Genomic DNA, 576,716 nt, shown 5'->3' with positions numbered 1-576,716 from the left:
ATCGTCCAGATAGTTCGCAGCAGTAGGGACCGACGCACAAACAGTTTGTAAATATTGCTGAAACAAAGCAGGGGCGGATGCACACCCGAACGGTAGTCTTTTGAAGCGATACAAGCCAAGATGCGTGTTAACCACTAAGACGCGCTGGATTCTTCGTCCACAGGTATTTGCAAGTACGCATCTGCTAGGTCCAATTTGGAAAAATATTTTCCCGGGCACAGTTTGTCAAAAAGATCTTCCGGGCGGGGCAAAGGAAAAGTGGCAGTCACAAGTTGTGGATTCACTGTTGCCTTGAAGTCCACACAAAGTCTCAGTTTACCGGAAGGTTTTGGCAAAATTACTAAGGGTGAGGCCCAGAGAGAAGCCTGCACACGTTCAATTATACCTTGAGATTCTAAATCGGCTAATGTTCTGGCGACCTCATCACGCAATGCGTGGGGAACATTGCGCGCTCTGAAAAATTTCGGTTGCGCGTTTTCTTGCAGTTCCAAATGCGCTTCATAGTTCTTAGCGCAACCAAGGCCCGGTGCAAAAATGTCTGCAAATTCTTCACAAAGACTAGAAACACTGGCGGAAGGCACAGTCTGATTCACTAATAGGACCTGATTTACTATAGACACATTAAACAATTGAAATAAATCTAAACCAAACAAGTTCACTGCAGAAGTAGAACGAAGAACGTAAAATGATACAATTTTTGGCTGTCCCATGTATGTGGCAAGAAGGCTGCACTGTCCTAACACAGGTATATGCTGTCCAGAGTAACTATGTAACTTAACATTTGCGGCACGCAATGGCGGTTTGCCCAGTTGTTTGTACGTGTCGTGATTGAGCAATGAAACTGCAGCTCCGGTATCGAGCTGGAATGGTATCACTGTGCCGTCAAAGTCTAAGTCCACAAAAAGTTTATTGTCCTGCTGACGACAAGAGCGACTGTCACGTGCAATTTGAACTGATACAGGTACAGAAGCACTGGCGACTGTACGGGATTTCCGGCGACATCGACGCACACTTTTGGTGGGACGAACATAGTCACTGTTAGCTAAAGTGTCACTGGACGGGTTGGAATGAACTACATGAATGTCCATGGGTGAAGGTCCACGAGCCTGATTGTCCTGGGTTCGATTCCGGCGCGAAGCAAAGGGCCTGGAATTATTGTGATTGTCTGATCTAAGCTTTTTCTGGCAAACACTTTGAACATGTCCTTTCTTTTGACAGTAAAAGCAAATAGCTTGGCGTGACGGGCAATTTTCACGCGAATGTCTAGCTGCACACCGCGGGCATGATTTCACTACAGTTGCTTGCTTACGCAGCGCACGTGTTTGCAAGGTAGGCTGCCGCTGCTGTGACGGGCGCGAGGGCCGCGTAGCGTCCCGTGCAGCGGGCCCGGCGGGCCGGTTAATGTGACACACTGCTGGCGAAGTTTCAAATGAGTCCTGAGCAAAGTCAAGTGTGTCTTGCCTATCCAATATGTCGATCACTTGTTGGAGGGAGGGATTAACGAGTTTCAAAATCTGTTCCCGTATGCGAACATCAGAAACGTTCTGTGCAATTGCATCACGCACCATAGTATCTGAATAAGGGAGGCCACATTCACAATCAAACGCACACTCCCTAGTAAGTCCTTGCAATGTCGCAACCCACTCCCTATAAGTCTGACCGGCCGTACGTTTTGTACGAAAGAACGTATACCTTTTCGCAACTACATTAACTGTTTCCTTGAAATAGGCATCTAAAGCAGACAAAATTTCTTCGTAGGTCAGAGTTGCTACGTCGCGTCGGGGAAACAATTTCACTATCACACGGTAGGTAGACACACCGACACAAGAAAGCAAAAACGGCTGCCGCTCGGTACCTTGAATTCTGTAGGCTGTTAGATGAAACTGGAACTGGCGGGACCATTCTTGCCATGTTTCTTCGGCCGCCACGAATGGTCTAAATTGCGGTGCAATGGCGTGTTGTGGCTGCGGTAGCGATGAAGCGGCGGCCGCCGCATCGTGTTGCAGCACACGTTGACCCTGGACGAGCTGTCCCAGGGCATCCAATAACGCCTGCGACTGCTGATTCCGCAAGCGAAAAAATTCGGACAGTACATCCGGAGATTGTGGCGAAGCCATGACACAAACGAATTAATACAAACTCTTTTTCTCGTCGCCAATAATGTTGTGTCTAGACCATACAGCCTAGACACAATGCTGTAGCCGATAGGGCACGCAATGCTAACGCAGACGGGCGTGAAGTCTGGAACATGAGACTTATAAATGAATAAGAAGAAAAGTACGTAGATGCTCGTTACTTAACTTTTAATTAGTCCTTGGAATACATCTCTCTTGAATATTAGTAAGCTATAGGCACTGATACAAATGGCGCCTTGCTAGGTGGTCGCCAGTTAACTTAGCAGAGGGCTATTCTACTGTCTATCTCTCGGCAAATGAGAGCAAGGCTTAGCACGTCCAATCGCTAGCTATGTTGTCCGTACAACTGGGGGGAGGTCTCCTCAGTCTCTCGAGACCTGCCTTGTGGTGGCGCTAGGTTTGCGATCCCACAGTGGCGACACGTGGGTCCGACATGTACTACAGGACCGCGGCCGATTTAAGTTACCACCTAGTAAGTGTGGTGTCTAGCGGTGACACCAGATTTACTGTAGGGAAATTGCAAATCCTGATGCTGGCCATAACAAGAGCACGATGATAACGCGAGCTACAGTAACAGACAAGGTACACCAGTCCTCAAAACAGATATCGTGTGTGGAATGCAAGTATTTGCTCATCATTATTATCGATAGTACAGAAAACAAGAGGAGCATTCGATTTGAGTTACGATCTTATATACAGGTGACTCCGAATTACGGATTTTTTTTTCACATGTTGGAAAACTTTGGCCCCCATCGCTGTTCTGCAGAGCATGATGTACTGTAGTGAGAATGCCTGTACACCACTGAAAACGGGTGCAATAAGTTAAATATGCTGAGGTGGTGGTGGTAAGTTCCTATGGGAGCAAACTGCTGAGGTCACCGGTCCCTAGGCTTACACACTACTTAATCTAACTTAGACCAAGTTATGCTAAGGGCAACACACACACCCAAGCCCGAGGATGGACTCGAACCTCCGACGCGTGCAGCCACGTGAACTATGGCAAGGCGCCTTATCACAGGCGGCTACCCCGCGCGGCTATGCTGAGGCGACAAAAGCCATGGGATATGCACTTATACAGACGGCGGTAATATCGCGTAAAAAGGTATAAAATGCCACTGCATTGGTCCGTGGGAAAGGTTCCGACTTTGTTATGGCCGTACGTCGGGAGTTAACAGACTATGAACACGGAATAGTGTGCGGGTTAGTTGCATGGGATGGTCCACTTCAGAAATCATTAGGGAATAGAATATTTCGAGTTCCAAAGGGTCAAGAGTGTGCCGAAAAACCAAATTTCAGGCATTACCTCTCACTACAGGCAATGCAGTGGCTGACGGCATCACTTAACTACCGAGAGCAGCAGCGTTTGCGTACAGTTGTCAGCGCTAAACTATAAAAAACACTGCGTGAAACAATCGCAGTAATCAATGTACGGCATAGGACGAACTTACCGGCTAGGACAGTGCGGCGAAATTTGGCGTTAATTGGTTATGGCAGCAGACGATCGACGCGAGTGCCTTTGCTAACAGCAGCACGAGAAAGCCTGCAGCACCTCCCCTGGGCTCACCACTATATCGGTTGGACCCTAGACGACTGAAAATCTGTGGCCTGGTCAGATGACACCAGATTTCAGTTGGTAAGAACTCATGGAAGGGTGCGAGTGTGGCGCAGAACACCGTATAAAGTAAGGTTGTAAAAAAAGAATCGACGAATTAATACTTGACGCTACTGCATTTAAGCCTCACTTTTGGGTGGAAATAGTTGTTCCAGTTGGTCTCCAAAATCAACAATGGAGCATTTGTCAAAAAATGACGCAATGGGACATATCGCCAACATGTTTTGGGATAAATCCCCACATCTACAACAATGTGACGACAATTCATCAGTGATAAGCTCCGCAGCAGATGACATTCAAACAAAACTGCATGAGATTATCCCACCTGAAGATGTAATTCTGCTTGTAACCTCCCCCTCACTTATCGACCTTAATGACAGTGAAAAATTAAACCGCTTGTACCTAATGGAAATTTGGGAAAAAGCAATCGCCACCGAAGTTAATTTGTCGGTAAAGAGGGAGGAAAGGGTTACATCTAAATGAAAGGAAAAATGCAAATGAAACTGGTGGAAATTAATTTTGAAAAGGGGTAAAGTTAATAAAGAAAGTAAATGTGCGGCCGTTACGTTAACAATTAACTAGCAGTAATTAGATATTTGAGATTTGGGGGAAATTACGGTCGCCAGTCCTAAGGACAATTACTATAGTAACTGAAAAAGAAAGGTTATTACACATATAATTACCACTAGAACCGTGGCAACTGAAGGTTGACACGTGTAGTGTGAAAACTGAAAGTTTGTCAGAAGTAATAAATTTCGCTACACTCTGACTTAATTTAGCAAAAGAATTAATAAAACCGGAAAATCGAAAGTTAATTTAGTGACTGAAGTTAATAGTGAGCTTTCTTTCTGAAGCACATCGAAATTCAGTAAAATACGGTTAGTCTTGGACTACCTCAACAATCATTTCAAAAGCTACTTGAAACTTTGAACTTGAATTAAATGATTCTGAACAATTAACAATAGTAAAATTTAGTACATACCAAGCTGAGCTGCAGTCACAGGTAAGCTAAAATATGGTAACAAAACTAGCACTCTTAATTTGTGCTTGTGTAATCTAAGTATTGTAGCCAGCTATGAATACTTTAACTGAACTTTGAAATTAAAGCAGTGAAATGGAATTATGCTGGCGTTTGAATTTCAATGACACTCGGGTTCATTTCGGAAAAGGAAGGGACCCTGCTTGGTAATGCAATTGGGACAATGAGCAACAAAGGTTCATGCTAAGTAGCTGTAATTTTGTGATGCAACAATTTTAAAAGTTTGAAAAGCTGAGGTCTGCCATACAGTTCTAAAACTTTACGTGCTTCCAGTCTTCCTTGTTGGCTGATTGAAGGTTTGAAGCCGTCGATCGAGGAGGTGGCGACAGTCACTCATTGTCGGCCGTCGCTGTTGCAGAAGCTGGATGCTGGCGTGCCTTCTTCTCGACACGGTCACCAGACGAAACGGGCTCTTGATGTGCGCCAGGTAATGCTTCCCGTCCGCGACACCATGTCAGAAACTATCATCGCAAGTCGAGCGCAATTACATGCTGCCAAACCCCGAAAGCGCGGCAACTCGCGGGAGCTTCACACAACACACCTGCTCCACCGCACCACCCCAGCCAGACTCTGCTCTGCCCGCGCTCCACGTGACAGAGTTAACACTACCAAAGATCCTAAACACTTTGGTTCTCCACACGACCTATCGATGTATTCGTTCGATAGCATAGTTTTCCCTAGGCAAGACCCAGCGTAAAAATACAAATAATCTTTACACAACAAACCAATTATACATCGACATAAATGCATATATACACAAATAATAAAACAATTGCAATATACAAAGACACAGAAACGTCATATCTTCAGGTAACAAAATAAGGAAAAAAAATTATAGCACAATAGATGGAAACAGGAGGATATGCATTTCCGGCGTTACATGCTGTCTAAAATGAATATTTAAGTGAAACTTCCTGGCAAAGCATTGAAATTTGTGGTTCTAAAGTCGACACTCAGTAAAGAACGCCGCGCGGGGTACCCACGCGGTCTAGGGCGCCTTGTCACGGTCCAATCGGCTCCCCCCGTCGGAGGTTCGAGTCCTGCCTCCGGCATAGGTGTGTGTGTTGTCCTTAGCGTAAGTTAGTTTAAGTAGTGCGTAAGCTTAGGGAACGATGACCTTAGCAGTTTGGTCCCATAAGACCTTACCACAAATTTCCAAAAAATTTTCAATAAAGAACGAATAGAAAAAGAATGCATAGGAAAAGCATAGCTTGTTACTGAGAACGAAAGACACACCGACGAAAGAAAAGTGGATGCTACAGAAACAAAACAACGTAAGCTAGATTTCATTACATCAACGCCAAAAAAAAAAAGAACAAAAAACGGAAGAGTCAGATCAAACAGCCAGTTGATTATTCTTCACTCCAGACTTCTGACATCATGTAGCTCACTTATAGATATGGATTTACTATTTGGAGAAGAAGTTTTCGAAGAAGAACAAGAGCCTGTGACTTCAAGGAAGAATCAGCTGATCTAACGAAATACACTATTTGCAGGGTACCTGCATAGCATACCCTCAGTGACAGAACTCTTTCAGGTTACCCTAGTAATCCTCCGTTAATGAAGAAGAAAGTATTATTTTTGTACCAGTATTTCTAAGCATTGCCGGCCGGGGTGGCCGAGCGGTTCTAGGCGCTACAGTCTGGAACCGCGCGACCGCTCCGGTCGCAGGTTCGAATCCTGCCTCGGGTATGGATGTGTGTGATGTCCTTATGTTAGTTAGGTTTAAGTAGTTATGAGTTCTAGGGGACTGATGACCTCAGAAGTTAAATCCCATAGTGCTCAGAGACATAGACGTTTCTAAGCATTGTGTTCAAATTTACAAGACATTTCGGTTCAACACAGTGTTGCCAACATGGCTGCAATAGAACAATGATATTATTGGTTGTTTCAAGAGTTTTTATTCTTCAGTCATCCACTTTTATCCTTGTTTCTCTCAAATGCAACAAAGACTCACACTGTGAGGCTTTACCCCATTTTGTGGGGTAAAACCCCGCAATTTTTGTTTTAGCGAAATTGTGAATTTCTCTGTAATTAATAATCAGACATAGCTGGAATTTATACGTGTTATAGGTAATAAGCGAATATATGACTTCAAGTGAAAATCTATCCCCCACTGACCACAGAATAAAAATTGAAAATCGTGGGACTTTACCCCTGCCTATTCCACCCATGCAACTATACAACATACAGAGAAATAATTGGCGTTGTAACTTTCAGTTACGGCCAGAGTTGGTAGTGCAATGAGCAGCACAGATAAACAATTACGCACTGTAATGTACTACTCATGAATTCGGAATTCGCTGCTGGGTGCAATGCAGCTTCCAGAAAATGAAAAAGTTAAATAGTAACAGAATTAAAATACTGACAGAATTATCAAATAACATATGATTATATCATACTGTTACCTCTCAGTAATGATCAGGAACAATTTTAGTTGTAGCGGTTTCATAAAATGAGAACTGTTAAGCCACACACATGTAGCTGATTCAGTATGCAGAGGTAGTGTAGTGTTGAATAATACCTTCCTTTTGAATTTCATATCTGAATTGAGTCTGGCTTAGAGAAGTAGGAACGTGAAATAGTTGAACTGGAATATGAACTCATCGTTCCTTCCTGAAAACCCTTCTAGCCCACTAGTCTGACTTATTATTGGGTAATTCATATGCTCTTCCTGGGTAGACCGATTAACTTAAAAGACAGATTAAAGAAGGCAAAGCTACGTTTATAACGATTACAGATTTAGAGAAAGCATCTGACAATGTGGACTGGAATACACTTTGAAATTCCACAGATAGCAAGGATAAAATACAGGGAGCATAAGGTTATTTTACAGCTTGTACAGAAAACAGACGGCAGATTCGAAGGATAGCAACAGTTCGGAAGAGAGTGAGACTGGGTTACACCACGTTCCTACTTTTGTTCAATCTGTACATTGAGCAAGCAGTAAATGAAACGAAGGAAAATTTTGCAAAGAGAATTTAACTTCTTGGAGAAGAATTAAAAACATTAAGGTTTGCCAGTGGCTTTGCAATTTTGTCAGTGACAGCAGAGGATTTGGAAGACTGGCTGAACGGAGTGGAATTTATAAGATGAATATCGTCGAATGTAAAACAAATGTACTAGGATGCGAACAAATTGAATCATTAGGCGCTGAAAGAATAAAATCAAGAAATGAGACACTAAAAGCACTAGATGAATTTTGCTAATTGGGCATAAAAATAACTGGTGGTGACAGGAATAGAGATATAAAACGCAGACTGATAAAAGCGAGAAAATCATTTCTCAAAAGAGAAATTTGCTAACAGTGAATATGAATAAATGTACTGGCAGTATTTTTTCAAGACATTTCTCTGTAGTCGTGTACACAAATGAGAGGCAAACCATAGACAGTATAAAGAAGAAGAGAACAGAACTTTTGAAATGTGGCGCAGCAGAAAAATGCTGGTGAATAGATGGGCAGATAGCGTAACTAAAGAGGTGCTGTATCGAAGCCGGGAAAAAAGAAATTTGTGGCGCAACAGATACGAATGGGATAACAGGAGACCTTCCTAGGCATCAAAACATAGTTAATTTGATAATAAAGGGAAGTATGTTGCGTAAAAATTGTACATGTCCAAGAGTTGAGTACAAGAAGCCGGTTGGAATTGATGTGAATTGCAGTAGTTACATGGGGAGTAAAAACCTTGCGTAGGGTTGGCTAGCGTGGACAGCTGTCTCGCATCAGTATTCCTTCTCAAGCTCATAAGAACAGTTATTTTCAAGTAAGGTTATCATGTCGTTATCCCATCAAATATAAATTGCATACGGTCGGTCTCTTGCGAAAAAATTTTAAGCAGTGACCAATACAAAGGTGGAGAGACTACTCAAAGGCGTCATTCGATAGACAACAGTGACGATCTTTGGCGGCTACATTTTCGTGAGGGGCATTTGGAGTTGTTGGCAATGCTTGTACTAACGACTTTCGAGTTATTCACTTATTGAACTAAAGACAAAACCTTCATAGCATCGCATAGTTTCGGTAGACAGTAATTTCTTATTTCTTGTTTCGCAGAACAGGTTGACAGCTCGCTCCAACCTATTGTGGCGGCTATGAAGTAATTCGTCACGGCTTGGAGCCAACGAGATATACCGGCCATGTGGCGCACGTCAGATCACGTGACACTACAGGTGTTACGAGTGGCAGCGACCGTCTCCGGCAGGTGGAAGAGTTACTATTGGAGACCATATTCATACTTCGTAGCTCCGCATTTGCACTCACGGTGTCGATAACGTACCACAAAGGTAAGGGGCACCTTTCCACTGATTTATTGATTTCCTGCCTGGCCACTGACGTAGCCAAGCGTTCACGATGTATGTCGGGCAAGGCGACTAGTGTGGCGTTACAAACCCCATTCCGAGGCCCGTATTTCCGGTGAGCCCCGTCATAGCTGGGCTTCCTGGGGTGTCTCTTTAATTTACTATCGAGGTCACTGCTAACAAAGTAAACAACCGGCCATTAAAACACAAGAATTGCAACTCCTTGACGGCAACATACAACAAAAGTCAAATTCTTATGAAAAGTGTTCTCAGCTTGGAAATAAAAATGATTAGCTTTTCAACACAGACGGACAATCGCACAAAGTATATACGACTTACACCATCTACAGTCTGAATGTAAGAAAACATTATGTGGCAATTTTCTCATTCAGAAATAGCATTTGAATGTTACTTTTTAGTGAGAATATCGTATTACCCTCGTGCAAAAATAGAGAAATATCTAGTATTATGTGTCGGAATTAGACAACAGTAGGATCTGTCAGATCGAAAACGTGCTTTATCATTCGGTGATCATGCCGCTGCTGTCCCGAATCGGAATATCGAATCGATGGTTCAGAAGTAAGGTTTTCGCTATCTAGAGGAGTGTGCCCTGATACGAAACTTCCTGGTAGATTAAAATCGTTTAATGGACCGACAATCAAAGTCAGGACCTTCGCCCTACGTATTCAAGTGCTCTACCCAAGCACGACTCAGGTCCCTTTCTCACAGCTTTACTTCCACCAGTACCTCACCTCCTATCTACCAAATTTCACAGAAGCTCTCCTGCGAAACTTGCAGGACTAGCACCCCCTGGAAGAAAGCATATTTCGGAGACATGGCTTATCTATAGCCAGGAGGACGCGAAAAGCTCATTCTGGAGGAATCGCCAATTCTGTGGCTAAACCATGTCTCCGAAGTATCCTGTCTTCCAGTAGTGCTAGTCCTGAAAATTTCACAGGAGAGTTTCTGTGAAGTTTGGAAGATAGGAGATGAGGTACCGGCGCAAGTAAAGTTGTGAGGACGGTTCGTTAGTCGTGCTTGGGTACCTCAGTCGGTAGAGCATTTGCTGCAGAATACAAAGCTCCCGATTTCGAGTCTCGGTCCAACAGAAAGTATTAACCTGCCAGGAACTCTCATGGAATCGCTGGGTTGAGGAGGACTATAGTCAAATCCATGAAGGGTCTAAAAACACCTTCGCAGCTAGCTCCTATCCCTGACAAGTCATAAGGTAAGTGTTTGTAGTATCTGTAAATAATTGTAGGAAAAAAAAACTAGTACCCTCTTTTAGAGCTTCCATTCTCTCAAGATTTGATGTTGCAACAGTGCATATGGAGTACACGCAATGATTACATTTGCAGACCAGTAACACAAGCGATTCTGAGGTGCCAGGTACAGACCTATGCTAAGACACGTATTAGTACGTGGTGGAGCCTCCACGGCGGCAATGCAGAGGCCCACTCTGGATTCCAGTCGATCGTACAGTTGGAAAATATTGCCCCGGGATACGTTATACCATGCCTGCTTGAACTGTTCATGTAAATCTGTAAGAGTTGTCGGTTGACGAGTCGCACGAATGACTTCTCGTCCCATCGTACCCCACACGTGCGTGATAGGAGACTACTATGGAGATGATGCTATAGAAGGAAGTTGCTACACGTATAGGACAGGGCGGTGTGTGGACGAGCATCTTCATCTACATCTACATCTACATCCACACTCCGCAAGCCACCTGACTGTGTGTGGCCCTGGGTACCCTGAGTACCTCTATCGGTTCTTCCTTCTATTCCAGTCTCGTATTGTTAGTGGAAAGAAGGATTGTCGGTATGCTTCTGTGTGGGCTCTAATCTCTCTGCTTTCATCCTCATGGTCTCTTCGCGAGATATACGTAGGAGGGAGCAATATACTGCTTGACTCCTCGGTGAAGGTATGTTCTCGAAACTTCAACAAAAGTCCGTACCGAGCTACTGATCGTCTCTCTTGGAGAGTCTTCCACTGGAGTTTATCTATCATCTCCGTAACGCTTTCGCGATTACTAAATGATCCTGTAACGAAGCGCGCTGCTCTCCGTTGGATCTTCTCTATCTCTTCTATCAACCCTATCCGGTACGGATCCCACACTGGTGAGCAGTATTCAAGCAGTGGGCGAACAAGCGTACTGTAACCTACTTCCTTTGTTTTCGGATTGCATTTCCTTAGGATTCTTCCAATGAATCTCAGTCTGGCATCTGCTTTACCAACGATCAACTTTATATGATAATTCCATTTTAAATCACTCCTAATGCTTACTCCCAGATAATTTATGGAATTAACTGCTTCCAGTTGCTGACCTGCTATTTTGTAGCTAAATGATAAGGGATCTATCTTTCTATGTATTCGCAGCACATTACACTTGTCTACATTGAGATTCAATTGCCATTCCCTGCACCATGCGTCGATTAGCTGCAGATCCTCCTGCATTTCAGTACAATTTTCCATTGTTACAACCTCTCGATACACCACAGCATCATCTGCAAAAAGCCTCAGTGAACTTCCGATGTCATCCACCAGGTCATTTATGTACATTGTGAATATCGATGGTCCTACGACATTCCCCTGCGGCACAACTGAAATCACTCTTACTTCGGAAGACTTCTCTCCATTGAGAATGACATACTGCGTTCTGTTATTTAGGAACTCTTCAATCCAATCACACAATTGGTCTGATAGTCCATATGCTCTTACTTTGGTCATTAAACGACTGTGGGGAACTGTATCAAACGCCTTGCGGAAGTCAAGAAACACGGCATCTACCTGGGAACCCGTGTCTATGGCCCTCTCAGTCTCGTCGACGAATAGTCGAGCTGGGTTTGACACGATCGTCTTTTTCGAAACCCATGCTGATTCCTGCAGAGTAGATTTCTAGTCTCCAGAGAAGTCATTATACTCGAACATAATACGTGTTCCAAAATTCTACAACTGATCGACGTTAGATATATAGGTCTATAGTTCTGCACATCTGTTCGACGTCCCTTCCTGAAAACGGGGATGACCTGTGCCCTTTTACAATCTTTTGGAACGCTGCGCTCTTCTAGAGACCTACGGTACACCTCTGCAAGAAGGGGGGCAAGTTCCTTCTCGTACTCTGTGTAAAATCGAACTGGTATCCCACCAGGTCCAGCGGCCTTTCCTCATCACGGGTTGATACGTCTGGGCTGAAGAGCCATTTTATGTGTGCTGTGTTAGCTATACTGCCGCTCGTACAATACGATGATACTGTGCTGCTAGGACGTCCAGAAATTCGCCTACGGGAGTGAGAACGTTCACGTGACCACAGAAATAAGCATCGTTGCGCAACTGATGAAGTACGTCCCATTTGTTTGGCAGTTCTCCGGAAGGACCATCCCTCCACCCGGAAGGCCCCTACCTGATCCCTTTGAAACTCGCACAGTTGGCTGTGGGAGGCACGGGGTGTCTCCGAGGCGGTTGCCTCCTTGCTTTACACGTCTGCACCACACAGAGCCCTCTCGCTGTGAGCAGTCCCTGTTACAGGGTAGACACAGATGACGCTCAGTACATATTCCACTCCGCTATCTGATGGCCGACGACGCTGAAACGATTATCATTACATCTACTATCCCCCAGGTGGCGTATACTGTCATCGGATCAAAATCGACGTCGTCTTTCCAGGTGTACTAATTTTTTTTCCCAGCTGTGTATGAGCCGCTCACCCGTGCAAAATAGTACAGGCACGTCACGTCACGTATCCTGCGTCAGGAAATAAGCTTGTTTGCAACAGCACAAGAACCCAGATGGACAGTGCGACGATACCCAGAGCGTATGGACTTCCAGCATGGTGACCATTGTTGCTACTTTCTTCCATGAGGCAGCAGAGAGAAACACGCCAACAACAGCGCATCCAACGGCAACACTGGACACAGGAGTGGAAGCACGTTGTGTTTTCAGAGTACACTCTCCGCGTACAGAGTCATAATGGACTTTTCCGAGATCTCGCACCTATTTGAAACATTCGGGAAAATTTGGCCGAGAGGTTCAAAATGGCTCTGAGCACTATGGGACTTAACTTCTGTGGTCATCAGTCCGCTAGAACTTAGAACTACTTAAACCTAACTAACCTAAGTACATCACACACATCCATGCCCGAGGCAGGATTCGAACCTGCGGCCGGCCGAAGTGGCCGTGCGGTTAAAGGCGCTGCAGTCTGGAACCGCAAGACCGCTACGGTCGCAGGTTCCAATCCTGCCTCGGGCATGGATGTTTGTGATGTCCTTAGGTTAGTTAGGTTTAACTAGTTCTAAGTTCTAGGGGACTAATGACCTCAGCAGTTGAGTCCCACAGTGCTCAGAGCCATTTGAACCATTTTCGAACCTGCGACCGTAGCTGTCGCGCAGTTGCAGACTGTATAGCCTAGAACCGCTCGGCCACCCCGGCCGGATTTGGCCGAGAGGGTGGCACACCACAACTCATTAACCCAGCTGATGATCTCTGTGACAGAACTGAGGCAGCAGGGCGGGCACTTGCACGAGAGGCAGAATCGCTGTGGTTACTAGAGTAGAGAGTCTCATCTTCTAGTTAGACTCAGATTATATACAGAAGACGTTAATAGAAATTACCGCAGAACATGACCGTAATACACTCCTGGAAATGGAAAAAAGAACACATTGACACCGGTGTGTCAGACCCACCATACTTGCTCCGGACACTGCGAGAGGACTGTACAAGCAATGATCACACGCACGGCACAGCGGACACACCAGGAACCGCGGTGTTGGCCGTCGAATGGCGCTAGCGCGCAGCATTTGTGCACCACCGCCGTCAGTGTCAGCCAGTTTGCCGTGGCATACGGAGCTCCATCGCAGTCTTTAACACTGGTAGCATGCCGCGACAGCGTGGACGTGAACCGTATGTGCAGTTGACGGACTTTGAGCGAGGGCGTATAGTGGGCATGCGGGAGGCCGGGTGGATGTACCGCCGAATTGCTCAACACGTGGGGCGTGAGGTCTCCACAGTACATCGATGTTGTCGCCAGTGGTCGGCGGAAGGTGCACGTGCCCGTCGACCTGGGACCGGACCGCAGCGACGCACGGATGCACGCCAAGACCGTAGGATCCTACGCAGTGCCGTAGGGGACCGCACCGCCACTTCCCAGCAAATTAGGGACACTGTTGCTCCTGGGGTATCGGCGAGGACCATTCGCAACCGTCTCCATGAAGCTGGGCTACGGTCCCGCACACCGTTAGGCCGTCTTCCGCTCACGCCCCAACATCGTGCAGCCCGCCTCCAGGGGTGTCGCGACAGGCGTGAATGGAGGGACGAATGGAGACGTGTCGTCTTCAGCGATGAGAGTCGCTTCTGCCTTGGTGCCAATGATGGTCGTATGCGTGTTTGGCGCCGTGCAGGTGAGCGCCACAATCAGGACTGCATACGACCGAGGCACACAGGGCCAACACCCGGCATCATGGTGTGGGGAGCGATCTCCTACACTGGCCGTACACCACTGGTGATCGTCGAGGGGACACTGAATAGTGCACGGTACATCCAAACCGTCATCGAACCCATCGTTCTACCATTCCTAGACCGGCAAGGGAACTTGCTGTTCCAACAGGACAATGCACGTCCGCATGTATCCCGTGCCACCCAACGTGCTCTAGAAGGTGTAAGTCAACTACCCTGGCCAGCAAGATCTCCGGATCTGTCCCCCATTGAGCATGTTTGGGACTGGATGAAGCGTCGTCTCACGCGGTCTGCACGTCCAGCACGAACGCTGGTCCAACTGAGGCGCCAGGTGGAAATGGCATGGCAAGCCGTTCCACAGGACTACATCCAGAATCTCTACGATCGTCTCCATGGGAGAATAGCAGCCTGCATTGGTGCGAAAGGTGGATATACACTGTACTAGTGCCGACATTGTGCATGCTCTGTTGCCTGTGTCTATGTGCCTGTTGTTCTGTCAGTGTGATCATGTGATGTATCTGACCCCAGGAATGTGTCAATAAAGTTTCCCCTTCCTGGGACAATGAATTCATGGTGTTCTTATTTCAATTTCCAGGAGTGTATATACAGCGTGAACACAAAGTCTTCCCCTTACAGAATAACCGTTTGACATAATAAGTTACATTTGATGTCGTTACATAGGTTGGTGTTACTAGTTGCTCTGACGAATAGTTGGCGCTAGTGCTCCACTACACTGACGCGGTCTGTTAGGTCACGTTAGTTTCTGGCGAAATGGCGTCGAAGCCGGAGAAATCGCAATGTGTGCTTTGGTTTCACGAAATGAAATCGCCCATAAGTGTTCAGACGTAAATTTCGGGCTTCTTATGGAAGCAGCCCTCCTGACGGCAAATCAATAAAGCGATGGTATGCAAAGTTTAACGAAACAGGCAGCGTTGAAGATCGTCCTCGAAGTGGCAGGCCTCGTGTGAGTGATGCAACTGTTGATCGTGTTCGGCAATCGTTTCAACGGAGTCCGTCTAAATCAACTCGTCAAGCATCACGTGAACTTCAAATACCGCAAGCAAGTGTGGTGAAGATTCTTCATGACAGGCTTAGTTTGCATGCTTACAGAGTGAAAATATTGGAATGCCGTGTGGCTAGGGCCTCCTGTCGGGTAGACCCTTCGCCTGCTGCAAGTCTTTCGCGTTGACGCCACTTCGGCGACTTGCGTGTCGATGGGGACGAAATAATGATGAAAGACACACAACACCCAGTCATCACGAGGCAGAGAAAATCCCTGGCCCCGCCGGGAATCGAACCCGGGACCCCGTGCGCGGGAAGCGAGAACGCTACCGCAAGACCACGAGCTGCGGACTACAGAGTGAAAATCGTGCAGGCCTTGCAACCGAATGATTTGCTGATACGTGCTGATTTCGCAACTGAGATTCTCAACAGGATTGATGGGGCTAGCGATTACTTAAATAGGCATATGCTTTACCGATGAATCCACCTTTCCTTTCATGTCAGTGGAATGGTAAATAGGCATAATGTCCGTATATGGGGTTCAGAGTCTCCACATGCTATTGTACAGTTACAGCCAGACAGCGAAAAAGTGAATGTTTGGTGCGGCCTGAAGTATAACAAGGTTTCTGGACCATTTTTCTTCTCGGAAAAATCCATTACCATTAACATTTACTTAGACGTTTTGCAATAGTTCACTGGCCCACAGTTAGAAGCAATATGGAGCGCCCCCCCCCCTCCCACCCCCACTGGGCTTTGATAGTACGTGATTTCCTGGATGACACATTTCCGGATCAGTGGACTGAAAGGAACGGTCCAACACCCTGGCCACGCCGCTCTCCAGACATTTCGCCCCTTGACCTTTTTTTTTCCTGGGGCTATATCAAGGACAGAGTCTTCGTCATATCAGTTGCTGACGTCGACATATGAAGGCTAGGATACAAGCTGCTGTGGGTACTGTGACAGAACACTTGTTACGAAACACCTGGCGGGAACTGGAATACCGCCTCGACATCTCCGAGCTACCAAGGGAGAACACGTTGAGGTTTACTAACGTATCTGGTCATTAAAAAATCTAGTAACACTAACCTATGAAACGGCGTCAAATGTAAATTATTATGTCAAATGGTTATTCTGTAATAAACTCTTATAATCAGGGCAAGACTTTGTGCTCACCCTGTATAACAGTTTCCATAAAAGTATAATTAGTTCTTTAAAACTGGATTGAAAACGGTCTTGACTGCAATAAAATGTTTATTCATAGTGGATACCGATTTTGGGCAGAATGTGACCACCTTCAGATTGTTTATGCTGAAATATGAATACCGAATGGATTTAGAGAGAAGTCTGATAATAGTAGTAATATACAAAATACATGATACAAAACAAAAGTTAAAAGAAGAACTTATATCCATGTGGGTAAGCCGTGGCGGTGAACCGAGCAAGGGTTATGACTCTATATACGACAACTGCTAAGGACAGCAACGTAATAGTTGCTGAAATATACGATGCTGCGCCCACTGCATACCGAATTACGTCAGCGATAGCCAATCAGGCGAACAGGACGTAAAACAGTTGTTCCGGTAACGTATATACAGAATAGATACACAAAAGCTAATAAGAAATGAAAAAAAGTAGGTACATTACGTTATATAAAATAACTTCTATAAACACCACTTCCTCAGTAAGAGATAGAAATATATGTGGAAGAGACAATCAATAGTAATAGCCATCATTCAGGATTTGTCGAAAACTCATAGACTGTACGCCAGCAAAGATACTGGTTAAGTGACGCCAATGGTTGCCATGGAGACAGCGTTGACGTAACGATGTGCGCCAACCAGCGGAAGATGATTTCAGAGCTACGACAGCGACTGGATGTTAAATACGTACTGGCATGAAGGCAGACATGTAGAAATGCATGTCAGGTATTGTAGACGGCTCCTCGATCGCAGTGCCAGTGAAAACACTGCTTGAGTAACGCCGTTATTTACCATGGAAGCGGCGTGGAGACGTCGATGTGCACGTTTCAACGGAAGACGCTTTCAGAGTTGCGACAGCGACTAACTGTTACAGAAAACTGGCATGCAAGTGAGACAACTGTCGTAATGTATGTCAACCAGACCGCTGTTTCTCCACGAGAAATGTTCTCAAGAATTACTAAAATTAGTTCGTTTCATCAGAACACAAGGGAATTGAAAAACAAGGTAAATGAGCTTCTTACGTCCCTAGATGATGTGCAAAATTCTGAGGTCATAGATGTTCTGTGTCTTTCTGAACACTATGTAACCACAAGGAGATAGAAGGAGGAGTTGCAATATACGTAAAAGTTGGACACGAAGTCAAAAATATTGATACGAGCAGTTTTGTTGTAGATCGGGACCTAGAAGCATGTGTGCTTTTGAGTTGCTACTGCAGAATATTTACCTTGTAATTGTAACAATGTATAGGTTCTCTTTAGGAAACTTTCAGCTACCTACGAGAAATGTAGATGCATTATTGAGCCTTCTGTCAGACAAGAAGAAACAGTTAGTAGTTTGTGCAGATTTCAATGTACATTTCTTATGACAGTCTATCAGGAAAAATGAATTGAAATCATTATTTGGTTGTTTCGATCTGATTTCAATAGTGAATTTTCCAAATCGTGTGCAGCAAGATAGCAGGACATTGATTGGTGACTTTTTACAGACAGTGTTCAGCATGAAACAACTGTTAATGGACTGTCTGATCTTGAGGCACAGTTAATGGAAATAAAAAGTATAGCAGCATACAGCCCCGAGGCAGGAAGCAGTGAGGCTTATTAACGACAACATGTTACAATGTTTTAAGAGAAAATTAAAAGAAGTGGTATAGGATGAGATGTATAAAGAAGGTGCTAATGTCAAATTCAGTTTATTCCATAGTACATTTACGTCAATATTTGATAGTGTAGTTTCAACTGAGCTATCAAGAAAATCCATAAAAAAACTCAGCTATGGAAAATTATGAGAATTAAAATCTCGTGTAAGAAGAGGAAGGAAATTTATTTCAAGCCCAGAATAAGTCAAGATTCGACAGCACTTATATACCACAAAAAATACTATTCCATTTTATTATGTCAGTATGTACGTCCTGACAGAAATTAATAATATAGATAGTAAGATTAAAACTTTATGGTATACAGTCAAACGGGAGATAGGACAGCGAGTCAGTGCACAATAGGCCATAACAATCAAACTAATTGACAATGTTGTGATTGATAGTTCACAAATTGCAAGTACTTTTAACAGCCACTTTCTAAATGTAACAGCAAACGTAGGATTCAGTGTCTCAGTTTCTACACCTACATCTACATACATACTCCCCAATCCACCATACGGTGCGTGGTGGAGGGTACCTCGTACCACAACAAGCATCTTCTCTCCCTGTTCCACTCCCAAGCAGAACGAGAGAAAAATAACTGCCTATATGCGTCTGTACTAGCCGAGCCATAATCTCTCTTATCTTATCTTTGTGGTCTTTCCACGAAATATAAATTGTCGGCAGTAAAATTGTACTGCAGTCAGCCTCAAATGCTGGTTCTGTAAATTTCCTCAGTAGCGATTCACGAAAAGAACACCTCCTTTCCTCCAGAGACTCCCACTCGGCTTCCTGAAGCATTTCCGTAACACTCGCGTGATGATCAAACCTACCAGTAACAAATCTAGCAGCCCGCCTCTGAATTGCTTCTATGTCCTCCCTCAATCCGACCTGATAGGGATCCCAAACGCTCGAACAGTACTCAAGAATAGGTCGTACTAGTGTTTTATAAGCGGTCTCCTTTACAGATGAACCACATCTTCCCAAAATTCTACCAATGAACCGAAGACGACTATCCGCCTTCCCCACAACTGCCATTACATGCCTGTCCCACTTCATATCGCTCTGCAATGTTACGCCCAAATATTTAATCGACGTGACTGTGTCAAGCGCTACACTACTAATGGAGTATTCAAAAATTACGGGATTCTTTTTCCTATTCATCTACATTAATTTACATTTATCTACATTTAGAGTTAGCTGCCATTCTTTACACCAATCACAAATCCTGTCCAAGTCATCTTGTATCCTCCTACAGTCACTCAACGACGACACCTTCCCGTACACCACAGCATCATCAGCAAACAGACGCACATTGCTATCCAAGCTATCCAAACGATCATTTATGTAGATAGAAAACAACAGCGGACCTACCACACTTCCATGGGGCACTCCAGATGATACCCTCACCTCCGATTAACACTCACCATCGAGGACACCGCACTGGGTTCTATTACTTAAGAAGTCTTCCAGCCACCCACATATTTGGGAACGAATCCCATATGCGCTTACCTTAGTTAGGAGTCTGCAGTGGTGCACCGAGTCAAATGCTTTCCGGAAGCCAAGGAATATGGCATCCGTCTGAAACCCTTCATCCATGGTTCGCAAGATATCAAGTGAAGAAAGGGCGAGTTGCGTTTCGCAGGAGCGATGCTTTCTAAAGCCGTGCTGATGCATGGACAGCAACTTCTCCGTCTCAAGGAAATTCATTATATTCGAACTGAGAATATGTTTGAGAATCCTGCAACAAACCGATGTTAAGGATATTGGTCTGTAATTTTGAGGATCCGTCCTTCTACCCTTCTTATATACAGGCGTCACCTGCGCTTTTTCCCAGTCGCTCGGGACTTTACGTTGGGCAAGAGCCTCGCGATAAATGCAATCTAAGTAAGGAGCCAGTGCAGTAGAGTACTCTCTGTAAAACCGAACTGGAATCCCATCAGGACCTGGTGATTTATTTATTTTCAGCTGCTTCACAACCCCAGGGATGTCTATGTCCTCCATACGGGAATCTGTACGAGACTCAAACGGAGGTATGTTTGTACGATCCTCCTGCGTGAAAGATTTCTCAAATGCTAAATTTAAAGTTTCAGCTTTCGTTTTGCTGTCTTCCGTTGCCAGGCCAGACTGATCAGTGAGTGACTGGATGGAAGCCTTCGACCCGCTTACTGATTTTACGTAAGACCAGAATTTCCTTGGGTTTTCAGCAGTTTCAGTAGTAAGACGATATTTTAAAAATGTCATCCCACAAAACGTTAAGCAACTAGCAGCACCCGAAGTCTGCACTGGTATTAAAAAACACCATAAAAATTATACAAAATAGAAGCTCATTTGGTGTTGATGGAATTTCAAACAGCTGATGCAAATTGCAACGCTCTGCCGCTAGAGGGCTCTGAAATGTACTATCTAACGTAGCGGTGTGTAACGTAACGATATCGGTGCGCGAGAAACAGCGTTTTGTAATCGAGTAAGCACGAATTCGAAGAGTTCGTCCAGACGTGGACCACCGTCTCCTTCAGCATGACAATGCCACAGCACGCACGAGCGCTGCGACATCTGTAGCAACCCGACGCCTTGGGTTCGCTGTCATCGATCGTCCTCCTTAAAGTCCTGACCTGGCCCCATCCTGTTTTCATCTGTTTCCAAAACTTAAAGAACCTATTCGAGGACTGTACTTTCCATAGCAATGAAGCGGTGTAGGCAGACGTGAGGGTATGGATTCGTCAATAGTCAAACATTCATCAGTGAAGGTATCAACAGACTGGTCTCTCGTTGGGAAAATGAGAAGTGTGGTGTCACCGCCAGACACCACACTTGCTAGGTGGTAGCTTTAAATCGGCCGCGGTCCATTAGTACATGTCGGACCCGCGTGTCGCCACTGTCAGTGATCGCAGGCCGAGCGCCACCACACGGCAGGTCTCGAGAGACTTACGAGCACTCGCCCCAGTTGTACGGACGACTTTGCTAGCGACTACACTGACGAAGCCTCGCTCCTTTGCCGAGCAGATAGAATAGCCTTCAGCTAAGTCCATGGCTACGACCTAGCAAGGCGCCATTAGCCTTACATAGCAATTGATACTTATCGTATAAAGCATGTCTCACCAAGAACGATGTATCCAACAAGGATGGATTAAAGTTAAGTATTCCAAAAGCTACGTACTTTTCTTTATAGCATTCATTACGTATCCTGTTTCAGACCTCACGCCATCCTTCGTGTGTTTATAGCGTGCATAACGGTCCCCTCAAATCACACTGTGTCGGCACTTCTGTCGACACATCAAGAAGTATGTTCGTCGCCAGGGTGACTGCATTGAGAAATAAACACGCAGACATGAAGAATAAACATGTAGAATTTTAATAAAGTTTGTTTTAATCTGTTTTCCCTCGGTGCTTGGCAGAACATGATAACGATGTTAAAAAGGCCAGTATTTCGTAGCCGAAGTGGCCGGGCGGTTCTAGGCGCTACAGTCTGGAACCGCGCGACCGCTACGGTCGCAGGTTCGAATCCTGCCTCGGGCATGGATGTATGTGATGTCCTTAGGTTAGTTAGGTTTAAGTAGTTCTAAGTTCTAGGGGACTGATGACCTCAGAAGTTAAGTCCCATAGGGCTCAGAGCCATTTGAACCAATACTTCCTAACGTTCTGAAAAATTATATTTGTTTGATGACAAACCGGCTTTCTGCTTCTCAGGCCATCTTCAAGTGACAGCTGAAAGTCGCACATCACGTTGACCTGTGTTTCTGACATTCTATTATCACGTGGCCAAATAAATACGAGGGGCATTTGAAAGGTCCGCGCAAAGTCCGAGGGATGGTGCGTATCGAGGTCGTGTTTGGTTAGTAGCATCTTTGGAAACAAAGTACATCAAGTTTCAGCCATATTGGTGTATTTCTTTGTGTTTGGCATTCGTGTGAATCAAGGAAATCGAATGAGTGTCAAAAAATGGACGAAAAAGAATTTGGTGTGGTGATTATACATGACTTTATGAAAGGCAAAACGCCACAGGAGACTAATGAGAAGCTTGATAAACATTACGGTGACTCTGCACCTTAGATTAGAACAGTTTATAAGTGGTTTCAAAATTTTCGGAGGGGCCATATGGGCATAAGTGATGCTGAACGTTCTAGACGCCCTGTGGAGGTTACTACTCCAGAAATCCATGATAAAATCCATATGATGGTGATGGATGACAGAAGAGTTAAGGTGCGTGAGATTACTAGTGCTGTGGGCAACTCGAATGAACGGGTACATAATATTTTGCATAAACATTTGGACATGAGAAAGTTATCCACAAGATGGGTTCCGCGATTGCTCACGCTTGACCAAAAACAGAATCGTGTGAAGTGTTGCAAGGATGGTTTGCAGCTGTTCAGGAAGAATCCGCAGGACTTTAAGCGTCGTTTCGTCACTGTGGATGAAACTTGGATACATTACTATACTCCTGAGACCAAACTACAGTCTAAACAATGGGTTACCAAGGGAGAATCTGCACCAAAAAAGGCGAAGACCATTCCTACGGCCAGAAAGGTTATGGCGTCTGTCTTTTGCGATTCGCAAGGGATAATCCTCATCGACTATTTGGAAAAGGATAAAACAGTTACAAGTGCATATAATTCATCGTTATCGGACTGTTTGAAAACCGAGCTGCAAGAAAAACGTCGGCGATTGGACCGCAAAAAGTTCCTTTTCCATCACGATAATGCAACAGGACACACCTCAACAGTTATGGTCGCGAAATTAATGGAAATAGGATTCCAACTCGTTTCACATCTCCCCTATTCTCCAGACTTGGCTCTCTCCAACTACTATTTGTTCCCCAATTTGAAGAAATGGCTGGCGGGACAACAATGATTTTATTCAAACGAGGAGGTGATTGCAACAACTAAAGCTATTTTGCAGACTTGGACAATTCTCGTTATTCAGAAGGGATCAACAAATTAGAACAGCGCTGGACGAGGTGTATAAGTCTAAAAGCAGACTATGTCGAAAAATAAAAAAGGTTTACCCCAAAGACGTAAGTAGTTTTTATTTTTGCATGGACTTTTCAAACGCCCCTCGTATAAGTTTGCAGAACATTGGGAAATGTTTTCTTCTTTAATATTAATGTCTGTATTATTTAAGAAGCTTTACTTCTAACATAAAACATTCTCAGCCATTACTTTTTAGCATGCCCTCGTAGTTTTATTAATCTTATGTGAACCTACTGCCGTTTCAGTTCTCGCCAGAAAACTTACCCTTTCCCACTATCATACGCTTTTTGACCACAAGAAAGGCATGAATATATCAGCGTATTTCCCAGCTCTTTGATGACACTTGCCTCATTATTCCTGGATGTATAAGGGGCAATCAAAGAGTTTCAGTTTGAGGACCTTGTTGCAGTGTATATGCAACGTAGCGCGACTCCGGTGATGACATATAAGGACCGACATGTAGAAAATCTGGAAATTTGTGGTAGGGTCTTATGGGACCAAACTGCTAAGGTCATCAGTCCCTAAGCTTACACACTATTTAATCTAACTTAAACTAACTTACTCTAATGGCGACACACACACCCGTGCCCAAGGGAGGACAGGAACCTCCGACGGAGGGAGCCGCGCGGTCTGCGACAAGACGCCCCAGACCGCGCGGCTACCTCGCGCGGCTCCCGACATGTAGACAAGGGACTTGTGTGGCTTTCATTTCTTTCCGACGTGCTTGCGGTAAATGCGGAAACGTGAACTATGGCGACGTTATTACCAAATGCGTCCAAACAGGACCATCGTACTGTTATTTTTTTCTTGGCTGCCGAAGGGCAAACGCCTGGAGATATCCATTGGAGCATGAGGACTATGTATGAGGCAACACGTCTCTGGAAAAACACCGTTGTGGAATGGTGCGCCAAGTTCTCTGCTGGATGCTATTCGGCACAAATCGACAATCAATCTGGGAGGCCAGTAGAAATTATGCCAGTCAAGTGGGAGACTCTCGAGCACCCGCTCTAGTAGTCCTCATCTCTCGCCATGCGATTATCACGCGAGCGATCCCTTAAAAACGACCTAGAAGAGTCAGTTGCTCCTGTCGGATGGGGATGTGCAGCCTGCAGTTACAGACTTCTTCACGGAGCAAAACGCTTTGTTTCACCAAACAGGTTCTTCAATCTGGTGCCTCGGTGGAAAGATTACCTCAGTGCTCACGGCTATTTTGTTAGATTGGGGTGCCGAATCTGGACTCTACGGCCTTCGAAATTAAACTTTTTAATGTCCCCTTGTAGTTGTGTCGCGAATAGTAGAAGATAGAATTAAAATCATGTAGGCTGTAGGCTGGAAAATTATTGCTACAGATCAAGCGAGGTGGACGTGACCAGACTATCTCATGTGTAATGTGTAATGTGTACTCGACTAACAAGAGCGGAGTATGCAGTATCACGAGGCTCAAGCACAGTTAGTGGCAACCCTTGGACACAGCAAACAGTGGAGAACGGCTAGTTCATCACGTAGGCATCACATGCTGCCTACTCAGAGCTCAAAGTTCGTGGGCGCTAGAACCTTCTAGAACAAGTGGTGCCGGGTGCACTACCCCCTATAAAAGCGGATAGCTGCTAGATCGAAGGACAGTGATGGAGTGAGGTACCTAGGACGCCGGTCCACGTTAGTCTGCGTCGGGATGCTGCAAGAGTTGCAGGAAAGGATCGAGCACAGCAACAAGTAGGGACTTAGGCTGAATCGACACAGCTGACACTTAGTCTGGTGCGCTCGCCTCTGCTGTATTAGGACTTAGGTTTGGGAAGTTAGGAATGGCAACTGCATAGCCAGATAGACAATCATTGGAGACTGTATATAGAATCTTATTTAAATCACAAGTGCCAGGGGTACTTCCAGTATAATCGTTCTATACATCGAGTGTTCATACATGAAAGCTTCCCTAAGATCCTATCCGAGTTACCTACTCTAGCTCACCTTGCAGCCTTCTCTACCACGGAGCAGTGAGGAGTTGGCGGCCCACACCACCGAGACCTCATGCCAAGTAAGTTCTCTGACGCGCACCAACGCAGTCCTTCCACTCCCTCTCAGGACACGTCAGTGGGACACGACAGTTGGTCTACGGTTGATTGTATCTTTCTAAACTCTACTTTTAGTAATTCAGGTCCATTCTCAACGTGTGGTATTAGGTCTTCAGCAACAACATGCTCATTCCTGTATAGTTGCTGCATTTGATTGGGCAGATGACAGACTGATTCCATTCTTCCATGATTCTTTCTCTCCTCCGAATTAAACAGATTAGGTGGTGCACAGTCTATTCTAAAATGTCTGTTCCCTCTTTCGGCATCTCTGCACGTATTCCATCAATGCCTGGTTCGTTTCCTCTCTTCAGCATTTTTATGAAATTGTTCAAATGGCTCTGAGCACTATGGGACTTAACTACTGCGGTCATCAGTCCTCTAGAACTACTTAAACCTAACTAACCTAAGGACATCACACACATCCATTGCCGAGGCAGGATTCGAACCTGCGACCGTAGCGGTCGCGCGGTTCCAGACTGTAGCCCATAGAACCACTCGGCCACATTTTTATGACTTCTCCGGCTTCCATGGTAGGCAGTTCATTCTTCCCTGTTCCTAATTTCACTATTTTCTCTGTTCAGCTCTTCTTCTCCCCATCTCCTTCATCTCCAACTCCATTTCCTTCTTCGTCATCTCTTTCTCTGTCATCTTCTCCATCTCGTTCATCTCCTCCTTCTTCGCTACCTCCTGAATCTCCTCCATCTCTTCCTTCTTCTTCTGCTCCTCCTTTTCCTCTTCTTTCAGCTGGCCGGTGTGGCCGTGCGGCTCTACGCGCTTCAGTCTGGAACAGCGTCACCGCTACGGTCGCAGGTTCGAATCCTGCCTCGGGCATGAATGTGTGTGATGTCCTTAGGTTAGTTAGGTTTAAGTAGTTCTAAGTTCTAGGGGACTGATGACCACAGATGTTAAGTCCCATAGTGCTCAGAGCCATTTGAACCATTTTGAACCTCTTCTTTCTTTGCTGTCGCAACAGTGTTGATGGTTTCGTCCATATTCAGTAATTTATCGAAATTCTTTTCTGATTGAAGTTAAAATCTTCTGGGTTATTAGGCCGCTTGATGTTTCTTCTAAAATGTTCGACGTTTCGACACCTCTGCTGGGATCTAGTGTTCTAGCAGTAGTGGACACCAAAAGATCCTGAGAAAGATCCCAGCAGAGGGGTCGAAACGTCGAACATTTTAGAAGAAACATGACGCGGCCTAATAACCCAGAAGATTTTAAGTTCAGTGACAGCGGCCACGAAAGCCTGCAGACTTACTTTTCTGATTCCTCCATAGCTTTCGTTTCGTTCCTTATCATTTACCCTGGTTGAAATTCCATCACATCAATCCTTACGTTACATCCTTTCTTGAAGAACCAGACAGCCCTGTAAAAGTCCCTTGTATTGCCTTTTGTTTTCAGAAAGAGACTATCTGCACCGACTGTTTCTCTCGGACTGCACCATCTTGTAAGAAACTATTAGATGCCATTTATTGAATTCAATATTTAAAAAAAAAAAAAATACTTCGTTGCTGCACACAATTGTGAAGTAAGGCAGACGTGGTTCCCATGGTTTCGGAAAGAGGTTTCGGTGTCAGTGGAGTGGAACGATTCTTCTCCGTCGCTCGGCGCAGCATTTGAAAGCGATCGCTGAGAGATCGTGGGATCGCCCCGCGCATTCACACGCCCCCGTTAAGACGTCTGCCGGTGTTTATTGCCGCCGTTTGTGTCTCCCGAGTCGCGGGCTTGGCTGGCAGACAAAAGGCGGGTCACCGCCGGAATGCGGCGATTTATTTACATTGCGGCAGGGTGTCGGCATCGGGGGCACACACGACCGGAGTCGCGGGCGGTCCACGCCAGCTGGAGACCGCGCTCGGCGGCCGCGTGCCAAAGTGCAGCGCTTAAAGAGGAGGGCGCAGCCTGAGCAGGCCGACACAGCGGTTTGCAGAGGTGTACAGTGTCTACTCGCTGCTGCCCATGTGTGGGTGTACTGACAAATTAAACTCAGTTCATACGGAAAAAAAAGAAACTACGAAGCCCTCTTCGGAGGTGACTCCCTGCTACTTACCTGTCCACTCATTTTCTACTGTGAGCAAAGCGATTGAAGTGAAGTTATTCTAACCGAACAGAACGTTGGTCGAAATTTCTGGTAGAATCAGGCCTCTGAGAAGATCAGATTGGATTTCGGAGAAATGTAGGACCACGAGGAGGCAATACTGACCCTACGACTTATCTTAAAAAATAGTTAAGCAAAGGAAAACCTACATTTATATTATTTGTAGACTTAGAGAAATCTTCCGAGAAAGTTGACTGGAATACTCTCTTTGTAATCTTGATGGTAGCAGGGGTAAGGTACAGGAAGCGAAAGCCTATTTACTACTGGTTGGTTCCAATGGCTCTGAGCACTATGGGACTTAACATCTATGGTCATCAGTCCCCTAGAACTTAGAACTACTTAAACCTAACTAACCTAAGGACATCACACACATTCATGCCGGAGGCAGGATTCGAAACCTGCGACCATAGCGGTCGCGTGCTTCCATTCTGTAGCGCCTAGAGCCGCTCGGCCACCCCGGCCGGCGTTCATAGGATTCGAGGCGCATGAAAGGGAAGCAGTGATTGAGAAAGGAGTGAGTCAGGGTTGTAGCCTGTCCTCGATGTTATTCAATCTGAACATTGACCAGACAGTAAATGAAGCAAAAAAAAAAAAAAAAAAAAAATTGAAGTAGGAATTGTTCATGGAGAAGAAAAAACTTTGAGGTTTGCCGATTACATTGTAATTCTGTTAGAGACAATAAAGGACTTGAGAGAGCAGTTGAACGGAATGGACAGTGTCTCGAAAGGAAGATATAATATGAACATCAATAAAAGCAAAACAAGTGTATGTAATCCAATTAAATCAGATGATGTTCAGGGAATAAGATTAGGAAACGAGACACGTACAGTAGCAGTTGAGTTTTGCTGTTTTGGGAGAGCAAAATAACTGATGATGGCCGAAGTACAGAGGATATAAAGTGTAGAATGGCAATTTCAAGAAAAGCGTTTCTGAAGAAGAGAAATTTGTTAACATCGAATGCAGATTTAAGTGATACGGAGACTTTTCTGGAAGCAGTTTTACGGAGTGTGCCATGTACGGACGATAAATAATTTAGACAGGAAGAGAATGGAAACTTTTGAAATCTGATGCTACATAAGAATACTGAAGATTAGATGGGTAGATCGCGTAACTAACGAGAAGGTACTGAATGGAATTGGCGAGAAAAGAAATTTGTGGGGTAATCTGGCTGGAGAAAGGGATCGGTTGCTATGACACATTATAAGGCATTACCAATTTAGTGTTGAAGGGAAGAGGGGCGGCTAAAATCGTAGAGGGAGACCAAGAGATGAATACAGGAAGTAGATTCAGAATGATAAAGGTTACAATAATTACTGGGAGATTAAGAGACACGCGCAGTATAGAGAAGCATGGAGAGCTGTATCAAACCAATATTCTGACTGCAGACCACAACAACGACAACAATAACAACAACCTGGACTAAAAATTACAATAACTCTTATCAAAGTAGTTCGTGGGAAAAACTGAATTTATAGAAGTTCGTAGAAGGCAGATGACCCCGACAGACAAAGTCAAAATTATTAGAACAGTACAATGAAAGATAAGGTCGACCACCGACACCTAAGTCCCCTGCAGTCTCCAGTGTAGATGCCATAACTCGGCAATAGGTGAGGTACTCACTGGCAGCTCCCTCGGTCGGCGATGAGTGGCCAATGACACTGCGCCGAAGGTTCTGAGGGTTTCCTGCTAGAGCTCTGAATGATGGACTGAGAATGCACTGCGTGCTTGGCCCAGAGGACTCGAGTAAAAGTCTACCTGTAACGGCTGTGTGCCAGCCTAAATACCCTGGTGGCGCCAGGATACAGTGGGAACAATATGCGGCCACGTCACCCGTGGAAGCAAGCAGGTCCCTATGGTTGCGCTCACGCTGCCGCCAGTCGCCCTGGTGAGCTTGCAACATCGTTGACTTGTCTTCTGCTGGCGTAGCTTCTGGCAGATTAGGCCACTTGCATACCAGATGAGTGAGAGGGATTGTTGGATTGTTGGATGATAGGGCGAAAGGCCCGTGTACGGCACCAGTGACGCTGTGTATATACGCCAGTCAATTACACGGATGGACCTACGTGGAGACATGACAGAATGACATGATTAGAAATGCCCATGACCACACCTTGGAAGGCAAACGTCTTAGAACATTAGAGCTTAAGATAAGGTCGAACGCTGATACCAAAGTCTCTTGCAGTCTCTGTGTGCAGAGGCCACATCCTGGCATTGCCGATTCGTTAGTATATCCACGTGGAGTGTGTCCAACATACCTTCAAGGAATGGTGTACCACTTGCAGCCACGTACAAGTAGTAATAACTTTGATCGCAAAAAGATTCTGAGACGGACCAAGGACGAGTGTAACGCCTTTTGAAAGACAAGCCGTTTCAAACCCAAAAGGCATTGCTACTGTCGGCAAATAAGGTTTGAACTAGTTTCCGTGAGAATAGTGCAAATGAAACTCCGCAAAATGAGTATTTGACGTCGGGGACAACTCGCCAAATGTTTCAAGGTGTTGGGTGCACTGACGGCCCAAAAAGGTGTTTAAGTTACACTACTGGCCATTAAAATTGCTACAGCACGATGATGAAGTGCTACAGACGCGAAATTTAACCGGCAGGAAGAAGGTGCTGTGATATACAAATGGTTAGCTTTTCAGAGCACTCACACAAGGTTGACGCCGGTGGTGACACCTACAACGTGCTCACATGAGGAAAGTTTCCAACCAATTTCTCATACACAAACAGCAGTTGACCGGCGTTGCCTGGTGAAACGTTGTTGTGATGCCTCGTGTAAGGAAGAGAAATGCGTACCATCACGTTTCCGACTTTGATAAAGGTCGGATTGTTGCCCATCGCGATTGCGGTTTATCGCATCGCGACATTGTTGCTCGCGTTGGACGAGATCCAATGATTGTTAGCAGAATATGGAATCGGTGGGTTCAGGAGGGTAATACGGAACGCCGTACTGGATCCCAACAGGCTCGTATCACTAGCAGTCGAGATAACAGGCATATTATCCGCATGGCTGTAACGGATCGTGAGGCCACGTCTCGATCCCTGAGTCAACACATGGGGACGTTTGCTAGACAAAAACCATCTACACGAACAGTTCGACGACGTTTCCAGCAGCATGGACTATCAGCTCGAAGACCATGGCTGTGGTTACCCTTGACGTTGCATCACAGAGAGGAGCGAATGCGATGGTACACTCAACGACGAACCTGGGTACACGAATGGCAATACGTCATTTTTTTCGGATGAATCCAGGTTCTGTTTACAGCATCATGATGGTCGCATCCGGTTTTGGCGACATCGCGGTGAACGCACAATGGAAGCGTGTATTCGTCATCGCCATACTGGCGTATCACCCGGCATGATGGTATGGGGTGCCATTGGTTACACGTCTCGGTGACCTCTCTTGTTCACACTGACGGCACTTTGAACAGTTGACGTTACATTTCAGATGTGTTACGACCCGTGGCTCTACCCTTCATTCGATCCCTGTGAAACCCTACATTTCAGCAGGATAATGCACTACCGCATGCTGCAGGTCCTGTACGGGCCTTTCTGGATACAGAAAATGTTCGACTGCTGCCCTGGCCAGCACATTATCCAGATCTCTCACCAGTTGAAAACGTCAGGTAAATGGTGGGCGAGCAAGTGGCTTGTCACAATACGCCAGTCACTACTCTTGGTGAACTGTGGTATCCTGTTGAAGTTGCACGCCATCCAAGCTCTGTTTGACTCAATGCCCGGGCGTATCAGAGATGGTTATTCTGGGTACTGATTTCTCAGGATCTATGCACCCAAATTGGGTGAAAATATAATCACATGTCAGTTCTGGTGTAATATAGTTTTCCAATGAATATCCGTTTATCATCTGCATTTCTTCTTGGTGTAGCAATTTTAATGGCCAGTAGTGTACATTGTCTTCAGGCAGGAGATGCTTCTGTGATGCCCTCCTTGAACCTGAACCGTGAAGTTAATTTATTCTCGACATCCATGAGACATCCTTTCCAATCTCGTTTTCCAGCATGACGGCACTCATATTCACAGGGCTGTAAGTACACACATCAAAAAAAGTTTTGCTTTACCTCGGTTCCGAGAGTTCCGGAACCTGTTCAGAAAATTGGAATAGAGATCAACACAAACATCATTTACACCCTTTTTATTGCTCATGAAAGCCACACATTGCATATTGTGCCACCTTACAGTGAGACCTTCAGAGGTGATGGTCCAGATTGCTGTACACGCCGGTACCTCTAACACGCAGTAGTACGTCCTCTTGCATTGATGCATGCTTGTATTCGTCGTGGCATACTATCCATAAGTTCACCAAGGCACTGTTTGTCCAGATTGTCCCTCTCCTCAACGGCGATTCGGCGTAGATCCCTCAGAGTGGTTGGTCGGTTACGTCATCCATATATCCCAGGCATGTTCCATAGGGTTCATGTCTGGAGAACATGCTGGCCACTCGAATCAAGTCACTCACAAGATGTGCACTATGGGGTGCGGTGGGAGGTGAAGGGGGGGGGGGGGGGACCATGAAGACGAATGCCTTGCCAATATGCTCGCAGTATCGGTCGGAGGATGGCATTCAGGTATCGTGCAGCCGTTACGGCGCCTTCCATGACCACAAGCTGCATACTTCGGCCCCACATAACGCCATCCCAGAACAGCAGGGGAGTTCCACCTTGCTGCACTCGCTGGACAATGTGTCTAAGGCGTTCAGCCTGACTGGGTTGCCTCCAAACACGTCCCCGACGATTGTCTGGTTGAAGGCATATGCGACACTCATCGATGAAGAGAACGGATGCCAATCCTGAGCGGTCTATCCGGCGTGTCATTGGGCCCATCTGTACCGGGCTGCATAATGTCGTGGTTGAAAGGATGGACCCTCGCCATGGACGTCGGGAGTGAAGTTGCGCTTCATGCAGCCTATTGCGCACAGTTTGAGTCGTAACACCACGTCCTGTGGCTGTGCGAAAAGCATTATTCAACATGGTGGCGTTGCTGTCAGGGTTCCTCCGAGCCATAATCCGTAGGTAGCGGTCATCCATTGCAGTAGTAGCCCTTGGGCGGCCTGAGCGAGGCATGTTATCGACAGTTCCCGTCACACTGTATCTCCATGTCCTAACAACATCGCTTTGGTTCACTCCGAGACGCCTGGACACTTCCCTTGTTGAGCGCCCTTCCTGGCACAAAGTAACAATGCGCACGCGATCGAACTGTGCTACCTACAGTCTAGGCATGTTTGAACTACAGACAAGTGGGACCGTGTACCTCCTTCCTGGTGGAATAACTGGAACTGATCGGCTGTCGGACCCCCTCCGTCTAATAGGCGCTGTTCATGCGTGGTTGTTTACGTCTTTGGGCGGTTTTAGTAACATCTCTGAACAGTTTGCATGGGGGCTTAATTAAATACAATGCAAATATTTTAGTTTTAGTAGCTGTATGTCCGGTTACGAAGTCTCGTAAACGGTTGGCCCTGACTAGTATTAGTCCGCAATCTGACTGCATAGAATAACAACAAAGAATGAAAGGAAATTTCCGTTAACACAATTAATTAATTAAGTCCCCAGCAACTATAAAAGCTACGAAACAACAAAGCACAAGTGTAACTGTTCTGTGTGTGGAAGTGTGATTCAACGTACACATCTGGCACGGTTCTTGCTCAATACGACAAGATGCTTTAAACGCCATTTACAATGAAGTAATTAAAAAAACCAGAAATGCTATGATTGCACATAGAAACCAGAATTACACTCTAATACATGAACACAAGCCAGATGCTTTGTTGACTGAACCTGTGACCAAGAGGCATTGTTATTTAGGAAATTTGAAATACCAAAAATTTTTTGTAACCTCATATATATTGACGAAAAATACACTCTGATCATTACAACATCCCAAATCGAACAGCATCGGCTGTCTAGCCCATCAGAACAACTGCACACGACATGCTGACAACTAGTACTGCTATTGACATCCTCTCAACAAGCACTGCCCACGGCAACCTCAGAGCTATTACTGCCCACGGCAACTTCTGAACTACAACTACCAGTGGAGGCGGCTGAATAATACTCTTTGGCGCAATCTCTGGCACTGTGACTCAGTGTAGCCACCTTTCAAGTTCAACGTCTATCTTCAGGAGTTCTGGGAACCGGGGTGATGCAAAACGTTTTTTGATGTGTGTATATGTTCTGGTGTGACGAACACCTGGATACACTATCACACCTAGAATGGCCCGTCAAATCACTCACTCTTAAGCCCTGTGATTGTTTGGAACAGCGGGTGAAAAGTACCAATCAATATTCTCATCATTTGCTAGTACTGTGTGACCTAGTTCTTAATGACATACCGGTAAGTGAAGCAGCTCGCGGAATCTCTTCGTCACCGAATTAACGTCATTATGAAGGATTGAGATGGTGTAACACGATGTTAGCGTGACATCTCCTGGAGGCGATAAATTTTTTAGTTATTGTGCTCATCTTGCAGCCTTCTTCCACAGCCACACCTTAAGGAATTCTTGTAAAACGGTATCGTTTATTTCGAGGATACGCCAATTTACCAATACGGCTTTTCAGCCAAAATGTATCCATTTACCTGCATGTCTAATAGTCAGCACAGTGAGAATTATTGCCAGTATTCATTGAGAAATGTACGGGGAAATTCACAATAAATGGACAGTTCATTACTTATCTGCAAAAATGGATCCAAGCGAACCTTGAACGACTACAGAAAAGGTCTGTAAGAATAGTACAGTAATGAAAAGTGGTGATCCGCAACATTTTAAAGACCTGTTCGAATCATTGGGGATTTTAGCGACATCATGTCAGGATGTTTATCAAACGGTTATGCACATCAGAAATCGACAGTTACTGCGAAGAGCCCTGTCCACGCTAATGGAACATGATGTATACGCTCTAGTTACGATTATCAAGAAAGAACGAAAACAAAACTCGAAACAACTTTTCTTACTAAGCAATAAAACTCAACACTAAATTGATTAAGGACGTTAAAGAGATAACCAAAACAAACTAATTTATGAAGGTAGTTAAAGCTAGCCGTTTACCAACACATTATATACAGTCAAGTATTACTTAAATAACACACAGGGCTTCGGTAAAGAAATGTAAATAATAATTAAACACGTCTGTCATTTTACAAGACACTTTCACAAACAGTACTTTTCTTTTGTTTGGAAAACGCTACCCTAAAGCTCTGTAATGGCTAATCCTTTCTCTGAGCTCGAGCTCTCACTCATTATGGAGGAATGCTGATTCAGTTCTTCAAAATGCGTATGGGGAGTTGCTGTACGCAAAATAAAAAACCAAACTTCATCTTCATGATCTAGTTGCAAGCTGGAAGTAGGCGAAAGGGTGTACAGTCATTGTTGACAAATGAATGACTAGTGCAACTTCAGCTTTTTATATTGTGAAAAAATGTGTGTGCAGTGATTGGAGTTAGAAAAGGACTGAAGATTGTAGCTATAGTTTGTTACATTATGAAATCACTTATTTACGGTAATCTATACGCAAAACTGTACCGTACACTAGGGATAAACCGAATGAGGTTGTTTTGTACGGAGTGACTTTTTTTCTGGAGGATGGAGTATCTAATCCCTGTCCAGGCACCCTGATTTAGTCTATCGTGTTTTCCCCATATTAGTTCATGGAAAGCTGGGGTGGTACCTACTCTAAGGTCAGGGCCGATTGGTCGTCTCATCCTTACCACACTTGACATGTATGTAAATACCTGTGTAAATGGATTAGGTTTTTTCTTATTAAGCTGTAGTACCACTATATGTCCAATATCCTTGTAAACACTATTAACGGATGAATAAAACTACTATTAAGAATAGGTCAATGCGCCTTTTCTGTTGACATTCAGGAGAGCATACTAATTATTAGTTAACGGAAGATACCTACATTTTTATTCCGGAATGAATGAGAGTGTTTGAACCACTGAAGAGTATTATGGATATAGCTCTAAACAAAATTTTGGTAGTGGCATTTTCGTGAGTCCGTTAAAGATAATGACAATAAAAAACTAGAAAACATCCTAGAATAATTACAATTGCAGCACGATCATAATAAAAACGTACATTCAGTGTAACAGAAATGAAAACTCATTGAGATGAGTTGGATGAAAGCACACTGCATGTAGAACTCAGTAAAGAAGTGGATGTGTTTGATAAGGAAGGAATATTGGCAGGGATACATTCTTCTTTCTTTGTCGTCACCTTTTTGTGTATCTCATTCCGGGATTTTCTAATCACGCAGTGCTACCCGTCCCGCTGGTAGGCACTATGTTCATTAACGCTTTACTTGTTCACATCAATTTGGATAATCTTCAGCCAGCTGATTTGAGGCGTTCCTCTCTCTCTCTCTCTCTCTCTCCTCCTTGTAGCCATGTAAAGACACTTTTCAGGACATTTTAATCAGGTCTTTGTGTTAGGTGGCCATATCATTTTAGCCTGGATTTTGAGAGCTTTTCATTTATAGAGGAAGTATGAAACTACCTCTTATGAATTTATTGAGCTATTTATCTTCATATGTTACTCCTTCCATCTATCTCCACATGTTACATGGAGCTTATGTTTGTGAGTCGTTTTCGATCTCCACACTTCAGTGCAATGCAGCAGCCGTTGTTTTACAGCCCTTTTACAAATTTAGCCTTCGGTTTTTAGGGGAATTTTTATATTACACAAAACATTTGGAACCATAGGCCAAACGTTACCATTAAATTTTATTCTATGAGCTATGCCTGCTTCAGTTGACCCGTCCTCTAGTATACTTTTGTGGCATCGTCCACAGATCGCAGTGCCAAACCAAAGTCGGCAACGCGAATCGATACCACAGATATTAGCGAAGGCACGCCATCCCACACACTGAGACCAGTATAGTGTCGAACATTCAAGAACTCATTTGAAGGAGTTAGCCTAGTACTGTAAGGCAAGCGAGTTAAATTTTCTGATGAACCTACGCTTTTGTAAAAGTTGAACATTGCACCTCAAGAGAACATTTTGTTAATCTGTGCATCAAGTGATGCTTTCATAGTCAGTGACATTTGAAAATGTTCAAGCAAGCCTGTGGCAAACAAGTGTGTCAAAGTTAAGTAAATCTTTTATTCATTTATATAACAAACTGAACTAATATTTCGTATGTTCCTTTTTGATGAGCCTTCTTCCAGAGCAATCAAAGAGCCCACAGTTATAGCTGGACCAAAGTAGTTTCGTTTGGTCACAGCAACTGTGGTGCAGAAAATGTTGGGGGTGGTGGTCGCTGCGGAAGGTTGTGAGGGTGTAAAAATTCACCAGTTCCAATACTGTTTATTAATAACGCAATCCAGCTAATCAGAGCACATCAGCTTAAATAATAAAAAGCCGGCCGAAGTGGCCGCGCGGTTCTGGCGCTGCAGTCTGGAACCGCGAGACCGCTACGGTCGCAGGTTCGAATCCTGCCTCGGGCATGGATGTGTGTGATGTCCTTAGGTTAGTTAAGTTTAACTAGTTCTAAGTTCTAGGGGACTAATGACCTCAGCAGTTGAGTCCCATAGTGCTCAGAGCCATTTGAACCATTTTTTTAAATAATAAAAACAGGAAGTATTACTTACTCTCTACACGAATAAATAAAAAAAAGTACAGCACATCTTACATTAAATATCAACTATTAAATACACTACTGGCCATTGAAGTTGCTACACCAAGAAGAAATGCAGATGATAAACGGGTATTCATTGGACAAATATGTTATACTAGAACTGACATGTGATTACATTTTCACGCAATTTGGGTGCACAGATGCTGAGAAATAAGTACACAGAACAACCACCCCTGGCCCTAATAACGGCTTTGATACGCCTGCGCATTGAGTCAAACAGAGCTTGGATGGCGTGTACAGGTACAGCTGCCCATGCAGCTTTAACACGATACCACAGTTTATCAAGAGTAGTGACTGGCATATTGTGACGAATGTGCTGGCGAGGGCAGCAGTCGAACTTTTTCTTTATCCAGAAAGGCCCGTACAAAACTTGCAACATGTGGTAGTGCATTATCCTGCTGAAATGTAGGGTTTCGCAGGGATCGAATGAAGGGTAGAGCCACGGGTCGTAACACATCTGAAATGTAACATCCACTGTTCAAAGTAGCGTCAATGCGCACGAGACGTGACCGAGACGTGTAACCAATGGCACCCCATACCATCACGCTGGGTGATACGCCAGTATGGCGAAGACGAATACACGCTTCCAATGTGCGTTCACCGCGATGTCGCCAAACACGGATGCGACCATCATGATGCTGTAAACAGAACCTGGATTCATCCGAAAAAATAACGTTTTGCCATTCGTGCACCCATGTTCGTCGTTGAGTACACCATCGCAGGCGCTCCTATCTGTGATGCAGCGTCAAGGGTAACCACAGCCATGGTCTCCGAGCTGATAGTCCATGCTGCTGCAAACGTCGTCGAACTGTTCGTGCAGATGGTTGTTGTGTGGCAAACTTCCCCATGTGTTGACTCATGGATCGAGACGTGGCTGCACGATCCGTTGCAACCATGCGGATAAGATGCCTGTCATCTCGACTGCTAGTGATACGAGGCCGTTGGGATGCAGAACGGCGTTGCGTATTACCCTCCTGAACCCACTGATTCCATATTCTGCTAACAGTCATTGGATATCGACAAACGCGAGCAGCGATGTCGGGATATGATAAACCGCAATCGCGATAGGATACAATCCGACCTTTATCAAAGTCGGAAACGTTATGGTACGCATTTCTTTTTCTTACACGAGGCATCACAACAACGTTTCATCAGGCAACGGCAGTCAACTGCTGTCTGAGTATGAGAAATCGGTTGGAAACTTTCCTCGTGTCAGCACGTTGTAGGTGTCACCACCGGCGTCTACCTTGTGTGAATGCTCTGAAAAGCTAATGATTTGCATATGACAGCATCTTATACCTGTCGGTTAAATTTCGCATCTGTAGCACGTCATCTTCGTGGTTTAGCAATTTTAATGGCCAGTAGTGTAAATGTGCCTTTAGAATAAAAGGACATCACAGTGTGAATCAAGAACCTACATCTAATAAAACTTACAAACTGGAAAGGAAAAATATTAAAACAAGATTCCTGGGCAGAAGATCAGAACACTATGAATAAAATGTAAATGAGAAATGTCAGAAGACCTCGAAAAGCTACGACTAATTCTGGAAATGAAAACTGAAAGTAGCAATCAATAGATCACTTAAACAGCACAAAAAAAGGCCTACACTATGCTCGAATGTGGGGAAAGACACTAGGGCAACAGACTGAATGTAAGACAAATGAACCACTTAAACGGAACTTGACGGTAATGTAAAAGCGTTAGTTAATACAACGTAGAACCTTCAACAACTGCAACATATTTCAGGCAAACGCAACCTGAGCTTGAAATGGCATCGCCGTTAAGACGATAGCAAACAGGAAACCTCTGAACCTTACAACTGCTAGTACAGCTTAAAGGTGAATCACAGCCAGAACCACACGCAAACTTCAGAACCGACGTTCTCGTTGAGTACCATCGGCACGATGCTCTTCTGGTGCTCTGCCGCTCAAGAGAACACACAATGCGTAGTAGTCATTACACTGGAGCGAAGACGCCAGGCACATTCCCCCCACTCGTATCAAGTCTCCGTGTTGATTCGCTGCTCGTAGCTGCCAGCTCGCACCATGATTACCTACTAGGCTGTCCCACTGTACTATCTTATGGAAAACATTACTATTTTTGTTAGTTAGTGTCTTTTAAAATGAGACATTAGTATTGTTATGGACACAAAATGTTTTTTCAGGTGGTGTACGTTATAAAAGTTTGAAGGCTGTACACTCTTTAAGATTAGAAAGCTTAATACTTCGTCCATAAAACGTTAAACGTGAAAATAATTGCGAGGGTTCCTGTTAGTACACCTTTGCATTACACGTAGACCACAGTATCCCCTTTTGTATTCAGTACTTCATATGCTAAAAGCAATTGCAGCTTAAGTCTTTAACGCTACAAGTGAAAATAATTTAATCTGTCCAAGCAACAAAAACACTCTTGCGGCGTTAAGCATCGGTACCTACGTGGGCACAAAGTATGAATTAGACACCGTAAAACACAGTTTCAGTACTGCAAAATATCCCCCATCAATCAGTAATATTTTTAAGGTTAACTATCTTTCACTTTTACAGCAGCATAAGCTAAGAATCAATTATTTTACGTTAAGCCTTGTGCCAAGCCGTTATTGATTCTGCGCTTTCTGCTTGCATCAGTTCTATACCTTTCGTAGAAGTGTGGAATGATAGTATAACTATCTGTGCGTTTTAAGTTGCATTTCATAAACAATTACTGAAAATTAAAATTTCCGCTTAATGGCGGACAACAAGGAGACCAGTGTTGTTACGTTCGTCTCCGCAGCAGTGTCTGTTAAAAATGCTGGAAACCGACAGTGAGGCTCAAATGGCTCTGAGCACTATGGGACTTAACATCTATGGTCATCAGTCCCCTAGAACTTAGAACTACTTCAACCTAACTAACCTAAGGACATCACACAACACCCAGTCATCACGAGGCAGAGAAAATCCCTGACCCCACCGGGATTCGAACCCGGGAAGCGAGAACGCTACCGCACGACCACGAGCTGCGGACCGAGATGAGGAAAATGGGGATTACGTTTTTATAAATAAAAACATGTACCCACATTTACTGCTAAGGCTCTGTTTCATAATAAATCAAATTTAACAGAATAACAGCTGTGGCCGAGCGGTTCTAGCGGCTTCAGTTTGGATCCGCTCGACCGTTATGGTCGCAGGTTCGAATCCTGCCTCGGGCATGGACGTGTGTGATGTTCTTAGGTTAGTTAGGTTTAAGTAGTTCTAGGGGATGAAGACCTCAGATGTTCAGTCCCATAGTGCTCAGAGCCATTTGACCCAGTATCGGCAGTTTGTCAATCTTTCACGTCGATTTACTGCCGGAAATATGCATCGCACCAAATTTTGTGACAGATCGTTTTTGTATTGCTAGTATAAGAGGAATATATATATATATATATATATATATATATATATATATATATATATATAGGGTGTTTCAAAAATGACCGGTATATTTGAAACGGCAATAAAAACTAAACGAGCAGCGATAGAAATACACCGTTTGTTGCAATATGCTTGGGACAACAGTACATTTTCAGGCAGACAAACTTTCGAAATTACAGTAGTTACAATTTTCAACAACAGATGGCGCTGCGGTCTGGGAAACTCTATAGTACGATATTTTCCACATATCCACCATGCGTAGCAATAATATGGCGTAGTCTCTGAATGAAATTACCCGAAACCTTTGACCACGTGTCTGGCGGAATGGCTTCACATGCAGATGAGATGTACTGCTTCAGCTGTTCAATTGTTTCTGGATTCTGGCGGTACACCTGGTCTTTCAAGTGTCCCCACAGAAAGAAGTCACAGGGGTTCATGTCTGGCGAATAGGGAGGCCAATCCACGCCGCCTCCTGTATGTTTCGGATAGCCCAAAGCAATCACACGATCATCGAAATATTCATTCAGGAAATTAAAGACGTCGGCCGTGCGATGTGGCCGGGCACCATCTTGCATAAACCACGAGGTGTTCGCAGTGTCGTCTAAGGCAGTTTGTACCGCCACAAATTCACGAAGAATGTCCAGATAGCGTGATGCAGTAATCGTTTCGGATCTGAAAAATGGGCCAATGATTCCCTTGGACGAAATGGCGGCCCCGACCAGTACTTTTTGAGGATGCAGGGACGATGGGACTGCAACATGGGGCTTTTCGGTTCCCCATATGCGCCAGTTCTGTTTATTGACGAAGCCGTCCAGGTAAAAATAAGCTTCGTCAGTAAACCAAATGCTGCCCACATGCATATCGCCGTCATCAATCCTGTGCACTATATCGTTAGCGAATGTCTCTCGTGCAGCAATGGTAGCGGCGCTGAGGGGTTGCCGCGTTCGAATTTTGTTGGATAGAGGTGTAAACTCTGGCGCATGAGACGATACGTGGACGTTGGCGTCATTTGGACCGCAGCTGCAACACGGCGAACGGAAACCCGAGGCCGCTGTTGGATCACCTGCTGCACTAGCTGCGCGTTGCCCTCTGTGGTTGCCGTACGCGGTCGCCCTACCTTTCCAGCACGTTCATCCGTCACGTTCCCAGTCCGTTGAAATTTTTCAAACAGATCCTTTATTGTATCGCTCTTCGGTCCTTTGGTTACATTAAACCTCCGTTGAAAACTTCGTCTTGTTGCAACAACACTGTGTTCTAGGCGGTGGAATTCCAACACCAGAAAAATCCTCTGTTCTAAGGAATAAACCATGTTGTCTACAGCACACTTGCACGTTGTGAACAGCACACGCTTACAGCAGAAAGACGACGTACAGAATGGCGCACCCACAGACTGCGTTGTCTTCTATATCTTTCACATCACTTGCAGCGCCATCTGTTGTTGAAAATTGTAACTACTGTAATTTCGAAAGTTTGTCTGCCTGAAAATGTACTGTTGTCCCAAGCATATTGCAACAAACGGTGTATTTCTATCGCTGCTCGTTTAGTTTTTATTGCCGTTTCAAATATACCGGTCATTTTTGAAACACCCTCTATATATATATATATATATATATATATATATATATATATATATTTTTTAACTCCGTCTACAGGCCGCAAGCGACCCATCGGGACCATCCGACCGCCGTATCATCCTCAGGTGAGGATGCGGATAGGAGGGGCATGGGGTCAGCACACCGCTCTCCCGGTCGTTATGACGGTTTTCTTTGACCGGAGCCGCTACTATTCGGTCGAGTAGCTCCTCAATTGGCATCACGAGGCTGAGTGCACCCCGAAAAACGGCAACAGCACGTGGCGGCGGGATGGTGACCCATCCAAGCGCCGGCCACGCCCGACAGCGCTTAACTTCGGTGATCTCACGGGAACCGGTGTATCCACTGTGGCAAGGCCGTTGCCCATATATATATATATATATATATATATATATATATATATATATATATATATGTGTGTGTGTGTGTGTGTGTGTGTGTGTGTAGTGCAATAAAGCGTCTTGCATAGTTGTACGGATAGCCTACTGTCTCTGTGTATATTTTTTTTAATGGTTTCATCATTGAGAAATTATGTCGAGGCTGTGCATCTAGACATGGACAGATTAGTCTTGGTGTTACAGGGTGACCACTATTGTTGAACTCCGAAAGACCGCCATGGAAATGGGCTGAGTGTTGACCAGAACAGCTTTACATTGGTCGAGATCGGGGGAACGTACAGAGTATTCAAAGTTCGCTCACTTCGTGAACATTCAGGCAGTGAAGCTGGCATTTATTTATAGTCATCCATAGTTGGTGATTGGTAATCGTTGCACAACATAATTGCTTAACAATTCAATACCTACATCTAGGGCAAAAATACTGATTGTGTTAATTCATTGTAGCCTTAGGCTAAAGAAGATTGCTTTATAGTTGATTGTATTGTGTTATGTATTGTGTAAGTCGACTCATCAGGTCGTCGAATACCCAAAAGTATACGCTTGTCTACGCTATCTTTGATGGACCTAATCTCCTAGTTTATATCAGTTAATGTTATTTCCAGACGGAGTCTAGTGGCAGCCCTTTAGACCTGATGACTGTTAATCTGATTTTCAGGAACTTGCTTTCGGTTCAGATCGTTGCGTCACAGAGGCCATGCCAATGTTACGGACGTGCATGGAAGTACGTGAGGTGAAGCGCCTGGAGCCGCAACCTACCAACAATTCACCTGCCAGTGCAAAGATACGTAACCACACACGGAACCGCGATGACATTCCGACCAAGTTACCACGACGTGTGTGTGTGTGTGTGTGTGTGTCACGCTGGTGAGAGTGATGAGCTGCAGGCCGCACTTCACCTTTCCTCGTGGCGGCCCGAACTGTCGTAAACACGAGGACCAGCCTTGCCTCCTCAGAGACATGCAACGCTGCGATTTCGCATCGGGGTTACCCAGTTGGCCGGTTTATTTGCATTTGCGGAAACGGGAGCGTCATCTGTGGCCCAACCCGGCCGATTACGAGTCTCTCTCAAGTGCCGCAACCCCTCATCTTTCGCAGCAGCCCCATCTGCGAGTGCGATATCTTTCGTTGCAGGAAATCGCCGCCTGTCGCGTCCCACTTTCTCTGTTATTCTGCGACCGGCCGCACGGTGTCAGTGAGCTGTTGATCCTATCAAGGTCGCACACGACCTACCTCCACTTGTTGCGAGAACTACAAACTCTGCTTTTCCAGCAATCCGCGTTAGGGAAAAAGGAGTAAAGATCTAAAAGAAACCATAGTGTTTTATCACTATTTCTCAAATAACGTTGTGCGCAGGCGATAGAGGGCGGTTGTAATTAAAGTGTAGCTATTTACAGAGTTCCAGTCTGGGCTGTAATTATCGTACGGCAGCGAAACGTGATAGATATCCTAAGACGTTAACGCGGAACCCATTTACGCTGGCAAAAGATTAGTTTCAACTTTGAACCACCAGGAGCAAATTTGGTGCTGTGAATGCAAGGAAGATGTACAGAAACGTTACCATACGTAATGGAGTAGAAACGGGACGTGGCTAGGAAAGGTCAAACAAGTGAGAAATGCTTAACGTTGATGTTATTATTAACCATCGGTTACACAGTTTGTCTAGTATGAGAACCGGAGACATTGAAGAGATGCTGTAAGAGCCAGATTTACACCTGGTGGTCAAAATTGAAACCTTTCTTTCAGCGCAACTCGGTTTCGCGTTAGTGCCATATAATCTCTATCAAGTTTCGCTGCTATACGATAGTTACAACTCAAAATGGATCTCTGTGAGTAGCTGCACTTTATAGCCATCCAGTATGTAGTGTCCATGTTCATGTTCCACTACTACAATGATTAATAAACTGTTGCCGGACAATATTGGTGCACCACGAAGGCGGTATGAATCAAACGTCAAATTTGCATATAATGTATAAAATTCTTAGATATAGAAATGATTAGTATTTTATCATAAACTGTGAAAGTGCCGTTTGAGATTAAAAAAGAAAAACACACACCAAGAAGGAATTATCTGAATGGGGTTGAAATCGACATATACAGGGTGATCCATTGATCGTGACCGGGCCAAATATCTCACGAAATAAGCGTCAAACGAAAAAACTACAAAGAACGAAACTCGTCTAGCTTGAAGGGGGAAACCAGATGGCGCTATGGTTGGCCCGCTAGATGGCGCTGCCATAGGTCAAACGGATATCAACTGCGTTTTTTTAAAATAGGAATCCCCATTTTTTATTACATATTCGTGTAGTACGAAAAGAAATATGAATGTTTTAGTTGGACCACTTTTTTCGCTTTGTGATAGATGGCGCTGTAATAGTCACAAACATATGGCTCACAATTTTAGACGAACAGTTGGTAACAGGCAGGTTTTTTAAATTAAAACACAGAACGTAGGTACGTTTGAACATTTTATTTCGGTTGCTCCAATGTGATACATGTACCTTTGTGAACTTATCATTTCTGAGAACGCATGCTGTTACAGCGTGATTACCTGTGAATACTACATTAATGCAATAAATGCTCAAAATGATTTCTGTCAACCTCAATGCATTTGGCAATTTGTGTAACGACATTCCTCTCAACAGCGAGTAGTTCGCCTTCCATAATGTTCGCACATGCATTGACAATGCGCTGACGCATGTTGTCAGGCGTTGTCGGTGGATCACGATAGCAAATATCCTTCAACTTTCCCCACAGAAAGAAATCCGGGGACGTCAGATCCAGTGAACGCGCGGGCCATGGTATGGTGCTTCGACGACCAATCCACGTTATGCTATTCAGCACCGCTTCAACCGCACGCGAGCTATGTGCCTGACATCCACCTTGTTGGAAGTACAACGCCATTGTGTCATGCAGTGAAACATCTTGTAGTAACATCGGTAGAACATTACGTAGGAAATCGGCAAACATTGCACCATTTAGATTGTCATCGATAAAATGGGGGCCAATTATCCTTCCTCCAATTGTGCTGCACCATACATTAACCCGCCAAGGTAGCTGACGTTCTATTTGTCGCAGCCATCGTGGATTTTCCGTTGCCCAATAGTGCATATTATGATGGTTTACCTTACCGCTGTTGGTGAATGACGCTTCGTCGCTAAATTTCTCTTGTGCCCAGCGGCAGAACTGTACACGACTTTCAAAGTCGTCGCCATGCAATTACTGGTGCATAGAAATATGGTACGGGTGCAATCGATGTTGATGTAGCATACTCAACACCGACGTTTTTGAGATTCCCGATGCTCGCGCAATTAGTCTACTACTGATGTGCGGATTAGCCGCGACAGCAGCTAAAACACCTACTTGGGCATCATCATTTGTTGTAGGCCGTGGTTGACGTTTCACATGTGGCTGAACACTTCCTGTTTCCTTAAATAAAGTAACTATCTGGCGAACGGTCCGGACACTTGGATGATGGCGTACAGGATACCGAGCAGCATACATAGCACACGCCTGTTGGGCATTTTGATCACAATAGCCATACATCAACACCATATCGACCTTTACAGCAATTGGTAAACGGTCCATTTTAATGTATCACTAAGCACCGTCCGCACTGGCGGAATGTTACGTGATACCACGTATTTACACGTTTGTGACTAATACAGCGCCATCTATCACAAAGCGAAAAAAGCGGTCCAACTAAAACATTCATATTTATTTACGTACTACACGAATATGTAATAAAATTGGGGTCCTATTTAAAAAAACGCAGTTGATATCCGTTTGACCTATGGCAGCGCCATCTAGCGGGCCAACCATATCGCCATCTGGTTTCCCCCTTCAAGCTAGACGAGTTTCGTTCTTTGTAGTTTTTTCGTTTGACTCTTATTTCGTGAGATATTTGGCCTGGTCACTATCAATGGACCACCCTGTATGTTAACTCAGATTCTGGGGATCCTGGACTTACACGATCACAGAGGAAGTTCTCTGGCAAACTTCCATACAGAACGTTTACATTTCTAGGGTACTTCAACAAAAAGACACTGATCCAACCAGGAAAACTGCGGAACCTAACATTAAAGATCAGCAAACAGAGACCTATCCGACTTAGAAGTTTAAGCTACGGATCTTTCCTCGCGTGGGCGATTGTGTGTGACTGATAAAAATTGAGCTATTTCGTTAGCATACTCCGTAATGGACTTAACTCATATACAGTCTGGTTCGGAACAGTTGTATTTATGTAATGCGACGATTGATGCTAGAAACTGTGTTCTAATCTTGTTCGGTGCTGCAGTTGCGAAAGGCGGGATTTCAGGATATCAGATTTCATTTTATCATGTTCCGTTTCCGTGCTATCATGGCATACGAGTATATGGACAGGTAACTTCGTTCCACAACAAATTTCACGACATTTTGTATTGTATCTATGAATTTTATATGTATATTCTTTAACGTTATGCTGTTATTTAAATTTTGTTCTATTACACGTTCATTTCATTTATTACCAGTTTCAGATCTGAAGATAATCTGTAAGGCAGATTGAACTCAGTTATCAAGAATAAATACTATAGTGACAAAGAAAGCGATTTTCTTCAGTGAATCGGTAGTAGTCTGTTTTCTAAGACGTCATGTCTTTAATTATGAGGTTAAGTGTATATCTGTCTGTCTCCATACGTTTCTACAATGAAAACGTTTTATAAACATCATTACAGAAGCAGCGCAGTTTATCCGGCCTTACAGCAGAAATACATAGAGAAAAGCTTAAAATTTTCATTCATTATTCCTTAAACCCAAAATCATCTACACATGACTGCCCACACAGTTAGGAAGCAGGTCTTCAGTTGCACAGCGTTCTTTGACATTTCTGGTTACATGTTTGGAGTTCGTGGAAGAGCCCTCGTTCTTTGCTCTTTGGCTTCGCGTGCGGCGCTCTGACCTTTTATGTTCCCGTTTTGTGTTTCTCTCCTTATTTAAAAAACCCTCTGCAAATGATGTATGTGGCAACTTCATCGGAGCACCTTTTTGTACTCCATTGTACGCCATAATAAAAGTACCAAAATCTAAATTTGTATTTTCACCTATCAATACTGAATAGTCCTATTAAGGACAGAGAAAAGACTATTAACATTTTTAAGACTGGACCTATGACTACATGCTCACCATTTGAATGTTATTACTTGTTTGTAGATGGTTTCTTTTTACTTTAGTAACTGTTGCTTTTCTCTTACTATATACCATTTCGCTTTCTTGTAAGTACTGCAATACTTCATCCCTAATAGCTTCATACGATATTACCGCGAAGAGCATGAGAGTCAGATAGTTCCAATTGTACAGACCACTTGAGGTGTCGTATGCACGTCAGCCTCACGTCAAAATTCTTATTTACACTCACCTACAGTCATTATACGATGTGCCTTGATATCGCTTCGCTGATCACTTACCTTTAACGCTTCGCTGGTTCGTATGGAGAAATGTGCTAAATAGAACTTGGAAAAAAAATTATTAGTTATCGATGTGGTATAGCAAGGTGCGTCTTCACTGAGCATCAGCAGCCCATACATCTAGTAAAATATATAAAAGTTTACAATCATTGTAATGCCTTAATTCCCACAAATAATTGATAAATTAACAGAAAATTATACAGTATTCTCACAAAAAACGCCATTAATTTTAGATTATATTGCAATGAGATACAGAAAGAGAAAAATTGTTTTGTAAATCAACTGAGTTGTCGTGTCGTGGGGCGTGGCGTAGTATACTAGCACTCATACTGCCTTATTTTCCTGTGCTAGTGAACTGTGTAGTGGTGTAGTGGACAAGTGATGACTAGGAAGTCAGGGGTTCGCTCCACACTGTCGGAGTCAAATGAGGGTGAGAGACGGTAGCTCCTTCTGATCACGACATGGATGAAGCTGAAAGTTTGTGAATACTGGGAACAGTGTTAGCTCCGAAGGATGTCAATTATGGATGCATAGACAACACATAATATCTATTGACAGGAAATTACAGTTGAGATGAGGAGGCTTCCAGCAAAATCCTTGAAATTACAGAATAGTAAACAAATGCACTGATTGACAGTTAATAAGGCTCTTTTGTTATTATTATTTGATTTGTGATCCTTCTAACTGGTTTGATGCAAATCTCCATAAATTCCTCTCCTGCGCCAACCTTCTCATCTCAGAGGAGCAGTTGCATCCTACGCCCTTATTTATTTGTTGGACATATTCCAAACGCTGTCTTCACCTACAGTTTTCTACAACTCCATCTAGTACCACGGAAGTTATTCCCTGATAATTTAACGCATGTCCTGCCGACCTGCCCCTTCATTTTGCCAGTGTTTACAACATATTCCGTTCTTAACCGATGCTGCGGAGAACCTCCTTATTCCTTACCTTTTCAGTACAAGTAAATTTCCACATTCGTCTGTAGCACGACATTTTAGACACTTCGATTTTCTTCTTTTCCAGTTTTCCCCCCAGTCCATGATTCACTACCAGTCAACGCGTGCCCTTAACATACATTCTCAGATTAAGGCTAATGTTTGATACCAGTTGACTTTTGCTAGCCAAAAATGCCCTCTTTGTTTGTGCTAGTTTACTTTTTATGTCCTCCTTGCTTGTCCGCCATATATTCTTAATTTCGTCTACTTCGTGGGCACAAACTTTGATGTTAATTTTAACGCGAATCTCATTCCTATTGTTCCTTGTTCATTTCGTTGTTCTTCGGTAGTTGGTCACTGGAAGATGGACGGCAAGTGGTCCAGTTTGACTGTTCCCACCCCAGATTCAACTGCCTTCTCCGGGAAAGACAGAGGATATGCAGATAATCTGTTGACAGCTACAAAGCTGGGTTGTTTGACAGATAAACCGGCGAAGGAAGAAGAGATTAACGTGTGGAAAATAGATAGAATTGATATGGGATGCGAGTTGGGGAAGGTAGGCAGATGCGGAATGCGTAGCGGAGTGTGTCTTTTCCTAAAATTTCTAGAGAACTGTAGTATTTACAGATGGTGGAGATCTAGGCACTATTGGTGTAAGTCAAAATGTAGCGTGGGAGGACTTTTCAGGTGAGGAGAAATACTCTATAGAAGTCTGATTATATGTTGTTATTGTGGTCTTCAGTCCTGAGACTGGTTAGATGCAGCTCTCCATCCTACTCTATCCTGTGCAAGCTTCTTCATCTCCCAGTACCTACTGCAACCTACATCCTTCTGAATCTGCTTAGTGTATTCATCTCTTGGTCTCCCCCTACGATTTTTACCCTCCACGATGCCCTACAATACTAAATTGGTGATCCCTTGATGCCTCAGAACATGTCCTACCAACCGATCCCTTCTAATGGTCAAGTTGTGCCACAAACTCCTCTTCTCCCCAATCCTATTCAGTACCTCCTCATTAGTTATGTGATCTACCCATCTAATCTTCAGCATTCTTCTGTAGCACCACATTTCGAAAGCTTCTATTCTCTTCTTGTCCAAACTATTTACCGTCCATGTTTCACTTCCATACATAGCTACACTCCATACAAATACTTTCAGAAATGACTTCCTGACACTTAAATCTATACTCGATGTTAACAAATTTCTCTTCTTCAGAAACGCTTTCCTTGCCATTGCAAGTATACATTTTATATCCGCTCTACTTCGACCATCATCGGTTACTTTGCTCCCGAAATAGCAAAACTCCTTTACTACTTTAAGTGTCTCATTTCCTAATCTAATACCCTCAACATCACCCGACTTAATTCGACTACATTCCATTATCCTCGTTATGCTTTTGTTGATGTTCATCTTATATCCTCCCTTCAAGACACCATCCATTCCGTTCAACTGCTCTTCCAAGTCCTTTGCTGTCTCTGACAGAATTACAATGTCATCGGCGAACCTCAAAGTTTTTATTTCTTCTCCATAGATTTTAATACCTACTCCGAATTTTTCTTTTGTTTCCTTTACTGCTTGCTCAATATACAGATTGAATAACATCGGGGAGAGGCTACAACCCTGTCTTACTCCCTTCCCAACCGCTGCTTCCCTTTCATGTCCTTCGACTCTTAGAACTGACATCTGGTTTCTGAACAAATTGTAAATAGCCTTTCGCTCCCTGTATTTTACCCCTGCCACCTTTAGAATTTGAAAGAGAGTATTCCAGTCAACATTGTCAAAAGCTTTCTCTAAGTTTACAAATGCTAGAAACGTAGGTGTGCCTTTCCTTAATCTTTCTTTTAAGGTAAGTCGTAAGGTCAGTATTGCCTCACGTGTTCCAGTATTTCTACGGAATCCAAACTGATCTTCCCCGAGGCCGGCTTCTACTAGTTTTTCCATTCGTCTGTAAAGAATTCGTGTTATTATTTTGCAGCTGTGGCTTATTAAACTGATTGTCCGGTAATTTTCACATCTGTCAACACCTGCTTTCTTTGGGATTGGAATTATTATATTCTTCTTGAAGTCTGAGGGTATTTCACCTGTTTCATACATCTTTCTCACCAGATGGTAGAGTTTTGTCAGGACTGGCTCTTCCAAGGCCGTCAGTAGTTCCAATGGAATGTTGTCTACTCCTGGGGCCTTGTTTCGACTCAGGTCTTTCAGTGCTCTGTCAAACTCTTCACGCAGTATCGTATCTCCCATTTCATCTTCATCTACATCCTCTTCCATTTCCATAATATTGTCCTCAAGTACATCGCCCTTGTATAGACACTCTATATACTCCTTCCACCTTTCTACTTTTCCTTCTTTGCTTAGAACTGGGTTTCCACCTGAGCTCTTGATGTTCATACAAGTGGTTCTCTTATCTCCAAAGGTCTCTTTAATTTTCCTGTAGGCAGTATCTATCTTACCCCTAGTGAGAAAAGCCTCTACATCCTTACATTTGTCCTCTAGCCATCCCTGGTTAGCCATTTTGCACGTCCTGTCGATCTCATTTTTGAGACGTTTGTATTCCTTTTTGCCTGCTTCATTTACTGAATTTTTATATTTTCTCCTTTCATCAATTAAATTCAGTATTTCTTCTGTTATCCAAGGATTTCTACTAGCCCTCGTCTTTTTACCTATTTGATCGTCTGCTGCCTTCACTACTTCATCCCTCAAAGCTACCCATTCCTCTTCTACTGTATTTCTTTCCCCCATTCCTGTCAATTGTTCCCTTATGCTCTCCCTGAAACTCTGTACAACCTCTGGTTCTTTCAGTTTATCCAGGTCCCATCTCCTTAAATTCCCACCTTTTTGCAGTTTCTTCAGTTTTAATCTACAGGTCATAACCAATAGATTATGGTCAGAGTCCACATCTGCCCCTGGAAATGTCTTACAATTTAAAACCTGGTTCCTAAATCTCTGTCTTACCATTATATAATCTATCTGATACCTTTTAGTATCTCCAGGGTTCTTACATGTATACAACCTTCTTTTATGATTCTTGAACCAAGTGTTAGCTATGATTAAGTTGTGCTCTGTGCAAAATTCTACAAGGCGGCTCCCTCTTTCATTTTTTAGCCCCAATCCATATTCACCTACTACGTTTCCTTCTCTCCCTTTTCCTACTGACGAATTCCAGTCACCCATGACTATTAAATTTTCGTCTCCCTCCACTATCTGAATAATTTCTTTTATTTCATCATACATTTCATCAATTTCTTCTTCATCTGCAGAGCTAGTTGGCATATAAACTTGTACTACTGTAGTAGGTGTGGGCTTCGTAACTATCTTGGCCACAATAATGCGTTCACTATGCTGTTTGTAGTAGCTTACCCGCATTCCTATTTTCCTATTCATTATTAAACCTACTCCTGCATTACCCCTATTTGACTTTGTGTTGATAACCCTGTAGTCACCTGACCAGAAGTCTTGTTCCTCCTGCCACCGAACTTCACTAATTCCCACTATATCTAACTTTAACCTCTCCATTTCCCTTTTTAAATTTTCTAACCTACCTGCCCGATTAAGGGATCTGACATTCCACACTCCGATCCGTAGAACGCCAGTTTTCTTTCTCCTGATAACGACGTCCTCTTGTGTAGTCCCCGCCCGGAGATCCGAATGGGGGACTATTTTACCTCCGGAATATTTTACCCAAGAGGACGCCATCATCATTTAATCTGAAACGTCCCCTTTAAACAATGATACACGACTGTGCTTAAACTGACACACAGTATTTTTTTAGCGCAACGCAATCTGATTTTCAAAAAATCCCTACGAAATAAAGGCCCTGACTAACATAAAACTATACCTTTTACAAATCACTTACCTCACAAAAATCTTCGCTACTCAAGCTGCTGCAATACAGCGAGCGCCACTACTGCCAGCTAAATAAAAGATTCAAACTACTGAAGGCACTAACTACTGATAGGGATAGTTAGCAAATGAAAGATATTAATAGAGAACAAACAATGTATTTACCTTAAGATCATCATATATATATATATATATATATATATATATATATATATATATATATATATACATATATAGCAGTTCATGACAAATTTCAAAACTCCGCCATCTCTCTCCCCACATCCACCACTGCTGGCGGCTCACCTCCAACTGCCCAACGCTACGCGCTGTTCACAGCCAGCTGCCTAACACTACAATGGCGAGTATTACAACAATGCAAAGCAGCCACTGGCTGCACACAGCACAGCCAGTGATTTTCATACAGAGGTGGCGTTACCAATAAAAAAAACCTAAACAGCCTACTTACATAGCCCCCATGCTCCCCACAAAAAATTTTACAAATTGGTTGGGGCAGTGGCCAATACATATTTGTTAAAATTTTTCATTATCGTAATTACAATAACAAAGAAATCAAATGCACACACTTATTGATACAATGTTGGTCAAAAGCTAAACTTTCTCACAGTCCATAAGGACAGTCCTAATCGTTCATCAAGGTAAAATATCAGTGTTTTTCTCAAATTCTGAGCAGTAAAAGAAAATGCACACGGAAGTAGTGGATTTCCATGCAGTCTTGAAGAAGTAGTGTTGTCCTTCGAACGGAAAGACAGTGCTGACTCTTGACATGCTGACAGGTAATGGGCCACAACAGAGCAAACCCACAGCGGAGTCAATCGAAGTTTTGAAGAATATCGTTTGGTAGGTCATCACAGAGCAGACCCACTGTAGTCCTGGTAGAGATTACGGTATTGGTGGGCCACCAGAGGTGCAGACCCACTGCAGTCCTTGTAGAAATAATGGTACTGTTGAGTCATCAAAGGTGTAGACCCACTGTAGTCCTTGTAGAAATAATGGTATTGGTGGGTCATCAAAGATGCAGACCCACTGTAATCCTTGTAGAAATAATGGTATTGGTGGGTCATCAAAGATGCAGACCCACTGTAGTCCTTGTAGAAATAATGGTATTGGTGGGTCATCAAAGATGCAGACCCACTGTAGTCCTTGTAGAGATGGCCAGCAGCCATCTGTTGTGACTGTGCAGGTGCACAATCACCATTGAAGAGTCTTGCGGAGAATAGAGCAAGTCCATAAACCACCACTTGTGCACTCACAAAGTTTTTGGAATTGTCCTTAGAACCAGCAATGCTGTTATCCAGTCCCTTGCTGAATTATTAACACACGTGCAAACACTAACAGTCCCTACTTCTCACATATTGTCCATATACTATGACCAACAGACACGTGTGCAGTGAAATGATACTTAATTTAAAGAACTGGTGTCAATTACAATATTATAACATAAAAATACAATTACAAAGGTACAAAATACATTATTAAAGAACATAACAATACAGATAACATTTGTAGTAATAGGGGCTTTACAAAAGAATAGAAATAAACATATACATCAGTGTTACAGGAATTATGACATAAGTAAACACATAAAGATCAGAAGAACTTTTGAAACATCACCTTCACATGTGAGCAACAAACCATAATAAATAATGTCTAAAAATCTTTACAAAGTAAATAACATAGTATTAGAAAAATTCCACAACATAGGTCTTATCAGATAAACAACTAAAGACAGGAAGTACACAAATACACAAGGGTACACAAACACATAGCATAATAATACAAAAGGAAAGGACAGGGTTTGTTTTACTACAGTATTTTGCAAACAAAACTTTCTTTACTTCTCGGAGATCTCCCTTCATTCATCATTATTCCCAAAAAGTCCTATCTAAACCTCCTTCCTGTATTCTATTCATATTTCTTTCAAAATAATTATTTCTCATTGTACAATACTCATTTTGGCCCAAAATCTTTTTCATATACCTTGTTAATGCATTGCTTCCAATTCATCCTTAGAACCAGCAATGCTGTTATCCAGTCCCTTGCTGAATTATTAACACACGTGCAAACACTAACAGTCCCTACTTCTCACATATTGTCCATATACTATGACCAACAGACACGTGTGCAGTGAAATGATACTTAATTTAAAGAACTGGTGTCAATTACAATATTATAACATAAAAATACAATTACAAAGGTACAAAATACATTATTAAAGAACATAACAATACAGATAACATTTGTAGTAATAGGGGCTTTACAAAAGAATAGAAATAAACATATACATCAGTGTTACAGGAATTATGACATAAGTAAACACATAAAGATCAGAAGAACTTTTGAAACATCACCTTCACATGTGAGCAACAAACCATAATAAATAATGTCTAAAAATCTTTACAAAGTAAATAACATAGTATTAGAAAAATTCCACAACATAGGTCTTATCAGATAAACAACTAAAGACAGGAAGTACACAAATACACAAGGGTACACAAACACATAGCATAATAATACAAAAGGAAAGGACAGGGTTTGTTTTACTACAGTATTTTGCAAACAAAACTTTCTTTACTTCTCGGAGATCTCCCTTCATTCATCATTATTCCCAAAAAGTCCTATCTAAACCTCCTTCCTGTATTCTATTCATATTTCTTTCAAAATAATTATTTCTCATTGTACAATACTCATTTTGGCCCAAAATCTTTTTCATATACCTTGTTAATGCATTGCTTCCAATTCATCATAGTTAGTTTCTTATATAGTCTACCCCCTCTTAAGCTAACTTAAATCTACTGAGCTCAGATGCTAAACTAAGGGACGAGGCAATGCAGCAGCACAAATCAAGTAACACAAACATCAATGACAAAAATTTCAAGCTGGCAAAGTAAGCTACAGTAAATCTAAATTACCAAGCAATTCAACATTACAACTAATATGAGGCAATGCGCCGCAAACAAGAAAAATAAATCAGTAGTAAAACTGGCTTAACAGCGTAATACAAAGTCAAATTCAGTAACATTATGCCTGGCAAACAGCAGAAGCAAAAGCAATAAATTACACTTCTGGAAATTGAAATAAGAACACCGTGAATTCATTGTCCCAGGAAGGGGAAACTTTATTGACACATTCCTGGGGTCAGATACATCACATGATCACACTGACAGAACTACAGGCACATAGACACAGGCAACAGAGCATGCACAATATCGGCACTAGTACAGTGTATATCCATCTTTCGCAGCAATGCAGGCTGCTATTCTCCCATGGAGACGATCGTAGAGATGCTGGATGTAGACCTGTGGAACGGCTTGCCATGCCATTTCCACCTGGCGCCTCAGTTGGACCAGCGTTCGTGCTGGACGTGCAGACCGCGTGAGACGACGCTTCATCCAGTCCCAAACATGCTCAATGGGGGACAGATCCGGAGATCTTGCTGGCCAGGGTAGTTGACTTACACCTTCTAGAGCACATTGGGTGGCACGGGATACATGCGGACATGCATTGTCCTGTTGGAACAGCAAGTTCCCTTGCCGGTCTAGGAATGGTAGAACGATGGGTTCGATGACGGTTTGGATGTACCGTGCACTGTTCAGTGTCCCCTCGACGATCACCAGTGGTGTACGGCCAGTGTAGGAGATCGCTCCCCACGCCATGATGCCGGGTGTTGGCCCTGTGTGCCTCGGTCGTATGCAGTCCTGATTGTGGCGCTCACCTGCACGGCGCCAAACACGCATACGACCATCATTGGCACCAAGGCAGAAGCGACTCTCATCGCTGAAGACGACACGTCTCCATTCGTCCCTCCATTCACGCCTGTCGCGACACCACTGGAGGCGGGCTGCACGATGTTGGGGCGTGAGCGGAAGACGGCCTAACGGTGTGCGGGACCGTAGCGCAGCTTGATGGAGACGGTTGCGAATGGTCCTCGCCGATACCCCAGGAGCAACAGTGTCCCTAATTTGCTGGGAAGTGGCGGTGCGGTCCCCTACGGCACTGCGTAGGATCCTACGGTCTTGGCGTGCATCCGTGCGTCGCTGCGGTCCGGTCCCAGGTCGACGGGCACGTGCACCTTCCGCCGACCACTGGCGACAACATCGATGTACTGTGGAGACCTCACGCCCCACGTGTTGAGCAATTCGGCGGTACGTCCACCCGGCCTCCCGCATGCCCACTATACGCCCTCGCTCAAAGTCCGTCAACTGCACATACGGTCCACGTCCACGCTGTCGCGGCATGCTACCAGTGTTAAAGACTGCGATGGAGCTCCGTATGCCACGGCAAACTGGCTGACACTGACGGCGGCGGTGCACAAATGCTGCGCAGCTAGCGCCATTCGACGGCCAACACCGCGGTTCCTGGTGTGTCCGCTGTGCCGTGCGTGTGATCATTGCTTGTACAGCCCTCTCGCAGTGTCCGGAGCAAGTATGGTGGGTCTGAAACACCGGTGTCAATGTGTTCTTTTTTCCATTTCCAGGAGTGTATATCTAAACATGACAACGCTCAAGCAGAAAAAGTATTACACTAAAAATGGCCATGTCTAATACCTATGTCACATCTTAACACTAGAGTGATGCATCACGAGAACTTACACTAGCAGATAAGTTACCAAATCGTAAAGAAATTATTTATGCAATTCCTGTGAATGGAAATGTCTATTTATGTGCCCTCGTTTTCTTGGAAGTAAATCATAAATTTCTTATTGACTGGATATGTAGGCATAAAATAACTATATTAGTACATATATTAAATTTTATTTTAACCAATGCTGCAGTGCAGCTAGAAACTAGATATTGAAGAAAATGAGCAAATATGTACAAAGGATGGCATGAAACATCATTCATTAGCCATATGGCATTTCATAACGCAGTAAAATTCCCTCAATTCTAGAGAAAGACGCTTGTCATAATCAGGTGTGCAGATGTAAGCGTGTCGTGTTTGCGGTGCTTTCTACAAAGGTATGTCAAACGCGAGGATAAAGGCCTCCCTTTTTTTTTCTACCTGTGCTTCCGGAAAGGAACACCCTAATGGCTTGTTCTCCAGGTGTCTGACACAGCTGTGTGCCGACGACGCACGTGCAGGTGGTCACTTAACTTTCTTACGGAAATATTTACGACAGCAGTTTCCGCTACAGTGACAGTCTCATATAAAAATTTCACAGGTCGAGAATTTACGTTGCAAATGTGTAGAAACAAAATCCTATGAATATAACAGTGTCCAAAAAAATTTTCGCCGGCATTGTGATACATTCACGCATTTACACACATTTCATAACTCTTAAAGTATGATTCTTGGTTTCCAACATCCTTTTTCACATATCAGAGACCCTAACCACTGTTCATTACTCCTTACTTTATTACACATATACATATTCATCGACATTTCTTCAATATTTCATCTTAACAAATGCATAGCATACTCAAATTCTTCATATAACATCAGCTTATTAATCATAAACATACCTCAACAGCATAATACACATCGTCGTCATAAAAATAACATCAAAACACCTCAGTCAAATCTGAAAAACGTCGTAGCTTTCTGCAATAATACCACAACCTAAAAAAATTCTCTGCTCATTTCAATAGTGTCATCTACCTCAAACGTACTTTAAAAATCATGATCCCATACCAAATACCTCATTCAAAGCTCTCATAGTATCACAATGGTTCCTAAAAAATATGAACAGTTTACAAAGTACAGACAAAATACAATTTCATAAGTGTGAAATTACCCAACAGTGAAATTGCGTAAACATGTGTCACTGATGTAATAAAAAAATGTTTGTTTCTCTGTTAAATGATCAGATAGCTGTGTAATTCTGTGTTAGAGAAATATGGTACCGATGTGTAAAGTTGTATAAGCAAATACCATATTAGCTAGGGCTCCTTGTGCTAGCCACACACATAGTACACAAAGTAGGCGTGTACCCCCTCTCGTAGAAAGACGCTTGTCATAATCAGGTGTGCAGATGTAAAAATATTTCTCGTCATTTCATTAGGCATTTCTGTAAATATCATAAATTAAGAGCTCCACAGTGTCAACATATGTTTTCAAGTTCGACTGTGTCGTTTTTGCGATGCTCTCTACAAAGGAACGTCAATAGCGAGGATAATGGCCTCTCTTTTTTTTTCCTACCTGTGCCGCTGGAAAGGGCTCGCAATAATGGCTTTTTCTCCAGACGTCTGACCCACCTGGCCGCTGAGCTGGGTGCCCACGACGCATTACGTACAGGTGGTCACTGAACTTTCTTTCCGAAATATTTATGACACCAGTTTCCGCTACAGTGACAGTCTCATATAAATATATTTCACAGGTCAAGAATTTGGGTTACAAATCTGTAGAAACAAAATCCTATAAATATAACAGCGTCCAAAAAATTTTCGCCAGCATTGTGATACATTCACGCATATACACACATTTCATAACTCTTAAAGTTCTTTCCATTGGAAGGACAACGCTACTTCTTCAAGACTGCATGGAAATCCACTACTTCCGTGTGGATTTTCTTTTACTCCTCAGACTTTGAGAAAAACACTGCAATGTGATGAATGATCAGGACTGTCTTTATGGACTGTGAGAAAATTTTAGCTTTTGACCAACATTGTATCAATAAGTGTGTGCATTTGATTTCTTTGTTATTGTAATTGTGAAAAAATTTTAACAAATATGTATTGGCCAGTGCCCAAAAAAATTTGTAAAACTTTTTGTGGGGAGCATGGGGACTATGTAAGTAGGCTGTTTAGGTTTTTTTTGGTAACGCCACCTCTGTATGAAAATCACTGGCTGTGCTGTGTGCAGTCTGTGGCTGCTTTGCATTGTTGTAATACTCGCCATTGTAGTGTTAGGCAGCTGGCTGTGAACAGCGCGTAGCGTTGCGCAGTTGGAGGTGAGCCGCCAGCAGTGGTGGATGTGGGGAGAGAGATGGCGGAGTTTTGAAATTTGTCTTGAACTGCTATATATATATATATATATATATATATATATATATATATATATATATATATATATATATATATATCAAGGTAAATACATTGTTTGTTCTCTATTAATATCTTTCATTTGCTAACTATCCCTATCAGTAGTTAGTGCCTTCCATAGTTTGAATCTTTTATTTAGCTGGCAGTAGTGGCGCTGGCTGTATTGCAGTAGGGGGAGTAACCAAGATTTTTGTGAGGTAAGTGATTTGTGAAAAGTACAGGTTAATGTTAGTCAGGGCCGTTCTCTTGTAGAGATTATTGAAAGTCTGATTGCGTTGCGCTAACAAAATATTGTGTGTCAGTTTAAGCACAGTCGTGTATAATTGTTTAAAAGTGACGTTTCAAATCATACAGTAAAGCTGCATGCCCTCGGGAAAAATTACGGCCGTAGTTTCCCCTTGCTTTCAGCCGTTCGCAGTACCAGCACAGCAAGGCCGTTTTGGTTATTGTTACAAGGCCAGATCAGTCAATCATCCAGACTGTTGCCCTTGCAACTACTGAAAAGACTGCTACCCCTCTTCAGGAACCACACGTTTGTCTGGCCTCTCAACAGATACCCCTCCGTTGTGGCTGTACCTACGGTACGGCTATCTGTAACGCTAAGGCACGCAAGCCTCCCCACCAACGGCAACGTCCATGGTTCATGGGGGGGGGGGGGGGTCTGATTATATAGGTCGCTGTTATTTCGTCTGGTATTCTTCCGCTTTTACTACAGCCTGTGACGAAGCCGCGAAACTCATGCTTCAGATTACTTCGTAATTAATCGAGGACAGAAATTAATTTAGCCCTTAGGTGCCCTTAGATGCAAACTGGAAATAGATGGAAAAATTCAATGGGTAATTATACTTAAACATCTTTATATTGAACTGTCAGGCAGGACAAATGTCGGAAAAGAAGTTAGAGAACAATTAACAAAGCAATAAAATGGCATGGTGTTCAAATGATACTAGTTTGAAAAACAAGCGTATAGGAAAAGATGCAGAGCCAAGAATATGTAAAACAGTAGTGCGATCAGTTACGACATGCAATGCTTGGAAAAGACTGGGAACATTCAAACCAAAAAGACTTTTGGAAACCGCTGAAATGAAATTCTGCGAAGGATTACAGGGAAGACACTGCGAGATAGGGAAGTGAAAGCATTGCAAACGGATGTAAAGTGGATTCCATTAATGAGTGAGTACATAAGAGAAAGCATGAATGGAACGAATAAATGGACAGGATGGATGAACAGAAGATTGTGAAAAACTTAAGAAATAGATTACCAGCTGGTAAAAGAAATATTGTTTATCCAAGTAAAAGATGGTGCGACCACCTCAGCTAGCCTGAGGGGTACCGAAGGAAATAGGCCTAGCTTAGGAAGAAAGGAAGAAGAAGAAAAGAATAAACTGACTTACAATCGAAAAAATATATTGTGTAACAGGCTCAGTTAGGGAGAACGTAAGCATGTGGGCCCGGTTGCATTACGTTCAAGGGTTTGTAAGAGTTATAGCATTTTGGTGGAGCGGAAAATAACACGACATAAACAAAGTAGATGATAGGCTGGATTAACGTTTTGTAGGAGTGGAGAGTAATATATGTACAAAATCCAAATATTCAGCCAATTGGGGGTTTAATCTATTGTAGGCTTTAACCTCCATTGTTAATACGTAAGAAATCCATTTTAGTTTACTGGAAAACATTTTTTCGGGGTCTCTGAATAGGCATGGTGAAGTGAAGTGGGAACAGCAGGTAGTTGGTACGGTAATTATTGCCTGTGTCAACGAAAGACTCACCCTAATGTGAATCTGATTACACCAGGAGGCGAACCAGATGAAATGGACCTGAAGCTAAAAATATAGGTGTAAGACGATGGTAGGAAAGGTGGATACGAGATGGATGAGAAGTGACATTTGGGCATATCAACAATGTGGAGCATATATAAGAGAGAAAACAGTGTCTTGGACATAAAATGGTTCAAATGGCTCTGAGCACTATGGGACTTAACATCTGAGGTCATCAATCCCCTAGAGCTTAGAACTACTTAAACCTAACTAACCTAAGGACATCACACACATCCATGCCCGAGGTAGGATTCGAACCTGCGACCGTAACGGTAGCGCGGTTCCAGACTGAAGAGCCTAGAAGCGCTCGGCCACCCAGGCCGGCTCTTGGTCATACCTCCAGTTATATGGAAGATAGAAGAGTTGGTGTTATTTCTGGTCAGATAGTGTGGGTGATGTGACACAAAAAAATGCAATAAGGGAGGCATTGCATATTGGAAATGCATGGATCCTGAATGTGAAAAGGAGACCGGAACGCCCTTTCTTGTTGTAGCCTTTTGAATATCAAGATGCAAAAAACTGCTGCTTAATGATTTTTGATTTAGTGCTACAAAGAGTGGGGTACAGGAATTAGGCGTGTGAAGAAAAGTTGAGACGGAAATGTCTTGGGTTAACGTAATGGGACAGACGCATGTTATGGTGTTTATGAATGAAATTTGTAGAGATTGGGTTGGGAGACTTTTCTAAATTCCAAGACAAACTTAATAAAAAGCGGAAGGGCTTTCCACGACTCAGAAAATTAGCCTGTGTGAAGTATCACTTCGCGTTAAGTCGGAAGAACTTCAAGAAATGAAAGAGTTTCTTTCAGGTGTACATAGTTAATGCAAAAGCGAAGCCAACGGCCTTGCCGCAGTGGTAATACCGGTTGCCGTCAGATCACCGTAGTTAAGCGCTGTCGGGCTGGGCTAGGACTCGGATGGGTGACCATCCGGCCTGCCGAGCGCTGTTGGCAAGCGGAGTGCACTCAACCCTTGTGAGGCAAACTGAGGAGCTGCCTGACTGAGAAGTAGCGGCTCCGGTCTCGTAAACCGACAGACGGCCGGGAGAGCGGTGTGCTGACCACATGCCCCTCCATCTCTGCATCCAGTAACGCCTGTGAGCTGAGGATGACAAGGCGGCCGCTCGGTACCATTGGGCTCTTCAAGGACTGTTCGGAGGGAGTTACGTTTTTTATTAAAGCGAAAGTTGATTCATTTTTGAGCATTTTCTTGATGTGCTGTGATTGATGCGTAAAGGTCTTTCTGTGGCTTATTGGTACTGGAAGCAAGGAGCAACAGGCAGGACAGAGATGCCTCTGTGTTCATGGACTAAAAGGAGTGAGAAGTAATGGAAATGAGGTTGATCAATTATTTTAAAAGTGTCAGAGGGAGAGTGGTTCGCTCTGTACTTAGATTTTTGGGATGATGATGATTAAGTCCCATACTCATTGACAGAGCGTAGGGGACGATGCGGGACACCCGCACCGCTTACTAGGCAAGGTCCTAGTTGAGGTGGTTCGCCATTGCCTTCCTCGGACCGTAATGGGGATGAAAGATGATGATGAAGACGACACAACAACACCCAGTCATCTCGAGGCAGGAAAAATCCCTGACCCCGCCGGGAATCGAACTCGGGACCCCGTCCGTGGGAAGCGAGAACGCACTTAGAGGAATTAATGGACTGTGTAGAAGTAAGACATGTATTTCAGTACCTGTCCCAGCATTTATTTGGATTTAGTAGTCTATAACATGTCTTTATTTGTCGGTGGGGTGTGAGTATATCTGTGAGGCATCAGAAGAAATGGATGCGGTAATCAATGGGACTTGCAAAGAAAAGTAGTAGTGTTCGAATAGGAAGTGACATGAGAACTATTAGGCGGTTAAGAGTTTGTGTTCAGTTTGGTTATGTATGTATCCAGAACAAGCCTTTCATTTGGTGTCGGAGCAGTTTTGTGTGAATTCAGATTTGACAGCAAATATAGAGGAGCTGACGTGAGGCCTTATGTAGGATATATTGAATAATAAGTGCTCATTTCAAACTGGGCCAAGGTCCTCCCTAGAAATATACGCAATTCGGCAAGGAGGTGCTAAGACAACATTTAGGGCGGAATTTCTTACAGAGTAGTTTGGCTGTGCATAGGTACTACGTCACCTTGTAGACTGTAAGTGCCATCGTTCTGGAGGCATCTACATCTACATCTACATTGCAATTCACATTTAAGTGCTTGGCAGAGGGTTCATCGAACCACAATCATACTATCTTTCTACCATTCCACTCCCGAACAGCGCGCGGGAAAAACGAACACCTAAACCTCTCTGTTCGAGCTCTGATTTCTCTTATTTCATTTAGATGATCGTTCCTACCTATGTAGGTTGGGCTCAACAAATTATTTTCGCATTCGGAAGAGAAAGTTGGTGACTGAAATTTCGTAAATAGATCTCGCCGCGACGAAAAACGTCTTTGCTTTCATGACTTCCATCCCAACTCGCATATCATATCTGCCACACTCACTCCCCTATTACGTGATAATACAAAACGAGCTGCCCTTTTTTGCACCCTTTCGATGTCCTCCGTCAATCCCACCTGGTAAGGATCCCACACCGCGCAGCAGTATTCTAACAGAGGACGAACGATTGTAGTGTAAGCTGTCTCTTTAGTGGACTTGTTGCATCTTCTAAGTGTCCTGCCAATGAAACGCAACCTTTGGCTCGCCTTCCCCACAATATTATCTATGTGGTCTTTCCAACTGAAGTTGTTCGTAATTTTAACACTCAGGTACTTAGTTGAATTGACAGCTTTGAGAATTGTACTATTTATCGAGTAATCGAATTCCAACGGATTTATTTTGGAACTCATGTGGATCACCTCACACTTTTCGTTATTTAGCGTCAACTGCCACCTGCCACACCATACAGCAATCTTTTCTAAATCGCTTTGCAACTTATACTGGTCTTCGGATGACCTTACTAGACGGTAAATTACAGCACAACCTAAGAGAACTGCTCAGATTGTCACCCCGGTCATTTATATAGATCAGGAACAGCAGAGGTCCCAGGACGCTTCCCTGGGGAACACCTGAGATCACTTCAGTTTTTCTCGATGATTTGCCGTCTATTACTACGAACTGCGACCTTCCTGACAGGAAATCACGAATCCAGTCGCACAACTGAGACGATACCCCATAGGCCCGCAGCTTGATTAGAACTCGCTTGTGAGGAACGGTGTCAAAAGCTTTCCGGAAATCTAGAAATACGGAATCAACTTGAGACCCCCTGTCGATAGCGGCCATTACTTCGTGCGAATAAAGAGCTAGCTGCGTTGTACAAGAACGATGTGCTAATTACGTATCAATAGATCGTTCCCTTCGAGGTGATTCATAATGTTTTAATACAGTATATGCTCCAAAACCCTACTGCAAACCGACGTCAATGATATAGGTCTGTAGTTAGATGGATTACTCCTACTACCCTTCTTAAACACTGGTGCGACCTGCGCAATTTTCCAGTCTGTAGGTACGGATCTATCGGTGAGCGAGTGGTTGTATATGGGTGCTAAGTAGGGAGCTATTGTATCAGCGTAATCTGAAAGGAACCTAATCGGTATACAATCTGGACCTGAAGACTTGCCCGTATCAAGCGATTTGAGTTGCTTCGCAACCCCTAAGGTATCTACTTCTAAAAAACTCATGCTAGCAGCTGTTCGTGTTTCAAATTCTGGAACATTCCATTAATCTTCCCTGGTGAAGGAATTTCGGAAAAATGCGTTCAATAACTCCGCTTTAGCGGCACAGTCGTCGGTAACAGTACCATCGGCACTGCGCAGCGAAGGTATTGACTGCGTCTTGCCGCTTGTGTACTTTACATACGACCAGAATTTCTTCGGATTTTCTACCAAATTTCGACACAATCTTTCGTTGTGGAACCCATTAAAGGCATCTCGCATTGAAGTCCGTGCCAAATTTCGCGCGTCTGTAAATTTTAGCCAATCTTCGGGATTTCGCGTTCTTCTGAACTTCGCATGCTTTTTCCGTTGCCTCTGCAACAGAGTTCGGACCTGTTTTGTGTACCACGGGGGATCAGTTCCATCTCTTACCAATTTATGAGGTATGAATGTCTCAATTGCTGTTGCTACTATATCTTTGAATTTGAGCCACATCTCGTCTACATTTGCATAGTCAGTTCGGAAGGAATTGAGATTGTCTCTTAGGAAGGCTTCTAGTGACCGGCTGTGGATCTACAGTAGAATGCTGGTGGGAATGTTACACTTTATATGAGAGAAGAAATTATGAGCGTCGTATGATGGGATCGAATTTATACAGGACGTAATAAAACGATACCAACAAACTTCGAGGGCTGTGGAGGATCTCTTGAGGGAAAAATGGGGGCTAGGAACCCACGTCCGAGCACATCCAATAACAGTGCAGAGTACTAAGGTCGTAGGGGTTAAAACCTGGTGCGAGGCAACCACTTACACAGACGAGTTTATGTACTGAGTGACTGGAAGGTGTGTTGTGATAGGCGCGGACGCGTTCGATGCCGTCCAGTGACCCGAACGCCGTTAGACCAGTTACGAAAAGTTAGTTCACCTATGTTCCGTTGTCGTGCAAACTAACAATTATTGCCGAAGTGATGGCTTAGCGATTGTCTTTGGCTTCTGTAACTGCGACACATCGTAGGTGGATAATGTTTCTGGACATTGGGTCCTAGTCTCAGTTTGTTCCTCAAGGAAACCTCAACAAACTCGCTAGTTTTTTGGATATCATTCTGTTACACACTGCGTAGTGGCGTAGAAAATAGTTAACTTACTCAAGATCGTTTAAACATGAGATGCTCGGTGGGACTGTAGTGAAATGGCTGTCGTCAGAGATGTTTCCCAGCTGGCTAATACCAAGTCCACCTTGGGCCATGGGAAGTGGGTTATTAGTAATGCGTACAACACAGGGGGAAGTACAGATGATTTGATAGGACGAGGATGAGGGAACAGACTTACGAGAAGAACACGGTAATGCCATAAACTGATTTTTCATCAACTTGGCTAAGTGCAAGAGGAATCAAAATAAACGAAAACGGGTGTCGACTTATCCGTATATACTCGAACGTTTCTGAGAAAACGATGGTTAAACTTTTCGAGGTACTTTAAGTGCCTTTTAGCGGGTAATTCGTTCAAAGGACGAGGTGGTGTAGTGGCTACCACCACGGCTTTATAATTTTGCGCCCCGTTTTCGAAACCAGATTATTACGTATATTTTTGCTTTTCATCTATCTAGCCGTCCGCCTGCTTAGCTGGGTGGTACCGTGCCTATCTCCCGTGCACTGGGCCCGGGTTCAGTTCCTGGCCGGGTTGGACATTTTCTCCTCTGCTGGACTGGGTGTTGTTGTCCTCATCATATAATCCTCATCACCGGCCACAAGTCGCCCAGTGAGGCGCCGACTGAACTAAGACTTGCACTGGGCGGCCAAACCCAGATGCGACCTCCCGGCCAACAATGCCAAACGGTCATTTCATTTCATTATATATCTGCCCGTGTCCGTAGAAGATAACTACACCAACGTTTTCCAATGTATACTGAAATAACGTTGTCTTTATGCGCCTACTAAATGAATTTAATAAAGAAAAAAGGGAAAAAAAATGAATGAGAAAACTATGTCAAATTGTTTTTTTAAGAAATTCCCGTAGTGTATCTTGATTCATCAACAAATGCATGTTCGAGTTTTCGGTAAAGTGATCCGTTATGTGTGATTTGCTGAAAATATATTGCCACCGCATGAGATCGTAAGCAGTGCTAACGATGTTTCACTGCCGAATGAGATTCATATGAAGAAATGTCACTGTTGCAAACCTGTCTTCCCGCAATGCTCGCAGTGTTCGGAATTTTTATGTTTTGAATGTTTCTACGGACGGCCCAAGGTAATCGTCTAAAGAAACGCAACGAATCTTCCGAAGGAATAAACGTAAGAGCAAAATATGAGAAACTAAGAATGAAATATAAGAATATGAGAAGTTAGAAAGATTGTAATTCCTGAAAATACCAAACACACATATATTATATAGTAAATGTATGACACTTATTGTGAAGCCTTGTTGTAATTTCTCGATTAATCTCTGTATCTCTGAACCTGATAAACACTCGAGCAGTAATCATTTACGGATATGAGTTGTAAGTAGGCTGTTTAGGTTTTTATGTTGGTAACGTCACGTACCCCCCCCCCCCCCCCCAAGAACCATGGACCTTGCGGTTGGTGGGGAGGCTTGCGTGCCTCAGCGATACAGATGGCCGTACCGTAGGTGCAACCACAACGGAGGGGTATCTGTTGAGAGGCCAGACAAACATGTGGTTCCTGAAGAGGGGCAGCAGCCCTTTCAGTAGTTGCAGGAGCAACAATCTGGATGATTGACTGATCTGGCCTTGTAACACTAACCAAAACGGCCTTGCTGTGATGGTACTGCGAACGGCTGAAAGCAAGGGGAAACTACAGCCGTAATTTTTCCCGAGGACATGCAGCTTTACTGTATGATTAAATGATGATGGCGTCCTCTTGGGTAAAATATTCCGGAGGTAAAATAGACCCCCATTCGGATTTCCGGGCGGGGACTACTCAAGAGGACGTCGTTATCAGGAGAAAGAAAACTGGCATTCTACGGATCGGAGCGTGGAATGTCAGATCCCTTAATCTGGCAGGTAGGTTAGAAAATTTAAAAAGGGAAATGGATAGGTTCAAGTTAGATATAGTGGGAATTAGTGACGTTCGGTGGCAGGAGGCAGAAGACTTTTGGTCAGGTGATTACAGGGTTATAAATACAGAATCAAATAGGGGTAATGCAGGAGTAGGTTTAATAATGAATAAAAAAATAGGAATGCGGGTTAGCTACTACAAACAGCATAGTGAACGCATTATTGTGGCCAAGATAGACACAAAGCCCATGCCTACTACAGTAGTAAAAGTTTATATGCCAACTAGCTCTGCAGATGAAGAAGAAATTGATGAAATGTATGACGAGATAAAAGAAATTATTCAGGTAGTGAAGAGAGACGAAAATTTAATAGTCATGGGTGACTGGAATTCGTCAGTAGGAAAAGGGAGAGAAGGAAACGTAGTAGGTGAATATGGATTGGGGATAAGAAATGAAAGAGGAAGCCGCCTTGTAGAATTTTGCACAGAGCATAAATTAATCATAGCTAACACTTGGTTCAAGAATCATAAAAGAAGGCTGTATACCTGGAAGAATCCTGGAGATACTAAAAGGTATCAGATAAATTATATAATGGTATGGTAAGACAGAGATTTAGGAACCAGGTTTTAAATTGTAAGACATTTCCAGGGGCAGATGTGGATTCTGACCACAATCTATTGGTTATGAACTGCAGATTGAAACTGAAGAAAATGCAAAAAGGTGGGAATTTAAGGAGATGGGACCTGGATAAACTGAAAGAACCAGAGGCTGTATAGAGTTTCAGGGAGAGCATAAGGGAACAATTGACAGGAATGGGGGAAAGAAATACAGTAGAAGAAGAATGGGTAGCTCTGAGGGATGAAGTAGTGAAAGCAGCAGACGATCAAGTAGGTAAAAAGACGAGGGCTAATAGAAATCCTTGGGTAACAGAAGAAATATTGAATTTAATTGATGAAAGGAGAAAATATAAAAATGCAGTAAATGAAGCAGGCAAAAAGGAATACAAACGTCTCAAAAATGAGATCGACAGGAAGTGCAAAATGGCTAAGCAGGGATGGCTAGAGGACAAATGTAAGGATGTAGAGGCTTGTCTCACTAGGGGTAAGATAGATACTGCCTACAGTAAAGTTAAAGAGACCTTTGGAGAGAAGAGAACCACTCGTATGAATATCAAGAGCTCAGATGGCAACCCAGTTCTAAGCAACGAAGGGAAGGCAGAAAGGTGGAAGGAGTATATAGAGGGTTTATACAAGGGCGATGTACTTGAGGACAATATTATGGAAATGGAAGAGGATGTAGATGAAGATGAAATGGGAGATACGACACTGCGTGAAGAGTTTGACAGAGCACTGAAAGACCTGAGTGAAAAAAGGCCCCGGGAGTAGACAACAGTCCATTAGAACTACTGACGGCCTTGGGGGAGCCAGTCCTGACAAAACTCTACCATCTGGTGAGCAGGATGTATGAGACACGTGAAATACCCTCATACTTCAAGAAGAATATAATAATTACAATCCCAAAGAAAGCAGGTGTTGACAGATGTGAAAATTGCCGAACTATCAGTTTAATAAGTCACAGCTGCAAAATACTAACGTGAATTCTTTACAGACGAAAGGAAAAACTGGTAGAAGTCGACCTCGGGGAAGATCAGTTTGGATTCCGTAGAAATGTTGGAACACGTGAGGCAATACTAACCTTACGACTTATCTTAGAAGAAAGATTAAGAAAAGGCAAACCTACGTTTCTAGCATTTGTAGACTTAGAGAAAGCTTTTGACAATGTTGACTGGAATACTCTCTTTCACATTCTAAAGGTGGCAGGGGTAAAATACAGGGAGCGAAAGGCTATTTACAATTTGTACAGAAACCAGATGGGAGTTATAAGAGTCGAGGGGCATGAAAGTGAAGCAGTGGTTGGGAAGGGAGTGAGAGAGGGTTGTAGCCTCTCCCCGATGTTATTCAATCTGTATACTGAGCAAGCAGTAAAGGAAACAAAAGAAAAATTCGGAGTAGGTATTAAAATTCATGGAGATGTAGTAAAAACTTTGAGGTTCGCCGATGACATTGTAATTCTGTCAGAGACAGCAAAGGACTTGGAAGAGCAGTTGAACGGAATGGACAGTGTCTTGAAAGGAGGATATAAGATGAACATCAACAAAAGCAAAACGAGGATAATGGAATGTAGTCAAATTAAATCGGGTGATGCTGAGGGAATTAGATTAGGAAATGAGACACTTAAAGTAGTAAAGGAGTTTTGCTATTTAGGGAGCAAAGTAACTGATGATGGTCGAAGTAGAGAGGATATAAAATGTAGACTGGCAATGGCAAGGAAAGCGTTTCTGAAGAAGAGAAATTTGTTAACATCGAGTATAGATTTAAGTGTCAGGAAGTCGTTTCTGAAAGTATTTGTATGGAGTGTAGCCATGTATGGAAGTGAAACATGGACGATAAGCTGTTTGGACAACAAGAGAATAGAAGCTTTCGAAATGTGGTGCTACAGAAGAATGCTGAAGATAAGGTGGGTAGATCACGTAACTAATGAGGAGGTATTGAATAGGATTGGGGAGAAGAGAAGTTTGTGGCACAACATGACTAGAAGAAGGGATCGGTTGGTATGACATATTTTGAGGCATCAAGGGATCACAAATTTAGCATTGGAGGGCAGCGTGGAGGGTAAAAATCGTAGAGGGAGACCAAGAGATGAATACACTAAGCATATTCAGAAGGATGTAGGTTGCAGTAGGTACTGGGAGATGAAGAAGCTTGCACAGGACAGAGTAGCACGGAGAGCCGAACGGCTCTAGGCGCTGCAGTCTGGGACCGCGCGACCGCTACGGTCGCAGGTTCGAATCCTGCCTCGGGCATGGATGTGTGTGATGTCTGTAGGTTTGTTAGGTTTAAGTAGTTCAAGGGGACTGATGACCTCAAAAGTTAAGTCCCATAGTGCTCAGGGCCATTTGAACCATTTTTGGATCTAATGTGCCAAGCACCTTACCACTCACCTCTCCCGCTTCCTACAAGATCAGAGGTACAATTTCCATTGGGAAACTGGAGGTTCAGTTTTACTTTTTGGGTAAAATATCAGGCGTTAATTTATCATGTATTTTAGATTTATTGAGTGTTATGGGTAACTTCTGTTCTAACCTTTTTCTGCGACTATTGTGATGGATGATTTTCTGTGGGAGATGGGAAGCAGAGGGGAGACGGGAAAGTAATTTGTGATGGGTAGGTTGCCTTATTGTTAGGGCTTTCATTGAAGACATTAGTATGTTGCAATGCTCAATACTCCATGACAGTGTTGCTGTATGATGTTGAAACAGTTCATGTCTATTGAATACACTGCGCTGGTATGTGTATGTGGTGGTATGTTGTGATGGTATGTTGCGTGCTGTTCGTGTTCCATTTGACCGTCGTTGATGGCGACTTCGGTGTTAATGCAGAGGAGGAAAAATGTGCTGAGAGGAGGATAGAGTTTGTGGAACTTGAAAGAGCTCCAAGTTACTAACTCTGGGGTTCGAGAGCGGCAGATGAACTACAAAGAGGTTCTGGGGAGAGGCAGTATGCTGTTCATAAACGTTTTATATGTTCTCGAGATTATTAGACGTGTTAAAATAGATTACCTAGAAGGCAGACGCCGCACCAAACCCGCTACTTGCTTATAGTTTCCTCGTAGCCAGCTAACTTTCATCGTCGTCCTCTCATAATATTACAATTACCTTGTGAAGATCGGTTTTAATGCCATATAATTTGTATCTGACTTTCTCAGGGAAATGAAATGAAATGATCCTATGGCATTGATGGCCGGGAAGCCCCATGCGAGGAAGTTCGGCCGCCGTATTGCAAGTCCTTTTTAGTTGACGCCACTTCGGCGACTTGCGAGTCAATGATGATGAACTGATGATGAAGAACACACAACACCCAGTCATCACGAGGCAGAGAAAATCCCTGTCCCAGCCGGGAATCGAACCCGGAACCCCGTGCGCGGGAAGCGAGAACGCTACCGCAAGGCCACGAGCAGCGGACTCAGGGAAATGAAAGACTCATATGTTATTATCAACTCATAGTATGTACCTATCCCGTAAAAATCCGTAGGTCCTCGGGCCTAAACCGTGACAATTGACGTAGATTTTGAGACGTCGTAATGTTAATATCTAACTCACTGCAAGATTTTCTTTATAACCAACCTTTCTAAATACACAAAAAAATTAAACAAATAAAGCGATGCACCACGGAGTTACCCGCGTAGGACGGAAATCGGTAGACGTGATGTACATGTACAGCAATGATTACAATTTCTGAAAAACTGGTTGATTATGTCCCGTATATCTACATCTACATCTACATACATACTGCGCAATCCACCATACGGTGCGTGGCGGAGGGTCCCTCGTACCGCAACTAGCATCTTCTCTCCCTGTTCCACTCCCAAACAGAACGAGGGAAAAATGACTGCCTATATGCCTCTGTACGAGCCCTAATCTCTCTTATCTTATGTTTGTGGTCTTTCCGCGAAATGTACGTTGGCGGCAGCTAAATTATACTGCAGTCAGCCTCAAATGCTGGTTCTCTAAATTTCCTCAGTAGCGATTCACGAAAAGAGCGCCTCCTTTCCTCTAGAGACTCCCACCCGAGTTCCTGAAGCATTTCCGTAACACTGGCATGATGATCAAACCTACCAGTAACAAATCTAGCAACCCGCCTCTGAATTGCTTGTATGTCCTCCCTCAATCCGACCTCATAGCGATCCCAAACGCTCGAGCAGTACTGAAGAGTAGGTCGTATTAGTGTTTTATAAGCGGTCTCCTTTACAGATGAACCACATCTTCCCAAAATTGTACCAATGAACCGAATACGACTATCCGCCTTCCTCACAACTGCCATTACATGCTTGTCCCACTTCATATCGCTTTGCAATGTTACACCCAAATATTTTAACGACGTGACTGTGTCAAGCGCTACACTACTAATGGAGTATTCAAATATTACGGGATTCTTTTTCCTATTCATCTGCATTGATTTACATTTATCTATATTTAGCGTTAGCTGTCATTCTTTACACCAATCACAAATCCTGTCCAAGTCATCTTGTATCCTCCTACAGTCACTCAACGACGAGACCTTCCCGTACACCACAGCATCATCAGCAAACAGCCGCACATTGCTATCCACCCTATCCAAAAGATCATTTATGTAGATAGAAAACAACGGCGTACCTACCACACTTCCCTGGGGCACTCCAGATGATACTCTCACCTCCGATGAACACTCAACATCGAGGACTACGTCTGGGTTCTATTATTTAAGAAGTCCTCGAGCCACTCACATACTTGGGAACCAATTCGATAGGGTTCATGTCAGGCGATCTGGGTGGTGAAATCATTCGCTCAAATTGTCCAGTCGTGAAAAGCTGTGCTCCGGCGACATGACAAATTGTCATCCATAAAAATTCCATCCTCGTTTGGGAACATGATGTGCATGAATGGCAGCAAATAGTCTCAAAGTTGTTGTTGTTGTTGTGGTCTTCAGTCCTGAGACTGGTTTGATGCAGCTCTCCATGCTACTGTATCCTGTCCAAGCTTCTTCATCTCCCAGTACCTACTGCAGCCTACATCCTTCTGAATCTGCTTCGTGTATTCATCTCTTGGTCTCCCTCTACGATTTTTACCCTCCACGCTGCCCTCCAATGCTAAATTTGTGATCCCTTGATGCCTCAAAACATACCCTACCAACCAATCCCATCTTCTAGTCAAGTTGTGCCACAAACTTCTCTTCTCCCCAATCCTATTCAATACCACCTCATTAGTTACGTGATCTACCCACCTTATCTTCAGCATTCTTCTGTAGCACCACATTTCAAAAGCATCTATTCTCTTCTTTTCCAAACTAGTTATCGTCCATGTTTCACTTCCATACATGGCTACACTCCATACAAATACTTTCAGAAACGACTTCCTGACACTTAAATCTATACTCGATGTTAACAAATTTCTCTTCTTCAGGAACGATTTCCTTGCCATTGCAAGTCTACATTTTATATCCTCTCTACTTCGACCATCATCAGTTATTTTGTTCCCTAAATAGCAAAACTCCTTTACTACTTTAAGTGTCTCATTTCCTAATCTAATCCCCTCAGCAACACCCGATTTAATTTGACTACCTTCCATTATCCTCGTTTTGCTTTTGTTGATGTTCATCTTATATCCTCCTTTCAAGACACTGTCCATTCCGTTCAACTGCTCTTCAAAGTCCTTTGCTGTCTCTGACAGAATTACAATGTCATCGGCGAACCTCAAAGTTTTTACTTCTTCTCAATGAATTTTAATTCCTGCTCCGAATTTTTCTTTTGTTTCCTTTACTGCTTGCTCAGTATACAGATTGAATAACATCGGGGAGAGGCTACAACCCTCTCTCACTCCTTTCCCAACCACTGCTTCCCTTTCATGCCCCTCGACTCTTATAACTGCCATCTGGTTTCTGTACAAATTGTAAATAGCCTTTCGCTCCCTGTATTTTACCCCTGCCACCTTCAGAATTTGAAAGAGAGTATTCCAGTTAACGTTGTCAAAAGCTTTCTCTAAGTCTACAAATGCTAGAAACGTAGGTTTGCCTTTTCTTAATCTTTCTTCTAAGATAAGTCGTAAGGTTAGTATTGCCTCACGTGTTCCAACATTTCTACGGAATCCAAACTGATCTTCCTCGAGGTCGGCTTCTACCAGTTTTTCCATTCGTCTGTAAAGAATTCGCGTTAGTATTTTGCAGCTGTGACTTATTAAACTGATAGTTCGGTAATTTTCACATCTGTCAACGCCTGCTTTCTTTGGGATTGGAATTATTATATTCCTCTTGAAGTCTGTGGGTATTTCGCCTGTCTCATACATCTTGCTCACCAGATGGTAGAGTTCTGTCATGACTGGCTCTCCCAAGGCCATCAGTAGTTCTAATGGAATGTTGTGTACTCCCGGGGCCTTGTTTCGACTCAGGTCTTTCAGTGCTCTGTCAAACTCTTCACGCAGTATCTTATTTCCCATTTCATCTTCATCTACATCCTCTTCCATTTCCATAATATTGTCCTCAAGTACATCGCCCTTGTATAAACCCTCTATATACTCCTTCCACCTTTCTGCCTTCCCTTCTTTGCTTAGAACTGGGTTGCCATCTGAGCTCTTGATATTCATACGAGTGGTTCTCTTCTCTCCAAAGGTCTCTTTAACTTTCCTGTAGGCAGTATCTATCTTACCCCTAGTGAGACAAGCCTCTACATCCTTACATTTGTCCTCTAGCCATCCCTGCTTAGCCATTTTGCACTTCCTGTCGATCTCATTTTTGAGACGTTTGTATTCCTTTTTGCCTGCTTCATTTACTGCATTTTTATATTTTCTCCTTTCATCAATTAAATTCAATATTTCTTCTGTTACCCAAGGATTTCTATTAGCCCTCGTCTTTTTACCTACTTGATCGTCTGCTGCTTTCACTACTTCATCCCTCAGAGCTACCCATTCTTCTTCTACTGTATTTCTTTCCCCCATTCCTGTCAATTGTTCCCTTATGCTCTCCCTGAAACTCTCTACAGCCTCTGGTTCTTTCAGTTTATCCAGGTCCCATCTCCTTAAATTCCCACCTTTTTGCAGTTTCTTCAGTTTCAATCTGCAGTTCATAACCAATAGATTGTGGTCAGAATCCACATCTGCCCCTGGAAATGTCTTACAATTTAAAACCTGGTTCCTAAATCTCTGTCTTACCATACCATTATATAATTTATCTGATACCTTTTAGTATCTCCAGGATTCTTCCAGGTATACAGCCTTCTTTTATGATTCTTGAACCAAGTGTTAGCATTTCATCAATTTCTTCTTCATCTGCAGAGCTAGTTGGCATATAAACTTGTACTACTGTAGTAGGCATGGGCTTTGTGTCTATCTTGGCCACAATAATGCGTTCACTATGCTGTTTGTAGTAGCTTACCCGCACTCCTATTTTTTTATTCATTATTAAACCTACTCCTGCATTACCTCTATTTGATTTTATATTTATAACCCTGTAATCACCTGACCAAGAGTCTTGTTCCTCCTGCCACCGAACTTCACTAATTCCCACTATATCTAACTTTAACCTATCAATTTCCCTTTTTAAATTTTCTAGCCTACCTGCCCGATTAAGGGCTCTGACATTCCACACTCCGATCCGTAGAACGCCAGTTTTCTTTCTCCTGATAACGACTATTTTACCTCCGGAATATTTTACCCAAGAGGACGCCATCATCATTTAATCATACAGTAAAACTGCATGTCCTCGGGAAAAATGACGGCTGTAGTTTCCCCTTGCTTTCAGCCGTTTGCAGTACCAGCACAGCAAGGCCGTTTTGGTTAATGTTACAAGGCCAGATCAGTCAATCATCCAGACTGTTGCCCCTGCAACTACTGAAAAGGCTGCTGCCCCTCTTCAGGAACCACATGTTTGTCTGGCCTCTCAACAGATACCCCTCCGTTGTGGTTGCACCTACGGTACGGCCATCTGTATCGCTGAGGCACGCAAGCGTCCCCACCAACGGCAAGGTCCATGGTTCATGGGGGGAGTCTCAAAGTAGCAGAACAAAAACATTTCCAGTCAAACATCGGTTCAGTCTGACCAGAGGACCCAGTCCATTCCATGTAAACACAGCCCAAACCATTCTGGAGCAACCACCATCTTGCCAATGCCTTGTTTACGACTTGTATCCATGGCTTCGTAGGGTCCGCGCAACACCCGACTCTTACCAACTGAAATCGGGACTCATCTGACCAGGCCATAATTTTCCAGTCGTCTAGAGTCCAACTGATGTGGTCATGAGCCCAGGTTATTTCAAGCAGCGTTTCTGATCTGTTAAGACAGACAACTCTATACAAATGTTGCTGCTCTCGATTGTTAAGTGAAGGCCATCGGAGACTGCCTTGACCATGATGAAAGGCACTGTCTGAAATTTGGTATTCCAAAAAAAAATGTTCAAATGTGTGTGAATTCCTAAGGGACCAAACTGCTGAGGTCATCGAATGGTTCAAATTGCTCTGAGTGCTATGGGACTTCTGTGGTCATCAGTCCCCTAGAACTTAGAACTACTTAAACCTAACTAACCTAAGGACATCACACGCGTCCATGCCCGAGGCAGGATTCGAACCTGCGACCGTAGCGGTCACGCGGTTCCAGACTGAAGCGCCTAGAACCACAAGGCCACACCGGCCGGCGCTGAGGTCATCGGTCCCTAGACTTACAAACTACTTTAACTAACTTAGCTATCTTATGCTAAGAACAAGACACACACCCATGCCCAAGGGAGGACTCGAACCTCCGGCGGGAAGGGCCGCGCAATCCGTTACATGGCGCCTGAGACCACGCGGCCACTCCGCGCGGCAAATTTGGTACTCTCGGCACACTCTTGACACCGTGGATCCGAAATGGGAATGTTCCATGTTTCTATCTCCAACTAAGATTCCGCGTTCAAAGTCTGTTAATTCCATTCGTGCTGCCATAATCAGACCGGAAACCTTTTCACATGAATCACGTAAGTACAAATGACAATTCCACCAAGGAACTGCCCTTTTTTACCCTGTGTACGTGATACTACCTCCGTCTGTAAAGGTGCATATCGCTGTTCCATGATTTTTATCACCTCAGCGTGTATTTCCCAACGCTTTCTGGAACTTTCGCTCTCTAAATATCTATGTGACCTTTCCTATTGTCTCTGCCACCGAAGATTTTTGTGCATTTTCGTAAAGTTCTCGTGTATGCTAAATTATCCCGCGACGAAACATATGACTTTTTGTAGATTATTCTCTGTCTCTTTTATTCACCCAGACTGTTAAGTGTACCTAACTAGTAAGCAGTACACTAGAATCAGTCTTACACGTCTTTGATGAGGCACTTCTTGTGCAGAAGTATTAAATTTTCTTAATAAGGGGAGGCCAAGACTTTTGGATCACACATTTACTATAAACCTTGTACACTTTTAACAGTCCATTAGGACAAAATAAGGTGAAAGTACTAAAGCGTACTGCTTGGGCTATTTCGAGAAAACAAGAAGTGATGTTCAGCTCGTCAGTGACATACTTGTGCGTTGCGACTCCTATCACGAGATGGCGGGGGTCATGTGGTTAGCGTTCGAGCTGTGTACCTGATGCATCGCTGGATCAAGTCCCGCTCATGTTTTTTAATTAATTTATTTTTTCAACACTAGTCACATTATTGCATACCCATTACAGTGAATTGTAATATGATGAAAGTCACGTGTATCTGCACGAATTTTAACTGAATTCTTGTGCTACTTCGTTGTTTGCTAATTTTTATTATCACAACAAGTACTATATTTATAAACATCGACAAGTAGACAGCCAAACGGCATAAAGTTTTCCTGAAAATTTGGCCATGTAGTGATTTCCTAAGTCCTTTATACCTGAATCGGGTAAGATACGGAGAATTGCTTTGCTCTTGGCCGCTTCGATCTGCTGACACTAGTTTCAAGGACGAGGGACATGCCTGGAAATGCCAAGTCAAATACAGATATATAAAGGTGTAACTAATTTTATTCAACAATACAGAGAGTCACAATGTGCCTGCATATGAGGGTGTTGCACAATTAATCGTCAGATGTGCTTTAGACATTACAAGCTGAAGGATGATACTTTTCATGCACACACAGAAAGCAAATTAAAAAGGCCTACTACATCGAATGAATGACGTTTTATCGCGTTTGCACTAGCAGTATTCAGAGTTTATAAGGAAAAACAAAGCTCATTTTCATTTTTAAAAAAATATCTTTTTCCTCCAATTTGGATGGAAACCATGCGTAATGCAACATTTTCGTAAATATCAGTGCCGAAAACTAGTGATGTACAACCGAATGTCTTAATAGCATCTCAACGAAAAGCAGTTTGTCATTCGTTGTCAATTCAATATGAACGTGTTTGAGGGCTCTTGATAAAGCGTTTCACTCGCCTATGTAAATAAAAGTCACTTATTTATTGTAATAACAAAAACGCGCGCGGTCAAGTGGGATTAGCGTGCACTCATTGTTCCCAAAATCTTAATTATGTGTGTAGACGGATCATCCATTCCGGAAACCGAGAATCTCTACCATTTTGCCTGTTATTAATACTAACAGGATATTGTTCCCATGGATTACAAGATTTTCGAGAATATTTTAGTTTCAATAATGTCAAAGTGACATAGTCATGCAGGATGCAGGCGACCATTTTTATAATTAGTAAATCTCCACTGAACCTGACTGAGTCACATTAGTAAAAGTCAAACATCAGGCAACGAAAGACTTTACTGCTCATTGACATGTTTCGGAATTTATCCATCATCTGATATCCAGGAACGATTACTGAACGTAGATGTGACGTTTGAATACAATGAGCAATAAAGTCATTCCTTGTGTGATGTTTGACTTTAACCATTGTCACCCAGTTATCCTGGACGCAGAAATAGTGATTATTTTAATTTCCTGTTTGACGTCGAATAGTAAATGAGAAAAGAAATGTCTTTTCGTGTAATATAATCATAAATTAACAGTTTTCGGATTTTTCCTTAAATTTCTATAGCAAAACCCTACTTCTTGGCAAATTTCATCATTTTAGAACAACGAGAAGTACCCTACAGGTTTAGATGAGTGCGTAATAAAGTATGTGACATACAATGAATCACAAAAAGACTAGTATAGGCCTGCATATTCAAATACAGTGGTTCGTAAACAGGCAGGATACGCCGGTGCTGTCGGCTACGCCTGTATATGACAAGTGTCTGGTGCAGTTGTTAGATCGGTTACTGCTGCCACAATGGCAGACTATCAAGATTTAAGTGAGTTTGAACGTGGTGTTATAGTCGGCGCACGAGCAATGGAACACAGCATCTCCGAGGTAGCGATGAGCTGGGGATTTTCCCCATACGACCATTTCACGAGTGTGACGTCAGTATCAGCAATCCGGTAAAAAATCAAATCTCCGATATCGCTGCGGCCGGAAAAAGATCAGACAAGAACGGGACCAACGCCAACGCCAACGGAAGAGAATCTTTCAACGTGACAGAAGTGCAGCCTTTCCGCAAACTGCTGCAGATTTCAATGCTGGGTCATCAGCAAGCGTCACCGTGCGAACCATTCAACGAAACATCGTCGATATGGGCTTTCGGAGCCGAAGGACCACTCGTGTATCCTTGATGACTGCACGACACAAAGCTTTACGCCTCGCCTGGGTTCGTCAATCCGACATCGGACTGTTGATGACTGGAAACATGTCGCCTGGTCGGACGAGTCTCGTTTCAAATTGTATCGAGCGGATAGACTTGTACGGGTATGGAGACAACCTCATGAATCCATGGAGCCTGCATGTCAGCAGGGGACTGTTCAAGCTGGTGGAGTCTCTGTAATGGTTTGGGGCGTGTGAGTTTGGAGTGATATGGGACCCCTGATACGTCTAGATACGACACCGACAGGTGACAGGTACGTAAGCATCCTGTCTGATCACCTGCATCCACTCATGTCCACTGTGAATTCCGACAGACTTGGGCAATCCCAGCATGACAATGCGACACCCCACACACCAACTGACCCCAGGAACACTCTTCTGAGTTTAAACACTTACTTTGTCCACCAAACTGACAGACATGAACATTATTGAGCGTACATGGGATGCCTTGCAACGTGCTGTTCTGAAGAGATCTCCACCCCGTCGTACTCTTACGGACTTACGGACAGCCCTGCAGGATTCATGATTTCAGACATTAGTCGAGTCCTTGCCACGTCATGTTGCGGCATTCTGCATGCTCGCTGGGGCCCTACACGGTATTAGGTAGGTGTACCAGTTTCTTTGGCTCTACATTGTAAATGTGTTGATTGCGTTGACTTAGAAGCTTGAGTTTTTTTGCACTGCCAAGGCACCAGAGACCTCAGTATGTGAAAAATTTGAACTTGGTACGTCTACCCGTATCTGAGAAAAGTGGTTTTTGACAGTTGGTCTTATAGACAACAAAGCGATCCTATAAGGGTACCGACTTAGGCACGAAATCCAAAAAAGTTAGTAAACAAGCAAATAACATTGAAAATTCAGTAAAAATTCAGGAACACATTTCTTTTAATCACATTAACTTTAAAATGTTATATGTATTTAATAATATGGTTAGTGTAGAAGAAATATAAATTAAAAAAAGATAAATGTAAACGGGACTTGATCCAGCGTTCCATCGATTACGGAGCTTGAGTGATAATAACATAGGGTCGCAACGCACTGGTACGCCACTGATCGACCAAGTAGTACGGCTTTCTACTTGCACATTATGTTGTCCTACTAAAGGTTTACAACGTTTGGAGTAAATCCGTGATCCGAACGAGGTGGCCTCCCCTTGTGCGATTCCAAAAAGTGAATCCTTGCTTGGCATCCGCTTTCCGTCATTCCAGTTTAGGTCATTCCGAATAATAAGTTCTAGGCATTTTAACGATGTTAAGGTTTCCAGCGATTTGTGACAAATAGCTTAATGGAACAGTTATGGATATCTCTGTAGGCGCTCATTTATTTGCGTCAAGCTCAGCCTCATCGAGCTTCTGATGTTATGCTCTAGTGCAAACAGTCGGGACCCTGTAACATTCCATCGACTACACCCGAAGCTGCCCTTACTTCAACCGTGAATGTCCCATTAAGTGTGACAAGTTGATTTCTATCTGGAAGGGAGTTCTAAATCAAATGACAAATCTTGGTCCAGTCTTTACCTCGGATTTTGTCCGCTAATAGAAAACGCAGAACTGTATCGAGAGTCTTTAGGAAGTCAAGCAGCATTGGCATCAATTCTACGGCGCTCTAGAGTTCAAAAAAGAACAGAATGCTCTGAATTCCGCAGTTGCTCTGTTTATCGAATCCACGTTCATTTTTATAGAAATTTTCGTTCTTCAGTATCTTCCAGTAATGTACAACATACTGCCATCAGCGATATGGGCCAAGAATTACGTGCATCTGTCCGATTATCTATCTTGAGAAAGACAATAATGATCTGCGCATTTTTCCAGTCCCTCACGTCGTATCGCTATGCTGCTCTCTCTGCCTCGCACTTGAGTAAACGGATATTTGGAATCGAATACAATGAGTTGCTACCTGATGGACGTGTCTCCTGCAATGTAAGTTTCCTTACTGCTAACGCGCTTAGCCGAACGTTAACCGGTGACGATATTTACTATGTTAGACAGATTCACGCCGCGCGTGCCATTGATGCGCATGAAGCAGGCGCGTGGCAGCTCCGCTTTGGCGGCCACACTAAAGCTGCGCACGTGCGTGCCTGCTCCAATCGGCCACGCCCGTGAAAACTGAAACCTGCGGCTTTAAAAATCTGTTTCCAGGGAGACAGCGGTGGCCGGATGATTCACGCGTTGTGGGGGGAGGGGGGGTGGTGGAGGCCGCGCCAGCGACCCCGCCCGTCAGTCAGAGCCCGGCCCGTCCTCGCTCCGGCTCTGCACACAGCTGGCGCTGCGCAGCTCGTATAGTTCTGCGCCGCTGACAGGCCGCGGACCCCAAGCTGCAGGCGACGCGACTTTCGAAGAATTGGTGGCGCAAAATTTCTGTCCCAGTATAATGAATTCTCTACTACTGTAAATGATGAAAGTATGTGAATGCAGCTTGCCGCTAACTTGGTGTAATGTTTTGTCTGTACAGAGGTGTACCTGTCGCCTTTATTACTCCTTCACTCTCACACATAAATCGGTACAACAAAGTTAGGGCTTCCTATTTTATGTTTAGGCTAGGCTGATCCGTGATAAGACAGACAAACAATTATGCTAATGGAGGATTCTGAGTATTTTCTTGAATTTCATTCGCTCTCTCTGTCTCTCTCTCTCTCTCTCTATCTGTCCTTTATCTGTGTACAGTTTAAATATATTATTTACGTGATATCAGCCTAGTAGAATCTCTGGTGGAGCCCTTCGTCTTAATATTCAGCGGCTGGCTTGCTGGAAAAGATCTTTACATTTGTTATTATTATTAAGCGCTGCATTCAGTTGGGAAAATCGATCGTTTGAACAATTCGTTCAGTTTACGACAGATTTATAATTTCAGATGTGGACGAAGCCTTTTTGGACGATTTGTAAAAACTCGGAGATTGCAGGCTCTCTTCGTCACAGCTGAAACTTCCCCACTAATTACAGGGCCAAGACAATCATCAATGATTCAGACAGAGAACTCATTCGTCATTCACTCTAGAATAAAATGGTCACAAACCTTATTTCTGAGGAAAATTGTATACGTATTTCGTACACACATCGAGAAATGCCAACACATATTTAACACCACCTCTTGAAGTAGGTAATGGTCCACACAGATCGCACGAAATTAATTATTTTGGTTCTTGTACTAATATAGAGCATAATGGGTGCTTAGTCCCTTTTGAATCCGGCTTTGTTTTTTGACAGATTATGCACCTCTTTAAGACCTCATGCACTCTGCGCTTTATGTTGGGAAAATAACAGTACCCACTTATCTTGTCTGCACATTTTGTCGCACCGAAATGTCCCCAGGTTAAATGAGTGAACCATACAAGTTTCTCTATTTGCGCCTCAGGTATACAAACACACCAACGGACTTTGTTTGGCCTTCCACAGCGGAAAAATAATACGCCATTTACCAGCTTGTAATAATTTGCCATCTGATCCGAAGGTTGTTGTTGTAACCTTTGAATGACACTTCCCCATTGAGCATCTTTTTTCTGTAACTGGGCCATATGCACACACAAATTGACGTAGTACGTCTTAAATGGATTTTCCTGCAGCAGCAATACAGGGAATTCTGAGGAATTATTTACTTCAATCTCTTTTGTTAAACCCTGCGGTGACCTTGATAGAGCTTCAGCAATAATGTTTTGCTGCCCTGAGACATGTACGATCTTAAACTGGTATTGTTGCAGAGCGAGAGTCCATCTAGCCAGTCTGGGGTGTAACAGTTTACACGTTTGTAAAAACGTTAATGATTGATGATCGCAATATACGATAGTCTTTGACCCATATAAATAATAATGAAATTTTTTAAATCCCCAGACGACCGCAAGAGCCTCTAATTCTGTCGTCGTGTAAGTTCGTTCACAGTTGGACAAAACACGACTAGCAAACGCAATAGGACAAAAGGTAAGATGTCCATTTATCTTGCGTACTTGGAAAAGGCACGCTCCAAGACCCACATTTGACGAATCTGTTGACAAGTAAAATTCCTCTTGCACGTCCGGATGGTACAAAAGCGGTGCCTTTACTAATTGCTTCTTTATCTCTTCGAATGCTTCTTGACACTCTAATGTCCAGAGCCAGGGCACATCCTTCTTCAGCAAACTACACTCCTGGAAATGGAAAAAAGAACACATTGACACCGGTGTGTCAGACCCACCATACTTGCTCCGGACACTGCGAGAGGGCTGTACAAGCAATGATCACACGCACGGCACAGCGGACACACCAGGAACCGCGGTGTTGGCCGTCGAATGGCGCTAGCTGCGCAGCATTTGTGCACCGCCGCCGTCAGTGTCAGCCAGTTTGCCGTGGCATACGGAGCTCCATCGCAGTCTTTAACACTGGTAGCATGCCGCGACAGCGTGGACGTGAACCGTATGTGCAGTTGACGGACTTTGAGCGAGGGCGTATAGTGGGCATGCGGGAGGCCGGGTGGACGTACCGCCGAATTGCTCAACACGTGGGGCGTGAGGTCTCCACAGTACATCGATGTTGTCGCCAGTGGTCGGCGGAAGGTGCACGTGCCCGTCGACGTGGGACCGGACCGCAGCGACGCACGGATGCACGCCAAGACCGTAGGATCCTACGCAGTGCCGTAGGGGACCGCACCGCCACTTCCCAGCAAATTAGGGACACTGTTGCTCCTGGGGTATCGGCGAGGACCATTCGCAACCGTCTCCATGAAGCTGGGCTACGGTCCCGCACACCGTTAGGCCGTCTTGCGCTCACGCCCCAACATCGTGCAGCCCGCCTCCAGTGGTGTCGCGACAGGCGTGAATGGAGGGACGAATGGAGACGTGTCGTCTTCAGCGATGAGAGTCGCTTCTGCCTTGGTGCCAATGATGGTCGTATGCGTGTTTGGCGCCGGGCAGGTGAGCGCCACAATCGGGACTGCATACGACCGAGGCACACAGGGCCAACACCCGGCATCATGGTGTGGGGAGCGATCTCCTACACTGGCCGTACACCACTGGTGATCGTCGAGGGGACACTGAATAGTGCACGGTACATCCAAACCGTCATCGAACCCATCGTTCTACCATTCCTAGACCGGCAAGGGAACTTGCTGTTCCAACAGGACAATGCACGTCCGCATGTATCCCGTGCCACCCAACGTGCTCTAGAAGGTGTAAGTCAACTACCCTGGCCAGCAAGATCTCCAGATCTGTCCCCCATTGAGCATGTTTGGGACTGGATGAAGCGTCGTCTCACGCGGTCTGCGCGTCCAGCACGAACGCTGGTCCAACTGAGGCGCCAGGTGGAAATGGCATGGCAAGCCGTTCCACAGGACTACATCCAGCATCTCTACGATCGTCTCCAAGGGAGAATAGCAGCCTGCATTGCTGCGAAAGGTGGATATACACTGTACTAGTGCCGACATTGTGCATGCTCTGTTGCCTGTGTCTATGTGCCTGTGGTTCTGTCAGTGTGATCATGTGATGTATCTGACCCCAGGAATGTGTCAATAAAGTTTCCCCTTCCTGGGACAATGAATTCACGGTGTTCTTATTTCAATTTCCAGGAGTGTATTTAGAGCTGCTGCATTCATGGCCTGATTTGTTATAAATCTTCTAAAAAATGAGGCAAGACCCATAAACCCTTTTAATTGCCTCCTATTTCTGGGTGTTGGAAACTTACTAATCGCAATTAGCTTCTCCTTGGTTGGTAAAATTCCCTTTGCGTCAATTATATGCCCGAGGAACTTGATTCTATTTAGTGCAAAATGGGATTTCTGTAGGTTAGCAGTTATTCCCATGGTTTTGAACACGTCCAACACCCGACTCAGTAAGGTAATATGCTCCTCCCAAGTCTTCGATGCAATAAGCATATCATCAACAAATAGTGTTATCCTGCTTCTTAGTTCTGGGCCTAGTGCATAATCTAGAGCTACTATAAAGATTCCAGCACTAATGTTGAGTCCGAAAGGAACTACAGTAAATTGGTAACTTCTTCCGGCATAAATGAAAGCTGTATATTTCCTTGATGACTCATCCAGCTTGACTTGCCAATAAGAACTCCGAAAATCAACGCTCGTCAAATATTGGACATCCTGGAACCGTTGTATAAGTTCGTCTATGTTTTCCGGATGTGTTCTCACTGGAATTATGATTTTATTTATTTCCCTGGCGTCGAGTACCAGTCTCACAGTCCCATTTGCTTTTGGCACGACCAACAATGGGGAGCAGTATGGGCTTGTAGAGGGTTCGATCAAACCCCATTGCAACATGCGATCTATTTCTTTTTGAACTTGCGCCTTTAACCTCCAGGGAACAGGATAGAAAGTTCTACAATACGTTTCGTGCGGCTTAACGTAGAGATGGCATATGTATCCCTTAATAACTCCTGGCCTTTCATCAAACACGTTTTCATATGCTAATAATAATTCTTTGAGCTGCTTCTTCTGATCTTCAATAATGCAGTCGGATTCATTTAACTTCTCATACACTAATTGACCGAAATCTCCTTTGACTTGGAACTCATTATTTACTTGCTGTTTAGAATTTTGTGCAGTCCTGATTACTTGCACACAGATCCCACTATTATATTTTCTGGTAAGGCTTTCTTTTTTCAACAAGTCCAACTCAATTTCTTGTTTATTTACATTTAACCAAATTTTTCCTGTTTTAAAATCTATTCTGCATCCGTATTGACGTAGGCTGTCGACTCCGATAATGCAGTCTACCACCAAATTTTTCACAACAAGGAATGTGCTTAATATTGCTACATTTCCGACTTCTACACCAAGTAGTGACTGCACCTTTACATTCGCCGATCTAGCCCCAACGGCGCCTATTATTCTGCAATTTTGAACTGGAAAAATTGGTACTCGTCTTATATTTCTGATCTTGTTGAATAGAGCCTCCGAAATAACATTTGTGGTTGCAGCTGTGTCTAAAACCGCCACTATAGGTACAGTCTCCAAAATGACTTGCACTTCGGCTACTGCCACCTGTTCCTTATCCTCATCTTGGGGTTCTAAGTCCTCAGTCAATTCATCTGCCAGTAATCGTCCATCATTATACGTTAGCATGGGTACACATATCCTGTTGCCCCTCAACCAATTGTTGACCGCTCCTCCGGGGCTCGAGTGGGTCCTTACAAGTTTGTTGGATTTTGATTCGCCTGTTGGTTGACATCGTCCGTCACTTCGGTAATTACCGGTTGATTCGTAGATGTCCGTCCCCACTGATGTTGGTTATTTGAGTTTATTCCCCCCGGTTGATTCCACTTTCTATTACTGTTATTGTTCGTTTCCCCATACGGGATTGTATCTTTTCCCATTCCTGTTGTTCCTTGGATAGCCCCTCGCAAGACTATTGCTGGTATTATTATTGAGATTTTGAGGGGTTTCTCCACTATTTATCGATCTCTGTGCGTTTACTTGCCTACCATTTGGCGGAGGTTCTATCTCCCTATATTGGAATCTGTTGTTACGGGCTTTCTGGTTGTTCTCTTCTATAATGTCTATATGATCTAACGTCGTGAGGAACGACTCCAAGTCTTTATCGTTCCCGTAAATTAATTGATTCCGGATGCTAGTTGGTAGTCTTGCCTTAAGTATGTTTATTATGTCTGGCAAGGGCATAGGTCTGTCCCAATATCTAGTTTTATTTATATATTTTTCAAAATACTTCCTAAGGCTTCCTTTTGAAAAAGAGAAAGGCTCTGGGTAGAGCACCTCCTGCCTTAGGCGTTCCTGTACCCCTTCTGACCAGAACTTTGCTAAAAACGCTTTCTCAAAATCGTCATATGTCGAGCAAACAGAAGTCATGTCCGAGGCCCAGATCGCCCCCGAACCTTGTATATACCCCGTAACGAAACTGATCTGCAACTCCGACCAATTTCTGGGTAGCACTCCTCTAAAACTTCGAATAAAAACAATCGGATGGACCCCCCTTTTGTCAGTGTTAAAAATCTGGAATTGCCGATGCTTTATCATTTTTTCTTCGGCATGGCAAAGGCTTTCGTAATCTCCGTCAGATAAAACTTCACGCGAACAACTAGCTCGTGGCAATTTAATATTTGAGTTACTTACACAAGTCGGTATCGTGTGCGAATGTGCAGTAACTGGCTCTATAGTCGCTGCCAACTTCTGCTGCTGGCCTGTATTCATTTGTTCTGAGCCTTGTTGTGAAACGCGTATCGACTCTTCTATCGTTTGTTTCCAATGCTCGAAATCAGCACCTAACTGCTGTCGCACTTCCTCAAGTCCTTTCGCAAACAAATTCTCTTCCTGTTTGTCACATAGACTCTGGAATGCTGCTTTAACATTTTGCTCAACGTTTTCACACATTAGCCTTTTGTTTTCTAATGTGATTTCGGATAATTTACCCGTTAATACATTAATTTGGTGGTCTATAACGTCTTGACGTTCTGTCAGATGTTCAACACTTTCCTTTAGGTTAGTCTGCGTACGTGCCAATTCAGGAAGTTGCGCAATCGCACATGACATGGCATCTTGCTTTTGTACTAACTGCGGAACCATTTCCACCTGTTCCCGTACGGTATCTATCTTAATAGCCACATACTCCTTCATTTCTACACGTTCGCGGTGAGTAGATTCCTCACATTGAGCTTTCACCAATTCTATTTGTGCAGTTAATTTTCGTTCCGTCTCTTCGGCCTGATCTTTAAGTTCCTTTGTCTTCGCCTCTATCCGCTGCTCTAATTCGGAAAAACTGTCGTGTAACTGCTGCTTAATCTCAGCTTTCAGATTTTCCTGCCCTTCCGTAACTGAGGCTAATTTCGCGTTCAAATCATTTTGCCCTTCATTAACTGAGGCGAACTTCGCGTTAATGTCGGTTTTCAAATTTTCCTGCCCCTCAGTAACTGAGGCTAATTTTGTATTCAAATGATTTTGCCCTTCAGTAACTGAGGCTAATTTCGTATTCAAATCATTTTGCCCCTCAGTAACTGAGGCTAACTTCGCATTAATGTCAATTTTCAGATTTTCTTGCCCTTCAGTAACTGAGGCTAATTTCGTATTCAAATCATTTTGCCCTTCAGTAACTGAGGCTAATTTCGTATTCATATTATTTATGGTCTCAGTTATCATCTGCATCTGCCTCATGATAATGACCAATGGATCTAATCCATGTTGCGTACTTGCTGTTACATCTCCAGCCGTGTCTACCGGGCGTTCTATTGCGCTCTCTGTAGCGATCGGTTCTACAACACTTCTTACTACATCATTATTATCAGTGCTAACAGCTGAAGGCTGTTGCGTGCTGCTCTGCTCTGCTTGACTCATCTTAAACATTGCCCTAGTTAAAACCATATAAATGTTCTACCGTCAATATATCAGTTTACATCTAGCATGAACACAATCAGTCAATGTTCAAATATGCACTAACACTAAATAGAAAAGCGTATACTTCATCAATACTAGCAAGCTTTAATACAAAATTATACATCTGGCCGCTTTTCTGCGCCCAGCGTGCTGTTTTTATTTGTAGATCCACTTAATTTGACTGCGAGTATTTCTTCTCTTTTCCAAGTTAAGTTGTCTCGTCGTAGTTCACATGAAACAGAGAACAAAATTATTTTAACAACGTCCAAAAACGTGTCCTGTCACGGATTGGCCATTATAATGAATTCTCTACTACTGTAAACGATGAAAGTATGTGAATGCAGCTTGCCGCTAACTTGGTGTAATGTTTTGTCTGTACAGAGGTGTATCTGTCGCCTTTATTACTCCTTCACTCTCACACATAAATCGGTACAATAAAGTTAGGGCTTCCTATTTTATGTTTAGGCTAGGCTGATCCGTGATAAGACAGACAAACAATTATGCTAATGGAGGATTCTGAGTATTTTCTTGAATTTCATTCGCTCTCTCTGTCTCTCTCTCTCTCTCTATCTGTCCTTTATCTGTGTACAGTTTAAATATATTATTTACGTGATATCAGCCTAGTAGAATCTCTGGTGGAGCCCTTCGTCTTAATATTCAGCGGCTGGCTTGCTGGAAAAGATCTTTACATTTGTTATTATTATTAAGCGCTGCATTCAGTTGGGAAAATCGATCGTTTGAACAATTCGTTCAGTTTACGACAGATTTATAATTTCAGATGTGGACGAAGCCTTTTTGGACGATTTGTAAAAACTCGGAGATTGCAGGCTCTCTTCGTCACAGCTGAAACTTCCCCACTAATTACAGAGCCAAGACAATCATCAATGATTCAGACAGAGAACTCATTCGTCATTCACTCTAGAATAAAATGGTCACAAACCTTATTTCTGAGGAAAATTGTATATTCAATCCATCTCCATTACATGTTCCGTTTTCTGTTGGTTCCAAGTCTCATGTAATTTGCTTTTACAGTTTTTTCTTTCTCTTTACCTATCACGCTAGTGGCACAAACGTTAATAGCTCGTTTTAGCGAGAGGAAGAGTAAATATGTCTCTTTTAGCAACCCGACAATCTTCCAACCGATACTTCCGAAGCTGTTCCCTTATCCCTCTATAAACCATCGAGAATACATACCTGTATCTCTGTTATTCCAAAGAATAAACGTACTAGAAAAATACCTTGGCGTCGACGAGCTGTCGGCGTATATATTACTAGAAAATCCGATCAGATACTTTTCAAAAGTGAATAATTGTGGATGATTTGATTGACCATAATTAATTATTGCGTGGTGGAGGGTAATTTTCCGTGGGGAGATTACACCTGCCTAAGGCTAATATCGAAAAGCGGCGACTTCTACAGGTCCTAAAGCTGCGCTGTTACTGACACAACAATATTGTGTCAAGAACTGTCTTGCGTTATTGCGCAATATGCTGAGGTGATAAGAGTCATGGGATACCTCGTAATATTGTGTCGGAACTCCTTCTGCCTGGTATAGTCAGCAACTCGACGTGTCATGGACTCAACAGGTCGTTGGATGCAAGAATGAGATTTTCACTCTGCGCTGATATGAAAACTCCTGGAAGATTAAAACTGTGTGCCAGACCGAGACTCGAACTCGGGACCTTTGCCTTTCGCGGGCAAGTGCTCTACCAATTGAGCTACCCGTCCCCACAGCTGTACTTCCGCCAGTACCTCGTCTCCTAGCTTCCAGACTTTACAGAAGCTCTCCTGCGAACCTTGCAGGACATGTTGGATGTTCTCCTGCGGGAATATTGAGCCATGGTGCCGCTGTAGCTGTCCACAGTTGCGAGAGGGTTGCCGGTGCAAGATTTTGTGCACGAACTGCCCTCTCGATCACATTCCCTAAATGTTCGATGAGATCCATGTCGGGCGATCTGAACAGCTAAATAATTCACTCTAATTGTCCAGAATGTCCATCAAACCAGTCGCGAACAATTGAGGCCTGGTGACATGACACTTTGTCATCCATGAAAATTCCATCCTTGTTTGGGAACACGAAGTGTATGAATGGCTGCAAATAATCTCCAAGCAGCAGAACAAAATCATTTTCAGTCAAACATCATTTCAGTTGGACTACCGGACACACTCCATTCCAAGTAAACACAACCCACACGATTATGGAGCAACCACCAGCTTCACACAGTGCCTTGTTGACAACTTGGGTCCATGGCTTGGTGGGATCTGCACCACACTCGAAACTTACCATCAGCTCTGGTTGTTGTTGTTCTTGTTGTGGTCTTCAGTCCTGAGACTGGTTTGATCCAGCTTCCCATGCTACTCTATCCTGTGCAAGCTTCTTCATCTCCCAGTACCCACAACAGCCTACATCCTTCTCGATCCGCTTAGTGTATTCATCTCTTGGTCTCCCAGGTAACATTTTTACTCTCCACTTTTCCTTCCAGTACTAAATGGATGACCTCTTGATGACTCAGAACGTATCCTACCAACCGATCCCATCTTCTAGTCAAGTCGAGTCACAAATTCCTCTTCTCCCAACTTCTGTTCAATACCTCCTCATGAGCTACGTGATCTAGCCGTCTAATCTTCAGCATTCTTCTGTAGCACCACATTTCAAAAGCTTCTATTCTCTTCTTGTCCAAACTAAGCATCGTCCATGTTTCACTTCCATACATGGCTACACTCCATACAAATACTTTCAGAAACGACTTCCTGACACTTAAATCTATACTCGATGTTTACAAATTTCTCTTCTTCATAAACACTTTCCTTGCCATTGCCAGTCTACATTTTATATCCTCTCTACTTCGACCAAATAGCAAAACTCATTTACTACTTTATGTGTCTTATTTCCTAATCTAATTCCCTCAGCATCACCCGTCTTAATTCGACTACATTCCATTATCCTCGTTTTGCTTTTGTTGATGTTCATCTTATATCCTCCTTTCAAGACACTGTCCATTCCGTTCAGCTGCTCTTCCAGCTCCTTTGCTGTCTCTGACAGAATTACAAATTTTTATTTCTTCACCATGGATTTCAATACCTACTGCGAAATTTTATTTTGTTTCCTTTACTGCTTGCTCAACATACAGATTGAATAACATAGGGGAGAGGCTACAACCCTGACTCACTCCTTTCCCAACCGCTGCTTCCCCTTCATGCCCCTCGACTCTTGTAACTGCCATCTGGTTTCTGTACAATTGTAAATAGCCTTTCGCTCCCTGTATTTTACACCTGCCACCTTTAGAATTTGAAAGAGAGTATTCCAGTCAACATTGTCAGAAGCTTTCTGTAAGTCTACAAATGCTAGAAACGTAGGTTTGCCTTTTCTTAATCTATTTTCTAAGATAAACCGTAGGGTCAGTATTGCCTCACGTGTTCCAACATTTCTACGGAATGCAAACTGATCTTCCCCGAGGTCCGCTTCTACAAGTTTTTCCATTCGTCTGTAAAGAATTTGCGTTAGTATTTTGCAGCTGTGACTTATTAAACTGATAGTTCGGTAATTTTCACATCTGTCATTACCTGCTTTCTTTGGGATTGGAATTATTATATTCTTCTGGAAGTCTGAGGGTATTTCGCCTGTCTCATACATCTTGCTCACCAGATGGTAGAGTTTTGTCATGACTGGCTCTCCCAAGGCCGTCAGTAGTTCTAGTGGAAAGTTGTCTACTCCCGGGGCCTTGTTTCGACTTAGGTCTTTCAGTGCTGTGTCAAACTCTTCACGCAGTATCGTATCTCTCATTTCATCTTCATCTACATACTCTCCCGTTTCCATAAAATTGTCATCAAGAACATTGTCATTGTATAGACCCTCTATATACTCCTTCCACCTTTCTGCTTTCCCTTCTTTGCTTAGAACTCGGTTTCCATCCGAGCTCTTGATATTCATACAAGTGGTTCTCGTTTCTCCAAAGGTCTCTTTAACTTTCCTGTAGGCAGTATCTATCTTACTCCTAGTGAGATAAGCCTCTACATTCTTACATTTGTCCTCTAGCCATCCCTGCTTAGCCATTTTGCACTTCCTGTCGATATCATTTTTGAGACGTTTGTATTCCTTTTTGCCTGCTTCACTTACTGCATTTTTGTAATTTCTCCTTTCATCAGTTAGATTTAGTATCTCTTCTGTTACCCAAGGATTTATTCTAGCCCTCGTCTTTTTACCTATTTGATCCTCTGCTGCCTTCACTATTTCATTCCTCAAAGCTACCCATTCTTCTTCTACTGTATTTCTTTCCCCCATTCCTGTTCATTGTTTCCTTATGCTCTCCCTGAAACTCTCTACAACCTCTGGTTCTTTCAGTTTATCCAGGTCCCATCTCCTTAAATTCCCACCGCTTTGCAGTTTCTTCAGTTTTAATCTACAGTTCATAAACAGTAGATTGTGGTTAGAGTCCACATCTGCACCTGGAAATGTCTTACAATTTAAAACCTGGTTCCTAAATCTCTGTCTTACCAATATATAATCTATGTGATACCTTCTAGTATCTCCAGGCTTCTTCCATGTATACAACCTACTTTCATGATTCTTGAACCACGTGTTAGCTATGATTAAGTTATGCTCTGTGCAAAATTCTACCAAGCGACTTCCTCTTTCATTTCTTCCCCCCAATCCATATCCACCTACTACATTTCCTTCTCTCCCTTTACCTACTATCGAATTCCAGTCACCCATGACTATTAAATTTTCGTCTCCCTTCACTATCTGAATAATTTCTTTTATCTCATCATACATTTCATCAATTTCTTCGTCATCTGTAGAGCTAGTTGGCACATACACTTGTACTACTGTACTAGGCGTGGGCTTCGTGTCTATCTTGGCCACAATAATGCGTTCACTATGCTGTTTGTAGTAGCTTACCGCACTCCTATTTTTTTAATTCATTATTGAACCTACTCCTGCATTACCCCTATTTGATTTTGTATTTATAACCCTGTATTCACCTGGCCAAACGTCTTCCCTTTTTAAGTTTTCTAACCTACCTGCCCGATTAAGGGATCTAACATTCCACGCTCCGATCCATAGAACGCCAGTTTTCTTTCTCCTGATAACGACGTCCTCTTGAGTAGTCCCCGCCCGGAGATCCGAATGGGGGACTATTTTACCTCCGGAATATTTTACCCAAGAGGACGCCATCATCATTTAATCATACAGCAAAGCTGCATGTCCTCGGGAAAAATGACGTCTGTAGTTCCCCCTTGCTTTCAGCCGTTCGCAGTACCAGCACAGCAAGGCCGTTTTGGTTAGTGTTACAAGGCCAGATCAGTCAATCATCCACACTGTTGCCGCTGCAAGTACTGAAAAGGCTGCTGCCCCTCTTCAGGAACCACATGTTTGTCTGGCCTCTCAACAGATACCCCTCCGTTGTGGTTGCACCTACGGTACAGCTATCTGTATGGCTGATGCACGCAAGCCTCCCCACCAACGGCAAGATCCATGGTTCATGGTGGGCATCAGATCTTAACAACTGAAATCGGAACTCATCCGACCGGGCCATGGTTTTCCAGTCGACTAGGGTCCAACCCATATGGACAAGAGCCCAGGAGAGGCACTGCAGTCGATGTTGCGCTATTAGCAGATGCACTCGTATCTTGCTTGTCTGTTAGCACTAATAATTATACGCAAACGCCGCTGCTCTCGGTTGTTATGTGAAGGCCGCCGGCCACTTCGTTGCCTGTAGAGAGAGGTAATGCCTGAAATTTGGTACTTTCAGCACATCCTGACACTGTGGAACTCGGAATATTAAATTCCCTGATTATTTCCGAAACGGAATGTCCTTTGTGTCTAGCTTTACCTATCATTCCCCGTTCAAGGTCTGTCAATTCCCATCGTAAGGCCATAATCACGTCTGAAGACTTTTCACCCTGAATCATCCGAGCGCAGATGCCTGCTCCACATATGTACTGTCCTTACATACCTCGTGTATGCGGTATCACTGCTATCTCAAGTCTTGTCACCTCAGTGTACTTACGTCGGGAAGCGACCGTGGGAATTGTGCCTTCATAACGAACGTATATGCACTCGAAGATACGTACCTGAAATGACTGCGATTGAGTTGCTTGCCTTGAAAACCTAACCATAAATTATGCCTAACTTCTGTTACTTTTTCAGGGAATGAACGGCCCTTTCAAGGCAGCATGGATTCGTAAGCCATAATAAGAACTAATTACAAATTGTACACAAGTTCTGACAGCAAAAGAGAAGAAAGATGTAAGTACAGTCAAAAGAGAAATGAAAAAAGACGATGTGCTACGAAATATGAAAAACAGGAAGAAGCCAAGAAGCGTTAACATGATCACCGAATTAGTCAATTGTGCGTCTCTGTGTTATGAAATCTAGGTCCTTCCCTTCAGCAAAAATGCTGTACAACACATGAAATTTCGAACTGTTGGACACTAGCTATAGTATAACCTAAACTTCAGAAAGTAGTCAGGTAACATAGTGACAATTATAAGAACTTGACTGAAATGTCTCATAATAAGAAATGAGAAGGAGCGATCTGTTTTACTTCGTGAAACGCTTTCTATTGCCAAGCTTGCATCCATACTTATTTACTTTTGACAAGCGGTTTCTATAGCCTTCGCTATCATCTACGGGTCTTCAAAAATGTTTATTAGAATGAACACGATTTGTAACAAACATTTCTGAAGACCAAGACGGCAACAGTCTTTCAACAGGTTGTCGAAAATAATTCAGTATTTACGTGACCTTGGCGATAGAACATTTTTTACCGTGTTGTGGATTTACTCAACATGGATGTAAAATATTTTCAAAGGAAACGTAAATGCTCGCAATAATTTTAGAAAATATCTTGTTGAAGAAGAAATTCAGTTCCAGGGAAAGTATGTCCTGTTCAGACAACATGTTTATCATCAGCCAAATAATTGAAATGCATGTAGCACTTAATAAAGAAATACACTACAGGCCATTAAAATTGCTCCACCACGAAGATGACGTGCTACAGACGCGAAATTTGACAGACAGGAAGCAGATGCAGTGATATGCAAATCATTAGCTTTTCAGAGCATTCACACAAGGTTGGCGCAGTTGGCGACACCTACAACATGCTGACACGAGGAAAGTTTCCAACCGATTTCTCATACACAAACAGCAGTTGACCGGCGTTGCCTGGTGAAACGTTGTTGTGATGCCTTGTGTAAGGAGGAGAAATGCGTACCATCACGTTTCCGACTTTGATAAAGGTCGGATTGTAGCCTATCGCGATTGCGGTTTATCGTATCGCGACATTGCTGCTCGCGCTGGTCGAAATCCAATGACTGTTAGCAAAATATGGAATCGGTGGGTTCAGGAGGGTAATACGAAACGCCGTGCTGGATTCCAACGGCCTCGTATCACTAGCAGTCGAGATGACAGGCATCTTATCCGCATGGCTGTAACGGATCGTGCAGCCACGTCTCGATCTCTGAGTCAACAGATGGGGACGTTTGAAAGACAACAACCATCTGCACGAACAGTTCGACGACGTTTGCAGCAGTATGGACTATCAGTTCGGAGACCATGGTTGCGGTTACCCTTGACGCTGCATCACAGACAGGAGCACCAGCGATGGTGTACACAACGACGAACCTGTGTGCACGAAAGGCAAAACGTCATTTTTCCGGATGGATCCAGATTCTGTTTACAGCATCATGATGGTCGCATCCGTCTTTGGCGACATCGCGGTGAACGCACATTGGAAACGTGTATTCGTCATCGCCATACTGGCGTATCACCCGGCGTGATGGCCGGCCGCGGTGGCCGTGCGTTTCTAGGCGCTTCAGTCCGGAACCGTGAGACTGCTACGGTCGCAGGTTCGAATCCTGCTTCGGGCATGGATGTGTGTGATATCCTTAGGTTAGTTAGGTTTAAGTAGTTCTAAGTTCTAGGGGACTGATGACCTCAGATGTTGTCCCATAGTGCTCAGAGGCATTTGAACCATTTTGAACCCGGCGTGATGGTACGGGATGCAATTGGTTACACGTCTCGGTCACCTCTTCTTCGCATCGACGGCACTTTGAACAGTGGACGTTACATTTCAGATGTGTTACGACCCGTGGCTCTACCCTTCATTCGATCCCTGCGAAACCCTAGATTTCAGCAGGATAATGTTGTATTGGCAGAAGAGCCAACACCGTGTTACTAGAGGAGGCCGAAATGCACGCGTTTTAGCTCATGCAGCCTGGCGTGAGGACGGAAGGACTATACTGACGTGAGGTCTGGAACATGACAAGGAATTAGAATTCAGAAAGCGGACGTAATTAGTTTCATACTTAACTTTAATCCATTATTGATGAACGTCGCTCTTGACGGCACATGATTCACAATATTATCTGTTCAGAATACATTCTAGTAACTGAATATGGCGCATGCTAGGTCGTAGCAAATGACGTAGCTGAAGGCTATGCTAAACTGTCGTCTCGGCAAATGAGAGCGTCTGTAGGCAGTGGACCATCGCTAGCAAAGTCGGCTGTACAGCTGGGGCGAGTGCTAGGGAGTCTCTCTAGACTAGACCTGCCGTGTGGCGGCGCTCGGTCTGCAATCACTGATAGTGGCGACACGCGAGTCCGACGTATACTAACGGACCGCGGCCGGTTTAAAGGCTACCACCTTGCAAGTGTGGTGTCTGGCAGTGACACCACAGATAAGGCATGACCGCATGTTGCAGGTCCTGTACGGGCCTTTCTGGATACAGAAAATGTTCGACTGCTACCCTGGCCAGCACATTCTCCAGATCTCTCACCAACTCAAAACGTCTGGTCAATGGCGGCCGAGCAACCGTCTCGTTACAATACGCCAGTCGCTACTCTTGATGAACAGTGGTATCGTGTTGAAGCTGCATGAAAAAAAACAGAATTTTACGACCATAACTACAACCAATAGAATTATCTAATGACAACACTCATTGCTGACAACGAGCTTCTTATAGTTGACAGCGAGGTCATCCGCCAAAGAGACTTTTATAAATTAAATAAACTGTCAAGTACTATAACTTAAAAACCTCGATCTTCAAACCTAAATCACCGCTTTCAAACGTTTAGAATCGAACCTAAGGAAATTTGTATTAAACGATCACAAAACAGAGAGTAAATGAATTCATTCTCTTGGGAAATACGACCACCTTCAAAAACGGTAAATTAATCCCGCAAAACTGAACGATACATTTATATTAATACGACCATATTCATAATACTGAATAAAAAGGGTAGGAAAGAAATCTTAATAAAGTTATACGAAACAATGGCAATACCGTCTATTCTATGTGTCAGTGGGACAATAACTGCTGGAAATAAACAAAGAATACAAGCTTAAAAAATGAGGTTTTTAAGATTTGAGGTGTGCTACGAGAAGATGTCGAAAATTTGGTGGAATCATAGGATAAGGATGAGCAAGTTTTCCGCAGAATCGGTGGAGATCGGTACGTGTAGAAAACACTCCCAAGAGGAAGGGTAGGACCAGTGTTACTAATACGGGATAAAGGGAAGACAGGGGTTACAGGCTAGTCTGTAATTTCCGAGCTGTTAGGAGAAAATGTGGAAGCACAAACTGTCAGTGAAGGCGAATTGATTCTTTTTATCAGCAGCAAACACTTTCACAAGGTGGCTACGAAAGACGCGGATTTTGGGGCTCGATAGGATGCTCGCATCAGGCGACTCCAGGAAGTCAGGGATCTGATTAACACTATTTACTTGTCATCAGACTAACTGCTTTACTGAAGTCTAATTCTAAGTATTAGAAAAATAAAAGGCTGCAACTGCTTGCACAATAGAAGTCAGTGTCTGCGCCAGTGGGGTGAGACCTAACACAAGCAGAAAACACCAGCAGCATTATTGAAAGCAGCGTCCCAAATTTAGAAAAAGCCTGTTGGAGCTCACCAAATGCTGGCAACGACAGACACGGAGTTCCCGTCCCAACGGTCTGACTGGGAACTCTTCTGGATAGAACATCATAGGTTTTTAAAGGATTGAGGTGGCGCGCTGTTTCTGCCTAGCTTTAGTAGGCCCGCCAATGCAGAAAGGCTTTGCAGCCATCGGTCAATCTGGCGTGGGGTTCTGCACCTATCTGGTGTCTCTGGCCAGCCACGTTTAGGTCCTTTCCCTTCCGCTCCTCTGTAGGTGAGGATGATCTGGTCTTTACATTAACAAATTCCAAGCTTGGTCCCAACAGAGTTCAGCCAATAGCTAAACGTCATCGCCCTTCCGACTACGGCTAGCAACAACAGTGTTTACGTCACTTGGCCCCGTGCTGAAACCTCTTGTGAGTGAGACCGCTGTCGTAGGAGTTTTACCCGTTTCCCAATTCAGTCTAACCTGTGTAAACCCGCTGACGTTCCTGTTCTCAGGAGCAACTATCAAGCCTGCTGCCTATGCTAGGACGTACCCGTTCGTGAATATCTTCTATTGTAACACGTTACAAAAGTATCTAGACGGTGGACGGAGTTACCAGTTAACTCTATTAAGCGAAACTTCTCGCCTGGGACAGCTGCCAAGAGCAACTGCAATTTGCTGCGCTCTAACTTTACTGTTTATCTCCGGTAACCTAAACGCTAACACTTTGGCTGCTCTCTGCATGTGTGTCTGATTTCCTATCTTGGAGTATCCTCGTTTGCTTTCAACAGGCTTAAGTTTAACAATGTAAAAGTCAGAATATCGTCAATATGCCACAGACCATATCGCAAAAATGAATGGAAATAGAATGCCTACCATAATAATGAATTTTCGACCGATGGTGGAAAGATGATTAGCTAGACCACGAAAGCGGTGGAGAGACCAACTAGAAACTAACCGTAGACAACAGAGGCACCGAATTACAGGGTGTAACAGGCAAATATCTAACACTCAGAGACAGAAAGGTAGATAAGGAAGAAAAAGAAAAATTGAATCGTATAATTTTTCGTGTACATACGTTGCTTTCTGCTCCGCAAAAGCACTGCAGAGATAAGAGAAGTGTCCTATGCCGCGCGGTTACATCGTGGACTCAGTATCGATGATTCCCCTAGTTGGTGGAGTCAGAGCGATTTTCCGCCGTCAGAGGGAAGCGAAGGGGCGATGACGTCGATTTAAGTTCGACCGTTGCTCTCTGTGGTGTCAAGCTGTTTGTGTGACATCGGCGGGTAAGCACCGTGACGTCGTAGCCGATATGATTCTTAGGTCGCTGCTGCCTTTGAAATGTTACTCAGAGCGGGTTGCGGGATGTCCTTTGTCGGCCGGAGCAGTGGAGATTGCCCAATGTAGAATTTATTTCGGTGTGTTGCTCGTGCACCTGTTTGTAATTGGATTTGGATCGATCGGAATAAGTCTGCAGTGGCGCCTGGCTGGTTCTTTGTCAGCCAATTCCAAGGGATTAAACACGGGGGCGACTGGTGGATACGCTAAATCAGTTGCAGCCATTGGTCCGGCGGTTGTTGACGTATGGCCATACTTCCTAGAAATTATGGTGAGAATTCAATTACAGTCACAAGCGTTATACAATACTGGCCATTAAAATTGCTACACCAACAAGAAATGGAGATGATAAACGGGTATTCATTGGACAAATATATTATACTAGAACTGACATATGATTAAATTTTCACGCAAGTTGGGTGGATAGATCCTGAGAAATCAGTACCCAGAACAACCACCTCTGGCCGTAATAACGGCCTGAATACGCCTGGGCATTGAGTCAAACAGAGCTTGGATAGCGTGTACAGGTACAGCTTCCCATGCAGCTTCAACACGATACCACAAATCATCAACAGTAATGAGAGGCGTATTGTGACGAGCCAGTTGCTTGGCCACCATTGACCAGACGTTTTCATTTGGTGAGAGATCTGGAGAATGTGCTGGCCAGGGCAGCGGCAGCTGTCGAACATTTTCTGTATCCAGAAAGGCCCGTACAGGACCTGCAACATGCGGTCGTGCATTATCCTGCTGAAATGTAGGGTTTCGCAAGGATCGAATGAAGGGTAGAGCCTCTGTTCGTAACACATGAAATGTAAGGTCCACTGTTCAAAGTGCCGTCAATGCGAACAAGAGGTGAGCGAGACGTGTAACCAGTGGCACCCCATACCATACGCCAGTATGGCGATGACGAATACACGCTTCCAATGTGCGTTCACCGCGATGTCGCCAAACACGGTTGCGACCATCACGATGCTGTATACAGAACCTGGATTAATAAAAAAAATGACGTTTTGCCATTCGTGCACCCAGGTTCGTCTTTGAGTACACCATCGCAGGTGCTCCTGTCTGTGATGCAGCGTCAAGGGTAACCGCAGCCATGGTCTCCGAACTGATAGTCCATGCTGCTGCAAACGTCGTCGAACTGTTCGTGTAGATAGTTGTTGTCTTGCAAACGTCCCCATCTGTTGACTCAGGAGTCGAGACGTGGCTACACGATCAGTTCCAGACATGCGGATAAGATGCCTGTTATCTCGACTGCTAGTGATACGAGGCCGTTGGGATCCAGCACGGCGTTCCGTATTACCCTCCTGAAACCACCGATTCCATATTCTGCTAATAGTCAATGGATCTGGACCAACGCGAGCAGCAATGTCGCGATACGATAAACCGAAATCGCGATAGGCTACAATCCGACCTTTATCAAAGTCGGGAACGTGATGGTGCGCATTTCTCCTCCTTACACGAGGCGTCACAACAACGTTTCACAAGGCAACGCCGGTCAACTGCTGTTTGTGTAGAAGATATCGGTTGGAAACTTTCCTCATGTCAGCACGTTGTAGGTGTCGCCACAGGCGCCAACCTTGTGTGAATGCTCTGAAAAACTAATCACTTGCATATCACAGCATCGTCTTCCTGTTGGTTAATTTTCGCGTCTGTAGCACGTCATCTTCGTGGTGGAGCAATTTTAATGGCCTGTAGTGTATTTTGCGTGTGAGGAGACTGTTCGCTTACTTGCCACCCTTGTTGTCCATCGTCGTCTTTAAAGCAGTTTTTTTGAACTTCGGAAGTGATCCCATTCAAGTCATGCACTATGTACTGTTTCCTATTAAACTTGGGTGTGGAAGCCTCTTGGCAGGGTTTGGACTTGCTAACTTGCGTCATCTAAATTAAGCAGTACATATCGAGATTTCAGCACACGGCTACCTTTTTCCAAATTTTCTCCATTGTCTCTTGGTGCTGTAATTTTTTCTAAAATAGTTAACTAGTAATTTATACAGGGTAAACATTAATAAAATCGACAAACTGCAGCGCATGATTCCCGACTGGAAGTGGAGGAACAAAGGTCCTATGAACATGTATGCGGAAATGCATCGTTGCCGCGGTAGATGGCGCTGACGAATGACAGTTCGTCTGACCACATGCCGTGTGTTCCTTGTGTGTTGCAGGCTGTATGATTGACGTAGCGTATTGTAAGGAGCAGAAAGGACTGGTATCCAAGTCGGGAAGAAGCCGACATGGTATGTGTGAACGGCCAAGCAGATGGAAACTGTCGGTAGGCAGCAGGGTTATGCAAAACGAGTACCCTCACAGACACCAACAAATGGCTCTAAGCACTGTGGGACTTAACATCTGACGTCATCGGTCCCCTAGACTTAGAACTGCGTAAACCTAAGGACATCACACACATCCATGTCCGAGTCAGGATTCGAAACTGTGACCGTAGCAGCTGCGTGGTTCCGGACTGAAGCGCGAAGAACCGCTCGACCACAGCGGCCGGCACAGACACCAACCACATCACACAACATTTCCTTCGTGTTATCATGTGTCCTTTTACATCTACGAACGGACTGTGCGTACTACAGATCTGGAGGGCCGGATTCTACAGGATACTGAGACGAACCCTAGTACTAGATCCAAGCTGTGGCCTGGCAACCTGTTATAAGCCAAAGTACGATTATGAGTATGCTGCATGACAACCACTACTATCCCTATCGCCTGCAATTCCATGGAAACCACTTTGAACATATGTTGTGACGTGGATGCAATGCAGCTCTGTATTGTGTTTGTTGCCTTTGCACGCACACATGTTTATGGGACATTTCTTCCTCCACTTCCAATCAGGAATCCGTCCCTGAGTTTTGTCGGCTTTATTGATGTTCACCCTCTATGTTACAGGATACCTAGGGTACACATGTAGTTTTGTTGTGAGTTCGGCTAAAAGAGTCTTGAGTAAAAGAAATGGTTACTCATAAACTGGTTGGCCTCTCTGTTAACCACACTTAAGCGACAGTCTAAAACCTCAGCTGGCTACTAAGGTTGAGTGTTGTACATAAACGAAAGGAAGAAGTTATTTTGGCCCTATACAGACTCTTGTCTACATGACCAACTGATTGTATTTTATGTAAACTTGTCATCGTCCTATTTACTTGGATTCCTTGTTTGCCCTAATTATACACAACCTGTTTTAGTTGCTAGTGAATATCGGATGGCCTGTTAATCATTTCTGTAGATTTCCAAAGCTTAAATCTGGAATGTATTGTTAGACGCCACATTCTTTATCTTATTAAACATCTGCGTTAAGACTTGGAATTAATGTCAAGATTTCACAAAATTTTTCTTAAGATTCGTTTCTTAAATTTTGTTTGTGAAATGTTATTTTAGAGATTTTGTAAATTCACTATTAAATTAAATTCTGGTTACAGTTGTTGAGGCCGGTTGCGGTGGCCGAGCGATTCTAGGCGCTTCAGTCTGGAACCGCGCTACTCCTACGGTCGCAGGTTCGAATCGTGCCTCGGGCATGGACGTGTGTGACGTCTTTAGGTTAGTTAGGTTTAAGTAGTTCTAAGTTCTGACCTCAGATGTTAAGTCCCATAGTGCTCAGAGCCATTTGAACAGTTCTTGTGAATTTTAGATCTTCTTGATGTGCCAATAAAGTGTTTTACTTTTTATTAACTTCGTTAGTAAAATTATGGCCTAGTATCTAACCGCTCAACACGAGCTCCGTGCCGTATTTCATCACCATCAATGAAGGAAAACTGCCAAACTACACTCCTGGAAATGGAAAAAAGAACACATTGACACCGGTGTGTCAGACCCACCATACTTGCTCCGGACACTGCGAGAGGGCTGTACAAGCAATGATCACACGCACGGCACAGCGGACACACCAGGACCCGCGGTGTTGGCCGTCGAATGGCGCTAGCTGCGCAGCATTTGTGCACCGCCGCCGTCAGTGTCAGCCAGTTTGCCGTGGCATACGGAGCTCCATCGCAGTCTTTAACACTGGTAGCATGCCGCGACAGCGTGGACGTGAACCGTATGTGCAGTTGTCGGACTTTGAGCGAGGGCGTATAGTGGGCATGCGGGAGGCCGGGTGGACGTACCGCCGAATTGCTCAACACGTGGGGCGTGAGGTCTCCACAGTACATCCATGTTGTCGCCAGTGGTCGGCGGAAGGTGCACGTGCCCGTCGACCTGGGACCGGACCGCAGCGACGCACGGATGCACGCCAAGACCGTAGGATCCTACACAGTGCCGTAGGGGACCGCACCGCCACTTCCCAGCAAATTATGGACACTGTTGCTCCTGGGGTATCGGCGAGGACCATTCGCAACCGTCTCCATGAAGCTGGGCTACGGTCCCGCACACCGTTAGGCCGTCTTCCGCTCACGCCCCAACATCGTGCAGCCCGCCTCCAGTGGAGTCGCGACAGGCGTGAATGGAGGGACGAATGGAGACGTGTCGTCTTCAGCGATGAGAGTCGCTTCTGCCTTAGTGCCAATGATGGTCGTATGTGTGTTTGGCGCCGTGCAGGTGAGCGCCACAATCAGGACTGCATACGACCGAGGCACACAGGGCCAACACCCGGCATCATGGTGTGGGGAGCGATCTCCTACACTGGCCGTACACCACTGGTGATCGTCGAGGGGACACTGAATAGTGCACGGTACATCCAAACCGTCATCGAACCCATCGTTCTACCATTCCTAGACCGGCAAGGGAACTTGCTGTTCCAACAGGACAATGCACGTCTGCATGTATCCCGTGCCACCCAACGTGCTATAGAAGGTGTAAGTCAACTACCCTGGCCAGCAAGATCTCCGGATCTGTCCCCCATTGAGCATGTTTGGGACTGGATGAAGCGTCGTCTCACGCGGTCTGCACGTCCAGCACGAACGCTGGTCCAACTGAGGCGCCAGGTGGAAATGGCATGGCAAGCCGTTCCACAGGACTACATCCAGCATCTCTACGATCGTCTCCATGGGAGAATAGCAGCCTGCATTGCTGCGAAAGGTGGATATACACTGTACTAGTGCCGACATTGTGCATGCTCTGTTGCCTGTGTCTATGTGCCTGTGGTTCTGTCAGTGTGATCATGTGATGTATCTGACCACAGGAATGTGTCAATAAAGTTTCCCCTTCCTGGGACAATGAATTCACGGTGTTCTTATTTCAATTTCCAGGAGTGTACATCTCCTAACGGTGAGAAACGGGCAACTATGGAGGCGGCTAACGTAGGTCTCCCAGCATAAGAAATCAACCTCTACCTAGTGATAACGGTCTCCTTTGAGGATGGACGAACGGGTGAAGGTAGAGCACCTCCTTGCCCTTGGATTGGAAAAATGTTTCTGAAGGAGAATGAGCCACCATGGCAAACGGCATGGAGATGTGGAATCTACCACACTAAAGATCAACTTGTATATCCCATGTGCAGCAACTGTAGCAGACTCTAATAGAGGAAGACAGAGACAACAGTTGTGCGAAAAATAAATACGTAAGCTCACTGGAGAGCTGATCCGATCTCTTATTTTTAACGGCTTCTCTACCCTTCACCAGTTGCCCTGTATTTCCATTTAGCAGCGTTCACCATCATTGCACTCTTCCTCTTTCAGATCTCTCTTCCTCATCATTCCAATTACTCTCGCTCTCCATGTTATTCTCGGCCGTCCACGCTTTCTCCTTCGCGGCGGTGACCAATCGAGGATTACTTTTGGCCATCTTCCTTAACTCATTCCCCATACATGGCCATACAATTGAATAGCTTTTTTCGCAATCTGATCTGATCTTACTTGTCAATTCTGAGAACTGCTACACGTAACATAAACATTTTTGTTACTGTGATGGCATCATGAGCTTCAGTTTCCTCTGCTATTGCGCAAAACGAAGCATCTTGCGTGGCTTACTCGATCAGGCACTCCACTTCTTCGAAGAACCACATGGTACTTTCTCCCAAACCAGTTCCTGATCTCCTTTCACGTACTTTTTTGGGGTTATTTGTGGAAATTCTTTCGAGGCGGATTGAATTTATCTAGATCTCTGCAGCAACTGAAGTGTATTGGGCAGTAGTATCCTTACAAGTGCAATATGTAACACAGTATACTGAACGTGAGTCAATATGTTTAAGGGGAGCCGGAGGTGGTCAAATCCAAAAAATTACGATTTTTTTTTTGCTGCCGAAAATTAATTGGAACATTCCTCTTTAATGTAAACTTTGAATTATTGTTCTACTCGCCCTAGAAGTGGAGTTACTACCATTTTCCCCCACGCCTGCAGAGGAAATGGCCGGCCGCTGAATGCATCTAACACCCTCTCGTGATTTCCTGGCGAACTGCTTGGGATTTTCTCGGCCTGTTACGCATACAGCGCCTTATGTTACGCATACAGCGAGTGTGCAAGGGTTGGCTACATTGTTTTCTGTGACAAATGAAGCGCTATGAGCGCGGAACATCGTCTCTTTGCTGTTTACCGTTTCGAATTAGTTCAGTGTTGCGCCTGTTGTTGGTAGTATTATACTTCTTGTGTAAAGCGTTGTTCTGGTTACGATGCCACGTTTTAGTAACCGTGTATATAAGAAGAGGAAGAACGTAGGGAAAAGAAAATTAACACTAATACCAAGTTGCGAAAAGCAGTGTGGGCATTGTTCCTTCATACTGCCTCTTCCAATGAATACCCTCAACACAGCCTGTGCCCAAAAGATTCCTGGAGCAAATATAATGCAAAAAAGGACTATGATCACAAACAGCTGTGATAAATCCAATAAAACCAATTTTTCATGACTTAGCACAGCCAGAATTGTTACACAAATGTCTACACGGAAAGACGCAGAATCCTAATGAGAGCGTAAACAATGTGATTTGGAAAGTGATTCCTAAAAGGGTGTTTGTAAGCATAAAAACACTGCACTTTGGCATTTATGATGCAATAGCAACCTACAACCAAGGGAACAGTGTGAAGTGTGAAGTTCTGAAGGCATTAGGATTTACAGCTGGGGTGAACACGGTACGAGCACTAAGAAATATTGACAGAGAAAGGATAAGAGGAGCAGAAAGAAGAGAAAGGCCTTTGAAGTATGATGGAACAACAGGCCAGAAAAGAAGACATAAGAGGAAGCTTTTGGAGGATGAAGAAGAAGACCCTGATAATCCATCCTATAGTGCAGGAATGTATTGAGAAACTTTGATAGCTATTTCCCATAAATTAGAATTTTTCGAATATAAGGAACATTTTCTCAAAATCCACTCAAGCTAGAGAGATGAAATTTTTATACAGCACTCCTAGTGGTCAAACTTTCATTGTAACACAGCCATTTGGCAATATGTTCAGTAGTTTCATTTCAGTTTAATTATAAAGCAATTATTTGTAAAAAATTTGGGTCATTAATAAAAAAAATAATTGGAGGGAAACTAGAAAAGATACTCCAAAATCCCTCTGTCATAACTGCAATACTAAACCACTCTATATGCAAAAAAAAATTCAAATTTTTCTATTTGGTAGTTCATTCATAAATGTTCCTCAAACTTAGTGATTTTAACATGGGCAGCATAGGAACCTCCGGCTCCCCTTAAAGCTCTGCAGTCTTTTAAAATATATTACCAAAACCATAAAACTGATCTCAAATGGTCCCTATTAATGCACAGTATGACGCCATCTCGTGCGCGACATACATACAATTCTAGGTTGTCCTATAGACTTCGTTGTAGTTATCTCCCTCTGGCTATGTTAACGTGAGCTCGCGACGGTTTCTACTTTGTCCACAGTCTAGATTTGTGCTTCTACTCTCACGCTGCAGTTACCGACCTCTGTTATGCAGTTGTGCACGGATGTAGTTCTCAACGATCTTTCTGTCTGTTAGGGTATGGCGAAGAAGTCTTACTGTTCAAAAAATGGTTCAAATGGCTCTGAGCACTATGGGATTTAACATATGAGGTCATCAGTCCACTAGAACTTAGAACTACTTAAACCTAACTAACCTAAGGACATCACACACATCCATGCCCGAGGCAGGATTCGAACCTGCGACCGTAGCAGACGCGCGGTTCCGGATTGAAGCGCCTAGAACCGCTCGGCCACCGTGGCCGGCAGTCTTACTGTTAATCCAGGGTAGAGAAGATAATCCGTGGATGACAGGATACTTTGTACAGTGCGGAGTTTCGCTGAGAAGTAAAACGCCATTGTTAACGACACTACTGCAGTGGCTATTCATTCGTGGTTTGTCTTTTATCAGCTGCGCACATAGGTTGTGTTTAAAGTCTTCCAACTTAAGTTTTAGCGCCTGTTAACCACAGCAGATGTTCAATAGAAATTGACTCAGATCACAACCGTACGGAAATGAATCATGGACTGCGAGAAAACCGGGGAAAACGAAATCGAAGCGTCTGAGACGTCGTCTTGCACGAGAAAGTTGAAAAGTAAAAGGACTGATTAAAATGTTCTTCGCAGTATCATCGATGAAAGGAATATATGCAAAACATCTACTTAGAAAAAGGCACACGGTACTGGGACAGTTGTTAAGACAACGAAGGTACTAGAGGTAGCCACACACGACAAAAACTGTGGGGGGAAGGCAGCGACTGGTGTATACAACAAATAACAGTTTTTGTGTGTACAGACTGAAGCGGCTAGTGAAAAATTGTAAAAAGTTCGGGAATCGAACCCGGGTCTCGTGGTCTCATGCTTACTACGCAAGCGCGCTAGCCACTTTCTTTTTATTTTTTGTTTTGTGTTGATCTTATTTTGTTCGTAATTGTTGATTGTGTTTGTTCGGAGCTGACGTCTCATGACATCTTTGATCCATTAACTCAGATTTTTTTTGTTAGATGATAACCATGTTTTTTTATCTTATTTTATTTTCGCGTGAGTCGCTTGATTGTCTGTTGCACTTCACGTACTCACCATTGCCTCCTATGTGGTACACTTTTTTTCTATCTTAACTCTGCATTCAGGGTTGTTGATAACCTGCGTAAAATACAGTAATATTCGTTTCGCTCCAAGTAATTGTCGCAACTGCACCGTTCCTGTTAACAGCCTGCCTCTGGTTAATAGAAGGTCATAATACGAGGTTACAGAGAGGAAGGGACGTTTACAAAAATTAGTTCACACTGTGGAAAAATACAATTTTATTATGTACATTTTAAAGCTATATAAATTTAAAGCTATTTTTCTGCATAATCGCCATTGAAATTGAGGCAATTATACCGTGGCACAAATTTTTCAGTATCGTCTCAGTAGAAATCTACCGCCTCTGATTTCAACTACTGGTTTATACCAGCACGTACGTCGGCATCAGTATTGAAGCACTGTGTAGGGAAGTCGTGGTAGTCACTCGGCGCCAAAACCGGCCTGTATAGTGGGTGATCAAACACCTCCCATTCAGAACTCTGTAGAAGCTCTCACAGGTACGGTTGGCCGTGTGTGGAGATGCTTTGTAGTGGAATGAAAAGAATGTTGCAATAAGTTTTCCCCGACGATTGTTTTGTATCGCCCGCCTTTGTCAATTTTTGAGAATAACTCTCTGCGTTAACTGTTCTGCCACGTCAAAGGAAATCAACAAGAAATACTCCGTTAGAAACCCAGAACAGCCGGCTGCAGTGACCGAACGGTTTTAGGCGCTACAGTCTGGAACCGAGCGACTACTACGGTCGCAGGTTCGAATCCTGCCTCGGGCATGGATGTGTATGATGTCCTTAGGTTAGTTATGTTTCAGTAGTTCTAAGTTCTAGGGGACTGATGACCTCAGAATGTAAGTCCCGTAGTGCTCAGAGCCATTTGAGCCAAACCCAGAACACAGTAGCCATGATCCTTCTTGCTGACAGCGTTTGCAAACACTTCTTTGGTTTCTTGGGGGAATTTGTGTGCCCTCGTTCCATCGACTGGCTTTTTTCACTGTTGACACGCTTCACCCAACTTTCGTCTTTGTTACCATTTTCCAGGTAATCTTTGAGGAAGATCAGTACCGCAGACGTCTCTGTTTTTTAAGTCTGCCGTCAGGACTTTGGGAAATCACCTAGTACAATATTTGTGGCAACTAAGGTTCTCCACCATAATTTCGTGCACCAAACTCCGTGAAATTTGGGGAAAATGTTGCAAAAGTTCCGTAATCGTGAAACGATGATTTTCACGAATTTTGTTATTGATTTTCTTCACCAGTTCCACAGTTACAAAGCTAGGTCGCGGTCCTCATCGTGAACATTGGTATTGCCAGTTTTAAAATCGACATACCATTGCCTCACTGGGCTCTCACTCATTCATTTTTCGTACACATGATAAATTTCAGATGCTCAGATGGTTTGCAGTTTTTTTGCCAACAAAAACGTAATCACAGAACGCACCTTTTCTATTACAGCGCACATTTTCACATCTCACAGAAAGTAAAGTATCAGAGACACGGACAGCTGAATGTATACTCAGTGCAGGAACGTTATGCTACCAAGATATTGGCTGTATCCCCGCGCAATATTGCGACAGGCCAAAAAGTCTGTTACTTTCTGGATAGCCCTCGATATAGTTGTACCTACTCATTTCTGAGGAGCTCAGTAATCAGTTCGTAACCATGATGTAGTCTAATCCAACATTTTTTTAGTTCTCTTCTCTCATGATTTTGGAAGACAGTATTTGTGACCTGTATGGGAAGTGAGGTATTTATTGCTGCAGAGATGGTCTGTGCAATTTACGCTGCACCACCAGTACTGTGTGTTCGTCGGCTGGTAAGGAGTCGGACGCTGGCCTCCCATGACGGCTACATTGTGCAGCGAGGCAGTGTCACACGTGTCCGCAGTTTGCTCTGTCTAAATTCGCCGCTAACGTTCCTATCCATCTCAGTCATGCTCAGAAGTGTTGTTTGCAGCTGTGAGTCTGTGATAACTCTTTTCCCACTATCTTTGTACTTAAATTACTATAACCATTTCAGTGAGCCTGTTGCCGCCTTTTCTGTATTTTTTTTTCAGTTAGTCCTGCATAGTATTATTAGAATATTCCCTTTAGGCTATAATAGGTCACGTAGTTCACTATTCTGGCGAGATTTCCTCTTAAGGGGGGTAGGACGTCAAACTGGCCGACTTGGAGTAGGAGAGGCACCACAGGACTTTTGAATTTCCACTGTCTACACTTTTACAAATAAATTCATAAACCTTTTTCAGCATGACCAGGAAGGGTTCAGGATTCACGCTCATAGCAGTGGAAGTTCAAAAATATAACAAAATATATATTTTTTACATGTGAAATGTCATCATTTTTTCACTTACTATTGGCTGCATTCGTTGCTATAGGTACACTTTTCTTCATAAGTAAGGGAGATTCTTCGATGAATTTTGCACAGCATACAAACCATACTTACAGGTGTATGAAACTCTAGAATTTTCCAAATCTATTAAAAACTGCGCTAAAAATTGAGATAATTAACCATAAAATTTGAGCTTTTTCTAACCATGAAGTTTAAAATGTAACAGCTTATTCATTTTTTCATTAATTAAATAAATTCTAGAGTTTAATACACCTCTAAGTATGGTTTGTATGTTGTGGAAAATTCATCGTAGAATCTTTCTTACTTGTGAAGAAAAGTGCACCTATAGCAACAAATGCAGCCAATAGTAAGTGAAAAAATGATGAAATTTCACACGTAAAAAGGATTTGTTTTGTTATACTTTTGAACTTACATTGCTATGAGTTTGAATCCTGAATCCTTCATGGTCGTGTTGACAAAGTTTTATGAATTTATTTGTAAAAGTGTAGACAGTGGAAATTAAAATGTCGTGTGGTGCCTCTCCTGCTCCAAGTCGGCCTGTTTGACGCCCTACCCCCCTTAACACAGTACTCCCTTATCTTGACGCTAAGGGTATTGAGCACATTTCATTCCAATTCTCGGACCATTTTACCCCTGCTAGACACTGGAGAGAATCTGATATTTTGCTAAGCATTCTGTATTGATTTCTGGTGTGAATGACGTTGTGGTCAATTTCTGGTTGGTCAAGAGCTTTCATAACTAGTCTTGTCCACTTGGCCTAGATTAGTTGGTTGATCTGAGGGAAGGGACCAAACAGCGAGATCATCGGTCCCATACGATTAGGGAAGAATGGAAAAGGAAGTCAGCTGTGCCTTTTCATAGGAACCATCGCGGTATTTGGCTGAAGTGATTTGGGGAGACCACGAAAACCTAAATCTGCATGGTCGGAAGCGGGTTTGAATCTTCGTCCTCCCAAATGCGAGTCCAGTGTGCTAACCACTGTGCCACCTCACTCGGTTTGGTCCATGTCAGTTTCCCCCTAGAGTCAGTACTACAGCCCCTGATTAGTCTCCAGTTAATCGTCCTTACTACATGTGAGTAGAGAATTAGCCTCCTCTTTATCACTGCTATTGTAACACATTTTTTAACATCGAAAATGCAGATAAAAAGCCTTCTGCACCATCCAAAAGTTTCGCCGTTTAATATCCGTTGATAACTGGCACTGTACTTTTGATTCTGAATCTGTACTACAGAAACTATATTAAATACGTAGTCGATGTACTAATGTATTTATTTTTGACTGTATATTATTATTATAACGAAAAAATTGTAAATTGTATAATTGATTGTAACTATAACGAAGAAATTGTAAATTGCTGGATATCAGCCAAATGAACTTCATTGACATGTATTGATAGCAGCAACGAAATGGTAATGGTTGTGCCGGTGTTTGTCTTCGCGAATCGACGGTACAAAAATGGTTCAATTCACTCTGCGCACTGGGACTTGACATCTAAGAGCTACTCAAATCTAACCAACCTAAGGACGTTACGCAACACTTAATCGACGGTCTATCGCCGCGCTGTGCAGCTATGCTCGTGCTAATGTAGACGTGCCTGATTTGTTAACCTGCGAGTATTAAGAGCGCGATAGGAGTGGACAGGTGGAGGAAGCTGCAATTACAACTATTGCCTGTCCCCTAATTATCCGTGGCTGTGGAGACAACTCGGGGTTCTCATCGAACAGCAACGGAAGCAGCAACGGCAGCTCATCCTTGTCTTCGGGTACACTCTTCGTTGTCCGCACAGTTACTACACCGTAAGACTGTTAACTGGCAGATACAGAAATGTAGGGGCTTTAACCACTTGATTTTTTTCCGGAAAGTATGAATAACTTGAATAATAACTTGCAATAGTGAAAACTCGTAGTACCTGTGTTGTCATTGTCCTCAGATATTACTTAGCAGGATGCCTTTCCTTCCCATGAAATCACCGAGTTGGTAAGAATACGAAAACTGATTAACTATTTACCGCCGATTACAGTGTTTGCGGAAGACCTGTTTCAGTCTAAATTTTCTGCCACAGTAACTGTTCATTCCTGTATTAGATAAGAGGCTTCTTACAGTAAATTAAAATTACGCTGCCAAAACTACAATTACATGTACATACATACTCTGCAATCCACCATACGGTGCGTGGCGGATGGTACCTCGTACCAAAACTAGCATCTTCTCTCCCTGTTCCACTCCCAAACAGAACGAGGGAAAAATGACTGCCTATATGCCTCTGTACGAGCCCTAATCTCTCTTATCATATCTTTGTGGTCTTTCCGCGAAATATAAGTTGGCGGCAGTAAAATTGTACTGCAGTCAGCCTCAAATGCTGGTTCTCTAAATTTCCTCAGTAGCGATTCACGAAAAGAACGCCTCCTTTCCTCTAGAGAATCCCACCCGAGATCCTGAAGCATTTCCGTAACACCCGCGTGATGACCAAACCTACCAGTAACAAATCTAGCAGCCCGCCTCTGAATTGCCTCTATGTCCTCCCTCAATCCGACCTGATAGGGATCCCAAACGCTCGAACAGTACTCAAGAATAGGTCTCCTTTACAGATGAACCACATCTTCCCAAAATTCTACCAATGAACCGAAGACGACTATCCGCCTTCCCCACAACTGCCATTACATGCTTGTCCCACTTAATATCGCTCTGCAGTGTTACGCCCAAATATTTCATCGACGTGACTCTGTCAAGCGCTACACTACTAATGGAGTATTCAAACATTACGGGATTCTTTTTCCTATTCATCTGCATTAATTTACATTTATCTATATTTAGAGTTAGCTGCCATTCTTTAAAAAAAATGGTTCAAATGGCTCTGAGCTCTATGCGACTTAACTTCTGAGGTCATCAGTCGCCTAGAACTTAGAACTAATTAAACCTAACTAACCTAAGGACATCACACACATCCATGCCCAAGGCAGGATTCGAACCTGCGACCGTAGCGGTCGCTCGGTTCCAGACTGTAGCGCCTAGAACCGCACGGCCACTCCGGCCGGCGCCATTCTTTACACCAATCACAAATCTTGTCCAAGTCATCTTGTATCCTCCTACAGTCACTCAACGACGACACCTTCCCGTACACCACAGCATCATCAGCAAACAGCCGCACATTGCTATCCACCCTATCCAAAAGATCATTTATGTATCAAGAATGAGATTTTCACTCTGCAGAAGTAAAGCTGTGAGTACCGGGCGTGAGTCGTGCTTCGGTAGCTCAGTTGGTAGAGCACTTGCCCGCGAAAGGCAAAGGTCCCGAGTTCGAGTCTCGGTCGGGCACACAGTTTTAATCCGCCAGGAAGTTTCAGTTTCTTCATTTATGTAGATAGAAAACAACAGCGGACCTACCACACTTCCCTGGGGCACTCCAGATGATACCCTCACCTCCGATGAACCCTCACCATCGAGGACAACGTACTGGGTTCTGTTACTTAAACTAATAACTAAAGATAGCTGGCCCAAGTGTGGCCGAGCGGTTCTAGGCGCTTCAGTCCGGAACCGCGCTGCTACTACAGTCGCAGGTTCGAATCCTGCCTCAGGCATGGATGTGTGTGATGTCCTTAGGTTAGTTAGGTTTAAGTAGTTCTAGGTCTAGGCGACTGATGACCTCAGATGTTAAGGTCCCATAGTGCTTACAGCCATTTGAACAATTTGAACTAAAGATACAGTACAAATTACGAGTGCGCAATTTCATTTATTCTGGATTTAGCTTAGCGAGTGACTTCTGCTGGCTTGGTATGTATTTTATTGTTGTTATTTCAAAAGTAAATCCAATTGCTCATTTGCTTAAAGTAAATTCAGTTCAATCTCTCCATAAAAAAGTTTAAGTTAAGCCTGTCATTTATTTAACCAGTCATTTCATTTAACGTTAATTTCAAAATTTGGTATTTGAGAATAAGTAACTGCAAAGTCAGTGCTTTCTGATTCCTTTATTTTCTCGTGAATTCTTGTGCTGTGGAAAAGCGGGCCAACCTTCTGTTACCACTCCAGTTCTTATTTGCTTAAATTTCTTTGCCACTGACTCTGTCAAGACTCTGGACATTCATTGCCCCAGCGGGCGGCGACCGTTTAATTATCCTTTTTTTTTAGCTAAACAGTGTTTTCTTTGTGTTATCAGTGATTTTTATAGTAAATATTACGTGGTATCACTTTCCCCCCTGTGCGGTTCGTGAGTGATTGCAATACATTCCACCCATTTCAAAATTATCATCTAAATTTAGCTCAAATTTAAAATAGATTCTTCCTTCCACCTTAATCGATGGAGCCCATGATATGTTGTTGGACCCAAAGACGAGTTGCTTCTGGTGCACGTAGTGTCCTCGTATATCTTTTACTACGAAGTTGAAGCCTATTTATCAATTATCTGTTGTCACTAATTTTTCTAGTCAATGCCTATGTTATCTACGATCTTTTTAGTTTGTACAAAAATTGTTGTGCATCGTGGAACTGAAAATAATAGATCTGCATGACTGTGATGAAAACCTATTATGCAGTGAACCCACGGTGTGTCGTGGGGCGATCACTCTGTTTTTAAAATAATTAAAAAGCCACGATCGCTTCAATATCGTTTATTAGATGACCGGTTTCAGCACTCTGAAGGTGCCATCATCGGATCTGTGAAGGAATAACATAACAGGTTTGAGGTTTGAGTGAGGGCTTACATGAGTTAACTATATACATTACAATTATTACAGAACCACATACCTGAAACGTGGATTAACATTTATAAAACCATATGGACATCATGGCACATGAGGCAGACCATCTGATAAAAATCATTGTCACAACCAAAAAAAAATAATAAACAACTGCTATCATGATCGTTTTTTCCATAAAATATAAAACTGAAGTCACCAGATGAAAAAACCACTGCTCGCCTAACACCGGTCGGCATCATCACTGCCCTATTCCGCGCAGGCTTACCTACTGTGGTTCTAGCGGTTCACAACCGGCCACCAGATAGCGCTGTCCAAGCACCGCACACACAGTCCCACGGTATAACCACTCATTACTACCAAAACACAACTTTACTATAACTGCTTGTCACATACCCGTGCAAAGCCCACATTTGCGCATACATTTCCTGTGACCTTCGGTTTGCTTCTGACCTGGCATTCCTTAATACCAAGTGCCGATGCAGGTTTTCGTAGTTGATTCGTACCCTGCTCATATCGAATGTAAAGATGGTGAGACACTTTATGGCAAGTTAATACGTTCTTTTTTAGCGCTTACAATACCTAAGACCATAGTGCCTATACAGGTAAAGCCCAGCATCGCTAGTCACATTGTACCTAAGTCGTGTTATGAACAGCTTTCTGTGTCCATATTCCAGACGTCCTTATATGAATAAAGGTAAATTATAATATGTAGTTTTGTAAGGCGCTAATGGATAATGTCTGTGCCTCAGATGCTTTTACTTTGGAATTGACGTACTTTATAGAGATTATAGTTGTTGTTTGTTGTTGTGTTCTTCACTCCTGAGACTGGTTTGATGCAGCTCTCCATGCTACTCTATCCTCTGCAAGCTGCTTCATCTCCCAGTACATACTGCAACCTACATCCTTCTGAATCTGCTTAGTGTATTCATCTCTTGGTCTCCCTCTACGATTTTTACCCTCCACGCTGCCCTCCAATGCTAAATTTGTGATCCCTTGATGCCTCAGAACATGCCCTACCAACCGGTCCATTCTTCTAGTCAAGTTGTGCCACGAACTCCTCTTCTCCCCCAATTCTATTCAATACCTCCTCATTATTTATGTGATCTACCCATCTAATCTTCAGCATTCTTCTGTAGCACCACATTTCAAAAGCTTCTATTCTCTTCTTGTCCAAACTATTTATCGTCCATGTTTCACTTCCATACATGGCTACACTCCATACAAATACTTTCAGAAACGACTTCCTAACACTTAAATCTATACACGATGTTAACAAATTTCTCTTCTTCAGAAACGCCAGTCCACGTTTTATATCTTCTTTACTTCGACTATCATCAGTTATTTTGCTCCACAAATAGCAAAACTCCTTTACTACTTTAAGTGTCTCATTTCTTAATCTAATTCCCTCAGCATCACCCGACTTAATTCGACTACATTCCATTATCCTCGTTTTCCTTTTGTTGATGTTCATCTTATACCCTCCTTTCAAGACACTGTCCATTCCGTTCAACTGCTCTTGCAACTCCTTTGCTGTCTCGTGACACAATTACAATGTCATCGGGGAACCTCAAAGTTTTTATTTCTTCTCCATGCATTTTAATACCTACTCCGAACTTTTCTTTCGTTTCCTTTACTGCTTGCTCAATATACAGATTGAATAACATCGGGGAGAGGCTACAACCCTGTCTCACTCCCTTCCCAACCACTGCTTCCCTTTCATGCCCCTCAACTCTTATAACTGCCATTTGGTTTCTAGACAAATTGTAAATAGCCTTTCGCTCCCTGTATTTTACTCCTGCCACCTTCAGAATTTGAAAGAGAGTATTCCAGTCAGCATTGTCAAAAGTTTTCTCTAAGTCTACAAATGCTAGAAACGTAGGTTTGCCTTTCCTTAATCATTCTTCTAAGATAAGGCGTAAGATCAGTATTGCCTCTCGTGTTCCAACATTTCTACGGAATCCAAACTGATCTTCCCCGAGGTCGACTTTTACCAGTTTTTCCAGTCGTCTGTAAAGAATTCGCGTTCGTATTTTGCAGCTGTGACTTATTAAACTGATAGTTCGGTAGTTTTCACATGTGTCAACACCTGCTTTCTTTGGGATTGGAATTATTATATTCTTCTTGAAGTATGAGGGTATTTCGCCTGTCTCATACATCTTGCTCACCAGATGGTAGAGTTTCGTCATGACTGGCTCTCCCAAGGCCGTCAGTAGTTCTAATGGAATGTTGTCTACTCCCGGGGCCTTGTTTCGACTCAGGTCTTTCAGCGCTCTGTCAAACTCTCACGCAATATCATATATCCCATTTCATCTTCATCTACATCCTCTTCCATTTCCATAATATTGTCCTCAAGTACATCGCCCTTGTATAGACCCTCTATATACTCCTTCCACCTTTCTGCTTTCCCTTCTTTGCTTAGAACTGGGTTTCCATCTGAGCTCTTGATATTCATACAAGTGGTTCTCTTCTCTCCAAAGGTCTCTTTAATTTTCCTGTAGGCAGTATCTATCTTACCCCTAGTGAGACAAGCCTCTACATCCTTACATTTGTCCTCTAGCCATCCCTGCGTAGCCATTTTGCACTCCCTGTCGATCTCATTTTTGAGACGTTTGTATTCCTTTTTGCCTGCTTCATTTACTGCATTTTTATATTTTCTCCTTTCATCAATTAAATTCAATATTTCTTCTGTTACCCAAGGATTTCTATTAGCCCTCGTCTTTTTACCTACTTGATCCTCTGCTGCCTTCACTACTTCATCCCTCAAAGCTACCCATTCTTCTTCTACTGTATTTCTTTCCCCTATTCCTGTCAATTGTTCCCTTATGCTCTCCCTGAAACTCTCTAAAACCTCTGGTTCTTTCAGTTTATCCAGGTCCCATCTCCTTAAATTCCCACCTTTTTGCAGTTTCTTCAGTTTCAATCTGCAGTTCATAACCAATAGATTGTGGTCAGAGTCCACATCTGCCCCTGGAAATGTCTTACAATTTAAAACCTGGTTCCTAAATCTCTGTCTTACCATTATATAATCTATCTGATACCTTTTAGTATCTCCAGGATTTTTCTAGGTATACAACCTTCTTTTATGATTCTTGAACCAAGTGTTAGCTATGATTAAGTTATGCTCTGTGCAAAATTCTACAAGGCGGCTTCCTCTTTCATTTCTTCCCCCCAATCCATATTCACCTACCATGTTTCCTTCTCTCCCTTTTCCTACTATCGAATTCCAGTCACCCATGACTATTAAATTTTCATCTCCCTTCACTACCTGAATAATTTCTTTTATCTCGTCATACATTTCATCAATTTCTTCATCATCTGCAGAGCTAGTTGGCATATAAACTTGTACTACTGTAGTAGGCATGGGCTTTGTGTCTATCTTGGCCACAATAATGCGTTCACTATGCTGTTTGTAGTAGCTAACCCGCACTCCTATTTTTTATTCATTATTAAACCTACTCCTGCATTACCCCTATTTGATTTTGCATTTATAAATCTGTAATCACCTGACCAAAAGTCTTGTTCCTCCTGCCACCGAACTTCACTAATTCCCACTATGTCTAACTTTAACCTATCCATTTCCCTTTTTAAATTTTCTAACCTACCTGTCCGATTAAGGGATCTGACATTCCACGCTCCGATCCGTAGAATGCCAGTTTTCTTTCTCCTGATAACGACGTCCTCTTGAGTAGTCCCCGCCCGGAGATCCGAATGGGGGACTATTTTACCTCCGGAATATTTTACCGAAGAGGACGCCATCATCATTTAATGATTCAGTAAAGCTGCATGTCCTCGGGAAAAATGACGGCTGTAGTTTCCCCTTGCTTTCAGCCGTTCGCAGTACCAGCACAGCAAGGCCGTTTTGGTTAATGTTACAAGGCCAGATCAGTTATAGTAGTGTTTTGGTAGTAATGAGTGGTTATACCGTGGGACTGTGTGTGCGCTGCTTGGACAGCGCTATCTGGTGGCCGGTTGTGAACCGCTAGAATCACAGCAGGTAAGCCTGCGCGGAATAGGGCAGTGATGATGTCGACCGGTGTTAGGCGAGCAGTGGTAGTTTCAACTGGTGACTTCAGTTTTATATTTTATGGAAAGAACGATCATGAGAGCAGTTTTTTATTATTTTATTTTTTTTTGTGAAAATGTTTTTTATCAGATGGTCTGCCTCATGTGCCATGATGTCCATATGGTTTTATAAATGTTAATCCACGATTCAGGTGTGCGGTTCTGTAATAATTGTAATGTATATAGTTAACTCATGTTAAGCCCTCCCTCAAACCTGTTATGTTATACCTTCACAGATCCGATGATGGCACCTTCAGAGTGCTGAAACCGGTCACCTAGTAAACGATATTGAAGCGATCGTGGCTTTTCAATTATTTTGAAAACCTATCAGAAATGTCTTGACGCATTTTCTGTGCTATACACAATTAGTGTAGGTAGAACCCAGCTCATTATGATCAGATGCACTCGTGTCGTGGTGATGCAGAGACCGATCGGAAAAACAGACGGTTCCTGGTATCGCTGAGGGTAGAGTTTGTGCTAGGCTGAAGCAAAGTCTGGAGCAGGCCTGACCAAACAGCGCTCCAGCCTACCACTCCGAGCGCAGCGGCTAATGGGGCTGAAGGACAAGGAGGGAGAAGAAGAGGAAGGCGGCAGCCGGACGTCGCTGGAGCAAGGCAGTCGTCTTGTCACATACCACGCCGTTTGCTAGCAGTATCAGATGTCTCAAATTAGATTTAAGGTTTGCATTAGCAGTAGTACGGCACCTACACATTTGCCCAAAAATGTGAAGAAGCCATATCACTCAATTCTATCGCTTGCGCCTTGTCCCGCGGTTACGCAGGGTCGGCCATGGTTCATAGGATTTGGCAACGTTAGATTAAGGGGTGGCCGGATGCCCTTCCTGCTGCCACCCAGGACAGAATTAGTGTACCCCAAATGTTTGCGACTAGTGTAATCCATGGAATAATGCGAAAGTGTTCGGATGTCGGCGAGCCATGTAACTGAGGCGGGACGTGGGGACCAGCCCGGTGTTCACCTAGGGGGATGTGGAAAACCGCCTAAAAACCACATACAGGCTGGCCGGCACACCGACCGTCGTCGTTAATCCGCTGGGCGCATTCGATCCGGAGCCGGCGCACCTACCCGAGTCCTGGAAGCAGCGCGTTAGCGCTCTCGGCTACCTTGGCGGGTCAAGCCATATCACTCAATGCCGAATGAGAATTGCCTTACTTCTCGTATAGTTCAAAGGCCAAGCGAAGTGCTTAATATGCCGTTGCACTATTGTGAGCTGGGAAAACACTTACTGGAATATCATTACACCATCCGTAATAACAATATTTTGCACTTGGTTTCCGATGAACAACAGTGAATGCTGGCTGAGATGAAGGTCGCCATTAGGGAAAAAATGAGCTAAGTCTAAGCAGAGTGGTGCCAAAATCATTTATCGACAACATCACCAATTAGTTGAATTCGTTAACTTAATGCAATGGGAGAACCATGGCGGACAAGATTGATTCTATGAAACAAAAAATAATTTGATGGAAAAATCAGTTTAAGTTCATGACACATAACATTGCCTGTAACTCAAGGTAGTAATTTGGGGACCATACATGACTAACTACGTTTCAGTAACTGAAACATCTCATCATGAATTCTCAAAGATATTGCAAGACATCCGAGGACTGAAGATGGATTTCGATTTATTTGTCGGATCATTGTTGCTTTTGTCCGCTGATGTACCTCATTACTTCTAACTTGAGATACTGAACGTACAGTGAAGCAACCATCTCGATTACCTGATTATCCAGCCTATGTTTTTGAAAGACGTGTTATAAAACGTAAGCGCGTGAGCAATACCCTCGATTGCCCAGACAAGCAGCTAGTTATATTAATGTTCGGATCGAAACATGTTTACAAAGGTTTCTTTCTGCTATGGAATTGACAGAGATACGCCAAAGTTCATATTTAACAGATTCTAATCTGGCTAACTCCATCTGTTTCCTTCAAGAACTATAGATGCAGATAGATCACGTATTCCAAAACTAAATGTATGTAGTTTATAAACATCACAAATTATTGTTAAACTACTGGCCATTAAAATTGCTACACCAACAAAAAATTCAGATGATAAACAGGTATTCATTGGATAAATATATTATACTAGAACTGACATGTGATTACATTTTCACGAAATTTGGGTGCATAGATCCTGAGAAATCAGTACCCAGAACAACCACCTCTGGCCGTAATAACGACCTTGATACACATGGGCATTGAGTCAAACAGAACTTGGAGGGCGTGTACAGGTACAGCTGCCCATGCACCTTCAACACGATACCACAGTTCATCAAGAGTAGTGACTGGTGTATTGTGACGAGCCAGTTGCTCGGCCACCACTGACCAGACGTTTTCAATTGGTGAGACATCTGGAGAATGTGTTGGCCAGGGCAGTAGTCGAACATTTTCTGTATCCACAAAGGCCCGTACAGTACCTGCAACATGTGGTCGTGAATTATCCTGCTGAAGTGTAGGGTTTCGCAGGGATCGAATGAAGGGTAGGGCCACGGGTCGTAGCGGGCCGAAGTGGCCGTGCGGTTAAACGCGCTGCAGTCTGGAACCGCAAGACCGCTACGGTCGCAGGTTCGAATCCTGCCTCGGGCATGGATGTTTGTGTTGTCCTTGGGTTAGTTAGGTTTAACTAGTTCTAAGTTCTAGGGGACTAATGACCTCAGCAGTTGAGTCCCATAGTGCTCAGAGCCATTTGAGCCACGGGTCGTAACACATCTGAAATGTAACGTGCACTGTTCAAAGTGCCGTCAATGCGAACAAGAGGTTACCGAGACGTGTAACCAATGGCACCCCATTCCATCACGCAGGGTGATACGCCAGTATGGCGATGATGCATACACGCTTCCAACGTGCGTTCACCGCGATGTCGCCAAACACGGATGCGACCATCATGATGCTGTAAACAGAACCTGGATTCATCCGAAAAAATGACGTTTTGCCATTCGTGCACCCAGGTTCGTCGTTGAGTACACCATCGCAGGCGCTCCTGTCTATGATGCAGCGTCAAGGGTAACCGCAGCCACGGTCTCCGAGCTGATAGTCCATGCTGCTGCAAACGTCGTCGAACTGTTCGTGCAGATGGTTGTTGTCTTGCCAACATCCCCATCTGTTGACTCAGGGATCGAGACGTGGCTGCACGATCCGTTACATCCATGCGGAGAAGATGCCTGTCATATCGACGGCTAGTGATACGAGGCCTTTGGGATCCAGCACGGCGTTCCGTATTACCCTCCTGAACCCACCGATTCCTTATTCTGCTAACAGTGATTGGATCTCGACCAACGCGAGCAGCATTGTCGCGATACGATAAACCGCAATCGCGTTAGGCTACAATCCGACCTTTATCAAAGTCGGAAGCGTGATGGTACACATTTCTCCTCCTTACACGAGGAATCACAACGTTTCACCAGGCAACTTCGGTGATCTGCTGTTTGTGTATGAGAAATCGGTTCGCAACTCTCCTCATGTCAGCACGTTGTAGGTGTCGCCACCGGCGCCAGCCTTGTGTGAATGCTCTGAAAAGCTAATCATTTGCATATCACAGCATCTTTCTCCTGTCGCTTAAATTTTGCGGTTTCTACCACGTCATCTTCGTGGTGTAGCCATTTTAATGGCCAGTAGTGTAGGTTGCGGCAATCCAGATCTACCCGCTCACGCGCGTACTCCCAGTATACCAGGAGAGCACAGGACAGTAGGAACCTGCTCACTTGTACATTTTTCACCATGTTGCTGAAGAACGATTGATTGACGAAAAGTAGACAAGAATAGAAGCGGGAGAGAAAAAAAATTCTTTTTAGGAGTTGACAGTGATTTGTATTTCCCGCCCAGCGCGAGTAAGGAAGTCAGGAGGAAAAGTCAGAGATACTGAGGATTCATACTACGACCGCAGATCACTCCGTCGGAAGTCACTTCCGCCGCAGCGTGCATGTCGATAGCGCCATTGATAGTAGTGTGATTGACCACGCCTATGATTACTGTTTTCGACACGGATTTCTCCTTTGACTGTTTATACACTACTGCGACGTCTTTTGGTACACTAAACCAGGCCTGGGCAAGATTTGCGTTCCCAGAGCGCGCTCGCGCTCCTCGGGAGCAGTCGACTCTGCTCAGCGTTGCGGCTTCCCCAACCACTGCGCTATTCGGAGCAGTGTGTCAATGAGACGGCTATGCGCCGAATACTCCACACGCAGGAAACTTTGGAAGATGTATTTCCAACACGTTGGAGCTGCCTCTAAGAGGTGAATACTGCAGGAGTACATCACCGCAGGAGTTTATTTCCAGCTTTTTATTTTTCTGGCAAAGCGTTAAAAGTTTATTACTTGATTAAGTAAGTACAGCAGGTGGTACTAATACGGTGAGTAGAACTACAATATGCGGGAAATACAAGCAATTACACTACTGGCCATTAAAATTGCTACACCACGAAGATGACGTTCTACAGACGTGAAATTTAACCGACAGGAGGACGATGCTGTGATATGTAGATGATTAGCTTTTCAGAGCACTCACACAAGGTTGGCGCCGGTGGCGACACCTACAACGTGCTGACACGAGGAAAGTTTCCAACAGATTTCTCATACACAAACAACAGTTGACCGGCGTTGCCTGGTGAAACGTTGTTGTGATGCCTCGTGTAAGGAGGAGAAATGCGTACCATCACGTTTCCGACTTTGATAAAGGTCGGATTGTAGCCTATCGCGATGGCGGTTTATTGTATCGCGACATCGCTGCTCGCTTTGTTCCAGATCCAATGACTGTTAGCAGAATATGGAATCGGTGGGTTCAGGAGGGTAATACGGAACGCCGTGCTGGATCCCAACGGCCTCGTATAACTAGCAGTCGAGATGACAGGCATCTTATCCGCAGGGCTGTAACGGATCGTGCAGCCACGTCTCGATCCCTGAGTCAACAGATGGGGACGTTTGCAAGACAACAACCATCTGCACGAACAGTTCGACGACGTTTTCAGTAGCATGGACTATCAGCTCGGAGACCATGGCTGCGGTTACCCTTGACGTTGCATCATAGACAGGAGCGCCTGCGATGGTGTACTCAACGACGAACTGGGGTGCACGAATGACAATACGTCATTTTTTCTGATGAATCCAGGTTCTGTTTACAGCATCATGATGGTCGCATCCGTGTTTGGTGAACGCACATTGGAAGCGTGTATTCGTCATCGCCATACTGGCGTATCACCCGGCCTGATGGTATGGGGGGCCATATGTGTTACGACCCGTGGCTCTACCCTTCATTCGATCTCTGGGAAACCCTACATTTCAGCAAGATAATGCACGACCGCGTGTTGCAGGTCCTGTAGGGGCCTTTCTGGATACAGAAAGTGTTCCACTGCTGCCCTTGCTGCCTTGGCCAGCACATTCTCCAGATCTCTCACCAACTGAAAACGTCTGGTCAGTGGTGGCCGAGCAACTGGCTCGTCACAATACACCAGTCACTACTCTTGATGAACTGTGGTATCGTGTTGAAGCTGCATGGGCAGCTGTACCTATACACGCCATCCAAGCTCTGTCTGACTCAATGCCCAGGCGTACCAAGTCTGTTATTACGGGCAGAGGTGGTTGTTCTGGGTACTGATTTCTCAGGATCTATGCACCCAAATTTCGTGAAAATATAATCACATGTCAGTTCTAGTATAATATATCTGTCCAATGAAAACCCGTTTATCATCTGCATTTCTTCTTGGTGTAGCAATTTTAATGGCCAGTAGTGTACATTGAAGCACTTAAGTGTAATCTCAAGAGAAAGCCGTATTCAGAAAGCGAAAGAGTCTCTTTCAATTTCAGGCCGGAGCCGTGTCCCTGCTTTGGTGAACAATCATATCAACAAGAAATGCGCTACAAGATCCTCCCCGCGATGACTGAACCCTTTACGTTGCAGACCGAACGATAAGGCGTAATTCACTGGCTGTGTGACACGATTTGGGCTCCTGACGCCCCGCATTCAAACAGGAGGCTATCAGACTGATATATTTTCCGATCATCTCGAGTGGGTCTACAGAGACGACGTGACGTCCCTCGTGAATGTAATGTATTGCGAATACATAGAAAGAACGATCCTTTATTGTATGATTATATGATAGCGGAAGAAACACTGGTAACAGTTACTTCTGTAAAATATCTGGGAGTATGCGAACGGAACGATTTGAAATGGAATGATCATATAAAATTAATTGTTGGTAAGGCGGGTGCCAGGTAGAGATTCATTGGGAGAGTCCTTAGAAAATGTAGTCCATCAACAAAGGTGGTGGCTTACAAAACACTCGTTCGACCTATACTTGAGTATTGCTCATCAGTGTGGGATCCATACCAGGTCGGGTTGACAGAGGAGATAGAGAAGATCCAAAGAAGAGCAGCGCGTTTCGTCACAGGGTTATTTGGAAAGCGTGATAGCGTTACGGAGATGTTTAGCAAACTCAAGTGGCAGACTCTGCAAGAGAGGCGCCCTGCATCGCGGTGTAGCTTGCTGTCCAGGTTTCGAGACGGTGCGTTTCTGGATGAGGTATCGAATATATTGCTTCCCCCTACTTATACCTGCCGAGGAGATCACGAATGTAAAATTAGAGAGATTCGAGCGCGCACGGGAGCTTTCCGTCAGTCGTTCTTCCCGCGAACCATACGGGACTGGAAGAGGAAATGGAGCTAATGACAGTGGCACGTAAAGTGCCCTTCGCCACACACTGTTGGGTGGCTTGCGGAGTATAAATATAGATGTAGATGTAGATGTGAAACACTTGTTATGTAAATCCAACATGGAAGGGGGAGAAAGGAAAGGGATTATTGTCATCTGCATCAGCACATTACGCGGAATCAGCGGCGACGAGTGAAAATGTGTGGAGGAGGAGGATTCGAACCCGGCATCAGCTTATCAGGCAGTTGCGTTAACCACTGCGCCACCCGGAGACAGTGTTTACCGCAACTGCGCAGGCTATCTCTGCACACCTCTCGGCCGACCCACACTCCCACTGAGCGCCACCTCTCTGCAGTCCCTGTCCATCTCCTCCATGCTCGCTACTCAGAGATTCCTGTAGGAGGTTGGACGTATTTGTGCATCTGCACTGAAGAAGGTGGATTTCTTGCCCGTCGAGGCAAATCAATTATATGAATTCGTGGTGTCTGTTCTTTTGGACAAGAGACACCACGTATTCATATAATCGAAACACTTGTGTTCGCCTGTTCAAACAAATTTCGGGCTTGCAGCCGGTCGTCGTTCAATACGTCGCACGATATTTCAACTGGGCACCTGCCAGTCATCTTCAGGTGAGCCGTCGCAGACTGGCGAAAACGTTTTTTTTTTCTTTATTGTTATTTCATTCCCCTGCCCCATATGGGCAGGGGAGGGCTGTCAGCAGCACAATCCGCCGGTCTTCAGCCGAGTGACATAACAACTCAAAATAAGAATAAAATGGTACATACATAAGGTGAGAAAGGGGAACTTAAAACAGAATAATGGGAGAAAATGGAGGTAAAAAATAGACTAACACGGAGACGTTCATGGAGGACAGTTAAAAGTCACCAGGAAGTTAAAAAACACAGTTGGTGAGTCTTCAAAACTCAGAGAAGACACTGAATGGACACGCACACGGTAAAAGTCGGCCACAGTAGTAAAAACACTCCGGAACAACACACTTAAAACCCACTTGGAGCACACACGACGAAGAATAAAACTGCCAGGCGGGACCTGCCGAGGGCAGGGGCAGAGGGATGGAAAAGGAGAGGAGAGCATGGGGCAGCAGGGGAAGCGGCGGGATGAAGAGAGGAGGGGCATCAGTGGGTTCACTAAGAGGCAGGAGACACGTGGGGCGGGAGAGGAAGAGGGAAGGCAGGGCAGGAGGGAGCGCTGAGACACTGAAAGGAGGCACAAGAGATGGAGGGGAGGGGAGTAGGAGGGGGAAGCCGCTCAGGAGGAGGGAGGGGGAGGAGAGGGAGCCCTGAGGAGGAGGCAGGAAGATGGAGTTAGAGTTGGTAGGAAGGGTAGATGTCAGGGCGAAGCTCATCATCCGGGAGGGGTAGACGGCGGAAGTTGCGTTGGGAAAGGAGATGGAGGGTGTGGAGATGGAGAGAGGGTGGGACACAACGGTAAAGGCGCGGCAACTGGTTGGAGGTGGAGAGGAAGGGAGACACCAGGGGGTGAGGGGGATCAAGGCGGCGGACAATATATAGTGTGCGGATGTGTTCAAGGAAAAGGAGAAGGTGGGGGAAGGGGATGAGGTCGTAGGGGATGCGCGCTCTGCCCGCCGGCAGCGCCCTCGCTGGTGGAATAGCGGAACTCACTTGCCCTCTGCGTTGCTGTTTTTACCACGGCCGTCGACGCACTCTGTCGTCTTCGATATGAGCAAATCGTGGAGATGATGGGATTCCATGCGCTGTCCAGCTGGTAGCCACTGTCACGGTTTAACAGATTTTCCGCCAGTCGTATTTCTACGGATTCTTTAATAATGGAGTCCCAGAAAGACGTTGCTGTGGTCAAAATCATTGTTTTCTCATACTCCATTGAATGTCCAGTAGAAATACAATGTTCAGCAATAGCGGACTTGCTTGGCTGCAAAAGGTGGGTGTAACGTTGATGTTCAGTGCAGCGTTCTTTCACGGTGCGTGTGGTTTGACCTATTTACATTGGCACGGTATCTTGTAAATTCCGGCCTTTCGTAGTAACAGATTGTCCTTAACTGATCCCACAAGGTCCGCAATCTTCGATGGTGGGCGGAAAACCACTTTTATCTGAAATTTTCGGAGGATTCTTGCTATTTCAAACGAAGTGTTGCCAACGAAAGGAAAAAAAGCTAAAGATTGGACAGCTGGACAGTGGAATCCCATCATCTCCACGATTTGCTCAAATCGAAGACCACAGAGTGCGTCGACAGCCGTGACAAACAGCAACGCAGAGGGCGACTGAGTTCCGCTATTCCACCAGCGAGGGCGCTGCCGGCGGGCAGTGTGGTTCATCTATCAAGTTTTCGACGCATGCGCCGAATTGTTAAGTACGCTGTATATTTCGGAACGGAGGACGTTTTCGCCAGTCTGCGACGGCTCACCTGAAGATGACTGGCAGATGCCCAGTTGAAATATCGTGCGAAGTATTGAACGACGACTGGCTGCAAGCCCGAAATTGGTTTAAACAGTCAATTCGCCGGAAAAATTTAAAAATTAACACTTGTGTTCGCCCTTTGCAGCAGTTTATGCGTGTGGAAACATTGTCTCTGTGATACTGTATATCCACACTAGACACTTTTCTCCTTGGTAATCCGAAATCTAACGTAACTATCGATATGCTATGACCCACGTGTCATGTGCTGATTATCATCCGACGCTGAAAGTAGGTTGACTCGCAAGGTGCTGCCCTTATTCGCTACACAGCTGTCTCTAACACACTGCTCAGATACTGTGTTTACACTGCAGCCTAAGCAACACTGAGCCACAAATTGGGGCCTAACATACGGCGCATCTACAAGTGGTAGAACTCTTACCGTGACCTTTGCTCGTCCCGTCTATTTAAGACATTTGTCTCACATCCGGCTGGTGGAAGTTCGTAACGTGCGCTTGCTCCTCCTGATTTAGGCCTTCCTTATTTATTTAGGCTTTGCCTTGCCAATTTGTTTTCACAACCTTGCTAGTTCAGACATATAACTGCTTCTCTAGTGATCTCGACGAGAAGAGATTTTAAACTGATGTGCTAGCTCTGCAGAGTCCTTCTGCTGTCTGACCTGCTAATTATGTAACCAACACATAAACAGTCTGAGGAATTCATCCAACGACTTTCCGTAAAGCGGTCTGATGATAAAATATTCTTGCAAGTGGCTGAAGGACCTGGACGAAAGGAGTTATATCGGTAATAGGACTCTACGCAGACCAATTATTTGTGGCATGAAGTAAGGTTCAAATGGTTCAAATGGCTCTGAGCACTATGGGACTCAACTGCTGAGGTCATTAGTCCCCTAGAACTTAGAACTAGTTAAACCTAACTAACCTAAGGACATCACAAACATCCATGCCCGAGGCAGGATTCGAACCTGCGACCGTAGCGGTCTTGCGGTTCCAGACTGCAGCGCCTTTAACCGCACGGCCACTTCGGCCGGCGGCATGAAGTAAGTCTTACATTAACTAAACCTTAATTTGTTCTTATATTTTTGCTTCAAGACATTTGAAAAAATACTGCATAATGTTGTCCATATTGACCTAAAACAGAGACGCGTTCGTGATTAGCGTGCCTTGGCCCAAGTTCTATGTTTACATTTCCAGTGTCAGTCCCAGAATACTGTATGACGGTTTCCCGTCAGGCCACGGCAATTTCCATACCCCAACACTGCCAAAACGACCTCGCTGTCGAAGGCAGCTTGTAACCTAAGATGCGAAGAATGACTGATAGCTCAACACAAGGGAAAGTAAATAGGGGCAAGGCCATTGGAGGACGTTAAATATAACTTACGTGAAAAAGCGACTCGAGTACAGATTCAGTGGTACTAACACACACTTGAAACGCGGAAAACAAGTTAATTATATGTATGTGTGTATATAGGGCAGGATAGAAACATGTCATAAACTCCAGTGTTTCTCAAGCAGTTGATAACTGGGAAATAGCAATCAAAGCGGACTTTTTTTGTATGAATTCCTAAAGGACAAAACTGCTGAGGTCATCGGTCCTAGACTTATACACTACTTAAACTAACTTACGCTAAGTACAACACACACATCCAAGGCCGAGGGAGGACTCGAACCTCCGGCTGGAGGGGCTGCGCAATTCGTGACATGGCGCCTCTAACCGCGCAGCCACTCCGCGCGGCAAAGGGATCTTGTTTCTGCAAGCATTCGTAAAGCAGAATGCGTCAAGTCTGAACTACGATAGTGTTAAAAGATGTCATATATTTCGTGTAAGCCTCATCTAAGTAAGCTCCTCAGAAGTATTAAAACATCGTCTGTGAAGACTTGTTCACACATTACTCGGTATTCGCTATAGTATGTCTTATTACTTTCAAGACATCATTATCAGTTATGAATAATATACTATCATAAATTGCACAGTTCTTCTACATTATTTTTTTACTTCATTTTTCCCTGCATCGCATGGTAACATACACAGTATATTGAAATGTATGCTGCAATCAGTAACACTGCTCAGCCTTCTACACCTACCTCTATACACTGTAAATCACGGTGAAGTGCTTGGCAGAAGGTACATGCAATTATGTCAGTCTCTTCTCAATCCATTCGTGTACGGAACACGTGAAGAATGAATGCTTGAATGCTTCTGTAGGCGCCGTAGTTGACCTACGATGGCATGAGCGAGTGTTTTGTCTCTCTTGTACACTGACTGCGTTTCCCCCCAAAGAACAAAAGTCTCCCACCTGTCCCACCTGCTTCACCTACGACTCAGCCTGTGTGATTGTTGTGGCGTAACAAGCTAGTCACGCCACACTGAGGAGGAAGCCGAAAGGCACGCGTACACACACGCCGACTGGCGTCAAGTCTGGAACAGGATACGTATTGAATACTATAAAGAAAATACGTATCTTTGGAATATACTTAACTTTTAATCAATCCTTGTGATACATCTCTCTTGACTATACAAATGAGACTCGTAAGATACATGCACTGTGACAATTGGCGCCTTGCTAAGTCGTAGCCATTAACTTAGCTGAAGGCTATTCTAACTGTCTCTCGGCAAATGAGAGCAAAGGCTTCGTCAGTATAGTCGCTAGCAACGTCGTCGTACAACTGGGGCGAGTTCTCGTACGTCTCTCGAGACCTGCCGTGTGGTGGCGCTCGGTCTGCGATCACACAGTGGCGACACGCGGGTCCGACATGTACTAATGGACCGCGGCCGATTTAAGCTACCACCTAGCAAGTGTGGTGTCTGGCAGTGACACCACAGTGATCGTTCACTACATATCCCCACAAATTTTTACACTCAGTTGTTTACACGAGTTGACTGATCCCAGTTAATCGTTAATATTGTAGTCAAAGGATGCTATCTTTGTGCGTTTTGTAAATAAAAAAATTATTTTTTCAGCCTCTTACAACCCAGGTGGTGTCACATTCTACATGTTCTGAGATATTTAATAGATTACGACAATTTTTACATAAAATTTTGTATTACATTTTTGTCACGTACGTTATCGGAAAAGCTTGTTACAACTCAAATCAACAATTTCAAAAATCTGCGTCTGATTCCACGGCCGGTGTCATGATGATTAAAATTCTTCTGGATGTTCCACTGCGACGTTGTGTAAAATACTTTAATTATAAGCTTAAAACTAACATTTTGACCTTATTAGAAAGGGCTTCCTCAGGGCAACACTGATTTGGTGGAGAAAAGTTGGCTGTATTAATTGCAGACGATCGGTAACAATATGTTTTGTTTTTGAAACTTTATTGGCCCTAGAATACAGTAGGTTTATCATGATGGAAGGGGGGGGTTGGAAAGAAGATATTCGTGGACTAGCTGGCTTGTCAGTGACTGGCGACAGTCTACAATATCTTTTTTGGCCTTTCCTTCTTCACGTGAAATATTGGCATGATTAGCTTATTATATGCCAGTGAAAATAAAGTTTCAAAAATATGATGTATTGACACCGATAGTCTGCAATACATACACCTATCTTTTCTCTAACAAAACCTTACCTTGAGGAAGGCCGTAGTAATAAGGTCGAAACGTTGATTTTAAGCTTATAATTTTTTATACAATGACGCAGTGCAACATCCAGAAGAATTTTCGTCATCAATTTCAAAAAAAAGTCATCCATTTATATACCTGATATAAAGGCCCAAATGAAGTTTGCATCATATGTGATATAAACAGGTGAAGGATTTTACTTATTTTAAAAATATGCATGGCAGTCCACAGCACTGTATTTACTTAATCACTTAATCTTAATTCACGTAATCTTTGTCAATCATTATCAGTACTATTATTTCCATTCACTGGAGAATATCATCAGCATCGAAATAAGTGTCCAAGGAATAGAAAAGCAACTGGAATCACTCAACAGAGGAAGGTCCACTGGACCTGACGGGATACCAATTCGTTTCTACACAGAGTACGCGAAAGAACTTGCCCCCCTTCTGACAGCCGTTTACCGCAAGTCTCTAGAGGAACGGAAGGTTCCAAATGATTGGAAAAGAGCACAGGTAGTCCCAGTCTTCAAGAAGGGTCGTCGAGCAGATGCGCAAAACTATAGACCTATATCTCTGACGTCGATCTGTTCTAGAATTTTAGAACATGTTTTTTGCTCGAGTATCATGTCGTTTTTGGAAACCCAGAATCTACTCTGTAGGAATCAACATGGATTCCGGAAACAGCGATCGTGTGAGACCCAACTCGCTTCATTTGTTCATGAGACCCAGAAAATATTAGATACAGGCTCCCAGGTAGATGCTATTTTCCTTGGCTTCCGGAAGGCGTTCGATACAGTTCCGCACTGTCGCCTGATAAACAAAGTAAGAGCCTACGGAATATCAGACCAGCTGTGTGGCTGGATTGAAGAGTTTTTAGCAAACAGAACACAGCATGTTGTTCTCAATGGAGAGACGTCTACAGACGTTAAAGTAACCTCTGGCGTGCCACAGAGGAGTATTATGGGACCATTGCTTTTCACAATATATATACATGACCTAGTAGATAGTGTCGGAAGTTCCATGCGGCTTTTCGCGGATGATGCTGTAGTATACAGAGAAGTTGCAGCATTAGAAAATTGTAGCGAAATGCAGGAAGATCTGCAGCGGATAGGCACTTGGTGCAGGGAGTGGCAACTGACCCTTAACATAGACAAAAGTAATGTATTGCGAATACATAGAAAGAAGGATCCTTTATTGTATGATTATATGATAGCGGAACAAACACTGGTAGCAGTTACTTCTGTAAAATGTCTGGGAGTGTGCGTGCGGAACGATTTGAAGTGGAATGATCATATAAAATTAATTGTTGGTAAGGCGGGTGCCAGGTTGAGATTCATTGGGAGAGTCCTTAGAAAATGTAGTCCATCAACAAAGGAGGTGGCTTACAAAACACTCGTTGGACCTATACTTGAGTATTGCTGAACAGTGTGGGATCCGTACCATATCGGGTTGACGGACGAGATAGAGAAGATCCAAAGAAGAGCGGCGCGTTTCATCACATGGTTATTTGGTAACCGTGATAGCGTTACGGAGATGTTTAGCAAACTCAAGTGGCAGACTCTGCAAGAGAGGCGCTCTGCATCGCGATGTAGCTTGCTCGCCAGGTTTCGAGAGGGTGCGTTTCTGGATGAGGTATCGAATATATTGCTTCCCCCTACTTATACCTGCCGAGGAGATAACGAATGTAAAATTAGAGAGATTCGAGCGCGCACGGAGGCTTTCAGACAGTCGTTCTTCCCGCGAACCATACGCGACTGGAACAGAAAAGGGAGGTAGTGACAGTGGCACGTAAAGTGTCCTCCGACACACACCGTTGGGTGGCTTGCGGAGTATAAACGTAGATGTAGATGTAGACATTCACAGCAGAGAGAACACTCTGAAAGTAGTGGTGATGAACAGGTGGACTGAAGGGCAAAAGTTCTTCCATGTCCTTCTCTTGTGTGAGAGCCCATGGTCTTGTGTACAGCTTTCCCTGAGGAATGATAGTGGGGCGTCCTTTTTTAGATCCCTGCTTGAAGTTCAACTTTCGAAATTCCGTGTGCTTTGAAAGAGTTTTCTTGAAATAAAATGTGAATGGATCGTTGTTTTAGTGCCGCATGTACTGCAGCTTTAGCCGTTAGCCATGTCACTAGATGTTAGTCTTCCTTTTGGCGACTGACTTCGATACGTCTTCCACAGACAAGAAGTCATTGTTTATGGTTGTAGTTAAACTAGAGTATTTCTTCCCTTGATTTGGCAATTATATTGTACCAGTCGCTGGGAAAAAACATAATGTTTCTAGCTATCGTTCCCTATTGAAGCAAAATTACCATCATTGGAAAAGTAGGAACATTTGGTGCATTTGGTCTATGATTTCAGTGTTATTCTTTTCACTTAAAACAATTACCGGTAGTGACATGGCTGTTTCCCACTCCTGTTCTGTCCTGAGAAATTACCACTGTACATTACCACATATTATGCTGATGGTGCTCTTTTTTGGATATGTCTCACCAAACAGACACTAATTGCTTGGAAAACTCGAGTTTGTCATTTCATCCCAACAGTTTATGAATCCTGATTTTGGCGACACCTCATGGCAACCCAAACTGTAAAAATGGGAATTCTGTTTGTTCTTGACATGTCATTCAACGAAAGTATAGAAACTTTTGTAAATTAAAGGAAAAGGCACAGTAGGTGCTATTGGAAACAGATTTTTTAGTGTCCACTGTCATGGACTCCCGAGTTGTTTCAGCCTTACGTAGATGCTACCCGTTTTCCTGTTAAGTTGTACCTTTTCTTGTTCATCTGTTAAATGCTTTGGTTTATTAGCAAAAATATCACATTGTACACAAGTGCCCTTGTGAGGAGCATGGAAATGAAAGTTTAACTCTTATTTATCTTACGATAAATGTTTTCTTTTCTTTGCCTTTCAACATTTTCTTTGTGCAACTTGTAGAGAAGTCGATTACTCAAATTGTCTGGTAAAAATCTTTAGTTTGGGTTGTGTGATATAGTATAGTGTGAATGATAAGAGGGGCATGACGCTATGTGATCATGATCTATTACACTAGTCAACAAATTTAAACTTTTTCCTGCATCTGGTTTGTAAATGGATTTACCTAATTTTGGGGTGCTGAATACACTGGTAAATCAGTTTTTCTCTATGACGTTGCATTTCCTAGATACACAGCAGAATAAAAAATGCTAACAGCGAAATTTGACACAATTAAGGCCAACAAAAATACACGCTCAGAACGTTTGAATTCAATACGATTTTGTATATGTATATGGGCATGATGCCAATAAAAGGTCCAAATTATTTCAGAAGATATTTTCACCTTTAATCGTCTTTGGTTTTTGAAAAATGCGACGACGGACTCTTCTTTTGTTTGTTGTTTCATCACTCTTCCTAACAAGACCCCAGCAGTATTCACCCATCATCGAAGGTTTCCAATGCCAGCCGGTGTGACCGAGCGGTTCTAGGCGCTTCAGTCTGGAACCGCGCTACCGCTACGGTCGCAGGTCCGAATCCTGCCTCGGACATGGATGTGTGTGACCTGAAGTTAGTTAGGTTTAAGTAGTTCTAAGTTCTAGGGGACTGATGACCTCAGGTGTTAAGTCCCATAGTACTCAGAGCCAATTTTTGAAGGGTTCCAATGGCCTTGGTAACGGCGTTCCATGATAAGAATGTCTTGGTGAAAGCGTTCACCATGCTCATCGCTTACGGCTCCCAAATTTTCCGGGAAGAAATCACGGTGAGAATGTAAAATGTGAATTTTACGCGACATTCTACACCCCATGTTCTTATAGTTACCCAACAGATCATTCACAATGGTAACATAGTTTCTGTCTTTTCTGTTTCCCAAATAGCCCTTCACAATCGCTTTATAAGAAGACCAAGCAGCTAATTGGATATCTGTGAGTTTGGTGTCAAAGGTTGGATCTTTCAGCGATTTTCTTATTTGTGGTCTAACGAATATACCCTCTTTCAGCTTTGTCTCACTTAATTTGGGAAACCTTTCTTTTGAGCGATTGAAAGCCTCACCTTCTTTATCCTGAGCTTTTAAAAAGTCGTTGATAAGGCCCAACTTGATACGAAAGGGAGGCAAAATGATTTTATCGGGCTCAAGTAATGTTCACATTTACGTCTCCAGGAACATATGATTTCCTTATAGGCCATTCATTGACTGTATGGTGGTTCTGGGTGTCACGGCTCTCCCAAGGGCACAAAAAGTCGCAGTACTTCGTGAATCCAGCTTGTAAACCTGTAAGGAGTGCAACAACTTTTAAATCACAGCAAAGCTGCCATTCATGATCCTTATATTTGATTGCCTCAAGCAGCAAAGCCATGGTTTCATAAATTTCTTTCATGTCTACTGTGTAAGCCAAAGCTACCGATGAAAATGATTTGCCATTATGCAGTATTAATGCTTTCAAGCTGGTTTTACTGGAGTCAATACTTAGTTGCCACTCCTGTGGATTATGTTGTACACCTAGCTGCATCATCAGACCATTGACATCTCTACATATACACATTGAATTCTGCATATCGGAATTTTGAGCGAAGGAAGCACCTCTAACCTGAAACAGGAAATTTTTGTTTCTGGAGCTTGTTGCAGTCTCGACCCCAAGGGTTCAGCTTGCTATTTTGAAAGTTTTAGATCGCGAACCAAATCGTTCAATTCCTTTTGATTAACGAGCTAAGGCGAAGTGTCATGATACTGAGGGCAGTATTCTTCTGTATGTTCAATACTTTCTGATTCACTTGACATGGTGTCTGGTTCCGCCCTCATCATGGGGCACAGGGAAATGCACTGAAGATTCATTTGGATATTTTATTTTATGTCTAGTTTTGCTTGAATGTCCCCAAATATTTGTAAGACAGAAGTAACAGTCTGAATAATGGTCATTAAGCTCACACCACACCACCGGAACAGCGAATGGCATGGCTCGGCGTTTCCTTTCAACCACTTGGTTAATGTTGTAGTACTGATTATGCAGGCAATATGAGGTGCAAAATTTTTATCTTGGTCATCAACAGGACAACCAAAATTCAATTTATATGCCTTCCTAAACAAATCAGTGATTGGTTTTCTTTGGGCTTTTGGAGTGAATTTCCATACACATAACAAAAGTTGTCGAGGTGGTTTGGACAGCAACGAGATTTACTAGTTGCCATTTTTCTTAGTATAAGTTTTAAACACACAAAGTTTGCATCATCTTTCACAGGAAACACTCACTGAAAGTCTCTTTCACGCCACTGGATTACCACACCAACCATTTATTGACGATTTGTAGATCTTCTAGCTCTCCTCTGCAATCAAGAACAAACAATTAAACATCGAAACCGAAGCGAAGTACTGAATACGAAAAATAAAAAAATCCTTAAAAACTCAAAAATGGTACGTGCTAGAACATTTTGAAAGGTATTTCGGATTCTACACACCAAAATACGTACTAGTTGATGTATCACATCCCTGATGCCAAATGGCTGTTGACTAGTGTTAATATTTATTACCTTTCTTTCTTGTGGAGTTTTGTTACCACGAACTTTTCTTGTCTTGTTTACCCTCTCCGAAGGGTCTGTAAGATTTACCTTCCTTATGGTTCAGGTCCTTCTACCATCAGAGACATTGAATACATCGAAGACGTTTTTCTTTATCTCGTGTTTCATTTCTTCCATCAATCGACACATGAATGATGTCAATTGCAGTTCTGTTATTCTTACTGACCTTTACTAATAAATGATGCTGAGACGTTTTCTGTTTTATCAAACCACGGAAAATGCAGAGGAGGTCTCATTTTGCAAAAAGATTTGAATGCTGCATCCTTTGAATGTGATGGAAAATGTTCATCGCTGGATTCTTTATCACTCCAAATCACTGGTTCACAAGTACTGTCTTTATCAATATGACTTACGCTGAATCACACCGAACGCCATTCGAAAAATTAAACAAGAAATTCCCATTACTGGAACAGTCATAAGAAACATAGAACACTACAACGTGCAGTAATGTAACTGTCAGCTACAACATTGCAACTGTCGGCATATAGTTGTCTGTACTTCCAGCAGAAACTAACGCTGCTACCTATACGGTTGCTGTGTGAGTTACGAATTACACATTTTGTGCTGTTAACAGAATTCCACTTGCTGAGAAAGATCCAGCCCATATTAGAAAGATAAGCACAGGTGGAGTTGTTCATTTCTGAACGTTAGTATGCGATTTTTCAGCTTCTCCTGGCGTAATTCATGAAGAAATAGTTCACGGGCGAACGTTTGCACGTCATTGTTCGACGGGCTCAGAATTTCGACAACCCAGCACACTGACAAAGTATAGTACACTCTGGACACTGTCATCCGGCCGTTCACCCTTGAGCTATTTCGTTATTTCATTATTTCATTATAAATAACTGCACCATTTGCGAAAAATCTGAGGTTTTCCTTGACAATATAGGGTAAAACAGGGATAGATAGCAACACGGGGAAGATGGCCAAAGGTTGTGGTTCCCCTGATACTCGCTTTGAAGCGCTGCCAGTCAGTTGAAAGTGAATCACTGTCGCGAGTGACACGTTAATGCTTCCCTTGACTCTTTATGTCAACAAAAATTAAATATTTTTCCTGAATTTTAGTTTTTAATACATTTTAATATTGCATTCTTTTCCATTTTCGCGTAAGATACACTGAGCCTAGTTACGGAAACCTACGTTTCAGGGCTGTATAAGACTAGCTGAATACTGTCATGTTGCTTTCTAAAGTGCCATTAATAAAGGTAAAAAGGATAACTATTTAGTCAGAAAAGATTCTAATTATTTAATATTTCAAGGGAAACCCTACAGAGAAAAATGAAAACCGGCTGTGATTGAGTTTGGATTTAGCCGATGAGGAACGACCTGTTTGATTTCCTATAATTTCCACTTTCTTTTTAAAGTGTTTTGTCAGTCGTCCTCAATGCAGTCACAAAATCCATTGTTAGTTTGAAATCCATTGTTAGTTTGAAATTTGGTCTAACTTCGTGAACGAAGTCTTACATTGTTTATTATGAATATATAAAACAATGTATGTAAATTTCCCAGTGTTTTTTTGTGTATTATGTTTTGAGATTGGCAGCTGAAAATACCATGCTCATCTATGCCTGTTTCACTCTACAATGTATACAACAAGGACCCCAACGCACTTCCCTGGGGCACAACTGAAGCTACTTCTACAACTGTCGATGACTCTCCATCATAGGTTACATGTTACGTCCTCCTGACCATGAAATCCTCCTCAATGCAGTCACAAATTTCGTTTGATACCTTATGTGACCATACTTTCTTTAATAAGCTTTTCCCGCCCCCGGGTTCCCGGGTTCGATTCCCGGCGGGGTCAGGGATTTTCTCTGCCTCGTGATGACTCGGTGTTGTGTGATGTCCTTAGGTTAGTTAGGTTTAAGTAGTTCTAAGTTCTAGGGGACTGATGACCACACCTGTTGAGTCCCATAGTGCTCAGAGCCTTTTGAACCATTTTTTAATAAGCTTTAGTGGGGTACCGAGTAAATACTTCTCGAAAGAGGAGAAATACTACAGCTACCCAACGGACTTGGTCGATGACCTTCGGGATGTCAAGTGAGCAAAGTGCGAGTTAGGTTTGTCATAACCGATGTTTTCGGAACCCGTAGCCATTGACGTGGAGGAGGTGATTCTGTCCGTGAAACAATTTCGTTGTAACTACAGTAAAATTCGAATTACACGACAGTTAAGACAGTTTTCACTGTCTTCTTCGCACAATAGCGAATACATTTTGAGAGCAAAAGAGTTTTGCTTCCAAAAAATTACCGGTTCCATTTTCCCTGGGTCAATCAGCTTCTAACTCTAATTAGACACGTTGTATTTGACATAGTGCTTGACCTGTCAGTGGAGACTTGGGGAAAATCTTCACTGTCTGTGTCTAAAATAAGCTGACTAGCCAAATATAGGATGGGTTGTCCAATATAAAGATGTGTCGTGTATGACGCCCGAGTGCTGCAGCTAGGTGCTGCGTACGGCACTAGTAAACACGCGATATCGGTGCAGTCTGTTACAAAGAATTGTGTAGTGAACATGGCATCACGTCGCGAGCTAGCCGAGTTTGAACGTGGGATGATGATCGACGAATGTGTCACAGCAAATCGGAGATTATTTAACAATTAGCGTATCCAAGGGCAACAATATATAGTTTGGATCTTCAGTATCGTAGAGCCAATGTATCCATAGGCGTAAACCGCCTCTCAGGACGGTCACAAGTGTTGGCGAACGGACGTCACGTCTCCTCTGCAGAGCCATAAGGGGTGATCCACTTTCTACTGCGTGTAAAATTGCGGTCTATTGCATGTAAAGTTGTCACAGATTTGAATGACTGTCGCAGGAACCAATTATACCACTGCCGTACGCCGAGAAAAGCACCGTACAGTCTTCAGCATCAGACCACCGACTAGTGTCACAGTACCCTGGTATGACTTTTCGCTAATCTTTTTAATACGAAAGCCTCGTTTGAACCTACGCCCAGAGACGGGGCTTTCCTCAAAACAGAAACCATATTTCCACTTTTCTGACCTTTCGGCGCAAAAGGCCAGACGATTCTCAGTCGTCCAAGGAATACGTAAGTTCTGGTGACACCACTGAAAATTCCTCTAGGCGTTTCGACTTTTGCACACGCTTTCGTTTCTCTGTCTGAACGGCTGCCATTTTTATTCTGTGTAGCTGCCGAAAAAGTGAAGATCATATACATAGATAACTACGTTTTCGTCAACTTCAAACTCTGAACAAATGTCAGAGAAACTCAAGGCAAGATACTACTAGAATTTTTGTGTGGATATGTAATTTCGACAGTAACAACTATTGGACGCCAGTGTTATCTTATTTTCATGCTTTTTCTATCATCTCTGTAGCGAATGAGGTTTCTTATGTGGGCAAGTGCAGCTTCATTTTTTTCTTCCCAAAAGTGTCATCAGTGGCTTCAAATTACACTGAACATGCAATAGGCGGACGGATATATGGAAACACTACAAACACAACACAACACCATGCCCAAAGCTAATTGACAGTCAACACAGCTTCCAGTCGTCTCGGAATGCATAAATTAAGGTCCTGGATGGTTTTGAAGGGAATCTTGTACCATTCTTTCCGAAAAATAGTGGCGAGTTCAGGTAACGGTGGTAAACGTGGATAGCGATGACGGACCCTTCTCTACAAAGGTGACCACAAGGGCTCAACGGTACTGAAATCTGTATCGTAGTCGCTCCTTATTGTTAGAGGGCCCGCAGAACCGACACGCAAGATGGGTTGCTAACCCCATTTCAGCAGCGCGGAGAGAAACATCGCCAGCGGACAGAAACAATACCTAACATAACCAAAAGACTTTCCAAATAAACACAGAACTACTTCGCTAGACAACATGCGGCAGTGTTAAACCAAACGGAACTCATTTGACTGACGTAGCACTCCGCCGACCTGGCTTTATAACCACGCCTAGACTGTCATACCGTCCCCCCCCCCCCCCCCGTCTATCACCCCCCTACCACCCTTCTCCCCTTCTCCCTCATCTCCTCATCTCCATGCTCCTGGCAGACCCTGTGTTTTGCTCATCATCATCAGTGTGCTACGTCACTGTTGTGCTTGGTGCTGTTCTCCTGTGCGTCAAGAGCTGTGATTTTAATTGTGTGCTGGACTTGTACATAGTGTCACTGTCAGTTATCGTTATGTGCTTCGTCGTCCATCGATACTTTTATGCTGTAACCATACTTCGCCTTGTATTCTTTTAGTTGTCCTAGTGTGAGGTTTTTAGTGCACAATACTTTTTTAAGCTTTTTATCTCCATTTTACAGTGGCCCCCTTTTTGTCTGTTCTCTTCGATTATGTTCTCTCTTTTTTATACTTTTGACCGCCATATTTTCTCCTTTGTAATTTTAAATGTCTTCTGTTGTATCATTATTGTCTTTTGTCTGAAGAACAGCGCATATGCTGCTGCCAGCCCGCCCGGATGGGGAATCGAAGTACAATAAAGAAAAAATAAGTCAGACTGGCAGTGTTTAGAAGCCGCTAGGAACAGCTCCGGCCAGTACTTACGCCTGCCCTAGCCTTGTATTCACTCGCCGTAGTCTCGTAGTAGCACGTTGTACACTCCTGGAAATGGAAAAAAGAACACATTGACACCGGTGTGTCAGACCCACCATACTTGCTCCGGACACTGCGAGGGGGCTGTACAAGCAATGATCACACGCACGGCACAGCGGACACACCAGGAACCGCGGTGTTGGCCGTCGAATGGCGCTAGCTGCGCAGCATTTGTGCACCGCCGCCGTCAGTGTCAGCCAGTTTGCCGTGGCATACGGAGCTCCATCGCAGTCTTTAACACTGGTAGCATGCCGCGACAGCGTGGACGTGAACCGTATGTGCAGTTGACGGACTTTGAGCGAGGGCGTATAGTGGGCATGCGGGAGGCCGGGTGGACGTACCGCCGCATTGCTCAACACGTGGGGCGTGAGGTCTCCACAGTACATCGATGTTGTCGCCAGTGGTCGGCGGAAGGTGCACGTGCCCGTCGACCTGGGACCGGACCGCAGCGACGCACGGATGCACGCCAAGACCGTAGGATCCTACGCAGTGCCGTAGGGGACCGCACCGCCACTTCCCAGCAAATTAGGGACACTGTTGCTCCTGGGGTATCGGCGAGGACCATTCGCAACCGTCTCCATGAAGCTGGGCTACGGTCCCGCACACCGTTAGGCCGTCTTCCGCTCACGCCCCAACATCGTGCAGCCCGCCTCCAGTGGTGTCGCGACAGGCGTGAATGGAGGGACGAATGGAAACGTGTCGTCTTCAGCGATGAGAGTCGCTTCTGCCTTGGTGTCAATGATGGTCGTATGCGTGTTTGGCGCCGTGCAGGTGAGCGCCACAATCAGGACTGCATACGACCGAGGCACACAGGGCCAACACCCGGCATCATGGTGTGGGGAGCGATCTCCTACACTGGCCGTACACCACTGGTGATCGTCGAGGGGACACTGAATAGTGCACGGTACATCCAAACCGTCATCGAACCCATCGTTCTACCATTCCTAGACCGGCAAGGGAACTTGCTGTTCCAACAGGACAATGCACGTCCGCATGTATCCCGTGCCACCCAACGTGCTCTAGAAGGTGTAAGTCAACTACCCTGGCCAGCAAGATCTCCAGATCTGTCCCCCATTGAGCATGTTTGGGACTGGATGAAGCGTCGTCTCACGCGGTCTGCACGTCCAGCACGAACGCTGGTCCAACTGAGGCGCCAGGTGGAAATAGCATGGCAAGCCGTTCCACAGGACTACATCCAGCATCTCTACGATCGTCTCGATGGGAGAATAGCAGCCTGCATTGCTGCGAAAGGTGGATATACACTGTACTAGTGCCGACATTGTGCATGCTCTGTTGCCTGTGTCTATGTGCCTGTGGTTCTGTCAGTGTGATCATGTGATGTATCTGACCCCAGGAATGTGTCAATAAAGTTTCCCCTTCCTGGGACAATGAATTCACGGTGTTCTTATTTCAATTTCCAGGAGTGTATTTTGTAGAGTAGCTTGTGGTCAGTATTTTCTTCCATTGTCTTATCTGGCCGGCCGAAGTGGCCGTGCGGTTAAAGGCGCTGCAGTCTGGAACCGCAAGACCGCTACGGTCGCAGGTTCGAATCCTGCCTCGGGCATGGATGTTTGTGATCTCCTTAGGTTAGTTAGGTTTAACTAGTTCTAAGTTCTAGGGGACTAATGACCTCAGCAGTTGAGTCCCATAGTGCTCAGAGCCATTTGAACCATTTGAACCATTTTTGTCTTATCTGTTTTGCTACCACAGTGTAGTGGGTTTTTTCTGTTTGTTCTACGTTTAACAGTTATTGTATGCCAAGAAGGCGTCTTTTCTTTAATTGTAATAAACTGTGTTCAAATTGACTGTTAAATTTTTCCTGCTGACCGCAGGACAGTACATGTGGTAGCCAGGGAATACGCGAAAATTTATTCTCGTGTTAAAAAAAAAAAAAAAAAAAGTCTTGGACGGTGCGAACTGTGAAAAGAGGGCCCTGTCGTCTTGGAACACAGTAACACCACTGAGAACAAACACTATACCGTGAGATGGACCTGATCAGCCAAAGTGGTCATATAGTGCTTGCTAATAATGCGACCTTGCAGAGTATCCCTAGGGCCCATGGAATACTACGATGCGGCTGCCCAAATAGTGACCGAACCCCCGTCATGTTTCACGTTTGGAACATAAACTCGGTCATAAGTTGGAAATAGCGTGAACCAAGACTCACCAGATCAAATGACTTTGTTCCATTGCTACAAAGTCCAGGTTTTGTGGTTTTACTGTTCTGGGCATTTCGACCACTGATGAGTGGTTTTCGAATTCAACTCGCCCTACAGTTCCCTGTCTAAAAAGCACTCTTCGTGGTGTTTCGGGGCTCACAGGTTTCACGAGTGCGACATTCACTTCTGCAGCGACTTTTTCAACGCTCGGCCACTAATTTATGGCCAGAATCTTCTTCAATGACCGACTGTCACAATCACTCAACACATCTTTTTGTCGGCTATGCGACTTAGCGGATGATGTTTTTCCTATTTCCCTGTATGCACTATAAATATTCGATGCTGTGCCTCTTGAAAATACAAACACTTTGGCTAACTTGGTTAGGGAAGGAACCACCATAAAAGCACCAGCAATTTGCCCATGTTCGAATTCACTTACAAGGGAACCTCCCCATCGCACCCCCTTCAGATTTAGTTATAAATTGACACAGTGTATAGGCCTTGAAAAACTGAACACAGATCAATCGAGAAAACAGGAAGAAGTTCTGTGGAACTATGAAAAAATAAGCAAAATATACAAACTGAGTAGTCCATGTGGAAGATAGGCAACATAAAGGACAATGTACGCTGATGAGCGCCGTGGTCTCGTGGTTAGACTGAGCAACTGCGGGTTGGAAGGTCCTTGGTTCGAGTCCTCCCTCGAGTGAAAATTTTACTTTCTTTATTTTCGCAAAGTTACGATCTGTCCGTTCATTCATTGACGTCTCTGTTCACTGTAATAAGTTTAGTGTCTGTGTTTTGCGACCGCACCACAAAACCGTGCGATTAGTAGACGAAAGGACGTGCTTCTCCAATAGGAACTGAAAACATTTGATCGCAAGGTCATAGGTCAACCGATTCCTCCACAGGAAAACTCGTCTGATATATTCTTTACGACACCGGTGACGGCATGTGCGTCACATGACAGGAATATGTTGTCGACCCACCTAACTTGCACACTTGGCGAATGGGTAAAAAGATTCTTCTACCTTACCCGATTTAGCTTTTCTTGTGGATGTGATAATCACTCCCAAAAAAGTGATGAAAACATAAGAGTTTGTCACATAAACTGCATCAAATGAATGCAACAGTTTCACAGTCGCACAGTTTTCCCTGTTCTCTGTCAAAACATATGTTTTTTACGTTTTCAAATGTTTCCGTGCGTACACCGTCAAATCCTGTATATGTCCAAGCAAATCTGAACATGTCCTGGAATTTTGGAGAGCGAAGTTGATTATGTGTGAGTGCCTGAACTTTGATAATTATCTGAAAATAAAAAAATTAAACTTTTCACTCGAGAGAAGATTTGAACCCAGGACCTGTCGTTCCGCAGCTGCTCACGCTAACCACGGGACCACGGCGCTCGTAAGCTAACACGCTCCTTGATGTTGCCTACCTTGCGCATGGACAACTCAGTTTGTATATTTTGCTTATTTTTTTCATAGTTCCACACAACTTCTTCCTGTTTTCTCGATTGATCTGTGTACAGTTTTTCAAGGTCTATCCCTGTGCCAACTTATAACTAAATCTGAGGGGGGTGCGATGGGGAGCTTCCCTTGTTAGCTCCAACACGATACACTCGCAACTTCACACAACTCTGGTCTGACAGCGACTGGCACTTTCAAGGTACTGAGCACATTGCGCAGGTACCGTTCGTGGTCAAATACAACAACGCAACTTGCAGGCTTGGCTAAGGAAAGCCCGCGATCACGCCCTGAAGAGCACGCGGTAATCGACCGACCACCGTGTCAGCCTCAGTCCTATACCAGCGGCATGGAGGCGCATGGGTTCAGCAAACCACACTCTTGGCCGCTGTCGACGTTCCTATTTCTCAATCAGGTAACTCTTCAATTGGCATCAAGAGGCTGACTGCACCCGAGTCTAGTTCTCCCGCCAAGGTGAAATCCGTAGTCCTACCTGTAATCGAACACGGGTCCCCCGCGCGAGGATCTGTCCCTTTCAACACTCGGTTACGGAGACGGACGCAGGCTTGGATAGCACCTACATTTATGTTCAAGTAAGCATTTCTTGCAGTGTTCCCATATTTTCGTCCACCTCCTGCATAAGCAGCTTTCTATAACTATCTTCGTCATACCCAGTATAATTTTATTAATTTGGAATGGTTCGTTTTGATTATTAAGTTGTGGAGAAGTTTTAATAGTAGTGCTAGTTTCTTGGAAAACTCTGCATTTGCAGTGACAATTAACTGCTATTCAGGTGCAGCGCTGTTGGAATGCGACATGCGCAACAACTTCACGAATGTTTCCATATGTAATGTGACATCAGTCTAGTAATGGAAATTTTGTTATAGAAGCAGGGAAAAAGGGTAATTCGCTGAATAAAAACTTCGTTAAAAGCAAAAGGGACTGAGATATGGATGCTGTGCAAATAATTAACTGTGTTCAACAGCTGCGCGCTTTCAGTCGAGCGAAGTAAACCAATTACCGAGCTTCCACTGCCGATAATAAACTGATTATAGCCCGCTAGCTGATGGAGAGCTCTAGAAACATACACTGCCAGCCACTGTTCAGATCATGGCGCTTGGTACGTACACGTGGTGTGCTCACTGGAATTTTTTGCTGTCGGTAGATATCTCAACGCGATATAATACCCGACGCTACGTGGATGCCGCTAATATTTCACACTCGATGCAATATAGCAAAAAGTATTTTTCGAAAAATTCTGACATACGAGTTAACGATTTAGACATCACCTTCCCGCAACTGGCAGCTCATGTTGGCCTTTCTTTCTTCGTGTCTGCGAATTAAAATTGTATTTGTAAAATTAGCCTTCTTAAAAAAACATAACGTGTAAAATTCTTGCGAAGTCTTGAAAAACGGGCTACCAACAAAAGTGCTGAAGAAGTCCTGAACTGAAAAATGCCCCATATACAATGTTTACAAACAGAAATCAAACTAAAAATGCGATCTGACCGCAAAATGTATAGTATAAGACGCAGGCAGGAAAGGCTTATTTCGCGCAACAATTTATTAGGTTGGTATGTGATCGGAGGCTTTCCCTGCGTATGTGTTGTTTGCAGGGCTCTCGGGTGTACAGCCGGATGCGATCGTTGAATTCCCACGATATTTCGGCGAATAACGTATCCGCCATCATCAGGTGGTTATTCGCCGAAATATAGTGGGACTTGAACGATCGCATTCGGTTGGACACTCGAGAGCCCTGGAAACAATTTATTAGGTTTTTGCGTAAGTTCGTAGAGTTTTTGTTTTGAATGTTGGTATTCCGTTTGCAATGTGTTTATTTATCAATTGTCATTTTTTATTTGTAGTTCACTGTTGCTTTTTGAGTTTAAATATTGTAATTTTGTCATTTGGAGATAGTGAGTGGAATTGTGAACGCTAGAAAATGGAGTGCCAAGACGAGAAACCGGAATATGCCATTGGACAGAGCACGGCAAGAAAATGGTTTGCCCGTTTTAAGGAGGATCGCTTTGACATTAGTACCTCGCCAAGTTCAGGAAGTCTTTCGGGATTTGATAAAGACATTTTAAACGCATTAATCCGCGTCAGTGTTCACGGGAAACGGAAAATGTGATGAACGGTGATGATTCCAGTATCGTGCGACATTTGCATGCAATGTGGAAGGTTAAAAAATAGTGTTTTTGGGTACCGCATGCTCTAAGCCAAAACCACAAAAATAAGCATCTCTGCTTGATCGCCGTCAATTGGCTCCTGAACAACATCGAGCATTCCAATCCTGTATCGTTACTGGTGACGAGAAATGGTGTCTCTGTGCTAAAATAAGGAAAAAAGGAATGGCTGAGCCCAAAAAAAGCAGTAAATCGCCGTACGAAGATCTGCACTCATCCGCAAAAAGATGTTATCCTTGTGGTGGAACAGCGACGATGTTGTGTAGTAAAAATTGCTTCCCAGAGGCGTAGCCATCACTGCCGTCATTTGTTATCAACAACTGAGACGTCTTGCAGATGCAGTCCAACAACAACAACCGGGAAGACTCCATGAACTGATGCTACTCAACGATAACGCCAGCCCGCGTTCTGTTGGACTCACAAAAACACTATACAGGAGTTGGGTTGGGAAGTCATTCAGCATCCAACTTATTCAACTGATGTCGCGCCCTCAAATTTTCACCTTTTCCGCTGTCTGTCGCACCACCTTCAAAGAACTTCCTTTCCGGATGAGAATGCGGTCGGAACATGGCTCAATGAGTTCTTCGCCTCAAAACTCCGTGATTTCTAGAGTCGCAGAATCGAGTAGGGAACCCAGTGTTGGCAAACTATTGTAAATAATGGACGAGAATATATTACTGATGACTAAAGTCTCCGTTAAGCGTATCTGTTGTGTTTATTAAAATTATGGAAAAATGCTCCGAACTGATGCACTAACCCAGTATAATGAGCATCTCAAAGGAAAATAGAATTTACCTGAACCTGAATAGCCGTAAAAAGCACTTGTCCTTGTGTGAAACGCATGTAAGCTGCAGGGCTTGTAGTAACGTTGCATGCCGTGGGTAAGAGGACCCACATTGTTATTGGAGCACACAAATGCAAGATATCAAAGTCACACTTTATCAAATGAGTAACTTGCGGCTCTGCCACCTACGTCGATCTCCGACACCTGCCTTTCGTGCTGAAAAGTCCAAGTGTAGTGCTTACTATGACTGTTTCTAATTTTGAGATTAATCGTAGTAAGAATTGTAGAAAGCTGCTACCATTACTCAGTGCAAGATGTGATCGACCGTATGCTAACTGGTGAGTGCAACTAGGTTTAAATACGGAGAAGGACAGATTGCTACTTGCCGTAAAGATGACCCGTTGAGTTGCGGACATTCCGGTTCGAGCTGCCGGAAAAGGCTTGTGTGACTGAAAGTGTGTGTGTTTCTTTTTTCTGAAGAAGTCTTTGGCGGAAAGCTAAGTGTCTAACAGTCGTCTCATTGCGCCTGTCTGCAACTTAATGTGCCAACTTTACATCGAGTAGCAGTCTATCATTTTCCTTATATTGTTCATATTGCAACCTGGAATTTCCATTCTTAGGTTTAAATAGGTTTAAGTAGGAAACTGCAAGACAGGAAAGGTAACTAATTTACAAGACACTTGAATATAAAGTCATACAACTGTCCCCAAAAGTAGTTAGGCTACGATATAAGGCGCAGCATTAATATTCAGAAACAAGTGGTACAGAAAGTTCTGAACACGTGGACTAATAAAAGAAAGGAAAATCTGCACATAGTGTCTATTTTGGACAGATTTAAACATCGTACCATGCGGATGTACTATTAGCAGCCAGATTCTGCACCTTGCATCGAAATCTATGCGCTTCACGAAGTCACAAACACCAGATCATGACATGTAAGACACGCTTTCAAATCATGAAAGTTTCACTGAAATCCACTATCTCAAATTTCGTGATACGAATCAAGAAAATAATTGCGCGTGAATTACACGAGCTCTGTGATTAACAGCCTCATATAGCGAAAATGCTTGTCTAACACGCAGCAGTACTGCATCTTACCACATCGTAGAGCTGCAAACAGCCTCCCGCTGCTTCAGACTGCCAAAGAAGAACTCACGCTAAGCACGGCAGAACTGTAACCGTCTACAAATTCGCTGACCAGAGTTCGCCGCGACAGGGCCAGGATCTGAGTGGTACGCTAAACCGGGATTCAAGAGTTGTTCCAGGGTACCTTACAGTCTGCTACCAAGACAAACTACATTACCAGCAGTCGGAAACTAGGTCCAGAATATTATCTTTGCAATAAATCTGCAAACCTGAAATAACTGTCTAACAGAAGCTGCAGGTTTCAAATGCATTTGAATTTTTTCACCCAAACATGTTTCGGCTCCTATGTGTCATCTTCAGCGGGCCTTGATTTATTTCTATAAAAATTCTGAACAAATTTCGTGATACTTTTTCTATTTTTTGTTTGTTTGTTTTGAATGTTTGTCGGAAAACTACACTAGCTGCGAAGGTTAATTTGTACAAGTTGGCTTGTGTTTACTCTTTTTTATGATTTGATAGCATATCGTCTGCAAAGTACTCGGTATAATTTGTTTGAACAGTTATTATTTCTTTTACTTTTTCGGAGAATAATAGTGATCTATGTCCTTACTTATATTGAAAATACAAATGATTAAAAATCATTTAGCATTTTATAGATCAATTGTTTTCCTTGTACTTGGGTCCAGATCCTTCAGATATTTGCTAAACAATGTAATGGTTTCCCCGTCTTATTTAAATAAAAAATTTTATTCGTTACTCTTGGCCATTTCGACCTCACGGTCATTATCAAGGGCCATGTAAATGTCATTAATTTGAGGCTTAACAGGTCACTGATATCACTATACACGAAAACTAAATATGTAGAGGCATGTCCAAATACATTGTCGCCCACACTGACTATAGATCACATGATCACATGTAAGAGGTTACCTTGCTCTCACCTGTTGCTAAATGCAATACAAGGAAAAATCCGTGTTGCAGTAATACACGCTGTTGCCAGTTGACGGACAATGCATTTGGGCATGCCAAGGCATTTTCTTGTTTATTTATAATTACACGTACGATCTGCTATTAGAATAATTCTACTCATATTCACGTGACACTTGATAATGATCAAACTGGGTAATTTGATTCAAATATGACAGCCTCGGCGGAACCATGAAACCTTTCACTATTTTATGGTTCCTTAATAGAGGAGTAAAGGAAGCCCGTTTTTGCTCACAGTAAAACTAGTTACAAAGATATCATTACAGTGTTTGCTACGAATGATACCTCAGTACTCCACTGTCGCATAGCAGGCCTGAAACTGAATCCTACAGAGCACGTTTTAGATTAGTTTCTTCACTAACAAGTAAACAGCTGAGAATCGCCATCGTCATCACAAGCATTTCCCTCCCTACCCCGCCTCGACACTCCAGAGTCGACGCCCACTGGGCAGTACCCACTCTGAACAATTATAGATGTGCAGCAAGGACAAGGAGGAATAAGAATTTATTCAGGATGAGGAGTTCTTTTAACACGTTTATTAAAACCAGACACAATTATAAATACAAGTAACTCAAAGATTCACAGCCTTTTAATACTTGTTGCCAAGTCATAGAATTCACGCACAAATGGTATAAGTTTCATCAAGTAAAGCTACAAGCAATGGACATTTAGCGCTGCTGTACTGAAATCTGACACACAAATTATTACGTGGACAGCAGACGTTATCAGCGGAAAATTACGCATCTTACAAAGGAACCAACAAGGAGCATAGAATTAATTAGATAAACTACAGAGCACGCACCAAAATATGTCTTTCACACCGTAGTTTTTCAATGTAGGTGGGATATTTTTCAAATGAAAATATTTATTATAGTAAGGATCATATCTGATTTTGCAACAATCGCTTTGAAAGTATCATTGTCACTATAAATATATACACACGTAGCGTAAGTAATGTAAACGTATTTCTGCAAACTCAGCAGAAAAAGGTACTGTCCCATGTTGACAACCGTTTCAGTATTTGGCATTCTTAAGATAAGGCAGTAGGGGTAAGATAGCGACTCAGTGAGTGAACATTACAAACTGTAAAGAAACACGAATATACAGGAAACTCCATTTTGTGGGAAAGACAATTGGAATGTTGTACATTTCGATCATCCCAGGTCAAGGTAACAAATACCACTAATAGTTTTGCGTATTCTCGTGTACATCTGTAATAAGAAATTGAATTTTTTACAGTAGAGAGATTTTTTTTAATGCACTCAAAAGAAAACATGAGTACGTTTGGAACAGTTGACATAAACGAAAAGAAATACTACTTCTTATAATGAAATGGACATATCGTTATTAAATGAAAGCGTTATACAGTAATACACATAATCCATTGCTTACAAACCGAGGTGTGAAACAAAGGAGAAGCCTTGAGACTATTCACATATTTCTTTTTTCGTTGTATACTAGTACATGATTATGTATGAAGCTTTATATAAAATTAAATTTTCGTGTAAAACGGACTATCATTTTACAGCCGGTATTCTATTAATGAATCCGGTAATTTTTTCCGTGACTGTAGTTGTCTCGTACGTTACTGCAATAACAGGCGCGAGTCTATCTTCAGCGATTTTTCTAACGACGCTGTTTTACTGTGTGGCTGTTTACCAGATCTTAGGAAACACTTACGTTTGCTTTACTATTGTTTGTGATGAAAGAACAGAAAAGACATTGGGTGTCTGCTTCGAACATTAGAATTTGGATTCCGCCCCGTGTGAAGAGCACTGTGTGTGCCGATCTGGAAAAGAAAAATCACCTCGGTACACCTCCCTGTAATTTACGTCCCTTTAGTACCTTCAAAGCCAAAAAGACAACAACGTATCATAACTATTCCTGTTTTCATTGTCTTCCCCTCAGACAGCACCATTAGCAGATATTTGAATGAGCTCTATGCTTCACTACCATTCAACTTTGTTAGGAATAGAAGCATTTTAAACAACGGCATGTATTTTTGCCAGGGAGGATCAGGATTCCTTTTTGTAATAGGTGACTACCACACCACTCCACATGGAGTCTTGGAGTACCACAGGAATTGGGACATTTATCAGTCTAGTGTTGTACACTTTATTCAAGATATAGTACATATCGGCTAATGCGGTTCAGTAGATCAAATTCGAAAGTGGAGATACAGATCTTCTCCTACACCGAAGCAACGGTCCGTTGTAAAAATGATTTATCGACATTAATTTGGTGCCCTCCAAAGACAGGAACATCACAGAAGACGCTTAAACTGCTCAAAAAACATTCTGGGAGTAAAAAAGCTACGCTCCACGAAAGAGTTATGCAAATTGGTTACAAATTAATATTCATGCAGATGTCGAAGGGAAATGCAAAACTGTAAACTTCAGATGAAAATGGATGAATGTGTGACATTGTTGCGCAGTTTCAACGACCAAGCATAATAAACAGGGGACATACCAGGGAAAGCAGAAAGGTGGAAGGAGTACACAAAGCGTCTACACAAGGACAATGTACTTGAGGACAATATTATGGAAGAGGAAGAGGACGTAAATGAAGATGAAATGAGAGATATGATACTGCGTGAAGAATTTGACAGAGCAATGAAAGACCTCAGTCGAAACAAGGCCCCGGGAGTAGACAAAATTCCCATAGAACTACTCTACCATCTGGTGAGCAAGATGTATGAGACAGGCGAAATACCCTCAGACTTCAAGAAGAATATAATAATTCCAATCCCAAAGAAAGCAGGTGTTGACAGATGTGAAAATTACCGAACAATCAGTTTAATAAGTCACGGCTGCAAAACACTAACTCGAATTCTTTACAGACGAATGGAAAAACTGGTAGAAGCGGACCTCGGGGAAGATCAGTTTGGATTCCGTAGAAGTGTTGGAACACGTGAGGCAACACTGATCCTACGACTTATCTTAGAAAATAGATTTAGGAAAGGCAAACCTACGTTTCTAGCATTTGTAGACTGGAATACTCTCTTTCAAATTCTGAAGGTTGCCACCCTAAAATACAGGGAGCGAAAGGCTATTTACAATTTGTACAGAAAGCAGATGGCAGTTATAAGAGTCGAGGGGTATGAAAGGGAAGCAGTGGTTGGGAAGGAAGTGAGACAGGGTTGTAGCCTCTCCCCGATGCTATTCAATCTGTATATTGAGCAAGCAGTAAAGGAAACGAAAGAACGGAGTAGGAATTAAAATTCATGGAGAAGAAATAAAAACTTTGAGGTTCGCCGATGACATTGTAATTCTGTCAGAGACAGCAAAGGACCCGGAAGAGCGGCTAACGAAATGGACAGTGTCTTGAAAGGAGGATATAAGATGAACATCAACAAAAGCAAAACGAAGATAATGGAATGTAGTCGAATTAAATCGGGTGATGCTGAGGGAATTAGGAAATGAGACGCTTAAAGTAGTAAACGAGTTTTGCTATTTGGGGAGCAAAATACTTGATGATGGTCGAAGTAGAGAGGATATAAAATGTTGACTGGCAATGGCAAGGAAAGCGTTTCTGAAGAAGAGAAATTTTTTAACATCGAGTATAGATTTAAGTGTCAGGAAGTCGTTTCTGAAAGTATTTGTATGGAGTGTAGCCATGTATGGAAGTGCAACGTAGACGATAAATAGTTTAGACAAGAAGAGAATAGAAGTTTTCGAAATGTGGTGCTACAGAAGAATGCTAGATTAGATGAGTAGATCACGTAACTAATGAGGAGGTATTGAATAGAGTTGGGGAGAAGAGAAATTTGGGGCACAACTTCACTAGAAGAAGTGATCGGTTGGCAGGACATATTCTGAGGCATCGAGGAATCACCAGTTTATGATTTTTACCCTCCACGCTGCCCTCCAATACTAGAGGGAGACCAAGAGACGAATACACTAAACAGATTCAGTAGGATGTAGATTGCAGTAGGTACATGGAGATGAAGAAGCTTGCACAGGACAGAATATCATGGAGAGCTGCATCAAACCAGTCTCTGGACTGAAGACCACAACAACAAACAACAGTGTCGATACCAAGTCATAAAAGACTTTGCGAATTTCATTCCGTTTACTCAGTTGAACAGTGACTATGCCTCGCAGGCAGGCGCGTAGAAATATATACGCAGATGTCAGCATTTAAAAGAAGACTTGTAGCTGGGCTCAAAGAAGGATGTTGGAGTAATCGGCGAATCAGTCAACATTTGAATAGGAGCTTCAGTGACAACAAGAACCATTAATAGACATTCACAGAAAGGGAGCTGAGGTCACAGCAACCCTCGCGCCGACTACCACTGACCTCTGTAAACAAACAAGCCCGTTTGTAGTGATGTTGGGGACATTCGGCATGGAGTCTCACTGATTGGAGCAGAATTGTCTTCAGTGATGAGTTTTGCTTCGAAATGAGTCCCATAGGCCAGGGAAGACGTTTCTTGATAATCCCGGGACAGCGATGGGATACCAATGTGACAGTCGCTCGCCGTACGGTACGACAACTGGGGTTACTGGAAAGTGGTAGGTCGTCGATATTTTACTCCTCGGTTTCTAGTCCTCCATGGCAAGTCATCCCGGGCTTACATTATGCAAGACAGTGCCAACCTACACACGGCAAGATTTTCTGCTGCTTGATTTCGTGCTTGCCAAACTCCACCGTTGCCAGCAAGGTCGCTGGATCTCTCCCCAATAGAGGACGTCTGGAGTATTATTGGTAGGTCCTCCAGCCAGCTCGGAATTTTGATGGTCCAACGCGTCAGTTGGACAGAATTTATCCTTCGGCAGGACATCCAACAACTCTATGGATCAGTACCAGGCCGAATAACTGGTTCCATAGGGGCCAGGTGTGGATCAACGCGTTGTTGACTTGCTCAGTTTGTGAAGGTCTTTCTCTTGAATATATCGTCCAGTTCTTCTGAAATTGCAATCATTTACTTGCCTGTAGATGTACAACACATCTATTTCCGTTCCATTCATGGCGCGTCGTTTTTTATATCTTAGAGTGTATTTTGCACCACCCTGATGACTTACCTAGTTGCCGGCCAGTGTGGCCGAGCGGTTCTAGGCGCTTCAGTCTGGAACCGCGCGATCGCTACGGTCGCAGGTTCGAATCCTGCCTCGGGCATGGATGTGTGTGATGTCCTTAGGTAAGTTAGGTTTAAGTAGTTCTAAGTTCTAGGGGACTGATGACCTCAGATGTTAAGTCCCATAGTGCTCAGAGCCATTTGAACCTTACCTAGTTTGTGCTCCTGTCATCGGTAACCCCTTTCCCGATCATATTGACATCGATAAATACAGCTCTGTAGTTAAAGCAAAATGAACCTGCAATGTCAGTCCTGTAGAGTGAAAGATGTCTCGAAGGGACGTTTCAAGCTCAGGAAGAACGCGCAATTCTGGCTTCATGGCAACGAATGTTTTCAACTGGGAAGTTACCCGCCGAACTGGCGTACACCACAGCTGCGTTGATAGAATATTGAAAGGGCGTTGTGGGATCCAAAGTACTGAACAACAGCGTCGTGGTGTTCGCACGTGGTTGAAACACCAGATGACTAATTAATTTTGATGCCTTGGAGAACGCAACAGAACTGCGCTACGAATCTTTGGAACGCCGTATCGATCCAGACAGTACGAAGCCAAACTGTCTCTGCGCCAGATATTCAGCCTACAGACATCCATGCCAAATAACAATTCAAGCCCCTGGCATCATGGTGTGTGAAGCAGGCGAATTCGGAGCAGGATATGTCAAGAGTGTAGAGGGAGTCGGGTACCAATGCACATCTCACGCAGAGAGCTGGGTCCATCATGTTCTGCGCTGTAGTTGAACACGAATTTCAGAGACCGCCCATCTTTACTGAGGGTAAGTTAAGGGGTATGCAATATCCAGATAAGGTTCTCCAACCAGCTTTACGTTCGACATTTTGCCGATGAGTTCCCCTTTCTTGGCAATAATGCCGAGGAGCACTGCACAGACTTCGTGTGAATTGACCGTGCGGCCTCGCGCAGGGTTTAGCACAATGGAGATGTATTTTGGAGGGCGACAGTACAAATATGCGTTCGGCCATCCGGAATAACGTTTCCCGAGATTTTCCTAAGTCGCTCCAAGCAAATGCCGGGATGATTTCTTTGAAAAGGCACTGCCGATTTCCTTCCCCAGCCTTGAAACTCTTTCAACTTGTGGCCCGTCTCTAAGGACCTGGATGTCAACGGGACGTTAAACACTAATCTTCCTTCCTTCGTTCGAGTGAATTTCTACCAGGAGGCGGGAATCAATAGAACGAAATATCCTGCGCTCTCCATTTACACGAACTCGATTGACTACATATGGGACTAGTTAGCACTGGCAATATCTCGTCGCAAGAAGAGTTGGACAGACAAGTAGTGCACATCTCGAAGCATTTGTGGACATGCCACAGAGGGTCCACTGTTAGAAGGAACATGATGGAGCAGTATCGGTGGAATGTCACCGAGCACAGGTTTTGGTTTCAAAGGTGTTAAGAGATAATCACTTTTGTTACTGAGCTGTTTTGATTTTGCAGCACACATATTTTGTTACCCCCCATGAACCATGGACCTTGCCGTTGGTGGGGAGGCTTGCGTGCCTCAGCGATACAGATAGCCGTACCGTAGGTACAACCACAACGGAGGGGTATCTGTTAAGAGGCCAGACAAACGTGTGGTTCCTGAAGAGGGGCAGCAGCCTTTTCAGTAGTTGCAAGGGCAACAGTCTGGATGATTGACTGATCTGGCCTTGTAACAATAACCAAAACGGCCTTGCTGTGCTGGTACTGCGAACGGCTGAAAGCAAGGGGAAACTACGGCCGTAATTTTTCCCGAGGGCATGCAGCTTTACTGTATGATTAAATGATGATGGCGTCCTCTTGGTTAAAATATTCCGGAGGTAAAATAGTCCCCCATTCGGATCTCCGGGCGGGGAGTACTCAAGAGGACGTCGTTATCAGGAGAAAGAAAACTGGCGTTCTACGGATCGGAGCGTGGAATGTCAGATCCCTTAATCGGGCAGGTAGGTTAGAAAATTTAAAAAGGGAAATGGATAGGTTAAAGTTAGATATAGTGGGAATTAGTGAAGTTCGTTGGCAGGAGGAACAAGACTTCTGGTCAGGTAACTACAGGGTTATCAACACAAAGTCAAATAGGGGTAATGCAGGAGTAGGTTTAATAATGAATAGGAAAATAGGAATGCGGGTAAGCTACTACAAACAGCATAGTGAACGCATTATTGTGGCCAAGATAGATACGAAGCCCACACCTACTACAGTAGTACAAGTTTATATGCCAACTAGCTCTGCAGATGACGAAGAAATTGAAGAAATGTATGATGATATAAAAGAAATTATTCAGATAGTGAAGGGAGACGAAAATTTAATAGTCATGGGTGACTGGAATTCGAGTGTAGGAAATGGGAGAAAAGGAAACATAGTCGGTGAATATGGATTGGGACTAAGAAATGAAAGAGGAAGCCGCCTGGTAGAATTTTGCACAGAGCACAACATAATCATAGCTAACACTTGGTTTAAGAATCATGATAGAAGGTTGTATACATGGAAGAACCCTGGAGATACTAAAAGGTATCAGATAGATTATATAATGGTAAGACAGAGATTTCGGAACCAGGTTTTAAATTGTAAGACATTTCCAGGGGCAGATGTGGACTCTGACCACAATCTATTGGTTATGACCTGTAGATTAAAACTGAAGAAACTGCAAAAAGGTGGGAATTTAAGGAGATGGGACCTGGATAAACTGAAAGAACCAGAGGTTGTACAGAGTTTCAGGGAGAGCATAAGGGAAAGAAATACAGTAGAAGAGGAATGGGTAGCTTTGAGGGATGAAGTAGTGAAGGCAGCAGAGGATCAAATAGGTAAAAAGACGAGGGCTAGTAGAAATCCTTGGGTAACAGAAGAAATATTGAATTTAATTGATGAAAGGAGAAAATATAAAAATGCAGTAAATGAAGCAGGCAAAAAGGAATACAAACGTCTCAAAAATGAGATCGACAGGAAGTGCAAAATGGCTAAGCAGGGATGGCTAGAGGACAAATGTAAGGATGTAGAGGCTTTTCTCACTAGGGGTAAGATAGATACTGCCTACAGGAAAATTAAAGAGACCTTTGGAGATAAGAGAACCACTTGTATGAATATCAAGAGCTCAGATGGAAACCCAGTTCTAAGAAAAGAAGGGAAAGCAGAAAGGTGGAAGGAGTATATAGAGGGTCTATACAAGGGCGATGGACTTGAGGAAAATATTATGGAAATGGAAGAGGATGTAGATGAAGATGAAATGGGAGATACGATACTGCGTGAAGAGTTTGACAGAGCACTGAAAGACCTGAGTCGAAACAAGGCCCCCAGAGTAGACAACATTCCATTGGAACTACTGACGGCCTTGGGAGAGCCAGTCCTGACAAAACTCTACCATCTGGTGAGCAAGATGTATGAAACAGGTGAAATACCCTCAGACTTCAAGAAGAATGTAATAATTCCAATCCCAAAGAAAGCAGGTGTTGACAGATGTGAAAATTACCGGACAATCAGTTTAATAAGCCACAGCTGCAAAATACTAACACGAATTCTTTACAGACGAATGGAAAAACTAGTAGAAGCCGGCCTCGGGGAAGATCAGTTTGGATTCCGTAGAAATACTGGAACACGTGAGGCAATACTAACCTTACGACTTACCTTAGAAGAAAGATTAAGGAAAGGCAAACCTACGTTTCTAGCATTTGTAGACTTAGAGAAAGCTTTTGACAATGTTGACTGGAATACTCTCTTTCAAATTCTAAAGGTGGCAGGGGTAAAATACAGGGTGCGAAAGGCTATTTACAATTTGTACAGAAACCAGATGGCAGTTATAAGAGTCGAGGGGCATGAAAGGGAAGCAGTGGTTGGGAATGGAGTGAGACAGGGTTGTATCCTCTCCCCGATGTTATTCAATCTGTATATTGAGCAAGCAGTAAAGGAAACAAAAGAAAAATTCGGAGTAGGTATTAAAATTCATGGAGAAGAAATAAAAACCTTGAGGTTCGCCGATGACATTGTAATTCTGTCAGAGACAGCAAAGGACTTGGAAGAGCAGTTGAACGGAATGGATGGTGTCTTGAAAGGAGGATATAAGATGAACATCAACAAAAGCAAAACGAGGATAATCGAATGTAGTCGAATTAAGTCGGGTGATGTTGAGGATATTAGATGAGGAAATGAGACACTTAAAGTAGTAAAGGAGTTTTGCTATTTGGGGAGTAAAATAACCGATGATGGTCGAAGTAGAGAGGATATAAAATGTAGACTGGCAATGGCAAGGAAAGCGTTTCTGAAGAAGAGAAATTTGTTAACATCGAGTATAGATTTAAGTGTCAGGAAGTCATTTCTGAAAGTATTTGTATGGAGTGTAGCCATGTATGGAAGTGAAACATGGACGGTAAATAGTTTGGACAGAAGAGAATAGAAGCTTTCGAAATGTGGTGCTACAGAAGAATGCTGAAGATTAGATGGGTAGATCACATAACTAATGAGGAGGTACTGAATAGGATTGGGGAGAAGAAGAGTTTGTGGCACAACTTGACCAGAAGAAGGGATCGGTTGGTAGGACATGTTCTGAGGCATCAAGGGATCACCAAGTTAGTATTGGAGGGCATCGGGGAGGGTAAAAATCGTAGGGGGAGACCAAGACATGAATACACTAAGCAGATTCAGAAGGATGTAGGTTGCAGTAGGTACTGGGAGATGAAGAAACTTGCACAGGATAGAGTAGCATGGAGAGCTGCATCAAACCAGTCTCAGGACTGAAGACCACAACAACAACAACATATTTTGTTAGTTCGATAAAGCTTCTTCAAAAATGGTTCAAATGGCTCTGAGCACTATGGGACTCAACTTCTGTGGTCATTAGTCCCCTAGAACTTAGAACTAGTTAAACCTAATTAACCTAAGGACGTCACAAACATCCATGCCCGAATCAGGATTCGAACCTGCGACCGTAGCGGTCTTGCGGTTCCAGACTGCAGCGCCTTTAACCGCACGGCCAAAAGCTTCTTCTCTCATTCTCTCTACCCCTTGAGTCTACTGCCACACATGTATGCGTACATAAAGCTGACGCAATTCTTCGAGCAGTGTACTTTGAGACGCCACCATCTGCAAATGGTGATGAAGTCTTTGGCGATTAGAGGACTACGCCACGTGCTGCCACTGAGCAGCTACTCGACCGATCAGCAGCGATCCCAAGGGCAAGAAACCCGACAGCGAGCGAGAGGACGGCGTGCTGACCACAAAGCCCTGCGTACCGTACCCGATGACGCCAATGGCTGCCGATGACATGGCGGTCGGTCGGACCTGCTTGGCCCGTACAGGGCTAGAAAGCTTAACTTTATCTCCTTACATTCACCAAGTGCTGATACCCGGCACTACTAGGCCATGTAAAAAGGCGGACAGATTTTCCCTGCCACCCACTCATTTTGTAAATTACGTATCCCGAAACACGTTACAGTTCCGTTTACGAATTTCCCGAACGCTCCACTTACACTCCTCTTATTGATATTACCTCCCTTTTCGCACAACCATTAAACCACCCATCTACTTAATTATAATCAGGGGCTAACTATTTTGTACCATCCGTCTGATTAAGAGCAGAATTACCATAAATTAAATGGTTTATGACGTTGTATTAAACTTTCATGTTATTCTAGATTTACGCAAACTGCAACAGCAAAACTGTTGTCTTAAGATCTTCGATATGGCTGCTGGGAGGTGGAGGTGGGGGTTGGGGACAGGGGAGGGTTCGAGTAGACTGATAAATGGCGATATATGAACTCTGTACTGGGCTGAGTGAGACAGTGTTGCAGCCTCTCTCCGATGTTATTCAATCTGTATATTTAGCAAGCAGTAAAGGAAACAAAAGAAGAGTTCGGAGTAGGTATTAAAATACATGGAGAAGAAATAAAAACTTTGATGTTCGCCGATGACATTGTAATTCTGTCAGAGACAGTAAGGGACTTGGAAGAGCAGTTAAACAGAATAGACAGTGTCTTGAAAGGAGGATATAAGATGAACATCAACAAAAGCAAAACGAGGATAATGGAATGTAGTCGAATTAAGTCGGGTGATGCTGAGAGAATTAGACTAGGAAATGAGACACTTAAGGTAGTAAACGAGAAATTTGTTAACATCGAGTATAGATTTAAGTGTCAGGAAGTCGTTTCTGAAAGTATTTGTATGGAGTGTAGCCATGTATGGAAGTGAAACATGGACGATAAATAGTTTGGACAAGAAGATAATAGAAGCTTTCGAAATGTGGTGTTACAGAATAATGCTGAAGATTAGATGGATAGATCACGTAACTAATGATGAAGTATTGAATAGAATTGGGGAGAAGAGGAGTTTGTGGCACAACTTGACAAAAAGAAGGGACCGATTAGTAAGACATGTTCTGAGACGTCAAGGGATCACAAATTTAGCATTGGAGGGCAGAGTGGAGGGTAAAAATCGTGGAGGGAGACCAAGAGATGAATACACTAAGCAGTTTCAGAGGGATGTAGGTTGCAGTAAGTACTGGGAGATGAAGTAGCTTGCACAGGATAGAATAGCATGGAGAGCTGCATCAAACCAGTCTCAGGACTGAAGACCACAACAACAACAACACTGGGCTTCATTAGAGAGCCAGCATCTGAAATATTGCTTACCGAAACGTCGCACATTACTAAAAGGCGGTAAATGGCGTCCCTTGCATTTCCAATAGCGATTCAAGACGACTTCCGACGAGACGAGCGTTAATGATCGTTATACGTTCGATAGTTACTAGACACACCGTATATTGCTTGGGAGTCGGTGGAACATCAACTGTGAAGCATAACAGATCTACCACCAATGTGTTCTCACTTGCCACACCAGAATAAAAACTAAGAGCACCAGATCCGTTCGCTACGTCTCTGTATTTGGGTGTAACAATTAAATGTCTTCAAGAAAAATACATTTTACAAATTACGTATAGAGGATTGTGACGATTGATTTGTTTAAAGGTTGTGTCTGTCAAGGGAACTTAGTCCGAGGATGACATTCAAAACTGTGGAAATCACCACTGCCTGACATTCTGAGGACAGGTATTGTATTTGAGTTGGATCGCCATTGAGCAAACTCCGAGTGACCGACGGGATCGTCACTGTGCGCTGCAGAAAATGTTCAGCACGTGATATAGGCTGTACATATAGCTGCAGCTGGCAGCCCATGTGCACAGTACTTAGCGACTAGGTAGCCGGATAACAGACACTGATGCAATGGCCTGTTTAGCAAGTAGACAGCGCATCTCCATCAGTCGAAGGTTCAGTTCCTCTGCCAGCCACCGGACATGCTGCTCTCTGTAGCCTTTTGTACTACTGAGTAACTTGTTTGTAAGTGGAACCCAGCCTGAGAGGTAGTGGGTACATCCGAGAACTGTAATAACTGTGCAGAGCGAAGGGCAGGCGGCCCTCCAGGTGAACACCGTCAGAGGGAGGCGGTGGCGCTGAAGGTCTGCCGCCTGCGCAGGACGCGCCGCCGGTGGTGCAGGTCGGCGCCGCGACACACGACGACGCTGCCGCCGGCGCCGGCGGGCACGCAGCTCACGCTGTTCACGTTGGCGGCGCTGGCGGCGCGGCCCGCCTTCAGCGTGCCCAGCATCTTGGACACCGAGAACTTGCGCGCCGCCTTGGGCTGCGCCAGGCGGATTTCGCGCAGCAGCGACTCGAAGGCGGCGTACAGGTCGCCGCTGTCCTCCGCCACCGACACCTCGTAGAAGGCGCAGCCCGCGCGCGCCGCCGCCCGCCGGCCCTCCTCCTGCTGCACCTGCAACCAGCGCCGCCTGCTGTATCTGTACGATGTAGTACGAAGGATACGTGATTGCAATTGTAAGAATTTTTAACATTGTGAAGCCCTGTCAGCAACTTTGGTAGCTGAACATGTAACACGTCATCCTCAGTTGCAAATAGAAAGCAGTCTGTACCCAGGTTTCAGCCAAAATAATTTAGCTTTCTTCAGAAGACACTGACACTAAACTATTGCATGCCAAACTTTGGCCACGTGAAGCATAAAACCGTAGCACCGTAGTAACCAGTCACAAATCTACGTTACTTGGACTGAAGAGAAACAGCAGGCCCCACTGCGCGGACCACGTCGGTAGGCCGCGAGAGCTGCGCCAGAACTAAACCGTAGATCCGGGCAGTGGGGCCTGCTGTTTCTCATCAGTCCAAGTAATGTAGATTTGTGACTGGTTACTACGGTTCAAAAATGGCTCTGAGCACTATTGGACTTAACATCTGTGGTCATCAGTCCCCCAGAACTTAGAACTACTTAAACCTAACTAACCTAAGGACACCACACACATTCATGCCCGAGGCAGGATTCGAATCTGCGGCCGGAGCGGACACGCGGTTCCAGACTGAAGCGCCTAGAACCGCACGGCCACACCGGCCGGCCGGTTACTACGGTGTTACGGTTTCATACTTGACATGTCCAAACTTTGGCATGCAATAGTTTAGTGTCACTGGCTTCTGAAGAAAGCCAAATTATTTTGGCTGAAACCTGGGTACAGATTGCCTTCTATTTGCAACTGAGGATGACGTGTTACATGTTCAATTATCCAGTATGAGATTTTCACTCTGCAGCGGAGTGTGCGCTGATATGAAACTTCCTGGCAGATCGAAACTGTGTGCCGGACCGAGACTCGAACTCGGGACCTTTACCTTTCGCGGGCAAGTAGAGTGCTTGCCCGCGAAAGGCAAAGTTCCCGAGTTCGAGTCTCGGTCTGGCACACAGTTTTAATTTGTCAGGAAGTTTCATGTTCAATTATATTTGTAGGTGAGTCGAGGGAATACAGGCTGCGAAACTACTATTGCTCTAACGCGGCTGGGCATCGAGTCGAAATGAATTAGGATGACAGGTTCATGTATTTCATTCCATGCTGCTTCAACTACTCCGACAGAAAAAAATCGCAACAGCAAGAAATAATCAATGTAGAGTAATTAAATTTCGAGATTACATTTGTCTAGATAACATATTTATGTGATCAATAAGACAAGACCACACGTTTATATAAGCACGAGACAAGCCATTGCAAATGTGAAATGCTGGTACATTAATAACCGGTGTAACTGTCGGAATGTTGACTGCAAACATGCAAACGTGCATGCATTCTCTTTTACAGGTGCTCCATGTCAGTTGGTGGAGTGTAGTTCCATGCTTGTCGCACGTCGTCGGTCAGTACAGGGAATGTTAATGCTGTTTGTGGATGACGCTGGAGTTGTCGTGCTACTATGTCTCACATATGCTCGACTGAAGATAGACCTAGTGATCGTGTAGGCCAAGGCAACATGTCGACACTCCGTAGATCAAGCTGGGTTGCCGCGCGGCTAGCCGCGCGTTCTAACGCTCTGCTTCCCAAGCGGGAAGGTCTGCAAATCCCCGGCACGAATCCGCCTTACGGATTTGTGTCGAGGTCCGGTGTGCCGGCCAGCTTGTGGATGGCTTTTAAGGCAGTTTTCCATCTACCTCGGCGAATGCGGGCTGGTTCCCCTTATTCCGCCTCAGTTACACTGTGTCGACGATTGCTGTGCAGACACCATTCCCACGTGCGCGTACACCATAAATTTCTCTACCACGCAAACATTTTGGGTTACACTCATCTGATACGAGATGTTCCCAGGACGAGAGGGGGGGGGGGGGGTGTCCACTGGCAGCCGAACCGCACAATAACCCTGGTTTCAGTGTGGGGCGGCGGTGGGGTGGGTGGACTGCTGTGGCCTGTTGTGGGGCTGTGAACCCCTGAGGGCTACGGCGCGACGAAACCTCTCTGTCGTTTCTAGGTCCCCAGTTTAACACATACATACATACCTACAAAGGATGTCGCGTCGGTTGTCTGCTGCCATAGCCCGTTAACGCAAAATTTTGCTGGACTGTCCTAACGGATACGTTCGTCGTACGTCCCACACTGATTACTGTGGTACTCAAACAGGGTTGCTTGTCTGTTAACACTGACAACTCTACGCAAATTCATCTGGTCTCGGTCCTCAAGTGTAAGTCGTCGGGCACTGCATTGTTCGTGGTGAGAGGTAATGCCTACAGTTTTCTCGGCACACTCTTGACACTGTAGATCTGGAAGTATTGAATTCACTAACATTTTCTGAAATGGAATCTTCCATGCGTCTAACTGCAACTACCATATCCGCCCCGATTTAATACATACTTACGTACAAGTTGGGTTACAGCACTATTATGTCGCCGAGCGTCATCCTGTTGGAAAACATCTCGTGCAATGCTCTTCATCAATAGCAGCACAACAGATCGAATCACCAGATCGACTTACAAATTTGCAATCATGGTGCGTGGGATAACTACGAGAGAGATCCTGCTGTCATACGAAATCACACCCCAGACCACAACTCCAGGTGTAGGTCCACTATGTTTAGCACGCAGACAAGTTGATTTGTAGCCCTTAAATGGTCTGCTCCTAACCAACAGACAGCTGTCACTGGCATAGAGTCAGAACCAGTTTTCATCAGAAAACTCAACAGATTTCCACCCTACCCTCCTGTGTGCTGTCTTTTGATACCACCGAAGTCTAACATGATGGTTGTTTAGGGATAATGAAATACACGCTACAGGGTGTGTGGCACGCAACTGTTCTTGATGTGACCGATTTGTAACAGTTCTTTGTGTCACTGTGGTGCCAGATGCTGCTCAAAATGCTGCTACAGATGCAGTACGATGCACCAGCGCCACAAGTCAAACACGATTGCCTTCTCGGCAGTGCTAGGTGGCGTCCGGAACCCGGTCTTCTGGCGGCCGTACATTCTCGCGACCACTGCTCCCGACAGTCATGTTTAGTAGCTACATTCATGCCAAGTCTTTTCGCAGTATCGCTGAAGGAACATCCGGCATCTCGTAGCCATATCACACAACCTCATTCAAACCTAGAGAGAGTTTTATGAAGGTGTCTTCGTCACCTTAAATGCATTCTTGACTAATATCAACACACCACGCTCATTCTCAAACTCACTGATGCTCACGACAGTTATGCTGTGTGTTTAATGCAGACCTCTACTACTAGCGCCACTCTTACGCCGCTGGTGCGAAATTTGGACAAACATTTCAACATGCCTAGCAACTCCTTCTTACTGCTGCTGCTGCTGCTGCTGTGTGTGTGTTTTCCTGCCAGCGTACAAACGCCAGCGCCTCACTCCGTCTTTCCCGGTCGCTAACGCCTAGTGTAGATCACAGTACCTTAATATTAATATAAATGGACACTGAAGGACAAGAGGAAGCAATGTAAGGCAGGTCGCCTCAAAGCAGTGGTTTATTTGACGTACTTTGAGCGGGTATTTGTGTAAAATAAAAATAAAAATCAGCAACAGTTATACAAAATGCCGAATAATTTACTGCTAGTTGTGTTAGTTAAGATAAAAAACTTGAAGGCAGCCATGAGTTGTGGTAATATTGGCTAGCATTTTAGGCGTGTTAGCCGACAGTCACACACAGTTCGCCAAGAGAACAAACATGTGTATAGAATTCACCGTAACGTTATTAAATTATTCACACACTGTTATGTTAAAATATCTTCCCTTCATATTTACCACCATTCTGCAGAATATCCTACGATGTCATTAATTTATATTGTGGAAGTGTCTGACCTGATAAACTGTAGTAATATTGGCAACCATTTTTTTTACTCTACTGCTAATGGTCTTCTCACTACAGTGTACAGACCTCGAATGACGAAACACACGTAACTGGAATAATAATAATAAAAAAGTTTTCCTATAATACCCACACCTGATTCTTTCACTACAGTGCGCAGACTTAGACTGGAGAGCAAATTGTATGAGAGTAATGGGACCCAGTGGATATTGGGCGAGAGCAGCGGCGCATTACTGATAGATCGTTCGGATTCTTTTGAGCACATCGGGGTTATGGCTCTGTCATTGCAGAGCACTGACCTAGAATCGAGACAAAATTGGTCGGGAGCAGTGGAGCTCCACAGCTATTGGCCGAGAGCATGATGGCGTGAACAGTGGAGCCCTCGATGACTGGTCAAAAGCACAATTGTCTCAGCACCAGACTAGAGATTCCTAGAATGTTAAACATTAACGGGGAGAGGCGAGGGTTAGGTCAGTGAACTTCAGTATAACAAGCACAATTTTGCCTTTGAACGCTGAATTTGGAATGTGCTGAGGTCAGTACAATGCCTAGAATGCTGACGCCAATTACCTCTACCTTGGAATCAAGTTTCGATTGTTCTCTCCTTGATACTCTGCTAACATAGGCAGCAAGCAAAGGATTACAATCTCTGAAGATATCACTGAGATAATTACGGGGTACTAACTCAGCTCGGTAAATATATAGGTGGTTGAAAATGGCTCTGAGCACTATGGGACTTAACATCTGAGGTCATCAGTCCCATAGAACTTAGAACTACTTAAACCTAACTAACCTAAGGACATCACACACATCCATGCCCGAGGCAGGATTCGAACCAGCGACGTAGCATTCGCGCGGTTCTAGACTGAAACGCCTAGAACCCCTCGGCCAATTCGGCCGGCTACATGCGTGGAAACTGAGATTGGCCTTCTACAGGGAAGCTTCCTGGAATTCGCCTGAAGTGATTTAGGATAATGCAGGAGGCCTGAATCATGAAGGGAGAGCACGAGCCGATTGTCAAACTCAGCAGTATCTTGCCTGCTGTACAAAAAATGAGTTTATTTATGATACATGACATCTTGGTCTTTGAATTCTTCAGTTGTGTGGCCATCACATTTGTGAGGATATGTATTGTGCTGCAAGTCAAGTTGACGTTAGGTCACTTACTGCCAGAATACCTGAAGGTAAACATGGAGACGACGCTTCGGATGCAAACAATAAAGATGAAACTTCCTGGCAGATTAAAACTGTGTGCCCGACCGAGACTCGAACTCGGGACCTTTGCCTTTCGCGGGCAAGTGCTCTATCAACTGAGCTACCGAAGCACGACTCTCACCCGGTACTCACAGCTTTACTTCTGCCAGTAGAACACTTGCCCGCGAAAGGCAAAGGTCCCGAGTTCGAGTCTCGGTCGGGCACACAGTTTTAATCTGCCAGGAAGTTTCATATCAGCGCACACTCCGCTGCGGAGTGAAAATCTCATTCTGGAAATAAAGATGAAAATTCAGAAATTAAAAATGACACTCCAGTATTTTATGAAGTGAACTATTTTTAGCTCTAGAAAAAATGGTTCAAATGGCTCTGAGCACTATGGGACTTAACACCTGTGGTCATCAGTCCCCTAGAACTTAGAACTACTTAAACCTAACTAACCTAAGGACATCACACACATCCATGCCCGAGGCAGGATTCGAACCTGCGACCGTAGCAGTCACGCGGTTCCAAACTGAAGCGCTTAGAACCGCACGGCCACACCGGCCGGCTTAGCTCTAGAACGAAAATGCAAGTTTCGCAGGAGAAACTCTGTAATGTTTGGAACGTAGGAGACGAGATACTGGCGGTAGTAGAGCTACGAGGAAACGTTGTGAGTCGTGTTTCGGTAGTTCAGTCGGAAGGGCACTTGCCCCATTAAGGTAAAGGTCCAGTGTTGGAATCTCGGTCCGACATACAGTTTCCTCTGACCCGCTTAGCAAACTGTCAGAAGCACGATTAATCATTTGATTCAATCCACCATGATCCATCTATAGTAGCAGATGAATCAAATAGAATCCACCTCACAGGTAGATCCGTTCGGATTTCTATTAACAGTCACTGAGTTTAGTTCGATGAGGCTGATTCAATGGGCTATACCAACGGGAATTTCTTTCGATCAGTGCAGCAGACATGTTTGTTAACAAGTTAGAATTCCACAAGGAAAAGTATTCCAATGAAGTTAACAGAATTGAGGGTTCAATAAATTACCTGGAAAGTATGCCTTAAGAAAATGAAGTGTGAATTTGTTTATCTACAAGAAGCAATATAAAGGATGTAATTGCTGTCAGATTACCAAGTTCCTGTGAAGAGGAAAAGGTCATATTTGCTTTCGTTTCTAGCGTTCATTACCTGGATAAATATTACAGCGTTCTTTCGTGCAGTATATCGCTAATTAACTTTCTTAAATTACGTGTTGACTTATGCTGCTGACTCTGTTCATTCTCTTAGGAAATAATGTAGCGCTGAGTAAGTCAACGTGTGTACTTCTGTGAAAAGGTAACACTGATCGCTTTCTGTACAATACTAACGAACGACGAAAATCTCAAATATTATTTATGCTGTTACAAGGAAGCGTCTAGTTTTTAGTGGTCGTACAGTTAAAGATGAGATTTATTGTTACTGATAAATAAAGTATGGAGACTTAATAGTGACCGGCAACGATTGTGATATATTGGTCTAAAAGTAAAGATTCTTATTTGATTACAAAATTAAATTATCGTACCGATTAGCTATGGAAGTAAGAATTAACTCGAGACTAACCAGTGATAATGCATTGTTCAGCATATATTCTACGACACGGAATATGTTAAAAAAACGAAATCGACGAACTTCGATCCCGTCACGATTACAACATAGTTATTACAGTACCTTACTGGCAATTGTTACATTTTTCGAGTTCAGGACCCACACAAAACTTCTGAATTTGTTACAGAAACATGTATTACGATTTAATTATGTGAACATTAGTAAGCGAGATTTATACGTACTCTATTTTTTGTGTACATTTACAGAAGTAGATGGAGCTGTAGAAACTCCCAATAATGTATATAAAATATGACATGCCATGAAGATATAAAAGAGTGTAGATGAAGAGAGATCGATTTGTAATGTGCTGGTGGATAAGCGAAAATAATTGTATTCGTTTTGCGTTTCACGCCGTTATATTCGACGGACAGAGAGAGAAACAGATTATTCTGACTCGAAAATTAGGGACGTTTGTTACGAAGATCTTCTATTACGGATCAACTGTTATAATTTAAGCGATAAATTATTAAGATTGGAAAAGTTACGTAAGTATACTGCTGATAGGTTAGATTATTTAAGACGAATTAATGCGTGGGCCCAACGCAGATGGTAAGCGCCCTTGGTGGGCGCTGCTGTTGGAGTTTGAGCTACGCTAGCAACTTCATAGGGTGACTTGGGAGTTAAAAAATGTCCTTACTTTTTACTTGCAGAAATACTAAAGAATCTTTTCTGGTGGTCCATCTAGACCATCTTCAGTATTGTGCAAGGTATAGTGTAGAATACAGTTATCACAGCCACTAGTAGCTCGTTTTAGTGGTCATCAGATCGACGACTGGTCTGATGCAGCTCTTCACGCTACTCTGTCCTGTGTAAGCTTCTTCATCCCCGAATAACTACTGAAACCTACACCAGTCTGTACCTGCTTACTGTATTCATCTCTCGATTACCATTTGTACTGGCTAAACGTGCTTCAAATACTAAATTCATGGTGCCTTGATTTTTCAGAAATTGTCCTATTTAGTCAAAGTATCCCACAGATTTCGTTTCTCCCCAGTTGTCTACCAGATAATCTTCACTATACTTCTGTAGCACCACGTTTCAAAAATTTTATTCTCTTTTTGTCTGAGATGCTTACTGTCCACATTTCACTTCCGCATAATGGTAGAAGCCAGACAAGTATCTTCATGAAAGGCTTCATAAAATTTAAATTTATATTCGGTGTTAACAAATCTCTCTACTTCAGATCCTTTTTGGCCATGCCTGTATGTGTTTTACATCCTCTGCATCCTCAGTTATTTTGCTGACCAAATAGCAAAACTCATCTACTACCTTTTGCGTCTCATTTCCTAATGTAATTCCCTCAGTATCGCCTGATTTAGCTATAGTTTTCTTTTGTTGACATTCATCTCATATCGTTATTTCAAGACACTATCCACTCCATTCAATTGCCCTTCAAAGCCATTTGCTGTCTGTGACAGAATTACAACCTCGCTGGTAAACTTTAAAGTTTTATTTCTCTTCTCTGAACTTAAACACCTTCTCCAAATTTTTCTATCGTTTTCTTTACCACTTGTTCAATATATACGGATTGAATAACATCGGGGACAGTCTATGGTGGTGCAACTAAGTGTGCTCTGGGTCAGTCTGTACAGTAGCTAGATATTCCTCTCGTACCCTCTGAAGTTATCAATAACATCATCAGTGACATCATCCATTGTTATCTGATTTCTCCACCCTCTCCTCCCCCAACCCTCTGATATCAAAATACAATATGATTCCCAAATATGGGTGACCTCACACAATTACTAAAAGTACACTCCTGGAAATTGAAATAAGAACACCGTGAATTCATTGTCCCAGGAAGGGGAAACTTTATTGACACATTCCTGGGGTCAGATACATCACATGATCACACTGACAGAACCACAGGCACATAGACACAGGCAACAGAGCATGCACAATGTCGGCACTAGTACAGTGTATATCCACCTTTCGCAGCAATGCAGGCTGCTATTCTCCCATGGAGACGATCGTAGAGATGCTGGATGTAGTCCTGTGGAACGGCTTGCCATGCCATTTCCACCTGGCGCCTCAGTTGGACCAGCGTTCGTGCTGGACGTGCAGACCGCGTGAGACGACGCTTCATCCAGTCCCAAATATGCTCAATGGGGGACAGATCCGGAGATCTTGCTGGCCAGGGTAGTTGACTTACACCTTCTAGAGCACGTTGGGTGGCACGGGATACATGCGGACGTGCATTGTCCTGTTGGATCAGCAAGTTCCCTTGCCGGTCTAGGAATGGTAGAACGATGGGTTCGATGACGGTTTGGATGTACCGTGCACTATTCAGTGTCCCCTCGACGATCACCAGTGGTGTACGGCCAGTGTAGGAGATCGCTCCCCACACCATGATGCCGGGTGTTGGCCCTGTGTGCCTCGGTCGTATGCAGTCCTGATTGTGGCGCTCACCTGCACGGCGGCAAACACGCATACGACCATCATTGGCACCAAGGCAGAAGCGACTCTCATCGCTGAAGACGACACGTCTCCATTCGTCCCTCCATTCACGCCTGTCGCGACACCACTGGAGGCGGGCTGCACGATGTTGGGGCGTGAGCGGAAGACGGCCTAACGGTGTGCGGGACCGTAGCCCAGCTTCATGGAGACGGTTGCGAATGGTCCTCGCCGATACCCCAGGAGCAACAGTGTCCCTAATTTGCTGGGAAGTGGCGGTGCGGTCCCCTACGGCACTGCGTAGGATCCTACGGTCCTGGCGTGCATCCGTGCGTCGCTGTGGTCCGGTCCGAGGTCGACGGGCACGTGCACCTTCCGCCGACCACTGGCGACAACATCGATGTACTGTGGAGACCTCACGCCCCACGTATTGAGCAATTCGGCGGTACGTCCACCCGGCCTCCCGCATGCCCACTATACGCCCTCGCTCAAAGTCCGTCAACTGCACATACGGTTCACGTCCACGCTGTCGCGGCATGCTACCAGTGTTAAAGACTGCGATGGAGCTCCGTATGCCACGGCAAACTGGCTGACACTGACGGCGGCGGTGCACAAATGCTGCGCAGCTAGCGCCATTCGACGGCCAACACCGCGGTTCCTGGTGTGTCCGCTGTGCCGTGCGTGTGATCATTGCTTGTACAGCCCTCTCGCAGTGTCCGGAGCAAGTATGGTGGGTCTGACACACCGGTGTCAATGTGTTCTTTTTTCCATTTCCAGGAGTGTATAAAATGGCGAGAAATTCAAAAATTGTGAGAAATTCGAAATCAGCCAATAGTCCTTAGTACAAATGGGTAATAAATTCAAAAAAAATCCTAGATGGGCAATCGTCATACTGGATTTTACCTAGCCCTATTTCCCAGCCCACTGGCGCAGCCTGCATGTTGCTATCTAATCGAATACGTCGTATGTTGGGGATGTTGACAGAGCCTATGCGGTTGCCTTCTCATTTCACTGGTGCAGTCTGTATGATTTCCAGGTCACTTGCTTGTCATAAGTTTAGAATACCAAGAACTCACTTGCTATTAAGTTTAAGACTGTGTGCTGTATCTAGATTTACAGTGTGTGTGTATGTGTGTGTGTATTGTAGTAGTAAGAGTAGTAGTAGTATTAGGATAGGAACATAGAGTCTTTATTAAACTAATGCCACACTAGGAGGGCCAGTCTAGCACCACTACCACCGCCCCTGTGCTACCACGAACAGTTCCACTATGACCGCCAACAGGCACCGCACTTTGTGGGTGTTGTACCAAGAGCCAATTAGGCAACACACCTTGTCATGCAAGTGCCCCACTGAGCACAGTGAAGAGTGAATTATAACTGTGGGATGACTATGTGTTGTAGCCAAAGACTACCCCATCTATTATGCCCTAGCTGTGTGGCATCGCTGGTTCTCTAGTAGTTAGTGCGGGGTAACATACCAGATGCTTGCATCAGCAGGGTATGCTGTGAGATTCCAATTATTGTCATGTCCAGGCCTACAGAATATTTGCGACACTCGTATTTTCCCTGTTCTATTTGTGGCTGATATAGAAAACCAGTTAGTGGCTTTCGCCAGACGCATTTCAATGACCTTAATCATGTTACAATTTTAGTAGTGCACAGGAGCCTATTGTTATAGAGGAATGCAATGGCAGCTATTTGTGGCAAAAGTATTTATACACCATCATCTGAAAGTGCTTCAATGTATATTTCTAAGTTATCCCCCATATACGCATCAAGTTTGACACAAAAAATTCACTGGTTTCGACGCAAAATTCAGTTATTTCCAAGCAAAATTCGCTGATTTTGACACTAAATTCAATGATTTTGACACAGAATTGACCTGTTACGAAACTAAAATGAAAAATCGTGGTGCATTCTATATTTACATTAAATTGTGCTAAACAAAGAAGTAAACTACATTTCTCTGTAGCACCTGATATGCTTGAAAGAAGCTCTTTTTGTTTATAGGAAGGATAATCGAAGTTTAACGAACTGTCTTTATGGAGATCATCGGTGACAAGATGTTAGGTCATAATGATGACGGTATAAATCTATAACGACCTTGTTGAAAGAAGCTATTTTGTTATGGCCACCAAATTCGTCTGTGAGCATATCTGTGACACTAGTGGACGTCTGCAATTTACAGGAAATGTCTGACATCTGATGCCATTTACTCTGGAAACCTGCAAGCACTTGGAAGCCCCCATTCGCTAGATGCTCTATCTGCTGACATTCATATACCGTTATGTGGAGTGCAGTGTAACAGCTCCTCACTGACTGGGATTTTGGCATAGTATTGGGTGTTTCAGAGCACACCATAAGATTTTTTCAACAGGATTCTAGTCTGGTGAAATTTATGACAACTTCTGTCACGTCTGTAATGGTAGTGTATGATGTCAGTTAACTGCTAAACAGATATACCTCCCACATCTTGAACCATGTTCTTCCCAACTTCTCCGTCAACTGTTTTCACTCCCGTGGAACGAGACTGTCTTTTGACATCATTCATCGCTGGCCGCTCTGGTGTTCTGCCCTTTGGGTTTCCCATGAGATACTCACCTATCGATGGATATATGCCTCTGAACTGCTAGTCTTCTGCGATGTTTGTGAATGTGTGTACTACGTTGGCATATATCTTTGATCGAAAACTTGTGACGTTACTATGCTGGTATATATGAAGGGCTTATTTCAGTAGTGGTACAAGTCAATTACCTCCACTTTTCAGCCTATGATGGTTCTGAAATTAATGATCCAAACCAACAGAAAGAAGATTCATCTCTAGCAAGAAGCCATATGCTTGAATATTTCTGGTATATCAACTGCAGATTTTTCAGCGCCCATTTAACTTTAGGACCCTGTATATCACAATGAACATAAATGGACTTGTATCACTATCGAAATAAGCCCTTCATATCTTTGATCGCAAACCTGTGACGTCACTATTCATCTAGTCTGTAGAAACCAAAAGTGTCACTCTATTACGCCTAGAATTATTTGTGTTGCTTGCAGGTAAAAGACTTTCACAGTACTTCTGTCGAGATAATGGTAAGCTTAGGAAAGAAACTTTGTGGACTAATTGAGCGATTGCTCTAGGTTGGATGCAAAGTTACGCAAACTCCTGGAAAATCTTTGTCCGGTACCTAGTAACGAAGTCATGAACAGCGCACTCCTACCTCAATGGTCCCATTGTCCTAAGCAAGACAGTCCCACAGCTGTGTCCTCAGGACGCCTACCTGTGAAATATCAACGTTCATCTTCATTACAGTGAAACTTAAACTTCATGGCTCACAGATCCTCCCGAAGTCCAATATCAGAAGACTGTACAATTCTTGAGACATTCAGATATTTGGGTGGTACAAAAATGTCCAGTGATCATCGTATCCTTCAAAGAAGCGATCTTTGACTTCACAAGGTACAGCTGTCTTTCGAAAACACTATGCAGTACAGGATGGATTCTGCCTTTTGTCACGAATTCTTGACGTAGCAGTGTCATCAGCAGTGACTTAATAGTAGCCGAAGTGCAATATTCTCGCATTATCATGTCCGAACAGAGATGAAATTTTGATCTTGTGTTCGTACGAGACAGTCCAGAATGTATTATATACGTGTCTGCCACATAAGGCAGACAAAAGCACCACATCGATCGATGACGATCATGAAAACCTCTCACAGTTACAGGAATTTTGCATGACAATTATTCACCATGAGAGTGCGCTCTATCAACAAATACTATATTGCTCTCTACAACTACTGGCAAATTTCTATTGTGGCAGACCCTGTCTACAGCAAAAATCTGTGATAGTGAAAGATACGGCACGCCATGATTGGACTGCCATTAGCCTGGTTCCCAAAAGGCCGCGCAGTAGTGGCATCTACACCCTCGAGTTCTCAATGAATGTTCATGAAAATTCTTATGCTGCATCTATTAGTAGCTAGTCCATACATGCATATTGGGTGTCCACATTCCACACTGGGTCAGCGAGCACTGTGGAAGCGATATTGAAGATCGCTTAGTGCCCTCCTTAGGAGCGGAAAATTGAAAATTTGTGGTAAGTTCTGTGGGACCAAACTGCTGAGGTCATCGGTCCCTAGGCTTACACACTACTTAATGTAACTTAATCTAACTTACGCTAAGGGCAAAACAAACACCCATGCCCAAGGGAGGACTCGAACCTCCGACGGAGGCAGCCTCGCGAACCGTGGCAAGGCGCCTGAGACCGCATGGCTACCCCGCGCTGGCTTAGGAGTGGTGAGACTATGCCTTCACGTGGCCAGCGTATGGTGGAATGCGTCATGGTACATGTGAGTCGGCCGAGTGTAAAGTCCATGGCTAAACATTTGGGTACTGTCAGACTGGAAGCCACAGAATGGATGATTTGTGAGGGACTTGATTTGAGAAAAGCACTGACGAATAATGGTATTGACATTCTTGAGATTTGCGCTTTGATCACTGTCAACGAATGCTACGTTACTCTCCTCACTTGCACTGCTATTCATACTGCTCACCTAGAACTACCTTTGGGTGCGACCACTGACAAATGTCTACTGTACAAAAGCCTGTCTACAGTGAAAATCAGTGTTAATTAGAGAATAATATTGTCATCTGTCAAAATACCTCTATGATCGTTGCTGTATAGCTAGTTCAGAATCTATTTGAAATGTGCTTTGCAGTATCTAACCATCAATTATCGGTACTTCAGCGATAGGGAAAGGACTATGTGCTTCTACATAACGGTTTATTTCTCTTGTGTCGAAGGTACTTACGTGAGATGTACTTTAATAGCAGTAAATCATTCTGCAGTCTGTCACAAACGATTTTCTAAATTTTATTTGTATGTTTTGGGAAAAGAATGTCTACATGTATGCATACTTGCTTAGAGTTCTTAGCAAGTGCCATGTTATTCCTAATGAAGAGAAAAATTAATGCTTAAAATAAGTTTCAGGCGTTCCACTAGAGAGTCTTACAGCACCTAGCAATGGTGCAGTCTGGCGCGTCAGCCATGTTGTCGGTCTGGCAAGGCTCCGAACTTCCGTCAGGTTGCAGCCAGGACCGGTTCTGACCACACATCAGTCCACAACTGGTTTAAATAGATGAAGCACAACGACAGATATCACCCCCATATTCTGTCATACTTCACGCACAGCAGCCGTGGCAACTGTTGGGTGCCTATGCAGTGGACAACACTGAAATATACACATTTCGCAAAACGTTTTGCAACACCCCCGTCCCCAGAACTCTTGAAGATAGACGTTGACTGTGGATATTGCATCACAGAGGCAGTCCCTTTGACTGTTCAGAGATGTCAACACTAAACCCGCCCAAAGATGTGGGCTGCCTTCAATCAGATAATCATCAGAGACGTGTTTGGAGGCAACCAGGTCAGGCTGAACGCCTTGACACACTGTCCAGCGAATGCAGCAAGGTGGAGGTTCCTTCCTGTTTTGGGTTGGCATTATGTGGAGCCGACGTATGGCGCTGGTGGTCTTGGAAGGCACCGTAACGGCTGTACGATACGTGAATGCCATCCTCCGACCAATAGTGCAACCATATCGGCAGTATATTGACGATGCATTCGTCTTCATGGACGACAATTCGCGCCCCTTGTGAATGACTTCCTTCAGGATATCGGCATCGATCGACTAGAGTGGCCAGCATGTTCTCCAAACATGTACCCTATCGAACATGCCTGGGATAAATTGAAAAGGGCTGTTTATGGACGACATTACCCACCAACCACTCTGAGGTATCTACGCCTAATCGTCGTTGAGGAGTGGGACCATCTGAACCAACAGTGCGTTGATGGACTTCTGGATGTATGCCACACGCATACATTCATGCATCAATGCAAGCGGACATGCTACTGGATATTAGAGGTACCGGTATGTACAGCAATCTGGACCACCACCTCTGGTGGTCTCGCTGTATGGTGGTACAACATCCAATGTTTGGTTTTCATGAGCAATAAAAAGGGCGGAAATGATGTTTATGTTGATCTCTATTCCAATTTTCTGTACAGGTTCCGTAACTCTGGGAACCGAGGTGATGCAAAACTTTTTTTGATGTGTCTACTAAGGACAATTAGTCTACTTTGAATTTCCCATCCTTTTGAATTTCTTATTTTATATCTAGGGCAATTGGGCTGGAGCAGCCATCTTGGAACATAATCTTTGATTGTGTGGTTAGAGGAGAGGGGGAGGTGTGGAGGATGAGAAATCTAGCAACAACGCAAGATCTCATCGATGACATCATGGATTGGGGCAGGGTGCAAAACTGGCAACAATGAAACTGTACCGCAATTGTCTTAAACTCCCTACTGGCCGTCTTGAGATCTCCACCACAGTTTCCGTCTCATACCCTATGTCACTTATAACTGCCGTCTGATTTCTGTGCAAGTTCTAAATAACCTTTCACTTCTTGTATTTTAGACCTTCTACTTTCCGAATTTGAAGGTAGGCTCTGAGCACTATTGGACTTAACATCTGTGGTCATCAGTCCCCTAGAACTTAGAACTAATTAAACCTAACTAACCTAAGGACATCACACACATCCATGCCCGAGGCAGGATTCGAACCTGCGACCGTAGCGGTCGCACGGTTCCAGACTTCTAGAACCGCTCGGCCACACCGACCGGCTGAAAGAGTGTATTCCAGTCAACATTATCACAATTTTTCACTAATTCTACAAAAGCAATGGAGTAGTTTGCCTTTATTTGATCTACCTTATAAGAGAAGTTGTAAGGTCAACGATGCCTCGCATGTTTCAACATTTCTCCAGTACTGAAACCGTTCTTCGTCACGGTTTTCTTCTATCAATTCTTCCACTGTTCTGTAAATAATGTATGTCATTATTATGCAACCATCACTTATTAAACTAATACTTCGGTAACGTTCACATCTGTGATCATCTGCTTTCTTTGGAACTTTCTTCTTGAAGTCTGAGGATATTTCCTCCAGCCATTTATCTTGTGTACCAGGTAGATTCTTATTGTCACTGCTGGCTATGTCAAGGATATTAGTAGTTCTGATGGAATGTCGTCTACTCCAGAGGCCTTGTTTCGATTTTGTGTTTCAGTGCTCTGTCAAATTCTTCTCGCAGTACCACATAACCCAATTGATCCTCGTTTACTTTCCCTTATATTTCTATGATATTGCCTTCAAATTCACCGAACTAATAGAGCTCCTCTGTGCAGGGTGTGCCAGAAATTTTGCGACAAATGTCGAGAGGTTGTAGAGGGTGTTTTGAGGAACAAATCGAGGATTGGAACCTGTGACCGGAAACGTCAGCGACAACACTGTAGAGCGTCGAAGTTACAGGCACCGGTAATTGACACTAGGCCAAACCCCTTTGGCACCAAACACGATTTTGAACGCTGACGGACCGTAAGAGGAACTTCCTGCATTGGGACGTTGGGTTCCATCTGCACTTTATTTTTCTCCTGTATACCGAAAAACAACGGAGATTTTAGAGGGTTGTAGGACAAAAATAAACTGCAGATTGAAACCTGTGTCCGAAACTGTCATCCTCCAAGGCAACAGAGCATTACATTCATAGGAGACAAGTCCATTGTACGAAACAATAGCTCCATCTTCCCCACTGGCGATCATGGCAATCAGTAGCGAGACGATCCGCCTACTGTCCGTCCGAGTACAAAGTCACATTTGCTGCCTAATCGGTGGCCTAGTGGCGAAGCCAGCGCCTGTAACTTCGACGCTCTGTGGCGTCGTTGGATGACGTTTCTAGACACGGGTTCCTAGCCTCGATTTGTTCCTCAAGTAGCCGGCCGCTGTGGCCGAGAGGTTCTAGGCGCTTCAGTCCGGAACCGCGCTGCTGCTACGATCGCAGGTTCGAATCCTGCCTCGGGCATGGATGTGTGTGATGTTCTTAGGTTAGTTAGGTTTAAGTAGTTTTAAGTCTAGGTGACTGATGACCTCAGATGTTAAGTCCCATAGTGCTCAGAGCCATTTGAACCATTTTTTTCGTCAAGACAACGTTTACAACCCCTCGAAGTTTGTCGCAACATTTCTGGAACACCCTGCATATTCCTTACACATTTCAGCTTTCCCTAATTTGCTTAGTACTGGGTTGGCATCTGAGCCCTTCATGTTCATACAGTTCGTTCTTTATTCTCCACAGGTATCTTTAGTCTTCCTGTAGCTGCTATCTATCTTTCACTAAGTTGTGTGTGCTTCTATAGCCTTGCATTTGTCATCTAGTCATTCCTACTGAGCCATTTTGCACTTTTTGCCAATTTATTTATCAGTCACCAGCACTCCTTTTCGACTGCTTCATGTGCTGTATTTTTATTTTTCCTCCTTTCGTGAGTTAAAGTCAGTATCTCCTGTACTATCCAAGGATTTCTGCTAGGCCTTCTCTTTTTACCGACTTGATCCACTGCTGCCTTCAGTACTTCTGCTGTATTCCTTTCTAATATTTCAGTCAATCGTCAGAGTCCACGTCTGCATCTGGAAATGTGTTACAGTTTAAAATCTGGTTCAAAAATCTCTGTCTTACTAGTATATATATATATATATATATATATATATATATATATATATATATATATATATATATATATATATATATATAATCAGTCGGAAACCTTCCAGCATATTCAGAATTCTTCCACATAAACAACCGACCTTCATGAGTCTTAACAGAGTAAAAAATTCTACCAGGCGGATTCCTCTTGCATATCTTTCCTCCAGTCCATACATGCCACCCTTGTTTTCTTTTACTTTTCCTGCTATTGCATTCCAGTCCCCCATCAAAATTACATTATCTGCTCTCTGAACTATTTCAATAATTTGTTTTATTTCATCATACATTCTTTAGTCTGTCCATCATCTGCAAATCTACTTGCCATATAAACTTGTACTACTGTGTTGTGTATTGGATTCGCTACTGTTCATAGTGACTTTTGCGCATACCCCATTTTGTTATTCACTCTTAGCCCTACACCTGCATTACATCTATATGGTTTTGTATGTCAACCCTGTAGTCACCTGACCACCAGTCCCGTTACTCCTGTCACTGAATCTCACTGATCCCCACTATGTCTAACTTCAGTCTCTCCATTTCAATTTTTAAATCTCCTAACTGACATTCCAAACACTGGCCCGCAGAATGCCAGTTTTGTTTTTACTGATGACGACATCTTGAGGATTCCCCGCCAGGAGATCCCAATGGTGGACTATTTCACTACCAAAAAATTTTACTCTAGAGAATGTCATTGTCATTTAATAATACAGTAGGGTTGGATGCCCTCTGGAAAAATTACAGCTGCAGTTTGCCCACACTATTGCTCCTGCAAGTACTGAAAAGTTTGCAGGGAACACGTGTTTGTCTGGTCTCTCCACAGATGCATCTCTATTGTCGTTACTCCGACGGTAGTGCTATATGTATGATTAAGGTAGGATTATATTGTGAAAATAAATGTACTATTATGGTGAAATATGTAATTCGTAGCGGAATATTCGCGGCACTGACCACTGATCAGAGGTCGAGACAGAGTGCTTGAACAGTGATCGAACTCCGTAGGATGGAATACAGGCTATAATTTAAGGGCACGTCCACAAAGATAGCCCATTCAACGAAGATCTAGGAGAAAAATGCGTGTAGTCGCAAACGTCTGTACGGTTGTAGGATGAAGTGTCATGAACAGCATACTAAAAATGCCCACCGGTAGAATCTGAGCGTGATGGGGAGGTCGAGGGGAAGCATTTAAAGTACGAACTTACAGTTTTTCTTGAATAACTTGAAAACCGTGGCTTCCAGCGAAAATGTTTCCCAGTACAAAATTAAACTACATTAAATTTCCTACAAAAAAGGAAGTCCACTTCCATGTCAATGGATAAACTGTTTTCTGGGTTGTAACGGGATGGAAGGGCGGAGGTGGAGGGGACGCAAGTGTTTACCCACTCCATGCACTCCACTACGTCACAGGAAGCATCTACAGGGTGTTTCAGAAAGCTATACAGACCCTCTGCGGTGCATCTTATGAATCACTGGTGACGTAGTGTGCATAAGTGTCGAGGGGATGTTTATTTACCACAGTGTGCATTAACCCGGCATGGAATAAATATATGCTGCTCGCTTTTCATTTTGCAGACAGATTATACCTCACCAGCATTTGCTGTCCAGTTCTCTTACGTGAAGCCGGCCGGTGTGGCCGTGCGGTTCTAGGCGCTTCAGTCTGGAACCGCGCGATTGCTACGATTTGCAGGTTCGAATCCTGCCCCGGGCATGGATGTGTGTGATGTCCTTAGGTGAGTTAGGTTTAAGTAGTTCTAAGTTCTAGGGGACTGATGACCTCAATTGTTAAGTACCATAGTGCTCAGAGCCATTTGAACCATTTTTTCTCTTACGTGAGCAGACAAAATAACTTTACTGAGCTTGTGTTTATATAGTGGAGTTATTCTCAGTTTATTGAATTTACAGTTAAGTGAGTTATTATGTAAAACAGTTCAACAGCTGGAGATGTCAACTGTGAACCAGACTCAAGAGCCTGTCGCAAGTGTAAGATACTGTCAATCTGTGTTTGACAAATTCAGTTTCATTATCTCCCCTAACACTGGCTGGAATATCTTTCACAGCATGAGAGGTATCAAGCCTCAGATCTCCCAACATCTGATATACTAAATTGTCTACCTCTACAACAGAATTAGGTCACCTAGGTGTTGTAGAGCTCCAGATACTTGAAGTCAAGTAATGCACTACACCAGATTACTGCTGTACCATTTCATGAGATATACATCCAACTTGGAAAATATTTTCTGGGTGTGTGTTACGTTGCTCCACTTACTGCAGCCTACTCTGCAAGTGCGAGAAGCTCCTGAGCGGAAGAAATTTATACAGTGTTCCAACAACACATTAAAGGTGAGAAAAGTGCAGTAAGTTTCTAGTCATTCATTAACTCACCAACAAGTGACTACAAACAGTTACACGACTTTACAATATATATAGTTGACGATAGACATCAGCAAAATACCACACTTACCAGTCGAATTCCTTTCCCAGTTACTGACGACTTCATACTTACAAATTACACACCTCTCAGCCATTGTTTATACGAACATATTTTAAATACGAGGTCACTGAACAGCTGCAAATAAGTACTCATTTAATAAACTGAAAATAACTCCACCGTATAAAGTCTATCTGAGTGAAGTTATTTTGTCTGCTCACATAAGAGAACTGGACAACAAATACTGGGAAGTTACTCAACTGAAAAGCTAGCTGTGCTCTTGGTGGTGGAAGTTACATTTCTCGAAGAACGCTACAGCTGACGCACTGGATGACTGAGAATCCGTTTTTCCTGAGCATTGTAGAATTGTGTGCAGAGCTTAACGTAGATTCTGTCCATATAAGTTCCTTGCGTTAGTATTACTAGTCAGTCATAAGTGTATTCTATATAGTGTTAACACATTTTGTCGAAAATAAATATCCCAGGCATGTCTGAGCACTGTGATTCATAAGATGCACTGAAGACGGTCGATATAACTTTGTGAAACATCCTGTAGTTGCTTTATATGTAGTAGTGGGCAAGACAGACCAGGAGATCATCTACTCGGCCAGCCGGTGAGGCCGAGCGGTTCTAGGCGCTTCAGTCTGGAACCGCGCGACCGCTACGGTCGCAGGTTCGCATGGTTTAAGTACAGGGTTATTACAAATGATTGAAGCGATTTCACAGCTCTACAATAACTTTATTATTTGAGATATTTTCACAATGCTTTGCACACACATACAAAAACTCAAAAAGTTTTTTTAGGCATTCACAAATGTTCGATATGTGCCCCTTTAGTGATTCGGCAGACATCAAGCCGATAATCAAGTTCCTCCCACACTCGGCGCAGCATGTCCCCATCAATGAGTTCGAAACGGTAAGGCTTCTGCTTTAGTCTTTTCCGTAAGATTTTCCAAACCGTCGGCTGTGGTACGTTTAGCTCCCTGCTTGCTTTATTCGTCGACTTCCGCGGGCTACGCGTGAAACTTGCCCGCACGCGTTCAACCGTTGATTCGCTCACTGCAGGCCGACCCGTTGATTTCCCCTTACAGAGACATCCAGAAGCTTTAAACTGCGCATGCCATCGCCGAATGGAGTTAGCAGTTGGTGGATCTTTGTTGAACTTCGTCCTGAAGTGTCGTTGCACTGTTATGACTGACTGATGTGAGTGCATTTCAAGCACGACATACGCTTTCTCGTCTCCTGTCGCCATTTTGTCTCACTGCGCTCTCGAGCGCTCTGGCGGCAGAAACCTGAAGTGCGGCTTCAGCCGAACAAAACTTTATGAGTTTTTCTACGTATCTGTAGTGTGTCGTGACCATATGTCAATGAATGGAGCTACAGTGAATTTATGAAATCGCTTCAATCATTTGTAATAGCCCTGTAGTTCTAGGAGACTGATGACTTCAAATGTTAAGTCCCGTGGTGCTCACAGCCATTTGAATCATTTCATCTAATCGCTCTTCACTTTGCAGACCAATGAAGGGTTCATTGCATTATCAGAGCCCAGCAACCTACCTTTCCTCGTTCTTCTACCTTCCAGTAAATACCCCTCCGCCCCCTTCCACTCCGTTACACCCCCAGAACACAAATTATTCCTTAATACAGCACTATTGATTTTATATGTAGTACACACTTAATATTTGTTCTTAACCCACTTCACTTAACTGTACAGGATGGCTGGATGGGAAGGTGGTGGGCGACATTAAATCATCAGGATAATATTTAGACAAAGGTCATTTATTGGCGAAAGCTCGATAAAAAGGGGCCCCATAACCAGATCTAGGGAGGTGAGGGTGAGCCAGAAGGTAAAGTATGGGAAGGTTGGTTTCCGCGAAAACTAAGTCCACAGTGCTGCAGCACTGGGAGAAGCGGAAGATGTTCACTGCTACAGGGCAAGCGTCAGACTCGCGGATGAGCAAGAAAACAAGAGAGCGGGCCCGGCAATGGGCCGCCGGGTATATTCGACACACCACGCGTCGGATCGAGAAAACCGGGTATATTCGATGCACCATGTGGCTACCTCCACCCTGATTGGTCGGGATCGAGAAAACCGTGTGGGCGACATGGAACTTCCCAGAGCGTCGCCTGCTAAACGACGCCTGAGGTGGCGCTACCTCGTCAGCATACGAGCGAGGCGTGTGACCACGGTGCCCTTCCTCGGTGCTGACTTCCTGTTACTAGACCATGGGACGAAAAAATTTACAGGCAGCCAACACTGCCGGCTGTGGCTTGGCTGTAATGGAAAAATGAAGTTACCTCTGGGAGCTAAGAAAATAAATTAAAATTTTCCTACTATCTTGCTCATCCTTTACATAACAGTAAACATTCATTTTATACCACTGAAAAGCTATTTTTAATAGTGTGCGGTTTTTCCCTCCCCTGCAACGGAGAAGCTATCTATACTAAAAAATTGGAACTTTTTTGTAGGAAATTTAATGTAGTTCAATTCTGTACTGGGAACTATTTTTACTAGAAACCGCGGTTTTCGAATTATTCAAAAAATAAAAAAAAATCACTTCAAACGTGCACCCCCCCTCCCCTCTCCACTGCCATGCTCACACCACACCAGTGGGTATTTTTTCTATGTTCTTCATGACACCTCTCCTACCACAGTACAAACATTTTCTACTACAAGACTTTTTTCCCTAATTTTCGTTCCTTGACTTGAGTAAGAGATCGTTAAAGACTGAGCACTAGTTCATTTGGACATGACGAAGAGGGAAAGCGGCCGTGGCCATGAAGAGGAAATAATCACAGCAGTTACCGGAAGAAGCAATTAAGTAACGAGTGAGAGAGCTGATCACTCCTCCAAATTGTGGGTCCTATTTCTTACCCATTGCACCATATTCGATTTGAACACTGACATTTCTCGATTCTTAGCAGTTCTGTTCCATAATAATTATTTTTGTTGAATGGAAGATAAAAGTCTGACGACCAGTTACGATTGCTAAACAGTCACCTTCAGATCACAGAAACTTACACAGCAGGTAAGACGCCACAAGTAATGTATGTATGTGCTATTTCACTACATAGTAGTTGGTGGGCGTGAAATGCTTTGCGCCGGCCGGTGTGGCCGAGCGGTTCTAGGCGCTACAGTCTGGAACCGCGCGACCGCTACCGTCGCAGTTTCGAATCCTGCCTCGAGCATGGATGTGTGTGATGTCCTTAAGTTCGTTATGTTTAAGTAGTTCTAAGTTCTAGGGGACTGATGACCTCAGAAGTTAAGTCCCATAGTGCTCAGAGTCATTTGAAACATTTTTTTGAAATGCTTTGCACATTGTGTGACACTACTGCAATATTTGTCACTTTAGGATACAGCTTTACTTTCGTATTACTTTTCATGAATTTCTTTACTAAACGTGGTCCGCTGCAATATTCTGTAAACATTAAAACCATGAGAAATGGATTTGTTATAAAAGATTAAAAAGAACTTTCGTATCTTTTGTGACTGGCTCACCCGTGCTTTTTGTAAATGGTCAGCCAGTTACCTTTCCCTGTCTTTCTTTTAGCTCATCTATGGTTTTACAACTGTTTTCATCCCAGGCATAGGACTTTCCACCCTTTCTCAGTTGTCTGCAAGAGTGAGTAAATGAGTGTCATTTTATAGATTTCCTCCCCACTGTGTGCAACAAGTTTACTGATTTTACCCAAATTCGTTTATTTTAATGAGTTTAAGCGCACTGATAACCTCGCCGTTGAGTGCCCACAAGCTCCAAACACACACACACACACACACACACACACACACACACACACACACAGTAACTTTTGTATAGTAGTCACGCTGGCAATGCCGTTGTTTGGTTTGGAGAGTCAATGATAATGCGTGAGTGGGTTAGGGAATCTCATGAAGTACGCCGTAGAACAGAAATATCTCTGGAATGAGCATTCGCAAGCGCAGACCTGATTTTGCCACTGTGATCACGTGATCTCGGGACAGCATAGGTTAGACGGTAATGCGTAGTACAGATGGATTCCCTTCGTTGGTGTGGATTTGGTATAGGCGTTTTGTAGATGCCATAATCATCTGCACTTGGTGCCTAGAATATAGTGAGATTTGCACAGCAAGATGAACGGGCTTCACATAACAGCACCATCACATCAGTGTACATTTATACTGTCCGTCACGTCACGTCAATTCGCTTAGCCCAATACCAAACGGCGAAAATAAGGTTAAGATTCATAACTTATGTTTTTGATCAATTTTGTTTGTTAAAGTGCTGGTAAGTGAAACAACATTTAAAAACATCTTCATTTATTTGTTAGGGAACGTATATACATACAGACAAGTCATACAGTATCTATATTGGAATCAATGAAGCCTGTTTACCTTATCCATTATTTTTTTAGTAACTAATAATGTCAGAAACAAATGCGTTTTTCTTCTTCATTAAAGCTGACATTTTTACTTAAATTGTTATTTAATTGAAATTGCTTCGTTAATATAGTAAAGCTGTATGTATGATTAAATGATGATGGCGTACTCTTGGGTAAAATATTCCGGAGGTAAAATAGTCCCACATTCGGATCTCCGGGCGGGGACTACTCAAGAGGACGTTGTCATCAGGAGATAGAAAACTGGCGTTCTACGGATCGGAGCGTGGAATGTCAGATCCCTTAATCGGGCAGGTAGGTTAGAAAATTTAAAGAGGGAAATGGATAGGTTAAAGTTAGATATAGTGGGAATCAGTGAAGTTCGGTGGCAGGAGGAACAAGACATTTGGTCAGGTGAATACAGGGTTATAAATACAAAATCAAATAGGGGTGATTCTGGAGTAGGTTTAATAATGAATAAGAAAATAGGAGTACGGGTAAGCTAATACAAACAGCATAGTGAACGCATCATTGTGGCCAAGATAGACACGAAGCCCACGCCTACTAGAGTAGTACAAGTTTATATGCTAACTAGCTCTGCAGATGACGAAGAAATTGATGAAATGTATGATGAGATAAAAGAAATTATTCAGGTAATGAAGGGAGACGAAAATTTAATAGTCATGGGTGACTGGAATTCGAGAGTAGGAAAAGGGAGAGAAGGAAACATAGTAGGTGAATATGGATTGGGGCTAAGAAATGAAAGAGGAAGCCGCCTGGTAGAATTCTGCGCAGAGCATAACTTAATCATAGCTAACACGTGGTTCAAGAATCATGAAAGAAGGTTGTATACATGGAGGAACCCTGGAGATACTAAAAGGTATCAGATAGATTATATAATGGTAAGACAGAGATTTAGGAACGAGGTTTTAAATTGTAAGACATTTCCAGGGGCAGATGTGGACTCTGACCACAATCTATTGGTTATGACCTGTAGATTAAAACTGAAGAAACTGCAAAAAGGTGGGAATTTAAGGAGATGGGACCTGGATAAACTGACTAAACCAGAGGTTGTACAGAGTTTCAGGGAGAGCATAAGGGAACAATTGACAAGAATGGGGGAAAGAAATACAGTAGAAGAAGAATGGGTAGCTCTGAGGGATGAAATAGTGAGGCAGCAGAGGATCAAATAGGTACAAAGACGAGGGCTAGTAGAAACCCTTGGGTAACAGAAGAAATATTGAATTTAATTGATGAAAGGAGAAAAAATAAAAATGCAGTTAAAGAAGCAGGCAAGAAGGAATACAAACGTCTCAAAAATGAGATCGACAGGAAGTGCAAAATGGCTAAGCAGGGATGGCTAGAGGACAAATGTAAGGATGTAGAGGCTTATCTCACTAGGGGTAAGATAGATACTGCCTACAGGAAAATTAAAGAGGCCTTTGGAGGAAGGAGAACCACTTGCATGAATATCAAGAGCTTTGATGGAAACCCAGTTCTAAGCAAAGAAGAGAGTATATAGAGGGTCTACACAAGGGCGATGTACTTGAGGACAATATTATGGAAATGGAAGAGGATGTAGATGAAGATGAAATGGGAGATATGATACTGCGTGAAGAGTTTGACAGAGCATTGCAAGACCTAAGTCGAAATAAGGCCCCCGGAGTACGCAACATCCCATTAGAACTACTGACAGCCTTGGGAGAGCCAGTTCTGACAAAACTCTCCCATCTGGTCAGCAAAATGTATGAGACAGCGAAATACCCTCAGACTTCGAGATGAATATAATAATTCCAATCCCAAAGAAAGCAGTTGTTGACAAATGTGAAAATGACCGAACTATCAGTTTAATAAGTCACAGCTGCAAAATACCAACGCGAATTCTTTACAGACGAATGGAAAAACTAGTTGAAGCGGACCTCGGGGAAGATCAGTTTGGATTCCGTAGAAATGTTGGAACATGTGAGGCAATACTGAACCTACGACGTAAGCTAGATTAAGGAAAGGCAGACCTACGTTTCTAGCATTTGTAGACTTAGAGAAAACTTTTGACAATGTTGACTGGAATACTCTCTTTCAAATTCTGAAGGTGGCAGGGATAAAATACAGGGAGCGAAAGGCTGTTTGCAATTTGTACAGAAAGCAGATGGCAGTTATAAGAGTCGAGGGGTATGAAAGGGAACCAGTGGTTGGGAAGGGCGTGAGACAGGGTTGTAGCCTATCCCCGATGTTATTCAATCTGTATATTGAGCAAGCAATAAAGGAAACAAAAGAAACATTCAGAGTAGGTATTAAAATCGATGGAGAAGAAATAAAAGCTTTGAGGTTCGCCAATGACACTGTAATTCTGTCAGAGACAGCAAAGGACTTGGAAGAGCAGTTAAACGGAATGGACAGTGTCTTGAAAGGAGGGTATAAGATGAACATCAATAAAAGCAAAACGAGGATAATGGAATGTAGTCGAATTAAGTCGGGTGATGCTGAGGGAATTAGATTAGGAAATGAGACACTTAAAGTAGTAAAGGAGTTTTGCTATTTGGGGAGCAAAATAACTGATGATGGTCGAAGTAGAGAGGATATAAAATGTAGACTGGCAAGGGCAAGGAAAGCGTTTCTGAAGAAGAAAAATTTGTTAACATCAAGTATAGATTTAAATGTCAGGAAGTCATTTCTGAAAGTATTTGTATGGAGTGAAGCCATGTATGGAAGTGAAAAATGGACGATAAATAGTTTAGACAAGAATAGAATAGAAGCTTTCGAAATGTGGTGCTACAGAATAATGCTGAAGATTAGATGGGTAGATCACATAACTAATGAGGAGGTATTGAATAGAATTATGGAGAAGAGGAGCTTGTGGCACAACTTGACTAGAAGAAGGGATCGGTTGGTAGGACATGTTCTGAGACATCGAGGTATCACCAATTTAGTATTGGAGGGCAGCGTGGAGGGTAAAAATCGTAGATGGAGACCAAGAGATGAATACACTAAACAGATTCAGAAGGATGTAGGCTGCAGTAGGAACTGGGAGATGAAGAAGCTTGCACAGGATAGAGTAGCATGGAGAGCTGCATCAAACAACATAGTTAATATATATTTATATACACTGTGGGCATAAACTCTGTTCTGCAATTGTAAACCCAAAATAATTTTTCGCTTTCAGATATCTGACCTACTGTACAAGAACACTGAATTGAAAAAATATCCAAGTCGTTATGGAACATTGCAAATTGCCCGGAAACAAAGCATAATAATCAAATGAAGTTAAGAAAAGTACTACTATAACGTTTGCAAGCGTGATGGAAATACGTTGACTTAGGTTGTTAGCAGACGATGATACCTTCAAAACTTACGACCCTCGAAACCTCGACGTGCCCTGATGTGATGTGATGGACCTTTAAACGGCCTCTGTAAAGCCCGCATTTGAAATGCATTGAGAGAGAACTTTGACATGTCGTGAAGTGACACGACGTGACGTCACAGGGCGGCCGTGTGAAGTGGCCTTAAACAACGTCGTCCCGAGACCACGTGACAATTCCAGCTTAATGTTGACAACGTGCTTACTCCAGAGATATGTCAGTTCTACAGCGTACAGCGAGACGATTTAACTGCGATTAAGACATGCCGCAAGAATGTGTTACTCCGACGCACTGACTATCCCTAGAGCAGTTTCTTATGCTTACCAGAGGCATACTTCGCGCCTACAGCATCTCAGAATGAAAGATCGAACCATTTCACACTTCGAGTTTGCAAAAGGGTTATAGTTGCTTTGAGTTACTGGGACAATCTAAAATTTCTGCGAACTTTATTCAAAAGTCTATGATTATCATCAGCCCAAGTCATTTTCACGTATACGAGGTTCTGGCATCTGTTGCGCTGATTTCCGTGCATCGTACTACGAATGAAAAAGAATATTAATGTAAAAGATGATAACTTTGCTAGGAAGTATAGCCAAATACTTTTCTCTTGAATTGAAAGTTCTTCTATTATTAATAAATGCAGATCGTTATATAATTTTCTAAGTGCACCAATAAAGAATAAAGTTTAGGATTAATTTTTATAACTGTTAAAACCATTAAATTTGACAAATAATATTGAATTTTATCGTTTATTCAACTGTGTTGGTAAAGTTATATATCGATGTCTTGAGTGCTGCATTTCAGAATTGCCATGGTACTTTGCTGCCGTTTTGAAAACATTCACATTTGTGTGGAATAAATCTGATAGTGAATTATAATTAACTGGAAGGATTGGTCAGTCAAAAGTAATAGCAGTAAAGATTACACTGGTATTACAATGGTGATTATCACTACGTCGCGTAATGCACTAATTAATCCAGTTTTTAGTTGGTCTGTAAGTTCTTTACGGGATTCTAAAGTTTTCAATAAGTATTTGTATTTCCTATTTTTGTGGTTGACATGGAGATGCAGATTATTTTCTGCTTAAGTAATGACCGACGTCGCCCGTACACGCCTTACTGATCATTATGTAAACTTAATTCCGTAGTACCAAGTTGAAGTCAGGAATAAATTGTCCGCTTTAGGACTGACGACACTGTTATTTCATCATATAATTAAAATTTCATTAAGTTGCATTATCCTCATTAATGACAGATTCGATGAAGTATTCAAAGTAAATATTAGTAACAACATAGATCTTCACTTTAGCGATTAGTTGTACACTTTTCCATATCGTTTCAGTCATTCGACTTCAGAATGGCTGCTTTTCCGACTAATTAGGTACACATAATCACGGTCGATTACAGTTCATTCCGGAGGTTGTGAGGAGGCTACAAGCGGAATACCAACAAACGGTCGACAAAAGAGGCATCGGGCGCTGGCATTCGAAGTCGTCTACAGACAGAAGCCCTATATCAAAAATACCTCACCGTCTTCTAGGAATCGTGGCGGCGAGCTACTGAAGAAGACGATAACATCAGTACGTCAGTCGAAATATTGTGCACAAAAAGGAAATTCGAAAAGATGCTGTCTATCAAATCAAGTCAACGAAACTTCACTTCAGAAGTCCCATAGCTAATTGCGGCTAATAAATGTTGTGATTTAGTACACTTGATTTGGAGTACGGTGGGGGAACCTTTGGAAAATGTAATTCATCCAGCAAAGACGTGGCTTACAAAAGACTCGTTAACTAATTGTTGACTACTGTGCTTCAATCTAGGACGCTTACCAAGCGAGATTGAGAAGGGGCAATGAAGAGTGTAGCGTTTCGTCATGATATCGTGTGAGTGTCAGCGAGATGCTCAAGTGATAGACGCTGCAAGGGAAGACTTTTGCGTCGCGGACAGGTTTACTGTCGAAAATTGCTGGTGCAGTCGTTTCAGGAAGAGTCGGGCAGCATATTAGTTCCTCCCATATACGTCCCACAACGAGAAAATCCGAGTAACTAGAGCTCATACGCTTTACTGACAAACATTCTTCCCAAGAGTCATTCGTGAATTGAACAGGGTAGGAAGACGGGGTGTTGTGTACATAGTTCCGCGTAGTCAGCGCGTACACAACTTTCCCACTAGAGCGCGCCCCGCTAAGCACAACAGCGCAGGCGCAGCGCTCGTCCGCCTGCACACTACGAGATGGCGCTGTCTTAGAGACGGACCAAATTCTGCTTCCGCCGATCCGCGTATGAATATGTAACGCAGCCAATGAAATTGCTGCTAACGTAGAACCTTTTCTCCTCGCGGATCACACTCGCGCAGTGATACTTGAACGCGCGAAGTATTATAACGAGTGTAAGAACCTCCAATTAGTCTGTACCAGTCTGCATTAGTCTGAATTAGTCTAGAGTCAAGTTTCAGTCTGCACGTAATAAGATTATCATATTCCTGTACATAGCCATGAAGAGAAATGTATAGACACTTTGTCAAGTATCAGAGATGTGAGAATAAGATTAACGTACCAAGACCAAAGGAACTTCATATTGTCAATTGTAAACAGCACCCAGAATCAAGTTAAGTTATTTTGATGCTGTTATTATTTTAATAAATGTGTTTGAAAATTAATCAAGTTCTGTTTAAAGTTGGTCACCGTCAATCTGCTACTCTAAGCGTGCAAGTGGCATTTCTATCGTCTGACCTAACGGCAGAAGATAAACACGCCACAATAAGACCACGAGACATATTGCTGACACTCGCCTACTTCGTTAGAGCGACAAGTCAAATAATCTGATGGTGTGTGTACTGAAGGTGTTACAGTACGCACACCACAGGGGGCGAAATCAGTGGGACTGTAAGTACCAGGTGATCAAAAAGTCAGTATAAATTTGAAAACTTAATAAAGCACAGAAGAATGTAGATAGAGAGGTAAAAATTGACACACATGCTTGGAATGACATGGGGTTTTATTAGAAACAAACAAAAAAGAAAACACCCCATATTGCTAGACGCGTGAAAGATCTCTTGCGCGCGTCGTTTGGTGATGATCGTGTGCTCAGCCGCCACTTTCGTCATGCTAGGCCTCCCAGGTCCCCAGACCTCAGTCCGTGCGATTATTGGCTTTGGGGTTACCTGAAGTCGCAAGTGTGTCGTGATCGACCGACATCTCTAGGGATGCTGAAAGACAACATCCGACGCCAATGCCTAACCATAACTCCGGACATGCTTTACAGTGCTGTTCACAACATTATTCCTCGACTACAGCTATTGTTGAGGAATGATGGTGGACATATTGAGCATTTCCTGTAAAGAACATCATCTTTGCTTTGTCTTACTTTGTTATGCTAATTCTTGCTATTCTGATCAGATGAAGCGCCATCTGTCGGACATTTTTTGAACGTTTGTATTTTTTGGGTTCTAATAAAACCCTATGTCATTCCAAGCATGTGTGTCAATTTGTACCTCTCTGTCTACATTATTCAGTGATTTATTCAGTTTTCAAATTTATACTGACTTTTTTATCACCCACTCTCCCCCCCCCCCCATTCCCCCCCCCCCCCCTCCCACACACTCACACTCACACTCAGTACCGTGGCATGCGGAGTGTAGATGTAGGTGTTACACCTCAGCGAAAAGGGCACCTCGATATATTTATTCGCTCTGTGTATATTTTTGGTGGCCAGTGTTACCTACCTCACCCCGTATATTCCGGGGAGCGCTCGACGCCAGGACTGAGAAATGCGGACGAGACCGCTATTCGAGTCTCTTTTTATACGACACTCCCGAATCGTTGGCGGAGGCGACGAACGGATGGGTGCACTGGTACGCCAAGGGGGACACACGCTAAGTACTGGGGTACGCGTGCACCTTTAATATGATGTCCGTGGCCACGTGGCCACGTGGCTCTCTCTCTCTCTCTCTCTCTCTCTGTGTGTGTGTGTGTGTGTGTGTGTGTGAGAGAGAGAGAGAGAGACAGAGGGGAGAGAGAGAGAGAGAGAGAGAGAGAGAGAGAGAGAGAGACGAGTAGCGAAGGTGTGTGTGGGGGGAACGGAAGACCGCGTAGCGTGCCGTGTGTGCTGCTAGTCGCGTGCCAAGCTAAACATAGGCAGGCGGTACCATGCAGTCAGCTGGGGAGGGGCCGCTGCCTCTCCATCAACAGTCCAGCACACACGTCTGCCGACAGAGCGCGTAATCTCGCGCGGAGGACGTGCGTGAGAGTGGGATTCAAGGACTACTCTGATTACTATATTGTTCAGGTCGGTATAGGCTGAGCTCTTCCGTGGATGGCTCACTGACGTGTCTGATGATTTAACTAGAACTCGAAAAATGCAATCACTCTTTACGTAAACCCCACGCCATCTGTTCGTGTGCGGTAACAGAGCCTGTTGAGGCGTAGCGCCGTAAAACGATCCTGCCTTGGAGGCGGTTAAGTGGGAGATGTGTCTCAGAGCTGGATAGTGACAGATGGTGACGCGAGACTGGACGCGCACGTAGTTTATGTATCAGCCGATAGAGGACAATATTAGATAGGGGGACTGCGATTTTAGTTTCGATTGTGCCCACTAGAGTGCACTAAAGTAATAGAATGTTTTTCATAAACTGTTCTTGTGGTGTCACCGCCAGACACCACACTTGCTAGGTGGTAGCCTTTAAATCGGCCGCGGTCCGTTAGTATACGTCGGACCCGCGTGTCGCCACTGTCAGTGATTGCAGACCGAGCGCCGCCACACGGCAGGTCTAGAGAGACTTCCTAGCACTCGCCCCAGTTGTACAGCCGACTTTTCTAGCGATGGTTCACTGACAAATTACGCTCTCATTTGCCGAGACGATAGTTAGCATAGCCTTCAGCTACGTCATTAGCTACGACCTAGCAAGGGGCCATTATCATTTGATATTTATCTTGTGATGCATGTACCGTCAGACCGATGTTCACCAATTATGGATTAAAGTTAAGTATTCCAGAAGCTACGTAATTTATTTGCTAGTATTCATTCCGTGTCCTGTTCCAGACCTCACGCCAGCCTGCGTGAGCTTAAACGCGTGCCTTTCGGCCTCCCGTCCATTGTGGATTGGCTGTCTTGCCAGTCCACAACAGTTCTAGTATTTTCATAAAGTGTTATTATTCCTTTTTGTTATAAATGTGTTTTAGCAGTATGAATGTTGCGTGAGTGTGGTTTAAGGTTAATATGAAGATAATCGTTTAACGAGTTATGTAGTAGGATTTAGTGTGGGAACATTTCGAAGAAGTATGGATATGAACAAAGGGGATTTTTGTGGAATAGATTTGTAAAGTAAGTTTTTGGTAAAGGGAAAGTAAATTCAGGTATAAATAACAACAGTAAATAACTTTATGCATAAGCAAAACTTCAGCATATTAGATAATTACGTCGGTAAAAAGTGCAGTCGTTTGGTTTACTATTTCGCGATTGGTTATTGATGAAAAGCGCGGACTGACGCGGGAGAATGTTGTTTTGCTATTGGCTGTTGAGTAAACTGACCAATGGTAAAGCAATGTTCTTCGCACGCCTTTCTCTGCTGGTAGAGAAGACTCAGAGTATTTTAGAGAGGAGTCGAAGCCTAGCCATGAAACAGATCGGACGCGTGCAGTAGTAGTTCCGATCGAAATGATAAGTTGCCGGATCTAGGAGTGTTTCATACATCAAAAGTGTTGGAAAGTGACGGCAGAATTGTTCCGATGGGTGTGTAGAAATTTCGGAATTTTTAAGTGAATTTTGAGACGAGAAAACACATAAATTCCGCGTGGCGTATTTAGCAGTTCGGTGGCTAAAAACTGTGACTGCATTTGGTACCGACAGACTTAATATTTGGCGAGCATTCTCAATCGAAAACAATCCGTATTTTTGTAGGTATTAGGTTTTCGGGAAATGCAACACCATGAACTTGCTAACGTGAGTGAAAGGGATTGTGAGTGACTGTGTTAAGACTAGCACGGGCTTGGCAGTGATACTTGTTCACCTAAGTTTCAGAAGATATTAATTGAGGACAAAATTTCCAACCTTTCATTTCATATGAAAACTTTCTCCCGAAACGTAGATTACTGACTTTAATTGCAGCCTGGTTCACGTCGAAGTACAGTAGGTTTCACTCGGCTTTCCTACTGATGATCTGCTGAGACAGTGTTCACAGGTAGGTGCAGGTCCGTCGTAAAGGGACAGAAAGAACCGCGCCGCCGCAGTGTGTTAACATAAAAAATCTCAGTAATTAAAAATTACAACATATCTGCTTTATACAATCTAAGAGTCCTTTCTTTTCTCGCATGTATATTACTTGAGTCTCCTCTGAAATCTCAAACAGAAGTAGTTTATTATCTTTCTTCATTCCGCGACTCGCAGCAGCACGGTACATTCACGGGTGCGACACCGATTATTCGCACTCGCTGTAGTATGTGACCGTTCTTGTACACTATTTCATCACAAAACAATACTTTCGGTTAGTGACCTGTCTTTTCCTTTGCCACGTGACGCAAACTCCCTTTCACTCGCATTCTCATGGTACACTGCATCTGAACACCTTTGTAGAGGACGTAAAAGAGCACAGCTCGATTATCCTACTCATTATATCACTCCTGAAGCTAATATTATTTACGTGAAAACGTCTATTTGCTCGTTGGTTGGACTTTTTTGTGTGGAAAAATAGCGTCAGATTTGAATCGCTAATAACTACGATATTAATGATGCGTTAACAGTGGCTGAGTCCACAACGGATAGATCACGTCTGTACATGTTTGTCGCGCAGTATTTCATTTGCCTGTAACGTCATCGTACCTGTGTAGGCGCATGCACCTGATTTTTTCAAATTAGCTCTGTGTAAAGTTACCAACTGGTGTAGCGTGGAAACCGATTTAGCTAGGAGACTGATTTAGATGCTCTTGTGAAGGGCTTGGGGAGCCCTACTGGTAGTCAAAGTGAAGTAATAAAAATATTCGCTAGAATATAAATGAAATCGGTATTAAACTGAAAATTCAAAAATTATGAAAGTTGTTTTCTCGTATGATTCGTAAATATTTTCGGAATTATATAAAAACACCATGTCACTGGAAAGCTGGCATCGAAAAGAATTCAAAAAAACGTAATAACTCTAGTGCCGAGTGAAGAGGGCAACGGCGCGTCGAAAATTAAATGAAAAAACGACGCAAAGGGATTACGTTTAGCCGGCAGCTGTGGCCGAGCGGTTGTAGGCGCTTGAGTCCGGAACCGCCCGACCGCTACAGTCGCAGGTTCGAATCCAGACTCGGACATGGATGTGTGTGATGTCCTTAGGTTAGGGTTAAGTACTTCTAAGTTCCAGGGCACTGATGACCTCAGATGTTAAGTCCCATAGTGCTCAGAGCCATTTGAACCATTTTCGATTACGTAGCTGGCCAGCGACAGTCAAAACTTGTGATTTAACTATTTCGTAACCATTACACTACTCTGTTTAACTATTGTACTAATTTTTATTTTATGATCTTTTTTTCATTAGTAACGCAAATACACACTGAAGAGCCAAAGAAACTGGCACACCTGCCTAATATCGTGTAGGACCCCCACGAGCACGCACAAGTGCCGCAACACTGCGTGGCATGGGCTCAACTAATGTCTGAAGTAGTGCTGGAGGGAACTGACGCCACGAATCCTGCAGGGCTGTCCATATGTCCGTAAGAGTACAATGGGGTGGAGATCTCATTTTAACAGCACGTTGCAAGGCATTCCTTATGTGCTCAATAATGTCCATACCTGGGAAATCTGGTGGCAAGAGGAAGTGTTTAAACCCAGAAGAGTGGTCTTGGAGCCACTCTTTACCGATTCTGAATATGTGGGGTGTCGCATTGTCCTCATGGAATTGCCCAAGTCCCTCAGAATGCACAACGGACATGATTGGATCCAGACAGGATGCTTACGTATGTATCACCTGTCAGAGTCGTATCTAAACGTGTCAGGGGTCTCATATCACTTCAACTGCACACACCTCACACCATTACAGTGCCTCCATCAGCTTTAACAGTCCCATGTTGACAAGCAGGGTCCATGACTTCATGAGGTTGTCTCCATACTCGTAAATGTCCATCCGCTCGATACAATTTGAAACGAGACTCGTCCGATCAGGCAACATGTTTCCAGTCGTCAACAGTCCAATGTCGCTGTTGACGGGCCCAGGCGAGGCGTAAAACACTGTGTCGGCTCCGAAAGCCCGTATCGATTATGTTTCGTTGAACAGTTCGTACGCTAGCATTTCTTGATGACCCAGCATTGAAATCTCCACCAATGCGTGGGTGGGGGGTGACTTCTGTCACGTTGAAAGATTCTCTTCAGTCGTCGTTGATCCCGTTATTGCAGGATCTTTTCCAGCCGCAGCGATGTCGGACGGAGATTTGATGTTTTACCGGATTCCTGATATTCTCAGTGGTGAAAGGGTCGTACGGGAAAATCTCCACTTCATCGCTACCTCGGAGATGCTGTGTCCCATCGCTTGTATTTAAATACGCGTGCCTATACCATTCTCTGTGGTGCTTCAGAGTAGAAATTACTGCGATGTCTGAAAGCGTTAATTTTTCTTTCACCAGGTATGTCTGGTGTAACGAAAATGTTTGTTTTCCTCATTCACATGACACTTTTCCTGATATTGTTCTGACCTCCTTTAGCGCGGCGTAGTGAAGAGACGTGATGTTACATGAACTCAAAAAGTCGTTGGTAGCTTCTGCAGAAATATTGAGCCATGCCACCTCCACAGCCGTCCATAATAGCGTTAAGTGTTGCCGGTGCAGCCGGCCGAAGTGGCCGTGCGGTTCTAGGCGCTGCAGCCTGGAACCGCGAGACCGCTACGGTCGCAGGTTCGAATCCTGCCTCGGGCATGGATGTGTGTGATGTCCTTAGGTTAGTTAGGTTTAACTAGTTCTAAGTTCTAGGGGCTAATGACCTCAGAAGTTGAGTCCCATAGTGCTAAGAGCCATTTGAACCATTTTGTTGCCGGTGCAGGATTTTGTGCACGCTCTGACCTCTTGATTACGTCCCATAAACGTTCGATGCGATTCAGGTCGGGTGATCTGGGTGGCCAAATCATACGCTCAAATTGTCCAGAATGTTTTTCAAAACAAACGCGAATAATTGTGGCCCGGAGACATGGCACAACGCCATCCATAAAAATTCCATCGTTGTTTGTAGACATGAAGTCCATGAATGGCGGCAGATGGTTTCCAAGTAGCCGAACATAACCATTTCCAGTCAATTATCGGTTCAGTTGGATCAGAGAACCTAGTTCATTCCATATAAATACAGCCCACACCATTCCTCCGCGCGAGGTAGCCGTGCGGTCTGTGGCATATTGTCACAGTTCGTGCGGATCCCCCTGTCGGAGGTTCGAGTCCTCCCTCGGGCATGTATGTGCGTGTTGTCCTTAGTGTAAGTTAGTTTAAGTTAATTTAATTAGTATGTAAGCCTAGGGATCGATGACGTCGGTAGTTTGGTCCAATAGTCGTTGCCACAAATTTCCAAATTTCCACACCATTCCACCCGCCTGCACAGCGCGTTGTTGACAACTTCGGTCCATGGCTTCGTGGGGTGTGCTTCACACTCGAACCGCACCTCACCTCTTATCGACTGAAAAATGGTTCCAATGGCTCTGAGCACTATGCGACTTAACTTCTGAGGTCATCAGTCGCCTAGAACTAATTAAACCTAACTAACCTAAGGACATCACACACATCCATGTCTTGAGGCGGGATTCGAACCTGCGACCGTAGCGGTCGCTCGGTTCCAGACTGTAGCGCCTAGAACCACACGGCCACTCCGGCCGGCAAACATCGTTTCCACGTACACATACACCATAATTATTCTACCCCGCAAACATTTGGGTTTACACTCGTATGGTACGAGACGTTCCCGGGGGCTCGGGGGGGGGGGGGGGGGGGGGAGTGCGTCCACTGTGGGCCGAACCGCAAAATAACCCTGGGTTCGATGCGGTGCGGCGGTGGGGTGGGTGGACTGCTGTGGCCTGTTGTGGTGCTGTGAACCACTGAGGGCTACAGTGGGACGAAGCCTCTATGTCGTTTCTAGGTCTCCGGTTTAGTACATAGAGGCAAAGGTGGAAAAATGGGCCCCTGCTGGTATTATGGGCCCCCTACATATTTGGAAGTACAGGAAACGAATTCTAGCGGAAAGCACATGAGCTACTAGAACTAGTTGCCAAACTTCACTGTAATGTGTGCAGACGTAATAGCTGTCATGGTTTGTGAGTAGTTGTGCTGCAGATTTTTTCGCTGTCATCAAAAATTTGAAATGTTAGTGTTTATTTGAATAAAACTCTAATTTCTAACATGTTATTACTAAAACTAAGGTAAGGTACGTATTTGGCTTGTTGTTGGGATGCCGTTTTACATGAATTAACGTCGTTTGTGAACCAAACTAACCGTAGGCAAAATCGTTTTTCCCAAGATGTCGACGGTGGATATATGGGCCCCTTTTGCTGCTGGTATTATGGGCCCCGTAAAATCAATCAGATTTTATGGGACCATTTACAAATATTGCTACTCTTTGTGTTTCAGATGCCTCGAAGACATCTTGTACCACCAAAAAAATCGAAACAGCAATCGTGGGACAAAGAAAATATGTCAAATGCTATTGTAGCTATTAAAGAGAAAAAAATGGCGTTGAAAAAAGCGGTTAAAGTGTACTCTGTCCCTCGTCCTACACTCTAAAGGCTTTCACGAATCGATAAACCGGTCGAAGAAATAGTTAATATTAAACTGGGCGGTCCACCGGTTTTACCACAGGGACTTTAGGACGAACTGGTTAAATATCTTCTCATTATGGAATCCAAATTCTACAGCCTTACCAGAAATGACGTCAGGCGCATGGCCTACCCGCTTTGCACAAGAAATCCATTTGTAAAGGGCGAAGTTTCTGGTCGAACTTGGTTTGGCCACTTTATGTCACGGCACAAAAACATTCTGTCTGTTTTGAAGCCATCAGCAACTTCGTTTTCATGTGCTAATGGGTTTAATAAACAAGCTGTCGACAATTTCTTCAGTTTACTTGAAGCTGCGTTCAGTAACTACAAATATCCTGCGGCCAGAGTTTTTAATGTAGACGAGTCAAAAAATGGCTCTGAGCACTATGGGACTTAACTGCTGAGGTCATCAGTTCCCTAGAACTTAGAACTGCTTAAACCTAACTAACCTAAGGACATCACACACATCCATGTCCGAGGCAGGATTCGAACCTGCGACCGTAGCGGTCGCGCGGTTCCAGACTGTAGCGCCTAGAACCGCTCGGCCACAGCGGCCAGCACTGCCCCTTATTCAACATATCAATGGTACCTGACATTTGTTGTATGGGTTAGGTGCTTCAAATTCTCTTGTGTCACTCTGGATATTTGCACTACACGGTGTCACGGTGTCCTGTCACGGCCGATCGCTCGCTAGGTAAGAAGCGCTGTACAAACCGCTGTTATAAACAGTCCTTCGTGTGACAACGAGTTGCTTCCAAAAGTTTAAAAAAAATACCTGTAGTGAGTCTCAGCTGCTAAAATTTTGTGACTGAATTTCTTTCGTTGTATCCCTCGTGCATAATAAATTTGACGGCCGGTTTCTACATGTCGGATTGGACCACTGCCTTGTAAGTACATTATTTGAATAGATTATCACATTATGACATTATTTTGTGTTGTTGTTGTGGTCTTCAGTCTAGAGACTGGTTTGATGCAGCTCTCCATGCTACTCTATCCCGTGCAAGCTTCTTTAGCTCCCAGTACTTACAGTAACCTACGTCCTTCTGAATCTGTTTAGTGTATTCATCTCTTGGTCTCCCTCTACGATTTTTTACCCTCCAAATTGCTCTCCAATACTAAATTGGTGATCCCTTGATGCCTCAGAATATGCCCTACCAACCGATCCCTTCTTCTAGTCCAGTTGCGCCACAAATTTCTCTTCTCTCCATTTCTATTCAATACCTCCTCATTAGTTATATCTACCCATCTAATCTTCAGCATTCTGCTGTAGCACCAAATTTCGAAAGCTTCTATTCTCTTCTTGTCCGAACTATTTATCTTCCATGTTTCACTTCCATACAATGCTACACTCCATACAAATACTTTCAGAAACGACTTCCTGACAAATCTATGCTTGATATTAACAAATTTCTCTTCTTCAGAAACTCTTTCCTTGCTGTTGCCAGTTTACATTTTATTTTAAATTTCTAAATTAGGACAACAACTGTATAAAATATGGAATATCAAATTTTTGGTGCTCCTGTAAGTGGTTAGATAGACAGACTGTTTACCGCATTAAATTTTTAGAGATATAGATTCCCTCTCTGGGACATCAAGAAATGCCAGCAACTGTGAAACGTCAAAGCTGGCTTAGAAATTTCATTCCTCGCTAACTCGCGAACAGCCGTTTGTTTCTCTCTTGTAGCACGACGCGCCCCCGCCGCCGTCTCGCACTCGACCTGGCCGCTCTTCGCGTATTCGGCGAAGCCCTCCGCCCGTGTTGACGGACAGCGCTGGCTAGAAATACACGGAGTGCGCCCTCGTTACACGTGGCCGTGACGATGGCAGTGAACCCGTGTTGACGTTGCACGTGCCAGCTGTGCAGCCTTGAGGAGAGCCCTGCGGGACTCGGGGCCGCCATTCGTGGGGCTTCTTTGTCTTAATGGCGGAGACCGAGCACCTTTATGGCCGAGGACGCAATGTGAATTGCAGATGAAAAGCGCCCGCTGCTTTGTCTCTCGCAGGGGAATGTCTTTGGACGTACGGTTCCAACTTGGCGAATGTAGTGCGAGAACCGTCTACAAGCCAATGTTAACAAAATACTGAATTCACAAAAAAATATTGTATTTATTTTTGTTCATTTATATAACGTGACCTGATTACGATCATCTTACACGGGACCGTGGTTTCATACAAACAGCAGCCTTTTTACATCGTAGTTACCTAAGAAATAATCATTTCCATGTGACAAATAGTATCAAAATGATTTGACTGTCTATAGAAACAATGTGAGTAAGTAATACTGACTATGTACTAGTACATTTAATACTGGCAGTACTTCTACTACTACTACTGCTACTGCTGCTGCTGCTGCTGCTGCTGCCACTAATTTTTTACTTTACTTTACATGTGGCAACGGCCTTATCGACCATACACCTGCTCTATGAGCCTCCTCCACTTCTGCCTGTCCAATGCGCTGTTTGTCCAGTTGCTGTTGCTGTTCATCCTAGTTGTGTCCTTCCGAATGTTATCCCGCCATCTGATTCTGGGTCTCCCTCTTCCTCTCGTTCCATTTATTGTTCTGCTGAATGCCATCCTAGGTAGTCTATTCTCTGTCATTCTTGCTATATGGCCTGCTCAATTCACCCTTCTCCTCTTGAGCACTTCGACGATGTTACGGTGTTTGTACAGCCCTCTTAATTCTTCATTTCTTCTTATTCTCCATTCCATGTTATTTTCGTCGTATACAGGTCCAAAAATTTTCCTTACTACTTTTCTTTCGAATATTAACAGTTTTTCTTCATCTTTCTTTCTAAATATTAATGTTTCACATCCATATAACACCACATATATAATGGTCGATTGATATAAGCCACGAATAATGATGATAATAACAATCTATATAAATTAAAATTAAAATGTTCGTTTGTGCAAAATCATGTATCTCTGGAAGTTCTCCATCGTTTGCTTTTAAATTTTGACACGACTTGCATTCAAATACGTGCATGTTTATACACTGAAGAGCCAAAGAAACATACACCTGCCTAATATAGTGCAGGACCCCCATGAGCATGCAGAAGTGCTGCAACAGGACAAGGCATGGACTCGGCTAATGTCTGAAGTTGTGCTGGACGAAATTGGCACCATGAATCCTGCAGGGCTGTCCATAAATCCGTAAGAATGCGAGGGGTGGAGATCTCTTCTGAACAGCACGTTACAAGCCATCCCTGATATCCCCAATAACACCAACATGTCTGGTTAGTTTGGTGACCAGCGAAAGTGTTTAGACCCAGAAGAGTGTTCTTGGAGCCACTCTGTAGCTATTCTGGACGTGTCGGATGTCGCTTTGTTCAAAAATTGTTCAAATGGCTCTGAGCACTATGGGACAACTGCTGAGGTCATCAGTCCCCTAGAACGTAGAACTACTTAAACCTAACTAACCTAAGGACATCCATGCCCGAGGCAGGATTCGAACCTGCGACCGTAGCGGTCGCGCGGCTCCAGACTGTAGCGCCTAGAACCGCTCCACCACTCCGGCCGGCTGATGTCGCTTTGTCCTGCCAGAATTTCCCCAAGTCAGTCTGAATACACAATGGACGTGAATGAATGAAAGAGATCAGGCATGATGCTTACTTACGTGTCACCTGTCAGTGTCGTATCCCACCAACTCTACACGCCCCACACCATCACAGAGCCTCCACCTCTTTGTACAGTCCCCTTGTTGACATGCAGGATCCATGGATTCACAAGTTTGTCTCCATACCCGTACACGTCTATCCGCTCTATACAATTTGAGACGAGACTCGTCCGACCAGGCAATGTGTTTCCAGTCATCAACAGTCCAATGTCGGTGTTGACGGACCTAGGCGAGACGTAAAGCTTTGTGTCGGCAGTCATCAAGGATACGCGAGTGGGCCTTTGGCTCCGAAAGCCCATATTGATGATGTTTCGTTGTATGGTTTGCACGCTGACACTTGTTGATGACCCAGCATTGGAATCTGCAGCAATTTCTGGAAGCGTTTCACTTCTGTCACGTTGAACGATTTTCTTCAGTCGTCGTTGGTCCCGTTGTTGCAGAATTTTTTTCCAGCCGCAGCGATCTCGAAGATTTGCTGTTTTACCGGATTCCTGATATTCACGGTACATTCGTGAAACTGTCGTACGGGAAAGTCCCCTCGTCATCGCTACCTGGGAGATGCTGTGTCCTATCGCTCGTGCGCCGACTGTAGGACCATGTTTAAATTCACTTAAATCTTGATAACCTGCCATTGTAGCACCAGTAACCGATCAAACAACTGCGCCAGACACTTGTTGTCATATATAGTCGTTGCCGGCTCAGCCCTTTATTCTGCCTGTTTACATATCTTTGTGTTTGAATACGCATGCCTATACCAGTTTCTTTGGCACTTCAGTGTATATACCTACTGGAGTGTCACATGTAATATATAATCTCCGAAAGCTCTTGACCGATTGCTTCGAAATTTTTGACACAATGTTCTTTTCGAATATGTGTGTTCCTTTTTAGCCTATTATTTATAATACAATTTGGAAATAAATATGTAATATGTAAGGAGAAAATGTTATTAACAAAAATCTCGAAAAGTTCTTCAATGCTCTACTTCTGATTTTTAAAGAATACTCTGCTAAACATAGCGACGGACATACGCTATATGTTTTAATATAGCGATATATATCTAAAAAGGTAATATTGTTACCAAAACGCACAAAACGTACTCGACCGATTTACTTCAGATATTTACAATGGCCGGCCACGGTGGCCGAGCGGTTCTAGACGCTTCAGTCCGGGACCGCGCGACTACTACGATCGCAGGTTCGAATCCTGCCTCCGGCATGGATGTGTGTGATGTCCTTAGGTTAGTTAGGTTTAAGTAGTTCTAAGCTCTATGGGACTGATGACCTCAGATGTTAAGTCCCATAGTGCTCAGAGCCATTTTTTATTTACAATGTTACTGTAATGAACGTTTGGACATATAAAGGCCGTATATTTTAATATATATAAAAGACAACAAGAAAGTTGTGTTTATGGCTTATCTGGTTATGATCAGAACTTCTGCAGAATCTGAATTTGCAATAACAATAAACAAGGCTGAAGGTCAGAGTGAGGAGTAACAGGAGGTGGACAGAGGGGTGGGAGGAAACTGAGAGAAGTAGGAGGAGATGGACAGACACATACCGGATGAGGAGAAGAAGATGACGTACATGCGATTCCCATTCATAGTAGAAACGTATGCTTCCTCTTTTCTTTCTTTTCCATTCAACCAAACGGAGCCGCAGCAACGCGTGGCCGCAAACAGCTAGTAATAGGCTAATAATAGTGATGATAATAATGACAATAAAAGGAATAATGATGGTAGCAGATGTAAAAATAATTTATAGGTGTACAAAATAGATGTTTTCTGATATAGCGAATGTTGGGGAAAGGAAATTTAAGGCGTCTGGTAAATTTAGATTACAATTTAGAGAGACGTAGTAACGTTCCTGTTTGAGAAGATTGGCGACTGGATCCCAGTGTATACATTTGATGTTCCTTTCCTTTGTGTACCTTACATCGATTTAAGTGAATGATGTGATGTTTCCCTCGTCGATGTTAGGTACAGTTGGCGCCTCAATCCTTACACAACTGAGCTAGTGCTGATGCTCGACGTCGGAGTGAGCTGAATCCAGACATATCTTTGCTCTGTTTTCGAGTGACGCTACTTTCTGGACGACCAACAAATCGTTGTGGGAGTGATCTGACTAGCCAGCGATGTGAACAGCATCTACCAGACTCCGGTTAAAACGTATGGGATGAGAGGGCTCGGTGGTTGTGTAAAAGTGTTTATTGGCGTTTCTTCTCCATATGAGGGAGACATCGTCGTTGATGAAATCGGTACCCGCATTAAGGAACCGCTCACCTGACCCAGAATTTGTAGGCGCATTGTAAGCAGCTTAGAGGGCCCAACTATTAGTTGTGTGATACCGGATTCATGATTATCTCTGACAAATGAAGTCCTTCTTAATTAAAAGTAATCAGTCCTTAAAATTACTCCCTTGGTGTAAAACGGGGAACCACATTTTATTTGACTCCTTCTTCCTTTCTCGGTGTTCATGTATTTATACGGTCCCACTACACAAGCATTGACGACAATGTTTTCTCGTTAAAACGCTAGTTTCCAAACATTTTATATCGTGATCTCTGCTCCGTAAAGCGTGTATCGCTACCGCCGACTTATCTGTTTGTCCAAAGCGACAGTTCCTCTAATTTTCTGCTAAGCAACAGTTATTGTTTCTTTTTCTGGTTCCAGTATCTAATTTTTGGGTCGCTTAATCTTGCTAGGTGCGTGGGGTCACGAAACCGCTCTCCCGGAGTTTACGTGACGTAGAGCCACGACTTCTCAATCACTCCTCCCACCAAGCAAAAACTCCCAGCAATACGAGGAATCGAACCCGGTTCCCCCGCATGACAGTCAGCCGCGTTGACCACTCAGCTGTGGAGGCGTATAGTGAGCGACAATAGTTGCGTAAAAATAAAGGTTAATCGTTACACAAAAGCAAAAATAGCAACGAGGTTCTCTTAATAATGTCATTTATTAGAAACAGATAACGCCGTTACAGTTTGGAGTCGAGAGGTTCATCATCAGAGGATTACTCACGCTTACATTCACCTATTGCTGAACATGGGATGTCAACTGTCTTTCAGTGTGGCGAAAGTTCCTCGGCTTGGTGGTGCTGTCTACAAAAGTCGAATTACGAAAAGACTATATTACGGTAGTTAAAGCCAACAATGATGTAAATAACAAACAACTTCCTAAGAGCTAGATAGTTTTGTGTTACTTACATCGAAAATTTGCGTAACAGAAAACTAACTCGGTCCTATCTTCGAACTTCTTTAAGCGATTTTTATTGGTTCTTAATTTTCTCGAAGAACTGAGGAGCTGAGAGTACAAGTAGTACAAGTGCTTGCAGAAGCAAAATGAGTAAATGATTGCCAAAGTTAAATGGCGATTTATAAATTACATGAAACACCAGATACTTTTTCCCAGGTTTCAGTTAGTCTGTGTATAGTTGTAGGTGTGGTTAAAGATTGCAGTGACCCTGGATTACCTTTTATATATAATCCATGCGTCTTAAAACATCTTAGAGGAAAACAGGTACAAGTGCAAAACCATCTTATTTATTGTGCCATATTTTGAAGATTTTTTTTGGTGCAACACACATGATATATCGTACATAGCACATGTTCATCACAAAACAAGGATAAGTGAGTAATGAAAGCGAAATAAATATAATAATCCGAAAACTAAGGAGTAAATAGCAAATAAAATTAAAATATTACAACGAAAAAAATTGTGGTTTCAATAGATACGGGAGATTGTTCATATTCGCTTTCTATAATGCCTTCACAGTCAGTGTATATTGAATCATAATCATTTCCTTCTGTGGTTTCTCTTGAAGAATGTCCCTGGTGGGCAACAATCGTGATGCTATACCACTGAGTTGTGCAATTGTCAGTCTTGTTCATCCTCTTCCCTGACCATGTCCTCATCCTTGTTCACTTTCTCTTCATAAACCCATGGAACTACTGTTTGAGAATGGAAAATATTGTTATAGAATTCATGCTAAAATGGAGGGACGTATTTCAACATCTCTAAAGATTTTTCCATTTCTCAAATTTTATTTTAAAGTCTTATTGATGCTGTGGCTGCAGAAGAGGACCAATACCGAGCCTCCTAAAATCTGCTTCTATAAATTTAAGATCACACAATTGTTAGAGGATTTTCTTTGCTGCTTCAGATCAACCTGGTACCCCTCGGCTGTATTTTGTTAGCTTCTGTGTCTTTAGCGAGATTATCATTTGCTATGGCAGCGATGTTTTAACTGAAAGAAAGTTTTCTCTTTTCATTTCCCCTATAGGAAACGTCTGCTGACCTGCTTCCACAGTGTCTTGGGTACTAAATACATGTTTGAAGTGTTTATTTGGCTTTTCTGAACGGACAATATTTTCACCACATTCTATAGATGAATGGCCAGGTTCATTATTCCGATTTCGCCTCAAGTTGTACAAGCGGTATTTCAAAATATGACCGACTGAAACATGCATTAAATATTACTATAAATGCTCTTAAAAGCGTACACATTAGGCTGTTACAGTACTTTCAAAAGAATACATACCCAAATCTTCATTAAAAATAGCAGCAATTCATCTTTGTTCGCCATTTCACTTATACTAGTTGTATTCTAAACGCAGTCCAGGCACTGGCTTAGAGCTTCAACTTTATCATCGCAGAGAGCGGCACTATACTAGAAGTCGCTCGTATTTCTTTTACTCATAAGAGATCCACGCTTAAGCTCTCCAAACATGCATTTAGATCATTTTCATGAGAAATGCCACTTTCACAACTTGTACTCTCAGTTCGTCAATTAACGTACATCGTCGAGTGTTTTGACGGTCCAGCCCATTACAAAACGTGAAGAACAACCTGAAAGACGTGCCAGCTGCGCAGGTGAATTGGAACCTCAAAGGCGGCGTAAACAGCGGCCAGTTTATTCCGGAGCAAACGTGGTCGACCGCCCAGTCGTTTGCAGGCGGGGACAGTGACAGACGAGAGCACATGAGCTGCCCCAGAAAGTCGGAGGTGGCCGGGCTGTTCCTCACGCTCCACATGCCGGCGGGCAATAAAGCAGACACAATGGTAGACGAAAAGAGGTCACGCCGACCCACCCAACCAGGCGCTCAGGTGGCGGCTGCCAAACGGGTTCGCGGGTTACTTGCAAAGTGCAACATTGGGCCAAAAATAGACCTTACATTTATATCGCAGCCTTAACACTATAGCCATTTGTACGGAATAACTCAGAGCCGTCTGTTACTTGGATACACGGTAGAAACTCATGGGCATCTTGCAGCGTTACAGACTTTATATTTGTTTTTCTTGTAATGCATATGGCAATGCATATGTTAATTATTGTATGTCAAATTGTACACTACTGGCCATTAAAATTGCTACACCAAGAAGAAATGCAGATAGTAAACGGATATTCGCTGTTCAAATATATTATACTAGAACTGACATGTGATTACATTTTCACGCAATTTGGGTGCATGGATCCTGAGAAATCAGTACCCAGAACAACCACCTCTGGCCGTAATAACGGCCTTGATACGACTGGGCATTGAGTCAAACACAGCTTGGATGGTTTTTACAGGTACAGCTGCCCATGCAGCTTCAACACGATACCACAGTTCATCAAGAGTAGTGACTGGCGTATTGTGACGAGCTAGTTGCTCGGCCACCATTGACCAGACGTTTTCAATTGGTGAGAGATCTGGAGCATGTGCTGGCCAGGGCAGCAGTCGAACATTTTCTGTATCCAGAAAGGCCCGTACAGGACCTGCAACATGCGGTCGTGCATTATCCTGCTGAAATGTATGGTTTCGCAAGGATCGAATGAAGTGTTGAGCCGCGGGTCGTAACACATCTGAAATGTAACGTGCACTGTTCAAAGAGGTGACCGAGACGTGTAACCAATGGCACCGCATACCATCACGCCGGGTGATACGCCAGTATGGCGATGACGAATACACGCTTCCGCTTCCAATGTGCGTTCACCGCGATGTCACCAAACACGGATGCGACCATGATGATGCTGTAAACAGAACCTGGATTCATCCGAAAAAATGACGTTTTCCCATTCGTGCACCCAGGTTCGCCATTGAGTACACCATCGCAGGCGCTCCTGTCTGTGATGCAACGTCAAGGGTAACCGCAGCCATGGTCTGCGAGCTGATAGTCCATGCTGCTGCAAACGTCGTCGAACTGTTCGTGCAGATGGTTGTTGTCTTGCAAACGTCCCCATCTGTTGACTCAGGGATCGAGACGTGGCTGCACGATCCGTTAGAGCCGTGCGGATAAGATGCCTGTCATCTCGACTGCTAGTGATACGAGGCCTTTGGGATCCAGCACGGCGTTCGGTATTACCCTCCTGAACCCACCGATTCCATATCCTGCTAACAGTCATTGGATCTCGACCAACGCGAGCAGCAATGTCGCTATACGATAAACCGCAATCGCGATAGGCTACAATCCGACCTTCATCAAAGTCGGAAACGTGATGGTACGCATTTCTCCTCCTTACACGAGGCATCACAACAACGCTTCATCAGGCAACGCCGGTCAACTGCTGTTTGTGTATGAGAAATCGGTCAGTACGTTGTAGGTGTCGCCACCGGCACCAACCTTGTGTGAATGCTCTGAAAATCTAATCATTTGTATATCACATTATCTTCTACCTGTCGGTTAAATTTCACGCCTGTAGCACGTCATCTTCGTGGTGTAGCAATTTTATTAATGACCAGTAGCGTATTATTTTCTGTTCATGGTTCTTTGTCACCTGTAATTGTTCTGTTTCGTTATACGGGCAGCATTCTAACATTTTTTCTCTACGAATGTGATCAGGCGACTCGAGTCATGTCTCTTCACTGCGCATGCGTGGACCTGGTTTCCGCCATCAACATGGTTTTTCGCCCAGTCTATAGCTGGGCACTTTCCCGCCTATATCTTCATTCATCCGGTCTGCTGGTATCGTATTTTACGTACCACAAGAAGCACTTTTTTCTTAGAAACATTGCCTTAAAAATTCATGTGCGTCTTGTACTCGAAATTAATATAAAAATGTCCAGTGTTTGATTGAAAATTCCCGCCAGTCTTAAAATGACCATATATTCGATGCCGCGGAAAATCTAACTGTCTCTCTCCCGCCCTATCATCACAAACCCAGAACACTGTCTAGCCTATGATGCCTCATTACAGTCTACGGTGTCAGTGAACTTGAATTGAAAGTGATTTGTGTTATTGGTAACAGTACGATATATTTGTTATTAGATAGTTTCGTGATGGAAAGAAATAAAAGGTATTCGTATGATACCACCTGTAAACTGAAAGTAATAGCATATACAGAGGAAAATGGAAACAGAGCAGTTGAGCGGCTTTTCGGCCCTCCATCAACAGAAAAAAAACCATTCGCGATTCGCAGGCTGGTAAAGAAGACCTGAAAAAAATGAGGAAGACTAAATGTGCAAACAGAGTATTGAATGCAAAATATCCAAAACTAGAAGATGATTGTTTTCAGGGATTTTAAACGCTTGTTAGACTTTATAAACTAAAAAATACTTTTAGGCTGGCTTTGCAATCGAATAATAAAAACGAAAAAAGTGTAATAAAAAATTGCTTAAAATGAATGTGCGTCTTATAGCCCATAGCGTCTTCTAGTCCATATATCATTTTCATACACACTTAACCATCGTTTTTACACTGTTTTTGTCGACACTTCCCATATTTATTTATTAATTTTTAGGCACTCTGGATGGATTCTGACCCTAGATCTAATGCTTAACCGGTTACACTCGACCTACCGTCGTCCGTTCCGGATTCATGGTAGCTGTTTTTAATTTTTAGTTTCTGAATGGGTTTCCTAGCCTGTTATTGGTCTTTTATTAGGTTCGACGGTTATTCCTTGACGGCTTTTATAGTTTTTTAAAAAAATTTAGACACACTTAAGGAACCGTTGACCTATACTTTCTACTTCCCTGACGATTCGCTAATTACGTCATTTATTCACAGACAAGGAATGTTCGGTGTGGTTCGTGTTGGACGTTTAATGTCTTGGTTTAAAATGTAAGTAATTTGTTCCATTTCTCCATATCGATTGTAACTATAATTTGACCACAATTGTAACGAACGGTTTTTCTAATGTAACGTATCTACCCTGATGATGTGGCTTCTAGGCTACGAAAGCGGCCGTTAAATAAACTATTTACAAGAGCAGCCAAGAGGTTATTATTGAAGACATTATTTACTGGTTTAGTATAAAAGCAGTTAAAACGTGTGAGCTCTTTCTGTTTGACTCTAAAACGCAAAAGTTGATTAGGGATGGATAATATTTCCAATAAGATACTAAAAATTTGTGGGCTCGTAATATGTGATGTTCTTACTCGCTTATTTAAAGCATCATTAACTCAGGGTATCTTCCAAGAAAGATTGAAATATGCCTTTGTTTGGCCTCTCTATAAAAATGGAGACTCCACAGATGTCAATAACTAGTGCCCCGTGATACTCCTTACATCATTTTATGAAATATTTTAGAAGATAATATACTCGAAGGTTGTCACCTATCTGTATGGTAAAGAGATACTTAGCCAGTCACAGTTTGCATATCAAAAGGGCCATCGTATTGAGTCAGCTGCTATTAGTATATTTACTGAGCGCATAATAAAATCTTCAAATTATAAAATATCAATGACTATGATCTTCTGTGGCTTACCGAAGGTATTTGATTGTGTCTATCATAATATTCTATTAGAGAAATTAAGTTTTTATTTGCTGTGCAGTTTAGTAAATGCGTGGTTTAGATCTTATTTAAGAAACATAGCGCAGAAAGCTACCATAGGAACATCGAGTAATACAAAGAGGGACATCACATCACCTACATGGGGAGAAATTACAATTGGAGTCTTACACGGTTCGATCATTGCCTCAGTACTCTTCTTGCTTTACGTTAATGATATGCCATTCTGTTTGAATCAAGAGGCAGAACCAGTAGCGTGGCACATTATACAAACATTGCTCTGAAGCTGAGGAAAGAAACATCAACAGAGAAATTACTAACTGTTCTTTCTTTGAAAGTTATTGAACGGTTTTTCACAAAAGGGCTAGTCTTAAACTTGAAAAAAAAAAAAAAAAAAAAAAAAACAGGTTATCAAGTTCTGTACTGTCAAAAATACCCCACCTTCTATTAGGGTAATATACTAACAAATGTAGTAGATGAGTTTTGCTATTTGGGGAGCAAAATAACTGATGATGGTCGAAATAGGGAAGATATAAAATTCAGACGATATTCGACGTGACACCACGCTTAGGCAAAAAATATTCATTGCACAAAAGAAAATAATTAGAATTACGCGAGGAGTTCATGCATTTATGTCTTACAGACATCTTTTTAAGCAGCTGCTGATATTAACCAAAGTTCCAATAACATTTATTCACTTATGAAATATGTTATTAATTATCCATATAAGTTTGAGATTAACAGAGATACAACAGTAGATGGAAAAAAAGATCTGCATTGCCCTTTAATGAAGGGCAGCTACAAAACTCTCTGATACTTAATATACCCATATCTGAAAGATATACAAAGTGTTTTCAAACGTAGATGAAAGAAGTTTCTCCGTAACAACTCATTCTATACTATAGAAGAATTAATGAATAGAGATTATTAGTCATTTTAAAGAAAAAACTCTAAATGGCCAGCATGCAGTTATACAAATGTTATTTTTTATAGTTGTATGTAAGTGAAGAGCACAGGTCCGGAGTTCGAGTCTCGGTCCGGCACACAGTTTTAATCTGCCAGGAAGTCTCATATCGGTGCACACTCCGCTGTAGAGCGAAAATTTCGTTCTGGAAACATTCCCCAGGCTGTGCCTTTGCCGTGTCTCCTCAATATCCTTTCTTCCAGGAGTGATAGTTCTGCAAGGTCCGCAGGAGAGCTTCTGTGAAGTTTGGAAGGTAGGAGACGAGGTACTGGCGGAATTAAAGCTGAGAGGACGGGCCGTGAGCGGTTCTTGGGTAGCTCAGATGGTAAAGCACCTGCCCGTGAAAGACAAAGGAGTTCGAGTCTTGGTCCGGGACACAGTTTTAATCTGCCAGGAAGTTTCATGGGTGTTCTATGTTTATTCTGTTGACACGCTAAGCATCATAATGTTTATCGTGAATTGGATCTCGGCACAAGTAACTAACTAACCATTCCTCAGATAAAAATTAAAGTACAAGTTGTTTTTAAATAAGGCGTTAAATTAGGTGCCAGACACTGTTGGCGTTCTAGCTGACATCTAATCTCGTTCAGGGATAACTGTATCAGAAATGTTGGTTACAACTGTTTTAGTCACATGACAAAATTACTTCCTAACACACCGATGAAACGTCTTATTTTCTGGGGAGACTAGAAACCTTGGACCGCGTGACAGGTAAATTAGCAAGATATAAAGTAACTGCGACACTCGCAGCTATCGAACAAATGGATGGCAAGATATATTCTACAGGATGTTCATGGCTTTGAGATACATGCAGCAAGGAAGGGATATCGATCCCATTTATAAGGATGAAATGAAACAAGTCTGTAACTGCAGATGCCGCAACAAAACTGGTCAAAGAACGAAATCCAAACACTGCTCATATATGCTACCAGGTCGGTGTATTCGAGAAAGAAAAAGCATTTTACCTCGGGTGACAAAATCGTTTATAATGACTTTATAGATACAATCAAGTTAATAAAGTAAATTAGACAAAGTAAAATGTTTCGGAATTATTGGCTAGAGATGAGAAATGTGATTAATATTCCGTATTGTTTGTTTTGTTTCGCCAGTTACTCTACGAGTAGGGAGGTTAAGAAATAGTAGTCACTGGTAAACAACCCATAATCTCTGGAGGAGTGGAATTTAATCTCCGTCCAGTCATTCTTAGGTTTTCTGTGTTTTCTCCTAAATCTCTACAAGCGAATGCCAATATGATTCCGCTGGAGATTTCTTTCATCATCGTCCAACTGACCTGCTGATTGCCGCCCGGGGTGGCCGAGCGGTTCTAGGCGCTACAGTCTGGAACCGCGCGATCGCTACGGTCGCTGGTTCGAATCCTGCCTCGGGCATGGGTGTGTGTGATGTCCTCAGGTTAGTTAGGTTTAAGTAGTTCTAAGTTCTAGGGGACTGATGACCTCAGAAGTTAAGTCTCATAGCGCTCAGAGCCATTTGAACCATTTGAACCTGCTGATTCCTCTTCAACAGTTGGACGTTGACGGCGAGTTGAAACCTTTGCTTAACACACTTAAGTTTTATTTGTTTTAGTGTCAGTAGACAGGACCTACAGGCTACTGAAGGCGTTAAGCAATCGAATCGCCGGAAAACCACGAAGAAAATCACGTCATAAGCTTAGTTTGGTTCTAAGCATTGCCGTATGGTAAGAAATGTGATAACTGACGACCGTGCCTCACAGTAAAGCAATACGCGAATCTAAATTAATGACTTAGCCAAAACCAAATGTTCCCAACGGAAACTCTGTAAACTGAATCCTTCTCCTCCTTGCAACTCTTTCATAATTTTTCTTCAACGACCGGTACCAACAACCGTCTCTTAATCTTCTTTTCCTCCTAATTAACCGGTTTCGTCCACAGTCGATCCCGTGTTCAGTGGTCTTGGTGATGATTTGCGCTGTGAGCTTGGGTTATGTTTGGTGTCTGATCCTGGCCAAATTTTTCATAGCAGTATAACGGACTTTGGCTTGATTCACAGACTCGCAGTATTTCAGTGTCCGTTCGTGAGTAACCACAGCCAGCAGGAAATTTGTATGCTGAACTCTCTACCTTTACTGAACTTATAACTAGTGTTTCTGTTCAAACACAATAAATGGAAGCACCGCACCAATGACAAACTGCCTATTTACTTCTGTCTCGGGTTCTTCGGCCGGCGCTCGTCTGATGATTTCACTGACGTTTCGCCAGCACGAGTGGCTGGCATTGTCAAAGCTTCACCCTCCATTCCCGGTGGTGAACTGGAGCTCAGCTCGCGGCCGCAGACTATATGTACCTGGCGCGCCAACGTCCGAGGGCTTCTCCGCGGTCATTTCCGGTGCGGTTCTCCTCTTGCTACCTGCGACGGTCGTTCGCTACAGTAAGGAAAGCCAGGATCCGTTTATCTTAAGGCTTTCTGCTTTCTAATTGAAGCTATTCCCGTGTTTGTGTCTTTCTACAGTTTCTCTGAACAAGCGGGTTTGATAGTGCTTCTCTACATCCAGGACTTCCGCGTCGGTGAATTTTATTACATGGTCGGTCTCACTCAGCGCGTGCTCTGCCACGGCCGATTTCTCCACCTGCCCCATCCTGCAATGTCGCTTATGTTCTTTGATCCTGGTGCTGACTGATCGTCCAGTCATTCCTACATAAACTTTTGCGTATGCGCATGGTATGCGGTATATTCCCGACATTGCAAGTGGGTCCTTTTTATCCTTTGCCGGTCTAAGACGTTCTTTGATCTTCCTTGTCGGTTTGAAAATTGTCTTTAAGCTGTGTTTGTGAAATATACGGCCGATTCTGTCTGTCACTCTGCGAATCTATGGCAGAAAGGCCGTACCCGACATTTCTTTTTCTGAATTCTTACTTCGCCGAGTGTTTGGTTCTGTTACACCTCTAATATAATTTGTGGAATACCCATTGCTCCTGAGAACACTTTCCAGGTGTTGCATTTCGCGTCTGAGGTGCTGCGGCTCACATATTCGTCCCGCTCGCGTTACGAGCTTATGAATTATACCTCTTTTCTGGCTCGGGTGGTGATTTGATAGTTTGTGCAGCTATCGGCCCGTCTGTGTCGGCTTTCGGTACACGCTATGTCCCAGGTTTTCGTCATCCCTTGTGACCAGCACATCAAGAAATGGTAGTTTTTTGTCCTTTTCTACTTCCATGGTAAATTTTATGTTGGCGTGGAGGCTGCTCAAGTGTCTTAGGAAGTCACCGAGCTGTTCTCCACCATTGCTCCACACAACGAAAGTATCATCGACGTATCTGTACCACACCTTAGTTTTGCAAGTCGCCGAGTTCAGTGTCTGTGCTTCGAAATGTTCCATGAAGAAGTTGGCCACCACTGGACTAAGAGGACAACCTATGGCAACGCCTTCCAGTTGTTCGTAGAAACTGCCATTCTACTTGAAATAGATCGTGGTGAGACATGCATGGAAGAGCTTTGTGATGTCTTTCGGGAAAATGAAACCGATGTGCTGCAGAGCGTGACTGAGTGGCACTTTCGTAAACAAAGAAACAGTATCAAAGCTTACCAAGATGAGGTTTGATTCAAGTTTTAGTTTCTTCAACTTCTCAATGAAATGTCCTGAGTCTTTATGAATGTGTCGGTCTTCCCCACGTGCGGCTGGAGCAGGGAGGCCACATATACCGACGCAAGGGATGACGAAAACCTGGGACATAGCCTGTACCGTAAGCCGACACACACGGACCGATAGCTGCACAAACTATCAAACCACCACCCGAGCCACAAAAACAGGATGACTGATACGCTCGTAACGCGAGCAGTACGAATATGTTAGCCGCAGCACCTCATGCGAAATTCAACACATGGAAAGTGTTCTAGGGAGCAATGGGTACTCCACAAATTATATTAGAAGTGTAACAGAAGCAAACACTCGGCGAAGTAAGAATTCAGAAAAAGAAATGTCGGGTACGGCCTTTCTGCCATACATTTCCAGAGCGACAGACAGAATCGGCCGTATATTGCACAAACATGGCGTAAAGACAGTTTTCAATCCGACAAGGAAGATCAAAGAATGTCTTAGATCGGTAGAGGATAAAAGGGACCCACTTGCAATGTCGGGAATATACCGCGTACCATGCACATGAGGAAAAGTTTATGTCGGAATGACTGGACGATCAATCAACACCATGACCAAAGAACATAAGCGACATTGCAGGTTGGGGCAGGTGGAGAAATCGGCCTTGGCAGAGCACGCGCTGAGTGAGACCCATAATGTAATAAAATTCACCGACGCGGAACTCCTGGCTGTAGAGAAGCACTATCACACCCGCTTGTTCAGCGATGCTGTAGAAATACATAAACACGGGAATAGCTTCAAATAGAAAAAAGAAAGCCTTAAGGTAAACGGACCCTGGCTTTCCGTACTGCAGCGAACGACCCTCGCAAGCAGCAAGTGGAGAACCGCACTGGAAATGACCGCGGAGAAGCCCTCGGACGTTGGTGCACCAGGTACATATAGTCTGCGGCCGCGAGCTCGGCTCCAGTTCACCACCGGCAATGGAGGGTGAAGCTTTGACAATGCCAGCCATTCGTGCTTTCGAAACGTCAGTGAAATCATCAGACGAACGTCGGTCGGAGAACCCGAAACAAAAGCAAATAGGCTGTTTGTCAAGTGACCACGAAACCCTTAACAATTTTGCACCGAACCAATGTTGTACGCGATGTTATTCTCTTTGAAACAAGAAAAGAGTCGTTCATGTGTCTACGTCAACTTTCTCATCCAGCTGAACAGTGTGTTCAAAGCGAAATTGGGGTCTAGAGGAACAGGGCGGTTGAAGCTTTAGCAACAGGTTCACTCTGCCGAGAAGTTGTAAGCAGGACAGGGTTTTTTGCTCATTGAACACCGAGGTATAAAGTAATACACATAGTATATGCGGTTCATAAACTTTGGTGCCCTCACCTGCCTGAGGTGCTCAAGGTCGGCCTTGTTGGCGAGCAGGGCTGTGGGCCTGGCAGCCTGAGTCAGCTGCTGCAGCACCTGCTGGCTGTAGTTGAAGGACCGCCGGTCCGTGATGGAGTAGACGAGCACGCACGCGTCCGACCACTCCACCTGCTCCACAGGCAGGCGTCTGTCCCTCTGAAACAATAGACACGTGCTGTCACTCTGAGACTGATCTGGAGAACACAACATTTTCCTCATTGTTTGGTTTTAAATCGCAACAAAATCCCCTTCACAGTTAAGTCATTTGGAGACTCGCCAGCCAACAACAAAAAATCGTTATTTCATTGCGGATGGCAACCAACAGGGTGACAGTTATTGACCTATATGAAAAAAATATGCCTGCCATCATAGGAGCAGACGAACAGTGAAATTGCGCATATCCCGCTGGAAGTGTAAGAACATCGTTGCTGTCGATGACCTCCTGAATGGCAGTTTTCAGTTCAGCAACGGTTTTGGGATTATTACTGTACATATTGTCTTTAATAAAGCCTTCTAAAAAGGGGTGGCATGAGTTCAGATCCGGAGAATATGGCTGCCAATCGAGGCCCATGCCAGTGGCCTATGGGTAACCCAGAGCCAGACTGCGCTTCCCAGATGATCCTCCAGGACATCAAACACTCTCCTGCTTCGATGGTGTCGAGCTCCGTGTTGGATGAACCACATCTTCTCGAAATCAAGGTTACTTTGGATAGTGGAGATGAAATCATCTTCCAGAACCTTCACTTACCGTTCGGTAGTCATCGTGCTATCAAGGAATATCGTACCAATTATTCTGTGAACATTGCACACCACACAGTCACCCACTGAGGGTGAAGAGACTTCTCGATGGCGAAATGCTGATTCTTAGTCCCTCAAATGCGCCACTTTTGCTTATTGATGAATCATCCTAATGAAAGTGGGCCTTGTCGCTAAGCCTAACCATACTAGCTCCGATCATGCCCTGCAGCCAACCATGCAGTTTGAATGTCCTAACGCAAACCGTTCAGAAGTTATGACGATTTCGTTTCATATAGCTCAATAAAAGTCACCCTGTATATAGTGATATAAGGAAACCTAATGTAGAGGTCCGGAACTGTGACCTCTAGTTGTCAGGATAGTGTCGTGCAGAATGTGTTGGTGAGAATTTTTTGAACACCCAGAGGTGCTGATGGGCATTATTACCAGGATACACATTTATTGATCGAAAGTACACAGTTCTCTACCTTCATCTTACTTCATGGCTGCCAACAGTGAAGGGGGAAAAAGGGTGTTGGCCACAATGGTATGCACTGATCTAAACATTCTGCGTGGTGTCTGTTTATTCTATATCGTGTCTCCCTACCACTTTCGCGCAACGACGCTCTGAGCGTGTTTTTTAGGGAATTGACTAGTTTGAACCTGGGACCTGTTGCTGGTAAGGAGACGCCAGACCACACATGACATGTAGAATTCAGAAAGGTTCAGTGAGACTAGCGATGATATAATCAAATACTTAATGATTTCAGCGTCAGCTCCACTGCACTCCCTGTAAAAGAATCTTAATACTAGCTAAATTTAGTGGAAGGGGTTCAAGGCTTTCCTGTTTTTAGTTAGCTGGTAAAATAACGTCGAAAAAGCAGTTAAGTTTACCATTGAAAATTTTATTCTACTCACAAATCATTGTTTATAAATTGCACTATTGATAAAAGGAAATGTTTTAATACAGGATGGTAAAAACCGACTGCGTTCAACAAAAATGTGAACGAATATTCCCTGAATGGGTTTCCAAGTTCTACAATGAATCGAAGGATGACCTATGCCATATCACATCTATAATCTAGGTTTAAATTAAGTTTCACAAAATAGAAAACTATCAAAATGGTCTACAGTGACCCTCAATTATCTTTAATTACTTATCTAACTTGTCGTAAATTACAGTGGCTGATGTGGCTTCTCAATAACTATATAACAGAAAAATCATCGCGTTTCAGATTTTACTTCAAATGGCAAATGTGAACACCATGAGCTTTAATTGACGATCGACACTAGTATTACGCAAAAAGGGAGTGTAATAGATGAGACTTCTGCAGTTCTGAGTGAAGCTTTATGCGCTGTTATGCGGCATCGCGTGCGTTCATTATCTTGTCGGTGTTCGTCAGGGGGCGGCGCAGCACAGCTCCGCTCACCTGGCCGTCTCGGAAGCAAATCTCTCCTAACTTCTCCTTACTGCAATTTACCGAAGTTGGTTTAAGAAAAAACTATGTGGCTGTGTTTTCATCTAACCAATCAGTGTCTCAATGTTAACCTTAAGCACCGCCTACAAAAATTCTGTCTATCCAATGAGAAACGTTATACTTTTCGTGGTGGGGCAATGTTTTTAAAGTTTGCAACGTAACAGAGACGCGAAAAAGTCTCACGCTAAAACTTGCAGCTGGTGTGGTCCTTTTAGCGTTATCGTAAGATCTATACTGTTCTTCTGGAGGGCTCTATCTTTTAACATGGGCTGGGGGGTGGTCCTGACGTAACAGAGACGCGAAAAAGTCTCATGCTAAAAACTTGTGGGTGGTGTGGTCCTAGCAGTTAGCTGGCGACGTGGGTGTCCGTCCGTCCCTTATCGTCGGGCCTTCCAGCTTAACACGGTTCTGCTCTCGGCTTCTGTTCTCGTTTCTCCCCTCGGAACTGTGTCTGTCTCACGGTGGGAAGGTATGACATGCATTTAGGCATTCTTGTGTTAGTCTGTGGTATTGCTCACTCGTTACTCGTATTTCTTTGGTTAATTTAATGTCACGATTTATTCGGAGCTATGTGACATACTACTGGATTTGCTTATTGTTGTGGCTTGGCAAGACAGCCAAGCCACTATGAGGTAGCCGAAAGGCACGCGTTTAAGCTCACGCAGGCTGGTGTGAGGTCTGGAACAGTTAAAGGAGTTGAGTCTAGTAAAAAAGTACGTAGCTTCTGGAATACTTAACTTTAATCCATAATTGGTGAACATCGGTCTGACGGTACCTGCAGCACAAGATAAATAGCAAATGATAATGGCGCCTTGCTAGGTCGTAGCAAATGACGTAGCTGAAGGCTATGCCAACTATCGTCTCGGCAAATGAGAGCGTAATTTGTTAGTGAACCATCGCTAGCAAAGTCGGCTGTACAACTGGGGCGAATGCTATGAAGTCTCTCTAGACCTGCCGTGTGGCGGCGCTCGGTCTGCAATCACTGATAGTGGCGACACGCGGGTCCGACGTATACTAACGGACCGCGGTCGATTTAAAGGCTACCACCTAGCAAGTGTGGTGTCTGGCGGTGACACCACACTTATCATGTCAGGGGTTTCATGGAAGGTGTCGGATTTGCCTGACACCTTACACTGACACCACTGAATTTCAAAGTGTTGATAGCCATGATGAGAAAGGCCCACATACAGCGCCCCACGACATCACAACCAGCATGAATAGTGTTGCCTACACTGCCTGAATGGTACGGTAAATGGATTACCAGGACGCTCTCTTTAATGTCCTGGAAAGGCAGCCAACAGATATGCATGAGGTGGCCAAGGTCATGGAGAGTTATGACATGGCTTCTCTGTGGGAGCTTGGCCCACAGCACTGGGAGTCTCTCATAGCTGTGAGCCAGGCGGCCAATTACTGTGCTGCCACAGAGTGGATGGTGGTTGACCAGCTCGCCAATGCAGTGCAGAGGCCTCCTTTTGGAAGGCACCAAATTCTTCTCATCAACAAAGGCAAGGATAAGGCAGCAGCAGCAGCTCTCAGCAGCATAGTCCTTCAGTTCTAGTTGGTGGTGGCATTGTAGATCATAGTCATCTCAGCAGACCATGGATGTAGTGGCACAGGTTCGGCGTCTGTATTAGTTAGCTGCAACACTGTGCTACAACTGACAACTAAACCGTTTAATTCTGAGTACATGTATTTGTTGGACTATGCCATGACGCTATCCTTCTAAGGGTAATGACCAAATGGGCCCTAGTTTTCTGAGCTCTTTGGTTATCTTGGTCGCTTCAGGATGTTACAACTTCCAGATGCTCTTTTCCACTGTGTCAGCAACTGTATAGTTAGTCTTGTGTTCGATCTGAGCTTTCTTGCAACACTTTGCACCGTCACCATTTGACGCCATCCATCTGTCATCACAATGTCATTTTGCTACGTTGCTTATGAAGCATTCAGCCCATCCTGGGTATTGCAATAGCTTCCGTGTTTGCTGATACTCCACTAGCAATTTTCCCTCGCTGGCATTCTACTCTGCCTCTGCCATTGGCAGGGAAGAACTTCAACAACTTATTAGTATCTGCCTGGAATATTATTCTGGGGCTTAATAGTAATAATAAAAATAGACACATGTCGCTTTAGACGTAATTTTCCTTCCAATAATAATTACACGTATTTATTTTTTATAGGCACGCATACGAGAGCCCCTAGATGATTGAACAAATACACAGAAAAGTTTTGACAGTAAAATATTAGTTTTTTGCATGACAGGTGAATCTCATAACTCAAATGCATCTTTTGTGAGCATACCATTTTTAAGACATCATCTACCCATTTTGATAGACACAATATAATTTTCTCTCCATATGTAAGAAATCACATTTCATTGTTATTCTTTTAACGTCTAGTAGTAGTTTCAAGATCCAAATGAAGCCGCTTTTATCCTGTTGAGTCTTACATGGAGTCTAAACGTCAAAACATAGAGGAGCTTTGTCATTGTAGACCAAAAAGTAACAAGATGGTTGGTTGGTTGGTAGGATGGGGGGACCAAACAACGAGGTTAACGGTGCAATCGGACTAGGGAAGGAGGTCATATGCGTCCTTTCAAAGAAGCCATCCTGGCATTGCCCCGTGGCTTAGTCGCGCGGTCTCAGGCGCCTATCCACGGTTCGCGCGGCTGCTCCCCCCCCCCCCCCCACCCTCCTTCGAGTCATGCCTCGGGCACTCGGGCATGTGCGTGTGTGTGTCTTATCACAAACCTAAATCGAAACAGACGCGGGTTTGAACCTTCATCCTCTCGAATGCGAGTCCATTGCGCTAACCAATGCGCCTCATCTATCGGTAACAAGAGTGGAAAGGGTACAGAGTTAGTTAAATTTTGCATAGATCATTTGAACAATTGTTTCATCGAAATGATGTGGAATGAGTCAGTTCCAAGGTACGCATGTGATTCATGATAACATCAGTTATCTGCGGTCCGCGGCCGCGGCACTGCTCTTCCGACAACTAATGTCAACTTTCTATACAGGAGCAGATACTGTCCTGACGAAAATGGCTGGGGTCTGTTTTACTACTAAAATATACCTAATGGAAAGATACGAAGCGTCGCAGAGCTGCAAAAAATGTTGACAGAAAAGTGGTTCGTTTTCCTCGCCGATGCCAGTAATCTAATTTTTTATTTCGACAAAAATAACTTTCGGACATCGCAGGTGTAACAATTAAACTGTTAATACCCTATCAAAACTATACACTGAATACCCAAGTGAAGCTTCTTCTAAGATGTCCGCCCAGTGACTTTTCTGTCCTACTCTGTATAAGCAGAACGCAGTTTATGATCACTCGCTCTGGAGGTAACGCAGATTCCAGTGAAACAACAGGCGGTTACGGAGGCCGAAGACGGCGGAGTTCACGAAGAGAACTGGTGACCAAAAAACACTTCCAGAGCGTAGCAGGGAGCAATCCAAATCATAAGCGTAGTGCAAGCCAGGTTACAACTGTACTGTTCAATGGTGCTTAACGAAAGGAGCCAAAGTCTAGCGACAGACTGGCTGACAAATGTCCGTCCGCGGTGTTGCACCGGCGGTCTTGCGTCACGGGACGGCTCCACGTGACATGGTTGCCGCCGCTGTGCCTCATGCGGGAGCAAACACCTGCCGGAGTAGGTAGGCAAAATATCACTGACCTGTCCTTCATATCGATACCCTGGCTTCGCGAGGAATCCGAAAAACTGTCGGATACTAAATCTACAACAGCGACAATGCATTTCCAGCAGCTGGAAGTTCTCTGTCAGCCTGTTCCATAACTATAGAACGCGATACAATGCCTCTTCAATAATGGTTCAAATGGCTCTGAGCAATATGGGACTTAACTTCTGAGGTCATCAGTCCCCTAGAACATAGAACTACTTAAACCTAACTAACCTAAGGACATCACACACATCCATGCCCCAGGTAGGATTCGAACCTGCGACCGTAGCGGTCGCGCGGTTCCAGACTGTAGCGGCTAGAACGGCTCGGCCACTCCGGCCGGCAATGCCTCTCCCCCCCTTAATTTTCTAAATGGCGGTGGAATCACAAACGTGGCCATAAAACCTGTCGAACAATGCAAATCCCAAAATGAAAGAAACTTCAAAATTTCTCTTTTCATAAACATCCATCTACGAAGAATAAATTTCTATTGAAACTGCATATGAATTACGATTTCCCTAAATGAGAGACGAAGTACCCCACGCTGCAGAGGAGGCAGACTTTTCTTTATGGAAGTAACCGGGCTGTCTTTTGACACATTTGATTGAAGCCCTCGGCAGAACGATAATGTGTTGTCAGAGTGTAACACTGTTCAGTCTATGGCTTATTTTGTCGACTGCAGGCATAGTGTAAGGTATCGATGGCTTCCCTTTCGAGCCAGCGCTGCTCGACATACGTAACGCACAAGTCCCCATAGTGGTACCTTGTGTCTACAGTCAGCTTCAATGGTATAATACACTCCTGGAAATTGAAATAAGAACACCGTGAATTCATTGTCCCAGGAAGGGGAAACTTTCTTGACACATTCCTGGGGTCAGATACATCACATGATCACACTGACAGAACCACAGGCACATAGACACAGGCAACAGATCATGCACAATGTCGGCACTAGTACAGTGTATATCCACCTTTCGCAGCAATGCAGGCTGCTATTCTCCCATGGAGACGATCATAGAGATGCTGGATGTAGTCCTGTGGAACGGCTTGCCATGCCATTTCCACCTGGCGCCTCAGTTGGACCAGCGTTCGTGCTGGACGTGCAGACCGCGTGAGACGACGCTTCATCCAGTCCCAAACATGCTCAATGGGGGACAGATCCGGAGATCTTGCTGGCCAGGGTAGTTGACTTACACCTTCTAGAGCACGTTGGGTGGCACGGGATACATGCGGACGTGCATTGTCCTGTTGGAACAGCAAGTTCCCTTGCCGGTCTAGGAATGGTAGAACGATGGGTTCGATGACGGTTTGGATGTACCGTGCACTATTCAGTGTCCCCTCGACGATCACCAGTGGTGTACGGCCAGTGTAAGAGATCGCTCCCCACACCATGATGCCGGGTGTTGGCCCTGTGTGCCTCGGTCGTATGCAGTCCTGATTGTGGCGCTCACCTGCACGGCGCCAAACACGCATACGACCATCGTTGGCACCACGGCAGAAGCGACTCTCATCGCTGAAGACGACACGTCTGCATTCGTCCCTCCATTCACGCCTGTCGCGACACCACTGGAGGCGGGCTGCACGATGTTGGGGCGTGAGCGGAAGACGGCCTAACGGTGTGCGGGACCGTAGCCCAGCTTCATGGAGACGGTTGCGAATGGTCCTCACCGATACCCCAGGAGCAACAGTGTCCCTAATTTGCTGGGAAGTGGCGGTGCGGTCCCCTACGGCACTGCGTAGGATCCTACGGTCTTGGCGTGCATCCGTGCGTCGCTGCGGTCCGGTCCCAGGTCGACGGGCACGTGCACCTTCCGCCGACCACTGGCGACAACATCTATGTACTGTGGAGACCTCACGCCCCACGTATTGAGCAATTCGGCGGTACGTCCACCCGGTCTCCCGCATGCCCACTATACGCCCTCGCTCAAAGTCCGTCAACTGCACATACGGTTCACGTCCACGCTGTCGCGGCATACTACCAGTGTTAAAGACTGCGATGGAGCTCCGTATGCCACGGCAAACTGGTTGACACTGACGGCGGCGGTGCACAAATGCTGCGCAGCTAGCGCCATTCGACGGCCAACACCGCGGTTCCTGGTGTGTCCGCTGTGCCGTGCGTGTGATCATTGCTTGTACAGCCCTCTCGCAGTGTCCGGAGCAAGTATGGTGGGTCTGACACACCGGTGTCAATGTGTTCTTTTTTCCATTTCCAGGAGTGTACATGCCGTATCTAGTGCACCCATTACTTCTGCTGCATTTAATACCGTTATAGTGCATATACCTTTCAGAATCAAATTTCTGTGCCTTTTACGCGTAATCGGAACATATTGATCGTTATGCCGTTGCCACGGTTACTGGTGAGGTCCTGTGGAAGCCATTTTTGTACGTAACAAGTCCCCATAGAGCACATCTTGATTATAGTCTCAATAGGTAATTTTCTATTATTCTTTTGTATGTTCTGTTATTACTTAGCGTCAGTGCTATTATTCCTGTTGAATCTAAGGTAGTACAGATTCTGCCGTTTATAATAAGATTATGGTGCATCTACTGTTCGGAATGAAAGTTGTAACAAGAAACCGAAACTTTTGTATCTTTGACTTGCACGTGGTGCATACCGATTTTTATGCGGCTACTGTCGTTACGAGTGGCGTCCTTTTTGTGCCACCTTTGCCCTAGGTACACTGAAGTGACAAAAGTTATGCGATGCCACCTAAGATCGTGTCGGACCTCCTTTGCAGAAGCTCGACGTGACACAAAACTAAACAAGGCGTTGGAAGTCTCCTGCAGAAGTACTGAGCCATGCTGCCTCTATCGCCGTCCACAATTCAAAAATGGTTCAAATGGGTCTGAGCACTATGGGACTTAACATCTGAGGTCATCAGTCCCCTAGAACTTAGAACTACTTAAACCTAACTAACCTAAGAACATCACACACATCCATGCCCGAGGCAGGATTCGAACCTGCGACCGTGGCGGTCACGCGATTCCAGACTGAAGCGCCTACAACCGCACTGCCACACTGGCCGGCGGCCACAATTGCGAAGGCGTTGCGGGTGCAGGATTTTGTGCACGAACCGACCTCTCCATTAGGTCCCATAAATGTTCGATGGGATTTATGTCGGGCGATCTGGGTGGCTACATCTGTCGCTCGAACTGTTCTCGAAATCAGTTGCGAACATTTGTGACCCAGTGACATGATATCGCTGTTTGGCAACGTGAAGTCCATGAATGGCTGCAAATGGACTGCAGCTAGCCCAACATAACCATTTTCAGTAAATGGTCTGTTAAGTAGCACCAGAGGAGCCAGTCCATTCCATGTAAACATAGTCCACACCATTATGCAGCCACCATCAGCTTGCATAGTGCCTTGTTGACATCTTGGGTCAATGGCTTCGAGGGATCTGCATCAAAGTCGAATCTTACCACCAGGTCTTATCAACTGAAATCGTGACTCATCTGACCAGGCTACGGTTTTCCAGTCGTCTAGGTCCAACGGATACGGTGAGCAGCTCAGCAGAGGCGCCATAGACGATGTCACGCTATTAGCTAAGACACATCGGCCGTCTGCTGCCACAGCCTATTAATGCTAAATGTTGCCACACTGTCCTAATGGATATGTTCATCGTATGTCCTACGCTGATTTCTGCAGTTATTTCACACAATCTGTCTTTTAGCACTGACAACACCACGCAAACACCACTGCTCTCGGTCGTTAAGTGAAGTCCGTCGGCCACTGCTTTGTCTGTGGTGAGAGGCAATGCCTGAAATTTTGACTTTAACGATTTCTGAAATTTAATGTTCTTTGCACATAGCTCCAACTATCATTCTGCGTTCAGAGTCTGTTAACTCCCGTCGTGCGTCTATAATCACTTCGGAAACCGTTGCACATAGATCAAATGAGTACAAATGACGGCACCGCTTTTTTTTATTTTCTTTATTGATTTTCAATTCCCCCCCAAGGGGGCGGGCTGGCAGCAACTTACTACGCTGCTCTACAGCCTACAGACTTTTTTTAAATAAAGGAAGAAGAAAGAAACAAGGAAAAACAGGCGACAAAATGGTGATTTAAAGCGTAAAATGGCGTAAAATTGCGGAAAGTTAAAACAGAAAGCAAAAGGGGTTGGTGTAGTGGACTGTTAAGGCAGCCAGTCCACAGTGAAGTAGCCGAAAGGGCACGCGTCAACTCACGCCGTCTGGCGTTAAGTCTGGAACAGGATTCGTAATGAATGTGATAAAGAAAAGAACGTAGCTACTAGAACACTTAACTTTTATATTGTCCTTTGGTATACAGCATTCTGGATGATACAAGTGAGACTCTATCTTGAGGTACATGCAATGGTACAAATGGTTAATGGCGCCTTGCTAGGTCGTAGCCATTAACTTAGCTGAAGGCTATTCTAACTGTCTCTCGGCAAATGAGAGAAAGGCTTCGTCAGTGTAGTCGCTAGCAACGTCGTCGTACAACTGGGGCGAGTGCTAGTCAGTCTCTCGAGACCTGCCGTGTGGTGGCGCTCGATCTGCGATCCTGACAGTGGCGACACGCGGGTCCGACATGTACTAATGGACCGCGGCCGTTTTAAGCTACCACCTAGCAAGTGTGGTGTCTGGCGGTGACACCACAGTTGGCAATGTAGATAAAAGACACAGGAATCAGACAAGTAACATAGTAGACACACAATTAAAAAACATGGCGACAGTCTGGTTTCTGTTCGCAAGAGATAAAAGGCACACCCAGCGACAGTATGATGGCCGTTCGCAAGTCCCCCCCCCCCCCCAAAAAAAAAAAAAAAAAAAAAAAAAAAACACGGAACACTCATTGTAAAACACGCACTTAGAACACTCACCGTAGAACACTGCACGAAAGTGGCAGCACAAAGACGACACTCCCGAGCCAAAGGCAGATGGGAACGAGATACGGCCGCCATCTATACATGTGCATACCGCTAACCCACGCGTTTTGTCGCCTCAATGTATGATCCACACAAGTCCCCATAGAGGGCGCTCTGTGTCTAATTCTAACGTCAGTGGTTTATTGCTTTATTACACTTTTGTAGTTCTTTTATTTTTTTAATGACACTGGAACTGTTCCTATTGTATCTACTGTAATACACCTGTTGCCTCTGCTACATATAGTTATGTTACAGTACCTTAATTCTGAATCAGATGATGGTAAGCCAATACACCTATATCTTTGATTTGTAATCAGAACGTATCGATCTTCATATCGTTACTATAGTCACTGGTATCGTCCTTTTGTGCCGTTTTCGGTCTACATACGTTCCCCAGAAGTATCCATACAGTGCGGCTTGTGTCTGATTCTAACGTTAATAGTTTACTTCTTTATTGTTCTCCTTTTGCATGTTCTTTCATAATAATTTGTTGTAATTTAGTTTTATATTTACATTACTTTGGTCGTGACCTAAATATTTCATTTGCAATATTGTATTTACACTGATTTTATTCGTGTATCACGGTCATTACCTACCACTGACGTAATACTGAAGACGGCGGCCGGAGCTCCCGCTATTTACGCGACGGCCACCGAACGTCATGCAGCGATTGCTCTTCACCCCAGTCTAGAGGGGTTCACGTTTCGTGTCACCATCTTCAGCGCTCAACATGGGTATTTCCTCTCCTACTTGCATCGTAGTTGTATCATTTTACTGTTGTGTTTATCTTTTATGTGTCTTCTAATAACTTCAATGTTTCGCCGTTTACAGAATAATGGTCTGATGATTATCAAACACTGACCGAAACTGCTCACTTTTTTAAAATAAAACTATTGTATACGGTCTAGACGTTTTTATTATAAAAAGCTTTTAATAGTATCTTGCAATCGCTGTTATTTCCAAGAACTATGTTCGAAAGCAAATTAAAGTAAAAACTGCACTCATTGAAAGAATATGACGCGAAGAACTGGAAAAAAGTATTTGTTCCCATTAAGAAATACTAGAGCTATGTTCTTTGATCTGAGAAAGAGGAGGGATGACATCTCGGAGAGGCTTAGTAAGTGGTGTCTTTCACCTCCTATTCTGTGCTATTTTTCCTCGATGTTTTTCGTCTTAACACGGCTATTTGCGTAGCGTAATGAGATGTCCATAAAACCCGCGGCCAATGATCTCCTGTGTCTCTTTGAAAGAGTCACATGGGGATTTCCAAATCCGTCCTTTGGGATGTTTTCCCTCCGACTGCAGAAATAGTCCCTTCGTCGCAAACATTCGCTTCTATTCTTACGGTAGTAGCCTTCTGAACGCTGACGTCTTCTCTTGTTCTTTTCGGTCAACACTTTTGCCCTCTTCGACCTATAGACCGTCACATGGAAATTCCTCACAGGCAGAAGAGACGTATATTATGCGATTAAGATAAGGTTATGCCCGGCTTCCATTGTATTTGGCCAGTATTCAGTTCCGTACGAAAGAACATTTAGGTTACAGTACGGTGTGTTTCGAATCCGACCAGCTGGCTACGCCGTATGAGCCAGCCGTTGTGACGGAGAGGTTCTAGGCGCTTCAGTTCGGAACCGTGCTGCTGTTACGGTCGCAGGTTCTAATCCAGCCCGGGCATGGATGTGTGTGATGTCCTTCTGTTAGGTTTAAGTAGTTCTAAGTCTAGGGGACTGATGACCTCAGATGTTAAGTCCCATAGTGCTTAGAGCCATTTGAACCATTATGCCTTATGAACACAGCACTTCAACAATCGCTGCAGATCCTGAACTGCATACAACCCTACAGGTTGCTATCAGAGGCCCACAGCTTACTACACTTTCCGAAAGTTTTCAGAGATCACCAAAGAGCCACGGGAAGTGATGGCAAAACGTACCATCACAGGTGTCGCACTGTATTCCCACTGGCGGTTTGTGGGTGTCAAACTCTCGGCCCGCTGAGCTGATTTACGTATTTCGCGGTGTCACTAAATTGTTCTTCATGTGACTGCTTCGATGGACAACAGAGGCAAACCTAAGGACGAATTATTCTTCGCAGCCTTGAACCATCTGTAATGAACTCATTTTAGATCCAGATTAGCATACCATTCTTGCTTTCTTCTACGAACACATCACTGGCACGGTCGTGTCTGAAAAATGGAGCCCGCCGGGGTGGCCGAGCGGTTCTAGGCGCTACAGTCTGGAACCGCGCGACCACTACGGTCGCAGGTTCGGATCCTGCCTCGGGCATGGATGTGTGTGATGTCCTTAGGTTAGTTAGGTTTAAGTAGTTCTAAGTTCTAGGGGACTGATGACCTTAGAAGTTAAGTCCCATAGTGCTCAGAGCCATTTGAATCATTTTTTGAAAAATGGAAAACAAGCTTATATGATAGCAGGTAACGACACAACTGGCAGTACAATACACCCTTTACAACGTTGTCTTAAGTCAGTGGAATACTGGTATTAGCAGTTAATTATTTCTCTGGCATTCTCTTTCGTACGCGTACGTGACATGGAATGCGTCTTCCACGTAAAGGAAGAGACAATAACTATGATGTGTTCTGCCCGTAAGGCAGGTCCATCACAAGTTAAGGGTTCTCCAGTCCTCCCGTTTACACTATCCTTTTATAGCTGCGCATGTTTACGTCCATACGCTGCGTGGAGGAAGGTACCTTGCACCACTGCTAGTCATTCTCCGTCGTTCAAAACGGTTCAAATGGCCCTGAGCACTATGGGACTTAACTTCTGAGGTCATCAGTCCCCTGGAACTTAGAACTAATTAAACCCAACTAACCTAAAGACATCACACACATCCAGGCCCGAGGCAAGATTCGAACCTGCGACCGTAGCGGTCGCGCGGTTCCAGGCTGTAGCGCCTAGAGCCGCTCGGCCACACCGGCCGGCCTTCTCCGTCGTGGAGTGAGGAAAAATGACTGGCTCTGTACCTCAATACGAGCTCTAATTTTTGTTATATTATCTTCCCGATGTTTGCACGAAACGTACGTTGGTGGCAGCAGAATCGTTCTTCAGTCAGCTGCAAATGCCGTTTCTTTAAATTTTCTCAATAGTGATTCGCGCAAAGAATATCGTATTCCCATTGAGTTCAAGGAGCATTTCCATAATTCTCGCCTCCCGCCTATTTATCGAACCTACTGGCAACAAATCTAGTAGCACACTCTAAATTGCTACGACGTCTCCCTTTAATCCGAACTGGTGGGGATCTCTTAGTGGGACAGAACTCGAGAATCGCTCGCATTAGTGTTCTGCTTGCGATCTTCTTTACAGATGAGCTACACTTTCCTAGAACGCTGCCAATAAACCGAAGACGGTCGTGTCTCAGACCCTACGTGCTTGTCCCAGCGAGGGTATCCGTCCCGCAGCGCGGGGTAGCCGCGAGGTCTGTGGCACCTTGTCACGGTCCGCGCGGCTCCCCCCGTCGGAGTTTCGAGTCCTCCCTCAGGCATGGGTGTGTGTGTTGTCCTTAGCTAAGTTAGGTTAATTTAGATTAAGTAGTGCGTAAGCTTAGGGACAGATGACCTCAGCAGTTTGGTCTAATAAGACGTTACCACAAATTTCCAAAATTTCCATTGGTCCCGTCGGATTAGGGAAGGATGGGAAAGAAGTCGGCCGTGCCCTTTCAAAGAAACCATCCCGATATTTTCCTGAATCGGCTTCAGGGGAATCAAGGAAAACGTATAGCAAGATGGCCGGACGCAGGTTTGATGGTTCAAACGGCTCTGAGCACTATGGGACTCAACTGCTGAGGTTATTAGTCCCCTAGAACTTAGAACTAGTTAAACCTAACTAACCTAAGGACATCACAAACATCCATGCCCGAGGCAGGATTCGAACCTGCGACCGTAGCGGTCTTGCGGTTCCAGACTGCAGCGCCTTTAACCGCACGGCCACTTCGTCCGGCTTGGACGCAGGTTTGAATGGTCGTCCTCTCGAATGCGAGTCCAGTGTGCTAACCACTGCGCCACCTCGCTCGGTGGAATTTATGACTGTCATCCGATATCCTCGTATTGTCAGTCAACAACGACGCTTCCCCGTACTCTATAGAGTTATCATCAACCGGTCGCAGATTGCTTTTCATCTTATCCGTCATGTCGTTTATGGGTACAGAGAACAAAAGCGATTCTATCACACTTCCGTGGGACACTCTTGACGATACGCTCGTCTCTAAAGGACACTCGCCATCCAGGATGACGTACAGAGTTCTGTTACGTACGAAGTTATAGAGGCACTCTGTGAACTCGGTCCCTATGCTCGGACCTTTGTTAACTGTCTACAGTGAGGCACTGTATCAAACGCTTTTCGGGAATCTTCGTGTGGCGCTTCATCCATGGTTCGCAGGATATTGTGCGGGAAAATGGCAAGCTGTGTTTCGCACTAACGATGCTTTCTAAATCCGCGTTGATTTGTGGACATAATTTTTCGTTTGAAGCTGAAATATATTCACGAATTCTGCAGCAAACCGATGTTGAGGACACTGGTCTGTAATTTTGCGGATCCCTTTTACCTATTTTATATAAGTCATTTCGAGCAGTTGTGGTGCTCATTATATTAACGGTGCAGAATAGGTTCAAATGGTTCAAATGGCTCTGAGCACTATGGGACTCAACTGCTGAGGTCGTAAGTCCCCTAGAACTTAGAACTACTTAAACCTAACTAACCTAAGGACAACACACACATCCATGCCCGAGGCAGGATTCGAACCTGCGACCGTAGCGGTCGCGCGGTTCCAGACTGTAGCGCCAGAACCGCTCGGCCACCAGCGGCCGGCGCAGAACAAGAGAAATTCAGTATAAGAAAGATTATATTACATACTTCGTTTCAAAATTTTGGAAATTGTTAACATTAAGAGCTGACTTTTTAGGTCTTCTGCAAATGGGTTTCCAAATATATCTGCTAATTCTTGAACCATTGTAGTTAATAGATTTTCTGATTTTGTCGTGTTTACTAGGACAGAAAGGAAAAATGCAGTAAAATCAAGTTTTCTCTGTATTTAACATCTTAAAATAAGTAATCCAGCTTCATTTCCAGATGTTGCCAGTTTTCACTGTCGTCCCAGCACTATGACGAACAAGATTTATATAAAGATTTCGATAAATAGGTGATACATATTTCACTGTTTTTATTATTTATTTGTGTTTATTAATCTTTGTTTTTGTATGTTGAATGTATTCCTGTACATAGGAAGTTGTACTTCTGTTCCTAACATGAACTTTCTGGTGCACTTCAGAGTCAGAATAAGCTAAACTAAACTTTATAATACCAGGATCATAATGATGCAGAACAGTCGATGTAATCTTACATAAACGGTCAGATTGCTTCTTTCTAGAACCACTATGGAACTATGCTGTTACATATGATTTACCATTACTTTTACACTACCTGCTTTATTATCCATTCACCTGACTTTTCCAAAGTTTTTCACATGCGCGCTACAATTATGCCTGCACCTCCATGAATTAATAGTACACATAGAACAAAGCACTCTTAGTTTAGATACGCAGCTTTTACTCTAACGATATGTTCTTTTACGCCGCCGACATATTTCAAAGGCGGAAAATGAGAGCTATTTCATATCCTATTCAACTGATACCTCATCACTTGAAAAGTAGAAGGCAGGAGTGTACGGTTTTAATCTCAAAATTTGAGGTCAGTTGGGATCTGCCGCAATTTTGCGAGTATTATTTGTTTATAAAATAGTAAATAGTCATTTTCGACAATTAGTTCCTGATCTCAAACTATTCCGTCCAGGATCCTCTATCAACTGTAAGCCTATCGTAATTTTAACCCTAAAGGTTTGAGGCATCCTGTACTCGAGTTTCCCCCTTAATTTGCCTAATAACCGCTCATCTACGAATGCAGGCACGTTCTGACGATCAAGTGCTCGGAATCGTAAAACTTCTCTCCTCAGCGGCGGGAGTTGCTGTTCAAAAGCAAACACTCTGGTGATTCCGTAAATAGTAGCATGGCCTTCGGCCGTACTGACAGGCTCCCTGTTTGAAAAGCATGCCTTAATGTGATAAATGGCACATCTCTCAGGCCTGTCATTCGCTGAAGGGCACCCGAAAGCTACTTTCAGTGGTCATCAGAAGTGGAAAGTTATCTTTAAGAGCGTGAAATTGGAGCGTGAAAAACGGAATACTCTGTAACATCGGTCTTATGCAGTTCTTGAATCTGACAGGCTTTTTGAGCATTCTGTTATAGCCGAGAAGAAAAATAATGAAGTGTTGTTGTGGGCTACTATGCTGTTAAATGACGACAAATTTTAATTTACAGAAAGTAATAACACTAGAGAGATAGTTTTGACGTTATGCTTCATATTAGCAGCAAGGCTTAAAAAAATCAAGACACGTTCACAGGATTTGTTGAACTCTGAAAAACATTCCTGCAATGTAAATTGGCGCAAGAGTAAGACAGGGGTGCGTCCTCTCGCCCTTACTGTTCAATCTGTACTCAGTAAAAGTGAGGAAAGACTGCAGAAGTCTGAATAGCATACGCTAGGATTGAGAGTAAACCGAAGAAGGACAACAGGAACCGGAAGTACGAAAAATGAGAACAGCGAGGAACTCAACATCAAAATCGGTGATTACGTAGCAGACAAAATTAAGGAATTCAGATACCTACGAAGCAAAATAACCCATGACGAAGCAAGGAGGATATAAAAAGCAGACTAGCACAGCTAGCACAGGCCAAAAGTGCATTCCTAGCTAAGAGAAGCCAGTAGTCCTTAATTTGAGGAAGAAGTTTGCGAGAATATACTTCTCTTTTCTTTTCTTTTTCTTTGCCTTTGGGGTGTGAGTATATAGCAGTCTCAACAGCGGAATATCAGTCATGACGATGCTCGAGCGGAGAAAATCTCCGTCGCGACCGGGAATCGAATGTATGCCCCCGCTGTTAGCATCCACTGCCGCTACTGACGCGGACATATGTACGTCTGGAGTACAGCATGGTACCGTAGTGAATTATGGACTGTAGGCAAACCGGAAAAGAAGGGAACCGAAGCGTTTAAGACGTATTGCTGCAGATGGACTGATTACGTAAGAAATGAGGAGGTTTTCCACAGAATCGGCGAGAAGAGGAATATGTGGGAAACACTGAGAGAAGAACAAACAGGATGATAGGTCGTTTATTAAGACATCAAAGAATAATTTCCATTGTAGTTGAGGGAGATGAAAATGGTAAAAGTTGTAGGGGAAGACATACATTGGAATATTTCCAATAAATAATACAGAACGTTGCGTGTAACGGGAGAGGAATTTGTGCCGGACTGCATCAAACCATTCAGAATACTGTTGACCCAACAACAGAGAAATAGCCCTCTTTCAATGATGTGTTTATGTCGTCCCTCTCGTGTTATGTTGTTCGATGATTGAACAAAATTACCCTAAATGATCAACATCATCAGGACTCCTATATGCCCTTACGATGATGTTCCCATTGCTAAAAGGGTCTAGAGTAATTTGCTATTATTCAATGCATTTAACATTTATGACACTGGAGGTTCAGTGTGTTTTCATTCTTCCTGATGGATGGTGAGTAGATGTTGTGGAGATTTTGTCACAGAAATGAAGTGCTGGAACTGTCTGATGCACTTCAGAGTCAGCAGACCAGCCCATTAAATCGAGCTGATTTTTTTCACCTGCGATGCTTTAGTTCCTGCCGTGTTGAAAGCAGCACTGTGGTCCGAATCAGAACAGCTACGAATCTGTGAGAACTGTAGTGTTCTCTAAAAAGTTTCCTGAAACACATGTATCAATTTTTCCTCGGTCAGGACAGGTTTATTGAGCCGAAACTAGAAAATTTCACTGTCGCCACTGACAGATGCCGTTTTTAGCGATCCGCCTTGCCTACACACACCCAAGTGAGTGCCACGTTCATCCGCTGTTCCACAGACAATGTCGTATTCTTTTTACAAAAACATTTTCTCTGATTCTGTGACAAATAAAAAGCATCATGACCACGAAAAAGCTGGCCTATTGCTTCTGACTAATAGTCCTATCGCTGGCCTGTGAACCTTAGCTGCATTAGGGATCCCCTTCAATTGTTGATCTGGATGTCTGACGATTGCCTTATACTTAAGGCTTTTAAGTTCGTTGGTCAGTATTAGTTAATTTTGTAAGTTTGTCATAGTCATTACTGAATTTAATACTCTCTGACGTTTGCATTTGACAACACCGAGGGTCAAAGCACATTAAAACCTGTGAAGAAGCTTACGGAATGATCACGCTTCTGAAAATTTGCGCTATTTGCATGTACATTACGTAAAATGGATTGCGTCGTTCCTTGCCAGACATGTACATATCATACTTGAAGTTTTAGACATGCAACCAGAACTACATGTTATTATAAGCAAAACTATTTCTAAGTAGAAGTGCAAGAAATAGAAAATTAAAAAGTTGTTGTTGAACAAAAAATTATTAGAATATTTACATTTGAGGCATGCTCAGTGTCCAGGACTAGGTGACAAGGTAAACTGATCCCATACACAATGCGTCCCAAGAGGAGTAGTCAACATTCAGGAATACTGCAGGAATAGTCACTCAAAGCAAAAAACTGGAGCAAACACTGGCTCTAAAACACCTACCTTAAGCACAACTTCTCCATCTTCAATATTATAAAATAAATATCTTGCACTGCTAGTTCATTGCTTTCCATATTTCTCATAGCTCTTAAGGTATGCATATTAGAGCCCTTACTTACTAGATAATTTGTCCTTATTTTGATCCATCCTGTCTCCTCCGAAAATCTGGAAGGCAAAGAGCTTGCAGTACACGAGATTTGCTTCTCAGCATCTAAGATGATTAATTGCTCATAGCTCTTAAGGTATGCACTTTAGAGACAATGTTTACTGGGATTTCATTATCCTAATAGCTTCAGCACTATACTAGCTTAAAATAAATTATTGTATTATAAAATAACTAATAATTTGTAAATTAATATTAAATATTGTTATAATTGGATACAATAAATAAGATTATTAATATAAAATATAAAATACTATATTAATATAAATAGTTATATTAATTATAATAATATAATTAGTAAATTATCTATAATTAGATTATTCAACTAATTAATATTTAAGTTAACTTAATAGAAAGGTAATTTTATATTAATTGAGGAATTACTCTCAAAATTTTAATATCAACTTATTGTGCTCTAGCTAGTATATGCAATGACGACGCTACTACGTCAATAAATACTCAGTTCAAAAAACATTGTTTTAGAAATATTTTATTAGGAAGTTCTACAGAATTAAAGAATTCAAATAAGAAGGGCAGAATTTTTATCTTGTTATGTTTCACCAGAAAGAATATAATGGAAATTTGTATTACCTGCCAATATGTAAAATCTTGTTTTTAGTGCAGAAATACGAGGGCTATTCCGAAAGTAAGGTCCGATCGGTCACGAAATGGAAACGACTATGAAAATCCGATAAAGCTTTGCACAGATGTGTTGGGTAGTGTCTCTAGTATAACCCCAGTTAGCATCACGTCGCTCTTCTCATTTCTGAGCTCGCAGTGAGTGCGTAAAGACGTCTAGAAAATAGTGTCTGCCGCCAAGTACGGGGGCCTGGTGAGAAATTTCCCCTGAAGCTATGCAGCTAACATTACATAACTGTCGTGCTGTTTCGTCTTCAAGACAATTCTCAGCCGCATTCTGCAGGGGCAATGAAGATGCTCCTGCATCGTTTTCAAATGGAAATGTGAGATTACCCACAATACAGCCCGTAATTGTCTCCCTCTGAGTTTCAGCTCAGGTCACATGAACCGCTGGTTATGAAGACAACATTTCGGCACAAGACAACGAGCCGTAGGCCAGCGTAGAGAATTGGCGGAGAGCACTGGCGGCTGCCTTCTATAGCGAGGGTATGGGAAAGGTGGTACAACGCTACGATACACGTCTAAGTCGGGTCGGCGACTATGGAGATAAGTAGCTGCAAGGTGTATCTAACTGTTGCAAATAAAACATTTTTGATTTTTACCGTGGTTTCCATTTCGCGACCTATCGGACCTTACTTTCGGAATAGCCCTCGTAGTTTTGTGCCTCTATTCGCTGTAGTAACAGTGGGAGACCTGTATATTTATATCAGGCATGGCCAAGCTTTGCGCTCCTGTTGTGTGGTCGCGCTCCGCGAGTGCAGCCGAGTCTGCCCAGGTCACCGTCTTCCCCCACCACTGCTCTATTCCAAGCAGGTGTTTATGTGAGACAGCTGTATTCAGAAGGCTGCACAGGCTGGGAGCTTAGGAAGATGTGTTTGCAACATAATGCAACTACTTCTAAGAGGCGAATACTGCAGCATACTTTTGTAAGCAGGAATTTTATCACATGTGCTTATTTTCAATTTTTTATTGTTCTTACGATGCCATTAACTTTTATTACTTAATAACATATGTACATTAGACAGTGCCAATACAGTGAGCTGAAGCACCAAAAGATTTATGTACAGGCATTTAAAATTAAGTTGTGATGTTTATAAATTTACACACATTTAGACCTTAGAATATGTAATACATCTGGGACTATGGTTCATGATACAGTCAAACATATCGAGATACACATATTAATGTCTGTTACACCCAAACTTTGAAGAGACTTGTCAACTTCGTAACAGAAAAAACGTTCGCACGTATGCACTGAACCAATATTTCAAATAATTTTGCGGCTTGTCTGTACAATCGAGGATATTGCTCTTGGGGTAACATTTTATAAAAGTCTTGTAAATTCTTCTGTTGGACAAATAAGACATTGTGCTGGATATTATACGCCTATGAGCTCAACCTGAAAATAATAAGGTACATCAACGTCCAAAAACGATGGTCAGTCATGTCTGGTTCACAAATGGCTGCCTCGAGTTCAGTGAAATGTTCCGTGTTATTGACAATAAAAAGGTTTTTCAAGAGGATTAATTTTTTTCTCATAGCATCAATCTTGTCCACCATATCTGTTATCAAATGATTCTACATGGCATTAATATCATTAATGAATTCATGTAATTGGTGGTGTCGACCATAAAATATTTTGTCCCTGTTGCTTTTTTCCCTAATGGCCACCTTAAAGTCAGCCAGTATTCACTGTCGTTCCTCAGAAGGCATGTGCATCATACTGTCGTTGTGACTGGAATTGTAATGACGTTCCATTGAGTGCTTGTCCAGCTCATTATGGTGCGATGGCATATGAAGCACTTTGCATAGCCTTCAAACGATACAGAAACTATAGGAATTCCCATTTGGCAATGAACGATGTGGCTTCTCCACTTCTTTTATGGACAAGTGTGTAAATGCCCTAGTATTCCTTATGCAAAACGTATATCTAAATTAACGCAAGTAGTATTGTTAACGAACTGCTTGGCGTCTGACAAGTCGACTACTTTGCTGTAGCGGCGTCTGGCTGCAGCCTTTCTTCCCCCCTTCCTCCATTGCTCATGAGCCGCACTCGCCACTGCGCTAGGAAGGAGAACGACCGGAGGGGTTGCGCTCGCAGAGCGGTGTTCGGCCAGGTGTGATTTATATTCACCAGTGTATATCAAGTTCATCAGTGAAATTTCTATCTAGTGCTACATAATCTAAACTTCATTCTGTCCAATTATACTTTGCTGACATATATTTTTCATTATCTGCTTTTAGACAAGGCTGTTGTCTTACACCTATTGTGTTTAAATTCAAGTTATATGATTTTTTTTAAAAACTGCTTCCAATAAAACTGGTGTGGCAATAGGGGGAAAGTTAATAAAAAGTATAAGATCTGCCGACGGTATGGTTTTACTAAGTTGTAATAAGATACGATTAACGATATCTTCAAAGTCCCAAACACCAGCTTTGAAGATTATGGGATGGAGGCAAATGTGAAAGACAATAAGCAATGGGTTTTAGAAAGCAATGAAGGAAGCTAAAAGTGAAAATTTGAGGAAAGGAGTGGAACATGTTGGTAACTTCAGGCACTTAGGATGCAAAATAACCAGTAAAATTTCATTTAATCAGTAAAAAAGAACAAGGCTGGACACTGCAAGAGAAATTTTTACAGAAGTGGTCCAGTAAATAAGTAATAACAGGAAAGACTGATGAAGTTTGTTTGCGTTAAGTGTTGCCCTATGTGATGCCGAAACATGAACACTGCGGCGTTTTGGGTGTGAATTTGGAGGATAGTGGAATATTTCAAACGGTTAAATATAATAAGGAATGAGATAGTGTTTCACGAAGTAAATGAAAAAAGGACAAATAATGGAAACCAGTAACAGGAGGGAAAGGAATTGACTAGGCAACTCGATGAGAAAAGACTGCATAATAAAGGTTGCCCTAGCAGCAATAGTGATTGGAAAGCGGACCAGAGGATGGAGAAAGTACATTACATGTTAGCGACGGATTTTGCCAAGAACCCGAGGAAATTCTGGTCCTGCGTAAAATAGGCTCCTATTCAGTCACTCGCCCACCAGTGTGACGTGACAAATAAAATTTCGCGTTTAAAAAATGACTCTTCCCGAAGGATCGTGCAGACATGCCATTGTTTGCTCCGTCGCATAGACTGCCATATGGAGGACATATAAACAGCCATCCTGGCATCGAGAAGCAACTGAATGAGTTGAATAACAAATAAATAAATAAACAAGTCGCAAGGTTCGGATGAAATCCTAGTTCGGCACTAGTCCCTTCACGAATCTCTCACCCAGTGCGAACTCCCAAGTGACAGGGGAAGGCAATGCCTGCAAGGTAACTTAACCCTCAGATGGAACTGAATCTCTGGTTTCAAATCAACTGGTACCACTGCAAGCACTTATTATTTGTGACAGAGGAGTAATTGAAGTTTGCTGACAGATTGAAACTGTTTGGCAGACCGGAATTCGAAAGTGGAAGCTTCGCATTCCGCAGACAAATGAGCAACTTACTGGATTCACTGTGGCGTAGCAACGGAGGGATAGTGCTGGGGTGTTACACTCATACGTAATGACATTCCGATAAACCAGGTTTCACCCTTTTATTACACTAAAATATTTAAACAGAATACTCCAGAGGTGAACCCCCAGTTATCCTTACAAGAGAATTGACAGAACAATTTTATCACACAATGTCTTTTTTTTTTTTTTTTAATACAGCTTTTAAGCTCAATGAGCAGGGAAAATTTGAATGTAAACTTTCATTCCCCTTTTACATTTAAGAAACAGCTAATATTAAGACAGCAGCTAATGAGCCAGCATGACATAAACGTACTTGGAATCAACCAAAACAACTTTCAAATTATGTATTGGGTTCACCTTCCTGCATTTCGAGTAAACAATTTTAAAAGGGCCCACAGATAATCTTTATTTAAAAAACAGATTTAATCATCTACCATGGCAGACAGAAATCGCACAAATCTCACTAGAAATTAACATTGCCTTATGTCACATAAGAGTACCTGAAATCAACCAAAACAACTTTCAAATTATGTACCGAGTTCACCTTCCTGTATTTAGAATAAACAATTCTAAATCGCCCGCAGGTAGTCTTTACATAAGGAACTAATCCTATTAACTAACATGACAGACGCAAATGCATAGGTCTCACAAACAATCAACAAGAAAGTCTTAAATTTACGCACTGAATTCACCGACCTGCATTTCAGAATAAATAACATTAAAATGACCACACGTAACTCTTAATCAATAGACAATTCCAATACTAATCTGAATTTATAGCTCAAACCTTAACATTACCGGTATACGGCCCTCCTTCCAAAATGTAACGATACCTTTTCCAAAAATAATGAAATGAGTAACAGGATACACAGTACTGAAAATAATGTAATAAATACTGATCTTGTCAAGACAACTATACGCATCTAAAACCACGTGCACTCAATACAACAATCACGAAGCGTGCCAGTGACGTACTTCACTACAACCAACTCACTCAATCGTGTGAGCAGTAAACGTGCTTTTACACGCTGTAACGGCCACACGAATCCACATAGGCTAACGTTCGCAAACGGCCACCTCGACCAACATCACCTTTTCTTATGTAGCTGCTTAACGTAGCTCAGAGCCCACAATTCGACGAATGGCAGTATGCAGCGGTTCCAGTGGGCCCTTTCGTAAAATTCTTCATACCTGCTAGATCCATCAACGGCTTTGAACCTCCAGTTGACCGATCGTGTGGCCCGACCAGTCCAGTGGATCACCAGGGCAAAGACTGCAGCAACTCCTCACGAGTGGTCTCTGTCGCAGCGAGAAGTTGTCGTCGTCCCCCTCCGCACGCTGCCAACAGCACGGACGCCCTCTCAGTCGTTGCGGCAGAGGGAATTCAAAGTGGCGGCCGCTGGCGCCGGAATCGAGCTGTCCCGCTCTCCAAGCACAACTTAGGACAGTTTTATTTCTGCAAGTTCCATTAGCGTCTGTCTGAGTGGGGTTCGTGAGTCGAACTATGATAGGTCAGTCGATAAAAAGCTGCTTTAGGACAGCTCAGTCGGCAGAGCCCTTTCCCGCGAAAGGTAACTGTTCCAGGCTTGAGTTCCTGTCCGGTGCAGAGTTTAGATCTGCCATGAAGTTTGAACCAGCACATACTTTGCCGAAGAGTGAAAATCACTCTGGAGAGATGTAGTTACTGCGCCACCGATCCTCGCCACACTGTATTCTTCAATTCGTGCAGTGTAACGTCTCTTCATGCTAAAATACACTACCTATCAAAAAAAGTAAAACACTCAGGAAGGGAAGTGTAAACGTAATGAAGCTTCACTGATTGAGACGGTGTGTGACGTTAATTTCAGTGATTACGAAACCAAGTCCACTTTACAACGGATTTGGCACTATGTACCGTCTCCTCATGCTAAAATACACTACCTATAAAAAAAAGTTAAAACACTCAGGAAGGGAGGTGAAAACGAAATGAAGGTTCACTGATTGAGATGGTGTGTGACGTTATTTCAGTGATTCCGAAACCAAGTCCAATTTACAACGGATTTGGCACTATGAGCCCACTTACTAATATTACGTTGCAGCCTCCTGGCGCGGATGTATCTCCTGATTGTCTCGGGAAGGGTAAAGCCGATGTATCCCGTCTAGAGGCAAGCTGGCCCCCAATCGTTGTAACTGGTCCTTGATGTCCTGGCTGCTGGCGTTGGGACAGAGTTGATGTCCGAGCCAACTCCACACACGCTAACGGGGACGAGTCTGGGGATCTTGCTGGTAGCAGGAAAAACAACAGAGTCACACAGTCGGTTCATGGAGATACGCACCATGTGTGAACGAGCATTGGCTCAAATGGCTCTGAGCACTATGGGACTTAACTTCTGTGGTCATCAGTCCTCTAGAACTTAGAACTACTTAGACCTAACTAACGTAAGGACATCACACACATCCATGCCCGAGGCAGGATTCGAACCTGCGACCGTACCGGTCGCGCGGTTCCAGACGGTAGCGCCTAGAACCGCTTGGCCACTCCAGCCGGCTGAACGAGCATTGTCCTGCTGAAAAATGGTACCGTGATACTAGCATGGTAACGCATGGGGGCGCAGGATGTTTGCGACGTAGAGTTGTGCCGTCAGAGTTCCCCCAGTAACAGCCAGCAGTGGTCTGAAGTCATACCCAATGGGGACCCCACACCACGACGCCTAGAGGAACGCCGCTGCGCCTTTCCAAAATACTTACAGAGTGGAAGCTTTACACAGGTAACTGTCATACTCGCCGACGATGGCATCCGGGGAAACGCACAACCATGATTCACTGCTGAACATAATGCGACGCCATTCAGCAGCAATGCCTGCTTCCCCACTTTCCTTCTCCACCCTTGAAACAATATGAACTTGTCTCTAATGACTTCGATGTCGACGGGCGTTTAACCCTAATCTTAATCCCTTCCTTCCGGCCACGGTACCAGTCCGAACGCAGCAGTCTGTGTTGTATTGTTAACGTAAGGCTATGCATGGGACTGTAATTCCCTAGTCCGGCTGTTGCTACCTGCTACTCACCGAGCATTGGTGCGGGCTGACACGGAACGGTGCTGGGATTCCGTTACTTGTTCTTGAACTTGGCACGCGCAGACATGAAGGGGTCACAGTGTGCTTGGCACACAATACGGTAGTGCTCCCTTGTGGTCAGACATCTTTGACCGAAACTTAGGCGACGAGTATGCGTGCATCACTTTCCACTGGAGTCGTGCTTCAGACACTATCAAGGCCGAATTTCCCTCAGATCTAGATATGACAGGCTTTGTCCAGCCGACCAAATGGAGACCAACAGTGAGGGCCCTTTGAAACTTTGTCAGGTGCTGATGTCACTACCTCACAGGAATAAGCGTCAGCTCCCGGTCTTCAACCATGATCACTCAATATATATGACCCTGTTCATGCCCTTAATACGCCATACCAGACATGGTAACAAAACTAAAGACGAAGAACAGCAATGCAAAGTGATGGCCATTCTACCTGTCACAGAGAACTGCAACTCCAAACATTTATATACTCGCCGAAGGTGTGTACGTGTACGGAGTCACACTGAAATCCGACTATGTCTTCTGGACAGCAGTATCAGGCAGTGTATTTCTTACAGTTAGGTTGATACCCGTTGCTTTTATCTGTACATTCCAGCCTCTACAACCTGCTTCATATAAGTAGCACTCTCCTCCTCCACGAGTCACGAAAAAAATGGGTATGTCCTTAATACTTTTAGTTACTTTACCGGAGAGGCAAAGCGACGCAGTCCTAATTTATGTAAGTTTACTCTTCTTACGAAACTTCTCTTGATATTAATTTGTCGTTCTCGTTGTAGTATTTAATAACATCCTTTCCGACTTAGAGTTTTTCATTACTGTTCCGCAAATATTAACAGAGATCCACTTCAGAGAATAATTGTTCTTTACAGAAATGACGCTACGGAATACTATCCATTTTAGGCTAAAGTGAGATTGATTTAGCTTCGTCGACTCAACCTATTTGCCGGCCGGAGTGGCCGAGCGTTTCTAGGCGCTTCAGTCTGGAACTGCGCTACCGCTACGTTCGCAGGTTCGAATCCTGCCTCGGGCGTGGATGTGTGTCATGTCCTTAGGTTAGTTAGGTTTAAGTAGTTCTAAGTTCTAGGGGACTGATGACCTCAGATGTTAAGTCCCATAGAGCTCAGAGCCATTTGAAGCCATTTCTACCTATTTAATGGCTGGTGTGGGACAGTTTTCATAAAAGATTAAGATACAGGATTGTTACATTCTGAATAATAACATGTAAAACATGAGCTATAGGTAATTATTCGTCATTTATCACACTGAAATTTTTCTGCTTAACTAATAGTTACGTATTTAATACCGTTTCGTTATACACGCACTATTTTTGGTGTCTAAAATTTTCTCGGTTGTTCTTAATGCTTGACACATTTTCCTTTTGTTATTATTATTATTATTATTATTATTATTATTATTGGAGTAATAACTCTTCTGACTGGTTGATGCGGCCCACTAAGAATTCCTCTAATACGCCAACCTCTTCACACCTGAGTTGCACTTGCAAGACAGATTCTCAATTATTCGTTGGATGTAATCCAATCTCTGTCTTCCTCTGCAGTTTTTGCCATCTACAGTTTCCTCTGGTACCATGGAAGTCATTCCCTGATGTCTTAACATATGTCCTATCATGCTGTCCCTAAGGGGAAAACACTGACAAGGGAAGGGACAGTATTTTCCTAGAAGACAAAATTTTTCTATGGAGGTATTTAATTAAGTAACATGCCTTATTAATAACTTTATACATTTCTGAATATAGGTAAGTTATGACTGAGAAATGGTAAGACTGGTATTTGTGAAGGATAACATTTTAGTATTAAAACAGTCTGAAATTCTCACGAGAACAATAAGTTATTTCCTAAGTTTCAAATAAAACGAAACGTTCCCCATAAAGAAGGAAATAAGGACATTCAAGTAAGATACATTAATTTCAGAACGAATAATTATCCGTGGTCTCGACATGTTATGGTCATATGGTTTGGCAGAATCTAAACGACTAGGAATAGACTGTTCCTAAACGAACTGCTCATACAATAGCCATTAATCAAGTTAGTATAGATTAATAACTAAAGACATATAATATATTTTATATCCATGGCTGTACATATTTTACGTAAAAAAGATTTGTTTTTTTTAGTAGCAAAAAAATGGCTGCATTTAATGAGGGTTTGATGGACTGCGAATCCCGTGCAATAAATACAGATGTTTGCATCGTTGTTTTTAGTGTTTTCGAAACAATTTGATTTAATAGTAACTAACACGTTCCAAATGATAACATCATATTAAATTTGTCTCTGCAAGTTGCTTTAGCGTTTCATCTCCGATAACCGGTCATCAACAGTAACTAGTGATGAACTTCAATGTTGAGACATCAAAGGCGTTTGCGTGCTGTCTGCCAACTATCACCACCGACGTCTATTCTACAGGAAGTAGTTTGTTACGAGAAGTAAGCGGTTTACGAGCGCTTTCCTCAAGCACGCATTCCTCGTTTAAAAGGTCTTCTTACCTAAAAATACACAATTTTGGATCAACTACCGTCTGTGAAAGAAACTCAACAGTCGAATATAGATCCAATGAAGGTGGCTACATAGAAACTTTGGCTAACAGAAGAAATATCTCAACCGATCGAAGGAAGAAGAAAACACAAAAATGTTCAGCGAACCGAAAGAATATGTAAATATAACTCACATAGGCGCGAAACTGATAGGAAGTGGAGACAAGCTAAAGCGAAATGGCTGTAGCAAAAATGTGATGAACTCGAAAGGAAATGCATGTCAGGAAGACATATTCGGCATACAGAATAGTCAAAACTATTTTCGGTGAAATTAAAAGCAAAGGCATCAACACTAAGAGTACAAAAGTAACTCCACTGTAAAACACATAGCGGACACGTGGGAAGAGAATGTGATCGAGAGGAACTGTCTGCTGAGCTTTAGGACACAAAATAAGAGTATGTGTCGATTGGAAGGACACAGGAGATTCAGTGGTATAGTATAAAGAGTTTGACGGAGCTTTAAGACTCACGGTCGAAAAAGGCAGAATTGATAGATAGCATTCCCTCGGAATTTCAAAGATTAGGACGGGAGAGTTTCACGTCCTGTCGAAGGAATTTTAAACGTCATTTGGGAAACTGTGAGATCTACCTAAACTTCGTCGTTTTGTGTGTAAAAAGCGAATCACCATCAGTACCTCAAATCCGCGACTCTTATGAATCTACTCAGCTTGTGGTCCTTCGTTGTCAGTGGCTGCAGCTGAATAGATTCATTTCTTGACTGAAGTGCTCCTGACTTCACAAAACAAACAAAAACTTTACTACTGCTGAGTGCAACAACAAAGACACTTTGCGCCACTTCTACCTATCGTAGTCAGTGTTGCCATCATGCTATACCGATAGGCAGAACTTCTGGAAGAAAGTACTACCGCATGTTGTGTCACTGTAAAATAATATACTGAGTGGTTATCATTAAAGTGCAGCTAGTCACAGAGGTAAAACATGGACTGTTAGTTATCGTATGGTAGCGAAACTCGGTAGATACGCTAAGTATTAATGAGGAACCGATTTACGCTGCAAAAGTTTAGTTCCGGTTTGGGCCACCAGGTACAAATCTGGAGCTGTACACTGTTTGTGTGACGGCGTGAAACCCACGCTGTCATTTGACAAGCCATAACGTGAGTGAACAGTTTGGATATCGAGAAGAGAGACTGTGCGGTATTAATGAAACTGTTTTATAAGAACGACAGCAATTGCAGTGCTGCATAAATAGAGTATCGCGGATTGAAAAGTCTGAGGATAGGCGTGATGTCATTAAAGGGTTTGAAGAATATTATAATGAAATTGGGAAGAGCGAGGTGGTCTCTCCTGGTAGAAATTATTGACGAGATCGCTGTTGCTGTAACTGAACATGCAGCATGTGTTCTGGGTAGTTTTACTAGTGCTCGTACAGTGTGAAGATAATTTTCCATCCCATAGTCAATAGCACAGAAACTTTAGCGGTCTATTTTACTCTGGTACCCGTATACAAAATCCAGACGGTGCACGAACTCAAATCTCGTAATCCGTAGCAACATTCTGAATTTGCTCTTCGGCTTCTGGCACGGATCAAAGGTGATGACATATTTTACACTGCAGCGTGTAGTGAATACACAAAACTGTCGAATTTTCGGTACTGTTAAGCAGCATGTTGTGCACGAAGAGCGAATGCACCTGCAACATTTAACTGTGTGGTGTGGATTTACAAGCAACTTTTCTCTCAGTCCGTTCTACTTTGGAGAGAATACACCAAGAGGACTCCACGGGTGTACCATGATGCCTGCACTTTATCGATACCTCCTTGTAGATCATCTGATTCCTGCATAGGAAGAGAGAAACTCTGTAGAAACCACTGTTTTCCCCATTAACGCAATAGAATTTCTACCAATTTTCGATGTCATACGATAATTGCACCCCACACTGCACTTCGGTGAATACCTGCACTTTTATTATAAGTACCAGGTAGTTTTATGAAAGCAGAACCATACACAGACAGAACTGCTACGGAACAGTACAGGAGGTAATTGAAACAAATTCACAGTGAGACAAACAAAAATGAAACTTTTATTCAAAGAAGTAATTTCACTGAAATTCCCGCGGTTCATGAAGAGCCGTTGGACATTATAAACTGCGGTACTTGGTTGTTAATACAGTACTGGCCATTAAAATTGCTACACCACGAAGATGACGTGCTACAGACGCGAAATTTAACCGACAGGAAGAACATGCTGTGATATACAAATGATTAGCTTTTCAGAGCATTCACACAAGGTTGGCGCCGGTGGCGACACCTACAACGTGCTGACATGACGAAAGTTTCCAACCGATTTCTCATACACTAACAGCAGTTGACCGGCGTTGCCTGGTGAAACGTTGCTGTGCTGCCTCGTGTAAGGAGGAGAAATGCGTACCATCACCATTCTGACTTTGATAAAGGTCGGATTGTAGCCTATCGCGATTGCGGTTTATCGTATCGCGACATTGATGCTCGCGCTGGTCGAGATCCACTGACTGTTCGCAGAGTATGGAGCCGGTGGGTTCAGGAGGGTAATACGAAACGCCGTGATGGATCCCAACGGCCTCGTATCACTAGCAGTCGTGATGACAGACATCTTATGCGCATGGCTGTAGCGGATCGTGCAGCCACGTCTCGATCCCTGAGTTAACAGATCGGGACGTTTGCAAGACAACAACCATCTGCACGAACAGTTCGTCGACGTTTGCAGCAGCATGGACTATCAGCTCGAAGACCATGGCTGCGGTTATCCTTGACTCTGCATCACAGACAGGAGCGCCTGCGACGGTGTACTCAACGACGAACCTCGGTGCGCGAATGGCAAAACGTCATTTTTTCGGATGAATCCAGGTTATGTTTACAGCATCATGATGGTCGCATCCGTGTTTGGCGACAACGCGGTGAACGCACATTGGAAGCGTGTATTCGTCATCGCCATACTGGCGTATCACCTGGCGTAATGGTTGGGGTGCCATTGGTTACACGTCTCGGTCACCTGTTGTTCGCATTAATGGCACTTTGAACAGTGGACGTTGCATCTCAGATGTGTTACGACCCGTCGCTCTACCCTTCATTCGATCCCTGCGAAATCCTACATTTATGCATGATAATGCACGACCGCATGTTGCAGGTCCTGTACGGGCCTTTCTGGATACAGAAAATGTTCGACTGCTGCCCTGGCCAGCACATTCTCCAGATCGCTCACCAATTGAAAACCGTCAGGTCAATGGTGGCCGACCAAATGGCTCGTCACTATACGCCAGTCACTACTCTTGATGAACTGTGGTATCGTGTTGAAGCTGCATGGGCAGCTGTACCTGTACACGCTCTGTTTGGCTCAATGCCCAGGCGTATCAAGGCCGTTATTACGGCCTGAGATGGTTGTTCTCGGTACTGATTTCTCAGGATCCATGCACCCAAATTGCGTGAAAATGTAATCACACGTCAGTTCTAGTATAATATATTTGTCCAATGAATACCCGTTTATCATCTGCATTCCTTCTTGGTGTAGCAATTTTAATGGCCAGTAGTGTAGTATGTGTGATCACCACGGACGGCAGTGCATGTTATGCAAGGTGTTCTCATCATGGTAACAAGGTTGGTAAAGAGCTGTTATGGTAATGCGTTGCATTCTTCCACCTGCTTGGTTGACGACAGCTAGCTAGCCTTCTGTGGACGTACACGTGGCGCGGTACGTCTCCGCAAGCATCCCAAACATACCCGATAGGATTTAAGTAGAGTGAATGGACAAACCAGTCAGTTCGCCGAATGTCTTTTCGTTCCCAGAGCTCTTCCAGCTGCGCTGTTCGATGCGTCGCCCATCTTCATCCATAAAAGTGAAGGCAGAGCCAAACGTACCCCTGAAAAGACGAAGATAGGGAAGGAGTACAGTGTCACAATACCATTGACCGATGTGTATATTGTGTTCAAATGTTTGGAGGTCAGTACCTCCATGTAAAATTGTGACTTCCCACACCATAACACCTAGCCCACCAAAAGGATCATGTTCGACAATGCTGAACGTATTCTCATATGGCGAGATGTGGGGAGGGGTCATGCACCGAGTAATACTGTACAGGAAAATACGAGGTAAACTGGTATTATGGAGGAGATAGGTTCAGATCCCTGCCAGGCAGCCCAGTGTTAGGTTCTTTGTGGATTCACTAAATCATTTACGGCTACTCCTGGAATGACTTCTTGAGTAAGACACTCCGCTCATCTGGTTCACCTCAAGTGACGTGTTTGTCGATGGAACGCTTACCTCTAACCTTCCTTCATTCGGAATGCTATCATGCAACGACATGAAGTATCTCCACAACATGAACGGCAACAATTTATAACGAACCCATCGTGGAAAACAATGTGTGATCTGTTTCGGACACTTTCTATGACGTCTTTCAGAAGTTCTGTAGGTATGTTGTCAAATCCTCCCTCAATGCGAATGCCGTATTACAGTGGGTCGGGACTGAGGTGGCTACCACTCTCGCATACGTCTCCAGAAATGGGATTAACGTCCCGTGAAAATGAAAGTCTGGCGATTCATGGCGTTTCACAGCGTTCTAATGACTCAAAATAATGACTGGTCTCTGCGGAGAGGATTGATAATCAGTTACAATGAACTGCTCCGCAGAATTGTAAAACCTCGCTGCAGTAACCATTAGACTGCGATCAACCGAAGAACAACGTTAGTTACATGTTCTACACTCCTGGAAATTGAAATAAGAACACCGTGAATTCATTGTCCCAGGAAGGGGAAACTTTATTGACACATTCCTGGGGTCAGATACATCACATGATCACACTGACAGAACCACAGGCACATAGACACAGGCAACAGAGCATGCACAATGTCGGCACTAGTACAGTGTATATCCACCTTTCGCAGCAATGCAGGCTGCTATTCTCCCATGGAGACGATCGTAGAGATGCTGGATGTAATCCTGTGGAACGGCTTGCCATGCCATTTCCACCTGGCGCCTCAGTTGGACCAGCGTTCGTGCTGGACGTGCAGACCGCGTGAGACGACGCTTCATCCAGTCCCAAACATGCTCAATGGGGGACAGATCCGGAGATCTTGCTGGCCAGGGTAGTTGACTTACACCTTCTAGAGCACGTTGGGTGGCACGGGATACATGCGGACGTGCATTGTCCTGTTGGAACAGCAAGTTCCCTTGCCGGTCTAGGAATGGTAGAACGATGGGTTCGATGACGGTTTGGATGTACCGTGCACTATTCAGTGTCCCCTCGACGATCACCAGTGGTGTACGGCCAGTGCAGGAGATCGCTCCCCACACCATGATGCCGGGTGTTGGCCCTGTGTGCCTCGGTCGTATGCAGTCCTGATTGTGGCGCTCACCTGCACGGCGCCAAACACGCATACGACCATCATTGGCACCAAGGCAGAAGCGACTCTCATCGCTGAAGACGACACGTCTCCATTCGTCCCTCCATTCACGCCTGTCGCGACACCACTGGAGGCGGGCTGCACGATGTTGGGGCGTGAGCGGAAGATGGCCTAACGGTGTGCGGGACCGTAGCCCAGCTTCATGGAGACGGTTGCGAATGGTCCTCGCCGATACCCCAGGAGCAACAGTGTCCCTAATTTGCTGGGAAGTGGCGGTGCGGTCCCCTACGGCACTGCGTATGATCCTACGGTCTTGGCGTGCATCCGTGCGTCGCTGCGGTCCGGTCCCAGGTCGACGGGCACGTGCACCTTCCGCCGACCACTGGCGACAACATCGATGTACTGTGGGGACCTCACGCCCCACGTGTTGAGCAATTCGGCGGTACGTCCACCCGGCCTCCCGCATGCCCACTATACGCCCTCGCTCAAAGTCCGTCAACTGCACATACAGTTCACGTCCACGCTGTCGCGGCATGCTACCAGTGTTAAAGACTGCGATGGAGCTCCGTATGCCACGGCAAACTGGCTGACACTGACGGCGGCGGTGCTCAAATGCTGCGCAGCTAGCGCCATTCGGCGGCCAACACCGCGGTTCCTGGTGTGTCCGCTGTGCTGTGCGTGTGATCATTGCTTGTACAGCCCTCTCGCAGTGTCCGGAGCAAGTATGGTGGGTCTGACACACCGGTGTCAATGTGTTCTTTTTTCCATTTCCAGGAGTGTATATGTCACTGCGCACAGTAGGTGCTAATCACATATGAGTTAAAGTCAATATTAATTTAATTGTAATTTAAATATTATTCAATAGCGACCATTTACCTTCGTGTTCACGTAACAGAGGACGATATTTCGTTTGAATCCATCACCGCAAAATTATCTATAAATTTATAAATAAAAATTCTTCAATGCAGTAGGGGTTACGTAGAAGCAACTTTCTCTACTTACTTTCGAATTTAGATTTTCTATTTGTCAGGGATTAAATACCACAAGGGAAATGAACTCAGCAAAAGTAATAAAGGTCATCGTTTCTTCTAATGTTTCAATTACGTATGACACTACATTTACCCAACTCTAATAGACGAGCACCACGCTTTTGTGCTATGAAGGCTTTGTTTATTAAAGATGAACCAATCTAGTGTGCAATTCCATATCAGAATACTGAATTAGCAAAGTAAGTTAGCTTACTAATTTGCCTCTTCGAGGCTTACAATGACACGAAATGCATAAAAAGCTGAATCAAGTTGTTTCACAAGCTCCAAAATGAGTTTTGTCCTATTTAAGTTCTCTTCAATACCTATACTCAAAAAGCTTGACAAGTTTGTCTTGCCTCTGCTCTTGCTTTAAATTTATCACTAGTGTTATACTCTTTGTGCAGAATTTAATATTGTGCATTTACTTAAAATCACGACACGTATCATTTGTAGCAAACAAATCTATAATCTTTCTAAAACTAATATTTTGAATTTCCTTTACTGCTGCATATTTACTGATTGACTGCAGTTCTTACAGAACATGCAAAAAGAACTAATAATGTCTGACACGCATTAAATGAAAGATATTTAAACTATACGAGATACAACAGATGATCCATTACTGAACCTTCTGGAGCTCCATAAATAATTTAGCCCCATCCAGAGAAATATCCCTTGTCTGCTGTTTATGAATAATTAGGTACCAATGTTGGCATTATTTTCGAGACAATTTTTTTTTTTATTTTCCGCGTCTCTCCGTAGGACCAAATTGTGGAGCAAATCTCCAAGGTCGTGAAACGTGTCAGTACATGAAATTATATCATAAAAGTAGTAACAGGTAAAATGAAGTGTTTATGAACCCCCAAAAAAAGACAAGCCATAAGTTAATATAAACGCAATCAACAATACAACACAGGAATCAGCTTAATTTTTCAAGGAACTATTCGACAGAGTAGAAGGAGTGACCGATGAGGAATCTCTTCAGTTTCGATTTGAAAGCTCGTGGATTACTACTAAGCTTTTTGTATTCTTGTGGTAGCTTATCGAGAATGGATGCAAGAGTATACTGCACACCTCTCTGCACAACAATCAAGAAGTGTGATCAAGATGCAGAATGTATTTCTGTCTGGTATCAGCTGAGTGAAAGCTGCTAATTCTTGAGAATAAGGTGATACTGTTAACAAGAAACGACACTAAAGAATATATACATCGAGACGCCAATCTCAGAATACCAAGGCTGGTGAGCAGGTGTCGACAGGAGGTTCGCAAACTTGCACCACTTACTGCCTGAACTGCCCGTCTCTGAGCCAAAAATATTTTATGAGATTCGGAAGAGTTACCCGAAAATATAATACCATACGTCATAAGAGAATGAAAATAAGCAAAGTAGACTAATTTTCGTGTCGAACTATCACTTACTTCAGATACGGTTCGAATAGTAAAAATGGCAGCATTAAGTCTTTGAACAAGATCCTGGACGTGGGCTTTCCACGACATGTTACTATCTATCTGAACACCTAAAAATTTGAACTGTTCAGTTTCACTAATCATATGCACATTCTTTGAAATTACAACGTCGGGTTTCTTTGAATTGTGTGTCAGACTCTGTGAAAACTGACGCTTACTGTCATTTAGCGTTAGTTATTTCCAACAAACCATGAATTTATGTCATGAACTGCACTATTTGAAACAGTGCCAATGTTGCATATAACATCCTTTACTACCAAGCTAATGTCATCAGCAACCAGACATATTTTAGAATCATGTAATACTAGAAGGCATATTATTTGCATAAATAAGGAACACTGATCCCTGGGGCACCCTACATTTGACTGTGCCCACTCACACGCCACATCATCGCTATTCTCAACAATGTGGATAATGTCCTTTCGTTGTCTGTTGTTAGAGTAAGAGGTGAACCAGTTGTGAGCTACTCCCCGTATTCCGTGATGGTCCACTTTCTGGAGCAATGTTTTGTGATCAACACAATCAAATGCCTTAGTTAAATCAAAAAGTATGCCAAGCGTTCGAAACCTTTTATTTAGCCCATCCAGTACCTCACAGAAAAAAGAGAATATAGCTTTTATCAGTTGTTAAACGACTTCTAAAGCCCCTGTAGACACCAAAAATCTGGAGCAATGTTTTGTGATCAACGCAATCAAACACCTTAGTTAAATCAAAAAAGATGCCTAGCGTTCGAAACCTTCTATTTAATACATCGAGTACCTCACAGAGAAAAGAGAATATAGCACTTCTAAAACCGAATTGTACATTTGATAGCAAATTATGTGAAATAAAATGATCAATTATCCTTACATACACAGCCTTTTCAATAACTTTAGCAAACACTGATGGCATAGAATGAGTCTAAAATTGTCTACATTATCCCTTTCTCCCTTTTCATAAACTTGCTTTACTATTGAGTACCGTACTTTAATCTTTCAGGAAACTGATCATTCATAAAGCAAAAATTACAAATATAGCTAAGTACAGGGCTAATATGTGCAGCACAGTACATTAATATTCTGCTAGTACTCCATCATATCCATGTGTGTTTGTAGAGTCTTCAGTGATTTAGTTATTGATTCAATCTCCCCCTTGTCAGTATCACAGAGGAGTATTTCAGATATCAGTCTGCGAAAGGCGTTTTCCAAGACAGATAAATGAGTTCCTGTAAAAGCTAAATTTTCGTTTAAGTCACTGCCAATGTTCAGAAAGTGATTGTTATATACTGTACATATATCTGAATTATCAGTAAAAGAAATATTTTTGCCACGAACTGATTTTATATCATCGACCTTGTACTGTTGACCCGACATTTCCTGAACGACTGTTCATACCGTTTTAACTTTATCCTGTGAATTAGCTATTCTATTTGTGTACCACATGCTCTTTGCCTTCCTAATAACATTTTTAAGCACCTTACAATACTGTTTGTAATGGTCTACTGTAGCTCGAGTTTGATTAATTCCGCAAAACTTTAATTTATATAACATAATTTTGATTTACAATAAAATGACAAGGGTAGTCACAGAAATAATCGACTAACGTTGTTTTGTTATTAAATCACCGTAAAATCTGGTGACTGTATGTATAGATTTCAGTATCACTTGAGAAACCATTTTGAAATCCAAGTTGTGATTTATCAAGTACACCCTGACTGAATTTTCCATCTGCGACGATTTGTGCACTGTCTAGAAACGTCCTGCTAGATTAAAACTGTTTGCTGATCTGGAACTGCAACCTGTGACCTTAACTTCCCACTCGCAAGTGCTCTTCGGACTGAGAGGATTCAAGTTCCAGCTCGGCATGCAGTTTTAATCTGCTAGGAAGTTTCAAGCAGCGCACACTCCGTTGCACAGTAAAAATTCATTCTGGAAACAGTCCCACGGCCGTCCCTCTGACAGGGACGTTGAGACCGGCCGGCTCTTTTGATGCTATTCGAGAGTAGTAATCTTCGTGCCGTTACTGTCTTTCACTCTCTCCCCTTTTTCACCATCAGGGAACACAAAATGTCATCGCAATACAGGAACCAATTGCTTAGTTATACTCAACAGAAGTCAAGTCTCACCGTGTTTCGAAGTCGAAGTTAAACTGTATGTCTCAGTATAACTGGCTGGGTAAGGAATTTTGACAGTCAGTAATGTACTTTTGGCGAGATCCAACGGCTGATATTTTTGTCATGACCCAACTGTGAACCTGTACGTTGTGGAAGTATGTAATATGTAGATGGTTGTAAAATATGTTCTCGTGGAGTGCTATATTGAGTGGAGTTAAACAAATCACGATGGAAATGAGGTAGTACAGGGTGTTCAAAAAGTCTTCCCGCAGTGCCGTATGACTGTTAGCCTGCCTGGGTTACTTCCTTTCTAGTGGACTCTCCCAACATTCCACTATTTCATTTATCCCAGCCAGCGTCAGTAGTATCGTTGGTGTGTGTCGTTACGTGTTGGCGTGAACGTTTTAGTTCCTTTGTTCCTTTTTCTCGTTTCTGTCACTGTTAAAATGCTAACCAAGGAAGAAGGTGTGTTTTCAGTCGAACAAGTGTTCAAAGCTGGCGGTAAATACACAGTTTCAATTCGTCAAACATTTAATTCAGTTTTCCCGGAGACAACACTCCCACATCACGATACTGTACGAGATTTGATTAAGAAATTTCGAAGTACATGTTCAGTGAGGGATGCACCCAGAAGTGGTCGTCCGTAGACTTTTGTCTGAGGATAAACTACTCGATATTTCCGATAAAATGTCCGTAGGTCAGTAAGAAAACTCGCCCAGGAAATCGATGTTAGTGTCGGAACAGCACACACATCTGTAAGGAAAAAATTAGAACTTTTCCCATCAAAGTGACAGTCGCGCAAGAACAGGAAAACACTGATAATGGCAAGAGACTGCGTTATTGTAAATGGTTCAAAAATTTAGTTCAACAAAATGGAAGGGATATTCTTAACGAAACGTTTTTCACTGGTGAGGCGTGTTTTCATTTATCCGGTTACATGAACTCGCAAAATTCTCGTATGTTTAGTACTGCAGGTCCATTGTGTATTCATGAGGAACCACTTTATTCTGTGAAAATAGGAGTTTAGATTGCACTTTCTAGGCGTCGGATTGTGGGTTCCATATTTTTCAATGAAACAATGAACGCACAACGATACTGCAGTGATATTCTGTACCCATTCATAGGAGAACTTGTGTTAGTGAAATACTGAACGGTTATTTTCAACAGATGGTGCAACCGCGCATACAGCTCGCGTTTCAATGACACTGCTTGCTGATGTTTTTGGTGATCGCATAATTTCACAGGGACTTTGGCCTCCACGATCACCTGACCTAACACCACCTGACTTTTTCTTCTTGGGTGGAAAGCACCTGTCTATAAGAACCGTCCAAAATCTATCGATAAATTGAAAACTGCAATATCCACTATCACTGCTTCTGTTACAGAAGAAATGTTGCAGCTTGTGTTTGGAAACATGATTAGATGAATTGAATTGTGTATTCAGGGGAGACTCTTTCAACATTTAATGTGAAAATTTGTAAGTAAAAATGAATATTCAATAAATTAACAACTTGTATTTCACTGAGTTTCGTTTCGGTATATTCACTGGTGCATACGGCACGTGCGGCTAACAATCATACGACACAGCGGAGAGACTTTTTGAACACCCCGTATGTGGTGCCTTTATCAACAATGCCTCCTTTCCGAAACCACAAAATGGATTATGGAACTTAACGTCCTCACCAGATGATTTATCACTAGTGACGGTTTTATGTCCACAGTACATATCCCTTCCAACAGGCTGAGGATTTAATGCAAGATAGTGGCAGGCTTTTATGCAATCAGGAACCTCCTCTACCTCTCATCCATTTGCCAGCGACTTCGTGGCGACGAAAGTTTCTTTCACTGCCAGAATTGGTGTGGCTTCCCTCCGGGACTTGGACCGCAGCGTTAAGCGATCCAACTACGGAGGCGGGTGGCGACATTTATCACTTAGAAAAACAGTGTTTGGCTCCACCCGACTCGGTATATTACGTCAAATTACGCGTAGATGTGAACTAGGTTGACGCCCTCCTGTTGGCACCACCGTCAACACTTGTAGACGGACGATGCCCCTGCGCACCTTTCCCACACGAATTAACGTTCCAAAGAAAACATTTCCTACACTAATCTACGGGCCGTAGAAAAGAAGAGGGAATCATTGGAGGTAAACTTTCTCACACACGCCAGCGAGCAATAAACCGCTTCAAAGGAAATTTTAGGCTGTAACTCTTTGCAACAATTAACTGAAAAAATAAACAGATGTACAAAGTATCACAGAAAGAATTCATGTTCTTTTTCATAGGGTTGTAATTTGTAAAATGTATTCAGATCAAAAAATTTCGTAATAAATATGGTTGTGATATTATTTTTATCTTCTAGCTATGCTTGTAGTGACTTGGCCAGACAGCCAAGCCACTGTAAGGTAGCCGAAAGGCACGTGTTAAGCTCACGCAGATTGGCGTGAGGTCTGGAACAGGACAATGTCTTGAGAATTGCAAATAAAGTACGTAGATGATGTAATACTTAACTTTAATCCATAATTGGTGTACATTGCTCTTGACGGTACAGGTTTTATAATAAGCTCAATATAACTGGTAATGGCGCCTTGCTAGGTCGTAGCAAATGACGTAGCTGAAGGCTATGCTAACTATCGTCTCGGCAAATGAGAGCGTGATTTGTCAGTGAACCACTGCTACGAACGTCGGCTGTACAACTAGGGCGAGTGCCAGGACGTCTCTCTAGACCTGCCGTGTGGTGGCGCTCGGTCTGCTATCACTGACAGTGGCGACACGCGGGTCCGACGTATACTACCGGACCGCGGCCGATTTAAAGGCTTCCACCTAGCAAGTGTGGTGTCTGGCGGTGACACCACAGTACTCATACCCGGAACCACTTCGCAATATCCCCCATTACACTTCTTCTGTGGGCTATGATGTTTTATGAACGACACGTTCAAGCCCCTTTAGCGTATCTAGTATGCAAATGTAGACTTTAGATTCAGGTAGTCCGCAGCTCGTGGTAGTGCGGTAGCGTTCTCGCTTCCCGCGCCCGGGTTCCCGGGTTCGATTCCCGGCGGGGTCAGGGATTTTCTCTGCCTCGTGATGACTGGGTGTTGTGTGATGTCCTTAGGTTAGTTAGGTTTAAGTAGTTCTAAGTTCTAGGGGACTGATAACCATAGATGTTAAGTCCCATAGTGCTCAGAGCCATTTGAACCATTTTTTTAGATTCAGGTAGCACCAGAGAGACAAATCAGAAATAGATAAATTTAATTGGCGATGGGTGCCGAAGATCTTTACCGTAGCGGGAGAATAAAGGGTTTTTGGAACAAGTTTTATTTCTGTGTGTGTGTGTGAGTGGGGGGGGGGGGGGAGAAGGGGATGAGTGGGTTGGTCGGTGCTTGGTTGGGGGGGGGGGGCGGGGGAAGGGGGGATGAGTCATGAATCTTCTGATGGGTCTTTGTGACTCGCTACGATTTCCTCTCTTCGGCCAACCACTTCATTTCAATTTAGGACGTATTACGCTCGTCAAGAACATGCGAGTCTTTGGATCACCTTGCGAAAAATAAAGAAAAGTAAAATAGTATGGTGCTCAGAGATGTTTTCCGATTCTCCTTAATCTCCTTGTATAGAGCACAGTAGAGTGGTCGTGAGTTACTGATTGAATCACATACTAAAGTAATTACTGATTTATTGTATTGAACTGAGAGAGTTTAGTGCCCTCAGCAGCTGTCTCTTCCCTTGGATACAAACTGTAGTGTGGTGAACGTGGAAACATGCACATGCCAAATACTAGCCTGCGTTCTTATTTGCTGCATTTTTATCGGTAGGAATTCTGCGTTATGAGGTCGTGCACACTCAACTGTCATGTGGCCAGAGCTGCAGGCAATAGAATTGTGGAAAGCTGAGGAATTTCCTTCCAAGTGGTCTGTGCGGCCTCTAATTATACTGGTGGACATAGCTTGCTGGTAGCCTTGCCACGAGACACATCATATGCGAATAGAAGAGGTACTGCATGTAACGCTGCATTTTAACTGCATCCCTATGTGTCGTGGGTAATAGATGCCTATATAGGTAGTGCTCCGGGTCACAGTGACGACACACTTACCATATAGCACTAAGACCTACATATGTTTGTTCGAAACTTTTTATTGAGGTTACTTCTTTGGTTTCCATGGCGAAACACACAATAGGTAGGATGCACTGAACTATCTCGCGGTGTGTTGCTACCTTCATGCTAGGGGGAAACAATACTGTACCATCTTGAAAAGCACGCGCATCTGTAGCTGTTAAAGTGTTTTCCGCCACACTTGTGAACATCGTGGCGAGACCCCCTCCCCTTCCCACACAACTACCCACTCTCAAAGTTGGCTCATTGTTTTGTTGTGGTAGCTTGTGACGTCATTCCTTTTTTATCCCGCCTGGAAGGCGGCTCGTGGGTCTGCTCCTGTAAACTGAAGGGTAGGCCGAATGTAGGAAGTGAGTAGGAGCAGGAAAAAGTAAAACACGTCGGTATTGCGTGTCAAATTATAGATGTTTACTATAGGCAAAAACAAGTTAATAAATGGTTACATAACGTTGCAGTGATGAGGAAGCCTTAGACCCGTCGTAAGTAGTACATAGTCTCAATAGGAAGCCAACACCCTCCGTGGTTGAAGCGATGTTCCCAGGCCGTCTGCTCCTGATGAAATGGGCAGAATCTGCAGCGGAGCTCGTAGATCTGGACAGCACCTGCTAGAGGGCGCTGCCGTCGGTGTCGGTGTCGTAGTGCCAACCTACGCCGTGGCATCGTAGCTCTATCGATACCACAATTCCCATGGCGTCCAACAAGACCTTCGTCAGAATTAAGACTTGTTTCATGAATGAACCTAAGTTTCATATACTTTTAAATTACACAGATGACCATTTATATGGGTAATTCAGTGCATCCGAATGACAGGCGGGGCTCCTCGTAAACTGCCGGCTCTGTTCGCATTTAAATCTCGTTTACAGTATACTAGCCCACTTACCCTAACTTTAAAATACTGAGAAATTAAAAAATTCAAGTAGCGGAACTAAGCCACTTACGATAACTTTAAAATGTCTGGAAATAATTCAAAATAGTCCAGAAACCTAGTTGTCTTAACTTTAAAATACCAGGAAATTCAAATAGCCCAGTGACCTAAGTTTAAGCAAACACGCACACGCACGCACGCACACACACACACCACCACCACCACCACCACCACCACCACCACCATCATATGCCTCAACCTCTGTGTGTGTAGTATGATAAGAATGTCATCAGTATTTTATTTATTTACTAGATGACAAATCCACTATTTCCCATGTATTCATTTTGCCAATTTTCTAATAGAAACGGAAACAAAAAAATGAAATGTGATTGTAGTGTTATATCGAAAAGATGTCTTTTCCATGTAATCGTGAAAATACCTTTGAAATTATGAAACAGTCGTACAAAGAAAAATGTATAATTTACAGATGTGTCAGTACAGCCGCTTCGCGTGTCTACAACGCCTCTGTAGCAACGCCTCTTCATTGCTTTACAGACGGCTTTTGTTTTCGCCTATAGTCATTCGCGTTTCGCAGTTGAAAGCTGTCGAAAGCGCTGTCAGATACAAGGGATTTCTTTGCGTTGACTGGGCTGTAGGAATGTCTTAGTAGTAAAGAATAAATATGTTAAAAATCATGCATGATGCAGCATTTATTCACTCATCTCAGTGTTTATAATGTAATATCTCTTGAACTATATTTCGGGAAATGATATATTTGCCGAGGTACATTTAGCGGTATACGCGGATACTGTTTGCCAAATATGTTGGGAATAGAGTAAGTAGCAAAGGAGAAATTAACTTAAACGCCGTACATGATGTGGCAGGTTTTCACGCATCTTATTATTTATGACGTCAGATCTACAGAACTAGGACAGGTAAGTGGTTCTTACCCCGACAGGGATTGTTGCCTGATAGGAAGTTTGGTTGAAATCGCTACAGTATTTTGACAAGAGATGGGAGAACACACACACACACACACACACACACACACACACACATGGTGCGGGTTGAAATAAGGGGGGAGTATGGGCCATAAACGTACAACGCAAAAAACGACAAAATAAAAATTAAATAAAAGTCACTGGATGTATATGAAACTATTTTGCTTAGTCAGAGGGTTACGAATTGAAACTGGATTCGCTTTAGACAAAGTGTTACGAGAGTTTCCTACGTATCTTTATCGATGCCTTTATTAATTAATAGTAATTAAAATATGGTCTTAAAATTAGAAATAGTTATCAGTATCGACGTACTTTGTCCTCGTACTTACATTGAAACACAACTGCTTCAAAAGAATTTTCTAGAATAATGTCAAAACTAAAACTGACAGTGAGTTTGTATTAGTCTTTGCATGATTAATTGAGCGGCTCGGGAGAAGACAGTGGTAAGCACCGATTCCTGGTACACGCCAGTGGCTGCCTGCCACAGGAACATAATGGCAAGCGACAGGTAAAATGCTGGCGTTAAGAGCGACCCGTGTACGTTTTCCGACGCTATAGCCTCATTTGACAAGTTACATGAAAACTGAGTAGTTCCTGGTGATCCCGATATCTCTAGCCAAAATTCTGAGTACATTCCCCACGTCTCTACTACGTTCAACAGACTTCCAGATCTGTTGTACGTAGTGTTTCACAAGTATACTGCTAATTGCATCTACATACCATTATATTCGTGAAATGCATGAAATGTTACTGAATGGCTGCTGCTGAAGGCGTGATGGTGAGCGTATGCATATTTCTTCATATAGGTCGGTACAAGTAATAATAGCCGGCCGCTGTGGCCGAGCGGTTCCAGGTGCTTTTTTTTCTGTTTACATGGCAGACGCTCTATCCACCTTTTTTTATTTTATTTATTTTATTTTTTTAAATTTTTTTTAACAGTAAAGAACTGAATACTAGTAAGTGCACTCGTTGCGTCGAGTTGGGGACGCACATAACTAAAACCATGCTAATAGTTGTAGAAAAAGGCATAAAGGAAGAGAGCAAAGTGCGAGGCAAAGGAAACCATAAAACAAAACTGAAGGGTGGAATCCATACCACCATTGACCAGTACTACATCTTGCACCGGATGGGAAAACTAAAACTGCGAAGACCTTTTCGCACCGGGGACAAAAAGAGGAAATGGGGCAAATACTGCTACAGAGTGTGAGGGTTCACAACGAAACTCGACATCTGCTGTATCATCCAGGTATGACTTCTCGTAATGATGAAAGTAGATCCCACGTTGTACCGTGTAGTGTTCTATCATCGTATTGTAATTTTAGCTTCTCTTACCCGTGATGTTCCAGCTACGTGGAGGGTCGTGGAACGCACTCCACAAAAAATTGGAAAAATATTATCGATACTTAGGGTTACGGAGGATCTTGCAATGTCGTTCCTGCAAATAGTTCAAAAAGTCGAAAGTGTCCTTAGTGCCGTCTTGAAACAAATAATGCACTGCATGTCCACGAAGCCACGTCATTGCATTAATTTTAGTGCGTGGGTAATACGTTTCATCCGGGAATAAGATAGTCTTGGGGTCGATATGATGCGGCGTTACCTGAAGGAAGTATGCTGACATTTGCCTCACTAAGTGCCACACTGCCGTAGACTCGCCACAGCTAAGACGGTGTTCGTCGTCGTCTCGAACGCCACAGCTCGTGCACGTGGGTGAGTCTACCATGTGAATCGCATGTAGCCTTGATCTCGTCACCTGCTTACCGTTGACAGTGATACACCACATCGCCGTGACGTCAGTATCCAGTGTTACGTGGTGAATTGTCCTCCACGCTACTCGCCAGTTGACGTTCGGGTGCTTCCTCTCCACGACGTTATCGGGTCGTCCACGTTGCAGGATCCTATAAACCGTCTTTGCCGTCGCCAGTTGAGTCGCTGGTAAGTCAAGTCGAACGTAACTGAGTTCGAGGTAAAAGACACCGATGTAGAAGAGCGAAGAGGGGACGTGGTGTATCGGCACAGGCGGCAACAGGGAGGGCGGTGCTAGTTCTCCTAGTAACAAACTGGTCAGACTGTCCGGACGGCGGTGCCATAGTTTGACTAATGTGCTCACAAATAGGGCGACCGCTCTGTCATAAACGTGATAAAGGCCAAGCCCTCCCCGATCCGGGGAAGGGTGAGAGTCTCATATTTGATCTTGAAAAGCATTCCAGAGCTCACGAAGGACCCAAAAGCCGCAAGTATACGGCGAGCTAACACCACCGGTATAGGTAATATCTGGGCGACGTGCGGTTGCGTGACGCTAAATGTGTGTTAACATACTGGGTCCGTTGGACGATCTCCAGGGCTCGTAGGCGGTTGTTGGTAATTCCAGTCCGAACATTTCGTAAAAGCCGTCGAAAGTTGTGAGCAGCGGTCCGTCGTATATCGTCTGTAAAATCAATGCCGAGACATTTCAAACTATCTCTGAGCTGTAAGGGGGTAACACTGTTCTCAGACAATCCGACCCCGATGTTCATCGCCACCGATTTTGCGACGTTGATACGACTACCAGTGGCCGTGCCATATTTCGTTATCCAATTCAGTGCTCTAGCGGTGTCGTCACCGTTGCGGATGACAATCACCAGGTCGTCAGCGTACGCTTTACATCGGAAAGTGTGGCCTCGTAACGTCATACCCGTTAGTCGTTGGCGCAGGCCGCAGAGGAGAGGTTCCATGGCCACAGCGTAAAGTAAAGTGGACAGAGGGCAGCCTTGGCGTATCGATCGAGAAATGGTGAGGGGCTGCGAAGGTCGGCCGTTGACGATCACCTTGGACGTCGCGCCACGGAGTAGTCGCATGACGACAGTGACGAATGGCTGTGGGTACCGCATATGTTGGAGGACCGCTTCCAAATAGTTGTGGTCCACTCGGTCGAAAGCTTGACTAAAATCGATTGCCACCAGTGCACCCTTCAGACGACATGCCCTCGCCAGTGAGATCAAGTCACGATATTCACTGAGTGCTGTTTGAATATTATTGTCGCCTCCTAATGACGTTTGATCGGGTGAGATAACATTTCGTAAGGTCTGGCGTATCCGCGCCGCCAACAGTCGAGAAAAGATCTTAAAGTCGCAGTTCAATAGCGTCAACGGGTGGTAGTCATGCAGTCGTGAGCCACCGGACGGTTTGTGAGTAGAAATAATCATCCCTTCCACAAGGGCCGCAGGGAGCGGCACGTCCGGGGATAGGAGTTCGCGACAGATGTCCGTCCATCGGGAGGCTAATAAATATTGAAAAGTCCGCTAAAATTCCAAGGGGAGGCCATCAGGACCCGGACTTGTTGACAGCTCCTTTTCTAATGACGTCGATCATTCTTCTTCTGCAATTTCTTCCATCAAGGCCTCTTCCATTGCCGGGGCGACGGTGCCGTAAATCGTCTGAGAGACGTCCTCCAGTGCTGTCGGATCAGGGCTCTGGGCGGAATAGAGTTGGGAATAATGATTGTAGAACGCTGTGTTTATGTCTTGTTGCGTGGTGAGGCGATGACCGTCCTCCGTGTCGATGAAGCGTATCAGCGCTCGTTGGCGTCGTTTACGTTCACGAAGGACGTGGAACATTGACGGGCGTTCGCTAGGTGTCCGATCCTGCGACCTCGAGCGGATGACTACCCCCTCTAGGTGGCGTCGCATATGAGCGAGGATCTGAGCCTTAGCACGGTGGACCGCCGTTTGTCGTTCCGGAGACGGCGCCATAGCATCGCAGTCGCGCAGGACCCTGAAGTAAAAGTCGAGTGTATGTCTTCGCCAAGTAGCGTGGTCGCGATCGTAGGTTATCAACGTTCGCCTCAGTGCCGGTTTGGCGCAGACCAACCACCAGCGGACCGTTGTGGGATATGCACGGAGGCGATTTTCACACGAATGCCACGTATCCTCAACGGCTTGGCGGCAATCCGGGTACGACAGGTAAGCGATGTTTAATTTCCACGGGCTGCGGCTTCTCCACACTTGTTGCCGCCGCAGGGTGACGGCACAAATGTAAGCTGAGTGGTCCGAGAATGCTGCAGGCCACAGTTCCGCATCCTGTGTTCCAGCGGCGAGAGAGCGTGAGACATAAATCCGATCGATACGACTCGAAGAGTGACTCGTGAAGTGCGTGAATCCCGGTCGGTGGCCGTGAAGATGTTCCCAAGTGTCCACCATCTGCAGGTCTCGAATTAGCTTCTCGAGTTCCGGGCCCGGATTATGTCGTGGGAGTTGGTCTCTGGGCGCCAGTGCGCAATTGTAGTCACCTCCAAACACCAGATGGTCGTGGCGGCCTTGGAAGAGCGGGGCGACGTCTTCCGCAAAGAATCGTGAACGTTCGCGACGTTTGTCCGTCCCGGAAGGTGCGTAGATATTGATAAGGCGGACACCCAGTACTGTGAGTGCCATTCCTCTTGCCCCAGGCAGAAACAGGATATCGTCCGCCACTATCCCTTCCCGAAGAAGTACAGCGACACCGCTGCCTGTTGGGGAAGCTGGAGAGACGCAAGAATCGTAACCGTACATGCCTGGGAAGTCGTCGACGTACACGTCCTGAAGAAGGGCTATGTCGATGGAAGCAGAGTTCAACATATCCTGAAGCAATGATAACTTAGCGCGTGTCCGTAGAGTGTTAATGTTTATAGTTGCAACGCGATAAGTTTGAGGTCTATCCACAGCTTCCGTGTTGGCCATCAATACCCTTGTAAGGCTGTCGCGTCACTGTAACTGTTGGCGGGGAAGGATCAACACTGGTGGGGTAAATTTCCCCCCGTGTCGTCCGACACGATGGGCAAGGAGTGTTCCTCACAGTCGTCCGCCCAGTCGCCATGAAATACCATCGGCTGTTGGTGGCTGTTAGTAGCTGATTTATTCAGATTTGGGGATCGTTTGTAAGCTTTCATCCTCCGTATCTTCAAATTCCTATTTTGATTCTTACAATTTTGCTACCCGAGCACAAGTCATGTAAGCTATCTCCCGAAACATCGATTTTGTCCTGGATGCTTTTAACATCTATATGCTTGCATACAGACATAAAAAGAACAAGAAAAAGCCTATAACGCATGAAACAAACAAAAATAAACACGTTACTGTAGTGAAGATAGTATTATGTTACCCAAATCATATACGCCACCAACAAAACATAATGATAGATAATCATACGACAAGACTTAGCTGTAGAGCTCGTTGCTTGTAAATTCTTAATCGCTCATCATTCTCATCACAACGTGTCCATTATCCAGAAGTGTTGGTTTTAGTGACAAGAAATATCCATGTGAACAGGAGGGATGTAATCTAAGAGGCAGAGAACGTCACCAATTTTTTTCTTTTCAATGAATCTTTGTCCGTCGTATTTTAATCGAAGAGTAAGAACTAGGTTTTGCCTGCCACGTTTGCTGAAACTTACTTCTTGGCAGATATGACAATGTTCAGCTGATAAATAAAGATGATGCGAATTCTGAGGTCAAAAAAGTTGTTCAAATGGCTCTGAGCACTTAACATCTATTGTCATCAGTCCCCTAAAACTTAAAACTACTTAAACCTAACTAACCTAAGGACATCACACAACACCCAGTCATCACGAGGCAGAGAAAATATCTGACCCCGCCGGGAATCGAACCCGGAAACCCGGGCGCGGGAAACGAGAACGCTACCGCACGACCACGAGCTGCGGACTTCTGAAGACACCTTTCACGTGCATACAATCCTTAAGTTGACAGCCTCATGCGTTTCGAACATCAAAATAACCAATTTCAGATAACATATGCCTCAAGTTGCTTGCAATAAAACGGTGACACGGGGCACCAATCGGTGTTAGGGAGCATTGTGAGCTCCCCCGAGTTCTTTTTTACGTTACAGACAGATAGTTGCTGTCTTTATCGTATTGTAGTGGCTGAGCGGAGGACAGACAACGAAAAAGCTGGGGCAACCATAATTTGTCAGCATGTCATAGCGCCCGCCGTTTCAAATTATCTAGCGAGACGTCTGCTTCTAGAGAGGCACGTGTATGTGGTCTCATTCACCCACTAGTTTCAACCCGCCCGATCGCCAACAACATCTGCTGTAAACGGCATAGATGGCTGACGGTTTAGCAGTACGGTGGGCTACCTTCGCACACGCGAACAATACAACCGCGCTTACCGGTCACTTTTCCAATTAATCAGAGTCGCCAGTCCCATTGGCCATTGGCTCGTTACCAATGGAAACAGTGCTCTGCTACACAGCAGAAGAACCATCATATCAGAGACTCGTAACGACACATCCACGGCTGTCGGTAGTGTTCTGTCCAGAAGCGGATATCCGCAGATATTGTAATTAATTAGGTATTTGCGTTCAGGATACGTTTAATGTGAACAGTTCTATGTATGTCTTCACAACTTAAATGTATCTCACATCTGCGTTAAAAGGTGTTACAGTTTTAGTTACAACATACAGTTTAATTTTCTTGCGTATTTGATGGAAAGGAGAAAATCAAAGATATTGTGGCTTGTTTTGTGTGTAAAAAAACTGCACTCTTACAATGGACACGATCATGGGACTTCAGATTTGTTAAAACATGCGTGTGAGGCTCGACAAAGTAGCGTAATCACTTTTCTAATACTAAGTTCCTGAAGTCCGACCGAATTTGATGGTAGCAGTGGAAAAAAAAAAGACTCATCAAACCTGTCATCAAAGAAATGTTGCTTTCCGACGGTAGCGTGTGAAAAGAGATCTCTCGAGACAGCACAATTTCTTATTGATGTGGGTGCCAAGTACGTTGCAGTAAGTGATAAGGAATTGCTACCATGTCCAACCACCATTGCAAGAAATTTAAAGGAAATCGCCGATCGTCTGCGTGAAGCTGTTTCTTAAGAGGCGAGGAATGTTTTCAGTGATGTAGGAGGGGCACTAACGGTCGATCTCTGGTCTCATCGTAAAATAAACTACATGGGAGTGACTGCACATTACATTAACAGTGAAGAAGGAGAACTTTAAGATCGAGTATTGTGCAGCGGAGAATTCGGGGATGAGAAAAAAAAAAGAAACTGGAGAAAACATTAGACATGAACTGATAAAGATATTGTGGTCGTTCGATTTATTCAGCACTGTGCAAAACGTGTTCGGTGTCGACAGAGGTTCGACCACCACAGCAGCACTTCGTCAAAATAAGAGACTCGCATGTTCAGGACTCATCAAAAAAATGGTTCAAATGGCTCTGAGCACTATGGGACTCAACTGCTGAGGTCATTAGTCCCCTAGAACTTAGAACTAGTTAAACCTAACTAACCTAAGGACATCACAAACATCCATGCCCGAGGCAGGATTCGAACCTGCGACCGTAGCGGCCTCGCGGTTCCAGACTGCAGCGCCTTTAACCACACGGCCACTTCGGCCGGCTCAGGACTCATCCTCAGTACTGTGGTAGAGTGCACCTCTCGAGGAGATATCAGTGATGATAAGAGTGTTGTGCAGCGATTAATAAATTCTTATCGAACAGAACGTTTTTAAAAGATCTGGTCTTCAGACACGCCTGCAGAAGTCGTTGGAAGGAAATGTAGACACACGATGGTACAGCAAACTAGACATGTGTGAATGAATTACCTCGCAGTGGTTCGAGGTTCTCACAGTTATGTCCGAGAAAAATCAGGACAATTTAATTGAAACTTTTGACAGAAAAGTGCTGGAAGACGACACCACTCAAAAATGCTGCCTTTGGTCTCAGAGCCTCCAAAACATAAACGCTGCATCAGTGTGTATTCGGCGGTTGAAACTGCTGTCCGTTCTAGAAAACAGTGAGCCACAAACCATTTCTCATACATTTTAATCAGTATGTGGGATACAACAACAACGCACAGACTCGCAACGAATATTAGGTGTGATAGCAAAGAGAAAATAAGGAATGAAGACGAAATGGCAGGGTGCGTCGATCAGGAAGTGGTAAGAAGCTGAGTACACAAAATACTAACATTTAATCTCTTTATTTTGCCTCAATGGCAATAACAAATACACACGATAATAAACGATTAAATCGTAGAAGATTTCAAGAATTAAATTAACAGAGAGCTATTAAGATACATTTCAAGTTTCACAGATTCCTAAATCTCAGAAACGTTTAAAACTTGGGCCCAAAGGTACTCAGAAAACTGTTGCAATTATTTTGCCTATTTGCAAAACAGACTTTAAAAACCACCATTTGAACGACACTTTAAATATTTAAGGAAAATTTTAAAATTTCCCTAAATTTCGATCTTTCCAATTCACGAAGAAAATTAATTGTAGTGAAGTTCACAATTTTTAAACACTAAATGACAAAATGGCAAGTAACAAATGCATTTGGTGACACCTTCAAACCAGAAGTAAGGGAGCTGCAAGTGAATTCATTAGCCAACATAGAATTACCGGCTTAGCCCACAAAGCCACACAGTTGCTTGATTCATTTCACACAGGATACACACTAAAATCAATATTATAACAGAAATAAATTGCAGACTGACATTGGCCTAGTAAACTCAAAGAAAAAAATCACTGTTCCCGTTTAACTCACGAGTGACTTAAAGTTAACAGACTTATTGGAGACACAAATGTTTCTTAACAGTTTAAAAATCTAAGCACTGAGAATGAAACACACATACAGTTTTAAGGAATCAGTACCAACGCATAATCTGATAACAATGGAAATAAAACTGGGCGAAATTTGAGTCATTTTTACAGCTGTCTTAAGAATTATCAGCGATGTTGATCCACATTGAAAACACAGGTCACAATAAAGGCCACTGGCGAAAACGACACAAAATATGGGTAAAAACCGAAAACAAATTTCAATGCCAAGGGCGCTGTTAAAGACCAGGGGTTTTGTGAATTGCATTCAAAACAACCACAAGCAAAACAAGGTGCTCACCATTTATTTCCATGCTGGACCACGTTGAAATAACAAATACCATCAAGACCATGTCCACCAATCAAGGCAACGAGAATGGGAAATGTGGCTACTCAGAAGCCGTATTGATCATGTTGCTTATTAATGACATATTACGGGGGGGTTCAGTAAATAATGCAATGAAAGATATGAAATACTTACAATATTTGTAGTGGACTGACAAGGCAGCCAGTCCACAGAGAAGTAGCCGAAAGGGCACGCGTCAACTCACGCCGTCTGGCGTTAAGTCTGGAACAGGATTCGTAATGAATGTGATAAAGAAAAGAACGTAGCTACTAGAACACTTAACTTTTATCTCGTCCTTTGGTATACAGTATTCTTGATGATACAAGTGAGACTATCTTGAGATACATGCAATGGTACAAATGGCGCCTTGCTAGGTCGTAGCCATTAACTTAGCTGAAGGCTATTCTAACTGTCTCTCGGCAAATGAGAGAAAGGCTTCGTCAGTGTAGTCGCTAGCAACGTCGTCGTACAACTGGGGCGAGTGCTAGTACGTCTCTCGAGACCTGCCTTGTGGTGGCGCTCGGTCTGCGATCCTGACAGTGGCGACACGCGGGTCCGACATGTACTAATGGACCGCGGCCGATTTAAGCTACCACCTAGCAAGTGTGGTGTCTGGCGGTGACACCTCAGTATTTACCACAAAAAATTTGGACACATCCAATATACAAACGTTAGGACGTGAACCATTTAAGCACCAGTTGTGTATAGGATTTTCCCCACGTTTTTCGTTGTAAATCTTACAAGGCGTGTTTTCATAGTTATTAAAAACTGACAACTTAAAATTTTCAGAACTGCTTGTACGGCGTCAATAATCTCTATGGAGCTAGGAGAAATAGTTTTATACTTTTTAGTCTGATATAAAGATATTTTCTGCTTTTTAGGTTTGTGCGTATGAAATTTTTCAGTCGATTTCAAACCTCTTAATGAGATTACAACGCAGAAACGTGGTAAATTTCTGGTTTATTTCAGTTTTTCTCTGCCTGAGCCACAAAATATATTTTTTCTTCCTGAATGAATCTTGTGAAAGAACCGTGAAGCTAAAAATTAGAGAGACTTAAGCTCACACGGAAGCCTACCAGCAACCGTTCTTCACCTAAACCATTTGCGGCTGGAACTGGAGAAGGGCTAAATGCCAGGAGTATGCAAAGTACCATCTGCCACACTCCAGACAAGAAAGCGAGTAAGTATTGCATTTTCATCAATTTGTGAGCTATGTTGAAAATTTCAAGTCTCTATCTCACCTGGGAGTTAGTGACTGCAAAATTTGTACCTAACGGACATACAGACAATAAAGCGACCACATAAAAGAGGGTTTACAAAAAATGGTCCAGGCGGACGATTACATTAACAAATGGGGATGTGAAACACCATCCGATTAAAATCTGTGCCGGTATTTTAGTTCTGAATCACCGGTATTTTTCGGTACTTGTTTGGTCTCGGTTATATCAGGTTTCTTCATTTTTTTATTAATAACTGAAGAAAACAAGCATATCAATTTGCCATAGTACTATAATACTAAAAGTTTAAGTTTTTAAATGTAAAGTTTAATGGTTTTCCGTTGCTTTGAAATTTCTATTTGTGGAATAAATAGGAAAATTCATTAGTGCTATTCGAATAACATCGTCAACAGTTGGAAACTAGCAACAAACACATGCCACGAGGATCTGTACAACACTGCTGAGTCAATAATGTTGCAGTTGCCGTGTGGCAAGTGAATGTGATGAACTGTTATCATTCCACCATAGTGCGACAATGGAGAAGGTTCAAATGTCAGACACATGCGTACGCTATGCCCTAAGCAAAAATCACAAAAATTAGCTGTTGGTCATATGTTCATCTCTGCTTGCTCGTCACCAATTGGCTCGTGAACACCTTCGACCGTTCCACCCTGTATCGTTACTGGAAACGATAAATGGCGTCTTTACGCCAGCGTGCGGGAAGGAAAGTAGTGTTTGAGCCCGACGGGATACCAATTCGACTCTGCACAGAGTACGTGAAAGAACTTGCCCCCCTTCTAACAGCCGTGTACCGCAAGTCTCTAGAGGAACGGAGGGTTCCAAATGATTGGAAAACAGCACAGGTAGTCCCAGTCTTCAAGAAGGGTCGTCGAGCAGATGCGCAAAACTATAGACCTATATCTCTGACGTCGATCTGTTGTAGAATTTTAGAACATGTTTTTTGCTCGAGTATCATGTCGTTTTTGGAAACCCAGAATCTACTATGTAGGAATCAACATGGATTCCGGAAACAGCGATCGTGTGAGACCCAACTCGCGTTATTTGTTCATGAGACCCAGAAAATATTAGATACAGGCTCCCAGGTAGATGCTATTTTTCTTGACTTCCGGAAGGCGTTCGATACAGTTCCGCACTGTCGCCTGATAAACAAAGTGAGAGTCTACGGAATATCAGACCAGCTGTGTGGCTGGATTCAAGAGTTTTTAGCAAACAGAACACAGCATGTTATTATCAATGGAGAGACGTCTACAGACGTTAAAGTAACCTCTGGCGTGCCACAGGGGAGTGATATGGGACCATTGCTTTTCACAATATACGTAAATGACCTAGTAGATAGTGTCGGAAGTTCCATGCGGCTTTTCGCGGATGATGCTGTAGTATACAGACAAGTTGCAGCATTAGAAAATTGTAGCGAAATGCAGGAAGATCTGCAGCGGATAGGCACTTGGTGCAGGGAGTGGCAACTGTCCCTTAACATAGACAAATGTAATGTATTGCGAATACATAGAAAGAAGGATCCTTTATTGTATGATTATATGATAGCGGAACAAACACTGGTAGCAGTTACTTCTGTAAAATATCTGGGAGTATGCCTGCGGAACGATTTGAAGTGGAATGATCATATAAAATTAATTGTTGGTAAGGCGGGTACCAGGTTGAGATTCATTGGGAGAGTGCTTAGAAAATGTAGTCCATCAACAAAGGAGGTGGCTTACAAAACACTCGTTCGACCTACACTTGAGTATTGCTCATCAGTGTGGGATCCGTACCAGATCGGGTTGACGGAGGAGATAGAGAAGATCCAAAGAAGAGCGGCGCGTTTCATCACAGGGTTATTTGGTAACCGTGATAGCGTTACGGAGATGTTTAATAAACTCAAGTGGCAGACTCCGCAAGAGAGGCGCTCTGCATCGCGGTGTAGCTTGCTCGCCAGGTTTCGAGAGGGTGCGTTTCTGGATGAGGTATCGAATATATTGCTTCCCCCTACTTATACCTCCCGAGGAGATCACGAATGTAAAATTAGAGAGATTCGAGCGCGCACGGAGGCTTTCAGACAGTCGTTCTTCCCGCGAACCATACGCGACTGGAACAGGAAAGGGAGGTAATGACAGTGGCACGTAAAGTGCCCTCCGCCACACACCGTTGGGTGGCTTGCGGAGTATAAATGTAGATGTAGATGTAGATGTAGATATAGAGAACATCCACAAAAGGCAGTGTTATACAGCTGGTGGAACAGCGACGGTGTGGCATAATACGAATTGCTTCCTTAGGTGTAGACATAACTGCTGACGTTTATTGTCAACAAGTGAGACGGAGTGTAAGAGCAACGACCAGGAAGACTGCGTGAAGTGGTGCTACTTCTCGATAACGCCTTCCCGCATTCTGCTAGACTCACAGGAAACACTATACAGCAGTTCGGATGGGAAGTCATTCCAAACCTAAAGAACTTTCTTCCCAGATGAAAATACGCTCCGAACACAGCTCGACGAGTTCTTCGCCTCAGAACCACGTCATTTCTACAGCTGTGGAATCAAAAAGTTACTCTAGCGTCGGCTGACTGTTGTAAATAGTGAAGGAGAATGTACACTACTGGCCATTAAAATTGCTACACCAAGAAGAAATGCAGATGATAAACGGGTATTCATTGGACAAATATATTATACTAGATCTGACATGCGATTACATTTTCATGCAATTTGGGGGCATAGATCCTGAGAAATCTGTACCCAGAACAACCACCTCTGGCCGTAATAACGGCTTTGATACGCCTGGGCATTGAGTCAAACAGCGCTAGGATGGCGTGTACAGGTACAGCTGTCCACACAGCTTCAACACGATACCACAGTTCATCAAGAGTAGTGACTGGCGTATTGTGACGAGCCATTGCTCGGCCACCATTGACCAGAGGTTTTCAATTGGTGAGAGATCTGGAGAATGTGCTGGCCAGGACAGCAGTCGAACATTTTCTGTATCCAGAAAGGCCCGTACAGGACCTGCAACATGCGGTCGTGCATTATCCTGCTGAAATGTAGGGTTTCGGAGGGATCGAATGAAGCGTAGAGCCACGGGCCGTAACACATCTGAAATGTAATGTCCACTGTTCAAAGTGCCGTCAGTGCGAACAAGAGGTGACCGAGACGTGTAACCAATGGCACCCCATACCATCACGCCGGGTGATACACCAGTATGGCGATGACGAATACACGCTTCCAATGTGTCTTCACCGCGATGTCGCCAAAGACGGATGCGACCATCATGATGCTGTAAACAGAACCTGGATTCATCCGAAAAAATGACGTTTTGCCATTCGTGCACTCAGGTTCGTCGTCGAGTACACCATCGCAGGCGCTCCTGTCTGTGATGCAGCGTCGCCATGGTCTCCGAGCTGATAGTCCATGCTGCTGCAAACGTCGTCGAACTGTCCGTGTAGATGGTTGTTGTTTTGCACTCGTTCCCATCTGTTGACTCAGGGATCGAGACGTGGCTGCACGATCCGCTACAGCCATGCGGATAAGATGCCTGTCATCTCGACTGCTAGTGATACGAGGCCGTTGGGATCCAGCACAGCGTTCCGTATTACCCTCCTTGAACCCACCGTATTGCATATTCTGCTAACAGTCATCGGATCTCGACCAACGCGAGCAGCAATGTCGACAGGCTACAATCCGATCTTTATCAAAGTCGGAAACGTTATGGTACGCATTTCTCCTCCTTACACGAGGCATCACAACAACGTTTCACCTGGCAATGCCGGTCAACTGGTGTTAGTGTATGAGAAATCGGTTGGAAACTTTCCTCATGTCAGCACGATGTAGGTGTCGCCACCGGCGCCAACATTGTGTGAATGCTCTGAAAAACTAATCATTTGCATATCACAGCATCTTACTCCTGTCGGTTAATTTTCGTGTCTGTAGGACGTCAACTTCGTGGTGTAGCAATTTTAATGGCCAGCAGAGTATTATTGATGACTAAAGTCTCTGTTATGTGTATCTGTCGCGTTTAGTAAACTTATAGAAAAACGCTACGAACATGTACACCACCTAGTAGAAGAGTGAAGAATGGAGAATGTGGAGCTTGCAATGAGAAATATGCTCCTACTATAGTACACGTGATATTGATGACAATGATGATGATGATGACGTAATGATTATGATTATCGCAGGAAACATAAGCACTCGGAGTGGCAGTTGGGGCGGCAGGAGCGGCCATGGTGGTAAGGTTTGGGGGGGGGGGGGGGTTAAGGTGGGATGAGATCCGGGTCGAGAGCGCCTGCAGACCCAGCAGACGAACCCGCACGCAGCCGCCCACGTCACACCGGCGAGGCGACATCAAAGCTGGCAGCGCTGCGACCCAATTAGCAGACCCAGCTGCTCTAACACCCAGCAATTTGCTTTCCCTCTCCCCACATCGCCCCACGCGCAAGACGATGCTGAGAGTGTTCGCCTTAAGCTCTCAAGGACAGATGGGCTTGTTTATATCTGCCCTAATCCTCACGTGCCTTTTAATGGCCAGGCAACGAGGATCATCATGCCCCAGTAAATTTCACCCTGTACTTAAAGTCTAGTTTTTTTTTTTTAATTTTAGTGCCAATTGGATGGAAAATGAGCGCTCGAAAAGGCGCCCTTACACAGAATTCGAAGTATGTTTGCCAACAGTTTTAGCTACTACACGAGAAACGACGTTTGCCGCATGTTGAGAAAAAAAAAATTGTCATTCGCAGATTTGTTGGTATTGATCGAAGGAAACACTGTTTCAGACCTGCTATGCTAAATACCAAGGTATCGCGCTAGTGTTTTTGTTTGTGGTCCGACACACAGCGAGTAACGTTAATATTAGGGCACCATGAGATTTTTGCTTCGTAGCATCGTATCTTTATTCCTAACAAAAGTCGAAACCAAGCGCTATCCTTAATTATATCTCTTATAAATAAAAGCATAAACTTTATGGGGATAACTTACAAAAAATTTTAACAATCGGATTTAAATAAAACTCTGCTGTTATTTTCACGTTGTTTTAACATTCGGACACTTTTCATAACTAATTATTCAAAGACAAACTTTTGTGAAAAATGCACGTTTCAATATATTTTGGGTAGTCTTTCAGTTGTATCACTTCTTTCAAAGGCTGAGGGATACTGCCAACGATCTTGTTTCACAAGCTGCGACAAGCTCGCGAATTGTACAATAACCCAAATATTTACTTCACGCACAACTTTGAACATGGTTGACGTTTTCAGCAACCGTATACATAAATTTGAAAAATATCTAAAATCAGCCAAACGATAGCATAGATTTTCTATATACCTTGACCAGGTTTCGTCACCTCTAAGGGTGACTTCTCGGAAGGTCACCCTTAGAGGTGACGAAACCTGGTCAAGGTATATAGAAAATCTATGCAACCGGTTGGCTGATTTTACATATTTTTCAAATTTAATTCGAGTCTTTGGTAACAAATGTTTTGTCATCTACCGGTTTTCGTCTGTTTTTATAAAACAGATCTGAAGATAGTCGTTATTGACTGAAGCCGTTAGTCTGATGACAAAAAATTTGTGACCATAGACGTGATGTAAAGGAAATTAAACGACCTTCTTTTTAAATAGTACGAGGGCTGTTCAATAAAGAATGATCATATTTTATTTAGACAACATACGTTTACTCATCCTCATAATTTTGATGGTCCTTCTCAAAGTAGTCTTCCATGAATGCGATGCACTTGTCCCACAGTTTCTGTCAGTCTTCAAATACATACTGGAAACCATTTCTTGACAGGTCCTTCAAAATCGCCTCCGCAGCCTCCACCACTGCTTCTGGCGATTATTGATGCCTCCCACGAAGGCGTTTCTTCATGTTAGGGAATAGAAAAAAGTCACATGGGGTTAAATCCGGACTATAGGGAGGGTGAGGGATGCACGTCACGTTGATTTTTGCAAGATATTCAACAACAATATTGGCAATATGCGGCCGCGCATTATCGTGGTGCAACATCCAGTCTGCTTCACGGAAATGTGGTCTTTAGCGCCTGATATGGACTTGCAATATTTGCAGGTCATCCGTGTAGTATTGTCCAGTTACTGATGCGTGTGTGTGTGCAGATACAACATGCTGAAAAAACCATTCCGTGAATATCAAACAATGAGATGACCATAACTTTCCCAGCAGAAGCAACCACTTTTTCTTTTTTGGGGGCTGGTGATGAAGATGATTTCCAAGCTGAGCTTTGCTGTTTGCTCTCAGGATCAAAATAATGTCGCCACCTCACTAACTCACCAGACTTTGCATCAAGTGATTTCAATATGTTTGGACCACTCAAAGACGCAATGGAAGGAAAGAAGTTCTGTTCTGATGAAGAGGTACGCCACGCGGTGCATGAGTGGTTGCGCGGATTACCAAAAGAATTTTTTTTCTAAAGGAATTTATCCACTTTGTAAGCGCTGGAGGACTTGGATTGAGCGTGGGGGAGATTATGTTGAAAAGTGATACAGCTTTGTACCACTTCTGCACAATAAATAATATTTTTAAAAAATATTTAAAGTTTTCATTTGACTCACCCTCGTAGTTTTATCTAACGACTGATAGAAGTCGTGTAGAAAAGTTCATGCTATTATTTGCCACGTTAAAAATGAAGTTATTGTCGTGTCGACTTCTGCGGGAGTCAGCACCAGCGCAAACAAGGAAGGAGAGAACCTGTGATGGCTGGTGGGAGGAATCCCAAATCATTTGTACACAACACTTCAAGTGACTAGAGACAAAAGAAACTGAATTTCTTATGTCTCCACTATTACTATTCGTAGAACGCAGACTAAGTATCGTCTTGCTATTACTCAGTACGTATGCTCTCAAAGTATGTGACCGAACTGGTCCGACCATCGATGGACGGCTGGTTAAATCAGCGCTGACAGGGGGCGTGAAACTGTCTCCCTGGAAGTGTGGTGCTGCCTGCTCTTTCCATTGGCGCACGGGTCAGCGCCATTTTGATGCCCTTTTTGCGGCGCTGCTGTACACAACACACACACACACACACACACACACACACACAAATTATTTATTCAATATCTGCAGTCGATGCTGTAGGACTGCACAGTTATGATGCTGTCTGAATATTAACATTACTCACTGAACTTCAAGTAGCAGAGTATATGTACTAATTGTGTTGGTTAATAATGGGGTGAAAAGACAATAGATATCTGAACTTCGAGTGCTGATGTCGCAAGGGGATCGCAACTGTAGATTCTCCTGTCATATTCGTTAGTACATTACTGAATATTGTGTCATTAATGTAAAAAAGGTCGTAGGTATTGTTAATCTAGGCGATTTCATTTGATTATCAATATTCCTAAAAGTCTAAATCGATCATCCGATTCCAGTTGCAGGTTGCCTACCTAAAGGCTATAAGGGAAACAAAAATTTGGTGTTCAGTATTTCAGACAATTACTGATGGAATTTAAAAATTTAAAATGGTGCCGTAATATATTCATTAAGATGTATAGCCTTACGTTTAATATTTAATGCAATAAGCCAAGTGTTAATGTTAGAAACCGTGTATGTGTCTTGTGGCATCACCTCACTTCGTGCAAACTAGCGTCCCACCCTCCCATGCGCACACACACACACACACACACACACACACACACACACACACACACACACACACACACACAAATTATTTATTCAATATCTGAAAATGAGCGCACTTTACAATTTCCAACAAACTTCAAACATAATTTCATCCTGTTTCGGAACTTCCTTTGGTGACACTGCCCGCCAAATAATGAAAGGAATAAAAAAGCTGTAACTTACTATATTTTGCTGTTCACGCAATTAAACTTCGGCATCAGCCACGACGTTTTAATTTATTCCTTCTTTACGACTCTGTTCGCAAAATGTTTTTCAGGCAGTAGCCACGTACATCACTGAATGTCGCAGAAACCTCTATCATTGTACGACACATAATTCAGGTGATATTACGTCATGAACATTGGGACGTGTGGAAAACTAACTTGTTTTTAAAACGGAGTACAAATTACCCAGGGTACACTCATCCACTATTTGATAATAAGAGAGCTTAGCGACTTCCAACAGACTTTACACGTATTTTAAAACCTTTTAGAATCTTAAATAAAGAAAACGAACCACCACAGCCGAAACATCAAAGAAGTTTATTTTGGACGACTAGTGCCGGCGCAACACTTACGCCATCTTCAGGTGACAACATGTCGTAGAATATGCACTCATGAGGCATGCAGTCCACGACAACTAGTATTATATGGGTTCTACGACACGTGGGCCACCTCTTTTGATTTATAGTGGACATTGTAATGACACATTCCGACGCAGAGATATACAATACCTGAAAGGCTGCGCCAAAGATTAAATTGAGAGGCATGTAGATTATAATCTTTGTAATGTTCACATTGGATTCTCTTTTGTTTCATACTCCAAGAAGGAGCGAAGAGACACTTTCGATTGTTGCCTTGTGAAGCATGGACGTAATTTTTGGTGTGTGCGGAAAGGCAGCCATCTTGTTAGTAATTATGGTTTGTGCGACGGGCAGAGCAAGTCTTATTGTCTTGTGAATAAAAAAATAGTGAAAAGTATCGAAGTGTTACGAAAATTATTTAAAGCGACGTAGCATTGTATTCCTTGGTTTCCACTGTCTTCGTGAAGTGGACCGATGCCGACTCATGATGGTACACACGGTCAACAAAGAGAAGAACATCGATGGCGACTAATGAATTAATATTGTGGCAGAAGGACTAATTCTACGTCTAAGGTGAGAACTCTGATTAAATCAACAACGACGTAGAATTCAAAATGTAATTAATCGGAATGGTAAATTATATTACAGACATATTTCACGCAGGACTGTATTTGTCCGCATTCAAGCCGGTCAATACAATCCGTAAAAAAGCCTTTCAAAAATTCTAAAGTTACAGTTCCATATCCATAATTTTTCTTCATTTAAAAAAAACCAAAAAATTAAAATGTTTTTTATTTATTTCGCCACAACATGAAAAAGTTTTGCGCCGAAACTAGCCGTTAGAAATAAATTCTTTCATGATCCGGCTGTGATGGTTCGTTTTCTTTATTTATATCGTCAACCACTATCCCACGTCCACGGGAATGATGGACTTCCACAAGTTTTCGAAACTTTTCTTCGATGATACCCCTGACAAAGCATAAAAGGAAAAAAACGTATATCGCTTACTACGTTTTCGGTGTTCATACAGTATTCGGACGTTTGAAGCTGTTTTATACATGGTACGTATCGGGTTGGGGATGGAGACGGCTTACTTTTACATATGGTTGCAGAAACCAAAGAGTTACAGCAAGTTTTCGCTTCACAGGAGTTGCTTTTTTGAAATTTGTGTCTTTCATTGAAACAAGTGACACTGTTATATTCCTTAAAATCTGAAAATCAGACGATGACATTCTAGTAAGGAAATGACGTACGGCATTGTGGGCCGGGAGTCCCCCATTCGGGGACGTTCGGCCGCCGATGGCAAGTTCAAATGGCTCTGAGCACTATGGGACTCAACTGCTGAGGTCATTAGTCCCCTAGAACTTAGAACTAGTTAAACCTAACTAACCTAAGGACGTCACAAACATCCATGCCCGAGGCAGGATTCGAACCTGCAACCGTAGCGGTCTTGCGGTTCCAGACTGCAGCGCCTTTAACCGCACGGCCACGATGGCAAGTACTTATTGCATTCGACGCTAGTGAGGTTTAAAAAAGCAGCGCACGGTCGTGAAGTATATTTTCGTATACTAATGACAACTAGGCCTTTGTCTCCATCTCCATATTTTGTAGAGTACGGTATTATTTATATAGCAGAGTACCTAGTGAAGTCATCTTCTTCGCTGGACGTAACGAAGCACAGAATTCAAATGTATAAAACTTGAAATGTTTGCTGTCAGCCTGAATGTAGCAGACGATGCAAGTACGCGTAAAGAAATGTTTGCTGCTAGTGTGGACGGAGACGCGAACAACGGACATAGTTGTTACATGTTACAGACTACGAAGATAACTACGCTGCGAACAAAATAATATTTTTAAACTCTATATAAACGAGGCCTTAGAGTTCATCTCGCTGAGAAATAAACTCTCCCTTTTGTGATCGCTTCCCCGTATTTCGATCAGCTTTTGCAATACAGTCGATGTCCTTTCTGCCAAATCTGAGGAAATTATTTTAGAAATATATGTGAGGAAATCCGAATGGATTATCGACAGCTTGTTGCCGTACACTTCAGTGTCTTGGAAACTTGCCTGTGGTTAGAATTTAACATATAATTTTGAGTTCTCAGTTAGTAGGTTCTCAAAACCAGAACTCCCGTGGATATACTTACCTTGCGGTCGTTGTTTTCTTCATTGTTGCAGTTCCGTGCCTTCATCTGACTTTTGAGCTGATGGCGAGGATCGGAGAAAACACTTTAGGTATTGTTTGTTTATTATTTTTAGCTTGCAGCAAAAAATGAAAAGAGGCATCTGTGCCAGTTCAATATGGTCATCACCAGTGTTGCCACCACGCTATTACTCATGAACGAATGTAGATAGTGTCACGTGAAGCTGTCAAACCAGACCACCAGTCGGTGGTACCGTCAGTCCGCTATCAAAACGCCGAAACTGTAAACTGCCCACCCTCAGATGAGAGAGAGATGTTTATTGTGGAGGCTTGTGCCGTTTTGGGGAACCCTTCCAAGTCCTACGTCAGAATTGCAAACGATATTTTGAATTAAATTACCAGCTATCAAATTTAAAAAGACACTCAAGGCCAGTTTTATGTATGTTTCAGCTGACGAAAATTGAGTTTAGGGACCCTCACGATTTTCCGATTCTGTTTGTATGCAAATAATGTTTGTAAAATGTCGATTCTATCACGTTTACATGGATGGCGAAGAGCGAAAACCATTAAAAAATCACTATAAAATTTTCAAAATAAAAATGGACAACTATGTTACTGATATGCATACTTTGATGAACTGCTACGTCGTAAAGACAAATTAATTAACTTGACCTTTGACATAGATAAGACAGGTACTGCGTTTAAACTCTCTCTTGATATTTTGCCCTGACGCATAGATTTTAAAATTTTGACCTGTCTAATATAAAAATCTCTGAAACATTTGCCTATAGATGAATACGTTTTCTTCGTGGCTGCTGTAAGAAGAGAACGGGTTAGGTACAGGATGAGTTGGCGGTCGGAGGCTTCTCCAGTTCTCAGAGAACGCCAGGCAAAGTCGGAGAAAACTGAAAAAAACTTGCGATGAAAACTCCGTCTCTCGTGGTAGCTATAAAGTACTCACAGTCGTCGTAAGATTTTCTGGAAACACTTAACTGGTCGCTTAGGGAACGTCTTTAGCGCACAAGCTGAAAGCGAAATATTTCGCGTCCTTCGGACCGTGATAGTAGCAGATTCTCCCAGTATGGTTAATTTATGAAGAAATCACTATGCACTGGACTGCTAAACACACTAATCGTTTTATGAAGGTCCGCATATCCAACATCGAATAAAATTTAGTAGACGAGTGAATTAGAGTCTGAGTGGAACAAGCACGTTCAGTAAGCAAAGCATCAGTTTCTCTTCACGTAGTAAATATGACGCCGATCACATATGGACATTACTATACACGGTAGAACCGTCAGTTCACATTACATAGGGACACTGCAGTATCAAATGAGTTGTCCGTGCAGATGCATTTTGAAGGTGCTCAGTAGAGTTGGGCAGGTGCCACTGAGAGTAATGCCGATCTGTGTGGTCTTAATGGGACCGTCTACCATTTCATCCACACATGTGTTAATGCCGCACCTTCCTGAAAATCATGTCTGGGGAGGGCGAAAACAGAAGGGCTTTACTGCTTCGGATCGCGTTTAGATTTCGTTGAATAGTTTTGAGCAGTCCCTGGTGGTTTCACCCTGTACACCAGAGCCGCACTGCCCTCCAAAGGGGTACAATCACTTTCCATGGCGTTGGTGGCCCACGATATCCACAGATTGGTTGAATTGTACAGAGGGTGTCAGCAGTGCCAAAGGTTGTCAAGAATGTCGACCTGTTGCTCATCACATTTGGAACTGTCTTTTTCGACCGCGAAATCTGCGGGGATCAAAGCTATAAGGCAAGGGATGGTTTCATTAACGACCTATATGCCACCCTCTGACGTCTTTTCTTGTCGATTCTGAATGGCGGTATGTCTAAAATCTTTTCCTCGGGCGCTCTTAACAAAACCACATGTGTTCAGCACTGGGCGTTGCGGTTCTGACATCTATCACGGAGGCATCAAAAGGAGGGGTGAAATGCGGATTTGAGGTGAGGTGATAATCTTCCCATCGTGTGCGGCAGAATTGTGGTGAAATTTGGTGCCAAGGTGACACCATTGCCCTGCCTTAAACCTCACATGTACTACAGAGCTCCGGACTTTTTGTCGCATGTGTCGACACCTTGCCTGAGGGTTACGCCTCAGTGCGCCACTCTTTTGCATCTTTAGAGAGGAACGCTGTAGCACCAGTGAGACAAATTTCAAACTTATGCCTTGGTATGGGAGACAACTGTGGGATTTCGAAGCGGTGTCTTTTTTTGTAAGTTGCAGGCCTTTGTGTCCGTTGTTAGCGAAGTTAAAATCTTCTGGGTTATTAGGCCACGTCCTATTTCCTCTAAAATAATCGACGTTTCGACCCCTCTTTCGGGATCTTCCTCAGGATCTTCCGGGGTCCACTACTGCTAGAAGACTGCCAGAGCCCAGTGTCGCGTTCTCTTGTAAAGGGGAGTTTTCCCGCGTTCGTGCTGGAGAAATGGTAGTATTGGTTAAAATTGTAAGTAGCCTGTTTGTATGTTGGCAGCGCTATAGGCATCTACACCTACGCCCGCATCTCGTGGTCGTGCGGTAGCGTTCTCGCTTCCCACGCCCGGGTTCCCGGGTTCGATTCCCGGCGGGGTCAGGGATTTTCTCTGCCTCGTGATGGCTGGGTGTTGTGTGATGTCCTTAGGTTAGTTAGGTTTAAGTAGTTCTAAGTTTTAGGGGACTGATGACCATAGATGTTAAGTCCCATAGTGCTCAGAGCCATTTGAACCATCTACACCTACATCTACGTGACTACTCTGCTATTCACAATCAAGTGCCTGGCAGAGGATTCAATGAACCACCGTCAAGCTGTCTCCCTATCGCTCCATTCTCGAACGGCGAGCGGGAGAAACGAGCACTCTAACTTTCCTGTGCGAGCCCTGGCTCTGGTTCAAATGGCTCTGTGTATTATGGAACTTAACATCTGAGGTCATCAGTCCCCTAGAACTTAGAACTACTTAAACCTAACTAACATAAGGACATCACACACATCCATGCCCGAGGCAGGATTCGAACCTGCGACCGTAGTGGTCGCGCGGTTACAGACTGAAGCGCCTAGAACCGCTCGGCCACACCGGCCGGCTGCGAGCCCTGATTTCTCTTATTTTATCGTGATGATCATTTCTCCCTACTTAGGTGGGTGCCAACAAAATTGTTTTGCAATCGGGAGGAGAAAACTGGTGACTGAAGTTTCATGAGAAGATCCTGTCGCAACGAAAAAAGCCTTTGTTTTAATGATTGCCACTCCAATTCACGTATCATGTCTGTGGCACTATCTCCCCTGTTTCGCGAGACTGTTTTAATATCAGACTGTTTTAATATCTGCGCCCTCGGCAAGAGATTCTGTGGTTGGACGAACTAGCAGTCAGCGAGTTGATAGGGAAGTGTATGGACATGATATCCTTAGTGGAGACTGTGTTGGTAGAACATGCATTGTAAAGCGAGACGCAAGGAAATGTATGATAATGGATGTATGGTTGATAATGTATGGATAGTGGAATTATTGACAACTATATAATTTTTGGAACCGGATGTCACATGAATAAGGTAAAATTTTCTAAATAGATTGTTTGCTCTGCAATAAAATATTTCTTTTGGTAACCAAATGCCTCCTAGTAGTTAGAGTCTATAGTATTTAGAATCTTTTTATTTAGCTGGCCGTTGTTGCTACTTGCTGTAATTGTAATTTGTGTTATGAAGATTTTATGTGAGGTAAGTGACTTAACAAACAGAATGGGGTTTCCATATCGGGATTCGTGGTTGAAATGAGTTTAGGCAATTAACAGAGTTGGAGGTAGTTTCATATTTCTTTAATTTCATGTTTTTTTTTTTTGATTTGTATTATTGTTGCCGGCCGGAGTGGCCGAGCTGTTCTAGGCGCTTCAGTCTGGAACTATGCGACCGCTACGGTCGCAGGTTCGAATCCTGCCACGGGCATGGATGTGTGATGCCCTTAGGTTAGTTGGGTTTAGGTGGTTCCAAGTTCTATGGGACTGATTACCTCAGATGTTAAGTCCCATAGTGCTCAGAGCCATTTGAACCATTTGTATTATCGTCAGGGCTTCTTGCAATTCAGGGCTATTCTTTTTTGTGAATTATTGGAAGTCTTGTTGTCGATGTTAGCAGTCAGACTGCGTTGAGATTGTATACTGTGGGTAATAAATCAATAGGTTAAGTCTGCGTTGTCTTTGACAAGGAAAAGTCTGTTGGTCAGTGTTTGAAAAAAAAAATTAAAGAGTTAGTTTCAAAATTCTTTTGGGTACCATTGGTGGGCCATCGTCATAGACTAATATTCCGGCACTGATTCAGAAGAAGAGGCGTAACTGGCTAAACTCTTGTGGATACTATTCGTGTCCCACCGTCATTGGATAGAAAGGCACTGTTCCACACTTACGCTGGAGAAGAGTTATTAGTTGAAATTCCTCCTACTACCATTGTTCGCCAGTCATCATTGGCCAGATGCGAAACAGAGCAAGATATGGGGAATGTTTACCCAAAAAATTATTGCCCGCCGAGGTGACTTGCAGCGCGTTGAGTATGTCGCTCGCACGTCGCGGCCGCATATTCACATCCTTGATGGCAGAGAGCCACGATGCCGCAAATAAACGCGTATCACAATCGAAAAGGAAGGAGATTATTGCTCAGTATCTCGATATCAAGATCATCCGTGATGGAATACTTATTCAGCTGCACAAATATTTTGTAGGATATTGGTCGTAACTTTGTAAAAAGGGAAGTCACATCTTCTCACGAGTGATATACGAAAACCGAAATCTTCAGTATCATTTCCAGCCGGCCGCGGTGGCCGAGCGGTTCTAGGCGCTCAGTCCGGAACCGCGCGACTGCTACGGTCGCAGGTTCGAATCCTGCCTCGGGCATGGATGTGTGTGATGTACTTAGGTTGGTTAGGTTTAAGTAGTTCTAAGTTCTAGGGGACTGATGACCTCATATGTTAAGTCCCATAGTGCTCAGAGCCATTTGAACCAGTATCATTTCCCTTATTTTTACATTTTCAAAAAAGTGAGCGATTTCACGAATAACATACCCGAAAGGTGGACTTGAATTCAGTAATGATCGCTTGATACTATTAGATTAGCTACGTGTGTTCTCTTAATTGTTGTGAAGCACTTATTTTGGGTTTGCGTTCGCTGCAGAGGTACCAAGGTGTCTAAGCTTCTTACGTGGAGTGGCAGCTAACTGTCCACCACAGATGATATTTTTTATGGGAAAAGGGATAGTCCAAAACAATGATGTTTAGAAGAAACACGAAAGACCTGCAAGCAATCATCGTGTGTGGCTGGAAACAGAAATCTAGCAGAGGTGTCGAAGGGAGGCGAATGGTGATAGAAAACGAAGCCCACAGTAGGTTGTAGAGAGGCATGATAAATTTTAACTAAGCTACAAGGCGTGATTTCTGTTCATAAATACTTACCGTTTCTCCCGTAATGTCCACTACTTCCACATCAAACAGGATGTTGTTAATCACGATGCTCTGACGGTAGAGGAGATCTGGAAGAGGAAGGTAAAATTTGCATCAGACAAACAAAAAACGCCAAACAAGAAGAAAAAACGGGAAGTGAATATAGTTGGTTTGTATAGAGTGAAACTGAATCCACAGTCAAAATTTCACAGGTTTTTCAGGGATATTTTCTAATATTTTGCTACAGGGAAACCGTGGTCTGATTAATTCTTTTCGTTACCTCATTTACCTTTATTCTGCGAAAATACCGTGAAGAAAGCTTGTAACATTCAAACAATAAAACGTTCAACACATAAAAGAGAGCAATGCAAAAACCCAGCCTGAAAAAGAGTCCCGAGACAGAACCGAGCAGTACTGAATAGAAAATTGAAGGCACATAGGAAAGTGAGCTTTACTGTTGAAAACAGCAGGTACCGTGAGTGAATGGAACAAATTTGTTTCCCTATAAGACATGCAGTGCATACAGCCAACTTATGCAATTTTGTGGAGATATTTTCAGTGAGATACATAGAAAAAGGGCTAGAAATTAAACGAAGAGCAATTGTTCTGTAACGAACAACTGGTAACTGCGGGGCCCTATTGCCAAAATACTGTACTCAGAAAATATCTCTCACAACGTCCGAAATATTGTCTATCATATTCTGGTTCACAGTGTAAACATACACGATATCATGATAGAGATGGAAACATGATTAAATGGCACTGCATATTTAACAACCTTTAGTTCTACAGGCAGTGAATCTACGAGTGCGTACTGTAAAGTAATGCCGGCCGTGGTGGCCGAGCGGTTCTAGGCACTTCAGTCTGGAACCGTGCGACCGCTACGGTCGCAGGTTCGAATCCTGCCTCGGGCATGGATGTGTGTGATGTCCTTAGGTTAGTTAGGTTTAAGTAGTTCTAAGTTCTAGTGGACTGATGACCACAGACGTTAAGTCCCATAGTGCTCAGAGCCATTTGAACCATTTTTTTGTAAAGTAATGTCTCCGAATTTTTTAAATAAAACAAATGTTATTAACATGCTATTCCTCAACCCTTTATGCCTACATATTTATTTCGCAACACAGTCCCAACGAGGGACCAATTTGTTTATACCTTCATTGGAGAATGTTCGACTCTGTTAATGGAGCCACAGCCCACCACTGCTTGCACCACTTCATCACTATCAAAGTTAAGTCCTCGAAGATGTTCTTTAAGATTTGGAAACAGATGGAAATCGGAAATCGGTCAAGTCGGGTCTTTATGGACGATGATCGATGACAATGACCGCAAGGCGTCTGACTGGTGCAGATGTCGTAGTGCTCGTGTATGGTCTGGCATTGTCATGCGAAGGAGGTCATGCTCCATTACACGCTTCAATTCGGAGCCCTCTTCCGTAAGAGGAGTGCAAAATACGTAGACATGAAGAATAAAAATGTAGGATGTTAATAACATTTCTGTTATTTAAATAGCTGTAAGAGTTTTCACTTAAAATTTTGGAGAAATTACCTTTCAGCATGCTCTCGCAAAATATCTTACGGTTTTCATCTCTACAATTTCGCTTTCAGTCTAATATGTGGGAAATCTTGTGATCTGTTTTCATATATACAATGTTGTTTCGAAGGACAATAAAATCTATTTCTATACTCCAAATGACATGTACTGAAGGCAAGTGTTAGTTTACAGAATTCTCACCTGCAAGATAAGTCTTGCACACTACGATTGTCAACTTCCATCATTTGGTAATAAATAAGCTAATGCTATTTGTAAATTCACAGAGAAATTTGTGAAATAGTGCAGATATGTGTTAACACTGTAAGATGTTGTGGTCCCCTGACCTTCATTGCTTACATATTCCGCCCTCACAATCATATTCCGGACATCAGAACGCTTTGTTCGAACCCAAACTCGATAAGATAAGGTCAATGTTGTATGAATTCATGTAAACGATATGCAGATAACAAGTGTGCACCGTGGTTGAAATACTCGAGTCTGGTGTACACGCACACATCCAAGACACGACAGTCACAAGAGCTTTTAGTTCAGGTGAGGCGGCCGCACGCCAAGAGGCCAGTCCCTTCAGAGGACGATTCAGCCCGTCTATGTCGGACGGCGACCGCCCATGGAGCGGACAGCGTTTGCCCGAGCGAAAGGGGAGAACGACCCCGTGTTCAGCTTAAAAGCAAATTCCGCTACATTGTGTGGGAGCGCCCAGCCTACGCATTCTTTACAAACATAGCACACGGTTTCAGAGGTTTTCACAGGGAGACAGCAAACGCCAAACGCGGATGCTACATATTTCCGGATTGGTCGCCTTAAACGAAACGTCATTCTCCCGTTTTAGAAGAGCAATGCTGATTGGCGGACGATATTCCTGACGCCTTGAGCTGAAGGAGTAATGGAAGAGACCGAAAGATATACCCCTTCACCTCTGGCATGGAGAGGGGCGGTTCCCTTGTCGCTCTTGGAGCGAGAACACGTAACGAGATCGTGCGCGCTCGTACGTGTACTCGAAAGAGCGAGGAACAAGTCTCTCCTCAGTACGTCACTGGGAGAGCACCTCTGTCGAGAGCGAATCAGAGTGCGACTCTATATGGAGTCTTTGCGATTAAGCGTTGTTCACTGTGTTGGCCGGCACACTTATTGTGCGGTGTGAACGGACAGAGTTATAGTTAAATGCCTGCGAGCGAATTTTTGAGTGGCATCGTGGTGGGCTGGTTATCTGACCGGTGTACCACACCAATAGTTAGACTAGGGGCGAATAGGAGTCCTTGACTTCATCAAGGCGTAGGGAGAGTTTGATTGGCAAAGGTCAATCCAGATAGAACGAGAGTTATCTTATTTGTCAGCAGCGAGCGGCGCAGACAGCAGTCATCGCAGCTTACAGTATTGTGCGCTACAGCTCTTGCGACCGAGCGAGGTGGCGCAGTGGTTAGACACTGGACTCGCATTCGGGAGGACGACGGTTCAATCCCGCGTCCGGCCATCCTGATTTAGGTTTTCCGTGATTTCCCTAAATCACTCCAGGCAAATGCCGGGATGGTTCCTCTGAAAGGGCACGGCCGACTTCCTTCCCCATCCTTCCCTAATCCGATGAGACCGATGACCACGCTGTCTGGTCTCCTTCCCCAAAACCAACCAACCAACCAACCAGCTCTTGCGAGCCCCATATTTCCTCCACAACAGTACACTTCACTGCATTTCACACGCGACAGCCTCGACCGTACCTAGCAACATTCTAACGGATAATTATTCAAGTTGAGTAGGCGCAGTTCTCAGCCATTCTGCCAAGTCAATAACAATCTTAAACTTTGTATAGAAATTTCATTAGCGAATCCTATACTTAAGAGGTAACTTCACATTCCGAAAAGAACCCAGAAATAACTTGTTCAACTCATACCTAAAAGTGCCATTGTGATTTCTCAGAATTTTTGCAAAATAAATAATAATTTTCGTTAGTTTCATGTTTTTCTTACACTAACTAGCACTACTCCAGTACCCAAGTATCCCACTAGTTACGTAAGAAATTTTGTGAATTTTTGTGTCATTTCCTTAGAGCAGACGACTCCAGAAGATATTTATTGTTGAAAGTTTTTCAGGCATTTCTCTTTAGAACGTTAGGAGCGTCTGCCTGACTTCTGTAGTAGTGTGGGGGTGGAAATTGCATCTTGCAGGAGCCACAGGGTAAAGGGTACATCTCAGATTAATCCGTTGCGCAGAATGACAGAATAGCACCCACACGCTCACAACACATGTGATTATGGTTTGGTGGTAAATGGTATCAGTTGTACAGCTCACATAAGGGTGACTACATGACAGCGTAAATATTGTAAAAGACAAGGGATGTTTAGTGCAGTTTAACCTAGAATAGCTGTAAGGGTCACAAAAAATAATAGTTTGCTTAGTTCTTTGCAAATCTTCTACAGGAAGGAACTGATACTCTGGCATTAAATCATTTTTGATAATCTAGATCAATTACAGTTACTACTAGAAAACAGTATACTATAAATAATGGTTTAGTGGCGAGTGTTCTTTTGCATTGTTAAGAACATCAAATGAAGGTTCATGAGTTCTAATAAATCTAATCTTCTTAATGGTGGAGGCCTCATCTTGAAACATCGAACGTGATTACTCCCCGTATAAATCTTCTGTTTTAAGGTATGTATAGTAACTTGTCTTTCAGATCGATGTCTTCTGTTTACACGCCTTCAGATCGGGAATAATATTGAGAGTGTACACTTTTGACATTGTCTTCGCCGATCTACGGAGCGTTCTATGTCGACGTGTTGTTCATTTATGGCACACGCATTGGTCGACACTTACCCATAATAAATTGCAGGACATAAAAGCTCTTCCTTGTGCCTGGACCTCTTCCTCCCGAACGCGTCGTCGGGAGGAGGTACTTTTAACTAGACTCCGGATAGGTCACTGTCTTTTTAGCCATCGACATCTTTTAAGCGGCGATCCTCCCCCACTCTGTCCCCACTGCTCTCAGCTGTGGACGGTAAGGCACCTTTTAATTGAGTGCCCCTATTTTAATCCGTTACGCTCCCGTCTACAGCTATCGCCTGATATATCGTCGATTTTAGCAGATGACACGCGCTCAGCCGACCGCGTTCTCAAGTTTATTAGTGCCAGTGGAATGACGTCAGTCATTTGAAGCTTTTTTTGGGGCCAACCAACCTCTTTCTGTAGTGGATTTTTAAGCCTTCCTTCTGCTTTTAGTTTCTCCAATTTTATGACTTTCGTTCCCATTGCTGCTGGTTTTCAATTTCGGTTTTTTACTGTTTCCTAAGTCACTGACCGGGCGCTAATGACCATAGAAGTTTTGCGCCCTAAAACCAAAACAAAAAAAAAAACAATTGTCAGTTTGGTCGCTATCAGTAGTATTATGAACACTGACTAAATTTTAAAGTAACAAAATCGCTAAAATCATTCATTCATATAGATTACCAGTTTCGGCAATGGGCTGCTGTGTAAAACTTGATCCACTAGGTTCCGTCTACAACCACTAGAAGCGTGTAACATGAACTGTGAAACACGTTGTAGATTTGAAACTTCCTGGCAGATTAAAACTGTGCGCCCGACCGAGACTCGAACTCGGGAACTTTGCCTTTCGCGGGTAAGTGCTCTACAATTCTGGAAACGTTGTAGATTATCGGTTTCGGCAATTCTCCGTTGCCAACTTTGGATTTATGTTTACGTCACTATTCAGTCTTCCCCTTCAGTACAGTAAATGCTGCTATACAATGTATGTCCATGTTGGTATCGTTTGTATAGTTCATGATACCAACATGGACATACATTGACATACATTCGGTACTGAAGGATAATATTGTGTAATGATGTAAACAGAGATCCGAAGATGGCAACAGAGAATTGCCGAAACCGGTAACCTACAAGGTGTTTTACAATTCATGCTACACGCTACTATAGGTTGTAGAGGGGACTTAGTAAATCGAGTTTTACGTAACAAACCATGTCCGAAACTGTCATCCAACGACGCCACAGATCGACTAAGTTATAGGCGCCGGCGCTCATAAATGTAATGCAGGCGATTCCGTTATGATGTTACAAACTTCCTACAATGGTGCAGAAATATAAATGTATCAACTTGAGGTGAGGGTCCCGAGTCGAAAGTTATAGGAGAAAACAGATGTAGTTGTGTTGTTCTTGCTAAGATTGTAGCGTAGGCAATTTACAGAGGGGGAACAAGAAATAAAAGTCCAGTAATCATGGGATCTAAAATGCTTACCTTAATAGCTACGAACTCTTGATCAATAGAGGTTATGTTTTTAACAGAAGCGAAGATGAAGAAGTGCTCATAGCTCCTCAGGTATGGATTTTAGAACCTATGTTTAATGGACCTTTTTCCTTGTTTTTCTCCATACTACCATCTGCGAAAGTTGCAAGTCGCCTACCCTAGAATCTTAGCCTAAACAGTACCAGTACATGAATTCCACTGTCAGAGCTATCAGAACGGTTTTTGCTTATAACTTTAGCCTCCCTGGTTTATGATACATTTATCCTTCTCCATCGTCCTTGCAAGTCTGCAAAACTATCACGGGAACACCTTGTATATTCATACATTTACAGGCGGTGATGTCTATAAATTTGACGCCCTGTAGCGTCGTTGGATGACTTTTATGGACATGGTTTGCTATGTAAAACTTGATCTACTAAGTCCCCTCTACAACCACTAGAAGTGTCTAACAGAAATTGTGAAGCACCGTGTGTGTGAATAAATGATTTTATCGATCTCGGCTGTTTAAATTTTTTTCAGTTTTCATAGTATTGAGAGGTTGAGGGAAGAGCGCTGTACACACACACACGCACATACACATACACCGAGAGAGAGGGAGAGAGAGAGAGAGAGAGAGAGAGAGAGAGAGAGAGAGAGTTGAACGTAATACGTAATATGGTTCAAATGGCTCTGAGCACTATGGGACTTAACTTCTCAGGTCATCAGTGCCCTAGAACTTAGAACTACTTAAACCTAAATAACCTAAGGACATCACTCACATCCATGCCGAGGCAGGATTCGAACCTGCGACCGTTGCAGCAGCGCGGTTCCCGACTGTAGCGCCGAGAACCGATCGGCCACTCCGGCCGGCCCGTAATATGTTTCAAAAGGATTGTAACACGAGAAAGTTTTTGATAGAGAATACATGGAAAAGGTGATCGAATAGGGAAGAGCTTCTGAACTTATGCACTTATGAGTGCTAATACTTCTGGCTTCATGTAAAAGAAGTGGAACATAAAAAAAATGTTATGTATTTGTTATTCTCTCATGTGGTGTGTAACTGTCTTACAATAGGGAGAAAGAAAGCGGAATGGAACGAACAGGCAGGCTAACATTTTACTGTGAAATAATAATAATAATAATAACAGTGGACTGAGGCAGTCAAAAAAGGGTAGCGTTGTCAGTACAGAGGACTCCTGTTGCCACTGAGAATAGAATAGTTACGCGTGTCACGTGACTACTGAGATGTTGACGGACCGCTTAGTGCGCGTAGCCGCCACAGTTGAGTGTAAGTTTGGCACGATGCCGGATCTAGGATGTCCGACACATGGTGCTCTCTATACGTAGGGTCGTCCAGGCACCAAGCTATTCGGATTTCACCGTGTCAAGGGTATACTGTGAGCGATTCAGGACAAACCGTCCCCGCCAATATCAACTACCGACGGCAACAGCTTGTTGGCGACAAGTACAGCCGTCGACTGTGATGGACTGTTAAGAGCGCATAAACGGTCCGCTGTGCAGAGCGTTGCTGTGCCATTTTAAACGCAAGCTGTGCTGCATCTGTTGTCTATGCCGCAGTAAAACTGTGTGTGCAGAAAAAACCGCAACATGTACTCATTTCTGACAATGCGTCACTCTTGCCGCCCAGTGTCGTTATCATGGGACGACTAGTGAACTTGTTTTCTAAACTTCCTGCGTATAAGACTTTTTTGTGACTCGGACTTTAGCCTTCCTTCCCCCACACGGCTCCTGTATGAACTGATCCCCTTCCCCCACCTCCTCCTGTTCCTCCAACATCTCCGCATCCTTTACATTGTTCGCAGGCTTGATCCCCCCCACCCTCTGGTTTCCTCCTTCCTCTCCACCCCCCGCCCATTGCCACGCCTCTATCGCTGTATCCCTCCCTCTCTCCACCTCCACACCCTCCATCTCCTTCATCAGGGCCGTTTCCAACGCCTCCCCCTCCCGGATGACGAACTTTGCCGTGACATCTACCCTTCCTTCCAACTGTAACCTGGCCTTGTTCCCCCCCCCCCCCTTTCTCTCCCAGAGCGGTTTTTCGTCCTCCCCCCCTCCCCTGAGACCCTGCACCCCATACTTGCCTCTTTCCTTCCCACATCCCTCCCTACCTGGCCCTCTTCAGCGCGCCCCCCGCTCATCTCCCCCATCTCTTCCCCTCCCTCCCTTCTTCAGGTCTCCCTCATCTCCTAGCGCCTGGCAGATCCTCTGTATTGATCATCATCAGTGTGCCACATCAGTGTTGTGCTTAGTGCTGTTTCTCCTGTGTGTCAAGAGGTGTGATTTTAATTGTGTACTGCCTTGAGGTTCGCCGTCAGTGTTACGTTATGTGCTACGCCATCCGTCGATACCTTTATGCTCCAGTCATACTGTGCCTTGTGTTCTTTTAATCGTCGCAGTGTGTGGCTTTTTGTGTGTGCTACTTTTAAACTGTTTTTTATCTCCATTTTACAGTCACCCCGTTTTTTGTCTATTGCCTTCCATGATGTTCCCCCTTTTTTATATCTATGTTCACCTTATTCTCTCCTTTGCTGTTTTTAAATGTCTTCTATTGTTTTGTTCTATGTCTTTCGGCTGAAGAGCAGCGCATATGCTGCTGCCAGCCCGCCCCGATGGGGAATTGAGATACAATAAAGAAAATAAAAATCGGACTTTATCAAACGATCATTCTTGCTGTGAGCAAATATTCACAAGGAAAAACACATAAAAACTGATAATTATAAACAGGACATTCGAGAACACAATACATTTAAAAGATGGAGTGCCTACCCGGAACCAAAGAACAACAGAATGTATTTGTTGTCCTCACTAATAATAAAGCTGAAATGCAGGGAATATCTTCAGTACATTGCGGAGGAGCATTACGGCAACGAAAAAGGCCGAACTACATAAAACCTTCCCAAAATTATCTTCAGCTAACCTGCCCTGGCTCAGCGGCTTGAAGATCTTTGCGTTGTATTACATTCACCATGTGTGTCAGCTTCATGTGATGATCTTGCAGTAGACACGTAATATATTCCGATGTAGAGAAATGTTTGCTGTCTGTATAACTTGTTTTAACGATTTACACGGTCCAGTCACAGTTATTTGAGCACCGCCTATGTTCGAAGTCAACGTGAAGTAACCAGCCACAGACGCCAGGTGTCAGCACTAACAGTGGAGGACATGGGGAACAGTGCGGTGTTGTTGTAATGCGAAAATCGAACGACTTATCTGACATCCAAAGGGACGTGATCAGTGGCTTTAGGGCCACTGGTGGAAGCATTTCCGATACAGCTAAGTGTCTAAACTATTTGCTTGCTGCCATAATATACCGTGAATGGCAAAATACACTCATGCTCATAAATTAAGGATAATGCTGATATATGGCGAAACAACGCTCTGGTGGGCGGTTTCGGGTTTGAATCACCTCGAAATGGCTCTGAGCACTATGGGACATAACATCAGTCCTCTAGAACTTAGAACTACTTAAACCTAACTAACCTAAGGACATCACAAACATCCATGCCCGAGGCAGGATTCGAACCTGCGACCGTAGCGGTCACGCGGTTCCAGACTGATAGCGCCTAGACCCGCACGGCCACACCGGCCGGCTAAATCACCTCGGCATATGACCATGCGGTGTATTTGACCTGCGGTCGTCATACGGTGGCACTGGCAGCAGTCCACATACGCAGAGGTGTGTTGGTGCATGTCAGAGTACGGTGCAGCGAGTAGGTGTGCAGACGTTTTCAGACCTGCTAATGGTGACTGTGTGTTGAAAATGGCTCAAAGAACACATATTGATGACGTTATGAGGGGTAGAATACTAGGGCGACTGGAGACTGGTCGAACACAGCAGGTCGTAGAACGGGCCCTCTGTATGCCACAAAGTGTGATCTCAAGATTACGGCAACGATTCCAGGAGAGAGGAAACGTGTCCAGGCGCTACAGTACGGGACGTCCACAGTGTACAACACCACAAGAAGACCGATATCTCACTATCAGTGCCCGCAGACTGCAACGGAGTACTGCAGGCAGCCTGGCTAGGGATCTTACTGCAGCCACTGCAACAGTTGTATCCAGACACACAGTCTACAGATGACTGAACTGATATGGCTTATTCGCCCGTAGACCTGCAAGGTCCATTTCACTGAACCCTCGTCACAGGAGAGCCCGTAAAGCCTGGTGTCAAGTACACAGTACATGGTGATTGGAACAGTGGTCCCAGGTTATGTTCACGGACGAGTCCAGGTATAGTCAGAACAGTGATTCTCGCCGAGTTTTCATCTGGCGTGAACCAGGAACCAGATACCAACCCCTTAATGTCCTTGAAAGGGACCTGTATGGAGGTCGTGGTTTTATGGTGTGGGGTGGGATTATGATTGGTGCACGTACACCCCAGCGTGTCTTTGACAGAGGAACTGTAACAGATCAGGTGTATCGGGACGTCATTTTGCACCAGTATCTCTGCCTTTTCAAGGGTGCAGTAGGTCCCACCTTCCTCCTGATTGATGATAACGCACAGCCCCACTGAGGTGCCATCGTGGAGGAGTACCTTGAAACAGAATATATCAGGCGAATGGAGTGGCCTGCCTGTTCTCCAGACCTAAACCCCATCGAGCACGTCTGGGATGCTCTCGGTCGATGTATCGCTGCACATCTTCAAACCCCTACAACACTTCAGGAGCTTCGAGGCACTGGTGCTAGAATGAGAGGCTATAGCCCAGCTGCTGTTCGACCACCTGATCCAGAGTATGCCAACCAGTTGTGCGGCCTGTGTAGGTGTTCATGGTGATCATATCCCATATTGGTGTCGGGGAACATGTGCAGGAAACAGTGTCGTTTTGTAGCACATGTGTTTCGGGACGGTTTTTTCAATTTATCACCAATACCGGGACTTACAGATCCGTGTCGTGTGTGTTCCCTATGTGCCTATGCTATTAGATCCAGTTTTGTATAGTGGCACGTTGTGTGGTACCACATTCTGCAATTATCCTTAATTTATGAGCATGATTGTAGTAGTATCCAAAATTGGCGCCGAGACAATTGTGGTGCACCACGGACCATAGACGAGAGGGGTGAACGACAACTACGGAGATGTATACGGGTCAATAGACGTGCAACTATTGTGTAACTGATCACCCAGTTGAACTAACGGCTACCGACAGTGTCTCCTCAACGATCGTTCAGCGAACGTCGGTGCGCAAGAGCCTCTACAGCAGGCTCCTGGTTTGTAAACTCACACTGACTGCTGTTCGTCGGCCACGAAGGCTGGAATTTGCACGTCAGTACCGCAACTGCATGTCCACAGAGTGTGACGGGTGGTCTTTCCAGATGAATCACGTTTTATGCTCCACCGGACAGATGACCATTGGCGTGTACGGAGTGAAACGTCTGAAAGCAAACACCATACAACCATAGTCGAATAAGTCCAGGCCGGAGAGCGTTCCCAGGTTGATCTCGTCATTCTGGAATGCGCAATGGATCAACACAAGTATGTATCTATCCTTCGGGAGCCCCACATCGACATCCTGTTTGTTTTTCCTCGGGAGGATTGAATCTTAATCAAGACAATGCAAATCACACAGGTCGCAATGTAAATACGCGGTTCGAAGAGTACCAGAATGAGTTTAACGTACTCCCCTGACAACCAAACAGCACGGATTTGAAACCGGTCGAGAATCTGTGGGACCACCTCGATCGGGTTGTTCGCCCCATGGATACTCAGCCGAGAAACCTAACGGCACTGGCCACAGGACTGACGTCCGCACGGATGCACACCTCTGTCGAGCCTTCCAGAACATCACTGACTCTCTTCCTGCATGTCCGGCAGCAGTCCGCACTCCGAAAGTTCGTTGTGCAGGCATTTGAAAGATGGTCACATTAATGTGTCTGGACAGTGCACTATCCTAACGTTTTTGTTATGATGTAATGTAAGTACATAGTGTTCAACAAAAACTGAGCGAGGTGACGCAGTGGTTAGCACAATGGACTCACATTCGGGCGGATGACGGTTCAAACTCGTGTCCGGCCATGGTTCCTCTACAATGGAACGGTCGACTTCCTTCCCAGTTCTTCACACTATGCGAGACTGTGTTCCGTCCGTAATGACCTCTATGTTGACGGGACGTTAAACCGATCTTCCTTCGTTATTTTGTTCAGTAAGAGTTTGTGATTTTTAAAAAAATCGTGAGGGTGATTGTGCGGCCCTCTCGGACTACCGACTGCACGCCTACTGAGCACATCTGAAATGTCATGTTCTGGTACCGAGCGCCGCGGGTTTCGAATCCGCGCCAGACGCCGTGGACCTCGAATACCGCTGGAGGTCTCTACAGCCGTCGGGCCATAAGCCGTGGCTGCGAGCGTTCCTGGCCCGCGTATAATGTGAGGGCGCCACGGTGGAGCACGTGGTCCCAGCAGCCAATAGCGACGTACCGTGTCCTGTATATAAGCGCCTGCCTCTCACTTAGGTAAGTGTAACCAGTGGCTCCGGAAACTCAACCCTTCCAAGACCCAGGCAATCATCGTAGGTCGTACCACTCGCTCCTTCCGGCTCCTGGATATCTCCCATACTGTCTGCGCCCGTCCTGTCCGCTTCACCCCCACCCTCACCTACCTTGGCCTCACCATTGACAGTCACCTCACCTGGATCCCTCATCTCCGCTCCATCCAATCCAAAGCCCACAACCGCCTCCGACTCCTCAACCTCCTCTCTGGCCGGACATGGGGGTTGCGCCCCTCTACCATCCTCCACACCTACAAATCCTTAATCCATCCCATCCTCTGTTATGCCAGTCCTGCCTGGATATCTGCCCCCCCCCCCAAATTCTATAAGTCCCTCTATATCCTTGAGCGTCATGCACTCCGCCTCGCCTTCTGTATACGCCTCCCGTCCCCCACGCGGATCCTCTATGATCTCATTCCTTTCCCCCATCTGCTCCTATTCCTCGTACATATCCGCATCCTCTACACCTCCCGCCGTCTTGAACCCCCTCACGCCCTGGTTGCTCCTCTCCTCTCCCATCCCCGCCCCCTGCCACGTCTTCACCGTTGTGTCCCCCGTATCCTACATCTCTACACCCTACATCTCCTTTCCCAAGGTGGCTTCCATCAACTCCCCCTCCCGGATGATGCCCTCTCTCCCTCCATTTATCCATCCTATCAACTCTGATCCTCACTCCCCCTCCTTTCCTCTGTCCTTTCCCTGGGCTCCCTCTTCCCCCCTTCCGTCCTGTTTTCTCCCCACTAAACCTCTCCCTACCTCCCTTCTCCCCCCCCCAAGTCCTTTTGTATTCCCCTCCTCTGCCTACCCCAATCCCAGTTGCGTCTGCCCAGCGCCCCCCACCCCTCTTATGGGTCCTCATCCTCCATCAGGTCCTTTCCCGGCTCCCCCCTTTTTTATTTTCCCATCATCTGTCCAGTTTCCCCCCACCTGCTCTCGGCTGTGGTATGTCACATTTGGAAACTTTTAGTGGAGTGTTCCAGTGACTGTTCAGTGTTGTTCATCTTTCTCGTGGTGCGAACAGAAACCATGCTGTCGCTGAGTGTGAATTTTATGTATTTTGCGAACAGAAACCAGACTGTCGCCGTGTTTTTTTTTTAATTGTCTGTCTATTGTTTTACCTGACTGCTTTGTATGTACGAGGGCAGTTCAATAAGTAATGCAACACATTTTTTTTCTGAAACAGGGGTTGTTTTATTCAGCATTGAAATACACCAGGTTATTCCCCAATCTTTTAGCTACACAACACTATTTTTCAACGTAATCTCCATTCAATGCTACGGCCTTACGCCAACTTGAAATGAGGGCCTGTATGCCTGCACGGTACCATTCCACTGGTCGATGTCGGAGCCAACGTCGTACTGCATCAATAACTTCTTCATCATCCACGTAGTGCCTCCCACGGATTGCGTCCTTCATTGGGCCAAACATATGGAAATCCGACGGTGCGAGATCGGGGCTGTAGGGTGCATGAGGAAGAACAGTCCACTGAAGTTTTGTGAGCTCCTCTCGGGTGCGAAGACTTGTGTGAGGTCTTGCGTTGTCATGAAGAAGGAGAAGTTCGTTCAGATTTTTGTGCCTACGAACACGCTGAAGTCGTTTCTTCAATGAAGAGTAGCACAATACACTTCAGAGTTGATCGTTTGACCATGGGGAAGGACATCGAACAGAATAACCCATTCAGCGTCCCAGAAGACTGTAACCATGACTTTACCGACTGAGGGTATGGTTTTAAACTTTTTCTTGGTAGGGGAGTGGGTGTGGCGCCACTCCATTGATTGCCGTTTTCTTTCAGGTTCGAAGTGATGAACCCATGTTTCATCGCCTGTAACAATCTTTGACAAGAAATTGTCACCCTCAGCCACATGACGAGCAAGCAATTCCGCACAGATGGTTCTCCTTTGCTCTTATGGTGTTCGGTTAGACAACGAGGGACCCAGCGGGAACAAACCTTTGAATATCCCAACTGGTGAACAATTGTGACAGCACTACCAACAGAGATGTCAAGTTGAGCACTGAGTTGTTTGATGGTGATCCGTCGATCATCTCGAACGAGTGTGTTCGCACGCTCCGCCATTGCAGGAGTCACAGCTGCGCACGGCCGGCCCGCACGCGGGAGATCAGACAGTCTTGCTTCACCTTGCGGCGATGATGACACACGCTTTGCCCAACGACTCACCGTGCTTTTGTCCACTGCCAGATCATCGTAGACATTCTGCAAGCGCCTATGAATATCTGAGATGCCCTGGTTTTCCACCAAAAGAAACTCGATCACTGCCCGTTGTTTGCAACGCACATCCGTTACAGACGCCATTTTAACAGCTCTGTACAGCGCTGCCACCTGTCGGAAGTCAATGAAACTATACGAGACGAAGCGGGAATGTTTCAAAATATTCCACAAGAAATTTTCGGTTTTTTCAACCAAAATTGGCCGAGAAAAAAAAAGTGTTGCATTACTTATTGAACTGCCCTCGTATTTTCTTAGCGTCATCATCCCTCTGTACCTTGTTTTTAGTTCCACGATTTCTTTTCGCCATGTTACTCTTTAAGTCTCCGATTTTATCGCCTGTTTTTATTATTTATTCTCTTCATCTTTCTATCAAACTCTGTAGGCTGAAGAGCGGCATACTAAGCTGCTGTCAGCCCGCCCCCTTCGGGGGGAATTGAAATTCAATAAAGAAAAAAAAAATTCAGCTAAGCAGGCTGGTATTCGTGTGAGTCTATGGACGTCCCGGCTACAGACAGCGTGGGGGTTGGGTTGTTTTGGGAAGGAGACCAGACAGCGAGGTCATCGGATTAGGGAAGAACGGGGAAGGAAGTCGGCCGTGCCCTTTGAAAGGAACCATCCCGGCATTTGCCTGGAGCGATTTAGGGAAATCACGGAAAACCTAAATCAGGATGGCCGGACGCGGGATTGAACCGTCGTCCTCCCGAATGCGAGTCCAGTGTCTAACCACTGCGCCACCTCGCTCGGTACAGACAGCGTGTTTACCGTACTTTGTTTTCGTTTACGTGTGGACGTTGTGGATTGATTTGGTTGTTGCTTGTAACCCCGTTGCTTCTTGCGTGTCATCGTCGTAAGGTCTTGCTCGGTCGTCCCGTCGTTGTTCGTGTCCGTCCTTTCCCATTCGTTTGTTTGTTGGCGGGCCGCTCCCGCTTGGTCCTGCCGCGCTTCGTTCTCGGCAACCCTGCGACCGGAACAGTCGCGGTTACAACAATGTAGTGAAATCAATCTGAGTTACGGGGGCGTTGAAGGATACTGATCAGCGATCAGTGGGGTCCTCCCGATTGTCTCTCTGTCACGTGTAGTCCGTGCTTAACGTGTTTTCAGCCATCGTCGGGGTTTCAAACTACAGTGAGAAAAAAAATGAGAACATAACAAAATTATGTAGAGTGATGAAATTTCATGAATACATTTGTCTAACTCACATATTTCATTTATTAATGTTACAAGATCGCTGGTTAACTTAAGCGAGAGATAATGCGAAGGGCTAGTGCATGAATAATGAGTGTTACCGCCAAAAACGTGAAGGGAAGCACGCAAACGTGAAAGCATTGTTTTTTACAGGTGCCAGATGTCAGTTTGTGGGATGAAATTCCATGCCTGTTGTACCTGGTCAGTCAGTATGGGCAACGTTGATGCCGTTTGTTAATGACGCTGGAGTTGTTCTGTAGCATACGTGCTCCACTGGAGACAGATCTGATACAGGCTAGGGAACCATGTCGAGACTCTGTACAGCACGTTGGGTTACAACAGCGATATGGGGATGAGTGTTACGCTGTTGGAAAAGACCGTCTGGAATGTTGTTCGTGAATGGTAGCCCAACAGATCGAATCACTAGACCGACGTACAAATGTGCAGTCATGGTGCGTGGGATAACCACGAGAGTGGTCCTGCTGTCATACGAAATCACAGCTCCAGGTGTAGTTCTAAGCTCCAATGCGTCTAGCATGCAGATAGGTTGATTGCAGGCCCTCAACTGGCCCCTCCTAACCAACACACGGCCATCACTCACTCCGAAGGAGAAGCAGCTTTCATCAAAAAAACACAACAGGCATCCACCCTGCCCTCCACTTAGCTCTAGCTTGACACCACCGTAGTTGCAAATGGTGAAGGTTTGGGGTCAGTGGAATACACGCTGCAGGGGGTCAGACTCGGAGCTGTCCTTGAAGTAACCGGTTTTTAAAGTTCGTCGTGTCACTGCAGTGCTAACTGCCTCTCAAATTGCTACTGCAGTTGCAGTAGGATGCCCCAGGGCCATACGCTTAACACGATGCTCTCTCGGTAGTACTAAGTGCCCGGCCAGAGTCCAGTCTTCCTGCGACGCTACATTCCCCGTGACCACCTCCGGCGGCAGTCATGTGGAGTGGCTACATTCGCTCCAAGTCTTTCTCCAATATCACAGAAGGAATACCCAACTCCTCGTAGCCCTAGTACACGACCTCGTTCAAACTCAGTGAGATGCTGTAATGGCGTTTGCGTCGCCTTAAAGGCATTATTGACTAACATCAGCTCACCACACCCGATCTCAAAGGTAACAAACGCTCACGACCGTTATAGCGCGTATTTAAAGCAAACCTGACTTGCATCTACATAGTGCCGCTACTAGCATCACTCCTATGCGGTTGCCCGCATCGGTAGCTGAGTGGTAGCCTTCCTTCGGCGCACTAACTACACAGAAATCACATCGGATGTACTTTTTCTACCGCACAAGACCTTTTTTCCCAAACAATTGGATTGCTGGACATGCGACGAAATATTTGTATTCGTACGATATTAAGTCCGTGATGGATTATTGGATGTATTTACAAGAACAACACGAGCCCATACGGAGTCATACGAAATACAGCACTTACTTTTCCAATTTTAATAGGAAGTGTTTTTCACAATCCGCCCGGCAGCTGGGGTGTCCCAGAACTGAGAAGACTCCTGCAGCAGAACGACTAATGACTAGAGACAGTACTGCGCGGTTCAATTATATTGGCATATTGCACACTGAGAAGAAAACTGACCCCTACCTGTTGGCGCCAGTTATGACTGGATTATGTTGACGTGAAAAAAAAAAAAACACACACACACACACACACAACGATGGTAAACACCGAAACCGCCTCAGATAATGGTCCTTCGAGTGGTCGACGCAGGAGAAATCCATGCCGCCCACAATGGCAGAAATGGTCAAGATTATATGGCTTTTATGCCAGATTTATGATGCGACACCGCGTGCTGCAGGGACTGTGACGCAGATGATAACTTCATTTTCACTCCCGCCCGTGACTAGGATTGTCATTTACTTTCTTCATGTAAAAAAAAAGAAAAAGGGAGGGCGGCCTTTACTTTGATTTTATGGTTTCCAAATTGTTTTTGCTGTCTCGATACTTTTCTTATGCCTAGGACATCACAATTGTACGAATAAAGATTGTTTGTTTACCCTGCCTTCCTGTTCCCAAAAAAAAAGTGGTTGCGATGTTGGACCATAAACCGGAGGAACCGCGTTTTCATTTTTATTTTTATTTTATTAAAAAAACAAGTAAAAAAATAAAAATAAAAAATAGAAAAACCAAAAAATAAAAAATTGGAAGAAAGAAAAAAATATAAAATAAAAAAGGTAACGTGCTTGCCTGTCACGTGTACGCTGCCTTTGTTCGCCTTTCGAGACCCGCTGGAAGCCAGATTTTTAATTCTTTTGTAACAGACCTACGCGTAGGCAAATAAAGAAAAAGTCAGCGTGACAATTCATAAAAAAAAGAAGGGGCCCAGGTTCGATTCGCGGTTGGGTCGGAGATTTTCTCCACTCAGGGACTGGGTGTTGTGTTGTCCTCATTATCATTTCATCATTATCAGTAGAAGGCAACTGGAAACCACCACTGGAATCACTTCCCTAGAAGCTCATGCGGTGGACCTCTCTTACGAGGCTTCCCCCATGACAGGACCTGCCGTAAGGCAGAACACAGACTTACCTTATGCGTTTGGTTCGAAATTTATACAGACATTATCTTTCGGATGTAGAAACACGCCTACTAACTTTCATTTATGTCGCAGAACTCCATCTTGGTGTTGCGAACCTTTTTGTGCTTGGTTAGCTTAGGTGGTAGAGAACTTGCCCGCGAAAGGCAAAGGTCCCGAGTTCTAGTCTCGGTCCGGCACACAGTTTTAATCTGCCAGGAAGTAGGCACGGTAGCTCAGCGTGTTCGGTCAGAGGGATAGCTACCCTCTGTAATAAAATAAACTGAGTTAATCGATCAACAACGAACTTAAACGGATGTCATATGATGTTCGCACTGAGCAGATGCAACGAACAAAAGCGAACAAAAAAAAAAATTGCCAGCACGGTGGCTCAGCGTGTTCGGTCAGAGAGCTGCGTTCTCTCTGTAATAAAAAAAACTGAGTCAAGGAATCAACGATCAACTTGAACGGATGTCTTGTGACGTCCGCCCAGACCAAACGCTACGAACTATATCGAACAAAATGAGAAAGAAAAAAAAAAAGGTAGATCAATGGTCAGCACGGCGGCCTGTCACGCCACGGGGCACGGGTTCGATTCCCAGTTGGGTCGGAGATTTTCTCCGCTCAGGGACAGGGTGTTGTGTTGTCCTCATTATCATTTCATCACCATCAGTGGAAGGCAACGGGAAACCACCACTGGAATCACTTTCCTAGACGCTCATGCGGTGGACCTCTCTGATGGGGCTTCCCCCATGACAGGACCTGCCGTAAGGGAGAACACAGACTTAAGTTACGTTATGCGTTTGGTTCGAAATTTATACAGACATTATCTTTCAGATGTAGAAAGACGATGAAAGGTATGTGCTAATGTCTGATGAGAGTAGCTCCAGAAAATAGTCGGTAGTTGCCAACCGCAAGGTGGAAGGAGTATAATATCTTTGATGGTTAAGAGAGCTGGGCACGCGTAGTAAAAAACCGAGGGGTCGCAGGCATGCCCCAGACCAAACCTTAGCACGTAAATGAGTGAAGATACACTCCTGGAAATTGAAATAAGAACACCGTGAATTCATTGTCCCAGGAAGGGGAAACTTTATTGACAGATTCCTGGGGTCAGATACATCACATGATGACACTGACAGAACCACAGGCACATAGACACAGGCAACAGAGCATGCACAATGTCGGCACTAGTACAGTGTATATCCACCTTTCGCAGCAATGCAGGCTGCTATTCTCCCATGGAGACGATCGTAGAGATGCTGGATGTAGTCCTGTGGAACGGCTTGCCATGCCATTTCCACCTGGCGCCTCAGTTGGACCAGCGTTCGTGCTGGACGTGCAGACCGCGTGAGACGACGCTTCATCCAGTCCCAAACATGCTCAATGGGGGACAGATCCGGAGATCTTGCTGGCCAGGGTAGTTGACTTACACCTTCTAGAGCACGTTGGGTGGCACGGGATACATGCGGACGTGCATTGTCCTGTTGGAACAGCAAGTTCCCTTGCCGGTCTAGGAATGGTAGAACGATGGGTTCGATGACGGTTTGGATGTACCGTGCACTATTCAGTGTCCCCTCGACGATCACCAGTGGTGAACGGCCAGTGTAGGAGATCGCTCCCCACACCATGATGCCGGGTGTTGGCCCTGTGTGCCTCGGTCGTATGCAGTCCTGATTGTGGCGCTCACCTGCACGGCGCCAAACACGCATACGACCATCATTGGCACCAAGGCAGAAGCGACTCTCATTGCTGAAGACGACACGTCTCCATTCGTCCCTCCATTCACGCCTGTCGCGACACCACTGGAGGCGGGCTGCACGATGTTGGGGCGTGAGCGGAAGACGGCCTAACGGTGTGCGGGACCGTAGCCCAGCTTCATGGAGACGGTTGCGAATGGTCCTCGCCGATACCCCAGGAGCAACAGTGTCCCTAATTTGCTGGGAAGTGGCGGTGCGGTCCCCTACGGCACTGCGTAGGATCCTACGGTCTTGGCGTGCATCCGTGCGTCGCTGCGGTCTGGTCCCAGGTCAACGGGCACGTGCACCTTCCGCCGACCACTGGCGACAACATCGATGTACTGTGGAGACCTCACGCCCCACGTGTTGAGCAATTCGGCGGTACGTCCACCCGGCCTCCCGCATGCCCACTATACGCCCTCGCTCAAAGGCCGTCAACTGCACATACGGTTCACGTCCATGCTGTCGCGGCATGCTACCAGTGTTAAAGACTGCGATGGAGCTCTGTATGCCACGGCAAACTGGCTGACACTGACGGCGGCGGTGCACAAATGCTGCGCAGCTAGCACCATTCGACGGCCAACACCGCGGTTCCTGGTGTGTCCGCTGTGCCGTGTGTGTGATCATTGCTTGTACAGCCCTCTCGCAGTGTCCGGAGCAAGTATGGTGGGTCTGACACACCGGTGTCAATGTGTTCTTTTTTCCATTTCCAGGAGTGTATATAATGATTTCAAATTGGTTTTGTTGGATAATATTCAGAGTTAGGATTTGTATGTCCAAGGTTTGACATAGTAAGCGTTTGGAAAAATTTTTGTAAGAGTGTTTCGTGCTACGGTAGGTTCTGTGTATGACGTAAAACTTAAACACTATATACAGGGTGTTACAAAAAGGTACGGCCAAACTTTCAGGAAACATTCCTCACACACTAAGAAAGAAAATATGTTATTTGGACATGGGTCCGGAAACGCTTACTTTTCGTGTTAGAGCTCATTTTATTACTTCTATTCAAATCACATTAATCATGGAATGGAAACACACAGCAACAGAACGTACAGCGTGACTTCAAACACTTTGTTACAGGAAATGTTCAAAATGTCCTCCGCTAGAGAGGATACATGCATCCACCCTCCGTCGCATGGAATCCCTGATGCGCTGATGCAGGCCTGGAGAATGGCGTACTGTATCACAGCCGTCCACAATACGGGCACGAAGAGTCTCCACATTTAGTGCCGGGGTTGCGTAGACAAGAGCTTTCAAATGCCCCCATAAATGAAAGTCAAGAGGGTTGAGGTCAGGAGGGCGTGGAGGCCATGGAATTGGTCCGCCTCTACCAATCCATCGGTCACCGAATCTGTTGTTGAGAAGCGTACGAACACTTCGACTGAAATGTGCAGGAGCTCCATCGCGCATGAACCACATGTTGTGTCGTACTTGTAAAGGCACTGTTCTAGCAGCACAGGTAGAGTATCCCGTATAAAATCATGATAACGTGCTCCATTGAGCGTACATACTGACGAAACTAAAATGAGCTCTAACATGGATGAGCTCTTTGGACGCATGTCCACATAACATCTTTTCTTTATTTGTGTATGAGGAATGTTTCCTGAAAGTTTGGCCGTACCTTTTTGTAACACCCTGTATATTGAGATCAACACTGTGTTTCTAACAGCCTGAATCAAATCCTTTGCTTAAATTGAATGTGAAAATGAGTAGTAGAGTAAAGTTACCCACCAATGAAAGAACCAAGTAAACATCAGGGCCAAAAGTTAATTTTTCAGTACCATCTTAATGCCATTGCACAAATGGCATTATTCTCGTAAATTTTATTGCTGAGTCAAATATATGTTGCATTTCTGACAAAAATGGAGGAGTGCAAGAAACAAGTTCACAGACGCAGTCAGATGCAGGTTTGCTGAATAATTAATTTAGAACAATCTTATCACTGATACTTTCACAGAATAAAAGGATACAATTTTGGTTAGATACTTAATGGAAAAACTGGTAGAAGCGGACCTTGGGGATGATCAGTTTGGATTCCGTAGAAATGTTGGAACACGTGAGGCATTACTAACCTTACGACTTATCTTAGAAGAAAGATTAAGAAAAGGCAAACGTACGTTTGTAGCATTTGTAGACTTAGAGAAAGCTTTTGACAACGTTAACTGGAATACTCTCTTTCAAATTCTGAAGGTGGCAGGGGTAAAATACAGGGAGCGAAAGGCTATTTACAATTTGTACAGAAACCAGATGGCAGTTATAAGAGTCGAGGGGCATGAAAGGGAAGCAGTGGTTGGGAAAGGAGTGAGACAGGGTTGTAGCCTCTCCCCGATGTTATTCAATCTGTATATTGAGCAAGCAGTAAAGGAAACAAAAGAAAAAGTCGGAGTAGGTATTAAAATTCATGGAGAAGAAGTAAAAACTTTGAGGTTCGCCGATGACATTGTAATTCTGTCAGAGACAGCAAAGGACTTCGAAGAGCAGTTGAACGGAATGGACAGTGTCTTGAAAGGAGGATATAAGATGAACATCAACAAAAGCAAAACGAGGATAATGGAATGTAGTCAAATTAAATCGGGTGATGCTGAGGGGATTAGATTAGGAAATGAGACACTTAAAGTAGTAAAGGAGTTTTGCTATTTGGGGAGTAAAATGACTGATGATGGTCGAAGTAGAGAGGATATAAAATGTAGACTGGCAATGGCAAGGAAATCGTTTCTGAAGAAGAGAAATTTGTTAACATCGAGTATAGATTTAAGTGTCAGGAAGTCGTTTCTGAAAGTATTTGTATGGAGTGTAGCCATGTATGGAAGTGAAACATGGACGATAACCAGTTTGGACAAGAAGAGAATAGAAGTTTCGAAATGTGGTGCTACAGGAGAATGCTGAAGATAAGGTGGGTAGATCACGTTACTAATGAGGAGGTATTGAATAGGATTGGGGAGAAGAGAAGTTTGTGGCACAACTTGACTAGAAGAAGGGATCGGTTGGTAGGACATGTTTTGAGGCATCACGGGATCACAAATTTAGCATTGGAGGACAGCGTGGAGAGTAAAAATCGTAGAGGGAGACCAAGAGATCAATACACTAAGCAGATTCAGAAGGATGTAGGTTGCAGTAGGTACTGGGAGATGAAGAAGCTTGCACGGGATAGAGTAGCATGGAGAGCTGCATCAAACCAGTCTCAGGACTGAAGACCACAACAACAACAACTTTCAACGACTACGAACTTTCATTTATGTCGCAGAACTCTATCTTTGTGTTGCGATCTTTTTTCCGTTAGTGTATTAATAAGTGCGTGTCTCTGATTCAGTTGCTCATGAATAACTGGGACGAACCACGATTTGTACAGTACGCATCCAGAAGGGGGCACAGTGAGGCGATTCGACGGCGTACGTCGCTGCAGTGTTTTCGCCTGAGGCGGTGCACCGCGATGAAGACAGTAGAGTCATCCGTGTTTGCGGGCGCCGGTGTCCGTAGAAGGCCATGGCGCGCGTGTGAGGGATGACGGCAGACGTCTGCATTTAGCTGGCGGCAGCTGGAGCCGCGGCGGGCAGCTGGCAGCGGGCGCCCTGCAGACGCAGCGAGTGACGCCGCGCACAAGTGCCGTGACGCGAGCGCTGCGGGCTCCGGGCAACGACCAGCGCAGCCGTCCGGCTGCGCGCCAAGCTCTGCCTGCCGGAACGCCTGTGTCGCCTCCGCGTGTACACGCAGTTTCTCTGTCCAGCTCCCACTGCATTATTTCCAATTACGCGTTTCGGCACTCGGTCATCCTCAGATCAAAAACTTAAAGAATCATTTCAACGTTTACGTCACATAGTACATGACCGTGCCTAGTATGACTGCATTCTCATTCTCGTACTTGGCACAGTTTGTAACAACGACTCTGTACTATTGTACATACAGGGTGTTACAAAAAGGTACGGCCAAACTTTCAGGAAACATTCCTCACACACAAAGAAAGAAGACATGTGAACATGTGCCCGGAAACGCTTACTTTCCCTGTTAGAGCTCATTTTATTACTTCTATTCAAATCACATTAATCATGGAATGGAAACACACAGCAACAGAACGTACAGCGTGACTTCAAACACTTTGTTACAGGTAATGTTCAAAATGTCCTCCGTTAGCGAGGATACATGCTTTCACCCTCCGTCGCATGGAATCCCTGATGCGCTGGTGCAGCCCTGGAGAATGGCGTATTGTATCACAGCCGTCCACAATACGAGCACGAAGAGTCTCTACATTTGGTACCGCGGTTGCGTAGACAAGAGCTTTCAAATGCCCCCGTAAATGAAAGTCAAGAGGGTTGAGGTCGGGAGGGCGTGGAGGCCATGGAATTGGTCCGCCTCTACCAATCCATCGGTAACCGAATCTGTTGTCGAGAAGCGTACGAACACTTCGACTGAAATGTGCAGGAGCTCCATCGCGCATGAACCACATGTTGTGTCGTACTTGTAAAGGCACATGTTCTAGCAGCACAGGTAGAGTATCCCGTATGAAAACATGATAACGTGCCATTGAGCGTAGGTGGAAGAACATGGGGTCCAATCGAGACATCACCAACAATGCCTGCCCATACGTTCACAGAAAATCTGTGTTGATGACGTGATTGCACAATTGCGTGCGGACTCTCGTCAGCCCAAACATGTTGACTGTGAAAATGTACAATTTGATCACGTTGGAATGAAGCCTCATCCGTAAAGAGAACATTTGCACTGAAATGAGGATTGACACATTGTTGGATGAACCATTCGCAGAAGTGTACCCGTGGAGGCCAATCAGCCGCTGATGGCGCCTGCACACGCTGTACATGGTACGGAAACAACTGGTTCTCCCGTAGCACTCTCCATACAGTGACGTGGTCAACGTTACCTTGTACAGCGGCAACTTCTCTGACGCTGACATTAGGGTTATCGTCAACTGCACGAAGAATTGTCTCGTCCATTGCAGGTGTCCTCGTCGTTCTAGGTCTTCCCCAGTCTCGAGTCATAGGCTGGAATGTTCCGTGCTCCCTAAGACGCCGATCAACTGCTTCGAACGTCTTCCTGTCGGGACACCTGCGTTCTGGAAATCTGTCTCGATACAAACGTACCGCGCCACGGCTATTGGCCCGTGCTAATCCATATATCAAATTGGCATCTACCAACTCCACATTTGTAAACATTGCACTGACTGCAAAACCACGTTCGTGATGAACACTAACCTGTTGATGCTACGTACTGATGTGCTTGATGCTAGTACTGTAGAGCAATGAGTCGCATGTCAACACAAGCACCGAAGTCAAGATTACCTTCCTTCAATTGGGCCAACTGGCGGTGAATCGAGGAAGTACAGTACATACTGACGAAACTAAAACGAGCTCTAACATGGAAATTAAGCGTTTCCGGACACATGTCCACATAACATCTTTTCTTTATTTGTGTGTGAGGAGTGTTTCCTGAAAGTTTGGCCGTACCTTTTTGTAACACCCTGTATAAGCAATTCTTTTCATCTGATTTTACGATAAGCTTGTGTAATTGATGTTCTGATTTCATTTCTTTTTGTTTTATGCCATTATGTTAAGAAAACTGTAAATAAGTTTCAATGTGAATATTAATGTTTATGTCAAATGTCAAGTAATATTGTAATTGAATTGAAATGTAACAAATGTTGAAACAGTTGTAAGATGTTTAAAATTGTAACTGTGCGTCTCGTCCATACGTAGGCAATGTGTTAGGATATGTAGAATGCAAAACCTCGGGTGAATACCCGGTCTGTCAGGGAGCGGTATAAGGCGGATGGCAGGCGAGCGCGGGAAAATGCGCACGGGCACTGCACGGCACAACGGGCTCAGCAGTAGTAGTTGGAGTTTGGCACTGGTTTGAGCAACACCTTCTGGAGCGAGGAGGCTCTACTGGAAGACATAGCTTCACTGAGCCTCGCGTATACCATTCCAACGCCCACACAGCATGGCAAAATTCCATACAAATGGAAAAGTATTGCGACGCTAAGAAGAATTAAAGTGCCGATACGTCAAGAGCCATAGCTGTGTTTGTATGTGTGCTGTGTGCCTCGCCATCTTGCCGCCCGCTAACCGAACCGCCGCATCGATACTAGAAGGTTGAAACTTTTAGTACTGTATTCGTATGGATCAGAGAGTGAACTGTGTTTGTTTGGTGGAATAATAACCTAAATTTTACCAGAACTTTCCATCATTTAATTATCCTCACAACTAACCTAGACAGGGTCCTTTCCAAACGTTGTGCAATCCGAGTGTCCGGAAATGAAAATTAAAATTTGTGTTAATAATAATTATTTGCTGAACTAGCTATGTTAGAATGGTGTTTAAAGAAATGTTTTGTTAATGAACCAGTAAATGAATAACGAAGTTCTAATGAAGTCGAAAGATAACTTTAGTATTGATATAGTAATGAATTTTATTATTTCGAGACAGATTTAAAGGCATTTAAATGAGCAGTAAATAAGATAAAAAGAGTAGTAACTTAGATACTGGAAATCTTGAACGCATAATAAACTCAGTAATCAATTTTTTAAATACGGCGATCATAACAGTTTCAGGGACCCCCCCTCATTCATTTGAATTCTGAAGTGTTCTAAATTGGTTTGACCAGCAAATGTTAAAGTCAATATAAAAGTCAAAATTGTATCAGTGTTTTATCTTTATCAAAATTCACATTTTGTGTGTGGCATGAAAGTACAATTTCTAGGGTAACCTATGCCCGATTTTAATCAGATTAATAGACAGTACAAAGTTTTGTAGTAAACATTATAGTGTAGTGTTATGTATTCATGATTTTCCATATCAGTACAGAACGTGAAACTATCAGTTCAATAGATTTTCTGGTTCTAAAATTCTACTATACTATGCAGTGTTACAACTTGTTGTTTTGCATGAATATATACTAACTTGTACAGGGAAGAAACTCAGTTAATGCCTAATTAGGCTGGCGACCGTATTATTGTCACATTGGTAGCAACTTCTGGTTTGCTTTTGAACCATCCTGACGTGTGATTGTAATAAGAACGATCCGTCAAGCAAGTTCGAAATGCAGAGTGGATGTGAGTCTGGTTTGGCACCATTCAGGTACACGGGGTCGATATCTATGCGAAAATCACCGAGCGAGGTGGCGCAGTGGTTAGCACACTGGACTCGCATTCGGGAGGACGACGGTTCAATCCCGTCTCCGGCCATCCTGATTTAGGTTTTCCGTGATTTCCCTAAATCGCTTCAGGCAAATGCCGGGATGGTTCCTTTGAAAGGGCACGGCCGATTTCCTTCCCCATCCTTCCCTCACCCGAGCTTGCGCTCCGTCTCTAATGACCTCGTTGTCGACGGGACGTTAAACACTAATTTCCTCCTCCTCCTCCTCCTCTTCTATTTCACTGTACATAATCACTGTACATATGCGAAAATCCTTTCTCATAAGGTGAATCCTGCTCACTTACCATAGCACAGGCTTTAACGAGTACTGTGTCAAGGATTAGAAGTTATGCACTAGTTGACGTAATATGTTGTAACTGGGCTTACCATTTGGGGCCTTAGCCAGTACATATCTCAAAAAAAAAAAAGTATCCGTGACGCATCACGAGGGAATTATCCGAATGGGACGCAAGTAGATAGATGTGATGTACACGTACAGAGACACAGATATTTACAATATCACAAAACATGGATTATTTATTCAAGAGAAGTAGCTTCACAAAGTCAGATATTTACAGTTTCACAAAACATGGATTATTTATTCAAGAGAAGTAGCTTCACAAAGTCAGCAAGTCAATAAGGCATTGGTCTACCTCTGGCCCTTATACAAGGTGTTATCCGGCTTGGTATTGATTCATTGATTGACAGAGTTGTTGGATGTCTTCTTGAGGGAAATCGTGCCACATTTCGTCCAACTGAAGCGCTACGTCGTCAAAATCGCGAGAAGGTTGAAGGGCCCTGCATATAATGTTACGGAGGTTCTCAGTTGGAAAGAGATACGACGACCCCACTGGCCCACGTAGGTTTCAGCAAGCACGAAGGCAAACAGCAGACACTCTCGCATGTGTGGGCGTGCTTAGTCAGGCTGAAATGTAAGCCAAGGACGGTTTGCCGATAGGGGCAACTAAATGGGGCGTAGAATATCGTCGACGTACCGCTCGGCCGTAAGGGTACCGCGGATGAGAGCCGAAGAACTCTGCTATGAACTGAAGTGGTACCTTACACAATCACTATTAGCTATAGGTCCGTGCGGAGGGCAGCAGTCAGGTTGGTATCCCACTGTAGTCTAGGACGTCTCCAGACACGTCTTCGCTGATCGTCGGAGCTCATTTCGAAGTGGGGTTCATCACTGAATACAAGTCTAATCCAGTTAATGAGATTCCAGGCCGAAGATGGGTTTGGTGACCCTATGGACAGCAGTCATGTACCAGCTTAACTGTCTCTATTGATGCAATAATATACCTACAGTCGTATCTATTGTAAAAATTTATTTTATGAACTTCTTATGTGCTACCAGTTTCGGCATTACATTGATGCCATCTTCAGGCCCCACACGTCATAGTCGTAAAATCGCATGTACACGGAAGGAGCCACATAACTGGATCCGTAAATCAGATCGCTATGCAACAGCTGCTGGTGGCCAGCGAACCGACTGGCCATCAGGAGCTGTTGGATAGCGATTTGATTCACGGATCCAGTTACATGGCTCCTTCCGTGCATAGCGATTTTACGACTATGACGTGTGGGGCCTGAAGATGGCATCAATGCAATGCCGAAACTGGTAGCAAATAAGAAGTACATAAAAGAAATTTCTACAATACACATGGTTGTTGGTATATTATCAAGAAGTACATGTCAGCCGTTGTCCCACAGTCCATAATGGATCAACAAATAACTTGATTGTTGTCCGCTACACTGCCTAACAGCCTCGAGTGATGATCTGGTGGGGCATTTCATTCCATAGCAGGACCCCTTTGGTTGCCATCCACAGCACCCTTACAGCACATTGCTACGTCGATGACATGCTCTGCACAGTTTTGTTGCTCTTCATGGTAAGCCGTCTTGAGCTAACATCTCAGCAGCGGCGAGAGTTTCCCCTCTTTGTCTTCGCGCTTGCCAAACCCCACCTTGGCAAAATATTTCGTCGGATCTCTCTCCAACTGAGAATGTTCGCAGCATTATGGGCAGGAATCTCCAACCAGCTGAGATTCTGAAGACTTAACGCATAATTCGACTAAATTTGGCACAATATCGCTCAGGAGGACATCCAACAACTCCGTCAACTGCTTGCATAAGGGCCAGAGGAGGACAAATGCGCTACTGACTTGCTCAGTTCCTGAAGCTCTTTCTCTTGAGTAGATTATCCATTTTTTGTGAAACTGTGATCATCTGTTTGTGTATCTGCACATGGACGTCACATCTACCGATTTCCGTCCGATTCGGATAATTCCTACATGGTGTGTCCTTTGTTTTTAGAGTGTAATATTAAAGTTGTTGGGTCCAACCCAGAACATATTTTTGAAATTACTTACAAGTCTTAAAGAACTACTGAGACAATAAACTTTATTTATTCAGTTCTAATTTTCACTAGACATAATAATAACTGCCTCGGCTTTGGTTTTAGCAGATGAAAATTTTCAGTCATATAACTTTTAGGCTCACATGCGCAGTCTCATGTTTTTAAACCATGTTCGTGTCAAGTAGTGAGGTATGAAACTGTAGCCTCTTCAGCAACGCACTCCACATCACTGTTATTTCCATCTTTGGCTTTAAAAATCTCCTACGTTCGGTGAAGCAGTAGCATTACTTGCACTCCTAGGTGTAGCTGTTTCACGTGGTCTTTTATATCGCCCATTCCGTTATACGCAAAACAAAATTCTCCAGTTTATAGTTATCAATAAATACGTTCATTGTTTGAATTTATTTGCTTGTTGTAGGTTAACATTAAACATACATTTACTTTTGCCCATTAATGAATGACAAGGCAAAACGAATAGAGATAAAATGATCGGAAACGTGTAGATTAGATACTTCACACACACATTGTTCCTGTTATGCTGGCAAATGACTAAGTGAAACGTTGTGGCGCAACCGGTAGCTCAGGCCTCCCCATCGACGTAGTCGTTTGCTCATGGATCGGCTGAGAGAGGCACGGCCGTAAGAGAATATATAAAAATCAGGATGTCCAACACATAGGCCTCAAATATAAAAAGATCATCGTCAATCAGTACATTCTCAAACCCTTGACATATTTGTAACTCCGGACCCTACCCTGGACAGCACTAAAAACCAGGACCGTCAGGTCTAACTCTGAACCTATGCAAGCCTAGTTGTACAGATTCTTTAGAGATTTAATCTAAGCGTGGCCAAGAGTCAAGGCGCTCAGTCTACATGTACGAGGCGTATTTGGGAAGTAAGGTCCGATTTGGCGCGAAATGGAAACCACTGTGAAAATCTGATGGAACTTTGCACAGATGTGTTGGGCAGTGTCTTTCGTGTGCCTGCAGATCGCTTCACGTCGCTCTTTTCAGTTCAGAGCGCAAAGTGATCACGTAGAAGTTCTTAAAACAACAGTGTCTACTGCTAACAAGGGAACCTCCCCATCGCACCCCCCTCAGATTTAGTTATAAGTTGGTACAGTGGATAGGCCTTGAAAAATTGAACACAGATCAATCGAGAAAACAGAAAAGAAGTTATGTGCAACTAGGAAAAAAATGAAAATATAGAAACTGAGTAGTCCATGTGCAAGATAGGCAACATTAAGGAACCGTGAGCTCAGAAGCACTGTGGTCCTGTGGTTAGCGTGAACAGCTATGGAACGAGAGGTCCTTGGTTCAAGTCTTACCTCGTATGAAAATTTTAATTTTTTATTTTCAGACAATTACTATCCGTCCCTCCGATGCGAAGTAACTGCGCCGTAGTATGGGGACGCTACACCTAAACAAGAAAACCTAAATCGGGCAAGGTAGAAGAATCTTTTTACCCATTCGCCAAGTTAGGTGGGTCGACAACATATTCCTGTCATGTGACACACATGCCGTCACCAGTGTCGTATATAATATATCAGAAGTGTTTTCCTTTGGAGGAATCGGTTGACCTATGACCTTGCGATCAAATGTTTTCGGTTGCCATTGGAGAGGCACGTCCTTTCGTCTACTAATCGCACGGTTTTGCGGTGCGGTCGCAAAACACATACACTAAACTTCTTACAGTGAACAGAGACGTCAATGAACGAACGGACAGATCATAACTTTGCGAAAATAGAGAAAGTAAAATTCTCATGCGACGAGAGACTTGAACCAAGGCCCTCTCGTTCCGCAGCTGCTCACGCGAACCACAGGACCACGGTGCTCCTGAGCTCACGCTTCCTTAATGTTGCCTATCTTACGCATGGACAACTCAGTTTCTATATTTTGCCTTTTTTTCATAGTTGCACCTAACTTCTTCCTGTTTTCTCGATTGATCTGCGTTCAGTTTTTCAAGGCCTATCCACTGTGCCAACTTATAAGTAAATCTGAGGGGGGTGCGATGGGGAGGTTCCCTTGTAAGTATTTGGATCTGGTGAGAGATTTCGCCTGAAGCTACGCAGCCCACATAACATAAACGTCACGCATTTCATTCTTCAAGACAATTCTCAGCCACATTTCTGCAGGGGCAACGAAGACACTACTGCAGCGTTATCGATGGGAAGTGTCCCAAAACACAGCCTTTAATTGACTCCCTCCTATGTTCATCTCTGCTCACATGAACCGCTGGCTACGAAGACAACAGTTTGGCACAAACAACGAAAGGCAGTCCAGTGTAGAGAATCGGCGAAAAGCACAGGCAGCTGCTTTCTGTGATCAGAGCACTGGAAAGTATGCACAACGCTACGATAAATGTCTAAGTCGGAGTGGCGACTGTTTAGAGACGTAGCTGGAAGGTGTGGTTAACTGATGCTAATAAAATTTTTCGATTTTCACTGTGGTTTCAATTTCGCGACCGATCGGATCTTACTTTCCGAACAGTCCTCGTATTACAAAACTGGATATATTTATGATTTTGTTCAGTTGTAGTTCATCAGCTGCAGAATATTTCCACAAAGATAAAAACATCAGTCGTCAGCCGCGCAAGAAAACATTTATTTGCTTCAATTTACCAGTTTAGACAGTTTATACTGTCATCTTCAGAAGTGTAACAGGCTCAAATCACTGGTAAGCTTACGTCAAAATAAGAATCGAACGGTAGTGTCCCTTGCTAAAGAATCATTAAAACAGAGTGAGGTCTCTATACGATACGTCCGGTGATTGGCAAACAATTGACTGTCAAATTTCGCATCATACGTAGTATGTACATGTATGTTGGTGATTGACTTTTCTCGCACACACTATATACGACGTGAAATTTGACAGTTAACTGTTTGCCACTCATCGCACATACCATATTTTTTTAGGGGTCTCACTCCCTTTTATTAACTCTGTAGCAAAGGACACTAACGTCCGATTGTTATTTTACCGTAGGCATACCAATGATTTGAGCCTATTTCACTTCTGAAGATGACAGTATAAACTGTCGAAACCGGTAAAGTGAACCAAAGAAAGGTTTTCTTGTGCGGCTGATGCCTGACTTTTTATCTTTGTGGGATGTATTTATGTATGTGTGTGTGTACGTATGTACTTGCCACATCTCCTCATAAACCGCTCCACCGATTTCAACAAAATTTAGTATAAATATTGCTTACTCTCAGGTACCAGTCCCTGCCGGGGTAAGAACCACCTATCTATTACAGCTCAGGGGATTGACACAATAAACAAAAACGTATGTGAAAAACTGTCTCATCACGCATGACGTTTAAATTAATCACCTCTTTGCTACTAACTCTGTTCGCAACATATTTCACAGAAAGTTTCTACATATGCCGCTGAATGTATTTACACAAATGCATCATCGTACGACTCATACTTCAAGAGATATGACGTCATAAACGATGAGATGCGTGAAAAAATGCCGCATCATGCATGAAGTTTTAGTACATTTATTCTTTATTACTAAGACACTCCTATAGTCCAGTCAACTACAGAAAATCCCGGACGGCCAGTGTTTCATAAAGCTTTTAACAACGAAGCACAAACGGCTGTCGACGAAAACAATAGCCATCTAGAGAGCGTTGCCATAGAGACGTTTACAAAATAGCGTAGCAGACACGCAAAGAAGCTGTGCTTATACATTTGTACAGGACCTGGAAGAGCAGTTGAAGGGAATGGACAGTGTCTTGAAAGGAGGATATGAGATGAACATCAACAAAACCAAAACGAGGATAGTGGATGTAGTCGAATTAAATCAGGTGACGCTGAGGGAACTAGATTATGAAATGACACACCTAAAGAAGTAGATGAGTTTTGCTGTTTGGTGAGCTAAATAACTGATGATGGTCGAAGGAGAGAGGATATAAAACGTAGACTGGCGATGGCAAAGAAAGCGTTTCTGAAGAAGAGAAATCTGTGAACATCGAGTATAGATTTAAGTGTCAGGAAGTCTTTTCTGAAAGTATTTCTGTAGAGTGTAGCCATGTATGGAAGTGAAACGGGGACGATAAATAGTTTAGACAAGAGGAGAATTGAAGCTTTCGAAATGTGGTGTTACAGAAGAATGGTGAAGATTGGGTGGGTAGATCACGTAACTACTGAACAGAACTGGGGAGAAGAGGAATTTGTGGCACAACTTGGCCAGAAGAAGGGATCGGTTGGTAGGACACGTTCTGAGGCATCAAGGGACCACCAATTTAGTATTGGAGGGAAGTATGGAGGGTAAAAATCGTAGAGGGAGACCAAGAGATAGGAATATTTCCCAGTTTCGAAGATGTTTTCGCTAATACATGGAAATGAGAGTTTTGCAATATTACACTACAAACACAGTTCATAGAAAATTGGCAAAATGAATACACGGGAAACGCCGGGTTTATTAGCTATATTATAACACCCGGCCGGGATAGAAACCTTTTGTGTGCAGGTACATACGCATGGGTGCGGATCTCTTCAAAGACGTATTCGGCTGTCTCCGGTAACCCAATAACCTTTTCCGCTCCTCACTCTTGTTTGTCTCGCTCCTTCTCACACCCCAAGCACAACACGCTGTGCCACATCTCAAATGTCTTCTTGTGCCCGACGACCTTCCTTTCTAGTGTCTGCTTTCCATTCTTCTCCGTCGACTGGTATATGCCAGACCATGCAGAAAGTAACCTAAGCTACGGTGTTAAGGAAATACTGGAATCCAGTCTTGCAAGGGGACCTATAACATTTTCCATCACCTTCAGATCAGTACCAGGGCATCAGGTTCCAAAAGGTATTATTAAAACGACTCGAAAAATTAAACTTCGAAGTTTTACGAACGCTGTTAAGTGGAAGACATAAGATGGAATCGTTCGTAGCTTAATGTTTAGTGTTCCAGACTCCTATTCACGAGGTCTGGTGGCGCGATTGTCGGTAAAATCATATCTCTATTGAATTAACTAAACAAACACTGTTATAGCCTTGTTTCACAATTTATTATTAATGTTATTGAACGACCTAGGTTTCGGGTTTACAAAATCATATGCTGTGAGTGTCAGTCTTGGTGCATTGGAGAGACGGGGAGGTCAATCTGTACCAGGTTTAAAGAGCACCACAGAAGCTGGAGATTGAGGAAGCCTGATTCAGCCATTGCAGAACATTGTCTGAACAATAAGCACAAACAGAAAAATGGTTCAAATGGCTCTGAGCACTATGGGACTTAACATCTGAGGTCATCAGTCCCCTAGAACCTAGAACTACTTATACCTAACTAACCTAAGGACATCGCACACATCCATGCCCGAGGCCGGATTCGAACCTGCGACCTTAGCGATCGCGCGGTTCCGGACTGAAGCGCCTAGAACCGCTCGGCCACCAGCGGTCGGCGCACAAATACAGAATGGATGTACAAGTCCTACACACAGAGGAAAAGGGGGAAAACTCAACCAGATAGAAATTTTAGAAATTAAAAAAGAGATGCGTATATCCCTACGCCTATTATTAAACGAGCAAACCCAGTTCAATCAATCACCTCTTTTAGATGAGATTACAACTCCAAGATAGAAGCAAAACTTTGGGTCCCAGTCCATCGTAGTTGAAAACATCTTGGCTGATGCAGAACTTTAGTCCGGTCATTGTAGTATAATTTATTGAATGTAAATAATGTATGTAATTTGTTAAAAAATTGCCATTGACATAATTGTAGATTAAGGTATGGATCGATGCGTCAAGAAGTTGAAATGATTGTCTTTGCCTTGTCATTGCCGGCCGAAGTGGCCGAGCTGTTCTAGGCGCTTCAGTCTGGAACCGCGCGACTGCTACGGTCGCAGGTTCGAATCCTGCCTCGGGCATGGATGGATGTGTGTCATGTCCTTAGGTTAGTTAGGTTTAAGTAGTTCTAAGTTCTAGGGGAGTGATGACCTCAGATGTTCAGTCCCATAGTGCTCAGAGCCATTTGAACCATTTGAACCTTGTCATCATGTTTATCTGTGCACTATCATTTTTGGGAATCAGTAATGTACTTGAAAATGGGCTTATAACCCGAAACCTAGGTTGTGCAATAACATTAATAACAAATTGTGAAACATGGCTAAAACAGGGTCTCTTTAGTTAATTTCCAATGTTTTACCAAGAACGCACAGCTGATTCAATTAACATGATTTCTATTGAACTTTTATTTGTATTCATATTATCAACAGATTTCGCAGCTACCATGATAATTATTCTTATTTGCTTTATTTATAAATAACAATACTTTCACTGTGCAAATGTTGCACCAATCCGAAAGCCATGATTAAACTATAATGTTGAACAGCATATCTTTTCTCGGAAGCGACATTCCCCCCACTTTCCTCTAGGCACACAACTGTTCACAATAAAAGCAGCTATTGTAACTTTATGTTCATTTGACAATAAGGCTTCCCCGATCATGTACTATATTTTAATCTATTATGAATACAAGGCTTTCTATGCGACTAGTAATTGAAAGTAAAAATATGTCAATGTATTAAAATGATGATGATATATTTGTTAAATAACACTTCAGTTTGCAAAATAAATGTTGAACTGAAATCATACTTACAAAAATAAATTACTCTTCGCCAGAATTCAACAATTGACCTTGTGATTACGATAGTACAACAATACACGCTCAGCTACTGGACATTCGGCTGAGGTGTCTGAAAAGCATTGTACATATCAGTGCTGGGAACTCTTGAAAGTCATTTTTTTTTCAATGTCTTTAAGAATGGCATCGCACTACCTTAGGAAATTAATGTTGTGACACTGACCTACAAAATATGTATGAAGAAAACCAAAGGCAGTCAGTTGCCATAAGGTCTCTTACCCAGCTTTTATACCGTAGTTAGGGATCAATTTCCTTATGATTTGACAAATCTATTTTATTTTAATTTTGTAGTGGGATGACCATCCTTAGGCCACAGTCGTCAGCTATCCTGAGAGGCGGAAGACGTATTCTACGTCCGCCTGTGAATCGTTTAACTGTTGTTCTCTATGTTATCGTATTTTAACTGTTAGTATATTACATTTTCTGAGTAGACATTTGGGGAATATCCAGCTTTTGCCTAAACTGGTGTAGAAAATGGGTTAAAACCCGACTGAGGGTGACCTGCGAACCGAACCAACAGCCATTAATTACGATGCATTGGTTCGATCCCGGACGGGATGAATTCCCTAGTTCACAAGTTGGAGCGTTGCTGCATCACTTAGGCCTTTCAGAAACCACGTGTTGCGTTTGAACCTATACTAACAAGTCTGCAGCCGGAGCACTTATCCCCGTATTTATTGCAACTGCCTCACTCAACTGATCTTACCTTGTATGTAATAAAGCGGAGTTCTTGAGAAACACTATTAGCTCTTTATTCTCACGAAGTAATGAGTGCTGTCAACAGGGTATCGAAAATCGATTTCATGTTTCTAGATGTCCAGAAGGCTTTTGACACAGTTCCTCACAAGAGACTTCTTAACCAAATTGCTACCTATGGAGTATATCTTAGTTGTGCGACTGGATTCGTGATTCCTGTAAAAACAATCATAGTTCACAGTAACAAACGGAAAATCATCGACTAAAACAGAAACCATATCTGGCGTTCCCCAGGGGAGTGTTACAGGCCCTCTTTTGAAATCTGTGTAAATGATTGAGGACACGATCTGAGCAGATATATTAGATTATTTGCACATGATTCTGTGATTTAACGTCAAGTAAAGTCAGCCGAAGATAAAAAACAATCGAAAAATTATTTACACACGGTGTCTATATGGTGCGAAAAAGCCGCAATTGTCTCTCAATAAGAAAAAGTGTGAGGTCGTCCACATGAATACAAAGAGAAATTCGGTAAATTTCGGTTACACGATAAATCACACAAATTTAATGGCTGTCGATTCGACTAAATACTTAGGAATTACAGTTAGCAACAATTTACATTGAAACGATAACATAGATTATGTCGAGAAGGCAGACCATACACTACATTTTATTGGCAGAATGCTTAGAAGATGCAACAGGTCTACTAAAGAGACTGCCTACACTACGCTTGTTCGTCCTCTGCTAGAGTACTCATGTGCTGTATAGGATCCTTACCAGATTTGTTTGACGGAGGACATCGAAAAAGTTCAAAGAAGGGCAGCTCATTTTGTATTAGCGCGAAATAGGGCTCAGAGTGTCACTCATATGATAAGCAAGTCGGGGTGTCAGTCACAAAAACGAAGCGGTTTTTAGTTGCGACGAGATCTTTTCCCGAAATTTCCGACGCCAACTTTCCCCTCCGAATGCAAAAATATTTTATTGTGACCAGCCTACAGAGGGAGAACTGATAATCATAATAAAGTAAATCAGAGCTCGTAGGGAAACACTGAAGTCCACATTTTTTCCCACGCCCTGTTAAGAAAGTGTATTGGAAGAGAAATAGTCTGAAGGTTGTTCGATGAACCATCTGCCAGGCACTTAACTATGAATTGCAGAGAAGCCATGTAGATGTAGATATCGGTGAATAAATGTAATTAATAGTAATTAATTAAACTTCGCCCATCATTATGTAAATGTAATTAAACAAATCTGTCATTATGTATCTTGGCATGCGACACAAACTCCGTCACAGCACAATTAGCGGCCAGCGTGGGGCGTAACAAGACTCGTTACCAAATACCGGGCGTTTCAAAACGATTCATCCGACCAATCAAGACTATTGTCTTCTATATGAATGAAGGTGCGAACTTGGGGTTGCTAGGTAGGGATCTCCCTCTTGCAGCTAGCTCGCCTACTCGCTGCTTCATTACACAATTGCGGGAACAAATCGAAAATCTCATGTTTCAACAAGACGCAGCACCACCACACTAGCCTCGGCATGTAAGATTTCTTAATAGTGAGCTGCCTCAACGGCGAATCGGCTGTAACTGGCCTACAGATCTCCAATTTCGCCGTTGATCTCTGAGGTCGCATGATGGCACGTTATGTTGTTGTTGCTTTTTGTTTTTGTAAGGTTATGTGAAAGACTCCGTCTTTATGGCTACCATGGGTAACAGCAACATCGACAGCATCAGTAGTGAATGCGGTAACTACAGACACGTTCGCGGAAGTACGGAAGGAGTTCCACTATCGCCTAGCTCTTTCTCTTGCGTCCGGTGGAGATCGCATTGAAATACAGCTTGTAACAAAGAGGTATGGCCAAACTTTCAGGAAAAATTGCTCTTACATAGAGAAATAGAATGGGTTGTGTGGACATGGGAACAGAAACGCTTTGGTTCTCTGTTAAGAGATCAGAGTTCATTTTCTACTTCTCTTAATAATCACATAAACCTTGGGAGACATACATAAACTGAACGTACCAGCATCATACGAAGCGTTTTCTTACATAAAATTTTCAAAATACCTTCTTGGTTACGTGTGCTTAGAATGTACAGTAAATTATTACTCTTAAGTTCAGCGCCAGGGTTTGTTGTTCCCACTGAACGAAGGTAATGCTGACATGTGACTCACTTCATTGCTTGTGTTGACATACGACTAACTTCATTGTTCTATTAGCATCAAGCACGTAGAATCAACTGCTTAGCGTTCTCCACAAAAGGTGCAAGCAAGTTGCGTTAACGATTTGTTGTTCACTGTGGACTTGATTTCCGGTACAGTATAATGGAAGTGTACTCAAATGCGGAGTTGGCAGATGCCGATTTGGTGTACGGATTAGCAGATGTTAATGGCCGTGGCGTTCGTCGCTTGTATCGGGGGAGATTTGCAGAACGAAGGTGCCCCAACAGAAGGACGTTTCAAGCAACTGAACGTGGTATTAGCGAGCATGGGCCATTTAACCTGTTACTCGCGACTAGCGGAGGCCTAGAAAGACGAACAGTCCCCAGGTGGAGGGGGAAGTTCTTCGTGCAGTTGACGACAACCCCAGCGGCAGTGTAAGAGAATGAGCTACAAGAACTAATGTTGGCTACATGATTGCCTGAAGCGTGCTACATGAGAACAATCGTTGTGTTCCCCCTAGCTAATGTGATTATGAAAAGAGGTAGAAAATGAGCTGCAACATGGAAATAAAGCGTTTCCGGACCCATGTCCATATAAAACATTTTATTTCGCTACGTGTGGGGAATGTTTCTTGAAAGTTTGGCCAAATCTTTCTATTTACATCTTATATATTAAAAGTAAATGATTACGCAGACAGTAAAAGCAAATGTAAAACGCTGCCCAAGACTGTTTTTGCGTTCGCGTGAAAGATATACCTATGTGAAATCGGTTGGGTGTTTTGAAATTAATGAAAGAAAAGATGCATTCCTGATTTAATCCAAGTAAAAAATATGAGGAATTGCGAGCCATAAGGACGAACTCCTGCCACGAATCTTAGGAAAGTCAGTGCGTAGTCCTACGTGTTGTACATCTAGTGGAACAGAAGACTTTCTAAGTGGAATCAGAATGAGTCCAAAGACAAACTGCAGCTGATCCGCGCGTCGTATTGACTAGCGTTGTACCTGCAGCTGTTTTGACAAGGTGGGTCATAACGACATTGAATATATTTTTTATAACTTCCGGTCTTTGGGAGATTGCCATCTATATAACTCATATATATCGAAACTTTGGGGAAGCAATGATCTAAAATGAATAACGTTAATGGAAGGAAAACGACGTAGGTGATGATAAAATGAAAGTGAACACCCAGAATGGAATGGAGTGCATTCGCAATGTTCAGAAATTCAGTCTTAGGAAGAAACACTTAAGCCCACTATACTGTTCGCCAGTCGTACATCACCGGCGAAACTGAAGGATGTGCAGGCTTATCTTCGGTTCTCTCGTTCCCATAGAGCATAGTCTCCAAAACATAATGCAGAATAAGCGATATACATTTTACGCTGTGTTCACGATTAATTATGATGAACATGAAGCGAACCTGGACTGCAAACGAGCATCACCACCATTGGAGTTTTTGTTTGGCTATGGTGATTGCAGCTTATGTGCTACCAAAATGTTTCGAACGTAAATAAGTAGTGGTTCCAAATGGTTCAAACGGCTCTGAGCACTATAGGACTTAACATCTGAGGTCATCAGTCCCCTAGAACTTAGAACTACTTAAACCTAACTAACCTAAGGACATCACACACATACACGGCCGAGGCAGGATTCGAACCTGCGACCGTAGCTGTCGCGTGGTTGCAGAAGCGCCTAGAACCGCTCGGCCACACCGGCCGGCAATAAGTAGTGAAACTGCACTCTAAAATACCTTTTGCAGACGCTACAAGAGAGACGTTGCAGATCGGAGAGTGTAAGTTTCAGTAAAGTCGAGAATCATGTTGCTTCCTCCGACACGTTGTTGATGTGGTCTTCACTCAGCACTCTAAGTTAATCTTTCCTGTACCAGGCCTTTTCATCTCCGAATAACTACTGCAGACTAGATCTATTTGCACCTGGTTATTGTATCCGAATCTTGGTGTCACTCTACAGTTTTTACTTTCCACACTTCCCCCCTTAGAAATTCATCTTGTTTTATGCCTCAGGATGTGTTCCATCAATCGTTCCATTCTTTAAGTCATTTCGTGTCATAAATTCCTCGTCTTCCTAACTAGATTTGGTAGATCTTCATTAATTATTCCTTCCAGCCATTTATCGTCCAGAATTCTCTTACAGCAACACATTCCTGACGCTTCTGGTCTCTTCTGGTCTGAAATGATTGTCGTCCACATTTCACTTCCGTACGTCTCTCGAAGACGCACCCTCATCTTTCATTGTATTCCCTTCCCCTGTTTCTATTAATCACTGCGCAATATTCTCGGTGAAACTCTCAATAATCTCTGGTTCTTTAAGTTTGTCCAGGCCCCAACTTCTTAATATCCAACAATTCTGCACTTCTTTTCAGTTTTACGTGTAACCAGTAAGCTATAGTCAGAGTCCACATGCGTTCCCGAAAATACTTTTGAATTTCAAATCTGGTTTCGAAATCTCTGCGTTACCATTATACCATGAGGTGACAAAGGTCGCGGTGTAGCCATATGCACGTATACCTGATGACGGTGCTATCGCGTACACAAGATATGAAGGAGCAGTGCATTGCCAGAGCTGTCATTTCCACTCAGGTGATTCATTCAAAAAGGATTCCGACGTGATTCATGACCGCTCGACGGGAATTAACAGACTTTGGATGTGGAATGGTACTGGGAGTTAGTAGCATGGGACATTCCATTTCGGAAATTGTTAAGGAAGACAATATTCCGAGATCCACACTGTCAAGACTGTGTCAGATTTCAGGCATTACCTCTCACCCTGGACAAAGCAGTGACCGAAGGCCTTCACTTAACGAGCGAGAGCAGCGGCGTTTGCTTATACCTTTCAGAGCTAACAAATAGGCAGCATTGCGTGAAATAACCGCAGAAATCGATGTAGGACTAAAGACGAACGTGTCCGTTATTTGGCGTCAATGGGCTATGGTAGCAGACGATCGACGCGAGTGTCGTTGATAACACCACATAGCCTCCAGCGCCTCTCTTGAGCTCGTGACCATATCGGTTAGATCCTAGACGACTGGAAAACCGTGGCCTGGTCAGATGAGTCCCTATTTCAGTTGGTAAGAGCTGATGGTAGGGTTCGAGTGTGGTGCAAACCACACGTATCCATTGACCCAGATTGTAAATAAGGCCCTGCGCAAGCTTGTGGTGACTCTATAACGGTATGGTCTGTGTTTACATGGAATGGACTGGGTCACCTGGTCCAACTAACGGGCCATTATCTAGAAATGGTAATGTTCGGCTGCTTGGAGAGCATTTGCAGCCATTCGTGCCCTTAATGTTCCCAAAGAACGATGGAAATTTTGCGGATGACAATGCGACATGTTACAGTGGCCACAATTGTTGGTGACTGGTTTGAAGAACATTCAAGACATTTCGAGCAGTTGTTTTGGCCAGCCAGATTGCCTAACATGAATCCCATCGAACATTTATGGGACGTGACGGAGATATCAGTTCGTGCACAAAATCTTTCATCGGCAGCACTTTTGGGGTTAATAACAGCTATAGAGTCAGCATGGCTCAATGTTTCTGCACGGAAATCCAACGACTTGTTGGGTGTACGCCACGTCGACTTGCTGCACTACGCTCGGCAAAATGAGGTCCGACGCGATATTTGGAGGTGTCCCATGATTTTTGTGACCTTAGTATATAAGGTTCCCTCGTACTCCTCCATTTTCCTGCATTTATTCATTTCTGTTTATCTTACTGATATTGCTTAAATTCTTTATACACATATCAAAAAAGGTTTTGCATCACCCCGGTTCCCAGAACTCCTAAAGATACATGTTGACTGTGGATATTGTATCACAGACACAGTCCCTTCGACTGTTCAGAGATGTCCCCAAAACCGCCCAAAGATGTAAACAACCACGCGTCAGTAGCGCCTATTAGACGGAGGGACCGATCAGTTCCAATCATTCCACTAGGAAGGAGGTATACAGCTCGTGTTGTTCCTAGTTCAACCATGCCTAGACAGTCAATACCGCGGTTCAATCGCGTCCGCAATGTTACTTTGTGCCAAAGCGCTGTTGTTCGGACATGGAGGAGGTACAGAGAGACAGGAACTGTCGATGACATGCCTCACTCAGGCCGCCCAAGGGCTACTACTGCAGTGGATGACCACTGCCTACGGATTATGGCTCGGAAGAACCCTGACAGCAACGCCACCATGTTGAATAATGCTTTTCGCGCAGCCACAGGACGTCGTGTTACGACTCAAACTCTGCCCAATAGGCTGCGAGGTCCATCTCTGCAACCACGACACCATGCAGCGCGGTACAGATGGGCCCGGCAACATGCCGAATGGACCCGTCAGGATTGGCATCACGTTCTCTTCACCGCTGAGTGTCGCATATGCCTTCAACCAGACAATCGTCGGAGACTTATTTGGAGGCAACCCGGTCAGGCTGAACGCCTTAGACACATTGTCCAGCGAGTGCAGGAAGGTGGAAGTTCCCTGCTTTTTTTGGGGTGGCATTATGTGGGATCGACGTACGCCACTGGTGGTTAAGAAGGCGCCGTAACGACTGTACGATACGTGAATGCCATCCTCTGACCGACAATGCAACCATAGGCAGCATATTGGCGAGGCATTCGTCTTCATGGACGACAATTCGCGGCCCCATCGTGCACATCTTGTGAATGACTTCCTTCAGGATAACGACATCGTTCGCCTAGAGCGGCCAGCATGTTCTCCAGACACGAAACGTATCGGACACGCCTGGGATGGATTGAAAAGGGCTGTTTATGGACAACGTTACCCACCAACCACTCTGAGGGAGCTACGTTATATCGTCGTTGAGGAGTGGGACAATCTGGACCAACAGTGCGTTGATGAACTTCTGGATAGTATGCTACGACGAATACAGGCATGCCTCAATTCAAGAGGACGTGCTACTGGGTATTATAGGTACCGGTGTGTACAGCAATTTGGACCACTCCTTCTGAAGGTCTCGCTGTATGGTGGTACAACATGCAATGTGTTGTTTTCATGAGCAATAAAAAGGTCGGAAATGATGTTTATGTTGATCTCTATTCCAATTTTCTGTACAGGTTCCGGAACTCTCAGAACCGAGGTGATGCAAACCATTTTTGATGTGTGTATGTTCTGTAGTCACATTGTAAGTATTTCTTCTTTTAATTGGCTTGTGTATTACTCTCCATGTTTTATACTTCCTGAAGTAGCCTTGTCAAGTACTAATTTATTTTATTTTATTATTTTTGTTTATTAATAGAAACAGTTATGTAGGCATGCTGTTCCTATTTTGTGCTAAAGTTTTTTCCTGTGTACTCCGTTTATATTTGTTTCTTGTTCAATTTTTCATGTTTTCATTGCACTACCACCACACTGTCAAATAAGTTACGTACTGTATGCTTCTGCTTCAGTCTAGACGTGTAACTTCTCTTCGAATGTTGTTTACAAACAATGTAGCTTCTGTGGTGACAATACTCAGGAAATGTCTGAAGATGGACTTGTAAGCCGAAAACTGGTTAACACAATAAATGTAATACTGTAGAAAAATAGCAAACTAGTGCTTTTAACTTATTATTGGTATATAAACTTCGTGAAACATTCTGGTGTTTACAGATCTCCTTCACGTCTCGCTAAATGACTGCAACGAGTAAAATCAGAGAAATTACAGCTGATATGGAGGTCTACCGACAATCATTCATTCCAAGAGGCACTCGCGAATGCAGTGGGGAAGGAGGGAGATGATAACTGTAACTAAAGTTCCCTCCACCACACACCTGCGGAAAACAGGTGTAGCTACAGACTTTATACTGCTTCTTGGTGACCTCAGTGGGAATAATATTGATCTTGAGATTGCTCTGCTCTTACCATATTCTCTACTTGGTCTCGTGTACCTCCTTAATAAACGGTGTACTTCTCGTAAAGATAATATTTGGTTTTTGGTCAGCACAACAACGAGCTAATAACTACTTTCACATAATCTACTATATTCGTCTTGCTGGGTCTCTGACGTGACGAGCGTCCGTCAACAACACATACTCGGTTCTTTGCTGCATGGCAGGTGGTGATGCACTGCCTGCTGGAGAGCACGTACTTCCCGGCGTTGGTCGTTCTTGGACGATGCCAACATGGAGTGACCTGTCGTTGACGTCAGACTTACTTTTAAGGTCAGATCAACATTTTTATTAGAGGCTGGGAGACAGTTACGGAAAAAAATTCAGCTGTGATGTAATAGAGGTAACATTACTTGTGGATAATAAACAGTTATTTACACAAATGAATAAGAATTTTCAGTGCTCCTAGAGTCTCTGGATATAGGTCGAAAATAGGGGAATGTGTTAGACTAGTTGGCATGCGTGGGAAATGCTCCTGTTGCTGCGACAGCTACCGACACGGACCTCTGTCGAGCTCCGCCTCAGCAAGCAAACATCGTACCTGCACTTGGCCGAACTACACTCATGCTCATAAATTAAGGTTCAAATGGCTCTGAGCACTATGGGACTTAACTTCTGTGGTCATCAGTCCCCTAGAACTTAGAACTACTTAAACCTAACTAACCTAAGGACATCACACACATCCATGCCTGAAGCAGGATTCGAACCTGCGACCGTAGCGGTCGCGCGGTTTCAGACTGTAGCGCCTAGAACTGCTCGGCCACTCCGGCCGGCAATAAATTAAGGATAACTGCAGAATGTGGTCCCACACAACCTGGCACTACACATAACTGGCGCTAATAGCGTAGGCACAAAGGGAACACAAACTACACAGATCTGTAAGTCCACGGTATTGGTGATAAGTTGAGAAAACCGTCCCGAAACACATGTGCTACAAAACGCCACTGTTTCCTACGCATCAATATAGGATATGATTACCAGGCACACGTACACAGGCCGCATAACGGGTTGGCATACTCTGGACCAGGTGGACAAGGTAAGCCGAGCGACTGCAATGAGTTTTACAAAATCTGTCCTTACGGCGCCCAGAAGGTTGGAAATGAGACGACCAAAAGTGCACAGTGTCTTGCATAAGAGGTTCGGCTGTATCCCTGCATAGTGCAGCTGCTTCAGGTATTAAAGCCTACGGACAAACCTCAATTCGAACAGTCTGCAAGGGATATGCTAGGCAAGACTGACGCAAACGACTTTTTAAAAAAGATTTGCTTCTCCAATGAGCAACGTTTCATATATACAGCAAACTGAACCTCAAGGTAAGACATATCTCATAAATGCAGTTGCTATCACTTGGTAGAGAATTACTGTTCCAGTTATTCAGATGTGTACATACATGTAATATCCGTAATAGATTCCTCGTTCTACATTCAAGTAAATGCAGATAAAAAAAATATAGATGCTCCATTTGCATGTAATGTCCGAATAATTCAACCATTGTTTACATCACGACAGATGTGGACGTAGTTTGTATATGGGTATCACAGCAGCCTCATGTCACATGTGAAACGGTAAGAGACAGTCCCATGGTCAATGTTTGGTGAGAACTGATGCACAATTGCATCAATGGTCGACTTTTTTTTCATCGAGTCTGCCGTCAGCGGTGGTGTTCACCTGGACGTATTACAAGAGTTTGCTGTGCCACAATTGGAACACCAGCGACCTGATGTCATATTCCAGCAGGACGGGGCACCACTCCAATGGTCCCTGGTTGTCCGTCATTTTATAGATGAAAAGTTACCGGATAGGTGGACGGGACTAGATGGTCCAATTAGATGGCTGCCACGATCCCCAGACCTCACACCACTAGACTTCGTCCTCTCGGGTTTTGTAAAGCATCCAGTATATCGAACGAACATTAGAAATCTACAGGACTTGAGAGTAGGCGTTTCCAATGCGTTTGAACATGTCTCCGTGAAGATCTTGAATTGTACGTGGAGAGAAATGGAATTCAGACTAGACACTGTCCGTGACACTAAGGGGCACATATAGAGGTGTATGAACGAGAGTTATCCTAAACATGTTGAAAACAGTTGTTTAACATCTAGTGTAGTTTTATACACTGATCAGCCAGAACATTATAGCCACGTACACTATAGCCGGTTCAAAAAATGGCTCTGAGCACTATGGGACTCAACTGCTGTGGTCATAAGTCCCCTAGAACTTAGAACTAGTTAAACCTAACTAACCTAAGGACAGCACACAACACCCAGCCATCACGAGGCAGAGAAAATCCCTGACCCCGCCGGGAATCGAACCCGGGAACCCGGGCGTGGGAAGCGAGAACGCTACCGCACGACCACGAGATGCGGGCACTATAGCCGGTATGTACAACTTTGGCACGGATAACAGCGGCGGCACGTGGAGACAACGAGGCCTTGGTAGATCGCTGGCCCTCCAGCACCACAAGTGAACTTACAACTCACCTAATTCTCGTAAACCCTGGAGAGGGGGACGATGATCTCTGGAACCACGTACAACCACATCCCAGATGTGTTAGATCGGGTTCAGATCTGGTGAGTTAGGGGGCCAGCACATCCTTCGGAACTCGCCACTGCGTTCCTCGAACCACTCCATCACAGTCCTGGCCTTGTGACATGGAGCAATATCTTGTTGAAAAACGCCACTGCCGCAGGGAAACATGTTCGTCATAAAGAGGTGTACGTACTCAGCAACCAGTGTATGATACTGCTTGGCCGTCATGGTGCCTTGCACGAGCTCCACTGGGCCCGTTCCCCAGAGCATAATGGAGCCACCTTCAGCTTCTCTCAGTACCGCAGTACAGGCGTCAACGAAGACGACAGATTCGCGTCCTCTCACTGGCATGGTGAAGAAGGTGTCGGGATTCATCAGACCACGCAACGCTCTGACACTGTGCCAACGTCCAGTGCCGATGGTCAAGTACCCATTTCAGTCGTAGTAGCCGACATCGTGGTGCTAACATTGACACATTGAAAGATGTACACTTCATTCACCATTCAATGCTCGTATTTCATATTTCTAATCCCAGTATTCTGGTATTCGGTAATATAATAAGTCAGGCCCTGTTAATAATTTCTGGGGCTTGCCTAATTTATTGGACGATGTCTACAGTTTGTCTCACACTAATCTGTGAGAGGAGCTTGGCGCTAGGAATTTTCTTTATTTATGGGCGAGGACAGCAGTCTTCCTAGCAGCCATGATGGCTTCCTGTTTCCCATCCTTTTTCCCGGTCGCCAGGGTAGTATGTGGTGTCGTTTGAACGTTCAGTAGTGATCAAAGTTTCTCCTGTTCTCAGTTCCCCAACCTGCCTTACCAACCTTGTAACTGCTATTTCTGCTCGAATTTAATGTCACGAGGTCGCCTCCCTGCGAGATTCCGGCCCTCTGATTGGCCAGTTCAGGTGCGCGCCCGTTTTTCGCGGGTGGGCGCCAACCGACCTCCGCGGGTGGATAGAGGACGAAGGGGCAGTAAGGGCAGTTCTAGTGTGACCGTGCCAGAGACTGGACGCGCTGCTTCCAGAAGATGAAGTTCCGGTAGGCATGAGCGCAGACGTGCACTGTAGCTTCGCGCCCTGCGGCCCAGAGGGAACCTCATAGGTTATTTTACTGATGTGCGTTCCTTAAAGTACGATTTACGCAATTTTTCCGGGTTATAAGACTGTAGGTTTTGATTGTACAGTTGGGCATAATGTTCGCGATGTGTTGGTTAGTCACAGTAGCTTGCAGTTCGACACTAAAGTGTATACTTTCATGCTCACTTTTCCGCTTCGTCTGGCAATAGCTTTCAGTTCTCTGCAAAATTTGACTTAGAATTTAGGTCTTCCTAGCTTGAAAATATGTGCCCTTTGTCCTAGGCCACGTGGTGAGTATCTGGCGCCCCTTCATGTTTCGTTAACGTAATCGGACCGCGAGCCAAAGTTATCTAGTATCGCCTGTATGAATAGTTTCGAGTCTTGCTGGTTTTATTCCTTTAGTAGAGGAGACTACCTAGCGATTCACCCCCAGTAGCATCTTTCTTAGTCTTTGGCTGATTCCTGGTGGTGGTCGTTGCATGCCTGCAACCCCTTCCTATAGTAAATTGAACTCCAGTTGATAATAAGGCGATCGTTCCTAAATTCCTTTTCTTATGCTATCGCGGCTTATTATGGACGTAGGTTGGGGCAGGCTGCTGAACTCAATTCTTTCTAGCTCCACCCTGTAAGGGGTCCGCAGGCCCTTACTACTAAGTTTGCACTCACACAGGTCGACAGGGCAACTATCGATTAGTGTGTCAGGTCGCGAGAGGAGAGTTGAGTTTTGTTGAGTGTATGTTGTGGGTTCCCGCGAGGCGGGCAGAGCTGTGCAGAAGCCAGCAGTTGTTGATACTAATTACCGACAAAGGGAGTGGCCATCGCCGCGGTTTAACCCCTTTGTGTTAGTATTATACGGGAAAGTGAAGAAGTTTAATTACAAGTGTGATCAGTGATATTTGTGTGCCGTTATTGAGGTTCCGCGTCTACCGCGCCGGCATTATTTGGATTGCAGTGTTGGATTACAGTGATTGTATTTTGCGTGTGACGATTATGAATAACGAAGAAACCTGTGCTGAGATTAGCCGTTATTAACAGTGTATGACGAAGGCAGTGGCTGTCTCCTTATCTTTGTGTTTTTGATAAGAATATAGGTCTTGATTAGTGAAGCTGCGTTTGTTGTTCTTCTTGCCAACAGACAGTTTATTATTACAGCATTTGCGAAGGACAGAATGGAATGTAACAACTCCGTAGCAGTCCATTTCCGATTGCCAGCCCCATTAGGTACACGGTCATATTAATTAATACTTATGTGGGCTGCTATTCAGATCCGCGAACGAGCGGATACACCAAATTATAAGGGAGTGTTACACCCTTGGCTTACCGTGAAAGGACAAGTGCAATTTTCGGATTAATCGTAATGAACAATAGGTAATTTTACCGTGCTTAACGCAAGAAAATATTTTTCAATGTGGAATCGGGACAGTGCATAAACTTTAAAATCGCGACAAGGAACAGTGCATTTTTTGAACAATATGAAGTAATAATATCTTACGATTGTGACTAAACTGTTTTTTCTTGCCACATTAAATAGAACAATAGTGTCAATAAACTGGGTTGTAAAGTGCAAATGCGTAAATTCGCGCGAAAAACTGTGAAAAGTGAACACTAAAGAGAGACACGTGTGAACATTAAAATAGCAAAACGAACCGAGAATTCGTCACGAAAGTTTTTAAAGAAGTGTTTAGCGGTAGTATTTTGACTGAAATTGCTTTTTGAACAGTGAAAATCGGACAGCTTCGTGTGGACCCATAAACTGTTATGCAGACGACAATGTGTTGTGGCGACGCAATTATTGAGTGACGTCACGCAGACCCATGTAGCAGTTGCACCAAAGAGCTTCGATCCGCGAGGTGATTTCACACGACACCCCACCACGGAGCGGCCGGCTGAGCGACGCGACTTCGAGACACCGAGCGCAGTACCGACATCTAGTGGCCGAACTACAAACTGCGCCCGCCTGCAGCGCCACGGAGTGGCCGACGGAGAACTACGTCGTCTCGCCGCAGATCTTCAACTTCACGCAGCTCCAGCGGCAGTACAGCGCCACGCCCACCTCAAACGTCAAAACATCGCGACTCGCGGTAACGTCGGTTGGTGAGTGAAGACGACTGGTTGACATAACATTAAATTGCAGTGTGCAGTCTTCGCGATAAATAAACAATTTTTAACTGATATTTACATTAGGAAAAGTGCCCAATTGTAGTAATTTCCGAAAGATTTGCGAAGCATACTCTGAAATATTGCATACTTATTTATGCACACTGCACTGTCTAAAGGGTAATTGTTTTTGGAGATTTTACATCTATAGATTTGTGAGTGTGGTGATTATCTTGTTTAAAACATTTTTACATAAATTGTGTATGTGAAAATTGTTATTGGAAGTTATTAGGTTTTGAGAGTCGTGATGTTCGGTACTCATGCATGTTGTATCATTTTGGGGATTAACTGAAAGGATTGCAGGTACTGTTTGATTAGTTTCATGGTAATTAGGAGTGTTTTGGGTTATTAGAGGTTATTTTGTATTACTTGTCTGTGCATTAAAAATAAACCAAACATGTCTACTGAAGATAAGCAGATCTGTGAGGCAGTAGTTGAAAGGAAAGGGATAGGACAGGAGGACAGAGATGATTCAGGAATCAGTGATTGTGAATTGTCATTAGGAAGCCCAACAGCACATTCAACGAATTATCCCGATACACCGGGACAAACGACGAGAGCTGGGTTAATTTCAGAGGATGCTGATAGGTGGTCGATGTTGGTAGACTTGATAAAGAAGAGTTCACAAGAAGCTAGAGAAAGGGAAGAAATATTTCGCAAATCATTAAAGGAAGATTTGCAAGAAACTAGAGAAGAGGGAAGAATATCCCGAGAATTATTAGAGAAAAGTCTCAGAGAATCATTAGAGAAGAGTTCACAAGAAACAAGAGAATCACTAAAGGAAGATTTACAAGAGATCAAAACATCACAAATGAAGATGGAATATAATTTGAAGAAGGAAATGCAGGAGTTACAAGAACGACTGAAGATGGCCATCGACGAAAGAGAGAGGAAGCTACAGAAGAGCATAGACCAAGTCCAGGGAGACGTGGAAAAGGTGGAAGGAAAGTTAACAAGAAAGATAGAAGACGATATTGAAGAAACGAAACCCAATTTGGAGAAAGAATCAACGAAGTGGAAACAAATTGCAATCATCGAATTGCAGAGGTGACGCAGATGCAGAAACAATGCAACGATGCTGTTAAGGGGATAGGAGATAGGCAAAACCAACTGGCTGTCAATCTGAGAAATGCTATAGCCATGCAACGAGAAGAGGATAACAAGAGAGTGCAGCAATTGGAGAGCAAGACAGAAGAAATTGATAAGCGAATTAGCAATGCCACCTTAGCCATTGGGGGAGGTAAGGTCGTTACATTGATGAGCAGTAATAATCGGTGCATCCAAAATAATACAGGGCAGAAATTTAGACCGAAAGGAGGGTTGCACCCAATGATATTTATGAAATGGCTAAAAGGAGTTTTCCCAGCACATCTTAAGGACTCAGACAAGATTCAATTTGCAATAGATAGAATGGAAGGTGAGGCCTTCACTTGGGGAGTCAGGAAGAAGGAAGGGACTACTAGTTATGACCAGTTTGAAGAGGAATTCTTGAAGAAATACTGGTCCAAAAGCCATCAATGTGCAGCAATTGAGGACCTACTCCATCGCAAGTCACTTAGTACATGGAGAGGAACATTGAGAGAGTTTGCCGAACATTTGTGGGAATTGAACGAGACCTTGGAACAACCCCTGAGTGATGACGTAATGATATCAGCGATAAAAAGAAGAATGAGCCAGAGAATGCAAGAAACGGTATCCGGGAGCCTAATTGAAGATAGGGAGGCCTTGATGAAAATACTGGAACAGTTGGAATCTGTTCGATCACAGGGACACAATCAACCTAATGATCCAAACCGAGGGGGAAGTAATGACCCAAGGAATCATTTTGGTAATTCGTCTAATTATAGAGGAAGAGGTGGCAGTCATAGATACAGGAACCATGGTGGTGAACGTCAATGGAGAAATGATTGGAGAAGGAGTGAAGAACCAAGAGATCATGAGAGAAGATGGGATAGGCGAATGAATGACACGGTGCATATAGAAGAGGTGGAGAGACCGGAAAACTGAATGACACTCCAGATGAGGTCCGATCGGGAGTGAGAGCTACGAGGACCAGGGTAAACCTACTAAGACATGACAATGGCGGAGACCTAAGAGAAGATCTACTGGAGGAAAGAAGTGGGGTTCCCAAAGAACCCAGGCTACCCATGATAGGGATCAAGTTATGTGGACTGAATATCGAGGCATTAGTCGATACAGGAAGTGAAGCGTGTGCAATATCCAAAAGGTTATATGAACAGATACTAAAAGCAAATGTTAGCTTGCCTAGTTTCCCAATGAGTGGAGTGAGAATTGTGAACGCGTTGGGTGCAAGGAGTAAACCTATTAAAGAACAAGTGTTGATTACCTTCGAGATAGAGGGAGAAGAATACGAAGCAACATTTTTGGTGGTGGCCGGATTGAACACATCAATTATTTTAGGGATAGATTGGTTGAATGAAGTTGATGCAAATGCAATCGAAGAAGATGAAGAATTCAGAAGAGTAAATTTATGTCATGAAGAGGAACCCACCACGGGATATGGAGAAGAGGAACTAGGAGAAGAAGTGTTGATATACCTTGAGGGACTAGCACGAGAGGATAAACATAAAGAGGATAAGATCAGGAAAAAGTTGGAGGAGATGACACACCTAGATGAGAGGACTAAGAAGAAGTTAGCCACAGTATTATACAGGCGTTGTAAAGTATTTTCTCAACGGCCAGGTATCATGAAAGGGGTGGAGTGTAAGCTAAAGATAAAGAACCATAAACCGTTCAATATAAAACAGTATTCCATTCCCCAGGCGAAACGAAGAGCAGTAGATGAAGAAATACAGAGGATGATGGACCTTGGTGTTATAGAAAGGGCCAATAGTCAATACAAAAACCCCCTATTTGTCGTTGATAAGAAGGATGGAAAGGTGAGGATAGTTTTGGATGCACGAACAGTGAAATGGTTCAAATGGCTCTGAGCACTATGGGACTCAACATCTTAGGTCATAAGTCCCCTAGAACTTAGAACTACTTAAACCTAACTAACCTAAGGACATCACATACACCCATGCCCGAGGCAGGATTCGAACCTGCGACCGTAGCAGTCCCGCGGTTCCGGACTGCAGCGCCAGAACCGCACGGCCACCGCGGCCGGCACGAACAGTGAACAAAATCATTGAACCGGACAGGGACAAACCAGAGACTATAGAAGAACTAATTCAAAAATTCCGAGGAGCAAAGGTGCTTAGTAGTATCGATTTGACTGCTGGTTACTGGCAGATACCATTGGCCACAGAGTCTCGCCAGTATACGGCATTTACTTATGGAGGAAGGTGCTATCAATTTAGAGTGTTGCGATTTGGGCTTAATGTGTCAGTGTCTGAATTTATAAGAGCGATGGATAAGATACTAGGCGAGGAGTTACTTAAGAAGGTCACCGTCTATGTGGATGACCTCTTGATAGCAAGCGAATCATGGGAAGAACATTTGAATAGATTGGATGCAATCTTGGCAGCTTTTGAAACCGCAGGGGTAACTGTAAACCTGGACAAGTCGGAATTTGGCAAATCAAAGATAAAATTTCTGAGCCATATAATATCCGAGGAGGGTATCTATCCTGATCCTAGTAAAATGGAGGCTATTAGAAATTTTCCGACTCCCCATAGTAAGAAGCAGTTGCGAGCATTCTTTGGGGTTTGTGAGTTTTATAGAAAATTTGTCAAAGGATCTGTACTTAATGCCCCGAATATGAGGGAATTAACTAAGGCGAGGATTCCGTGGCATTGGAGTGCAGAGTGCCAAACCGAGTTTGAGAATATCAAGCAGGCACTATATAATGCAGATATATTGTACCACCCGGATTTTTCCAAGGATTTTTATTTAGGAGCAGACAGCTCTGACTATGGGCTAGGAATACATTTATACCAAGTAGAGAGGAGCGGAAATGGTGAGAGTGTAAGAACAATAGCGTTCAGTAGCAGAAGTTTAAATGCTTGGGAGAGGAAATATTCGATTACTGAAAGGGAAGCATTGGCAATTGTGTGGGGGTTTAAGCGTTTCCGGTGTTATTTGGCCGGGAGGCATGTGAAAGTCATGACTGACCATAAGGCCCTTACATTTCTGACTACAAGCAAATTGAGGCATAGCAGACTAACGCGATGGGCCCTAGCATTACAAGATTATGACTTCGAGATACTTTATGAACCAGGAGCAACACATATAATACCTGATGCTTTATCAAGATTACCAGCTGACTCAAGAGGAATGTTGGTGGACAGGCCAGAAGGAGAAGGAGTTAGGATTAACCTAATGAAGGGAGTACAGTATGAAGAATTCATAAGGAAGTTCCTAAAGAATGTGCGCAGGGAACAGAACGAACCAGGAGCAACACATATAATACCTGATGCTTTATCAAGATTACCAGCTGACTCAAGAGGAATGTTGGTGGACAGGCCAGAAGGAGAAGGAGTTAGGATTAACCTAATGAAGGGAGTACAGTATGAAGAATTCATAAGGAAGTTCCTAAAGAATGTGCACAGGGAACAGAACGAGGACGAGAAATTAAAGACAATTAAAAACAAATACAGGTGTGCAGGAGAGGAAAGAATTCGCACATTTTATTATATTCATAATGGGATACTTTATAAAAGAAACAGGGAGAGTGAGGAGAACTGGAAACTCTGTGTGCCTGAGCATGTGGTAGAAAAATTAATTTGGTACACGCACTATAGTAATGCGCATTATGGACCGAAGAAGTGTCTGGAGAAGTTGAAGTTAGATTGTGCTTTCAACAACATGGGAAGGCGTATACGTAAAATACTGAGTACATGTGACACCTGTCAAAAATCTAAAACGACTACAGTTCAGCACAAAGGATATATGCATCCAATTGTACCAACAGCAATTAAGGACATAGTTGCAGTGGATCTCTTTGGGCCACTTCCTGCCTCACGAGGGAATTACACACAAATCTTAGTAGTGGAAGAGCTGGTTTCCAAGTACATAAAATTTTATCCCTTGAAGAAAGCTACTAGTAGAGCCGTCATTAACCATTTTGAGAAAGACTATTTTCAAAAGGTGTGTATTCCTAAGCGAATTTTGAGTGATAATGGGTCACAGTTCAGATCAAAGGAATGGACAGGGATGCTAAATGAGCACGGAATAGAGCAAATTGCCATTTCCAGGTATAGGCCAGCTTCTAACCCAGCGGAACGAACAATGAAGGAATTGAACCGTTTATGCCGAACATACTGTCATAGGAAGCATGGTTCATGGAAAGAATATCTGGAAGAATTCGAGCGGGTTAGGAATCACCTCCCACATGATTCTACAGGGTTTGCACCATGTGAAGTATTGCTCAATCAAGAACCCGATAGTATTTTTCGTGAGTTGGTAGTCTACCCACCAGGAAGTTCATTGACCTGGGAAAGGAAATTGGAGCTGGTGGAATTAAGTATGAAGGAGAAGGCTAGGAAAAGACAGGAAAGACACGACAAGCTAGTGAAACCGATAACTTACCGAGTGGGAGACCTGGTATTAGTAAAGGTTCATGCTAAATCAAAGAAAATAAACTCTGAAATACATAAGTTTAACCACGTTTATAAGGGACCGTACAGGATTATAAAAATTGGTCATCCTAACACTGTGGAGTTGGAATATGCACGGACAAAGAGAGTGCATGGTAAGGAACATGTGGAAAACATAAAAAGGTACTACTCACACGAGAGTAGAGGGAACCCAGATGAGGAAGAGAAACTTGATTAGGGCAAATGTCTGAACTGAGAGTGTTCAAGCTCCTTGATGTAGTGGGGTAGGACATGTTTAGAACATTTAGTTGTTAAACGGACATTTAAAAAAAAAAGGAAAATTTTTATTTACATTGTGTCTGGTGATGTATTATAATTAGAATTGCATATTTCATATCGACGATTACCTGAGAATGGGTATAAAACCTGTAACAACTAATTTGTAGTATAGTAATTCACATGTCATGTGTTTAGGTAATAATTTTTGAGTGTATATTGTGTGTTTCATTCAATATTGGACTAGAGAGGACTATTGCTGCTTGATAAAAAAATTGTAATTTGGACAATATCATATTTATGTGATGTAATAACCTTTTGTAAGAATTATTGTGGAGGCAGCCCACTACCGGAGTCGAGGGATTATTTAGTGAATTGTAATTTCATTAATTATTTACACTGTGTGCTTTGTTCAAATGTAGCAATGTTTAATTCCCTTGCCGATTCTTTTTCGCCTGCGGCTCTAAAGAAGTTTTCGAGGGCGGGGATGTAAGGGGTCCGCAGGCCCTTACTACTAAGTTTGCACTCACACAGGTCGACAGGGCAACTATCGATTAGTGTGTCAGGTCGCGAGAGGAGAGTTGAGTTTTGTTGAGTGTGTGTTGTGGGTTCCCGCGAGGCGGGCAGAGCTGTGCAGAAGCCAGCAGTTGTTGATACTAATTACCGACAAAGGGAGTGGCCATCGCCGCGGTTTAACCCCTTTGTGTTAGTATTATACGGGAAAGTGAAGAAGTTTAATTACAAGTGTGATCAGTGATATTTGTGTGCCGTTATTGAGATTCCGCGTCTACCGCGCCGGCATTATTTGGATTGCAGTGTTGGATTACAGTGATTGTATTTTGCGTGTGACGATTATGAATAACGAAGAAACCTGTGCTGAGATTAGCCATTATTAACAGTGTATGACGAAGGCAGTGGCTGTCTCCTTATCTTTGTGTTTTTGATAAGAATATAGGTCTTGATTAGTGAAGCTGCGTTTGTTGTTCTTCTTGCCAACAGACAGTTTATTATTACAGCATTTGCGAAGGACAGAATGGAATGTAACAACTCCGTAGCAGTCCATTTCCGATTGCCAGCCCAATTAGGTACACGGTCATATTAATTAATACTTATGTGGGCTGCTATTCAGATCCGCGAACGAGCGGATACACCAAATTATAAGGGAGTGTTACAACCCTCATTTGATAGTATAATTGTTCAATATTCAACTGTTAAATAAATGAGTCCTTTTTAATCTTTACATTCTCCCTTTCACTATGTAAAATCACTCCTAGTGTCACAGTAGAATAATGCAGAACTATATCGATTGCTATGTCGTGCAGGTCTCGCGCCCTTAATGATAGGATAAAAATTCAATATCGCGTGTCTTCAGATTGTCAATTGTAAACAGCATCCAGAATCAAGTTACGTAATGTCTATGATTTTTATTATTTTAATAAATGTGTGTGAACATTAATCAGGTTCTGTTTAAAGTTGGTCACCGTCAATCTGCTACTCTAAGCGTGCAAGCGGCATTTCTATCGTCTGACCTAACGGCAGAAGATAAACACGCCACGATAAGACCACGAGACATATTGCTGACACTCGCCTACTTCGTTAGAGCGACAAGTCAATTAATCTGATGGTGTGTGTACCGAAGGTCTTACAGTACGCACACCACAGTCAGCAAGTGTAAGACGCGGTTCTGACAAGGGGAGGCCTCCAATTGTGAAATTCAGATTCGATTCATACTGCGCATAATAAAAGCTCATGGCCAGAGGTGTAATGTGGCAAAGCACCAAGATGCACTTCTCAGCCGTTGTCGAGAAAATCGACAGTTAAAAGAAACCGTTGCGGTGAAATACTCTCTACGATTAATAGTTTTCTACAGCGTCGTGGCGCAGCGGTAAGCGCTGGGGTTCGTAATCCGAAGGTCGCCTGATCGAATCTCGCGCCATGCATTTTTTTTTATTATTAGTTTTTTGTAATTCAAATATGAATTGCTTATGCATGTTGGTGAAGGCGGATCGCTCTCCAATTGTACCGCCTCCATTTTTCCGTTTTTTTAAAAGGGTGTACCAAAGCTCTCCCGTCCGCACTGATTTTCGACGATGTTATAAGTTGCGCTAGGGACCCCATCTACCTTCTTTCGAAGTTAGCAGGCAACGAGCGAGTAACGGAGTTTATATTTCATACCTGCCACAGCGAATTTGTGTTCGTGGGGTCTCTATTCTAATTCGAACGTTTGACTTACGCTATACGTATTCGTTTCGGAATATCGTTTCTACGTCTTCCGTTAAATATACGTGGTTAACATTATGAAGACAATTAATAACATTTGTGAAATACAACTTTGTTTGCGGAAAACATAATGATGTTCGCAGTCGCCAGTTTTTCCATGACAAACGACTTTCAGCAACTTATTATATGCATAATTGTTGCAACTGATTGCCGGGAATTATATATATGTGTGTGTGTGTGTATATACACATTTGAAGTACAAAAACCAAATACTAAAAAAAAAAAAAATGCATGGTGCGAGATTCGATCCGGCGAACTTCGGATTACAAACCCGAGCGCTTACCGCTGCGCCACGACGCTGTAGAAAACTATTAATCGTAGAGAGTATTTCACCGCAACGGTTTCTTTTAACTGTCGATTTTCTCAACAATGGCTGAGAGGTGCATCTTGGTGCTTTGCCACGTTACACCTCTGGCCATGAGCTTTTATTATGCGCAGTATGAATCGAATCTGAATTTCACAACTGGCGGCCTCCCCTTGTGAGCAAACCTGGCGCCCCTTGCGGCGTGAATGCCAAACAAACAAGGTGTAGAGGCAGAGGTGGCGCCCGTGTTCCCCGAAACCGCTGGCAGGCGCCCACGGCAGCGGCGGGCGAGCGGCCGCTGCAGTCGCCGCCTCCGGCGCGGCGTGGGACGCAAGTGGCAGCGCGCCGCATACCCGCTGCTGAGTAACCTCTGAGCAGTCACTCTCCGCTCCTCCCGCCCCTAAATGGCACCGCAGGGAGCTCTCCCGTGACTAAGGAGCGAGCGAGCCCGCACGAAAATACCGCCCCACTTCCCAGAAAGAAGTCGGAAAACAGCGCGCCAGAGCCCGGTGCCTCTTCCTCCTGGCCCTGACAATGAGAACACAGGTCAAAACACTTTGCAGCGAGAGACAGGCATTACTTACTACGCCTGGAGGGCTTCCAGGAAGTTGCGGGTGGCGGAGCGGGGAGTCGAGTTGTTCCAGGTAACACGGCCCACGGGGGAGGTCTTCTTTTTTATCAGAACTGCGCCACGCATCAAACAAGTAATCAGTACGCGCCCTCTGATTCCTCCATTCTGGCTTCTGTCACGGTGGCAAGTGTAGCTTTCCGGCGGTCGTGTTCTTGAAATTGCGAAACTGGAAAGCGAAATTCCGTGATACGTCCTCTTTTAGTGGTCTCAAACAACGCGGGAAAAAAGTAAACCTAACTACCAGGTGCCTTTCAGATCTCACAGTACCACCAACGAAACTGTATTTGTTATACAGATGAAATTCCAGGAAGCTGGAAGCGCAAAGTGGTATCCAGCTGTTCCCGGGAATACAATGGATATTCGGATTCGAGCAACGGAAATACTCTCCAACAAGCAACCAGTACCGGCGCCTTCGTTCAGTCTGCTTTCTGTCAGACAACAGCACTTTCTGGCAGTCTCTAACTCGTTAAGAGAGAACAAATTAGCCAGCTACGACACATACCAGTTTAAACTTCAATCTGTTTTGTACTATTTTGCCGGCCGGGGTGGCCGAGCGGTTCTAGGCGCTACAGTCTGGAACCGCGCGACCGCTACGGTCGCAGGTTCGAATCCTGCCTCGGGCATGGATGTGTGTGATGTCCTTAGGTTAGTTAGGTTTAAGTAGTTCTAAGGGACTGATGACCTCAGAAGTTAAGCCACATAGTGCTCAGAGCCATTTGAACCATTTTGTACTATTTTAGAGATAAACCATTCGATGTCTTACGTGTTTCCCAATATGTGCACACCGGAGATGCGAGTAGAAGCCAAAAATGTACCACCTTAAACGTGAAATAATGTCAGGCGAGATGTAAGCTACAATATCTTCGTTGACAGGGCTTTTTTAACAAGTCATGTTGCATACCTTCCAAGGTGCGTACAAACTAGGCTAACAATCAAACACTTCGTTGGCCGATAATAAATTGAGTTGTGAGCAACATACTAACGAACTGCTAAAGCGCCTAAACAAGTCTATGTTTGCAATGCGAATGATGTCAGACATAGGAGATATAAATATAAAAAAAACTGGCATATTTTGCGTATTTTCACTCCATTACGTCATGTTGTTGTTGTTATGTCATATGGTATCATATTTTGGGGTTACTCCACAAACAGAGAAAAAATTTTTAGAGTACAGAAGAGCATAATAAGAGTAATGAGTAGTGTAAAGCCAAGAAGATCATGTCGAAACCTATTCAAAGAATTGGGCATATTAACCGTAGCTTCTCAGTATATTTATTCCTTAATGAAGTTTGTTGTAAATAATGCATCTCTTTTTCCAACTAACTGCTTAGTATACAGAATCAATACTAGGAATAAGAACAATACACATAAAGATTTAAAATCACTTACTCTTGCCCAGAAAGGAGTCTAGTATTCAGCAACGCATATTTTCGATAAGTTACCAGCAACCATTAAGAGTTTAGCTTCAAACAAGGCACAATTTAAACATAATTTAAAAGAATTTTTGGTGGCCAACTCTTTCTATTCCATCCATGAGTTTCTCAACAAGTGCAGTAGACCATTTTAATGAAAATTTATTATACTTTAATTTTTGACAATAACTGGTTGTAACAGCCAAGTAACTACCTACTGTGTGAATGATGGATTTAATGAAAGCAGATGTAAGTATTAAACCTGTAAATATCAGAAGTTTAAATTTAATTCATGTACACAATTTTACTGTTTATTGACTGAGGATCATTAAAATTAATGAAACTCAAGTTTTTCTAATTACATTTTTGTAATGTGTTTTTCTGACATGTTCCACACCAAGGAGGATTCCCTCTTTTATGGGTCTATGGAATGAATAATTAATCTAATCTAATCTAATCTCCGAAATTTGCTTATTGTGTACGGGCGACGAATGGGAACCAGCGAAGCTGTTGGCCTTGGTTGCGGTTCGGACTGCTAGCGGTATAACATCAAAGCGTTGGCGGTGGGTTGGCCTTGGGCACCTCTCCGTGTGTGGACGCCGGGTCGAATGTTAGTTGGATCAGTGGCGATTTGCTGTGTCTGTTGAACGGGTGTAGATGTCATGTGTTTAAAAAAATGCTGGACTATGGAGTGGAGGGCGGAAACAGCGTTAAAGCTGATAAACAGTTAGCGTGAACGTGAACGTTAATGTGATCCTACGAACTGTGATCGAAAAAACACGTTGGAGAGATTAGGCGGCTGGAGGGAAATAAGTAGGCTGTTAGAAAGTAATGTGGACAGTTAGAAAAAGAAAATGAAAAAATGGCTCTGAGCATTATGGGACTCAACTGCTGAGGTCAGAAGTCCCCTAGAACTTAGAACTACTTAAACCTAACTAACCTAAGTACAACACTCACATCCATGCCCGAGGCATGATTCGAACCTGCGACCGTAGCGGTCGGCCACCAGCGGCCGGCAAAGAAAATGAAGTCTGTTTTGATATCTGTAGGTTTCATTCGGAAATATTATAGAATAGCCGATATCACGATTTAGCTTTAATGTCAGACATTAACAGCTTCTTACAACAAAATAAATGCTGCGCGTGCGGTGGCTGCATCCTCTTCTGCCCTCATAATACCGCTTGGTGAAATTGTAGTGAAAACGTTTCTTTATATCGATAACAAATCGGGAGCAACATCGAAAAGCCATCAGTGCTAACTGCGACTCCACATGGACGAATCCCTTGGCCGCAAACCCATGGCTTGATGAGGATGAGGGGCCAAAGCCAGTGCATCGGCGACTAACGTTTGGCTGGAGCCATTGGCTGTCGTCCGCTGGATTTCGTTGGCCTAGTGTGTACGCGCTTTAGCGAAAATTGCGCTTGACCGCAATGCAGCTTTGGCAGTCAGGGAACTGTGAGGTTTGAAGTACAAATTGCGTGCTGAATCATCACATTTACTAAATGAGGTACCCCTGACTTCCACCTGTTCCCATACTTTTTTACATATTTCCGTCTGGAAAACACTATGAATCCACTAAATACGTTATGGGATCCATACAAGACGCTTCTGGGATGTAATTCACTCACTGGAAAAAAGATGGAGAAAGTTCGCTGCTCTGATATGAGCTACATCAAACAGTAGGTGCCTTTTTATCTAGAAATTACAGTCCTCCTCTCAGAGATCGAACAATTTTCGTCTGCTCTCGTGCTATGTAGAATAGAGTTGTTGCTATGGCTTTAACTACCGTAACTGTACCATATGGAAAAAGTAAACAGCCAAACAAATGTTTCACCATTACTATCCAACTGTATAAAGGAATACCATTGAGCTATCTTGTAAAAAGGATAAATCACTACAGTCAACCTGTCAGCACCCATTCATATTCATATATTCGCTGCCAGAACTCAGGCGACTTATACTTAGAACAGGGCTTAACAACTGGCCGGTTTTGAGCGCGAGTACTCGCGTCTGCTCAGGCACTTGCTCGCGAGCAGGTGCAAGGTCGCGGAGTAGGGTGGGAGGGGAGGGAGGGGAAATGCGCGCGCACGTTTGAATGTGATCTCGCGTTCTTAGCAGATTTAACTAGCCATGTGAATGCTTTGAACATTTTACTACAAGGTAAAGATCTGCTAATTACTCATTTCATAGATCGAATACGAGTTTTTAAAATGAAATTGACGCTTTGGGTGAGTCAGCTGGAAACAGGAAACCTAGCTCATTTTCCTAAATTATCATCCATGCAAGATGTTCACAAAGACTGTGAACGTTATTCACATAGTTTAGTTGATCAGCACTTTCAAGATCTGACAGCACTAGACAGTGATTTTGATCTGTTCTCTCCATATTCAGCGAATATTTAAGAGATTCGTCCTGAGTTGCAGCATGAAATTATTGACGTGCAGTGTGACAGAGAATACAGAGACAAATTTCAGAACAAGAAAAACATTTTGGAATTCTACAGACACTTTCCTCAGGATAGATTTCCTCGTTTCCACAAACTGGCGGCTACAATAATATCAATGTTCGGTTCCACGTATGTTTGTGAACAACTGTTCTCTGCAATGAAATGTAACAAGGCGCGCCTGAGAAGAGCATTGTCTGATCGAAATTTAAACTGCACGCTGCGCCTAAAATGCACAAGAACAATTACTCCGAACACAGTCGCAATTGTAAAGGACAAAAAGTACAAGATAACCGAGAATCCCACACTTCAGTGACACCTTTTATTGTGTAACAGTTCACAAATTAATGCGAATGTAGAAGCATACACTAAGCTAATAAAATTATGTGGCACGTGTACATTCTCCTTTATTTGTTTCATTTGTCGCAGTAATAATTCGTGAGTGATATCCCTGCAGGTGGCGGCGGATTTACATTGACTGGCGGCAGCTGTTGTGTGCCCCACGTGACTTTCCCCACTCTTCACTCTGGTCCGGTAGTGGGGGTAGCGTGCTCGCGCTGCTCCGTGCTCGCGCCTTGCTGCTCACAGCTTGCTCCGCGAGCACGTATGTTGTGAAGCCCTGACTTAGAAGAAACTGGATCTGAGAGACAATGGTGAGCCAAGACATTAAGACCACTGTCCACAGTGACACTGAATGCCACATGAGGATGTTGCGGGCACGCGACGCGATAACGAAAGTACACTGATGTGACAAAAGTCGTGAGCTACCTTCTAATATTGTGCAGGACTTCTTTCTTCTCAGCATAGTGCGGCAAATCGAAGTGCAATGGATTCAACAAGTCGTTGGAAATCCCATGCACAAGTACTGAGCCATGCTGCCTGTATAGCCGTACATAACTGCGAAAGTGCTGCCGGTGCAGGGTTTTGTGCACGAACTGACCTCCTCATTATGCCCCATAGACGTTCGGTGCAAATTCATGTTGGACGATCTGTGTAGTCAAACCATTCGCTCACATTGTCCAGAATGTTCTTCAGACCAGTCACCAACAGCAGTGGCCCACTGATATGGAGTATTGCCATCCATAAAAATTTCATAGTTGTTTGGTAACATGAAGTCCAAGTATGGCTGCAAATGGTCTCCAACTAGCCGAATGTAACCACGGCTCACACCATTATGGAGCCACCACCAGCTTGCACAGTGTCTTTTTGACTACTTACAAGGGAACCTCCCCATCGCACCCCCCTCAGATTTAGTTATAAGTTGGCACAGTAGATAGGCCTTGAAAAACTGAACACAGATCAATCGAGAAAACAGGAAGAAGTTGTGTGGAACTATGGAAAAAATAAGTAAAATATACAAACTGAGTAGTCCATGTTCAAGATAAGCAACATCAAGCATAGTGTTAGTTTAGGAGCGCCGTGGTCTCGTGGTTAGCGTGAACAACTGCGTAACGAGAGGTCCTTGGTTCAAGTCTACCATCTGGTGAAAATTTTACTTTATTTGTTTTCGCAAAGTTATGATCTGTCAGTTCGTTCATTGACGTCTCTGTTCACTGTAATAAGTTTAGTGTTTGTGTTTTGCGACCGCACCGCAAAACCGTGCGATTAGTAGACGAAAGTACGTTCCTCTCCAATGGGAACCGAAAACATTTGATCGCAAGGTCATAGGTCAACCGATTCCTCCACAGGAAAACACGTCTGATATATTCTATACGACACTGGTGACGGCATGTGCGTCACATGACAGGAATATGTTGCAGACCCACCTAACTTGTTCACTTGGCGAATGGGTAAAAAGATTCTTCTACCTTGCCCGATTTAGGTTTTCTTGTGGATGTGATAATAACTCCCAAAAAAGTGATGAAAACATAAGAGTTTATCACATAAACTGCAACAAACGGTGCGGTAGCGTTCTCGCTTCCCACGCCCGGGTTCCCGGGTTCGATTCCCGGCGGGGTCAGGGATTTTCTCTGCCTCGTGATGGCTGGGTGTTGTGTGCTGTCCTTAGGTTAGTTAGGTTTAAGTAGTTCTAAGTTCTAGGGGACTGATGACCATAGATGTTAAGTCCCATAGTGCTCAGAGCCATTTGAACCATTTTTGCAACAAATGAATGCAACAGTTTCACAGTCGCACAGTTTTCCCTGTGCTCTGTCAAAACATGGTTTTAACGTTTTCCAATTTTTTCCGTGTGTCAAATCCTGCATATGTCCAAGCAAATCTGAACATGTCCTGGAATTTTCGAGAGCGAAGTTGATTGTGTGAGTGCCTGAACTTTGATAATTGACACACGTCAATTGCTAGAAAATAAAAAAGTTAAAATTTTTACTCGAGGGAAGACTTGAACCGAGGTCCTCTCGTACCGCAGTTTCTTACGCTAACCACGAGACCACGGCGCTCCTGAGATCAGATTGTCCTTGATGTGGCTTATGTTACACATCGACTACTCAATTTGTATGTTTTGCTTATTTTTTTCATAGTTCGACAAAACTTCTTCCTGTTTTCTCGATTGATCTGTGTTCAGTTTTTCAAGGCCTATCCACTGTGCCAACTTATAACTAAATCTGAGGGGGGTGCGATGGGGAGGTTCCCTTGTTAGGTCCATGGCTTCTTAGCGTCTGAGTGACACTCGTACCCTACCATTAGCTCTTACCAACTGAAATCCGGACTCGTCTGAGCAGGCCATTGTTTTCCAATAGTCTGGAGTCCAACTGACATGGTCACGACCCAAGGAGAGGCACTGCAGGCGATGTTGTGCTGTTATCAAAGGCACCCGGGTCCGTCGTCTGCTGCCTTAACCCATTAACGCCATATTTCACCGTATTGTACTAATGAATACGTTCTTCGTATGTCGCACGTAGATTTCTGCATTTTTTTCGGTACAGTGTTGCTTGTCTGTTAGTCCTGACAACTCTACGCAGATCCCGCTGTTCTCGGTTGTTAACTGAAGGCCATCGGCCACTGGGTTGTCCGTGGTGAGAGGTAATGTCTGAAGTTTAGTATTCTCATCACACTCTTAACATTGTGGATCGTGGAATACTGAATACCCTAACGATTTCCGAAACTGAAAGTTCAAAGCGTTTAGGACCAGCTACCATTCCGCGTTCAAAGTCTGTTAGTTCCCGTTGTGCGGCCGTTATCACTTCGGTAACCTTTCCGCATGAACCACCTGAGCGGAAGCGACACCTCCGCCACTATCTCAGGACATGTGTCATCTCAGTGTATACAGTGTAGCAGATATGAATAGGGAATCATTCTTCAAATGATGTCCGCAGTGAATGTGTAAATCAGCTGACACAAACAACTTTAGTCGATGAAATACCGCTCCAGTTGCTCTGATTTCGGTCTTTACTTTAGGTCTTTTGAAAACTGTTAGTGAAGAGGAATGGACATCTCTAAAAAGGGCCATCACAGAAGTTGGGAAGGAAAACATAGGTACAAAGAAGGTAGCTGCGAAGAAACCATGGGTAAGAGAAGAAATACTTCAGTTGATTGATGGCCGGCCGAAGTGGCCGTGCGGTTAAAGGCGCTGCAGTCTGGAACCTCAAGACCGCTACGGTCGCAGGTTCGAATCCTGCCTCGGGCATGGATGTTTGTGATGTCCTTAGGTTAGTTAGGTTTAACTAGTTCTAAGTTCTAGGGGACTAATGACCTCAGCAGTTGAGTCCCATAGTGCTCAGAGCCATTTGAACCATTTGATTGATGAAAGGAGGAAGTACAAACATGTTCCGGGAAAATCAGGAATACAGAAATACAAGTCGCTGAGGAATGAAATAAATAGGACGTGCAGGGAAGCTAAGACGAAATGGCCGCAGGAAAAATGTGAAGACATCGAAAAAGATATGATTGTCGGAAGGACAGACTCAGCATACAGGAAAGTCAAAACAACCTTTGCTGACATTTAAAAAAAAGCAACGGTGGTAACATTAAGAGTGCAACGGGAATTCCACTGTTAAATGCAGAGGAGAGAGCAGATAGGTGGAAAGAATACATTGAAAGCCTCTATGAGGGTGAAGATTTGTCTGATGTGATAGAAGAAGAAACATGAGTCAATTTAGAAGAGATAGGGGATCCAGTATTAGAATCGGAATTTAAAAGAGCTTTGGAGGACTTACGGTCAAATAAGGCAGAAGGGATAGATAACATTCCATCAGAATTTCTAAAATCATTGGGGGAAGTGGCAACAAAACGACTATTCACATTGGTGTGTAGAATATATGAGACTGGCGACATACCATCTGACTTTCGGAAAAGCATCATCCACACAATTCCGAAGACGGCTAGAGCTGACAAGTGCGAGAATTATCGCACAATCAGCTTAACAGCTCATGCATCGAAGCTGCTTACGAGAATAATATACAGAAGAATGGAAAAGAAAATTGAGAATGCGCTAGGTGACGATCAGTTTGGCTTTAGGAAAAGTAAAGGGACGAGAGAGGCAATTCTGACGTTACGGCTAATAATGGAAGCAAGGCTAAAGAAAAATCAAGACACTTTCATAGGATTTGTCGACCTGGAAAAAGCGTTCGACAATATAAAATGGTGCAAGCTGTTCGAGATTCTGGAAAAAGTAGGGGTAAGCTATAGGGAGAGACGGGTCATATACAATATGTACAACAACCAAGAGGGAATAATAAGAGTCGACGATCAAGAACGAAGTGCTCGTATTAAGAAGGATGTAAGACAAGGCTGTAGCCTTTCGCCCCTACTCTTCAATCTGTACATCGAGGAAGCAATGATGGAAATAAAAGAAAGGTTCAGGAGTGGAATTAAAATACAAGGTGAAAGGATATCAATGATACGATTCGCTGATGACATTGCTATCCTGAGTGAAAGTGAAGAAGAATTAAATGATCTGCTAAACGGAATGAACAGTCTAATGAGTACACAGTATGGTTTGAGAGTAAATCGGAGAAAGACGAAGGTAATGAGAAGTAGTAGAAATGAGAAGAGCGAGAAACTTAACATCAGGATTGATGGTCACGAAGTCAATGAAGTTAAGGAATTCTGCTATCTATGCAGTAAAATAACCAATGACGGACGGAGCAAGGAGGACATCAAAAGCAGACTCGCCATGGCAAAAAAGGCATTTCTGGCCAATAGAAGTCTACTAATATCAAATAACGTCCTTAATTTGAGGAAGAAATTTCTGAGGTTGTACGTCTGGAGTACAGCATTGTATGGTAGTGAAACATGGACTGTGGGAAAACCGGAACAGAAGAGAATCGAAGCATTTGAGATGTGGTGCTATAGACGAATGTTGAAAATTAGGTGGACTGACAAGGTAAGGAATGAGGAGGTTCTACGCAGAATCGGAGAGGAAAGGAATATGTGAAAAACACTGATAAGGAGAAGGGACAGGATGATAGGACATCTGCTAAGACATGTGGGAATGACTTCCATGGTACTAGAGGGAGCTGTAGAGGGCAAAAACTGTAAAGGAAGAAAGAGATTGGAATATGTCAAGCAAATCATTGAAGACGTAGGTTGCAAGTGCTACTCTGAGATGAAGAGGTTAGCACAGGAAAGGAATTCGTGGCGGGCCGCATCAAACCAGTCAGTAGACTGATGACAAAAAAAAAAAAAAAAAAAAAAAAGTGAACTTAAGTAAATTCTTTCTAGTAGCTGGAGCGGCGTTTCATTAATTGAACGTACAGTTGTGGAATGAATCAGCATCCTCATAACATGGAGGAACTAACAATAGTTACAACAACAACAATAATGATAATAATAATAATTTCGTGTGTCTCAATGGCCTGGTGCTAGTCTTTCAATTGGACGCCATTTCGGCGACATGCGTATCCCTAACCTACTCCAGTTATTCAGCTGTGGAAAGGTGCCCTACAGTTTAACGTTGAATAGTGCCCTACAGTTTAACGTTGAATACGAACCACATATCATTTCTGGCGACTCATCGCTTCGTTGGTAGCTGAAGGTCAGTTTAAAATGAAGACTGAAAAGTCTGGTATGGGATTCCACGACCTCCCAGTTTGCTTGCACGCGCTCCGCCGCTAGAAAGAAAAATAATAATCGTCACTGACAAAAGGCAGATTAATATGGTCCTGTGCCGCGGAATGAGCGTCTCCCAAGGAAAACTCTAGATCGCACCCTCCTCAGATTTAGTGGCAAAATCGCCCGGTGGAGAGTCCGTCAAAACTGAAGACAGATAAAGCATGTAAACAGTGTACTGTACTGCAAAAAAAGAAGCAAAATAGAAACGGCGAATGGTCCAAGCTCAAGATGTGCAACAGCGAGCGAGTTGGAAGACTCACGACGTCTTGACTGTGTGGTGAGGGTGTTGAACTGCAAAGCTTGAGATCTGTGTTCAAATCTCTCTCGTCTCTCCCCCTTTTTTCCACAGAATTATCAGCTTTCCGTCCAGTCACTGACGTGTCTGTTCTTCTTCTGTATCTTGGCAGTTGTCATGGTATACATTTGTTATAGAATACGAGTCGAATATATTACCATCGCAAGCAAATGTGATGAATGGAGAGAGCAGGCGAGATGCCACTGTAGCGGCACCACCGGTTAAGGTGGGAAAAGGTCAGCTTTGGTGCAATATTTCAGTGCTCACAAGTTACAGCCAGCAGCAGGCCACGCCACGACTCGTTACTGTGGGCAGTCTTGTTGGCTCCCAACACACGCAGGAGGCATCACGAAGCGAGGGCCGCAGATTCGGACGCCAGATTGCAGGCGCTCGTTGTCGCCGCGTTCTTAGTCACCTCAGCGAGGAAGCACGCCGCGGGTTGCCCTACGGCTTCCCGTGAGCGGCGCTGAGACGGCGGGGATGGAGACTGCTGAGCTGACTGCCGGTGCAGCCTGACGTCGTCACAACTCTGCGGCCGTACAAGGCCGACAGACAGCAGAGCGTTGCATGGGTCACTGAGGCAGCCATTCCGCGCCAAGCTGTTTTGCAGACAGCGAAGTGGTGTCCTCAGCATTGCGGGACCCTGGTGATGTAGACCAAGAGGAATGGTTGCACTGTAGCTGGAAATAATAAATCACTTGGGAAATTCGGACGAGTTTTAATACGGCGCATCCTGACAGTTTTCATCCTCGTCCAAGATCTTGCTACACAGCATAGACCTCTCACAGAAATGAAAACAAATAAACTTGTGGGAACTATGTCACAACAAAGGAATTCATGAATCAAAGCTTTCAAAGCAACACGCAAGGGTTATAACATATGGTACTTGCCTAGAACAAACAGGCCAACGGCCTTGCCACAGTAGTAACAGCGGTTCCCATCCGGTCACCGAAGTTTAGCGCTTTGCACTTGGATGTATCACCGTCCGGTTCCGCTGAGTGCTGTTAGCAAGTGGGGTGCACTCAGCCCTTGTGAGGCCAATTCAGGAGCTACTTGATTGAGAAGCAGCACCACCAGTCACAAAAACTGACAAAGGCCGGGAGATCGGTGTGCTGACCACATGCTCCTCCGTATCCGCAGTCGGTGACGCCAAAGGGCTGAGGTTGACACGGCGACTGGTGGGTACCATTGGGCCTTCAAGGCCTGTTCAGATGGTGTGTTCGAGAAACACGGGGTACGTACGTCTGGAGGTCCTTTCCTTACACCTTGCCGCGCAAACGGACGTTACACCGCATCACAGACATAAATTTGTATACACTGTACAGACATGTCAATAACCGGACGTGCAGTCAAAATTCTGCGAAAAGAAATGTGACACTGGGAATATTTGAATACGGATCTCCCCATTCGCTGTCCAGATCCGTGACCGTATAACCACAACGCCGAGGCTATTCAACTTCGTTCGATGTTGCACTTGCTGAGCTTGGATTGTTCACTGTCTCTATTTTGCTTCTTTTTGCACAGATCGGTAGACCTTCTTCCCGTTTTCACGCTCGATTTGTATTCACCTATCAACTGGGCCATCTTACCAATACGTCTGAGTGGGGTCAGAAACGGCGAAGCTGTTCGGGTGCTACTCACGTGAGCATCTGTGGAAAGAACGTGGTTGGAGGTCTGTGAGACCATGAGTACGCGACAAGGTGTTGGATCTACACGTCTCATCACAGAACGTAGAGGTCAGAGACTTGATCGCTCTGTAAAACACGACACGTGGTGATCTGTGACCCATCTGACGGGCAAACGTGTTTCGGGGCCCACCGTTCAGCGCAAACTGTCGAATGTTGGGCACCGCTTCAGACAACACCGACGTGATCCCATGTTGACTAAACGACGTCGTCAGTTACGATTGCCACTGGCACGTGATCATTGAGACTGAACCGTGTAGCATTGAAAACGAATCGCCAGGTCAAATGAAACATGTTTCTTGGTACCCTGTCTCAATTGTTGTGTACAGCCACGTCGTCACCAATGCGAATGGTTGCTCGAAACACATACAGCGCCATGGACGCAGGCCGGTGGAGTCAGTAATATGCTGAGTGGGACGTTCACCTGGGCTTCTATGGGATCTGTGGTAGTAATCGAAGGCACCATGACAGCTGTTGACCATCTGAACACCATGGTGCACCACTAGTATCCCCTCAGGCTTGATGTCTTCTCTGATGGTGATGTCATCCTCCAGCAGGACCTCTCCTTCTTACTAGGTCATATCATGCTACAGTGGTTTGAGAACCATGATAGTAAACTCACGTCGATGTCTTAGACGTGCTAGATGAGCGCGGGGCAGTCAAGAATAACACCCATGGGCACTCGCAGAAATATTTCTAGATGTTTTGCAACGCTCTAAAATCGCCACTGTTTACGTAAATTAGATGGTCGATTTCGAGACATGTCATGGCATAAGAACTAAATATTACAGGTGACACCAAATGCTTCAAGTGCGATTTCGAGATATGCCATGGCATAAGAACTAAATATTACAGGTGACACGAAATACTTCAAGTGCAATGGAAAACATTGTGAACAAGTGGATGGAGTGGCCATGGGATCTCCCCTTGCTCCAGGGATCGCAAATCTTTATACGGAACACTTTGAGGATGTGGCCCTACAAACTGCTCACCTGAAACCCAGGCACTTCTTCCGCTATGTCGACGATACTTTCGTGATTTGACAGCATGGTAGGCAGGCACTGGAGGAGTTTATGGACCATTTAAACAGCATACATGAGAATATCAAATTCACGATGACAGTAGGGGAGAATGGCTGTATTCCATTCCTGGACATACTGATCAGTAAGAAGGCGGATGGCACACTTGACCATTCAGTGTATAGGAAGAAGACACACAGACCTGTACCTCCATGCAACCAGCTGCCACCATCCGGCGCAACGTCAGTCAGTACTGACCACCTTGGTACATAGGGCGCGTGTCATTTGTGACAAAGAAAGCCTCTCTGACGAATTACACCACCTAAGAGAGGTATTTCGGAAAAATTGGTACAGTGAAACACAGATTGGTATGGCCTTCAAGAGGAGACAGCCTGAAAAATTTCGGGAAGAGGAAGAAGAAGAAGAGGAGGAAGATAACTAGAGACTCGCCTTTCTGCCATATTTTGGGCCCCTGTCAGCCAAAATCCGGAGGCTACTGAGAAAATCGAACATAAAAACCGCCTTCCGACCACCGCTGAAGAAGAGCTGCTGTGCTCAGCTAAAGACCCGCTCAAACTCAACACACCTGGCGTATATAGCATTGCTTGCTAATGCGGTGTGCAGTACATTGGACAATGGTGCGAGGAACACGTCAGACACGTCCGACTTGGACAGACAGAGAAATCTGCTATAGCTGAACATAGTATCAATGAAAACCACACCTTTGATTTCGAGAACACCAGGGTGCTGTGCCGAGCCGGGAGAGAATATTGTGAACGGGGACGAAGGTTATCAGCTTAGCTCGGTCTGGAATCCGGCATTAGCCGCAATACGCCGTGAACGCACCAAGAACCGTCCAGCTCGCGAGACGCGACCGGAATGCTCTGACGGAAACACAAACGGCGCACCAGCTTCCCCCTCCACCCTGCACGCCGGCTCCTCTGGATCCAGTCTCCAGCGGCCAGGTGGTGTGGGGCACGCCGCATGTATAAAGGGACCGGCATCCGCAAAGTCTCGGCACTTCGCAGAAGATGGTATGTTACTCGCCGAAATGTCGCAGTTTGAAGACACCGCCACCCGGTTGGAAACCCAAGAACTCTTCACCACGAAATACTTGTTATATACCAGAGAATTGATGGTTAGCTGCTCAATATGTGAATAAAAATAATAAAAACTCTGAGGCATAGAGAGGAGGGTGGGGTAAGGTGAAGCGTACGATAACATAGAGCATTTCGTAGCGAACGCTTCGTGGGTGTTTGCAGTATGCAGCGCTACATCTGCAGCTACACCACTATTCTGCAATTCACACTTAAATAATAATATTATCTTGGAACTCTTCCATTTTGGTCCGTGTTTGCATAGAAAAACAGTAATATCAGTAAAAGTTGAATGTATGCTGTCACTTTTTAGAGCTCTCATGTGCACATTCAACTTTTGCAGAACATCTAACGAACAAAAACCATAACCCCATTAATATCGAAAACGATCTACGCATTCTGAGAAACAGCAACAGTCTATACCGACAACTAACAACAGAAGAAAATTACTACATACGAAAGGCTATAGTCGAAGGGAAAAATGTAATAAATGAAAACACAACACTCTACAACCACACACTCTTTACCGCTCTGAGAGAACTGACCAAGGAACCACAACAGAAAGCACACAAACGCAAAAAGACCACTTCCCCATCACACACAGAGACATAAATAATGAACAGAAGTCGTCGTAATTCGCGCTGCAGTTTTTCATAGCCTTTCTCGCCACATGCGATACGCCTCTCGCGATACACGCGAACAGCAAGATGGCGTAATATTCTGGATCAGAAACAAAGTGCAAAAGTTTTGTTTTTTTGCGTATAAAAGCAGCCACATACCATCCAACAAACGTGAGTACACGAATAGCTAAGTAACAGCTCAGTACACACCAAATAACTGGTTTTCCACAACACTACCACAACCCCAAATATATACTGCTGACATACGAAGTTCACATTTTAGTATTTGTTTACTAACAGCCGCTCACATTGTTGCAGATGACATGATGTTCGCTAAATAAAAAGACGGCAACAGAAAAAAGGGCACAGAAAATATGTCGCAAACAGCGCCAATAATTGCTGAAAACATGCTGTAACATACAATAAATAAGGTAGTCTGAACGTATCAATAGAAAACTATATTTCAAAAGACGAATTGTAAAAACGTAATAATGTTTTACTGTGTTTGTACAACCATGCTATTTTCTGCATGTTTTAGATTTAAAAAAAAAAAAAACACTGATGACGGTGATATTTGTCGCCGAAACTAGTTTGGGATGATAAAGAAATAAACGAATAACAAGGTGTTTTGCATCAAGGCGGACACAATTTCTGATACTACTGTCACACTTAAATGTGTGTCACAATGTTCATCGATCCACTTTCACCCTGTATCTCTACCGTCCCAGAGAGCTGGGAAAACGAACACTTAAGACTTTCTGAGAGAGATATGATTTCTCTCACTTTCTTACAATGATCATTTCTCCCTACATGGGCGGATGGCGTCAAAATATTTTCGCATTCAAAGCAGAACGTTGGAGACCGAAATTTCGAGAAAAGACCTCATCGCAACGAAAAGCACCTTTCTGTTAATGATTGCCACCCTAACGCTCTTCTTATATCCGTGACACTGTGTCCCTCCCCCGTCCCCCCGCGACCCCTATTTCCCGTAATTCAAAACGAGCTGCCCTTCTTGGAACATATTCAATGCCCTGCGTCGATCGTATCCAGTATGGACCCCATGCAGCACAACAATATTGTAGCAGGGAGCGGACAAGATAACAGTAGTGTAGGCAGTCTTTTTAGTAGAGCTGTTGCATCTTTTAAGTGTTCTGCCAGTAAAACGCAGTCTTTGGATTGCCTTTCCCACAATATTATCTGCGTGATCATTACAATTTAAGTTATTCGTCACTGTATCCTAGGTATTAAGCTGAAATGACAGCCTCTCGCTCTAAACCTAATTGTTACTTTCAGTTAGGAAGATAGTGAGTGAGACTTATATGTCGTATATCTGTGAAATGCACTGTCTCAATGCTGAGCCATTAAAGTTTTTATGTGTCAATCCCCACTTGCTGGCACTGTTATGTTGCTGATATTGAGGTCGTGTACATGTGTAACAGAGTAAGTGCCATTTATATTTCTCCATTCCCATACCGCCTCAGTTTGTTTGAAACATTTTCGCACGTCTGAAATATGGACACATTTTCACTTTTAGCGTACATACCGTATTTCTAGGCCATAAACAAGTCAGGTCATGGCACAGCTTTCTGGCTCAGTCATCGTGCTAGAGGCACTTCACCCGCAGGAAAGCAAGCTCACGCGCAGTGTAACATCAATATACACAGTAAGTAATAAAACGTATATGAGCCAGAAAGTGTCGGGGCCAGAGCTTTTTATAGACTGAAACTACAACATCAAAAAATGTGAATTAAAACTGCTGCATATAACCGACAATGTGCACACAACTCATGTCATCGAAAATGAGGCGAATTGCGTATGGAGAAACCTAAATTGCAGTTATCAAGCTGTAAGTAATCATTTATATAATCTGTTATTTGTGTTTGTATGTTAATCTTTTTCCACATTGGGCACATGAGACTAAAACAAGTGAGCAGTTCTGCATTTGCTAAAACCGATTTAGTTGACATCCTGAAAATCATATTCTTACGAGGTGATACGTTGGTGTCGTTCATAGGATATGCGTGTTTCGCCTTTTCATTGCGTACTAGCTAGTCCTGAAATTTTAACTCTCCACTACTTGAGCTACATGATGTAATTCTTCCTCCTCTTTAGTAAAATACTGGAAGTTATTAGTTGCAATTTTCTAGCAAGAAGAGATAGCGGAATTATCTTAACAACGGGAGCAGAGACAGTAATTAGAGATAGTAATCAGCGCAATCATTACTTGCTGATCCGTTGCTAACAGTATGATGTGTGTTAGTGGGATGAAATATCTGTATTTCAATGCCAGTATTCGCGATGCATTGCAATGGTTCTTTAAAAGATACCAGACTTCAAGAAATGAATCGAGAGTAAGTGCTGGTTCTTTTATTGATCATGCGTTATGCATTCAAGGCAGCAGCAATGGCAGCCGATCAGTAGCGTCACCGTATTAGTAGCTCCAAATTTCGTTCATCGTTCACCGTTGTAAAATTATATAAATATTTAAAATCCGTTTAGGACATGGAATGATGTTAATAATAAGCAAAAGCATTGCACCCTTTGACCACATGTAATTAATGTAATTAGAGAGATGTAAAACAAGAGCATCCTCTACTTTCCACGTAGGCAGGATAGGCACCAGAAAGGAAAAGGTTCATGAAACTAGGCCAGACACAGCAAGTGTTTTTTAAACAAATCCACAACGAAAAGATTACACAGATTTGTCTTATACTACAGGTATTTACGACGTTATCTCAGAGTTTGGGAAATTGTGGATGCTGTTTTATAACATTTTTTTTTATAATGGGCGCGCCTGGGAAAAATTTCGACAGTTAATGCAGCTCTCGTATTTAGAAAAGAAACACGATATATATTAATGAAAATATAGTCTTTCCACAGGAGGCATCCACTTGCTTATACGAATGTTTGTTATTGTTTCGATACATTACACTACGGTGACAAAAGTCATGGGATATCTCGTAGTACCGTGTCTGATCTCCTTCACGTCCAGAGCTCGTAGTCTAGTGGCTAGCGTTGCTACCTGTGGATCATGGGGGCCCGGGTTCGATTCCCCGCCGGGTTTGGGGATTTTCTCTACCCGGGGACTGGGTGTTTGTGTTGTGTTCTTCATTGCATCATCAGTCGTAAACGTGGCGAGATTGGATTGTGTCAAGATTGGGACTTCGTACGGGCGCTGATAACCGCGCAGTTGAGCGCCCCACAAACCAAACATCATCATCGTCATCCTTATTTCACAGCGTAGTGCAGCAACTGGACGTGGCACGGACTCGACAAGTCTTTGAAAGTTCCCTGCAGAAATATTTAGCCAAGTTGCCTTCATAACCTTGCATAATTGTGAAAGTGCAGGATCTTGTGCACGAACAGACCTGTCAGTTATGTCCCAGAAACGTTCGAAAGGGTTCACGTCGGGCGATGTGAGTGGCCAAACGATTCGTTCAAATGATGCAGAACGCTCTTCAAACCAATAGCGAATATCTGTGGTCTGAAGACGTGGCGCACTGCCATTCATAAAAATTCCGTCGTTATTTGGGAATAAATGGTCTGCAAGGAGCCGAACATAACCATTTCCAGTCAATGATCGATTCAGTTGGACAAGATGATTCAGTCCATTCTATATAAACACAGCCCACACCACCAGCTTGCACAGTGCCTTGTTGACAACGTGTGTCCATGGTCTCTTGGGGTCTGAGCTACTCCCGAGCCCTACCATAATCTTTTACCAATTAAAATCGGGACCCATATGGTCACGCCACGGTTTTCGAGTCGTCTGTGGTCCAATCGATATGGTCAAAAGCCCAGGAGGTGCGCTGCTGGCGACATAGTGCTGGTGGCGAGGGCACTCGCTTAGCTCGCCTGCTACCATGGCCCATTAAAGCCAAATTTTGACTAACTGTCCTGACGGATACTTTCGTCGTACGTCCTACGTTGATATCTTCGGTTATTTCAGAGTGTTGCTTGTCTGTTAGCACTGGCAGCTCTACGCAAACAACGCTGTTGTCGGTCGTTAAGTGAAGGCCGCCGGCCACTGGCTTGTCCGTGGTGAGAGGTAATGCCTCAAATTTGGTTTTCTCTGCACACTTGTGACACTGTGGATATCAAAATATTGAATTACCTAACGATTTCCGAAGCAACATGTCCCGTCCGTCTAGCTCTAACTACCCTTACAATTTCAAAGTCTGTTAATAGCCCTCGTGCACCCATAATCACGTGGGAAAACCTTTCGAGCGAAACATTGAATACAAACGAAACCTCCGTCAATGCACTGCCCTTTCATACCTTGTGTACGCCATACTACCGCCGTCTATGCATGTGCCTATTGCCATCCCATGACTTTTATCAACTCAGTACAGACAGAGATCCCCTTACAAGAGCTTAGTTCAGCAATTACATTATACTAAGGTATGCGCAGGTGGCACTGATGTGGTCGGGCAAAATATTTGTGAAAAATGAATTAGGGAATACTGCCGAAAGAACTGGGGTTATTTTCAAAGTGAAAGCAAATCTGGTGATCAATTTAAAGCCGGACACGTGCTCTTTAATTCTGTCCGGGTCGCCGTACCTCGGCCGGTGCCGCCCCAGTTTACTTTGGACTCGGGCCCCGCGTCCTGGCGTACAGGTGCGCCCCCAGAGCGAGCCACTAATTTCTCGAGGGGGCGGAAGAGCAGCAGCTGGCAGCGAGCCTCAGCTTTTTCGGTGGCCCTACAAATCGTGCAGACACTCGTGACGTCAGAACTGAATCAACAACCATTATAAAGCCAGTATCTGACGTAGACTACGTACAACTACGTCATAACAAGACAGATCTTTTGCTTCCGCATCTCTTCAATATTCATTTTGCGGGTGAACATTTGACTGGTGAGACGAAGAAGTACATAGTGACGAAAAAAAACTGGAACACCAAGAAGAAGTTGTGTGGCATAAATGAAATTGGTGGCCTCATTTCTATATCTGAAAGATGATCTCTATTCAAATTTCGCGCCACTCGTATACGAATGGCGCTAGTACTGCCACTATAAGGATGCTATTCAGGTTTGCTTTAAATACACGCTGTAAAGGTCGTGAGCGTTCGTTACCTTAGAAGTTGGACGTGGTGATTTGATGTTAGTAAGGAATGCCGTTAACGATGTTGTGTTGGCAGAAGAGCCAACACCGTGTTACTAGTGGAGGCCGAAATGCACGCGTTTTAACTCACGCCGGCTGGCGTGAGGAGGGAAGAACTACACTGACGTGAGGTCTGGAACATGACAAGGACTTAGAATTCAGAAACTGGACGTAATTAGTTTGATACTTAACTTTAATCCATTAATGATGAACGTTGCTCTTGAAGGTACATGATTCACAATATCAATCTCAATAGTAACTGAATATGGCGCCTTGCTAGGTCGTAGCAAATGACGTAGCCGAAGGCTATGCTAAACTGTCGTCTCTGCAAATGAGAGCGTATGTAGTCAGTGAACCATCGCTAGCAAAGTCGGCTGTACAACTGGGGCGAGTGCTAGGGAGTTTCTCTAGACCTGCCGTGTGGCGGCGCTCGGTCTGCAATCACCGATAGTGGCGACACGCGGGTCCGACGTATACTAACGGACCGCGGCCGATTTAAAGGCTACAACCTAGCAAGTGTGGTGTCTGGAGGTGACACCACAAAGGACACAAAGACAACATTATTAGCACCTCACTGAGTTTGAACGACGACGCGCAATAGGGCTACGAGAAGCTGAAAGTTCCTTTCATGATATTGCAGGAGGATCTGGCAGGAATTCAGCCACTGTATAAGATTGCTGGCAGCGATGGTCACAAGAATGTATGGTCGCAAGAGGCGCGGGCTCCGGACGGCCATGTCTGGGGATTACACCAGTTATTAATGGAGGCATATGGGACGTAGTCGGAAGAAAGCTCCAGCGTCACCAACAGCCAGTATTAATAGTCTCTGTATTGATCGACCAAGTGCAACAGGCATGGGGCTCCATCCAACAAACTGTCATTCGGCAACTCAACACACTACAAGCATTTTGCATGCTTGCATTTAACAGCCTGGGGACTACACATGTTATTAATGTGCCAGCATTTCACATTTGCAATGGCTCCTCTCGCCCTTTCATTAACCTGTGATCTTGCAATGTTAATTACTTAAATATGTTACCCAGACAAATGTGTTCCCGAAATTTCATTACTCTACGTTAATTACTTTATTGCGTTTCTTTATTCCCTCACTGTATATCAAAGTTTTACATCTACATTCATTGCTGTACCTGTACCACTGTGTAACGGAGGGTACTGCATTCCCTCAACCCCTTCCACATTCTCTTTCGCTTATCACCTCCTACCATTCCTATTGTCGACGGTGTGAGGGGATGAAGACTTTCGGTATCCCTCAGTATGAGCATACGGCCTAGCGCGAAGAAACCTCAAAATAAAGTTTTGATCTGATGAGACTAAACGATACGTGGCCTATCAGGACGAGATACACTCGAGGCAGACGGATGACGGACATTTTTGTCAACAAAAGCAGTGCGGTTCTATCGTGCACTAAGGTTCTTGTTATAGACATCAGCCAGGCATTCTCTTGAAAGTGTTTTTGATATATGGAGACTTTATCAAAGGAACTTTGGTTCGAGAGATTCTGAATCTACAGCCATGATACATTCGTTGACTTGAGACCTGCGGGGCTATTCCACATACGGTAATCGGCCCAACAAACACGAATAAAGCAACCTGGATTGTACCCGAAAATATATTTCAAAGCCGAAGCGAACTGACGTGTGTTGATCAAGTGTACCACTGTAGTTTCAAGTGAAATGAGCGATTTAATGAAGCATTAATTAGCGTTTAAATGTAATATTGTTTTTTGGGGGTATTGTTAAATGTTAATTGGGTCTGAAATACTGGATTGCTCATTTGCAACTATACGATCTAATCAAGAGTATCCGGACACCCCTATGAGATGCGGGGTTAATCACTAGATGTCACAACAGGCATTTCGGCAGTGGAGAAGCAGCGGGTCGCTCAGTAGAGCTTAGTGACTTCAGATGTGGACTCGTAGCTGAATATCGCCTGAGTAATAAATCCATTAAGTCGGCAGTTGGTGATACGACTGTTTAGTGGAGACGAGAAAGAAAAAACCGCAGCTAAACTAAGACAACGCAGATCTCATGTTCTGACGGACAGCGATCGTCGAGCATTGAGGATGGTGCACGTAAAAAATCGCTTGAAGTTAGTGAAAAGAATCACTGGTGATTTACAAAGTGCTACAAGCACTCCAGCCATTAGACTGTGCGTAGGGAGTTAACAAGAATGTGGTACAGTGGGTATGAGGATGTTTTTTCCTTGCTTAAGGCCTGGTCTCCTTGTTGCGTTCAAGGTCACTTGCTTGGGAATCCGTTTCAAAAAAATTGTTCTTTGGTTTTTCATCTTAAAATGACGTTTACAATTTTTTAAAGTATAGTGCCAGTTAAAAGAATTGAATTGGACATTGGGAAGTTATTTAAGACCTAACTTTAAGATCTCTCGGTGTTCGGACACACCGACGTTTCCGTTCCTTTCACACGTCAGATGTCATTAGACTCCCATTCGAGAAAGATGTACCACACAACTGTTTGTCGAGTTGTCAACTCGTTTAGAAGATGCCCTTTGCGATGGTCTTACGTTTTGCCTTACATATCTTTCCTTTTCCATCGTTGTTTTGCTTGTAAAAATTTCAGTAGTTTGAGTTTTTGCGATGTTGTCTTTCTCGGAAGATGCTGAGGCGTAGCGCCGTATAACGATCATGCCTTGGAGGCGTTTAAGTGGGAGATGTGTCTCAGAGCTGGATAGTGACAGATGGTGACGCGAGACTGGACGCGCACGTAGTTTATGTATCAGCCGATACAGGACAATATTGGATAGGGGACTGATTTAGTTTCGATTGTGCCCACTAGAGTGCACTAAAGTAATAGAATGTTTTTCATAAACTGTTCTAGTATTTTCATAAGTGTTATTATGTCTTTTTGTGTATGTAATATGTTAGAAATGTGTTTTAGCAGTATGAATGATGCGTGAGTGTGGTTTAAGGTTAATATGAAGATAATTGTTTAACGAGTTATGTAGTAGGATTTAGTGTGGGAACATTTCGAAGAAGTATGGATATGAACAAAGGGGATTTTTGTAGAATAGATTTGTAAAGTAAGTTCATGGTAAAGGGAAAGTTAATTCAGCTATAAATAACAATAGTAAATAATTTTATGCCTAAACAAAACTTCAGCATATTAGGTAATTATGTCGCTAAAAAGTGCAGTCGTTAGGTTTACTATTTAGCGATTGGTTATTGATGAAAGGCGCGGACTGACGCGGGAGAATGTTGTTTTGCTATTGGCTCTTGAGTAAACTGACCAATGGTAAAGCAATTTTCTTCGCTCGCCTTTCTCTGCTGGTAGAGAAGAATTAGAGACTATTCCAGGGAGAAGGGAGCCTAGCCATTAAACAGTTCGGAAGTGTGTAGTAGTAGTTCCGATGGAAATGATAAGTTGCCGGATCTAGCACTGTTTCATACATCAAAAGTGTTGTAAAGTGACGGCATAATTATTTCGATGGGTGTGTAGAAATTTCGGATTTTTAAGTGAATTTTGTGACGAGAAAAGACATAAATTCCGCATGGCGTGTTGAGCAGGTCGGTGGCCAAAAACTGTGACTGCATTAGATACCGACAGACTTAATATTTGGCGAGCATTCTCAACCAAAAACAATACGTACTTTTGCAGCTGTTACGTCTTCGAGAAATGCAACACTATAAACTTGCTAACGTGAGTGAAATGAATAGTGAGTGACTGTGTTAAGACTAGCACGGGCTTGGCAGGGATACTTGTTAACCTAAGCTTCAGAATAAATAAATTAAGGACAAAATTTCAAATCTTTCATTTCGTGTGAAAACTTTCTTCCGAAAAGTAGCTTTACTGACTTTAATTGCAGCCTGGTTCACGTCGAAGTACAGTAGGTTTCGCTCGGCTTCCCTACTGATGATCTGCTGAGACAATGTTCACAGGTACGTGCAGGTTCGTCGTAAAGGGATGGAAAGAACCACGCCGCCGCAATATAATCCCTAAAAGAAGTGTTTTGGTACTGGGGTGACTTCTAGAATTTCAACAAATATATTATAAGTTCGGTAAGAGGGATGGCCAAAACTGAAAAGTGGGAACTAAAAAAGCCGAACAACAAAAAGAAAAAGGGAAAGTAAGAGAGAAGATGAGGAACACAAACACGAAGAAGATTATGCGACTAGAATGCTTTAGCAACAACAGAGTAGTTACATAGATGAAGTACAATTTTGAACTGAATTCCTTGAAAATTAAATTTTGTGATATATTTATTTTAGGCATAGAAAACCTATTTGAGGTAGAGGTTTGAAATTTTTTGAGATGTTTCGGGATACTATTTGAAAAGGAGTAAATTACAGAGGCTAACGTACTAACAACAGGAACAAAAACAAATACTAATTAGTTTTACAACAGTACTTTTCCTTTTAGAAGTAAGTATTTCTAGAACAAAAAAAAAAAATTTTGCCGGCCGCGGTGGTCTCGCGGTTCTAGGCGCGCAGTCCGGAACCGTGCGACCGCTACGGTCACAGGTTCGAATCCTGCCTCGGGCATGGATGTGTGTGATGTCCTTAGGTTAGTTAAGTTTAAGTAGTTCTACGTTCTAGGGGACTTATGACCACAGCAGTTGAGTCCCATAGTGCTCAGAGCCATTTGAACCATTTGAACAAAAAATTTGACTGAAATGATATGACAGTAGTCTTCTTCCTAGATGGACATGTTGTTTATGTGCACATAACGTTTCAAGCATCTAAGTAATAGACGGCCGCTGTGGCCGAGCGGTTTTAGGCCCTTCAGTCCGGAACCGCGCTGCTGCTACGGTCGCAGGTTCGAATACTGCCTCGGGCATGGATGTGTGTGATGTTCTTAGCTTAGTTAGGTTTAAGTAGTTCTAAGTCTAGGGGACTGATGACCTCAGATGTTAAGTCCCATAGTGCTTAGAGCCATTTGAACCATCTAAGTAAGATTGTTAGTCAGTGCATAGCTTCCAGATTTTCACTGTCGTCATTCCATTCTACAGCTGATGCTAGTCATACGCAATTGCGAATTCATCTGATGTGCACCATATATTAATTTCCGATAATTGGTGATGGATACTTTGGATCAAACCGCGTGGATATGGCTCCAAAAGTTTCAATATGAAATTGATTTAGTACCAATTCACATAGAAAGTAAGGTAGTGGCTTCTTATCATTTGCCTGTCCTGTGTCTTATCCAATCTTTGGTATTCATGTATGCGTTTTCTGAAGCAGAGATTGTGAACCAGCTTATCATTTCCCCAAATGAGCGAGAAGACCGTCCAGAAACCACACTCAGGCTCCTTGGTATACCAGCCCAACGGGTGTCATTCCGCCGAGCAAATTCCTACCTTGCTTGACGCGCATTAAGCTGTAGAATAAGTTGGTGCATACTCCATTTCTTGCACTGGTGCACTTGATCAAATTTTGTAAACTATTTAGCTACTGTTGCCACATTCAAGTGAACATCCCAATTCTCACGTCATTGAAAGGGAGACAACTGTCTTTAATCATTTCTATGACTGTCTGTTACAAGTTTGTTCCTCTTCATCATGTTATCTCAATAAGGCTGTTGTGCGCTGGCAAGTATTTATTACTGCCAACTAGAAGAGAGTCTACAAGTCGTTTATCAGTTACTGTAGATATCAAGATAGAATGTATTCTGTAGTTTGCCCGATGGTAGCGTTCTTCCTTTAAATTATGTTAAAATAGAAGCTTTCAGGGACGAACGACTTTTGTTTCACATTTTAATGTGGAGCTATGATCACAGATAAACACTATCCTTGGAGTGGGGCCAGGTGACCGTACCTGATTAAACCAGCTCATGAGCGTTCTCTGCCAGGGCGCGTCTCTACCCCGCGGAACTAACAGCTACACGGCGAGAAAGCCGATTACTCCGATACACGCCGCTGAGTTTTAATTAAACCTTGAAGCCAAAAATTCCTAGACGCACGGGTCTAGTTTAAGTGGAAGGTCGTCGGAGAGCCCGCTCAGGTGATGTGAAGTGACGCACTTTGAACAACGTTTGCCCTGACGACGATGCCGGTCTCGGGGATCAAAATAAAATCTGGGCATTTTAAAGGAAAGCAGCTTGTGGTCCTCCCAGTTCAGTAAATTGTGTTCCCATGGCACGTATCTACATCTACATCTACATACATACCCCGCAATCCACCATACGGTGCGTGGCGGAGGGTACCTCGTACCACAACTAGCATCTTCTCTCCCTGTTCCACTCCCAAACAGAACGAGGGATAAATAACTGCCTATATGCCTCTGTACGAACCCTAATCTCTCTTATTTTATCTTTGTGGTCTTTCCGAGAAATGTAAGTTGGCGGCAGTAAAATTGTACTGCAGTCAGCCTCAAATGCTGGTTCTCTAAATTTCCTCAGTAGCGATTCATGAAAAGAACACCTCCTTTCCTCTAGAGACTCCCACCCGAATTTCTGAAGCATTTCCGTAACTCTCGCGTGATGATCAAACCTACGTACAATACAATGAGGTGGAACGTTAGATCACTGATACGAAGTAAGTTGTTTACTAAAGCAACTGTCGACTATTGGCAGATATCTTTTATCATAACAAGATGCGGTGAATGGGTTCCTGTTGCTCTGTCAAATTATGCCTAATGAATGTGCAGATGGTCGCCACGATCATAGCCTCCTGCGTGGTGCGGAGCTTGACACAACGGTTGAAGACAGAAATGGACGACCTTCAAATAAGACTACGACTTATAATCCAACGTGCTTTTATTATTTCAGGCTACATCCAGTCGTCAATTACACAGATACTTTTATTTCACTTAACCGGTTTCAATAAATTAATTTCTTAGGTCCAGAAGCGCACAAACTTAGGGATATTATAGATCATTAGATCTTGTGTGTCTGACATTTGTGTACACTAGGAAGAAGTGTATTGCAGAAACTCACTGAGTGCAGATTTGGCAGATGTAAATATCTTCTTCACAGAAGCCTGATGGCATGATATGTCCAACACTGTGTAACGTTGTTGCATTAATTTGCTATGAAAGCGGTTCTGATAGACAATAAAAGCTGTGAGCTGTCTGGGGAAGTTAACCTTGCATTACTGAGGAACTGTTTCACCAGGTATCCAGTCTAACTTACCAAATTCCCAACCAGACTAACATTAATTATAATCTTTTAATAGTCATACGACAACCGGTGATATATATATATATATATATATATATATATATATATATATATATATATATATTTGGAAATTTATTTTAACATTGATCATTGAAATTTCAGCATATTAAACTTGAGTCATAACTAAGCTGGTGCCTTATTTAGGACTGTGAAAATGTGAGTTTGTAATCTTACGGAACACATCAAATATGGAGCCACAATTGGGAGACTGCATACAACACTGCATTCATAAAATAACACACGAAGAACGTTGAAGCATATGCAAGAGGAAATTAACCACAACCAACCGATTCAATTTTCACCCAAAGAAGTTACGTTTGTAGCGCAATCCTGTCCGTCATGTAATTACCACACACTAGTATACTAAATTCATACTAACTCTCTGTGAAATCTTCCCGAAAAGAATAGCTGAGGGCTACTTTGATGATTACACCACATGCTTCACGTGGTCAACTTGGTGTACACAAAGAGTGTAACTCGACAATAATTTTGATAATTAAAATAAATTAGATCGAAAAGCAATTTACAAAAGAAAAACCTCGAACTGGTTACTATCGTCTTACTGTTAACCTGATGGGTCAAACAATTGTATAAGCACGTGGTACTGGTCTCACAAAGTACACCCCACGTGGGTTGAACATAAAGAAAAGTTGCTATATTGAAAAATATTGTCAAGACGAGACGTTATAATCTCACGCAAATTCGCATTTAAGATTGATGATCTTAGTTAGAGTTACCGATCAACACGTGGTTCCACTTTACTCGCGAAGTAGTGACAAAGCAACTACTGGAAGATATTCTAAACTTCACACTCTAATTTCACTGCGTTGCAATTTAAGATATCATAAGATATTTTAGATCTAAACCTGAAATAAAGGTGATTAAATTTTCAGTTAAGCTGAACTTAAGAAATCCATTGTCCTACGGACTTAGCAGACACGCGCTTAGCCGGAGATCTTACCACTTCAGACGCTCGCCGCGGACAGACTGACCTGGTCCCTTCCTGAGGGTGGCTCACAAATACAAACGGAAGTGGCCAGAGAGGCAGCTTCCTATAACAACATGACAAGGGACGGACAGGACCATACTAAGAATAGAAACCTCTCTGCTTTTAGAAAGTGTAGCTACCTGTTCCGACGTTGGTCCTACTGTTCTTTAGCAGACAGGCTTGTCTGCTACCATCCAGCATGCAACTAGAAATACATTTGCTCATTCATCCTCTCACACAGAAGGGAAGGGGGATGACAGTATCTTATCATATACAGTATATAAAAGAAAGCGGGTGTAGGTTCCGTATGAGACTGTGTGACTTGAATTACACATAAACTGTGTTTTAAAGTGTAGTAGTGTGATAGATCGTTCTTGTTTAAGTGTAAAAGTAACACGTTTCACTGCTCAGTCTCCTCCCAGATAGTAAGAAACACCGCAGTAAATTTAGAAGAGGAATTTATGCCGTAAATGATAACAGATTTAAGAAATTAACATGAAAGGAATCCAACAGAGACCTTTCAACAGTAGATACTGTACGTGACTGTTGTAACCACAGATTGACAGCTTGTTAATTTACAGTAAATGAATCACATGGCGAGGTGTTGTGTCAGCAGCAAAGAACGTATTAAAAGCGTATGAAAAGTATCACTACGGTATGTAAGAAGTTACGTATAATACATTTGAAAAACTTGGCGCATAGTTCTAATATCTATACATTATTGGCTAATTTTCACATTTTATAAAATATGCTATACAATCAAACTAGTATCTATTTCTCAATTCACGTTGAACATTCAACAAAACTTTTGAATTTAAATAGGAACGTTTATAAACTTGAAATTCTCCTAAAATGTTCATATTGTAGCCCATGTCAACTATACGCAAAAATTTTTGTGCTAAGCAAGGATGGAGGAGGAAGAGTGTGTTTCTCGATTTTGAAAAGTCTTGCAGAAGATGACTTATATGAATTCTCGCCGTCTTTATTGGGAAAGTTCCCACGAAAGCAGTTCTTAAATGCCCTCCCTGTCTTTCCTCCATAAGAACTCGGATATGGACTACATTGTATTTTATATCCTCCAGATTTGAGAAATTTGTCAATTGAAGTTTCCTCATTATGTATAACGAGCAATTTGGTGACGTCATTCGCGGTAAGGAACACAGTGATGTCATATTTTATAAACAATTTAGCTGTAAGATATGAAATGTCACCTAGAAAAGAAGGGGCTTATAGTGTATTTATTATCACATCTCCTTTTAATACAATGATGGTATCATAAATATATCTTCTGTAGAAGGTAACGTTATTAACTAGAGTGGGGCGAGAATTAAAAACACGTATTTCAAAATTATAACCGAAGAAATCAGCTACAAAACCACTGAGATATCTCCCCGCAGCAAGACCTTCATGTTGTTGATATAGCTCACCATCGAAAGTGAAGTAGTTGTCTTGTAGAATGATTTTCAGAAATCTTATAGATTCTTTAATTTCATTTGAATTCTATGTTTGTGCTCAGTGAAACAGATTTCAGTCACATGAATCGTTTCGTCTGTTGGAGTGTTACTGTAGAGACTTGTAATCTTAAAGATACGAGTGTGTTGCCAGGAGGAAAAGTGACATTTATTAAACAGTTAATAAATCCGTTTAGTAGAAGGTAAAATTGATATTTGAAGGTAACCCACTATAATAGATAAGATCATTCGTGCTTCTTCTGCCATAAAGTGGCGTTTCTTAACGCTATGATCGACCCTTTAATTAATGAGGTGCCCCTAACCCCTTCTGCTATTGCTAGTGAACATAATAAGTTGAAGTACATTGCGGTAAAAATAGACACCAAGCAAGCCTTGTGCAAAAACTTTGTAAAATTAAAACCTACAAGGATATGAATCCCTCAACACTCAATAAAAATGGCCTTACTACTAAGAAATACACTGTAACTACATTATTTTCTAGGTGAATTTTCTCTCATATAGCTAAACTGTTTAAAAAATATGATATCAATGTGTTCTTTACCACTAATAATGTCACCAAGTTTATCTTTATACGTAATGAGAAAACTCCAATAGACAAATTTCTCAAACCTGGGATACATAAAATGCAATGTAATCTGTGTCCGACTTTCTACGTAGGACGGACAGGGAGGGAATTTAAGACCCGCTTTTGTGAGAACTTGCTCAACAAAGACGGTGAGAATTCACATAAGTCAACTTCTGCAGGAAAATTGAAATTCGAAAAACGCACTCTTCCTCCTCCATTCTTGCTTAGCATGGAAATTTTGCATATAGTTGACAAGGGCTTAAAACTGTACCTTCTAGAAGAATTTCAAATATATAAACATTCCTGTTTGAATTCAAAATGCACTGAAAAAAAGACATAATTTCGATTGTATAGCATCTCTTATAAAATGGGAAAATTAGCCCATTTCTTTTAGATATTAGAACAATGTGCCATGTTTTTCAAATGTATTATGTATATCTTTTTATACTTTTATATGCTTTTATATAATTATGTTCCTCGCTGCTGACACAACAGATTGATTTATTGTGCATTATCAAGATGTGAAACTGTATTTACAATAATCGCATACAATATGTATACTTTTGGACATCTCACGGCATTATGCTTCTGTGAAGAAGATATTGACAACTGCTAAAGCAATACGAAGTAAATTTTTCTAATACACTTTTTTCTGCTTGACGTAAATGTCTGATACGTAAGGTATAATGACTTACAACTTCCCTAATTTTGTAGGTTCCTGAAGATGAGACTTTAATTTGTTGAAACCAATAAAAGGAAATTAAAATATCTGTGAGGTTTAAAACGATATTTTATTCTGAAATGTACACTTCAGCTGCTGAAAAACAGCAGCTTTGAATAAAATAACTAATGTCTGCATTAGATTTTATTTCATGAACACTGCAAATGTGTTCCTACACTTTTAGTGTTCAACCATATATGCCTTAATTGTTATCAACACGATGATCGAAAGAGCCGAAACATTCCTTCTCACCCGTCGTCGGAGCGTAAGCAGGGTCGGGCGAAGAGCCACTTGCGACTGCCGCCAGAGTGAACGAATTCTTTGCGTCGCGCGGCGCGCGAGGTAAATCACACTACTTGCAGCTCTGTCGGTTTCCTCCGAAACGTTTGTTGGCGGACCTAGTCAGTTCCCTACCCAGTTACAAATGTAAAATCAGTCCCATCAGTCTAAATAAGAATCACCAGTCTCTCTCTGATGTCATTCAAGACAGGGCTGAAACTTCTCACTGGTCCAACATGAACTATTAAACGCCCCCTAGTTATATAACCACTCTCTTGAAGATATCTAGATTCTACCGTTGGACTGGAATGTGACTACGCTAACAGCTCAATACACTGATCTCAATTAGATCCTAGCAAACTTCCGCCGATTATCTCCAACACAGAAAACAAGAATACAGTACAGTATGAAGTGAATAGGAAAAAAATAGTATAAAAAGACTCCACTCGAATTTGCTCAGAACCAAAAGAAATTTATTAACTTTAGTGCAAACCTCATCAAGTTCACCTCGTTCACTAAAAGTCACCGTCCAGTTACCGACTGGGCCTCACATCTTCCTTAGTGGTCTCAGTCCATCGACCATCTGCACTCTCGCTAAATGACGGCACTCACCTAGAGAAGCAGAATGACTCGACCCGAAATCCACGTTCGTCCAAAGGAAGCAAGAAATAGCGCCAATGATATCTTTCTCGCAATTTCTGAAACACTCCCCCCCCCCCTCCCCCAGATGATCCGGCTCACTCTCAGTTTCGCGAACTCCAAAACCGCAACACGAAATTGTTTCAACCTACAAGACTTTCGGCTAGTGCACCTCCGGATCAGAATGTAGGTACTTCAGCTGGCCATTTCCTGCTAACTGTCATAGCACTTGCTGTAAGATACTGCTTCCTGCAACACTTTTCTATAGTTTATTTTTTGAAGGGTATTGGGACACTAGTCCTTGAAAACAGCGGGCCTGGCTCAGACCACCACTCATTTAGCCGGCGTAAGTGAAGACAGGCACATTGTCTCTAGACTGGAGAATAGTCCTGTTCCCCAGAAACCATAAAACCTGTGCTGGCATTCTCAACAGCGATCAGCAGTAACTAACGGATGCGGCCTGGAAATAATACGTTGCACAGTGTCTCTCCAAACGTATTATTATTGGTTTCCGTTAAGAACGTTTAACGTGGCTGAACGCTACCAGTTATTATTGGTTAAATATATCAACTGCTACAATCAAGAAAGGGTTTGTATTCAAAATCTGTCTATTTCATTTTTCTTCATTTAATCTTACAACAAGTAACATGATCAGATAGCAGTGTAACAGTGAATTTGAAAGCAGTACAAAAAACAATAAAATTGTAATTTCAAATTTGAGTAGTTAAACCTTGATATCAGTTTTTAAAGCATAAACTACAGAGCACTAAGAAAAGTCAATAATATTCAGTCACAAAATTATTGATACCATTATATGAGAGTTGCCCAGAAAGTAAGTTCCGATCGGTGGCGAAATGGAAACCACAGTGAAAACCAGAAACATTTTATTTGCAACAGTTACGTACACTTTCCACCTACTTCTCAACACAGTCATCGCTCGAACTTCGAGTTTTGTCTTAGTATTATATCAACTTTCCAATATCCTCGTCATAGAAAGCACACGTCTGTGCTTTCGGCCAGTTATCTGCACTGCTCTGCAGCTCATTGTCTGTGCAAAAATTTTGCGTTCATAGTCAGCAGTTCTTGTGAGCAGAGATGAGACACAGGGGGAGCCAATTATTGTGGATGATCAAACACTTCTCTTCGGAAACGCTGCAGGAGCTTCTTCGTTGTCCCTGCAGTGTGCGGCCGAGAATTGGCATGAAGAAGGAACTGCTCGACAGTTGTGTTATGCGGGCTGCATGACACAGGCGAAATCTCTAAGCAGGCCCTCACACTTGGCGGGAGATGCAGTTGAAGCTATAGTGAAGTAAAACCGCCGAGTGACACTGAATGACATTGCAGCATGTTTACAGATTAGTCATGGGTCAGCACGCCACATTGTGCAAGATGTGCTCCAGTTTCACAAAGTGTCTGCAAGACGGGTGCCACAGCAGCTGACTCCAGAAATGAGAGAACGACGTGTCGATGCTTGTGAAGAACTTCTTTGGTGCTTTGGACGAGAAGGTGATGGCTTCCTTGCAAGAATCGTTACTGGGGACAAAACCGGGATTCATTTCCACCAACCGGAAACGAAGAGAGCGAGCAAGGAATGGCCCATTCCTCATCACCAAAACCAAAGAAGTTTCGAACAGAACAATCGGCAGGGAAGGTTATGCTGGCTCTCTTTTGGGACGAAAAAGGCGTCATTTTGGAGCATTACATGCCCAGAGGGGCCACTGTCACCAGTGTCTCACACACAGATTTCCTAAAAAATCATCTGTAGCCTGCAATCAAATCAAAGCGACGTGGACTGCTGTCAGCAGGTGTCCTTTTGCAACATGACAATGCAAGGCCCCACACTGCCCGTACAACAGTTGCAACAATCACAGACCCGCATGTTGAGTGTCTTCCTCATCCACCATACTCACCAGACCTTGCCCAAAGTGATTTCCATATGTCTGGACCACATAAAGACGCAATGGGAGGAAAGAAGTTCCGTTCTGATGAAGAGGTACGCCACGCGGTGCATGAGTGGTTGCGCGAACTACCAAAAGAATTTTTTTCTGAAGAAATTTATGCACTTTGTAAGCGCTGGAGGACTTGCATTGAGCGTGAGGGAGATCATGTTGAAAATTGATACAGCTTTGTACCGCTTCTGCAGAATAAATAATGTTTAAAAAAATATTTAAGATTTTCATTTGACTCGCGCATAGGTAAGGGTATCGTCAGGAGTGCATAGGACCGTTTTTATTAACTGTATACGTAAATGATTTGACGGAGGGCGTGGGCAGCAACCTGCAGTTGTTTGCTGATGGTGCCATGGTGTACGGTGAAATGTCGAAGATGGGTGACTGTAGCAGGATACAAGAAGACATAGACAAAATTTACGGTTGGCGTGATAAATGGCAGCTGATCTAAATATAAATTAACAAGGATGAGTAGCAAAAACAAACCCGTAATCTTCGAATACAAAATTAGTAGTTTCCTGCTTAACACAGACATGTCGTGTAAATATCTGGTGGTAAAGCTGCGAAGCGATATGAAATGGTAGAAGCATGTGAGGATTGTAGTTGCAAATGCGAATGGTCGACGTCGGTTTATTGGAAGAATTCTAGAAAAGTGTGGTTCATCTGGAAGGATACCGCATATAGGACGCTAGTGCGACCTAGTCTTGAGTACTGCTCGACTATCTGCCACGTCGGGTTAAAGGAGGACATTAAAACAGTACAGACGCAGCTTGCTAGATTTATTAGTAACAGGTTCGAACAACACGCAGGTGCTACGGAGGTGCTTCTGGAACTCAAATAGGAAGCTCTGAAGGAAAGGCGACCATCTTGTCGAGGAATACTACTGCAAAAATTTAGAGAACTGGCATTTGAAGCTGACTACAGAACGGTACTTTTGCCTCCAACATACATTGCACGTAAAGACTAAGGATATAAGAAATGAGAATTCAGGGCTCGTAGTGAGGCGTACAGACAGTCGCTTTTTCCCTCGTTCTGTTTGCGAATGGAACAGGAAAGGAGATGACTTGTAGTGGTACGAGGTACCCTCCGCCACGCGTCGTAAGATGGATTGCGGAGTGCCGATGTAGATGTAGACGTTCAATTCCCCGATCATTTTGTTGGAAGTGAGGAAATTATTGCAAAGTCTGATTTGACCGTTATATAGTATTCCGTTTGTGGTTTCAGTAAGAGTAGTTTATCTTGTTTACCTATATCTTCTGATCTTCCAGATTTCAAATGGGGAGCTACCGAAGCAGCTATGCATGTCACGTCCGATATACCTTGAGCAGACGAAAGTCATGGGATAGCGACATGCTCAGATACAGATGGCGGTAGTATCGAGTACACGAGGCACAGATCACAGTGCATTGGCGGAGCTGTCACTTGTACTCCGGTGGTTCATGCGACGTGATTGTGGCCACATTTCGGGCATTATCAGACTTTGAAAGCGTAGTGGTAGTTGGAGTTAGTCGCATGGAGCATTCCATTTCGGAAATCGTTACGGAATTCAATATTCCGAGACTCAAAGTCCCATGAGTGAGTCAACAGTACGAAATTGCAGGCATTACCTCTCGCCGTGGACAACGAAGTGGCCACCGGTCTTCTCTGGACGACAAAGTGCAGTAGTGTTTGTAGAGTTGTAGAGTTGTTAGTCCTAATGGACAAGCAACATTGCTTGAAATAACCGCAGGAATAAACGTGGGGCGTACGACGAACGTATCGGTTTGGACAGCTTGGCAAAATCTGGCGTTAATGGGCTATGGCAGCAGGCGACCAACGGGAGTGCCTGTGCTAACAGCACGACACCGCCTGCAGAGCCTCTCTTACAAGGGAACCTCCCCATCGCACCCCCCTCAGATTTAGTTATAAATTGACACAGTGGATAGGCCTTGAAAAACTGAACACAGATCAATCGAGAAAACAGGAAGAAGTTGTGTGGAACTATGAAAAAATAAACAAAATATAAAAACTGAGTAGTCCAAGTGTAACATATCCAACATCTAGGACTATATGACACGAAGAGCGCCGTGGTCCCGTGGTTAGAGTGAGCAACTTTGAAACGAGAGGTCCTTGGTTCGAGTCCTCCCTCGAGCAAAAATTTTACTTACTTTATTTTCGCAAAGTTACGATCTGACCGTTCATTCATTGACGTCTCTGTTCACTGTAATACGTTTAGTGTCTGTGTTTTGCGACCGCACCACAAAACCGTGCGATTAGTAGACGAAAGGACGTGCCTCTCCAATAGGAACCGAAAACATTTGATCGCAAATTCATAGGTCAACCGATTCCTCCACAGGAAAACACGTCTGAAATATTCTATACGACACTGGTGAAGGCATGTGCGTCACATTACAGGAATATGTTGTCGACCCACCTAACTTGCACACTTGGCGAATGGGTAAAAAGATTCTTCTACCTTGCCCGATTTAGGTTTTCTTGTGGATGTGATAATCACTCCCAAAAAAGTGATGAAAACATACGAGTTTGTCACATAAACTGCAAGAAATGAATGCAACAGTTTCACAGTCGCACAGTTTTCCCTGTGCTCTGTCAAAACAAACGTTTTTAACGTTTTCAAGTTTTTCCGTGTGTAGACCGTCAAATCCTGCATGTTTCCAAGCAAATCTGAACATGTCCTGGAAGTTTGGAGAGCAAAGTTGATCATGTCTGAGTGCATGAACTTTGATAATTGTCTGAAAATAAAAAATTAAAACTTTTCCCTCGAGGGAGGGTTGAACCAGGGACCTTCCGTTCTGTAGTTGCTCACGGTAACCACGGGACCACGGTGCTCCCCAGGGAACAGGTACCTTAATGTGACATATCATGCACACGGACTACTCAGTTTGTATATTTTGCTTATTTTTTTCATAGTTCCATACAACTTCTTCCTGTTTTCTCGATTGATCTGTGTTCAGTTTTTCATGGCCTATCCCTGTGCCAACTTATAACTAAATCTGAGGGGGGTGCGATGGGGAGGTTCCCTTGTTAGTCTCGTGAGCATATCGGTTGGACCCTAAACGACTGGAAGATCGTGGCCTGATCAGATGAGTCCCGATTTCAGTTGGTAAGAGCTAATGGTAGGACCCAACGAAGCTATGGACCTAAGTTGACGACAAGTTACTGTGCTACCTGGAGACCATTTACGGCTATTCGTGGACTTCATGTTCCCAAACAACTATGGAATTTTTATGGGTAACACTGCTCCTTATCACGGGGCCACATCTGTTTGAAATTGCTTTGAAGAACATTCTAGACAATTCGAGCGAATGATTTGGCCACCCAGGTCACCCAAAATGAATCCCATCGAATAATTATTCGACATAATCGGGAAGCCAGTTCGTGCACAACATACTCCACCGGCAACACTTTCATATCCATGTACTGCTGTAGAGGCAGCAGGGCGCAGTATTTCTGAATTCTAGTTGACGGTCTTTTATTGAAAACTTGGTCTTTTGAGCTTTAAAGCGGTAGCTCTACATAGAGAAGTTATTTAGACTGTTGAAAGAGTTTGTGTGTGTGTGTGAGGGTGGGGGGAGGTGTTGCCCCTTCAGCCGAATGAGTGTAGGAAGAGAAGTTGAGCTGCTCCAATGGTTGCACTGTTTCAATCTGAGTACAGCGTTCATGAAATTTGTGCACTGCCGAAAGTTTTTAAGAGATCCATGTTTGCACCTTCAATAGAGGGGCTATCGGTTCGGAAATGTGAGTAGTTCTGAACCTTGCGTGACCTCTAAGATATTAATAATGCCAAAGAGAGCAGAATTTTGCCTCAAATAGATACTGGATGCAGTTCAGTTCAGTATAGAAACACTATTATCCATGTTCAGTAATTGCTATATTACTTGCATCGCGTTTTGATTATATCTAAAAGCATGAAAATTTGAATTCGGTAGTAGTTGTTAAGGATATGGTGGGTTATACGGTTGAAACAGGAAGAGTATTTCGTACTTTAAGGTAGCTGCAATGAACGCTGGTAACAAGGATCGATAAACGAAACAAACAGACAAGGAAACTCATCCATATTATTTAACGTTTTGTGGAAGTAAGAGCAAAACTGAGAGCTGTTGGAACAATTAACCTTCGCGTCTAAGGGACTCACGAGGTTATTTAAATGTATTGTTATCATTTTTCACAAGTAAAGCCCAGTGGACTCTTCAAGAAGACCTACCTGTTAAACTCAGCGTTGCGTGAAAGACGTCCCACTATACACTGCCAAGCAGCGGGATCAGGAATGGCTGCGAAGAGGGCGCTGCCGAGGCGGACGCTGGTTCACGCAGGTTTCAAGGAGGAATATGAATCCTAAGATCGGACTGCGGTAACATCAACGGTCGTTGGCTGTAAGCATGGCTTTGCTGCATCAACTCTTTGCTAGAGGTGGTTGAAATACTTTATTACGACTTACAAATAAAGGCGCTATTATAAGGTTCTATTGGTCATCTGAAAGCAAGAGGAAAATCTGTAGTGAAGGTTGCTGACAAAATCTGTGAAGACTTTAGCTGTCAGTTCTACAGCCAACCGATAGCGATTTTCTCAAGATGTGAGAGAATTGTTGATATATAATGGAGAAGAAGAGGAAAGTGAAGAAGAAAGAGTAACTAACATTCGTTTTTGACAATGAGACGACGTTCGTGGATCCTGTTCCATGGGGTATTAACGAAGAGCAGAACGAGGCAGCGAGGCCCACGTGTTAATGGAGCGCAGTGCTGGCAAGCGGACAGAGCTCGAGTGGAAAGCAACACTGCCAACATTGTACGCGTCAGTGCGACGACCTTTAGCGCTACAGTTAGCTGATTGCTGTGGCGTGGTGGGTTTATTAGTGCAAACGGTTTACACATTTGAGTTGATTAAACACTTTTCGAAGGGGGTTCTGCCGGCACGGTAGCTCAGAGCGTTCGGTCAGGGGACCGCCCACACTTTGTCTAGAAGGGCCACGTGACATCCGCAGAGAAGTGGTGAAGGTAGAACGAGGAACGAACAGATACATTAGAGAAGAAAGGAAAAAAAAAGTCTGTTCAGCGTGTCTGACTGCCATGCGGAGCACCTGGACTCGATTCCCAGTACTTCCAGGGATTTTTCTTTCCTGGGAGAACTGGAACGGTATCAGTACATCAACATCTCCATCCATACTCCGCAAGCCACCCGACGGTGTGTGGCGGAGGGTACTTTGAGTACCTCTATCGGTTCTCCCTTCTATTCCAGTCTCGTATTGTTCGTGGAAAGAAAGATTGTCGGTATGCCTCTGTGTGGGCTCTAATCTCTCTGATTTTATTCTCATGGTCTCTTCGCGAGATATACGTAGGATGGAGCAATATACTGCTTGACTCCTCGGTGAAGGTATGTTCTCGAAATTTCAACAAAAGCCCGTACCGAGCTACTGAGCGTCTCTCCTGCAAAGTCTTCCACTGGAGTTTATCTATCATCTCCGTAACGCTTTCGCGATTACTAAATGATCCTGTAACGAAGCGCTTTGTTCTCCGTTGGATCTTCTCTATCTCTTCCATCAACCCTATCTGGTACAGATCCCACACTGGTGAGCAGTATTCAAGGAGTGGGCAAACAAGTGTACTGTAACCTACTCCCTTTGTTTTCGGATTGAATTTCCTTAGGAATCTTCCAATGAATCTCAGTCTGGCATCTGGTTTACCGACGATTAATTTTATATGGTCATTCCATTTTAAGTCATTCCTAATGCCTATTCCCAGATAATTTATAGAATTAACTGCTTCCAGTTGCTGACGTGCTATATTGTAGCTAAATGATAAAGGATCTTTCTTTCTATGTATTCGCAGCACATTACACTTGTCTACATTGTGATTCAATTGCCATTCGCCATGCGTCAATTCGTTGCAGATCCTCCTGCATATCAGTACAATTTTCCATTGTTACAACCTCTCGATATACCACAGCATCATCCGAAAAAAGCCTCAGTGAACTTCCGATGTTATCCACAAGGTCATTTATGTATATTGTGAATAGCAAACGGTCCTACGACACTCCCCTGCGGCACACCTGAAATCACTCTTACTTCGGGAAACTTCTCTCCATTGAGAATGACATGCTGCGTTCTGTTATCTAGGAACTCTTCAGTCCAATCACACAATTGGTCTGATAGTCCACATGCTCTTACTTTGATCATCAAACGACTGTGGGGAACTGTATCGAACGCCTTGCTCTTATTGTCCAAATTTGTCTCGCCCAGTGTGAAGAACGGCGCACAATGATGGACTAAGGCATGTACAGCCTGTAAAAAGAAGAAAATTACAGCGCATACTAAATCACCCACTTAAAAGTTCTCCATTGTTGAAGAACATTTTCGCGCGGTACATACGAGTAGATCTCAGCAAAGATCTCTTCCTGTACAGGGACTAAGACTACGGCGCACCGTGCACAGGGTAACGGAAAAATTTAGAGATTTCGTCGTATACTGAATAGTACATTACGAGCCAATGCTGCAACTAAATGGAGTGATGTATTTCCCACAATATTACGCGGCTTCCGTTACTCCGTCTGGAATGAAAGCAGTTCTACACTGTTACGGCGTAAAGTCAAGCGCTGGCACACCAATGGGAAAAGAGAGAGCAGAGAGTGCTGTGAAGAAGACGTCAGCCAATTGACGTCAGCCAATTGGTCGCTGACCGACCCGTCTCCTTGACGAAAACTAGACTGCAGCGGCCTCTATGCCAAGAGGACATAAGCGCCGAGGCGACTGATCGTAGCCAACTTCTACAGTGGCATCGAGATTAGGCATTTTAAGACCAGCGACGTAATAATGGTATATATTGAAGAACATTGTTTATTTTTCATGTCGCCCTTTGCTTGCGACACATCTATATTTCACGAAGTAAAGTATTGTAATTTATTTTCTGTAATGAAACTCATTAATACGATTTGCTTGAATTGTTGTCTAGCGATGCGAGAAGCAGTTTTCCTAGACACCACATCTTTGACAACTGGGCAGGATTAAACGTACAATATCAGAAATGTACGGTGGTGCTATACTGAATTTTCCCGCGGTCAGAATTAAAGATCAACTAATCAACATTTCATCTGATCCACTGAAGCCACGGGGGGCGGGGGTGAAAAGGTTCGGGGGGGGGGGGGGGAGCGGTGGGCGAGAGGCCGGAGGGCGTCATATCAAAAATGTAAACTGTGACTGAAAAGTACACTACTGGCCATTAAAATTGCTACACCACGAAGATGACGTGCTACAAACACGAAATGTAACCGACAGGAAGAAGATGCTGTGATATGCAATTGGTTAGCTTTTAAGAGCATTCACACAATGATGGTGCCGGTGGCGACACCTACAACGTGCTGACATGACGAAAGTTTCCAACCGATTTATCATACACAAACAGCAGTTGACCGGCGTTGCCTGGTCAAACGTTGTTGAAACGTTGTTCTGATGTCTCGTGTAAGGAGGGGAAATGCGTACCATCACGTTTCCGACTTTGATAAAGGTCGGATTGTAGCCTATCGCGATTGCGGTTTATCGTATCGCGACATTGCTGCTCGCGTTGGTCGAGATCCAATGACTGTTAGCAGAACATGGAATCGGTGGGTTCAGGAGGGTAATACGGAACGCCGTGCTGGATCCCAGCGGCCTCGTATCACTAGCAGACGAGATGACAGGCATCTTATCCGCATGGCTGTAACGGATCGTGCAGATACGTCTCGATCCCTGAGTCAACAGATGGAGACGTTTGCAAGACAACAGCCATCTGCACGAACAGTTCGACGACGTTTGCAGCAGCAAGGACTATCAGCTCGGAGACCATGGCTGCGGTTACCCTTGATTCTGCATCACTGGCAGGAGCGCCTGCGATGTTGTACTCAACGACGAACGTCGGTGCACGAATGTCAAAACGTCATTTTTTCGGATGAATCCAGGTTCTCTTTACAGCATCATGATGGGCGCATCCGTGTTTGGCGACATCGCCTTGAACGCACATTGGAAGCGTGTATTCGTCATCGCCATACTGGCGTATCACCCGGCGTGATGGTATGGGGTCCCATTGGTTACACGTCTCGGTCACCTCTTGTTCGCACTGACGGCACTTTGAACAGTGGACGTTACATTTCAGATGTGTTACGACCCGTGGCTCTACCCTTCATTCGATCCCTGCGAAACCCTACATTTCAGCAGGATAATGCACGAACGCATGTTGCAGGTCCTGTACGGGGCTTTCTGGATACAGAAAATGTTCGACTGCTGCCCTGGCCAGCACATTCTCCAGATCTCTCACCAATTGAAAATGTCTGGTCAATTAGAACGGTGGGACATTTTTGTTACACGTTACGGTTCGTGGAATGACGTAATATCAATGAATCAGTCCATTATGACAGTGTGAACGACGAAAAGAAGCGGCTATCATAAATTAATAATAGTTAATAAACGTGATCACCACGGATGTCGCTTTGAGTTTGGTAACTGCAGAAAATGTTAAAAACAAAAGAGGAAATGTTTGAGCCTATGCAGTTAGAGCAGCTTAAGTTTTATACAGCTTCGGTAGAAATGCAGCATGGATGAGTGCTGGAGAAACTGTATTTCTAAGAATAATTATTCCATTTACCTCCATTTTTAAGAAATGTCATAGGGAAGTGAACGTTGACTGCTAAATGTCAAAGTGATCGTATACAAACTGTGTAGCGTTGCAAAAGGATGAAATATGTCATAGAAGAGTGGCTTCAGGAAAAGACAGTATTTCTATCTATATCTTAAAATACCGTACAAAATCGATAATGGTTTTTTTATGGACAGAAACATTTTATTTGATCACTAAGAGAAAAATTAAAACACAATTAGCTCCGTTGCACTTGGAAGAACTTTTGAAGAACATCTATTGTTGAAATGTATGGAGCTTTTCTCATTTAAAAAGTGTAACAAACATTCCCCCAATTTCGTAAAGTGTGTGATTCTACTGTGTCTTCTTGTTGCAGTTGGTGGTAAATTAGAATGTCTGACATATTACAGCGCAAAATGAGGAGTAATATTATGCAGACTTAAATTTGAGGGTCCATCAAAACGACATGCTATCAAATGAACAGAAAGGTCAACAGTTTTCTATTGCCAAAGAGTAGACCTAGAAGAAAATCAAATGAATAAAAGCAAAGACGGAGAAAACAAACTTTATAATATGGCCATCCGCAGCTGAAGATATGCATTCTTGAAAATAAACATTTAACAGCTGTTGTATGATACTTTAATAGTGCTGTCAGTTTCACGATGGTAGAGCTGCATCTTCAGGTAGATTTAAATGAAGAAGAATAGCACATGAGCGATTTGGAAATTACAAAAACGGTTTTAGAAATGACGTGAATCTAGGCAGAAGAAATTCCTGTTTCTCAAAATCTGAATTTCTTCAAATACCTTCGATTTGGCGATGTAAAACATTTAAGATTTTTGACAAATTAGTGATGGTATGGTTTTGCTCTCGTAAATGGATAATGGGTAATGGAGAATTATCATACAGAATGTATTTAAGTAGCCAAACCGAGTTGAAGCATGGTAATAATCTATCCTCGTTTTGATTGTCTACAATGTGACTAATAGATGCTTGTTATATTTAAACAGTTATTAATGGGCCGGCCGCGGTGGTCTCGCGGTTCTAGGCGCGGTCCGGAACCGTGCGACTGCTACGGTCGCAGGTTCGAATCCTGCCTCGGGCATGGCTGTGTGTGATGTCCTTAGGTTAGTTAGGTTTAAGTAGTTCTAAGTTCTAGGGGACTGATGACCACAGCAGTTGAGTCCCATAGTACTCAGGGCCATTTGAACCATTTGAGTTATTAATGCAGTTTTGAGCATTATATCTCTATTGTAAGGACGTCTTCCAAACTTCGTGTTCAGATTATTTACAATTTTCCGCGCCGTCTGTTTCTTCTGAGTTGGCCGCGACCGCCGTTTGCCACGCACGCGCTCAGTGTTCTGTTGGCAGCCACCCCTGACGGTTCTTACCGACATACATCAGATACGATCCAATAAGAGTTGTTCTATTTGTTTTGCATTTCTTTACCTTCTTTCATGCATTCTAATTTGGTCTATGGTATAGGTCAGCTTTGACGTTACATCCCTCTTCACGAAGGTACCGCTAGAGGACTCCTTGAAACTACTGGAGAATCATTTCGACGAAGACACGGTGGAATTATTCCGCCACGCGCTCATAACCACGTATTTCCAGTGTGCCGGCAAGTTTTACGAACAGGTGGATGGAGTCGCTATGGGATGCCCATTGGCACCATGTATCACCAACCTGAACATGGAATACTTCGAGGATATCGCCCTGGAAACAGCACACCTTAAACCCAAGGTCTTTTATCGGTACTTGGACGATACTTCCGCGGTCTGTCGCTATGGCGAATACACCCTAAAAGAATTTCTCAACCATCTGAACAGCATACACGAGAACATCATGCTCACAACGGAATTAGAAGAAAATGGGTGCCTACCCTTCCTCGATATCCTTGAGACGTGACATGCCTTTACGATGCACACAATGACTTGCCCCCTCTCATATTTGTACGTTAGTCTGAGTAATTCCATTTAGGGAAGTATAGCCGAGTATGGTCATTACAAGGCTAACATTGAGAACTCAGAAGATATGAATATTTTCCTCTCTAACTGCATGCGGTGAAAAGTTGCTATTCATTCACACTCGGACTTCCCACGCAGCGTCTCTCGTCACCCGGGTGATCCAATGACAGGCGGGTACTGCTGATTTTGAAAGGTTTAAGCCGACAGGTGTGAGGGAGCCGTGTGGATGCTGTCCAGACGCCGACATTGTCATAAGAGTGGGGCCTGAAGGAGAGGCTGGGGTTAGAGAGTCCGTTACTTCGCAGAAACAGTGAAAACGCTTTCTGACGGGCTACGAGCAAGGCGTGGGAATGACTTGTGTCCCCAGGCAGTCTTGGCGGGAAAATTCCCGCCTTTTCTTCAAAATCATAACTGTGATTGGCTTGATCAGGGGATAGCTCCATTACGTAGCAAAATCGGCGCAGAAATTGTCGCCAAGTATCTCCATTGGTGGAATAGTAGTGCTTCGGCAATAGAGTGGAATTTTCCGCTGGTTTTCGAGTTGCTGGCTGGCACGTTTAACCACGGCCACTGTCGTGGGGGCGGGAATGTTCTGTGTTCGGCTTGTATGGGTGCTCTTGAGTAGAGTCGGCTCTCGCCTTTCGGTCGGAGTAGGTTACAAGACTGATCTCTCGCTGCTCTAGACAGCCTGCCTTCCATTGGCTGTCCAATATACTTTCATTTTGTAACTGTTTGACGTAGTTGCTGAAGTTTCGACTTCAAAATAACTTTCCGAGTACAGTTGGCAATTGCGCGTTCTGCGTACAAGCGGCCTATGTTGTCCATCTTGAGCAGTTTTGGCTAAAGTTGACTGTATCGGAGTTACTGTGTGACTTGGCTTGTTAAAATCATTCACTGTACCGTCAGTGATTGTGTGGCGAGCCTTCTACGTATCCCTCAGAGGCGCATTTGTATTGCTAGGAAGTCTTTAGTCTGGAACAACCAGACCAGGATAATTTGATTCGGGCAATACTCGCGACATTATCATCACCACGACGGGACGTCGAAACAACCAGCCATCGCTTCCGGTACGCCGGATCGTGTCCTTGCAGTTAAGAAGACAGCTTGGTAATGTATGTCCGCAGCACCGGCAGATGAGGGAATTTTGCTATGTGATACTCAGAGCTCAGCAGAGTGCGCCTGTCCCCATCTTTTCTAACGTGGTTCTGTCTTGGGTGTTCATTGTCTGAGTTCTCACTACTGTAGCAGCAATTAATGTTGGGTTGGCTGGGTGTTTCTCTTCAGATTTGATTTGCAAGCAATTGGCTCCACATATCACTTGGTCATAAATGTCACAGGTAAGTTTATGGACAACTTCACCTTCACAGCATTTATTTGAGTATCCAATTTGACGTATTGTAAATGTTTCATGTGTTTTGTTTATTATTTTGAGTTTAGTCATAATAAATCAAAATGTTATTTTGGACAGAACTTTCATTCTGTTAATCGGTAGAACAACCGTTTCATTTCTCTCTACATTAATGAAACTTTCCTTTATCAAATGAATTTCTACAAATCAAATGATTGCAGGTGCCAAACTCTTTTCTACTCCATTACAGTGAGTTCGCGTTTCTTCTTAATCCATGTGCAATAGCAAAAGTCGGAGTTAGAAAATGGGGGGGCTTAGAGCATTATTTCCATATGAAGATTCTAGACAAATTTAGTGTTAAATACACTGCTAGCACCGGCACCTCGCATCCTAAAAAGGAATAAAACTGTCTGCACACTGGGACATTCGGTCTACCGAAAGAAAACACACACAGATCTGTCCCTCAACCCCATCAGCTGCCTTCATCCAGCACAACGGAAATCCCTGCTCACTACCATTGTCCATAGAGTTCATGACACATGCGGCAAGGACAGTCTACCTACTGAGATGCAGCAACTGAAGAAATCCTTCCAGAAGAATGGCTATACTGAAACGCAGATTAGACGCTCTCTCAAGGAGAAGAAGGAGGACCTTCGCGAAGAAGAGAGCAACAGAGGTTTGGCGTTCCTCCCGTACGCGGGGCCGCCCACGGCAAACATTGCCACGATACTGGAAAAGAACAAGATGAAAACCATCTTCTGTCATCCAGCAAAAATCAGGAATATGCTGGGCTCAATGAAGGACAGCTTGGGTCTAAGAACGACGGATGTCTGCAGCATTTCCTGTGAATGAGGAAAACAGTATATCGGACAGACGCAACCTTGCATCACAGAACGCATCTCCGAATATGTGAGAAGCGTTCGCTTAGGACAAAAGGAAAAATCCACAGTAGCGGAGCACAGCCTCAGTGAAGAACAGTCGTTTCGATTTGAATAAACCAAGATGCTCTATAGAGCGAAAGGTTTCTGGGACTCCTATTATGATAGAGGCAGTGGAGATACGAGCCAGTGATAACGTGGTCAACCGGGATAGCGGCTTCCAACTCAGCACCGCGTGGGACACAACAGAGCGAACCGATGAAGGCAAGACGGGACCGGCTGATAAAATAAACAGACCGCACCCAGACGAGACGCCGTGACCAGGCGCCGTGGCTCCCCCCCTCCCCCCACCCCCCCACCCCCCACCCCCACCGCAACCACTACGCGTCGCGTCGCCGATTCCGCTCGCGCCTGATTGGCCCGACGGGCACCGAGGATGCAGAGAAGCCCGTGGTCCAGCAGCTATAGAGACCCGGACGAGACGTGAACCCGACACTTCCCTGAAGATGGCAAGTAAGATACTTTCTGAAATGTTGCCGGAGAACGACGCGTTGGGACTCGGTGGTCAACGCGAGAAGATTTTATCATCAGGGAGCAACTTGGTTGGAAGGGTTTTGGGTCCTCCAAACGGTTTAAAACTGGATGTTCGTTTCACGTTCAACAACGAAAAATGAGAACTGGGCTTAAGTTACAGTTGCCTTTGTTTTCGTTCACTACAGCTTTAAGATTTGATGTATATGGTTGACATACGTAAATTAAGCCTGATAAAATTTTCAATAGTAGCAGTAGCAGCAGCAGTAATTTTATTCAATCATGTATCATTATTACAAGGATATTGCACATAATTCAGATGTACAGGTATGGCAAGGAAAGCATTTCTGAAGAAGAGAAATTTGTTAACATCGAGTATAGATTTAAGTGTCAGAAAGTCGTTTCTGAAAGTATTTGTATGGAGTGTAGTCATGTATGGAAGTGAAACATGGACGATAAATAGTTTGGACAAGAAGAGAATAGAAGCTTTCGAAATGTGGTGCTACAGAAGAATGTTGAAGATTAGATGGTTAGATCACATAACTAATGAGGAGGTATTGAATAGAATTGGGGAGAAGAGGTGGTTGTGGCACAACTTGACAAGAAGAAGGGACCGGTTGGTAGGACCTATTCTGAGGCATCAAGGGATCACAAATTTAGCACTGGAGGGCAGCGTGGAGGGTAAAAATCGTAGAGGGAGACCAAGAGATGAATACGCTAAGCAGATTCAGAAGGATGTAGGTTGCAGTAAGTACTGGGAGATGAAGAAGCTTGCACAGGTTAGGGTAGCATGAAGAGCTACATCAAACCAGTCTCAGGACTGAAGACCACAACAACAACAACAACAGCTATGTACTTACTATTTTGACAAGGCTTTTAGAGATTATGGGCTGTGGGCTTCAAGAAGGAACAGTCCCGTCATTTGTTTGAAATAATGTAGGAAAACTGCGGAGAAACGTAATTGCATATGGCCGAATCTAGATTAGGGCCAAGGTCTTTGTGTTAAAGACACCACGAAGCCGTTCGATGTATACCCAGCGTATACAGTCCTGTCTTGTTTATGCATTCTTGCTTTTTGCGTAATGAAAAAGTAAATACCATACTGTTCACTCGTGTCTCAGTACGAATCAACAGCACACACTGCAAACGCAGTACGCACAATATCAGTTGACATCAGAACGATGACGATTATATCACTATTGTGTGTTCACAATAACTTAAAATTTCGATAAAAAATAGCTGGAAGCTGATTTACGAGACCCCTATGTTGCACACAGACGACTCTAGCAAGGCATACAACGTACAAAACTAACAAACTTCTGCCTACATTTCGCGCCACAGCGAAAGCATAAGTGACACAAAGAGGCAGCGTTCGCATACTTGCTTTGTGTAGTCGAAGCTGAAATCTTGTTTCTACAAATTACAAAAGAATACCCATAATGTTACCGCAAACAGTATTAGTTGCCTACTAAGTTTAGCAATGACTGGAAACAGGCTGGTACAGAACGACTTCCATCGGTTCATCTACACCCAGGACACCCCACCAAAACACCAGTTCTTGTACGCGCGTAATATACTTGCATATTTGGAGAGATATTACACGTTGACAGCAAACAGTCAGCACTGAAAATATTATCGGCTATTCACTGAATACATAAAGAGCACCTAGGAAGAGAATGATGACTAGCGGTGCTGATAATTTCAGTATGCTTGCAGACTCCATCACGTCTGTTTGTTTGCGAAGCTATTTCGAGTATATACTCTTATTCTAAAGTACAAGCAAACTTGCACCACGAACCGAGTGGCTTCTGGCGCGTAGACGTCACAGAGTCCAGCGAAATAGAGGAACCGTGCGCACGATTACGAGCAGATATCAAATTGCTGCAAAGATCAAGGGAAGCCTAGCGCGCAGGAGACTAACTCGCTGCCTGCCGTATTTGCGCCCATCTGTCGGATCGTGCGAATTAATCGCGGCTAAGGTAACCAAACGGTGTGGGCGCCAGGGTAAACAGGAGGAGGTGGATGGAGATTCCACAAGAGATGTCTGACCAGACACCTGCACGCTCGAGAGAGACGCAATCACACTCTTAGGTCGGAGAAATGGCTTCCGTGACGCCGTGGCCCAGCGATTGAGTAAAAGAAGCCTGCTCTGTCCCGTGTCTTGCGCGGAAATGAAACGACACTGCGGATCTCTATCGGTGTCAGTTATAGTGTGCTCCAAGAGTGCTGTTAGGTCCTGCATAGGAGGACACTTTTGACATTGTACTGTGGGCCACCGCTTTCTATTCTTTATTGGCCGCGTCTCAGAAGTATAATAATGACTTCTTGTAACGGTAAGTTCGCACGACAAATCATTAGTCGGCCTGGAAAACACTAACTAGTCGCTTTGGAGCGCTATAGATACTCCCAAACTGGTATCAGCGGTCATGTGACGCTGCTCCGCTGATTTATGTCATGGCAGTGAAATACAGGGTTATTACAAATGATTGAAGCGATTTCACAGCTCTACAATAACTTTATTATTTGAGATATTTTAACAATGCTTTGCACACACATACAAAAACTCAAAAAGTTTTTTTAGGCATTCACAAATGTTCGATATGTGCCCCTTTAGTGATTCGGCAGACATCAAGCCGATAATCAAGTTCCTCCCACACTCGGCGCAGCATGTCTCCATCAATGAGTTCGAAAGCATCGTTGATGCGAGCTCGCAGTTCTAGCACGTTTCTTGGTAGAGGAGGTTTAAACACTGAATGTTTCACATAACCCCACAGAAAGAAATCGCATGGGGTTAAGTCGGGAGAGCGTGGAGGCCATGACATGAATTGCTGATCATGATCTCCACCACGACCGGTCCATCGGTTTTCCAATCTCCTGTGTAAGAAATGCCGAACATCATGATGGAAGTGCTGTGGAGCACCATCCTGTTGAAAGATGAAGTCGGCGCTGTCGGTCTCCAGTTGTGGCATGAGCCAATTTTCCAGCATGTCCGCGGGCTACGCGTGAAACTTGCCCGCACGCGTTCAACCGTTTCTTCGCTCACTGCAGGCCGACCCGTTGATTTCCCCTTACAGAGGCATCCAGAAGCTTTAAACTGCGCATACCATCGCCGAATGGAGTTAGCAGTTGGTGGATCTTTGTTGAACTTCGTCCTGAAGTGTCGTTGCCTGTTATGACTGACTGATGTGAGTGCATTTCAAGCACGACATACGCTTTCGCGGCTCCTGTCGCCATTTTGTCTCACTGCGCTCTCGAGCGGTCTGGCGGCAGAAACCTGAAGTGCGGCTTCAGCCGAATAAAACTTTATGAGTTTTTCTGCGTATCAGTAGTGTGTCGTGACCATATGTCAATGAATGGAGTTACAGTGAATTTATGAAATCGCTTCAATCATTTGTAATAGCCCTGTATATGTACGACGGTGGCATGAAAGGAGCTCAGTTAGACGGGTCTACGTGATGTAACGAAATTATTGTCTTTGGACGTATCTATGAAGCGATCGAAATGGAAAATCAGATGAAGAGACTGACTGTTCCTGTGTACAAATGGTTGACGAAACCGACAGTTATCTTGCTGAAAAATACCTCAGCCGTTGGGGAAGACATGAAGCATATCTAACGGAGATATTCCACATCAGTGATGGTAGCTTCAGTTAGTACTACAGATCCCATCAAAGCACAGGTGAAAGTCCCTCACAGCAAAATAATGATCCAATTGGCCTACGTCAGTAGCGCTGTACATGTTTCCAGCAGCTGTTCACCTGGATGGCGGCGTATGCGGACATGACCATCAGCCTTCAGTAGGTGTGCCTTCACATAAATCGTGACTCCGCACAAAGGCTTCGAAACCCCGGTACATTTGGGTCAAACTGAATTGTTATCCGGAACAAATTTTCTGCCGACGATAAGTCAGCCGATGGAGAGTGAGGCAGTGCATGCGATCGTCGATTGTCAGCGACTTCTCATTGTTCTCAATAAAGAAACATGGAAAATGTATGTATAGAAGAGCGTCTAAGAGTGCTTTCAGATTTTTTAACAGAAAACGAAAGAAACCATCCGCGCGCCGTCCTTCATGTAGCATATTTCAACTCAGATTTATTAAAATATATCCTTCTCTGATTGGAATCCATTCGGTACAGTTGTGTGCAGCGATCACTAAGTATAGGAAGTAGAAAAAAGAACGGTAATCGATCGTGAAGGCCATCGTTTTATTACAGCTGGAGTAGATTTCAACTATTACTTAGTCATCTTCGGTGCGTATAACAACAAGTGATGTTAGTCCAAAGTATCACGTAGTAAACAATATTGGTGATGTAGAGCGTACGGTAATCTGACATGAACTAATGTCACCTGTTATAAGCACTGAAAATGTCTATGTAATAGCTGAACTCTAGATACGAGGGTTGTCCAGAAAGCAAGTTCCGATCGGTCTCCAAAAGGAAACCACTGGGAAAATCCGGCACAGATGTGTTGGGCAGTGTCTCTAGCATGCCCGTAGATCGTGTCGCGTCGCTCTTTACAGTTTTGAGTGAACAGTGAGCACGTAAAGATGCGTGGGGAATAGCGTCTCTCGCCAAGTATGAGGGCCTAGTTAGAGATTTCGCCTGTGTCATGCAGCCGACATAACACAACTGTCGAGCAGTTCCTTCTTCATGCCAATTCTCTACCGCACACTGCAGAGGCAATGAAGACGCTCCTGCCGCGTTTCCGATGAGAAGTATTTGATCACCCGCAATACAGTCTGTAATTGGCTCCCCCTGAGTCTCATCTCTGCTCACAAGAACCGCTGGCTATGAAGACAAAATTTTTCCACAGACAACGAGTTGCAGACCAGTGCAGATAACTGGCCGAAAGCTCAGTCATTCTATGACGAAGATATTGGAAAGTTGACACAACACTACGAGAAAACTCGAAATTGGAGCGGCGACTATGTGGAGAAGTAGGTGGAAAGTGTACGTAACCGTTACAAATAAAACGTTTCTGGTTTCCATTTCGCGAGCTATCGGAACTTACTTTCTGGACAACCCTCGGATTTCGCGTCGATTGATGTTCTTTTCTCCATTGTCCAAAATAAATTTCTAACAATTTCTAATCAATCGAATTTTTCCAAGCACAAAAAAGGTTCTTGTTTAAGGGGCTCCGGAACGCCCTATACTTGCAATGTTAAAATAACGCTTATAAATTACATCTTTCCTCACAAAGTATTTGAGGTAGGAAGTTGAACTTTTTACAGATTATTTTTTGGAATATGGGCTACAACTTAACACAGGGATTTTACAAAATTTTAGTTCAGTTATTAAAGATGATTTTTTTTAATTGTAATGAAAATTCAAAACATTTTTTTGCATTTTTTTATTTATATATTCAAAAATATACAGTTTTTTGGAAAAAGGCTGTGTTGAATTATGCAGAAGGTACTGTGTAACATTTACTGAAAGTTTGAAACAAATATGTTTGGAAGATCCTTAGAAAACATGTAATTAGTATGAGAAAATAAAAGTTTAGGGAATCGAGCGACAAAGATTGGATTAACTTTTTAGTGCATTCCAGGTCCATAGGATGGATTATCTTCATCCTCTGCAAACTCCTCCTCCAGCTTCCTCTTGTTCCTCCTCCTGTTTACTCTTGCTTGTATTTCTAGACTGTTTACAGCCCTGTCTGCAGCCCGAAGGCGTTCCTTGTCTAAAGCAAGCATCGCTCGTACCATGTTAGAACCTATCTTCATTCCCATATTTCTAAATACCTTTGGCTTTCCAACATTTCTCCTTTTCTTAAAAGCCTTCAGAGGATTTCTAATAACTTTACTTTTACTCATTATTATACTTCAACAAAACAGAGACTCAAGAAACAGAATTAATTACGAATATTTTCGAGATAGCGAAGAGTAAATAAACATGAAACAATCGACAATCACACCAGCGATATATATTGAACCATCACAGGTTAGCCACAACACATACTTTATCTCACATCACTAAAATGTACCTGATGAACACGGACGTTAATAATAACACCATTTGACAGCAGTTTAACAGCGCCACAGTGGGTCACGCCCATGTGGAACACATTTAAAAAAAATTAAAAATAGTTGTAGTCTTCGGAATTGAATAAATTATATATCTATTAAAAGGTAATAGTCTGCAGATTCAGAAAACGCAAAAAAGTAAAAAATTGAACTTTTCATGATTTTGAGCCTTTCCGGAGCCCCTTAATACGGAGCCGGCCGCGGTGGTCTCGCGGTTCTAGGCGCACAGTCTGGAGCCGCGCGACCGCTACGGTCGCAGGTTCGAATCCTGCCTCGGGCATGGATGTGTGTGATGTCCTTAGGTTAGTTAGGTTTAAGTAGTTCTAAGTTCTAGGGGACTGATGACCAAAGATGTTAAGTCCCATAGTGCTCAGAGCCATTTGAACCATTTGAACCTTAATACGGATAGTTGTGAGTTGTGTAAAAAAAAAAAAAAATCAGAACGCTCATGGACGGACGTTCTCATCGATAGTACACATCCGTGGGAAACCTGACGTATGATAGTCCCGGAGTGGAGCATCAGGAAATGTAATTCATTCGACCAATCGACACGTTTCCATGTTTTATATGATCTACGCCCAATATCGATGATCCTGTGCCCACTACAATCATAACTGACGATGACGTGAGCGAAAATGGAAACACGTAAGTGTCGTCTGCTGCGTAGCCCCCTGCTCAATAATGTGCACTGAACGGTGTGCTCCCAAACGTACCTGAACCAGCATTGTAGTCTTGCAACGCCGGAAATGCATATCCTCCTATTTCCATCTATTGTACTATAAATTTTTTCCCTATTTTGTTACCTGAAGATGTGACATTTCTGTGTCTTTATATATGCATTTATGTCGATGTATAATTGGTTTGTATTTTTACCCTGGGTCTTGCCTAGGGAAAACTATGCTATCGAACGATTAAATCGATAGGTCATGTGGAGAACCAAAGTGTTTAGGATCTTGAGTAGTGTTAACTCTGCCGCATGGAGCGCGGGCAGAGCACAGTCTGGCTGGAGTAGGGCGGTGGAGAGGTGTGTTGAGTGACGCTCCCGCGAGTTGCCGCGCTTTCCAGGTTTGGCAGCATGTAATTGCGCTCGATTTGCTATGTTAGTTTCTGACATGGTGTCGCGGACGGTAGAAATTAGCTGGCGCACATCAAGAGCCCGTTTCGCCTGGTGACCGTGTCTAGAAGAATGCGCGCCAACATCCAGCTTCTGCAACACCTACGGCCGACAATAAGTGATTGTCGCCACCTCCTCTATCGACGACTTCAAACCTTCAATCAACCAACAAGGAAGACTGAAAGCACGTTAAGTTTTAGAACTGTATGGCAGACGTCAGCTTTTCAAACTGTTGCATTTGCATCACTAAAATACAGCAACTTAGCATGAACCTTCGTTGCTCATTGTCCCAATTGCATTACCAAGCAGGGTCCCTTCCTTTTCCGAAATGAACCCGTGTGTCGTTGATATTCAAACGCCAGCATAAAAGTAATATCATTCCATTTCACCGCTCTAATTTCAAAGTTCAGTTAAAGTATTCATAGCTGGCTACAATATTTAGATTACACAAGCACAAATTAAGAGTGCGAGTCTTGTTACCATATTTTAGCTTACCTGTGACTGCAGCTCAGCTTGGTACGTATTAAATTTTACTATTGTTAATTGCTCAGAATCATTTAATTCAAGTTCAAAGTTAAATCTATTATTTCTAAATTGCGTAGATTCAAGTTGTTTTTGAGATGATTGTTGAGGTAGCCCAAGACTAACCGTATTTTACTGAATTTCGATGCACTTCAGAATGAAAGCTCACTATTAACTTCAGTCACTAAATTAACTTTCGATTTTCCGGTTCTATTAATTCTTTTGCTAAGTTAAGTCAGAGTGTAGCGAAATTTATTACTTCTGACAAACATTCAGTTTTCACACAACACGTGTCAACCTTCAGTTGCCACGATTTTAGTGCTAATTATATGTGCATTAACCTTTCTTTTTCAGTTATTATAGTAGTTGACCATAGGACTGGCGACCGTAATTTTCCCAAAATCACAAATATCTAATTAACGCCAATTAATTGTTAACGTAACGACCGCACATTTACTTTCTTCATTAACTTTACCCTTTTTCAAAATTAATTTCGTTTGCATTTTTCCTTTCATTTAGATGTAACCCTTTCCTCCCTCTTTACCGACATTAACTTCGGTGACGATTGCTTTTCCCAAATTTCCGTTAGGTACACGCGGTTTAATTTTTCACTGTCATTAAGTTCGATAAGTGAGGCGCAGGTTACAGTCTGTCGTCATACCTGCTACAGGAAGACGTCTGTCCTTCTGTTCAGAGCAGGCAAGACTCCGACCTCCACTTTCAGTGATGAGGCACGGAGGTCCAACACATCGTCGCCTACTCGTGGTTTCTCAGTGTTTAATCACTTGTCATATATTTTCACGACTGTGGCGTGCGAACGGCCGACGGCCGTTTCCGAGATGCTTGTTCATAGGTCGCACTCCAGAACAGTCTGTTCTTTGTCTAAGTCGCTTATGTCAGGGAATTTCTTCATTCGCAGCCCGTAGCGTCAACAGAATGTCTCCAAATTCGTCTCTGCTCCGTTTGTACGAGTATACCCGTACGATGGTCGCTCAATAAATAATGCCCCAGTTTTTAAAATCTGCAACCGCTAATATATGCCTAGGAAAACTTCCTTTTAGTTGCTTCAAATCCGATGCTGCTTCTACAAATGTACGAAGTTTCGAACAGTTCTGAGAGATGACAGAGTTCTAGTGACTCATCAAAACTGAATCAAAGTGAAGTCGTTACAAGCAACGTGTTATAATTTAATTCTTGGTTGCGGAAAAAGAAACTATGGCGTAAATCGATAATTTTTTGTGTGCACCATATGGTAATGACGCAGTTGATAAGACTATTGATAGGTGACGGGTAAAGAAAGTTAAAGCCAAGCAGTGCAGAAACTGAGCTCCGTGACTGGGCATGTTCGGGACGTCCTGTCACAGCCTCTGCTTCTGACATGATGAATCGCCAATTAAGGATTCTCTTCATGAGGTACCCTTTGAAGGTGATGAGAGCGTAATTCGTACAGAGAAAACATGGCTGCAAGCACAGGACAAGAGCTTTTACCAACAGTCAGTACATACTCTTACACAATGTGGGCGAAATGCCAAAGAACACAATGGAGATTATGTAGAAGAACAGTGCTTGTCAACGAAGGATGATTTATACTTGTGATATCACGTACCGATACCACGCCACGGGCGGTCTACAGTTACTAATGGAATTCCAAATTTCCGTTAGACACCAACAGCAGTCGCACGGGATCTGGCGGACCCAGTGTTGCACGCCCGCTGAGCCACGCCTCCAGTGGAATCGCACCACGAGTGCTCTTAGCCGCCGCAATATGGGATGGCCAGCGCCAGCCACTCAGCCCACCTGCAATTGGAGCCTCGTCTCTAAGACACTGTCGTTAGCGTTCAGTCCAGAGAGCCTCTTGCTTGTTGACCCTCAGAGCTGGACTCGTGTTTCTTGCTGCATTATTTGTAATGAGTCTTTGTACACTTGGTCGAATACAAGTTAAGTGTATCTTCTGTTTGCTGTGTTAACTTGTTCACTAATCGTTTCTGCTCCTGTCCAATTTCCCTATTGTGACAGTTGCCACACCACTTCGTAGCCATCTCCCCTTACCACTGTGCAAGTGTTGTATCTCTTAAGAATAAATATGTTGTGAAAATAAAAATTGAGTATTACTTCCCTTGTTGTGTCATGTGCGTGCAACACCACAAAATGGCATTCAGTCTCGCAGTGGTCAGAGGTCAATGTTTTGGCTCATCAACGTATGTCTCAAAATTTTTTTTGTCCAGAGGATATCGTTAGATACATCTACCTTTGTACTGGATGTAAAGCTGTGCTGTGCCGACTCAACATTCTAGACTCTGAGTTATTGATAATTTCTGCCCTGTGCATGTTTCTCCCACGTTTCTAGGAAACTGGCGGACGCTGGTCCGCAAGACAGCGAGTGAGCAGTAGTGGGTGAGGATGTAGGTGCGTGCACGGCAAGCAGAAGGACAGAGACTTACTGGAAGCAGTGTGGAGAGTTGGAAATCTGATTTCACCTGTCGTTCAGCCCTACAGCCAACATTTCGCCGATGGTTTCGTCCTTTGAGACGGTAATGCATGCACACACCTCACACTCCTTGTGAACATCGTTTTCCAGAGGGCATATTTGGGACGGAATTCGCAGAGCGTTTCTGCAGGAACGCTCCTCATGCACTGGATGACGTTGGGAAGTCCGCCTTCCAAGAATGAAGCAAGCTCAGGAAGCAGCGTCTCGACCACAATGTGGACAGGTGGACGATACAAACATGTCACAGTAGACACAGTAGAGCAAAACGCTGTTGGATGTAGCGCAGCAGCAGGTCTGGATTTCTGAAATACACAAAACAGTTGTACTTCCCAGCACACTGCCGGTATTTTGTTTCATCATCATCATCATCATTTAAGACTGATTATGCCTTTCAGCGTTCAGTCTGGAGCATAGCCCCCCTTATACAGTTCCTCCATGATCCCCTATTCAGTGCTAACATTGGTGCCTCTTCTGATGTTAAACCTATTACTTCAAAATCATTCTTAACCGAATCCAGGTACCTTCTCCTCGGTCTGCCCCGACTCCTCCTACCCTCTACTGCTGAATCCATGAGTCTCTTGGGTAACCTTGCTTCTCCCATGCGCGTAACATGACCCCACCATCTAAGCCTGTTCGCCCTGACTGCTACATCTATAGAGTTCATTCCCAGTTTCTCTTTGATTTCCTCATTGTGCACACCCTCCTGCCATTGTTCCCATCTACTAGTACCTGCAATCACCCTAGCTACTTTCATATCCGTAACCTCAACCTTATTGATAAGGTAACCTGAATCCACCCAGCTTTCGCTCCCGGACAGCAAAGTTGGTCGAAAGATTGAACGGTGCACAGATAACTTAGTCTTGGTACTGACTTCCTTCTTGCAGAAGAGAGTAGATCGTAGCTGAGCACTCACTGCATTAGCTTTGCTACACCTCGCTTCCAGTTCTTTCACTATGTTGCCATCCTGTGAGAATATGCATCCTAAGTACTTGAAACCGTCCACCTGTTCTAACTTTGTTCCTCCTATTTGGCACTCAATCCGTTTATATTTCTTTCCCACGGACATTACTTTCGTTTTGAAGATGCTAATCTTCATACCATAGTCCTTACATTTCTGATCTAGCTCTGAAATATTACTTTGCAAACTTTCAATCGAATCTGCCATCACAACTAAGTCATCCGCATATGCGAGACTGCTTATTTTGTGTTCACATATCTTAATCTCACCCAGCCAGTCTATTGTTTTCAACATATGATCCATAAATAATATGAACAACACTGGAGACAGGTTGCAGCCTTGTCTTACCCCTGAAACTATTCTGAACCATGAACTCAATTTACAGTCAACTCTAACTGCTGCCTGACTATCCATGTAAAGACCTTTAATTGCTTGCAAAAGTTTGCCTCCTATTCCATAATCTTGTAGAACAGACAATAACTTCGTCCTAGGAACCCGGTCATATGCCTTTTCTAGATCTATAAAGCATAGATACAATTCCCTGTTCCACTCATAACACTTTTCCATTATTTGCCGTAAGCTAAAGATCTGGTCCTGACAACCTCTAAGAGGCCTAAACCCACACTGATTTTCATCCAATTGGTCCTCAACTAATACTCGCACTTTCCTTTCAACAATACCTGAGAAGATTTTACCCACAACGCTGATTAAAGAGATACCTCTGTAGTTGTTACAATCTTTTCTGTTTCCATGTTTAAAGATTGGTGTGATCACTGCTTTTGTCCAATCTGATGGAACCTGTCCCGACTCCCAGGCCATTTCAATTATCCTGTGTAGCCATTTAAGACCTGACATTCCACTGTATTTGATGAGTTCTGACTTAATTTCATCCACCCCAGCCGCTTTATTGCACTGCAATCTATTGACCATTTTTTCCACTTCCTCAAATGTGATCCTATTTCCATCATCATTCCTATCCCATTCTACCTCGAAATCTGAAACATTACTGATCGCATTTTCACCTACATTGAGCAACTCTTCAAAATATTCCCTCCATCTGCCCAAGGCATCCACAGGATTCACCAGCAGTTTTCCTGACCTGTCCAAGATACTTGTCATTTCCTTCTTACCTCCCTTTCGAAGACTGCTAATTACACTCCAGAATGGTTTTCCAGCAGCTTGACCCATAGTCTCCAACCTGTTTCCAAAGTCTTCCCACGATTTCTTCTTGGATGCTGCAATTATCTGTTTGGCTTTGTTTCTTTCTTCAACATAACTTTCTCTATCTACCTGGGTTCTGGTATGTAGCCATTTTTGATACGCCTTCTTTTTCCTTTTACAGGCTGCCTTGACTGTATCATTCCACCAAGCTGTTTGCTTCATCCTCCCTTTACACACTACTGTTCCAAGACATTCTTTAGCCACTTCTAGTACTGTGTCCCTGTACCTTGTCCATTCCTTTTCCAATGACTGTAATTGACTACATTCAACTAACTGGTACCTTTCTGAGATCGCTGTTATGTACTTGTGCCTGATTCCCTTATCCTGAAGTTTCTCCACTTTTATCCTCCTACATATGGACCTGACCTCCTGCACTTTCGGCCTCACAATCCCAATTTCACTGCAGATTAAATAATGATCAGTGTCATCAAAGAATCCCCTGAATACACGTGTGTTCCTCACAGCCTTCCTGAATTCCTGATCTGTTATTATATAGTCAATGACAGATCTGGTTCCCCTGCCTTCCCAAGTATACCGGTGAATGTTCTTATGTTTAAAAAAAGGAGTTTGTGATTATTAAGCCCATACTGGCACAGAAATCCAAGAGTTGTTTCCCGTTCCTGTTGGCCTCCATATCCTCTCCAAATTTACCCATAACCTTTTCATACCCTTCTGTTCGATTTCCAATCCTGGCGTTAAAATCACCCATGAGCAGAACACTGTCCTTGTCCTTTACTCTAACAACTACATCACTGAGTGCCTCATAAAAACTATCCATCTTATGTTGATCTGTCCCTTCACAATGCGAATATACTGACACAATCCTAATTTTCTTGCTAGACACTGTCAAATCTATCCACATCAGTCGTTCGTTTACATACCTTATTGCAACTACGCTGGGTTCCATTTCTTTCCTGATGTAAAGCCCTACACCCCATTGTGCTATTCCTGCTTTGACTCCTGACAGGTAGACCTTGTATTCTCCCACTTCCTCTTCTTTCTCACCCCTTACCCGAATGTCACTAACAGCTAAAACGTCCAGCCCCATCTTACTTGCAGCCTCTGCCAGCTCTACCTTCTTCCCAGAGTAGCCACCATTGATAATAATAGCTCCCCATCTCATTACCATTTGTTTGCCAAGTCGTATCTTAGGAGTCCCTGGTTTGTCAGTTAGAGGTGGGACTCCGTCACCTCCAAAGGTCCGAGGCATTTTGTTCTGATTGTTGCCAGCATCATGTTTAAAGTACCAGGGAAGCAGGTTGCTAGCCTTACTTGCCCCGAGTCCCATTGGGTTTTACCCCTAACGGTTGAGGGACTAACCGGTGGATTTGGTAGTCTTTGCCGTATGAGCACAAAGGTGACCACGACTCAGAATATGTCCGAGATGCCCAGCCTTATTCCAAAGTAACTGGTATCCCGACTGTCGGGACCACTTACTTGGCCACTCATACGTTGCCCGTGGTTCATGAACTAGGACATGACTACAGGAACCCACACCATTTTGTTTATTGTTTTTATTTTTCAGAGAAGCTTTTTGTTTCTATTTTTGTTTCTTAGTACCTATTCTTTCGTTTCTTGCTTTTAATGACGTTCTGCTTATACATATTCATAGATGCGCAGTTGGTGCAAATCTTTTTTAACCAATGTAATGAGTTGGTACATAAGTTCGTAGCGTTTTTCCATAAGTTTGATAAACACAACAGATACACGTAATGAAGACTTTAGTCATCAAAAATATATTCTCCTTCACAATTATAGCAGTCTAACAGCGCTGAAGTAACTTTTCGATTACGAGACTGCGGAAATAACGTGGTTTTGAGGCTAGGAACTCGTCGAGACATTTCGGAGCGCATTTTCATCTGGAAAAGAAAGTTTCATGAAGATTGTTCGATGGAGAGAGCGAAAGGTGAAAATCTGAGGGTCCAAGGTCAGTTGAATGAGATGAATGCGGAATGACTTCCCAAGCCAACTCTTGTGTAATATTTACTGTCAGTCTAGCAGAATGCGGGCCGGCGTTATCGTAGAGTAGCGTCACTTTCTTCATCTTCCTGGTGGTGGTTCTTGGATTGCGTCTCCAAGACTTCTCAGTTGTTGACCATAAATGTCAGTAGTGATGGTTATACCGTCGCTGTTCCGCCAGAAGCATAACATTATCTTTTGTGGATGCGAGAAGATCTTTGTACGGGAACATGCTGCTTTGTTTGGGCCCAAACATTCCTTTCTTTTCCTTCTGTTAGCATAGAGACACCATTTCTCATCACCAGTGACGATATAGGATAGGAATGGTCGGTGTTGTTCACGAGCCAATTGATGACGAGCAAGAAGAGGTCCACAAATGGCCACCCGATGATTTTTGTGATGTTGAACCTTTGCCATTGCATGTAGGTGTCGCACGAAGGTGGAATGATCGCAGTTCGTCGAATATGCCGGTTTTCGAATACACTGACTTAGATTACTGCGTTAAAACGGTCTTCATCAAACCCCGAAAGTCTTCCTGAACTTGGCGAGTCACTAATGCCAAAACGATCCTCCTTGAAATGAGAAAATAATTTTCAGGCCGTGCCCTGTCCAGTGGCATTATCCCCATACACGACGCAAATCTTTCTGGGTTCCCCCGCTGCTGTTACCCCTCCACAGAACTCCAACAGAAGAATATGTCAGAAATGTTCCGATTTCTCCACTGGGCACTCCGTTTTCCTAAGGTCCACAGCTCAACTCTCCATCCGCAAATGAGAAAATGACAATATGTAAACTCAAATGTCTACAGTGAACAACAAATAAAAATACTATCGATAAATGCGTAAGCCCATAGCTGTCGGAACACCAACATGGAAAACAAAAACGCTACCAACTTATGCAGCAACCTAATAGTCTTGCACCCAAAATTCTGCCAGAACGTATGCGGTGCATCGAGCAAAAAATTTCTCGAAAATAAAAACTTGTAAAAAAGAGTATCTATAATCATTGAACTAGGTAAATAGGAGGAATTGAGTGAAATGTTACAGTTGATTGATTCAGTTGTCAGATGGCCAAATAGAAAAGAAACAGGTGGGAACTATTAAATTCTTGGTTGACCCCACAGGGATATCTGAGTGCACTAAAACGCCGGTTCCAGGATACGGGGAGGTGAACATGCCCAGTATCGAAACCGTCTTGCGGATTATCGAGGAGGGCCAGTGTGCCAACTAGCCTGGATGTGGTTTTTAGGTGGTTTCTCACATCCGACCATATGAATACCGGACTGGTACCGACATCGCGCCTCACACGTAGAAATCTGAAAAAAATTACCTCACGTGACCATAGATTTATTCTACACGCAGAAGTTACCGTTCCGGGGGGAGTGGGTAACCGGCCACTAGCTACCACTAACATTGTCACAGTCCTCTCAACAATACCGGCTCAGCAGAAGAAACGGATAAGGGAAAAGAAGAAAAAGGTTAACTTCGTAGTTGCATTTACACATTTTGCCAATTTACAGCATTATGTTTAACAATTTCGTACCGCTTTCCTTTGAACAAAAAATGGCACATACTTCTAAGCATCATGGAGAACAATATACAACAAATTAAAGACTAAAACACGACCAGAAAGACAGTTCAATTTCACAGCATCTCCTACGTTGGTGCAAAACTTTCAGCGGGGAACGAAAGAGGAAACAGTGACTAGAGTGCAGAGCTGTGAAATAAGATTCGTAAAGGATAGCAAACTATATTAGAATTATATTAATTCCGTCGGCTGCTCACGGGCGTTGATATATATCAACGGGGACGGGTGAAAATGTGTGCCCCGACCGGAACTCGAATCCGGGATCTCCTGCTTACAGGACAGACGCTCTATCCACCTGAGCCACCGAGTGCGCAGAGGATAGTGCGACTGCAGCGATTCATCCCTTGCGCGCCCCCCGTGAGACCCACATTCTCACCTTGTATGTCCACACACTACATTCGTAGTGTCCCACCCCAACACACTCATTACTCGTGGAAGACATTCTTACCAAGTCCCGTAAGAGTTCAGGGAATATATGTGAATCCGCACAGAAGAAGAAGGTCATGTCCAGTTTTGCCAGAACTATATACACTACTGGCAATTAAAATTGGTACACCAAGAAGAAATGCAGATGATAAATGAGTATTCGTTGTACAAATATATTATACTAGAGCTAGTGATTACATTTTCAGGCAATTTGGGTGCGTAGATCCTGAGAAATCAGTACCCAGAACAACCACGTCTGCCCGTAATAACGGCCTTGATACGACTGGGCATTGAGTCAAACAGAACTTGGATGGTGTGTACAGGTACAACTGCCAATGCAGCTTCAACACGATACCACAGTTCATCAAGAGTAGTGATTGGCGTATTGTGACGAGCCAATTGCTCGGCCACCATTGACCAGACGTTTTCAATTGGTGAAAGATCTGGAGAATGTGCTGGCCAGGGCAGCAGTCGAACATTTTCTGTATCCAGAAAGCCCCGTACAGGACCTGCAACACGCGGTCGTGCATTATCATCCTGAAATGTAGGGTTTCGCAGGGATCGAATGGAGGGTAGAGCCACGGGTCGTAACACATCTGAAATGTATCGTCCATTGTTCCAAGTACCGTCAATACGAACAAGAGGTGCCCGAGACGTGTAACCAATGGCACCCCATACCATCACGCCGGGTGAAACGCCAGTATGGCGATCACGAATACACGCTTCCAATGTGCGTTCACCCCGATGTCGCCAAACACGCATCCGACCATCATGATGCTGTAAAGAGAACCTGGATTCATCCGAAAAAATGACGTTTTGCCTTTCGTGCACCGACGTTCGTCGTTGAGTACAACATCGCAGGCGCTCCTGCCTGTGATGCAGAATCAAGGGTAACCGCAGCCATGGTCTCCGAGCTGATAGTCCTTGCTGCTGCAAACGTCGTCGAACTGTTCGTGCAAATGGTTGTTGTCTTGCAAACGTCCGCATCTGTTGCCTCAGTGATCGTGAAGTGGCTGCACGATCCGCTACAACCATGCGGATAAGATGCCTGTCATCTCGACTGCTAGTGGTACGAGGCCGTTGGGTTCCAGCACGGCGTTTCGTATTACCCTCCTGAACCCACCGATTCCATAATCTGCTAACTGTCATTGGATCTCGACCAAGGCAAGCAGCAATGTCGTGATACGATAAACCGTAATCGCAATAGGCTACAATCCGACCTTTATCAAAGTCGGAAACGTGATGGTACGCATTTCTCCCCCTTACACGAGGCATCACAACAACGTTTCACCAGGCAACGCCGGTCGACTGCTGTTTGTGTATGAGAAATCGGTTGGAAACTTTCCTCATGTCAGCTCGTTGTAGGTGTCGCCACCGGCGCCATCCTTGTGTGAATGCTCTGAAAAGCTAATCATTTTTATATCATAGCATCTTCTACCTGTCGGTTAAGTTTCGCGTCTGTAACACGTCATCTTCGTGGTGTAACAATTTTAATGGCCAGTAGTGTACTTACATGGTTGGCGGAAAAACTGACGCCGGCAACACACTGTACTAACTGAGTGAATTCGTCGCTTCAAAAAGAGCCAAAGTGCGGTATTTCTCCACCGTCAATCTGTGGAGTGTTGTATGAAAATGTGGGCTGAATTATTTTTTTCTTCTTTTCTCTGAGTGTCATATTTGCGTGTTTATGTCTCCTCTCGTGGTCTCAGCGTCAGGGGGCCTGCGACGTCTCCGTGACAACAGTCTCGTGTCGTCTGATATGCTTTGTCAGTAGTATTTCCTCATCCCTCGTTTCCGATCTGTGGTTATGCCAGTGAAGTATACGCTGCCACTGTGTCTTCTGTTGCGTGTTATTCCTGCCGCGAGCGGTACGTACGCGCTCTGTGCGAAGGTGAACGACCTAGCACATTGCTACAGCCATGCTGACACCACTGGGAGGCCATCTTGCCCTCTGGCAGCGTGTCCCCATCGTCGCCAGTCCTCCTGTGTATTTCGTTTCAAGTCTGCACAGCAGCTGGCCAGCGTTATCTGACGCCACGATCTGTTCTTACTGCACGACGAACATCTTGAACTTGCCGGTGCTTCTCCATCGAGCTGCTGCCTTCTTCCGCGTCATGCTACGTCATCACCCTGCTGCTACATCAGCAGCCTCCTGTTGATTCTGAAAACACTCGGGGGCGTGCAGGAGAATTTCATGCACTCTGATCCCAGGATAAACGTTTGCGGCATTCGCGCCTTTATCTCCGTAGTGTTCTGTAGCTAATCGAGGCAGCAGCGTTTTTCAACGAAGGAAAAATTGCAGTTTCGAAGTAGGTGGGAAACGTCCGCTTTTTCCTTATATTTCTATTTTTGAAGGGCACTTCTTTTGGGCTGTGATCAGCCAAGGCGTACCTCAAACGTGCATCGAATCTCAAAATGTAATGACTAGATGACCTGGGCCAGTTCCTACTTGTTGTGATGAGTGGTAGCTTACTTTAAACATTAATAAGTAAAAGTTGATGCATATGGCTAAGAGAAATATTACTGAAATTTTCGAATCCAATACTAATTTTATACTGACGGAATCGATCACGTCAATTAAATGTCGAGGCGTAACACTGCGAAACGAAATGGAAAGAGCACATAAGGTCAGTTGTAGAGAATGCATAATGCCGATTATGGTTTAATGGGAGACTTGTGGGAAACGACAACGCGTTGAAAAAGCTAGTGTGGCAAGTTACTGACAAGGGGAAGGCCTCAGACACGGCCAACCGATTCGGCTCAAATTTGGCAGGTGGCTTGTGTACAACCTAAAACGAAGAAATCTAAGATGTTTTTGGTCAACAACCCCACGTTTTTGAGAAAATCACCCCTAAAGGTTATGATGAGCAATCGACTCAAAATTGGAGGAATCGGTAGATAATTGTAAATAGAGCATTTTTCATCATCAGGTGTGGGGTCGGCAAACGCAAACTTTTCCAGAAATCGAGGAAAGAAACTTTTACAACTACCGCTTCTGTACCCACATGGTAAACGCTTTTCGCCGACTCTTCGGAAGGAACAGTGTAGTTGTCGAATGATTGCATTCATTAGATGTTCTTGGTGCAGCGAGTACATTTGTTTCGAATATTTATATGACAAGTACCATCCATCTAGTTGTTCGAAGAAAAGTGAGGACACGTAACAGTGACTGGAAGTACCATTGTAAAGTGATCTGGAGTAACATTTTAGTTGTTGACTATCCCAAGAGGATTCAGAAAATTTATTTGCCTGCCTTATTGTTATCATTCCTTATTGATTTACTTATCTTATTAACCCTCCTACCCATAACAACCCCCCCATGAACCATGGACCTTGCCGTTGGTGGGGAGGCTTGCGTGCCTCAGCGATACAGATGGCCGTACCGTAGGTGCAACCACAACGGAGGGGTATCTGTTGAGAGGCCAGACAAACATGTGGTTCCTGAAGAGGGGCAGCAGCCTTTTCACTAGTTGCAGGGGCAACAGTCTGGATGATTGACTGATCTGGCCTTGTAACATTAACCAAAACGGCATTGCTGTGCTGGTACTGCGAACGGCTGAAAGCAAGGGGAAACTACAGCCGTAAATTTTCCCGAGTACATGCAGCTTTACTGCATGATTAAATGATGATGGCGTCCTCTTGGGTAAAATATTCCGGAGGTAAAATATTCCCCCATTCGGATCTCCGGGCGGGGACTACTCAAGAGGACGTCGTTATCAGGAGAAAGGAAACTGGCGTTCTACGGATCGGAGCGTGGAATGTTAGATCCCTTAATCGGGCAGGTAGGTTAGAAAATTTAAAAAGGGAAATGGATAGGTTAAAGTTAGATATAGTGGGAATTAGTGAAGTTCGGTGGCAGGAGGAACAAGACTTTTGGTCAGGTGATTACAGGGTTATAAATACAGAATCAAATAGGGGTAATGCAGGAGTAGGTTTAATAATGAATAAAAAAATAGGAATGCGGGTTAGCTACTACAAACAGCATAGTGAACGCATTATTGTGGCCAAGATAGACACGAAGCCCACGCCTACTACAGTAGTACAAGTTTATATGCCAACTAGCTCTGCAGATAATGAAGAAATTGATGAAATGTATGACGAGATAAAAGAAATTATTCAGGTAGTGAAGAGAGACGAAAATTTAATAGTCATGGGTGACTGGAATTCGTCAGTAGGAAAAGGGAGAGAAGGGAACATAGTAGGTGAATTAGGTGAATATGGATTGGGGGGAAGAAATGAAAGAGGAAGCCGCCTTGTAGAATTTTGCACAGAGCATAACTTAATCATAGCTAACACTTGGTTCAAGAATCATAAAAGAAGGTTGTATACCTGGAAGAATCCTGGAGATACTAAAAGGTATCAGATAGATTATATAATGGTAAGACAGAGATTTAGGAGCCAGGTTTTAAATTGTAAGACATTTCCAGGGGCAGATGTGGATTCTGACCACAATCTATTGGTTATGAACTGCAGATTGAAACTGAAGAAACTGCAAAAAGGTGGGAATTTAAGGAGATGGGACCTGGATAAACTGAAAATACCAGAGGTTGTAGAGAGTTTCAGGAAGAGCATAAGGGAACAATTGACAGGAATGGGGGAAAGAAATACAGTAGAAGAATGGGTAGCTCTGAGGGATGAAGTAGTGAAGGCAGCAGAGGATCAAGTAGGTAAAAAGACGAGGGCTAATAGAAATCCTTGGGTAACAGAAGAAATATTGAATTTAATTGATGAACGGAGAAAATATAAAAATGCAGTAAATGAAGCAGGCAGAAAGGAATACAAACGTCTCAAAAATGAGATCGACAGGAAGTGCAAAATGGCTAAGCAGGGATGGCTAGAGGACAAATGTAAGGATGTAGAGGCTTGTCTCACTAGGGGTAAGATAGATACTGCCTACAGGAAAATTAAAGAGGCCTTTGTAGAGAAGAGAACCACTTGTATGAATATCAAGAGCTCAGATGGCACCCAGTTCTAAGCAAAGAAGGGAAGGCAGAAAGGTGGAAGGAATATATAGGGGGTTTATACAAGGGCGATGTACTTGAGGACAATATTATGGAAATGGAAGAGGATGTAGATGAAGATGAAATGGGAGATAAGATACTGCGTGAAGAGTTTGACAGAGCACTGAAAGACCTGAGTCGAAACAAGGCCCCGGGAGTGGACAAAATTCCATTAGAACTACTGATGGCCTTGGGAGAACCAGTCATGACAAAACTCTACCATCTGGTGAGCAAGATGTATGAGACAGGCGAAATACCCACAGACTTCAACAAGAATATAATAATTGCAATCCCAAAGAAATCAGGTGTTGACAGATGTGAAAATTACCGAACTATCAGTTTAATAAGTCACAGCTGCAAAATACTAACGCGAATTCTTTACAGACGAATGGAAAAACTGGTAGAAGCGGACCTCGGGGAAGATCAGTTTGGATTCCGTAGAAATGTTGGAACACGTGAGGTAATACTAACCTTACGACTTATCTTAGAAGAAAGATTAAGAAAAGGCAAACCTACGTTTCTAGCATTTGTAGACTTAGAGAAAGCTTTTGACAACGTTAACTGGAATGCTCTCTTTCAAATTCTGAAGGTGGCAGGGGTAAAATACAGGGAGCGAAAGGCTATTTACAATTTGTACAGAAACCAGATGGCAGTTATAAGAGTCGAGGGGCATGAAAGGGAAGCAGTGGTTGGGTAAGGAGTGAGACAGGGTTGTAGCCTCTCCCCGATGTTATTCAATCTGTATATTGAGCAAGCAGTAAAGGAAACAAAAGAAAAATTCGGAGTAGGTATTAAAATTCATGGAGAAGAAGTAAAAACTTTGAGGTTCGTCGATGACATTGTAATTCTGTTAGAGACAGCAAAGGACTTGGAAGAGCAGTTGAACGGAATGGACATTGTCTTGAAAGGAGGATATAAGATGAACATCAACAAAAGCGAAACGAGGATAATGGAATGTAGTCAAATTAAATCGGGTGATGCCGAGGGGATTAGATTAGGAAATGAGACACTTAAAGTAGTAAAGGAGTTTTGCTATTTAGGGAGTCGAAGTAGAGAGGATATAAAATGTAGACTGGCAATGGCAAGGAAATCGTTTCTGAAGAAGAGAAATTTGTTAACATCGAGTATAGATTTAAGTGTCAGGAAGTCGTTTCTGAAAGTATTTGTATGGAGTGTAGCCATGTATGGATGTGAAACATGGACGATAACCAGTTTGGACAAGAAGAGAATAGAAGCTTTCGAAATGTGGTGCTACAGAAGAATGCTGAAGATAAGGTGGGTAGATCACGTAACTAATGAGGAGGTATTGAATAGGATTGGGGAGAAGAGAAGTTTGTGGCACCACTTGACTAGAAGAAGGGATCGGTTGGTAGGACATGTTTTGAGGCATCAAGGGATCACAAATTTAGCATTGGAGGGCAGCGTGGAGGGTAAAAATCGTAGAGGGAGACCAAGAGATGAATACACTAAGCAGATTCAGAAGGATGCAGGTTGCAGTAGGTACTGGGAGATGAAGAAGCTTGCACAGGATAGAGTAGCATGGAGAGCTGCATCAAACCAGTCTCAGGACTGAAGCCCACAACAACAACAACAACCCGTAACAATTGAGATATGAAAAATACAAACGAAAAGAAGAACATCCGCTAGGTTTCTGATCGATTAACTCAGTTTTTTTTTATTACAGAGGGCAGCTAACCCTCTGACCGCTGAGCTACCATGCCGGCGATATCGGTACTGTCGGCGAGAAGCGTTTACCATGTGGTTACAGAACGGCAGATGTAAAAGTTTCTTACCGCGATTTCTCGAAAAGTATGAGTTTTCGGACCCCATATCTGGTGATGAAAAATGCTCTGTTTACAATTACCTATCGATTCCGCCAATTTTGAGTCGACTGCTCGTCATAACTTTTAGGGGTGATTTTCTCAAAATTGCGGGGGTGCTGACGCAAAATATCTTAAGGACCTTCGTTTTAGGTTGTACACAAGCCACTTGCGAAATTTGAGCCGAATCGGTTGGCCGTGTCTGAGGCCTTCCCCTTGTGAGTGATGCTCAAAAATTTGGCATCCCTACCAGGTCGGATTAATAGGAAGATCAACGATCTTGTGGATCAGTGCAAGAATGTTAAGGAAATGCTCATTAACATTGATGGGAATCTTTGGAGGGAAGAAAACGTTTTAGTGAAACGCTACTGTGGGAGTTTATGGAAGGGCATCTGCGACAGACAGCAGAACGATTCACCTGTCTCTAACGTTTTTCTCGCATAAGGGCTGCAAGGGCAAGTTACAGAATGTTAGATCACTTTCTGAGTATAGCAGGTGAACTAAATAGGAACTTACTTCCTAAAGGGAATTATGTAACTCTCTTAGAAAATACCTTTCCAAGACTGTTATCTGAAATACCCCAACATGATGCTGACATGGGGGAGAATGAGTGATTATTAAATCACAAAAGTGACTATGGAATAAGTGGAGTATTCTCGGCAGTACGTAGAACGGCTACGATGTGCAGTCCCAGTGGGGCACAGTTAAGTGGGGGGTGCCCCAGGTATCAGTGTTGTGTCCACTTTTCTTTCTAATTTCTATAAATGATATTCCTTCTGGTATTACAGGTGATTCTAAAAAAGATTTCTATCTAGTGGTGACACCAGCTTCGTAGTGAAGGATGTTGTGTGCAATATTGATACACTATCAGACAATGCAATTCAAGACAGAAGTTGAAGGCTCATAGAAAATAAATTGATGCTAAATCGCAGTATGACTCGGTTTTTACAGTTTCTAACACAGAATTCAACAAAATCTGGCATTCTGATTACACAGAATGGACGTAGGCGTATAGCGTGTGAGATTGAACGGTTCAAATTTCTAGGCGCTCAGATAGTAAGCTGTCGTGGAAAGGCCATGTGGAGGATCTTATTCAAGAACTAAATGCTGCTTTGTTTACCATTAGACAGCATCTGGAATAAGTGATAGTTCAACACGATGAGTAGTCTACTTTGTTTATTTTCATTCGCTTATGACGTATGGTTTATTTTTTGGTATAACTCTTCTGATTGAAAAATGGTATTTTTGGCCCAGAAACGGGAGTTTCGAGCAATATGTGGTGTAAGTTCGCGAACCTTTTGTCGACTCCTACTCAGTAGCCTGGGAATTCTGACGTTGTCGTCTCAACACATTTTCTCTTTAGTGTCGTTTGTCGTTAACAGTATGAGGCTATCCCCAAGAGTTGGCAGCCGTCACTCCGTTAATACTGGGCAGAAACCCAGTCTGCATTGGGAACACACCTTCTTGGCTCTTGTAGAGAAAGGTGTGCAGGATTATGCTTCATCAATTTTCCATAATCTGCCACAAGAATTCATAAACCTTAGCAGTAAAACATACTTTCACGTCCAAACGAAAGTGTTTCCTCATGGCTCACTTCTTCTATTCTGTCGAGAAACCACTGCAAAATTTAAAAAATAAACCTAATTCCTGTATTACGTTGTTGATTATGTTTAAAATTATGGCATGTCGTCTGCGTGGGAGCCATATACGTTTCATTTTATCTGTTATGAACTCATGTGTTACAATTTCATATACTGACTGACTCGTTCCATGACCATGGAGACTTGCTCCTCAATTTGGTCATACAAAACATGATAAATGAAATATAAAATAAAATATGTAACGTAAAATGGGTTGCGGAGCATGTGTGTAGAAGTAGTCCTGAGCGATAGGGAAACATGGAAAATCTGAAAACTGGATATCTGACTAGAAATATGCGCCATAACCATCTCGTATGCATTACCATTTTCTTAACGAATCGCTGCTTTACTCGGTAACATTCAAAAGAAGCTGCATCAAGCAAGCGTTGATGGATTCTGAGCGAATATCAAAAAGTATGTTCATGTCTTTACATATAACATGGCATACTTTTCTGTTTTGTTTCGGTGAGATGGAAAACGAAACTGGTACATAGGCTCTTGTATCCAGCCTTTAACTTTTGTATTGTTCTACAAAACGTCTTGAAAGAGGCACCTCGACGATTTACAAGAAGATTTATGTAGCTGAAAGACGAGTGTATGTCCCAATTAATGTTCCAAGTAATTATGTTTTCGTTTTGTTTACGGCTCTAAGAAACTTATTTACAAGTACTATTTATGTAGCTGAATGACGAATGTATGTCCCAATTAATGTTCAAGGTAATTACGTTTTCGTTTTGTTTACGGCTTTAAGAAACTTACTTTCTGGATCACTTTTGTAATTGTGAAAATAGACCCAGTTATCATCGAATTCTGTTTTGACCTTCTACGCCCGTATCTCGTAGTCAGGTCTAGCGCACGCGCGTCATATTCGCCTTTCTATATGCCCATATGATGAGTGAACTGTCTACCACGTAATTATTACAACAGAGTAATTAATAACAGATCTGCTGTGCAACCGAAAATAAAAACAGGAATTCACTGATTACTCGATGGGCATATACAGAGGGGGAAAGTAGTGTCGCGAGAAGTGCAGTACTCTCTGATTTCTTTAATTTAACTGACACAAGGCCCAGATTCCTTTTAATATCGGGTATACTCAAAATTCTTATTCAATTTGTAGTTTTTGACGGTTGTCACAGTGACAGAATTGCAAGGCGGGTGTCAACTACGGGGCTATCATTAGTCATCTTGAAATTTGCTGATAATGAAATTAGTTTATTCGTTAAAACCAAAACGGCAGTCTTCACAGGATAAAATTCCACACAGACTTATGAAATCAGTACAACATATCCTGCTATAAATGATCCTTTACGAACACTGTGGAAGATATCGCATCACAAAAGCTAAACAAAACAAATACAGTCCATTATGTGAAGACTGGACATGCAGTCTATTTACGATAAATTCAGAAACTCTGAAATAGTTCAGAATTAGATATGCGTGTGGGTAGTCACTGAACTCAGGAGAGTGAAATCTTAAGTTTTAACATAGCCACGAACTGATAATCTTGGATTGAGGACTCTGTGGATGACTGATGGCCAGAATACAGTCTAACATTCACAAAGGTACCCGCATTAAAAATGGGGAAAATCCAACAGATACATTTCGATCCTGCATTTTACATTATCAAAAACACCATGAAACAAGATTATAACTATTAATCTCAAGACAAAATAAGACAAAGCAGTACCCATGGAACTGCATAAAATGTGTGAATTTCCCCCAAGAAAAATTTAGAATAAAAGAATTCGTGAAAGTTTCTTACTATTCCCCTAAAGGGCTGTACCAAATTAACTGTAAACAGAAAGCAAAGTGTTCTATCTGAAGGTTTTGTCCATTATGCAAGAGCCATGCATGCAGAAGCGTGTCCATCAGTTACCAGACCGATGACCTCGATGTCTGGTCTCCTTCTCCAAACAACGCAACCCCAACCTAGGCATTTGTGTCTCACGAAATCGGACTTCCGCCCTCTTTGACTGACCACCATCTCTGAGTTTAGCCCAAACTGCCTAACGGTTAGGTTGGCTCGAACCCCCTACAGAAAAGCTCTGGTTACAATAGGGCGGATTTTAAATCACTCCTTTCCTTCCATTTACACGTACACACTCACATGGAAGGTTGAGGAGAAAAAGAACTGTACAAGAACAAAAAAATCAGGGACGCACCTGCCTTTCACCAGAGGCTAAGAATTCATGTGGCAGCGAAAATATCTACAAGAGAGTTAGTGGCTGCTAGGTTGTCAATGCACAATTTGCACTTCATATTAATGAGACGGGTCTTATTTACCACTTTTAATTGTTTAAACTGATAGAGGAATAAAATTCATGGGCCAGGAGTCTGATCTTCCTACATTATCATGATATATTAATATAAGAGGCGATGCGCAAGACGGCACTGTAAATGCAGATGGAACATTGCAAGCACAATAATTACACAAGAGTAGACGCATCAGAGAATCATGAGACGTGTTCCAGCCAATCTGATAGGATTTCCCATCATCAGCCCAGCAAATGCCTATCTTGCAGCTAGATAGACTTGTAGCGTTGTGTTCAGACATGGAATTCCTCAAGGTCTTTTGGATGCTAAACCGTACATGAAAGAACGGGAGAACATGAGAGCTGTACCTTCAAATGGTTCAAATGGCTCTGAGCACTATGGGACTTAACAGCTGAGGTCATCAGTCCCCTAGAACTTAGAACTACTTAAACGTAAGTAACCTAAGGACATCACACACATGCATGCCTGAGGCAGGATTCGAACCTGCGTCCGTAGCGGTCGCGCAGTTCCAGACTGAAGCGCCTAGAACCGCTCGCCCACTCTGCCGGCAGCTGTACCTTCCATAGTACTCCATAACTGAGGAGCCAAACCACAGTTTTACAGTACGTTTTTTGTACTCGTCTTCTTTTTAATACAATAGATTTGATCGTTGTGGGTTATCTAAATCATAATAGCATCCACTATATATTGGGGTGAACACCAACAAAAAGTCGTAGTAATAGCCAAAGACTATTCGCATGAAGAAATTTCCTTCGCGAAGTCATCCGAAAGTAAAATGTGTACAAATTTTTCTTCGCACGACGGAAATAATCAACAGAAGTTTTGACAAAATTGACGATAGTGAGTAGCAGGGAGTTAACGGAAAGGTATGAGGTGAGGTGCGAGGAAGAGAATGAAAGTTGGTAGCAGCTAAAGTGACAGCGCCCACAAGACAAAATTTCAAAGATGATGATACTTTTCGCAAACGGTATCACAACCGAACTAAAATGACTGTACATTGACAGTTCGATTGTGCAGTATTACACTGATTTTATGTATTCGTTGCTTGTTAATAACGTAAATTACATTAGAACAATCGAGTTCTTAAGATGGTTGTAATTTCCACAACTGCCACTGAGATTCTTTCCGCGTATTCCTGACGGATGAGGTTCAAATCAGCATACAGAGATTAGGATTTTCTGAGGATTCCCCTCGTCACTTGAAGAGAATTTGCAGATACTGCCTTTAACAGAGACTGCCAATTTTGTATCGTATATTCGCCCAGCTGGACTGCGCAACTGGACTTTACTCGTCTCGCTGCAGAAGATGCGTTAAAACTTTAATGTTAGTTTCATTTGTTTTGATATCTACCTATAGCCGTTATCTAATTGTTATGAGCAATGTGAGAATTTTATATGCTTCGTGCACAGTCTATAAAATTAGGACGCAGACAAATTTTCCTTCAATTCATGAAATAAGACATTCATTTAGTTTTATGAAATGCATTCGTAGTTTGCGAATATGATCGTTCAACGGCTATACGATTTACTAGTAACATTCGAAAATTCGTGCCGGACCGGGGCTAGAATCCGTATTTCCCGCTTTACGCGAAATGCCGCGTTAATTGAGGTCTCCAGGACCGACTGATTACGTCCTAATATGGTAGATCGCATACAAATCTTATAATCCTCGCGCGGCGAGAGACATTGCTTTACTCGTCAGATTGCCTTACTTTGGCATCAAATACAGCAGGGCAGTGTCCGTGTTGTCCGATGCAGTGTTCCTTAGGATAAGTGTGTATGTCCGAAGGAACATTGCATCAAATCATACAGACAATGTTAAATCCTGACAGAGCCTTACATTTGTTTGGAGTGTATTTTCTGCGACTGATATAGCAAGAAACGACTTGGAGAGAAATCAGTGACATTAGGTGCAACAAAATCACATTTGAAGACCCCACGGGAAAAACAGGGTAAGTCCATTTCAGTAAAAACTTAGGAAATTCCGATGGCCAACCATTTGTATTAGAAGGCAGTTAAAATGACTTTCAAATAACATACCAAGGCACCGTGATACACAGGGTTTTACTTGTAGCAATAACGGAAAGAACGTTCCAAGTCGGTCTTTTCATGAGAAGAACGGAGCAAGTGCAAGCTTTGCTTCAACTGTTTGCAATACACCTGTTAGGTCAGTTGGGTTGTGGGTGAAAGCATGATCGATTGAATTTCTTACTCTGTGTTATTTTTTCTCGTAATAGTGTTCAGTTTGAAGTGTGATAGTAGTGTGGTCCTCTTAAGATCTTTAAAATGTGTGGTTCATCACTAGATGAAGATTAGATGCAATCTATTAATCAAGCAGTTGAAAAGAGAAAAAGTTATGACAGAATGACCAATGTTTGTTCGGCAAAAGGCAGTGACTTCAAATGGTCACTGTCTGCGTGTTTCAAACAAATCAATAGCACGAAAAAGGACAGCTTATCTATTTGTTAGGTGACTTCCTTTCTAACCATCTTTATTTCGGTGATATTAATTGCTCGTAGAAAGCTTAAGCATGACGATTACGGCGCCATAGATTGCTCTTCCCGATACATTGAAAGTATCAAACGAAATGATACCATCAGTGAAATTCCTGTTTGCCAAAAGGACTTCATCGCTTTGCATCGAAATATCGTTTTGCTGTTTCAGCATTCATCAAGTGTCCAACAGTGATTCAATATTTTATATTACACTGAAGTTCTAGGGAATCAAGAAGCGAATGAAGTTGTTACTTTTTTCACTATTATGTGAGTGAAATCCTTGATCCAAAAGCAAGGGTTCTTGTAATATTCTGTGATTCGTGCTCAGGGCAAAATAAGAACTATTTTGTTCATATAGCAGCATTATTTCGTTCGTTCTATTAAGAGAATAGATAAAGTCAAAATAGTATTTCCAATAAGAGGAAACTGCAACCTGGAATGTGATAAGAACTTTAGTTTGTTCAAAAGAAAGTTATTGCAGAATTACCTAAATGCTTTTGAAACCGCAAGAATGAATCCAATGCCTTACAAAGTCATTCCTGTTCAATAAGAAAGTAGACGAGACTGAACGACCTCCTTAAAAGCATGTTACAAATTTAAGTGTTCTTTCAAGATATGACCGCTCAGAGGAGCTCTGGTTGTTAGAAACATAAGCTGTACATTCATTACAACGGAGACCGAAAATTAGTAAATTTGGAACATTCTGCTGGTATATAAGTAGACGTCGAGCCTGACCTAATGTTGGCAGTAGCTTATGAAAAATGTGCAGACTTTCGAGAACAGTTTTGTCATCAAGATACAAGGAATATCAATTCCAGCTTATCACATAACAAATCAAAATCTTTGATCAATAAATAGAAACTTCCAGTGGTAAACAACAGAAAGAAGGGACGAAAGCGTACCAAAAATTGATGGACTTATAACGTTCTTTCTGTGATAATGATGGGCGTCTTGTGCATGTATTATCTTTTTTATTATGCAATTCTAATTGTAATTTTTTAAGATGAACATCCCCATTAAATTTGGCTTTATAATTATATTGGTTACACTTGATTCCAGTATTTTATATATTTTTTGTAATCTTTAAAGTTTAAATCTCCTCCCTTGCGAAACACACAAAATGTGGCTTACCACGTCTTTTCCGTGGGCTCTTCATTTGTTTTTCTTGTAAGAGTTCCGAAGAATGCTCTTATAACGCGGTTAGTTTACGTACAAATTCTCGCTGAAGACTCTTTCAGCAAGTCTCTCCAGTAGAGTGCTTGAATAGCGACCTCTTTCTGCGAGTGTTTTCCACTCAGCAGCCCTGGACATTTCCGTGACGTCCTGCCACAAGGGTAAACAAGCCTCTCACACATGACGTGCTGCACTGTTGGCAGCTCACTATATTCCCCACCGGACGTGTACTAGAAACTTCTCTTTAAAAGAAACAGCCTCGAGTAATGAACACATGAGACGTTTTGTACCTAGCTTACAGTTTCTCCATGGTCTTCGTGTTTAAATCTGCAACCAGGTTTTGTGCGGACAATAAATCATTGTACGAATCTAATTTTTCTTTCGTGTATGGCTACCGTTTTTACCTTCTGCTGCTGTTTTATTGGATGAGCCAGTATATGACGTCGTTTTTGTCTAATTTTATGTTCAAACACGTTGCTATGTAAAACTTTGGTAATAACGAACACACTGCTCGTGAAAATATGAAAATATTTCTGTTATTAAATGAAAGTAGCAGATAAGTTATAACTAATGAAAGGTGGTTACACTGAGTCACAGCGGCAGAGATTGCGCCAAAGATTATTATTCCGCCACCTACACTGGTGCAGTAGTAGTTCAGAGGATGTCGAGGGCAGGTGTTGTTCTGTTGGGCGAGCGAGTAGACGCTGTTCGGTTGGTGTAGTGTATAGATGGAAGAAGTTGCAATTGTCAGAATATATTTGAGAAAGGAGATGGCTTTTGATTTATGATGCATGTGTAATGGAATAGCCGGCCGGAGTGGCCGAGCGGTTCTAGGCGCTACAGTCGGGAACCGCGTGACCGCTACGGTCGCATGTTCGAATCCTGCCTCGGGCATGGATGTGTGTGATGTCCTTAGGTTAGTTAGGTTTAAGTATTTCTAAGTTCTAGGGGACTGATGACCTCCGAAGTTAAGTCCCATAGTGCTCAGAGCCATTTGCACCATTTTGTAATGGAATATTTTCGTCAATATATAATGAGGTAAAAAAGTATTACAGTTTTGTTTAATGACAATCCCTCTTGCTCACAGGTACAGTCAACAAAGCATCTGGCTCGTGTTCATTTATTAGACTTGTCACTCTGGTTTCTATGTGCAATTATAGTATTTCTGGTTTTTCAGTTAGTTCATTGTAAATGGTGTTCTGTCGTATTGAGGAAGAACCGAGCCAGTTACATGTACGTTGAGTCACACTACCACACACAGAACAGTTACACTTGTGCTTTGTTGTTTCGTAGCTTTTATAGTTTCAGGGGACTTAATTAATCAATTGTGTTAAGGGGAGTACGTATGGCGAAACTGGTCAAAAAGTGACATTTTCGGATTATTATCTCTTATTAATATTTGATCTCTCCTGAATAATTTGATGCATTATTTGTCGAAAAATTCCAATTGGAAGTGTAGTTTTTATCATTTCAAAGTTAATAGTGTGTGTGTAAAATTATCCGGTCGTTCTGCACTGACTTGCCTAAGTGTCTCTATCTCTTGAACTATTCAATCTAGAAGGCTCAGGTTTTCAACTATTTATTCCTTTAAATCATGTTAATGTTCGAATTAAGAGGTTGGATGCACTGTATAAACAGAAACGGCGGTATAGCACATGCATTTTGTTTATTTACTTTGTGGTTGTCGTGTTTCATAAGTTTTCAACTGAAAACATAGTGCTTTGGTGTGTTATTATGCGCTCTTATACCTCTTTTCAACATGAAGAAAAGAAAGGGTTGTTTTAAGAAGCGACGTTTCCATGGAAATCAGCATATCACAAAATCTGAATCGAGTGTTGATCCTGAAATAGATTTTTCACAGACACGTGATAAGGACACGCCTACTAGTGCTTCGAAAAGGAAACTTGGAGACCATGAGAATTTATTTATTGGCAAAGATCGAAATAGTTTAGGTTACGTTCTTTTAGATTTGAGTGTGTTAGGACACGTTTTTCAAGATTCTGTGTCATGTAAAGTCTGTTGTGGGCAAAGTAGCATCTCTGAGGACTCATCTGCAGGGACTGGACTGGCTAACAAACTTGATATTCAGTGCGAAGTTTGCAGGCTCTCGACATCTTTTTGGACTTCTGAAAAGTGCAAGAATGACTTGTTTGAGAGCAATGTTAGATTCCTGTGTGGAATGAGGTGCATTGGGAAAGGATTGACCGGAGCTGAAGTATGTGCAACGCTGAACTTGCCAAACTCACCAACCAGATCAAGTAAGTACACAGAAGTAATTGGTGAATGTGTCAAATCTGTTGCTGTTGCTTCTATGAAAGCTGCTGCTAAAGAAGCAGTAGAATTAAATTTCACAACAGACTTATCTGTGGCAGTTGATGGCACATGGCAGAAGAGAGGTCACACATCAAAAAATGCAGTTGCAACTGTCACAAGGGATGAAACGAGCAGTGTGGGCTACATTCTTCCACAAATCTTCCACTGATGATACACATATACATGGTCTTTGTCCACCTGGTGCTGATACATGGTGCAAGTACCGCAAAGCTCAGGCAGCGGGTAGCGAGGAGCAATTTAGGCACAAAAATAGCATACCATCTGCAGTGATGGAAGCTATTAAACCAGTATATAGAGAATCAGCTCATCCTGAACTTCTTTCCAAACGTCTCCATGGTCGAACACAAAACCAGAATGAGTCTTTCAATAATGTAATTTAGACCCGCACACCAAAAAATGTCTTTGTAGGAAGGAAAACTCTATGCTTGGGTGTTTGTGATGCTGTGATAACGTTTAATGATGATATAAAGGGAAGAATTGTGGTACTAGAGAAGCTTGGTATCACTCCAGGTGCCAACACAATGCAAGCCTTTCAGCGAATGGATCGACTTAGGATCATGAAAGCCCAGCGTGCAGCAGAGGAAATGACTAAAGCAGCAAGAGGCAGGAAAAGAAGGAAGCTTCTAGGTTTGCAGGATAGTCAAGCACAGGATCCAGATAATGCTGATTAAGGGCCTGGCTGTTACTAGAAGCTGGCATGCCTCCATGTGTAAGTTAATATCAAATAAAATGTTTGAACTTGATTTACCGGAAATGACATTTTTAAAATTAATTGACCCATTATCTCAGGAACTATTACAGATACATATCTCTAATTTTACACTATGTTACCACTTAGTATACTGCAGCTACTGAACCTCCCAAAACATCTCTACCTCTAACAGTTTTTTACTTACGTAAAAAAGTGGACTTTTAAATGAAAATATTCAACAACATTTAAAAAAAATCACAACTAGCTAATTATTTTTCTGTACATTTTCATTCTGGTTCAGTAATCAGAAAAGGAATGATACTATACATCCCAAAAATTTCAGATCTCTATCTGTCACAGGTTCTGAGATAATGGGCCATCAATATTGCAAATTTAGCACTGTGGGTATAGGACGTACGTACTCCCCTTAATATAAATTCCTTGTCATTCTTTATTTTTATTTTATGCAGTCAGATTGCGTGCTAATACTAGTCAGGGCCAACCGGTTACGAGACTTCGTAACTGGTCACACAGCTACTAGAATTATTGCATTTATTCATTAATATTAGTCCCTTTTCCTTTTTAATTAAGCCCCCATGCACTAATACGAGTGTTGTCCAGAAAGTAAGTTCCAATCGGTCGCGAAGTGTAAACCACAGTGAAAACCAGAAACGTTTTCTTTGCAACAGTTAGGTACACCTTCTACCTACTTCTCCACATAGTCGCCGCTCCAACTTCGAGTTTTGTCGTAGTGTTGTTCAACTTTCCAATATCCACGTCATAGAAAGCAGCCGCCTGTGCTTTCGGCCAGTTATCTGCACTGGTCTGCAGTTCGTTGTCTGTGGAAAATTTTTGTCTTCATAGCCAGCGGTTCTTGTGAGCAGAGATGAGACTCAGGGGGAGCCAGTTACGGACTGTATTGCGGGTGATCACACACTTCTCATCGGAAACGCGGCAGGAGCGTCTTCATTGCCCCTGCAGTGTGCGGCCGAGGATTGGCATGAAGAAGGAACTGCTCGACAGTTGGGTTACGTGGGCTGCATGACACAGGCGAAATCTCTAAACAGGCCCTCATACTGGGCGTTAAACGCTATTCCCTACGCATCTTTACGTGCTGACTGTTCACTCAAAACTGAAAAGAGCGAGGCGACACGTGCGACGGGCGTACTAGAGACATTGCCCAACACGTCTGTGCAAAGCTTTGCCGGATTTCCCCAGTGGTTTCCATTTCGCGACCGATCGGAACTTACTTTCTGGACAACGCTCGTATGAAGGGTGGTCAGAAACAGTCTGAAAAGCTTGTCAGGCTATTGGATGGCATGCTGTGCTGAGGAATCATTGCTACGAAAAAAATTTGATGCGTTGCCCCTTTTCCGAATTAGTTAACATTTAAGTTAACCATTCAAGTCGCGCAAGCGCAAATTCAAGTAGCCTGATGGAGACGGTGTCGCCAAACTTGTTCTTCGTTTGGTTCCCTCAAGCACAAGAAACGTAGCTTTTGTTCACCTAGCTTAAATTTATCACTTAGGAACAGGCGCATTTTAACTGGTAATAAACATTTTAACGAATCATAACTCACGGACCTACAGTTGCCTGCACATTACAGTATTTTAGGGCGTGTATGTGCCTCAAATTGCGCGTGCAACGACCTGATTGATAAACATTAGTGCTAAATATCTAACGGCGCAATGTACAGAATTTTTTTTCATAACAGCTACTTCTTCGCACAACCCGCCCTGTAACCCCCTTAAGCTTTGCAGACTGTTTCTGACCAGTCTATATAGGTGCAACGGGTGGCACAATATTAGCGACATGTGTGGATACGGATTAACGGAGAATCTCTTTCGTGCCACTCCAGGTTACTGCTCCCAGAGCGATTCTGATGTTAATGACAAAAATGAGACAGATGTCCGTTTCGGAATCAGCCAGCAGGGTTTGCTGTAAAACAAGCAGCCTCGTGTGAATTCCTATTGGTGATTACAACGCACGAGCTGATACCATGACGTAATGTCTACCTAAAGTGCGGGGAAACTTTTGGATATAAACAGTACCACTGAAACTAAATATAAGAACACGTTTATTATATAGAAAAGAAGATATATAGAATATAATAACAGGTAGTGTATTTGGTAACTTTGAGCATATACGAGTGCAACGGAGAACCACAGCATGAGACATGCTCTGGTAAAACGAACTTACTGCCGCCTGATACCCGGATCAAATGACAGCTTTAATTTAGAACTAGATTAATTTGAGACTTTAGTAGGATATAATTCCGTCCGAACAGGCCTTTAAGGTCCAAAGGTACCGACCGGCCGCCGTGTCACCCTCAGCCCGCAGACGTCACTGGATGCGAGTGTGGAGGGTCATGTGTCCAGCATACCGTATGCACCCCGCTACATAACAGCGCTTGGCAGACCCCGATGGTCACCCAAGTGCTAACCAAGCCCGACAGCGCTTAACATCGGTGATCTGACGGGAACCGGTGTTACCATTGCGGCATGGCCGATGGTACTTTAATAGGAAAACCAGTTTTTTTGCTGGGATAAATTTAATGACGAAATTAATATATTTTGTTCTCTTCTTGTCGTTTACATTATTGTAGTAGCAGTATTACGGTTTGATTTTGTTTCTAAGAAGCAAACGGCAGCTATGATGGCAAATAAATAAATAAAAATTCGTATGCATTCCACGAGATACATGAGGGAGGAGAAAGAGCGTGTCTTGACTTTTCTTCGAAAGTGTGCATCTTGTAGAAGCAATACAGCTCTTTTCTAGCTGCTGCTACAGGAGTTGGCTGAACGCACTTGGCCGACGCCTGCAGAGTTTCGTTACCATCGCAATTTTTCAAAAAATTAGTGAACGTTTACGCATTGTATTTACTTTTTGATATTTCAATGGAACCTTAGGATATTTACCTTAGGATATATCTATGTGAACCAACTGAATGAACACATTTCTTGCCGAAGCATTTGTACTTAGCTTCATCAACAAAGTTCATCAGGAAAACATTCTTCACCCAGTTAAAAAGGTAGCCTATACTGGTCCTCTGGAACATCGTAGATTGTGTGTAAGACTGGCTGGCATGGAGACATGGTAGAATGGGAGAAAGAAGCTATCGTGTTTGGACGTGCACATGACCAGACCGTGAATGAAGTTGCCCGATAGCTAGGTGTATCAAAGCAGACTGTTCAACGTGTTTACAAGGAACGTTGCACCACTAGCTGCCATGTAACACAGCGTAAAAAACAATGGTCGTCGAAACTGACAGAGACCGGAGACGAGCATCACGTCGTGCCAATGCCAATCTGTTTCAAACCGAAAAGGAGATACATGAAATTCATTCGCAGTTGCGAATGCGAATACCGATCGGCTGTATAAGGGAATGGCGAGAACGAAAATCTGTACCAGACCGGAAATCGGAATTCCCGCTTTAATAGGCTATAGGACAAAAGTAAGGATTTAGAACCGTATAACACTAGGGGAAAGATAGATGCCGCCTACAGAAAGATACCTTTGGAGAAAAAAGGACCACCTGTATGAATATCAAGAACTCAGATGGAAAACCAGTCCGAAGAAAAGAAGGGGAAACAGAAAAGTGAAAGGAGTATATAGAATGTCTACACAAGGGGGATGTACTTGAGGGACGTATTATGAAAATGGAAAGGACGTAGATGAAGATGAGATTGGAGATTTGATGCTGCGTAAGGACTTTGACACAGCACTGAAAGATGTGTACTGAAGGTCGAAACAAAGCCGCGGGAATAGACAAAATTTCGTTAAAACTACTGATAGCGTTGGGAGACCCAGTCATGACAAAACTCTTCCATCTGGTGAGCAAAATGTGTGAGACAGGCGAAATACGTTCAGACATCAAGAAGAATATAGTAATTCCAATTCCAAGGAAAGCAGGTGCTTACAGGTGAAAAAATTGCCAAACTATTAGTTTAGTAAGTGATGATTGCAACATATTAAAACGCATTCTATACAAAATAATGGAAGAACTAGGAGAAGATGACCTCGAGGACGATCATTTGGATTCCGGACAAACGTACGAACACGCGAGCAGTGCTGACCCTACGAGTTCTCACGGAAAGTAGGTTAAGGAAACACAAACCTAAGTTTAAGCATTTGTAGATTTAGAGAAACCTTTTGACAATATTGACTGCAATACTCTCTTTCAAATTCTGTAGGCGGCAGGGGTGAAATACAGGGAGAGAAAGGCTCTTTACAATTTGTACAGTAACCAGATGACAGTTATAAGAGTTGAGGGGCATGAAAGGGAAGCAGTGTCTGAGAAGGGAGTGAGACAGGGTTTCAGCCTATCTCCGATATTGTTCAATGTGTATATTGAGGAAGCAGTAAAGGAAACGAAAGAAAAATTTGGAGTAGGAATTATAGTCCAGGAAGAAAAAAATAAAAACTTTGAGGTTTACTGATGACATTGTGATTCTGTCACAGATAGCAGAGGACTTGGAAGTGCAGTTGAATGGAATGGGATGTGTCTTGAAAGGCGAATATGCGATGAACATCAACAAAAACCAAAGCGAGGATCATGGAACGTAGTCGACTTAAATCAGGTGATGTTGAGGAAATTAAATTAGAAAATGAGACACTTAAAGTAGTAAATGAGTTTTGCTACTTCGGTAGGAAAATAACTGATGATGGATGAAGTAGAGAGGATATAAAATGTGGACTGGCAATGGCAACAAAAGTAATTCTGAAGAAGAGAAATACGATAACATGGAGTACAGATTTAAGTGTCGGGAAGTCTTTTATGAAAGTATTTATAAGGAGTGTTGCCATGTATAGAAGTGAAACATGGACGATAGACAGTTTAGGCAATGAGACAGCAGATTTTGAAACATGGTACTATAGAAGTATGTTGAAGATTAAACGGGTAGTACGCATAACTAAACGGGAGGTACTGAACAGGATTGAGAGAGAAGAAATTTATAGTACAACCTGACTAGAAGAAGGGATCGGTTGGTAGGACACATTCTGAGATATCAAGGGATGACCAATTTAGTATTGGAGGGATGCGTGTGGTGGGAAAGGGGGGGGGGGCGTATACAAATCGTATACAAAGACATGAATACAGGAAGCAAATTCAGAAGGATGTAGGTTGCAGTAGTTACTTGGAGATGAAGAGGCTTGCACAGGACAGCGTAGCATGGAGAGCTGCATGAAACCAGTCTTTGGACTGCAGACCACAACGAAAACAGCAACAACAACCGAGGCTCATCACGCAGCTAGTATAGTTAACAACATCAAGCCCCACCAGAATGGTATTGGGAAGTACAAATACTTAAAATGGGCTGTGACATATACACATCATTGGGTGCTCTAGAACCTCACATAGGGTTTAAGGGTTAAGTTCGATCTTCATATAAACTGGGTTTCTTACGTCGGTTTTTTTTATTCTTGGTCTTTATGTTAATCCATACATGGGCTCACTTAAACCTTATTTGTGAAACAATCAGGTTCGAGTGCTATATATTCAATCAAGAGAGCACATGAACTGCCTTCAGAAAGCAACAGCATTTATTAACTTTTAATGAAGTTTTCAGCTAATTTTATTGTGAGTTAGAGTGGATCTTTAAGGAGTGTTATGCAACGATGACTTCGAGGCTATGCCTTTGTTTAAGTGTTACAGAACACAGTGTTCAGGTCCATTTGCCCTGTACATATCTTTCCCATAAGGAATGATATATTAGCTCTGACAGCTTGTATTTAGATCAGTTGACCTTTTGTATATGATAATTACCCCTTTATTATGCCGTTGTGGTATTAGAAAGTTGGTTCACTACAACGTATTCATTATCAATAGTCACGTTATTGTCGTTTTATACGTCAAATTTCATACAAACTACAATGTTTCTAGAGGTTAAAACCTGAGTCATATCATCCTGTGTACTCACAGGTTAAAATTTTAATCTAGTGACCACTTTTAAACCATTAAACTCGTCAAACGATTCTTCCCTACTAGGGCTAAGAGTAACAAGAGGCTATTTTATGCTACTTATTGAAGTGATTGAAGTATCGACATTTATTTATTTGAGTCAATGCTAATTTTTTAACTGCGAAAACTAGTTGTGTTTGTTCGACACAGATCAAGGAATAAGCCATAAAGTATTTCTTTTAAGGAAGATGATTTTAAGCATTCGTTTAGGAATATTGACGTTGCGTATGTCAAAAGACGCTCTAAACAGTGGCACCAGCGCTTTGTGGTAGCTAGAAATTTTGGTGGTTTTTGTAAAATCGGTGAATATTTTTTCTCAAGAAAGGTGGATGACAGAGACCAAGTAGGTGACTGCGTCTTCACCGTTGTATCTCTCAGAGAACAATGTCATTAGACAACTTCACAGGAAATTTCGGTCTTTTGGTTTGAAAGAAGAGGTCGTCATTGTAAGTGGTTCGGAGATATTATTTTGATACCCAAATACAAATGATATATATCTCTGTCGGTATAGCTTACCGAAGGACAATGTTTAACAATATACAAACGACAAAAGTTTTGACTTGTGTAGACCGACTGCAGGGAAACTCCTGCACGGAAGCAATTATTTTTCGTACTTACGGACATGCGTAATTAATGGCACTGACAAATAAATCTATCAGAAATCTCATTTGCTGTCCAGTTTATCATCTTACTAGATTCATGGCCCTCAGAATTGTCCTAGGGCAATAAATGAATAAGCCTCTAGGCTTAATTCATAAAAACGATCTGATTCAAATTTTAGCTCATAATCAAAGGCAGTAACAAGTAAGAAACAGTGGAAATTTGTGGCCAGATATCCTTTAAATACTTCCCGTCTAAGATGCTACAAAAATACTGATGACCAGACACTCTATTACAACTGACAAAAACGGAATTCATTCAGAGAGCCTTCGTGAATACTACATTGTTGCTGCCTCAGATCAGCGAGATCCTGTGGAAGCTCAGGGACGACAATTAAGTGGATGGAAATTATAGTGTTATGAAACGGATGTTGTTAAGCGTAAATATAAAACAGAGGACAAGTGAAATCTGTCCTCGTGAGGCATAGTCACCTAGCTTTACCGGTGAACACTAGCAATGGCAGCTCTGAAGAAAGAGCTCTCTGAGAACTGGAGCTGAACGAATCTGTGCTGACAGTTAAGAATGGTACTCTATTTTGGAAGTGTAAGTGTATTAATACCTCACACCTTGGCACGGTGTCACGGGTGAGAGAATTACCGACTTCATTCAGAACAGAACAAGACTCTGTAGGTACGTGCCGGAAAAAGTGTTGTCGTCTATCGTTTATCGTTGTCAACAAATGCTGTAAGAAATAAAAAGTGTTATTATTTTGCTACTGAACAACCGCATACCCTGACATTATAGTGGATGAAGGAACTATTGGCTTAATTCAGAAAGGGTTAGCCTCCTCTGATTCGTAATAGCGGCGCTGAATGCTGTTGCACACTGTTAAGGGGCACTAAATAAACTAAAAGGTCATAATCTTTTCTTGGTGCTATCAACCAGAGAACTGGACACGAATAGTTATACAGTTTCAGTACAATACGAATAGACGTGTTTAGGTGGTACCTGAGTAGACTTTTTCGAATACTCGACAACTTATGTTAGCTACTTGATAAGTAAATAATCGCTATAGACAGCCATCGGGCATACGAAAATTAGATGTAATTACTTTTATATAGGAATTAACAACACTCTTTAAACGAACACTTCATTCGGACTCAAACGCTAAAGCCTAAATGGAGAGTACTTTAGTGTCTTTAGTAAAAATTTAAAATTTTGCACGGTAAGCTTCAACGACCAGCTCAAAGTTTCAACTTGTTTGTCAGTGGTTCGTCTCCGCGTAATCTGAGTAACATCCCTAAGGGATGGTGTAGCTGAAATTTCTGCTACATCCTGCTTCCTGAAACTTCCGATCCAGCACATAACCAGAGTGGCCCGGAGTGGCTTGGAAGGTAACTGAATCTGAAGTAAGCTCGTACGGAAAATCAGGTGAACTTTGTGACTGGACTGAAAAATATCTGGGAAGGAAGGACGCAGAATGTTATCTTGGACATATGTAGAAGTACTTTCAGGTATACTCCAGGAAACTGTGTTGGGACATCTGCTGTTCACATTGTGTATAAGTGGCCTTGCAGATAATATTAATAGTAACTTTAGACTTTTGGCAAATGATGTGGTTATCTATAACTAGCAATCTTCCACGGCATTGCGCTGATTTCACTAGAGATCTACGGCCGGACGACTTGTCTGCCTCAGCGGTAATAAATTATACACTACTGGCCGTTAAAATTGCTACACCACGAAGATGACGTGCTACAGACGCGAAATTTAACCGACAGGAAGAAGATGCTTTGATATGCAAATGATTAGCTTTTCAGAGCACTCACACAAGTTTGGCGCCGGTGGTGACACCTACAACGTGCTTACGTGAGGAACGTTTCCAACCGATTTCTCATACACAAACAGCAGTTGACCGGCGTTGCCTGGTGAAACGTTGCCTCTTGTAAGAAGGAGAAATGCGTACCATTACGTTTCCGACTTTGATAAAGGTCTGATTGTAGCCTATCGCGATTGCGGTTTATCGTATCGCGACATTGCTGCTCGCGTGGGTTGAGATACAATGACTGTTAGCAGAATAGGGAATCGGTGGATTCAGGGGCGTAATACGGAACGCCGTGCTCGATCCCAACGGCCTCGCACTAGCAGTCGAGATGACAGGCATCTTATCCGCATGTCTGTAACGGATCGTGCAGCCACGTCTCGATCCCTGAGTCAACAGATGGGGACGTTTGCAAGACAACAACCATCTACACGAACAGTTCGACGACGTTTGCAGCAGCATGGACTATCAGCTCGGAGACCATGGCTGCGGTTACCCTTGACGCTGCATCACAGACAGGAGCGCCTGCGCTGGTGTAGTCAACGACGAGCCTGGGTCCACGAATGGCAAAACGTCATTTTTTCGGATGAATCCAGGTTCTGTTTACAGCATCATGATGGTCGCATCCGTGTTTGGCGACATCGCGGTGAACGCACATTGGTAGCGTGTATTCGTCATCGCCATACTGGCGTATCACCCGGCGTGATGGTATGGGGTGCCATTGGTTACACGTCTCGGTCACATCTTGTTCGCATTGACGGCACTTTGAACAGTGGACGTTGCATTTCAGACGTGTTACGACCCGTGGCTCTACCCTTCATTCGATCCCTGCGAAACGCTACATTTCGGCAGGATAATGCACAACCGCTTGTTGCAGATCCTGTACGGGCCTTTCTGGATACAGAAATGTTCGACTGCTGCCCTGGCCAGCACATTCTCCAGATCTCTCCCCAACTGAAAACGTCTGGTCAATGGTGGCCGAGCAACTGGCTCGTCACAGTACGCCAGTCACTACTCTTGATGAACTGTGGTATCGTGTTGAAGCTGCATGGGCAGCTGTACCTGTACACACCATCCAAGCTCTGTTTGACTCAATGCCCAGGCGTATCAAGGCCGTTATTACGGCGAGAAGTGGGTGTTCTGGGTACTGATTTCTCAGGATCTATGCAGCCAAATTGCGTGAAAATGTAATCACATATCAGTTCTAGTATAATATACACTCCTGGAAATTGAAATAAGAACACCGTGAATTCATTGTCCCAGGAAGGGGAAACTTTATTGACACATTCCTGGGGTCAGATACATCACATGATCACACTGACAGAACCACAGGCACATAGACACAGGCAACAGAGCATGCACAATGTCGGCACTAGTACAGTGTATATCCACCTTTCGCAGCAATGCAGGCTGCTATTCTCCCATGGAGACGATCGTAGAGATGCTGGATGTAGTCCTGTGGAACGGCTTGCCATGCCATTTCCACCTGGCGCCTCAGTTGGACCAGCGTTCGTGCTGGACGTGCAGACCGCGTGAGACGACGCTTCATCCAGTCCCAAACATGCTCAATGGGGGACAGATCCGGAGATCTTGCTGGCCAGGGTAGTTGACTTACACCTTCTAGAGCACGTTGGGTGGCACGGGATACATGCGGACGTGCATTGTCCTGTTGGAACAGCAAGTTCCCTTGCCGGTCTAGGAATGGTAGAACGATGGGTTCGATGACGGTTTGGATGTACCGTGCACTATTCAGTGTCCACTCGACAATCACCAGTGGTGTACGGCCAGTGTAGGAGATCGCTCCCCACACCATGATGCCGGCGGTTGGCCCTGTGTGCCTCGGTCGTATGCAGTCCTGATTGTGGCGCTCACCTGCACGGCACCAAACACGCATACGACCATCATTGGCACCAAGGCAGAAGCGACTCTCATCGTTGAAGACGACACGTCTCCATTCGTCCCTCCATTCACGCCTGTCGCGACACCACTGGAAGCGGGCTGCACGATGTTGCGGCGTGAGCGGAAGACGGCCTAACGGTGTGCGGGACCGTAGCCCAGCTTCATGGAGACGGTTGCGAATGGTCCTCGCCGATACCCCAGGAGCAACAGTGTCCCTAATTTGCTGGGAAGTGGCGGTGCGGTCCCCTACGGCACTGCGTAGGATCCTACGGTCTTGGCGTGCATCCGTGCATTGCTGCGGTCCGGTCCCAGGTCGACGGGCACGTGCACCTTCCGCCGACCACTGGCGACAACATCGATGTACTGTGGAGACCTCACGCCCCACGTGTTGAGCAATTCGGCGGTACGTCCACCCGGCCTCCCGCATGCCCACTATACGCCCTCGCTCAAAGTCCGTCAACTGCACATACGGTTCACGTCCACGCTGTCGCGGCATGCTACCAGTGTTAAAGACTGCGATGGAGCTCCGTATGCCACGGCAAACTGGCTGACACTGACGGCGGCGGTGCACAAATGCTGCGCAGCTAGCGCCATTCGACGGCCAACACCGCGGGTCCTGGTGTGTCCGCTGTGCCGTGCGTGTGATCATTGCTTGTACAGCCCTCTCGCAGTGTCCGGAGCAAGTATGGTGGGTCTGACACACCGGTGTCAATGTGTTCTTTTTTCCATTTCCAGGAGTGTATTTGTCCAATGAATACCCGTTTATCATCTCCATTTCTTCTTGGCGTAGCAATTTTAATGGGCAGTAGAGTATAAACAAATCTTCCTCGTGGATCAATCTGTCTGTTAATGAAAACCGTATCAAAATTCCTATATTACCATTTGGGATTCTGCCTGTATATGAGTACAGACAGAAAATCTCGGTGGGGAACTTCAGAATATATGGGGCGCACCGGACATAAGTGCAAATTTTCTATTGTTTACTGAGAACGTTGTATTGAACAACATTGCACCAGTATTTACCTCACGTGCAGACTGATAATTAGAGCAATTACGAGTCGTCTGTTTTAGGCTGGCTAGTACCTCGAAACACGTGTGGCAAGAGCAAGCCATTAACGCTTATATTCCCCTGGGAACCAACTCAAGTGTTGAAGTGTGGACGCCTGGACGCAAAACGGTGCCTCTATACTGACAATGGTAGTCGACTTAGTGGTGCAGCTACGATCGTGCAGAAAACATCGGGTAATAAATTATAAGATGTGTTTGCGGGAAGACTGTTACATGCGGAGATAAAAGCAGCTAACACACTGATGTGTGTAGATATTAAGATAAAACATTTAAAAATATATGCACTTACACCGTGTGTAGTGCGACGATAGTTTTGAAATAGTCTAGAACTGTTAGTAACTGTACAGCTGCGTACACCTAAATTTGCTTGAAATTATCGTTCCGTTTCATAACGATCTTTCTACTTGTATTTACTCTACCAATTTTGTTAGTATGGGTAAAATATTCATATTTAGTTTGACTTTCAGAAAACATAATCATTTTTACTAAAAAGTGTGAACCACCTCCAAGTGCCTTTCCAGGTTTTCTGGCGGATAGCTTGCCTGAAATGATCATTCGAAGTCTGGTATGGGAACAATGCTGATTTAATTTTGACTCCTGGATACAAACCCTTTTGAAGCGAAGCAAGAGGTCAAAGTACCTCGCTTCTAATAAGCAGTTTTATCTACAAGACGATTACGAATTATTGTTATTAAAACATATAGAAGGATATATCGATAACATTCAAAATACTTCGCCCAGGCAAAATGCAATTTCAGTTTCTCAATCCTTTAATAAAACAGGATCATTTCAACAAAGATAAAAAGTCAGTCGTCAGCTGCACAAGAAAACCTTTATTTGCTGCAGTTTATCGGTTTCATCATGCAAGTATCTTTTAAAATGTTCTGTTACTAGCATAACTGTGAAGTCAGAATGTAAAATATACGAAGCTGAGTAACTGAGAAATCTTGACTGAAAATATCTGAAGCTTATTTGAGATGGAAATATGTGCACCTCACTTTACACGATTTGAAATCCAGAGTAACCGGTCCACCTGTTCCCAAAATGTACGTACGCCATCTGATTCTATGGTAAAATGACTTTGTGGTAAATGTTGGCCCTGAATGTTGCAAATCTTTCTTAGTTTAGAAAACAGTTGCTATAACAGAAGTATATCGTAATTACGCAACATATGATCACTGAATGAAACGCATCTGACTTTACCTGTTAAACCTGTTTGAAATCACAGTATAACAATTTCATAAAATTTTTCACTCTCATTAAACCTCTGAACTTTTATACTGATACTACCCTCGTAAATGTACTCTGACAATCACTGTGCGTGCCTCTGACTATGATCTACAGTGATAGTGGAATTTATGGCTAACCTGTTCGAAACGGACCGCTCGTCTGATCCGCAACCTTGGTTTCTCATAAAACAATGATCCGACTGTCAAAATTAAGTTTCACTCGCCGTACTCGTGATGTGCAATGCAACACGGGATTTCATCATACTCAAAAATGTTACTCAGCTCATAAGCCGCGATGTACAACGCGCCTGTGGAGTCAAATAAAGCCACGAGTACAAAGGAATAATCGGGTACTAATCTCATCGACAAAGAAATAACTGAATCGATACTTTAAGTTTTAAATGAGCTTCTTTAAGTCATAGCAACAATACAGCTTTCCACACTTCTCGCACATGAGCTAATTCGCAAAGTGTCTCACTAACATTTATCGCTGCGTTGAAAGAACCAAATAACTTCATTACAAAAAGCCGTACAGAAAATCTGCACCATAAGCACTGTTATAACAATCAGCATACTAAGTAACGACAAACATAACAAAACAAGTTACCTTTAAATATTGCCTTTTGTCATTCGTACAATATTATAATCCTTCTGCTTAATTTCTCCCTGTAAACATCGTATTACAAAAATTGCTCCAAATAATGCTGTCCCCACTCCAGGGCAGGCTAGCTTTCGTCCATTTCAAACTAAGTACATCACGACACAGTTGATGCCGACACACTCTGACTCTATTCTGACAAAGTAAAGCTAACCTCTCTGACCAACATCTCAGGTATCTAGCATTGATACAAAGTGTATTGCCATAAATGCAATGTAAAAGCAATAGTACAAGGCATGAGAACATTTCTCAAAGTTACAAATTAACTCATTTTTTGTGCTCCGTGACAAACTCAGAACTGTCAGAGCAAGTAGGACAAACAACTTTCAGCCAGTTTAAACTGTCATCTTAAGGAGTGAAATAAGCTCAAATCACTGGTAAACCTATTTTACTTCTGAAGATACAGTTTAAATTGATGAAACCGATAAAGCGTGTCAAATAAAGGTTTTCTTGTGCTGCTGTCGACTGACTTTTTATCTTTGCTGCAATATTCTGGAGCTGCTGAACTACAGCTATGACCAAAATAATAAAACAGCATCACCTGATATACAACACATTAAAGATCTGTTTGATTTTTATTTTGGCGTTTTCTAGTGATTTGTGTTTTGTACGTTTTGTAACGACTGACTCATGAGAAGTTGCAAAAAAAAAAAATTATCCAAGAATGTAAGCCTTGTAACTTAGGAAGAGGCACACAGTGCAAGCCGCTCTAGTCGTATGCACCAAGAAATCGTTGATTTCACGCTCACTGACTGCGAATTGAAGGTAAAGAGCAGCGTAGTCATGTATAATCTACAAGTAAGCAACCTCAAACGCTGCATATAAAGGACATCAAACGGCAAACAAGGCTGACTTCAGCAGAGTGAGGCAGAGTTCGAGAGATGTAGCGAACCACCGAAGCCTCGGATGATCTAGCCTTCTTGCATCATTCATTTATCTGCATGTACCTCCGTCTGCGTGTCATTTACACTGTGACAAGTACTTGAAGCTAAGGTTTCGAGTAGAGCGATAGAATTTGTCACCATCATGGTTCGTGGTCTGTAGTGCCACACATTATTGTGTGTGCCCAAATCTTAACAGTCATAGGCCGGGGTGGTCATTTGTGGTCGTAATTTATTGGAGAATGTATTAAGCCTTATCTATGTTCCTGTAAACCAGTGTCTGTCCTCTTCTGCATGTTCATTGCGAACACGTGTAGAAGCAATAAAAAGGAAACCAGTAATTAAATGAAACAAGTTCACTGATGTCAGTAACAGTCACGGTAAAGCCTAACCTAAAAATGTTCGCATTTAAAGGAAACCAGTAAACCAACCCAGAGTCTCATTTCCTCTACCTTCTCCGTGTCTTCTTCCACAGCCTAATATCCGAGTCTTTCTGTGGTGTCTCCAACCACAGAGACCAGAAAAATATCAGCTTCACCCTGTCGCCGTTTCACTGCGTACCAAGAAATGGATTACCTCAAAATGTCACTTCATCTCTGATCTGAACGTGAGCTTATAAATAATTATGTCACGACCCACGTCGGTCTATGACAATTTTCAGCCTGTCCATCCCCTAGTAACCGAGCCCAGTCCACGTATTATAAGTACAATTTGCGTGCAAACAGATCTGGTAATTTGTGAGGGACCCCAGTGTTATTTGGATGCACTGAATTGGTCACCAGATAACTTGAAATTATATGAGACACATTTCGATTCGTAGGAAGCATTGTAGTGGTTATAAGAAACTTAATAAACGAGACAGCCTCAGCTGAAGGAAAGCAGCAGTAGCGGTAGTGCTGGAAACCTTGACACTGTATCGATGCGTGTAGCAAGCAGACGCTTTGGCACCTGCAGGTGTATCTGCTTTTCAAAATAGCGCTAAATGCTTTTTGTCTAGCGTGATGGTGGCAACACTGATGCAGCGAGATAACTGAGTGCATTTCACTAATGATGTTAACTTTATTTTAAAATTCAAAGAAATTAACATTACGAAAAATTTTTATTTCTTCTGCCAAAGTTAAAAAAAGTTCAAAAAATTATCAGAATATTAACGCATTGACGGACAAACTTGTACAACCATTGACCACAAGATAATTATATCCGCGGGAGTTACGGATTTGAGAATCTGTTAATTGGGGGTCGTATTGAAGCTATGCCAAATAAACTACAGTTAGATTTCAAAGGGAGGAGTAGGGTAGCGAGGGTACGAATCTACAATGGCACTGTATCATACACTGCAGTAACCAGCTTTTCGGTTCATGTCTGACTTGCATCTTTGTAGTTCGCAGAAAGAAAAATCTGTATTTAAGCACATAAGAATGTAGCATATAAAACTCCTCCCGAAAAGGCCATGATGGCCCATCGGTACCGACCGGCCGCCCTGTCATCCTCGCCATATGGCGCATAGAGGGGAGATAAATTGCCGGATGTTTTTAGGTGACCTACAGAGTCGTTTGGAATATAAAAACTATGTGTTTGCCGTGGCCACGATTGTGCAACAATCGCCATACCGTGCTGCCGGGAGAGACGGCAAAAACTGGGTTTCTTTGCGACTACCTGTAGGGAAATAATCGTGACATATCTCACCCATGTGGTGTTGTCGGAGGACCATTGGATGATCCTGCAGCCTTGGGCAACCGGCAGTCACCTAGAGATGAAACTGTGTTCTAATGTGTGTCCGTATACAAAAGTAAGCTCGTGTAAGTTTTATATTCAACCTGACTATTGTATCAACAATCCATAAGAATGTTTCACAAAATACATACGCAACAAAGGAAGTAGACAATACAGTATCTGATCAAATACATCCGCACACCTCTTAGTGGGCGTTAATGTGCAGTGTGTGCACCTTCCGCCTTTCTGACGCCTTGAAGTAAGCTAGAGACACTTGCACTGAGGTGTCTGAATGTCTGTGGAGAAAAGCTAGTCCATTGTTCCTCAAGAACCAAAACCAGAGATGGTAGTGATGTTGGACGGTGTGGCCTCAAACGAAGCCGTTGCTCCAACTCATTCCAAAGATATTCCATTACGTTCAGGTCGGAACTTTGCCCATGCCCGTCCATACCAAGAATGTTAATGTCGACAAATCATTGCCTCACAGATGTTACATTATGAACAGGGTGCATCATCATGCTGATACAGTTATCGACTCCTAACTATTCCTCTACTGTACGTAGAATACAATAGTGCAAAATGTGTTCACATTCTTCCACATTTAGGACTTTCTTAGGTACAGTAAGGGAACCTGACCCTAAACCCGAAACACGGCCCTCCTACTTACTTCGCCGTTGGCAGTACAGATGGCAGCAGGTAATGTTTCACAGGCATTCGCAGTACTTCCACCCTTCCATCGGATCGCCACGGGGTATAGCGTGATTCATCGCACCAAATCATTCGCTGTCCAATGGTGTCACTCTTTACAGAATCTCCAGTGTCGCTTAGTATGACTACAGATTTGAGTGACGCATGAATAGCTGCTCGAAAATGGTATCCCATTCTGTCTGATTCCCAACGCACTGTCATTAGCTGGGTGCTGGAAATCAAGAATGCGTCGTTCCGCTGATTGCACGTGATTTCTCACACCCACGCTCCTAAATGCTCGATGGTCCCTGTCCTCTCTGTGGCCTACCTTCAGCTGCGGTTTCTCCTTCAAGTTTCCACTTCACAGTCACATCACAGTCATATCAGCGAAAATCGACTTGGGCAGGTTTGGGAGGTTTGAAATCTGGATCCGTTAACCAGCCGACGCCCCATCAATAGTCCACGTTCAATGCCACTGAGCTTCTCTGACCAGTCCGTTCTGCTATTACTGCTCTTGTAGAATGGTGAATCGATAATTTTTGTAATCTTTTGCTTAAACTGACCTGCAGATTACTACTCGTATTACGCACGTTGGAGGCCAATAATTGAGCGACACCAGTTGTTAAGTGAAATCGAAAAAAAAGGAGTTGGGATTAATGGATTGATAAGGAAGTAGAACAGATTGTTTTGGAGACTAAAATATGAAATGAATGCATTTCTGAACGCTTTACACACAAGAAAGAAATTACAAATTTCAGGGCGGAGTTGACGAGCCTGGACACGACTCAGAAAGGGGGCGGATGGGAGAATGAATCATCTCACCATTCTTTATAATGATTTCTCGTGTGGCGATGACGGCGGCAAGTGCTAGGTCGGTCCGTCACGTCCCCTCAGAGCTGTGCGGGTCACTTGCTGACCTTCGGTGTCCAGGTTTTGCGGTGAGACCTGGACCGGTCTCCACGTTTAGCGACCGTTTCGGGTTGAATGGCAGAAGATGCGATATCACGGTGTCAGGAGGCGGATATAGGCGGTGGGTGGAAGAGCCCCCATGTCCTCTTTCTTCTGCGCTGTCTCAGCGACCTATGTTTCTCCTGGCGTTCAGTGTTTCTAGGAACTCTTCTATCGATAGTGCCCCGACAAGTAAACGTTGTACGTGAGCAGGTAAATGTGAGCGCATCGCGCTACACCATTCCTCATCTGTCATTTTGTCGTCCAAGAGCCGGCCGGAGTGGCCGAGCGGTTCTAGGCACTACAGACTGGAATCGCGCGACCGCTGCGGTCGCAGGTTCGAATCTTGCCTCGGGCATGGATGTGTGTGATGTCATTAGGTTAGTTAGGTTTAAGTAGTTCTAAGTTTTGGGGGACTGATGACCTAAGTTAAGTCCCACAGTGCTCAGAGCCATTTGAACCATTTTTTTGTCGTCCAAGTATCCCGCCAGGAAGACAAAGTGTGCAGCGTAAGTCGCCGTGGATTACCGTGACTATGGCGCATACTGACTCCATATGGCCGGCCGGAGTGGCCGAGCGGTTCTAAGCGCTACAGTCTGGAATCGCGCGACCGCTACGGTCGCAGGTTCGAATCCTGCCTCTGGCATGGATGTGTATGATGTCCTTAGGTTAGTTGGGTTTAAGTAGTTCAAAGTTCTAGGGGACTTTTGACCTCAGAAGTTAAGTCCCATAGTGCTCAGAGCCATTTGAACCATTTTTTTGACTCCATATATGCTCATCTCTGCTCTTGACTGTGCGACCAGTTTCCAGTATATTACCAGAAACTTGCTGCAGAAATCCTTGTAACTGCTGTTCTCACCATTTTTTTTACATGAAACCGGGCAGCCTCCTCCTTGTCGAGTGTCTCCAGTGCAACAAGTAAAGCATTACTTTTCACAATTTCTCTCGCACGGAGATAGGCGTCTTAAGTCCCTACGGTTTACCTTGGGGTGAGTACTGCGCTTTCGATCGAACTAAAGCAGTTGTATGGCCACCCCATGCATCGAGAATGAGGTTTTCAATTCGTTGGCGTGACATGCGTTACAAGGATATTACCTTGTCGTATTCCAGAGTCTTATTGTTCGAGTACTGACATTCTAGTTTGCCTTTTCTTGGACGATACGCTTTCCTCACCTATACGGCGGAGATATCACTCATCTTCTTGTTTACCAACGTTTGTAGGATGTCTTTCTGCGTTTCACAGGCTTGTCTCACCTCGTCCACGCTGCTTGTGACCTCTGTCCATATACAGGGTGTGACAAAAAGGTACGGCCAAACTTTCAGGAAACATTCCTCACACACAAATAAAGAAAAGATGTATGTGGACATGTGTCCGGAAACGCTTAATTTCCATGTTAGAGCTCATTTTAGTTTCGTCAGTATGTACTGTACTTCCCCGATTCACCGCCAGTTGGCCCAATTGAAGGAAGGTAATGTTGACTTCGGTGCTTGTGTTGACATGCGACTCATTTCTCTACAGTACTAGCATCAAGCACATCAGTACGTAGCATCGACAGGTTAGTGTTCATCACGAACGTGGTTTTGCAGTCAGTGCAATGTCTACAAATGTGGAGTTGGCAGATGCCCATTTGATGTATGGATTAGCACGGGGCAATAGCCGTGGCGCGGTACGTTTGTATCGAGACAGAGTTCCAGAACGAAGGTGTCCCGACAGGAAGACGTTCGAAGCAATTGATCGGCGTCTTAGGGAGCTCGGAACATTCCAGCCTATGACTCGCGACTGGGGAAGACCTAGAACGACGAGGGCACCTGCAATGGACGAGGCAATTCTTCGTGCAGTTGACGATAACGCTAATGTCAGCGTCAGAGAAGTTGCTGCTGTACAAGGTAAGGTTGACCACGTCACTGTATGGAGAGTGCTACGGGAGAACCAGTTGTTTCCGTACCATGTACAGCGTGTGCAGGCACTATCAGCAACTCATTGGCCTCCACGGGTACACTTCTGCGAATGGTTCATGCAACAATGTGTCAGTCCTCATTTCAGTGCAAATTTTCTCTTTACGGATGAGGCTTCATTCCAACGTGATCAAATTGTAAATTTTCACAATCAACATGTGTGGGCTGACGAGAATCCGCACGCAATTGTGCAATCACGTCATCAACACAGATTTTCTGTGAACGTTTGGCAGGCATTGTTGGTGATGTCTTGATTGGGCCCCATGTTCTTCCACCTACGCTCAATGGAGCACGTTATCATGATTTCATACGGGATACTCTACCTGTGCTGCTAGAACATGTGCCTTTACAAGTACGACACAACATGTGGTTCATGCAGGATGGAGCTCCTGCACATTTCAGTCGAAGTGTTCGTACGCTTCTCAACAACAGATTCGGTGACCGATGGATTGGTAGAGGCGGACCAATTCCATGGCCTCCACGCTCTCCTGACCTCAAAACTCTTGACTTTCATTTATGGGGGCACTTGAAAGCTCTTGTCTACGCAACCCCGGTACCAAATGTAGAGACTCTTCGTGCTCGTATTGTGGACGGCTGTGATACAATACGCCATTCTCCGGGGCTGCATCAGCGCATCAGATTCCGTGCGACGGAGGGTGGATGCATGTATCCTCGGTAACGGAGAACATTTTGAACATTTCCTGTAACAAAGTGTTTGAAATCACGCTGGTACGTTCTGTTGCTGTGTGTTTCCATTCCATGATTAATGTGATTTGAAGAAAAGTAATAAAATGAGCTCTAACACGGAAAGTAAGCGTTTCCGGACACATGTCCACATAAAATATTTTCTTTCTTTGTGTGTGAGGAATGTTTCCTGAAAGTTTGGCCGTACTTTTCTGTAACAGCCTGTAATTTTGGTTTCGGTCCCCAATTTGCGCGTATCTTCAGCGATCTGCCCATCAGTCTTTTGATTGCAAGGTTTAGTTCTACATCTTCATTTACAGCTACATAAATACTCCGCAATCCACCATACGGTGTGTGGCGGAGGGTACCTCGTACCACAACTAGCATCTTCTCTCCCTGTTCCACTCCCAAACAGAACGAGGGAAAAATGACTGCCTATATGCCTCTGTACGAGCCCTAATCTCTCTTATCTTATCTTTGTGGGCTTTCCGGCTTCCAGTCTTTCAAATTGTCTTTTATTCTCTTCCTTCACGGCGGTTAACTGAGGTGTGTGGTCTTCTAATATCGCGAGAATTCGATCTAGTGGACTGTGACTTTGCGTATCGTCCACAGACGTACCTTGTATTTCCTCATTCAGCCTTGAACTTTCCTCAATTGGCATGTCGACTTCTAGTGTACTTTTAATTTGTGTACTCTCCACAGACTTGGCTGGCGTTTCCCCAGTTTCCCTTAGCCTTTCCTCAATTGACCTGCCGGCTTCTAAAGCAGTCTGATTTTGCATACTCCCCACAGAAGTACCTCTCGTTTCCGCACTAACACCCGAACTCTCCCCCATCAGCCCGACGGTTTTTCCACATTTAACAAACCCCGAGACCTCAGTTGCATACACAACATAACTGAAAGCCAGAAATACTGCACAGAACGGACTGACACAGACAAAACGACGCTGAGGGCAACGCTGGTAGCAGCAAACAGAGCAATGGAACAAGTGAAACAGAATTTTCATTGCAATAAACTATACTTTCTTAAACTACTGCACTGAATACACTAGCTACCGCTGTGTCTACTTCATACTGCACATTTGGTACGAATTCAGCACACATAGGACGGCCACTGTGGTCGAGCTGTTCTAGGCGCTTCATTCCGGAACCACGCGGCTGGTACGGTCGCAGTTTAGAATCCTGCCTCGGGCATGGATGTGTGTGATGTCCTTAGGTTAGTTAGGTTTATGTAGTTCTAAGTCTAGGGGACTGATGACTTCAGATGTTAAGTACCATAGTGCTTAGAGCCATTTGAACAATTTTTTTCAGCACACATAAACATACCTTCCGTGCACCTGGCATCACACACAATAGGTTAGTGGCTTTTAATGAAGGTACGAGAAGTTAATTCCTCCTGAGTTTTGTCTGAAAATTTAGAAGTTCTCACAGTGGCTAAAAAGTGGATACGAAATCAAACTGAATCCCTGAGGTTTGTAGTTTTGTAATTGTGTGTAAAAGTGCTGAAATAAATGCAGTCATTTCATATTTTATTCACCTAAGGAATCTAGTCCATCTGCTTATCAATTCCTTAATCTCATTAGCTTTTGCTTTTTGATTACTGATGTGACTTACATCTGCATCTACATGGATACTCTGCAAATCACATCCAAGTGCCTGGAAGGGGGGTCATCGAACCGCCTTCACAATTCTCTGTTATTGCAATATCGTATAACGCGTGGAAAGAATGAACACCTATATCTTTCCGTGCAAGCTCTGATTTCCCTTATTTTATCGTGGTGATCGTTCCTCCCGATGTAGGTCGGTGTCAACAAAATATTTTCGCATTCGGAGGAGAAAGTTGGTGATTGGAATTTCGTGAGAAGATACCGTCCCAACGAAAAACGCCTTTCTTTTAATGATTTCCAGCCCAAATCCTGTATCATTTCTGTGACACTCTCTCCCATATTTCGCGATAACACAAAACGTGCTGCTTGTCTTTGAACTTTTTCGATGTATTCCGTCAGTCCTATCTGGTAAGGATGCCACACGGCGGAGCAGTATTCTAAACGAGGACGGACAAGCGTAGCGTAGGCAGTCTCCTTAGTAGGTCTGTTACATTTTCTAAGTGTCCTGCCAATAAAACACAGTCTTTGGTTAGCCTTCCCCACAACATTTTCTATGTGTTCCTTCCAATTTAAGTTGTTCGTAGTTGTTAGTTATTGACTGCCAACGTGCGGCTGGCTCTGAGCACTATGGGACTCAACTGCTGAGGTCATTAGTCCCCTAGAACTTAGAACTAGTTAAACCTAACTAACCTAAGGACATCACAAACATCCATGCCCGAGGCAGGATTCGAACCTGCGACCGTAGCGGTCTTGCGGTTCCAGACTGCAGCGCCTTTAACCGCACGGCCACTTCGGCCGGCCAACGTGCGGCAATGTGACTTGTAACCTGCACGTTAATTTATGAAAGAAATGAAACAGTTCTCAATTCAGCACATTTTCGTTGTCGCCCAACGTGGGGCGATTTCATTATTCATCTACACGTCATTTCACAATACCGCCCGCCTCCCATTTATGCTGGTGGGTCCGCTCCTCGTGACATTTAGTTGCCAATTTACACATGGGTGCCCGGATACCATCATCAGTGTATATGAACGGATAAGTTTCCAAATACATGGTTGCGTTATTTCAAAGATGCTGTGTTACAAAAGATGGTAATAACTCCATTCTTGTGTTTTCAGTTATGCCAAATCACGTCAAAGTAATATTCGGCCGCGAGGGACTCGTGTATCTCTTCACTTGATGAAACAGTAGCGAGTACCCCGTACACACAACATTTATTGAATTGAAAGAAGTGCAGTGGCAGAAAAAATGTTCAACACTTCCTTGAGTCACTGATAGAAGATTACGTTGTAGTTGCTATCTTCAGTCTGAATACTGGTGTCATGCAGCTCTCCACACTAATCTATCCTGTGCATGCGTCTTCATCTTGGTAACAACTGCGTCGTACATCGAGTAGAACATTCTTACTAATAGCAAGCTCTGGTCTCCCTCTAAAATTTTTATGTCTCACGCTTCCATCATCACCAAATTGTCGACTCCTAGATGCCTCAGAATGCGTGCTGTCAACCCATCCCTCCTTTCAGTCAAGAAGTCATACGAGAGACGTTCAATAAGTAATGTAACACTTTTTTTGTGAAAGCAGTTTTGTTTTCCTCATGATTCCAAATCACCATATCATTCCCCAATATTTTGGCTACAAAACACCAGTTTTCAACACAATCTGCGTTCAGTCCGACGGCCTTACGCTACCTTACTGTGAGGGCCTAGCCGGCTGTTGTGGCCGAGCGGTTCTAGGCGCTTCAGTCTGGAACCGCGCGACCGCTACAGTCGCTGGTTCGAATCCTGCCTCGGGCATGGATGTGTTTGATGTCCTTAGGTTAGTTAGGTTTAAGTAGTTCTAAGTTCTAGGGGACTGATGACCTCAGATGTTAAGTCCCATATTGCTCAGAGTCATTTGAACCATTTTTGTGAGGGCCTATTTACTCAAATGGTACTACTCTACTGGTCGAGATCGGAGCCGATGTCTTGCTGCACCAATAACCCCGACATCGCACTGCTTTCCGCGGAATGCATCCTCCAATGTGCCCAAAAAAATAAAAAATAAAAAAGTCATCATCAGCTTCATAACAGATGTTCTTTATGGTTTTTGAGTACCCCAGTTGGTGAACGAGTGTGTCGGCAGTACTAGCAGAGAGGTGTAGTTGTGCAGCGAGGTGTCTGGTTGCGATACGTCGATCACCGCGAATGAGAGTGTCCGCACGTTCTAACGTTGCACGAGTCAAGCTGTGGGCAGCCGGCCAGCATGCGGGAGATTAGACAGGTTGGCGCGCTCTTGTTGTGATGATGATACGAGGCGTGTTTTTTAAGGAAGTACCGTTTTGAAATTAAAAAAAGACATGCTAAGATATCTCAATAATTTTATTTTTACATGAAAGCCTGTACATTAATCCACGAATTGACGCCATTACAGTCTGATTCTTCCTTGTTTACTTTGTGTACTGAGTGTTTAAGATCGCTCCGATAATCGTGAGTCCCGCCGACTGTGAAGTACAGGCTGTCATAAGATTTCTTAGTCCTAAACGCCTAAAAGGGATCGATATTCATCGTGAGATCTGTGCAGTTTACGGAGAAAAAATTATGAGTGATGGAATGGTAAGAAAGTGGGTGAGAGCATTTAAAGATGACCCCACAAATGTGCATGATGAACAACGGAGTGGGGGTCCTTCGGTCGTTAATGAAAGTTTGGTCCAGGAAGTGGACAATACGGTGAGAGAAAACAGACGCTTTACGATTTCGTTCTTGCGGGATTACTTTCCTAATGTTTCTCGTAGTGTTTTGTATGGCACTGTGACCGAGCACTTGAATTACCGAAAATTGTGCGCACGTTGGGTACCGAAAATGTTTACGGATGTGCACAAAACCAAACGTTTAGACAGTGCATTGACTTTCCTTGACCGGTACCACAACGACGGTGATGATTTCTTAAGCCAAATTGCTACGGGCGATGAAACATGGGTGGCCTACGTCACACCAGAATCAAACCAACAGTCCATGGAAGTTGAGCAAGGGCATCGTTTTGCTGCAAGACAATGCCCGTCCGCATGTGGCGAATCAGACCAAAGATCTCATCACATCTTTTCGGTGGGAAACTCTAGATCATCCTCCGTACAGCCCCGATCTTGCGCCCAGTGACTACCGTCTGTTCATGCACTTGAAGAAACACCTGGGCGGTCAGCGTCTTCAAGACAATAACGAAGTCAAAACAGTGGTGATGCTGTGGTTAACAAGTAAGGCGGCAGACTTCTACGAGGAGGGTACTCAAAAACTGGTACAACGTTATGACAAGTGCCTCAGTATTGACGGAAATTATGTAGAAAAGTAGATTAAGGTACAGGCTTTCATGTAAAAAAAAAATATTGAGATATCTTAGCATGTCTTTTTTTTCATTTCAAAACGGTACTTACTTAAAAAACACGCCTCGTAAATGCTTCTTCAACGACTTACCATGCTTTTTGTTAGTGCCAGGTCTCCGTAAACATACTGCAAGCTTTTATGAATATCTGCGGTGGTCTCTTTTTCAGCTAAAAGAAACTCATTGACAGCTCTCTGCTTGGAACGCACCTCCGTTACGGACGCCATTTTGATGGCTAGGGTCTACGTATAGCACTGCACTCATCGGAACTTGGTGAAACTATAGAGGTTGAAGCAGGACTATTTCGGGATGTCTCACAACAAAATCCGGACTTTTTTCAATCTAAGTGGCATTGAACGCCACTCATACATTTCTTTCCTCCCCAAGATGTTAAAAAAATCCTGTTGGAGTCTCGTGTTCCCTTTCAATACGAGAACAACAGCTCTTCCTTTGACCTCCAAGTGGCAGGACCTTGATCTAATGACGCCTTGGCGAGCAGCAGACCGAGTCAGCAGCATCTGTTACCAGACGGAATCTGGCCGCTGGCAGATCGCGGCCGCCGCGGACAATCCACGTGCAATGTGGCGCGGCCGGGCGGCGCGCCAGCCCGCCGCTCTGCTACTGTGCGAGGTCGCTGTCTGCCCAAACACACCTGCCGCGCCCCGAGGTCGCGACCACACGCGAGCGCAGCGCAGAGCGGAACAGCGAATCGCGGCGCAGCACGATGCAGGGAACCGCACTTCCCACAAATATCTGGAGGTGAGAGAGCTCATCCAAAGCCGAAACAAACAAAAAGGATACACTACCGGCCATTAAAATTGCTACACCACGAAGATGACGTGCTACAGACGCGAAATTTAACCGACAGTAAGAAGATGCTGTGATATGCAAATGATTAGCTCTTCAGAGCATTCACACAAGGATGGCGCCGGTGGCGACACCTACAACGTGCTGACATGAGGAAAGTTTCCAACCTATTTCTCATACACAAACAGCAGTTGACCGGCGTTGCCTGGTGAAACGTTGCCTCGTGTAAGAAGGAGAAATGCGTACCATTACGTTTCCGACTTTGATAAAGGTCGGATTGTAGCCTATCGCGATTGCGGTTTATCGTATCGCGACATTGCTGCTCGCGTTGGTTGAGATACAATGACTGTTAGCAGAATATGGAATCGGTGGATTCAGGGGCGTAATACGGAACGCCGTGCTGGATCCCAACGGCCTCGTATCACTAGCAGTCGAGATGACAGGCATCTTATCCGCATGTCTGTAACGGATAGTGCAGCCACGTCTCGATCCCTGAGTCAACAGATGGGCACGTTTGCAAGACAACAACCATCTGCACGAACAGTTCGAGACGTTTGCAGCAGCATGGACTATCAGCTCGCAGACCATGGCTGCGGTTACCCTTGACGCTGCATCACAGACAGGAGGGCCTGCGATGGTGTAGTCAACGACAAGCCCGGGTGCACGAAAGGCAAAACGTCAAAAAAATGGTTCAAATGGCTCTGAGCACTATGGGACTCAACTGCTGAGGTCATTAGTCCCCTAGAACTTAGAACTAGTTAAACCTAACTAACCTAAGGACATCACAAACATCCATGCCCGAGGCAGGATTCGAACCTGCGACCGTAGCGGTCTTGCGGTTCCAGACTGCAGCGCCTTTAACCGCACGGCCACTTCGGCCGGCTGCAAAACGTCATTTTTTCGGATGAATCCAGGTTCTGTTTACAGCATCATGATGGTCGCATCCGTGTTTGGCGACATCGCGGTGAACGCACATTGGAAGCGTGTATTCGTCATCGCCATACTGACATATCACCCGGCGTGATGGTATGGGGTGCCATTGGTTACACGTCTCGGTCACATCTTGTTCGCATTGACGGCACTTTGAACAGTGGACGTTGGATTTCAGACGTGTTACGACCCGTGGCTCTACCCTTCATTCGATCCCTGCGAAACGCTACATTTCGGCAGGATAATGCACAACCGCTTGTTGCAGGTCCTGTACGGGCCTTTCTGGATACAGAAATGTTCGACTGCTGCCATGGCCAGCACATTCTCCAGATCTCTCCCCAACTGAAAACGTCTGGTCAATGGTGGCCGAGCAACTGGCTCGTCACAATACGCCAGTCACTACTCTTGATGAACTGTGGTATCGTGTTGAAGCTGCATGGGCAGCTGTACCTGTACACACCATCCAAGCTCTGTTTGACTCAATGCCCAGGCGTATCAAGGCCGTTATTACGGCCAGAAGTGGTTGTTCTGGGTACTGATTTCTCAGGATCTATGCAGCCAAATTGCGTAAAAATGTAATCACATGCCAGTTCTAGTATATTTGTCCGATGAATACCCGTTTGTCATCTTCATTTCTTCTTGGTGTAGAAATTTTAATGGCCAGTAGTGTAAATAAACTTAAGAATTCTACATTCTCTCCTTGTCTAGGTTAATAGTGGCGTCGCGGAAACTCACTCAGAGAAATGGGGTAGGAAATCTGCTACAGCCTTTGTATTGGAGCCATTCCATCATTCCCAACGAAGGAAATCCTGACAGTGTTCCTGGGTGCATTACGTGGTCCCATCTCTCGCAAATGGCAGTGTGCGTCCACTATTGTCGAATATGACCATGTTGATAGTCCAGCTGTTATGGTGTCGGGAGTCGTAACGTTGCGTGGGCGTATTGACCTCTAAGTCTATCAGCACACACTACACTCACCCGTCAACGTTATTGTGACACTGTACTCGTTCCACATGTGAGTCTTTTCTTGGTAGTTTCTGCCCTGAAAATGCCCGAGTGCACTGATCAGCCCAGGTGGAGCAGCTCTTGCCACGAGAGAATTTTCAGCGAATGTACTGGCCTGCTCGTTCCCCCGACAGGAATCCCATCGAGCACGTTAGGGATGCTTTGGGGAGACGTGCTGCAGCGGTGGTCAACTACGCTAGTAGAGGGATGGAATGCTCTACCCCGTCCGTGATGATAACACGCCCTATTAAGAAGCATGTCCTACCTTTTTTAATCTTCAGGGGACACTCATGTAACGCAGCTACTTCACGGGACCTTGTACGTGAAATTCCTTGAAATCTATTTTCTACTCCATAATGTACTTTGGATTTTCCTGAACTTTTTGGTATATAATATATTAAAATCAGACAACTGTGAGACCTTCAAATAATATTTTGAATGTTGACGTGTGACTCAAGTTTTTTGGCTATGCACATACTGCCATAGTTGAGCAATCATATCTTGGGAACTACACAGTCTAGAAGGCTGTGAATTGCTTTGCTTTTTGCCTACTGCTACGTCTCAGAAGTTGGTATTACGAAAAAACAAATCAGTCCTTTGTTTCTGATACTTGTTTTCGTTGAAAATAGTGCGATTATCGGCTATTTTTATAGTAAGCTAACTTCTATTGTTTTTTATACGTAAATAAAATGACTAAGCGTAAAAGTAACTGTGACAATTTAGAGAAGATGTAAAGAGCTGTATGGGCTGTATGGAGCACTTTCTTTTATCGAATACCAACCGATAAAAAGCCATGTTATGCTTTGTGTCCACCTCCACCAAACACTTGGTGTAAATATAGGGAACCTAAATTTGCTGGCACCCTGCATGAATTTACACATAAACATACTCTTCCTTTGGCAGTAATGGAGGCAATCAAGCCTATTTACAGAGATTTGGTAAACCCTGAGCTACAAAAAAGACCCAGAATGTGAATGAGTCCTTCAATAATGTTGTGTGGTACTGTGTGCCAAAAAAGTATTTGTTGACCTTATGACTCTAAAGTTAGCAGTGTCTGATCCTGCAATAACTTTTGATGGTGGGAACTATGAAAAACTTAAGGTTCTGGAAAAGTTAGGGGTAAAATTTGGACTGAACATAGCTGATGGACTGCGATATCTGGATGAGATTCGTGTACGTGAAGCAGAGTTAGCTGCTCAGAAAATGACAAAAGAAGCAAGAAAGAAAAGGGGGAGGCAAGCACTGGGCTGTTGTAACACTGAAGAAGACACAGTCTATGGGCCAGGGCAATTCTAGTGCATAAAAGGCGCAGAAAAGTAAGTCTGTATAGGAATTTGTAATAAAAAAGTTTTAAACCTCAATATCTCTGAACTAATTTTTTTGCAATAAATAACCCGTTTTCTAAAACGGTAGACACATGGTAGAGATGGTAGGGATGGTAGAGACATGAAATTTTCACAGTATGCTATGTGTGAGATTCAACACATATGGAACTAGAATAATTAAAATATTCTGAGCTGTTTTGTTTTTATGTTTATTTATTTACAACATTCTGTCAAAAAACTGAGTATTTGAAAAAATTTGATAATATGCCACACAGTACAATTTTAGTAATAATTCTTGTTCTGTGTATCTAGAAAGGTGCATTCAATAGTTATGGAAAATTGTAAGTTGGTGTCTTAAAAAGTTTCCAGGGTAATGGGTCACAAAATTGGATAATTTAACATTGGCGGCATAGGACATACAATGTCCCCTTCAGTGTAATTATTCTCTTTGACAGAAGTGTCATTTCTCTTCGTCTCACTGCGTATTTCTTTCAGTTACCTCCTGTACTATACTGTAGCAGTTCTTTCTACGTATGGTCCAAGTTTCGTAGAGTTTTGTTACTTGACAGTGATGCGAAAGTTCCTTTCGTCCTAACGTTTTGTACAGCGCTGTATGGAAGTTATGGCTCCGTTGATATGGCTATTGCAGAGTCGTGTGCGAGAAGGGGTTGGCAGCGTCCCGGGTTCGATTCCCGGCGGGGTCAGGGATCTTCTCTGCCTCGTGATGACTGGGTGTTGTGTGATGTCCTTAGGTTGGTTAGGTTTAAGTAGTTCCTAGTTCTAGGGACTGATGACCATAGATGTTAAGTCCCATAGTGCTCAGAGCCATTTGAACCATTTGGTTGGCAGCGAGCAGGATGGAGTCGATACTAGCCTATGGCATTCGTCTTCTTCCGGTTCTGCGGTTTCAGAAGGCCACTTCGCTGAGGTTCTTCTTAAAGCAAAAGTAAAGATCAAAAGTTGTAGAGTGCGCTTACTGAAATATTTGTCAGGTAACTGTGTTGTTCTGTAGTCTTACGTTGTCACCAAAGTGCACGATGTAATACAGGACTTTTTAAATTTTTGTTGGAAAACTTATTTAATGTGTCGAGTAAAAGTTAGTTCAGTTGTAATGCTGGGTTGGGTTACATTAAGGATGGTGAACTTGCAGTTGTTATCAATACCTGAGATAGAAAGAAGCAAAGAAGCGCAAATGATAGTAATCAATTTTGTAAGTGAGAAAAATTCTATACTACCGACGCATCACAAGGAGTACTAGCCAACATAAAATTTGGCACACTTATCGTACTAACAACATTATAGCTTTAAGATTTTCAGGAGAAAATTTCAGAATTATTCACAATATACACTGTTACGCTTCTTTCAGGCATGGGATTCTCATTGGCGTTGATGAAACTAACCTCAAATGTCAGTATTGGAATTAATGTTTACTAAAATCTCGTTTAATTTCTGATTCCTCTGACAAAACACGGACAAATAATTTTTGGGAATGAGAGAAACATTCAGTTCCAGAAATTCTACTGAGCTAATCAGGCCATCCACTAACACTGCAATACCAGAAATGGGACAAAATCCCAGTATGTAGAAGCAAGGGATGGACTTCAGTTCAATCGAACGAAATTCTGCATTTATGTGTGAGGCTGTTTGATACAAGGGCCACATGGATTCCGAGACTAATCATCTGAAGAACATGTGAGGGAAGAAACGCCATGAGGCTAGAATTATAAAGTCAGTGCTCTCCAAGGAACGAGAATGTGAAAATGTTGAACAATAACGTGACTATCTTCTTAGTCGATCTCTTCCTTTATGCAGGGCTACAACTAGCAAAACAGTACGTTCTCGGTAGAGGAGGCAGAAGGCCTATTTTTCGATTGCTGAAGACGATAAAGGAGATGCTGCGCCTAGTTAAGGGAAGTCTTGGCCTCAGGGTCCCTCTAATTTAAAAGGTTCGTTATGAGTGTTGAAGCAACGGTAGCTGTCAGTTTATCCACATCGATACCGGCCAATGTGCAGAACACCAACGGCACTCTAAAATCGAGAACTTAAAGTCAGCAGTTGCTGAACACAGTCTGACAAATAATCGGAGAATAATGTGCGATGAAACTAAAATCCTGTCCATCTCTTCTTCACACTGGGATCCTGTTAAAGAAGCAGTAGACATTAGAATGTGCGGGAACAACTTCAGCGGGGATAGTAGCTAAAATCTTTGTAGTGCGTGAAAGCGGACCCTCGATGCTGAGAAGACACAGAAATTTGCTCAATTGCTTACGTTCCCTCGAGAGTATAGACACGGACACAGCCTCTGGAAGAGTGATGTAACGATGACTTGGACTGGTCAGTCACAAGCCGTCTGTGCACTATAAATATTCACCATAACAGTAACCACGACAGACCGTTATTCCTGATGAACAGGAATTAGGATTTCGTCGAAAGCTCGAAAATGTATCCAGACATGATGCGACAAGTAAACTGAGAATGTTTTACACGGTCTACAAATTGTTTTCTATGCTGAAATCATTAATTTGATTTCTACACACTATTCGCTCAGTATTTTGAGAACTTGCTTACTGTTTTCTTGTAATTTTGCCCTTATGTTGGCAGATAATGTTGTTGATGATGATAATGATATTGGTTTCAGGGCGCTCAACATCAAATGAAAACTTTAAATATTACTAAATCTTAAATATTTTTTTAAACATTATTTATTGTGCAGAAGTGGTACAAAGCTGTATCACTTTTCAACATAATCTCCCTCACTCTAAATGCAAGTCCTCCAGCGCTTACAAAGTGCATAAATTCCTTTAGAAAAAAATGCTTTTGGTAGTCTGTGCAACCACTCATGCACCGTGTGGCGTACCCCTTCATCAGAACGAAACTTCTTTCCTCTCAAAGCGTCTTTGAGTGGTCCAAACATATGGAAATCACTTGGGGCCAGGTCTGGTGACTATGGTGGATGAGGAAGACACTCAAAATGCAGGTCTGTGATTGTTGCAACTGTTATACGGGCAGTGTGGAGCCTTGCGTTGTCATGTTGCAAAAGGACACGTGCTGACAGCAATCCATGTCGCTTTGATTTGATTTCTGGCCGCAGATGATTTTTTAGGAGATCTGTGTATGATGCACTGGTGACAGTGGTCCCTCTAGGCATGTAATGCTCCAAATTGGCGCCTTTTTCGTCCCAAAAGAGAGTCAGCATAACCTTCCCTGCTGCTGGTTCTGATCGAAACATCTTTGGTTTTGGTGATGAGGAATGGCGCCATTCCTTGCTCGCTCACTTCGTTTCCGGTTGTTGGAAGTGAACCCAGGTTTCCTACTGCAATCCTTACATGCTGACACCATTTCATTGTTGTTGTTGTTGTGGTCTTCAGTCCAAAGACTGGTTTGTTGCAGCTCTCCATGCTACTCTATCCTGTGCAACTTCTTCATCTCCCAGTACTTGCTGCAACCTACATCCTTCTGAATCTGTTTAGTGTATTCATCTCTTGGTCTCCCTCTACGGTTTTTACCCTCCACGTTGCCCTCCAATACTAAATTGGTGATCCCTTGATGCCTCAGAATATGCCCTACCAACCGATCCCTTCTTCTAGTCAAGATGCGCCACAAATTTCTCTTCTCTCCAATTCTATTCAATACCTCCCCATAAGTTATGTGATCTACCCATCTAATCTTGAGCATTCTTCTGAAGCACCACATTTCTAAAGCTTCTATTCTCTTCTTGTATAAACTATCTATCGTCCACGTTTCACTTCCATACATGGCTACACTCCATACAAACATTTTCAGAAACGACTTCCTGACACTTAAATCTATACTCTATGTTAACAAATTTCTCTTCTTCAGAGACTCTTTCCTTGCCATCGGCAGTCTACATTTTATATCCTCTCTACTTCGACCATCATCAGTTATTATGCTCCCAAAATAGCAAAACCCATTTACTACTTTAATGTCTCATTTCCTAATCTAATTTCCGCAGCATCACCCGATTTAATTCGACTACAGTCCATTATCCTCGTTTTGCTTTTGTGGATGTTCATCTTATATCCACCTTTTAAGACACTGCCCATTCCATCAGTTGCTCTTCCAGGTCCTATGCTGTCTCTGATAGAATTACAATGTCATCGGTGAACCTGAAAGTTTTTATTTCCTCTCCATGGATTTTAATTCCTACTCCGAATTTTTCTTTTGTTTTCTTTACTGCTTGCTCAATATACAGATTGAATAACATCGGGGAGAGGCTACAACCGTGTCTCACTCCCTTCCCAACCACTGCTTCCCTTTCGTGCCCCTCGATTCTTGGAACTGCCATCTGGTTTCTGTACAAATTGTAAATAGCCTTTCGCTCCCTGTAGTTTACCCCTGCCACCTTCAGAATTTGAAAGACAGTATTCTTCCTGAGTACTCCTCGCCCGGAGATCCGAGTGGCGGACTATTTTACCTCCGGTATGTTTTACCCAAGAGGACGCCATCATCATTTAACGATACAGAAAAGCTGCATGCCCAGGGAAAAATTACTGCTGTAGTTTCCCCTTGATTTCAGCCGTTCGCAGTAGGACCACAGCAAGGCCGTTTTGGTTAGTGTTTACAAGGCCAGATCAGTCAATCATCCACACTGTTGCCCCTGCTATTACTGAAAAGGCGGCTGCCCCTCTTCAGGAACCACACATTTGTCTGGCATCTCAACAGATACCCCTCCGTTGTGGTTGCACCTACGGTACGGCTATCTGTATCACTGAGGCACGCAAGCCTCCCCACCAACGGCAAGGTCCATGGTTCGGTAATGTTTGAGAAATTAGGGTCCGTAATGTGTCAAATAAACAGTCGTTTTCCCTAGCTGTATTTGCGAGTGGAACAGAAAAGAAAGTGACTAGTAGTGGTACAGGTACCCTCTGCCACGCACCATACGGTGGCCTGCGGAGTCTATGTGTAGATATAGATGTATATAAACTGCGGTGACTTCTGTGTACTTGCTGTCTTTGAATAAAAGTGTCATTTCCGTTAGTCTCATTGCGTATTTCTTTTACTCACCTTCTGTACTGTGCTGCAGCAGTTCCGTGGATGATCCGAGCCACGAGAGCGTCCTGAAAAATCACGCGTCCGAATATTTTGTGTCAAAACTCTTAAGGCTTTTTAAATGAAACAAATTTTACTAATGTTCTACATCTTCGTACCTGAATGGGGTGACTTCAACAGAAACAATCGTAACTTCAGGTGTGCCGCAGGGCAGCGTAATAGATCCGCTAGGAAAGTAGCATTACACGAAAGTTGTGAACAGATCAATGAGGATTTGCAGAAAATAAATGCGTGGTGTAATGACTGCCAGTTATCTCTCAATATTGGTAAGTGTAACCTACTGGGTATAACAAGGCGAAAATCCCCATTAACGTACGAGTACAAAATAAATGCTCATTCTTTGAAAGCGGTAACATCCGTCAAATATCTGGGTGTGACTATTCGAAATGATCTCAAATCGAACGATCAGATTACACAAGTAGCGGGCACGGCGAACTCTAGATTGCGGTTTATTGGTAGCATCCTGAAGCGATGTAATCCTTCAATAAAGGAAACTGCTTACAATACGTTAGTTCTTCCAGTCTTAGAACATTGTTCGTCTGTATGGGACCCTTACCAGTCGGGTCTGTTTCAAGAGATTGAGAAGGTCCAAAGAAGAGCGGCAAGATTCGTGACTGGTACATTTAGCCATCGCGAGAGCTTTACAAATCTCATAGAAAGTTTGAAGTGGGACCCACTTGCAGGCAGACGACGCGCTAAACGGAAGGGGCTGCTCACTAAATTCCAAACTCCGATCTTCGCCGAGGATGTAGAGCATATATTATTACCACCACCTTTCAAGTCGTGCAATGATCACCATTCAAAGATAAGGGAAATTAGAGCTCGTACTGGGGCATTCAGACAGTCGTTTTTCCGACGGGCGATCCGCGAGTGGAACACAGGGGGGGGGGGGGGGGGGGGGAATATGACTTAGCGCGAATTGTGCTCTCCGCCACACACCGCTTGGTGGCTAGCGGAGTATATATGTAGATCTGTCTAGATATTTATTTCTCGACATAGCCACCCTGGCGACGAAAACATTTCTCGCAAAGAGAGACCAATTTGTTTATACCGTCACTGTAGACTGTTTCACTTCGTCGACGTAGCCACAAGCTCACCTCCGCTTGCATCTCTTCGTCACTATGAAAGTGAAGGCCTCGAAAAATTACTTTAAGTTCTGGAAAGAGACGAAAATCGGATGGCGTCCAAGTCGGCACTGTATGGCAGATGATCAATGACAATGAACCCAAGGCACTGGATGGTTACAGATGTGCCGGCCGCACAAAAATGATTCAAATGGCTCTGAGCACTATGGGACTTAACATCTGAGATCATCAGTCCCCTAGAACTGAGAACTACTTAAACCTAACTAACCTAAGGACATCACACACATCCATGCCCGAGGCAGGATTCGAACCTGCGACCGCAGCGGTCGCGCGGTTCCAGACTGAAGCGCCTAGAACCGCTCGGCCACTTCGGCCGGCGCAGAGTTAATGTGATGACTTGGGACATGAAGTACAAATGCATTACACTTCGAACATCCTAGAACACTGTGAGCATGACTCTGACTGCTGATGGCATGGTCTTGAATTTCTTTGGCGTCGGTGATACGTTGAGGAAGAACTCTACTGATGCTTTCTTGTTTTCGGGGTCAAAATAGATATCCATCTTTCACCACCTTTCACACTGTTGTTAAGGAAGTCATCACCCTCACGCTCATAATACAAAAGTAATTCTTGAAAGATGTCCAATCTCCTCTGTTTCACGTTGGTATCGAGCATTCGAGGTACCCGTCATGCACACAGTTTTCTGTACCGCACTCTGCAATGAAGGCCTGTACACGCTCTCGTGATATGGCACACTGATCTGCTAGCTGTGTCTGTGTTGTCTGACGATTTTCTCTGATAAATTCATCAACCCAGTTCCGATGAGTCTCTTCGACCGCCGTTCGCGGACGTCCGCTCCGTGTTCTGTCGCAGACGATGAGATTAGCACCACCGTTTCCTTCTTTACGAGCTCGAACAACCCACATTCACGTATCACATATGTTGATGCAATCATCACCATACACAACTTTCATTCTTCTATGGATTTCAATAGAAGGCGCGTTTTTGCGGTTATGAACTCCATTATAGCACGCTGTTTCTCACGCACCGGTCAACAAGACCGCCGGACCGTCCATTCGAACGTTGATTGTGCCGAGTTCTGACGTCATAGTGTGGAAAAAACACGTTGGGGAGTGTGTCCGAAAGTAAAGAGCAATATCTATCATGACAGGTGTTCTGGACGTGCGTTTGAATGTTGACCAGTTGAAACGTCCCCTTATAAAAATTATGAATTACTGTGCTGGTAAACTTTTACGTTATTTGATACAGAGACAGCTGAGTAAAACGGAACGCACTCAGACAGTTCCCTCTTTACTTATTCTGATCATCACCAAACTGACACACAATATTTTTAGAACAACGCAATCTCACTTCCCTCCAAAAGAATGGCCCTGACTAACAATAACCTATACCTTTCATGAATCACTTGCCTCACAAAAATATTCGTTACTCGAACTACTGCAATACAGCGAGCGTCAATACTGCCAGCTAAATAAAAGATTCTAACTACTGAAGGCACTAACTACTGATAGGCATAGTTAGCAAATGAAAAATTTTGATAGAGAACAAACAATGTATTTACCTTAATAATGTTCAAAAGTCATCATATATATATATATATATATATATATATATATATATATATATATATATATATATATATATATATATATAGCGGACACACGTCCAGATCGTCCGCTTATACACTCCTGGAAATTGAAATAAGAACACCGTGAATTCATTGTCCCAGGAGGGGAAACTTTATTGACACATTCCTGGGGTCAGATACATCACATGATCACACTGACAGAACCACAGGCACATAGACACAGGCAACAGAGAATGCACAATGTCGGCACTAGTACAGTGTATATCCACCTTTCGCAGCAATGCAGGCTGCTATTCTCCCATGGAGACGATCGTAGAGATGCTGGATGTAGTCCTGTGGAACGGCTTGCCATGCCATTTCCACCTGGCGCCTCAGTTGGACCAGCGTTCGTGCTGGACGTGCAGACCGCGTGAGACGACGCTTCATCCAGTCCCAAACATGCTCAATGGGGGACAGATCCGGAGATCTTGCTGGCCAGGGTAGTTGACTTACACCTTCTAGAGCACGTTGGGTGGCACGGGATACATGCGGACGTGCATTGTCCTGTTGGAACAGCAAGTTCCCTTGCCGGTCTAGGAATGGTAGAACGATGGGTTCGATGACGGTTTGGATGTACCGTGCACTATTCAGTGTCCCCTCGACGATCACCAGTGGTGTACGGCCAGTGTAGGAGATCGCTCCCCACACCATGATGACGGGTGTTGGCCCTGTGTGCCTCGGTCGTATGCAGTCCTGATTGTGGCGCTCACCTGCACGGCGCCAAACACGCATACGACCATCATTGGCACCAAGGCAGAAGCGACTCTCATCGCTGAAGACGACACGTCTCCATTCGTCCCTCCATTCACGCCTGTCGCGACACCACTGGAGGCGGGCTGCACGATGTTGGGGCGTGAGCGGAAGACGGCCTAACGGTGTGCGGGACCGTAGCCCAGCTTCATGGAGACGGTTGCGAATGGTCCTCGCCGATACCCCAGGAGCAACAGTGTCCCTAATTTGCTGGGAAGTGGCGGTGCGGTCCCCTACGGCACTGCGTAGGATCCTACGGTCTTGGCGTGCATCCATGCGTCGCTGCGGTCCGGTCCCAGGTCGACGGGCACGTGCACCTTCCGCCGACCAGTGGCGATAACATCGATGTACTGTGGACACCTCACGCCCCACGTGTTGAGCAATTCGGCGGTACGTCCACCCGGCCTCTCGCATGCCCACTATACGCCCTCGCTCAAAGTCCGTCAACTGCACATACGGTTCACGTCCACGCTGTCGCGGCATGCTACCAGTGTTAAAGACTGCGATGGAGCTCCGTATGCCACGGCAAACTGGCTGACACTGACGGCGGCGGTGCACAAATGCTGCGCAGCTAGCGCCATTCGACGGCCAACGCCGCGGTTCCTGGTGTGTCCGCTGTGCCGTGCGTGTGATCATTGCTTGTACAGCCCTCTCGCAGTGTCCGGAGCAAGTATGGTGGGTCTGACACACCGGTGTCAATGTGTTCTTTTTTCCATTTCCAGGAGTGTAGTAACCTCTCAAAACTCTGGCATCTCTCTCTCCACATCCACCACTGCTGGCGGCTCACCTCCAACTGCCCAAAGCTACGTGCTGTTCACATCCAACTGCCCAACACTACACAAACGAATATTCCAACAATGAGTCCAACGAGCCACAGACTGCACACAGCACAGTCAGTGGTTTTCATACAGAACGCTACGTGGCGTTACCAACATCAAAACCTAAACAGCCTACTTACACAGTGAGATGATAGAACGCCAACTACATCACATGCATGTCCTCTCTCTCTACAATACCGAGTCGCGAGAAGCCATATTGATTTTTAGTTGAAGGCCGTATGCATGTACGACGTTTCTAAGCGTCACAAATTGAGTATCTCTCGAAAACGCATCTTTAATTGCGTGATCTGTTTTAATAAAACGACAGGAAACGTCATATTGGTGGGTAAAGAATATTGTAAGTTGTGTATTATGAAAGTACGCCATTTCAAGACAACGGCACACCGTAGATACATAAAAAAATTCATTGTTCTTGGTGCTATTTGTTATAGCTTCGTGTTAGTTAATGATATACCTACGATTAAAGATTTCAGGGGACGGTAAGGTGCACAGCATTGACGTAATCCATTCACGGCTGATGTGGATTCGCCGAATTGTAAAGAATCGGCTGTTTTGTTGTTGAATGGCGTCTCATTGGATTCAATGATGTTTTTACTACCCTTCGAGTTTTCTAACAGGTTCTGATACTTTCTTATTAGTTTAATGAAAGTATATTCTATATTATTCGATTATATGTACGACACGCGGGCACTCGGTACGTTGGGCCTTTAACGGCTGTTCGGACGGTGTTTGTTTTTGTATATAAAAGTGCGCTCTTTCTGAGGAGTGTGTTCGGTAGGTCTAATCTACAAGACAGCTTGCACCTCCTGCAGTACGATGTTCTGGACCTTCTCCTTTTAAGTTTTGTATTTCACATGTTGTAAAGATTCTACTGCTGAATAGGAACAGTGATGAAATGAGAACGGCCTTAGGATTTTCCATTAAAGTGAGAATGATGAAATAATTATTATCTCGTGTGAAGAACTATTGCAAATTTGTATCGCTCTATTTGTAACGGAACTTTTATATGCCGATGTCCTTGTTGACTGGAAATGATACTTTCCTCTTTGCCCTATAACTTGTCCGGCGACACTGAAGTTTTCATTTATGTACTGGACACTAGAGATAGAACGACATGACTAGCATGCGGACAAGGGAGTAAATGTGATTTTTAATAGAGTTAATGTGGGAATTTTACGCTCGTCCATTTCTTAAACAGTGTGATGTAAGAGCTACATACAGACGATAATATTGCTACGCTGACAACACGTACCGTATGCCCAAGTCACAATGTTTATGAGCGTTCGGCAGCACGGACACACTGGACGTACACATTCGAAAAGCACTGTGGGATCCCGATACGTTACTGGCTACAATTCGAAGACTCTAGTAGTACAGGGGCAACTTCAGTCTGGCAAGGGCGGAAGTCAGCCGAGTAACATGCATGACACCTCATCCTCAACCAATACTGAGAACAGATTTAAAAATTCGGAGGTATTATTTACAGCAACGTCTCGTATATTACTTGCCAGTGCCACAGCATGTGAAAATTCCTCTTATCCGTAAGTGTAACACACCAGTGTATATAAACGTCATATTTTTGCACGTTGGTTTTCCGGTAGGTAGGGGTTTATTCATCAAAGCCAATTTTTATTTGTAGTTCACCGTTGCTATCTGAGTCTACATATCGTCATTTTGTCGTATGGGGATACTGAGTGGAGCTGTGAACGGTACAAAATGGAGTTCTTCTGTTTCAGTCCACTAGAGCGCTGACAGCAGCGGAGGCAGGCAGAAGCATTTGTGCCATAAGTAGGAATAAAGCAACTGGACAGAAGACGGCAAGAAAATCATTTTCTCGTTTTAAGAAGGATTGTTTCGACATTGGTGACTCTCCACGTTCAGAAAGATCTCAGAGGTTTGATCAAGATCGCTTAAACGCATTAATCCTCATGATCCGCGTCAGTTCATTCGAGAACTGAGAAATGCGAAGATCTGCGGACCATTCCAGAATTGTGCAGCATTCGCATGCGGTGGGGCAGTTTCAATACTCGGGAGTATGGGTACCGCATGCTCTAATCCAAAATCAGACAAATCAGCGAGTGGCCACATGTACATCTCTGCTTGCTAGTCATCAGTTAGCTCGTGAACATCACTGACCATTCTTACTCTGTACCGTTACTGGTGACGAGAAATGGTGTCTTTATGCTAACATAAGGAAAAGAAAGGAATGGTTGCGCCAAAAAAAGCAGGAACTCCCCGTGGAAAGAGCTGCGCGCATCCACAAGAAATAACGTTATGCATCTGGTGGACTGGCGACAATGTGGCGTTTTACGATTTGCTTCCCTGAGGTGTAATCATCACTGCCGACATTTATTATCAACAACTGAGACGTCTTTCAGACGCAATCCAAGAACAACGACCATGAAGACTGAGTGAAGTGATGCTAGTCCACGATAGCACCCGCCCGCATTCTGCTAGACTGACAAAAAACGCTATACAGGAGTTGGACTGAGAAGTCATTCCGCTCCCACTTTATTCACCTGATCTTTTGTCCTCAGATTTCCACCTTTCCCGCTCTCTATCGAACAACCTACAACGAACTTCGTTTCCAAATGGAAATGTGCTCCAAACATGACTCGACGAGTACTTCTCCTCAAGACCATGTGATTTCTACAGTCGCGCAATCACCAAAAACTTACCCTGGCAGACTGTTGTAAACAGTGAAGAAAAATCTATTACTGATGATTAAATTCTTTGATATGTGTATCCGCTGTCGAAGCCCACGTTCAGGATCCTGTTCAAAGATTTAATGCTGCCATTTTTTATATTCGAACAGTATCTAAAGTAAGTTTTAGTTCGACACGAAAAGTGGTCAGCTTTGCTTATTTTCATACCCTTACGACGAATGGTATCATATTTTTGGAGTAGCTCTTCCCATTCCCAAAAGAAATTTTTGGCTCAGAAACGGGCGGTTCGGGCAATAAGTGGTGTAAATTCGTGAACCTCTTCTCGACCCCTGTTCATTAGTCTGGGTATTCTGACATTGGCATCTCAATATATAGTACATTCTTTACTGTCCTTTATTGTTAAAAATATCAGCTTATTCCAAAGAGTTTGCAGTTTTCACTCAGTTAATGCTAGGCAGAAATCCAATCTGCATTTGGGTCGCACTTCCTTAAGTCTTGGGGAGAAAGGCGTGCATCCATTTTAAATAAGATACCACAAGAATTCAAGGATCTTAGCAGTAATCGAAGCACTTTCAAATCGAAACCGAAGAGTTTCGTCAGGGGTCACTCCTTCTATTCTGTTGAGTAAATCCTTGAAAAATTAAGCTGATTCCTATGTTACAGGGTGTCGGAAAAGTCTTTCCCTGATTACATAAATTGATAACCCAGGCTAGAAGTAAGATACAAATATAAAACTTGTGTCGAAATGTTTACAACTATCAAAGTGTTTTTTTCTGTTTTAAGTTCGCAGTGCGTAAATAGTGGATGAGGTGCAGTGCCCAAGAAGCCGTGTTAACCAATCAGGAGAAGGCACAGTGTGTCCTGTGGTACCAATTGACACGATCACCAACCACAGTGCAGAGACACTTCCAGACAACATTTGGAAGGAATCCACCTGATGTCAAGAGCATTAAAGCCTGGTATGAGAAGTTAAAGAACACAGGATCGGTTGCTGACCGTCCGAGGTCTGGTCGACCAAGAACCTCAGCAGACAGGGTGGAAGCTGTAAGGCAGTCTTTTCTGCGAAGTCCGAAGAATTCGGTGTGCAGGGCCTCACGTGAATTACAGATGCCGAAAAGCTCTCTCTATGACATTTTACACAAACGTTTATTGTTTCGTGCATCCAAAATGCAAATCGTTCAGGCCTTGTTGCCCAATGACAGTACACGTCGATATGACTTTGCGGTCGATATGCTATCACGTATTGAGGACGATGATGGTTGTCTCAGACGAATTGCCTTTTCCGAAGAAGCGACCTTTTTTGTCAGTGGAGTAGTGAATCGCCATAATGTGCGCATTTCGGGTTCAAATGGTTCAAATGGCTCTGAGCACTATGGGACTTAACATCTATGGTCATCAGTCCCCTAGAACTTCTAGAACTTAGAACTACTTAAACCTAACTAACCTAAGGACATCACACAACACCCAGTCATCACGAGGCAGAGAAAATCCCTGACCCCGCCGGGAATCGAACCCGGGAACCCGGGCGTGGGAAGCGAGAACGCTACCGCACGACCAAGAGCTGCGGACCGCATTTGGGGTTCACAATCCCCTGGCGAGGTCATGGAGTGCACCAGAGGCAGTCCAAAGGTGAGTGTTTGGTGCGCGCTATTGCACGATCGAATTATCGGGCCATTCTTCTTCGCTGAGACTACCACCGCATATGCAGTGTATCTGAACGTGTTGCAACTGTATGCTGTTCGTCAGCTGCTTCAGTATCATCCCGATGTCTTGTTTCAGCAAGACGGTGCACCACCTCATTGGGGTTTGGACGTCCGTGCCTATCTCGATATGGGCGATGGATTGGTCGTGATGGGCCAACGGTTTGGCCTCCACGCTCTCCTGACATAACTCCATAAGACTTCTTTTTGTGGGTTTATGTCAAGGACGAGGTCTAAATGGCTCTGAGCACTATGGGACTTAACATCTGTGGTCATCAGTCCCCTAGAACTGAGAACTACTTAAACCTAACTAACCTAAGGACATCACACACATCCATGCCCGAGGCAGGATTCGAACCTGCGACCGTAGCAGTCCCGCGGTTCCGGACTGAGCGCCCAGAACCGCTAGACCACCGCGGCCGGCACGAGGTCTACCGAACACGTGTACCAGATCTTGAAACCCTGTGGCAAAGGATAACCACAGTCGTTGAATCGATCCCTCCAGTGATGTTGGCTAATGTGTGGACGGAAACTGAATATCGCCTAGATGTGCTACGTGCTACCAAGGGTGCTCATGTGGAAGTTTACTGATGTGTGAAAAAAAAACTTTGATAGTTTGTAAACAATTAGACACCACTTTCATATTTGTATCTTACTTCTAGCTTGAGTTATCAATTTATGTAATCAGGGAAAGACTCTTCGGACACGCTGTATATTGTGGACTGCGTTTAAATAAACTTATAGCTTGTCCTTTTTGGTTTGATTAACATTTTATTTCATCTGTTATTATTTTTATGTTGTAATTTCAAGTACTGACACATTCCATGACCTTGGAGATTTGCTCCTCAATTTGGCCTACAGAACCAGACGTGTAAAATTAAAAAAATAAATAAAAATACTTACGCACCTTACGCACCGACACAGTAGTAGCAGCAGCGGAGACGTGTAGTCGCACGTGTCACACAGCACCTTGCAGACGGGCCCGGCAGCGCTCACTGTCAACCAGCATGAATGAATTTCCCGCACCGGTGCCCTTGGTCGCGGCCTGCGGTACATCCGAACCGAGAGGAATTACCCCTAAAGCTACATTTCAGAATTAGCCTCCACTATTTGTTGTGGTGGCCAAAACTGCTCCGGCGCGGCAGTTTCTGTCCAGCTGACGTCACGAGATGTACGCATCGGAGATACGGGGAGCGCGCACGCGCTAAGTATAGACACGTGGAGGGGAGGGCGTGGGAGGCAGAGGTACAAAGAGCGCCGGCAGCTGGACCGGGGACTGGGACGGTCTGGGATCGCGAAACGGCGTAAACACGGCGCGCCTTAGGGCCGATCTGTGTGGCAGCCACGTGCTGTAGCGGCGAATAGCTGTGAGGTAAGCAGCGGTCTGCTGAGAGCGCCAGTGTACAGGTACCTACGTGACAAAAGTCTTGGGATAGCATTATTCACATTTGCGGACGGCGGTAGTATCACGTACACATGGTGCAAAAGGGCATTGCAATGATGGAGCTGTCATTTTTCACCAGAAAACAAATCCCGCTGGCTCTCCTCCTGGTCAACCGAGAGAGGTGGCGCAGCAATCAGCACAATGGACTCGCATTCGGGAGGACGACGGTTCGATCCCGCGTCCGGCCATCCTGATTTAGGTTTTCCGTGATTTCCCTAAACCTCTCCAGGCAAATGCTGGGATGGTTCCTTTGAAAGGGCACGGCCGACCTCCTTCCCCGTCCTTCCCTAATCCGATGAGACCGATGACTTCGCTGTCTTGTCTACTCCCCCAAAAACAACCCAATCTCCTCCCGGTCACCATCGCGGGAGGCTCCATCCCGTGGATCAAGACCGCCGTTTACCTCGGGGTCAAACTTGACCAGGGGCTTACAAGTCTACCGCATATCGGTGAGATCCCAAACACGGCTGTGGGGCGCCTACGGTTGCTCTACCCCTTCCTTAACACTGAGTCGACGCTTCCCTCGCGCCATGGCACTGCGCTATACCTGACGCTGGTCCGACCCATGTTGGAGTACGCGGTTGTGGTGTGGAGGAATACTGCTGACCCCCACATTGTCGACCTCCAAAGCGTGCAAAATCAGACACTGAAAATGGCGCTGTGCCTGTAAGACGTGTATATTTCTATTGTCTATTGTCAAACCACAATTTATGAAAGATGTTTATATTTTATTAATAGGATTAAGTAGGAATAATTAATATTTGTCATTTTGGAAATAATTGTGGTAGCAGGGAATGTCTGCACCTGAGTATTGCTGGCGGGAGAGACCGCACATTGATATAATTTTAAAAAGGGCGGGAGAGACTGCGTTTGGATACATTTTAAGAAAAGAGCGGGAAAGACCGCGCATTGAAACATTTTGTAATGGTAGCAGGGATTGTCTGCACCAGAAAGCATTGATGGCGCGAGAGACCGCACTTTAGCGTTTTGTAGGAAGTCAGTAGTAAGCGAGATGTGAAGGGAGTTGGTAGCAGGTCTGAAGCGAGAGGTTGAGAGGAGCGGTGTGCCCGCGTGCCACCAGCTATGATTTACAAGAGATTATAAACGGATGTACAGAGACATCAGCTAACTGTTATCATAAGAGGAACTAATATCATTGAATTTTTTTTTTTAGAAACTCAAGGCTACTGAAGGTATGTTTGGGCAATGCTATTTGTAAGATTATTGTAAAAAGTAAGTGCCATTTGAACTTTTGTAAAATCATTTCATTACCAACAGTAAATATTTGAAGAATCGTTTTCAGAATATAATTAATTTTGCCAGCAATATTGTAATGCTGATTATAATACATCCCAAAAACCATCAACGTAAAACTTTGCAAAATTTTATTGTTGTCAAGAAAAAGTTTAACTATGAATTACGCAACTTCAGTCAAATTAATTAAAGACGAACGTCAGATTTACTATTAAAGAATAACGTCACCTTTGGTAACAAATACAGCCACTTATTATGACAGCCCAGCAGCAGCTAAAAGAGTATAGTAAAACAGAGTAAGTATATTCATGTCGCAGTTCGATGTAGCAGTCAGATGGCGATCCAGTAACTGTAAGGAAGGTAAGCAACAGTTTTGGGTTATTGCAGGTAACGAGTGAGGGCCACGACGACGACATATTCTTTGTTTCGTCGAAATAATCAGCAAATCACTTTTAATAAGCAGCATTTAAATTTGTGTGCGAAGATTGCACTTATTATTATTGAGAAAGAGAAATAATTTCAAAGGGAAGATTTCATTTGTTATTATTAAGCAAGAGATAGAAAACCTAAGAGAAGGTTTCATAGGTTATTGTAGAAGGGAAGGTTGTGTAACAAAGGAGATATAGAGGAGATGGGAAGGTTTCAAGTGGTCTGGATTGGTTGCATGGTTGATCTGGGGGAGGTGACCAAACAGCGAGGTCACCGGTCCCATCGGATTAGGGAAGGATGGGGAAGGAAGTCTGCCGTGCCCTTTCAAAGGATTCATCCCGGTGATTTAGGGAAATCACGGGAAACCTAAATCAGGATGGCCGCACACGGGTCTGACCCATGTCCTCCCGAATGCGAGTCCAGTATGCTAAGCACTGCCCAAGCTCGCTCCTTAGTGGTCTGGGCCATCAGCATCACCACCGACCGTCTGCGCGTTGGCCGGACCTGTTGCGCAAGTAATACTCCGCAACACCTGCGGATCACCCCGCACATGAAAAAATGGTTCAAATGGCTCTGAGCACTATGGGACTAAACATCGGAGGTCATCAGTCCCCTCGAACTTAGAACTACTTAAACCTAACTATCCTAAGGACATCACACACATCCATGCCCGAGGCAGTATTCGAACCTGCGACCGTAGCAGTCGCGTGGTTCCGGACTGAAGCGCCCAGAACCGCTCGGCCGCTGGCCGTACATGAAACCCAAGGACAATCTACTACGCTAGGTTCCACCAAACCACTCCATCAGGAATTCCAGGAATAGCACTTCGGTACTAAACCTGCCAAAGACGAGGTTAGTTCGCTCACCCAACCAAGCGAAGCGAAGCGGAGCTGTCGTATCTATTCAGGTATTTCATGTGAAAAGGTCTCCAATGTCGTTACGGCCGCACGACGGCAATCAACACACTCTGAACGCGGAATGGTAGTTGGAGCTTGACGCAGGGGACATCCGATGTCGAAAATCGTTAGGGAATGTTTTCATTCAGTTGCGATTTGTTGCCAGTCATGTACTACTTCTCACAACTTGCATGGGGGCTTAATTAAAATAAATGGAAATAATTTTATTTTTTTGCTTCAGTAGCTGTCTGTTCGGTTACGAAGTCTCGTAACGGTTGGCCCTGACTAGTATTATTACGCAATCTGACTGCATAGAACAACAACAAAGAATGAAATGGAAATTTTCATTACACAATTAATTAATTAAGTCCCCAGCAACTATAAAACCTACGAAACCAAAGCACAAGTGTAACTGTTCTGTGTGTGGAAGTATGACTCAACGTACGCATCTGGCACGGTTCTTCTTCAACAACACAAGAAATTTTAAATATCATTTATACTGAATTAATTAAAGGAAATAAAAATACCATAATTACTCAAGAAAACCAGAATTACACTCTAATCCCAGAACACAAGCCAGATGCTTTGTTGACTGAACCTGTAATGAAGCATTATTTACGACATTAAATAATGAAAAATAACTCAAGTTTCGTTACCTTCATATATTGACCAAAATCACTCTAATCATTACAATATATCTCCACACCGACTCGCTATTACCACATCTCAACAAGAACTTTTCAGTATCACATCTCAGCAAGCACTCCCTACTAGCACATCTCAACAAACACTCTCTGCTACGAGTTCTTAACAAGCACTGACTACTACGAGTTCTCAACAACCACTGCCCACTACGACATCTCAATAATCACTGCCAGTGGAGGCGGCAGAACAATGCTCTCTAGCGCGATCTCTGGCGCTGTGGCTCAGTGTAGCCACCTTTCAAACTATTAACGTAGCCGTGATGGCTGGGTGTTGTGTGCTGTCCTTAGGTTAGTTAGGTTTAAGTAGTTCTAAGTTCTAGGGGACTTATGACCACAGCAGTTGAGTCCCATAGTGCTCAGAGCCATTTGAACCATATTAACATAGCAATGAAAAACAAATGTTCAAAAATCTTTAAACGAGCATAACAAGATTATAGAAGTTCATTATTGTCTAAAAATCAGTAAACGTCCAATCCTGTCGCGTGTACCATCAGTGTAACGCTGGCCAGTAATGGGTTAATGCTGGCAGATACTGTGAAAATTACCCCCATCAGTATCACGCAAAAACTTAAAAAAAAAAGAATGTTCTCCCTCTCGTGAGTAAACAGTTTGTTATATTTCGCTCGGAAATTTCTCTTTTGACATATGAATTTGTTAGGAAGTAAATCTGCAATTATGTACTTTTATTGCAGTTGCGGATCACATAAATTCTTATAGATCAGGTTACTAATTTCGGTCCGTAATTAACATTTTCGGGGAGACTACACACAGTCAACACATGTAAAAGTGGTACAGTCACAGTAATACGCCAAACGAGCTTTGCCGCACGTACACAAAATTGAAGTACCACATGCAAAGTTGTAAAGGCAAGCTGATTCTGTGAAAAAAAGTTATTGGATGTTGTTTGGCGTATTAATATGAGTGTATCATTTATACATATGCCGTCTCTATGTGATTAACGAACTGTGTATAGCCACAACTGAGGACAGTCTTTACGGACCGACATTAATAACATATTACACCAAATTTTTCTGCGACCTTTAGCTGGAATAAAAAATATAAAAATATCTTCCGAGAACTCGGAAGCCTTCATTCGCAATGAATTTCAACAGCACGCAATGTGCCTTTTGAATGCAGTCCCTCATCTCCAAGTGCTATGGACATTTGTATTACCAGATTAAGTAGAAATGATATCGACAAGTATTGGGAACACTCATGATTAAGCGACCACTGCAAAGTGATAGCTACGAGGGTCGTTCAATAAGTAACGCCCCACATTAAAAAAAAAACCATTAATATACATAGGCAAACGTCCTTATTAAGGCTTCACATTTGATGTTTGTTTTTTGCGCCGGTGAAGTTTGGAACCGTTCTGGCAGCCGGCAGAGCCGTAGTACAGCGTCAAAATGGCGGCTACATACGACTCATGTTACAAACAGCGTGCTGTTATTGAATTCTTGTGTGCAGAAAAAGAAACGGTAGTGAACATCCATAAACGTTTGTGTGCAGTGTATAGCGATGCTGTAGTTGATAGGACTACAGCTGGGTGATGGGTAAGGGAACTTACAGCCTCAGGATATGCAGAAACAGAGCTCCATGAGCAGCCACACCTGGGACGTGGAACGGCCTGTCACAGCCACTGCACCAGACGTGCTGAATCGTGCGGATACCATTATTCATGCCGACCGGCGCATCACAACTCGACAATTGGCTCTACAGTCGGTCAGCATTGGATGTGCGCCTGCAATGATTGAGACTCTCGGATATACAAAGAGGTGCTTACGATGGGTTCCACGAATGCTCACAGAGAATCACAAGATTCAGAAAAATGCCGTTTCATCTGAATTTTAGGAGCGTTTTGAGACCGACGGAGAGGCCTTTCTGTCACGGATCGTTACGGGGGACGAAAGTTCGGTACATCACTTTGCACCGGAAACAAAAAGGCAATCCATGTAGTGGAATCATCCTTATTCACCACAAAAGAAGAAATTCAAGACAACCCCCTCAGTCAGAAAAGCCATGGTGACAGTCTTCTGGGATTGTGATTGCGTCATTCTCGTGGATTGTCAACCATTAATTCAGAGGCAAACGTGAAGATTCTGAATAAACTCAAGAACCGTTACCGACGTGACCGATAGGACAAGAATCCAGCAGAAATCTTGCTCCAACGCGATAATGCACGCCCACACTCAAGTCCGAGAACCCGGGAACACATCGCCAAATTGGGTTGGACGTCATTGTTTCATTCACCCTTCAGTCCAGACCTGGCACCCTCGGACTTCCATCTCTTTGGGCCGCTTATAGATTTTCTACGGGAGACGCACTTTGAAGATGAGAGAGTGTCAGTCATGCAGTGAAAACATGGCTACGCCTAGAGGACAAGAGCTTTTACAGCAGGGAATACATGCTATTCCACAACGTTGGCGTACGGAAATAGAACGTGATGGAGACTACGTAGAAAAGTAGGACATGGACAAGTTGATGTATATTGTCACCAAATTCTGACTCTTAACAATAAATAAGTTCTGTGAAAAAAATGTGGGGCTTTACTTATTGAACGACCCTAGTATAAATGGGTCAACAGTTAAGCCACATGATAATATTGGAATACTTTTGGTCAAATTGTCTCTGTGTTATGGATACAATAATTTGCACATATTTTTTTCAAAACATTAATTTCAAGGCTTGTATCTTTACAGTGTGTTAACGTTAACAATATGATGTAAAATGATGTTTATTAAACTGCAATGATGGTAGGTTTTTCATGTTATGTGATATTATCAAACATTTTGGCACTAACATGGACGCGAGAACTGTTACTGATAAAATATTGTTGAGGAGCAGTCAGTAGAAGCCAGCGAGAGGACGGTTCGGTAATGAATAATTTAGTCAGACTGGACAAGAAACGTAGAGGATATCGACGCAAAAGATCATTGCAGTGATCACCGAAAGAAGCGACGGAATATGTAATACCGCGGGAAAGTGCCTTTCAGAATTTTGGCGTCATTTAAAATGTTAAGGATACGTGCAGTGAGCAGGGCCTGAGACTAACTATCCTCATGGGTAAAGCAGAATCACCAACTACATGGTTCAGACTATTTACGATAGGTCTGTTTCCACCGACCTATTTAAAGTTCGTTATTTTGAAATGAACTTGGTTAACGGCACATCTTATGCGTTGATAATTATCAGTAATTGGGCTAATTTGCACCAAGTCACAAACTTTTGAAATTTAGATAAAAGGAAATCAAGTACTTCCGTGTTCCCGTTGCCTAGGCATTACTAATTCACAATTTTCCTTCCCCTTTATAACTTATTACCTCAATCATCTGTTAGTATTCGGCAAAGTGTGACTGAATTCAGGCTACGTGAAGTTTGTGTCTGCATAACGAGAAAGATGTTGCCGTAGCATCTATTTCAACGGCAGTTCAAGCACAAGGACTGTATGTAACAATGACAACTATTCGCCTTTATAGTGGAGGATCCGTAGCAGTAATTACATACTTCGCAATCTCAAATGCAAAACATTTGCAAGTAATTTTATTTAAAAAGGGAACACATTTTTTTCTTTCCCATGCAGTGTATTCTCCAATATAACGATGACACAATTGTTATACTACTATGATGGTCACAGGTATAAAATAATGTAGTTGGGATAAGTATTGTTTTATTTTACGTGCCATAACTGTCTTTCTTGGATAAGACAAATGGAATCAGTTTCAGTGTTTTTCACTTTGTTTTCGTTGTACTTGTTAAGATCTGGTGCACTGTAACTGCCAAAGTCCGGAATATAAATTACAGAGTAATTATGTAGCTGTAGATGTCTCAAGAAGGAGGGAAATTATTATTTTAGTTACAGTTAACAGTTGTAGGGAACCCCCACCTTACCGCCGGTGTGTCTGTCTCCTATGGTGCTCAGGACAATGAAACTACGAGTAGTGTGCAGTGCTGGAACCGTCAGCATGCCTCAAAGGGTCATTTCGACCCTAGAGGGTTCGCACACTGTCTCTTTGCGGCAAGAAGGTCTGTAAGCAGGGGAAATTGCTCACGAAATCGAAGTGCACCACAGCGAAGGAATTCAAACAATCAAATACTATCGAGAGACGCAAAGTAGTCAAGATCTGCCTCGTAGAGGTCGTTCGCAGTCAGCACCAACTAACGAACACTATCTACAGATCACGGTTTATACATATTCGTATACCAAAGATAATGCAACTGAACTGCGTCCTGCCATTTTTGGGAACCAGGGAAGGCTGTGTCGAACCGGACGTTACGCAACTGTCTCCACACACCAATCTGGTATTTGGGTGTCCATTACGAACAGAAGAAGGAAACTGACAACACCATGGGGCATTAAGAAATTGGGTAATGGAACACCTAGAACAAACCCAAGACCAATGGCGCCGCTTTCTTTTCACGAACGACTGCAGAACTAGTCTGACGCCTGCTGATCGTTGTATATTCTACACGATTACAAAAATAAGGTATGAGATTATATTTGCAACTGATGTGTTTTAGAAACCGAATAAACCGAATGTGAGGTTGCAGGAATAGGAGATGCTTGTACGTTTTGAAGGCAAGCAGGAGAAGGTAATTTTTCTCGGTGCTCTTTAGTAGGAAAATCGAAAGTGCCTGAAAGAGTTTCTGCTAAGATTAGAGATCATGTGCAGAGTATGGAGGTGTTCCCACGTTTATGTCAAACCCTTGTATTTCCTCCACATCCTTCTACTGCACATTCTTTATTGTCTTCCAGGGATGCTTCTGAAGTGATGTCTTACCCTCGCCAGCAACCCGCCAGCTGATACATTAATTCTATTGATGCAGCAGGCCATCCTGAAGAAAACCTGCAAGAATGAAGATACATATTTTCCTCAGAATATTCCGCTCCTGTTTCTCAATTTCTGCAACTTTGGAGTACCCTCCAGCAGATATGGCCCCAGATACACAGCACTTATGGTAAAATTTCATATTACGAATAATACTTTTTTTGTTGTGGAGTTTAAATGGGATTATGAATGTTGCTTATTCGTGGCTATCTACATAATTTCTCTGCTCTTCAACCCTGAAGGCCGTTGTATCTCCCCAAGGCATTTGAAGGAAAACACTTGCAAAACGTCCCACATTCCACTTTTAGTCGGACGTTCCTGCTATTTTGATGCAGTTTTTCCATGCAATGAAATTTCTCCTCAAATATGCGAATGTATGACCTTGTGTCGATCTCGTGTAGTTTCTTTGTGGCGTATTAATTTGATCTTTAGTCTTAGTAATCACCACTGAATCATAAGAGAAGACTCTACGTTTAATATTGACTTTGTATACTGAATTGCAGATGTTAATACTGTTCGTGTCATTTTCCCATCGTCCAGACCAAATGAAATAGCAGAAGGGAGACACTGACTCCTTGTCGAACACTGGTACATATCTGAAAAGTCTCAGAGATTTCACCGAGATTTATACTTTTGTATTTCTACGAATCTGGCAGATTAGTTCTCTGCCTTCCCATGCACTCTATTATTATTATCATTATTATTATTATTGTTATTCGATGCAAGGTTGTGTCGTGCAACACTGCTTAAATCTGAAGCTTGACTCACCAGTATCCGAACGATACTCGCCGATGAACCGCCTCGTCAAAAATCGCACCGTCAAAGCTGAAACACGAAAGACAATGATTAATTTTCCGGGGAAACTTCTATAGGTTCACCACAGAGAAGTATATATACTCGCAGCGTCTAGACCATATTGAAAATTTGCCATAAATCGAATAACCACAGTGAAAGTAATCATAATTCAATCAACTGTGTGTCAAAAATGATAAAAGTTGGGTGTAATTTAGTTCGAATGACGTGTCATGAATGAAGTTCAAAGAAACAGTTACAAGCAATTTATATTTGAGATTAGAATATGCTTGAAGTATAAAGGGTGAATGTATCAACTACAACAGAAATAATTTCAACGGGGGGTAAGATTCCTTCGAGGATTAATTCAGTAAGATCGTGTAGGGAAATTTAGACAGTTGGGAAATTTCAACACTTTATGTTACTGACATTAGGTAATCAAGCGGAAATAACCGGTAGAACACCACACGGAAGTTTACTGTATGTCGTTCCTGAAACATCGAACATATACTTCTTGAAAGTGTAATGAGAATTGAGAAACATTGGCTAACAAGTACAGGTGAGCTGCATACAATGTTAACAGGCGTAACTAAGTACTTCATATTTTTCGACGCATGGACACGACATTACTAGTTCCACGTGCTTTCTGTATATACTTTGGTGGGTGTTCATGATGGAGACTACTAAACAAACGAAAAATACACTCCCGGAAATTGAAATAAGAACACCGTGAATTCATTGTCCCAGGAAGGGGAAACTTTATTGACACATTCCTGGGGTCAGATACATCACATGATCACACTGACAGAACCACAGGCACATAGACACAGGCAACAGAGCATGCACAATGTCGGCACTAGTACAGTGTATATCCACCTTTCGCAGCAATGCAGGCTGCTATTCTCCCATGGAGACGATCGTAGAGATGCTGGATGTAGTCCTGTGGAACGGCTTGCCATGCCATTTCCACCTGGCGCCTCAGTTGGACCAGCGTTCGTGCTGGACGTGCAGACCGCGTGAGACGACGCTTCATCCAGTCCCAAACATGCTCAATGGGGGACAGATCCGGAGATCTTGCTGGCCAGGGTAGTTGACTTACACCTTCTAGAGCACGTTGGGTGGCACGGGATACATGCGGACGTGCATTGTCCTGTTGGAACAGCAAGTTCCCTTGCCGGTCTAGGAATGGTAGAACGATGGGTTCGATGACGGTTTGGATGTACCGTGCACTATTCAATGTCCCCTCGACGATCACCAATGGTGTACGGCCAGTGTAGGAGATCGCTCCCCACACCATGATGCCGGGTGTTGGCCCTGTGTGCCTCGGTCGTATGCAGTCCTGATTGTGGCGCTCACCTGCACGGCGCCAAACACGCATACGACCATCATTGGCACCAAGGCAGAAGCGACTCTCATCGCTGAAGACGACACGTCTCCATTCGTCCCTCCATTCACGCCTGTCGCGACACCACTGGAGGCGGCTGCACGATGTTGGGGCGTGAGCGGAAGACGGCCTAACGGTGTGCGGGACCGTAGCCCAGCTTCATGGAGACGGTTGCGAATGGTCCTCGCCGATACCCCAGGAGCAACAGTGTCCCTAATTTGCTGGGAAGTGGCGGTGCGGTCCCCTACGGCACTGCGTAGGATCCTACGGTCTTGGCGTGCATCCGTGCGTCGCTGCGGTCCGGTCCCAGGTCGACGGTCACGTGCACCTTCCGCCGACCACTGGCGACAACATCGATGTACTGTGGAGACCTCACGCCCCACGTGTTGAGCAATTCGGCGGTACGTCCACCCGGCCTCCCGCATACCCATTATACGCCCTCGTTCAAAGTCCGTCAACTGCACATACTGTTCACGTCCACGCTGTCGCGGCATGCTACCAGTGTTAAAGACTGCGATGGAGCTCCGTATGCCACGGCAAACTGGCTGACACTGACGGCGGCGGTGCGCAAATGCTGCGCAGCTAGCGCCATTCGACGGCCAACACCGCGGTTCCTGGTGTGTCCGCTGTGTCGTGCGTGTGATCATTGCTTGTACAGCCCTCTCGCAGTGTCCGGAGCAAGTATGGTGGGTCTGACACACCGGTGTCAATGTGTTCTTTTTTCCATTTCCAGGAGTGTAGTTTGTAGTCTGCTAGAAGAGACACTCGTTGGCGACCGTTGCAATTAAGGGACGTTTCGACGGTTCTAAGGCGAAAGGCCCGTTGATTTCTATTGTCTCTCGTTATAAAAAGTATTTTCTCTTTTTGGTGAAAAATTCCACGGAATTATAAACATTAATGGTATTTTTGTAAGGTTGACTGTAGGGGATATGGCTCCAGCAATAAAATGTGAAAGAAAATAGTATTCCAATTGATTTAACTGTAACATAATGCCCCTTATCAAGAAACGAGTGTTAAGATGATCACAGATGCAGAAAATATGCAAACCGATACGGATACAACTCTCGACAAAGACATGGAGGGCCAGTTAGCTCAAAATAGTTCAAATGGCTCTAAGCACTATGTGACCTAACATCTGAGGTCATTAGTCCCCTAGACTTAGAACTACTTAAACCTAACTAATCTAAGGACATCGCACACATCTGTACCCGAGGCAGGATTCGAACCTGCGACCGTAGCAGCAGCGCGGTTCCGCACTGAAGCGCTTAGAACCGCTCGGCCACATCGGACGGTGCCAGTTAGCTCGTCAAGACTTTTCTTTCACACAGACGTGAGAAGTTTAAGTTTGATACCAATAAGTAATGAAATTACGAGGGCGTGCTGAAAAGTACCGCCTCTGAATTTTTTATTCTGTTCTAAATATCGGTTGCAGTATTACACGTCGTGCATATTACTCGGTCGACTTTCCCGGTTCGCTGATGCAAGTTGCAAACCTCTGCCGCTGGCGAATCACGCAACCACGTCAGTGCGTGAGAGACCATAAAAAAAACTGAAAGCACTAATAATTCGAAGAGCTCATCCGCACATGGAGCACCCTCTGCTTCAGCTTGACAACGAACGACCACATACGGACGCTGCGGTATCTGCAACAATCCAGTGCGTTGTGTTCACTGTTACTAATGATCCTTCCAGACAGTCCTGACTCGACCCCATCCGATTTTCATCTGTTTACATAATGTAAAGAACATCTTCGAGGACTTCTCTTTGATAGTGACGAAGCGCAGCCAACAGAGGTGAGGTTGCGGCTTCGTCAACCAATTGGACTCTCGTTGGAATAAACGTGTTCGTTGCCATGGTGACTGTGTTGAGATGTAAATATGTAGACATGAAGAAGAAAGATGAGAAATGTTAACAAAGTCTTTAAATAAAAGCGTTACTTTTTGACATAAGAAATTCGGAAGTATTACTTTTCAGCACACCCTCGTAGCAACGACAGAGAGCCCGGGAAATACGAGTATAACACTAAAGGGAAAGGAACTTGACCGTGCATACCACCACGTAACGCAGATGAAATGTGCGCCGCAGCAATAAGAACAAAGGTAGTCAGTGGAAATAAAGCACTTAGGAAAAGGCAAGGATTACTGAATGCAAGAGGAATGTAAATTGATCTGAGGAAGTGATTTACAAAACACTGTATTTGAAGTATAGTTGCACATAACTCCGAAAACTGGTTATTAAGAAAGAAACGGGAGAAGCATTTAGAATTGTTCGAAATCTGCCTGGAAGAATAATGGAGAAAATTAACACTAGAAGGACCGAGGGGCCAAATTGGCCCCTTTTCGATCTTTTCACTTGTTTTCTGAGCAAATCTTAAGTTCGACTGACTTTATATTTTGTGACTTTTCATCAGTCATATGAAATATTAACCACCGCGTTTTGGAGTGTCCTATTTTTATTAGGTTGTGAAATATGAAGCTTACCACCTCGAAGGACGGCGGGGCCAGTTTGGCCCCTCCAACAATTCTCTGTATTTAGAGGCTACTTCTTTGCAATACTTCGTATGAAATCACATCAACTGTTGTCCTTTTGTTGTTCAAATATGCGACAACAATGTAATTCAATCCACCGCTGATTGCTGGTTAGTTGAATAAAGGATTTCAGTTATTGTCTGTTGTGACGGTATCTGAGAGTCGTCCCTGCAGTCATGAGCTACGAATACAAGAAGCGGCTAACAGACGCTGAAATACTAGCAGAACTGAGAAAAATAGATGATGAAAGTTCAGGTGAAGGATTTGAGTTTTCCGACAGCGATCAGGACAATGAAGAAAGTTTAGTAGTTCCAGTGTGTGCAGATGAAGAATGTGATTCGTGCAAGGAATGTGAGGATGTAAACACAGCCCAGGACAGTTTTCCGCTAAATTTAGGGGAATATGAAGCTTCTACATCCAGCATGCCTTCTGATGTTCCAAATTCTAGCTCTATAAGATCAACAACCCAGACAACATTAGCTTCCCCGGAAAGTCAGTCAAAAACTGATACTGGGCAACCTACTGAAGAAAAAGAAACAGCAAAAGATGGGATTGTGTGGAAAATTGTACCAGTCGGTTCTAATGCAGGTGAGTAATATTCTGCTCTTTGTGTAGAGTTTTAGTTTGTAAAATTACAAGAAGCGATATACTCATATAATATCAGTACATTACACGTTCTAAAAATACTGTTCTTTTTTCATATGTTTTCAGGTCGTCTACAAAGTCATAACATTTTGCGGGAGAGCTCAGGACCAACATAATATGCTAAAAGGAAAATTCAGAGTGGGAAACTTCTTAGTGCTTGGCGGTTAGTTTTCAGTGCTTCCATGATGCACCACATCAAGCTCTGTACTGAAGCTGAGGCTCGTCGTCGAACACAAGACGATTTTTGGGCAGTAGACACTGAAGAACTGGATGCTTTTGTCGCCATAATGTATGCAAGAGGAGTGTATGGGGCAAAGAATTTTCCTCTCAAAAGCCTATGGTGAACAGCATGGGGTCCTCCATTTTTCAGACAAACTATGGGACGAAACAGAGTTATCGAAATAATGGACTATATGAGGTTTGACACCAAGTCCACTAGATCTGAAAGCGTCAAGGCTGACAAATTTGCTTTGGTCTCAGATACTTGGAATGCTTTCATAGAAACCAGTGCGTCTAGCTATAAAGCAGGACCTTATCTTACAGTTGATGAACAACTTTTGCCGCCTAAAACAAGATGCCCATTCACACAATATCTTGCAAGCAAGTCAAATAAGTTTGGCATAAAATTCTGGTTGCTTGTAGTTGTTTCTAGTAAATACATACTGAATGGATTCCCACACGCTGGTAGGCGTAGGTGAAAATGTTGTTCTTAGGCTTATGGGACCATACTTAGGCAAAAGTTTGAATGTCACTACTGACAGTTACTTTACTTCGCTAAGCCTTGCAAACCGTCTGAGGGCGGTATCGACAACTTTAGTAGGTACTTTGAACCGTAATCGAAGAGAGGTGCCTCCTGCTGCAAAGACCAGTAAACAACCACTCCACTCGACTATTGTGTATAAAAATGATGATGGAACGACACTAACAGTTTATCAAGGGAAAAGCCGGCCGAAGTGGCCGCGCGGTTCTGGCGCTGCAGTCTGGAACCGCGAGACCGCTACGGTCGCAGGTTCGAGTCATGCCTCGGGCATGGATGTGTGTGATGTCCTTAGGTTAGTTAGGTTTAACTAGTTCTAAGTTCTAGAGAACTAATGACCTCAGCAGTTGAGTCCCATAGTGCTCCGAGCCATTTGAACCATTTTTCAAGGGAAAACTGACAAGAATGTTTGGTTACTGAGTTCACTTCACTCTCATGTATCCCTGTACGATAGTCAGAAGAAGACTCCTGAAACAGTGCAATTCTACAATGAAACAATATTTGGGGTCGAGGTTGTCGGTCAAATGACAAGGATGTATTCCACAAAAGCCGGTACAAGACGTTGGCCAATGCATGTGTTTTACAACATTTTTGATTTGGCTGCCATAAATTCCTGGGTGTTGTATAAGGAAGTGACTGGTACACGACTTACCAAGCGGAAGTATATTTTTCATTTGTCCGAAGAGCTTCGAGCGCAGTATGTATCATCAAGAAATAAAGAGCCAGACCAGAATCATGCAGACACTAAAGGCGGACCACAGAGAGCAACTAAGAGAGAGAAGTGTAAAATTCGTACCTCATGTAAAGGAAACCATACTGCTACTGTTTGTTCAGGTTGTGAGAAAGCAGTATGTGGCAAATGCGAGAAGAGAAGACGAGTGTGGTGCGACAAGTGCAGCAGTAAACTACGGTGGAATGTGTGTGTGTGTGTTAGTGTGTGTAATGTATTTATTTTGTTAATAAAAATCAACCAAAGCTATATATGTGTGTTACATTCCATTACCTATCACAATCTGATCAAGTAAACAAAAATAAACATGGAGCCAATTTGGCCCTGTCGGTCCTTGTAGGTAGTATCCTGCTTGAGGTCCTCCTAGTGTTGAATGAATAGAGCGGAGTAAGGAAGTGACCGAAAGAGTACGATGGGCAGGAACTCTCCCTGCGGTCTATGAGAGAGAGGGAAGGGAACAGACGTACACGTTAGAAGGTAAAGGAGAGGGGAAAGAGGTAATGGATGTGCTGATAGACTTGAGGGCAGGGATATCCTATCAAGAACTAAAGGAAACAGTGTGGAACTTTGTTTTTCCGAAGACCAAACTCAACTGAAAGCAATCTTTGGAGATACTTATATCTATGACGAAGGTGGTTGTGCGGAACACACCCATCTTTCGTAAAACTGTGTTACGATTTCTCGAGTTACTGCTGTTTTTAAAATATTTTTATAACTTACTGTGCACTGTATTATGATGAGGATGCACAGTATAAATTCGAGAAATAAGAGACATTATCAAATTACATTCGTGTGTCGAGTAGATGAGTGGCTGTTTACAAACATGTCAGCCTGTAAGCAAGTTTCGGTTTCAGATAGTATTTATATCTTTAAACATCCGAAGTAGCGTCCGTTTATATGTGTTTAGGATTATGAGACTTTCGGACACCATGCTTGGGTGGTGCAGGCAACATTATTTTGAAGCTAGAGAAAGCGCGACGTTATTTTTGATGAAGCCTTTAATAACTAGGAACCATGCTCTGGCGTTCGGAATTAGAACTGAGGGGTGCGCTGCCAGAATTCCATGCTCCGTTAATCCCACATTCCGCTGCTCGGTGCCCGCGAGGTATTCGGCGTGATAGGTTCAGTTAGATTGCGTAAGCTTCGCGGCTAATCTGCTGCAGATCACTAGATGAACGGATAATCACTGCAGGAAAAGACTCGCCGCTTCTTCCCCTTTTTCTTTAGGCCATGTTAGGGGCACTTTTATACTGACTTTCAAAAGTCGTAATTGAACAACAGCTATCGTATTTAACATTGCAACACAAAGAGACAGTCCAGATCACAACAATCATTAACTTATTAGTTACGGTAACCGGTTTCAGTCAAAAGTGACCGTCCTCAGACCAGGAAATCCATGATGACTCGTGGAGCTGTTCCACGAAGCTGCTGCATATAGCAGAAAGTACCAGTCGACAAGAGCTGTATTCGTCGACTGATATTACACTGAACTCACTGAGTAGTATATTCAACATTTTATCATTTTCCCTATGTACATTACTGGCCATTAAAATTGCTACACCATGAAGAAATGCAGATGATAAACGGGTATTCATTGGACAAATATATTATACTAGAACTGACATGTGATTACATTTTCACGCAGTTTGGGTGCATAGATCCCGAGAAATCAGTACCCAGACAAAACAACCTCTGGCCGTAATAACGGCCTTGATACGCCAGGGCATTGAGTCAAAAAGAACTTGGATGGCGTGTACAGGTACAGCAGCCCATGCAGCTTCTACACGATACCACAGCTCATCAAGAGTAGTGACTGTGACGAGCCAGTTGCTCGGCCACCATTGACCAGACGTTTTCAGTTGGTGACAGATCTGGAGAATGTGCTGGCCAGGGGAGCAGTCGAACATTTTCTGCATCCAGAAAGGTCCGTCAGGACCTGAAAAATGCAGTCGTGCATTATCCTGCTGAAATGTAGGGTTTCGCAGTGATCGAATGAAGGGTAGAGCCACGGGTCGTAATACATCTGAAATGTAACGTCCACTGTTCAAAGTGCAGTCGGTGCGAACAAGAGGTGACCGAGACGTGTAAACGATGGCACCCCAGACCATCACGCCGGGTGATACGCCAGTGTGGCGATGACGAATACACGCTTCCAAAGTGCGTTCACCGCGATGTCGCCAAACACCGATGCGACCATCATGATGCTGTAAACAGAACTTGGATTCATCCGAAAAAATGACGTTGTGCCATTCGTGCACCCAAGTTCGTCGTTGAGTACACCATCGCAGGCGCTTCTGTCTGTGATGCAGCGTCAAGGGTAACCGCAGCCATGGTCTCCGAGCTGATAGTCCATGCTGCTGCAAACGTCGTCGAAATGTTCGTGCAGATGGTTGTTGTCTTGCAAACGTCCCCATCTGTTGACTCAGGGATCGAGACGTGGTTGCACGATCCGTTAGAGCCATGCGGATAAGATACGTGTCATCTCGACTGCTAGTGATACTAGGCCGTCGGGATCTAGCATGGCGTTCCGTATTACCTTCCTGAACCCACCGATTCCATATTCTGCTAACATTAATTGGATCTCGACCAACGCGAGCAGCAATGTCGCGATACGATAAACCGCAATCGCGATAGGCTACGATCCGACCTTTATCAAAGTCGGAAACGTGATGGTACGTATTTCTCCTCCTTACACGAGGCATCACAACAACGTTTCACCAGGAAACGCCGGTCAACTGCTGCTTGTGTATGAGAAATCGGTTGGAAACTTTCCTCATGTCAGCACGTTGTAGGTGTCGCCACCGGCGCCAACCTTGTGTGAAAGCTCTGAAAAGCTAATCATTTGCACATCACATCATGTTCTTCCTGTCGGTTAAATTTCGCGTCTGTAGCACGTCATCTTCGTGGTGTAGCAATTTTAATGGCCAGTAGTGTAATTATGACAAATATGGGCAGTGCTACTACGATAATCGTACTTTAAGAAGACTTTAGGCGAGTGACTTATGGGAGTACTTAGACTGTTACAAATCGATTGGTATTGAACGATACGGACGGTTTTCCAGTTACTGATAATTGCACCCAGTTTAATGATAAATCGGTCAAACATGACAATTAATACGATTATTTGAAACTCATTCACACATAAAATTGGAGCGATCGTCATTGTTGTACTTCTGGTTTCGTGGATGCATGTAGAGTCTTTAAGCGCAGTATCTTCTGCTAACTGGAATTAACAGTGACCAGAAACTAAGCAGTGCTGGCGATGTCATTCGAGTCTTTGACTTCCGTCGGCCACGTCACGGAGAATGTTTATCACGTCGCCGAGAATCTGTAAGTTAGAACGCGTGTGTAGTAAATGTAATGATCCAAAGCTGTTGGGTGTAGGAACTGCGATTTTCGACGTGTAACTGCGATGTTACTTTGTCTTACGTCGTCAAAAAAGTGAATTATGTTACAGGTGAAGTTTATTTTGATTGGAAAAGTCGTTCAGTCTTTCCAAGGCCAATTGGTTGAGTCATCTGCCCTATTTTGGATTCCATAGCTGTGATACAAACGATTTATTGCCCACTAAAAGAATTACTCAGTACTACTATTTAGTTTTGTAATGGACAGAAATTACAAGTTAGAGTGGTTCTATCAGAAGTGATATTCAACGTAAAATGCAGTGCTTTTATGGTACTATTAATAGTATTTATTTAAGATTTTGAAAAGCAAATTGCGGAATTAGGCCCTATATGCATGGCTGTGCGCATTTAGAGAGAGGGAGTCACTTAAATGGGATTATTTTAAACGTTGATAAAACTGACCTTGTATACCAGGTCTGAAATTAATTTTTAATAAAAACACGTAACTCATTAAACTTTTGCTTTCTCTTTGGCCAAACATGAACAGATGATTTTGCGAATGAGAAAATTATACGATTGCAGTAATTCAATTAAGCTAAGTAGGCCATCCGTTAACAACGCACTCCAGCAAGTGGGGCAGCTTGGTATAAGCACCATAGACACCATCCAGTTTCGCAGCTCTCACGACACGTGTATGTTTCACCAACTTTACTAATAGGTAGAGTAATGGTAAGTAATTCTAGTCGTACATGCTCCTAGTCCAGCACTTATTTAAGTAAAACGAAAATTTTATTATTGTTTAAGTAGAGGCTTCTTATTTTGACGAAGTGGTCTCGTTCTAGGCGTAATGAAGAGCATAAACCAAATTTAATGGGCTCCAATACCTGTGTAACGACAGTCGTACTCGCTGTGCGCTCTAACCAAACTTGCAAAGCTTCGAAGTGGTTTCATATAGAACAGAGTACTTTTTCTACCACTTTTTAATTTAGAGACGGGAAAATATTGAAGGTTGATACAATTCGAAAACATAATTTCTTTGTTGTACACAACAGCAAGCAGACACGTCCCTGAATGCGTCAGAGGCAGCACAAATATCGAGAGATGATTTTTCTACGTCAGGAATTAAAATCGTCGGTAAGATGCTGCACATAGCTATTGACAGTGTTGTGCCCGAAGAAGAAAATCCTAAATAAAAATATTGTAACCAAGACATACACTGAGGAGACAAAAGTCATGGGATACTTCTTAACGCCGTGTCGGACCTCCTTTTATCCGGCATAGTGCACCAGCAAGACATGGCATGAACTCAACAAGTCGTTGGAAGCCTCTTGCAGAAATATTGGGCCATGCTGCCCCTATAGCCGTCCATAACTGCAAAAATTTTGCTGATGAAGGATGTTCTACACGAACTGACCTCTCGATTATGTCCCATAAATCTTCGGTAGGATTCATTTCGAGAGATCTGGATGGCTAAATCATTCTTTCGAATTGTCCAAAGTGTTCTTGAAACCAACCGCGAACAACTATAGCCCAATGACATGACATCATTTTCTGGGAACATGAAGTCCGTGAATGGTTGCAAATGGTCCATAGGTAGACGGACATTACTATTTCGACTCGATTATCGGTTCGGTTGGACCAGAGGACCCAGTCGATTCCATGTAAACACAACCTACCCCCTTATGGAGCCACCACCAGCTTACACAGTGCTTCGTTGACAAAGTGGCTCCATGGTTTCGTGGGGTCTGCGCCACGCTCGACCTCCACCATCTGCTCTTGCCAACTGAAATTGGGATTCGGCGATCAAGCCACGATTTCCCAGTCATCTAGGGCCCAACCGACGTGGTCACGAGCCCAGCAGAAGCGCTGCAGACGATGTCTTGCTGTTAGCAAAGACACTCACATCAGTCGTCTGCTGCCACAGCCCATTAACGCCAGATTTCGCCGCACTGTCCTAACGGATACTTTCGTCGCACGTCTCACATTGATTTCTGTGGCTATTTCAGCAGTGTTGCTTGTCTGTGAGCAACACATACGCTACATAATAGTCGCTGCTCTAGGTCGTTAAGTGAAGGTCGTCGGCAGCCGCGTTGTCCGTGGTGAGAGGCAGTGTCTGAAGTTTGGTATTCTCGGCATACTCTTGACACTGTAGATCACTGAGTATGCTATTCCCTAATTATCTTCTAAATGGAATGCCCCATGCTTCTAGCTCCATGTACCATTCCGCTTTCAAAGTCTGTCAATCCCCGCAGTGAAGCCGTAATCACGTGGGAAATCTTTGCACCTGAATCACCTGAGTAAAAATGATAGCTGCATCAATGCACTACCCTTTTATACCTTTCGTACGCGATACTACCACCATCTGTGTAAGTGCATATTGGTATCTTATGACTTTCATCATGTCAGTGTATAACACGTGCTTAGACTCCAGAATGAGATATTCACTCTGCAGCGGAGTGTGCGCTGATATGAAACTTCCTGGCAGATTAAAACTGTGTGCCGAACCGAGACTCGAACTCGGAACCTTTGCCTTTCGCGGGCAAGTGCTCTAGTTCGGGTCTCGGTCCGGCACACAGTTTTAATCTGCCAGGAAGTCTCACTTGCTTAGACTGCTATTTAAGTAGTATTACTGATTACAGGGCGGAAAATAAATACTGAAAGGCGGAGGGAAAGAGTGATACAGAGAGGAAGGAAAGGGGGTCGGAGCAAGAAGGAGGGAAGGAAAGAAATACAGATCTAAAAAAAAACCTAAATCATGTGGTATTACTTCCTGGGAGATCCGAAGGGTTCGCATACATAGAATAATTTGTGTTTAAACTATAAACGGTGAGACTGCATTTGATGAATGCATATAGAATGTAGTTTAGTGTTCGTGTTATTGAGGAGGAGGAGAGAGAGAGAGAGGAGGAAAAGCTGAAACATATTGCCTGCATGTAGTCTACACCTTCACTCCTGTCAATCAGGACCTAGCACTGCCGAGTTTTTCGGTTTCCTCTCGATGGAAATATTACCTGCCAAACTAAAATATGTTCCTCTTCAGTGAGACTCCTCTAGAGGATCTGAGATTAAACCCATGACAGTGGCACAAGGTCTGGTGTGCGGTAACTCTATGTCATCCCCTCTTCTAGATTTCTTCCACCGCTATTTGCAACAAAGAACCCTACCCAGTTTTAAAAAAGTGGGTACTTGTCAGCAGTTACACATTCATTTGATGGACGCTAACACCATACCAAAAATATCAACAAAAATATTCGCATGAAAAAGCTTGTATTGGTGATTTTAGTTTCCAGCACCCTAGTTTACTTTTACGCGTAATTGCCATTCACTTCTAAGCAAAAGCTGCTCACGCACTCTGCGTATAACTTTCTCCCCTGAGACCTGAAATAGTGGAAAATAGCGACCTCGTCATCATCAAACCGTTGCCCTTCAAACTATTGTTTGAATTAAAAGAAAAGGTAACAGTCGGTCCTCATCATGCGGAAAGAAATCATCCTCACCATATCTCTACAGAAACGTTCATTCGATTGACATTCTTTGCTCTTTGTTTTGGTCAGTAAGGATCTTCGGTACACACCTCGTACTCAGTTTGCGAAAATAGCGGTAGAGATATAGGTGCACCCGTCGTCGAGTTCCGTACCATCCACGTCTGATCATCATGAAGGAGAACAAGTAATGGACTCCCTACAACGTTCTTTGCAATTCTGCATCACTGACCGGAGGCTGGCAGCAGCCAGACTTGGGAATTACCGTCGAACACAACACAAACAGCTGCGCTTGGAGAGGTGCCATCACAGGGAAGTGTAGACTGCTGACGAATGGAGACGCATTGTGTTCAGCGATGAATCGCGGTTCTCTGCATACTCGTCAAAGAGTATGATGGGTACCTGGGAAGATGTCTCATTCTTCGAATGTTTTGCAGACCACAGCTGCATTACTCCTGGCATAATGGTGAGGAAGGAGCTCGGGTATGACATCAGGTTAGGACTGGTAAATGTTGGAGGAATAGTGACGGTAGAACGATGCGTCGACGACATCCTATGTCCTCATGTCTTATCTCTCTTGCGACCGTATCATGGTATCATTTTTCAACACATGCCACGCTTCTCTACGAACTGGTGCGTGATGCGAAGATACTCCCGTGGACAGCCAAAGCCCCAGTTCTGTCCCTGATAAAACATCCGTGGCACCAACTTTGGCGTCAACTCCGTCCCAAGTCTGCCTTGGTAAATATGCGGTCAGCGCGGCGGATTGCTGTCCGAAAGAGCCCGGGTTGAATTCACGGCCGGGTCAAAAATTTTCTCCTCTCGGGGACTGCGTGTCGTGTTGTCCTTACGTTCGTATCGTCATAGTTGACATTACACTTGTGAGATGGCTGTATGGGCACGTCCCGAAAGACAATAAATTTTAAAAAAATCCTCCGTCTCAATGCCAGTATCCAAGATTCAAGGACCTGTTACAACAGTTAATGACCATTTTGCCTCAGGAGGATGTAGAACGACTTTATGAGACTATTTCGAACCTAATCGGTGCATTAACCCAGGTCAGAAGGCTTGCAATGTCATACTAATTAGTGGTCTCATATTGCCAAGTTCTTTGTAAAGTTGGTTAGACTTCGTTATCAGTGAAATAACATCACATACCGCACATTCCGTCAAGTTTCTTTTCGTTTCCCTCTCCCCTTCAAGGTGCTTTACTTTCTTTTTCAGAGAGTGTATTTCTGACGTCACGCAAATGTTCCACCCGTCGTCACGACAGTTTACGTTAAAGACACCAGACTTTTGTTGACATGTTGGTGCTAGCACACCGTGAATCTGGAAATGTTATCAAAATAGGATATCTCTTAAGAGTTATTTTTTAACGCAAGAATATGGATCTAAAGCCTTATTTATTTCAAATATACGAGGCGTGTCTACAATACAACTGGTTTACTGTTGTAAAACATTTTATTTCCGAAACACATATATTTACTTATGGCTATCTTCAGTATACTCCCCTCCTCTATCCCTACAACGCTTTACGCGAATTTTCCATTGAAAGAAACAGAGCTGGACGTCTCTCTTTGTGAGTTCCTTTCCTTTCACTGTTTCAGCAGACTGAAATTTTGTTCCTTTTAATTCAGATTTTCCTTGGCGAATAGATAAAAGTCACATAATGCTATGTCAGGCGAATAATGTGGGAAGTCTAAGGCTGGGATGCTGTGCTTCACTAGAAATTTCTTAACAGACAGCGCGATATGAGTCGGTGCGTTTTCTTGATGCCAAACCAATGGCTTGTTCTCCCACCAAGAGGTTTTTTCTTATTTTTTCGCGGAGTTGGGCAAGAACGTCAAGGTAGTAATGTTGATTAATAATATGACCTTCAGGAATCCAGAAAATATACACCAATCCATAAATATCAAAAATAAAAAACAGTCATTACCGCATTGAATCTAGGTTTGTACATTCGAGCTTTTTCCACACTCGGTAAAGTCGATGGATTTATGCTTGGTTTCATAATCATAAATGAAAACAATATTTCTCAGAAGTTGTTACTGTTACCAAGAAATAAAGATCATTTTCAGTGGTACTATCCAAAGTGTCTGTGCAAACATGTTCGCGAGCTTGTTTTTGTTCAATTGTGAGAATTTTCGGTACCAGATTCGAACACTCTTTTCACATGTTAAACTGAATACGTAAAATTTGCCATGGGCATTATTTGTCATTTCCTAGAGTTCAAGCAATCGATCGAATACTCAAACGACGGTCAAATCGAATCAGATTACCTGTTTATATATATATATATATATATATATATATATATATATATATATATATATATATATATATATATTTTCATCCGTGTTTGGTGTTGAAGGGTGTCAAGAGCGTGAGTCATCGTCGACGTCTTCTCGGACATCCTGGAATCGTTTGAACCAGTGAAAAATTCATGTACGTGATAAACAGTCTTCGCCATACATTTGTTTTAATGAAAGATGAATTTCAGCAGCAATTTTTCCAAGTTTCATGTGGAACTCCACAACAGTTCATTGCTCTGTTATTACTCTATCTTTTTTCCAGCAAAAGAAAATAACAGCTTTTTTACTACCCTAGGGCCACGGCCACAATGATTTATCTACAGACACGAGAGGTGCCGCATTCCACTGAGAAGGCTTTACGCTTCATAGCTATTGGTCGTACATGTTTAACGCATGCGTACTTACTCTGTGACAGGGTGAGTCCCGTTGTTTCATAGCCACACCTCGTATATGTGAGATCTCTCAAAAGCCTATTTTTTAGTTAATAATAATTGTTCATGTATCATAAAGTGATTAATCATCCTACACCGCTTGGATTCATTGTATTCTTCCACTGTGAAGATAATACTAAACTTAGTGAAGTTTCCTTTACGTCTTAATGTACTGAAAAGAACGAAAAACACCACTTAAAAGACCCATTTCCTAAAGTCACTCCCATTAATAGAGAGAGCGCTCTAAAGCGATGCGCTACAGGAACAAGCCATCCTGCCAGGAAGTTGGCCACGTTGCTGGCGCACTGCGCAGTCTGCCTTTGAGTGCGCTTCCGCGAAGCCCGCCGCAGGTATTTATAAACAAGTGAATGGCTGGCTCATTCTGCGCCTTCATCCTACACAAACGCCGTCCCTTTCAAGCCTTGCCGCGTCGAGAGACTGGCACGTCCGGGCACATGCCGACACCTGCCTCAAGGTCACGCGGGGGGTAAACACAGAGAAGACAGCTGATTCCTGCCGTCCCGTCATCACCCACTGTTGGACCTTCACTGGTAAAGTGTTACACCGCGTAGCACCCCTCCGATATCTTCCAAACTTTGTGAGCGTGTTCATCGCCTAATGGGTATAAAATGATTAAATTTTTCTTCTACTCGGAATAAATGTCCATCACCAGTATCAATATGAGCTATGAGCCCGCCCCCATAGGCACAAAACTATTCTTGTGTTTAGAAAAAAATTAATGTTTTAGTGTACTGCTGCATTTTTTTCATTATGCCTATTGTTTTTATTTACATCTACATTACTCCCCTGCAATTCACACTAAAGTACCTGGCAAAGGGTTCTTCGAACCACCCTCAGACAGTTTCACTCCCGTTCCACTTTCTGAGAGCGCGCGGAAAGAATGAATACTTAAATCTTTCAGTACGGGCACTGATTTCTCTTATTTCACTGTGATGATTATGTACCCGCCAGGTTAGCCGCGAACGCTAATGTGCTGCTTCCTGAATTCGGGAAGGCGCGCCGGCCCCAGATCGAATCCGCCTGGCGGATTACGGATGTCGACAGGTGTGCTGGCCAGAATGGATGTGGTCTTTAGGCAGTTTTCCACATGCCACTTAGTGAATACGGGGCTGGCCCCCACGTTCTCCCTCAGTTACACGACTCACAGACATCTGAACACGTTTGCACTATTTTATAGATTACACTCGACGCCGACACATGGGGTACACTGATTTCGTCCTCAGGGGGTATGGGGTCGTGGCAGGAAGTGCATCCGGCCACCCGAACAATTAACCTTGCCAAATCCGTTCTAACCATGCCGACCCTGCGAATTTGCAGGACAAGGCACCAGCGAAAGAAAGAAAGATGATCATGTCTCCCTATGTAGGTTGGCGACAGCAAAGTATCGTCATACTCAGAAAAGAAAGTTGGCGTCTGAAATTTTGCGAACAGATCTCACTGCAATTACAAACACTTTCGTTTTAATGATTGTCATCCCAACTTGTTTATCTATCCGTTATAATACAAAACGAATTGCCTTTCTTTGAACTTTTCTGGTTTCCCCTGTCAATCCTATCTGCTAAGGATCCCATATAACACAGCAATACTCTAGCAGACGACGAACAAGCGTAATGTAGGCAGCCTCTTTAGTAGACCTGTTGCATCTTCTAAGTGTTCTGCCAATAAAATGTAGTCTTTGGTGCCTTCCCCACAACATTAACTATGTAATCACTTCAACTTAGTTAATCCTAACTGTAATTATTAGTTATTCACTCGAGTTGACAACCTTTAGATTTGGGTGATTTATCGTGTAATCTAATTTTAAGTGATTTATTTTGTTACTTATTGATGACGTTAAACTTTTCCTTATTGAGAGGCAATTTAGATATAGTGTCCGAGTCAGTTTGCAATTGATTTCGATCTTCTGATGACTCTGCTAGACACTAAATGATAGCAGCATCTGCATACAACCCAAGAGAGTTGCACAGATTATCCCCTAAATAGTTTATGTAGTCCAGGAATAGCAGACGACCCATGACACTACCTTGGTGAAGGGCAGATATCACTACTGTTTCACACGATGTTCTTCCGTCGATTATTAGGTAGAGATTCTGAGAGGGAATCACAAATACAGTCGCACAACTGAAAATAACTCCACAGGCACGCTATTTGACTAGAAGCCTCTTGTGAGGAACGGTGTCAACAGCCTTCTGAAAATTTAGAAATATGAAATCAATTTGAGATCCACTGTCGATAGCAGTCATTACATAGTGTGAATAAAAAGCCAGTTGTGTTTCACAAGAACCATATTTCCTGAATCCGTGCTGACTGTGTGTCAACAGGCCGTTACCTTCGAGGTAATTTTTAATGTTAGAGCACAGTACATGTTCCAGAATCCTTCTGCAAATCGACGTTAGAGATATGGGTCTGTAAGTCAGAGGATTATTCCTATTTCCTTTCTTGAGTATTGGTGTGATCTGCGCAGTTTTCTGTTCTTTTTGTATGGATCTTTTGACGAGCGAACGGTTGTGTATCATTGCTAAATACGGGGCTATTGCATCAACATACTCTGAAAGGAACCTGAGTGGTGTATTGTATGGCTGGAGGACTTGCTTTTATTATGTGCTTTAAGCTGCTTCGCTGCAGTGAAGATAGCCGGCCGGGGTGGCCGTGCAGGTCTAAGCGCTACAGTCTGGAACCGCGAGGCCGCTACGATCGCAGGTTCGAATCCTGCCTCGGACATGGATGTGTGATGTCCTTAGGTTAGTTAGGTTTAAGTAGTTCTAAGTTCTAGGGGACTGATGACCTCAGAAGTTAAGTTCCATAGTGCTCAGAGCCATTTGAACCATTTTTTTGCAGTGAAGATATTTAATTTTGATTAACTCATGTTGTCAGTTGTTCTCCATTCGAATTCTGAAATATTTACTTCCTCATATTCGATGACGGAATTTCCGAAAATTGTGTGTAGTGCCGCTCTCATCCCAGAGTGAAGATATTAATTGTGTCTTGTCGCTGGTGTCCTTTACATACGACCTGAATCTCTTTTGATTTTCTGTCGGATTTAGGGACAGAGTTTCATTGTGAAAGCTGTTAAAAGCATCTCGCGTCACGTTTCGTACACAGTACCATCATCTAGTCATCCTATGACGGAAAAGTGATAGTACATAGAATAATAACGTAAGAGAGATTTACAAAATATTTACATTAGTATTTTACCTACGTACCGGGCTATTTTGGTCACAGAATGGCCTTAGGGTGGCACTGTGAAGTTAAACCAGTTGCCACTAGCCTAAATATTTAAAAAAAACGGGAATGTAAACTAAAAAATACATTTTTTCTGATTTTGTCGGGCTATGTATCTCTTGTATTGATTGTGCCGTGGTAGTAAATAGCTCCCAACTCTTATCTTGAGGAATATCTTACTAAGCTTGTACACTTGCCGTGTTAGTTCATGAAGACTCCTGATTGGAAGCTAACTGGGAAGTACATCTCTTTCAACATCGCCTTTCACAAATTCTCTCTGGGAGATAGATCAAGGAGCCGGTGCTGGTTTTTGATGACACAGAAAATTCTAGACAAAATACACACACATTTCCTACACTAATACCTATCATACTTTTCTTACTTTCATCAAAGTTTTAAATAAGTTATCTGACGTACTTAGATACATATGTCCACGTGCTATAAACGTAGCTGTCATTTTCTTTCTGCATATACAGCTCAGAGTCACAACCACAACTTAGGTGTGGAACTATATCTTCTTTACGAAGCAGGTTTTCTGCTGTGCTACAGAAGCCTTGCATTTGAGTATCGTATTGTCATTGTCTTTTGACAGTGACGTAACTATTGCGCTGATTATATCATTCTACAGACTTTCGTGGCCAATGTCATTAGAGGTACCAATATCCTGGTTTGTTATGCTACATCATTTTCCTCTTCAAACTTCTTCTTCAATAGCTAACGTTTCGACCACTCTGCTGGGACCGTCTTCAGGATTCTTCTGCTGTTCACGATTGGTTGAATACTTCTGTGCTGGAGTAAGCTGTCGCCAGCAACCGATTGGCAAAGAAGTTGCAAGAAGATCGATAATAAGCACTGAATCAAGAGCGCATATCAGGAGAGAGGCCAAAGACAGACTTGCAAGCAATGGGCCGCCAATGCCCTCTTGACCGCCAGTGTTTAGATCGCCGTCGCAGGCCTCCAGTCAGTCACAGTCAGAGACAGCCGAGTCGCAGTCGGATTCGCAGTTGCAGTCAGCTCAATTACTAGCTCAAGTACTATTCTAGTTTGCGTCCGTCAGTTCACATTACCGGCTACGAGAGTGTAGTGCTTACAGCGGGATTTGTACTTCACCAGCAGTGAAGCTAACATGGACTGTTAGGGAGGGGCTTGTACCACAACACATAGAAGCTTAAAGATAAGTAACTTATTGTTCTTGTTAATAAAGAACCCTCTTAACACATGTGTGCAGTTGTGTTGCAGGAAGAGGATACTGACCGCCAAACAACATCCTACCCCTTACCTCTCCTGGTACAAGACAGTACAGTGTCAACGACGAAACGAAAACTTCAGTGTACAGCCAAATGAGGATATCGAAAGAGTCGTGAAGAAGTTACAAAAGAGAGGATCTTCTCCAGAACCTTTTCTCTATGTCCAGTTGTCTGAATCCTACGGTATTAAGCGAGCTAAGGACATCAGAAGAGTCCTGCAGACGACCCAGTCAGAGGGGTCGAAACGTAAACTGCACTACTGGCCATTAAAATTGTTACACCAAGAAGAAACACAGGTGATAAACGTGTATTCATCGGACAAATATATTATATTGGAATTGACATGTGATTACATTTTCACGCAATATGGGTGCATAAATCCTGAGAAATCAGTACCCAGAACAACCACCTCTGGCCGTAATAACGGCCTTGATACGCCTGGGCATTGAGTCAAACAGAGCTTGGATGGCGTGTACAGGTACAGCTGCCCATGCAGCTTCAACACGATACCACAGTTCATCAAGAGTAGTGACTGGCGTATTGTGACGAGCCAGTTGCTCGGCCACCATCGACCAGACGTTTTCAATTGGTGAGAGATCTGGATAATGTGCTGGCCAGGGCAGCGGTCGAACATTTTCTGTATCCAGAAAGGCCCGTACAGGACCTGCAACATGCGGTCGTGCATTATCCTGCTGAAATGTAGGTTTTCGCAGGAATCGAATGAAGGGTAGAGCCACGGGTCGTGACACATCTGAAATGTAACGTCCACTGTTCAAAGTGCCGTCAATGCGAACAAGAGGTGACCGAGACGTGTAACCAATGGCACCCCATACCATCACGCCGGGTGATACTCCAGTATGGCGATGACGAATATACGCTTCCAATGTGCGTTCACCGCGATGTCGCCAAACACGGATGCGACCAACATGATGCTCTAAACAGAACCTGGATTCATCCGAAAAAATGACGTGTTGCCATTCGTGAACCCAGGTGCGTCGCTGAGTACACCATCGCAAGCGCTTCTGTCTGTGATGCAGCGTCAAGGGTAACCGCAGCCACGGTCTCCGCGCTGATAGTCCATACTGCTGCAAACGTCGTCGAACTGTTCGTGCAGATGGTTGTTGTCTTGCAAACGTCCCCATCTGTTGACTCAAGGATCGAGACGTGGCTGCACGATCCGTTACAGCCATGCGGATAAGATGCGTGTCATATCGACTGCTAGTGATACGAGGCCGTTGGGATCCAGCACGGCGTTCCGTATTAACCTCCTGAACGCACCGATTCCATATTCTGCTAACAGTCATTGGATCTCGACCAACTCGAGCAGCAATCTCGCGATACGATAAACCGCAGTCGTGATAGGCTATCATCCGACCTTTATCAAAGTCGGAAACGTGATGGTACGCATTTCTCCTCCTTACACGAGGCATCACAACAACGTTTCACCAGGCAACGCCCGTATGAGAAATCGATTGGAAACTTTCCTCATGTCAGCACGTTGTAGGTGTCGGCACCGGCGCCAACCTTGTGTGAATGTTCTGAAAAGCTAATCATTTGCATATCACAGCATCTTCTTCCTGTCAGTTAAACTTCGCACCGGCCGGGGTGGCCGAGCGGTTCTAGGCGCTACAGTCTGGAGCCGCGCGGCCACTACGGTCGCAGATTCGAATCCTGCCTCGGGCATGGATGTGTGTGATGTCCTTAGGTTAGTTAGGTTTAAGTAGTTCTAAGTTCTAGGGGACTGATGACCTCAGATGTTAAGTCCCATAGTGCTCAGTGCCATTTGAACCATTTGTTAAACTTCGCGTCTGTAGCACATCTTCGTGGTGTAGCAAATTCAGTGGCCAGTAGTGTACTTAGGTCTGGAAAGGAACATGACGCGGCAGAACTCAACAAACGCTGATTGTTAGCAAATGTATCACGCTGCTATGTGACAACCGTAGTGTCTCGCAGAGTTCCAGCGCTCGAGTCGGTGGTAGCCGGGGATCCGCAAATTCGCGGACGGGTGTGGAGAATGCGCCTGCCTTGCCAGGCGCCGCCCCCGCGACACACTATTAATACGCGGTCGTGGCGGCGGCGGCGGCGCCTCTCTGAATGACTGCCCTGTTCTGCGTCAGGCACGCCGCGTGCAAATAGCCGCTGACGACCAGTCTTGTTTTCTGGACGCGGGCACCGCCGCTCACAGCCGGTCGCACGGGGAAAGAGCGCGGCTCCAACGGAGAGGGCGTGCCGCTGTATGCCTCTGGTCACGTCTCCTGTCCTACCATCCGATCACTGACTGGCGGTTCCCGTATAATGCTTTCGCTGAGCAGTCCTCCGTTGTTATAAAGCAGGGTAGGCTAGCACAGTATTTTTTTTAAATTGTTGTTTCTAGTGGTCCAGTCACTCCTCCGAGCGGGCTATACAAGATCAGTCAAATCACAGAACCCAATTCCTTAAGCAAATACCAAGTGAGCTGTCAGTTGAACAGACAGTCTTCCACCCCAGCAGTAGTGGGAATCAGTACAACGGTATGGGTATTTGCAGAAAAATTAACATTGTTGGTTGGAATAGTTGTGCACAATGTACATGCAATAGTATGATATCCAATATACCGGCAAATCCAGTAACAACATATCGGCATTTGATGTCAGTAATAAAATATATAACAAAATATCGATCACTCATGTGGCAGAGGGTGGAAGTCCGTATTCAGGCAGTGGTCCGCGTACGGTGTTCGTGTGTGCGTACGTTCCTTCACTGGACACAGGAGGACACCTGAGGAAGGCCGTTGCAATTCGGCCGAAACGTCGGTGTTAGTTTATTATTGTTGTTAGTTTTTAGCAATGACGCGGCGTAATACCCAGAAGAATTTTAATCACAATGCGTGTTGTGTATATAAACCACGACTGTGACAATACCACGCGGAAAAATCGTATGACGAAGAAGCAAAAATCGGTATGTACAAGGAAATGGGACTCTCCAATCACCATATTGCCAAGAAGTTGAACTGTTCAATCAAGGACAGTGGCAGATAATTTCGTTAGATTGGGCGCACGGTATGAATAGAACGGAAAATGTGGGCAAAGTAGAAAGTTATTGAGGCTTAGAAAGGGTAATATGTGCACACAGCAAGGGCCTCAAACCTCTGTTCTTCTCATATTATTCTTAATGTAAGGTGCCACTAACTACCAGGTGTGTACGACAAATTTTGTCACATGACAAACATCTTGCATTCAAGAAACTACTGCAGAAACCCGCTCTGATACCCAAACATTAACAGCCTAGACTGAAGTTTGTTGAAAAATATGTCATAGACATCAGAGAGGGATAAAGTGATCGTCAGTGATGAGAAGAACCATAGTGTAGGTGAGCAGGAAGGATTTCAAATTACTGACATGTTCTGAGAACAGAGTAGCAGGTAACAATGACCAGAAATTTTGATGGTGTAAGTGCTATGGTTTGGGCAGCCTTCTGCGCTAAAAGTAAGTCACGCATTGCTTGGCTGAACTCTAACAGGTACATTGAGATGCTAAATATAGAACTGATTAGAATGTATGAGGACCTTGAGGACGAAAGTCTAATGTTTCAACAAGGTAATGCTTATGTGCGTGTTTCTGCTAGAACGAAAAGTGGTTTGAAGATAAAGATATCTGTGTGTTGCCTTGGCCCGAACGTAGCCCGGATCTGAACCCCATGGGAAACCTTTGGGCCAACGGAAGGAAATTTGAGGCTTTATGTGAGCTGAAGAAAGCGATGCGAGAATAATGGGCGACAGTTTCACTGCAAGAACTAAAAACCGTAACAAAATCAATGAGAAGAAAATTTTTGAGGTAATTAGGGAGAACTGAGGTTGGAGAAAGAAATGGTTCAAATGGCTCTGAGCACTATGGGACTTAACATCTGTGGTCATCAGTCCCCTAGAACTTAGAACTACCCAAACCTAACTAAGGACATCACACACATCCATGCCCGAGGCAGGATTCGAGCCTGCGACCGTAGCAGTCGCGCGGTTCCGGACTGAGCGCCTAAACCGCTAGACCACCGCGGCCGGCTTGTAGAAAGAAGTAACAATGCAATAACACAGTAGGACAGAGAGTGCCTTCACACCAGTTTCCATCCGAGAAATGCAAACCCTTAGTTTATACTCGTGTTATAAAAGAAACTGTGTAATTCTGTCATGACTGCTTGTTTGTTACATATATCTACTACTTTCAGAGAAAATTCGAAATATGTGCGCTTCAGACATTGTACTGTTACTTACTTGGAACCCTGTCTTTTCACTGATTTCCACTACTGATTGAAGGATTGCCGTTACCCACTTGTGAACACATTCTGGCTATTGGTCACTCGATATACAGGCATTGGACGAAAATGCAGAAACGCCGCCATAAGTACAAATTTGAACATAAAAGGTGGTGCTAGCCGAGACTGCAGGTGACGCAATTCTATTTGATTACGAACGATACCCTTGCAGTAAATGGCTCTGAGCACTATGGGACTCAACATCTTAGGTCATCAGTCCCCTAGAACTTAGAACTACTTAAACCTAACTAACCTAAGGACATCACACATACCCATGCCCGAGGCAGGATTCGAACCTGCGACCGTAGCAGTCCCGCATACCCTTGCAGTATCCTCAGTGCGTTGCAAGTGTCAGTAGTGCTCAAAACAGTCTTCTACGCAGTTGTGAGTCTATTTTGTGAGAGCTAGGTGAATTAGAACCTGGGAAAATTGTTGGTGTTACCATGGTTCGTGCTTCGGTAATCAAGGGAGCCGAAGCATGTGGTGTTTCAAGAGGCACCGTATCGATTATTTATACCGTACACAGGAATTTTAATTCCGTCTGCAACAAGATCGGGACAGCACGATCAACAATCAGCATTACCTTGTCTTGTTGAAAGATACAGACATCGATTCTTTGATACTAAGACACAGTCACCGCCATTAATTCTTTCACTGCTAACGACATACGAGTATACTGTAGTATGCAGTCGTCATGCCACCAGCGGTAACGACGTATATAGGATGAACAAAAATGCCACACTTGGCGATCGGTATGCGATGCTCATCCTAATTCAAGAAAAAAGCGTATCCAGCAAAACATAGCTCCAGCGATAGTTTTAATATAAATTCGATTTAAAGAACGAGGCTCTGGTAACGCTGTAACTACGTACAGCGGTATCTCGTGTATTTATTTCTATTACTGTTACCTTTAGTTAAAAATTAAGACATGACATCTTACAGACGTAAACGACCTGTTTGTTTTGTCCGTGACACGAATGAAGCCAATAAAAAATAACAGTGGATACAGTAACATCGCCCGTATTCAGCGAGGTACAAGAAACACAACAGATAGGCTGCACTAGATTGTACCTCACGCTTCGCACAATAATTCCAGTCTTTACATTTGACGTCCAGGCTTATCTTCACAGAGGCGTTACGTACGTGTGCGAATAACTGCACCACACGAAACAGACCTGCTTCCACCATTGCCGAAGCAGCATGCACGTGACCTATTAGGTCGTGTACATCCATGGGCTGAGTGCTCTAAATTGGTTCTTTTAAGTGTCCCTGCAAATAAAACTACAGTGGATTAAGGTCCGCTGGAACATTGGACCTCCACAACCAGTCAATTTCTCTAGAAACGCTTCATTTTAATAGTTACGCACTTTCATTCCATAGTGTGACGGTGCACGATCACACTGAAACCATAGCTGTTACCAAACACCAAGTGGACCGTTCTCTAAAGCGTCATGCAAAGTATTACGAAGAAATGTAGGTTTCAGGGACGCATTCAACTTGTTTGGAAATGGGTAAGGACGCAAAATCACTCCTCCAAACATTTTAGCCCACAGGTTTATACTAAAGCGTGCCTGAAAGCCGTGTTCACGGATGAGACATGTGGGTAGTCTTCCAATCTATAATGACTGTTGTGGAGGTTGAAAATACCTTCACAGATGAAGCGAGATTTGTCAGTCCATATCACATTATTTATAAAATGTTCGTTTCCTATATCTACATCTACATACATACCCCGCAATCCACCGTACGGTGCGTGGCGGAGGGTACCTCGTACCACAACTAGCATCTTCTCTCCCTGTTCCACTCCCAAACAGAACGAGGGAAAAATGACTGCCTATATGCCTCTGTACGAGCCGTAATCTCTCTTATCTTATCTTTGTGGTCTTTCCGCGAAATGTTAAGTTGCCGGCAGTAAAATTGTACTGCAGTCAGCCTCAAATGCTGGTTCTCTAAATTTCCTCAGTAGCGATTCAAGAAAAGAACTCCTCCTTTTCTCTACAGACTCCCACCCGAGATCCTGAAGCATTTTCGTAACACTGGCGTGATGATCAAACCTACCAGTAACAAATCTAGCAGCCCGCCTCTGAATTGCTTCTATGTCCTCCCTCAATCCGACATGATTGGGATCCCAAACGCTCGAGCAGTACTCAAGAGTAGGTCGTATTAGTGTTTTATAAGCGGTCTCCTTTACAGATGAACCACATCTTCCCAAAATTGTACCAATGAACCGAATACGACTATCCGCCTTCCTCACAACTGCCATTACATGCTTGTCCCACTTCATATCGCTCTGCAATGTTACGCCCAAATATTTAATCGACGTGACTGTGTCAAGCGCTACACTACTAATGGAGTATTCAAACAGCCGCACATTGCTATCCACCCTATCCAAAAGATCATTTATGTAGATAGAAAACAACAGCGGACCTACCACACTTCCCTGGGGCATTCCAGATGATACCCTCACATCCAATGAACACTCACCATCGAGGACAACGTACTGGGTTCTATTACTTAAGGGGCTCCGGAAAGGCTCAAAATCATGAAAAGTTCAATTTTTACTTTTTGCGTTTTCTGAATCTGCAGACTATTACCTTTTAATAGATATATAATTTATTCAATTCCGAAGACTACAACTATTTTTAAATTTTTTTTTTTTTGAAATGTGTTCTACATGGGCGTGACCCACTGTGGCGCTGTTAAACTGCTGTCAAATGGTGTTATTATTAACGTCCGTGTTCATCAGGTACATTTTAGTGATGTGAGATAAAGTATGTGTTGTGGCTAACCTGTGATGGTTCAATATACATCGCTGGTGTGATTGTCGATTGTTTCATGTTTATTTACTCTGTCGTTATCTCGAAAATATTCGTAATTAATTCTGTTTCTTGAGTCTCTGTTTTGTTGAAGTATAATAATGAGTAAAAGTAAAGTTATTAGAAACCCTCTGAAGACTTTTAAGAAAAGGAGAAATGTTGGAAAGCCAAAGGTATGTGTTATTACTGTAAACAATAAAGACGATAACCAAGTGAGTGAACCTAACCTCTCAAGTACACCTGCCCATAGCAGTCAAAGTGGGAAAGAAAATACTTCACAGAAGAAGCTTGGTTCAATGAGTGAAAACTATGAATGTTTTATGGGCGAATCGGATGTGAATGAAATATTTGATATGTCGGTTCTCAAAGGAATTTTTTCAAACTGTGTAAGATGTATTCATTGTAGTGAAGTTGGTCTGGAACTCTCCATAATAAAGCACGTAGGACTTGCTAGTGAAATACAACTGAAATGTGATAAGTGTTCATACATGACCACCTTTTGGAACAGTGTTGCAGTAACTGCAACTGAAGAAAATGGTAGCAAAATCTACGAACACAACATTAGATTTGTTTATTCCTTGCGTTCAGTTGGTAAGGGTGCTACTGCCGGTGCAATTTTCTGTGGCATCATGAACCTTCCAAATCCCCCAACCAAGTTTACGACCTATAATAAATTAATAGGGTCTAAAGTAGAAGATGTCTGTATAGAATCTATGAAGAACGCTGTGGAAGAGGCAGTAATGGAAAATAATGGTAACAGAGATTTGACTACAGCGTTCGATGGTACCTGGCATAAACGGGGACACACATCTCTTCATGGTGTAGTATCTGCCACCAGTATGTATACAGGGAAAGTTTTAGATGTAGCAGTAATATCAAAGTATTGTAGATGTCCACAAAAATATAAAGGTACACATGAAAATAATTGCAAAGCTAACTATAGTAGCAGTAGTGGAGGAATGGAAGTGGCTGATGTTGCCAGTATATTCCAGCGTTCTGAGGCGTGTGATAAAGTGCGATATGTTAATTACCTTGGTGACGGTGATTCTAAAAGTTTCAAACATGTTCAAGGACTGAAGCCCTATGGTGATGATGTTGTAGTGCAGAAATTTGAGTGTATTGGACACGTACAGAAGCGAATTGGAACAAGACTTCGGCGACTGAAAGCTTCGTACAAAAAACAAAAACTCAGTGATGGTAAAGGGTTGGATGGGAAGGGAAGGTTAACTGACTGTGTAATTCACAAAATACAGAACTATTATGGAATGGCTATTAGGCAAAATACACAAAGTGTCGACGAAATGAAGAAGGCTGTTTGGGCTCTTTTTTTTCATACTTCTTCAACCGATGAAAATCCCCAACATAGCTTGTGTCCCAAAGAAGAAGACAGTTGGTGTAAATATAACAAAGGATTGCTAACTGGTGAAGTGTACACTCATAAGCATAGTCTGCCTCATGCAATAATGGAGGTGATAAAACCTATTTTCAGAGACTTAGCAGCACTTGAACTGTTGAAAAAGTGTATTCACGGAAAAACTCAAAACCCCAATGAAAGTGTAAATAGTGTTATATGGTCGAGAATCCCCAAGACTGTATTTGTTGGAATAGAAACACTTCACTTTGGTGTGTATGATGCTGTTGCGACTTTCAATGATGGCAACATTGTAAGGTGCAAGGTATTTAGAAATATGGGAATGAAGATAGGTTCTAACATGGTACGAGCGATGCTTGCTTTAGACAAGGAACGCCTTCGGGCTGCAGACAGGGCTGTAAAGAGTCTAGAAATACAAGCAAGAGTAAACAGGAGGAGGAACAAGAGGAAGCTGGAGGAGGAGTTTGCAGAGGATGAAGATAATCCATCCTATGGACCTGGAATGCACTAAAAAGTTAATCCAATATTTGTCGCTCGATTCCCAAAACTTTTATTTTCTCATACTAATTACATGTTTTCTAAGGATCTTCCAAACATATTTGTTTCAAACTTTCAGTATATGTTACACAGTACCTTCTGCATAATTTAACACAGCCTTTTTTCCAAAAAACTGTATATTTTTGAATATATAAATAAAAAATTGCAAAAAAATGTTGTGAATTTTCATTACAATTGAAAAAAAATCATCTTTAATAACTAAACTAAAATTTTGTAAAATCCCTGTGTTAAGTTGTAGCCCATATTCCAATAAATAATCTGTAAAAAGTTCAACTTCCTACCTCAAATACTTTGTGAGGAAAGATGTAATTGATAAGCGTTATTTTAACATTGCAAGTATAGGGCGTTCCGGAGCCCCTTAAGAAGTCTTCGAGCCACTCACATACTTGGGAACCAATCCCATATGCTCGTACCTTAGTTAGGAGTCTGCAGTGGGGCACCGAGTCAAACGCTTTCCGGAAGTCAAGGAATATGGCATCCATCTGACACCCTTCATCCATGGTTCGCAAGATATCATGTGGAAAAAAGGGTGAGTTGCGTTTCGCAGGAGCGATGCTTTCTAAAGCCGTGCTGATGCATGGACAGCATCTTCTCTGTCTCAAAGAAATTCATTATATTCGAACTGAGAATATGTTCGAGAATCCTGCAACAAACCGATGTTAAGGATATTGGTCTTTAATTTTGAGGATCCGTCCTTCTACCCTTCTTATATACAGGCGTCACCTACGCTTTTTCCCAGTAGCTCGGATCTTTACGTTGGGCAAGAGATTCGCGATAAATGCAAGCTAAGTAAGGAGCCAATGCAGTAGAGTACTCTCTGTAAAACCGAATTGGAATCCCATCAGGACCTGGCGATTTATTTATTTTCAAACCATTTAGCTGCTTCACAACCCCAGGGATGTCTATCACTATGTCCGCCATACGGGAATTTGTACGAGAGTCAAACGGCGGTATGTTTGTACGATCCTCCTGCGTGAAAGATTTCTCAAATGCTAAATTTAAAATTGCAGCTTTCGTTTTGCTGTCTTCCGTTGCCAGGCCAGACTGATCAGTGAGTGACTGGTTGGAAGCCTTCGACCCGCTTACCGATTTTACGTACGACCAGAATTTCCTTGGGTTTTCAGCAAAATCTTTTGCTAAGGTATGACGGCGGTAGTGGTTGAATTCTTCGCTCATCGCTCTTTTTACAGCAGCATGAATCTCTACTAACTTTTGCCTGTCCTCATTCTCCCGATCTTTCTTGTACCGCGAGTGCAACTGCCTTTGCTTCCTGAGTATTCTCCGAATTGCGCTGTTAAACCACTGCGGGTCTTTTCTGTCCGTAACCCACTTTTTCGGCACATACTTGTCCAATGCGTGATTTACAATGTGTTTAAAATTTGCCCATAATTCTTCCATGTCCATCGTACCGGAAGTAAATGCAATCGATTCATTTACTAAGTGGGATGCTAACAACTGCTTATATGCTCTTCCTAGTAAGAATACTCTCCTAACCTTCTTGACCGACTTTTTAACTTTCGTAACCTTAGTCGTAATGACAACATCATGATCACTAATACCTGTCTCAACACTGACACCGTCGATGAGGTCTGGTCTGTTCGTGGCTACCAGATCTAAAGTATTTCCATTACGCGTTGGCTGTCGATTTAGCTGCTCAAGACAGTTTTTGGATAATGTGTTCAAAAGTAATTCACACGACGGCTTGTCTGTACCTCCTGTAATGATTCCATAGACATCCCAGTCTATACTAGGTTGGCTGAAGTCGCCTCCGACTAATATAGCGTGATCCGGGTACTTCTGCGATACAGAATGTAGACTCCCTTTGAATAATTCTAGAACTGTCACGGTGGAACCTGGCGGCCGGTAATAACACCAGACAATTAACTTTATTTCCCCTAGCCCTGTTAAACGTGTCCAGATAACGCACAAAACTGTACTCGTCGAATGCGGTCTTCAGATCTCTCGTGTTGAGTTAACGTCTAACGATACCTTATGAATGCAGTTCTTCATCTTAGAACACTTCAACAACCAGCCTTTGAGATATCTGGAACTATAAAAGCCGGCGGCGGTGGGCGTGCGGTTCTGGCGCTACAGTCCGGAACCGCGGGACTGCTACGGTCGCAGGTTCGAATCCTGCCTCGGGCATGTGTGTGTGTGATGTCCTTAGGTTAGTTAGGCTTAAGTAGTTCTAAGTTCTAGTGGACATATGACCTAAGATGTTGAGTCCCATAGTGCTCAGAGCCATTTGAACCATTTTTTGAACTATAAAACAAAGAAACATACACCTCTCGAGCAGACCTTGAAGCCCAACGATACCGACCGATCGCCGTGTCGTCCTCAATCCTTAGACTGTGGATACGGACGGACATACGATCAGCACACCGCTCTCCCGGCCGTTGTCAGTTTTCATGACTGGTGCTGCTATGCTGCTACTCCTCATTCAAGTCCCCGGCAGACTCGGACCGTGAGACATCTAAGTGTCAGCCAAGACCGACAGCGCTTAACTTCGGTGACCTGACGGGAACAGGTGTTAACACTGCGACAGGGCCGTTGGCGAGATATCTGGAACTGCTATGCAATATCCGGGGAACTTCACCGCGTGCCTCGTGAACGGTTTCAAGAAATGCTTCCTCTCTTTGTGGAGTTTCGTCTAGTCCTCGGACAACCTCCGTATATTACTTTTCCCGAAAGCGTTGCTCCAGGCTATAAAAGCCGGCGGCGGTGGGCGTGCGGTTCTGGCGCTACAGTCCGGAACCGCGGGACTGCTACGGTCGCAGGTTCGAATCCTGCCTCGGGCATGTGTGTGTGTGATGTCCTTAGGTTAGTTAGGCTTAAGTAGTTCTAAGTTCTAGTGGACATATGACCTAAGATGTTGAGTCCCATAGTGCTCAGAGCCATTTGAACCATTTTTTGAACTATAAAACAAAGAAACATACACCTCTCGAGCAGACCTTGAAGCCCAACGATACCGACCGATCGCCGTGTCGTCCTCAATCCTTAGACTGTGGATACGGACGGACATACGATCAGCACACCGCTCTCCCGGCCGTTGTCAGTTTTCATGACTGGTGCTGCTATGCTGCTACTCCTCATTCAAGTCCCCGGCAGACTCGGACCGTGAGACATCTAAGTGTCAGCCAAGACCGACAGCGCTTAACTTCGGTGACCTGACGGGAACAGGTGTTAACACTGCGACAGGGCCGTTGGCGAGATATCTGGAACTGCTATGCAATATCCGGGGCACTTCACCGCGTGCCTCGTGAACGGTTTCAAGAAATGCTTCCTCTCTTTGTGGAGTTTCGTCTAGTCCTCGGACAACCTCCGTATATTACTTTTCCCGAAAGCGTTGCTCCAGGCGAGAAGAAATATTGTTATCGGGATGGCGCCTTTGATGGTACCGTGCAGCATACGCACGAGCAGCAGCAACAGCTTGGTTATCGGATGCACCCAGCAACAAAAGAACATCGACGTATTCATCGTTTGTGCACTTCATCAGTAAGCCGTCTTACACGAACTTGACAGTATCAGTTTAGGTTCTGCGCGGTCAGAGGACATAGTCAGGCAGTTTAGTGGACCCCCCTGCCGTGTATAGGCTACTGTCATGTGACAAAATGATGTCCTGCTTACAAACGAGGAGAACAAGGGAACGGTCGTCTAAAAATAAAAAAAAAAAGGAATCATAGCTGCATGGTGGACATAGGTTTGATGTCCCAGCCCTCTACTCTTTTTTCTTCGAGTTTGGTCTGGGGGGACGTCACATGATAGCTGTTCAGTTTCATCGGTGAGTGCTTCAAATAGTTTTTCTAACTATGTAGGGCCACCAGCCCCTCTAATCAAACACGCTGAGCCACCGTACCGGCATCCCAGTGAGCTTCAAAGGCTGATATCAGGTAGTGTGGAGTGATACACATTCATCTGCACACTCCGATTCGCTGCACGATGTGACAGCCCTGCGAGCTCCTTGTTTTCATGCACGTGTTTTCAAAATGCACCCGATCAAATTGTTCTAGATAAACTTTTGTCTTGAATGTGGATGAGGAATCGCATGCCCACCTCCAAGTGCGTCATTTTTTCTTCATTCTGTATATGCAACCGGAACTGAGCGTGTCACGAATGCAAACGCTACACACACACACACACACGCACACACACACACGCACACACTCTCACACACTGGTCAGGCAGAACACTATGACCACCGACCTTCTATCGATGTACAGCCGTCCATGCGATAGCAGGGCCACCTGGCGATGAATGACTGCCAGTCGGACACATGCACGGTTCATGTACTGTCAGTGAGAGCGCTGTCCATATCAAGAATGGGGAAGGCGCGCGATCTACCTGAGTTTGACGAGGGCATACTGTGATGGCCCGGACGCTCGGCACGAGCATTTCGAAAACTGCACGATTTGTCGGGTGTTCGAGGACCAAGGTGAAACCACGTCCAGACGTAGAGGGGTTGGGCGGCCACCCTCTTTACTGATGTCGGATTTATACTTGAATTTTTAGTTTATGGTTCAAATGGCTCTGACAATGGAACCTCCCCATCGCACCCCCCTCAGATTTAGTTATAAATTGACGCAGTGGATAGGCCTTGAAAAACTGTACACAGATCAATCGAGAAAACAGGAAGAAGTTGTGTGAAACTATGAAAAAATAAGTAAAATATACAAACTGAGTAGTCCATGTGCAATATAGGCAACATCAAGGAGAATGTGGGCAGAGGAGCGCCGTGGTCCCGTGGTTAGAGTGTGCATATGCGGAACGAGAGGTCCTTGCTTCGAATCCTTCCTCGGGCGAAAATTTTACTTTCTTTATTTTCGCAAAGTTATGATGTGTCCGTTCATTCATTGACGTCTCTGTTCACTGTAATAAGTTTAGTGTCTGTGTTTTGCGACCGCACCGCAAAACCGTGCGATTAGTAGACGAAAGGACGTGCCTCTCCAGTAGGAACCGAAAACATTTGATCGCAAGGTCATAGGTCAACCGATTCCTCCACAGGAAAACACGTCTGATATATACGACACTGGTGACGGCATGTGCGTCACATGACAGGAGTATGTTGTCGACCCACCTAACTTGCACACTTGGCGAATGGGTAAAAAGTTTCTTCTACCTTGCCCGATTTAGGTTTTCTTGTGGATGTGATAATCACTCCCAAAAAAGTGATGAAAACATAAGAGTTTGTCACATAAACTGCAACAAATGAATGCAACAGTTTCACAGTCGTACAGTTTTCTCTGTGCTCTGTCAAAACATATGTTTTTTACGTTTTCAAATGTTTCCGTGCGTAGACCGTCAAATCCTGCATATATCCAAGCAAATCTAAACATATCCTGGAATTTTGGAGAGCGAAGTTGATTATGTGTGAGTGCCTGAACTTTAATAATTGTCTGAAAATAAAAAATTAAACTTTTCACTCGAGAGAAGATTTGAACCAAATACCTCTCGTTCCGCAGTTGCTCACGCTAACCAAGGGACCATGGCGCCCGCAAGGCAACACAATCCTAGATGTTGCCTACCTTGCGCATGGCCTACTCAGTTTGTATATTTTGCTTATTTTTTTCATAGTTCCACACAACTTCTTCCTGTTTTCTCGATTGATCTGTGTTCAGTTTTTCAAGGCCTAAATCTGAGGGGGGTGCGATGGGGAGGTTCCCTTGTGAGCACTATGGGACTTAACTGCTGTGGTCATCAGTCCCCTAGAACTTAGAACTACTTAAACCCAACTAACCTAAGGACATCACACACACACATCCATGCCCGAGGCAGGATTCGAACCTCCGACCGTAGCGGTCACGCGGTTCCAGCCTGTAGCGCCTAGATCCGCACGGCCACTCCGGCCGGCTTTTTAGTTTATACTGATAAAAAGTATGACATAGTTGTCAATGGACACAATTTGGGAATTACTGTCAATCTTCTGACAACACTTGTGGGAACTTATTTGGGAAAAGTGGACACGCTATATGTGGGCAGTTGGTGCACATATCTGTCTCTCTTCAAATACGAGGGTTGGAACTTTAATAGTGGCAACTATTTATTTACAGCTCGTACAAAATAGATAGGTGTTTCAAAGTTTTATTGACCTTCAACGTAGCCACCAGCATTGTGTATAACCCGTTACCAGCGATGTGGAACTCGTAGGATAATCTTAGCAGTGCCAGTTGTGTTGACAGTTTGAGCAGCGCGGTCTATTGCCCGACAAATCTGTAACAGTTCTGAAACGAATGCCGTGAAGTGTTTCCTTCAGTTTAGAAATCGAGTTGACCGCACGAGGGCTTAAGTCAGGGGAGTGCAGCAGGTAGTTTAGCACTTAGCAGCCCTATCAGTCAAACAAATCAATAACAGCTTGCACTGTACGTGCTTGAGCATTGTCCTGCATAATGATGGTCAGGTCCTGCAGAAAGTGTCATCACTTCTGTTTCTAAGCTGGCCGTGGGTTGTGTTCCAAAAATGAACAGCGTAGTGATGACACTTTCTGCAGGACCTGACCAGGTTTTTCTTACTAATATTAAAGGCAGAGTCTAGCTCTAACGCGTATATGCAACTTTCTACTTTTTTATTACGTGCACACAAATTGCGTTTAAAAAGTCCTATGAAAGATCCCAGCGATCTGTATTTCAAATCAGAACTTCCCAGAAAGTCATACATATACAAAATTCGATTGCTAAAGAAGAAAATGTAATGGTGCTTCTATTGCTTCCAATTTGTCTTCCGTTTTCTGCGCAGCAGAGTTGTTATTCTGTAAGTGTCTGCCCGTGTACTTATTTTTCGCTGCCTGTAAATAAGATTAAACTAGTGTGTGTGACCTGTCGTTATCATTTACAGAGTACTTTCCTGGTCTCGAAAATTGACACATAAATGTATTCATTTACTATTTCTCAGAATATTCAATGGCATGAACAGAGAAGCCAGCAACGAATAGCTGGGAAATGAAATGACATATACCGTTTTCAGTCATTGATATCTCTTTGAACACAGTGCAAAGCGGCCCTGAGATACATTATCAGTCATTTAAAGTATCTTCCAGTAATTTTTGTTGAAGTTATGCTGAGAATTATTACACAAAATGATATTGTCGATCTTCAATACCAGTCAGACACAGGCCCCGTTGTATAATTTATAGTTGATAGGGTAGAAAAAGGGTCTAATATTCTCATGCAACTCTCTGTACTGAACATGCGCACTTCCTTTTCCAAGCACGAATCAAGTGCGGAAACATGATCACTTACCACCAGCAAATGAAGTGTTGTCCACTTGTGGCGGTTGTTGTCTGCATTTGTTACACACAAGTAATTTAATTTAATTCAGTTGAACCGCCTGCATGAAAACTTTCAGTGCTTCAGAGAAAGAAGAGGTAGGACAACAACTTCATGCTGATTTGATGTTTGTTGCTCACAGCCTTCATGGTACTCCAATTTTATTGTCTGCCAGTGAATTTAAATTAGCTTCATTTCAAGATATTCAGACAAATATTTTTTTTCAGTTTCATATGGAGTTTACGAAACATTGAGAACCACGGAAGACCTAAATTTACATGGTCGGACGGTGATTTGGAGCCTTTGAGTATGTGTCTACCTTATTGGAGCAATACAAGGTCTATCTGCTAATTTTTCGTAGAGTATTTTCATTTCTGGCATCTGCTTCTTTACCAGAATATTGTTCGAATGCCTGTTTTCTCATACTCGCAAGTTAAGTACTTAAATATGGCGTCGTATCCAACGAATTTTTTTCCAGCAAGAGATCGCCTCCGTTATAACAGTGGTTAACTTCGGCCTCTTGGTACTGGACATTTGTTCGTATTTGAGGGAAATCTAATACGTGCCCGCTACGAATCCTTAAAATCTATAATGCGAATTTATAAATAGTCGCCTTTTTTTTTTGTTGTCGACTTTCGTCAGTAATATCAGTAACTATCAGTTCACGAAGATTCTAGAAATCATTCGTATGAACCTTTGTCTTTTGTTGACCACTTTAGGTTTCGCCTATTACGTCGAAAGTATAACATAGTCAAGGAACAAGGCTATCATTACCACTGAAGTACCCATGAATCCTGTTTCACGTTTAGATTTCTTTTCATATTTTACCATTCGTGTGGCTCCATAATTCAGCGAGCAAGTCCCAGTCAACAGTACCCAAAGATTCCTTCTTGGACCGACTATTTCTGTGACATTTTGTGTGGTATTGATTACTTCTGATTCCATGTTATGTTCGGATAACACGAAAAACAGTACTTTTTTATTTTAAATTTTTTGCTTGTTTTAATTCATTAATTCTCTTAGGAGTTTGATGTCGTCCTTCATTCTTTCATAGATAACCTGGAACATCTCCTGAGGTGTTCACAGGTTTTACCGCTACGTTTTCTTTATCTATAAGCCTCTGAGTATTACTGTCTTACTTTACTTATTATTCTGTTCAACGAGCTTCGACTCTTATATGCAGTCTGTTACTTGTTGCCTGATCGATTTTTCAGTTTTTTTATTCTTTCTAACTAATTAATATATTAATGTTTCACGTGCCCTGTTCTTGATTTCACTCCTCTGACTGTCAGTCTTGTGTTCCGGACTACGAAGTTTTAACCGAGATCAGTTTCTGTTGTTAGATGTCTGGCTCTTCCTCCTCTCGTGACGAATGTATCTTATTCTATCGTCGATTGTTCACTACATTCAGCAGAAATCTGGTCGTAGAACTTAATAAACAGTGTTCCACTCTCTTTTATTTAACCCGACCTTTATCACTGACAGTGATTCATTCTGCCAAAACTGCTACTTTTACATTCCTTGTCTTGTGTTCTATTAATAGTTTTTACTACCGTTCTATCTACTTATTCATTATCATCTTGAGAGGTGACCAACTGATTCACTGTCACTGTGTCTGGGGTTAATTTCGATTCACTGCTAAAAATAGCTGTGTGACTGTGTTGCTCTTAGCACCTACTTCTGTCACTCAATCTTCATTCACACTGATGCCAATACTTGTTACACCAACCGCTAATGCTATTTCTCAACCACAAGTGTTTATTCTCTTGTTGTTTCATTAACTAAACCTCAATGTCTACTGTCAACTCGTTGATGGATAAATTCATTGTTTTAATTTTTACCAACGAACACTATCTGCTACAATTTCGTGATAATTGTAGAACGTAAAGTGTTGTTATTCGTTCTACCCAAGACTATTCTCTTGAGAACAGTCCACACCGAAAAGTCTCAACAAGAGACTAATTTATCTCAGAAGACAAACAGAAAAGATTGTCATTTTAACACTACTTTAGCTATGAAAACATTTTCGGTGTTTTTAACGCAGTGTTCCAGTTTGCTACTGTAGTACCTAGTTAGTCTCTAGACAGTCCCGAACTATTCTTTCAAAAGCTCTGTGTAGATGTCTTTTTTTCCAAATTTGACAAAAACCATGTCGTGATCCTTTCTTTTCTTGTTGTGACGAGTTGTTAATATCATGCCATATAAAGGGGACAAACATGCGAAGAGACTTGCAAAAGTGTAAAAATTCGCACGTGTGGCTCGTTGCCTCAGTGGCAGAAGACAACATAGAAGACATCAGTGAAAAGCAGTTTCATTTAAAGAAGCATCCTAAATATCAGTACAGTTATCAGAGACATTTAATTGTTGTTTTAATCCAAGAATTGAGATTTCACGTATGATTTTTTCCCAATTAATGCATCCAAAGGAGTGCTGCTTCCTAAATACGTATGAAATATCTTTCGGTTGGCCTTCGTGAGTAACTTAAATCTTTCACTTTAACGTACGAGAAGAGGGTTAATTTTTGGTTTGACCAACTGGTATATTTGATGTTTTCTTGAAGAAAAGAAAGTGGTTAAGGGCTAGACTACAAATCCAAAGGTCTCATGTTCGATCTCCGGTCAATTTTAGCAATTTTGTCTGTCACTCGTAACTTCTTTTACCTCGCGTAATGTTTGTTGATGGAAAAAAGTCAAGATGCACTGTGGTGGGAATTCGCCTTAAACTGCAGCCCCCCCCCCCCCTTCTCCCATAACTGGTTGGGTAAGTCAGTTCAAAGGCCAGAGGAAAGCAAAAGCATAACACATCCAACAGGACCATGCCTAGCAAAGCACTGTATCGTTCGTCAGAATAATTTTCGGATTGATGATACATTTAGTTGTAAGCAGCAAAACACCCCTTAATAAATTAAAAGACTAATCGAAGACACACTATGGTGGTACATGAAATGTATTTGCAGCTGCGAATCTGGTCAATCATTAGCTTCGTAATCAAATGATGACGATGAAAATTTGTGCCGGACCTCAACTCGACCCCGGATTTCCCTCTTACCGTGAAACAAGCCGCTTACTATCAGGCTGCCCGAGCACGACAACTAAACTAAAAGCTACTTCTTGGCACTAAATAGAAAATAAATATCAGAGCGTGTAACGTTCCCTGGCAGCACACACACTATTAATAAAATGAAATGACATTTAATTGTACTATGTACGCCGCTATGAAGCAATTCGTATGTACTGTAATTGTTGAACAAAAAATATTATTTAATTTTGTATAAAGGACGTTGGTTATTATTGTAATATTTTCTGTAATAATATTCTCGATGTATTTATGATTGTAATATTTCTATACTCATAATTTAATTACGAAGTATGTTAATATCTGCGATGAAAAAATGTAAAATATAGCCACAGAGAAAAATAATGTTGTAAGATTACAAAGAGATATTCAAAATCAGCAGTAGTATAAAAAGCACTACATAATGTGCATTCTTTGTCGTCTTCCTCGAGAGCTGAGAGAGAGAGGAACCTGTGACGTAGCATTATATGAATGAGTAGACTTCTTTTGTCTGTATGTATCTTTAGCCGCCATTTGAGGAGAAATTATAAAGGTGTGTAAGTTTAATTATTGTTGTGGTCTAAATACATTATAATTTATCAAAACTGTGTATTACTAATGTAAATTAGCTTGCCTATGTCATCTATAATATTTCATTAAAGAATTTTCAGCACTTTTAGCGATTATCGTTGGTGTTGCTGGGCTGTGCAGCGACCGAACGATTTGCAGCAATTTAAAAAATTGTTCCGCTATAAAATTAACCAAACCCGTAAATCGGGAGCAGATAAAATTAGCAGTGAATTACGAAATATTTTTCTTTTACAGCGATCCTGAGGCTGACTGAATTTATTACTGGTTTTACATTTGTGCATTCATAGGCGGATAATTACGTTGAAGTTGTTAATCTGTTGGTTCTTTCAATTTCTAAAGCAAATAACTTAAACGTATAGTGAAGTGTGTTTTGTCAATGATAATTAAACGTTCAGGTCGGCTTGGCAATATTTAACCATTTTATGCTAACAGGGACAGTCTTGTGTTCCATAGCTAACGCCGGGAAAGAATTCAGTAAATATTTAAAAACCCACTGCATCTAGAAAATATGCGCCAAGGCCGACATACGTAAAAAATTTAATTTAAATAATTTTCAAAGTCATAAATGTTATTAATCAGTTAATTTGAATTTATCAGCATGAGAGGGGAGCTAAAGTTCACGTAATTTTAAATGTGCTTAATTTTGTCTAAATGAATTTTTATTACCACACGTAAAAAAGGGGTTCTACAACAAAGTTCGTACTGAAAGAGTAAATAACAAAAATATTTAAATCCATTTCTTCCCCACTTTCATCCGTTTATTTTACATAATAAATATTTTTTTTCATCAAAAGCGATGGCAACAGTGACAATAGGTGATAACAGAGTGCAGTCACGCAGTCAACTACAATGATTTAATAACACCAAACCGATCGATTGTTCCCGCTCAGAACTGAGTGCGCCAGGGATAATGGGAGTCCAATAGTCGCGACCAACGGTCCAAATGGGTGCGAACTCGGTTACAACCGCTTACAGTGTTGGCTAGAAATAGGCTTATTGGTGAAACTGAAATACCAAAGTTTGATTGTGAAAAACTTTATCTGACATAGTACTTCTTCATACCCGTGAAAAACTGTATCTGACGCTTTTCACAGGCTGTGAAAAGTAAATAATCAGCGTGCTTATGATTTTGTATGTATGTAGCCCGTAAATTCCATTAAAACAAACGGCTTGATCAGTGTTTAACGGCTGGATTCAAAAGATTTTTATTTGATGGATATCATCGCACATTTTGAGTAAAGCGGAACTCAAAAAGTCACCACAATTTGACAATGTTCCTTTCTTCTTATGTACCCTAAAGGTACTTTTTTATTAAACCTTGTAACCCCAACGATACATCAGCTTAATTCGTTATATGTACTTGCATCTGGAACCACTTAATCAAGAGCAATACATTAACCCATTTTAAATGATGAAAAGAAATGTATGACACTTACTTCATTTGCAAAAGAAAACAATGAATGAATAATTCAACTGATCCTTAAAGCTACAACCGAATGACTCGACTGTTTTCAAACAACTGACTAAATCGATTGTTTTCATTCGGCTGTTCTCATCACTAATCGTGTGCATGCAGTGGAAAGTAATGGATGGGGTTTATGATGATGTCGTATCATCTTACGGTCCGACCTCTCAGACTTCAAGAAGCATATAATAATTCCAAATCAAAAAAGTAAAAATACAGGTGCTGACAGTTGTGAAAATTCCCGAACTATCAGTTTAATAAGTCACGGTTGCAAGATACTAACACAAATTCTTTACAGAAGAATGGAAAAACTGGTAGAAGCCGACCTCGGGGAAGATCAGTTTGGATTCCGGAGAAATGTAGGAAAATGGGAAGCAATACTGACCCTACGAGTTCTCATATAAGGCGGGTTAAGGAAAGGTAAACATAAGTTTATAGCATTTACTGACTTAGAAAAAGCTTTTTACAGTATTCACTGGAATACTGTCTTTCAAATTCTGAAGGCGACAGGGGTAAAATGCAGGAAGCTAAAGGCTGTTTGCAATTTGTACAGAAGCCAGTCGGCAGTTATAAGACTCGAGGGGAACGAAAAGCAAGCACTGGTTGAGAATGGAGTGAGATATGGCTGTAGACTATCGCTGCTGTTATTCAATCTGTATATTGAGCAAGCAATAAAGAAAATAAATGAAACTTTTGGAGTAGGAATTAAAGTCCAGGGAGAAGAAATAAAAACTTCAAGGTTTGCCAATGAAATTGTAATTTTATGAGAGACAGTAAAGGACTTGGAAGAGCAGTTGAACGGAATGGACAGTGTCTTGAAAAAAGTAAATCAACATCGACAAAAGTAAGACGAGGGTAATGGAATGTAGTCGAATTAGATCAGACAATGCTGAATGAATTAGATCAGAAAATGAGACAGTTCATGTATTTGATGAGTTTGCTATTTGGGCAGCAAAATAATTGATGATGCTCGAAGTAGAGAGGATATAAAATGTAGACTGGGAATGGCAAGGAAAGGGTTTCTGAAGAAGAGAAATTTGTTAACATCGAGTATAGGTTTAAGTGTGAGGAAGTTTTTTTCGAAAGTATTTGTATGGAATGTAGCCATGTATGGAAGCGAAGCATGGGCGGTAAACAGTTTACACAAGAAGGAAATAGATGTTTTGAAATGTAATGCTACAGAAAAATGCTGAAGATCAGATAGGTAGTGACGTGACTAATGAGGAGGTTCTCAGTGGAATTAAGGAGAAAAGAAATTTATGACACAACCTACCTAGATGAAGGGATCGGTTAGTAGGACACGTTTTGAGACATCAATGGATCACATATTTAGTACTGGAGAGAAGCAAGAGGTGTAAAAATCGTAGACGGAGGACAAGAGATTAATACAGTTAGCAGATTCAAAAGGATGTAGGTTGCAGTTGTTACTCGGAGATGAAGTGGCTTACATAGGGTAGAGTAGACTGGAAGTTACATCAAACAGACTGAAGACCACATTACACTGTTTTAGATATCCAATAGGTGTCATCCTTTCCGATCGGCAGTACAATGACGTCCCTCAAGGTAGTGTTTAAAGTGTGATTCTCTTTCCTTAGCTACTGATAATGTCAAGTCTGTAGTTAAACTCCCTGTCAGGTGTTATTTGTTTGTTGACGCCTCCTCCGTGTTTTGATGCTCCTCAAGCCTTGGAACACTAACAACAACTGGTCAGTGGCAACTGACCAGTCGACGGTTGGAGGAATCAGCTTAAAAGAGGGGTTTTAATATCTGCACTGAGAATTTTGTGTGTGTCCACGCCAAAAGCATCTGCATTCCATTTCGTTGTTCGGCCACCAGTGGAAAGGCTTTTTCATGTTCGACAACGAACAACGGGGCCCGATGGCATACACGTGAAGAATTGGCTTTTATAGATGGGTGTGGCGATTGTGAAGTTTTCCTCCAAGGTTGGAGCTGATCTTTATACTGTTTGTTACGTAGGACCAATGTCAATTTGTACTTGAAGTATAAGAGGTATCGCGCTGCAGATATTACATTTACTTTCGCGTGAATGGGCTGTATTTACCGCAGAGCACTGAAGCAGATGAGGCGTCTTCAGAGCAAATAGTTTCTCGTCTGCTCCATTAGTGTCCATCAGAGGAAAAGGTTCAGCCAACAAATGGCCAACTGCACTTCCTCCAGGAGTAGGGGGAGTATCCTTCTGAATACTGGAACACGTGGGAATTTGGGGAAATGAAGAAGTAGACCAAGTACCTGGGACGCCTGCTGGGAATATGCCGTGATAGAACGTGGCACCCCTCTGCAATCTGTCATTTCACTGATGCCAGATATTCATGCAATTGTGGGAGGAGGAGTGACTGCCACTGAGGGACAATAAGCTGTGGCTGGTGAAGCCAACTAGCTGGCCGTGGCGTTCCACACGTCAGTTACTCCAGCGATCCTGACCCACCTCCGAGCTGAGCACTGTCCCCTAACACTTGCCTCCCTACTCTGGTGAGAGGACACCGCAGTTATGATGCCTGTGGAACGTCAATCACTATACGCCACATTTCAACTGAGTGGGTTTCATATTTCGGACAGAGGCAAATTTAGGTGGGAATCTGTTCTCTGTTTTTACTGATGACGAGACGAGTGCAATTAAGGGCTTTAAAATTTAGCGAAGTATCTGGACTCTGGCCTAAGATGTTAGGCTGGAAATTATCGGGTGTTAGAGATTGGCGTCATTCGTATTATGTCAGCTATCTGCCCACCACAGCTATCTGCTGTATTATCTGACATTTTTTCCAGTCCTTTTTCCCTTTTTCCTGTAAGTTTTTTACCTGACACCGTGATTTCTGTTGCTTTAGGAGATCGTTTACAGGACTTTCTGCATGTTATCATTTGCAGTTCACATTAAAATAATTTTACTGCCTTTATCCACACTCTTCTCATAAAATTTTAGTATGAGCGAAAAGACCTTGTTATCGTATGCCCACACCACCACGTCGTCATCATTACCAACTAACAGATATGCGAACGTTGTGTGGCAATGTTGCTGTGACACAAATGACAACGAAGCAACAACGCTAACTCGAATGTTCGAGACATTTCCCAGAAACTTTTGAAGAAGACAAAAGTGTGTGCAAAGTTTGATCCAGACGTCTTGGCTCCTGAGCAAAAACAACGACGCCTGGATGCTTGCCACGACTTGACTGAAATGCACAACATGGGCAGTTCTTTTCTGGAGCAAATCACCACTGCTGACGACACCTTGTGTTATAAATACGAACTTATCACATAACGATAAAGGGCAGAAATTCACCTGACTGGTCAATACTTTGAACACATAACCGAAATCGAAGTCCATGTGACGTTCAAGTTGAACAACATCCAAAAGAAGACCTTCTCTGACAGTTTCGCAACATTGTATGAACGTTCTATGGATTATACCCAAGTGGAGAGACAGTGTGTAGAATAACTGAAGGATTAAAATCGCCTTCTTAACTTTTCTCTATTTGTTTATTATGCCAGACTCCAAAGCTTTAACGGACTGGTGTAGTAGATTACTTTACACTCACTGTCGCATTTATGTATAAATGTTTAATTTGCTCTATATAATAGATAATGTACCGAATATTGATCCCTTTCAATCAGAACAAAAGTGCAACAGTGTTTATTTACAACTATCAATAATAAGTGCGTAAGTAATTCAGAAAAAGTATTATTGCCTTATACTTTAGTATTACGTCATAATAATTTTTTTGTAATTGGACATTATGTTTGTATAAACATGTGATAATTTGCTTAGCTTGCAATATCTTCTATGCTTTCGTGTGTACATCACTGCTCCTCTTTGACCATAACTTCTGTGTTCAAATGTTAACACGTTCACGATAAGTTCATGTTCAATTTTCATGTTTCATCGACGAGTTACAGCACCTTTAGGTGGAATTAGTGTGTGGAAATAGGAATATGATGCAAATGACTACTTTTGAGTTAAGCGTGAAATTACTACTGTGTTACTAGATCTATATGTAAGCGCATTGGTACATTCACCTCTTACCAATTTGCCCCTTCCAGTGCTTTCACTTACGACTCCTTAATCAACATCACATGATTTACCTCTTTTTGCCAACCAGTGAATTCTAACACTGAATGTGTAAATGTGAAAGTGAATGTAACCACTCGAAGCCGGCAGGGTTTTGAACAAACAGGGTTTATTTTAATGAATCGTTAATTCCTATTAGCTGCTTAGAATTTATTATTCTTTTGTATTATTAGCCTATTTCTAAGCTATTGCCATTGTCTAGCATAACCTTCAACAATTATACACAGTGTGGATGTTTTCTCTTAGTTGCTAGTTTACATAGAATGTGTACAAAGGTATACTTAACGTTAAGTTGTTCATAACGTATGTAGTTACTGCATCTGTATCTGCTCACTATTTGCTTAATTATGGGCTATTCGTAAGATTTGAGAACTGTTTCTATTCTGACAGGTTATTGATTTGATCGAAGTTTACTTACATTTAGGTGTTACGACTTATTTATATAGTGGATTTGTGTATTGTAGTAATTTCCTTACTCTCTTCTGTTGCGAATAATTTTGCGTTACGATTTGACGATTTGTTCTATACTGCAACTTTGTAGCTTGATCCAGAGAAGCTATATATTTACCTTTGCTAATCTATGCCATGGATATAGTGGTCTTAGCTGCTGTTTCTATAGTTTTTGGTGTATGTTTCAACTTAGTTTATCGCTTCAAAATTCTGATAAAGTTATTTAAATAGTGTTTATGTTGTTTGTTCGTTTACGATATCTTGCAGGTTTTTTTCTGTGTGTAGGTAAATTTCTATTTTTGTGAAACACTCATACTGATTTCTTTTGGAATTCTGTGAAGTGTATGGATTTCTGCTTCATGTTTTCTGTTTCATAATTATGGGTTTTTAGATGTAGAAAGAAAGTGGACGGGTTAATGTTGGAATTTCTAATTTGTTCTCTATATGTCATGTTTGTTCTATGTAATATTTGCCGCAGTTCCCAGAATTAATTACATATATTCCGTGATATGGGTATTTTGACATTACGGCATTTGTCGAATGGATTTTTGTTCTTAAGCTGTTAGGTGTTTTGAAAAAGAGATTTATATATCTGTTTTCTGAAGTGGCATTTAATTTATTCGCTGGTACGTATGTGTTTTTATTTTTTTATTTCTCGTATGAGTGCTATTTTTTGGTGTATAGGATGGTGTCTCGGTTTGCTTTTTTGGTATACTCGTTGTACTATGCCTTAATCGAGGTCATTTTCATATGCCATATATCCTAGTCTTTTTATTTCATAGTTTTTGGCTTCTGGTTTGAGTGGTAGATGTATAATTCTGTATAATTATCATACGATGGAGGAATGCAACTTTTTTGAATTTTGGGTCACAGGAATTCTAATTTGTGATGGTGTCGGTTGTGGTCAGTTAGCTATCAATTTCGAAGGTGTGCTTGTTGTTAGTGTTGCTCATTCTTAGGTCGAACAAAGTAATGGACTTGTTCGTTTCCATTTAGAAAAGAAAGGTTAGAATTCAGGGATGTGTTCATGTCTTGGGAAGTGAAAGCAATTGAAATTAGGTTGGGACGTGGATTGTTGGGCGGTGAATGGAAGGTGGAGTTGGTTGAAGGAGTTGCGTATGCAGAAATGAGGGAGACTGTAGGGTGCTGGGACTCAAGAGAGGCGGAATGCCTGTCTTTCAAGGGTATCGATGGAGCGGTTCAGTGTGGGATGAATGGAAACCCATACTACATTGGCACAGATAAGGGCGCGGTAGATGTAAGTTTTATGAATATCGATGGTTTCGGCCAGACAGTAATTTTAAATTGAGGACTTTTTTGAAAATGCTGAGTACATTAGTGTTCCATCGAGCGTTAGTCCAAGATGTTGTAGTGTGTTAGTTAAGTGGATTGGGTAGTTGTGGACTGTCAGACGAGGATATCTGAGACACTGCCGTGTCGGACCTACAATTGTTATTTATGTAAAGTACAAAGCGGAATTTATGGTCCAGGATGGTAGTCTCATTAAGATAATCGCACGCTAATTGCATTACGAAGCACAGTTTCATCAAAAGTGAAAAAGAAACTGCTTAGACAAAGAAGAAAAACAACAAGAAGATATTAGAGAAGTAACAAGTAAAGGTGAATGAACATTTGCCAGTACTCACCGGACTTGCCCACACCGACATCTCCGAGGACGGCGATACGAATACAGGGGGCGTTGTTGTTCCGGTCTTCGGTTTTCATTCCGTAGACTCCTATAGGAATAAAATACAAATAATAAGGAAACAATGGGGTTATATGGAAGCAGCTTGAAGTAATAATTTCTCCACACTGCTGGCAGGTGAAAAACTCTTAGATTTCAATAAATTGCCGTTCTTTACACATCTACTCACACGCTTATGGTTGTACCGTTTGTTTTCGTAAGAACTACAGTTGATTGCAGATACTGAAAAAGTACACCGGCCAGTCACATCAATGCATCCATGTGTCAAAAGCGTGTTCAACCATCTTCTACAGCGCGGACATGCAAGAAGAGAGTCAGTGAGGTTCTGGAAGATACAGACAGGGACGTGGAGCCATACCGCCTCAGCTGTGGCCAGCTGCGCTAGGTTTCCCTGTTGAGGTTCCATGGGGCGAACAGCCCGATCGAGTTGGTCCCAAGATTGTCGACTGGGTTCAAATCCGAGCAATTTAGTGGCCAGTGGAGTGTGGTAAACTCATCCTCATCCTAGTGTTCTACTAACCACGCACGCACACTGGGAGCTCTAAGACACATCTCGTTGTCTTGCTGATAGATGCTATCGTGCCGAGGAAAAATCAAACTGCTTGTATGGCTGAACATGGTCCCCAAGTATAGATGCATACTTGTGTTGATCCATTATGTCTTTCAAAATCACGTGATCATGAAGGGAATGCCACGAAAATATTCTCCAGATCAAAACGCCCCTTCCTCCGGCCAGGACCTTTCTCACGATTGTTCCAGGGTCGCACACCGTACACCCCAACGGCCGTCTGATGGAGCATGAAACGTGATTCATCTGACAAGGCCACCTGTCACCACTCAATAACATCCAGTTGTGGTATTACCAGGAAAATCTGACCTTCGTCGCCTATGAACAGCAGTCAGCATGGGCGCAAGGACCAGGCACCTGCTGTGGATGACCATACGCAGCAACCTTCGTTGAGTAGTTGTTGAGGAGGCACTGTTGGTAGCTCCTTTCGTTCATCTTGGAGGTAAGTTGCTCAACAGTTGCACGTCTATTCGCCCGTTCACATATCCGCAGCTGTCTTTCACCCTCTCATCTGCCGGCCGCGGTGGCCGAGCGGTTCTAGGCGCTTCAGTCCGGAAACGCGCAACTGCTACAGTCGCAGGTTTGAATCCTGCCTCGGGCATGGATGTGTGTGATGTCCTTAGGTTAGTTAGGTTTAAGTAGTTCTAAGTTCTAGGGGACTGATGACCTCAGATGTTAAGTACCATAGTGCTCAACGCGATTTGAACCATTTGAACCCTCTCTTCTAATGCCTGTGGTACACCACAGTTGCCTATGCACCAGTTTTGGATAACGCCATTTTGGAATACACGAAGCACGTGAACAGTTTACAGTCTTAGCCGTTTCAAAAATGCTTCCATCCTTGGCCCGATAGCCAACGGTCACATCCATTTGGACATCAAATAAATCGCTCAGTTTTCGCATTACGAAAACGATTACACTGTTTCCAGCGTCCCGGCGACACTCTTCATATACCCTCCGCTGCTAGTGCTGCCTTCTGCCGTCCATGAGTAGTTATTGCACATTGACGTCAAACACAGGCGATGGTCACATTGGTGTGAGTTGATAGTATATCAGTCAGTTAGAAATACGTGTATTATGCTGTTCAAGGCGTTGAAAGACTTAAATTCATAACGTAACCGTCACGCCGCCTTCTACAGAGCCCTTAGGTGGCCCCAACCTGTTTTAGGTTATGCTCAACAGGGAACGTTAAACATTAGCTCGACTACCTGTTAGAGAGGCAACATTTTGACATGAAAATCACACTTTTCATATATTCGTGGTGCACTGCTATACTAATATATAAAAATAGATATTAAGCTCAGGAAGAGTAGTTCTTTTGACTAGATATCAAAATTAAAATCAAAACGGTGAGAGGAGGTAATTACAGCAGTCAGATCGTATTACTACTGGTAACAGTATAGACGGAAATGTAGGAAAAACTTCAACCGTCTCTACACTTTCTATATTTACAGCTGTACGCACAAACCACTTTACGGAATGTTGTGGAGGGTATTTCTGGTACCGTAACCTTTCCTCCACTTCCATGTTTCATTCGAGAATGCTTCGCGGATAGAATGATTTTCAGTGAACCCCGTACGAGTTGTAATTTGTCCGATTTTCTCGTTGTCGTCATTTTGCGAACGTATCTTCGAAATGTAATACCAGTGTTTCAAAATGAACATCTGGATTTTAATGCTTTATAGCATTCATTACACTGAACTTACTGTTATAGATAATACGTCAAAAGAAAGAGCAACACAGACAGTTTCGTTTGCATGCCTTTGCGCATGCGGTTTGCAAAAGGGGATGACCAAGAGTGACAGAACATCGTGTTGAACGAGTGAGAGAGTCTGTCGCGTGTAGCCCCAAAGAAATCATTTCGGAAGGGTAGTCGTGAATGAGCAACTCCAGTGACGTCTCTGCGGAGACTTCCAAGGAGACGCTTACAGATATCGTTTGCAGCTGTTACAATGTCTAAAGTCTACAGAAAACGGTTTACGTGCCAGTTCTAAAAACGAAATGCTGCTGTATGGCGATGATTTTCTGGATCGCGTCGTCTTCAGTGATGGATCGACATTTCACCAAGGAGCAAATGTGAACACAAATAATGTGCGCATCTGGCGGTCGGCAACTCCCCACGAGATCGTACAGGTCCAACGAGACTCCTCAAAATTAAATGCCTTTCTCGACGAAGAAACTGTAACTGGTGTTTCTTATGTTGATGCGGTAAAACTATGGCTCTTTCTTCAACTAGGAAAAGATGAACCATAGAAATTTACTTGGCACAAGATGATCCGCCGCCTCACTGGCGTAACTCAGTGCGAGACTGGTTAAGCAACACTGCAAGCGACCGCTGCGCTAGCCACAAGGGGCCGAATGACAAAGCACGTTTCGCATGGCCTCTGCCGGCCGGTGTGGCCGTGCGGTTCTAGGCGCTTCAGTCTGGAACCGCGTGACCGCTACGGTCGCAGGTTCGAATCCTGCCTCAGGCATGGATGTGTGTGATGTCCTGAGGTTAGTTAGGTTTAAGTAGTACTACGTTCTAGGGGACTGATGACCTCAGAAGTGAAGTCCCATGGTCCTCAGAGCCATTTGTGATTTTATAAAAATCAAATGTGTGTGAAATCTTATGGGACTTAACTGCTAAGGTCATCAGTCCCTAAGCTTACACACTACTAAATTATCCGCCGGGACCAGCCGGTGATTTTATAGTTCAGAGACGGACAGCAAAGTGCTCGTAAATCGGTATGAGAATGTTTATCGCTGAGATAGAATTTCATCCCTTTTAACACGATGATAGATTCACTGTTTCTGAAAGTTTCTGGTGCACAAGCAAACAAGCAGCACATTGGATTCGAAATGGCGAGTAGGGAACGGGTCAGCCAAATGGGACTTGCCGGGGTAAGGACTGGCATCCGGGTACTGAATTCATAGATGGAAGGCTGAAACGCCCGTCCTTGCAGGCGGCGAGTTATTATTCACCTTCACGACTGCGCAGGTTAATATCATGTCGGCGAGAAGTACGGCGCTATGTGCAGGAAATTGGGGTTCCTTTCCTTGTTCTGCTGACCTCCTTTGAAGATAGCCACCTATCGGTTTAGAAAATATAGGTTACAGGAAACGAAATCTAGCCTCCTAGCGGCTCTTGCTTTATTTCTGAGGTGCAAAGGTAATGACATAGGCGCGAGAACGTGCAATTGGCGTTACAATGTGTGTCGACAAGAGCACAGCTCTGTATTACGTCTTTTATTGTAGCACGGGAAATGTCTTTGTTGCGATTGGAATCTGAAGAAGACACGTTATTTTGGCAGAATTCTCAAGTTGGAGGAAATCCTTGCGATTTGGTAAAGTGCTTCTTAATTTTGCAGTTGGCAACTAACAACCTTTTGGCGGGAAGGAATTAAGAAGGTGTAAGTGAGCGCTGAGACAGAAGGCACTAAAGTGCGCGTCATTTACGACGGCGGCCGAGTTTAGGTTCGGTCTGCGCATCTGACGTCACAAAACACAGTCAGCCAATGAACAGAGAACGACGTTGCCAGAGCTCGACTGCAGTGCAGAGCACGGGCAAGTGTCTTCAGTTTTAGAAACGTTCAGTCATACATAAAGTAATTGAACAAAAGCAATGTCTTGATAGCAGACTTTCTTTTATAGAAAGTTTGGAAAAAGCATTGCTAATACCAATTGCTTCATATTCTATTAATTAACAAGCAATAAGCCTCCTAATGTAGACTATAGCAAGGAAAGGTGTTTGTATCATTCTCACTAACCGCTTCTTCGCAATAAAGAACAGTGGTAATTGTTTCTTTCCTATTCTACCTCGACGAAACGTGAGTAATTCATAGTCATACCAACAGTGTTTGTCTGTATTTTGCGTGATCATATAAAGTCCATAGGAAGATCTATCGAACAACAAGTTGCGATAGCGTAATGGTTAAAGTGCGTGATTACCAAGCAAAAGGTTCAGAGTTCAAGTCTTTTTCGATGCTAAATACTTTCTTTATTTCAAAACAATATCGAAGTGTCTTACTTCATGAATGTTAATCGTTTGAATGTAATTTTTTGAAATTTCTAGTGGCAACTAAAATCGATCATACGAAAGTATACGCTATGGACTTTTACCTCACCATACTCTTCAAAATTTCGGGCAATGGTTTACTACATCTAATGCTGCACAATAACTGTGTTGAACATCGAAACTAAATTATGTCATTTATGGGGGGAAGGTATCAGTCAAGAAGGTGTGTAAAAATCAATTTATTGGACCAAATAGTTTTTGTGAAATCGAATGATAAAGTGTCTCAAAGCAGTCGAAACACCATGTGTCTTCACAGAGGAGCAGTGCAGTGATGACAAAATCGCGCACAGCGCGGAATGCGGGGAGCACGTCTCTGTAGCAGCGAAAGGGTTAATGCGGCTGTGGTGGCCTTACTTCATAAACTGCGCGCTCCCCCCTAAACGTAAGTTTGCGAACTATACTATGGCGCTGCTTCTCTTGGCGCGTACAACTGGCAACGCAGCAATCTCCCGCGTCTGGGCGGGCATGCGCGAACCGCCAAGACAAGAGAATTGAACTATAGGTGTTGGGACGCGGCGTTGTTAGCATCGACTTCAGGTTTCATCGGGGATGTTTCTGGATCGTCTTGCGCTTTAATCGCAGAGGTGCCCAGATCGAATCCATGGACAGTAGCTGTAGACAGCGGATGGACTTGGCGTTGTATCGCAACTGGGCCTGCAACAGCTTCACGTTGAGATAGGGTGCTGCCACCTCATCACGAAAGGCCAGCCAGCACTTCTGCCGCGTGCTGCACAGCGCAGCACCGCCATACTCACGGTGAGCGAATTCGCAGCACCAGCACAGTAGCTGAATTCGATTTCACACTTTTCAAATACAGAAAGATCGCGTGCGAGTTCATAGTACGTGTATGAATCAGAGGACTTTTGGACATAGTCACCTACCTTAGGTACTTGTTTCAGACAAGAATTTTCAGGGTTATATAAAGTGGAATTCATCATCATCATCATCATTTAAGACTGATTATGCCTTTCAGCGTCCAGTCTGAAGCGTAGTCCCCCTTATAAAATTCGTCCATGATCCCCTATTCAGTGCTAACATTGGTGCCTCTTCTGATGTTAAGACAATTACTTCAAAATCATTCTTAACCGAATCCAGGTACCTTCTCCTTGGTCTGCCCCAACTCCTCCTACCCTCTACTGCTGAGTCTTGGTACTGATTTCCTTCTTGAAGAAGAGAGTAGATCGTAGCTGAGCACTCACTGTATTAGCTTTGCTACACCTCGCTTCCAGTTCTTTCACTATGTTGCCATCCTGTGAGAATATGCATCCTAAGTACTTGAAACCGTCCACCGGTTCTAACTTTGTTCCTCCTATTTGGCACTCAATCCGTTTATATCTCTTTCCCACTGACATTACTTTCGTTTTGGAGATGCTAATCTTCATACCATAGTCCTTACATTTCTGATCTAGCTCTGAAATATTACTTTGCAAACTTTCAATCGAATCTGCCATCACAACTAAGTCATCCGGATATGCAAGACTGCTTATTTTGTGTTCACATATCTTAATCTCACCCAGCCAGTCTATTGTTGTCAACATATGATCCATAAATAATATGAACAACAGTGGAGACAGGTTGCAGCCTTGTCTCACCCCTGAAACTACTCTGAACCATGAACTCAATTTACTGTCAACTCTAACTGCTGCCTGACTATCCATGTGAAGATCTTTAATTGCTTGCAAAAGTTTGCCTCCTAATCCATAATCTCGTAGAACAGACAATAACTTCCTCCTAGGAACCCGGTCATATGCCTTTTCTAGATCTATAAAGCATAGATACAATTCCCTGCTCCACTCATAACACTTCTCCATTATCTGCCGTAAGCTAAAACATCTGGTCCTGACAACCTCCAAGAGGCCTAAACCCACACTGATTTTCATCCAATTGGTCCTCAACTAATACTCGCACTTTCCTTTCAACAATACCTCAGAAGATTTTACTCACAACGCTGATTAAAGAGATACCTCTGTAGTTGTTACAATCTTTTCTGTTTCCATGTCTAAAGATTGGTGTGATTACTGCTTTTGTCCAGTCTGATGGAACCTGTCCCGACTCCCAAGCCATTTCAATTATCCTGTGTAGCCATTTAAGACCTGACATTCCACTGTATTTGATGAGTTCCGACTTAATTTCATCCACACCAGCTGCTTTATTGCACCGCAATCTATTGACCCCCCCCCCCCCATAAACCATGGACCTTGCCGTTGGTGGGGAGGCTTGAGGGCCTCAGCGATACAGATAGCCGTACCGTAGGTACAACCACAACGGAGGGGTATCTCTTGAGAGGCCAGACAAACGTGTGGTTCCTGAAGAGGGGCAGCAGCCTTTTCAGTACTTGCAAGGGCAACAGTCTGGATGATTGACTGATCTGGCCTTGTAACAATAACCAAAACGGCCTTGCTGTGCTGGTACTGCGAATGGCTGAAAGCAAGGGGAAACTACGGCCGTGATTTTTCACGAGGGCATGCAGCTTTACTGTATGATTAAATGATGATGGCGTCCTCTTGGGTAAAATATTCCGGAGGTAAAATAGTCCCCCATTCGGATCTCCGGGCGGGGACTACTTAAGAGGATGTCGTTATCAGGAGAAAGAAAACTGGCGTTCTGCGGATCGGAGCGTGGAATGTCAGGTCCCTTAATCGGGCAGGTAGGTTAGAAAATTTGAAAAGGGAAATGGATAGGTTAAACTTAGATATAGTGGGAATTAGTGAAGTTCGGTGGCAGGAGGAACAAGACTTCTGGTCAAGGGATTACAGGGTTATAAACACAAAGTCAAATAGGGGTAATGCAGGAGTAGGTTTAATAATGAATGGGAAAATAGGAATGTGGGTAAGCTACTACAAACAGCATAGTGAACGCATTATTGTGGCCAAGATAGATACGAAGCCAACACCTACTACAGTAGTACAAGTTTATATGCCAACTAGCTCTGCAGATGACGAAGAAATTGAAGAAATGTATGAGGAAATAAAAGAAATTATTCAGATTGTGAAGGGAGACGAAAATTTAATAGTCATGGGTGACTGGAATTCGAGTGTAGGAAAAGGGAGAGAAGGAAACGTGGTAGGTGAATATGGATTGGGGCTAAGAAATGAAAGAGGAAGCCGCCTGTTAGAATTTTGCTCAGAGCAAAACTTAATTATAGCTAACACTTGGTTTAAGAATCATGTTAGAAGGTTGTATACATGGAAGAACCCTGGAGATACTAAAAGGTATCAGATAGATTATATAATGGTAAGACAGAGATTTAGGAACCAGGTTTTAAATTGTAAGACATTTCCAGGGGCAGATGTGGACTCTGACCACAATCTATTGGTTATGACCTGTAGATTAAAACTGAAGAAACTGCAAAAAGGTGGGAATTTAAGGAGATGGGACCTGGATAAACTGAAAGAACCAGAGGTTGTAGAGAGTTTCAGGGAGAGCATAAGGGAACAATTGACAGGAATGGGGGAAAGAAATACAGTAGAAGAAGAATGGGTAGCTTTGAGGGATGAAGTAGTGAAGGCAGCAGACGATCAAGTAGGTAAAAAGACGAGGGCTAGTAGAAATCCTTGGGTAACAGAAGAAATATTGAATTTAATTGATGAAAGGAGAAAAGATAAAAATGCAGTAAATGAAACAGGCAAAAAGGAATACAAATGTCCCAAAAATGAGATCGACAGGAAGTGCAAAATGCCTAAGCAGGGATGGCTAGAGGACAAATTTAAGGATGTAGAGGCTTATCTCACTAGGGGTAAGATAGATACTGCCTACAGGAAAATTAAAGAGACCTTTGGAGATAAGAGAACCACTTGTATGAACATCAAGAGTTCAGATGGAAACCCAGTTCTAAGCAAAGAAGGGAAAGCAGAAAGGTGGAAGGAGTATATAGAGAGTCTATACAAGGGCGATGTACTTGAGGACAATATTATGGAAATGGAAGAGGATGTAGATGAAAATGAAATGGGAGATACGATACTGCGTGAAGAGTTTGACAGAGCACTGAAAGACCTGAGTCGAAACAAGGCCCCCGGAGTAGACAACATTCCATTGGAACTACTGACGGCCTTGGGAGAACCAGTCCTGACAAAACTCTACCATCTGGTGAGCAAGATGTATGAAACAGGCGAAATACCCTCAGACTTCAAGAAGAATATAATAATTCCAATCCCAAAGAAAGCAGGTGTTGACAGATGTGAGAATTACCGAACTTTCAGTTTAATAAGCCACAGCTGCGAAATACTACCACGAATTCTTTACAGACGAATGGAAAAACTAGTAGAAGCCGACCTCGGGGAAGATCAGTTTGGATTCCGTAGAAATACTGGAACACGTGAGGCAATACTGACCTTACGACGTATCTTAGAAGAAAGATTAAGGAAAGGCAAACCTACGTTTCTAGCATTTGTGGACTTAGAAAAAGCTTTTGACAATGTTGACTGGAATACTCTCTTTCAAATTCTAAAGGTGGCAGGGGTAAAATACAGGGAGCGAAAGGCTATTTACAATTTGTACAGAAACCAGATGGCAGTTATAAGAGTCGAGGGACATGAAAGGGAAGCAGTGGTTGGGAAGGGAGTAAGACAGGGTTGTAGCCTCTCCCCGATGTTATTCAATCTGTATATTGAGCAAGCAGTAAAGGAAACAAAAGAAAAATTGGGAGTAGGTATTAAAATCCATGGAGAAGAAATAAAAACTTTGAGGTTCGCCGAAGACAATGTAATTCTGTCAGAGACCGCAAAGGACTTGGAAGAGCAGTTGAACGGAATGGATGGTGTCTTGAAGGGAGGATATAAGATGAACATCAACAAAAGCAAAACGAGGATAATGGAATGTAGTCGAATTAAGTCGGGTGATGTTGAGGGTATTAGATTAGGAAATGAGACACTTAAAGTAGTAAAGGAGTTTTGCTATTTGGGGAGCAAAATAACTGACGATGGTCGAAGTAGAGAGGATATAAAATGTAGACTGGCAATGGCAAGGAAAGCGTTTCTCAAGAAGAGAAATTTGTTTACATCGAGTATAGATTTAAGTGTCAGGAAGTCATTTCTGAAAGTATTTGTATGGAATGTAGCCATGTATGGAAGTGAAACATGGACGATAACCAGTTTGGACAAGAAGAGAATAGAAGCTTTCGAAATGTGGTGCTACAGAAGAATGCTGAAGATTAGATGGGTAGATCACATAACTAATGAGGAGGTACTGAATAGGATTGGGGAGAAGAGGAGTTTGTGGCACAACTTGACCAGAAGAAGGGATCGGTTGGTACGACATGTTCTGAGGCATCAAGGGATCACCAATTTAGTATTGGAGGGCAGCGTGGAGGGTAAAAATCGTAGGGGGAGACCAAGAGATGAATACACGAAGCAGTTTCAGAAGGATGTAGGTTGCAGTAGGTACTGGGAGATGAAGAAGCTTGCACAGGATAGAGTAGCATGGAGAGCTGCATCAAACCAGTCTCAGGACTGAATACCACAACAACAACAACAATCTATTGACCATTTTCTCCACTTCCTCAAATGTGATCCTATTTCCATCATCATTCCTATCCCATTGTATATCGAAATCTGAAACATTACTGATCGCAGTTTCACCTACATTGAGCAACTCTTCAAAATATTCCCTCCATCTGCCCAAGGCATCAACAGAATTCACCAGGAGTTTTCCTGACCTGTCCAAAATACTTGTCATTTCCTTCTTACCTCCCTTTCGAAGACTGCTAGTTACACTCCAGAACGGTTTTCCAGCAGCTTGACCCAAAGTCTCCAAACTATTTCCAAAGTCTTCCCAAGATTTCTTCTTGGATGCTGCAATTATCTGTTTGGCTCTGTTTCTTTTTTCAACATGACTTTCTCTGTCTACCTGAGTTCTAGTAGAGTGGAATTATCGTTGTAAGATGTGACAATGTGTCGTTGACTGTCGCGTTTGTGAATAAATCTGAGTATTTAGCTAATCAGTGTTTGTGTTTGGTATTTTCAGTAGGTCAAGCTAGATGCGATAAACCAGTGTTGAGAGAGATATTTTCAATCACAGTATATCGTCTGGGTACGTTTCTAGCATTTGTAGACTTGGAGAAAGCTTTTGACAATGTTGACTGGAATACTCTCTTTCAAATTCTGAAGGTGGCAGGTGTAAAATACAGGGAGCGAAAGGCTATTTACAATTTGTACAGAAACCAGATGGCAGTTATAAGAGTCGAGGGGCATGAAAGGGAAGCAGTGGTTGGGAAGGGAGTGAGACGGGGTTGTAGCCTCTCCCCGATGTTGTTCAATCTGTATATTGAGCAAGCAGTAAAAGAAACAAAAGAAAAATTGGGAGTAGGTATTAAAATCCATGGAGAAGAAATAAAAACTTTGAGGTTCGCCGATGACATTGTAATTCTGTCAGAAACAGCAAAGGACTTAGAAGAGCAGTTGAACGGAATGGGCAGTGTCTTGAAAGGAGAATATAAGATGAACATCAACAAAAGCAAAACGAGGATAATGGAATGTAGTCGAATTAAGTCGGGTGATGTTGAGGGAATTGGATTAGGAAATGAGACACTTAAAGTAGTAAAGGAGTTTTGCTATTTTGGGAGCAAAATAACTAATGATGGTCGAAGTAGAGAGGATATAAAATATAGACTGGCAATGGCAAGGAAAGCGTTTCTGAAGAAGAGAAATTTGTTAACATCAAGTATAGATTTAAGTGTCAGGAAGTCGTTTCTGAAAGTATTTGTATGGAGTGTAGCCATGTACGGAAGTGAGACATGGACGATAAATAGTTTGGACAAGAAGAGAATAGAAGCTTTCGAAATGTGGTGCTACAGAAGAATGCTGAAGGTTAGATGGATAGATCACATAACTAATGAGGAGGTATTGAATAGAATTGGGGAGGAGTTTGTGGCACAACTTGACTAGAAGAAGGGATCGGTTGGTAGGACATGTTATGAGGCATGAAGGGATCACCAGTTTAGTATTGGAGGGCAGAGTGGAGGGTAAAAATCGTAGAGGGAGATCAAGAGATGAATACACTAAGCAGATTCAGAAGGATGTAGGCTGCAGTACGTACTGGGAGATGAAGAAGCTTGCACAGGATAGAGTAGCATGGAGAGCTGCATCAAACCAGTCTCATGACTGAAGACCACAACAACAACAACATATCGTCTGCAAATAAATTATTCCTGTCAGATGCTGTCGATCACATTCAGATTTATGCAACTTCCTCATTTTAAGGTGTATGCCGAGGGCCGTAATTTCGGCTTACCCACTTAACTTTGCACACAATTGAAATCGGAAGAGTAGACCTTAAGGGAGTGGCCAGCCTGCAGTTTCTTTTGCGGAGTTGCGAATGTAACCACCACTGTGGTTTTGCAATATATATTCTAAACAGTAACGGCCCTATAGCTTTCATTTGGGAGACTCCCAAAATTACCTTTGCATTTGTGGATTTCGTTCCGCCAAGGACGACGTGTTCAGCCCTGTCTGCAAGGAAATCCTGAATACAGTCACAAATCCCGCCCGCTACTCGGTTCGTTCCACCAAATTCACGAGTTCGAAGATATCAGTAAAATCCGATGTACGATGTTCTGAAGAATGTGGTATTTTTGAAACAGTAAAACGAAAGTGTCTTACGACGTGTTTTTGATTTGCACATCAGCATTTTGAAGTTACAGAAATAGTCGAGGAATTTAGACTTAGTTGCTAAAATATCGGCCGCATGTCTAAATGCCCACTAAAAATACACTAATTTCGAACATTGCGAATTATAAGAATTTGTCACTGTTGGACGAAGCCCAAGGATTTCTGATTCATTCGATCTCTTGGCAGATTCCATGGGGGCTTGGCACACGTGCTTGTTTGCTTTCTGGGTGAATGCTGATGCACAAGTTACTTCCGCGAAGTAGCAAAATCCTGTGAAAATGGAGGAATTTTAGTTGAAGACACCATCTGCTCTTCATGTGAGTTATGAAACCTCTCCGTAGAAACGATGACAAGTACTCACGAGCTCATAAAGATACCAGTAGCGGAAACTACCGGATGGATTTCTTGGCACCGTGATTCACGGTACGCTTCATGGGGTACTGCCTCTTCGCTGACAATTGAAATAAAATCACAGGACGAGGACCAAACGCTGCTGTTGATCATTAAAATATCGGGACGAGGTTTTCGCAATTCCAACACTGAGAGGGTTTAAGATAATGTAAATGGTGCCGTGAAAGTACTTTCTCAATCGTTCTCGTATACGTCAAGTGTTACAAATATAATGGAAATATGAAAAAGTGTGTATCTAAAAAGGACTTCGTGGTGTTTATAGACGGTAAGAATCCTAAGAGTATTAAAAATGCAAGGGTTTAGACAGCTATGTGCAGAGAGACATGTAATATTCGTCAGCACAATAGTGAAGTGTTTCATCATCAGGTGACGCTACAATTGAGATAGTAGTCGACAAGTGACGTAGTGCGGCATACAGATATGTCTGTATTGACATGTATATTATATTATACGCACTCCAAGTCACTTCACAAGACCCTGCTCCACATTAATTTCCGCTCGCACCATTTTCCGCATCTGTTAAAATAGCAGCGATTAGTAAAACCCATCGACGAGACCATCGCCTGTGAGAGGAAAATGTCACCCTGAAATTATAAATATTTTCTTTTGTTTTGTTTATAAATCCAATTGTTATATCTAATGTTTCTGACATCGCACAGTACTTTTTGAAATAGTGTACACATTTTTTACCATTTTTTGACGTTACTTCACGTGTAATACAATATTTATAAAGAAACGATGGTCTAAATTACATAAACGCTCTCACTGACACACTTGTTTCAGATAGCGAGAAAATATATAGTAGGTATGCGGTTAATGTGTTCCGAAAGTTGTTTTTACGTTCATTCAAGAGTAATAGTCAAACAGCATTAGTGGGACACATGAAACTGCTTCTGCAAGACAACATTTATCCTAGACAACTCACGAAAAACACCAGTAACAAGGACACACTGACTGTGACACAAATGCGAACAGAATCAGCAATTGACTCTCGTTTCTATTTCTCAGCACCGTCGATTTGGTTTTGAAAGACGTAAAAAAATAGATACATGTAATAAGAACTACTATCATCAAATTGTTTCCACATGCGTGCCAAAATTGATTTATAAACATAATAATTTCGGTGGCTACAGATAAACTCTGCAGTGGAGAAATAATGTTGGAATCATTAACTTCATCTGCATGTATTATGATAACAATATCATTTCCTCTGAATCATTCAGCTTTCTCTTCCTGGGTAGTTTTTCAAAATTTGAGGGTAGCTTCATCAGTTGGCACTACAAGTGGTCTCATTTAACAAGCTGTGTATTTGCTTAAGGGCTTTCTATATTCTCGTACAGTAAAAGTTTCATGTAGTTGGTGGGGTTGGATTTCGATATACTTTTCGGGAAACTTTGTAGCCTGAACCGAATGACGCATATGTTTCTGTAGAAGGCCTTTCCTTAACATCTGTAATAGTTAGTGGGAAGTCTTTGGTGACACTGGATGAAAACTGACCTTGAGCCATGGACCTGACCTTGGACGCTTGACATCGCACCGAAATATCCCTCCCCACCACCCCTCCCCCTCCTCTCCCTACTCCTAAGCCATGAACATTTCTTGGAAATAGGAAAATCAGAGTGCTTCTAAGCAAATGCACACACATATTTTGCTCCCCCAATCAGTCACCACTGAAATACAGCCAGTCAGCGAGCTTTTCACATCGAGGAGTGGTGGGCCATTATACCATCCTCGTCCAGTCACGTTAATGTCAACTGTATAACATCTGTACATGAGTGTCTGCATCCCTGGAAGCTAACTGTGGAAGGCAGAGGTGAGAATACATGTGGTGGGATACTTAGTCAACAGAACACACACACACACACTTTTGTCAACACGACAAGGCACACACACTTGCACGATGTTATTGTCAGCATGCAGCCAAGTCCTTACACATAGTCAACAGAACACACACACACACACACTTTTGTCAACACGACAAGGCACACACACTTGCACGATGTTATTGTCAGGATGCAGCCAAGTCCTTACACATAGTCAATAGAATACACACACAATTTTGTCAACACGACGAGTCACACACACTTGCACGATGTTATTGTCAGCATGCAGCCAAGTCCTTACACATAGTCAACAGAACACACACACGCACTTTTGTTAACACGACGAGTCACACACACTTGCGCGATGTGATTGTCAGCATGCAGCCAAGTCCTTACACATATACTAACGGGAAGCTATCACTTGATATCATCTAAGGAATGCTTGAAGGACTTGGAGTATTCTGTCTGTCATGGAGATTCTGAAAGGGGTACATTTCACGACCCTTTTATAATTTAAAAAAAAAATGGCTCTGAGCACTATGGGACTTAACATCTGAGGTCATCAGTCCCCTAGAACTTAGAACTACGTAAACCTAAGTAACATGAGGACATCACACACATCCATGCCCGAGGCAGAATTCGAACCTGCGACCGTAGTGGTCGCGCGGTTCCGGACTGTGGCGCCTAGAACCGCTCGGCCACTCCGGCCGGATTCATAATTTTAGATGCGGTTCATGGGTAATTACGGCTCATTCTTGTTCCCCTTTCCTTTTTTTTTTCAAACATATGCTGATGCTTAGGAGAAGACTACGAGGGGATGTGTTTGTTTTCTTTCGTTCTTTACTTGAAACTGGGAGTGTCTACCTGTCTACCCAACTGCCATTTTCTAGCTCGCTTCCTTCTTTGTCCATCTGAGTTGAAAGTATGGCAGTGTATTTTGTGAATGGCTGGTAGAGGACAGAGGAGTTTATTTTGCTCTAAAGTAGCAGTACCAACCGTCATAGTCATGTGTCTTGTCCCTCAGTTTGAGCTCTTATTCGATAAAAATAATCTGCAGGGACTTTGGGATTTCGCGGTATTTCCTGCCTATCCAAGAAGGAAGCATGAAACGAATAGTACTCTTACGTGGTTTTTCTAGTCGTCTCGTTCGACTGGTCGAGCCGCTGCCGGCCCCTCTTCTGGGAAAAGAGTGAAGCGCCGTTCCTGATGACAAGGAGAGACACTCTTTCGCGGGGGAATCGTAAAGCAGCCTTCAGTGGGTGAGTACTCTTACTCCTTCGGTACATGATGTTAAGATTTATCCAGTGAGTTAGTTCTTACCGTGAAAGTACCAGCACTTTCATCTCTTATTATTGACTAGCTTTGGCCACTTTAATTATATTTGCGTTTGAATGTTAGCTTGTGAACAGTGTTAAACCTAGTGTTCAGGCTTTGTCTGTTAATGACGATCATTCGTGTGACAATATCGTACTTACCTGGGATGACTTTTTTGTATCATGCTTTTATTCAGTCCTTTTGTCGCAAATTATTTAGGAGGACGTAATCTGAAAGTAGGTGTCAATTGGAAATGAGACTTAACTGCAGAGTAAACTTTGAAGGCATAATGGCTCCCAGCTGCAGGTATATGCTTATAAACTCGATTTCAGTCATTTATTCTTTACCCATAGCCTTTGGCGAATCTTTGCTCAGAAGTTGTAACTTGGATGGCCTCTTTTCTTTGTGTAGCTGGTGGAGATCTAATATGCTCTTCACAGCACTATTGCTGTTTCAACCTTTTAACCTTGATACTACTATTACTGTGGTTACGGAACCATAGTGGTTGCATCATTAACACTAATGCTGACATCTTATTTTGCGCATGTAATAAAAAATAATTGATTTACCATTCAGTCCAACCCCCTCCCCCCTCCCAAAAGAATACAGGGTGTTTATAAATGAATATCGGGGTTTTAACGCTTTACAATATTTATTACATTAAACTTACAGTTATAAATGATATATCAAATGAAAGAGCAACTCAAACAGTTTTACCAAGAACCTTATAAGTGTTCAATGTGAGCACCATTTGTCATACGGGACACATCACGTCTATAGCCGAGCTCTTCCCAAACGTTGATAAATGTGTCTTCACTGATTGTAGCAACAGCTGCTTCAATCCGGTTTCTTAATTCAGGGAAATCTGCTGGTAGCGGAGGCACCTACACACGATCCTTGACGAAACCACAGAGGAGAAAATCGCATGGAGTTAGGTCAGGTGAACGTGGAGGCCATGCAAAGCAAGCCCTGTCATTGGGACCCTTGCGGCCTATCCACTTGATGTGTGCTGTGTGACAAATGGTGCTCACATTGAACATTTATAAGGTTCTTGTTAAAACTGTTTGAGTTGCTCTTTCATTTGACACATCATTTATAACTGTAAGTTTAATGTAATAAATATTAGAAAGCGTTAAAACCCCGATATTAATTTATAAACACCTTGTATAATAGAAATGAATTTGTGAAAGATAATGTGGAGACAGGTGAGTCATGAAGTGGTAAAGAAATTATATTCCCCACATGGTCGTTCTGAACCGATGGCGTTTCCGTTGCGTTGTCTTTCTTTCCTTCTCATTTGATCAACTATTAGGGCTGAAATCGTATTCACTCAGTAAATATTGAGTTCCACGTTTGTACGTATGGTGAGCGCTAAGCTTATACCAAGGAAAAGGAAAAGTAATTAGAAAAAATACTGTAAGAGAGGCGATGTGATATGGCAATCACCACAGAAACAATAAAGAAAATGAAAGGACCAAGCGGTCCAGGAAATTATAGTGCACTAGAACAACGCAAAGGAGCGCAAGCTGGAGTTGCTACAGTGCTTAATAACAAAGGGAAGAACGGACTGGTTGTAGTGGACTGTTAAGGCAGCCAGTCCACAGTGAAGTAGCCGAAAGGGCACGCGTCAACTCACGCCGTCTGGCGTTAAGTCTGGAACAGGATTCGTAATGAATGTGATAAAGAAAAGAACGTAGCTACTAGGAACGTTGTCCTTTGGTATACAGCATTCTGGATGATACAAGTGAGACTCTATCTTGAGGTACATGCAACGTTACAAATGGCGCCTTGCTAGGTCGTAGCCATTAACTTAGCTGAAGGCTATTCTAACTGTCTCTCGGCAAATGAGAGAAAGGCTTCGTCAGTGTAGTCGCTAGCAACGTCGTCGTACAACTGGGGCGAGTGCTAGTACGTCTCTCGAGACCTGCCTTGTGGTGGCGCTCGGTCTGCGATCCTGACAGTGGCGACACGCGGGTCCGACATGTACCAATGGACCGCGGCCGATTTAAGCTACCACCTAGCAAGTGTGGTGTCTGGCGGTGACACCACACTGGTAAACCATACATGGATAAACGAACAGATGTGCAGTGTACGGTGTAAGATATCTCGAGATTATTTAATCTGTATAGTAGAGTATGTCCAAAAGAAAGCGAGAAACAAAGCAAGCGAGGTTATTATGATATCCTACAGAAAATTTTACACAAGGTAAATGACAGCGACTGTATTCGGATTAGTGGGGAATACAATGCCAGAACAGGAAGAGAGGGTATAGATAATATAATAGTTTACGCTGGAGAGCCGGCCGCGGTGGTCTAGCGGTTCTAGGCGCTCAGTCCGGAACCGCGTGACTGCCACGGTCGCAGGTTCGAATCCTGCCTCGGGCATGGATGTGTGTGGTGTCCTTAGGTTAGTTAGGCTTAAGTAGTTCTAAGTTCTAGGGGACTGATGACCACAGATGTTAAGTCCCATAGTGCTCAGAGCCATTTGAACCTTTTATTTACGCTGGAGAGATTCTGGACAGCAGTAATGGAGCCACGTTAAAAGATTCGGCATCATTCAGCAGCTTCAGAATTTTGAACTCTTTCTATAAACACAAAAATATTCATAAGAACGCGTAGTCGGCCAGAGAACAAGAACTATGCGTCACTGTTTTCTAGCAAACAAAATGCAGCAACACTTCATTAGGGTCAGCGTTTATGTAGAGGATATGACATAAATACAGAACACTTCCTACTTCAAGCTAGCATTCACAAAAAATTTCTCAGAGCAACCAAGGAAAGTGTGTAAAATATACTTACAAGAGTATGAATCTGCCAAGAAACAAAGACGTCTAAGTTAAATAATGAATAGACTGCTAGAAACAGACAGCGCTGAACATGAATGGGAAGAACTTAAGAACATAACAGAAATAGCAGCCGGTGAGACATTAGGTAAAACAAAGCAAAGGAAATGGAAGAAGGACACTTATTTTGCAGGAAAGAAATGAAGGAAGAAGTTGCAATAAAGAGAAAGCTATTCAAAATGGGACGCTAAGACAGGCCACCCCCAGTACATCTAGATTCAACAAATATATCGTTTGCATTTTTCGTCAAGCTATTGCGGACAATGTTGAAAATTTTATCTCATTCTCAAGTAATTTTTATCGTTTACATCGCCGAATTATGACACCGAATTTGTTTCTTTCTAATGGAAGTGTATACCTTTTCCTGTGGCATCTAATGAAGTTTCTAACACATGTTTAAAAAGTCCTAAATGTGTGAAACCTGACAGCAATCCCACAACTGTGAAAGTAGCTCACAAACTTTTCTTCTGTTTGTGCCATTAGGCAGAAGTAATATGTAAATCTGCAAATGATGGAAACTGTTTCGTATTAGTGATTAACGATTTTCTGTCCTCTTCATTTCGCGCGTAGAGCTAGGGTGTTACAGGGTACTCGCACTCTGTGATGGGGATCATCTTGCATTTATACATCTTTAACGAGGGATGTCATAGAATATATCACGTGGAAATGTCGTCTAACATTTTCCTTATTGGAATACCATCGTCAAATGGCAGTAATTTACTGTAGGCAACAGCATCTTTAGTCGTTAGTCATGTCAGATTCTATGCGAGAACGCTTGCGAACGTTAAGAAAATTGGTGGTGCTGTTAAGCTCCCTGTTAAAACCTTCTGGTAAATGTTCTTCGGCATGTATAATGTACTAGGTTCTATCAGTCAATCATTTTTCTGGTATATGACATGTAGAGATACTCCGTGTGGTCTATCTTATTTGTACGCTGATAATGTGGCACACTGCCGAATATCATTCGAAAATCCAACAAGATATAATTTACCTGTATACCAGAATAAACTGTGCGTAAATTGTAATCTGTGGACATACAAAGCTGTTTTTCACAGAAGTGATTTTTTTCCTGATTATTTGCTGACTCGTGCAGAGAAGCAAATTTCCAGCCAGTTATAAAGTTCGAGTTTAAAAATCCTACTCCAGACCTCTTTATCTAGTACCGTCATCCACATTGTTCCTCCACACTTTCTGATATCATCCACACACATTTTAGAAACTTGTGGCCTGGATCTTTTAATAATTCCCTACATGCAGCAAAGAAATTCCATGGATCGTCTCCCAATTATTTATCTGGCTATATTTCATTCATGTCCATCTCAGTTTTTTTACAGTCATAAATATGCTTTTCCACCCCAGTTGCTTTGTTTTCTTGTCTCTTCTAGTAACTAACAACATGGATGTCTTCACTACTCGTACAACAATCCATTTTTATTTTTAGGTGTGCTTTCAAAATTATTCTATTGCCTTTTTCTGTTAGTTGTTGAAGTTTATCCGCACTAGAGGTGAGCAATAACAATTAACAATTAACACGTATGACATCTTCTTTTTTGCAGTTCAGGCATCGAAAAACTTCCTCTATTGCTGTTAAGAACAGGTTTTATGGTACACAATTTATTTGTCTGCTCACTGTACCGCTTTGATTTTCCCTCTGTCCTGGTAAGATCTGAGGCATACTGCAACACTGATGAATATATTAATATTTATTGAATCAAAGCTTTGTTTCAGAATGGCTGTTCCAACAGATTTTGCCGAAATGAAGTGAAAACTTACACAAAGAATGTGAAACCCAGGTGACGCGGCAGTTAAATTGCCCTCTAACTTGCGTGGCAAACTTAAGGACGAGATAGATGGAGTAACATAACATATTAACTAATCGATGGAAATGAATGAAAGAGCGGGAGCACATTGCCAGAGGTCTCCCAGTCGTGCATAGAGAGCTGGACCTCATATGGCGTGAGGTCAGCGTGACTATGGGCCAAATGAGGCTGGCCTCACAAAACGAGTCAGTTGAAGGAACATAAAAATGTGTCAGTGAGCGAGCAGTTACGGTGCATTGTGGAGGTGTTCTTCAATACAACACGGTCTGGTGACAACATTCGAATGGTGTCATACGACGAAGAATGACCGGGAAACAGGAAAAAGGACGAAGTGTGACGAGTGTAGTGCAGTTTTGTATTGCTCACACCATTGTGTCACGTGCATGGGGAGCGTTCCGAACATAGACACTGCTGCCCGAAGGAGAGGAGATGGTCGACCACGGTCAACTACGTCATCAGGCAACAACTACATTGTGCAACAGGCAATAAGGGAACTACGTGAGACAGCTAGTTTACTTGTAACCACATGTAACAAAACAGCAGGGCACATAGTATCACGCTCCACGCTGGCACGGCAACTGCATTGTAAGGTCTGTTTGCCCGACGACCAGAACGTTGCGTTCCGTTGACAACCATACACTGGCGGTCCCGTTTGCGATTGTGCCAACAGCATAGGGACTGGACCAACGAAGATTGGAGCCGCTAGCTTTTGCCGAATGAGAGGAGATTCAGTCTGATTAGTGATTCTGGACGCACCCTCATATGGGTAAAGTTGGGAAACTGTAATGAACGCTAAAATTCGTCGAACATGATTGTTTTGATGGTCCATCTGTTACGGCTTGGGAAGACTTAAATTTGCAGGGTCGTACTGACCTCCTAATCTTTGAACACGGTACATTCACTGGTCTGCGCTACAGCGATACTGTACTCCTTACACAAGCATGTCTTCTGCGGGATGCATTCGGCCCTGACACTATTTTTGCGGCTGGCACTGAGCGACCAGGTGGAGGAGCTCTTGCAAGGAGAGAGCATTCGGTGAATGGACTGGCCTACCCGTTCCCCCGATTTAAATTCCATAGAACAGGTCTGCGATGCCGTGCGGATTGGAAAATGGCACAGGTCATCCCCGTTTTCAAGAAGGGATGTGCAGAACTATAGACCTATATCTCTAACGTCGATCAGTTGTAGAATTTTGGAACACGTATTATGTTCGAGTATAATGACTTTTCTGGAGACTAGAAATCTACTTTGTGGGAATCACCATGGGTTTCGAAAAAGACGGTCGTGTGAAACCCAGCTCGCGCTATTCGTCCTCGAGACTCAGAGGGCCATAGACACGGCTTCACAGGTAGATGCCGTGTTTCTTGACTTCCGCAAGGCGTTCGATACAGTTTCCCACAGTCGTTTAATGAACAAAGTAAGAGCATATGGACTATCAGACCAATTGTGTGATTGGATTGAAGAGTTCCTAGATAACAGAACGCAGCATGTCATTCTCAATGGAGAGAAGTCTTCCGAAGTAAGAGTGATTTCAGGTGTGCCGCAGGGGAGTGTCATAGGACCGTTGCTATTCACAATATACATAAATGACCTTGTGGATGACATCGGAAGTTCACTGAGGCTTTTTGCAGATAATGCTGTGGTGTTTCGAGATGTTGTAACAATGGAAAATTGTACTGAAATGCAGGAGGATCTGCAGCGAATTGACGCATGGTGCAGGGAATGGCAATTGAATCTCAATGTTGACAAGTGTAATGTGCTGCGAATACATAGAAAGAAAGATCCCTTATCATTTAGCTACAAAATATGAGGTCACAAACTGGAGGCAGTTAAGTCCATAAATTATCTTGGAGTTCGCATTAGGAGTGATTTAAAATGGAATGATCATATAAAGTTGATCGTCGGTAAAGCAGACGCCAGACTGAGATTCATTGGAAGAATCCTAAGGAAATGCAATCCGAAAACAAAGGAAGTAGGTTACAGTACGCTTGTCCGCCCACTGCTTGAATACTGCTCAGCAGTGTGGGATCCGTACCAGATAGGGTTGAGAGACGAGATAGAGAAGATCCAAAGGAGAGCAGCGCGCTTCGCTACAGGATCATTTAGTAATTGCGAAAGCGTTACGGAGATGATAAACTCCAGTGGAAGACTCTGCAGGAGAGACGCTCAGTACCTAGGTACGGGCTTTTGTTAAAGTTTCGAGAACATACCTTCACCGGAGAGTCAAGCAGTATATTGCTCCCTCCTACGTATATCTCTCGAAGAGACCATGAGGATAAAATCATGGAGATTAGAGACCACACAGAAGCATACCGACAATCCTTCTTTCCACGAACAATACGAGACTGTAGACGCTGGTACTCAGGGTACCCTCCGCCACACACCGTCAGGTGGCTTGCGGAGTATGGATGTAGATGTAGATGTAGATGTAGACATATTGCAGCATACCCACATGCACGATGGAAGAGCGGAACTCCCTGCCACCAGAACTCTAACCAGCCTTGTGCCAGCTCAGAAGCAGGATGCAGAGCATGCCGTTCGCGGTGATCACACACGTTATTAAGAACCGTGCCCCGATTTTTGTAATGTCCAGGAGAACGTCATAAATCGCGCTGACCAGTGAATATACCGTGTTCAAGGATATGAAGGTCAGTACCCGATTTATAACAGCGTAATTCTTGCCTTTGAATAAAAATTCATTTCTGCTCTTCTCAGTGCTAATTTATTTGAATTACTTCCTGTTCTGTACTGTAGCAGTTCTTTCTTTCGTCGAGCTATGTTATTTGGCAGTGATACAGCATCCTATAGTTACTTTTGTCCTTATCGTTTGCAAACCAATGCAATTGTCGGTTTGTTGTGCAATTTCATTCACAACTTGTAAAACACAGATTGCACTGTACTGACTTCTAAAACATGTTTTTTGTTTGGATTGATTAAAATCCAGTGCTTCTTCTATGTGCCTGATGATAATTTTGTGACTATCTTCTTAATTCAACACAGGAGGCTATTAGGTGTGTAGTCGTTTGTGTATTTTCTGTTTTCTTCTTTATGAAGCAGATCAATCTCTGCATTGCTCTTAATTTGAGGAATCGTTTTGCCAGTACACATTCTGTAAACAATTTATTAAGTACTTTTTGTATGCCTTTGCTTCCAGCTTTAACCTTTCTATTGAAACACCGTCTCTCGGCCATTTCATTTCTCCATACTTCGAATGGATTTAAACACATCATCTGACATCACTTGATTTCATCACTGACAGTTAGTGTTCCTAAATCGTCTCTTGATCCAAACGTCCATCGTACTGCACCATCCACCATCTGAGCTGATGCGATGTCGTGTACAACCTACGTAAGTCATTAATTAAACTTCCGGGCTGAATTGCCGTGGTCCATATATAAAACTTCTTCTCCTTCCTGACGTTTCGTTTCCGGCTGCGGGCAACATCTTCTGAGGTGGACTCACCTCAGAAGATGTTGCGCGCAGCCGGCAACGAAACGTCAGGAAGGAGAAGAAGTTTTATATATGGACCACGGCAATTCAGCCCGGAAGTTTTAATTAATGAAGACGCAGGCCGTGAAAGCTTACATGCAACCTACGTAAGTTTTATTTTATTCATTTATTTTTTTCTTATTGAGTTAACATCGTAATCTCTAGAATGTTCTTGAGAAAATTCCCGATTACTTCTATTAAAATCAGCCTTTTCTGCTATTTGGTCATAATCCATGGTGCAGTTTTGAAGCGATCATTACTTTGCTGCTACGTATGCAAGAAAATTTCTGCAAGCATTGGAGATTTTGATCGAGGACGTACGTTGTCTTCGACAAAACAAAGTCAGCGATCTTGTAGGAAATAAAATTTCAGTTCTGGTCACTTATGGGAGTTTGCAATGCAGCATACCTTTGATTAATTAATGGCCGCGCGGAGTTGCCACGCGGTTTAAGCCGTCATGTCACGGACTACGCGGCCCCTCACGCCGGAGGTTCGAGTCCCCCCTCGGGCATGGGTGTGTGTGTGTTGTTCTTAGTATAAGTTAGTTTAAGTAGTGTGTAAGTCTAGGGACCGATGACCTAAGCGGTTTGGTCCCTTAGGAATTCACACTCATACATTTTTTTTATTAATTAATGTATAAGGCTCCGGTGATATAGCTTTTATCAATAAAGGGAAAGAGTAGCGGTGAGGGTCTAACAACCCATCGACAACGAAGTCATTAGAGACGGGCCATAAACTCGATCATGGAAGGATGGAAGTGTTTGCTGTTTCCAAGTTATCATCCAGGGATTCGCCTTAAGTGATTTAAGGGATTCGTGAGAAATCTAAGGCTGTATGCACGGACACAGATTTGAATCGCTGTCCCAACTCCCCCCCCCCCCCCCCGCCTCCCTCACCCACACCACCACAGTGTGTATATTGCCTTACTGCTGCACCAACTCGCTCGGTTGAATAAGCGAGAGACGTTAAGCTAAACTGGTTTGGATTTTAGAAAAACTGCCAGCGGAATCTGTGCTTTTTTTGGAGAACATTTCTTAGACTTGATTGGAGTAATCTACGCAACTCATAGAAAACCTGAATGAAGATGGCCACAGAAGAGTTGAACGACACTGTATTGTCATGATACAACCATATATTTTGTATTTCGATGTATGAAATTGCGAACTATACAATGCAAGGTTACTTTTCGAGTTACGTTTTCGTCACCCACTAGTGGTTCAGCACACTCAGCACTCCTCCGCATATACTTTTCAAAGAAACGTATTTCACGATTATTGAAGCTGCCGTCGTATCTCAACGCCATGATTCGTGATAAAGTCATCTTGGAACGAGTGACTGCCCTCCACTAAGTTGGAATCTACTACCGTCTCTACTAAAAACTAGTTTATTCTTTTTTGTAGCTAGCGATCACGACCGGAAAAAGAACATTCTTTGTAGTATTTCTGGCACTGTGAGAAATAAATCCCTTTCCTTTGTTTGTTGACGCTAACGTTCAATGGACTACTTGTGAGGTCTGTTGCACATTGGGGGGATACATAGCCAATTAAAATAAACCTTCCGTGGAACTGTAAACAATCAACGAAAGACAAAGGATTTGCACATCTGGTAGCGCACGCTATGCTCCCAGATGTCGCATTTCGTGTTTTGTAAACGGCCAGCATAATTCTTCCCGAACATCAACCGAGATGTAATCACAATAAATCATAATGTTTTCTTGTAATGTAAAGCCAAAAATTGAATGAAATAGACAGTGAAAATTATTTTTCTCATTCGAACGCTGATGCGCAGATCGAAACATCTGACGCTGCAAATTCACGACTCGGAGATCGAAAACACAAATATAAAACAGTAATTTTAAAATCATTTTTTTGGAATCCTATGTTTTGTCAGTAATAAATGTGTATGAAAATGTAAGATAATGCTAGAACAAGTAAGAAATAGTTATGTCGAAGTTCTGTAGTAAACACTCCGGCAATGTCACGAAAATTCAGACTGCTCAGAGCCTAAAAAATATCTTTGTTATGTAACAATAACATCGTTGGAGCAAGTGTGCGCAGTCGTAACAGTGGAAGCAAAGTAAGGAGCTGCGAATCATCTGTGGTGCGATACAGACGTGAAGTATTATGGCGCTAACGCCGAATGGAGATGGATCTGAAGTTAGTTTTGTAATATGTAGCAGAGCAAAATATGTAAGTGAGCGAGCACGTTTGCGGGTAGAGTACATGGTAATAAGAAGATTAGGTAATTAAGAAAGTTTGCTGGGTGGCCCAAAGTTATTCAAGCTGCACGCTAACCAAGAAGAGCTCGCTGCCAATAATGGATGCCATGAAAATCGTTTCGTCGCACCAATACAACAATTAGAGCCAAAGGTAGTAATAATCATAGTTCTTCACACAATGTTACACTACTACTGCAAACAATCAGTCAAACCAAAAGTTATATAAAAGCAATCAACATTTAACGATAAAAGTATGTTGACTCCAAGATATGTTGCAGCCAAAGTAATTTTACGGTTTCACGTTGTGTTTTACAAACAATTTCATGTGCTTATACTCGTAACAGTAGGACTGCGAAATGGTTGTTACTATAAACGAAGCTATTTACGGCCTGAATTTGAGAAGTAATCCTTGTTGTTGTTGTTGTTGTTGTTGTTGTGGTCTTCAGCCCTGAGACTGGTTTGCTGCAGCTCTCCATGCTAATCTTTCCTTCATCTCCCAGTACCTACTGCAACCTACATCCTTCTGAATCTGCTTAGTGTATTCATCTCTTGGTCTCCCTCTACGATTTTTACCCTCCACTCTGCCCTCCAATGCTAAATTTGTGATCCCTTGATGCCTCAGGACATGTCCTACCAACCGATCCCTTCTTCTAGTCAAGTTGTGCTACAAACTTCTCTTCTCTCCAATCCTATTCAATACCTCCTCATTAGTTACGTGATCTACCCACCTAATCTTCATCATTCTTCTGTAGCACCACGTTTCGAAAGCTTCTATTCTCTTCTTGTCCAAACTATTTATTGTCCATGTTTCACTTCCATACATGGCTACACTCCATACAGATACTTTTAGAAAAGACTTCCTGACACTTAAATCTATACTCGATGTTAACAAATTTCTCTTCTTCAGAAACGCTTTCCTTGCCATTGCCAGTCTACATTTTATATCCTCTCTACTTCGACCATCATCAGTTATTTTGCTCCCCAAATAGCAAAACGCATATACTACTCTGAGTGTCTCATTTCCTAATCTAATACCCTGAGCATCACCCGACTTAATTCGACTACATTCCATTATCCTCGTTTTACTTTTGTTGTGTTCATCTTATATCCTCCTTTCAAGACACTGTCCATTCCGTTCAACTGCTCTTCCAAGTCCTTTGCTGTCTCTGACAGAATTAAGTAATCCTTAAGGAACAGTAAGTAGTATTTGTCATGATTTTGCAATTTTCTAACAGATCGCATTACCGTAAGTTACGTAATTCAGTACACTTTTCTATGAAATGTTGCTGGTAATTACCTATAATTGATGTTCGAAATTATAAATAATATCAGTGAATTACAAATTAACATCGTTTTGTTCACGTTCCACGTGTCTTAAACACCCAAGATTGCTCGTGTCCATTTTGTTCAATTGTTGCATTATTATGCAATCCCAGCTATTAGGTGGTTCCAAAGTCACATTAGTAATTAACCAAGATTATTATCTTTTGCTAGTTTTAGAGATGGCGACGGTAATTATTCTGCAATCTGAATATATTCAACCATGTAATTATTCGAATTACTGCCATCTTCAGTGAATCAGTAACTTATTATCATTTCTATATTTCGATCTTTTTCTTGGTTACAAAATTCCGTGCGGTAACGATGAGGATGAAACTTCCTGCATTCATTCGTTAAAGATTGTTCTTCAGATTTGATGCCTTGTTTCCATTAATTGCGGAACATTAAGTAGACGCTTCACAAAAATTTTATCCACCGGCGAGTACATGTAAGCCACAACATCCGTTATATCGTGGCATCACACGAACCTGGTAAATGAACTACGATATACATACAACTGGTGTGCACGATATTCACAATCAGCGGATAAACATGAGGTTTTGATGTACGCTACAAAATGTGAAAACGGTCGATATGTACAGACTGTCCATTCGTGTTAAGCTTGTTAGTATTTTATATAATTCCTTCCCTTGTGCATTCTATCGTACTACATCTCTCTAGCTGAAACTGCACATTTTGAGAGTCGTGCATTGTTCAAGGACAAGATGTGCTATCGCGCAGTCAGTCTTATCTTGTCGGCAGCAAGTTTTAGTATCTGGGATGGAATACTAGTGTTACAGTTCCCTTGTCGACATGTGCTTTTGTTTTTCGTATTAACAATTTCGTATTTTCGTCAGTTTATAAACCACTTGGATATAGCGATACACGAGGCAGACTAGCTGATATAAAATCATTGTCACAAAAAATAAAAAAACAACTGTTCTCATTGTCATGGCAAGAGATGTAAAACCGAAGTCACAAGATAAAACTATTTGGTACACAACGGTCGGCATCACACAGCTTATGAGTTTTCGTATCATGCATCAGTTTTATGCCAGGCTCTTCAACAAAACGTGTGATGCCGACCATTGTTAGGCGAGCAGCAGTCATGTACGAAATAGTTTTATCTTGTGACTTCGGTTTTATATATCTTATGGAAAGAATGACCATGGGAGCAGTTGTTTTTTATTTTTTGTGACATTGATTTTACATCAGCTGGTCTGCCTCATGTATCGTTATATGCAAGTGGTTTATAAATGTTAATCTACATTCAGATCCGATGATCGCACCTTTAGTGTGTTGAAACCGGTTATCCAGTAAACAGTATTTAAACGGTCTTGGCTTTTGAATTATTTCTATTTAGATATTTGTACGTGACAGCGACACTAAAAATATAAATTAGTAAATAATGTGCAAATACGCCATCAACATTTTATGTAAACAGCAGGTCTCTATATTGCTTGTCAGAAAAAAACTGATGTAGATTTTAGACATAGCTTCAGCAAATGGATTGTCCATTGCCGGACCGACATGTTGCTGATAAAAAGCGTCCTCTGAGTCTAGGTGGAGTCGTAGGTGGAGGACGTGCGGAAGAACATGTAGTAATTTGGTAATAATAATTGAGTTGAGCTTGGAGGAAAGGTGAGAAATGACATTGGCATGTTACAGCTTACGGGTTTTCGTGTCATGCACCAGTTTTATGCCAGGCACTCCAACAAAACGTGCAGATGTTCCATGGGTACAAGTGGCACAGATTAAAAATAAGATATGCATAAGCAATTCTGGTGACAACTACGTCATCTTTGTGTAATTCGAACTTCGTTTAGGGAGAAACGAGAAAGTTCTTTTGACGTACTTGGCCCTTAATGTTTGGCATGCTTTAAGCTACAAATCTCTTTCAGGTTCGAAAAAGTCAGAAAAGTTTCTTCTTTGGTCAAAGTTCTTGCTGGGCCGTGATTCGAAGCTAGACGCTTACTTCTCTCGAGCAAAGAGCGTCTGTCGACTGAAATTTTGGAGTACGCTTCTTGGGACACCCGTTTCAGTAGATAACTAAGTCTCTCATATTATTCCAAACTGTAGAGAAGCTTTCTTGAGTACCTGGGTGGACTAGGAATCCTCGAGAGTGAAGATACCTTATGAGTTATTTCCAAAAGGGATCCTTCACAGTCTACCAGGGTGTACTCCAATAATAACTCCTGAAACATTATCTGCTAGACTTATATAAATATCCCTATTTTGACATTTTTATATCCTTTTTATGAGTTTGTTAAACTTTATGTTGAATCTTGTAGTAAGTTCCTACCTTTTTTATAACCTTGAAATAAGGTGTTATGTTGTATGTATGGATTCTTCAGCTGACATGCTTAAGACTTGTTGTTGTGGTCTTCAGTCCAGAGACGGGTTTGATGCAGCTCTCCATGCTACTCTATCCTGTGCAAGCTTCTTAATCTCTGAGTAACTACTGCAACCTACATCCTTCTGAATATCTTTAATGCATTCATGCCTTCGTGTCCCTCTACGACTTTTAACCTCCGCGCTTCCCTCCAATACTAAATTGATGATCCATTGATGCCTCAGAACGTGTCCTACCAACCGATCCCTCCTTCCAATCAAGTTATGCCACAAAGCCCTCTTCTCCACAGTTCTATTCATTACCTCTACATTAGTCACGTGATTTACCCAACTAATCTTCAGCATTCTTCTGTAACACCACGTTTCAAAAGCTTCTATTCTCTACTTGTCTAAACTAGTTATCGTCCATGTTTCACTTCCGTACATGGCTACACTCCATACAGATACTTTTAGAAAAGACTTCCTGACACTTAAATCTATACTCGATGTTAACAAATTTCTCTTCTTCAGTAACGCTTTCCTTGCCATAGCCAGTCTACATTTTATATCCTCTCTGTTTCGACCATCATCAGTTATTTTGCTCCCCAAATAGCAAAACGCATATACTACTTTAAGTGACTCATTTCCTAATCTAATACCCTGAGCATCGCCTGACTTGATTCGACTACATTCCGTTATCCTCGTTTTGCTTTTGTTGATGTTCATCTTATATCCTCCTTTCAAGACACTGCCCATTCCGTTCAGTTGCTGCTTTAGGTTCTTTGCTGTCTTGGACAGAATTACAGTGACATCGGCAAACCTCAAAGTTTTTATTTCTTCTCCATGGATTTTAATTCCCACTCCAAATTTTTCTTTTGTTTCCTTTACCGCTTGCTCAATATACTGGTTGAATAACATCGGAGATAGACTGCAACCCTTTATCATTCCCTTCTCAACCACTGCTTCCCTTTCATGCCCCTCGACTCTTATAACTGCCATTTGGTTTCTGTACAAATTGTAAATAGCCTTTCGCTCCCTGTATTTGGCCCCTGCCACCTTCAGAAGTGGAAGGAGTGTATTCCAGTCAACATCGTAAAAAGCTTTCTCTAAGTCTACAAATGCTAAAAACTTAGGTTCCCCTTTCCTTAATCTATCTTGTAAGGTAAGTCGTACAGTCAGTATTGCCTCACGTGTTCCATCATTTCTACGGAATCCAAACTGATCTTCCCCGTGGTCGGCTTCTACCAGTTTTTCCATCTGTAAAGAATTCGTGTTAATATTCTGCAGTTGTGACTTATTAAACTGATAGTTCGGTAATTTTCACACCCGTCAAGACTTTCTCATTTTTGGGATTGGATTAATTATGTTCTTCTTGAAGCCTGAGGGTATTTCTCCTGTCTCATACATGTTGTTCACCATATAGTAGAGTTTTATCATGGCTGGCTCTCCCAAGGCTATCAGTAGTTGTAATGGAATGTTGTCTGCTTCCGGGGCGTTGTTTCGACTTAGGTCTTTCAGTGTTCTGTCAAATTCTTCACACAGTATCATATGACCCATCTCTTTTTCATCTACATTCTCTTCCATTTAAATAATAATGCCCTCAAGTACATCGCCCTTTTATAGACCATCTATAGCCTCCTTCCAACTTTCTACCTTCCCTTCTTTTCATAGAACTGGTTTTCCATCTGAGCTCTTGATATTCATACAAGTGGTTCACTTTTCTCCGAAGATCTCTTTAATTTTCCTGTAGGCAGTATTTATCTTACCCCCAGTGATAAATGCCTCTACATCCTTACATTTGTCCTCTAGCCATCGTTGCTTAGCCATTTTGCACTTCCTGTCGATCTCATTCTTGTGACGTTTATATTCCTTTTTGCCTGCTTCATTTACTGTATTTATATATTTTATCCTTTCATCAATTAAAACTGTTGTCGACATAGTTAGAGTAACAGAGGATTTTCATATTGTAAATCTTCTGACCGATGCCGTCTCAGATAAAATGCAAGGCTGTAGATAACGAACGCTACAGCAAAGGCAAAAATTCCAGCAGACCAACCCACTGAATGAGTAAAAGTCCGATAGAATTCTGGTCGCTTGGTCCGTTAGCATTTTGATCTCTTGGTCTGGTCTTGGTGAAGGTAGGTGGGCCCAGGAGTATCCGAGAAGAAAAAGAAGAGTCAATGGTTCTCAGGGAAAGATAAGCGAAGCGCTCTGATCCATCATCACGTCGTCTGCAGGTAGTAAGATACTGCCGAACCCGGCAGCATGGCCGACATGGAAAAGAATGAAGAGAGAAACAAGAGAAACTGCACACTCCGATAACAGTAACGGGTGTAAGTGTTTCTCAATATTTAGCGAAGAGAAAATGCGTATAATACAAGATAACGTACTACTTAACTGCCCTCTCACCTTCAGAGACATAGGTATTATCAAAAGTAATGGTATTAGCAGCCTGTTATTATTATTATTATTATCAGTATAATTCCTTGCATTATATTTAGTACTTTTAACATAAGTTTTTGTAGTAGTTGCTGTATTAGACTCTAGGTGGTGGTGGTAGTAATAGGGAGTTCAGATATTTGTTATAACAAATGTGTGTGAATACCTAAAAGACCAAACTGCTGAGGTCATAGGTCCCTAGACTTACACACTACTTTAAACTAACTTAAACTAACTTATGCTAAGAACAACACACACATCCATGCACGAGGGAGGACTCGAACCTTCGGCGGTAGGGATGTTACAACAGATATAATTGTTGTTGTTGTTGTCGTTGTGTGTGTAGCTGGAGTCGTAGTTGTTGTAATAGCACTAATAGCAGCAGATGACACGTAGTATAGTGAACTCAGCTAACATAACAAATAGCTGTTGGCTTCTTTCTCTGGTTCTTTGGGCGACGTTTGTTTGATAATTTTTCTGACGTTTCGGCAGAACGAGTGGCTGGCATTGTCAAAGCTTCACACTTCATTGCCGGTGGTGGACTGGATCGAGCTCGTGGCCGCAGATTATAACATGTACCTGGTGCGCCAATATCCAAGGGCTTTTTTGTGGTCAATTCCGCTGCGGTTCTCCCGTTGGTACGAGCACCAGTCTTTCTCTGCAGCACAGGAATCCAGGATCCGTTCACATTGCGGCTTTCTTCTTTCTTGTTGAAGCTGTCGTCATGTTTGTGTATTTCTATAGCTTCACTGAACAAGAGGGTGTAATAGCTCTTCCCTACAGTAAGAACTTCTGTGCCAGCGAATTTCACAATGTGGTCTGTCTCACACAGCGCGTGCTACGCCACGGCCGATTTTTCTACCTACCCCAACCTACAGTGCCGCTTATTTTCTGATACTGCAAGTGAGTCTCTTTTCTCCTCAGCCGTTCTGAGACACTCTTTGACGTTCTCTGTCGGTTTATATACAGCCTTTACGCCGTGTTTGCGCATTGTACTACCACTTCTGTCCGCCACTCTAGGACTTTCGAGGAAAGGACTGTACCCGACATTTCTTTGTCCGACGTGTCACTTCGCCGAGTGTTTGATTCTGTGACACTTCTTATGTAGCTGCTGAAGATCCCACTGCTCCTTAGAAAGCTTTTCAGGTGTTGTATTCGCGTCTGAGGTGATGAGCCTCACACATTCGTCTTGTTCCCGTTACAGACGTGTTAATTATGTCTCTTTTGTGATTCAGGTGGTGATGTGGTCAGTTAATACAGATTGAACCTAGCGAAAATCTTTGACTCTTTTTCTGTGACGTGAAGGGAGCATGCGATGGAGAGTGGAAAAAGCTGACGTAGGGAAACTATATGTAGCACATTTTACAGAAAATCATCGATACGTTAGAGTAATAGCAGCAGAAATGAACGGAAATAACAAAGTAATATGGTGCGTACAGTAACTTTATTTAGACCCAGTATAGAAGGAGATCACTCAAAAATGACTGTCACAATGAACTACATAAATGCAATTTGGTATGTGTATAAGTAAGTCTTGGTTTTTAAGAAAGTGGTCTAGAATCAATAAATAAAATTTTCTTTCGTCTTGCAGTATCCCAGCACTTGAGTTATTGCCGATGTTTGATTGTGAAGGCTTTGCATAAGTGCCTTTCATAAACGTTACTGTCCTCTTTGACGTTCTGAAATATGAGTAGAAGATGGTACAGAAAATCTAATGACTCCAGTCTAGATTAATCTACTCTCTGTGAGACGAACGGTAAAGTAATTTCATTTTCTGCCACACATGTAGACAGAAGGAAGAGTTGACTTTGCGTTTAGAAACTTGTTGACCTGTCTGTGCATCAACACACCTCTTTTTATGAATGAAAACGAACACGACACTAGTGTAGTATTACACCAGTGTCCTTTGTGTTTTCATTCATAACGTACGATATATTCTACGAAGAACCGATGGAACAGTCAATCAGTGCAACATCCCTTTTTATACCGTTCTTTGCTGGCTCTTCTTATACTGGACGTAACACATTGTATTACTGTACTCCTCTAGTAGTCGGCGATGGCTATGTCGCACTTAGTGCATCTAGCATCCTCTTTGAAATCAGTCAAACGTAGATAGTAAACTTCACTGAAAAAGAAACAATGAAGTTATGAGAAACCAAGAACGATTAGCACAAATGATTTTGTCTTCAAATTACTTAAACTGGTCTGACAATGATCACTATTGGTGAAACAAGCTATGAAAGAAAATATGTAAAAATTCTTGCGATTAAAGAGTGACACAAACGCTACAGCTTCACTTCCGCAATGCGTTGTTGACAGTAACTGTTGCTTTTAGCGCCTCTTCAGGTGTTCCACACACTGAACTCTTTCGATAGTTAGTCATTTGTCGGAATCTGTCTCGTCAGTGAGCAATTAACAAAAGGAGCTGCAAGTACATTTTTGTAACAGTGCCTCAGAGTAATGGGAGGAGAAAATATTCAAAGCTCATATTTTTACAAAATCGTCATCTTCTCCATATTAGCTATATGTACAATAAAAAGTGATTTCAAAATGATGCCAGATAGAAATTTGAAAAGTACACCACATATATCGTAAACTGATAGATGATGGAGTTAATATTTAACTGACCATCTGCAGACGACGGGACTGCCTAATCTCAACGTAAGCATAAGAGAGACATGACTACCTTTTCTTTCCGGGTCTAAACACAACACTGGTGCAGAAACATGTACTGAGCACCTGCAACTGAAGCACTGAAGTGACAACGGCAAAAACGTAGGCCTATTCAGATTGTGATAACTGTTGTGAAGGAAGCTTTAGTAGCGGAAGAAGAATAAGGATCTGGACAAGACATGATCATATCCATGGAGTCATTCTTGTCTTCACATAGCTGGAACTATAGATAACGTTTCCATCAACATTGGGGTTAAGTTTTACACAACACTGCGCTACTGATCTTAGTCCAGCCTAGGGTCGTTTTCTCTCCTACCTGGATTTGCGCTCTATCAATACTACGGTAGCTGTAGTATGCTACATAACTGACTAAGTAAATGGTAGGATTACCGGCAATACTGGTAGCATTGGTAGGGAAAGAAACAGAAACGAATTTGTAAGAGAGAAACTGAAAGCCGACAATGTCTTTGTTTTTCGTTTGTTTGTTTTTGCACATAATACACAATTAGAATCGCACATCCATTGTGTCTTTTACATCCTTACAGAATATAAATTGTATTTCATTACTAATAAAAATTAATTGATTACGTAACTTCTGCGATATTATGTAACCAAAATATTTACGTTTGATACAAGTACAGTTTATGTGCACAAACGTAAGAAAAATATATAATTACTGTTGCTATTTTGTACTCAATAAAACGTTCTTCATCAAGGTCAAAGGCAAGGGTTTCCGGTTATTATTAATAAATGCGAAAATTGTTTGCAAATAACAGAAATATTTTTCATATAATTTCGAGGAAGTACTGAAGCGAAGTTTGATATAGTTTTATTTTGCGTTATTTTATTTTATTTTTTTGCTCAGGAAATTACGTTTTCTAGTGCTGTATTATTGACGAGTATTATTTTCTTTATTTTTTCTACAACATCCTTCTGTTTCACATAGCAAATCAACAATTTTAGAATAAAACCTGAAATTTCAATGTTGCTATAAATACTGTTTACTTCTAAGTTAACAAACAGAAGGATAACCATGTAAACCAAAATTTTCTACAGGTTACCTGAGGCTTAATGTATCCTCACTCAGTTTATAGACGATTCACGCTTCCTGTTTGAGGGGAATTTAGCAAGACACAGATCGTAAACTTAAAGAAAATGATCATAATGAAGTAACGTCCGACAGGTATGCAACACACGTAACGTACTTGTAGCACGGGTACCACCGTAATTGACCTAAGCTATTAGGAAAAATACTGTAGTATATGCTTACTTACAACAGTCTGCGGTAATCTAGGATAGTTTTACAATTCTGCTCCTACCACATAAACACCAGAAGGAAAAATGCTCCTATCATAGCACAAAAAAGGCGAATATGTCCTGAGGAGAGTTAGGGGTGTAAAAGAAGGGAACTAGCTTTTTGGTTGATCTTGCAGTTTCCGTGAATTTAAGTCAAAACATCTTGACAAATTCGCAATTTTTTACTTGTTATTATGAATACCCATATCATGTAATATAATGCATCTTCTCAAACTAAGCTGATGCATGTTGTCATTTAGCGTAACATGTTGCGTTGTACCATGTCATCCAACAAGCCATTTCTCATGTTGTGCAATATGACACAACGTCGCATTTAAGTTAATGATTCATGCATACCCACTCTGGGACGCTTCCTATTACATGGATGGTATTACTGGATGATAAAAATTTCATTTTGACTTTATCCATTGATCTAGCTTAGTGTAAAGTTTGAACCGATTCGTACAAGTTTAAAGTATAGAAGTCGCGCGCAGTAAGAACCTCATAGAAAAACGTGTTATTTACACATAAAATCCAAACGAAGCAAGATTTTTTCCAACGGTTAAAACTTATTATAGACCAAGGTCTGATGCACCAGAGGACCAAATTCTGACCATTAGTCTGACTCTAGTCCGGAGGTATTTCAGGGTGGCTGATTTTGCATGTAAAATCCGAACGAGAATGACTGTTTTTGCATGTAAAATCCGAACTGTGAACGTAAAAGTGGTGAAATTTTGTGAGAATTACCGCAATGAAAATCTTTTGCAAAACGAATTAGTCGATTAGCATAATTTGCCTGGGCGCAAGTTCTGGTTCATAGTCCAAACCTTGCTTAATATATTGTACCATAGATACAGTAAGGCATATGTTCGAATGGCTATATAAATGACCGATGGTCCGGGCTAAAAGAAAACTTTTGATCTTCTGTTCCTAGCTGAAATAGAAAACGAGCACCAAGACCCCCTCCCTCAAACCGCGATTCTGCGCGCGTCATTTTCATATTTGTTATAGCGCTTCCACACTGTAACGATACATCCATAGAAAACCCACAGCTTTGGATGTATCTCAAGGTATGGCGATACAGAGTTATTTCAAGTGTACAGTGGATTTCCATAGGCTAAAGGCATGTTAAATGTGACAAAAAAAACATGCACCAGAGGAAATCTAGTCTAGTGCCATATATATGTCGATCAAAAAACATAAAGGAACAGAAAGAGGTACTGGGTACCGACTATTATGCACGTTGGTGGCAGCGTCATGGTGTGGGGATGTTTTCGTAGACGTGGTGTTGGTCCTGTAGTCCAAATAGAAGGCAAAATGGATCGTTTGCTGTACAATGATATTTTAGAAAACAATCTGATTCCAATAGGAGAAAGAATGTGCCACGTAAATGGATATTTCAGGAGGTCAATGATTCAAAACACACCTTCAGCCATTTCAAAATAATCTATTCAAATAAACAAAAATCAAATTTTTGGAATGACAGACACAGATCCCGGAGCTAAATGCAATGGAACACTTCTGGGATGCGTTGGATCGACTCAAGCAAGGATCAGTCTGCTGCGTAATTGGACGAATGATCAAAACGTCCACTCGACCTATTACTAAAGGTTGTGGATTCTGTGCCAAATAGATGTGTGGCTGTGATCGAAGACCATGGGTATGCAATGAAATACTGATTTGTCCTTGAGATTCCAAAATAGTACTTTTTCCTTACATACTTAGATCTACAAACTACTTTTTGAGACGAAAGAACTGTCATTTCTGTTTCGATGTAAGATAACTTTATTTAAAGAAAATGTAGTTTGTACTAAATGGATTATAATTACATACTTTTCAACTATATACTGGCAGTTTTTTTCTATTACGCACTTGTTTTTATGTAATTGTAATTAATGCTTTTAACAAAATACTTTTGAGCGCTACTGTAGTTTTTTAAACCTAGCAAGACAATGATTACTGGGAACTATTCGTTTCTGCAAGACAAAGCCGCGCGGGATTAGCCGAGCGGTCTCAGGCGCTGCAGTCATGGACTGTGCGGCTAGTGTCGGCGGAGGTTCGAGTCCTCCCTCGGGCATGGGCGTGTGTGTTTGTCCTTAGGATAATTTAGGTTAAGTAGTGTGTCAGCTTAGGGACTGATAACCTTAGCAGTTAAGTCCCATAGGATTTCACACACATTTTTTGCAAGACAAAAAAAAATGGTTCAAATGGCTCTGAGCACTATGGGACTCAACTGCTGTGGTCATAAGTCCCCTAGAACTTAGAACTACTTAAACCTAACTAACCTAAGGACAGCACACAACACCCAGCCATCACGAGGCAGAGAAAATCCCTGACCCCACCGGGAATCGAACCCGGGAACCCGGGCGTGGGAAGCGAGAACGCTACCGCACGACCACGAGATTTGCAAGACAAAATGCCCACAAAGTTAAAAGTAATGAGTTAGGAACAACTACATTTCGTTTAAGATGACGGTGGCTGATATGTTATATAGCTTTGCATACTCTTTATTTTAATTTTTTTGATACAGTCATTTTTTATGAAACAGTCATAAACGATTTCGGCCGCAACAGCAGTAGTCAGATGCTAAGAGAGGTTTTTGTGAACACACGTTCATCCATAGTCGAACAACGCATGAACATGTCTTCACCAATTGTTGTAAAGCAAAGGATGAACAATGTTTTCAACAAATGTTGCTCTTAGCATCTGAAAATGACTCTTGTGGCCGAAACCACTTATTATTGTGCCATAAAAAGCAACTGTGTAAAAAAAAGCTTTAAAATTTATATAAAGTGGTGTTGATTGAATTGTAGAAATGAAACTGTGGAATTCCATTGTAACGTTAAGGCCTATGTACCAACAACTGAATATCTTAAAGAATATTTTTAAATATGTAGATACTCCGCCTCCAACATTGTCAATAAACCATTTACCTAGTATTACCACTTTTGCAACCTATTTTACCACATTTCAGCACAAAAAAGTTCACCAGTGTAACAATTATCGAAGTGCACTGTTGGTAATTTGAATACGTTCAGAACACGCAGAAATTTCGTATGCACTGCTTACTGAGGTCGCTAAACCATCTCGTTCATAATTTGATTTGGCCGGCTATAAAAAATTATAAAACTGAACGATTTACCTGTTGGCGGGACACTGTTGGTCTGACGCAGGGCTATGAGTCGAGTCTCCAGCCGTGGATTATCTGAGTAAGCAGCTGCTAGTGCAACAGAAACAGATCAACAGGTGCATTGAGGCAGCGTGTGTCACCGGACGCCTCCGCGACGCTGGCTGGGTCTTGGGGCTGTCTGTGGCAGCGGCAGCGCGCGCCGGACTGGGCGCTCTGTTGGCGCTACAGCTCTGCCCGCTATAAGCGGCCGCGCCGTTGCCATGGAGACGGCCGCCCAGAGCGCTGCGGGCACGTCCCTGCGTCCCAGGCGGGCCACTTAGCGACCACCTCGTCTGCGGCTCCCAGTACCTAGGTAGACGTGCAGTGGGGTGACAAACAAGTCATGGCATAGCGAGATGTCGTGAACAGATGGCTGCAGTACCACCTACACAAAGTGTAAACGACCAGCGCAGTGGTGGAGCTGTTATTTGTTTTCATGTGATATTTGTGAAAAGGTTCCCGACGTGATCGTGGTCGCACGACGGAAATTAACAGACTCAGAACAGGGAATGGTAGTTGGAGCTGGATGTATGGAGCATTCCATTTCGGAAATCATTAAGGTAGTCAGTATTCCGAGATTCACAGTGTCAATGTTTGTTGTTGTCGTTGTTGTGGTCTTCAGTCCTGGGACTGGTTTGATGCAGCTCTCCATGTTACTCTATCCTGTGCAAGCTTATTCATCTTCCAGTACCTACTGCAACCTACATCCTTCTGAATCTGCTTGGTGTATTCATCTCTTGGTCTCCCTCAACGATTTTTACCCTCAACGCTGCCCTCCAATACTAAATTGGTGATCCCTTGATGCCTCAGAACATGTCCTCCCAACCGATCCCATCTTCTAGTCAAATTGTGCCACAAACTTCTCTCCTCCCCAATCCTATACAATACCTCCCCATTAGTTGTGTGATCTACCCATCTAATCTTCAGCATTCTTCTGCAGCACCACACTTCGAAAGCTTGTATTCTCTTCTTGTCGAAACTATTTATCGTCCATGTTTCACTTCCATACATGGCTACACCCCATACAAATGCTTTCAGAAACGTCTTCCTGACACTTAAATCTATACTCGATGTTAACAAATTTCTCTTCTTCAGAAACACTTTCCTTGCCATTGCCACTCTACATTTTATATCTTCTCTACTAATTTTCCTACTCAGCGCAACCTCTTGTTTGTCGTGTGGCATTACTTGACGTTGATTTCAATGTCGGATAGCATTTTCTTATTCAAAGTGCGCGTGGCTCTTTTAGCCATCAGGATACATACAAAGTGCGCTTCACGCTACTTACACCTTCACTTAACGATGGAGAGCAGTTGCGTTTGCGTAGAATTGTCAGCGCTAACAGACCAGCAACACCGCGTCAAATAACCGCATAAGTCAATGTGGGACGTGCGACGAACGTATCCGTGAAAACATTGCAGCGAAAACTGGCGTTAATGGCCTATGGCAGCAGACGACCGATGCGACCGCCTTGCTAGCAGCGTGACACAGCCTGCAGCGCCTCTCCTGGGTTCATGGCCTTATAGTTTGGATCATATGTGACTGGAAAACCTTGGAATGCTCACATGAGTCCCAATTTCAGTTGGTAGGAGCTGATTTAGGGTTCGAGTTTGGCGCAGACATCACGAGTCCATAGCCTCCTGTTACCAACAAGGCACTGTGCAAGCTGGTGGTGCTCCATAATGGTATCGGCTGTGCCCTCTGGTCTAACTGAACCAATCATTGACTATTTTCAGCCATTCATGGACTCCGTGTTCCGAAACAACGACGGAAATTTTATGGATGAAAATGTGCCATGTCACCAGGCCACAGTTGTTCGTGACTGGTTTGAAGAACATTCTGGACAGTTAGAACGAATAATTTTGCCACCCACATTGTCTGACATGAATACCATCGAACATTTATGGGATCTAAGCAAGAGGTCAGTTCGTGCACAAAATCCTGCACCGGCGACACTTTCCCAACTATGGACCGATATACAGGCATCGTGGCTCAATATTTCCGCTGGGGACATCGAACGACTTGTTGAGCCCATGCGACGGCGATATGCTGCGCAACTATGGACGGTTATACGGGCAACGTGGCTCAATATTTCTGCTGGGGACATCGAACGACTTGTTGAGCCCATGCGACGGCGATATGCTGCGCAACTATGGACGGTTATAGAGGCAACGTTGCTCAAAATTTTTCTGGGGACTTCGAACGACTTGTTGAGCCCATGCGACGGCGATCTGCTGCACATCTATGGACGGTTATACGGGCAACGTGGCTCAATATTTCTGCTGGGGACATCGAACGACTTGTTGAGCCCATGCGACGGCGATATGCTGCGCAACTATGGACGGTTAAACAGGCAACGTTGCTCAAAATTTTTGCTGGGGACTTCGAACGACTTGTTGAGCCCATGCGACGGCGATCTGCTGCACAACTATGGACGGTTATACGGGCAACGTGGCTCAATATTTCTGCTGGGGACATCGAACGACTTGTTGAGCCCATGCGACGGCGATATGCTGCGCAACTATGGACGGTTAAACAGGCAACGTTGCTCAAAATTTTTGCTGGGGACTTCGAACGACTTGTTGAGCCCATGCGACGGCGATCTGCTGCACAACTATGGACGGTTATACGGGCAACGTGGCTCAATATTTCTGCTGGGGACATCGAACGACTTGTTGAGCCCATGTGACGGCGATATGCTGCGCAACTATGGACGGTTATACAGGCAACGTTGCTCAAAATTTTTCTGGGGACTTCGAACGACTTGTTGAGCCCATGCGACGGCGATCTGCTGCACATCTATGGACGGTTATACGGGCAACGTGGCTCAATATTTCTGCTGGGGACATCGAACGACTTGTTGAGCCCATGCGACGGCGATATGCTGCGCAACTATGGACGGTTAAACAGGCAACGTTGCTCAAAATTTTTGCTGGGGACTTCGAACGACTTGTTGAGCCCATGCGACGGCGATCTGCTGCACAACTATGGACGGTTATACGGGCAACGTGGCTCAATATTTCTGCTGGGGACATCGAACGACTTGTTGAGCCCATGCGACGGCGATATGCTGCGCAACTATGGACGGTTATACAGGCAACGTTGCTCAAAATTTTTGCTGGGGACTTCGAACGACTTGTTGAG

The 576,716-nt window shown here is 43.4% G+C and overlaps 1 protein-coding gene and 1 pseudogene across 1 annotated transcript; one reads left to right on the top strand and one right to left on the bottom strand.

The window, feature by feature from the left end:
- Window positions 1-62,411: 62,411 nt before the first annotated feature.
- LOC126237847 (5S ribosomal RNA) lies at window positions 62,412-62,529 on the top strand (annotated as a pseudogene).
- A 159,289-nt stretch (window positions 62,530-221,818) lies between these two features.
- LOC126234862 (ras-like protein family member 11B) lies at window positions 221,819-573,723 on the bottom strand. Its single transcript, XM_049943603.1, has 6 exons — window positions 573,546-573,723; window positions 534,140-534,229; window positions 486,434-486,490; window positions 293,139-293,215; window positions 221,964-222,140; window positions 221,819-221,860 (listed from the first exon to the last, which is right to left on the bottom strand). Exons 2-6 carry the CDS (start codon window positions 534,216-534,218, stop codon window positions 221,819-221,821), a joined length of 432 nt encoding a protein of 143 aa, XP_049799560.1. The 5' UTR covers window positions 534,219-534,229; window positions 573,546-573,723.
- Between the last annotated feature and the right edge of the window lie 2,993 nt (window positions 573,724-576,716).

The sequence above is a fragment of the Schistocerca nitens genome, chromosome 2, assembly GCF_023898315.1.
Source record: "Schistocerca nitens isolate TAMUIC-IGC-003100 chromosome 2, iqSchNite1.1, whole genome shotgun sequence".
In the NCBI taxonomy this organism is placed as follows: Eukaryota; Metazoa; Arthropoda; class Insecta; order Orthoptera; family Acrididae; genus Schistocerca; species Schistocerca nitens.
This window is presented reverse-complemented; position numbering and strand designations above follow the sequence as displayed.

Bases quoted from the DNA above. Each gene is read 5' to 3' on its own strand.
- LOC126234862 (XM_049943603.1), bottom strand. From the start codon at position 534,218: ATGAAAACCGAAGACCGGAACAACAACGCCCCCTGTATTCGTATCGCC. The intron at 486,491-534,139 runs GTGAGTACTGGC...TTCGTGTTTCAG, and splicing joins TGTCGGTGTGGGCAAGTCCG to CTTTGACGGTGCGATTTTTG. The intron at 222,141-293,138 runs GTAAGTATTTAT...CTATTGTTTCAG, and splicing joins TGGACATTACGGGAGAAACG to AGGGACAGACGCCTGCCTGT.